The sequence below is a fragment of the Molothrus aeneus genome, unplaced genomic scaffold (genome assembly GCF_037042795.1).
Source record: "Molothrus aeneus isolate 106 unplaced genomic scaffold, BPBGC_Maene_1.0 scaffold_35, whole genome shotgun sequence".
Lineage (NCBI taxonomy): Eukaryota > Metazoa > Chordata > Aves > Passeriformes > Icteridae > Molothrus > Molothrus aeneus.
Genome location: NW_027099016.1, coordinates 2,154,502 through 2,682,982, shown reverse-complemented (window position 1 = coordinate 2,682,982; position 528,481 = coordinate 2,154,502). Strand labels below are relative to the sequence as shown.

General features: G+C 51.5%; 14 protein-coding genes and 7 pseudogenes across 19 annotated transcripts; 9 read left to right on the top strand and 12 right to left on the bottom strand.

The window, feature by feature from the left end:
* Positions 1 to 401: 401 nt before the first annotated feature.
* FLOT1 (flotillin 1) lies at positions 402 to 12,584 on the top strand. Its single transcript, XM_066571084.1, has 12 exons — positions 402 to 556; positions 1,200 to 1,275; positions 1,362 to 1,452; positions 2,986 to 3,129; positions 4,211 to 4,330; positions 4,861 to 4,956; positions 5,486 to 5,638; positions 6,741 to 6,922; positions 8,029 to 8,074; positions 10,048 to 10,185; positions 11,171 to 11,326; positions 11,880 to 12,584. The coding sequence occupies exons 1-12, from the start codon at positions 514 to 516 to the stop codon at positions 11,967 to 11,969; spliced, it is 1,335 nt and encodes a 444-aa protein (XP_066427181.1). The 5' UTR covers positions 402 to 513; the 3' UTR covers positions 11,970 to 12,584.
* Positions 12,585 to 13,518: 934 nt separating this feature from the next.
* LOC136570669 (tubulin beta chain) lies at positions 13,519 to 24,540 on the bottom strand. The gene is made up of 4 exons (XM_066571137.1): positions 24,344 to 24,540; positions 20,035 to 20,143; positions 17,948 to 18,058; positions 13,519 to 16,299 (listed from the first exon to the last, which is right to left on the bottom strand). Exons 1-4 carry the CDS (start codon positions 24,398 to 24,400, stop codon positions 15,242 to 15,244), a joined length of 1,335 nt encoding a protein of 444 aa, XP_066427234.1. The 5' UTR covers positions 24,401 to 24,540; the 3' UTR covers positions 13,519 to 15,241.
* Positions 24,541 to 24,846: 306 nt separating this feature from the next.
* Positions 24,847 to 36,117, top strand: LOC136570613 (mediator of DNA damage checkpoint protein 1-like). Of its 3 annotated transcripts, none has more exons than XM_066571066.1 (7): positions 24,847 to 24,863; positions 26,172 to 29,286; positions 29,492 to 29,785; positions 30,438 to 30,623; positions 31,447 to 31,572; positions 32,222 to 32,332; positions 34,912 to 36,117. In XM_066571066.1, the coding sequence occupies exons 1-7, from the start codon at positions 24,850 to 24,852 to the stop codon at positions 36,100 to 36,102; spliced, it is 5,037 nt and encodes a 1,678-aa protein (XP_066427163.1). In that variant the 5' UTR covers positions 24,847 to 24,849; the 3' UTR covers positions 36,103 to 36,117. The 3 variants fall into 3 exon arrangements, with proteins under 3 accessions (XP_066427163.1, XP_066427162.1, XP_066427164.1); XM_066571065.1 differs by having other exon boundaries at positions 34,882 to 36,117; XM_066571067.1 differs by lacking the exons at positions 32,222 to 32,332; positions 34,912 to 36,117 and having other exon boundaries at positions 31,447 to 32,171.
* A 660-nt stretch (positions 36,118 to 36,777) lies between these two features.
* LOC136570653 (coiled-coil alpha-helical rod protein 1-like) lies at positions 36,778 to 44,536 on the top strand. 4 transcript variants are annotated; one of them, XM_066571115.1, is made up of 10 exons: positions 36,778 to 36,829; positions 37,606 to 37,728; positions 37,871 to 38,240; positions 38,858 to 38,947; positions 39,267 to 39,356; positions 39,561 to 39,634; positions 39,754 to 39,857; positions 40,431 to 40,494; positions 40,999 to 41,147; positions 43,454 to 44,536. In XM_066571115.1, exons 2-10 carry the CDS (start codon positions 37,613 to 37,615, stop codon positions 43,471 to 43,473), a joined length of 1,077 nt encoding a protein of 358 aa, XP_066427212.1. In that variant the 5' UTR covers positions 36,778 to 36,829; positions 37,606 to 37,612; the 3' UTR covers positions 43,474 to 44,536. The 4 variants fall into 4 exon arrangements, with proteins under 4 accessions (XP_066427212.1, XP_066427208.1, XP_066427210.1 ...); XM_066571111.1 differs by having other exon boundaries at positions 41,606 to 44,536; XM_066571113.1 differs by lacking the exon at positions 36,778 to 36,829 and adding an exon at positions 37,389 to 37,424 and having other exon boundaries at positions 41,606 to 44,536.
* Positions 44,537 to 45,257: 721 nt separating this feature from the next.
* On the bottom strand, positions 45,258 to 46,745 carry LOC136570662 (uncharacterized). The gene is made up of 2 exons (XM_066571127.1): positions 46,629 to 46,745; positions 45,258 to 46,348 (listed from the first exon to the last, which is right to left on the bottom strand). Exons 1-2 carry the CDS (start codon positions 46,641 to 46,643, stop codon positions 45,410 to 45,412), a joined length of 954 nt encoding a protein of 317 aa, XP_066427224.1. The 5' UTR covers positions 46,644 to 46,745; the 3' UTR covers positions 45,258 to 45,409.
* A 343-nt stretch (positions 46,746 to 47,088) lies between these two features.
* Positions 47,089 to 51,453, bottom strand: LOC136570604 (uncharacterized). The gene is made up of 3 exons (XM_066571059.1): positions 51,388 to 51,453; positions 49,243 to 49,627; positions 47,089 to 47,561 (listed from the first exon to the last, which is right to left on the bottom strand). The coding sequence occupies exons 1-3, from the start codon at positions 51,451 to 51,453 to the stop codon at positions 47,089 to 47,091; spliced, it is 924 nt and encodes a 307-aa protein (XP_066427156.1).
* A 54,338-nt stretch (positions 51,454 to 105,791) lies between these two features.
* Positions 105,792 to 109,601, top strand: LOC136570603 (maestro heat-like repeat-containing protein family member 7). The gene is made up of 11 exons (XM_066571058.1): positions 105,792 to 105,926; positions 106,175 to 106,362; positions 106,461 to 106,598; positions 106,861 to 106,975; positions 107,160 to 107,288; positions 107,509 to 107,685; positions 107,793 to 107,948; positions 108,103 to 108,204; positions 108,608 to 108,710; positions 108,993 to 109,049; positions 109,334 to 109,601. Exons 1-11 carry the CDS (start codon positions 105,792 to 105,794, stop codon positions 109,501 to 109,503), a joined length of 1,470 nt encoding a protein of 489 aa, XP_066427155.1. The 3' UTR covers positions 109,504 to 109,601.
* A 2,976-nt stretch (positions 109,602 to 112,577) lies between these two features.
* On the bottom strand, positions 112,578 to 124,230 carry LOC136570602 (class II histocompatibility antigen, B-L beta chain-like). The gene is made up of 6 exons (XM_066571057.1): positions 124,146 to 124,230; positions 123,398 to 123,670; positions 123,038 to 123,086; positions 122,481 to 122,710; positions 112,842 to 112,948; positions 112,578 to 112,739 (listed from the first exon to the last, which is right to left on the bottom strand). The coding sequence occupies exons 1-6, from the start codon at positions 124,228 to 124,230 to the stop codon at positions 112,578 to 112,580; spliced, it is 906 nt and encodes a 301-aa protein (XP_066427154.1).
* A 692-nt stretch (positions 124,231 to 124,922) lies between these two features.
* Positions 124,923 to 137,032, top strand: LOC136570636 (serine/threonine-protein kinase PAK 3-like; annotated as a pseudogene).
* Positions 137,033 to 180,535: 43,503 nt separating this feature from the next.
* LOC136570656 (zinc finger protein 345-like) lies at positions 180,536 to 185,609 on the bottom strand. The gene is made up of 3 exons (XM_066571120.1): positions 184,820 to 185,609; positions 181,487 to 181,647; positions 180,536 to 180,827 (listed from the first exon to the last, which is right to left on the bottom strand). Exons 1-3 carry the CDS (start codon positions 185,599 to 185,601, stop codon positions 180,637 to 180,639), a joined length of 1,134 nt encoding a protein of 377 aa, XP_066427217.1. The 5' UTR covers positions 185,602 to 185,609; the 3' UTR covers positions 180,536 to 180,636.
* Positions 185,610 to 194,750: 9,141 nt separating this feature from the next.
* On the top strand, positions 194,751 to 207,115 carry LOC136570601 (serine/threonine-protein kinase PAK 3-like; annotated as a pseudogene).
* A 46,656-nt stretch (positions 207,116 to 253,771) lies between these two features.
* On the bottom strand, positions 253,772 to 256,116 carry LOC136570600 (zinc finger protein 892-like; annotated as a pseudogene).
* Positions 256,117 to 262,195: 6,079 nt separating this feature from the next.
* Positions 262,196 to 360,694, bottom strand: LOC136570628 (uncharacterized; annotated as a pseudogene).
* On the top strand, positions 263,186 to 275,662 carry LOC136570561 (serine/threonine-protein kinase PAK 3-like). Its single transcript, XM_066571034.1, is given in 12 exon segments — positions 263,186 to 263,230; positions 263,871 to 263,981; positions 266,318 to 267,005; positions 267,197 to 267,260; positions 268,092 to 268,140; positions 269,179 to 269,288; positions 270,046 to 270,163; positions 270,557 to 270,656; positions 271,082 to 271,278; positions 272,186 to 272,323; positions 275,247 to 275,424; positions 275,466 to 275,662. Coding segments are annotated over 12 exon segments (1,995 nt in total).
* On the top strand, positions 276,450 to 448,720 carry LOC136570616 (zinc finger protein 850-like; annotated as a pseudogene).
* On the bottom strand, positions 316,139 to 322,214 carry LOC136570560 (uncharacterized; annotated as a pseudogene).
* On the bottom strand, positions 338,843 to 340,573 carry LOC136570675 (zinc finger protein 3-like). Its single transcript, XM_066571142.1, has one exon. The coding sequence runs from the start codon at positions 340,386 to 340,388 to the stop codon at positions 339,648 to 339,650; it is 741 nt and encodes a 246-aa protein (XP_066427239.1). The 5' UTR covers positions 340,389 to 340,573; the 3' UTR covers positions 338,843 to 339,647.
* LOC136570559 (zinc finger protein 345-like) lies at positions 407,275 to 413,093 on the bottom strand. The gene is made up of 4 exons (XM_066571032.1): positions 413,089 to 413,093; positions 411,480 to 412,343; positions 408,152 to 408,315; positions 407,275 to 407,489 (listed from the first exon to the last, which is right to left on the bottom strand). Exons 1-4 carry the CDS (start codon positions 413,091 to 413,093, stop codon positions 407,299 to 407,301), a joined length of 1,224 nt encoding a protein of 407 aa, XP_066427129.1. The 3' UTR covers positions 407,275 to 407,298.
* Positions 420,162 to 429,836, top strand: LOC136570558 (serine/threonine-protein kinase PAK 3-like). The gene is made up of 11 exons (XM_066571031.1): positions 420,162 to 420,206; positions 422,850 to 422,887; positions 423,294 to 423,931; positions 424,173 to 424,236; positions 425,068 to 425,116; positions 426,156 to 426,265; positions 427,023 to 427,140; positions 427,534 to 427,633; positions 428,059 to 428,255; positions 429,163 to 429,300; positions 429,747 to 429,836. The coding sequence occupies exons 1-11, from the start codon at positions 420,162 to 420,164 to the stop codon at positions 429,834 to 429,836; spliced, it is 1,587 nt and encodes a 528-aa protein (XP_066427128.1).
* A 23,402-nt stretch (positions 448,721 to 472,122) lies between the features above and the next one.
* LOC136570599 (uncharacterized) lies at positions 472,123 to 493,486 on the bottom strand (annotated as a pseudogene).
* Positions 493,487 to 495,771: 2,285 nt separating this feature from the next.
* Positions 495,772 to 504,861, bottom strand: LOC136570680 (zinc finger protein 3-like). Its single transcript, XM_066571149.1, has 2 exons — positions 504,811 to 504,861; positions 495,772 to 497,494 (listed from the first exon to the last, which is right to left on the bottom strand). The coding sequence occupies exon 2, from the start codon at positions 497,221 to 497,223 to the stop codon at positions 496,654 to 496,656; it is 570 nt and encodes a 189-aa protein (XP_066427246.1). The 5' UTR covers positions 497,224 to 497,494; positions 504,811 to 504,861; the 3' UTR covers positions 495,772 to 496,653.
* Positions 504,862 to 528,481: the final 23,620 nt, after the last annotated feature.

Below are 528,481 nucleotides of genomic sequence, written 5' to 3'. Positions count from 1 at the left end.
TGAGCGTGAGATGATTGTGATCAAATGACCATCACCATGACCATGACCATGAGATGATTCTGACCATGACACAATCGTGGCCGTGAGATGACCATGATACAATTATGGCCATGACCTGACCATGAGATGACCGTGAGATGACCATGGTCGGGAACTCCCCAGACCCCGTCACTGCTCTCACCTCCAGGTTCATCCTTTACTGAAATTGTTCATTGCCCATGGAAAATACGGAAATCTGAGCAGGGCGCAGCCAATGGAGCACCGGGAAATCAGGGACGTCACAGGTTGCCAGGCAGAACAGATTTCCCCTGCCCGCCCTTGGCGCGGCAGCCAATGGGAAACCGCGTGTTTGGTGACGTCACCGAGCCAATGCGGAAGTGACGTGCGCGGGGGCTGCCGGGATCGGGGCGGCGGTCGCGGATCGCGATTGATCCCGATTGGTTCCGATCGATCCCGACTGATCCCCTTCGATCCCCATCGGCTCCCATCGATCCGCGGCCCTTCCCCGCCGCGATGTTCTTCACCTGCGGCCCCAACGAGGCCATGGTGGTGTCGGGTGAGTTCGGGGGGCCCAGGGGCTCCTGGTGACCCTCAGAACTCCTGGGGACCCCCAAATCCCCTCAGAATTTCCCGTGAACCCCCAGAATGCCCCAAAAACTCCCGGGAACCCCCAGAATTCCCCCCAAAAACCCTTCCAGGACCCCCGCCCGCGCCCTTCAATCTCCTGGGAACCCCCGGAATTCCCCAAAAACTCCCGGGAACCCCCAGAATCTCTGCCCTCAAAATCTCCTGGGAACCCCCAAAACCCTCCAATGAACCCCCAGAATTATCCCCAAAACTCCTGGGAACCCCCCCCGGACCCCCAAACTCACCCTGGGACTCATTGGACCGGACCCCTCCTAAGCCCCCAAACCCCTCCTGGGACCCCCCAGACCCCTCCCCGAGGGTCCCCCCCATCCATTCTGCCCCACCCCGGGACTCCTGGGGACTCCCCCCCACATTTTCCCCCAGATTTTCCCCCCAATTTCCCCCCTTCAAAACCCCTGAGGTCCCCCCTGACCAACCCAACGCCCTCCAAGCCTCTCCTGGGACCCCCCCGAAACCCGTTCCGGGGATTCCTGAGGGTGTCCCCGTGTCCCCCCGAGGTTTTGGGGTCCCCTCGGGGTTTAGGGTCCCCCCCAGCTCTCGGTGCCCCCCAGGTTTCTGCCGCAGCCCCCCGGTGATGGTGGCCGGGGGCCGGGTGTTGGTGATCCCGTGCCTGCAGCAGATCCAGCGGTGAGGAGGGGCCCGGGGGGGTTTTTGGGGGTTCGGGGTGGGGGGGGTTCCCCAGAGATTTGGGGTGATCTCCCCGGCCTCCCCAGGATCTCCCTGAACACGCTGACGCTGCCCGTGCGCAGTGAGAAGGTTTACACCCGCCACGGGGTGCCCATCTCCGTCACTGGCATCGCACAGGTACCCCTGGAACGACCCAAAACCACCCCGAAAATACCCCAAAAATACCCTCATGGACCCCAGAAAATCCCCCATCAGAACTGCCAAAAATCCCCCAAAATCCCCTCCTGGACTCCCAAAACAGCACAACCCCCCCCCCCAAAAATCCCACCCCCCCCCCCAGAAAACACCCCAGAAATCCCCCCAGAATTGCTTTCTGTGCTCCCAAAAATCCCCTCCTGGACTGCCAAAAATACCCTAAAAATCCCCCCAAAATCCCCTCCTTGGCTCCCGAAAATCCTACCTCAGAATCCCCCAAAAGTCCCTTCCTTGACCCCCAACAACCCCCTAAAAAATCTCCCATCAAAACCCCAGAAATCCCCTCCTGGACACCCCAAAATCCCCCCTCGGAATCCCCAAAAATACACTCATGATCCCCCAAAATCCTTCCCGGGATCCCCAAAATGCCCCTCGGTACCTGCAGCCCTCCCCAGACCCCAACACCCCACTGGGACCCCAACAACCCCATTCAGACCCCCCAAAAATCCACTCAGAACCCCCAAAATCTCTTTGGGAACCCTCAAAATCCCCCTCTGGGACCACCCAAATCCCCCCAGAACCCCCAAATATCCTACGCGGGTACCCCCAAAACCCCCTCGGGACCCCCAAACCGACACTCTGAAACCTCGAAATCTCCTTAGAACCTCCCAAAAATCCTCCGGGACCCCCAATTACCCCCCGGGACCCCCCAAAATCCCCCGGGGCTCCCCTGCCCGAACCAACCGGGGTGGCATGGCCCTTTTAAGTGAGGTTGTTGTGGGGCCCACCTAAGAGAATCTTAAAGCGGCGATGGTAGTGGGAAGCGCAAAACAAATCAGGGGGAGGAAGGACCCCTTAAAAGGGGGCTTGGAGTGGTGGGGCCCACCGGAAACACTTGCAGGGGTTAAAAACGCTCCCCGAAAGGGCATTTAGGGGTGAGGAATCCCTTGAATTTTTGGGGGAGTTTTGGGGAACCCCAAACCCCTGGGATTGGACCGGGAATTCTCCTTAAAAGAGACTTGGAGTGGTGGGGACCCAAAAATTCCTTAAGAGGAGGAAAAACCCTTTAAAAATCCTTTCAAAAAACCTTAAAAACATTTAAACTCCCTTTAAAGCCTTTATCAAAACCGTAAAAAATAGAAAAGGTTTGTGATGGGGCAGCCTTCCTAAACCCTTCTTAAAGGGGTCAAGGTCCAGTCCTTAAAGTGGTTCTGGGTGGTGGGGACACCAAAATCCCACTGGAGGGTCTTGACCTCCCTTAAAAGGAGTTTTTGGTGGTGGGGACCCCTTTAAGAGGGCTAAGACCTCCCCAGAAATGGGCTGGGATTGGTGTGGACCCCCAAAACCCCTCCAAGTGGATTATACTCTACAAAGGGCGCTACCCTGGTGATCCACACCCTATCAATCAAACTTCAAAAGGCAATGCCACACCTACCCCTGAAAGGGGCCGTGCCAATTTTGGGGGGTCCCAGGGGTGGCTGGGGGGGTCCCCAGGTGATCCCAGCTCCCCCACAGGTGAAGATCCAGGGGCAGAACAAGGAAATGCTGGCAGCTGCCTGCCAGATGTTCCTGGGCAAGTCGGAGAGCGAGATCGGTCAGATCGCCCTGGAGACGCTGGAGGGCCACCAGCGCGCCATCATGGCCCACATGACTGTGGAGGTGGGGCTGGGGGAAGCCACGCCCTCTTCGGGGAAGCCACGCCCCTCCCAGGACAGACACACCCATTTGGGATCCAACCAATGCCCCCCATTTGGGATGGGCCATGGCCCCTTTAAGAAATCCCAGGTCTCAGAAGCCACGCCCCCATTGTGCCAACCTGGATTGACTCACCCCCTCAGGGGGAAGTTGCCATCTCCCCTTGGGCTGGGATGTGGCTCTTTAAGAGACTTCCCCCCATTTGACCCATAAGCTCCACCCCCTGAAAGCCCCCACCCCTGGAGGAGGCCATACCCCCTGTAAAGCCACACCCACAATATGTCACCCTTTTGCTAAAGCCCTGCCCACCAGCACAAGATCCTCCTTCCCTCTAAAGCCATGCCCACTCCTGCCCCACCCCTACCCTAAGCCCCGCCTCCCTTCTTGACCCTGCCCAGTATAAGCCCCACCCTGTCTCAAAGCCACACCCACCAGACTCCACCCCATGACTCCAGCCATGCCCCTGCATCAAGTCATGTCCCTGCCTTAATCGTGACCCCACCCCTCAATTTAGATCACACCCACTTTGCTCAAGCCACATCCCACCTTAAACCTGATCTCTTTCTGCTTAAGCCACACCCGCAGAACCAAACCACGCCCCTGAGATCAAAGCCACACCCCCAGATAGCACTTCGCCTACCTGGCACCACTCATTGTCTCAAGCCACGCCCCCTGGGTAAACCATGCCCCGCCCACCATCCCTGTGCCTTTTCTCTGCTAAGCCCCACCCCAATAAGCCTGGCCCAATTTAAACTCCACCCCCTTGGGTCCCCCCCCTGCTAAGCCCAGGCCCACTAAGCTTCACCCCTGCCCTGCAATGTCCCACCCTACTTGAGCCCCACCCTGCTAAGCCCCACCTACTTAAGCCCCACCCCTTTGAGCCCTGCTCTGTTGAGCCCTGCCTAATTTGAGCCCCACCCTACAAAGCCTTGCCCCTTTTAGCACTGAGCCCTGCCCAACTTAACCCCACTCTTGGGCCCTGCCCAGCCAAGCCCCACCCCCATTTGAGCCCCGCCCTGCTAAGCCCCACCCCGGCCCCGCCCAGGAGATCTACAAGGACCGGCAGAAGTTCTCGGATCAGGTTTTCCGCGTGGCCTCCTCTGACCTGGTGAACATGGGCATCTCCGTGGTCAGCTACACCCTCAAGGACGTGCACGACGAGCAGGTGATGCACCTGGGCATGGCTGGGGACAGCTGGGGACACATCTGGGGACACCTGGCATACCTGGGGACAGCCAGGATACACCTTGGATACACCTGGGAGCAGCTGGGGAGAGCTGGGACACACCCGAGGGGGCAGCTGGAGATACCTGGGCACACCTGGGGCACACCTGGGACATAACTGAGACACTCAGGACACACCTGGGACGCACTTGGAGATGCCCAGGGACAAGATGGGGACACCTGGGATTTCACGTGGGCACAGCTGGGACAGCTGGGGGAGGCTAATACACACCTGGGATACATCTGGGGGGATGGGGTGACACAGGTGTGACACAGGTGTGACAGGGAGGTGGCACAGGTGTGACAGGTGTGTCTCTGTGCAGGGTTACCTGCACTCCCTTGAGAAGGGCGGCACAGCGCAGGTGCAGGGGTGACACAGATGGGGACTCAAGTGTGACAGGGAAGAGACACAGGTGTGACACAGGTGTGACAGGGAGGTGGCACAGGTGTGACAGGTGTGTCCCCGTGCAGGATTACCTGCGCTCCCTCGGGAAGGGCCGCACGGCGCAGGTGCAGCGCGACGCCCGCGTGGGAGAGGCCGAGGCCAAACGCGACGCCGGGATCCGCGTGAGTGACACCGGGGACATTGGGGACATTGGGGACACCCCTGGAGACACACCTGGGGGCAGCTGGGTCACCTTCCTGTCAGTCACCCCCCACTATTCCCAGTGCCCTTCAGTGCTCTCCCTGTGGGTCCCAGTTCATCCCAGTGCTCCCAGTACCCCGTTCCCCAGTGCCCTCCCAGTGCCGTTCATTTCCCATTCCAGTCTGTCCCAGTCCCTCCCAGTGCTCCCAGTACCCCATTCCCCAAACTGCCCCAGTACCCCCAGTACTCTCCCAATACCCCACTAATCCCACTCCAGCACCTCCCAGTTCTTGTCCAGCTCCTCCCAGTACCCTCAGTACCCCAGTCCCTCCCAAGTGCTCCCAGTGCCTTTCTAGTCCTGTTCCAGTTCCTCCCAGTCTCTCCCAGTCCCCCCAGTACCCCCATTCCCCAAGTGCCCCAACACCCCCCGTACACCCAGTGCTCCCAGTACCCCATTCCCCAGTCCCTCCCAGTCCTTCCCAGTCCGTCCCAGTGCCGCTGTCCCCACAGGAGGCGCGGGCGCGGCAGGAGCAGGTGTCGGCGCAGCTGCTGAGCGAGGAGGCCACGGCGCGAGCCCAGCGCGACTTCCAGGTGGCCCAGGCTGAGTGTGATGGAGCCGTCAGCGCCCGCAGAGCCACGGCTGAGCTGGCCTTCCAGCTGCAGGTGAGGCCACACCTGGACAGGGAACACAGCTGGGACAGGGAGCAAACACACCTGGGACAGGTAACACTTGGGAGTGTCACAGGGCCATGGCCTATCTGGTGTTTCAGTTACAGGTAACTCACACATCTGAGGATAGGTAGCAAACACACCTGGGGGGGCTGGAATGGGGCCTGGGAGCTCACCTGGAGCACCTGGAACCTTCCAGAACACCTGGAACCTCCAAATGCTGGGGTTTTCTCCCAAATTTGGGTCTCTCGGATCACCTGAAGACACCCCCAGGCTGCCTGAGATCCCCCTAGAGATACCTGGCCCCCCCGCCTAGTGTCACCTGTCCCCCTTGTCCCTCCCCTGATGTATTTGTGATCTGTCCCCAGTGTCCCCCATCCCTGTGTCCCTCCCTTGATGGGTTTGTGACCTGTCCCTGTGTTCCCTGTCCCCTGTCCCTGTGTTCCCTGTCCTCGTGTCCCTTCCCTAATGGATTTGTGTCCTGTCCTCGGTTCCTATGTCCCTGTGTCACCTGTTCCCATGTCCCTCCCTGGATGGGTTTGTGACCTGTCCCTGTGTCCCTTGTGTCACATGTCCCCCTGTCGCCATGTTTTACGTACATAAACAAAACTCCACAACTTTGTGAAAGTTGTAATCCTGGTATGTTTATTACAGTGTGGGACACATGTGGAGATTACTCTCCTTAAAAGACATGCGTACTTTTGGGGACTTCAGGTCCTTTTTTATCTCCTACTCAAATACATATGCATACAATTTCACAATAGGTTCATACATATTCATTTTTACGAATTTCACGTGACATTTGCCGCTAGTTCTTCTTTATCAGAAAGAATTCCTAGGTCAAGTTGACCTGCTCTCACAGCCTTCTCTGTCTCTCTTTATCACTCTGTCTCCCCCCCTTATATCTGTCCTTCACTGAATCAGTTTCTCAGAGCCCAGGCTTTTGTAGTCAGGCTAAACAGCTATGTTTTCAAACTACAGACCAACTCAAAGATGTACATTTCACCTAAATCAAAATGGATTTCTACTCTGGAGAATTTCTACTCTGTCTCACCCGTGTCCCTCCCCTGATGGATTTGTGTCCTGTCCCCCGCAGGCGGCGCGTTCCCAGCAGGCCATCGCGGCACAGCGCGGGGAGGTGGCGCTGGTGGAGCGGGCGCAGCGGGTGCAGCTGCAGGAGCAGGAGGTCGGGCGGCGCCGCCAGGAGCTCGAGGCCACCGTGCGCAAACCGGCCGAGGCCGAGCGCTACCGGCTGGAGCGGCTGGCCGAGGCACAGCGGTGAGACACTGCCCCTTTAAGGGTGGCCACACCTCTCTGGGGACGAGCCACGCCCTCCTCTGCTAGGGCGTGGTGGTGTTCTGGGGGTCACACCCATTGCCCTTCTAAGAGAAATGTTGCCCTTTTAAGAAGCAACACCCTCACTGTGGTGGGTCCCACCAGTTTGGGTGGAGTCATTGCCCCTTTAAGAGAAGCCCCACCCCTTAAAGAGAGTCACACTCCTGATGGGCCCCACTGGTAATGGTGAAGCCATTGCCCCTTTAAGAAGGAGCCACACCCTCACCCGGTTAGGCCCAGTGGGAGTTTAGGGTGTCGCACCCATTGCCCTTTGAAGAGAAGTACTGCCCCTTCAAGGAGAAGCCTCACCCTCACCTTGGTGGGTCTCCCTATTTTGGTAGGGCCATTGCCCTTTTAAGAGAGGTGTCGCCCCCTTTAGGAGAAGCCCTGTTGAGTCCCACTTGTAAAAGTGAAGCCGTTGCCCCTTTAAGAGAAGTGCTGCACTGTTAAGACAAAGCCATGCCCTCTCCCAGTCAGCTGTGATCCTGTTTTGAGGGATACCACCAGTTTGGGTAGAGCCATGGCTCCTTTAGAAGAAGCCCTACTTGTTACAGTGAGTCCTCTTCCTGGTAGGTCCCTTCCTCAAGGTGAAGCCATTGCCCCTTTAAGAAGGAGCCACACCCTTTCCCAGTCAGCTGTTGTGGAATTTTGTTGGGTTCCACCAGTCTGGGGAGAGCTGTTGCCCCTTTAAGGAGAAGCCCCACCCCTTGAGGTGAGCCACACTCTCACTGTGGTGTGTCCCACCACCTAGGGTAAAGCCACGCCCGTTGAGAGAGAAGCCACGCCTCCTCCCAGTCAGCCACCAGCACACCTTAGTGGGCCCCACCATTCTGTTTTGTAGTCATCGCCCCTTTGATAGACACATTGCCCAGCTGGCTGCTGTCATTGCCCCTTTAAGACCCATTGCCCTTTTTAAGAGAAGCCATGCCCTCTTCAAATAAACCACACCCCCACTCTGGTGAACTCACTCCTATTGCCCAATTGTCCCTTTAAGAACGGCACTGCCCCTTTAAGAGCAGCCCCACCCCCTGACTTGGCGCCCCCTACAGGACGCAGGTGCTGCTGCAGGCGGAGGCCGAGGCCGAGGCCCTCAAGGTGAGTCTGGGGCGCCTGGGGGGGTTTGGGGGGTCCCAGGTGGATTTGGGCGGCCCAAAGTAAGGTTTGGGGATCCTAGGTGAGATCTGGGGGGTCCTGAGAGGATTTGGGGGTGCCCAGTTGGATTTTGTGGCCCCAAATCTGGGAATTTTTGGGTTGCCTGGGGAATTTTTGGCTCTCACAGAATTTCAGGGGGTCCTGATCCTGTTTTGGGGTTCCCAATCCCACTTTCAGGGGTCCTGCCCTCCTTTCCAGGGCCCCTATCCTGTTTTGGGGTTCTCAATCCCATTTCCCATGTCCCCAGTGCTCTTTCAAGTCCCTGATCCCGATTTTGGGTTCCCAGTCCCATTTCTGATGTCCCCGATCCTGTTTTGGGTCCCCAATCCCATTTCATGTCCCTGATCCTGTTTTGGGTCCCCTATCCCATTTCCACTGTCCCCAGTCCTATTTTGGGTCCCCCCATCCCATTTTGTGTTCCCGATCACATTTTGGGTCCCTGATCCTATTTTGGGGTTCCCAATCCCATTCCTGGGGTTCTATCCCCGCTTTTGGGTTCCTGATCCTGTTTGTGGGGGTTCTGTCCCTATTTTCGGTCCCTGATCCCATGTCAATGTCCCCAATCCCGTTTCACATCCCCGATCCCATTTCCAAGGTTGCCAATCCTGTTTCATGACTCCAGTCCCATTTCCAATGTCCCCAATGCCATTTTAAGTCCCCAAACCCAATTTTGGGTTCCCAGTCCCATTTCTGATGTTCCCAACCCCATGTCCATGTCCCCAATCATATTTCCAGTGTCCCCAGTCCCATTTGGTGTCCCCGCACGTGACGGGCAATGTCCGTGCCATTGCCATGGCCTCCCATGCCCATGCCTGGGTTTCCAATCCTGTTTTGGGTTCCCAGTCCCATTTCCCATGTCCCCAATCCCATTTCCCTTGTGCCCAGTCCCATATCCAGTGTCCTCGACCCTGTTTCATGTCCCCAGTCCCATTTTGTGTCCCTGCAGGTGACGGGCACTGCCCACGCTGCGGCCATGGCCTCTCATGCCTGTGCCTGGGTTCCCAATCCTGTGTCATGTCCCTGATCCTGTTTTTGGGGGTTCTGTCCCCATTTTGTGTCCCCAGTCCCATGTCGGTGTCCTCAATCCCATTTCCAATGTCCCCAATCCCATCTTGGTGTCCCCAGTCCCATGTTGTGTCCCCGCAGGTGACGGGTGCTGCCCATGTCACAGCTGTGGCCTCTCATGCCCATGCCTGGGTTCCCAATCCCATTTTGGTGTCCCCAACCCCATTTCATGTCCCCACAGGTGACGGGTGCTGCCCGTGCCGTGGCCGTGGCCTCTCGTGCCCATGCCTGGGATCCCAATCCCGTTTCCCATGTCTCTAATCCCGTTTCCGGTGTCCCCAATCCCATTTTGGTGTCCCCAGTCCCATATTGTGTCCCCACAGGTGACGGGTGCTGCCCATGTCACAGCCGTGGCCTCTCATGCCCATGCCTGGGTTCCCAATCCCGTTTCCGATGTCCCCAATCCCATTTTGGTGTCCCCAACCCCGTTTCATGTCCCCACAGGTGACGGGTGCTGCCCGTGCCGTGGCCGTGGCCTCTCGTGCCCATGCCTGGGATCCCAATCCCGTTTCCCATGTCTCTAATCCCGTTTCCGGTGTCCCCAATCCCATGTTAGTGTCCCCAGTCCCATATTGTGTCCCCACAGGTGACGGGTGCTGCCCATGTCACAGCTGTGGCCTCTCATGCCCATGCGGGGGTTCCCAATCCCATTTCCCATGTCCCCAATCCCATTTTGGTGTCCCCAGTCCCATGTTAGTGTCCCCGCAGGTGACGGGTGCTGCCCGTGCCGTGGCCGTGGCCTCTCGTGCCCATGCCTGGGATCCCAATCCCGTTTCCCATGTCTCTAATCCCGTTTCCAGTGTCCCCAATCCCATTTTGGTGTCCCCAGTCCCATTTTGGTGTCCCCGCAGGTGACGGGTGCTGCCCGTGCCGCGGCCGTGGCCTCTCGTGCCCGCGCTGAGGCCGCGGCGGCTGCGGCCAAGGCCGAGGCCTTTGGGCAGTTCCAGGACGCGGCCGTGGTGGATCTGGTGCTGCAGAGGCTGCCCCAGGTGGGGACACTGGGGACACTTGGGGGGTGACACTCTGGGGATACCTGAGGACACTAGGGACACTTTAGGAATGTTTTGGGGACACCTGGGGGTGTCTTGGGGGCACTTGGGGACATTTTGGGGGGACTTGGAGACATTTTGGGGACATTTTGGGCACACCTGGGGACACTTTGGGGGATGTTCTGGGGACATTTGGCGACACTGGGGACACCTGGGAACACTTTGGGGATATTTAAGGACACTAGGGACACTTTAGAGATGTTTTGGCGACACCTGGGGACACTTTTGGAGATGTTTCAGGGACACCTGGGGACACTTGGGGACACTTACGGACATTAGGGACACTTTGGGGGTGTTTTGGGGTTGTTTTGGGGACATCTGGGAACACTTTCGGGGATGTTTTGAGTACACCCGGGGATGTTTGGGGGGCACTTGGGAACACTTTGGGGGATATTTTGGGGGCACTTTGAGGACTCTTGGGGACATTTTGTGAACACTTGGGGACATTTTGGGGGTGTTTTGGGGACACCCGGGGACACTTCAAGGACATTTTGGGAATGTTTTTGGGAACCCAGGAACACTTTGAGGACATTTTCAGGATGTTTTGGGGACACTTGGGGAATATTTTGGGGGCACTTGGGGATCCCTGATTTTGGGGTTGATTTTAGGGATACCTGAATTGGGGACAGGAATTTGGGGATCCCAGGATTGTTGCTGATTTTGAGATCCCTGATTTTGGGATCCTGGATTTGGGGCCGATTTTGGGGCTGATGTAGGAATCCCCAATTTGGGGCTGAGGATCCTGGATTTGGGGCTGATTTGGGATCCCTGATTTTGGAATCCTTGATTTGGGGCCAATTTCAGGGCTGATTTTGGGGCTGCTTTTGGGATCCCTGATTTGGGGGCTGATTTTGGGATCATTGATTTTGGGATCCCCGATTTGGGGCCAGTTTTGGGGTCGATTTTGGGATCCTGTTTGGGGCAGGTGGCCGAGGCGGTGGCGCAGCCGCTGCTGGGGACGCGCCGGGTGACGCTCGTGGGCGGCTCCGGGGCCGTCGGGGTGGCCAAAATCCCCTCGGAAATCCTGGATTTGGTCACGCGGCTGCCGGGGGCCGTGGGGGCGCTGGCCAGGGGCTCCCAGGTGAGATGGGGGAATTCGGGGTCCCAGGTGGATATTTGGGGGGTCCCAGGTGGATATTTGGGGGATTTTGGGGATCCCAGGTAGAGTTTGAAGCATCCCAGGTGTATGTTAGAATGAATTTTGGGGGATTTAGGGGGTCCCAGGGAGAAACTGGGGTCTCTGAGTGGATTTTGGGGGGTCCCAGATGGATATTGGGAAATTTTGGGGGTTCCTGGATGGGTTTGGAGAGTCCCAGATGGGGTCTGGGGGAGTCCCTGAGGTGATTTGGGCGGTCCCAGGTGAGATTTGGGGTGAATTTTGGGGTTCCCAGGTGGATTTTAGGGTGAATTTGGGGGATCTGGGGGAACCCAGGGGCATTTTGGGGGGTCCCCAATGGATTTTTGAGGTCTCAGGTGAGGTTTGGGGGTCCCATTTGGATTTTGGGGTGAATTTGGGGAGTCCTGGATGGGTTTGGGGGCCCCAGGTGAGATTTGGGCTGAATTTGGAGGAATTTTGGGGACCCCTGGGGGAAGGTGACACCCCCAGGTCCCCCGTCCCCCCCTTGTCCCCTCAGGTGACCCCGACGGAGCCTGAGGGTGGCACCAGAGCCACTGAAACGTCTCAAAATTCCCCCAAAGTGTCCCTGAGTGCCACCCCCCAGTGACACCAAAGTGTCCCCGAGTGCCACCACCCCCCCAGTGCCACTGGGACCCTGCTGTGTCCCCAAAGTGCCACCCAAGTGCCACCACCCCGATGCCACCGCATCCCCTAAGTGCCACTGGTGGCTCCTGAGGCCACCAAGGTGCCACCGGCCCCCAAGTCCCTTTGTCCCCAGAATGCCACCATGCCTTGCATGTGCCCAAAGTGCCAGTGCTGCAGTGTCATCATGTCCCCAAAGTGTCCCCTAAATGTCCCTGTGGTGCCACTGTCCCAAGGTGCCACCTTGTCTCTTAAGTGTCCCTGTAGTGCCACCACCCTCTGGTGTCACTTTGTCCCTGAAGTGCCGCACCCAAATGTCATCGTGTCTCTGAAATGTCCCCAAGGTGCCACCCCCAAATGTCAGTACATTCTCAAAGTGTCCCCAAGGTGCCACCACCGCCCCCATGTCCTGTGTCCCCAGACTGCCACCACTGCAGTGTCACCCTGTCCCAAATGTCCCCAAGGTGCCACCTTGTCCCCAAAGTGCCCCCACTGCAGTGCTGTGTCAATAAAGTGTCCCCAAAGTGCCACTACCCCCAGTGTCACCTTGTCAATAAAGTGTCCCCAAGGTGCCACCACAGCAGTGTCCCTGTGTCTTGTTAAGTGCCACCACCCCTGCAGTGTCCCCAAAGTGTCACTCAGGTACCACCATCCTCCCATTCATCATGTCCCAAATGTGTCCCCAAGGTGCCACCACCTCCCAATGTCACCTTGTCCCCAAAGTGTCCTTAAAGTGCCACCATCCCTTGCATATCCCCAAAGTGTCACCCTTGAATGTCCCCATGTCCCCATTCCCTCCAAGTGCCCACCTTGTCCCTTGTCCCCAAGGTGTTCCCTAAGTGCCACCACCCCCGTGCGACCCCAATGTCCCCAACCAGTGATGTTCCCATGCTGCCACCACCAGAGCCACTGACAAGGGGACACCCTGCAGACACTGTGGGGAGGGGACAGGTGACACAGGGACCTCTCAGAGTGACCCCAGGTGACTATGGGGACCCTGGAGAGGAACCCAGGTAACACTGGGGACCTTCAGGTGGGGACATGGGGATCTCCAAGGTGACAATAGGGACACTAAAGTGACCCCAGGAAATCCTAAAGTGACCCTGGACTCTCCAGGTGACCCCAAGGTGACATCGGGCTCCAGGTGACAGAGGTGACAATGGGGACCCTCAGCTGGGGACATGGGGACACCCCAGGTGACCCTGAAGTGATGCTGAGATGCCCCCAGGTGACTCTAAAGTGACCCCAGGACCTCCCAGGTGACCCTGAGGTGACACCAAGACCCCTCCCAGTGACCCCCAAGGTGACAATGAGACCTTCCAGGTGACACCAGGGTGACCCGAAGTGACACCAGAGACCCTCTAGGTGACATTGGAACCCCTGAAGTGACACCCAGGTGACAGTGGGGACCCTCAGGAGGGGACACTGGGACCCCCCAAGTGACCCCACACCCCCCAGGACCCTGCAGGTGACCCAGGAAGTGACACGGGAGGTGACACAGGTGACACCCGCGGTGGCTTTTCCATCCCGAGTTTATTCTGGACCCGGGGGCGACTTTTCAATATGAAAAACAAAAGAAACGGGAAAAAAACAAAAACATCCAAAAATGGGAGAGAGCGACCGGACACCGGGAACGGCGACGGAATCGGGGAGAAACTGAGGGGAAATGGGAAAAACGGACAAGAATGGGGAAAAACAAATAAAAATGGGGAGAAACTGACAAATAATGGGGAAAAATTAACAAAAATTGGGGAAAAAAAATGAACAAAAATTGAGGAATATGAACCCAAAGTAGAGAAAAATGGTTCAAAAAATGACTGAGCAAAAATCGGGAAAAATCAACAAAAAATTGGAAGAAAGGACCCCAGAGTTGGGAAAAAGGAATGGAATTGGGTTGAGAATGAGCAAAAACAGGGGAAAAAAGAGTAAAAATTGGAAAAGTGGAAAAAAAGACCAAAAATGGGGGAAACTGACCAAAAACGAGGAAAATTGGTTGAAAATAATCAAAAATGAGGAGAGACTTAAATGAGAGGGAAATGAACCAAAAAAGGGGAAAAATGAGAAAAAATATGGAAAATGACAAAAAATTGGGAAAAAACCATTCAAAACTTAGGAAAAATTACAAAAAATATTGGGAAAATGGAGCCAGAGTGGGGCGGGGGAGGGGACAGGAGGCCGTGGTGGCAGTGGGGGAGGGGCGGAGGTGATGATGATGATGATGAAGGTCAGCAACTCTTCCAAGATGAGGCTGAAGGTCAAGAGCTCTTGGAGGCTCTTCCATGATGAGGATGATGGTGGTCAAGGCCAAGTGACCAACCCTGATGAAGGTCAAGGAATCTTCCATGATGATGATGAAGGTCAGCAACTGTTCCATGATGAGAGTGAAGGTCAAAAACTCTTGGAGGCTCTTCCATGATGAAGGCGATTATGATGAAGGTCAAGGCCAACTGACCAGCCCCAATGGAGACCAAGGGCTGAGGATGATGATCGAAGACTCTGCAAGGACCACAATGAAGGCCAGGAACTCCTGGAGGCTCTGTGAGGAGGAGGATGATGAGCTCTGGGGACTCTTCAAGGATGATGAAGGTTGGGGAGCCATTGATGATTCTTTGATGAAGACCATGATGAAGGTTGGGGACTCCTTGACAATGATGAACCTTGGGGATCCTTTAACGATGAGGGAAATTGGAAGCTCTGACCATGATCAGGATTGGAGACTCTTCAATGATGATGATCAGGACTGGAGACTCTTCAAGAATGACCATGATGAAGGTTGGGGACTGTGAGGACAACACTGAAGGCTGGGGACTCTTCAAAGATGATGATGAAGGTTGGGAACTCTTCAGTGCTGATGAAAACCGGGAACTCTTCAAGGATGAAGACGACAGAAGTTGGGAGCTCTGACCATGATCAGGATTGGAGGCTCTTCAAGGATGACAAAGACCAAGAACTCATTGATGATGATGATGAAAGCTGGGGACTCTTCATGGATGGCAATGATGAAGATTAGGGGATTCTTCAAAGATGGTGAAACCTGGGGACCACGAGGACAACGCTGAAGGTTGGGTGGGGACTCCGCTGCTGCCGCCACCGATGGCCAAGGCCAACACTGACGATGATGAAGGACGATGACGATGACACCGAAGGCGCCGCCCGCCGGTTGACGCCTCTCTGGGACAACACACCAGGAAAGGGAGGAGCAACACTGCCAAGGACTGGGACCTCCGGAGAAACCCCTCAGGCCTCCTCTTCGGCCTCCTCGCCGAAATCCTCCTCCTCCTCGGCCGTGGCGTCCTGGTACTGCTGGTACTCGGACACGAGGTCGTTCATGTTGCTCTCGGCCTCGGTGAACTCCATCTCGTCCATGCCCTCGCCCGTGTACCAGTGCAGGAAGGCCTTGCGCCGGAACATGGCCGTGAACTGCTCCGAGATGCGCTTGAAGAGCTCCTGGATGGCCGTGCTGTTGCCGATGAAGGTGACGGCCATCTTGAGGCCGCGCGGCGGGATGTCGCACACGGCCGTCTTCACGTTGTTGGGGATCCACTCCACGAAGTAGGAGCTGTTCTTGTTCTGCACGTTCAGCATCTGCTCGTCCACCTCCTTCATGGACATGCGCCCGCGGAAGACGGCGGCCACGGTGAGGTAGCGGCCGTGCCGCGGGTCGCAGGCGGCCATCATGTTCTTGGCGTCGAAGACCTGCTGGGTGAGCTCGGGCACGGTGAGGGCGCGGTACTGCTGGCTGCCCCGCGAGGTCAGCGGCGCGAAGCCGGGCATGAAGAAGTGCAGCCGCGGGAAGGGCACCATGTTGACGGCCAGCTTGCGCAGGTCGGCGTTGAGCTGGCCGGGGAAGCGCAGGCAGGTGGTGACGCCGCTCATGGTGGCCGACACCAGGTGGTTGAGGTCGCCGTAGGTGGGCGTGGTCAGCTTGAGGGTGCGGAAGCAGATGTCGTAGAGCGCCTCGTTGTCGATGCAGTAGGTCTCGTCCGTGTTCTCCACCAGCTGGTGCACGGACAGCGTGGCGTTGTAGGGCTCCACCACCGTGTCCGACACCTTGGGCGACGGCACCACGCTGAAGGTGTTCATGATGCGGTCGGGGTACTCCTCGCGGATCTTGGAGATGAGCAGCGTGCCCATGCCCGAGCCGGTGCCGCCGCCCAGGGAATGGGTCAGCTGGAAGCCCTGCAGGCAGTCGCAGCTCTCGGCCTCCTTGCGCACCACGTCCAGCACAGAGTCCACCAGCTCGGCGCCCTCCGTGTAGTGACCCTTGGCCCAGTTGTTGCCGGCACCGCTTTGGCCTGGAAAAGGGGAGGAAGGCTTGGGTTGGGATCTTCAAACCACCTTTGAGGACCTTAAAACCACTTTTGAGAACCTTTACACCACCTCTGAAGACCTTTAAACAATCTTTAGGGACTTCAAGAACCTCAAAACCACCTTGGGGAGCTTTAAACTCTCCTCCTTTGAGGAACTTTGAACCATCCTTGAGAATCTTCAGGACCCACAAACCTGAAGATGCTCAGAGCATCTCTGGGGACCTTAGGAAGCTTCAAAACATCTTTAGGGACCCTTAACCCAACCTTGAAGACCCTTGAATCACTTTTGGGGATGATGAGCACCTCCATTTCCACCTTGAGAATGCTCAAGCCACTTTGGGGACCTTCAAATCATCTCTGAGGATCTTTGAGGACCCCTGACCCCCCCAGCTCAGCCCCTCCCTGTGGTGACCCTTGGCCAGGGGTAGACAAGGAGGAATTGGGTTGGGGTCTTCGAGGTGACTTTAGGCACCCTCAAAACACCTTTGGGAACATTGAAGAATCTTTTAATCACTTTTGGAGACCTTCAGATTAATGCTGAAGACTTTGGGGACCCTCAAACCATTTTTGGGGACCTTCAAAGCATTTCTGAGAACCTTGGGCAACTCTTTACCACCTATGGGACGTTCCCCCCACTTCTGGGGACCTCAAGCACTTCTGTCCCCAATTGGGGACCTTCACATTACTCTTTAAGGGACCTCGATCCCACCTGTGGGGACCTCAGGCACCTTTAACTCCACCTTGGGGATACTTGGAATCCTTAACCCCTTCTTTGGGACCTTCACTTCACCCTTGAGGACCTTCAAACCCACTTTGGGGGGACACTTGGGGACCTTCACCTCACTTTGGGGACCTTCACATCACCCCTGGGGACACCCGAGGACCTTCAAACCCTCCTTGCTGGGATGCTTGGGGACCTTCATGCCACCCTTGGGACCTCCAACCCCACCCTTGGGACACCTGGGAACCTTTATCTCCCCTTTGGGGCCCTGCCATCCCTTCAGGCCACCCCCTGCTGTCCCAGATACAGCCCAGGTGTGTCCCCAAGTGTGTCCTGAAGTGAACCTGCCGCCCCTCGAGAGCCCCCAAGTGTCCCCAGGTGTTCCCCAATACCCAGATATCCCTAATGTCCCTCAGCAACCCCCAGGTGTACCCAAGATACCCTCAAGTGTCTGCAGATGTCCCCAAGACTCCCAGGCATGTCCCCAAGTGTGTCCCAGGTGTCTGCAGCTGTCCTTGCCATGTGCCAAGAGTCCCCAGATGCCTTGAGCATCCCCAGGTGTCCCTGAGAAGCCCCCAGGTGTCCCAGATGTCCCCAAGATGTCCCTAGGTGCGCCCGCTGGTATCTCCAGATGTCCCACAGGTGTCCTCTATGTCCCCAGGAACCTCCAGGTGGTCCAGGTGTGTCCCCAGATGGCTCAGGTGTGTAGCAGATGTACCCAAGTATGCCACCAGGTGTACCCCAATGTCCCCAAGCATGTCACAAATGTCCCCAAGTGTTCCCCCAGATGTCCCAGGTGTGCCCCCAGGTGTCCCCAAGTGTGTCCCAATGTCCCCAGGAGTGCTCAAATGTCCGCAGTCGTGCCCAAGGTGTCCCAGATGTCCCCCGGTGTGTCCCAGGTGTGTCACTCACCAAACACAAAGTTGTCAGGCCGGAAGATCTGCCCGAAGGGGCCGGAGCGCACAGAGTCCATCGTGCCGGGCTCCAGATCCACCAGGATGGCCCTGGGCACGTATTTACCCCCTGGGGACAGCAAAAATGTCACCAAAACCCAGAGAATTCACCCCAAAACCACCAGCATGGCCCTAGGCAGGGATTAACCTCCTGGGGAGTGACCAAAACCCAGAGAATTCAACCCAGAACCAGAAGAGTTACGTCCAAACCAGCCAAAATTAACCCAAACCCATCCAGAATCGTCCTAAACACATCCATATCAACCTATAAACACCTGAAATCACCCCAAAATACTCAGAATTACCCTAAACCCACCAAGAAACACTACAAACCAACCCAGAAACAAAGCAAACCAACCCAGAATTACCCCAAACACACTCCAAAACACCCAGAATTACCCCAAAACAACCTAGAATCATCCCCCAAACCAAGAGAATTGCTCCCAAAATGCTCAGACTTAACCCAGAAATACCAGAAATAGCTCCAGCAAAAACCAAAATCACTCCTAAAATGCCCCAAACCACCCCATGTGACAGCAACACACCCAAAATCGCCCCAAAGTCTGAAATCACCCTAAAACACCTGAAATGACACCAAAAATCCACCCCCAAAAAAGCCCAAATCACCCCCAAACCACCCGGAATTACCCCATAAATAAGTGGAATCACCTCAAAACCACCACAAATCCACCTAAGTTCACCACCAAACACCCACCATCATGCCCATATCATCCCAAAAATACCCCAAATCTCCTGGAATCAACCCAAAACCACCCAAATGAACCCCAAAACCCCCCAAATTACTCCAAAAAATTTAAAATAATTCCCAAACCATCTAAAATCACCTCAAACCCACTTCGGGCCAGCCCTAAAATAGTCAAAATCACTCTGAATTACCCAGAATTGCCCCAGAACACCCCAAAATGACCTAAAAGCAATCCAGACCTCCCTAAAACTCAACCCTAAAGGACTTCTAAAACTCCCAAATTCACCCCAAAAACAGCCCTAATAACCTAAACCACCCAAAATCACCCCCAAAATCTCCCAAATTCAATCCCAAAACCCCCAAATTAATTCCAAAGCCTCTCAAAATTACCCCCATATCATCCCAAACCAATGCCAAAATAACCCCAGAAGTGTCAAATTCACCCCAACTTCCCCAAAGCCACCCCAAAAACTCCCCCACAGCAAGCCAGAATGGGACATGGGGACAGGGAGGAGACAAATGACAATGGACAGGTGACACTGAGGATGGGGCACAGGAGACAGGGTGGCACACAGGGTGACAAAGGACAGGTAACACCAGGGGAATATTAGGGACAAGGTGACGATGGACAGGTGACATGGCATGGGTGGGGACATGGGGGACAGGAAGGGGGTCAGAGAGGACAAGTGACACTGGAGATACGTTGGGGACAAGATGTGGGTGACAGGGAACATGGTGACACTGGGAAGGGACAGGATGCAGCGACACCAGGGGGGGTCACAGGGTGACACAGCAGGTGGCCATGGACACCAGGGGATCCCCAGGATTGAAGGTGACAGGGGACAAGGTAACACTGCGAGGTGACAATGGACAAGTGACACTGGTGGGTGACAGGACAAGGTGACCCCATAGGTGTGACAAAGGAGGGGGTGGCACTCAGGGATACAGGAGATGAGGTGACACAGGGCATGGACAAGGACAAAGTGACACTGGGACGTGACAGCAGGACAAAGGTGACGCTAAGGGGGAAGCACGGGGGACACAGTGACAAAGGGATGACAAAGTGGTAACATACAGGACAGTGACACTGGGGACAGGATGACAATAGGGGGGATGAGGTGACACAGGAGGTTGACAAAGCAAGAAGTGACAATGTGGGGGTGAGGAAGTGACACTGGAAGTGACAAAGTATCAGCAGAGGAAGGTGACAAAGGAAAGTGACATGGGGGGTGACAGTGGGACAAGTGACACCCACACTGAGTGACACCATGAGGGGGGGAAGGGCAGAGGAGCCCCAGGGGGTGTGGCAGCTGTCCCCAGGTGCCACCTGCTGTCCCCACCTGTGGCCTCGTTGTAGTAGACGCTGATGCGGTCCAGCTGCAGGTCGCTGTCCCCATGGTAGGTGCCCGTGGGGTCGATGCCGTGCTCGTCACTGATCACCTCCCAGAACTGTGGGGACAAGGGGACAGCTTGGGGATGGCTCAGGGACAGCCCAGGAGCGGGTTTGGGGCAAAAAACCAGGAATATGGGGAAAAAAACTGAAGGTTTTGAGAGGAAAAAGAGGGATTTTAGTGAGGAAAAGGGGGGGGGCGTGGTCAGGGGGTTAAAAGGGGTGGGGCTTGTGGAGGAGTGAGATAAGCTGGGCCACACCCACTTTGTGACAAATGGGACCCGAGTTGGGGGGAAAATGAGCATTTGGAGAAGAAAAAATTGTGATTTTAGGGGCAAATATGGGGATTTTGAGGTCAGAAATGGGGGCTTGGGGACATGGTGAGGGTTAAAAGGGGCAGGAGATAAAGAGGGGTGTGGTCAGGTAGGCCAGGCCCACCCCAGACTCAATTCTGGGGAAAAAATTAGAATTTTGATCAAAAAAAATTGGGGATTTTAAGGTGAGAAATGGGAGTTGGGGGCTAAAAGGGGTTGAGCTTAAGGTGGGGTGAAGGCAGCTGGGCCACACCCACTTTGCTACACCTGGGACCCCGTTTTGGGGGACAAAATGAGGATTTGCGGCTAAAAAGATTCAGGAATTTTAAAATAAGAATTTGGGATTTAAAAGTATGAAATAGCAGTTGAGGAGTATCAAAAAATCTAGATTTTAAGAAAAAAAAAAAAGGATTTAGAGGGGAATTGATAGCATAGTCTGGGACAGAGGGGCAGAGCTTGTGGAGGAGAGGAGCTATGCCCACTTTGCTACACCTGGGATTTATTTTGGGGACAAAAAAGGGGATGTTGGGATCTTATAGAAAGAACAAAATGTAAATTCAGCCCCACCCACCTCCCCTAGGCAATGTTTTTGGGGGTAAAATAAAGGATTTAGGGATTTAAAGGAATTTGGGGGGGTGGCCAAGTGACAGGCAGGATCCACAAGACCTCCCCCAGAGCCAGGACCTTTTTTTGGGTTGTAAAATGGGGATTTTGCAGGGCTTTTAAAATAAAATTAGGGTGTGCTCAGGTCCTAAAAGGGTGTGGCTACAACCCACAGCCACTCCACGACCCTTTTTTGGGGGAAAAAAGGCGATTTTTAGGATTTTTTCGTGGTTTGGAGGTGTGGGGAAGGGAAGCGGGCGGGGCTCTATGAGGGAGGGGGCGTGGCCAGTGCGGCGCAGTCCCGCTCCCCGAAAAGGGCGGGAACGCGGGAAAATGGCGGCAACTCGTTAAAATTCAAACCAATCCTTCCAAAATTGGCTCCTTGCACCCCAAATCGGCTTTTTCATCAACCCAAAATCAGGATTTTTCATCACCCAAATTCGGCTCGGAGAGCTTCAAGTTTTGTATGTGAAGTTTAGATTCCAAAAATGCGGGGGATTGGGTTCAAATGGGCCGGGGCAGGGGGGGTGGGGGGGGCAATCCAGCGTGAGGGGAAAATGAGGTGAAAAAAGGTGACTTTGGGGTTAAAGATGAGAAATGCGGCAAAAAATGTGGATTTTGGGACTGTGGAGAGAGGAATAGCATTAAAATATTGATTTGGGGTAAAAGCCATTAATTTTGAGATTGTTATTTCAAAAAAAAAAAAAAAAAAAGAGGTATAAAATGGTGATTTGAGATAAAAATGGTGGTTTGGAGATTATGAGCGAAAAATGTATTTAAAAACCAACAATTTTGGGTAATAGAAGAAAAAAGGGTTTAAAAATATTAATTTTTGGAGGTGAGAGAGAAAAGAGGATTAAAACCCAGCAATATGAGGTAAAAAAAAAGAAACATAGGCTTAAAAATGCTGATTTTGGAGATGAGGAAGGCAATTGGTTAAAACCCGGTATTTTAGGGGGTTGTGAGCAAAAATGGGTTAAAAATTTGGAATTTTGGGGTTGATGGGACAAATAGGTTAAAAAAAGGCATTTTCAGGGAATGTAGGAAAGAAATACCTCCAAAAAAGTTCATTTGGGTTAAAAATGGAGATTGTGGGCAAAGAAAATGAGTTTAGAAAGTTGAAATTCGAATAAACAGCATTTCAGAGTAAAAAAAAACAACTGCATTTTGGAGCCTTGGGAAACAGTGGGTTAAAAATTACGTTTTCTGAGAAAAAATGTGAGTTTGGTGCAGAATTGAGAGTTTAGTGACAGGAATATATGGATTATGGGGAGAAAACGATATCTAGAGGTAAATATTGCGAATTTTGGGGTAAAAAAAAACGGATTTGGGGCTAAACCACAATTTTTGAGGGTAAATTTAACCTGATAAATACCAGTATTTTCTGTACAGTAAAAACCCCTTTTTTGGGCCTCAAAATCGCAATTTGGGTTGAAAACCTCTTTCCCAAAGCTAAAAAAAAAAATCAACAACCGCTTTTTAGGGTTAGTAACTCTAATAAAGCGTTTTGGAGAACAAAGATTTTGGTGCGGGGCAGGAAATGGAAATGTTCATTTTGGGGGCAGGAAATGCGGTCTAGAGACACAAAGAGAGGGGGTTGGGGCTGAAAAGGGCGATTTTGCGACAAAAAGTAACATTTAAAAAAGAAAAAAAAAAGGAATATGGGTTTAAAGAAGGCCCTTTTGTGGGTGAAGTGGATATTCAGGGGAAAAACCGGGTTTTTGATGCAGCAAAAATGACATTCCAGTCTGAAGAATTGCAAATTCCGAGGCCTAAAATAACGCTTTTTTGGGCAAAACCCCACCAGTTTGTATTTAAAAAAAATAAATATAAAATGTTAGTTTTGGAGAAAAAACGGTGATTTTGAGGCAAGAAAAAAGCGGATTTGGAAGCACAAAGCTGCGATTCTTCCCCCGACCCTCCATTTTGGGGCTGGAAACCTCCATTTTGGGGCTGGGAGCTCCCTCCGTGCTGCAGAAAATCCCCATTTTAACCCTAAATTCTACTTCTGGAAAATAAATCCAGTCGTTTTTCTGCTCAAAACTCCACATTTTGGGGATATGAATCTTGATTTTGGACGGAAATGTTGTTTTGCAAAACAAAAGATGCTGAGCTGGAGCTCCGAAGCTCCATTTTGGGGCTGGGAAGGAAAAAGGTTTTTGGGCCAAAAAGCTGCATTTTAGCAGCAAAAAAAAACCTTTCATCAATGAAAAAAATCCCTTAAATCAGAAAAATTAACATTTTGAGAACTAAAATACACTTTTTTGAAAATCAAGTCATCCATACTTAGGCGTAAGAAGGGCATTTCAGTGAAAAAAGCTGATTCAAATTAAAAAACCCATCAGTTCTGCAGATTAATATTGCAATTTAAAGACCTTAAATCCACATTTAAGGAATAAAAAAAAAAAAAACAGACTGCTTCTGTCATAAAATCCTGCAGTCTAAAACCTTAAAAATCCTTGTTTTGCGGAAAAAAACCCTCCAATTTGGAACAAAATATAGGAACACAGCTCTTATTTAGGGAATAAAAACCTTTATTGTGGATATTAAGCCGCTTTTTTGGGGGGCTTAAATCCTCACATTTTCGGGTCTGACCCCTCCGGGCGTCACGCCCCGTTTGGGGGTCAAAAATCTTTATTTTGGGGCACAAAATCCGCTTTTTTTAATGTAAAATTGGACGGTTTTGCAGTGAAAATAGCCGATTTTAGGGGCGAAAATACCCAATTATGGGGTGAAAACAACCGATTGCAGACTGAAAAAGCAGCATTTAAAGTATGGTACTTTAAAAACGAAAAACATCAGGTTTTAAATTTAATTATGAATATATTGTTGTGAAAAACCTAATTTGGAAGTTAAATCCTTTAATTTCGGGGCTTCTCGCCGCCATTTTGGCGCCTTCCCCGCCCATCCTCAGCCAGACCCCCTCGATAACGGGCAAAAAGTGCCATTCGCGGCCAAATCTTTGAAACAGTCATTTAAATTAAGATAAAACAGTAATATTTTCTTTAAACACCCCCAAAAAAGGCGATTTTGGAGGCGAATTCGCCGCGGTTCAGGGCCGCCGCCCTCAGCCGCCATTTTGCGGCCGCGTGCGAGGGGGGCGCGTTCAGCCACCGAAAATCCTCATTTAGCGACAGAATCTCCTGATTTTAACCCAAAACCCGCCCCATTCAGCACGGCCCTCTTCCCTCACAGGCGCTTCTGCGGGGGGAAAACGCCGATTTTGGGCTAAAATCGCCCTGGTTTGGGTCACCCTTTGTCTTGGCGCGCGGGGGATGGGGGAGCTCTTAAAGGGGCAACGCCGCCGTGGCGGGGGATGGAGGCGGGGCCCGCTGCGCTCACCTTGGCGCCGATCTGGTTGCCGCATTGGCCCGCCTGGATGTGGACGATCTCCCTCATGGCGGCGGCGGAGTCTGGCGGGGGGGCTCGGGCCCACCCGGACGGCGCGGAGGCGCTCGGAAAACGGAATAAAAAAAACGTAAAGAGGCGGCACGGCCCCTTTAAGAGCAGAGTGAAGGCGCGAGCGCGACGGCGGTGAAAATGGCGGCAGCCACGGCCCCGCGCGCGCTCATATAGGACAAAGCCTGGGCTCCCATTGGTCGGCACCGCCCGCTTTCCATCCTTCTATTGGTTAATCGTGTTGTCAATCCAGCTTTCTGCGCTTCAATTGGTCTAAACCTCTCCTAAGCTCCTCCCACGGGCGCTCCGGTGCTCTCGGAGGACCATCCCGCCCAATCTTTGTGGTCTGGTGATGATCGACATTCATGACAGCCAATGGAAAGCGCGGATGGGCGTTGGCGCGCGGAGAGAGCTGCCAATGGGAGCCCGGGGGGCGGGGCCCGGCGGTGATGGCGCGGGAGGGGTGAGCGGGGGGGAGGGAAGCCGGGGCCGCTTTTGGGGTCCCTGAGGGAATTTTGGGGGAGTTTGGGGGGATTTGGGGTCCGGGTGGATTCTGGAATATCCTGGAGGGATTTGGAGGTGACAGCGGGGATTGGAGCGGTCCTTGGTGAGGACTGAGGGCCTCGGGTGCAGTTTTGGGGAGTCCCTGAGGGAGATTTGAGGGGGTCTCTGACGGGGGATGGAGGTTTCTGAGGAAAGTTTGGGATCTCTGAGGGAAGTTTGTGGGCTTGGCTTGGCAATTTGGGGTTCCGGAGAGAAATTTGGGGGTTTCTGAGGGCAGCTAGGACTTGATGAGGGAATTTGCGGGTCCCTGAGGGAGGTTGGATGTGTCTGAGGGAGGTTTGGGGTCCATGAGGGGAGTTGGGGCTTCCGTGAGGGAACTCGGGGTTCTTGAGGGAAGTTTGGATGCTCTGAGGGGGTCGAAGGGTCCTGAGGGGAGTTTGGGGCGCCCCTGATGTGAGTTGGGTTTCTGTGCGGGAATTTGGGGCTCCTGAGAGACGTTTGAGTTTCCTGAGGGGAAATTTGGGGTCCGTGACAGGGGTTGGTGGTTCTGTGAGAGAATTTGGGGTTCCTGAGGGGCGTTGGGGGTTCCATGAGGGGAGCTCGGCATTTGATGAGGGAATTTGGGCTCCCTGAGGTGTTTTGGGGGTTCTGTGAGGGAATCTGGGCTTCCTGAGGAAGGCTTGGAGGTCTCTGGGGGAGATTTTGGGTCTTTTGGGTGCAGTTTTGGGGGATCCTTGTGGGATTTTGGGCCATTTGGGTGCGGCTTGGGGAATTTTGGGAGGTCTCTGGGACATTTTGGGGGTACCTGGGACAGTTTTGAGTCTTTTTGGGGCAGTTTGGGAGGTCCCAGGCAGAGGGTTGGGGGCCTCTGGGGTGGTTTGGGTCCTTTGGGGACAGCTTGGGGGTCTCCAGGTGATTTTTGGGGGTTCCTTGGAGAAATGGGGGGTGTGTAGGATGGACGTGGGGCAGTTTAGGGGGATTTTCGGGGGAATGGGAGTTCTGGGGGGGTCCCTGGGGTTGTTTTGGGGCGTTCTGGGGGGGTCCCTGTGGTTGTTTTGGGGCATTTTGGCGGTTCCCGGGGGGGGGGGGGGATCCTTGGGGCAATTTGGGGGTATTTTTGGGGTCTTTGGGGAATTTTTGTAGGGTTTTGGGGCAGATTGTGGAATTTTGAAAGGGGTTTTGGGGCTCTTTGGGTTATTTTCGGGATCCTTGGGGGATTTTGGAGATCCCAAACTCCTCAGCTCCCCCCCCCCACCCTCTTTTGCAGTGCCCTGGAGGATGCAGCTGTGCCCCCAGATGTTGAGGGCCCCCAAAAACACCTTCCCTGCTCCCAAAATGCCCCAGATGTGATTGGGGAGGGGTCAGATCCAGATGTTGGGGACCTGAAAACTCCCAAAGTGGCCCGAAACACCTCAGAGGCTCCAGATGTGGCAGCAGAAACCCCAAGTCCAGATGTGCTATGGGCCAGAAATGGGCACCGGACACTTCAGGTGGACAGTGACACAGATGTGGAGGAGGAGGGGCCAAATCCAGATGTTGGGCCACAAAAATTGCTTAAAATGACCCAAAATGTGCCAGAAACTCCAGATGTGAGGCTACAAACCCCAAATCCAGATGTTCCATGGCTTAAAAGTGGGCATGGCACCCTGCTGGTGGAGAGCGACACAGATGTGGAGCAGGAGGGGGCTGATCCAGAAGTGGCGCCCCCAGAACGGCTGAAAATTACCCAAAACGTCCCAGAAACTCCAGATGTTGCAGGAAAGACCCCAAATCCAGATGTTTCAGGCCCAAAAATGCAACACAGGATGGAGCTTGTGGACAGTGACACAGATGTGGATGAGGATCCTGATGTGCAGCCCCAGAAAAGGCATAAAGTGACCCAAAACATGCCTGGAATTCCAGATGTGGAGGTAGAAACCCCAAGTCCAGCTGTGAGGGTGCCCAGAATTGGACACTGGAGAATCCTGATGGACAGCGACACAGATGTGGAGGGGGAGGAGGAGAATCCAGATGTGCAGCCCCAAAATGTGTCCGAAACTCCAGATGTGGCAGCAAAACTCCTGAATCCAGATGTTTCGGGCCCAAAACTCTGTTCTCAGATGCTGCTGGTGGACAGTGATACAGATGTGGAAGATGAAGTGAATCCAGATGTGCAGCCCCCCAAAAGCCTCAAAGTTACCCCAAACGTGCACAGAATTCCAGATGTGGAGGTGGCGACCCCAAATCCAGCTGTGGAAAGCCCCAAAATTGGCCATCAGACACTGGCGGAGAACAGCGACACAGATGTGGAGGATGATCCAGATGTGCAGCCCCCAAAAAGGCTCAGAAGGACTCAGCATTTGCCCAAAACTCCAGGTGGGCGATGGGGGACACCAAATCCAGATGTTTCAGGCCCCACAAGCAGGAGTCAGATGCTGCTGGTGGACAGCGACACAGATGTGGAGGAGGATCCAGATGTGCAGCCCCTGAAAATGCTCAGAGCGACCCAAAATGTCCCTGAAACTCCAGATGTGGCTGCGAAGCCCCGAAATCCAGATGTTTCAGGCCCTGAAATCAGGTGCCAGGCATTCCTGGTGGACAGTGACACAGATGTGGAGGAGGAGGAGGAGAATCCAGATGTTGAGACCCTAAAAAAGCTTGAAATGACACAAAATGTGCCTGAAAGTCCAGATGTGGTGGCACAGACCCCAAGTCCAGATGCTGGCGTGCCCAAAAATGGGTGTCAGGCACTGCTGGTGGACAGTGATACAGATGTGGAGGAGGATGAGGTGAATCCAGATGTTCATCCTTCAAAAGGGTCACAGAGGGGTCACGGGGCACTCCTGGATGACAGCGACACAGATGTGGAGGAGGAGGCAAATCCAGATGTTGGATCCTTAAAAAGACTGAAACCAGCCCCAAACGTGCCTGAAACTCCAGATGTGAGGCTGAAAATGCCAAATCCAGATGTTTCAGGCACAAAAAATGGGTGTGGGACGCTGCTGGTGGACAGCGAGACAGATGTGGAGGAGGATGAGACAAGTCCAGATGTTCGGCCCTTAAAAAGACAGAAAATGACCCAAAATGTGCCCGAAACTCCAGATGTGCCCACACCGACCCCAAATCCAGCTGTTGGAGGCTCTGAATGTGGAGCCTTGGTGGGGGAGAATGACCCAGATGTGGAGGAGGATGAGGCTGATCCAGATGTTCCGCCCTCAAAAAGACAGAAGATTACCCAAAATGTGCCCGGAACTCCAGATGTTGGGCTGAAACCCTCAAATCCAGATGTTGGGAGGCTCCAAAGGACCCAAAATGTAGCTGAAACACCAGATGTGGAGGGAGAGGAGGAAGGGTGGGATCCACATGTGGCCACCCAGCTGTTCCTGCCCCCAAATCCAGATGTGGGGGAGGCAGAGATGGATCCAGATGTTGTGAGCCCAGAAGGACTCAAAATGACCCAGAAGCCACTGGAAATTCCAGATGTGGAGGAGGAAGAGGAGTCAGATGCAAATGTGGCCACCCAGCTGTTCCTGCCCTCTCCAGTTATTGGGAGCCCAAAACAACCCAAAATGACCCAGAACCCTCATAAAATTCCAGATGAGGAAGAACAAGAGTCAGATCCAGATGTGGCCACCCAGCTGTTCCTGCCTTCTCCAGATGCTGGGAGCCCAGAAGGCCCCAAAACTACCCCAAAGGACCCCAAAATTCCAGATGTAGAGGGGCTGCCCTCCCTGGATCCAGATGTGGCCACGCAACTGTTCCTGCCCCCCCATCCAGGTGTGGAGGACAGCCTAAATCCAGATGTTCTGGATCCAAAACAACCCGAAATGGCCTCACACGGCCCCAGAATTCCCATTGTGAAGGTAGAGACCCCAGATCCAGATGTGGAGGGGGAGGAGGACTTGGATGTGGCCACCCAGCTGTTCCTGCCCCCTGATCCAGATGTGGAGGGTGAAGGCCCCTCAGAACCAGATGTTGGGTCCGCAAAACCACCCAAAATTCCAGATGTGGACATGGAGAGCCCAAATCCAGATGTGGGGGAGTCACTGAGGGGCCACAGGACGTTGCTGGGGGACGCTGATCCAGATGTGGATGAGGCGGGCCCAAATCCAGATGTGGCAGCCTCAAAAAGACCCCAAACAGCCCCAGAAGTCCCTGAAATTCCAGATGTGGAGGTGACCACCCCAAATCCAGATGTGGAGGGGCCAAGGAGCCCTGGCCTGAATCCAGATGTGGCCACTCAGCTGTTCCTGCCCCCTGCCCCAGATGTGGAACCCCCGGAAAGCCCCGAAAGGGCCCCGGATGAGCTCCAAGTTCCAGATGTGGAGGAGGCCCCAAATCCAGATGTTGAGGGTCCCCCAAGCCCCACCCAGGAGGAAGCAGAAGCTCCGCCCACCCCGCAGGTGAATTTTGGGGGCCCCGGGTGATTTTGGGAGCCGCCCAGGGATTCGGGGGGGGGGGGAGGGGGGGTCTCGGGTGAATTTTTGGGGGTCCTGGGTGATTTTTAGGGGGTCCCAGATGGAATTTAGGGGATTTTAGGGGTTCCTGGTGTGATTTGGGGGGTTCCCGTTGGACTTTGGGGTCCCCACCACAGCCCCTCCCCTCCAGGTGCGGCGCAGTCGGCGATTGGCCGTGAGTGGAGGGGGCGGAGCCTCACGTGGCCCTGCTCCTGCCCAGAATGGGCGTGATCCAGGCTCCAAGCCACGCCCCTCATACAAGCCACGCCCCCAGAGGGGGCAGGACCAATCAGCAGCAGTGCTTGAAGAGGCCACACCCTCCGTGCCCATAGAAGGAAATGGGCGGGGCTCAGTGGCAGCCCTGCCCCCAGAGGAGGAGGAGCCAACAGAGGGTGCCAAGCGCAGGCTCCGCCCCCGGGCAGCACCAGGCTCCACCCAGATCCGGGTAAGGACCAGTGTGGACCAGTACAAACCAGTACAGACCAGCACAGACCAGTAGGAACCAGTATAGACCAGTGCAGACCGGTATGGGCCAGTATGGGCCAATCTAGACCAGTACAAACCAATAGGAACCAGTACAGACCAGTAGGAACCAGTGCAGACTTGTACTGACCAGTACCCCTGGTGACTCCTAAGTGATCCCAGTACAGACCAGTGACCCCACCCAGTGCTCCCAGTATGGACCAGTACAGACCAGTGTGGAACTATAGTGACCAGTATAGAGCAGTGACTCCCCCAGGGGCATCCCAGTGACCTCCCAGTACAGACCAGTACCAATGGGAGGTTTAGGGACCGGTACAGACCGGTGCCCCCCCATGCCCCTCCCAGCTGCTGTTCTGGGGCTGGTGGCACCTGGGCATGTCACCAAAGTGTCCCCAATGGCCCCTGAGCCCCCTGGGGATGTCCCCAAAGTGTCCCCAGTGTGTCCCTGACTCTCTCAGGGATGTCCCCAGTGTGTCCTGAATGTGTCCCCAACCTGTCCCAGTGTCCCCTAGATGTCTCCACCCACCCAGGGCTGTCCACAACCTGTCCCCACTCCCCCAGTGCTGTCCACAGGGACTCAGGGATGTCCCCACTGATGTCCCCACTGTCCCCAGGTGCTGTTCACAGGCCTGGTGGCCTCCCCTGTGCTGCGGGTGGCCCTGGGGACGCTGGGTGGCACCGAGGCCGCATCTGTGCACGACTGCAGCCACCTGGTGACCGATGGCATCCGCCGCACACTGAAGTTCCTGTGTGCCCTGGGCAGGGGCGTTCCCATTGTCACCCCCCAGTGGCTGCTAGAGGTGACATCAGGGACAGCAGAGGGTTGGGGGACATTGGGGACAATCAGGGGGGCTGGGGGGATTGGGGACAATGGGGGGAAATTGGGGGATTGGGGACACTGGGGACATGGTGGGGACATTGGAGGATTGGGGACACTGGGGACAATCGGGGATTGGTGACACTGGGGACATTAGAGACATCAGGGGGACATTGGGGACACCAGGGACACTGAAGTTCCTCTGTGCCATTGCCAGGGGTGTCCCCATTGTCACCCCCAATGGGGTGACAATGCTGCAGGTGACATCAGGGACAGCGGGGGATAGGGGACAATTGGGGCACTTGGTGACAGTGAGGGGAGTTTGGGGACAAGGAGAAGGATTTGGGGACATCGGGGACAGGGGGTTGCACTGGGGTATTCAGGGGGATTTGGGGACGTTGGGTGGCCTTGGGGACAGTGTGGATTTTGGGAACATTGGGGACAGCTGGAGTGGCCTTGGGGACATGGGGACACTGGGGACATGGTGACAAGGGGGATTGGCCTTGGGGACTCTAGGGATGGGTGGGGTGACCTTGGGGACAGTGGGGTGACAGGGGGAACTCAGGGACAATGGGAGGGGATTTGGGGACAAGGGGAGGGCTCTTGGTGACAGTAGTGGTGGCCTTGGGGACCTTGGAGACCAGGGGTGACCTTGGGGACAGAGGGGCTTTGGGTGACAAGGGAGGGTGACCTTGGGGTCAAGGGGAAGGACTTGGGGACAATCGAAGGGGACAAGGGGGTGGCCTTGGGGACACTGGGGTGGCTCTGGTGGCCGTGTGTGACCCCTGTGTCCCCGTTGTCCCCAGAGCTCCCACAGTGGCCGCCCGCTGTCCCCAGGTCCCTTCCTGCCCCAGGACCCCCCCTGTGAGCGGCGCTTCGGCTTCCGCCTGCGCCCGGCGCTGGCCCGGGCCCGGGAGCGGCCCCTGCTGCAGGTGACACTGTCCCCAAATGTGCCCAGATGTCCCCAAATGTGACCTAAACCCATCCCTGACCCAACCCCAGGCATAGCAATGGCCCCTGCTGCAGGTGACACTGTCCCCAAATGTCCCCAAATGCCGCCTCATGTCACCTAAACCCATCCCTGAGCCAGGGCACAGGTCCTGCTGCAGGTGACACTGTCCCCAAATGTCCCCAAATGCCGCCTCATGTCACCTAAACCCATCTGTGACCCAGCCCCAGGCATAGCAATGGCCCCTGCTGCAGGTGACAGTGACAGCAGTGTCCTCAATGTCCCAAATGTCCCCGGGCCCAGGAATGGCCCCTGCTGCAGGTGACACTGTCCCCAAATGTCCCCATATGTCACCTAAACCTATCCCTGAGCCAGCCCTGGGCATGGTGGCCCCCCGTCCTGCAGGTGATGATCACATTAATGTTCCCAAATGTCCCCAACTTCTCCAATGTCCCCAATACCCCAATCTCCTGAACCCCTGAATGTCCCCAACCTGCTTAGTGTCCCCAATGTCCCACCAGTCATCCCCCATGTCCCCAGTACCCCAAACCCCCAATGTCCCCAACCCCTGATTGTCCCCAATGTCCCCCTGATTGTGCCCAATGTCCCCCTGATGTCCTCTCTGTCCCCAGGGCTACCAGGTGCACGTCACCCCCAGTGTCCAGCCGTGCCCCGAGGACATGCGGGACATTGTCACCTGCTGTGGTGGCACCTTCCTGCCACAGCTGCCCCGGGAATACGCGGTGAGGGGACAGTGGGGACAGGGGACAGTGGGGACATGGAGGGGGATTGGGGACATTGGGGACAGCGGGACATTGAGGGGATTGGGGGGATTGAGGACATTTGGGACACTCAGGGACATCAAGGGTGATGGGGACACTGGGGGATTTGGGACATTGGGGGTATTGGGGACATTGGGACATCGGGGACACTGGGGACATTTCAGGGATTGGGGGATTTTGGGGTTTCTCCTGGGGTATTTCAGGGTTTTTGGGGGGTACTTGGGGTTTCTCATTCAGTTTTTGGAGGTTCTGGGGTTTCTCACTGGGTTTTTGGGGTTTTTAGGAGCTTCTCACTGGATTTGGGGGATTTCTCACTGGGTTTTGGGGGGTTGGGGTTTTTTGGGGGGTCTTTGAGGTTTTTTGGGGGCTCCTCACTGGGTTTTGGGGTATTTGGGGGTTTTTGGGGATCCCAGATTGGGCTCTGTGGGGAGACCCCACTGGGGGTTTTAGGGGATCTCATTGGGGTTAGAGGGTTCCTATTTGGGTTTTTGGGGATTTCTCACTGGGGGTTTTGGGAGTCTTTTTGGGGTTCTTTTGGGGTATTTGGCATTTCTGACTGGAGTCTTGGGTTGTTTGGGGGATTTGGTGTTTTTAGCGGGGTTTGGGGGGTTTCTCACTGAGGTTTTGGGGGTATTTGGGGTTTCTGATGGGGGTTTTGGGGGTCCTGGCAGGGTATTTGGGGTTTCACTCTGGGTTATTTGGGTTCCTCACTGTGTTTCTGGGGTTTCCTCAGCCTGGAGTCCTGGTGATCTCGTGTCCCCAGGACCGGGCTGGGTGGGTTATTTGGGGTTCCTGACAGGGTTTTTGGGGTTTCCCCCTCAGCCCAGTGTCCTGGTGATCTCATGTCCCCAGGACCAGGCTGTGGGGGTTATTTGGGGTTTCTGATGGGGTTTTTTGGGTTTTTCCCCCAGCCCCCTGTCCTAGTGATCTTGTATCCCCAGGACCGGGCTGGGTGGCGTTTGGGGTTCCTCACTGGGTTATTTGGGGTTCTTTTGGGGTATTTGGGGTTTCTGATAGGGCTTTTGGGGTCCTGACCCTCTTTTCCCCCAGCCCTGGGTGCTGGTCATTTACTGTCTCCAGGACTGTTGGGATCCTGTTCGGGTTTGGGGTTTCTGATGGGGTTTTTGGGGTTCCTCTCGGGGTTTTGGGGGTTTCTCTCGGGGTTTTGGGGGTTTCTTACTGGGTTATTTAGGGTCCTGACCTGTTTCCCCCTAGCCTTGTGTCCTGGTGATCTCAAATCCCCAGGACCTTTCTGATCCCACTGGGGCTTGGAGTTCCTCTCTGGGTTTTTGTGGGTATTTGGGGTTTTTTTGGGATTCCTTGGGTTCCTGTTTGGGTTTTTGGGATTTGTCATGGGGTTTTTGGGGTTTCTCTCTGCGTTATTTGGGGTTCCTCACTGTGTTTTTGGGGTTTTTCCCCAGCCCTGTGTCCTGGTGATCTCATGTTCCCAGGACTGGGCTGGGTGGGTTGTTTGGGGTTTCTGACTGGGTTATTTGGGGTTCCTGACTGGGTTTTTGGGGTTTCTGATTCAGTTTTTGGGGTTCCTGAAAGGGTATTTGGGGTTTCTCTCTGAGTTGTTTGGGGCTTCTCATTGTGTTTTTGGGGTTCCCCTGCTCCTTGTGCTGGTCATTTCCTGTCCCCAGGACCAGGCTGATGGGTTATTTGGGGTTTCTCTGTGGGTTATTTGGGGCTTCTCATGGGGTTTTTGGGGTTCCTGGCAGGGTATTTGGGGTTCCACTCTGGGTTATTTGGGTTCCTCACTGTGTTTTTGGGGTCTTTCCCCCAGCCCATGTCCTGGTGATCTCATGTCCCCAGGACCAACTGGGTGGATTATTTGGGGTTCCTGTGGGTATTCCAGGTTTCTGACTGGGTTTTTGGGGTTTCTGATGGAGTTTTTGGGGTTTTTCCCCCAGCCCCCTGTCCTGCTGATCTCGTGTCCCCAGGACTGGGCTTGGGTGGGGTATTTGGGGCTTCTCTCTGGGTTTTTGGGGTTTCTGATGGAGTTTTTGGGGTTTCCCCCTCAGCCAGTTGTTCTGGTGATCTCGTGTCCCCAGGATAGGGCTGGGTGGGTTATTTGGGGTTTCACTCTGGGCCGTTTGGTGTTTCTGACTGGGTTATTTGGTGTTTCTCTCTGGGTTATTTGGGGTTTCTGATGGGGTTTTCCCCCAGCCCTGTGTCCTGGTGATCTCATGTTCCCAGGACCAGGCTGGGTGGGTTATTTGGTGTTTCTGACTGGGTTATTTGGGGCTCCTGATGGGATATTTGGGGTTTCCCTCTGTGTTATTTGGGGTTTCTCAGTGTGTTTTTGGGGTTTTTCCCCAGCCCCGTGTCCTACTGATCTTGTGCCCCCAGGACTGGGCCATGTGGGGTATTTGTGGTTTCTGACTGGGTTTTTGGGGTTTCTGATGGGTTATGTGGGGTTGCTGATGGTGTATTTGGGGTTCCTGACAGGTTTTTTCAGGTTTCTGATGGGTTATTTGGGGTTTCTCTCTGTGTTTTTGGGTCCCCAGCCCCGTGTCCTGGTCATTTCCTGTCCCCAGGACCGCTGGCTCTGGCCCCCGGCCGTGGCCGCGCGGCTCCCGCTGCTCTCGGCCGAGCTGCTGCTCTCGGGGGTCCTGCGGCAGCGCCTGGAGCTGGCCCCGTTCCTGCTGAGCCCCTGGCAGCCCCCCGAAAACACCCCCGAGCCCCCCCAAAACACCCCAAATCCCACCCAAAACACCCCAAATCCCACCCGAAACCAAAAAAATCCCACCCAAAGTACCCCAAATCCCCCCCAGAATAGCCCAGAGCCCACCCGAAACCAAACAAATCCCACCCAAAAAGCCCCAAATCCCACCCAGAAACGGAAAATTCCCCCCCGAAAAACCCCAACCCCCCCCCAAAAAACCCCAGATCCTACCCCAAAAACCCCAAATCGCCCCCAAAATCAAAAGAATCCCACCCAGACACACCCAAATCCCGCCCAAAGTGCTCCAAACCCACCCCAAAAAACTCCAAATCCCCACCAAAAACAAAAAAATTGCCCCCCAAAAACCCCAAATCCCCCCCAGAAACGCCCAAATCCCACCCAAAATCCCCCACCCCAAACCCAGTCCCGGCCCCATTTTGGGGGCTCCACTCCTCCCCCAAGCCCCCCCAGGACTCGTAGTGGGCGGAGACCCCCCCAAAATCCCCCCCCAAAAACCCCAAGTTCAGGGACCCCCCAAAAAACTCCAAATCCACCCAAAAAAACCCCAAATCCATCCCAAAAAACCCTCAAACGGCCCCGGGGTCACTCAGAAGGTCCCGACGCCGATTTTGGGGTCCCAGACCCCCCACAAGAGCTCCCCAGGACCCGGAGCCGCCAGGGACCCCCCCAAAATCCCCCTCGGGACCCCCCAAATTCAGGGACATCCAAAAAACCCTCAAATCCAACCCCAAAATCCCCCAACCCACCCCAAAAAAACCCAAAACAGCCCCAGGGTCCCCCTGGGGATCCCAACTCCAATTCTGGGGTCCCAGATCCAACCCTGGACCCCCCCATGGAGCCCCCCAGGACCCGGAGTGGGCGCAGACCCCCTCCAAATGCAGGGAACCCCCAAAACCCCCCAAACCGGCCCCAAAAAGCCCCAAATTCCACCCCAAAACGAACCCGGGGTCCCCCAGAGGGTTCCCCCTCCAATTCTGGGGTCCCCGAGCCCCCCCCGAGCCCCCCCCGGACCCGGAGCCGCCGGGGAGCCCCAATAAAGTGAATTTGGGCAGCAGAATTTGGGCTTTTTGGGGTCAAAAATCCCAAATTTGGGGGGGAGGAGCCGGGAGGGTTTGGGGACATCCTGGGGACAGCCCTGGGGTGGCCATGGGGGGGCTGGGGACATGTAGGACGTTGGGGAACATCAGAGAGCCCTTGGGGATACCGGGGACTGTCTCGGGGACACTTTGGGGACACCAAGGACCCTTTTGGGGACACCCCAGGATGGTCGTGGTGGCCTTGGGGACATCAGGGACTTCCGTGGGGACACACTGGGGGCATCAGAGTCCCCTTGGTGACATCAGGGACCCCCTTGGGAATATTTTGGGGACATCGGGGAATCCCTTGGGGACACCAAGGACCCTTTTGGGGACCCTCTGGGGGGTCGGTCATGCGGAGGTTCGGGGCATCAAAGGTCCCGTTGGGGACAATGGGGACCCTTTTGCATTTAGCCCCGCCCCCTCAATCCTCAGCCAATCAGCGCTCTCGTGCCATGGCACTGCAGCCAATGGCAGCGCAGGACGGGCGGGATTTTCGCCGCCATGGAAACGCCCGAGCCGGGTCACCATGGTAACGAGCGAGGACGCTTCCGGGTTCTTGCCCGGCCCTCTGCCGCTCTCAGCCAATCAGCGCTGGCGGAGTGAAACAGCCAATGGCGATGCAGTAGGGGCGGGAGCTGCGTTGCCATGGCAACGGGGCGGCCGGGTCTGGGGCGGGAAAAGCGAGAAAAGGTAAAAAAAGGGAAAACCCGGGATTGGTGCGGGGTGGGAGAGACTGGGGGGCCCTGGGGACAGCGGGACCCCTTGGGGACACTGGGACCCCTCGGGGATGGGCGTGGGGTCTTCGACAACCCTGACTGACCCTGTCAGTACCAAATGGCCCCCAGGACCCTCACTGACCCTGCCAGGACCCCATTGCCTCCTCAGGATCCTGATTTACCCTGCCAGGACTCCATTCCTTCCTCAGGACATTGATTTACTCTGCCAGGACCCCGTCCCTTCTCAGGACCCAAATTTACCCTTTCAGACCCTCACTTACCCTTCCATGAGACCCCCGGACCGCATTAACCCCGCCCTAAGGCTGCACTTAGCCTTTCAGGACCCCATTTACCCCTCCTAGGACCCCCATTTCCCCTTCCAGGACCCGATCCCCTAGCCCCGCCTACACCCCCAGACGCGCCCTCCTATTGGTCGGAGGGGGAGGCGGGATCCGGAAGCCGCCGCCTCTGATTGGCTGAGGGGGGAGCGCGGGAAAGCGGCGGCGGGGGCGCCTTCCCGGCGTGCACCGCGCGGGGGAACTGGGAGAGACTGGGAGGGGAACTGGAAGGTACTGGGGGGAACTGGGAGAGACTGGGAGGGGAACTGGAAGGTACTGGGGGGAACTGGGAGAGACTGGGAGGGGCTGGGAGGGACTGGGAGCGTGGGGAGGGGGAACTGGGAGGGACTGGGAGGTTACTGGGACTGGGGACAGGCTATACTGGTCCATACTGGGAACTGTCCCCCCACAGGTCGCCGATGGCCGAGACCCGCCCGGGCCCTCCTAGTGCGCCCAGTGGCTCCCAGTACTCCCAGTTCCCCCCTCCCAGTCTGGAGAGGCTCATCCCCCCCTCCCACTTTGTGCTGCGCCCCAGGTGAGGCTCCCAGTGCTCTCAGTAACCAACTCCCAGTAACCCCCCAGTGAACCTCCCAGTGCTCTGAGTAACCTCCCAGTAACCCCCAGTAATCCCAGTTCCCCCTCCCAGTGCTCCCAGTAATCCCAGTCCCCCCTCACAGGTCCCTGGGAGCGGAGCTTGAGGCAGAAAGGGGGCGTGTCCATGACTTGGAGGTGGAGCTGAAAGCACTGAAGGGGCAGAGCCAGCACCTGGGGGCGGAGCTTGAGGCAGAAAGGAGGCGGAGCCAGCAGCTGGAGGCAGAGCTTGAAGCAGAAAAGGGGCGGAGCCAATGCCTGGAGGCAGAACTTAAGTCAGAAAGGGGGCGGAGCCAAGCACTGGGGGTGGAACTCGATGCCCTAAAGGGGCGTGGCCAGCGATTGGAGGCGGAGCTGGATGCAGAAAAGGGGCGGAGCCAAATCCTGGAGATGGAGCTGGAGACCCTGAGGGGGCGGGGCCTTGGCCCAGAGGGGGCGGAGACAAGCCCAGAGCAGGTGAGGCCTCGGTGCTCCCAGTTACCCCCAGTAACTCCCAGTGCTTCCCAGTAACCCCCACTAACCCCCAGTAACTCCCAGTGCTGCCAGTCTCACCTGTCCCAGGTGTTCTGGGTTTGTCCCGGGGCCAGAGCCACCCTGGGAGGGATCAGGGACACCTGGGAGGACACTGGGGATACACCTGGTGACATTTGGGGGCACTTGGGGACACACCTGAACACACGTGAGGGGACTTGGGACACACCTGGAAGCACCTGGGGACATTGGGGGCACACCTGGGGACACTGGGGACACCTGGAGTCTCCTGGGTGCATCCGGCACATCTGAGCACACCTAGGGGATGTTGGGGACACACCTAGGGGACACTGGGGACATACTTGGGGATGTTGGGGGCACACCCTGAGGTGGCCCAGGTGTGTTTGGAGTGTCTCAAGTACATTTGGGATGTTTCAGGTGGGATTTTTGGGGTTCCCCAGGTGAGTTTGAGGTGTCTCAGGTGAGTTTTGGGGGGTCCCAGGTGAGTGTTTGGGATGTCTCAGGTTTATTTGGGATTCCTCAGGTGAGTTTTGGGGTTCCCCAGGTGTATTTGGGGTCTCAGGTGAGCTCTCTCTCCCCAGGTGCTGCTGGGCCGCTGGCGCCAGAAGGTTTTCCAGCTGCTGCTGCAGGTGAGGCTGCAACGGGGCCAGGAGCTGCAGCTGCAGGGACAGGTGAGGGGACAGGGGAGAGCACACCTGGGACAGGTAGGGGGACAGGGGACAGGTAAGGGGACATGGGGGACACAGGGACAGGTGGGAGCCTTGCATGCCTGTGACAGGTGAGAGGACACACCTGGGGCAGGTGAGACCCCACAGGTGGGGCCGACCCCACACCTGGGGGGACCCTCTGGGGTCAACTGTGTCCCTTTAGGGTCACATGGACACACCTGGACACACCTGTGTCCCTTGGGGAGGGTCTGGCGGTCACCTGGGCAGGTCACCTGTGTCCCTCAGGGATGTCACTTGTGTCCCCGTGTGTCCCCTGTCCCAGGTGCGCTCCCTGGGTGCTGCAGTGGCCGCCGGGTCCCGCCAGGTGTCGCTGTTGGAGCTGCAGCTGCGCCAGGGGCAGCAGGAGAGACAGGTGAGGGACACCTGGGGACACACCTGGAACAGGTGAGGGACACCTGGGGACACACCTGGGGACACACCTGGAACAGGTGAGGGACACCTGGGGACACACCTGGGGACACACCTGGGGCAGGTGAGGGGACACCTTGGGGACAGCCGGGGGGTTGGGGACACCTTGGGGCAATCTGGGGACAATCTGGGGCTGTTCTGTGTCCAGGCCCTGTCCCAGGAGCGGCTCCGGGCGGAGGCGGCTGAGGAGGAACTGGGGAAACTGGGCCAGGCCCTGAGCCGGTACTGGGGGAACTGGGAGGGACTGGGCTGTCGCAATCGCTGTCCCCAGGCTGTTGGGGACACTGGGGGTTACTGATTTGTACTGGTTTATACTGGGCTGTCCCCGTTGCTGTCCCCAGGCTGTTGGGGACACTGGGTGTGGCCCTGGCCGATGTCACCACAGCCATCGTGGCCCTGGGGACCCTCAGTGAGCGCCTGGGACGGGCCCAGCACCGACTGCAGGGTCAGTGACACTGGGGACATCTGGGGACACTGCAGGAACACCTGGGGACACTGCAGGGATATCTGGGGACACTGCAGGGAGGCTTTGTGGGAGGACTGGGGACACTTTGGGCACGGTTTGGGGACAGTCGTGGGGGTTGGGGACATCTTGGGGACACTTTGGAGGCATTGGGGGAGGACTGGGGACACTTTGGGGGATTTTGGGGATGGTGAGGACAATTTGGGGACAATTTGGAGGTGTTGGGGGATGACTGGGGACACCTGGGAATACCTGAGGGGGGGTTGAGACATTTTGGGGACATTGCGGGGACACTGGGGACACTTTGGGCCTGTTGGGGACACCTTGGGCCATTGGGAATGGTTTGAGGGATTGGGAACACTTTGGGGGGGTAGGGATGCTCCTGGAACACCTTGAGGACACTTTGGGGACATTTGGGACACCTTAGGAGGGATTGGTGACACCTTGGGGACACTTGGGACACTGTGGGGACATGGGGGACACTGTGGGGACATGGTGGGGACCCTGTGGTGGCTGTGCCCACTGTCCCTGTCCCAGTGTCCCCTCTGTCCCCAGTGCTGGTGGCCTCGGGGAGGCTCCGGTGGCAGCGGGAGCCAGAGGGGACAGCAGGGGACAGCAGGTGAGTGACACCGGGGACACTGGGGGTGGCACTAGGGACATTTGGGACATCAGGGTGACACTGGGGATGTTTGGGACATTGAGATGGCCCTGGGGACATTAGGGGTGGCCCTGGGGACAGCAGGGTGACACTGGGGACATTGAGAGGTTACCTTGGGGACAGTGGGGACATTGGGGACAGTGGGTGAGTGACACTGGGGACATTGTGGGTGGCCCTGGGGACAGTAGGCACAGCAGGTGAGGGACACCGGGGGGGCACCGGGGACAGTGGGGACATTGAGATGACCCTGGGAACATTGGGGGGTGACCCTGGGAACACTGAGGGGCTGGCACTGGGGACAGTGGTGACACCGGGGCCATCAGAGGTGGCCCTGGGGACAGTGGGGACAGTGGTGAGTGACACCGGGGTGGCACAGGTGACATCAGGGGGTGGCCATTGGGACAGCGCTGAGCCCAGTGGTGACACAGTGGCTTTGTCCCTTCTCTGTCCCCTCTGTGTCCCCAGCACAGTGGCCCCGGAGGTGACATCGGAGAAGGTGATTAGGTGGCACCAAGGGGACACCAGGGGTGGCTCTGTCCCCAGGGTGTCACCCCTGTGTCGCGCCCCCCAGACCACCAAGGGTGGGGACAGGACCCAGCCACGCCCGGGCACAGGTGGGTGTGTCCCAATGTGTCCCCAAATGTCCTCAAATGTGTCCCTGGTGTCCCCAGTGTCCCCTCAGTGTCACCAAACGTCCCCAAATGTGTCCCTGAGTGTCCCCAAATGTCCATCAGTGTGTCCCCAAGTGTGTCCCCAGTGTCCCTAAATGTCCCCTGATGTCCCTTCAATGTGTCCCCAATGTCCTCAGATGTCCCTAAAAAGTCCCTGAATGTCCCCAAATGTCCTTCCCAGTGTCTTCTCAATGCTCCCAAATGTGTCCCAAGTATCCCCTCACTGTCCCCAAGCTGTCCCCACTGTCCTGTCAGTGTTCTCAAATGTCCCTCAGTGTCCCCCAAGTGTCCCTGAGTGTCCCCAAATGTCCTTCAACATCCCCAATGTCTTCAGTGTTCCCTCAGTGTGTCCCCAGATGTGTCCCCAATGTCACTCCAGTGTCCCCAACGTGTCCCTGCAGTGTCCCTGGCCCCACTGGTGATGCAGCTCCAGGCCCTTGGTGCCGCCATCCTTGGGGACATCACAGACCCTGCAGTGCCAACGCCCCCATGGGGACACCGGTGACATCATCGGGGACACAGGTGACATCATCAGGGAGCGGTGGCACTGCAGGGACAGAGATGACATCGCTGTGGAGGTGGTGACGTCGCTATGGTGATGTTGATGATGTCACTATGATGGTGATGACATCATGGCTCTGCCCCAACCCTGGCTCGGTGTCACTTTGTCCCTGCCCACCCCCAATGTCCCCAAAGCCGCCACGACCATCCCAGAGGGTCCCCAAAGAGTCCCTGATGTCCCAAGGAGGTTCTTTGGTGTCCCCAACCCCCCCCCAATGCCCTCCAGGCATCCCCACATGTCCCAGGAATGTCCCCAACCCCTCCCAGTGTCCCCAAGAGCCCCCAAAGTGTCCCCAAAGGTGGACATGGTAACAGAAGTTCCCATGGTAACAGAAGTCCCGCCCATCCTGTGCTGCCATTGGCTGCTGTGCTCGGGACTGAGAGCGCTGATTGGCTGGGTTTGGAGGGGGCGGGGCTAAATGCAGAACTGGGCCCAAACCAGTAAAGACTGAACTGGGAACTGGGATCAACTGGGAACTGGGTCCGAACCAGTACAGACTGAACTGGGAGTGATCCCAAACCAGTACAGGGGCTAAACTGGGAACTGGGATGAGCTGGGACCAGTGCCTGAACTGAGACCAGAACCCCAGACTGATCTGGGAGCCACAGTGGTCACTCACAGACCCAGCACTGCTTCTGGTTTGTACTGGTTCATACTGGTCCCCATTCCTCCATAGTGATTTATACTGGTCTGTACTGGTTTGTACTGGTTCATACTGGTCCATCCCGGTCACTGGCCATACTCCAGCCCCCCTGTGTGTCTCCTGTACTCTCTCAGTGGTGTCTGAGCCACAGGGGAATGGCCCCAGCCCATGGCCAGCCAGAATGGCCACAGGGGAACGGCCGCAGACTGAGGGTCAGTGGGAATGGCCGCAGGGGAACGGCCGCAGACTGAGGGTCAGTGGGAATGGCCGCAGGGGAATGGCCGCAGCCTGGGCTCAGCTGGATGCGTCGCTCGCCCTTGGGCCGTTGCCACCGAGCGCCTCCCGTGGTCCCGGCAGTGCCCAGCCTCACCGGTGCCTGGGCTGTGTGGCCACTGTGGCACAGGAGCTCATGGCCGTGCGGGTCCACCAGTGGCCAACTGGGCAGCAGAGGGTTGGTCAGCAGTGGGATGTCCAGTGTGGTCACTCAGTGGTGGCTGGCACGGGTTTGATGTAGAAGATGGCGGGCAGGTCTAGTGGCATGGCCGGAGGAATATTGGTGTCATCTGGCACGATCCATGTGGGGCCTTTGTTGTTGTCATTGTCATAACTGTCATCGCTGTCATCATCATCGTTGTCATTGTCACTGTCCTCCATGTGGATCTTGAGGATCTCCTGGGATGGCAGAGATGGGGATGTCGTGGTGGCCATGCGGAGCTGGAGGAGCTCCTCGGTGGTGATGCGGGTGGCCCAGGAGGAGGAGGAGGAGGAGGAGAAGGAAGGGTCATTGTTACCATGGATTGTCACAATGTCGCTGTGGATTGTCACATTGTCACCATGGATTGTCCTATCCCCACCATGGATGGTCCTAATGTCACCATGGATGGTCCTGATGTCATCATGGATGGTGTTGATGTCACCACAGATGGTCCTAATGTCACTCTGGATGGTCCTGATGTCACCATGGATTGTCCCCTCACTGCCGTGGGAACCCCATGGTGACAATGACAATGAAAAGGGTCTTTCTCCACTGTGGTTGAGTCACAGGGCCTCTAGAGGGTCCATGAGGAGGAGGAGGAGGATGAAGATCTTTCTCCACCATGGTTGGCACGCGATGACCCACTGGGTGGTGTGTGACAATGACAGTGGAGACTCTTCGCTACCATGGACTGCCCTTGATGACAATGGAGATCCTTCATGACCGTGGTTGGCTCGTGATGATGATGACAATAAAGGCAAAGACCCATCAAGACCACAGATGGACTCATCTCCATCATGGATATTCCACAACGATAATGACCCTTCAGGAAGACAAATAGTCCTTAATGATGATGGTGAAGACCCTTCACGACCACAGACAGTCCATGACGATGACGATGACAAAGGCAAAGACCCATCATGACCATGGATGGCTCTTGAAGATCAGGGATGGACCCGTCATGGTCACGGATAGCCTTTGATGATGACAATGATAGTGAACACCCATCAAGGCCACGGGTGGACTCATGACTGTCACAGATGTTCCACAACGATGATGACCCTTCATGACCACGGACGTTCCTTGACAATGCCCATGACCCATCGTGACCATGAACGTTCTGTGATGATGATGATGATGATGATGATGACGATGCTGATGACCCATCATGACCATTCTGTGACAATGTTGATGACGATGCCCCACCATGAACCCGGCTGGCCCCATCCCCTCCAGCTCCTGCAGGATCTTTCAGCATGGCTCCACCAGGTGCCCCATCTGCAGCATGCTGGCCACCAGCAAACCCCAGCGAGAACCCTCCAGAACCCCCCAAATCGTCCCCGGGATTTTCCAAAACCCCTCCCAGAACCTTCCAGGACCCCTCGAGACCCCCCAAACCCCACCCAGGACCCCTCAAGGCCCTCCAGGACCCCCCAGATCCTCCCCAGGAATTGCCAGAACCCCCAAACCCTCTTGGGACCCCTCAAATCCTCCCCAGAACCCCTCAAATCCTCCTCAGGACTCCTAACGTGCCCTCTCTGAGGCCATTTCTGTAATGACTCAAATTGCAATTAAAAGTTGACTTTCCAGAAAGTTCCTGGGTTTTTGCTGGAAAACTGGGAACTTCCTGGAAAATCAATGTTTTATCCGAATCTGAAGCATTAAAATACAGGAATTTCCAGGAAAATAAGCTTTTAATGCCAATTTGGGGCATTAAAAACTGAGAATTCCTTGGAAAATCAACGTTTTATCCCAGTTTGGGGTATCTAGGGGGGTCTTGGGTCCCGTTTTGGGGGATTTCCATGGAATTCCCAGTATTTTAGGGGTTTCCAGGGAATTCCCAGGTTTTTGGGGTCCTGGTCCCATTTTTGGGGGTTCCCATGGAATTCCCAGGATTTTGGTGGGGGGTGTCCATCCGATTTTTGGAGTATACCTCCCCTCTTCCCCCCCCCCCCCCCCCCCACATCCATTTCAGTTTCGATTCTCAGACCTTGCCACCGGCTTGGCCACGCCCCTTTCTCCGATCGGACCAATCAGAGCTTGGGGTGGAGCCTAGGGGAAACAGCCCATGGGGGGGTGGTCGGGGGCGGGGGAATGAGGTCCCAGAAGGTGATTGGGGTCCTGGAAGGGGAAATGAGGGTTCTGAAGCGTTCATTGGGGGTCCTACAGACGGAATTCAGGACCCTCATTTAACCTGCCAGGACCCCCATTTACCCCCTCAGGACCCTCATTCCCCTGCCAGGACCCAATTCACCCCTCAAAACCCTGTTTCTCCTTCCAGGACCCCATTTGTCCCCATCACTATGGAAACAGCACCTGTGAGTGACCGGAACTTGCTGTCCCCAAATATCCCCAGTGACGTCATCCCAGGAATTCCCATCAGTATTTGGGACAATTTTAATGAAAATTCCCTGAAAATTCCCCAGATTTATCTCAAATCCTGTGCTGGGACGGTGAGAGGGGACAGGTGACACCAGCGATGTCCCCAATGGTGTCACCACCCCGATGACATCACAGCGGTGACATCACTCTCCCTGCAGCAGCCTCGGGATGTCCTCGATGGCTCTTTGGCACTGCTCAGCCACCGCACGGGCACCGGGGCCACCGGGGAGCCTGCGGATGTCCCCAAGTGTCCCCAGCAGGTGACGCGTGGCCAGGCGGGCACTGGCCTCCCACAGCCGCTCAGCCACGGCCACCTTGGCCACCAAGGCCTCGGGGACATCGGGGGATGCCTCATTTGTCCCCTTCAGGGCGGCCTCGATGTCCCCGAGCCAGCGCTGAAGCTCCCGGGGGAACGCGGTGGCTTCGTCACACGCGGCCACCAAGCGCTCCAGCAGCCCCAGGGCCGCCTCTGCCCGCTGTCCCCTCCTGGTGGCTGCCCCCCCCTTGCTGGTGGCCACCTCAGCCTCCATCCTGGCCTCGGTGGCCGCCACCAACTCATTTTTGGCTGTCTCCAACCGCGCCTCACGTGCAGCCTCCTCCGAGGCCATCTTCTCCTTGTTCGTGGCCAGTGTCAGGTGCCAGGCCTCGGCCACCAGCTTGTGCAGAGATGGCTCCCAGCGGGTGGCCTTGTCCTGCAGGTCCCTGGCCCGGGTGTTGGCGGTGGCCGCGGTGGTGGCCTCCCTGGTGGCCGTGTCCCTGCAGGCATCTTTGATCTCGGTGGCCTCCCGGGCCAGCCGGGCCCAGCTGTCCTCGAGCGTGGCCACTGAGTCCCTCCAGGCGCTGGCTGCAGCTGTCACATGGGCCCAGGTGGCCCCCAGGTTGGCCCTAAAGGCAGCCAGGGCCTGGCCCAGGGAGGTGACACCTTGGTGGCCCAAGGTGTCCCGGAGGTGACCGATGAAGGTCCCCAGGGCCGCCTGCAGGGACTCTGGGGACATGGCCAGCATCACGTCCCCATACGGCCCGGCCACAGTGGCCGCCACCTCGCCCAGGGTGGCCACCACGGCCACCAGCGCCTCCAGCAGCTGTGGAAGGGACAGGGGAGGTGGCAGGGACCTGGTGGCACTTGTGGCCTCCTGCGGTGGCCCCTGTGCCCTCCCAGGGTCCTGTCTGTCCCCTCCCTGGAGGGCTCTGCTGTCCCCTCTGTCCCTGTGTCACCCCCTCGTCCCCTCTGCCACCCTCGGTCCCCTCCAGCCCTCTGTCACCTCCCCCTTCCTGCCACGCCCCTGTCCCCTCCTGCCACTCCCTGTGTCCCCTCTGTTCCCCCACCGTCCCCTCCCCCGCCCCGCGCCGGGATTGTCGCACCTCGCGGGGCTCCATGACCGCTGGGGACACTCCGGGGACGCTTTGGGGACACTCCGGGGACACTTCAGGAGACGCTGGCGGGGAGGGGGGGACACTCGGAGCACACGCGGAACGGGGCACGGCCGGATGGGGGCAGGGCGAGGTGACGTCACCACCCCCTCCGCCCCCCCCCCCTCCCCCGCCCGCGGGGCCAGGGCGGGTCCCCAATGTCCCCCCCCATGTCCCCTCAGGGTCCCAATGTCCCCAACAGGAGCCCAATAGTCCCTTGATGTCCCATTGGGGACACTGGGGGACACACCGGGTCCTTTTGGGGACATCGTGGTGACCCCAAACGGGACAGGGGACGTCAGGGTAGCCCCGGTGTCCCCAAGGGAAGGACACGGGTGGCACCAAGGTCCCCAGCGTCCCTCGGGGTGTCCCCGTGCCCCGGTGGTGACAGTGCCACCCTCGTGTCCCCACCCTATCCCTGCCCCGCCAGCGCCCCCTGGGCCACCTCCAGCCTCCGCGTCAGCTCCTCGTGCCCCTCCCCCGATGTCCCCAAGGCCACCACGATGTCCCCGAGCGCCCGGGCAGCGCTGGGGAAGCCCTGTCCCCGTGTCCCCCACGGCGTCACCTCCCTGTCCCGGGTGACAGCGGCCACCAACGTCCCCAGCGCCTGCGTCACCTCCTCCAGCCGCCCCAGCACATCCGCGGTGGCCTCGTTGGTGGCCGCGGTGGCCTCGGCGTTGGCCCTGTTGGCTGCCACCCGCCGGGCGCGGTCCCGCAGGCGCAGGGCCATGTCCTGCTGGTGGCGCACAGCGGTGACCAGGTGACGCCGCGATGCCTCCAAGCTCCGCCAGGCCACCTCGCAGGACACGGCCACCACGGCCAGGGCCAGCAGCAGGTGACTGTCCTCAGCCACCCCCAGGGCGGCGCGGGCCGAGTCCAGGGACACTGCAGGGACACCACACAGGTGGCATCAGGGACACGGCAGTGCCACCAGCCCAATGTCACCAACACAGTTCCAGCCAAGCGTCCCCAGTCCTGTCCCAGTGCCACCAGCCCAGTGCTCCCAGTGCCAGCCCAGTGCCACTGCCCCATTGTCCTCAACCTATGTCACCGTGCCAGTGTCACCAGCTCAGTGTCACCAGTTCAATCCCAGTGTCCCCCACCCCGTCCCAGTGTCCCCAGTCCCTTCCTGATGTCCCCATCCCAGTGTCCCCTCCCAGTGCCCCCAGTCCTGCCCTACTATTTCCATCCCAGTGTCACCAGTCCCCTCCCATTGTCCCCAGCTCCAGCCCAGTGCCACCAGTTCTGTCCCAGTCACCACCTGAGTGCCACCGCCCTGGTGTCACCAACCCAGTTCCAGCCCAGGGTCCCCAGTCCTGTCCTAGTGCCACCAGCCCAGTGCTCCCAGTGTCACCACTCCATTGTCCCCATACCAGTGTCCCCACCCCATTGTCACTGTGCCAGTGTCACCACCCCAGTGAGTCACCCCAGTGTCACCAGTTCAAATCCCAGTCTCACATCCCGGGGCAGGGAAAGGTCTCTACTGGTTTGTAGGGCTCCATACTGGTCTGTACTGGTCTGAACTGGTCTGTACTGGTTCCCTGCTGCCCCGTGCTGTTCTATACTGGTCCATACTGGTTTATACTGGTCTGGACTGGTCTATACTGGTCAGGGCAGGGGAAAGTCTCTGTTGGTCTGTAGATATTCATACTGGTCTGAACTGGTCCCCTCTGCTTTGTACTGGTTCGTACTGGTCTGTACTGGTCTGTACTGGTTCATACTGGTCCATACTGGTCAGGGCAGGGGAAAGTCCCTCCTGGTCTGTAGAAGCTCATACTGGTCGAAACTGGTCTGAACTGGTCCCCATTGCTCTATACTGGTTCATACTGATCCTTACTGCTCCATAGTGCCTTATACTGGTCTATACTGGTCTGTACTGGTCTATACTGGTTTATACTGGTCTATGCTGGTTTATACTGATTATACTGGTTTATACTGGTCAGAGCAGGGGGAATTCTCTACTGGTCTGTAGATATTCATACTGGTCTGAACTGGTCTGTAGTGCCTCCCACTGAGGCAGCACAGACCCACAGCATACAGTCCTACCACAGTGTACTGTCAAGATGTATACTGCTCTGAACTGGTTTATACTGGTCTATACTGGTCTGAACTGATATACACTGGTCCAGGCAGCGGGAAGTTTCTACTGGTCTGTAGATATTCATACTGGTCTATACTGGCCTGAACTGGTCTGAACTGTCTCCCACTGAGGCAGCACAGACCCACAGCATACAGTCCTACCACAGTGTACTATCAAGATGTATACTGCTCTGAACTGGTTTATACTGCTCTGAACTGGTCTATACTGGTCTGTACTGGTCCATACTGCCCCATACTGGTCCATACCATTCCATACTGGTCCATACTACTCTATACTGGTCTGTACTGGTCCATGCTGGTTTTTACTCACACACAGCCCCACACAGCACCATCAGCCCCATGGTCAGCCTATGCCTGGCCTGCAGCCCAATTCATCCAAACTGGTCTGTACTGGTCCATACTGCTTTATACCGGTCTATACTGGTTTAATCTGGTCCATACTGGTCCATGCTGTTTTTTTACTCACGCACAGCCCCGCACAGCACCATCAGCCCCATGGTCAGCCCGTGCCCAGCCCGCAGCCAGTGCTGGCACCGCCGTGCCCGTCGCTCCTCGCCCTCCAGCGTCGCCGCCGCCGCCTCGGCCACGGCCCCAAGCTGCCGCAGCCGCTGCTCATCCTCGTCCCCCAGGGTCCCCAGGGCCACTGCCGGGGCCACCATGGCCTCCCGGGCCCCCTCCAGCCCCCTCAGGGCCACCTGGGCCTGGCTCAGCACGGCCTCGGCCTCAGCCAGTGCCGTGGGGACACTGTCCGGTGTCCCCAGGGCCTCGGCCAGGGCCACCAGGGCCTCCAGGGCCCGGTGCCGTGCAGCCACTGCTGGGGCCACCTCGGGAGGGAGGGCAGGGGGGGACACCTGGGGACAGGAAAGGGGGGTTAGGGGGGTAGGGGAGGGGTTTGGGGGATTCTGGGGGGGAGTTTGGGAGGTCGCCAGTGGGGTTTGGGGGCTCCCAGGTGAGGTTCCCCAGGGATTTGGGGCTTCCCAGTTGAGAATTCCCAAAGATTTGGGGTTTCCCAGCCGCCCAGGTGAGGATTTGGGGGGGTCCCAGGTGCCCAGGTGAGTTCCCAAGGGACTCCCAGATGATGTTTGGGGGGTCCCAGGTGAGAATTCCCAAGGATTTGGGGTTTCCCAGGTGTCCCAGGTAAGGCTTCAGAGAGGTTTTGGGGTTCACAGGTACCCAGCTGAGATTTTGGGGGGTTCCACTTGAATCCCCACAGAAATCTGGGGACTCCCACCCCCCTTTTCCCCGTCCCTGGCCCCTCTGAACTCCCCAGACTCCGGAACTTTCCACTTCCCTTTTCCCTCCCAGCCGCACCCATGGCCCTGGGGATCCCCAAACTTCACCAAATCCCCCCAAATCCCCCCAAATCTCCTCGGGTGCCCACTGGGGGTGACCCTGGGGTTTTGGGGTTCCCACCTTGGGCTCCATCCCCGTCCCCATCCGGAGGCTGCGGCCGAAGTTCTGAGGGCAGAGGGCATCGAGGCTCGGAGGAGGGAGGGCCCCACGCCTTGATCCTCCCCCGAGGGGCAGAACTGGTCCTGCCAGGACCTCAGGGAACCTTTTGGGGCTGGCTTTAACCCCTCGGGGCCTGGATCCATCCATCAGGGCTCCATTTCCCTGCCAGGACCCCATTGACCCCTCAGGGCCCTGATTTCCCTGGACAGGACCATATTTTACCCCCATTCACCCTTTCAGGACCCCACTTACCCCTCAGGGCCTTCATTTATCCCTTCAGGACCCATTTCTCCCTCAGGACCCCATTTATCCTTCCAGGACCCCATTGACCCCCTCAGGGCCCATTTACCCCACCCAGGGCTCTGATTTCCCCTGCCAGGACCCTGATTTGGAATTGGTTTTGGGGATTGTTTATGAAAATCCAGCAGGATTTGGGGTCTGGGAATTGGGATTGTTTTGGGGACCCAGCACTGGAGATCTTTTAGGATTGGATTTGGGGTATCTGGCATTTGGGATCTGGGATTTTTTGGGATACAGGATTTGGGATTTGAGAGCATTTAGAATTAGTTTTGAGTGTCCAGTAGGATTTGAGATCTTTGAGTGCTTTGGGGTTGTTTGGGATCCAGGATTGGAGATCTTTTAGGATTGGATTTGGGGTATCTGGCATTTGGGATCTGGGATTTTTTGGGATACAGGATTTGGGATTTGAGAACATTTAGAATTAGTCTTGAGTGTCCAGTAGGATTTGAGATCTGGGATTTGGGATTGTTTGGGATCAAGGATTTGAGATCATTTGGGACTATTCCTTGGGATCCAGCAGGATTTAGGACCTGGAATTTACCACTGCTTGGGATCCTGGATTTGGTGTAATTTTGGAATTGCTTGGGATCCAGAATTTGAGATAATTTGGGTTTACTCCTTGGGATCCAGCCGGATTCGGTATCTAGGGTTTGGGATTGTTTGGGATTGGTTTTGTGTATCCAGCAGCATTCAGGATCTGGGATTTTTTTGGATCCAGGATTTGGGATTTGAGATCATTTGGGATCATTTGGGATCATTCCTTGGGATCCAGCAGAATTTGGGATCATTTGAGAACCTAGGGAGCCCCAAACCCCCGCCTCCGATGTCCCCAAGGGGTCCCTTTTACTGCTCTTCGCACCCTCCCATTGATGGCCCCGCCCAGCTTCGTTTCCTTCCAGGCCCCGCCCCTCCACTCCCCATTCATCGCCCGCCCCTGCCGCCCCTTAGGCCACGCCCCCTCGCTCTCCATTGGCTGTTGCCCCGCCCCTTTTCCCATGCTCCCTTTCCTCACCCTCCCCAATCCCCGCCTCCCCCTGCTCTGCCGCTCCCCATTGGCCGAACCACACGCCCCCCGTGGGCGTGGCTACAAGACCGATCGGCGTTGATTGACAGGCTCCGCTCAACGGCGGCCCCGGGGGGTGGAGCCAACGCGGGCCGGGGGCTCGGGGGACCCGGGGAGGGGAGGGATTGCGGGCGTTTCGGGGGGGTTCAGTCAATGGGGCGGGCCCAGGGGTTGCCGGGGGGGGGGTCCTGGTGAGTGTGGGGGAACCCATGGATTGGGGAGTCGGGGGTAGGGGGGTCCCCTGGGTGGGGTAGGGGCGGTGAGTGAGGGGTCCTGGCGCACTGGGGGGGGGGGGGTCATGGACCGGGGGGGTCCCAGCGCTTTGGGGGGTCGGTAAAGGGGGGGGGAGGCAGTGAATGGGGGGATTCCAGTGCGGGGGGGTGCTCTGGTAAATTGGGGGTAGGGGCCCTGGTGATAACGGGGGGATCCTGGCTGATAATGGAGTGGGAGACAGGACCGAGCCCCAGGGGACCATCACACTGCCATTAAATTGGCTGCACAGATAAACGGATCGATTATATTGTACCAACGAGCAGCCACAATGGATTACCAATAATCAATAATCAAGTACCAGAGCAGAATACTTGTGAAAGGGTTTTTTTTGCAAAAGCCAATGCAGATTACAGCAGCCAATGCAGAATTTCAGCAGCCAGTTATTAAATTGTCATTTATGACCCAGCTGTGGTGGAGGCGCAGTGGAGAGCTGGAAGCAGCTGAGGGGACTCAGTCACCCCTGTCCCTGAGTGTCCCTGAGTGTCCTCCCTGAGTGTCCCTGAGTGTTTCTGGTGACATCAGCCCAGGAATTCCCATCAGGATTTGGGACAATTTCAATGAAAATTCCCAGAAAATTCCCCAGACTTGTCTCAAATACCGTGTGGGGAGGGGAGAGGGAAAAGGTGGCAGCAGCGATTTCCCCAATGATGCCACTGCCCCGGTGATGTCACAGCAGTGACCTTGTTGTCCCTGCAGCAGATTTGGGATCTCCTCAATGGCTTTTTGGCACTGCTTGGCCACCATGCAGCTGCCGGGGCCACCTGGGCCACCGTAGGAACTCAAGAGGAGGTCGTGAATGTCCCCAAGTGTCCCCAGCAGGTGATGCATGGCCAGGCGGGCACTGGCCTCTCACTGCCACTCAAACTTGGCTACTTGGCCACCAAGGCCTTGGGGACATCGGGGAATGAGTCATTTGTCTCCTCCAGGATTCACTTGATCTCCTTGAGCTGGGACTCCATGTAACTGATAAGCATGGAGGCCTCGTCACACGCGGCCACCAAGTGTTCCAGCGGCCACAGGGCCACCTCTGCCCAATGTCTCCTCCTGATGGCCGCCCTCGCCCGCCTGGTGGCCACCACAGCCTCTCCCACAGCCTCGTTGGTGGCCGCCGCCACCCGGGCACCGTGCGCAGCCCCCGCTGAGGCCTCCTCATCCCTGTCCAGGGCCACCATCAGCTGCTGGGCAGTGGCTTTGTCCTGCTGGTGCCTGGCCCAGGCAAGGGCCGCGTCCTCGCAGGCATCGTGGAGCTTGGTGGCCTCCTCGAGCAGCTGCTTCCATCTCTCCTCACACGCAGCCACCAGCTCCCGCCAGGCGCTGCCCGCGGCTCTCACATCGGCCCAGGTGGCCCCCGGGGTGGCCCTGAGGGTGGCCAAGGCCTGGCCCAGGGAGGGGACACCGGGGTCACCCAGGGAGGTGACACCAGGGTGGTCCAGGGCCTTACGGAGGCTCCAGGTGAAGATCCTCGGGGCCGCGTGCAGCAGCTTTGGGGGCACACAGCACCGCACGCCCCGGCGTGGCCCAGTCACAGTGGCTGTCACCTCAACCAGGGTGGCCACCATGGACACCAGAGCCTCCAGCAGCTGGGGAGGGGACAGGGGAAGTGTCAGGGACCTGGTGGCACTTGGGGCCTCCTGTGGTGGCCTCTGTGCTCTCCTGGGGTCTCCTTTGTCCCCTCCCTGGAGGGCTCTACTGTCCCCTCTGTTCCTTTGCCACCCCCTTGTCCCCTCTGCCACCACCTGCCACCCCCTGCTGTCCCCTCTGCCACCCTCGGTTCCCTCCTGCCACCCTCCATGTCCCCTCCACCCTGCCTGTACCGCCCATCCCCTCTGTCACCCCTGTCCCCTCCCACCCACAGCACCGGCACTGTCACACCTTGCGGGGCTCCATGGTTGCTGGGGACACTCTGGGGACACTGCGGGGACCTTCCCGGAGGTGAACACGCCCAGGTGACACTCAAGTGACACTCGGGTCACACTCAGGTGACACGCAGGAACATGGTGCAGCCGGATGGAGGAAGCAGGAGGAGGTGACAGCACCATCCCCCCCACTCATGGGCCCAGGGCAAGGTCCCCAATGTCCCCTCAATGTCCCCAGTGGAACCTCCATGTCCCCTCAGGGTCCCCACATGGCCCCGATGTCCCCAACAAGGCCCAAGTCCCCCCATGATGTCCTGTTTGGGACACTGTGGGGACATTGTGGTGACCCAAAATGGAACAGGGGACATCAGGGTGGCCCCGGTGTCCCCAAGGGAAGGACATGGGGATGTCCCCAAGGTCCCCAACAGGACCCCGGTGTGTCCCTGGTGTCCCTAGCTGGACATTGTGGGATACTTGGGCCTTGTGGGGGACATCGGGGCAACACCGGCACCATGTGAGGACACTCAGGGGACTTTGGGGTCCCATTGGGGACATTGGGGGGACATTGGGGACCCTGCCTTGGCCCCACAGGTGGGGGGAAGGCAGGGGGGACAGTGACGTCATTGTCACCTCTTCCTCCTTCCTCCATCCGGCCGTGCCACATTCCTGTGTGTCCCCAACTGTCACCCTGGTGTGTTCGCCCCCCGCAGTGTCCCCAGAGTGTCCCCGGAGTATCCCCAGCGGCCATGGAGACCCAAGAGGTGTGACAATCCCGGTGGGGGGGGGGAGGGGACAGGGGGCACACAGGGGTGACAGAGGGGACAGGAGGGTGTGGCAGGAAGGGGGGAGGTGACAGAGGGCTGGAGGGGACTGAGGGTGACAGAGGGCTGGCAGAGGCGACAGCGGGGGGTCGCAGGGGGTGGCAGAGGGGACAAGGGGGCAACAAAGAGACAGAGGGAACAGCAGAGTCTTCCAGGGAGGGGATAAAGGGGACCCCGGGAGGGCACAGGGGCCACCGCAGGAGGCCACAAGTGCCACCAGGTCCCTGACACCTCCCCTGTCCCCTGCCCAGCTGCTGAAGGCGCTGGTAGCCGTGGTGGCCACCCTGGGCAAGGTGGCGGCTGCAGTGACCGGGTCACACAGGGATGTGCGGCGGCGCGTGTCCCCAAAGTTCCTGCACGCCGCCCTGAGGAGATTCACCCAGAGCCTCCATGAGACCCTGGACCACGGCGATGTCACCTCCCTGGGCCACCGCGGTGTCCCCTCCCTGGGCCAGGCCCTGGGCGCCCTCGGGGCCACCCCTGGGACCACCCCTGGGACCACCTGGGCCGATGTGAGAGCCGCAGGCAGCGCTGGGGGGAATTGGTGGCCGCGCTCACGGAGAGCTGGGGCTGGCTGGCTGAGGAGACCACTGAGCTCCATGAGCTGCATGCACACGGTCTTCACCATGCCCATCGCCCAGGCCATGGACCCGCGGTACGAGGCCACCCGCCAGGACTGGGACACGGATTTGGAAGACCTGGAGGCCACAGTCCGGTTGCTGCCGGTGGCCCTGGGCATGGATGAGGGGCCCTTGGCAGGGGCTGTGCACGAGGCCCAGGGGGCTGCGGCCACCAACGAGGCCATGGGAGAGGCTGTGGTGCCCACCAGCTTGGTAAGGGCGGCCATCAGGAGGGGACATTGGGCAGAGGTGGCCCTGGGGCAGCTGGAGCTCTTGGTAGAAGCGTGTTGCAGCCTCAGTTCGTTCCTCCAGGAGCTGCAGCGGCAGCTCAGGGCCATCAAGCCTTATCCAGAGGGGACAGAGCAGGCGTCCCCCAATGTCCCCGTGGCCTTGGTGGCCAAAGTGGCCGAGTTTGAGCAGCTGTGGGATGCCAGTGCCTGCCTGGGTAAGGATCACCTGCTGGGCATACTTGAGGTCATTGACAACATCCTCTTGAATCCCTATGGTGGCCACGGTGGCCCCGGCAGCCCTGTGGTGGCCGAGCAGTGCCACAAAGTCATCAAGGACATCTCAAGGCTGCTGCAGAGACAGTGATGTCACTGCTGTGACCTCATCAGGGTGATGACATCATTGGGGTCATTGCTACTGTCACTTGTCTCTTCTCCACTCTCCACACGGGATTTGAGAAAAATTTGGGGAATTTTCTGGGAATTTTCATTGAAATTGTCCAAATCCTGATGGGAATTCCTGGGGTGATATCACTGGGGACACTCAGGGACACTCTGGGGACACTCAGGGTCACTTGGGGACACCCTGGGACACTGTGGGAACACTCAGGGATAGGGGACAGGGGTGAATGAGTCCCCTCAGCAGCTTCCAGCTTTCCACTGTGCCTTCAGCAGAGCCGGGTCATAAATGACAATTTAATAATTGGCTTCTGCAATTCTGCATTGTCTTCTGCACGATGTTATTGAACACAAGTATTTTGCTATGGTACTTGATATTGATACTGATTATTAATAATTCCTTGTAGCTGATATTTGGAGCAACATAATCTATCAGTTTATGTGTGCACCGTATAACCTATTTAATGCTATTCGATATTATAGCATAGGCCTTAAAATATTCAAAATAGACAAATATTAATAGATAAATAACAAGTGTTAAAATAGAGACTATGCAATGTTAAAATGCTTTTGCATAACTGACTCAGGAGTAAAACAATTCCATTGTTTCTCACACCTGTGGATCAGCCTCTCCAGGTGATAACAGTGACACAAACCTGAGAAGAATTTATGAATTTATCAGGGAGTGTGCAACAACAGGATGGAACCAGAAGAAGAAATAAATAATATTGACCTAATCTACAGAATGTCCTGCAGACAAGCCAGAGGTTAAAACCAAACAAGAGTTCCTGGAACATCCAAACCTCCCGGGAATGTTTGAATAACGTCTAAACTCAGGAATGTGTTTGCAGCCCTGCCTTGGAACCGGATCTGGAGAACAATGGGTTAAGTTAAGGGCAAGTTCTTTGACCGAGCACCAAAATCCTTTTATAGCCCTTATTAAACTTTTGCAATTTCCAAGGAGTGAACTTTGTTTCTCACACCCGGCTGTGGTTTGGGGGGGCCCCCCCCGCTGCTGCTGAGCACTGAACCTGCCCCGGGTGTCGCTGGAACCCCCAAAAACCGCAGCCACCACCGCCCTGTTGGGGATTGGGTTTTTTCTGTTCTTTCCTTGTTACTTGTGGATTGTTTTTCCCATTGCGTTGCTGAGAGGCTCTGATGGCTGAGTGCTCGAGAAGGCGGGGAGGGGGAACTCCTCTGGTTTTTGGGAGTTTCTCCGGGAGGGGGGAACAGAGACAGCGGGAGGATGGGGGGCAGGGGTTGGGGGCAGCGTCTCTCTGTGGCTCTTGGGCATGGGAGGAGGGCGGCCGGGCTGTCACTGCAGAGAGAATTCACTGGCACCGCTGGAGCTCAGCCCTGAGGGACCGATCACCGTCTGCTCCTGTGCCCCGGCAATCCTGAATTCCATGTGCCCCGGGAAACCTGAATTCCCTGTGCCCCGGGAATCCTGCATTTCGTGTTGTTAAAAACTCGAGCAGGCTCCCGGTGCTAAAGTGATTTCAGCATTTATTATAATAAAAGCAAGGCCCAAAGCAAGGGGGCCCCGGGCCGAGCAGGAGCGTTCCCGTCGAGGATGGAGCAGCGCCGGCGCTGGGGCTGCTCAGCAGCGATGTCCCGAATGTTCCAGACGGAGCAGCACAGATTCACTGGGATGGAAGACCCTTTCTATCCTGTTTTTTGTCCCTTTGGATTCTTTCGGGATCCTTCATTTGCATGAAGGTGTTTGATTGGCCCGTTGCGGTTCTGTCCAGGCTGGCTGGTTTCGCTCGGGGGGTGGTGAACTTTACTGAGGTGTGTTGTGGTACATTGAGCACCGTATTTCTTATAACTACTCTTTTAACCCCTTTTACAATATAATAACCAAACTAACAGTACATGCTTAATGATCTATCAACTCTTTTACAACACTTTCTAACCTATTTTTTTAACAATTCTCCCCTCTATTTGATCAGGCTTCCAGCCTGCATCAACCTTTTAAAGTACAACTTCTACTTTTCTCAGTTTCTCGTGCTGTTCAAGCACATCTCTGGCATTCTGATCACTCTGTTCTTTCATTAACATGACTTTTTCACCGTTTTTCCCTCCCACGTTCCCTTGCAGCATGATGCTGCTGTGGACAGTGCTGGTCACTGTCCGGACTAGACATGGAATTGCACATGGCAGTGATATTGCACTTGCTGGTGCACACACTGCAAAGGCCAATTCCTTCCACCATTTACCATTCCAGGTGAACAAGTTGTCTCACCAGTCAGAGTCTCCAAACAAGGGGGTCCATTTTTGTGCTCCAACAGAGGTTAGTTTTCTATATTTTGAGGAATGTTTTTAATTACATGACTATGGTCATTGATCTCTTGGAAGCATTCTGAAGTATTAAATTTCCCACAGATCCCTCCTTCCTCTGGGAGCAGGTAGCCCACTGCCAATGGGATCTGGTAAATGACTGATGGTGTTTGCTGTTGCTGCTGGTTTGAGAGATCGATGGTCAGAGTTGTTTGATTTGACATGATTTTGAAATAAACAGGGCAGGACACTTTTGCTCCTTTAATGCCTTTATTAAAGTGATCAGCTTAAGGCTGGGAGGCTCGACAGATCCACAGCCACTCCGTCATTGTTCTCAGGATGACTCAGAGGAGGAGGAAAGTGCAGCTTTGTCCACTAAAGAGCAGAGCTGGGGGTCCCATCCTTAGGAGAGCAGTGGGTTTGTACCTAGTGTTTCAATTATCCAGTTTTCCAGGCTTGGTGTCTTGGTTCCAGCTGAGGTCTTTGCTCAGGGCGAGGGGCAACAAAGGTTCTCAGCATCTCTGCAGGCTCGGTACTTTGTTCCTCACGTCCAGACATCACTCTGATCTCTTAATTCTGTGTTTGCCCATTGTTTTCGGGGTCCTTTCGGTAAGTTTGGTGGGGTTCCTTCCATTGCCATGCTGGTCCTGAGGTTATTTTTCATGCCCTCTGATGCCCCCCACCATGTCCCCTCCTCTCACTGTCTGGGGAGAAGGGGCATCAACTTAGCCCCAGGCAGGGCCTTAGGATACAAAAGGAGCAAATAGCGAAAACGACCAATGATTACAATAACAAACAGGTACAACTCCACCGGGGCAGCAACTGCTTTACCTGGTTCACTCTGCAACCTTTTTTTAAAAAAAATTTGGCAGATGTTTTACTTATAAGCTCACCACAAACAATCCTTTTTCCCAGGTAGTGTATCTTTTCTCAAGATCTTTGAAATCACGAGAATAGAAACCAGCAGGCCTTGTTGGACCCTCAGGACCCTGCTGCCGTAGCTGTACTGACAGCCCTGAGGAGGCAAATCCCCATTGCAGCTGAAAGGGATCTGTGGGATGGACAGGGTCCAGTGCTTGGTGAGCTGTTGCTTCAAAAATCAGCAATTGCAATGCTTCCTCCTGAGAAGGAGTCCAATCCCATTTCACCCCTTTCCTCAGCAAGTCATAAAGGGGAACAAATGGGTCATTCTGGTTACTAAGGAATCTATTAGGTGTTTCTACAGGAGATATACTGTCTCTGTCGAGGCGGTCACGACATAAAGCAGAGACCACAAGCAGTCTCAGTTGGCAACACTTTATTATTGAATATGGCTGATTTTTATACACTTTCCAATTGTTTATCCTTCTTCTATCTTTACTATTGGCCACAATAAATCAACATAATACTATTGGTGAGAAGTTATGGTGACTTAATTAACTTTCTAAAAATGTTTCATCCAGCTGCAAAGTTCTTCTATCTTTCTTCTCTCGGTCTCCTTGGTTACAGCCTTGGAGAGAGCTCCTTATCAGTTTCCTCTTACTTCTCAGCTTCTTCTCGCTCCTTTAGCTAACAGGCCTGCTGTTAGCCTCTTCCACAATATACCTACTATGGTTTTCTGAAGGAGAGTTGTTGTAGGTTTAAGTGTTTCTGAAAGCCCTTGAATTAAAGGGGTCATAGTTTCAGGCTTTACAGGTGATTGCATTGGTAACTCATAGCTTGTAGTTGATTTTCTTTCATGCATCATTTGCAAGCAAGCAGCTCTGTGAATGTTTTCCAGGGGCTGGCCGGGGGTACCAGCTCTGGTTAAAAGGTCTCCCCTTTCCAAGGGGTGAAGCCCCCCTGCCCAATGAGCTGCACACTGAGCCAGGGACCATGGGGTGCGTCTGTCTGCCCTTGTTAAGAACACCCCATGTCCCCAGCACCCACCGGCTTCTTATTCTGACAAAAGAATCTGATCTCCCTGGTGAGAGACACTTGGCAGATGTGTTCTGTTTCAGATTTGTGGGGGAGAAGCCCGTACTGCTTTGCAAGTTTTGTTAATTCAGTAGCAGTGTACGGGATTTCTTTGGTGGTTATGTGCAGGTCAAGATCCTCATTATTGAAATTGCTGCATTCTGTTTTAATTAGAGATTTCGTGCTATTGTAACAACAGTGTTTCCCACAATTTTTCATCAGAGCTGTTATAAATGATCAAATCGGTAGCCAAATTTAGGAAAAATTTAACAAATATTTATTAGATCAATAACAAAAATGGAAAATTCAAAAAAGGAAAAATTACCACAGCCAAGACAGTGTCAGTCCTGGGAACAGCGCTGGGTGACCTCAGGCTCCTGCTGACAGAGACACAGCGTTTCCCCCGAGGCACACACGGAGAGTTTCCAGTGACCAGCTTATATAAGGTTTATTCTGCCTGGGGCAGGGATGACCACATATTCCTTTGTGTTCCTTCTTATGTATAGTTGAATCCATACAGATGTAGAAACAGACAAAGGCAAACTCAGGGATGCAGGCAAATGTCTGAGTGTCCAGGCAGAAGATACATTCACATGTACTAGTTTCTGAATACTGCAATGAAGTAATGTCCAGGTGTATGTCTTGTGAGCACCTTCCAGACATTCCATTCCGGAAAATCCAGATGCTATCTCCCAAATGTGGAGCCAGAGGAAATTCCCCATAACAGCCAGGGACCATCCCATTCATATGGTAACAGACCTGATATTATCTTACTGCTGTCCAGGAACTGGTTAAATAAAAATAGAACTCTGTTCCCAGCCAGAGTGGTCAGAAACATGACTTTGGATCTTTTCAATATTTTATACACATATATATCTACTTCTATAGCATGAATTATCTCTATCATATACTACAGAGCTAATTCTCTTTGAGGGTAATTTTGATTAATGTGAGGAGTTTCCTTCTCCTCTGTCTCTTTTGAGGAATCAGTGTTCTGTGAATTTTTAACATGCTCCTCTCTCAAGACAGCCCGTAATAAATTATTTTCATTTCTTTCTTAATCTAATTGTTTTTGCAAAACTTCAACTGGGTTTTGAAGGGAGTCTATTATAGCATTTCCTCACTTCTTTGCTTAAAGTGAGTTTCTATGGCTGCTCTGAGGCAGGGTCCCAAAACTGAGCAGAGAAGGGTTTTATTTTTGCCCAGTTTGACTTTTGTTTGATGTTGCAAAGAAGATATTCTATAAATAACATTTTCTAAATTAAACCAATTGCAGTTTGCCCATTCTTCTCCTCCTAGAGAAGGTGTGACATTGTATTTAGCAAGCAGAGCATAAAATTCAGCGTCACCTTTTGCACTGAGGTTTTGAGTCATTTTGAGAAGGGACCAAAACCACAACAGGGAGATGCAAACTTAAGTTACACAATCTCACAGCCTTTGCTGTGTCCCCTTCACTTCCCTGGCTGGGTGAAGAGACTAAATCTGCCTGGAAGGTTCTATTTAGTTACCTCAAGTTGTCTCTTCCTTCCCAGACAGTCCCGATACACACACACACACACACACACACACGCACACACGCACAAAACAGTTTTTTTGTGAAGGGGCCAAAAACTACGACAGGGAAATGCTGATTTAATTTACACAACCACACAGCTCTTGCTGTGTTTCCCCTCACTTCCCTGGGTAGGTGAAGGGACAGATCTGCCTGGGAGGCCCTTGCTTAATTTCTTCAAGTTGCCCCTTCCTTCCCAGGCAGTGCAGATGCACACAAACACAACAGAAACAGTTCCCCCTTTTGCACTGAGGGATCTTTGGTGAAATTCTGGAGACAGAGCCCTCAACAGAGTACGGGGATTGCTTTTCACCTGGGAGACTGCACACAACCCTGCAAACCCCTTTGTCTGTCACAATCCTGTCCATGACACCAATTTAATGTCACGATCCGTCCTTATGAACGGAGTTTGGGATGGTTCGTGAATTGGTCCCAGAGTGCAAAAAAACCCGACATGGCACAGGGGATTTTGCAGTAATAATCAAAAACCAAATGCACCTTTATTGAATGACCACAGCAAAATGCATTGGGGAAAAGGGGAAGAATAAGAACAAAGAGGGAGGAAGAGAAAGGAAGGTATAGAGCTACCAAATGTAGAGAGATTAAATCCTTCAAAGTCTTCAGTCGATGGAGTTTGCCTGATCACATCAGGGGAGATCTCAGAGATTCTGGTCAATTCGAACTCCCATTATAGTCTTTTTTGATGGGGGAAGGTGATGAGTCTTGAAATCAAATCAAAAGTAGTAAAGAATAGTCCATTGTAATTTCTGGGGGGACAAAAAAAGGTATTGAAGAAGGGTACAAACAGTCCATGTTCCCAGCAGTGGGTGAGAGCCATTGTCTCCTTGGTCCAATGGCCACACCTGCAGGCAAACATCTGGCTTTGGTCAGCTCGCCTCCCCCACACACCTGCCCCGGGCTGGGGGTTTCAGTCCCAGCCCTTGGGAGGAGGGGGAGCTTCTCCACATGGGGGTCTCATGTCTCAGTCTTTGAGGGAGAGGCTTCTCCCATCTCAGTCCGTCCCTCACGGTGGTTGTAAAGCAGATGTGGGGTCTTCTGTGGGGACCACCAAAGAAACCCCAGAAAAGTCCAGCCAGGCCGAGAGGTGGGGAAATTCCAGGGCCATTGTTGTGAAGCGGGTGCAAGGGAAGAAAAGGGCAAGGTGTCCCCCTTCTCCTTTTCACTAGGTTCAGTCTTCCATGGAAACAAGCACACCTGCAAACAACAGCTTGGCAAGCCAAGGGCTTTGCTCAGGCCTCAGGATCCTGGTGAACAACTCTCCTGAGCAAGACCAGGATTCCAACCAGGGTCTTTTTTCGGTGGTCCCAGTTTCTGTCCTTTTCACGACGATGGTGAGGCAGATGAGAGAAGCTTTGAACAGAGACTGACACCATCCTCAGCCACCCCCAGGGCAGCGCAGGCCAAGTCCAGGGACACTGCAGGGTCATGGGGACACCGCACAGGTGGCACCAGGGACATGGCACTGCCACCTGTCCAGTGGCACCAGTTCAATGCCAGTGTCCCTGTGCCACTGCCACCAGCCCTGTCCAGGTGTCCCCAGTTCCATCCCAGCGCCACCAGCCCAGTGCCACCAGCCCAGTGTCCCCAGGGCTGCCCCACTGTCACCACCCCAGTGTCCCCAGTTCAATTCCAGTGCCACCGGTTCTGTCCCACTGTCACCACCCAAGTGCCACTGCTCGGTGTCACCAACCCAGTCCCAGCCCGGTGTCCCCAGTCCTGTCCCAGTGCCAGCAGCCCAGTGCTCCCAGTGCCACCACCCCATTGTCCCCATACCAATGTCACCAACCCAGTGCCACCAGTTTCAGCCCAGTGTCTCCAGTCTCATCCCAGTGCCCCCACCCTGTCCCAGTGTCCCTGTCCCTGTGCCACCAGTTCCCTCCCACTGCCCCAGTTCCAGCCCAGTGTTCCTGTCCCAGTGCCATCAGCCCAGTGCCATCGGGGATGGCCCAGTGTCACCACCCCAGTGTCACCAATTCCCCACCAGTGCCACCAGTTCTATCCCACTGTCACCACCCCAGTGTCCCCAGGGCTGTCCCAGTGCCACCACCCCTGTGTCATCATTCCAGTGCCACCAACCCGGTGTCCCCGGTTCCATTCCTGTGTCACCAACCCAGTGTCACCAGTTCTGTCCCACTGTCACCAGTGTTTTGGGGGTTTTGGGGGATCCCAGGTGGAGTTTGGGGGCTCATGGGGCGTTTGGGTGGATCCTGGAAGGGTTTTGGGGGGGGTCCCAGGTGGGGTTTGGAGGTCCCAGGTGAGGTTTTGGGGGTCCCAGGTGAGATTTCCAGGGAATTGGAATTCTCAATCCCAGTTGAGAATTCCCAAAGATTTGGGGTCTTCCAGGAAAGAACGTGGACCAGGGGCTTGGGGGCACTGAGGGGGGAGGGCCTGGCGGCATTCTGGGGGGCTTCAATCAATGGAGGGGGGGGGGCCTGAGGGGTGCTGAGGAGGAGGTGTGGTGAGTGTGGGAGGGTCCCATGGATTTGATGCCTCAGGTTTTGGCTTTTCTCTTTTTCAGATTCTGTGCTGCTTTACTCTGTGGGTCTGAGCTTCATATTAAGGGATGCTGAGCTCTGTTCACAGAGCAGGGAGACAAAACAATTCCTGCTCTGGCTGGGAACCCAAGGACAAATAATCCAAACCTCAGGCCCAAGAGCATAAACAACGTGGACTGAAGAGAGAAAAACAAGAAGGATGGGACTTCATCATCTAAAGGTATAATTGGACAATTAACCCCAATATGCAAATGGAGCAGAACTTATAAAAGTGCCAGACCTCGTGACCGGTCGTCCATTTAGGGGCCATTTTGGTTCATCTTGGGCGTAGCCCTGGCTGGGCTCTTGTTCTGCCCAAGGTGTATCCATGGAGGCCTTTTAACAAATGCCTGCTTTACTGTGTAACCGTGTCTGGCCTCTGTTCTAGGTCAGCCTTGTGCAGGCATCAGTTTGTGGCGAGCACGAAGGGAGCCGAGGCACCCGGGCAAGGCTGGAGCAGAGGCAGAGGAAGGTGCAGCTGCTGCCCCCAGCCCGCGGCACTGGCGGGGCCCAGGTGCGGTGCCGAGGGTGCGGGAGGCCGAGAAGCTCGGGAGGAGCGAGAGAGGCGTGAGCGGCTGCAGGGGCGCTGCGTTTATCGGGTGGGGGCGGTGGGAAGGGGCGTTTTGTGCTCGGGAGCGCAGCGGGTGCGGTGCTCGCTGCGCCCCGGGCTCAGGGAGGGCGGGCGCTGTGAGCAGCGGGGTTGGATTGCGGGGCTGGGCTTGGCCTGGGGCCGGCAGTGCTGGCGCAGGGGATCGTTCCCGCGGCGCCGCTCCGGAGCGCCGCGATTGGAATCTCGCTCTTTCTCTCGCTCGTTGGGTCTTTTAATTTCTACTCAGAACTGTTAAAATTCCGTGTGTATATTCTGCTGCGAGTGTTGTAGTGATAATATCCCGAGAAACAGTCCCCTGGGATTAGCACTGAGAAACTGGGGAGCCCTTACCGGGGGGAGCCTTGTTTTTCAAAGCCAAGCTTATTGGACTCTCAGAAAAGATCTGGCCGCGGTATGAACTAGAGGACAATCAGACGAGGCCCGAGTTTGGTAGTTGGGATAAGAGATTAATATCAAGTTTCATTTCCCGTAGACGCGAGGATAAATACTCGGGGTGCTCAGGTGAGCTGGAGTATGCGAGGCTCTTTCTGGTGTCAGCGTGTCAGCGGAGCCCCGCAGCAAAGCAAAAGGAAGAGCATCCCTTAGTCTGAAAGGGAAAAGGGGAGAAAAGGGGAAAAGAGCCAATAGTGGCAAACAAAAGTAAAACGAAGGAGGAAGAAGGCTTAGATCGAGTCGCTCCCGTCCCGAGGGTGGGGTCGGTCGGGTCCGGGCCAAGGCGCGCCCCTCCCGCCGCCACCGCCGGCACGATCGGGGGGCGGGGGAGGCGCAGCTCAGCCGGGGCCCCGGGCACGGAAGGAGGAGAAAGGCGAGCCTGGGCAGGCAGGGATGGCGCCGGCCCCGGCCAGGAGGAGGAGCCGGGGGCGGAGCCTCGCACCGGGAGAGGGGAGGGGATGGATGGCGGGCACAGCCCACGGCACCGCCCCGAGAGGAGGAGGAGGAGGAGCCGGGGGCGGAGCCTCGCACCGGGAGGGCGGAGAGGGCCCCGCCCATGGGGGAGGGGTCTCTCCGCTCCCAGCCCCGTCAGTTTCCATGGCAACCCTGAACGCCGGGGAGCGGCTTCGGGGGATGACGTCACCGGTGCCGGCGGACGCGCAGCCCGGGTTAAAAGACGCAGCAAATCCTGCGTGGGGCTTCCTGGGATCGGGGGTAGGCAAAATAGATTATATGGTACAACAGGGTCAGCCGAATCGGAGAGCTCCTGCTCAAGCAGCTCCGAGGAAGATGAAATTGATGAACTCATTGCAGCCTTGAGCAAGCGAAGGAGGGGAAAGATCCTGAGAAAAGCCATCAAAGAGTGTAGCCCCATAGTGAAATGTACTAGATAAAAAAAAAAAAAAAAAAGAAAATAATCCAGTTTTACAAGCCCCACTACGACCAGCAGTTGGCAACCAGGGGCCGATATATCTAAATGTTCCATATTCCCTTGTGAAAAACACGGTTCATTTCCTGTTTAAAAGTTTAATAAAGGACAATAGGAGACAGAGACAGTAAAGCAAAGATTATGGGCCAGGTGCATCTTGGCACTAATCCAAGATCACCCCTGCTAGTTTGGGAAACGCCCTTTTTATACCATTTCTACTGCATCAGCCTGTTGCATATTCATACACCCTTATGCATATCCATCATCCAGTTGACATATTCCAGGAACTGTTTAGCATGGCTCCTCCTCGGGTCTGCCTTTTTAGAGCATGTGTGTTTCTGGGCTGTGGTTTTGGTTCCCTCTCTTGATCACTTCCACTCTGGGCCTTGGTCCACACTTTCTTCAGACGGCAGATGCTGATAGTTGGCATATCAATAGCAGGGTGCCCATGACATGTTCACTGGATGTTATCCTGACCAAACAGACAGTTCACTCCTAACTAGATCAGCTACCACTACTGCTAGGTCTAAGTTTTTGTTAATAGCAGAAATAAAAGCAAAGTTCACACAGAATCACACAGAAATTCTCGGTTGGAAGAGACCTTTAAGATCATCGAGTCCAACCCATGTTCTAATACCTCAACTAGATCATGGCACCAAGTGCCACATCCAGTCTTTTTTTAAACTCTTCGAGGGATGGTGACTCCACGACCTCCCTGGGTAGATGATTCCAGTATTTGACTACTCTTTCTGTAAAATACTTCCTCCTTAATTCCAGCCTGTATCTCCCTTGGCGCAGCTTGAGACTGTGTCCTCTTGTTCTGTCAGTTGTTGCCCGGTGAAAGAGACTGACCCCCAGCTCACCACAGCTACCCTTCAGGAAGTTGAAGAGGGTGATAAGGTCACCCCTGAGTCTCCTTTTCTCCAGGCTGAACAACCCCAGCTCCCTCAGTCGCTCTTCATATGGCTTGTGTTCCAAGCCCCTCACCAGCCTCGTTGCTCTCCTTTGGACACGCTCAAGCATCTCAACGTCCCTCCTAAAGTGAGGGGCCCAGAATTGGACGCAATACTCAAGGTGTGGCCTCACCAGTGCTGAGTACAGGGGAAGAATGACCTCCCTGCTCCTGCTGGCCACACCGTTCATGATACTGGCCAGGATGCCATTGGCCTTCTTGGCCACCTGGGCACACTGCTGGCTCATGTTCAGCCGACTGTCAACCAGCACCCCCAGGTCCCTTTCCTCCTGAACACTGTCCAGCCACACCGTCCCCAGCTTATATCGTTGCAGGGGGTTATTGTGGCCAAAGTGCAGGACTCGGCACTTGGACTTATTGAACTTCATCCCATTGGATTCTGCCCATCCCTCCAACCGTTCCAAGTCCCTCTGCAAAGCCCTCCGTCCCTCTAACAGATCCACACACGCTCCCAGCTTAGTGTCATCTGCAAATTTGCTAATAAAGGACTCTAAACCCTCATCCATGTCATCAATAAAAACATTAAACAGAACTGGCCCCAGCACAGAACCCTGAGGAACACCACTGGTGACTGGCTGCCAGCTGGATGCAGCACCATTCACCATCACTCTCTGGGCCCGGCCATGCAGCCAGTTCCTGACCCAGCACAGAGCGCTCCTGTCCAAGCCACGGGCTGCCAGCTTGTCTAGGAGTATGCTGTGGGAGACAGTGTCAAAGGCCTTGCTGAAATCCAAGTAAACAACATCTACAGCCTTACCTGCATCGACTAGGCGGGTTACCAGGTCATAAAAGGTGACCAGGTTGGTTAAACATGACCTACCCCTCCTAAACCCATGCTGGCTGGGTCTGATACCCTGGCCATCCTGTAAATTTTGCGTGATGGCGCTTAATATAAACTGTTCCATTATTTTACCAGGTACTGAGGTCAGACTGACTGGTCTATAATTACCAGGATCTTCCTTTGCACCCTTTTTGTGAATGGGTATCACATTGGCCAGCTTCCAGTCATCCGGAACCTCGCCAGTGAGCCAGGACTGCTGGTAAATGATGGAGAGTGGCTTTGCAAGCTCATTTGCCAGCTCTCTCATCACCCTGGGGTGGATTCCGTCTGGTCCCATAGATTTATGAGTATCCAAGCATTTCAGTAGTTCTATGACTGCCCCCTCTTGGATAAAGGGGGGACCATTCTGCTCCCTGTCACCATCAACCAGCCCAGGTGGGCAGGTGTCTTGAGGGCAAGTCATCTTCCCACTAAAAACTGAAGCAAAATAGGCATTAAGCACTTCTGCCTTTTCCTCATCTTCAGATACTAAGTTCCCTCCTTTGTCCAATAAAGAACAAGGGCTGGTCATACCTTTCCTTCTACCGTTAATGTATTTGTAAAAACATTTTTTATTATCCTTTACAGAAGTTGCCATTCTAAGTTCAAACTGAGCTTTGGCCTTCCTAATTTTTTTTCTGCATGCTCTAGCAGCCTTCTTGAATACTTCCTTAGAGACCTGTCCCTTCTTCCAATGCTGATACATCCTCTTTTTATTCCTAAGTTCCTCCAAAACCTCCTTGCCCAACCAGGCTGGACGTTTACCCCGTTGGCTGATCTTTCGGCACACAGGGATGGTCTGTTCCTGTGCCCTCAAGATCTCTGTTTTGAGGTATGCCCACCCTTCCTGAACTCCTTTGTTTTTTAGGACTGCTTCCCAAGGGACGCTCTGAATAAGTCTCCTAAACAGGCCAAAGTCTGCCCTCCGGAAGTCCAATGCAAGAGTTTTACTGGTACTCTTCCTGATTTCACCAAATATTGAGAACTCTATCATTTCGTGATCACTTTGTCCCAAGCGACCTCCAACCACCACATCTCCCACCAGCCCATCTCTATTTGCAAATAGCAGATCTAACATAGTCCCTCCCCTGGTGGGTTCACCCACCAGCTGTGACAAAAAGTTGTCCTCCATACATTCTAAGAATTTCCTGGACTGCCTCTTTACTGCTGTATTAAGTTCCCAGCAGATGTCTGGCAGGTTGAAGTCACCCACAAGAACAAGGGCTGATGATCTTGAAACATTACCTAGCTGCTTATAGAATAAGTCATCTACCTCTTCTTCCTGGTCGGGTGGACGATAACAGACTCCCAGTATGGTGTCAGCCTTGTTGGCCTTCCCTTTTATTCTTACCCATAGACGTTCAACTCCATCTTCCTTAGTTTCAATTTCGGTGGCATCAAAAGTCTGCTTAATATAAAGGGCCACCCCTCCACCTCTTCTTCCTTTCCTGTCTCTCCTGAAGAGCTTGTATCCATCCAGTGCAGTACTCCAGTTATGTGAGTCATCCCACCATGTTTCTGTGATAGCAACTGCATCATAGCTCTGCAGTTGCACCACGGCCTCCAGCTCTTCTTGTTTGTTGCCCAAGCTGCGTGCATTGGTATACATGCACCTCATCTGGGCTACTGACTTCTCCCCTAACTTAGCCTTGTAATTCTTGGGCCTGTTTCCAGATAGCTCAGCTGGTTCCCCTTCCCCCTTCAAACCTAGTTTAAAGCTCTCTCAATGAGGTCTGCCAGTTCATATCCTAAAACCCTTTTGCCCTTAACAGAGAGGTATACCCCATCTGGTTCCAGCAGAGAAGATGCTGTAAAAGTTTCCCCATGATCAAAGAATCCAAAATTTTGCTGATGACACCAACCCTTGAGCCACTTGTTGATGATGCGTATTCTTCTGTTTCTTTCATCATTTTCCTCTGCCACCAAAGGGACTGAGCAGAACACTACCTGAGCTCCTGCCCTATCAACTACCTGACCCAGTACCCTGAAGTCCTTTCTAATTGCCTTGACACTCCTTTTCTCAATCTCATCACTGCCAGTCTGGAGTATCAGCAGTGGGTAATAATCAGAGGGCTGAATCAGCCCAGGAAGTCTCTCAGTGATATTTTGTACCCGGGCCCCAGGGAGGCAACAGACTTCCCTGTGGGATGGGTCTGGTCGACATATGGGACCCTCAGTTCCCTTCAGGAGGGAATCACCTACTACGATTACCCTTCTTTTCTTCTTGATGCTAGAGGTAGTGATCTGTCTTACAGATGAATCATAACTGGGGGGTTCACTGGTCAGACAATTGTCTCCTAAATCATCTGGTTGGGTCTCTCTATCCAGGGTCTCATACCTATTCTGAAGTGGCACTTGGCTGGATGATGGGGAGGGGGAGGACTTTTTGTTATTACCTCCCTGAATGGGGACCTGTTTCCACTCCTCTTCATCTACCAGGTGCTCTTCTGTTGCCCGAGGGTAGGAGGCATATAAGTCCTCAGTCTCTTGGTCAGAGGCCTCCCTTAAAGATGGAAGGGCTGAGCTCCACCAGTCTATTTCCCTTTCACTTTCCCTGATACTCCTTAACCTTTCAACTTCCTCCCTAAGCTCAGCCACCAGTGAAAGGAGGTCATTCACTTGTTCACACCGCAGGCAGGTCTCCTCCACAACACTCCCTGAAGCCACCGATAAGCTCAAACATTCTGGGCATGGATGGGTCTGTACAGACACATCCTTTTTGGAGGGCCCGACTTGGTCACTTGTACCAGCCACAGCTTTTGACCTTGTAGAGACCATCACTGACAAACACCTCAAACACAACCGGGCAGAAGAAAGACCTCAAACAATACAAAGGACTCCTTACTAGCGAGACAACTGGCAACCCTGCCTGCTTGCCCTGCCTGCGCGAACTGCCGCGCAAACTGCCTCGTATATTTCCCAGAGACTCACAACACCCCTGTTTGCCCGCTCCTGTTCGCTGCGCTCCCCAGACACCTCTTATAATCAGCCACTCAGCAGCAACTCAGGAAGCTCCACCCTCAGCTCCTCTCTGACTCACAATGCAATCGGCTCACCTGCTCAACGATCTATTATATACTTCAGCCACTCAGCAGCAACTCAGGAAGCTCCACCCTCAGCTCCTCTCTGACTCACAATGCTTTTTTATTTTAACATTGTACATACAACATTCATCTTAATATTTGTAAAAAACAAACAGTATAATATGCATTTATAACAATACCTCCTCTTCCCTTTTTACAAATCATTTGGATTCAGCAGTATTTCTTTTTTTCTATCCTCCATTATTTGCTTCCTTTTATTTCATAAATCATTTTTGCTTCTTCCAAGGGGTATTTCTTAATATTTTGTTTCTTTAATACCATAATCTTTTGTGCAGTCCCAAATGTAGTCAATTTTGGGTCTATAGGCATTGTTACTGAATCATTAAAACTGAAAATCAGGGACAAAGACTCTCTAACTAGTTAAAGTTAGAAAGTTGTATGTTTATTACGCCAGTGGGCAGCACAGGGGGAAGTTGTCCCCGAAATGTGTGACTGTACCATACAAGGATTTTTGCCTTCTATTTGTTTCCCAAAATAATACATATGCACAACCCCAGTACCTCCTATCCCCACTTTGTATTAAAATGAGGCTATTAGTCCTTCACGCGTGCACAATTCTTCTCTTGAATTGGGTGGGTGTAGTGGTTTTGGTTTGCCAATTTCAGGTTTCCCAATTTTGAGATTTTCCCGGCCAACACACCAAAGAATGTGGCAGGTTCAGTGCCGGCCAATCACCAGTACACTCACTTCCTGCTGTGAGATGGGATTAGGAGAAAGGCAAAGCAGGCTCAAAACTTTAAAAATGTATAAGGAAAATTATATTAAAAGTAACTAAAAAGAAAAAAAGGTAGTAAGAATCAAACCAAACCGTTTAGAGCACTTCTCCTCCCCCCACAACCTTTTCTTTTCCACTGACAGTGTAAAGAAACCAAGCCTAAAGTTTCCAGTCAGTTTACCACTTCCAAAATAGTCTTTCTTCAGTTCACTGAGGGAGAGAAGTCCCTCTTGTTAAGGTTATGGAGGCTTCTCCACAAGAGGAAAAGAACAGTTCTCTCGTGGTTCTCAATTTCATCACGAGTAGCAGCTGCCCGGGGAACCCTGCTATTGTGAAATCCTTCCCATTGCCACAAGCCTTCCCACTGCTCCTCGATGGGCCATGGCGACTTGTGGGGTATTGTTTTAATGATGACAAGTTCAAAGGCAAAAGTTCTCATTATCTCTAAAATCATCTTCGTCCCTGGGAACAGAGATCTTCTTCTTCTCCTGGAAGCACAGGACTGCTCTTCTCTCTTCCCCTGTTCAAACTTCTCATGGGATCGCGGCTATTTCAACATCTGCTTATCCTAGCATGGAGGCTTTTGCTTGATATCAGTTTGAACACTTTCATCTCCCCATAGTTTCATGTGTTATAAGGAAAAAGAGTCCTTTCTCCATAGCTTCCAAGAGGATTTCAGCTCCAAAAACAAGGCATCTCTTCCTCCCTCCCACCGTCTAGAAAGGAGAGAGTTCCTGGGTTTTTTGTCTTTAACATGTGTGTTTCCCAGAGGCGTCTCCAGCTTCTCAGTGGTTCAACAGACTGTCAGTTACACAAAAAGCTTTGCATCACTCCCCTGAATTTCCTCCCATTCGAAACCATGACAGTCGGTGTCTCGAATTGGGTCAGTGGTCCCAGGGATGAAGTCAGGAAGGTCTTCGTCAGGTCTCTGTGACCCTCTGGCACGATCCAAGGCTTTGGGATGGATTAACATGGAGTCCAGGTGCTGGGCATTGTTCTACTGGTTTCAATATGTTCCTATAATGGTTCACTTGCTCCACTTCTTTCTACAAATGAGCTCATAATATAACAATTAGCTTTAGCTTAAGCATCTAATAATGATTGACCAATTGTTGGTGTATCTGACTTCAATATGAATTGGTTCTAACCCTCTGCTAAAATCTTAAATTTTTAAAATCATGATTCAATCCCTACTCCTTCTTCAAGGTTGGTAAATTCTTTTACTAACACAGAGATTCTTCTTTATCTAGCCATCTCATGTAGTAGGTGTTTCTTAAAACCGTACCATATGTTCTCAATATTGAAGTTAAATCTGCTACTTGCTGCAACAGTCTCTAATTCTAAATAAGTACTATGATAGACAAAATCAAACTTATACTAAGAGAAGTAAAACAATAATTGGATGAACTAAGGTATTGAGCAAGTCGGTTGCCATTGGAGACTACTCAAAAAGCAAATCCCACTAATGATGGGATGGGCCTTTTTCCAATCCTTAAATACTTTCTGTAAAGTCTCTGTGGCATGGTGTATTGTAATCAAAATTCTTTTTCTTTTATCTTCAATATTATTATAAATGATCGGTAGCCAAATTTATAGAAAAATTTAACAAAGATTTATTAGATCGATAACAAAAATAGAATTGCGAAAAAAAAAAACCAAACACCACAGCCAAGACAGCGTCAGCCCCAGGTGCAGGTGCTGGGTGAACCAAGTTCCGACTGACAGAGTGACAGCGTTTCCCCAGTGGTTCACCCCGAGTGCTTCCAGCAGCCAGCTAATATACAGTTTATTCTGCCTGAGGCAGGGATGACCGCACGTTTCTTTGTGTCTCTTCACATGTAGAGCTGGCTCCATACATGTGCAGGAACAGACAAAGACGAATCTGGAGATCCAGACAAATGTCTGAGCATCCAGGCAGAAGCTGCATTTGTATGCAGTAGGATGATACCAGTTCCTGAACACAGCAGATGTAATCATTCCAGGCGCAGGTCTTGTGAGTATCTGAGACATTCCATTAATCATGGTGCAGGAAGGTCTAGATGCTATCTCCCAGGTGCAGATGCCAGGGAAATCATCGATGATGGCTCAGGACTGTCCCATTCATACGGTAACAGACCTGATATTAACGCTGTCCAGGAATTGGTTTAATGAAAATAGAACTCTGTTCCCAGCCAGAGTGGTCAAAGACATAACTTTGGACCTTCACAATATTTTATACACATATATACATATACAGCATGAATTATATCTACCATATATGTCGGGTTCGGCTGTCTGTCTCTGCCCCGACACGGGTAGGGTGGTTCTTGGGTGGCCCGCGTTTCAAAGGACGAGTCTGGACTCTTCAGCTTTTCCATCTTCAGATTGTTTATTGTTTCTTATCTACAAAATTTTCTGTCTGCCCAACAGAGGTCTGATCTGCAAGGCAGCCAAGGGCACTCGTGACCACCCACGGGGCGGTCATGTCTTTTTATACTAAAATCTACGTACATGATATTTACCTTTATTTTCCAATACTTTTCACCCATGTTGGCAAGTGCACTTTCACCATAAACCAATCCCCAAGTGCCAACATCACCACAGGAGATGGAAGACAAGAAGAAGAAAGAAGAAGGAGGAGACACACCCTGATCCCCCCATCTTGTCTCCATAACCCCCCTGTACCAAAAACCTTAAAGTTTATATTTCACTCTCTAAATGTGTCCCTTTTACATCCTTCACTCTAAAGTGATTCTCATGTCCTCAAACTGCTGTCACTTCTGTGGATGGATCAAAATCAAGCCACCAAGCACTCTTGGCAACATTCCAGTGCTGCGGTGCTGAGATGATGAGTTTGCCCGGCTCACGTTCAGCCCCGATCAGCGACGAAGGGGCGCTTGAGGAGCCCGGAGCTCCTATCGCGCCTATGGGTCCCGAAGAGATCCACGATACGAGAGCGAAGGAGGGCGGCAAACGCAGGGAGGCGCAGGCAAGGAAAGAGGGACTCAGCCTTCAGGAAGGGTTGGCAGGTTTATTGAAGGAAGGTCGAAGGGGGAGAAAAAGCAGGGTGGAGGGAGAAGGACTGAGCACCGAACTGAGGGCAAGTAACAGCTTATAAGGGAAGGGGGAGGGCCTGGGAGGGGCAACACGACAGCAAATGAGGGTATGAAAAAACTGATACATAGTTTGATGAACACATGAAGCTAACAAATCAGCAAAAAACTGGGGAGGGGTCCCTGCCCTTGCCCAATCACTTGACACCCTGGGGAGAAGGTTCTAGAAGGAAAGGCAGGGCTGCCGAGTGATGGACAAAGGCCAGGGGTGGGGACAACAAGACACATCTGATGGATAGGGGAGGGGAAACGTGATAGACAAATAACGATAAGAACTTGGGGATTTCCAGGGAGAAAGGGGGAGCTTTTCAGGACGAGCCAGACTGAATTAAAACAACATTACACCACGCACCACCACATCTCCCCCTTTCGCAAAAAAACAAAAAGGAAAGGGGGGATGGGGGGGACTAACTTATTATAATTATCTGAGTTCATGTTCTCAAGGTTCAAATTCGCTGTCCTCAGGGCCTTCTTCATAGGACAGTTCTTGGTCCAAGGGCCCCATACTGTCTTCTTCGTCAGGGTCCTCCCAAGAGTTTTCTTCCGGTGAGTTGGAGGGCGCTCAGAGTCGGAGGACTTCCGGAGAGGAGAGGGCTCGGTTAATAAAGTTTTTCAGTACTTTCCACAGTATTGAGGCAGCGAGTAACACAAGTATAAGTGAGAAACATAAATAAACGATCGGTTTCAGGATGGCTACTGCCCAGTTTGAAAACCCCCACCCGCGGAACATGTCCCCCAGCCAGTCGGTAGTTTGCGCTTTGATATTTTCAATATGATTTTGCATGCGCTCAATGGAGACTCTCGCGTCTTCAGCCCTGGATGAGAGGTTGAGGCAGCAGAGACCTTCAAACTCCTCGCACTTGTGCTGGTGTAACAGGAGGAGGAAATCGATGGCGGCTCTGTTTTGGAGTGTGGCTTGCCTCGTGACTTTCTCATCATAAAGGAGGTCCGTTAGGGCGGCTGACGTAAGATTGGCCTGTTTTACAACCCAACACTCTAGGCGGCCCAATTCGCCTAGTGACTTCGCGATCGCTACCCAAGGAAGTAAAACTGTGAGGGCAGTCGCTTTTGTACGGTCCCAATGTTCAATCACAGAGTCGCAGCCTTCATCTAAATTCTTTAGATCTCTTTTGGTACGTTCCGAATCGAAGGTCGAATTGAGGCTTGCGCTCTTATTCTGCCAATCGACAATATGGGTCAGGTTGGGTGTAAACAGGGACAGCCGGCCTAATGCACATGGTCCCCCGATAGGATTAGATGGGATTCCCGCCCAAGCTCGGTTTCCGCAAATTAAGAACAAACCATGGGGAAGGGTCACTGCTTTGTCATTCGGGGAGGTGGCTAGAGGGATTTTTTCAACACGTTTGCACCATTGGTTCGGGAGATAGGAGGCATTGGAGGGGTTCAACAGGGTCAGAGTGCGTGGATACCGGAGTGAGGCAGAGGGGGGGTGTTGGGAACCCGGGGCTTCTCTAAAATATAGAGGATTACCGGGGCTGGGGATATATCGAAAAATGAGGCAAACTGGGGCAAGTGCAGAGCCGAGCAAATGGAGCTCTGGAGGGTTCACCTCAAGAGTAGGTTGTAAGCGGAGGTGGTCTCTCCAGGCGTTCCAAAAAGCAGTGGGGGATTTCGGGGTAGTTCTGAAGGAGTAAATATAATTGAAAGGGGAGGGAAGCTGGGAAGGGGGGAGCGGGATCCCCACGAGGCAAGACGCCATCGGGTCTTCAGCTGCCGCCGTGTTCAGGCAAAGGTGATCTTGCCCCAGGGCTTCTGCGAGGGTCCGCCAAACATTAGGTTTCGGCTGGGGGAGAGTCCATGCAGAGCAGCTGGTGGTGAGCGTGGCCCAAAGGAGGTAGGTGGCAACTGGGTGTGTCTGGGGCCGTGCCATACCTGAAAAACTAAAAAGAGGCAGTATCAGGGAAGGAGAACTGGGTTTTAAGAAACGTGAACTAAATATTCGAATGGTTCTGGCTCATCACTGAATAAAAAACAGATAGGCGGAAGAAGGGGGTCAGGGGGCTTTCTTCGGCGCCTCCAACTGGCGACACGGACTTGTTGCTCTTTCGTCCGGTGTTTCGCTTCCCTGGGCACAAAAGGCCGAACCCATTTTGAGGGCACCCACTTGGGACCAGAAGGAGTGAGGACGCAAGCGTACCCTCTCCCCCAGGTCACCAAGTCAAAGGGTCCTTGGGTCTGCCAAGTCTCCGGGTCCTTGATGAGGACCGGAGGCTTGGCTGTAGGTTGCAGCGCGTTGTGGCTCCCGAAGTGTCTAACCATGGGCGGGTTCAGGCTCTCAAAGGAACAGTTCAAAAAATTCAAAGTGAACATCGCCTTTGAGAGTCTGATGTGAGGGGGCTCTACCTTTGTGGTGGATTTCTGTCGCTCTAAGATTTTCTTAAGGCTTTGGTGAGCCCTCTCTACCATGGCTTGGCCTGTCGGGGAATAGGGGATGCCTGTTCGATGTTCTATTCCCCATTGCTGCAGGAACTGGCGCAGTTCCCTGGACTTGTACGCAGGCCCATTATCAGTTTTGAGCAGCCTAGGGATGCCCAGAACAGCAAATGCCTGAAGTAGGTGTTTTTCGACATCTGCTGCCCTTTCTCCCGTGTGGGCGGAGGCGAATACCGCGCCGGAGAAAGTGTCTATCGAGACATGAACAAAGCTCAACCGGCCAAAGGAGGGAACATGAGTGACATCTGTTTGCCACACTTCGCAGCTTGAAAGTCCTCTAGGATTTGTCCCCAGGCCCAATGATGGAAGCTGGTGGGACTGGCACTGGGGACATGTCGCCACGATAGCTTTGGCTTGTTCACGCGTCAGATTGAACTGGCGAACAAGGCCAGGCGCATTTTGGTGGAACAGCTGGTGGCTTAGTTTGGCCTGACCGAAGCGATCAGGGAGCGGGGCTACCTGAACAGGAGCGGCAAGGGCATCAGCGCGCCTGTTGCCCTCTGCAATGAACCCCGGCAAATCGGTGTGTGACCTAACGTGCATTACGTAGAAGGGCTGCTCTCGGTGGGAGACTAAATTTACAATTTTGGAGAGTAGCTCGAAGAGACGAACGTTCGAGACGTCCTGGAGGATTGCTCCCTCTGCTCTGGACACTACACCGGCTACATATGCCGAATCAGTTACCAAATTGAAGGGCTCAGAGAACCTCTCAAAAGCTCGGACGACTGCATCTAACTCAGCCACTTGTGGCGATCCTTCTACCACAGAGATGTCTGCCTCCCACCGCTGAGTTTGAGGGTCCCGCCAAGTCATCACTGACTTGTGGGATGCTCCAGATGCGTCAGTAAAAACGGTCAGGGCATCGAGGGGTCTCTTGCTCTGTACTGACTTAATGGTGAAAATAAATTCTTGATTAAACAATTTGTGGGCCGGCCGATCTATCGTAATTTGGCCCGTGTAGCTGTCCAAAGCTAGTTGTAAAAGTTCGTTCGTCTGAAGGACGTTCTCAAACATTGCTAATTTGAGGTGGCCCGTGCCGAATTTAATGGGAAGATGAATGCACGTCAAGTCCTCACCTGCCAGCTCCCTGATCCGTGATCTCGCTTTCCGGATCAGGTCAGCCACCAGCTCCAGTGGCGATGTCATTCTTTTGGACCTATGGTGGCTCAGGAATACCCACTCTATGATCAAGAGAGGGTCCTTCGCCCCGCGGTCCTTGCTCTTCCCGATGACTCCGTCCCACTGGAAGAGCATGCCGTGAAGATGTGGCAGTTTCCCCAAAACAATGAAACGGAATGGCAGGCCCGGTTGGTACCGGTGGGCCTGCCTGGCCGAGATTAAACCCTGAATTTTCTCCAGAGCGGTTTTGGCCTCCGGGGTGAGGGTCCTGGGAGAACTCAGCTCCTCTCCCCCCTTCAACAAATTGAAGAGAGGGGTTAGGTCTTCCGTGGGAATACCTAGCCAAGGTCTCACCCAATTTAAAGAACCACACAGTTGGTGGGCATCTGCTAGGCTTCGGATATTGTTTTTTATCGCCAATTTTTGCGGAACAATGGTCCGCTTGGTAATTTCAAGGCCGAGGTACCGCCAGGGTGGCATCCTTTGAATCTTTTCTTGCGCCAGCTCAAACCCTGCAGCAACCAACGCTGTGGTTGTCAGGTCAAGCGCATGAGCCAACAGGTCGTCGTCTGGCGCACAAATCAAAATGTCATCCATATAATGATGGATGACGGCTGACTCCACAGCTGCACGAACAGGGGTCAGCAGGGAAGCGACGTACCATTGGCAGATCACCGGGCTGCACTTCATGCCTTGTGGCAATACTGTCCAATGGTAGCGCTTGCCTGGGGCTTCACGGTTGATGGATGGAACCGTGAAGGCGAAGCGCGGCGCGTCATCAGGGTGTAGGGGAATTTGGAAAAAACAGTCTTTTATATCAACAATTGCCAAATTCCAATCTTTAGGGAGCATCGCAGGGGACGGCATCCCTGGTTGGAGGGGTCCCATGTCTTTGATAACTGCATTGATTTGACGGAGGTCATGCAGGAGTCGCCATTTGTCTTTGTTGGGCTTTTTGATGACAAAGATGGGAGAGTTCCAAGGCGACATGGACTCTACTAAATGCCCTTTCTGTAGTTGTTCCTGCACGAGCTCGTTGAGCGCCGCTAATTTTTGTTTGTTTAGCGGCCACTGCGCCACCTGTACTGGTTCATCCGAAAGCCAATCCAGCTTCCAGGTGGGGCGCTCAGCAGTGGTCGCTGCCCGAAAAACCTGGGGAGCCACTGGTAGGTCAATTCGGGCTCCCCACTGGGCCAAGAGATCCCTCCCCCACAGGGGTTCCGTATAATCTAAAACAAACGGACGAACAGAAGCCAATTGTCCGTCGGGCCCCGTAATTTGTACGATGCTTTTCGATTGCCTTGCCAATTGAAGCCCTCCTACACCTCTGATGTGGCCAGGAACGCTTTGCAATTCCCAACGCGACGGCCAATCCCGAGAGGGAATAACCGTGACGTCTGCCCCTGTGTCCAGCAAGCCGCGTAGAGCGACTTGCTCTCCCCCCTTTTTTAATTTACAAATAAGTTTGGGCTTTTCATGCCCAAGAGTTTGAGCCCAGGCTACTGTGGGTATGTCTGGAGCCTGGGTTGCCGATTGAAATTCCGGAGGTGATAAATCGGAAACAGCATACGGTGGTGACACGACAAAGAATTGGGCCATTATTTGCCCCTTCGGTAGGAAGAGCGGGGGGTGGACACAATGCAGCATGAGTGAGATTTGTTCCGAGCCAGCGGGAAGCAGGCTCGGGACAATACTCACTTCTGGTGGGGTCGCCTTTGTGTCGCCTAGGACGAGGAGACTGTGGCTTTGACGTTCCCAGTTTGTTAGACCCTCCGGGAGGACAGCAACGTGGTGGAAACCGGCGGAACGGAGATGTAATGGTTCCGCAAGCTGCAACCTACGGGAGGAAACACAGGATGAAAGAGCATGAGTATCAATGGGTGGTGTTTGTGTCAGTCCGGCATGAAGGTCAAGTCCAGTTGGAGGCATTATCTCACTGTTCTCCCTCTTCTCCCGCCAGGACGGATGGTGTGAACAGGCCTCCGCATTTGTGTCCTGGCGCAGGGGGCCGCTGCGCTGTTTAATTAGTTTTTTTGAACAGTTTGCCCGTGGGTCCCCTGCACGGACTTTTTAAACTCATAAAACTGCTGTTTGAGGGGGCATGCGGGCATCCAGTGCCCCAGCTTCCCACACAGATGACACGGTGTGGCTGGAGGCTTGGGCACCGGGGTCGACGTTGGTGGCAGCGGTTGCGCGGTAGTGGGACAGACGTCGGTGGTGGATGGGGGCTCCTCGACGGCGGCGGCGGCAGGGCGGAAAGGTGTCCTCAGGCGGGCGACTGCGGCAGGTGGTGGTCCGGTACCTGATGGAACTAATACTTTTTTCCCACACACCAAAAGCATGTCCCGCAGGGTGGGAGCTGGCTCCAGAGGGAGGCTGTTGATTGCATCTTTGCAAGCCGAGTTGGCATTGAGGAATGCCATCTCTTTTAACAGCTCGGCTTGCAAGTGTTCTCCTTCAACCTGATAGTTAATGGACTTTCGGAGCCGCTCCACAAACTCGAGGAATGGTTCCTCGGCACCCTGCAGGACTTTGGCATATGGGACCTGGGGTGTGGCCGCTCGCAACCCCAAGAAAGCTTTCTCAGCCGCCCGGGCAGTTTGCTGCAGGACTTCTACGGGTATGGCTCTGGCTTGGGTTGCTCCGTCACTCCAGTTCCCCGTCCCAAGCATATGGTCAATGGAAATGATCTCCCCGTCTACACTCGTCCGGGAGTTCGGGGAATCCCATAGGGACGGGAGCACCTTCAAGGCTTCCTTTCTCCACGCTGCTTCCCAGAGCACTTGCTCGGTGGAATTGAGGAGGCAGCGGAAGACTCGGCGGAGGTCGGCAGGTGTAATGACCGACTCCGCCAGGACGGCCTGAAGGAGTCCCCGAAAATATTCGGAGTCCCTCCCGAACTCTTTCTGTGCTTTGCACAGCTCCTTCATGGACGAATGAGAGAAGGGGACCCATTGAGCCAGGGTTGTCCCATCTCCCGCGGGATGAAAAACGACCGGGGCTGCTGATGGGACTGCAGACAGCTCCGGTCCCCGGCTCGGGACCCCCCCCCCGCTAGCCCCCAGAGCGTGGGAACCGGAAGGGAGGGCGTGGGAACCGGGAGCGGGGGAGGGAGGGTCCCGGCGTGGGAACTGGAGGGAGGGTTCTGCAGCAAAGTGCCTCCCCTTATGGGAGGGGCCCCATGACGTCGTTGCGGAGGCGGGGGGTGGTGGGAGAGGAGGGGAAGGGGGAGGAGTTGCAGGGGGTGAAGGCGGGGGAGGAGGGGGAGGAGTTTCGGGGGCAAGGGGCGGAGGAGGAGGGGGAGGAAAAGGGGGCGGGGGAAGGGGAGGGGACGTGGGAGGAACCCGCGAGGGGGGAAGGGGAGGTATTTGGGGGGGGGCTCGGGAAGGAGTGGGGGAACTCTGGGAAGGAGAAGGGGGTTTTTTAGGATTGAACACGCGGTCCCCTCCATTTTGGGATGATTTGACGCCATCTTGGCGAGGGGACTGCGGAGAACTGAACCGAACTTTGGGTTTAACAACTGGGGTCGAGGGGGCGCGGGAAGAGGGAACAGGGACAGTCTCCTCCGGAGGTTGGCCAGACCTCCGGAGGCTCGGGGACCGGGTCGCCCGCGAGGAGCTCAGGGACGGATGACTCCCTGGCGCGGGGCTGTCGCGGGCTGCTCCCCGCAGGGACTCGGTTCGGGAGGGCGGGCGCGAGGAACGAAGGGCAGGTGCATGGGGACGGGGAGAACTGGGGTATAACTGGGGGTCCGCTGGCTGGGTCCGGGAAGAGGGTTTAGCAGCGAGGGCAGAAATCAAAAGGGATATTAAACAAAAATGGCTCTGAAAAGATTTGCTGCCAGCTTGAATCTCTCTCTGAAGGCGGGATTGGACCCGCTTCAGGAATCTGGGATCCAAGACTGACTCGGGATTTAAATCGGGGTAGGTATGGGTCAGCCAGCGGACTAAACTTTTAACTTCCCTTTTATTAAACTTATAATTCCCACCCCCCAGGGTACCCACAACTTGGTAAAAAACCCCTTTCTGAGTGGCCGACAGTTTAGCACCCATAATTGCTGATGGAACACGCAGGGGTCGGCCACTCGCTCTACCACTAGCAACAGGGAAAGCGAAAAGAATCTGAAATAAAACTGAACGGGGTCCCCACTGACCCTGACCTCCCCCTCCCGCTGGCCGAGGAGAGGACCGGGATGCCTACGCCAGGTTTTCCGTGGGGTCAGGTGGTGGGCTGCACAACACAGCCAAGAGACTCACCAGTCAGGGGGACGAAACAAGGCTGCTGCTAGCGGGAGCTGCCTGCGCCGAAGGCGGCCTCTTTAGGGTGCGCTGGGAGGGTGTCGCCTTCTTCTCTCCGGAGCACCGCGCCTCCGAAACGAGGGCGTGCTACACGGAGAGCGGTGAGTCGCCCAAAGGATTAGAACAATCCAACCCGCGCGTCGTGGGACTCCTGCTCCGAGATACAGTCCTCCGAACGATGTTCCAGGATCCACAGACTGCCTCAGATGCAAGGGTCTTCACGCCACGCGTTGGGCGCCAAACTGCTGCGGTGCTGAGATGATGAGTTTGCCCGGCTCACGTTCAGCCCCGATCAGCGACGAAGGGGCGCTTGAGGAGCCCGGAGCTCCTATCGCGCCTATGGGTCCCGAAGAGATCCACGATACGAGAGCGAAGGAGGGCGGCAAACGCAGGGAGGCGCAGGCAAGGAAAGAGGGACTCAGCCTTCAGGAAGGGTTGGCAGGTTTATTGAAGGAAGGTCGAAGGGGGAGAAAAAGCAGGGTGGAGGGAGAAGGACTGAGCACCGAACTGAGGGCAAGTAACAGCTTATAAGGGAAGGGGGAGGGCCTGGGAGGGGCAACACGACAGCAAATGAGGGTATGAAAAAACTGATACATAGTTTGATGAACACATGAAGCTAACAAATCAGCAAAAAACTGGGGAGGGGTCCCTGCCCTTGCCCAATCACTTGACACCCTGGGGAGAAGGTTCTAGAAGGAAAGGCAGGGCTGCCGAGTGATGGACAAAGGCCAGGGGTGGGGACAACAAGACACATCTGATGGATAGGGGAGGGGAAACGTGATAGACAAATAACGATAAGAACTTGGGGATTTCCAGGGAGAAAGGGGGAGCTTTTCAGGACGAGCCAGACTGAATTAAAACAACATTACACCACGCACCACCACATTCCAGGATTTCCGAGACCCCTGAGGGTTCTCCTGGCATCTCTGGACATCGGGAACGATGTGCTGAGTTCCCACATCTCCCCCTTCTGTTTGCACCAAGAATACTTCTTTGGCAACTTGACTCATGACACGTCGCACATATAAAAAGATGCATGGGACGATGAGCATGAGGACTAAGAGTATTATTAGAATATAAAATCCCATTTTTAAAAACCCTCTCCATAAGGGAGAAAGATCAAAAAATCCTGCCACATCATCAATCCATGACCCAGTGATTTCGCTGAGTTTCTTTATACTGTCTTTTATATTTTGAATACTTTCATGAATTGATCTTGAATGATCCGAGAGATTCATGCAGCACATTCCCTCAAACTCTTCACATCCATGTCCATAAGCAAGCAATAGATAATCGATTGCTGCTCTGTTTTGAAGAGTTGCCTCTCTCACACTATTTATGTCTTTTAACGTATCACTCAAAGCGAGAGAGACTGATTGAGCATGCTTGCTCAACCAACAACCCATGTGGTCCAGTTGAGTCAAGGCCACCCCCGACGCTGTCTGAGGTGAGAAAATTGCTGCCGCAATTCTCCTTGCCTTGTCCCAGGTGTATACTTCATCATCACAGTTTGCACTGTAATGTTTCAAGGACCTTTTCTCTTTATGTTTTTGCTCTCTCAATACTTTCAAATCTGGTGATAACACTGAAATCCTCCCAATGCTGCATGGACCTCCCATGGCATTTGCAGGAATGCCGTGCCAAATTCTGTCCCCACAAATTAAAAACAACCCACGTGGCAATTGCACTGGGACCTGGATTGATCCTTTGGCTGTCGTCTCGGTGTGATTGCACCAAGCTGACGCGTTTCTATAAAACTTGTGATTTGGAGTGACATCAACGCTTTTGTTAGTCCTTGACACATCCGAAATTTCTAATTTCATGCATAGTCTCATTGTTGTGGACCCAAAAATTTCCAATTCCTGCGGTTTGGTAGAAGCCACAGGTAAAAGATGTGTCCAAGCACACCATTCATTCACAGGATCTTTGATGACCTGCGAAATCTCCATTGGAGAATGCCCTGGAATTGGCCATTCGTCCACTGGCAACCCAACCATGCATGCTGTGAATGGTTTCCCTGGTTTCGAATGTGTCAGGCAGATACTTTCTAAGTTTGCTGCCTGGGCTAAAGTTTCCCAAACATTTTGTTTTGGTTGATTGATGGGTAGATTTGCTCCATTGCTTAAAGCAACAGATGAAAGCATGAGCATCATGAACATCATGACTTCATCCCTATGAAAAATCATTGTTATGCTCTCACTCAAAGCCACAAAGGAAAAACCCCCAAAGTCTTTATTCTTTTTGTCCCTCTTCTGAGTTGTTGCTCACAACTTGAGTTTCTTCTTCTGTCTGCGTGCTCGTTTCTCTGCTTCTGGGATCCATGCTCTCTTGCTCTCTTGTCCGAAATGGCTTCACGTGTCGCGCCGACACCCACTTCAGACCTCGCCCTGTGGAAACACAAGCGAAACCCTTGCCCCAAGTGATTAGTTTGAAAGGACCCTTTAAGAATCATTGACAAAAGACATCGAATGTCATATGGTGTAAAATCATACGTATTGAATGTCCCCTTCAGGAGCTGTTTGAAGAATTGTGAATTCAGACCGTTGTTCTGAATGGCCTTTGATAAGTCTTTGATCACTTCATGACCCAACCTTTCCCACCTTGGATTTTGACCTTGTGCATCATATGTCACTGGCATTATTATGTCTCCTGATCCTCTGATCAGACCCTTTTCTTTTGATAATTCATTTCTAATTTCCTTCCAGTCTATTGGTTCTATCGGTCGTTCTTCTTCCTCCTCTGGAAACTCCATTGGCCATTGCCTGCACAATGGAATCGTGGAGGCTCTTGGCGATCCTTCGCTCCATGTTCTTTGACTTGAGGTCTTCGGTCTTGCTCCTAAATCTGAAAAAGAAACTTGAGGTTCTCTTGAACGTGTTCTTTTTGCTGCATCAAAAGACTGCAGAAGATTTCTTGCTGCTTCCGCTGCTGAAAGCATCCATGCTGGAATTCCCTCTCTTGCTGTAATGTGTATCATTTCTTCTCCTTGAGGCTGTGCTTCATCTGAGCTGTCTTCAACTTCATATAATCCTGAAGTTGATGGAAAATTATCCTTTTGTTGTGTTGTTGTTGTTGTTTTTGTTTTCTTTAATGTGGTTTTCTTTTTATATATCGTTGGAAAAAATTGTTGCATTGTCGCAGTTTGGCCAGCAGGTGATGTGGTGGCGCTGTCGAGCAGGTCCGACATGTCCTGCAGTGTGGTCGTCCCTCCACGAGGTGGCGCTGTCGCCTGCCTGGACGACCGTGATGACGACACGAACTCGATCGGTTCCTGCTCGGCAGACTGCAACGCTTGCAATCGTGTTTGAGACCGAGTTTGCATGGCTGTTGACTGAGCTGGCATTGAGGGTTGAATACTTGAATGTTTCTTTTGAGTGGAAGAGGTTTGAACCATAGGGATTGAGGCTAAAGGCATTGGGACCGGAGAGGGGGTGGAGCCCCGGGATGTCGAACCCCGAGCGTGGCCCCTCCTCTTTGCCCGAGACGTCACAGGGGATCGGACCTGCCTCTGTCCTCGCTCCGCAGGCACTCCCTGCACATGCGTGCCTTTGGGAACGCCCCCTGCCTCCCCTGTACTGACGTCACTGTCTCCGTCCCGCTCCACCTCCGAAGTCTCCTCCCTATTGTCTGTTCCTGTCCCTCTCTCCTCCTCCTCTGACGCTGTATCCACACCCCCCGCCGAAGCGCGCAGCCCTCCCCCCGCGGGTGTCCCCTTTCGCGCCGCGATTCGAGCCGATCTCCGGGTCCAGATTTCTGGGTCTGACGTCGCCACCGCGCGTCCCCTGCGTCCCCCCACGGTAGCCGGCCGGAGCCCTGCAGCTGCTCCACCCTCACTGTCCGTGTCTGACGCTGCCGCGTCGGTTTGACAGCCCTCCCCGGCTCTCTCGGGAGCCTTGCCCCTCGCGTGCACTTTTGGCACCGCGCCAGCTGAGGCTGCCGCCACTCTCGACGCTGCGCTCGCAAAAGCCGCAGAAGAACCCGTGTCCCCCATTGCTTCCGTGCCCCTCCTGCCAGCCGCCGCCGCCGCCGCGCCGCCGCGAGAGAGCGCATCCCCCCTTCCCTCTTGTTCCCTTTCAAACCCCTTCCCTAACTCCGCCACTTTTGCCACCTCCTCTCCCTCTGACTCCTGCGAATCGGGGCGGTACGCTCCTAAAGAGCGACCTGTTGGAGCGGTGGCCGGTGGAAAGTAAAACGCCCAGGCTAGATAAGTGTCCAGCCAACCTCCAGCCAGTAAGGCACTTCCCCAACACGAAGTCAGGGCCCGGTGCCTAGCGATGACAGGCTTACGGACGAGTGGCCGCAGTAGTGAGCTCCGAAGTCGCAGGATGAAATGAAGAGGCGACTCTCAGTCTCTTCAGGGAGGGTGGTTTTATTGGTAGGGAAAAACGTGGAGAAGTAGCTGAGAGCCCCGAGGCAGGAAAGCCCCGGATTTTAAAGAGGGTGGGGGGGGGGTGAAAAATAGCAAATCAGAGAAGGATACATTAAGGATGGGCACAATCGGAGAACCAATCAAACACAGTTGTGGGAGGGACCCTGGCCCCTAACCCAATCACCCTACACCCTGGCCCGAACTTTCTAGAAAAAGAGGCAGAGGTGTCGAGTAACAGGCAGGCAGCCAGGGGTGGGGAACAAGAAAGATACATTTAGTAACCAAGACAACTGGGGAGGGGTTTGGGGATTGACACAAACTGGTAACAGGGCAGGACCTTCTGAGAGAACAATGGGGGGAAAACTGAAGAAACATAAAACACACCACAACAACCTGTCTCCTCGATATCGCTGGGAGAAAACCTCATTTCATCAGGGAGTGGAATGGTATCATCTGTGTCTGAGTCGGAGCCTGAAGCCCCTGCACTCTCTGGGGTCTCAGGACGCTTTGGGGTTCCCTTGGGTCTTCAGGATGGTGGGACTGAAGGCAATGACATTTTTCCTTGTCCCCTTTTCTCGGGCACTTTTTCCCCCGGGCCAATCGGGATCAGAGCCAATCTCCGTTTCGAACCTTGCTCTCCTCCCTCCGCCCCTGTGGGACTCGCAACAAGTTGTTTCCTGGCTGACCCCCTAAATTGAGTCAGGGTCACCTCTAACATAATTCTTGCTGAAGACAGCAATTTCAAGGCTGTCTTATCATCATTGGTGGCTAAAAAATATAGGTGTCTATTAACTTCTTGCCAAAAACCTACTTCAAATAACAAACGTGTCTCTGAGTATGGGTAATTACACCGCACCCACAACAATAACTCTCTAAGTTTTTTCTTTGGGATCCCCTTAGTGTGTGTGTCTGCCACGCCCTGTAGGTCAGACAGAATCTCTATTTGTTCCTGGGAAAGTGTACCCCCCATGTTCTTAATTCTTGACCTTCTCACCGAATTTGTCGTCAGAGCAGTCCGAAGGCTCCTGGTCACTGCCCGCAGATCACAGGAGATGGATTCGGAGGCGCCTTTCCGATTCCGATCCGGGCTGTCCTGCTACGAACTTTCTTCGGCCGAAGTGGAGTGCGATGTTCTCAGTGGCTGCTGCGTCTTCAGACTCTCCTGGCTGCTTTCTGGCTGCTTTCCCGAGGAGTTATCAGTGCTCTCCTGGGAATGAGTCCAGCTCGGGAGCTGCCCACTCGGCACTTCAAGGCTGCCCCTGTGCGAGAGGTGCACACCAGAGCTCACTGTGGCTCAGCGAGTGCCCGCCGGATGCTGCTGGGTCGCCGGTCGCCGCCGGGTAGCCCCCCGGATCACCCACCGGGTGCCCACGCAGGGACGCCAAATGTCGGGTTCGGCTGTCTGTCTCTGCCCCGACACGGGTAGGGTGGTTCTTGGGCGGCACGCGTTTCAAAGGACGAGTCTGGACTCTTCAGCTTTTCGATCTTCAGATTGTTTATTGTTTCTTATCTACAAAATTTTCTGTCTGCCCAACAGAGGTCTGATCTGCAAGGCAGCCAAAGGCACTCTGACCACCCACGAGGCGGTCATGTCTTTTTACACTAAAATCTACGTACATGATATTTACCTTTATTTTCCAATACTTTTCACCCATGTTGGCAAGTGCACTTTCACCATAAACCAATCCCCAAGTGCCAACATCACCACAGGAGATGGAAGACAAGAAGAAGAAAGAAGAAGGAGGAGACACGCCCTGATCCCCCCATCTTGTCTCCATAACCCCCCTGTACCAAAAACCTTAAAGTTTATATTTCACTCTCTAAATGTGTTCCTTTTACACCCTTCACTCTAAAGTGATTCTCATGTCCTCAAACTGCTGTCACTTCTGTGGATGGATCAAAATCAACATTCCAGGATTTCCAAGACCCCCAAGGGTTCTCCTGGCATCTCTGGACATCGGGAGCGATGTGCTGAGTTCCCACACATATACTACAATCCCTCCCCGTTTATTTCACCACTTTAATTCATGCTACCAAAATTTTAATTTCGTACTTCTACCCATCACCATTAAGGGACTCCCACAGAGTACTTTCTACACTATTCGGCACCCCGCTGGTGGAATGCCCTGATACATCACATTCTCGAATTTTGCCAATGCCTCAGCAGCACTGCTGGCATACTTTCTTTCTCCTAATTGCATGATTTTAGATGCGTTGACTCTGGAAGCTCCTTCCGAATTCACAGGGACTATACCAATTTGCATTCCCTGGACCATGGAATGGATCAGTCTGATAAAGTATGGGATCAGACAAGGGAGAAATAGGATTTCAGCTACTGAACAAGAGCACAAGAAACATTACTTTGTTCCACCATGCCCCATCAAATAATTTGTCCCACCATGACAATTGTAAAATTGAATTCCATTTTTGAACTGGGATATGGGCCACCTTTTTGATCTCGGCCGCCAAACCTCTTATGGTTTCCCCATAATCATCGATGTCGATACAACATTCTGACTCATTGAATTTTCCACACACCCCCCCTCCTCAGCCAGCAGATAATCTAGAGCTATTTGATTCTGGTGCACAAAGGCCCGTGCCTGGGTGTGCTGCTGACTTAGTAAATCCAGCGCTTCGGAGGAGTGATTTGAAACAATTTCCATCACTGCTTGCAGCCTAATCAATCTGTTCAGTAGGTAAATCGGAGTCCTATATCCGTAGCTTCCATCCTGAGCCCACGTGGCCAGCCCATAATAATCAATTATTCGTGCCGCTGGCCACTCTTCCTCCCCCCAGGTTTGTTTACCGCTTATCACTGGTATCATCTTTTTCAGACTCCTCCTCTCCCTCCTCAGGGTCTCGTATAATGGACCCCTCAGCAGATTACTTTTTGTCCTTGGGAGAGTAAAGAAAACTGGTCAGATCATACCTAAAGTGCATGATCCCTTCCACCTGGAGGCTAACTCACTGTATGCCTTTTTCCCACATATCCAGTAGATTCCATCAGGGGCTTTCCATTTGAGATTTATTCTCCCTGGGTCTCCCCAGTATTCCCTCATACCTTCCAAGGATTGGAAAGGGTTAGCTCCTGGATTCTTGACCCAGCGCAATCCTATTCTTTTGTCCCATTCACAGTTTATTTCGTTCTTCTGGCTCCAGTAGCCCAAGGGAGGGGCTGGGTGCCAGACTCTGCTCTTTGCGTCTGAATTCACCGTCAGGGTGGTTGCACACGGAGTGTACCCCACCATTTCAGTGTATTCTCTTCCCTCCCGACTGGCACAGATTGTGCCGATTACTCTTTGATCGAAAATCCATCCCTCAGGTCTCTGTGCCAGTTTTGAGACCCTCGGATTATCCCATTTTAGGAGCTGTTCTGGAGCCAAGCCTTCCCCTTTCCAAGGCCATTTTTCTGCAGATTTCAGCCATCCACAAATCTAACAATTCAACAAACCCAATTCCATTGCGATTTCTTGCATTAAATCAATGAACAAGTTCCTATCTGGGGAAGGTAATTCCCCGTCAGAGTATTGTCTCTCCAGTATTTCATACTGCTCACCCAATGTTTTCAATCGTTCACGTTCGACTCTCTGTTTCCTCAATTCTGACTCCCTCCGTTTCAGTTCCTGAGTTATTTCCTTCATTCTTCCCTCAGGATCCTCATTGTTTTTATTTTTTGCAAAGCAAACAACCCTATCATATTGGAGGCAGACCCTGTCATCATTAGCCGGTGCCAGGTCCAATATGAGTAGATCCTTATTGAGGGTTAGTTTGCTATCAAATTTCACATTCCTCACCATCCAGTACATTTTCCCATTCATCGTGCATATTCCCAGCCTTACTTTGTCATAGCACAATGGATTCACCTGGTGGTATGCAATAAAAATAGATTCTGTCTTTCCCCCGATCCACATGGTTCGATTTCACTTATTACAGATGGGGTTGACATTGGTTCCACATTTCACTTTCTTATTTGGTGCTTGAGATCACTTGACTGCCCGTGCCCCATTCCTGCCTTGGGATCGATATACCACATCCCGATTTCCAATTCACACAATTTAACCCGAGTGCCATTTCTCCAACAGTACCTGCCAGTTCTCTTGAGGCATTCATTTGGGGCCTGGTATGCTGACTGTCCCTTGTCCCTTGCAACCAGGACTACCTGAGTGCATTTTTCGCACTTGTCCATGGAGCCGTTGCTTCCGCCTCTCCTCGGGACCTCAATGTGCAGACTGTGCGTCCCACACACGACTAGGCTCAGGCCAATCAGGATTCCCACCAGGCGTACTCCTCTGCCTTTGCCTCTACCCTCTGGGGTGCCACTAGCGGCAAGGAAGACCATCTTCACGGCAGCAGGAGAATTCTTCGGGAAAGATGCCCTCGGACCTAGCCGCATACCTCCTCTTAAAGGCGCCCCGCCGTGACACTCTGATTGCATCAGAACTGCGCGGGACCCTGATGGATTTCCGGCACTCCACATCCAAGATTTCTGCCTGAGATCTAAGCTTCCCACGCACCCCATTTTGAAAAATCCAAAACCACTCCTCAGAGTCTAATTCAATGATTCCCAAATTGGTGGCTAATGTCAGGATATGGTCAGTCAATTCAAGCTCCTCCTCTAAACACTGAGTACACAGTCCTTTTGGCCTCTGTCCCCTTCTACAATGAATGACAAACACCCCTTGACAATATTCACACTTAAAGTGTACAAACAGATAGCATACACAATCTGACAGTATACAACTTAACCGCTTGCTGTTGGTCATTTATGAGGACTCTGGAGTTTGATCTTCAGGTCACCAGGGGAAGAAGTGATCTTCCACTCAGGTTCTTCCTCGTGCTGTTTGACTTTTTTCACTCTAGACGCATGCGTCCAGCCCTTCTCCGCCATCCGAATGGCCGTGTCTGTTGTCAGGAGCACAAGAAAAGGACCTTCCCAGTGAGGAGAGAGTGGCACCTCTCTCCACACTTTGACAAACACCTTGTCCCTTGGTTGGATTTTGTGAATAGTGAACCCCAGAGGAACGCTCTGTGTCACTATTCCCTGTTTTCAGAGTTCCTGTAAATTCCTGTTGATTGCAACCAAGTATGGTTGAATTTGACCATCCTCAAACCTGGGGTGTCCCACCGGCATTCCATGTTTATATGGCATTCCATATAACATTTTGAACGGTGAGAGCCCCATCTCCAAGTGAGGCATGGTTCGGATATTAAGCAGTGCCAAGGGCAGACACTTCAGCCAGGACATTTTTGTTTCTAAAATTAGTTTAGATAACTGCGCCTTTAAAGTTTGATTCATTCTTTCAACTTGTCCTGAACTCTGGGGGTGCCACGGGGTGTGGTACTCCCATCGGATGCCCAGTGCATCAGCCATCTGCTTAATAACCTTTGATGTGAAATGCGTTCCTTGATCTGAATCGATGCAATTCACTACCCCATATCGGGGTACAATTTCCTCTAACAATTTCCTGGCCACAGTCTGGGCCGTTGCCCATGAGCTGGGGAAGGCTTCTACCCAATGGGTCAATTTATCTACAATTACCAATACAAATTTGAATCTTCCCACTTTTGGCAACTCTGTGAAATCAACCTGAATTCTTTCACATGGTTGGTACGCAATGGGGCGACTCCCCAGAGCCGCCTTTCTGGCCCTCGATTTGTTTACCTTTTTACAAATCAAACACCCTTGTACCTCTTGTCTTACCAATTCATAAATTCCCTTGCACCCAAAAAGTTTCAAAAACTGTTCTGCCAGGGCTTGTGCCCCCTAGTGTGTTTTCTGGTGCAATTTCCGCAAAATCCTTCTGGTAAAACCTCTGAAAACCAATTCCTTCCCATCAGGTAATTTCCACTTACCTTCCTTCAAATTTGCTCCGATCTTTTCATAACATTCGATCTCCTTTTGGGAAAGCTGAGGGGGATCATCAGGGATCTCTAGCCCTTCAATTTCAGGGGTACTTACCACCATCAATGCCGTGGTTTTGGCCTCCTGATCTGCCAAGTTGTTTCCCCTGGTTTGGAACTGAATCCCATGTCCCTTTACATGAACCACTGCAATTCCCTCTGGCTCCCTTAGAGCTTCTAAGATTTGCCAGATTAATTCCCCATGTGTCAGTCCCTTTCCTCTTGTGTTAATCAGCCCCCTTTCTTCCCAAATTTTCCCAAACGTGTGAACCACTCCAAAGGCATACCTTGAATCTGTGAAAATCATTCCCTTTTTCCCTTTCAGTCCCTTCAATGCCCTCAAAACTGCGTAAAGTTTGCGTGCCTGTGCAGACCAGCTCGCATTCAGGGGACCTGCTTCTATCACCTTTCCCATTTTCCCATCCACGACTGTGTATCCTGATTTTCTTTTCCCTTCTATCACTCTGCTTGGACCATCCACAAACCACTTCTCCCCCTTGTCCAGTTCCTCTTCCTCCAAATCCTCCCTAATTTTGGTCTGTAATTCGACCACCTCCACGCAGTCATGAACCAGCCTTTCTGCAGCCTCCTCAAACAGGAACTGCGCAGGATTCTGCGCAGTTGTTGTCCGCAACTCCAAGTCCTGTGAGTGAATCAAAATGGCCTCATACTTCAGCAACCTTGCATCAGTGAGCCATTTGTCCACTTTCTGCAGTAGTATGCCCCGCACATTGTACGGTGCAAACACTACCAGAGGTGCCCCGAAGGTCACCTTTTCCGCTTCCTCCACCAGCAAAGCCACAGCCACAATTGCTTGCAAGCACGTGGGCCAACCCCTGCTGACCGGGTCCAAAAGCCAGGACAAGTAACCCACAGGTTTCCTGAGCCCCGCCCAATCCTGTGTTAACACCCTGTGTGCCGTGTGATTGCTAGCATCTACAAACAACTGAAAAGGTTTTCTCACATCAGGGAGGCTCAGCACGGGTGCTGCTGTGAGAGCTCCCTTAATTTCTCTGAATTCTTCATCATCCTTTAGTGTCCATTTGATCCGATCTGTGGTGAGTTTATCAGAGAGAAATTTCACCTTTTTGCTGTAACTTTCAATCCACTGTTGGCAGTATCCCAACAACCTCAACAGCTGCCAGACCTCTCTTTTTGTCTGTGGGGATGGTAAGGCAATAATCCCTGCTACCCTTTCTGGGTCCAGTTTCTTTTTGCCCTTGGTTAGCCAATGTCCCAAGTACCTGACTTCGGGCTCTGTGAACTGCAACTTTGATTTTGAAACCTGCAACCCCCTCGCCCCCAGAAAGTTCAAATGTCCGGTCGGCTGTCTGTCTGCCCAGACACACACAGGGTGGTTCTGGGGCAGCCCGCGCTTCAAAGGATGAGTCTGGACTCTTCAGGTTTTCGGTCTTCAGATTGTTTATTATTTCTTATCTACAAAATTTTCTTTCTGTCCAGCAGAGGTCTGACCTGCAAGGCAGCCAAGGGCACTCTGACCACCCACGGGGCGGTCGTGTCTTTTTATACTAAAATCTACGTACATCATATTTACCTTTATTCCCCAATACCTTTCACCCCTATTAGCAAGTACAACTTGACCATGAACCAATCCCCAAGTGCCAACATCACCACAGGAGATGGAAGACAAGAAGAAGAAAGAAGAAGGACGAGACATGCCCTGATGCCTCCATCTTGTCTCCATAACCCCCCGTACCAAGAACCCTAAAATCTATATTTCAACCGGTAAAGATATCTTTCTTGCACCATTCACTCCCAAGTGACTCTCATGTCCTCAATCAGATGGCACATCCCTAGAAGGATCAAAATCAAGCCACCAGACGCTCCTGGCAACATTCCAGGATTTCTGAGCCCCCCAAGGGTTCTCTCAGTAACTCTGGACATCCGGAGTGATGTGCTGAGTTCCCACACATGAACACCTCCACCAACTCTCATCAGGCACTGGCCACAGCTCTCGCATTGGCCCAGTTGGTCCCAGGCTGTTGTCATTAAATTGCTAAAGTTCTATTGTCATTACATTGCAAGGGTTCCATATTGCTGGAGTTTCATTCCTCCTTGATGTTTCTTGTAGGCAGCTCCTCTGGGCACTGAGTCTTCCTTGTCCTCACAGTAGCCAACTGACTCCAGTTCCCCTCAACCAACCAATCCACTCTTCTCTAACGCTCTTCTTATTGGCTACAGCTGTGGCCTGTTAACATCAGGCTTGCTCCTAATCCTTAATAATTAACCCAGCTGCAACACTTTAGGGGATAAGATTGCTTTCTATACTACCTTTATTTACATATATTCTATTCCCCTACAAACCCTCTGTGTTCTCAGAGGCGTATCCATGTCTTCAGTGGCCACACCAGGTGCCAATATTTAAATCTGACCACTGCTTGGTTTGACCACAAATTCCTGAAAAACTCACTTCCTTATCAACCCAGGGCACTCCACCCTTCACCTCTGAGAACACACATTTCCAAAATTATTATCAAAACACTCTTCTACTTAAAACAATAACTTACAGTAAACCTCTACCCCCGGATTTTTACCATCAATCTACCTTAACCCAATACATGCTTTGCTCTTATTCCTCTTTGATCTCATCTCACAGTTTTTATCTTATCATTTGCCCAAAATTCATTTGAACTGTTCCATAGCCTTACCTGCTACTGAGGTCAGGCAGACTGGCCTATAATTACCAGGATCCTCCATCCCACCCTTTTTATGATTGGGCATCACATTGGCCAGCTTCCAGTCATCTGGAACCTCACCAGTGAGCCAGGACTGCTGGTAAATGATGGAACGGCTTCACAAGCTCATCTGCCAACTCCCTCATCACCCCAGGATGGATCCCATCTGATCCCATGGATTTATGAATATCCAAGTGGCTCGGCAGTTCTCTGACTGCCTCCTCTTGGACAATGGGGGAAAGATTCTGCTCCCTGACACCACTGAGCAACCCAAGAGCAAAGTTATCCTGAAGGCAAGTCTTCCCACTAAAAACTGAGACAAAGAAGGCGTTAGGCACCTCTGACTTCTCCTCATCTGCAGTTACAAAGTTCCCTTCGGCATCCAATAAAGAACAAAGGTTAGTCTTACTCTTCCTTTTACCATTAATATATATATAAAGATGTTTCCTTTACAAAAGTCGCTATTTTAAGTTCAAACTGAGCTTTAGCCTCCCTAATTTATTTAGCAGCCCTCTTAAACACTTCCTGAGAGACCTGACCCTCCTTCCAAAGAGAATACATCCTTTTTTTTAACCTGAATTCCTCCAAAACCTCTTTGCCCATCCAGGCTGGACATTTGCCTATTGACTCATCTTTCGGCACACAGGGACAGTCTGTTCCTGTGCCCTCAAGACCTCCATTTTCAAGCATGCCCACCCTTCCTGAACGCCTTTGTTTTTAAGGACTACTTTTGAAGGAACCCTCTGAATAACTCTCCTGAATAGGCCAAAGTCTGCCCTCTGAATGTCCAGTGTAAAAGTCTTATTAATGTTCCACTTGACTTCACCAAATATTGAAAATTTCATAATTTCATGATCACTCTGCCCCAAGCAGCCTCCAACCACCACATCTCCCACCAGCCCATCTCTATTTGCAAATAACAGAGCTAACATAGTCCCTCCCCTGGTGGGATGAGACAAAAAGTTGTCCTCCAGAAACTAAAGATTTCCTGGACTGCCTTTTTTCAGGTGTATTGAGTTCCCAGAAAATGTCTGGCAGCTTGAAATCGCCAACAAGAACGGGGCTGATGATCCAGAAACATTCTCTAGCTGTTTATAGAATGAATTGTGTCGCTATTGAGTAAGAAATGGCACAGATTCACAGGAAGGCTGGTTTGCACAGTGCAGCTTTAATACACAAATTCTCACTTTTTATAGACTGTTCCAATACATTTCACCTAATTAACAAAAACAACTCTCTTATAAACAATCTTTGAGAAAAACAGGAAAACAGTAAGTAGGAAAACACCACCTGCAGTTTTTTTATAATAACAAGCTGTCATTGTTTCTCTACAACTCCCTAAAAGTCTCACTAGTCAGCCGTGAGAAAACTTATCTGGCTTTCTCACTCTCTGACCAGGCTGTCATATTCACAGGTCCCCCTTTTTGTTTAAAGGACAAGGTGGTGTTTGCAATCCTCTGTGGGGCTCCTTGCAGGAAGGAGAACAAACACAGCTCCACAGGTTCCTCTAGCAGTTGCTAGTTATCAGTCAGAACCTCAATCGGATGCCAATTTAAAATGGTCAGAGAGATCAGATCTTGTGATTCCCTCTTACAAGAAATGCACTATCAATCCTAAAATCATTTACTTATTCTAATACAATCTCAATACTAAGTCTAATATAATAACAACTTATCATTAATTTGTTCAAAGAACTGACAGTCTTAGCCTGTCAACAGTCCTTTTTCAGAAGCCAAGAAAGGATGGAATGTTCACTCCCCACTTGTGATTGATGGTTGTCATCTTGGTCATCATTTGGAGGTTGCCTATTGGCCACATGCTGGTTTTGGTGTCACAAATCAGGGTGGACACACCTCGCAGGTACCCATCATACTCCAGTGTCTGTGGAAACACATGCAGACCCTCTTGCTTCTTCTGGTGAGATCAGCGGTTGCAGGTTGAAACCCCATGGACAAAAGGAGACACAAAAAGCAAAGAGAAAAGGCTCTTCCCTAAAACCATGGTAGCCCCAAAATTGTTGTGCATAAAGACTCAAAGAAGAAAAAGAGGATTGTAAGTACTCTTTGGGGGGTGTGGGGTGGGCAGGTACGGGGGGATGAATGTGTGTATCAATGAGAGGTGGGCTGGTTATCCCAGACCTGCAAAGTGAGTGATGAGTCTCCCATGCTGCAATTCTGTTCTTTCATAAGAAAAACGGCCCTAAAGAGACAAAGCAAAAGATAAAAGGAGTGAGAGAATCCCCCGGGGGTAACTGGAACTGGGTCTCAGGGAAGGGGTGGGACCCCTTGGAGAGAGGAAGGTGAGGGTTTTCCTGGTGCAATCCACTGGGAAAGTGGGATAAAAAGTGGAGGGGTCCCCTAAAATTTTGCTGGATTGAGGGATAAAGATGCCCAAGAGCATCCAGGGTTGAACAACACTGCTGGATTGAGGGATACCCAAGAAAATCCGGGGTTGGCCAGGAACATTTTGAGATTTTATAAAACCCGTGGGTGGATATTAACAAGGGACTTGAGAACAAAGGTACCTTGTATTTTTGTGTTGTCCTGTTGTGAGTGGGAATGAGTGAGAAGTATTAAATAAATAAAAGTGAATGAGTATGGATGAATGAAAGTATATGTAATATAGATTGCTTAACTTTATTTTCTGCGGGAAGGTGGATTGTGTGGGACAGTATTGGAAGGGAAGGGTTTTTTCATGCTGTGAGGAATGTTCAAGCTGTCAGGGGAATGGATTGCAGCAGGGACGAGTGGGTGGGGTCCTGGGGAAATGAGATAAGGAACCAGAGAGGAGAGCAGGAACCCTCTGGAAATACTGTCTCTCCCTGTCTCCAGTTTCTCTGCTCATGCCAGAAGCTCCAGTCTCCCTACCCATACCAGCTTCTCTGTCTGAGCCAAGAGCTTCAGCCCTCCTCACCCACACCGGGCATGATCACTCCCGTCCCTGCTGTGGCTCCTCCCAGCTGACTGCTCCTGCACCTGCCCCTGTTTCTTCCTTGATTTCAGCCACACTGTTGAATTCTGCTCCTCCCTCTGTCCCCTTTTGGATCTGGCTCTACAGCCAACTTTCAGCCTGGTCTCTGTTCCCTCGGTGCTTTCAGCTCCCTCTGTATCCATGGGGGAGGTTCAGGAAGGAGACAGAGCCCGGCGTGGTCAGGGTCCCGGAGAGGACTGGGGGTGCTGTTTCTGCTGCAGGGGGGAGGTCACCCTCACTCAGGAGGAGGCCTGGGGATGGCTCAGGGGGTGTGCCCGGTGAGGGAGTGGGAGGAACATTGGGCTCTGTTTTATTGTATATGCGGGATGCCTGACAAAGGAAGGAAGGAATGATGAATTTGACCTTATGTTTTCCAAAGGTTAATTTATTATTTTAATGTATTATATTATATTAAAGAATACTGAACTATGTTATATTAAAGAATACAGAAAGGATACTTACAGAAGATTAACAAGATAATAATGAAAAACTTGTGACTCTTTTGCAGAGCCCCAACACAGCTTGACTCTGATTGACTAATAAGACAAAATAATTTATAGTAGAAACTAATGAAACAATCACCTCTTGAATAAACAATCTCTGAACACATTCCAAAGCAGCAAAACACAGGGGAAGCAAATGAGATAATATTGTTTTCTTTTTTTTTTTTTTTTTTCTCTGAGGCTTCTCAGCTTCTTAGGAGAAAAATCCTGGATAAAGGGATTTTTCAGAAAATATGAATGTGACCCTGTTTTCTGAGGGATGGGTGCTGTCAGGAGCCTTTGATAACTTTAAAAGTAGGCCCCCAAGAGGAACTATTAGAATTTATGGTTCATACTGATGCAGAGAGAACTTCTGTAGTAGATGTTCCAGGAGGATGTGATGTAGATGGTGTCACGGTGGAAATGGCTGGGGGAAGAGGAGAAGGGTTTAAAATCTCTGTCATTAAAAATGTAGTAATTAAAGGGGAAGCCAGAATGGGGGTAGGAGATGTCTTCTTAGTTCCTGAAGCAGGTTAACTTCTTTGGCAAAGACTTACAAATCCAGCTGGGAATAGAGGTAATACCAGAAGAAGAAAAGGCTGTGGACAAAGTCTTAGAAATAAAGTAGTGGTGTGTACACCTGATGCAGTCCAAAATGTGTTAAAATCAAAAAGGAAAAAAAAAAGGAAAATAAAAAGCTGGGGGAAAAATGGTTAGTAGACTCTAAGATGTAAAAATGTGAAATAATGATAATTTAACACTAGAAGTAAAAAAAAGTTTGAATCCAGCTCAATTTTTATGGAAAACAAAAAGGTACCTTAACACGTGATTGTTCAGAAATTGTGCAATACCAAACTGAAGTTCAGGAGGATGTAGCAGAACAAGCCCTCCTAGAGGGGGAAAAGATATATGTTGATGGTTCATCCAAATGCTTATTAGAGAAAAAGAATTCCTGGGCAGCCAGGGTGAGGGTTGTTGAGGCTGTGGGTGTTTGACCGCTCTTGTGCGGGCGGCAGAGTCTCGGGGCTGCGGCAGGGGCTGATCCATGGGGGCGGCCCCGCGTGACAACTTCCAGCGTTTGCCCCCCGGTGGAGGCGGCGCGGGGCGCGGGTTTGTGTGGGCGCCGCTGGGGCTCGGCAGCTGCTTGGTGGTGCCGGGCTCTCGGAGGGCGCGGGGTTGCTGCACACGCTCAGCAGCCCGGCAGCGGCGCTGGGCACGGTTTGCACAGTTTGCTGCTGAGGAGCGCGGCTGCCGCAGGGACGGAGCTGCCCGGGGGTGGCTCCCAGCCTGCTGGGGTCCCCGTGCAGGGCGGCAGCCTCAGCCCCAGTAGGTGCGTGAAGAGAGAGAGAGAAAAGGGGCGAAAGGGGGGTGAGGCACATCCCCAAGGTCCCCACAGGGGCCCTGCTGTGAGTGAAGAGAGAGAGAAGAGGGGGTGGCATGAGAATAAGCGATAAGACCAAAGCAGAGATGGCCTTGATCTCTCGCTAATTCTCAAAAGCTCACCAAGTTATTTTTGTTCTCTTAAAGCAAGATTCTTTTTCTCTTTCTTCTTTTTTTGCTGATAGGATGGGGCGGGGGGGTTTGTTCTGAGAAGGTATTAGAAGAATGGATCTGTGAAGGCTGAACAGCTAAATACTGCTCAGACGATAAAAGGCAATAGATGTTAAGACTGGCCTGGCTCTCTTTCTTTTTTTTTTTTTTTTTTTGTTTATGTTTTTGGTTGTTTGGTTTGGTTTGGTTTGGTTTTCTTTGGTTTTGGGTGTTTTTTTTGTTTTACTAATTGTGGCTCACAAGAAGAGGAATTTGCCTCTGAGTTTTCCCTTCAGTGCCGTTAAGGCTTCCTGCCTTAGGAAGAAAGGGAAGCATCCTAAGCATGGCAAGTCCCTTTTTCTCTAGGAGAACTGTCCTTAACGTGATCCCAAGAGCTGAACAACCTAGCGCAGCTCAAGACTCAGCTGGGTACAAGAAGAACAAGCAGCTGTGCCCAAAAAAACCCCAAAAAACCCAACTTGTTGCTAAACCCAGGAAGTTTTGAAGAATGCTAATGGCAAATCCTGATGTAGAGTTGCCTTTCCTCCAGTCACTGTTCTGTGCTATTGAGAAGTCCTTTTCAGGTACTACTGACAAATGAGGCAGCAATCCAAGCCAAGGGAAAAGAGAGTGGATCCAGGCCAGCAGAATCAAAGGAGCTGTGAAGGAACCTGAGGAGTGGACTAGCACATTTAAACCGGGTGATACCAAATTGGCTCCTAAGTTGGGACTGGGTGGTAACGAACTGCGATGACCCAAATGATCCAAGGAATGTACAAAGAATCACAGCTAACTGAGAAACAAGGCCAAGTTTATATCAGTGGTTTCAAGTGCCATCTGGACAAGTTCCGAGACACGTCAGATATCCAATTTGGGGAGGAATACTTCCACTCCAAACAGGAGCATCAGGACTATTTCGGTCAGAGAATTCTCATGTTCTGGCCTTAGCCTGTGACTTCTTCAAAGAGGAGGAGGAATTACAACTTCCATCAGGGCTATACCATATACCCTGTTTGCTTCATCCTAATATCAGATATGCTGGGTTATAATGCTGGGTTAAATGTAAATGTTTAAATTGTGGGGAAAATTGGTATTGCAGTTTCCACAATCGATGCTCATGTTGCAGGAAGTGTCGAGCACCAAATCTATCCCCTATCCAGATAGAACTCAGAACAACTGAAATAATAACTTTGTTTTGTGGATGGGAGTTATTAGTGCCTGTTGAGCAGGAGATACCTGAGGAACAGTGGGAAACCACAATTACAGAGTGTCAAAAATGATTTGCCTGGAAATTAGCAAAAAGGGAGTGACAAAGAGAAGAGGGCAAGACTGGATTGGCCGCTGTACTCGCCACCGAGAAGATCAAATACACCTGCTATGGGCAGCAACCCCATAGGCATGGCAGGTGGGGGTATAAGCCATACCAGACCTCTGTTATTCCTTTTTCTGTCACTCATCTTCTGTCTTTTCCCTTTAGGGATACCAGCAAAATTGTGTCACAAATGCTATCAAAAGCATTAGATGGAAAGAAATCAAAGTTCCTCTTTTATTACACACACCCATGTCAGCAGTCACTGCTATGACCCATCCAAATTAAGTACCTGTAGGCAAAACAGGAAAATATTGCATTGCGAGAAACTTAGGAAAAAGTGAGAAGATATTGGGAAGTGAATGTCCAAAAGGGGAGAGATGGATTTGTTTCACATTTGCCTTTAAGGGTAGAGTCCAAGATTTGGTAAAAGAAGAATCAGTAAACAAAAAGGTAAAACCAGCACAGCAATCTGACTCTGTATCAGCCCCAATTAATAAGCTGAATCATCTTATAAGACTCCAAAAAGTTGTAGAGATAATAACAAACATAACCAGATGGGGATTAGAATTAATATCAAGTCAACAAAGCCAAACAAAACCCATAATATATCAGAATAGATTGGCTTTAGACTATCTATTGGCCAAAGAAGGGAGTGTTTGTGAAAAATTTAATATATCAGGTGTAGATATATTAAAATAGATGACCACAATGAAAAAAAACCCACACACTGATCCAAAATTGGGAACCAATGTTAAAAAAACTAGCTGGTGAGATCATGTATAGAATGGTGGAAGAAATTAGGCTTCTTCCATTTATGTGTTACAGCTGTTTGAATATTTCTTCCTTGTTTGATTCCTTGTTTTATTCAGCTAATTATCAGCGAAGTCCAAAGCATAAGAAACATTGCTCAAGCTAAATGTTTTATAAAGAATGAGAGGGGAGTTTGTTATAGATGCTGTTCCAGATTGCAATGCAAGATATTTTCCATGACCATCTGTATGGCAGATTATCTTTGTCAAGCGGGCAGTTTGCCTTATCTCTCTCTTTGAGTGACCACATTCACACCTCTCTGGGGAGGGGACATCTGTTGATAACAGACTATTGAATGTCACTGCATGACTGATAAGAACTGTAACATCCCATTGTGAGATGCTCCGCCCAGAGGGAGGAGCCAAGCATTGCTACCCAGATATAATCCAGAGGTTTTTGAGACACCAGCGCGGGTTTCTCCACTGGATTCCCCAGAGGAACAGCAGCTGCCTCTTCTTCCACTGGATCTTTGGAGGAAGAACACATCCTTCTCTAGAGGACCCCCTCTGCTCCAACAGAACCACCCCTGACACTTCAGGAGGGCTGCAGCCACATTTCCAATTGCACTGCTACCACACCTTTACCCACAGGGTGTCAGGTTGGGTTCTGACTCTGTCAGTGTTGTTCTAGTGTACTGCATTCTTTATTTAATCCTTTTCTTTTTTTCCTTCCCTATTAAAGAACTGTTATTTCCTGCTCCCATATTTTTGCCTGAGAGCCCCTAAATTTAAAGTTTGTAGTAATCAGGAAGGGTGGGGAGGGTTTACATTCTCCATTTCAGGGGAGGCTCCTGCCTTCCTTAGCAGACTCCTGTCTTTCCAAACCAAGACAGCCACACGTCCCGTGTCTGTGTTACGCCCCTGCGATTGTGCCGGCCACCCAGCACCGGGACTGGTCCCAAAGAGGCCGTGGCAGGGCCTGTGGAAGGCCCCGGTGCCCTTCCTGCTCAGCTGCGGTGGCAGCCGTGGGGGCTCATTCTGCTGCCCTGAGCGAGCAGAGCAGAGGAGCAGCTGCTTCTTGTTTGGGCCGTTGCTAAAGTTCCTGCTGGGCTGTGTCTTCAACACTTGGGGCAAGGTCTTGCCTGCAAGCTGGGGCAGTTTGGGTGGCGTGGGGGTGTCCCCAGGGCACGTGGAGGTGTGTCCTGGGGCTCTCTGTGACACAGTGCACCGTGGTCACCGTGGGATGGAAAGGGACAGAGTGTGCAAGGGTGACCCTTTGTGACACGTCGTGACGTAGGTGCTGGTGGTGCCACGGCCACGCCACAGTGCTGGGTGCACGCGACGGGACAGGACGGGACAGAGCAGTGCTGTGAGGAGCCCCCACACAGCCAACTCGTTCCTTGCTGACCCGGAGCTTTTCCCAGGCGTTCCCTGTGCAGGTGACCTCGAGGCCAGGCTGCGGGACTCGGTGACGTGGAGCATTTCCCAAGCGTTTGCCATCCCTGCGGCCGGTGCCCTCGAGGACAGACTACAGGACTTGCAGTCCTATTTCCCTTTTGAGACTTCTCTCTTGCTGCTGCCCTCGAGGACAGACTGCAGGAGTTCCTGTCCTGTAGCCTTCCTGAGGCTCCTCTGTTGCAGGTGCCTTCAAGGCACAACTGCAGCACTTGCTCATCTTCAGCTCTTCCGAGGCCTCTCTGCTTCAGCAAGCACTCATAACTGCAAAGAGTGACATGGAGCAGAGACACCCCAGCGTGCCCAAGCTGGCCGGGGTGGAGGAGGAAGAGGCTGGAGCTACCTCAGCACAGCAGCCTGAAGAACTGGAGCAGTTCCAGCTGCTGCAGGAGCGTGAGTGTTAGAGCTGGGCCACAGGGCTGGTGCCTCCAGCATGCTTGGCCCCATCCCATCCCCATCCCATCCCATCCCATCCCATCCCATCCCATCCCATCCCATCCCATCCCATCCCATCCCATCCCTGTGGACATATCCATGGATAGGACAGAAACTGGGCTGGAGCACCTGGCATCCACGCTCCATCCCCTGGGGCATCCCGAGGCTCTCCCTGCCTGGGCAGCGCAGGGCTGGGCTGTGTTCTCCGGCCTCTCCCGCAGCCCCTCAGCTCTGGCTGCGCTCGCTCTTTGCCAGATGCAGCCAAGGACCGGACACAAGAACAGGAAGCTGCCCGTGGCCGCTTGGGCAGAACGGCGCAGGTACCTGCGGCCATCCCCACCTGGGCTGGGCCTGCTGGCACTGCTCAGCCAAGCACCAGGCTTGGAGCGCTCCATGGATTCTCCCTCTCTTGCTGCCCTTCTCCTGCCGACCCTCTGTGAATTCATCACGTGCCTTTGGCAGGAAGAGACCGCCGGTGCGGGCACGGGCGTCTTGGCCAACCTTCCGTTCCTTGATGCCGAGATCGATGCTGCCATGCTGGATTTGCTTGTGGAGAAGGGTGTCTCCAATCCAATGCAAGTAAGCAGCCTGGGGCAAGGGCTCAATGGCCCCAGCAGTGGTGCGGCGCCTCGAGCCGGCTCTGCCGGGCTCCCTCAGCCTTTGAGGCCCGGCCCAATGCGGTTGGAAGGGAAGCACTTCTCAGGGGGAGTTGCTGCTCTGGCAGCTCTCCAAGTCTCCCCGTGCCCTCTGCAGGTGCCCGCCATGGTGAGGTCCATCCACCAGTGGCTCACGGCCAATGAGGCTGCTGGGCACAGTCTGGACAAGGCCCTTCTGGAGCTGACCGAGGAATACCCCTCTGACGTGCTGATCACCCTCTTGCGCTGGGCCCCATCGTGTGACAGGTGGGGCAGCCCCACATGCCTTGAGGGCTTCGGGTTCACCGGCCCATCACCCTGTAGAGCCTGTCCCTGCTGACTGCCAGACAGGCGGGCAGTTCCAGGATCCTCTGGCTCCTCTGTTTTCCACGGCTGCCATGGCAGCTCCTGAGCCTGGTGCCACGCTCCCTCCCTGCCCCTCGGGGCCTGTACCCACGTGGGCTGGCTGGCCGCTGCCGGCCAGGGGCAGTGGGCAGAGGCAGGGCTGAGGGCCAGCGCGGGGCCCTGCAGCTGCCCAGGCCACGGTGCTGTGGCCGAGCCCGCCCTGACACAGAGCTCTGACCCCACAGAGCTGCCGCCACCATGTGGGGAACCATCATGTCCTCGAGCAGGACTGCGGAGCCGGCGCTGCAGCTACTCCTCGATGTGCTGAGCGCCTGGCCAGTGCACAGCGTGTACACCTCCGATGGGGACAACGCAGGAGTCTTTGCCCTGGCTGTGAGTTTCTGGTGCTGGCCTTTGCCAGCCCCCAGGCTGCCTCTCCAGCACCCAGCTCTCTGTCCTCCCCCCAGCTGCATCCCCCTGCCTCAGGCACTGGGCTGAATCCTGCCTTAGGGGAAGGGTTCAGGGGCACCAGGCCTGCTGGTCCCCCCGTGTCTCCCCCGGCCTCTCCCCCACATGCTCAGGCCCTGCCATGTGGATGTCTTGGCACTGAGCCTTGTCTCTGGCTATTTTATTTCTTGCAGGCAACTGTGGCCCTGTGGAGAGTCTTCAATCTGGCCTGGCGCTCGCCTGTGGTGCTGGAGTATTTCTCCAATCTCTTTCTGCATCTGCTCTTCCAAGCTTACATCAGCATGCAGGATATGCCAGAAGAGGTTGAGACCTTCTGGAAGGGATGCCAGGAGCAACACGGCCTCTCCGCCAACCCCAACAGGTGCTCCGTGCCCGTCCTCCCAGTCTCCCCATCCCTCCCACGCCCCCAGGGCAGGAGCCGGGGCTCCCAGCGTGACCTGGGCTTTGCTCTGCACACAGCTTTGCGCTGCAGACCCTGAAGGCCCTGCTCTGCCAAATGCGCTATGAGCACGTGGTGCTGTCCATGGAACGCAAGCGTGCCTGGGACACGCTGCTCTGTGCCGACACCCACTACTGTGCAGTGGGTCTGCTGGCCAGGTGAGACCTCGTTCTCCCCACCGCCCCTCTCCTTTGTGCCTGCAACGCCCCACACAGTCCCCGTGCTCATGGGCAGCCGGGCCTTGTCACCAAGGGAGGGATGAGCAGACTGGAAAAGGCCGGCACAGGAGGCTGCCCGGGAACAGCCGCCTCCCAAAGCGCCCTCGGGATGCTCGGGAGCAGACCAGAGCTCTGCGAGCCAGCCCTGGGAGAGGTTTGCCCGCCCGGCCCAGGAGCAATGGTGCCTTTTTCTCCCTGCCAGGGAGATGCGCCGTGTCTCCATCATCTGGTGTTGCGGCATGGCATCCTGCCTCTTTGACCTGCTCAGCCAAGGCATTTCAGACTGGGAGCTGCCCGCCCTGGCCTTCCTGGTGGAGGTGAGCCCCATGGCCAGCGCTGCCTGGCTGAGCTGCCTCCCAGCCCTCTGCCCTCTCGTAGCCGCAGCTGCCTGGGACGCTGCCCGTGCCCTGTGCTGCTGCCTTGGCTCGGCCCTGTGCACTCCTGAGCTCCTGCCAGCTGGGCACCTCTGTGCCTGCTCTGTGCCTGCTCTGTGCCTTTCAGGTCCTGGATTGCCTGGACTTGAGCGAATGCGGTAAAAAAGTCCTGGAGATCTTGACAAGGCACCTGCAGAGCGAGTCCAGGCAGATGCGTGGCGTGGCGCTGCGAGGCCTCGTGGTGCTCACCTCGATGGTGAGAAGGAGGAAGCAGCTGAATCTGTGCTGGCAGCGTGGGGCTGGGGCAAGCAGCCCCTTGGGCTTAGCTGGGCTTTGGCAGCTGTGGCAGCTGCTCCCAGCTCTCCAGGGTCGCTGTTCAGCTGCCTGAGTGCTTTGGGACAGGCCTTGGGCCTCTGAGCCCTGCAGCAGCAGCAGCAGCAGCAGCGTGGGGTTGCCCAGCCTTGTTTTGCACACAGGATCCAAGCATGTACAGCCTGACTGAAAGCCTTGGGAAGCTACTGTGGGATAGGGATGAAGACATCGTGGAGAAGACCCTCATTGTGCTCAGCCTCCTGCTGCTGCAGAAAGACCTGGCAATAGCCAGCCCCATCGCCCTGCAGCTGGCTGAAGCGCTCTGGCACCTCTTTGACAATGTGAGGCTCTGTGCCCCCAGCCACGGGCACTTGGGTGCTGTCTTGGGCCTGGGCACAGGGAGGCCTGGAGCAGCTGATGTGGAGGGCTTTGGCTTCCTTTTCAACAGGACAACAGCCTTGTGCAGCTGCTCTCCATTCGCCTCTTCCAAGACGTGATCACCTTGGTAGTGGCAAAGGGAGAAAAGGCCCTGAAGAAGCACGTGAGGCAGAGCCTGCTCCCACTCTTCTTCCACTGCCACGATGAGAACGGGCGTGTGGCACAGGTGAGGCCTCCTGGGTGTCCCCATGGAAGGAGCTCAGCTGTCTCCCCAGCCCCTGGCACCTGACGGGCTCCAGCCTCCTCCCGGCCCTGGCACAGAGATGCGGGTCCGGTGCCCTGGGCTGCGGTGCCATCTCTGGGTCTCTGCTGCTCTGCAGGCCTCTCGGGAAACGCTGCTTTCTGCAGTAAGCTTCCTGAAGAGGAAGGATCTCAAGCAGCTGCTGCAGACGGATCAGATGTGGAGATTTGCCGAGTGCTTGGTAAGGACAGCCTGGAATGCCCAGCCCAATCCCTGGAGAAGCCGCCTGCCCCCGGCGCCCGGTCTGTGGGGCTGGCAGCTGTGGCCCCTGCCCAGTGCCGCAGGCAGGGGCACCAGCCTGCGCCCCACACGCCGCTCCCTTGCCTGGGCCGTGCGGGCTCTTCTCCAGGCTCCTCTGGCCCCAAGGCCGGTGCCGATGGAGCCCCGAGCCAGCCGGGCTCTGCTGCGGGGCGGCACCGCGGCTCGCCGGGCCCTCCGCCCCGTGCCGAGCCCGGCGCCTGCGGCTGCTGGCCGGGCCTCAGGGCTCTGTGGGCAGGGGGAGCAGTGCCGGCCGTAGGCAGCGCCCGGCCCAGGGGCAGGGCCCGCATCAACCCTTTCCCTCCGTGCCCCGCCGCTCTCTGCAGCTGGCAGAGGACAGGAGCCGAGCGGCCGAGCAGCTGCGCCTGGCCCTGCCCTACGTGCGGAGCGCACAGGAGCCCCTGCGAGAGGCGGCCGTCAGGTTCATGGGTGAGCGTCAAGGCCGGCTCCCTCCCCGGCCCGGCCCGCCGCAGCTCGGCCCCAGCCCCGCCTGCTGCCCCGGCAGCAGGATCCGGGCGCGGGCATGTGCAGCCCCGGCGGGGCTCGGCATTGCTGCTGCCGCCCTCTGGCAGCCGTGGCCTGGGGCGGCAGCGTGCGCCAGGGGCCCGGGCTGAGCCCTGCCGGGCCAGCAGGGCGTGTGGCCTCGGGGCTGGCAGCGCCCGTGGGCGGCAGCTGTGGCTCTGAAGGCAGGACACGCTCTGTGTTCCCCAGGGATGGCCGGGCGCTTCCTGACAGGGCAGCAGCCGCACTTCCGCATCATCTGCAGGGGTGAGTGCGGCCCGCGGGCTCTCGCCGGGGGCTGCCGCTGGCACCTGCGTTCCCTGGCCCGCCCGCCCACGGCTCCGCTCCCTGCGCGCCCCAAGGTGCCCACGGCACAGACACCTTGCAGGCGCCTGGGGGACATTCCTGGCCAGCAGCTGCCAGCTCGTCCTTCTTGCCTCCTGCTTCCTCCAGGCCGTGCCAGGAGCTGCGTGCTATGCACGAGCCTGGAGGCTCTCCCCAGCTCCCCGCAGATCCAGCCTCTGACTGTGCCTCTGTTTCTCTCTCGGCAGCCCTTCAGGACATGACGGATGACACCAGCCCTGCCATCTCATGCCTGGCGCTTCAAGCTCTGTACATCCTTTTAGCTCTACAGAGCGTTCCCTGCTCCCGACTCCAGAAGATGCGAGACCAACTGCGCCGCCTCTGGCACTCGCGGCCTTTGCTGTGTGGCCGTGGCTGAGTGTCCTGCTGCGGCGCTGTGCAGAACTGCTCCGGGAGGCTGCGTCTGCTGGGGCCACCTGAGCCTGCGGGGAGCACCTCTCCTCTGCCAGCACTTCCTTTCCCTTCACCCCATAGAGGAACATTAAATTGCTGTTGTTGGATAGCCGCCTGTCCAGGAGCTTTCTCTTGGTGCAGAGTGTCTTCAGGCCAATGGGGAAGAGAGGAAAAGGCTGCTTGGTCAGTGCAATTTGCCCAAGCGTGCGGTGTGGAAGGGAAAGTGGCGAAACGCCCCTTGGCCTTTGGTTGTTCCTGCAGGAATGCTTTTGTTCCTGCATCAAGTCTTCTGGAGCTGGGGGAGCAAGTGTGTTCCGTGTCCATGGAAGAGCAGAAATCGGCAGGATGTGTCTGCTTCCAGCACTTGTCTTGGCTCTTCCTTCGCAGTGCTGGCAGCATCATCAGAGACACACCACAGGTTCTCTCATGCCAGGGTCATCCCAATCTTCTGCACTTGCCCAGGTTCCTCCCAGGTTCACCAGGGAAAATGGCTGATCGTGCCAGTCCATTCCCTGGCCCAGAAGGCACCTGCTTGTGTTTGGACACGAGCTGCTGGCCACAGCCAGACAGGCAGCACCCGGATGTCACGATCCGTCCTTACGAACGGGTGTCATGATGGTTCGTGGGTTTGATCTCAGGGTGCAAAAACCTGACACAGCACTGGGGATTTGCAGTAATAATCAAAACAAATATACCTTTATTGAATGACCACAGCAAAATGCAATAGAGGGATTAAGAGAGAGAAAAAGATGGAGAAAGAGAGAGAAAGAGGGGGATAGAGCTACCAAACGTAGAGACAAATTCCTTTGGTCCAGTCCAGTTGAGGATCCGCCTGTTACGTCGGGGAGATCTCAGAGGCACAGTTCATCTGGACCCCAATTATACTCTTTTTCGATGGGGGAAGGGGGATGGATTTTTGTCACGGTTTGATGCTGGCACAATCCCAGTGCCCCCATGAAAATACCTTCTCCCTGGTGTCTACTGTGAGATGTGACCAGGAATAGAGCAAAGCAGGCTCCAGCTTAGGAATAGAAGGAAAAAAAATTTTATAAACTTAGAATATATAAAAAGAAACACACAGAACTCAGGATGAAAACCTTCCAAACATTCCTCCTCCCCCCAACCAAGTTCCCAATACATCACAGTAAGGCAAAACCTTGGATTCTCAATTCAGTAACCACCCCTCAGATCACCAACTCTCAGTCCATCACCACCCCTCAGATAATCAATTCTCAGTTTATCAAGAGGAGAGGAGTCCGTCTTGTACCATAGGCTTCCCCAGGAAACACAGTTGAAACCTTTTGTGTTTCCATGTCACACATGGCACCGCCTGGAGAACATTTGCCATCGTGACATCTTCCTTCCATGTCCAGTGCTCTCACCACTGTACATGGACCAAAGCTGCTTCTGGGGTTCCCCTTTTAAGGATGCTTTGCCCAGTTCCAAAAAAGCACAGTCTCTCACTTTTGGGACACCTGTCCCCTCCAAATTCACCCCCTGGGGCCGAGGGGTCTCGAGAACAGAGATCTTCTTCTTCACTGAAGATCGAGGGCACCACCACACCCTCCTCACCTGCCTCTGTTCACGCTGCTCCTTCACATAACATCACTGCACTCTCTTGGCTCTGAGCCATTGCTCCCCCTAAATGCAGTCTCTGTGTCACAGGAAAAATGGTTCTGTCCATGGCAATACAAGAAAAGTCCAGCCAAAGGCCACTCCATCACCTCCGCCCACCCAATATTCTTCTCAACTTCTCTCGTGGCCCCTTTCCTCCCATTTCATCTGTATCTCTCCTCATTTAATTCCAGGAGGATCAGCATTTGCAAGGTTTCCATCATCCAAGAAAAGGGTTAAAAATCTCAGGCTCTGCCTGTCCAGAACTCCCACGCTGGCCCTGCCCGGCACCTTCTCGCCACACCCCCCCTTCTCCTTCTCGCCGGCCGTGCTATCCAATTTCAAGGTGGCACAAACACAGGCACAGGCACAGACACCGGCTCTCTCTCTCTCTCTCCCTCTCTCTCTGGGGCTGCTGCCCGATGCCCCTCCAATGCTCCTCCACCCTCCCATCCTGCAGGGGCCTTCACCTCCCTTCTCTGTCCAAGGCCCGGCTCACCTCACGCGGCCGCATGGCTTCCCCTCCCGCACCGAGTCCGCAGCCGGGCAGGGCAGCTCTGAACCTTTCACCAACGGGAACCAAGAGAGCTTCCCCTGGGCGTTCTCTGCTTTTAACCCCCGTGTTCTCAGAGGCGTATCCATGTCCTCAGTGGCCACACCAGGTGCCAATATTCAAATCTGAGCACCTATTGGTTTGACCACTGCATCCCAAAAAAACTCACTTCCTCTCAAACCACGACAGGGAGGAGGAATGTTTTGGAAGGTTTTCATTCTGCGTTCTATGTGTATCTTTTATATATTGTAGGTTAATAATTTTTTTTTTCTTTTATTCCTAAGCTGGAGCCTGCTTTGCTGTATTTCTGGTCACATCTCACAGCAGACTCCGGGGACAATGTATTTTCATGGGGGCACAGGCATTGTGCCAGCATCAAACCATGACACCCGCTCCCCTTCAGAAACACAACATTATTAACAAGGGGTCAAGACAATTATTAAATATTATTAAAATTTTAAAAAGACATAAATTTAAATTTAAAAAACATTGCATTATATTTTAATAAGTTGTATAAATTTTAAAATAATACTGAATTGTTTTTTAATATTATTTAGAGATTCTTAACAAGGGCTGAGCTCCCCCTTGACGCTCACTGCGGGATGTGGGGAGGGGGCGATGATGACGGAGCCGGGGGGGGCTGCAGCTCCAGGGGGCGGGGAAACCACGGGATTCTGGTGCTGCTGCTCTTCCTCCTCCTCCTCCTCCTCCTCCTCCTCCTCCTCCTCCTCCTCCTCCTCCTCCTCCTCCTCCCTCCGGGCCCAGCCCCCACCCTTTGTCCCCCTCCCTTTGCCCAAATCCGTCCCATCTCCGACCCCCAAACCCCTCCCCATCGCCCCCCAATAAACGGCCCCGGGGGCAACTGGGAAGCTTTATTGGGAGCACTGGGAGCAGGCACTGGGCGGGGGCAGAGCGCCAGCAGGGCTGGGGGGACACGGGACCCCCCCCAAAATCAGCGGAGCGGGGACGGAGCGGGGGGTCCCGGCCGGGCCCGAGCCCACGGGGAGGGGCTGCGGCCGCCGCCGGCTCAGGAGCTCTGTGGGCAGAGAAAAGGGGGTGACACCGGGCTGGGGGCCCCGGCGGGAGCGCACACGCTCCGCCACGGCGGGGACGCCACCCCCGGCACCCGCCCTGACCTTCTTGCGCACGTAGAAGCCGAGCCCCAGCGCCAGGAAGACGAAGCCCAAGACGAAGCCCCCGATGCCCGTCAGCATCTTGCTGCGGGCGGCGTCCGGCGGCATCTCTGGGGGGTCCGCAGGGCTCAGCGCCCCCAAAACCTCTCACGGACACCCCCAGCCCCTCCCAGCGCCCTCCCTGTGGCCCCCAGCCCAGCCAGGAGCCCCTGAAACCTCCCCCCGATCCCTTTTTGTCCTGGCCAGGAGCCACCAAAGCCCCTCCTGTTGTGGTTTGTTCGAGGTTTGTTCAGTTTTCCCCCCGTGGATGGATTAGTGGTTCTGCCCAAATTCCAGTTCTTGTCAATTACAGTGCTCCTCCCACGTTTCCATGGTTCCCCCAATGTATCCTGTTTGTCTCCCTCCCCTGGCCGCCTGCCCGTCACCCGGCACCCCTGCCCCTTTTTCCAGAAGCTTCTGGCCGGGGTGTTGGGTGATTGGTTCAGGGGCCAAGGCCCCACCCACAACCATCTCCCGTTGGCTGTTTATGGTTGTCAGTCTTCAATGTATCTTTTGTACCCCTCTTCTGATTTGTTGTTCCTGGCTCCACCCATTCCCTATAAAACCTGAGGCACTTCCCTGCCTCAGTGCTCAGACTTCAGCTCCCCGACCCATCAATACCCCTTCCAATAAAACCTACTTCCCCACTGAGCTCTGAGTCGCCCTTTCTTCCATGCCTGCAGCTTTGGAGTATTTTCGCCTGCGACCAACTGCCCTCAAGCCTAACATCGCTTGGGCACAGGGCCCGGATTTCGAGTCTGGGCAGTGCCCGATTGGCTGGAGGCCGGCTGGACTTCTCTCCTAGCCTGGGCATTTCTCTCATCTTCTGGCCGCTGCTCCAGTTTTGGCACCCAACGTGGGGCCCACCTCGTCAGACAGCTCCTGACCAGCATTCCGGGTCAGTAGAGCTCAGAAGACCATCGGCCCGCGGACCCCACGGGCAGGATTACAAAATCCCTTGGACGCAGAACTACCCCGAGGTTGAGCAGACCTCACTTTTGAGGCAGCGCTCCCCGGGGACCCCGGACGGCAGCTCCAGCACCCGGAGTCGTCCCTGCTGCAGGACCTTCTCCGTCCCGGTTTTCTGTTCGTCACCCCCCGGACTGGTGAGTGTTCCGTCTCTCTCCCTGTTGCCTCTTTCTTCCCCCGGTGTTCTGTCACCTTCCCTTTAGTGTTCCAGACAGGGGCCGGTGGGTGGCACCCTTTTTGTTTTTTCGTTTTCCTTAGCTGGTGCGGAGAAGGCTTGGCTGTGGCTGCTGATTTATAACCCCTTATAGAGCTATGGGTGCTAGGCTCTCAGCAGCCCAGAAAGGGCTCTTTTTCCAAGTTGCGGGTGTCCTTGTTGGGGGGGGTGTTTCGTTTAATAAAAAGGAAGTTAAGAAATTAGTTAAATGGATCTCCTCTGAGTTCCCCGAGGTCTCCCCTGCCTTGATCCAAGATCCTGCCTTTTGGCAGAGAGTCTCTAAGAGACTCTCGGAGTTGGTTAGGTCAGGGGATGCCTCGCTCTCCCAATTGGCATTTTTGGCAGCTCAAATTAAAAACATTTTGAGAGCAAAAGGGGACTCAGAGAGACCAAGAGTTACGTTTAGTTGTCTCCCCGGTTCAAGTTCGGCTCCCTCTACCCTTAACCCTCCTCCCCATCACCCTAAAAGCAAGTCCGGGATTCTGAAGGGTGCAGCTCGCCCTTCCAGCCAGGCGCAGGGGATTCAGTCGTCCCCCGGCCCCTTTCGGAATTCCCCGTCCCCCCGCCCTAGGAGTCCTGGCCAGACTCCTAGGGACTCCTCATCTTCTCCTGGTTCCCCAGTCCCCGTCCCGAAATCCCCAGTTTCTAGACCCCCGTGTTCACAGTCCCCGGTTGTTAGATCCCCAAGTTCATGCTCCCCAGTTGCTAAATCCCCAGTTTATCCCCGGTTGCCTCCAATGACTCAAAATGGCTCCCAGGGAGCCCAAGATGGAGGCGACCGCATGGCTGAGTTGGCGGGAAAACCCCCTCCTTCTTCCCAGAACCCCTTCCTACAGAGTCCCAGCCCTTTCCTGCCACTCAGCCACTCCCATAGTCCCACCCTTCTGTCCTGCCCCTTTTCCAGTCCCTCCTCCTTCCCAGACCCCTCCTCCGTACCTCCCACTCCTCCTCCCACCTACCCACCCATTTCTCCTCCCCCGTTTCCCACCATAGCTCCTCCCCTGGCACCTCCCAGACCATCTCCCATGACTCCACCCCCTGTTGCTCCGCCTCCTGTCGATCACCATGTCCTACCTCCTGACTCCGCCTCCTGGGAGGGTCCTTCAACATCGGACCTCCCTCCCCAGGTTCCCAGCCACGCCCCTGCCTCCCTCTCTTCCGGTTCCCACGCTCCCCCTTCCGGTTCCCACGGTCCGGGGTCCGGGGGGGGGGGGGTTGGGAACCAGGGAGCGGGGTCTGCTGCCATACCATCGGCAGCCCCGGTCGTTTACCACCCTGAGGGGGACGGTGGGGTGCGCAGGCAGTGGGTCCCCCTTAACCATATTCAGATCAAAGAGCTGGTCAAGGCCCAAAAAGACTATGGCCGGGACAACGAGTACTTCCGGGGAGTGTTGCAGGCGACACTCTCCGAGGCCGATGTCACCCCCTATGACATCCGGCGTCTCTTCACATGCCTGCTCAATCCCACCGAGCGGGCGATGTGGGAGGCCGCCTGGAAGAGGGGAGTGACAGAAGCTCTCCCGGGCCTGTGGGGTCAACCCCATACTGGGGTGGACCTCATGGGCAATGTCCTGGCTGTTGACCAGCTCTTGGGGACCGGGAACTGGGAGGATGGGTACTCGCAGGCGAGTACCCTACCCCAGGAGGCGCTCCGGGTGACGGCCCGTGCGGCCGAGAAGGCGTTCCTGGCGCTGCCGGGGGCGGCCCCCCCTCTCTCCTTTTCAAAGATCTTCCAGGGCGCAGAGGAGCCATTCCTCGACTTCGTTGAGAAGTTGAGGAGAGCTGTCGAGCAGCAGGTGGCCGACGAAGTTGCCCGGGAGCACATCATCAGGGAGGTGGCGTCCTCCAACTGCAACACCGCGTGTAGGGACGCCATCCTTAGCCTCCCGGTGCACCCGTCCCCCTCGCTGCATGACCCGCTCAAGGTCTGCGCCCGGAAGGTCCACATCATACCATCTAGAGAAGGAGAGAGGAGAAGACCACCACCGCCCCGAGTCGGCGCCGCGGAGGAGACGCCGGGAGACGCTTTCGCCGGAGCCGCTAGCCGTCAATCTACCCCTGGAGCTACCGCTGCCACCGCACCTTGCCATCTGTGCGGCCAGCTCGGGCACTGGATGCCAGACTGCCCGTTGCGGTGGGAATTTTATGAGTTTAAGAGGGCTAAGGGACAGAGGGGGACACTCCCGCCAAAAAACTAACAGTACAGCGCAGTTCCCCCCTGCGCAAGGACATAAATAAGGCGGGAAAGATAACATCTCGCAGGGAGGGGAGGAATCAGGGACCGCCGTCCGCCGATTTTGACATTCTAATACCAGATTTGACTTCTACCAGTACTCCCAGGCCGACACCGACTCTAACCACCTTTTCTGCCTTTGAACCCTTCAGGTTGCAGCTGACGGAGCCTCTCCACCTCAAGGACTCCAACTTTCGACTCGTGTCAGTTGACCCGGAGTGCCCAGGTAACTGGGGGCGGATAAGGTGTAAGTACGTCGTTGTCGGGGACACAAAACACACACCACACGAGGTGAACGTAGTCCCAGGTCTCCTATCATCGGACCCGGGACAGTTCGCCGTGGGGCTGCACTGTGTCCAACCCCCCATTTTCCTGCCCAAAGGACAGGTGATCGCACAAGCGATCCCTGTCCCTGAGATGACTTGGGCCATTGGGCGTCCGCCAGCAGAGAACGCCAACCTAACTGTTGCGTGGGCCCAAGTCCTGGGGCAGGAAAGACCACACCTAAATTGTTACATCTCCAAGGGGGGAGAGGGCAAGCCTCTTCAAGGCTTGTTGGACACCGGGGCAGATGTGACGATCATTCCCTCCCGGGAATGGCCGTCACATTGGGAATTGCAAAACGCGCCAGGGCATGTCCGTGGTGTAGGGGGCTTGCAATTGGCCAGACAATCAAAGAGCGTTGTACAAATTACGGGGCCGGATGGGCAATTGGCTTCTGTGCGCCCATTCGTTTTAGATTATGCGGAACCCCTGTGGGGGAGAGACCTCTTGGCCCAATGGGGAGCCCGAATTGACCTCCCAGTGACTCCCCAGGTTTTTTGGGCGGCGGTCACTGATGAGCGCCCTACCTGGAAGCCGAATTGGAGATCAGATAAACCAGTACAGGTAGTGCAGTGGCCGCTCAACAAACAAAAATTGGCGGCGCTCAACGAGCTCGTCAAGGAGCAGCTACTCAAGGGCAACCTGGTGGAGACCACGTCTCCGTGGAACTCCCCAGTGTTTGTCATCAAAAAGCCCAACAAAGATAAGTGGCGGCTCCTTCACGACCTCCGCCAAATTAATAATATCATCGAAGATATGGGGCCTCTCCAACCAGGGATGCCGTCCCCTACAATGCTCCCCCAAAATTGGAATTTGGCAGTCATTGATATAAAAGATTGTTTTTTCCAAATTCCTCTACACCCGGACGATGCTCCGCGTTTCGCCTTCACGGTTCCCTCCATCAACCGTGAAGCCCCAAGTAAGCGCTACCATTGGCGGGTCCTTCCACAGGGCATGAAGAACAGCCCAGTGATCTGTCAATGGTACGTTGCTTCCTTGCTGTCCCCGATACGTGCAGCCACCAAAGACACCATCATATATCATTATATGGATGACATCTTGGTGTGTGCTCCGACCAGCGACCTACTTACCCACGCGCTTGACTTGACAACCGATGCGTTGATTGGTGCAGGGTTCGAGCTTCAGCACGAAAAGATTCAACGGATGCCACCCTGGAAGTACCTGGGTCTTGATATAACAAAGCGGACCGTTGTTCCACAAAAATTGGCTATTAAAACCAACATAAGAAACTTGGCGGATGTCCACCAACTGTGTGGGTCCTTGAACTGGGTAAGGCCTTGGCTAGGCATTCCAACTGAAGACCTAGCCCCCCTTTTCAATTTATTGAAAGGGGGAGAGGAGCTTAGTTCTCCAAGGTCCCTTACCCCAGAGGCCCAGGCAGCGCTAGAGAAAATCCAAAATTCCATCTCGGCCAGGCAGGCCCACAGATGCCATCCGGGTCTGCCATTTAAATTCGTTATCTTGGGTAGACTGCCACATCTCCATGGGGTGATTTTTCAATGGGACGTGACCATCAAAGGCAAGGACCGGGGCTCGGGGGATCCCCTCTTAATTATAGAGTGGGTATTCCTCAGCCATCACAGGTCCAAGAGGATGACACAGACCGCCGAGCTGGTGGCAGAACTAATCCGAAAAGCCAGATCGCGGATCAGAGAGCTGGCAGGTGTGGACTTTGAGTGCATACACATTCCATTAAAATTAGATTCGGGCCACTTAAAAAGAAAAATGCTTGATCACCTCCTTGAGACCAATGAAATGCTCCAATTCGCTTTGGACAGCTACACCGGTCAAATCGCAGTTGATCGACCGGCCCACAAATTATTCAATCAGGAATTTACCTTATCTATCAAATCGGTTCAAAGTAGAACCCCTTTGAGGGCTTTGACAATTTTTACAGACGCATCTGGAGCATCCCACAAGTCAGTCATGACTTGGAAAGATCCTCGGACTCAGCGGTGGGAGGCCGATATCACTGAGGTAGAAGGATCGCCTCAGATTGCTGAGTTAGACGCAGTCGTCAGGGCCTTTGAGAGGTTCTCTGAGCCGTTCAATCTTGTTACGGATTCGGCTTATGTAGCAGGTGTTGTGTCCAGAGCTGAGAATGCCATATTGCAGGAGGTATCAAACATTGCTTTGTTTAATTTGCTCTCAAAGCTCGTGTATTTAGTCTCCCACCGAGAGCAACCATACTATGTGATGCACGTCAGGTCTCACACCGATTTGCCGGGGTTCATTGCGGAGGGCAACAGGCACGCGGACGCCCTTGCCGCTCCAGTTCAAGCTGCCCCTCTCCCTGATCTGTTCGGTCAGGCAAAGATCAGCCACCAGCGATTCCATCAAAACGCCCCTGGCCTTGTTCGGCAATTTCATCTAACCCGCGAACAGGCCAAGGTGATCGTGGCTACATGTCCCCATTGCCAGTCCCACCAGCTCCCGTCTATACCTTTGGGAGCTAACCCCCGCGGTCTATCAAGTTGTGAGGTGTGGCAGATGGATGTCACCCACATTCCATCTTTTGGGCGGCTTCAGTTTGTTCATGTTTCTGTGGACACTTTCTCTGGCGCCGTCTATGCCTCTGCCCACACAGGGGAAAAGGCGGCAGATTGTGAGAAGCATCTGCTTCAAGCGTTTGCTGTCCTGGGCATCCCCAAAGTTTTAAAAACAGACAACGGCCCAGCGTACAAGTCCAGGGAGCTGCGAAGCTTCCTGCAGCAATGGGGAATAGAACATAAAACCGGCATCCCCTATTCCCCGACAGGCCAAGCCGTGGTGGAAAGGACCCACCAGAGCCTTAAAAGAGTTTTGGATCAACAACGAGTGGCCGTGAAGGTGGAGTCTCCCCATATCCGTCTCGCGAGGGCGCTTTATACCATCAACTTTTTAAATTGTTCGTATGAAAACCTGAACCCGCCCATAGTGCGACACTTCGGGCGACACGAGCAGCTGCAGCTCAGGGCCAGGCCTCCTGTCCTCATTAAGGATCCGGAGACCTGGAAAACGGAAGGGCCTTTCGACCTCGTGACCTGGGGAAGGGGATACGCTTGTGTGTCCACCCCCTCAGGTCCGAGGTGGATCCCAGCAAAATGGGTCAAGCCCTTTCGCCCTGGCAAGACTCCAGGGGCAGAAAACGTGGGGCAGGTCACCGAGGCGTGTTGGCGGCGGCGGCGGAAACCCTAAGGGGATGGGGCCACCCTTAACCTGTATCCCCCCCTGCCTTGGGCAGAACCAAGTTTAAGTTTTTTCTTACGTCTCTCCCTCTTGTTCGTTTTAGTTACTTTCACATCAACATGGACCGGGCCCATCATTTCATCATCCTGACAGTCATCCTCATGTGGTCAACTATACCGTCGGCAGACCCTTGGATCGTTCCCCAGCCAAGGGCGAACGTATGGAGAACCCTCGCTCAAGCCATGGGCCAGGAGCACATCTGCCTGGACCTTGGCTCAGCAGAAGACCCGATGTCGTCATGCCTAGTGGGGATCCCTCTGCCTCTTTTTGAGTTCCCCTTTCCTTTTAACGTTACCTTAGGTTCCTTACTTCATCGCAACCCCCCTTTAATGGTAGACGCCCAGAACGCCTGGAGGGACGGGCTCAGGAAATTGACCCCCCTGCAGTCCGACCCTCCAGAGCTTCATTTAGTTGGCTCCGCAAAGTCTTCTGTTTGTATTTGGTTTCAGTATGCCCCCCTGTTCGGTTCCTCGAAATACTCGGACATCAGACCATCTAGTCCGGAGTACCAGGCAGCGCGATGGTGCAATTTTACCATCAGATTGCCGCTGGCTTCCACCCTTGGCGTAAAACCATTAGCGCTGCCCAGAGGAACCTTTTTTATTTGCGGAGACCGGGCGTGGGCTGGCATCCCCCCTCGTCTGGCCGGAGGCGTCTGCACTTTCGGCAAGCTGACGCTGCTTAACCCCAACGTTACCCAAATTAGAGATTGGAAAATTAAGAAGTCGCAGTCCGAATTGGCAATTTCCAAAAGAGATCTTAGAGACTTCGACCCGGACTGCGACTCAAAAATTGAACATTGGGCAAGACCAAAATCGATTGCGCTCACCATCTTTTTACCTTGGGTGTCAATCGCGAAGTCTCTGGGTGAATTGGGCCGCCTAGAGTGTTGGGTGGCAAAGCAGGCGAATTTTACCTCAGCTGCTTTGACTGACCTCTTCACAGACGAGGAGATAACTAGGAAGGCGACCCTGCAAAATCGGGCGGCCATCGATTTCCTCCTGCTGCTCCACCATCATAGCTGTGAGGAATTCGAGGGCCTGTGCTGCTTGAATTTGTCATCTAAAGCAGAAGATGCGAGGGTCTCCATACGCAAAATGAAAGAACTCGTCCATGAAATCAAAAACGAGACGTTGGACTGGCTGGGGAGCCTGTTTAAAGGCTGGGGACTGTCGGGATGGGCCGGCTCCATACTTCGATCTGTTTTGTATTTAGTTTCAGTTATAGTCATCATCGCTGCCGCCTGCTCCCTGCTGTGGGGACTAATCAAGAGACTTTTATTGAATGCCACCGCAGCCCAAGTGAACCACCTGGAACTCCCCGGAGTCGAGGAGGACCCTGCCTCGATTTCAGGCTCCGAGAGCGCAGACAGCAAAAGTATAGACTCTGAAACAGCTCGAGAGATGACGACCGTTTAGCTTAAAGACTTGGTTGATTCCCCTCCCGGTTTCTTTTTCTTTTTAAACAAAAAAGGGGGAGATGTTGTGGTTTGTTCGAGGTTTGTTCAGTTTTCCCCCCGTGGATGGATTAGTAGTTCTGCCCAAATTCCAGTTCTTGTCAATTACAGTGCTCCTCCCACGTTTCCATGGTTCCCCCAATGTATCCTGTTTGTCTCCCTCCCCTGGCCGCCTGCCCATCACCCGGCACCCCTGCCCCTTTTTCCAGAAGCTTCTGGCCGGGGTGTTGGGTGATTGGTTCAGGGGCCAAGGCCCCACCCACAACCATCTCCCGTTGGCTGTTTATGGTTGTCAGTCTTCAATGTATCTTTTGTACCCCTCTTCTGATTTGTTGTTCCTGGCTCCACCCATTCCCTATAAAACCTGAGGCATTTCCCTGCCTCAGTGCTCAGACTTCAGCTCCCTGACCCATCAATACCCCTTCCAATAAAACCTACTTCCCCACTGAGCTCTGAGTCGCCCTTTCTTCCATGCCTGCAGCTTTGGAGTATTTTCGCCTGCGACCAACTGCCCTCAAGCCTAACATCGCTTGGGCACAGGGCCCGGATTTCGAGTCTGGGCAGTGCCCGATTGGCTGGAGGCCGGCTGGACTTCTCTCCTAGCCTGGGCATTTCTCTCATCTTCTGGCCGCTGCTCCACCCTCCCGTCCCTCTGAGGATCCCACAGCCCCCTCCCAGTTGCCCCCAGCGCCCCAGGAGCCCCAAAGCCTCTCGCAGTCCCTTGGCAGCCCCAGCAGGACTCAGCCAGAGCCCTCCCAGTCTGTGCCCAGCACAACCGAGCTCGTGGCGAGCCCCGCTTTGCCATGGCCAATCTCCTTCCAGCGCCTCCGGGCTCACTGCGATCCCTCCCAGTCACACCCAGCACCCCCAAACTCCCTCCCAGTCACATCCAGCACCCCCAAACTCCCTCCCAGTCACACCCAGCACCCCCAAACTCCCTCCCAGTCACACCCAACGCCCCCAAACTCCCTCCCAGTGCCCACCAGGACCCCCCCCCAACCCCATCCCACCCTCCCCAGCATCCCCCAAACCCCTTCCCAGCCCTTGCCCAGCCCCCAGGGCCTCTCCCAGTTCTAGCCCGGCTCTCTCCAGCTCCCTCCCAGTGGCTCCCAGCACAGCCCAGTGGCTCTGCCAGCGCCCCCAGGGGCTCCCCCGTACCCCAGTGCCGGCTCAGGGTCTGCTCGAGGCTGACGTGCTCCACCTGGCAGCTGTAGGTGAGCCCGCGCCGGGGCGGGGTTTCCAGCAGCACCAGCAGCTGGTAGGTCCAGTCCCCGTTGGGGATCACGTCGGTGGCCACCACGTGCTCCGAGAGCGCCTGCTGGCCCTGGAACCACCTCACCTGGATGGCAGCAGGGTAGAAATCCATCACGGAGCAGAGAGAGAGAGAGAGAGAGAGAGAGAGAGGGGACACTGGGATCAGCTGGGGGGCACTGGGAGAGAGAGAGGGGAGGGCTGGGGTGGGTTGGAGAGGGACTGGGAGTGACTGGGAATCGGCTGGGAATGGATTGGGAGGGACTGGAAATGGACTGGGAGGGACTGGGAACGGCCTGAGAATGGACTGGGATGGACTGGGAGGGACAGGGGTGGCACTGAGATAGGTGGGAGGGGATGGACGGGCACTGGGAGAGAGAATGGAGATCTGGGAGTGAACTGGGACTGAGCTTGGAATGGACTGGCAGTTGACTTGGAGGGGCTGGATGGGACTGTGAAAGACCGGGAGAGGCTGAGAGGTAATGGGAGGGATTTTGGTGGCACTGGGAGGAACTGGTAATGAAGTGCGCGGCACTGGGAGGCCGAGTCAGCGCAGGGCACTCGGCGCTGCGGGTCTGCCTGGCAACCCATGAGTCACCAGAAAGACGCGACCTGATTGGCTGAAAAGCGTCACCGTTACGCGTCGCTGAAATGGACGCGCGTGGGGACACTGGAAGGGACTGGGATGGACTGGGAGGGACAGGAGGACCTGAGATGGGCCCAAGGAGGGCTGAGGGATCCAGGGGCGATTCCCAGGGAGGTTTCTGAGGCTCCAGGGTCATTGGCAGGGCAGGGCGCCAGGGGACGCGCTGCCCCGCGATCACCTCGCTGCTCCACGGTGGTGAACTTGGCATAAATATCGTAGTTGTGCCGACAGAGCCAGTCCACCGCAGTCCGTGTTTTCTGCATCCATTCCGGGTCGCTGTTTCTGTCCCTGGCCCACCTCTCCCCATAGTGGGTGAACCCCACGTACACCCCGACGTCGCTGTCGAATATCAGGAACTGATCCCGCTTGTAGATGTATCTCGCAACGAACCTCACCTTTTCGGTGCCGTTAATGAACTGACATTCGTACTTATGCATGTTCTGGAACACCCCTGTGAGTTCAGGACACAGCTAAGGGCTTGCCTCCCCAGTACCCCCCAGCAGCACCCCCAGAGCTCCGGGGGCCACCCCGGATCCCCACTCCGCACCCCCTGTGCCCCACGGCCGCCATGGGACTCTCCTGTCCGCGCTGCCGCTTCCTCTTTGCCGCCCTTCCTCCATTTCCCCTTTCACGTCCTCTCCCCTCCCACCTCCGGCCGCTCCCAAATCACTTTTGGGGTCCCATTTCCCCATTTTCCCACAAATCCCCCAATCCACAACCCCTCGGGCTCAGTTTTGGGGTTCCCCCTCCCCTTTTCCCCACTTCCCCACCTTCTCCCACCCGTCCCTCCCCTCCCCCCACCCCTCAGCCCCTCCCCCTCTCCCTTTGGGGGGTCCCCTCCTCCTCCCCCTCCATTCCGGGCTCCCCCCTTCGCCCCCTTTTCCCCCTTCCCCCCCCCGTCCCAGCGCCTCCCGCCCCCCGCTCACCCGAGAGCTCCGCGCCCGCAGCCGGGGGGGCTCCCAGCACCACCAGTGCCACCAGTAGGGCCCCAGCTGCCGCCCCTCGCCCCATGGCCGGGGCCGGGCAGGGAGCAGCAGCCCCAAAGCAGCCGCGCTGCGCTGGAAGCACTAGTCCGGAGCAGGGCGGGCTCGGCAGCGCCGCGCGCTCTCATTGGCTGCCGCCACTTTTGGGCAGCGATCGGCCGCAGGCTTTGCCCAGCAACCGATGACGCAATAAAACGTTCCGAGCTCTCATTGGCTGAGCCGCCTCCTGCCTGCGCTGCCATTGGCTGAGGCCTTTCCGGGCCGCTGCAGCCCCGGGCTGGGGGTTTTTTGGGGAGGGGGAACCTTGGGGCGCTGGGCCGGTGGGAGCTCAGGTGAGCCCAGCAATGCGTGCCCAGGGCCGCGGGATCTCAGCGGTGCCCGTGGCGAGCGGTGACGCTGGCCCGATGCCAGGCACCCCCAGAGCCGCTCTCTCCCTGCCCCTGCAGCCGCACAGGGACAGAAAATGGAACCGAGGGATCCTGGCTGGGGACAAGGACCGGGAGAGATCCCTCAGCAAATCCCGCACGGGCACAACAGACCTGGCCTGGGCACACGGAGGGAATTTATTACCAACCAAATCACAGCAGCACAAGGAGAAGGGAAAGAAATCTCTCCAACACCTTCCCCCCACCCAACACGGATCAGCCAGAACAGGGGTCACCAGGGCTCTGCCCAACGGGGATCACTGGGGATCATTCAGCACGGATCCTCCCATCGGGGATGGAGCTGGAGCAGCGCACGAAGCTCTTCCCACACTCGGGACACTCGCAGGGCTCTCCCTGGTGTGGAAGTGCTGGTGAGTGACGATCTCTGAATCCCATTTGAAGCTCTTCTGACATTCCAAGCACTCCTAGGGCCATTCCCCAGTGTGGATCTTGTGGTGCTTGCTCAGGTCAGAGGTCCCACTGAAGCTCTTCCCACATTCCCCACACTCCCAGGGCCTCTCCCCAGTGTGGATGTTCAGGTGTTCCATCAGGGTGGAGCTGTAGCTGAAACCCTTCCCACATTCCAAGCACTTGTGGGGCTTCTCCCTGCCATGAGGCTTCTCCACCAGCTCTGAGCTCTGCTGGATCTCCGGCCACCTTCCTGGCTCAGGGGGGCTCTTTCCTCCTCACACCTCCCTGGGCTGGGTTTGCAGCCCCTCCTCATGAGGGATCTCTGGGCCTTTTCCTCCTCCTCCATCTGGCCACAGCTTGGGAATGACAGACCCTGGTTTGGGGAAACCAAGGTGGGAGCGCCTTGGAGTAGAGGCTCCTCCTGGCCAGGTCCATCTCTAGAAGTCAGCAGGAGTCTTGTGTCCATGAAAATCCCTACAATGTCAAGATTCAGTCCCAAAAAACTCTCCCAGCAGTTCCCTATTGCTGATCTCTCCACTTTTGGGGTTCCAGAGGTTTCCTTTCCTTAGGATCATGGGGGTCCAATGGTTCCAGGGGTTCTCCATTCTCCGGCATCCTGCTCAGGGATGATCCAGGGCCTTTTGGGGGTCCATGGGGGCCCTTCTCCCCTGATGCTCTGCTCTGAGATCCCAGGGATCCCAGGGGTCCCTCCTCTCCAGGCTCCCCCACTTTCCATTCTGCCGGGGTCCCCCAGCTCTGGGATTGCCCCTCTCTGCTCTCCCCACTCTGGGGGTCCCAGGGGTTCCCCTCCTCTGCTCTCCCAGGGGCCCCCAGGACCAATGTCCTCCCCTGCCCATACTGGGCAATGGCCACGTGGGCCCCCAAAGATCCCCCCAAGGGGCTCAGCTTTGGGCTCCTGCAAGATCCAAACCTACACACACAGAGAAAACAAAACCTCCCAGAGACACCAGATGATATTTGGGGTCAATTCCACAATCTACAAGTTCCAAATACCCCCCCAATAAAAAACCCTCTCAGGGACTCCTGGATAGATTTGGGACGAGCTCCCCCTCCCCACTGAGCTGCAAGACGAGGTGGGGGCGATGGTCCCGTGGCTGCGGCCACAGGGGGCACTGGAACCTCCTGTTCCTGCTGTTCCTGCTCCTCCTCTTCCTGCTCCCCGTTTTCCTCTCTCCCTCCTCCTCCTCCTCCTTCCTAATCCCACCTCCTCCCCAGTTCCTGCCTTCTGTGTATTTAGAGTGGAGGACCTTGCTTGTTTTTAGAACTAGAACAAAGATCCCAGATGGAACAAGGCTTGCTGCTTTTAGTCAGGAGTATCAGTGACTAAAGGTCACATTTCCTTTGCTTTGGTGCCGTCCTTGTTCTCCTCAGTGTTCAGGCTGGGCTATGGGGTGTCCTTGTTTGCTGCATTTTCTGAGTTCCTCTTGCATCCTTTGGGCCATGGGCTGTGCCCTGGGAGGGTTCTTTGTGCTCCTTTGTGACACAGGAGAACCTTCCAGGCGGTTTCTGTGTGAGCTGCTGCTGGGATGTCACAGGAACAGCGCCACGTCGCCGTGGTGTTCCCGTTGCTGTGGGACACGGAGGCCTCAGTGCCCAGAGTGGCTCTGGGCTCGCTGCCGGAGGATCCTCCTGCCCGAGGCATTCTCAGCAGCCAGCCCAGCCCTGTCCTTCTGTGCTTGCAGGGCTACAGGCTGCAGGCGTGTGCAGCGCAGCCAAAATGATCCAGCACGTGGCTGCTGCAGTTTGCACTCTGTACTCTGTGGCTTATTCGGGGTATTTTTTAACCCACTTGGCACGTAAGTCGAGGTTTTCCCTCGGTGCAGCATCTGTGCCTTTGGGCTTGCTGTGTGCTTTCTGTTCTTCCTCTGGAGCTGAGTTGACTTTGGAACCAAATGGCCATGAAGACACCATTGCTTTGGGAGAGCTCCTGCCAGCAGCTGCAGCTGAAAAAGGGGGTGTCTGCAGCCAGTGGGGCGTGCACAGCATCTGCAATGAGCCCTGGGGGGTTCTGTTCCCTCAAGCAGGGAGTCTGTGCCAGCAGAGCCTGGAACTGCCTCCCTTTGCTGCTCCAGCCAAGAACTGACCCAGCCCAGTGTTTTGTGCTTGTTCTCTTGCTTGCTGTGGGAAGGGACTGTGGCTCCTGGAGGGATGCAGTGAAAGCAAAATGCTCTCTCGGGGTTGCCTTGCTCCGTGGCATTTCCCAGCACTGGCAGTTTTTCTCCTAACAGCATCTGGTTCATGTTCCCTCTCCCATTGCAGGGCACCTCATGTCTGGATTCCGAGCAGCTCCTCCTTCGGTGAGTGGGAAAGGAACCTTTGGTGTTTGGAATTGTGCAGCAAGTTGTGAGCTCGGCATGTGGCAGTCGAGTGCCAGCCTGGGAGGCTGAAGGAAAGTTCCTGTCAGTGTCTTTGCAGCAGCAGCAGCAGCAGCAAAGGAATTCCCATCAGTTTTCTCCTTTTCTGCTGAAGAGTTTTTGAAGAGCTGCAGGTCTGGTTTTGCAGGCAGAGGATTGCTTGCTGGCTTTAGCCATGGTGGAATATGGAATTTCCAACAATAAGTGGCAATGTCGACTTTAGCCCATTGTTAGTTGGAACAGCTCCAAACCCCATTTCTGCTTAGTGCAGCTGGATGTGCAGCTGAGGATAAATAAGGTGATAACTAAGATAGAACTTCCCGTCCCTCACGCTGCCGTCTGTCCACAGGGCACAGAAGCAGCACCAGCACCTCCTGGGGCTCCCTCTGCTTCCAATGAGGAGGTCAACAAGGAGGAAGACAGCAGTGAGCTTCCCGCTGCTCTGGGGGACGATGGTGAACTTCCCTCAGTGCCGGGAGATGACAGTGAACTTCCCGCTGCCCTGGGAGACGAGGGCGAACATCCCGCGGGGTGGGAATGCAATGGCGAGGCTCCCGCGGGGTGGGACAAGGACAGGGGACATCTCCCGGCCTGGGACGAGGACGGTGGATGTCCCCTGGTGTGGGACCAGAGTGGCCAAGCTCCCACGGAGTGGGATGAGGACAGTGGACATCTCCCAGTGTGGGATGGGGTTGGAGGACATCCTGTGGCTTGGGAAGAGAAGAGTGAACATCCCCCAGCATGGGAAGTGGACAGCAAACATCCCCTGGCTTGGAAAGAGGATGGCGAACCTCCAGCGTTTTGGGAAGAGGATGGAGAAGCTGCAGCATTTTGGGAAGAGGATGGAGAAGCTCCCTCTGCTTGGGAAGAGGACAATGAACCTCCCTCCGCTGTGGGATCCTGGGCTGAACATTCTGACAGCAGCACAGCCGGGCAGCCAGAGGGGAGAGGGGAGTGGTGCCTGATGCAGCTGAGTACGTCTGCTCTGTTCCTGGGTGCCTGAGCAGGTGCTGTGTGTGTGTCTGGGCATCAGCTGCACCCAGTGTTGCTCTGCAGCTGAATGTCACCGAGCCATTGATTGTCCTTCCCCAGCTGACACCAAGGGGCTCACGGCCCCAGGGAGTGGGGCTGGTTCTGGCTCTGCTGCAAGGCGGGGTCTCACTCTGGGAGGGAACGTCTTCCACGTGGTTTCTTTCAGGGAACACCGTGAGCGAGGAGGAGCCTGCCGAGAAATACCTGGAAGTGGAGCAGATTGGCCAAGGGTAAGTGCACGGCAGCTGCTGCTGCACAAGCAGGGCCGGGTGTTGTGCTGGTGCAGGATCAAGTGAGAAGTCAGGAGAGCTCCAAGCACCTTCAGACATTGGGCTACCATCCTGCTGTCTCTCAGTCCTGATCAGAATTGATAACTGTGGTCAGAAGGCGCCGTCAAAGGCCCCTGAGGCTGGCAGTGTCCTGCCTGCAGCAAGGAGCAGGACCTGGAAGATCTTCTGTCCCTGGAACTGGATTGCCTAAAAGAGCAACTCACCATGTGGTGACTGTCAGAAAACAGTTCTCAAGAAGATTTCTTTCAAATATTTTCCTTCAAAAAATATCCACTGGTCAGGATTATCAACCTAATGGTTTAGAAACAGAAACCAGAGATGAACTAATAAGTGCTCTATTCTAGCACAGGTAGCAGACCCCATCCATTCAGTAACAGACACAGAGCTGATGCACTCTGGGGGAAAAAGCATCATCTGCCTGATGGCAGGGCCCTTATGGAACCTGCAGATCTTAGGCAGGAAATGGAAAAGGATGAAATGGATTCTTTTCCAGTTCTTTAGACACCCATTTCTCACCTCAGGTTTTGAACTAAAGCAATTCAGGGTGGACATTTGGGATTTGCTCCAGCCCAATTCCTTCATGTTGGGTCTCAGTTTTCTCCTGCACACCTTGTATGGCAGAGGGCTGGTGGCTGCTGTGCTGTTGTTGGAAGGGTCGATGCACCCAGGTGTTTGTGAACGCTGCAGGCAGCAGAGATCTCCTGTCTGGGCTGGCTTTCCCTGCCAGGGCCTAAAGCGCTGCTTCTTTCTTCTCTGCTGTTTTGTCTCCAGGGCTTTCGGAGCCGTTTATAAAGGACTCGACAGGGCCACTGGAGGAGAGGTCAGTGCCAACACGCCCAGCACGTCTGGCAGCTCTCCAGGGCTTTCCCCTCTGCTGGGAGCTGTGGCTGCAGCTTTGGGGGCCAGCAGAGCTTTCCTGCCCAGGCTGCTCCTCTGAAGGCAGAGCAGTGTCAGCCTGCAGAGCACAGCTGGGACAGACTTGGTCCTTCTGAAGCGCCAAAGGAATGCAAGGAGGGCAGCAGTGTCTGTCAGAGCAGGACACGCTGGCTTGGCCTTCATATCTAAAAGTGTGAATGCATCAGCTGCTGGAGACTGAGGCCCAATTTATCTTCATGCCACCCTCAGACAGGAACATTATCTAGCTCTTATTAGCTAAACTATAACACTATTATGTCCATCCTGCCTTTCATTTTCAAAGGCTACCTCAAGGCCTAATTAGGGAGAGATCCTGCTTGGGCTCAATTTGGGGTTTTAGTCCTCCTTCAGCTGTTCACAGAGAGAGAGGGAGAGAAATGAGGAGATGGATATCCAGAGCAAAGCTCTCTCCTAAACCCTGAAATTGTGTTTGGTCTGGTGTCAGTGACAGCCTGTGACAGGGATCACCTGAGCAATGGGTGTGCATGTCTGCTTTGTTCTGCAATCCCAAACAGAGCAGCTGGATCTGAAATCATGACCAAATCCCATAGAATTGCTAAGGGGTTCCTGGCTGTTTTGCTCTGTTTTCAGAGAACCAGAATTACCTCCTGCTTGCAAAATGGGTTTGAATAATAATAGTAGGAGTGTTGAGGCCATTTGAGAAGACTGTAGGTGCAGAGAATGTTGTTAGAGCTTTGAGGCTGACAGCTGAGGGACCATTTCTGCAGAGCTTGCAAGGCCAAATGTCTCTGGCCATGTGTCCTGTAAGCAGCCCCCAGCTGGCAGAGCAATGGGCTGTGGGAATGGCCCTTGCTGAGCTCTGTGTCCCATCCCAAGGCAGTTTGGCACAGCCCGGCTCCGTCGCTCCACAAAGACTCACTCCGTGTTTGCTGTGGCCTCCTGCCACAGACTCCTCCAGTTAAAGGCTGCAATGTCCCTTCAGGTGGCCATCAAGAAAATGAGTCTCAGAGGGCAGAACAGGGAACGAGCTGTGAATGAGATCCTGCTCCTAAAGGACAAGAAGCACCCCAACATTGTCAACTCTTTGGACAGGTGAGTGCTTCAGCTCTGATCCCGTGCCCGGGCCCTGCGTTAACCTTTCCTGGCATCCGGAGTCTGTAGCCTGTTTTGAAAATGCCTGACCCAGCCACATCTTCCCAAACCAACAGCCTGGCAGTTCACTCCCTCCACGTGCTTTTGTTGCTTTGCTTTGGTTTTTCCTTCAAGTTGACCCCGTTTGCTGTGTCGCTCAGCAAGTGCTGATAAACCACAGCAGAAATTATTTCCCTTGGCTTCTTCTTCCCAGCCCTTTTCCATTGCTAAAGATGCCAGTAAGACCAAGTTCTTGTTTCCAGAAATGCCTCATTTGCCCATTTTTCACTGGCCTTGCCTGTTTCTGAAGGGACTTTCTGAAAGGTTTTCTGACTGCTTTTGTCCCAAGTGCTGCACGGCCTCCTCCCCTGGATAACCCTGGCAGTTGTGTTGCCTTGTTCTGGAGGGAATGGTGGAACTGATGAGTTCAGAAGCTGAACCAGCTGGGGCCAAGTGTTGTGATTCCACATTGATCTGGGCTGTTGCTAAACTGCATTTTTCACCTGCTTGCCATCCAAGGCCTCTCCTTTCTCACAGGTGTCTCCTTCTCCTTTAGACTGTGCAGATTCCAAGGGCTGTGCAGCCTGGCAGGAATGTCTCTCCATCTGATTCTGTCCTCACTGACAAGTGACCTGGAAACAAAACTCCACTCCAGGCTTTTCCATGGGGGAATTGAGCTCTGCACTTTCATCTCCATGCCATTGCTTTCCTCTTCCAGCTTCCTTGTGGATGGAGATCTCTGGCTGGTGATGGAATATATGGATGGAGGAACTTTGCGGGACGTTGTCAGACAGATACGCATGGCTGAAGGAGAGATGGCAGCTGTCAGTCGGGAGGTGAGGGATCCTGCTTGTCACTCCCATGGCTGGGACATGATGGTCCTTCCAAACAGGGCGTGAGAACAGGAGTGGCTCCATGCTCAGGGCTTTGTTTCTGTGTTGTTTTCATGAGCTGGAGAAGAAAGAGCCTCTGCAGTGAACGGCCTGCCAGCATCACTGCACTTCTACTCTGTTCTTGTTCTCTCTCCTGCTGTTGTGGTACTCTCTGTCTGCTTTGGATTTGATTTGCTGTTCTCAGCTTTGCCTTGAACCATTTGCCTGGAGCTTGTGTGCACTGCACTCCTGGCCTGTCACAGCAAAGCTGCTGCTGGCAGAATTCTGAGCTGTCCTTTCTGGTGTGATATATTCCAGCCATTGGTTTTTGCCCTCATGTTTCTTGTTCTCTCTCAGTGTCTGCAGGGCCTGGATTTCCTCCATTCCAACCGGGTGATCCACAGGGATCTGAAGAGCTCCAACATCCTCCTGGGCATGGACGGCTCTGTCAGGCTGGGTGGGTGTTCCTGGCCAGGCACGGCGCTCCCGGGCTGCGGGGCTGGGGCTGCTTCCCAGGGAGGGCCAGAGCCCCACAAGGGCTGCTGGGGGCACTGCCCGGCCCCTGCTGCCAGCTGAGAGCGGCTGCCCCTGCAGAGAGCTCAGGAGAGGAGCAGGGGGCCAGCAGTGCCTTTGCTCTGGCCATGGCCCTTCCAGAGGGGCAGCAGTGGGAATCTAAAGCTCCAAGGGAATCAGTAAAAGCCACTGCAGGAAAGCTGAGGGTTTCTTGAAGGACCCAGTTCCATCTTTCCTTGGCTACAGCCCTGAGGGCTTTTCCAGCTGACTTCACTACTGCACTCTCAGACTGAGCGTGGGGAATCTTTGTGCTTGGTTTCCTCATTCCAGCTGTCTTTGACAGGGTTTGTTTCTGTCCTCAGCTGATTTTGGCCTCTGCGCTCAGCTCAGCCCTGAGCAGGACCAGCGCAGCTCCATGGTGGGCACTGCTCACTGGATGGCCCCAGAAGTTGTGACCAGATCTCCTTATGGCCCCAAGGTGGACATCTGGTCCTTCGGCATTGTGACCATCGAGATGGTGGAAGGAGAACCTCCTTACTTCAGGGAAACGGCGGCCATGGTAAGAGGCAAATTCTCCAGGGGCTGCAGAGGCTGCGAGCACAGGGGGACCCTGCACTGGGAGCAGCAGCTGGAGGTTTCTGCACATGGGAAGGGAATTCCCAGAGGACTTGTGCCTCCACACAGACGAATTTTCTGCAGTCTCCAGCAACAATTTGCTTTGGGCTTTTCGTTGTTGCAGCTCTTCTAGCTGAGAGGATGACGTGGAAATATGAAGCAAGTGCATCAGCTCTAATGTTATCTTGCAAGAAAACCCCACACCATCCCCAAATCCCAGCCCCAAACCCAACAAGATTTCTGCAGGAGTTTCTAAAAGAGGTTTTGCAAGATGATCTCCCCTGATTCTTCTCACTGGGAAACTTGTTGAAAACATGAAGATGATGGTTTAACATCTCCATAGTCTAACATATTTCTTTCCTAGTCCAAGCTACTTTTTCTGTGTCACCAAGCCTGAGCTTTCAGCATCACAAACCTCCTGTTTCTTGCCTGGCAGTTTCTGGGATGGGGCATCAGGAATGCATTTACTTGAGTGTCAGTGGCACTGCAGAGATGCACTTGATGGAAGAATCCTCTGCAATAACACAGGCAGACCACACTGAATCTGGAAAATGGCCTGTAAAGCTGGTGTCCATATTTGGAGAAGCAAAATGGGCTATTTCTGATGGAGGTTCCTACTAACAAAGCCCGCCAATGAAACTGGCTCTCAAGGCGAGATCATTTGGATGTTGCAGTGGCTGTGGCAGCCGCAGGGTTTGGGTTTTTTGCTTGGCATAGCAAAATGAGCTCTGAGCAGCATCTCTGGCAGGGAGGAAAGTGCCCCTGGAGCTGGGGCTGAGGCCCCGGGGTGGATGTGAGCCCGTGTGGGTGTGAAGGAAGCTGGCAGAGCGCTGAGTTTGCTTTCCCTGCAGGCTCGCGCTCTGATCCGGCAGAACGGGACCCCGCAGCTGCAGGAGCCCCGGCGCCTGTCGGCTCTGCTGCGGGACTGCCTCGAGTGCAGCCTGGAGCCGGACGAGGAGCGGCGCTGGGCTGCCCAGGAGCTGCTGCAGGTGAGAGCCAAGGGCTGCAGGGGAAGCAGCAGCGCCAGGGAGGGGTTTTCTTGTGGGGCCCCCTCCGATAGTCTCCAGTCTCGCTGCGTTCCACGCGCAGAGCGAGCAGAATCCTCGCCTGCTGTGGCCTGGCAGGCTCCTTTCGAGCTCATCTGGACCTGGTGCCCCACAGCGAGCAGGGACATCTTCAAGCAGCTCAGGGGGCTCAGAGCCCTGCCTCACCTGAGCTTGGATGTTTCCAGGCAGGAGGCACCTCCCACATCTCTGGGCACCTCCTGTCAGTGTTTCCCCACTCTCCCGGTTAAAAAATTCTTCCTTAGATCTAATCTGAGCCTGCTTCCCTCTCCTGAGTTTCAAACCATTTCCCTTTGTCCTGTTGCAACAGAGCCTGTGAGGAACTTGACTCTGGAAAGTAACAGTTCATTTCTTTATTTTTTATGCTTTGGACAGCACCCATTTTTATCATCAGCCAAGCCTCTCTCCAGCCTGACCCCTCTGATCACTGCAGCAAAGCAACTGAGGGAGCAGCAGAGCAGATGAAGCACTTGAGGACAGCTTCTTCTTACAGTAGTTAGGACAATTAGTTAGTCATGGTAGTTAGCACTGGTAGTTAGTTAGGGTAGTTAGCATTGCTAGTTAGTTATGGTAGTTAGAGCAGCCTGTTTGTTATGAAAGTTTTATGAATAAAAACTCTCTTAAACCTCAACTCCCTTGACGTGTCCCTTCCCTCTCCCGCCGTGACTCAGCTGCCCGGAGCAATGTGAGGGGAGAGCGGGCCCAGCCTGGCCCAGAGCTGAGCCCCAGCAGAGCCCTGGCAGAGCCCAGAGCAGCCTCGGCACCTGCAGAGTCAGCCTGGAAGGAGGCGCTTGGAGCCTTCTCGGCTGCACCCGGCTCTTGGTTACAAACTGTGTGTGCTGGAAAATGCCACCGGCTCTGCAGGAGGGCAGAAGGGGCCTGGGGAAGGCCCAGGTGCTCCATGCAAGGGAAAAACCTGCCCTGGGTTTGTTATAAATAACTAGGTAGTGTTGGCTTTTGCTACTATGTATTGACTTCTGCAAAATATTCTTAATCACAACGAGTTTGATATAGTACAGTTTGTAATCACTTTTAACTGCTTTTGCTATAGTACAATTTGTCAACTTTTTGTGGCCAATGCCCTGGCCCCTGTGTAGCTCATATCCTCAGAACATCATTTATGGATGATATTTTAGTTTGTGGACAGTGTGAAAAATATACATTATAGTTTTGGCTTTTGCAAAATATTAAAGTGGATGCCATGTGTTGTGCATTAGAATGTTAACTTTTGTAGAAGTAGCTGTAGTTGTGAAATAATAACTAATGCTTTTATTTTTGTAACTAACTGACAATAACAACTCAGAGATATTTGTGAAAGAGCTAATGTTCATTTAAAGTACTTGTGGAAATAGCTAAAAGCCTCTGCATGGTCAGATAACATTTAAGGAAGGGATGTGATGAGGCCCCTGCCACTGACCCTTCCACTGTCAATAACTGTCACCTGCTGAAACCACAGACCAGGGGCCCTTGTGAGGCAGTGACACACAACCCTCAAAACAGCAATCCACGATTCCTGCACGTGCTCTAAAAAGGCGAGTTGGGGGTCAAACCAACCTAAAGAATTCCTGGAACATGTAAATGAGTTCAAGGAAATGTTTGAATATGTATAATCATTATGAATATGTATTTGAAGAATACAATGGAGAAACTAGACAAGAAGAGTTGCTGTGGTTAACCGGTGTGCCTCTGGCCATTGCCAAGCACCAGCGCTGTTACTGATTTGTCCCTTATTATTCCTTATTAAACTTTCAAAAATTCTAAAGAGTGAGGCTCATTTCTCACAAAACCCAAGGTACTCACCCCCTTGTTCTTCCCCCAAAGCCAGGATTTGTCAATCCTAAACTTTGTCTGGATGGAGGAGAAGGAGGCTGAGAGGAAAAGGAAGATACACGGGTGTGGAGGCCCATGGGAGTCTCAATCTCCCACCCGTGGAGGACTGGTCCCTAATAAGAATAGATTTCAAGGTTATGGTGAGAAGCTTGCTTCTCCTATAGATCTTTGCTGGTACATGCTGATTTTTGGAAAGTTATGTTACCCCATTGGCCTAATTACCCTAGTTCCCCCCTATTACCCATCTTTGCTTAGTCCCTAGAATGTTCTCCCTCTCTGTCCCTCCATTGGCCCCAGTTTACTGCATTCCTCTGCCCCCGTTTCCCTATTAGCTGTCCTGACCCTTAACCCCTCCTTTGGTCCATTTTCCCCTATATCCATTGGACCCTGACCCTCAGCTCCACCCTCACTACCCCATATAAAAACCCCCTGTGCCCTCAGCTGGCACCCTGTCTTTGTGCCTGGACCCTGTTCAGCTCTGTCCCCTGTTCCTGTACCAATAAACCCAGTTTGCTGAGATCATACCCAGACCCATCCTGCCGACTTTGTCAGCTTTATAAAGCAGCCGTGAGCTCCGGGCTCCTGAGTGCCGGACGCTCCAAGGGCCTCGGCAGCGCCAGGACGCTCCAGACTGGGACAGCCAGGCAGGGCAGGAGGAATCACTGCCCCTTTCCCCTCCCTGCTGCTCCATCTCCCAGCCCAGCATCGCTGCAGGACAGCCTCACTGCCAACGCCATCCTGCCAGGGATGGACTGGGGGGATCTCCTTCCCCTTCCCTCTGGCATGGAGGCAAATCCCATCTTCTCCTTCTCCGCCCTCCTTCTTCTCCTCATTCTGTCCTTCATCCATCCACGTTCCTTTCCCATCTCCTTCCTCCCTTGCTCCTTCTCGTTCCTTCCTCTCTTCCTGCCTTTTCCTTTTCCCTTCTCCCTGTCTCTTCCTCTCCTTGTCCTTCCTCCCTCACGCACTGAGCTGCAGACAGAGACCAGGGAGAACAAATCCCTGCCACAGAACCTCGTGGAAGAGGCCATTTGGAACAGCTCCACGGCGCAGGAATCCAATGGGGAGGAAAAGCCCCAGAGATCCCACACGAGGAGGGGCTGCAAACCCAGCCTGGGGAGCTGTGAGGAGGTAAAACCCTCCCTGTGCTGGGAAGGGTGTGGGGAATGTGAGAAGAGCTTCAGGCAGAGTTCAGCCTATTCCTGGTGCCTCCAAAAACGGCGGTGCCAGATGCAGAGATCCCCATGCGGATCCATGGGGATGCAGAGATCCCCTGCAGCCCCCGGAGCAGCCACGCTGGAGCACAGGGATGCCTGAGAGGAGGCTGTGACCCCGTGGCCAGAGGGGCCCCGCTGGAGCAGCCTGTCCTGGCAGGACTGACCCCGGGGCACAGTGACCCACGCTGCAGCACTTGGAGGGGGGCTGTGCCCCGTGGGATGGACTCAGCTTGGAGAAGTTCCTGGAGAAGTCTCCGGTGGGAGAGAGCCCAGGGTGCAGCCGGGGAACGACTCCTGTCCCTGAGCAGAGGGAGAAGCCCCGGGGCATGAAGTGAGCACGGCCCCATTCCCTGTCTCCGGCACTGCCGGGGTAGGAGGTGCAGCTGGAAGGAGGGAGGCGTGGGGGAAGGCTGGATTTAAGGCTCTTCACCTACATCTCATTTTCCTCCTCTGAGTTTTTAGTTTTCTGTCAGAAATCTCTCCCCTCCCCCACTCATCCACAGGGCTTTGGGGCGGTTTTCCCTTTTTGGGAGAAATCAAAGCGATGCACTGATGCTCCTAATTAGGGGTAGGAGAAGTGAGGCTCCAGGGCTTTCCGCGGAGCCGGAGCCACCGGAGCCGCAGTGCCGGGAAAGCCGTGGCGGGAGGTGCGGAGAAGTTTGTTTGTGTTTTCAGCTCAATCCCCCTCGGGCTCGGGCCCGGGCCCGTTCCAGGGCTGTTCCTCATGTCCGGCTCTGCCCTCACGCAGCCCGGGGGGCCCTGAGAGCGCGGGGCGAGGCTGTGCCGTGTGCAGAGCCCGCCCCCGGCTGCGATTGGGCGACGGTGCCGTCAGTCGTGGTTCTGGCGCGCTGATTGGTGGGAGCGGGGCGGAGCAGGGCCGCGGTGGCGGCCTGAGGGCGGCCGTGGCTCGGCAGCGGTGCCATTGGCGGAGCGTCTGTGCGGGCCCGGGAGCGGCGGCAGCGGCCGGAGCGCGGTAAGTCGGCGGCGGCGGCGGAGCTGGGAGGCGGCCGCAGCGCAGGTGGGAGCCGCGCTGGGTTGTGTGGGGGCTCGGGGCTCGCTGCGGGCCTCGGGGGCGGCAGGGGGCTCAGGCGGGTTCGTTGTGCCGTGTCCGGCCCGTGTTGCCGCTGGCGTGAGGGCGCTGCGGGAGCGGCTGCCCGCGGTCTCCTTGCGGCCGCTGCCTCGGCAGGAGCCGCTGCCGGAGCAGCGCTGGCTCGGCCCGGTTGCTGTGGCTGGGACAGAGGCGGCTGCCCCGTGCCCGGGGCTGTGCGGGGAAATTGACGTGGCCGGAGGTTTCTGTGCCCCGAGGAGACAGAGGAGTCCTGTACAAGTGACTTTATTGCTGAGCAGAGGGAGAGGCCGTGGCGCATTTGCCCTGCGCTCTCTGCCATTGTTGTAGTTCGCAGCCTCCTTTTTATCCTCATTTTCCCGGCGTCATCTCCCTTTCCCTTTGCCCACTGGCTGAGGTACTTGGAAGGTTCAGACCTCCCGATCCGCCAACTGCATGTCCTCGTTAATGTGCATTCCCACTTTTGTAGAACAGCAGATATTCATGGCTGTGTTAAGTCTTTGTTCTTCTGGAAGTTCAGGAATTTAGCGTGACTTTCTGTGAGCAGCAGTCCATGTTAATTAGTATCATTTTTTGATACAGATGGTTTCTCCCTTCCTTGTCTACGAGTCCCTGACCCAATCTCCAGGCCGATTCACTCAGTGAATTACTTTTACTTTTCTTTTTCTTTTTCTTTTTTCCTTACTGAATCTCTTGTGGTTTTGGGATTGTTCTCAGTGCCCTCATTCCCTGTCCTTCTGTAGCCGTTTCTGGATCAGGAGGCCTGGCTGCCACCTGCATCCCCTCGCTCAGCTGCTGAATGAGCTGCACTCTCAAGGTGTGGAGATGGTAAAAAGATGAGAGTTGCTGTAGCGCATAAGAGGAGAAACAGCATTCGTTTAACCCATGGTCTGCCAGGGAGCCACAAAACCGTGTCCCATTCCCATCCTTTCCACGTTTGGACTGGTACATGAGCTGCTTTCTTGTTTCCGTTGGTTTTTTTTCCCACCACTTTTCCTTTGTCATCTATTTGCCAACAACAGATTGGCAAATAGAGTTTGAGTTATTTCATTTTACACAAACTCCTCTTTTTTCGGCTAAAAGGTAATCTGATCCCATCCAATGGTGAGGTGTTGTGTTCCTCATTTCAGTGGATTGCTCAGCAGGAAGGTCAGGAGCTGGAGCTGTCTGGTTGGTTATTCCCAGGGCAGCTTGTAATCTAATGATGCCATTGAAATGAGAAATGGGTTCTGTGGCTCCTGACATGAATTGGTTTGGGTTCCCAGGGGCTGGTGCATGGTGTTGTAGGATTTGTTCTGCTGGCCGTTCATCTTTTCTCCATTTTGGCCGCGCTCTCCAGCCAGGGCTGCATCAATTGATGCTTTTCTCTACTTAAATCATCAAATACTTGGATTCCCAACTGATTTCCCTGAACTTGTGGTAGCAAGAACATTTCAGTGCTCTAATACACCCTATATAACATAGACAGTGACAGCACATGTTGGAGTGGGCAGAGGGATGATTCCCCCCCATTTATTTATAGTGAAGTTTTCCCAACATTCTTCATTTGCTGTTTCCCTTTGCAGCTTCGTCCGTTTCTGTTGCAGGGTCAGATATCCTCACCCTGGGCTCTGCCTTGAGCTGTGCAAATTCCATCAGGGCAAGCAGGCAGAGCTTGGGGTGAGGGGCAGAGGGAATCAGCCCAACTCCTGCCCCAGGCAAGAGACCCAGGTACATTGTCCAGGCTTTGCCCAGCAGTGTTCATTTGCATTTCTAAAGCTCCTCTCCAGGCTGCCTGGAATGAAGCTTCTCTTCCAGAGCATGACTCATATGTGCCCCACCCCAAAAGCCAGGGTTTAGGTTATTTTTAATTTTTGGGGTTTTTTTTTAAGAGTGTTCTATTAACAGTTTGTGAGTTAAAGGGTCACCTTTAAAGCTCTTCTAAACGCAGCCTGGAGGTAAACACCAGAAAACGCGGACCAAAATTTTGCCATCTCCACCAGCCAGGCAAACACACACTGAAAAAAATCCAAAGCAATAAAGATATTTTCTACTTCTTCTGCCAAGAATAAAAACTGATTCTCACCCCCAAACCTAACTGACAATATGAAAGTAGGATTATTTAGAAAAAACATTCTCATGATGTAATCTTATTCCAGGCAGCCCAGAGTGTGGGTGTGAGTGAGCCCCAGAGTGGAATTGTGCCGTGGTGCTCCCCAGCAGCTGTGGCAGTGCAGGCCCAGCCAGCGCTGAAGCTGCAGCAGTGGCAGCAAGGCTTGGCCGCAGTGGCTGGAGGTGCCAGAGGAGGGTGGCCAGGATTCCCGAGGGTTTGAGCAGAGGATCTGTGGGCAGGCCCAGGGGCTTGGCCCGCTGTGGAGCCCTGGCTGCTGCCTCGTTGCCTTCAGGGCAGGCTCGGGGGCGGCTCCCATGGTCCTGCTGCAGGCGGGAAGTGCAAATCTCCGGGGCTTCAGAGCCCCTGAGGCCAGGCTGAGGGGTCCCCCCGTGTTCAGCTGTGCTGGCGGCTGTTTCTGGCCTCAGGGACACTTGGCGTGGGCCCCTTGGCCACCAGTGGTGCTGCTTTGCACTCCTTAGGCAGGAGCCGATGTCCTGGCTGGGTGTTGGCAACAGCAAAGTCCCAGGGCAGGCTCTGTGCCAGCCCAGCTTCCTGTGGGAGAATATACCTTGATCTCTGATCCAGTGCTTGCTGAAGCAGTCAGAATTGCTTTTGCCCCCCTGTTAGGTGCCATGGTGTCAGCAGAAGATATTGAAGCCTTCCTGCTCAGGGCATTTCAGTGCCAGGCTCTTACAAGCACCCAGAGCTCCTTGGGTTGAGCTGAGCATGGGGCGGTGACCTGCGCTTTGTCTGATTCCCCTTCCTTCCCTCCCCTGGAACAGGCTGTTGCTTTTAGACACCACTTGTCCTGGTTGCTTCAGAGTACTTTGGAGAGGCTCCATATCTGATCTTCCCTATTTCCCTGGGGCTGCCCACACTTCTGGGTTCACTTCAGCATAGGCCTGGCCAGACATTTGACACAGAGGTACAACAGAACTGGCCTCTGTATCACCTTTTATAATATTAATTTGCATTCCAAATTTAGGGATCAAATCCCTTCCCAGTAAATCATGATAGCAATTAGGAGCAAATAAAACTTCATGCATTTCAAGTCCATCTCCCAGATCAACTAATATTGGTTGAATAAAACCATACATCTTTCCCACTTATGCCATGAATAATCAAAGACATTTTTGGCATTTTTCCCTCCCTTAGGTCTAAGATTCAGAGTGGACAGCCCTTCCAATCCATGTCCATCAAGGGGTGGACTTGCTGGTCCTGCGGGTGCTGCTGTCTGTGCTTGCAGTGTCCTTGTGCCCTGCAGCTGGAGCCCTGATTCCTTGCCAGGGGCTGTTTGGGTGGGCTGTCCCCTGCCGAGGAGGGCAATGCCTCTGCCGGGTGCTTGTGGCCGAGCCCGTGCCCTGGGTGCTGGGGCCCCCTTGGGCCCTGGGGTTGATCCCTCAGGGGCTGTAGGAACTCTGCCCTGGCCTTTGCCTTCAGCTTGGCCTTTTGCTGCTCCCTTCTTGCATTCACCTGCTGGGCCTTTGTGCCCAAGTGCTGCAGGACCTTCTTCTGCCCCTCCTGCAGCCCCCCTCAGTGCCTGTGGGTGTTTGTCTTGCTTTACAAGACAGGTGTCTGCTTGGGAAGGCAGAAAAAGCCTCTCTAGGAATGGAGAATGCCAACCCTCTCCCTCTTAATTTTTAGGCTAGTGAAATAGAGTCTCTCAGGCAAAGCTATGGAAATAGGAATACCAGTTCTTTACTAGTGTGTAAATAAAGCAAACAAACGACACCAGCTCCGGCAGTGACAACAAACAGAGCCCGGAGCCAGTCCCGGCCTTTCGGCTGCGGCGCTTTCCCCTTGGGTGCAGTTCCGGGCACGGCCGGCAGGGGCGCTGGTGGCTCCCGCGGGGCAGGGCAGCGCATCCCTGCCATGGGAACCTCTCTTAACGGAAGTAGAGCAATCCCTTCATCTAACTCTGTCACTTTTTTACCTTCTATAGCCTTTCTCCCGTGTTTTGAGAAAGAATTTGGGGAGGGCTGCCTTTTAACTGAGCTCCTAGTGTTTAGATAAGGTGCTTCCTGTAGAGAGAGAGTTTCCCTGAACAGCTGGAGCTGTGGTTACCAAGGGGATGTAACTCGGAGCAGGACGGGGTCAGGGGAGGATATCCCACCGAGGCTCGGTGGGAGTGTGGGCAGGGTCTGCTGCCGGAATCGGCAGAGGGGGATCTTCCCGTGGAGACCGAGCCGGAGCGTGGGCAGCCCCCACATGGCTTATGGCGGCTGATCCGGCAGCTCCCGGCAGAGAAAAGGCAGGTGGGAGACCCCGGCAGCAGCAGCGGCGGTGCCCAGCGCAGCTGGCACGGGCAGGGCAGCCGGGGATGGGATGGCTGGGACCCGCCCTCGGTGCGGTCGGCGCGGTGACCTCGGCCCACGCGGCAGGACAGAGGAACCCCCATCTTCCCCAGCATGGCCGGCAGAGCGGCCGCGGGCCGGGCAGTGGGAGCAGGGCACACAAATTCACCGCCAGCGCCGGGGCAGGTGGAGCTGCCCTGGGCAGTGAGCCCGCACCTGGGATGGAAACCGGGGCAGGCGGAGCTGAGGCGGGCAGCGAGCCGGGACCCGGGACAGGCGCCTCGGCCGCGAACGGAGGGGGCAAGAGCTGCAGAGGATCCCACTCTCTTTCTGACTTTTCCTCTTGTTCCCCTCCCTCTCATTTCCCCTTTTTCTTTTCCTGTTTTGTCTCGGGTGTTTCTCATACTTTAAAGATTTTTATTCTCCTAAAATCTCCTGTCTAACCTATGGCATATTCTCTTTCTTCTAGAATAAATGGGTTTTTTTACAAATAAATCCAGAGCCTAACAAATCTAAACTTCTGCTTAGATACTTTGAAATGGTCGACAAGCTAACTCACGACCTCCTAATGTTGTTTTTCTCATCACCTTTTTATTTATCCTTTGGCAAATTAAGCATCTTTCAGTTTCTTGCTTTGCTACTCCAAAAATCCCAGTGCACCCATAGTTCCTTAAAAAATGATCACACAAAGCTTGAGTACCCCAGTGGGTTTTCTGATGCATGTCTTCTAATATTTTCCTAGTAAGCACATTTTATTAAGTAATTGTCTTCCACCAAGAAGTTTCCATTTCCCTGATTTATCTTGTTCACTTCCTGTCTTGTTTAATTCTTTTTTCTCGGCTTCCCTAAACTTTGGAATTTCCAGTTTTTCTTCGTTTGGAGTTAATATTAACATAACTCTTTCAGCTCCATTTTCTCCTGCATCCTTGGCTTCGTCATCTGCCAAATTATTTCCTCTTATTTCTGGGGTCTTTCCCTTTTGGGATTCCTTAATATGTACTATAGCTATCTTTTTTAGGTAATTTTAATGCTTCTAAAACCTCTGAAATAAGTTCCTCATGTACTAAACCTTTTCCTCTTGAATTAAGTAATCTTTTTCCTTTCCAAATTTTTAAAGGTATGTACTATGCTAAAGGCATACCTTCAATGAGTATATATGGTTCCTTTATTTTGTGTTAAATATTCTAGTGCTCTTTTTAAAGTATATAGTTCACAAGTTTGAGCTTACTAGTTTAAGGTTAATTTCCCTTTTTCCATAGTTTGCATGTTTTTCCCATCAACTACTACATACCCTCTATTTTCTCCTTTTGCAAGGAGTTGTATCTCTGTTAGCTAACATAACTCCCAAAGCGCCATTTTTTTTCTTTTTTTTTTTCCCCTGTATCCAACTTACTGGTTTTCTGTCTCATTTTTCAAGATTTTATCTATTCATCTTCTGCCTCTGTTTTTCACTTTCACTAACAACCTAAATACCACTTTTCTTTCAACTACACACTTAAAAATAAAAAACCTTTTTCTCACACTACTTTCAGTGCAATACACCTCCCTCCACGGAGATATAGTGAAGCTTAAAATACACAATCGACATTTCATATACTTTTATTCATCTACCTTGACTCGCTTTTATTTCTCATTCACTTCCACACATTCTTTCACACGCTCAGGACACAAAGTGGATCCCTGTTGACAGAGAATCGCGGGTCCCTGTGGCCCCCTCCCCTTGGCGTTGGCCTCTGGGTCTCAGTATCTCCCGGCCTCCTGGGAGGGCCCTGACTCTGCTGCCTCCGGTGCCCGTTCACCGGTGAGGCTGATTTGTGTCACTCACACCCTTCAGCTACGGCCCCCTCACAGGCCCGGGGGGACAATGGCCCGTTTGCAGTCACACACATGCTCTGTCACAGCCCCCACCCACCCAAGGGACAATGGCTTATTTGTGGGTCACACACACCTCTTTCCACAGCCCCCCCTTCCCACCTGCCCGGGAAGCTGAGGCTGATTTTGTGTGTGACTCTCTCTCACACACAAACAAGACAACAATAAGGTACCTTTTACATTCAAATCACCTATTACAAGTTTAGGTGTTTCTGGCCAGTCCCGGTGCTCTTGGATATCCCTCAACCCAGCTGTGTTGGCCAACCCCAGATGCTCTTGGGTGCTCTTGAGTGTCACGGGGTAGGACGGTCGGGACGGACGGAGACGAGAGATCTCTGCAGCCAGGCCCTGGAACTTGCGGTTTATTGCAAAGGGCCTGGGTGCAGGGCCCTGCTTGGAGCTGCCAGGCACAGCTTGGAGCAGGCCCGAGAGAAGAGAGGGGTAGAGAGGATGAGAGGGTAAGAGAGTAAGAGGGTAAAAGTGTAAGAGAGTGAGGTTCCCATTACAATACAATAAATCTTCTGTGTTGAATATTCTGATTCTCACTAGCCAATCTAGTACAAGATACAAATCCTATAGCATTTACATACAGCCTATAAGAATCATTACATTACCACACTGTGTTACATTTTAAACCGTAAAAACTCCTCTTTGGACCCCTTCTGCCAAGCTGGCAGGATCTGCTCTGACCCTTGGATCTGTCTGCAAGCAGTGGGAATTGTTCCATCAAAAGGGGATTACTTTCAGTTGGGCCACACTATTGTTCAATAACTGAGTAACTCAAAGCTTGCTTTCATTTCAATCTTGCTTATACTTTCTATATTGTCAAAATCTTTTGCCAGACAATCATATTTATAAGGCTTTCCTGTTTCATCTTCCCCAACACTTGGGCATTTTTTTATTTCTCAATCCACCTGTGTTGTCCAATCCCAGATGCTCTTGAGCATATCCTCAATCTGGCAGAATTTTGCTTTACCCTGAATGCTCTTGGAATATTAATCCCTCAGCCCAGCAGGTTTCAATTCTGGATGCTCTTGGGCACTCTTATCCCTCAACCCAGCAGGTTTTTAGGAGCCCCTTTTGTCCCGTTTCCTAGTGTATTGGGCTAGGAAACTCCTCTGCTCCCTTCCTCTGAGGGGTCCAGCCCCTCTCTGAGACCCAGTCCCAGTTACCCCGGGGGATTCTCTCACTCCTTTTAACATTCACTTTGTCTCTTTACTGGCCACTTACCGCGGAAAGTCAGAAACTCAGCGTGGGAGAGTCCAGCACTCACTTGGCAGGTCTGGCACAACCAGCCCGCCTCTCATTCACTCACATTCATCCCCCCCGAGAAATACTTACCAATCCCTTTTCCTTCCCGAGTTCTTTGTGTACATTACTACTCTTAGGGGGCCAATTGCCGCGGTTGTAGGGAGCCTTTTTCCCTTGTCTTTGTTTTATTGTCTCCTTTTGTCCACCATAACCTGTGTCTGTCGGTCACCCCAGGGCAAACAGAGCGAGGCTGCTGAAGAGGGCAGGGGGCACCTTCCCCACTCTGACTCTCCTAAAGCACCGGCAGCGAGGTGTTGGTAACCATCCTCTGCTACCATAATTGTGAAAAACGCCAATCACTTGTTTTTAAAATTTTAAAGTTTAATAGTAATAAAATAATTATCATAATAGTAATACAATTAGAGTAATAAAAATTTGGACGATTTGAATTAGGACAATATGAGACAACAAATACAAGGATTACAGACATCCAGGTACGTTTTTCTGGGCAGCATGAGCCCTGAAAAGGACACCCGTTAACAAAGGATTAACCCTTAAAAACAATAGCCTGTTGCATATTCATACACTTCATACATGATGCATAAATTCCATTCAAACATGGGATTCTGGTCAGTTCCACCTTCTTCCTCTGAATCCTAACAGTGCCTTCGAGGCGGGAAGAAGTTTATTTCTTCTGATAAGAGAGCAATAAATTCTTTTTCTCTGAATGATTTAGGTGTCCTGGGGCTGCTATCTCGCTGCAAGTCCTTTCTTTAAAGAAAGTCTCTTACCAAGCATAGTTTCTATTTTAATATTTTGTAATAACCTAAAACTGTATTTAACCCACTTCTTAAGAGAATTAATACAGCATTAGTTTCTAACACAAGATGTATAATATTCATTTTCATATTTGCGAAAACCCAATCACAAAATATGCACTTTTCACAAGTATAATCCCACTTACTTCCAGTCTCTCCCAGTATGGTCCCAGCTGCCGCCAGCATGGTTCCAGTTGCTTCCTCAATCAACTCAGTGAGTCCCAGTACGATGCCATTTGCTCCCAGTTGCTCCCAGTCAGGCCCAGTATGGGGGATGCTGTGCAGGGTGTGCTCACTGTGACACTCAGTCACTCCCAGTATTAGTCCAGTCACTCCCAGTATGATCCAAAGATGAGCCCAGTGTGCTCCCAGTCTCTGCCAGAATAAACCAGTTTTGCTCTACATGGTTCCAGTTGCTCTCTTTCACCCTCACTTTCCTTCCAGTCACTCCCAGTATATCCCAGTGTACCCCAGTTATCTCCAGCATCTTTCCAGTTCCTTCCAGTATGATCCCATTTGCTCACAAGCACTCGCAGTCAGCCTCAGTGTAGTGGCACTCACTGCCAGTATGATCCCAGTCACCTCCAGCCATGATCCCAGTTCATCCCCGTGTAAGCCCAGCAGTTTCCAATCACCCCCAGTATGCACCCAGTTCCTTTCAGTTGGTCCTAGTATGTTCCCAGTTGCTCACAGTGACTCCCAGTCACTCCCAGTATATCCCATTTGCCCCTAACATGGTCTCAGTTGTCCCCTGCAGGCTCCTACTCACTCCCAGTACAATCCCAGTATGATCCCACTCTCCATTAGTGCAATCACAGTGTACCCTGGCATGGCAGTATGATCCCAGTATGATGCCCATACAAAGCCAGTAGCGTCCCAGTCACTCCCAGTATGATCCCAGTTTGATGTCAGTACAAAGCCAGTACAGCCCCAGTCAGTCCCAGTACGATCCCAGTGCAGCCCAGTCCCTGGCAGTGCTGCCACTGCTGGGATCCCCCAGCCCTGTGTGCGTTCCCCCCTGGCGGATGTGCCGAGAGGAGCCCCAAGGGCTGGCAGTGCCCAGGCAGGGTCCCCAGCAAGGCCCAGTTTGGATGTGCAGCCCCCAGTTTGCCCAGTTTGCCTCTCCTTTGGCCCGGGCCGGGTTCCCCCCGCCCGCAGCGGCTGAGAGCAGCCGAGAGCCCCGCGCTGCCCATCCCGACCTGTCCCGGCTCCATCCCCGCTCCTGCCGCGGGCTGCGAGGGCTGCGGGAACGGGGCACCGAGGGTGTGGCTGCTGCTGGGGGAGGAGGAGGAGGCAGGGAAGGGCAGGGATGAAGGGGGAAAAGGAGGTGGGGCTAGGGGGGAGGAGCAGGGGGAGGAGGGATGGAAGAGGAGGGACAAAAGCGGATCAAGGCTGAACTGAGGGAACCACGCCTTCGATCCCTGCCTGAATTCGCAGCCCCCACCTGTGGGATCATCGCCCCCCCCCATGGCTCTGGTGAGCGGGGAGGGGGAGCTCGGCCCAGATATCCAGAGTGTCTCTGGGTTGGGTTTTTTGGGGGAATGTTTGGAGAATGAAGAAGTCCAAGGCTGAGCAGAAAAGGCCCCTTGCAGCCTGGGCAGGGTGGGCACTGAGGAGAAGGGGGACCCCCAATCCAAGCGTGACCCCCAGCAGCTGGGACAGGGGGGAACCCCCGAACACCAGAGGGGAGGGACCAGGGACAGGGAACTCCTGGGTGGCTTTTTCAGGGCTGAATCTTGGTGTTTGGGAGGTTTTTCTGGAGCCCAGATGGCTGCTGACTTGTAGAGATGGAGTCGGGCAGAGGGACCTTCAAACTCAACGTGTGTTGGGGAAGATGAAACAGGAAAGCCTTATAAATATGATTGTCTGGCGAAAGATTTTGACAATATAGAAACTATAAGGAAGATTGAAATGAAAGCAAGCTTTGAGATACCTCAGTTACTGAACAACTGGAAAACAATGGTGTGGCCCAATTGAAGGTAATCCCCTTTTAATGAAACAATTCCCTCTGCTTGCAGACAGATCCAAGGGTCAGAGCAGACCCTACTAGCTCAGCAGAAGGGATCCAAAGAGGAGTTTTTAGCATTTAAAATGTAACACAGTATGGTGATGTAGTGATTCTTACAGGCTGTATGTAAATGCTCTAGGATTTGTATCTTGTACTAGATTGGTTAGTGAGAAATAGAATATTCAACACAGAAGATTTATTGTATTGTAACGGGAACCTTACTCTCTTATGCTCTTCCCCTCTTACTCTCTTACCCTCTCATCCTCTCTACCCCTCTCTTCTCTCGGGCCTGCTCCGAGCTGTGCCTGGCAGCTCCAAGCAGGGCCCTGCACCCAGGCCCTTTGCAATAAACCGCAAGTTCCAGGGCCTGGCTGCAGAGATCTCTCGTCTGCATCCGTCCCGACCGTCCTACCCCCTGACGCTCCTACAAACGCACTCATCCCTTGTTTTCCCCAAACCAGGATTTCCCATTGCCAACCCCAGGGAGGCTGCGAGGAAGAGGAAGATGCCCTGGGACAGTGAGGCAGGTGAGGAGGAAGTCAGTGCCCCTTTCCCCTCTGTGCTGCTCCATCTCCCAGCCCAGCAGGGCCCCCGGCTGCAGCTCAGCCCCGGGGGGGATCTCCTTGCCCTTGCCTGTGGCACGGAGGCAAATCCCATCCTGTCCTTGTCCTTCCTCCCCCAGAGCAGGAGCCGAGCATGGAGAGCAGGGAGGACAAATCCCCGCGGCAGAACCTGGTGGCAGAGGCCGTTTTGAGCGGCTCCACGGCGCAGGAAGCCAACGGGGAGGAAAAGCCCCGGAGCTGCCGCACGAGGAGGGGCTGCAAACACAGATGGCAGGGATGTGAGGGGGAAAGAACCAGCCTGGGCCAGGAAGGCGGCCAGAGATGGAGCCAGAGCTCGGAGCTGGTGCTCCATGAGCAGCTCCATGATGGGGAGAAGCCCCACACATGCGTGGATTGTGGGAAGAGCTTCAGGTGGAACTGCGACCTGATTGTGCACCAGAGGACCCACACTGGGGAACGGCCCTACGAGTGTGGGGAGTGTGGGAAGAGATTCAGACCAGCTCCCATCTCCTCCTGCACTATCGGATTCACACAGAGGAGAGGCCCTTCCAGTGCCCCAACTGCGGGAAGGGATTCAAGCACAACTCCACCCTCATCACCCACCGGCGCATCCACACCAGGGAGAGGCCCTACGAGTGTCCCCAGTGTGGGAAGAGCTTCTCCAGCTCTAACTTGACCCAACACCAACGGAGGCACCGGTAAGGGAATCCCTGTGAGTGCCCCGAGTGCGGGCAGAGCTTCGTGCGCTGCTCCAGCTCCATCCCCCACTGGAGGAGGCACTTTGGGCACAGCCCTGGTCACGCACATTCCCTGTGATCCATGTTGGGAACACACCTGGCTGCTTCTCCTTTTGGTTTGGCCTTAATTTTCCTCTGCTTCACCTTCATCCTTTAAAAACACCCCAAACTGGGTTAAATGAAGGAAATTGATCGAATATATCTGCAGTTCCATAATTTCTCCGTTGTTTTAGAGGAAATTTAGGATTTGGGGACATGTTCTTTGTGGAGTGCTGCTGTTGCTAAGAGGCAGGAATTTGATTTCATCCTTCTTGTGTTGCTAAGTACTCCTCCCCTGACCCAAACCCCAACTCCACCCTTGGGATACCCTATAAAAACCCCACCACCCTGCCTTTGCCCTGTCTTTGGGGGGTAAGAAATGGATTCCCAGAGGATCAGCCTTTTTCCCACTGGATTCCCAAAATTTCAGCTTTTCTTCTCCTTCTCCTTCTCCTTCTTCTCCTTCTTCTTCTTCTTTTCTACTTCTTCTTCTTCGTCTTCTAAGGGAGGAGGTTTACATTTTCCATTTCAGTGGAGGCTCCTGAAATGGGGAGACAGTCCCAAAGACGGGACATGTAAAATAGTTCCTGAAATATGTAAATGAGTTTGTCGATATGCATGAGGGTCTATGAATATGGAACAGACTGATGGAATTAAAACCAGATTAATTAAGGGGTGTCCCCGGAAATAACTCGGAGGTCTCAGTGGCCATAACAACCTTTGCTGGATGGTCCTTGTCTCCCATGACATCAGCCTGTTGCATATTCATAGACTTTTTGCATATCCATAAACTACTTTACATATTCCAGGAAGAAAATTGGCTTCATCCTGTTTGGGGGTCCCACCCCCCTTCCAGCTCAATTTGGGGTGTCCCATCCCCCTCTCAGCTCACTTTGGGGGTCCCACCCCCCTCTTTTCCCCTCTCTCCTTCCCCTTTCCGATCGTTCCCCCAATACCCTCCCCTGTGTTTGGTTTTGGGGGCTCCAGGGCCCTCCTGCTCCGTTTTGGGGTCCCGACCCCGTTTTGGATTAATTTGGGTCCCCCAGCCCATCCCCAGGGTCACCTTCCCTCCCTCCCCAAATTCCGCTCCTCGCAACTGATGAGTCATCAGCGAGACACGCTCTGATTGGCTGGAAATTACCCCGCGCAGTCTCTGATTAGTGAACGCAGTGAGAGGCCTTGGTCTGTGCCTGGCAACTGATGAGTCAGAGTCGGGCCGGGCGCTGATTGGCTGAAAATCGCTGAGCGGGGCCAGTGCTCTGAGTTTCTGCCCAGCAACTGGATTGTCATCAGTGCTGCGCGTTCTGATTGGTCGGGATCTGTTATGGCGTGGGGACGGGAGGAACTGGGCTTACTTGGAGTTTCTTTGGGTTTATTTAGGGTTTGTTTGTGGTTTATTTATGGTTATTTATGGACTATTTGGGGTTTATCTTGGGTTTTACTTGGTTTATTTCTATTTATTTGGGGTTCTTTGGAATTATTTGGGCTTATTTGGGTTAATTTGGGTTTATTTGGAATTATTTGGGGTTCTTGGGGTTTATGTTGGTGTATATGTTTTTTTTCTTAGGTGTACTTGAAATCATTTGGGGGTTTTTATGTTTAATTTGAGGGGTGTTTTTGTTTTTTGGGGTTATTTGGCGGACTTTTAGGTATTGTTTGGGATTTTTTTAGGGTTATTTGGGGTTTATTTCGAGTGTTTCGGGGTTATTTGGGTTATTGGGGGTCATGTGGCGACAAAAAATCAGGGAATGTTTCTCCTTCAAAAAACGGGAATTTTTCCTTAATAATCTGAGAGGTTTTCCCCAGAAAACCGGGAATGTTCTCTAAAAAATCCCGGACTTTTCCCAGCCAATAGAGGACGCCCCGCCCCAAACCAACCAATCACCTCCCCTCAGGAACACCGGCCTCCCCGTGCGCCAATCCAACCAATCACCTCACACCTCCCGTCAGATACGCCCGCCTCTGATGTGCCGAACCAACCAATCACCGCAGGTCTCCCCTCAGCAATGCCCGCCTGTCTCGAGCTGAACTAACCAATCACCGCGCACCTCCCCTCAGCAAAGCCCGCCTCTCCCGCCCCTCCTGTCAATCACCGCGCCCTCGACGAAAACAACCAATCACCGGGCGTCTTTCCATTGCAACCCCTGCCCTCCCCGCGCCGCTCCAGCCAATCTGAGCCGAGCCTGAAGCGGCGCCCCCTGACCCCAGGGCCGGGCATGGAGCGGGCGCCCCCTTTTCCCCCCACCGCCCCCCGGGACCCCCTCGGGGACCCCCGGGAGCCGCCCCGGGCTCGGGCGGGTCCTGCGGGAGGCGCTGGAGAGAGTGGGGGAGGTGCTGGGAGAGGACGGGGGGCTCCAGGAGCTGCTGAGGAGGCGCAGGAACAGGTGAGGGGTCCTGGAGGAGTCGTAAGGGGAATTTGGGGAGGGGTCTTGAGGACGTTTGGGGGGCATTTGGGGAGGGTCTGGGTGGAACTTGAGGGGGATTTAGCGGGGTCTGGGGGTGCTGGGGGGGCTTTGGGGGGGAATTTGGGGAGGGGTCCTCGGGGGGTGTCACGATCCGTCCTCACGGACGGGTTTCGTGATGGTTCGTGGATTTGATCTCAGGGTGCAAAAAGAACCGACACGGTACAAGGGGGTTTGCAATGATAATTGAAACAAATGCACCTTTATTGAATGACCACAGCAAAATGCGATAGAGGGATTAAGGGAGAGAGGAAGATAGAGGAAGAGAGAGACAAAAGAGAGAGAGAGAGAAAGAGGGGGATAGAGCTACCAAATGTAGAGACGAAGTCCTTTGGTCCAGTCCAGTCAAGGATCCGCCTGTTATGTCTGGGAGATCTTGAAGTCTCTGGCTAACTCAGAGGTTTTTATTATGATAACTCTATTGGAAATTGCCGGGGAGGGGGGAAACAGATACGATAAGGAATAGATGTAACAGGTAGTCCATGTTCTCAGCAGTAAACGAGAGCCATTGTGTTCTTGGTCCAGCGGTCACAACCTGCAGGCAAACATCTCGCTTTGGTCAGCTTGCCTCCCCCACACACCTGCCCCGGGCTGGGGGTTTCAGTCCCAGTCCTTGGAAGGAGCAGAGGGGCCTTTTCACATGGGGGTTTCGTGTCTCAGTCCTTGATGGAGAGGCTCCTTATATCTCAGTCTGTCTGTCACGGTGGTTGTAAAACAGGTGAGGGTCTTCTGTGGGGGGACCACCCAGAACTCAGGAGAATCGAGCCAGGCCGAGAGGTGGGACAGCTCCCAAGGCTGTTGTTGCAAAAAGGGCATGGTGCTTCCTTCTTCTTCTCATTGGGCTCAGTGTAGCATACAGCAAACAACACCTGTGAAAACAATAACCTAACATTGTGCTCTCAGGTCTCGGGGCCTTTGGCTTGTGTAACTTTCTCCTACAAAGCCCGAGATTTTCAGTGGTCCCCAGTGACGATTGTGAGGCAGATGAGGGATATTTCAGACAGACTCTCACAGGACCCCCTGACTCACAATTGTCTTGAAGGGATCGTCATCAGCAGGGCTCTGGAGTGTCGCTGATAGGTCTTCATGACTCGCTGTACATTGGTAGTATAACCCGGAAAAATAGGGACAGCATGACAGAGAGAGAGAGAAAGGAGGAAAAGAAAGGATAGGAAGAAGAGGGAAAAAAAAAGAGAGACAATAAACAAACATAATTAATATTGATCACAACAGTATCAATTTTATAACTATTTTCAAAAGGTTAATTAATTAAAATAGTATTATTTTTATAACCATTCTCAAATGGTCAAAACAAATCACAAATATCAAAAGCAAAAGCAATAAACAAATCATAATATAAGCACTAACTTTAAAATGATTTTCTAAACCAATTCACTAAAAATCCAAAGTAATTCCCACAAAATCATAAATGGAAATTAGGATTATTCCAAAACACATATGCTTCATTCATAATTGCCTTGTGTCAAAGGCTTGGGGATGTCCACAGTGCATAGGACATCAGCCAAGTTGTGTGCATTAACTATAGACGTCAATCTTGTCAGCTGTTTCATGCTCCAATTCATAACGAATGGGACTGCTGATAAAATAAAACCAAGCAGAATTGGTATCAAAAGGATAACAATGGGATGACACAGACTGCTCAGGACACCCGTGGCAGTAGGAGACCACCTAAAAGAGTATCCCAGCCCCTGTGCTGGGCATCTTTCTACGCTCTTTCCATGACACGGGGTATCTGTCTCACATTGTGATGAACAGTCACCAGGGCTTTCTGTGCGTTTTTCTCAATCTTCTCAAGGATTTCAACTAAGTCTCGATGGAGCAGCAGTTGTCTTACCAAAGTGAGATCCATCCCAATAGGAGTAGGCATCAGTTTGTGAATCAGTGTGTAGCTGGATTGCAATGGGTAGTGAGAGGTAACTGGAGCTTCATAAGAGAAATCCCATCCTGTAATCTTGGTAAAGTTACAAGCACAGAAATTTGAAAGATTTTTAGTATCTACTACAACATTGTCTACTAATACAAAATCACAAGCAGTTCTAAGCATGCACATCTATTGCCTATGTATGTAAGGACTGTTTCAGAAGTCTCATTAGGATGAATTTCAAAATGACAGATATTTTGCTCTGTGTCTGAAAAAATGTCTTGAGCTATGATTGCATTGCTTTCACAGATGAACCCTTGTTGTTCTCAGACAATACAAGATTCTAAATTAACAGTTTGCCATTTCTCACCTATTTGACGGGCCCATTCCCGATGCTCATAAGGATAGAGAACAGCTCCATCATCATCCAGCCCTAATGCAAGCATAGGAAATATCAAATGCACTGAGGCATTACGTATGGTTAACACAAAAGCCATGGCTGTGTTTGTAATGGGATTGTAAGTTAAATTCACTAAGTTCCACCAGGATTGGAATTCTCTTTCAAAATCAGTGGCACTGTCCCAAATTATTTTCCCAATTTCAGTAGGAAAAGTGCCTTCTTCACCTTCTCTTATCATTGAGGCAGCAACTGACTGCATCCACAATTGTGCCTGGATACAGCTGAGAGCCAAAGAAATGTTGTTTTGTGTAGCACCGAGTGTATCAATTACCAATTTGTGGTCATTTACATTTACCTTTTCCCAATTTGGCAAAATGTTTGATAGCAGCCACTGGTGTGTTCCTAAAGCCAATGACTGCAGTGGTTGTTGTAATTTGGTCAAATCTCTAGTTGTAGCAGCCAATTTTATTCATTAATACTTCTGAATCAATACTCTTTAGAATTCCCAATCCTGTTCCCACAACACCGGTTATGTCTCTTAGCGTCCGTCTTTTAAAAGAGTTCCGCTTTTGCAACCAGGTCATCCAACCCTCAAAGGAAGTTTGCAAAAAAGGCGAACAGGCCGGCTGAATTTCTGAGACATTACTTTGCATCAGCAATTTGACTTGTTTAAGAGACCATGCCGGATTGAACAGTATTTGTTGTTGTCCTGTTTTCCTAATTATATCTGGTCCATTTTCAAAAATTCTTGGGCTAAGCATAAGCGGTGGTTGGGCTGGAGTGGTGGTGGTGTAAATTGTAACAAGTTGGGCTATAGCATTTACTATAAACTTAAAATGTAGGCCCTACAGGCCTACATTTTTTGGACCAAAGACAAACCACTTCTATGGTTTGTGCCAATGTAAAATTGTGCCAACAATCCTGTAAGCTTGGGTGCGCACAAACCTTTTCATGCTTATTTGTTTGATCTGTCAAAACACTGATTGAGGTTGTGTTACTATGGGTAGTTCCGTTAATCATTCAGCATCCCATACTAATTTTTTTCCCCACTATCCCTTGAAGCTGCCAGGTTTTTGGTTTTCCCATTCCTGCCCAGTGTATATCTGATTTTCATGCATAATGACAGTTGATAGTTTTAAATCCTTCACATTTCCTGTGGATCTGGAAAAATGAACAAAAGCCTGGGACCAAGGCCATTCAGTATCAAGTTGACTAAGGGTGCTCTCAGTCCTTTCTACCCACTGGGGTGTGACTACTGTACTCAGTGTGGACTTTGTTATAGTGTTTATCTTAAATTTGTAAACCAGGCCTTTTAAACATAACCGATTTGTCAAGTAATTTTGCCAACGGCATGTCACATAAGTTGATTTGGCTAAAGTAAAATTATGCCAGCAAGCAGTAGATTCATTTCTACAATCCTTTGTAATTGCATTGTTGGTTCTGGGGCCTAAAGTGTAGTTACCAACGTACTCCTGCCGGCAGCACAGAGTGAGGGGAATTTGTTTGGTACACTCCCACTTTGTCGTAGGACACAGTTCTGTTGTAGGGATGTGCAAATAGTTTTTTCTATCTGGTTCTAAAAAATTTCCAGCACCTGCAATGGAGGTGGCTTTCTCATAGAGAGATCCTTCCACTTTTCTGCACGCTACCACAATCGACTCACCAATTGTTCCAGTTAGGGTTCTAGTCCAGTCCTTCTGATCCCATCCCCACTCACTTGGGCGATATATCTCAGAGTCATGCAGCACTATAGGCTCTAGGTTCAGGTGGCGACCCTTGGGATATGATCCTAGAACATTAGTGTGATGGATGGTAGCTTCAGACCACGACCACTCAGCAGGATTCTGTCCACGGAATTGTGGTAGGATGCAGAAAAGTATCACCAGTGTTATCATGGTTCAGATGATCCTCATGTCCCTCAGGGTTCTTCTGTAAAATAAACACAACAGAATCCTGCCACTAAGGGACAGAAAAAGTTAGAATGATGGAATTATCCAGTGTGTATTTATCCGATGCTCTCTCCCTTGAGCATCAGAGGCTACCCATGCATGTTTATTCAGAGGGGTTTTTAGCACTAGTGGTACTTCCCCTACAGTAGGGAGGCCCACCAGAACAGGTTGTCCAGGGTAATGTGCTGGAATCTTGAAATCATCTGGTCTCCCTAGAGAGGCAATTATGCTTGGAGCTATGGGGCAAAAGGCAGTGATTTTGGGACACCCATTTACCCCCCCATCTGTCATTCACACTTTTCACAGCTTCCCATAACCGAACATCCCAATTTCCCTCCTCTGGTTTCAAAAGTCATTCCAAAAGACCATTGGTCCTTTCCACGATCCCGTTAGCTTGAGGCTAGTAAGGGGTATGAAAAGTCCATTTAATTCCTTCATTTTTTGCCAAATCCTGTACAATTCTAGCAGTGAAGTGGGACCCATTATCAGATTGAATTTCCTGTGGTTTTGGGAAAATTCCAAACCATCCCTGCAATGCTTTAACAGTATTATCTCCTGTAGCTCTTTTAAAAGCATTGGCCTGGACCATCCCAGATACAATTTCTACTCCTACCAGCACAAAGTGTTTAACTCCTGACTTCTTAAAGGGTCCAATATAGTCTACCTGCCACGCGTCCCATAAGCCTTTACCCTTTCTGAAATGCAGAGGGTCATCTTCCAAAGGATGTCTCTCCAGTCTCCAGTCTGCGATTGCTCACAGGCTGATACGCATGTTTTACACCTTTCCTTGGTGACAGGCCAACGCTGGGCCAGAGCTTCCTTGTACAAATCTTTTGCACCTGTGTGCTGTCTTTTTACATGCAGCCATTCTAATAGTTGATCCCAGTCCTCTGTAATTTGTTCCTTTTCAGGGGACTTAGTCTTGCTAAATCATCAGCTTTATTGTTCCACTCTCCTGCTGGATTTCCATCTGTCTGATGAAAGGCTGCCCACCCCAACAAAGTTCCCTTGGCTTGTGATGTTGAAAATTTCTTGCCACTTTTCCTTTTGCCATACTGGAATTCTGTTAACTTCCCAATCATTTTGCTGCAAAAAGGAAGCCTCTCAGTACATCCTTTATACACAGCATAGGAGTCCGTGTAGATGCAGACAGGAGAGGTATTCTGTACCTCATGTTGGAAAGCACTCCAAACAGCTCTCAGCTCCCCAACCTGAGCACTGCCTTCTCCCTCGGTAATGATTCGTTCACCAGAGGAAATGTGGAGGGCTGCTGCCCTGTATCTCCACACCTTCCCCTCCCGTTTAGCAGGGGCATCAGGGAACCAAGAATTTGCTGATCGTTTGGTGGAGAAAGGAGGGGATGTTTTAATTACAGAGGCAGGTTTGTCATGGCTGCTGCCCAAATCCTTAGTTTCTTGTAGTGCTAAATTTTTTACAGCTCCTTCTGTTATTGAGAAAATGTTACAGTAATGTTCAATCTGAGCATACCAGTTTGCAACTGAGGCCCTTTGGGCCACCCTGTCGGCGGGGGTGGGGGGGGGAGGTCCCAGTAGTGACTGTCTTAATAACTTTGAAAGGGCCTCTCAAGGCAACTGGTTGTTGTCATGCAATTTTTTCCACTTCTATGAAAGCTAAGCTAACCACAAACAATCCTTTTTCCCAGGTAGTGTATCTTTTCTCAGTATCTTTGAAACCACAGGAATGGAAACCAACAGGCCTCCTCAGTGTTGCCACTGCTTGAGGCGTGGCGTCCCGGGTCGAGGACGGCTCGGTGGCAGCACCTTTGCCACACAGACCAAGTACACGCACTCACCAATGTGGTGGATGGTGAAATGGTAACTATTTCTAACTGGTTTTTAATAAACAACACTAACTTCTTTGAAATATAAGGTCCACGATCAATAATAGGGCCTAATAAGGTGGAACCAAGGGCAATCATTCATGGGGGCTGACTGAACCATGACTTAGGATATCTTTGCAGGACTTCCTCAGTTTTTTGGCTGATTGTCGAGGTTTAGGGCAAATTTGGAGGAGAATTTCCAAATTAGGGCTCCTCCAGTAAGCAAACCCACACAGCCCCTCCCCCCAACCGGTTCGGGAAGGATTTCTTGGAGAGAAGTGGAAAGAACCTGTTTATTTAACAAGCACAGCACCCCCCAGCACACAAAATGAACAATACCGGATGACACCACTCTGAAAAAAGATGACAAATTCAGAAAGTCTCTCTGGGGGTGGTCCCTCTGTTCTCAGTCCCTCCAGCGCTGGGGCTGCTGCTGCAGGCCAGAAGGTGCAGGATCTTGGTGTTTCCCAGGTCCCAGTCCGGAGCAGGTTCGAAATGATCAGAAAAAGGAAAGGAGAAACCGTCCAGGAAGAAATTGGACAGTTTAGCTGAACTAGCTAAAGAGCAAAAGCAAGCAGAAGCGAAGCAAGCAAGAGCGAGAGAGCAAAAGCAAAAAGCAAAAGCAGCAAAAGCAAAAGCTGCAGTCTCTGTGTCCCGCCAGGCTGATAAGAAAACCAAAACAAAACTTTCCCTCTTCAGAGCCGGTCTTAAAGGTACAGAACATAATATCCAACATTAACAGAACACATGAATGGGGATACAAGCATCATAACGTCACCCTAGGACACTGATAATTGTTAACACAGTTGACGATTTGAAATCATACATTTACCACAGCACCAAACTATCCTCCCAGAGTCTGCGACAGCTGACCTTAAAACAAGAGTGATGTTGAGAACTCATGTCTGGATTCATGTTTCTCCAAAACTCCCTTTGAACCTTTTGACGCAGAAAAACTCTGGGCTGTTTGGCGATCATTCCATTCAAGTAGAGCCAGAACCTGGCCAGAGTTCGAACTCTACTTGATGGATACCACTTAAAACAAGACTTTCAAAAACATTTATGTGAACCATGACTGATAACATTTTTGTTGAGCTTTTTCCCCCAGTCCTTCTCTGCGCCGGCCTCTCCTTTAGTTTGGTCACTGAGTTTTTCACAACCCCGGTATGGTCTGCCATCGGGCTGCTTGATGATTCGTCACAGCCTTTAGGAAGCAGGGTATACGGGCCATGGGGGCGTCTGAGGATTCAGTCCTGCAAAACAAGCTTTACAAATTTCATTAGTTTTTGCCCTGAAGGTCCAGTTTTATTGACTTAAGCAGGCACCATTTAATTTTACTATTTTTCTTGACGGCTGTGTACCCTCGCCCTGTGAGTACCAGCCTCCAACCCATTTCCCATTCTCCTAACTAATTTTTAATCATGACTTGTGGGCCTTCCTCTAGTGCCCGGGTGGCCCAGTGCCTCTGGGCAGGACTTTTTGTTTTGTCTCCCCTGGGGAACTGATTTAAAGCCAGCAGGGCGGTTGCTAGGATGCGCGCTTGATCTTTTGGCGGGATGGAATTGGTAAAACCCTCTGTCAGGCTTCGACCTCGCCCCTTTGTCTTAGCATTGGGCCGCTCCCTCCCTCTAGGCTTGCCCCGCCTCCTGCTGGGGGAGGCCAGTGCCTTGTAATGAGATTTCCAACCCATGCTTCAAGCGGCGTCAGCTCCCCCTCCGTGTCTTTTCCTTCCTTTTTGCCTGTGCGTGTCTGCGCTGTCCTGCAGACCTTCTCCGTCTCTGCCGATCACGCCCGTGTCCGCATCCCCCCCTTCTGGCGCCCACCACCCCGTGGCACGTAAGGCGGAGGCCCCGCCCAGGCTCCCTCGGACTCTGAGTCAATGGCAGCGCCTCACGCCTCCGAGTTAATGGCGGTGCCCCACGCGTCCGAGTCAATGGCAGCGCCCCGCGCCTCCAAGTCAATGGCAGCGCCTCACGCCTCCGAGTTAATGGCGGTGCCCCGCGCCTCTGAGTCAATGGCAGCGCCCCGTGCCTCCGAGTTAATGGCAGTGCCCCGCGCGTCCGAGTCAATGGCAGCGCCCCGCGCCTCTGAGTCAATGGCAGCGCCCCGTGCCTCCGAGTTAATGGCAGTGCCCCGCGCCTCCAAGTCAATGGCAGCGCCCCGTGCCTCTGAGTCAATGGCAGCGCCCCGTGCCTCTAAGTTAACGGCTGCACCTCGCGCTTCCTCTAGCAGCCCGTCCCAAATGACCGCTTTTCCCTGCAGCCGGCGTGCCTGAGCTTGGGAGCTGCGAAGAGCGTCCCCGCGGCTGTAAATCCCCACACTCAGCAGACTCACGATCACCCGCAGTCTGCGCGGCCGCCCCCACACCCAGCCAGGGCCCCGCCTGCACACAGTCCTGTGTGGTTTTCCACATTTCCTGCTCCTATTGAACTTTTCGCAGAGCCTGCGTGACTCTGCCCCATAATTTAAGATTTCGCCCCGAGCCTGAGGACAAAGCCTCCTCTGCTAGGGCCCTGGTACAACTATCCCACACTTCGAGGTGGAAAATATCCACCAGCTGCCCAATAACCCCAATCCACAGGAGCGTCGACACTACGAGGATAAAATCTCCTGGCTCGCAGTCTACGCCCCACTGCCTATGAATTTTAAAAATGACCTTTGGGAGGTACTCCATTTTCTCCTTCGCCGGTCCTCGGCGCCAGACTTCCTCCTTTGCTGGCCCTTGGTGCGAGACTTCCTCCTTCACCGGTCCTAAGCGTGAGACTTTCCCCTCTCGCCGGTCCTCTGGGAGCGTCCTCCCTGCCGGGGACAGTCCTGCTGCTCCGGCTGCCGTTCAGTCGCCCAGGCGGTTCCCGCTTCCCGGATTGTCCCGGGTTTTGGCACCACTTGTTGCCGACGCTCAGGGCGTGGGGTCCTGGGTCGAGAACGGCTCGGTGGCAGCACCTTTGCCACACGGACCAAGTACACACACACACCAATGTGGTGGACGGTAAAATGGCCTTGATTAACAGTTGAACCAGGTCATTTATAACAGGGGTTAACGGTAAAAGGTAACAGTAAAAGGGGAGGGGTTCTGCCTGACCGTAACATCGCGATATCTTAACCTCCCACACATCGGACCCTCAGGACCCTGCTGCCGTAGCTGTACTGACAGCCCTGAGGAGCCAAATCCCCATTCCAGCTGAAAGGGATCTGTGGGATGGACAGGGTCCAGTGCTTGGTGAGCTGTTGCTTCAAAAAACAGCAATTGCAATGCTTCCTCCTGAGAAGGAGTCCAATCCCATTTCACCCCGTTTGCTCAGCAAGTCATAAAGGGGCCTGGCAATTATTGAAAGATCTGGAATGTGTTTTCTCCAGAGCACTAATAATCCTAGAGCTTGCTGGAGATCTTTCCTGGATTCAGGCATTTTGATCTGATCTAAAGAGGTTAGGATATCAGGTGGAATACATGTCATACCTCCTTTCCAGCAAATTCCCAAAAACTTCACTTCCTGAGAAGACTTCTGAATTTTCTCTGGGGGCATCTGCAAATCAAGACTTTCTAAGTGAGGGATTATTTTCTGCTGATGTTTCCCTACTACCTCTATTTCACACACACCCCCCCCCCCCACCCCAGAATGTCATCAATGTATTGATAAACAGCTACAGGATCAGGTTTGGGTATTTTTTCTAATTCCTGGGCTAAAGTAGGGTGGGCCAAAGTGGGGGAGTGTTTGTAGCCTTGGGGAAGCCTAGTGAAAGTGTATTGCTGTCCTTCCCATGTGAAGGCAAATCGGTCCATATCTTCTGGCTGTATCATAAAAAACATGTCTTTGACATCTATAGTTGCCATGATTGAGTGAGCTTTTTCTTGAATTGGTGTCATTAATTCAGCCAAATTTGGGACCGCTGCTGTAAGAGGGTCTGTGTTGGCATGAAGCCTGCAGAAGTCTACTGTCAGCCTCCACTTCTCATTGGGTTTCCAAACTGGCCACACTGGCAAGTTGAAAAGAGAATGGGTATTGACTATTACTCCTTGGTCTCACAAGTCCTGTATAACTGGTTTGATGCCCTCTTTGGCACCAGAATGTAGAGGGTATTGTTTTACATGAGTAATTTTGCTAGACAGTGAGGAGGATGCAGCTTGGAGCAGTCTAATGTTAAGACATGGCACACCAAATGACCACAGGAATCCCTCAGAATCTTCCCACTGCCTCCCAGCAAGAATATCCATCTCTAATAAATTGTTTGGAATATCCCCAATTTTGTCAACTAATTGATTCTCCTCTCCATGGAGCGTGAGTTTTACTAAGGCCACATTCATAGATTCTGTAGTTCCTAGGGCATTTAAAGCACATCATTGTTTCTTTGTTGGAACAATTCTACACTTCTGGGCATCCTTTTTGTTAGTGCAGAGATTTGTGCCCCAGTGTCAATCAGAAAGGTTACAAGTGCCTGTTTGAGGCCTGTGATAGCTGTGATCAGTATATCTCCTGATTTATGTTTAGTGAGCATTCTCAGATACATCCATGCTCCAGCCCTTTGCTCACCTATAAGGGATGGAGAGCCTAGTTTCTCTGGTTCTGTGTTTGCTTTGGCTCACATCCTAAATTCTGAGGGAGAGGCTGGGAGAGGGTTTCTTTTGGCTCACTGGCTGGATTCTGAGAAGGGAGGGGTGCACTGGGTTGAACTGATAAATTCGGTTTCTGATAGTGCCAATTAGTTATTATTTTCTGTAATTTATCAAGGGGCAAACCATCCATCACCTCTCTGGGGACCCCCCTTTTAACTTCCAACAACCACCAACGTTGGCAGTTAGAGATCTGGTTTCCCTTCCCTAAATTTTCACCGTGAGGAGCCCTGATAAACCAAACACCGTTTGTTTTTTCTGATTTCTCCTCCAGGGTTTTTACAGGTCCATATCATCTACTGTAATTAATCAAATCTACTGCAACCTCGCTCCATGTCCAAACTTTACGGCTACTGGCAGGTGAATCAGATTGAGAAGCTGGGGGCTGTGAGGGGATGGAGTATGGAGTGAAACCAGGATCAGTAGATCCAGTTTGGTCAGTGGGGTTACCAAGGAATCTATCTAGTCTCTCTACGGGACCCAAGGCCATTATGGTTTTCTGTAAAGTAATTGCTGTAGGTTTAGGAAGCCCTCAAATTAAAGGAGTCATAATTTCAGGCTTTACAGGTAATTGCACTGGTGACTGAAAACCAGGAATCAACCTTTTTCATGAATCATTTGCAGGCAGGTGGCTTTGTGGGCGCCTTCCAAAAGCTGGTCGGGGGCACTGACTATAGCTAAAGGGTCTCCCCTTTCCAAAGGATTAATTCCCCCGGCCCAGAAAGGCACACATTGTGTCAGGGACCACGTGTCACGCTTATCTCCTGTTGTTAGGAAAACTCCATGTCCCCAGTACCCACGGGCCTCCTGTTCAGTTAATTTAATTTGATCTCCACCAGTGAGGGACACTTGGAAGACATATTCTGCCTCCGATTCTTGTGGGAGGCACCCAAATTCTTTCTTCAGCTTAGTCAATTTGGTAGTGCTGAATGGTATTTGTTTAGTTGTGATATGTGGTTCAAAATCTTCATCATTAATATAATGATATTCTGTTTTAACCAAGGGTCTCAATTGAGGGCAGCAGTTTTCTCCACAGTTTTTTTACTGCCTCTAGTTCCTTATGGGGATAAATCTGTTTAATGTGAGGAGTTTCTTTTCCTCTGCCTGTGTTGAGGAATCAGCATTCAGTGAATTCTTAACATGTTCCTCTCTAAGGGCAGCTCATAACAGATGGATCTCATTTCTTTCTTCATTTAATTGTTTTTCCAAATTTCAACTAGGCTTTGAAGGGAGTCCATTATAGCTTAAATGGACAGTTATTTCATGTTGTAAGGAACATACTCCATCAATAACATTTTCCAAATTAAATAAATTACTTTGTGCCCGTTCTTCTCCTCCGGGAGAAGGTTTGGCATTGTGTTTGGCTGGGAGAGAATAAAATTCAGCTTTAACTTTTGCGCTGAGGTTTTCAGTCATTTTGTGAAGGGACCAAACCCATGACGGGGAGGTGTAGACTTAAGGTACACAACCACACAGCCTCTGCTGTGTTTCCCTTGCTTCCCTGGGTGGGTGAAGAGACTTAAAGTGCCTGGGAGGTTCTACTCAGTTACTTCAAGGAGTCCCTTCACTTCCCAGACAGTCCAGATTCACACATACACAAAAACAGTTTCCCTTTTTGCACTAAGAGATCTTTTGTGAAATTCTGAAGGCAGAGCCCTCAATTGAGTATGGGGGTGCTTTTCACCTAGGCATGTGCAATTTGTGGGAAATTCAAGTCACCCTCCCTTGCTTTCTAGACAACCGCTCACCCCTTTCAGGGTATCGGGCTCGGTGCAGCTGGAGTGAAACATCCTTCCCCTGTTACAGACTACACACAACCCTGCAAACCCCTCTGTCTGTCAGAATCCTGTTCATGATGGCAATTTAATGTCACGATCCACTCGTACAAGTGGGGTTGTGATGGTTCATTAACTGATCTCAGAGTGCCCACAGCAAATACGATAGAAAGATTAGAAAGGAGATAAAGGATAGAGGGAGAGAGAAAAAGACCGGGGTGAGAATAGCTACCAATGGAGAGACAAAATCCTCGTGGTCCAGCCAATAGATCCATCTTGTCACGTTGGGGAGAATCTCAAATTCTTTGGTTAACTCAGGGGTCTTTTATAGTCATCCACCAAGGGGAGAACAGATAAAAGACAATGGAGAATTAGTCTATTGAAAATGAGTAAGACAGTCCATGTTCCAAAACAGGACAAATCAATCTCAGCAGTGAGCGAGACCCATTGTTTTCAGGATTGGTGTCTATGAGAAACCAGTCTTGGCCCCGCAAACACACCTGCAGGCAACACTTGGCAAACATCCCACTTCAGTCAGGCCAGTGCCCCTGTGTTAGAATTTTAAGGGTCTCAGTCTCAGTCCTTGGGAGGAGGCTTCCCTTACAGCACTTGTGAGGCAGATGAGGGATCTTCTATGGGGGGATCACCAGAGTTACCCCAGAAAGTTCATCTGGCCAAGAGGTGGGGAAATTCATGGGCCATTGTGATGAGCGGGGATCATGAAGCAGGTGTAAGTGTACAGAGCAAGCCGCTCCCTGTCAGCCCCTGCTCGAAGCAGTTGTAACATGGGGGCACAGCAAGCACAGCTGCAAACAATCACTTGGCGAGCATCCACCCCAACCAGGCCAGAACTTCAGCCAGGGTCTTCAGGGTCTTCCTCTCTGTCCTTGTGACGGTTGTGAGGCAAATGAGGGAAACTTTGGACCATCTCTTACAACAGTTTACTTTATCTCTTCCTCAACAATCCCCCCCTCTGGGAGATATCTTCTGTTATTGGGCCCTTGAGTGTCACTGCATGACTGATGAAAAATTCATCATCCCATTGTGAGATGCTCCGGCCAGAGGGAGGAGCCAAGCATTCCTACCTGGACATAATTTGACATTTGGAAGAAGAGAGACAGCCTTTTCCCACTGGATTCCCAGAGGAGCAGCTTTCTTTTCCACTGCATTCCCAGAGGATGTCCAGGCCCATCTACGCCACCACTGGACCTTCAGAGGAAAACTCCACCCTTCTACAGGATCACTGCTTCAACAAAACCCCACCTGTCACTGCAGGAGCACTGCAGCCTCCATTTAATTGGACTGCTACCACCATCCTGACCTTTGGGAAAGACATTCTGTGCTGTCCTTGTGAGCTAGCAAGGCCTCCTGAAGATAAGGAGAAGCCCCATATCTCTCCTGAAGGAAAACCAAGGTCATTACCATGGAGACCAGAGGAAGGAGAGAAAGTTGGGAGATGTGGACTCTGGCTGGCTCGCAGAGTGACGTGGCTCCCTGGTCGCCTAATAGGCACTTTGTTTCTCTTTTATGGCCAATGGGCATTGTATATGTGTTAGATGGGTGTAAATATCTGGAAGAACTATAAAAGCTATGTTGGTTTAATAAATTTCGCTCTTGCACCCATTTGATGGAGTCGTGTACTTTTATACTGTGTCATACCCTGTAACGACACTGACCCACAGGGTGTCAGGTCATATTCTGACTCTGCCAGTGGGGTTTTTTGTTTGTACTATTGCATTTGTATTTTTAGTTTTCCTAGCAAAGAACTGTTATTCTTATTCCCATATCTTTGCTTGAGAGCTTTTTAATTTCAAAATTATAATAATTCAGAGGGAGGGAGATTACATTTTCCATTTCACAGGAAGCTCCTGCCTTCCTTAGCAGACACCTGTCTTTTCAAACCATGATGGAATGTCATCCATATAATGTAGTATGATGGCATCTGGGAGAGTCCTTTGGATAGGAGATAGGACATTGGCCATGTACCACTGGCACAGAGGGTGAGTTTTTCTCACTTTGTGGGGGGACTCGCCAGTGGTACCGCTTCAGATGTGCCTGTTCAGGGAGGGGATGGAAAAGAGAATCTGGGAGCATCTCGAGGATAGAGAGGGGTGTTTAAAAAGTGGCCTTTGATATCTATGACCACCAGTCTCCAATCATGGGGAAGCATGAAGGGAGAGAGGCCAGACTGCAATGACCTCGTTAATTTTACAAAGATCATGGAGGAGCGTCCACCTGTCCTTGCCAGGTGTTTTAAGAACAAAGACAGGGCAGTTCCAAGGGCTGTTGGAAGGTACGATGTGGCCCTTGGAGAGCTGCTCCTCCACAAGAAGCTCAAGGATATGTAATTTCTCTGTTGAGAGTGGCCACTGATCCACCCACGGTGGGGCGTCAGTCTTCCAGGTGATTGTGGGGTGGTGCACTCTGCAGTGGCCCCAAATAGAAATCCCGGGACAGAGGTGGAATGTCAAGTCAAGCTCCCCACTGGGACAACAGGTCCCTGGCCCACAGGGTGGTGGGTGCCCCGACTACAAATGGCCTGATGGTGGCAGTTTGGCCCTCCAGTCCCTCTGTTGTGATAATACGCTCGCTCCTCATGGAGATGGCGGCTCCTCCAATCACTGAGATGACTCCAGTGACAGGAGTCAGCTCCTGGTTCAGGGGCCATTGAGGTTGTGTAATGATAGTAACGTTGGCCCCTGTGTCCACCATCCCTTGTAGGTGGATGTCATTACCTTTATTCAACTGACTGCACTTTATAAGGGGCTTGTCTTGGCCCATGATTTCAACCCAGAATGCCATTGGGTGCTCTGGGATATTGTCTATGCTTAATGGCAATAAAAAGGCTTGGGCGATCACAGTCTCTCTGTGCAGGAAGTGTGGTGGTTTTGTGCAGCAGAAAGTGACTGTGATTTCGTCAGCTGGCCCAACAGTTTGTACTTCCACTATAATATGTATTTCATTTGGTCCATGAATACATTACCTATTACCAGCACATCCCTCAGGCCCTCTAGGGGTCCATATTTTCTGGTGGGAATACGATAGAAAGCAGAGTCATCAAATTGTATAGACAAAGCACTCACCAGTTGGTGTCAGGTCCTGACCTGAACTTGCTGGAAAGCCTTGGTGACTCTGCTCTGTTGTTCGGAGTATGAAGAGCTCCGCGGGAATTCCCCACGTATTGGACCTCCAGAATAGTGGAGAGGGTACAGTGAAACAGCTTTCCATTTGCTGTCTTCACACGGGGCCACCCTGCAGTCTGTTGGAAGTTTTTTGGCTGATAATGGTGCTGGTGGTGGTGAGGTTACTGGTGATAACAAAACTGAGAACAGTTGTTAGAATGTCTGTTGCAATCCATACAGTGTGATGAATGGCACCCCTTTGGTGGCTGCTGGTCTTTAGGCATTTTGTATTCTGCACAGTCCTTCAAAAAAAAGGCCCAGTTCCCCACAATTAAAACATTTTGCAGCGTCTTGGGATGTTAAAAAGGCCCTCTCCCTTAGAGATTGCCCTTGCCACGGTGTGTTCAGTGGAAGATAATTTGTCGCAGGCCTCATCCATCTGGTTGATTGTAGGTTCTGGGTCTTAATATTGTTTTGCACTCATTGTTCACCTTTGCCAAGGCCATTTTATTTAGCACTTCCTTCTTGGCCTCTGGGCTTTCTATTTGTCACTCAAGTGCAACTTTAAGTCTGTCTACAAATTTCATGAAAATTTCACTTGCCCTTGTTTAATGTTAGTGAAGCTCTGTGTATGTAGGGTGTTGTCGAGAGTGAGGAGCAGGGATGTCTTTGCAGCAGTGGTGATGTCACCAAGTGCAGCTTCTTGTAAATCCTTTGCTTGGTCTTGTGGCTTCTGGAAGTCACCTTCTCCTGCCATTTGTTCAAGGGTTAAATTTGGTTTGTTGGCATCTTTTGAATATGTGTCCGCCAGTGATTTGAGATGCCTTTTTTACTGCCTCTCTCACAGCATGTACTCGACCGGGGTGTGAGTCTCTGTCCAAAGTTTCTCTCATCTGCCTCACGATCGTCATTGGGGACCACTGAAGAAAAGACCCTTGTCTGAAGTTTCTGGCCCTGTTGGAGAAAGTTACGTGCCAACGGCTCCGAGACCTGAGCACAGTGCTAAGCTATTGTTCACAGGTGTTGTTTCCTGTATGCTACACTGAGCCCAATGAGAAGAAGAAGGAAGCACCGTGCCCTTTTTGCAACAATAGCCTTGGAAGCTGTCCCACCTCTCAGCCTGGCTTGACTTCTCCTGAGTTCTGGGTGGTCCCCCCACAGAAGACCCTCACCTGTTTTACAACCACCGTGACAGACAGACTGAGATATAAGGAGCCTCTCCATCAAGGACTGAGACACGAAACCCCCATGTGAAAAGGCCCCTCTGCTCCTTCCAAGGACTGGGACTGAAACCCCCAGCCCGGGGCAGGTGTGTGGGGGAGGCAAGCTGACCAAAGCGAGATGTTTGCCTGCAGGTTGTGACCGCTGGACCAAGAAGACAATGGCTCTCGTTTACTGCTGAGAACATGGACTACCTGTTACATCTATTCTTTATTGTATCTGTTTCCCCCCTCCTTCACAATTTTCAATAGAGTTATCATAATAAAAACCTCTGAGTTAGTGAGAGATTTCGAGAACTCCCCAGACGTGACCTGGTGAACTCCATCGGCTGGACATCAAAGGACTTGGCTGTTCTATGTTTGGTAGCTATATACCTTCCTTTCTCTTCCTCCCTCTTTTCCTTATTTTTCCCTTTTTTCCCCAATTCCTCCTCAATGCATTTGGTTATTCAATAAAGGTGCATTTGTTTTGATTATCACTGCAAACCCCCCTGTGCCGTGTCGGTTTTTTGCACCCTGAGATCAAATCCACGAACAATCACGAAACCCGTTCATAAGGATGGATTGTGACACGGGGAGAGTAGGCAATTCATGATATTTTTATTTTCATGCACGACCAAGACACGGTCAGAGAAGGTGGCTTCCAGAAAGTTTTTTAAGAAATGCAACCCCCAACCATATTCCTTAGCCACTTTGCAGAGCTCCTTCAATTCCCCATATGGGATCGGCTCCCAGGAATTGATTGCAGTCACCCTTCTGCTGTGTTTACATATAATTGGCAAGCCCACAATCTTTTTGGTGAGCTCTGAGCCCTCCCAGTGGCTTCCCTCTGCAGCTTGGCCCAGTGATCCTCAGACTCAGGACTGGAATCCAGGTCTGCAGAATCCCTATTTTCATCCTCCGAGGAGGATGGAGGGCACTTGATGACTGCATGGGGCCTCTTGGGGCAGCCAGAATCTGCCTGTTTGTGGGCGGCTGTGGAAGCCAATATGGGCTCCTTCTGGTCGCTGTCATCACCACTTCTGGCTCCAGTGTTGTGGGAATGGGAATGGGAGGGACCATCAGGAGAGGAGTCAAGAGAAGAGGGTGTAGGGATGGGGTGTGCACAATGGGGAGGGATTCCCAATAGAGAGGGGAAGTCCCAACATGGACACACTTCCTGACACAGAAGGGAGGGGCAGGGTGTGATTACAGGAATAGAGAAAGTGGGAGGAGGGTCAGAGGCGTCATTTTTGGCAGAACAGGGAGGTGACAAAATGGCCATTGCCTTTGTGGGGTCAGCACCATTTTGTGGAGAAAGGGCAGAAAAACTTGGAGAGGGAGAAGACAAGATGGCGGGGCTGGCCACATTCTTGGCACCATCTGGGAGAACAACTAGGGGTGCTAGAACTGGATATGTGGGCATTGGTAAGAGGGTTAGGAGAGAGCCCAAGGCAGCATGGCCAGTGCTGCCCTGGAGAGGGGACAGAGGACACTGGGAGATGTCAGGGTGATGGTAGCAACCCTGCGCCTGCTGGCAGGATCCATCTCCCGATCCTGCCTGAGGCAGGGAAGAGGGTTTAGGGATGCGAGGGGAGGAACGGGGAGAAGGGGTGTTAAACTGGGGTCCCGAATGTTTCCCATCGTTTTCTACAGACGTAACAATAAGAGCAAAGGATAAAATTTCCCCACTGAAAGATCCCCTTTAATTCAAAGAATGTAGAACCTTTTCCCTATATGGTCCCAGAACTCATTAAAATGAATTCCCTCATAACATCAGGAAAATACTTGAACAATCAATGAATAAAACATTTTAAATCTCCCTTTGAAAAATGAAAATTTTCTCCAACAAGGATTCCTTTAACTTGGGTATAAACTTCCCTGTGTGGGTGGATCAGTTTGGCTCCCATCCCCACACTTCCTCCCAACATCCAAGAGGAAAAGAAGGCAAAGGAAAGACAAAAAAGGGTGACCCCCAAATATAGTACTCACATGACAGTGGGTCAACAAAACCTCTCCAGGTTGTCTGTCAGCTTCAACCAATCTTCTCGCCTCAAGAAGGTTGCTGGTCGCCTGTGCGATTCCCCCAATAAAACTTTGGAGTCTCCTCTGGGAATTGGCTGCTCTGAACAAGGCTTAACTTCAGTAGCAAAAAAGCTACTGAAGACACCTCCAGGAATGCTCCGAACAGGTCCCTGTTCAGGCTGCCAGCTGTCACAAACCACAAGCCCGTTGGTGGTGGAGCGAGAGGCAGCGGAGCCGTGACCTTCCAGAAGTGTCTCCAGTAATGAAGCCGCTCGGTGGCACAGGCACACACACACACAATCACTGCAGCACACACTTCTCTCGTAGAATCACCACTGACAAAGAAATGGGAAGGGTCTTTGTACGGACGCCAGAGAAGGAGGTTTATTCCAGCCACGCACAAAGGGGTCCAGAGACAAAGACAGAAAGAACAGTGCAAGGTCTGGGTTTAAATACAGGGGAAAAGAGGGGGGCGGATCAGAGCTCAGGGCCAATGGGCTGAGGGCTCAGGGCAGTACAGAGGGGAGACAAGGGGTGGCAACCAATAGGGTAAAGAGGGTGGGACACTGAGGCAATATGGGGCCAATGGATAAGCAGGGAAGGGAGAACATTCAAGGACATAAATATAAGGAAAAAGGGAGGGAGAGGCCAACAGTCCAACCAGGGAGGTAGAACTGGGTACATTTGCATATACAACAAAGCATCCTGGAAGAGGGTCTGCTCAATTGCCCTGAACAGGGGAGATTTCTCCAACTTGGGGTCTGTCTGTCTGTCCAAAGGCCTAAAATGGCCTTTGTTCTGTAGGCCCACCGGCCTCCACAGACGCTCAGTAGAAAAAGGGGTTAGAAGCTTTGCTTGTGAAATTTGTGGGACATGCAAACCAGAATATTGCAGCCCTCATGACTGACCACCTGGCCGGAGAAGGAAGCCACTCAGACCCTGTTGGGCAAACCCACATTCCTAGTGAGGCCCTTGAGGGTATTACTGAAGCTGTGCATAGCACATTTTTAAAGGTTCCTGATGCTGTGACCCCCCAAAAAGTATTTACTTATGTAAAGCAAGGACTGGCGGAGCCTTATATGCAATTCAATGGCTGCTTGAAACAAGCTCTTAAAAGACAAATTGAGAATGACATTGCCAGAGAGGTGTTGCTTTCAAAATTAGCGGCTGAAAATGCTAATGAGAATTGTAAAAAACTTCTGAGGTCCTTGTCTAAGGAGGAACCCACCCTGCTGTAAATGATAGAGGCATGTAACCACCTGTGTGCCTTCAGCATAGGGCAACCGTTACTAATGAAGCTTACTGTGGGGGCTGGTATAGCAAATGCCTTTGTGTGGAAGGGGCCAACAGCGGGCCTGTTAGCTAAAGGAGTGAGAAGAAAGGAAACAAGCAAGAAGTTGATAAGGATTCTCTCCAAGGCTGTAACTAAGGACACCAAGAGAAGTGAGGAATTGAAGAAAGATAAGAAGAGAACTTTGCAGCTGGATGAAGTATTTTTAGAAAGTTAGTTGAAGTCACTGTAACTTATCCCTAATGATGTTATGTTGATTTATTGTGGCCAATAGTTAGGGAAGAAGAAATACAAACAATTAGAAAGGGTATAAAAGGTCAGCCATGTTCGATAATAAAGAGTTGCCATCTGAGACTGCTTGTGGTCTCTGCCTTGTGTCATGACTGCCTTGAAAGCGACATCTGGTAACCCCAACGTGATTCAACACCCTTAAGAACATACTTGGTCTGGACCCAAACGGGCTCCTTGCGACTGGCAAATGTGACTCACTGGGACGTAGTGGGGGAGGCGGCGTTGGTGCAGCTGAGAATGGCGGGTGGAAGCCACAGGGAAGTCCAGACCTGATTTTCTCCTATCAAGACACCTGGAAGTAGGTGAGCCACCAACTAGTAATAATGGGAAATAATTTATTTAATGAAGTAGAGACTGTTTTGGCTACATGAAAAGTTTTGTTAAGAAATAAGGGAATTAATACTTCAGACTATGCCCTTCGTAGTATATTGCTGTGGGCTAAATCACAGGATTTTGGCACTGATCCTGACACAGCATTTAGTGTTAAAGCATGGGAAAAAGTCGGGGACAGACTGTAGGAAGTCATCTGAGTGGGTGATAAAACTGTTGTTGATCTAGCTGTTACCTGGGGATTGCTTTTTGAGGCATTAAAGGAATGGAAAACCGAGCGAGAACAAACAGAGCAGGACATGGATGAAGAATCGGGGTTGATAACAGAAACCGATGAAGGGGATGAGGCAGAGGGGGCCTCTGATGGGGAACTTGGTGAATCTATCCTTGAAGAAGGTGCAGGTGCCATGCAAGTTACCAGGCAGGCTACCAAAGCTTCCAGGAAAGCTGCCAGAGCTTCTGGGCTGGATGCCAAAGCTTCTGGGACAGCTGCCAAAGCTTCTGGGCAAACTGCCATAGTATCTCCTTCTCAGACTCCTAAACCTCTTTATGTCACAGCTGCGCAGCAGCTCGCAATGGTGCCTGTATACACCACACCACTGCACCAGGTAGCTGAAATGTCTTTACAGAGAGAGAAACCCAGTCTTCTGCCCCCCTGCTTCCCTCTGCTCTAGCCCAGCCATCTGCCCCTTCGCTCCCCTCTGAGCTGCCTGAACAATCTGCAAGGTCGTATCCTCCGTTACCTGACAGTGACAGCAACAGCGAATCAAGTGATGAGTCTCCCGCAGTAACATCAGAGTTGGGGCAGGGAACTATTGACAGTTCACCTTCTAATAGCTGTAGCCTTACTGCCCCATGGACTTTGCCCCCACGTCAAGTAACTGGGCTTCCTTGACAGCCTCAGTGTCCTGGGTTGACTATATGATGCTTTTATCCCCAATTATGTTATGTTGAATAATAAGTTTTGCACCTTATATGATGTTGAATAATAAGTTTTGCACCTTTAAGAGTGTTCCAGAGAGTGAAGCAGCGGGAGAGAAGAAGCAGCAGTTTTTTTTCAGACACCATACTCACTCCTCCACATTTCTGCTCCTGGACTGTTGTTGTCTGCAGATGGACAGACAGTGGGACAGAGCTCTCTTTTGCTTTTAGTTAGTTTTAGCTAGCTGAGGCAAAGAAGTTCCCTACTGTGGGGACTTTTGTTTTTTTCCCTTTTCCTTGGAGCTCTTGAAACCTGCTCTGGACTGAACACCCAGGGGAGCACGGGCAGCTGCATCTGTGGCCCACCAGGCCGGGCCTGGCCTGCAACATTTCCAGCACCGGAGGGACTGATCAGAGACAGAGTGAGCTGAGCCGCAACCCGGGGAGGGACTTTCTCAGTTTGTCCTTTCTTTTGGAGTGGCAAGAGATTTTATTGTTTAATAGACAGGTTTTTTCCACCTTTCTCCAAGGAGGTATTTTCTCCCAGACCAGTTGGGGGGAGAAGAGCAGATTGGATCTGCTTTCCTACTGGAGCTCCTTTGGGGGATTCTCTCCCAAATTTGCTCTAAACCTGGACACTCAGGAGTTTTGGGAATTTGTTAGGAAGAAAGCAGCTGAAGAAAAGAATTGGGACATGATAGAAAGATTGGGTGCTCCAAGAGTACCTCAGGAGAACAGTGCTAATGCAAATGTTGCCTGTGATAACCCTATCTATGGCTTTTCCAGGTTTTAAAGCAGCTCCTGGAAGAGGGCAGGATGACAGTCATCACATCTTTGCCTGGAAGGTTGTGCAAGATCTCCAATCCAAAGTGGCTCAGTATGGCATTAATTCCTCAGAGGTAATGCAATTAATATGTGTAATTAATGCAGATATGCTTGCACCTTATGACATCATGCATATTGCTACTATTTCATTCCAGCCAATACAATATGGTGTATTTCGAGAAACTTGGAGGCGAGTGGCTGAGCAGACAGCTGTAACAAATATGCAGTTGCCTCAACACGACCCTCATCATGCTGTGGGTGTTGATGCCCTACTGGGCACTGGGCCTTTTGCTAACCCAGATTCACAGGCAAGGTGGGATCCTTCAATTTTGGCACAAGCTCAGCAAATTGGCACGAGTGCTTTAATTAAATCAATGGAAATGGCAGCTCCAAAACAGAGATATGGTACTATACAACAAGGGATGAGAGAAGCATTTTTGCAATTTGTGGAAGAGCTTGCTGCAGCTATTGAAAAACAGGTAGATGATGAATCTTTGCGACACAAATTCTGTATACATTTGGCTAAAGAAAATGCAAACTCAGGCTGCAGAAAGATTATTGACACTTTACCTGGGGAACCCACATTGCCTCAAATGATTACTGCTTGCTTGAAAGTTGGTTCAGTAGAGCATAAAATAGCAGCTCTTGCTGCAGTTCTAAGACCTTGATCGAAATGCTATAATTGTGGACAGCAAGGGCACGTAAGGGCACAGTGTAATACCCAGAAAATAACATCTAAGCCAAGCGCAAACAGCAATGTTGTGTGCAATTGTTGTGCTAAATTTGGGCACTATGCTCAACAATGCAGGAGTAAATATCATGCAAATGGTCAGCTATTGCAGGGAAACAAGAAGAGGAGCACAAAGGGGCATGTGGGAAAACAAATACCCCAACAACTACAGCAGCAAATATGGGCCTCCCCAGCACTGCAAAGCTAAACAGTTGTGAACAATACTCAGGGGCAACACGTGGGTCTGCAGGGATTGATATACCCACCGCTGACACAGTAACCATTCTGACAAAAGAAATGTGCAAAGTGCCCCTCGATGCCTATGGTTGAATAGGACAGGGATTGAGTGCATTTTTGATAGGAAGATCAAGTACTACAATTAAAAGGTATTCATGTGCATCTAGGACTTATTGATGCTGATTATTTAGGACAGATTCATGCTATGGTATCCATTGATGACCCTCCTGTCACTATTCAGAAAGGAACTTGCATTGCTCAAATTGTACCTTTTGTGAGTTCTGTTCTGAATACAGTGGACTGAAGTCGCGGCACAGGAAGTTTTGGATCAACAGGGGTACCTCAAGTGTTCTGGGCTGAGAAAGTTACGGAGAACCATCCAGAAAAGACATGCATCCTCACTGCCAGTGGATGTGATCCAGGAACCATATCATTAACAGCCTTGATTGACACTGGAGCAGATGTCACAATTCTCTTGTGACTTTGCTGGCCTCAATCATGGCCTCTCACTCATGCAAGTTTTGGACTTCTGGGGTTGGGTGCTGCTACAACAGGTGGCCTGTCAGCCATTGTAATTAATGTGAAGCATCCTGATGGCCAACAAGCTAACATCAGACCCTATGTTGCCGATGCTCCTCAAAGTTTGTGGGGATGACATTGTTTATCTCAATGGGGTGTCAAAATACATATTTTTAATAGGGGCCACTGTGATGCAGGGCAATGAATGTCCAGTTGTAGCCTTGATATGGTTGACAGATGAACCTGTCTGGGTTGGCAACCTCCATCACATTAACGTTACTTAAGTCATCAGTTCATTTGCTTCCCACAGGAGTTTTAGGACCATCCAGGCAGCGTATGCATGCATTGTTTTTAGGTTGGTCATCCATCTCTTTGATGGGACTTTTTGTTCTCCTTGGGGTTATAGACTGTGATAATGAGATTATGATCATGGCCTGGACACTCCAACTGCCTTTCACTGTTCCCCAAGGAACTTGAATAGCTCAACTGATTTTATTGCCCCAAACCATGAGCATACCTTTTACAGACATAATATGAAAAAGGGGATTTGGGTCTACTGGAACACCCCAAATATGTTGGGTACAACCTATACTAGAACAATACCCCACATGCTGGTGTACTCTGACATTAAAAGGGCAAAAGATAACACTTGACAGCCTCATAGACACAGGGGTTGAAGTTAGTTATCTCTCAAGCCAAATGGCCCTCACAGTGGTCCCTTGCTAAAGTTCTCCAGGCACTTTCAGGCATTGGAGGAAGCAGCCACAGCTGTCAAACCCACCACTGGATACAGATCAAAGGGCCCGAGGGACACCGTGCTCAATCATACTGTTTGTATTACCAGTACCAATGGTACCGTGGTGGGGGATGTTCTCTCCCAGTGGGGCTTTAGGATTCAATCAGCTTTTTAAAGGGGGCCGTTGGAGAGCGACACTTTAAAACTAACCTGGAAAACAGGGAAAATGGTTTGGGTGGATCAATGGCCCCTACCATTGCAAAAACTTTGTGTATTAACAGAGTTGCTCCAACAACAAATCCAGAAAGAGCATTTTGTCCTTTCTAACCGTCCTTGGAATTCTCACATGTTTGTTATCAAAAAACAAACTGGCAAATGGCGCTTACTCCATGATCTTTGAAAAATAATGCAGCTATGGAGGACACAGAGGCCTTACAGCCAGGTCTCCCATCTCCTACCATGATTCCCAAAAATTGGCACTTGACTGTTACTGATTTAAAAGATTGGTTTTTTGATATTTCTTTACATCCTGATGATGGTCCTAAATTTTCCTTTTCAGTTCCAAGCACAAACATGCAGGCACCCTTAGAGCGATATCACTGGATAGTTTTACCTAAGGGCATGAAAAACAGCTGTACTATTTGCCAGTGGTATATTGCTAGGTCCTCAATTCTGTTCATCAACAAATGCCTAATGTTCTTTTGCACCATTCTATGGATGATATTTTTGTAACAGCTGAACAACAGGAAGTCATGGAGAAAGCCTTAGTTAGCCCTTGTCACCAAAGCTGTAAATCAGGCAGGGCTTTGCATAGCTCCCAAAAGGTACAAAAACATCCTTCGTGGAGGTATTTGGGGTGGTGCATTGGAGTCTCTTCAATTTCTCCCCAAGCTCTTCAAATTCAGACAAATATTTGCACCTTACATGATGCACAGAAATGTTTGGGAACAATCAACTGGGTGCACTCCTTGTTAGGGAATTCAAATACAAAGCTAAAAGTCCTTTGTTTGAATGATTAAAAGGAGATTCAGACCTTTTATCACCTAGACAACTTACATTTCAAGTTCAGCAGGCGCTGCAATGCCCAGCTGATGTCATAATAAACCAACAAGCTGCACACTGGGCACCTGAGCTGCTTTTCTTTTTAATAATCTTGCATCCAGCAAAACAGCCCCATGCCTTGATGTTTCAATGGGACCCCAATGCACCAGACTCTTTGTTTATCACTGAATGGATTTACTTACCACCCCAAATTAATAAAACCATCAGTACCCAACATGAAATGATGGCCCAACTGGTTGTTAGGGCCTGACAGAGACTCGTTTCTCTTGCAGGAGGGGAATTTTCCACTCTTTTCCTACCTTTAACCACCTTTTGTTTGAATTGGATAGTTCAGGGATCAAGGCTCTTCAGATGGCCTTTCCTGAATTCAGTGGACAAATCTCAATACATCCTCCAAAACATGAGTTGTTTTAACAGCTTTTAAAAGCTTTTTTAAAGCTTTTTTTTTTCAATTGACAGAGAAACCCAAGAGGAGTGAGGTTCCAATTCAAGCCTTAACAGTATTCACAGATGGTTCTGGTCACTCTCAGAAATCTGTGGTAGTATGGAGAGACCCCTCTTCTAGTGGGTCTAATGGAGAGCAGATTTATCCATATCTGAGTGGTCCCCCCCAATTGTTGAACTTGCTGCTGTTGTCAGAGCTTTTCAAAAATTTTCTGTTCCTTTTAATCTGCTTACAGATTCAGCTTATGTTGCAGGAATGTGATGAGAGCCAAAGCATCAGTTTAGAAAGAGTTGAAAATTCACAACAATTTTATTGGTTGCAGCTCCTTGTTTTTTCCTTAGAAAATTGAACATTTCCTTACTTTGTTATGCATATTTGTTCACATACAGACCGTCCCAGATTTTTAGCTGAAGGGAACAGGCAAGCTGGCCTTTTAACAATGCCTGTACAACAATCTGTTCTGCCTAATAAGATAGAACAGCCTAAATTGATCCATTTGTTTTTTCACCAAAATGGTGTCACTTTGATTTGGCACTTTGGCATTAGTAAAGCCCAAGCTTCAAGAATTATTGCTGTTTGTCCTGGCTGCCAATGGTGCTGTTTTCTCTCTATTGCAGGAAGTATTAATCCCAGAGGGCTTCAGAGCCTTCAAGTCTGGCATCAGACGTTACCCATTTTTACTGAATTTGGTCATTTAAAATACATTCATTCCTCTATTGATACCTTTTCTGGTGCTCTTTTTGCATCTGCCCATTCAGGGAAAACAGCTTACGATGTCTCTAGACACTTCACTGCTGCTTTTGCCACTCTTGGTATACATCTGAAGTGAAGACAGACAATGGCCCAGTTTATATTTCCCGTCGAGTTGCTAACTCTTTTGACTTATGGGGAATTATGCACAAAACAGGTATTGCTCATTCCCCAACAGGCCAATCTGTCACAGGCTCATGGCTCCCTCAAACATCTCTTGGTACAACAGAAAGGGGGGTCAGAGATGGCACCCTGCCACGAGACTGCAGAAAGCCCTTTATGTGATCATCTTTTTGAATTGTTCTTTGATGGACCCTAACCCACCGATTGTTTGACATTTTAATCATGATTCACAATTGCAACAAAAGGAAAGAAACCCCTGCATAAGTGAAGGATCCAGAATCTGGTAAGATATTGGGGCCTTATCCTTAGGCCACCTGGGGTAGAGGTTTTGCTTGTGTCTCCACAGAGAAAGGTCCCGAGTGGATTCCAGCAAAGAATGTGAAGCCGTTTTTAAGAATCTTTGAGTGCATCACCTGAAGATTCACCTTGAACACCAACATTGGCGGAGAACCCTTGTGAACAGGACCTCACCACCACACCAGCGCCTGTTTAACCTCTAACAGACTTATGCCCTTGGGAAAATGGTTAAGATTACCCAGTGGTATCAGGGTTTACAGGGCTAGGAAAACTTCTGGGGGATTGGAGACTTGGTGGATGGATAAAAAATTTAGTTAAAATAGGCTTCTATGTATTAGGCATTGTATTATGTATTGTTATGGTTATTCCTTGTATTTTACAGTGTGTGAAAAAATTAATAGACAAGTCACTTAAGAGTGTATTTTTGTTTGAATGGATAGGGGGAGGTATGGGGAATAAAACAAAAAGTACAGTGGAACTGATGAAGGGGCCTGATATCTTAGGCCTGATTGAGCAGAAACTGTGGGAGGGACAGACACAGATTAAGGCTCCCTGGGCAAGAGGGGACCAAGAAACAAGATGTGAAACTTAGTGATAAGATAATGTTACCAGGTGACCTGATGTCCTGAAGAATGTGTAACCAATGGGAAATTGTTACAAATAATGGAGCCCTATATAACTACCATACAAGTAAAACCCCATATAAATCCCTGGCATGCTCAATAAAATTGGCTTCTGATCTAAACTCAGATGTCCCCATCTCTCCATCATCATTAACCCCCCTAGGTGGGGGGAAGATGTTGGAGAGATTCCTTTCCCTTCTCTTTGTCCTGATGTGATTTGGTCGGTAATAAATTCACTCCCTGTGCCCAGGCTGGGTCTGTTCTCCCTGTGGCAGTGCTCGGGGTGGGATCTGTCCCATTCCTTCTCTCAACTCCCAGGCCTCTCCACAGGCAACAAGAGAATGCAATGAACAAGAATCAGCCAATCAGAGAGAGCAGTTCTGATGACTCACCAGTTGCTGGGCAGACCCACAGCACCCAGTGTTCCCTGGCCCCCACCCTCCCTGCTCAGTCACAGCCCCAATCCTCCCTGCGCAATCACAGGAGGTCCCAGTCAGGTGCAAGGCCACGGGAAGGGGCTGCAGCTGCCACTGGCTCAGGAGCTCTGAGGGCAGAAAAAAGGGGGTGACACCGGGATGGGGGACACTGGCAGGGCTTCCCTTAATGGTGCCTCCATTTGTGTTGGCCCAAGTGAGAGCTTCTGGAGAATCTCTTCCCACACACAGGACACTCATTGGGCCTCTCCCCAGTGTGGATGTGCCTGTGGGTGACGAGGGTGGAGTTGTGCCTGAAGCCCTTCCCGCAGTCGGGGCAGTGGAAGGGCCTCTCCTCAGTGTGAATCTGCTGATGTACTGAAGCCCGGACAGACAACTCTTCAACTAATTAAAGTTGAAAAGAAGGGTATTTTATCGCAGTGCTGGACATATAAGGAATCATTTCCAAATGGATGTGCAAGGAGTTGCGGACTCCTGCTCTCTATACAGAAAAGGTTTTACATATCCAAGCAGTTTCTAAGGATGCATAATACAGAATCATTATCTGCCCACTTTGTATTATAATCAGCTGAATACCTAATATGTCTGCACAATTGCACTGCCTTAATTGGGTCTGTGGGATTTTGAAATAAGGGAGTGGGCGTATGTGAAGAAGAAAGCTCTCTTCCTCATGGTAAACTCTTCACCCATGGCGAGTTTGCAGGACTTTTTGATCTGCTGGTCATGGTCCAAGCCTCTCCAAACTGATTATTCTTAAGGCAAGATATTTCTATGGTCTCTGCTCCTCCACAATTGCTACATCTATCCCTGTCACTCCGAGCTTTACTTTCTAATATATTTGTTACTCTTTCACTAACCTATGTGATTTTTGCTTAGCTAACATAGCTTCTTAACTAATTTTAAAATCTTAACTAAAATATGTAATCTTCTACTATCTCAGTTATACTCCCAGCTGGCCCCTTGACTCATCCACAGTTTTCAATTATCGTAAATACATTTCCAGCTGATCCCTTGACTCATTATGATGAGATTGGAGCTGCTCAGAAACCACTTCCTACACTCGGGACACTCATAGGTTCTCTCCCCAGTGTGGATCTTGCAGTGATTGATGAGGTTGGAGCTCCACCCAAAGCCCTTCCCACACTCCCCACACTTGTAGGGCCGTTTCCCCATGTGGATCACCTGGAGCCAGATCACATCTGAGCTCCAGAGCTCCGGCTGAAGCCCTTCCCACATTCCAAGCACTTGTGGGGTTTCTGCCAGCCACGAGTTGTCTCTACCACCTCTGAGTTCTGAATCAATCTCTGGCGGCTTTCTGGACACAGGGGGCATCTTTCCTCCTCACAGCTCCCAGGGCTGGGTTTGCAACCCCTCCTTGTGTGGGATCTCCAGGGCTTTTCCTCCCCATTGGATTCCCATGCCATGGAGCTGCTTAAAACGGCCTTTTCCATGAGGTTCTGCAGCAGGGATTTGCTCTCCCTGGTCTCTGTCTGCAGCTCAGTGCCTGGGGAAGGAAAGGAAAGAAAAGAAGAGGAAGGAATGAGGAAGGAAGAAGGACAGAATGAGAAGGGGAAGGAGCTGTGGACAAGGACAGGATGGGATTTGCCTCTGTGCCAGAGGGAAGGGGAAGGAGATCCCCCCAGTTCATCCCTGGCAGGACGGCATTGGTAGCGGGGTTGTCCTGCAGCCAGAGGAAATGTTGGGCTGAGACATGAAACAGAGGAGAGGGGGAAAGGGGCAGTGACTTCCTCCTTGCCTGCCTCAGTGTCCCAGGCCATCTTCCTTTTCCTCGCAGCCTCCTCCAGCTCCATCCAGACAAAGACTGGGATTGACAAATCCTGGCTTGGGGGAAAAACAACAGGTGAGGCCCTTGGTCCTGCTTCCCAAGTCCAGCTCAAAAAGCAACTGCCCTGTTCACAGTTGGATGGGCCCAGACCCTGCTCATCTCCAGCCTCCCCCACCCCTCCAGGCTGACAGGATCCCCCAGCTCCAGGATTGGCCTTCGTTGCTCTCCCCACTCTGATGCCAATCAGAGTCCCAACACCAATGTCCCCCCCAGCTGGTACCACTGCCCCAGCCAGTACAGACAGTTTGCCACAGGAACCTTCCACAGTTCTCCAAAGGGGCATCTGTGTCTCACCCTTGGGGCCCTGCAAGATCCAAACATCCCCTTCCCTGAAACAAACCCTCCCAGAGATCCTCCAATGGATTTGGGGTGAGTTCCCCCTCCCCACTCACCTGTGAGATCTGGGGGGATAGATGCTGCCAGGGCCAGGGGAGCTGCAGACTCAGCGGGCGAGTGGGAAAACAGCGTGGTTCTGCTGCGGCTCCTCCTCTTTCTATTCTTCTTCCTGCTCTTCCTTTGCCCATCCTCCGCTTCTTCTCTCCCTCCTCTTCCTATTGCTCCTCCTCTGTGCCCAATCCAGATCCTCCTTTCACACCCTTCTCTCTCCCATGGCTGCAGCATTTGGGTGGAGGGAACCAGGGAAACCCCCATGAGCCCCCCAGGGATGGGCAGGGGGCTTGGGAATCCACCCAGTGCAGATCCATTCCCCTCCAGAGCCCCAGGGAATCACTCCAGGGATCAAGCGATGGGGACACAGTGGGATCCCCACGGAACCACCCTTTTTCTATCCTATCCCCAACTTTCCCTCCCCTCTCCTATCGTTCCCCCAACCCAAGGACCCCTCCCAACTCAATCTGGGGATCCCATCCCTCTCCCACTCTGAATCCTCTTTTTCCCTGCACTCCCACCCCTTTCCCATCGTGCCTTCAGCTCCACCTCTCGTCCCTATTTGGTTTTGGGGGATGCAGGTCCCTCCTGCTCAGCCTGGGGGGTCACATCCCCCCTTTCCCTCAATTCATGCATCTCCTGGCTGCTTTTTCCTGGGAGCAATCCCTCAGTTTTGGGACTTCTGGGGTGTAGTTTAAGAGTGTGACAGCTCTGTCTGGCTTTCCCCTCCTGTTGTGGCCTCTCAGCTGCCCCTGACACCCTGGGGGTGCTGGGATTTTCTTCCTGGGGACAAAGATGTTCATCCCCTTCCAGGAGCCCAATGCCCGGCTGGGGCTCCAGTTCAGGGGGTCCTTGAGCAGCTGCCCCAGAACCTCCCCCAGGGTCTCCCAGCACAGCCAGAGCCAGTTGGCCTGGGGTCCCCAAAGGCCTCAGCAAGCCCCAAATCCCTCCCAGGAACCCTCAACTCCCTCAAACCCAGCATCCCCCACATCCCCTGCAAGTTCCCCCCATGGCACCAGCCATGGCCATGTCCCCACATGTCACTGGCCATGTCCCACCATGTCCTCACCCACGGCTGTCTCCCCACCATGTTTCCATCCCTGTCATTGTTCCCCACATCTCCATCCATGCCTGTGTCCACCCACATCCCCATGAATGGCTATGTCCCCCTCCATGTCCATGTGTCCCCCAGCTGGTTCAGGAAAAATAAAATACCTCTTTGAAGAAAAGTGGAAAAAACTGTTTATTACACAATAAAACCTAAACAATATTAAACAATAAAACCTCTTGCTGCTCTAAAAGAGAGACAAACTCACCAAGTCCCTCTGTGGGCTGTAGCTCAGCTCACTCAGTCCCTTATCAGCCCCTCTGGTGCTGGAAATGCCGCGGCCCAGGCCCGGCCTGGTGGGGCACAGGTGTGAGCTGCCCGTGCTCTTCTGGTGTTCAGGCACAGCAGGTTTAAACAGGTCCAAAGAAAAGGGAAAAACAATCCACAGTAGGGAACTACTTTACCTCAGCTAGCTAAAACTAACTAAAAGCAAAGGAGAGCTCTGTCCCGCTGTCTGTCCATCCGCAGACAACACAGTGCAGGAGCAGGAATGTGGAGGAGTGAGTGCAGTTTCTGAAAACAAATACCGCACTTCTTCTCTCCCTCTTCACTCTCAGGACAAGTCTTAAAGGTACAAAACTTATTATTCAGCATAAACAGAACAGACTGGGGATACAAACATCATATAGTCCACCCTGAACATACCTTCAACACCATTCAGTACTCCCTGATGTCACCAGAAGATAGGATTGAATGCAAAAGATTTTATGGGGTTGAAAGTCAACAAATCTGCCCTCCCCAAGGAATTCCCATTGTAGGTCTGTGTCCCAATGGATGCTCCTGCTGCTGGGTTTATCTAGCTGCCCACAGGGAACCAGGAAGATGCGGAGCCTCCAAGCCAGGTGTCTTCCCAACACGGATCACCAGGACCATGGATCACCAGGGCTCTGCCCAACAACGCTCACTGAGGATCATCCAATGTAGATCGTCTCATGGGGGACAGAGCTGGAGCAGCACACAAAGCTCTTCCCTCACGTGGGACACTCACAGGACTTCCCTTAGTGGCGCCTCCGTTGGTGTTCTGTCAAGTGAGAGCTCTGTGAGAAGCTCTTCCCACACTCAGGACACTCGTAGGGCCTCTCTCCAGTGTGGATGCGCCAGTGGATGGTGAGTTTGGCGTTTTCCTTGAAGCCCTTCCCACAGTCGGGGCAGCGGAAGGGCCTCTCCTCTGTGTGACTCCGCTCATGTCTGAGGAGATCGGAGCTCCTGTGAAACCTCTTCCCACACTCAGGACACTCGTAGGGCCTCTCCCCAGAGTGGGTGCGCTGGTGTTTTCTCAGGTCAGAGTTCCACCCATAGCTCTTCCCACATTCCAAGCAGGTGTAGGGCCGTTCCCCCGTGTGGATGACCTGGTGCCGAATCAGGGCCGAGCTTCCTCTGAAGCTTATCCCACACTCCCCACACTCAAAGGGCTTTTCCCCAGTGTGGATCTTCTGGTGTTCCGTCAGGTGGCCCTTCTGGCTGAAGCTCCTCCCACATTCCCCACACTCAAAGGGCTTTTCCCCAGTGTGGATCCTCTGGTGTTGGATCAGGATGGAGTTGTGGCTGAAACTCCTCCCACATTCCCCACACTCAAAGGGCCTCTCCCCAGTGTGGATCACCTGGTGCTGCCTCAGGCTGGAGCTCCAGCTGAAACATTTCCCACATTCCAAGCACCTGTGTGGCTTCTCCCTGCCATGAGGCTTCTCCACCAGCTCCAAGCTCTGGCTGGATCCCAGGATGCATTCCTGGCTCATGGGGGCTCTTTCCTCCCCAGAACTCCCTGGGCAGGGTTTGCAGCCCCTCTTCATGAGGTACATTCGGGGCTTTTCACCCTCCTCCATCAGGCCACACCCTGAGAATTAAAAATCCTGGTTTGCAGAAACAATCAAGAGGAGAGCAGCTTGGACTGGGAAAACCTCCATGCCCAAGTTCATCTGGGAAAGTCATTGGGCATCTTGTGTCTGAAAGAACCTCCAAAATACCATGATTCAGCACAAAAATCCTCTAAACATCAAGATGCAGATCAAAAACTTCCCAAACGTCAATATTCAGCAAAAACCTCCTTCAAAATACAGACATTCAACCCTCACAAAAAACAAAAGCACCAACATTTGCCCAGTAAAGCTCAGAAACCCCAAGTTTCGGCCTCTGTGAAAATCATGGATTCCCCCTCCCCTGGTCACCTGCTGCATACGGACAAAGCTCCTGGGGCTGGGGGGGAGGCTGCAGATACAGGGAGGAGTAGAACCGTGTGGTGCCGCCTCTTTCTGCTCCTCCTCCTCCTCCTCTGTTCCTGCTCTTCCTCACACTCTTCTTCCTCCTGCTATTCCTCCTTCTCCTGCACAATCCCACCTTTTCCTCCCACGTCCAGGGTTTCACCATTTTGTTCCTCAACCCTGCTTCTCCTTCCCTTCTCCTCCTGCCCCAGGCCCAGCACCCGCTGCCGGCTCCCTCTTGCCCCCAAACCCACAGCATCCCACGGAAGGGGCAGGGATGGAGCTGGGGCAGGTCGGGCTGGGGCAGCGCTGGGCTCTCGGCCGCTCCCGCCCGCACTCGGTCCCCACTGCAGCCGCTCCCGCCAGGACAGCGCGGGGGGGCCCGGCCTTGGCGCTGCCCCACTCCCACCTCCCCAAATTCCGCTCGAGGGGGGCGCTGGGGCCGACGGGGGCGCTGAGCGCAGGTGGGGAACGCTGAGAGCTGCGGGTCTGCCTGGCAACTGCTGAGTCATCAGAGCCGCGTGCTCTGATTGGCTGAGCGCTGCCTGAGGGCTGGGGCTGCAGCAAGGCGGGGACACCCTGCTCCAGGGGGGATGTCCCACAAACGCGGGATCCCCATGAAAGGAAGAAGAGGAAAGTGTCTTTACAATCAGATGCTGTGAATCTGCTGAGAGATAGAGCCAGGAACTTGTACGTAAGGAAGCGACAGGAGAAGCCATCAGTTTAAGAAAATGTTGTTAACTGATGACACAGACTGCTGCTCAGCCAAGGTCCTGCCACATTCATGAACTTCGAGAAGAAAAACAACAAAGACTTCACAGAGCCATGAATATCGGTTGCTACACAAAAGTAGGGAGCATGTCAAGGGGATATGTAAGTGGATTGGGAAGTCTCTTCCTCTCAAGTACACCACCCAATGAGGAAAGGAAGAGGGAGATGCAGCTGGGAAAATTAGGATGAACAGGAGGCTGTGTCCTCCACCAACCGGAAAGACCCTGTAGGAAATGTCCCATGGCCTCTCCCTTTCTTTAGGAATGAAATTACTTTTACAGGACTCCTCTGTCTGCTTTGTGGACAGAATCCTCTGGTGATGTCAATTTTTCCACACACCTTGGGACTCGTCTGGAATTCCTTCCACCGTCTGGGGCAGCGGGCAGTGAGTGCAGCTGAAGGTGCCTCACCCAGTTTGGGTGATCGGCCCCCTTGGGGGCGGCAGCACCGGGGACTGATTGGGTACCTGAGAGTGACCAGGAGACAGACGAGTGACACATCGGGGGGGCTGTGAAGAGTCAGCAGGGAGAGAGCACTGAAAATCTCATCAGTGAGTGCACTGGGATCTTTGGGGAGTGAGCATGGCAGGGCACCCATGGAGACAGAAAAGGGAAAGCCAGGAAGGGGTCCTGTGCCAAAGGGATGATGATCCCAAAATATCTCTGAAGGGTCCCTTGGGAGAAGGTTGAGGTAGATTGCACACTCCCTCAGAGGCAATTAAGGACTTGGACACCCAGGGGGGCAATAAGAGAAGTGGAGAAGGGATTTGGACAACAGGGGATGGATGGTGTTGGTGTGCTGGGAAGAGACTGGGTGAAGGGGAGTGTGCAGGAATATGGTTAAGGCAGGAAGCAGCAGGAGGAATCTATGTGGTGAGAAAAAGAAAAGGGGAGGAAGAGAAAAATACTCAGAATTTGGATGTTTTTCAGCAGAGTCTTATCCTCAACATTTGCCAGCTGATCATTTGTATCCCCGGTTTCCAGGAGAGGAAAACAAGGAGGTCAGGGTTTCAGGGGGTTTCTCTGTGGGGGGCAGCGGCAGCACCGGGCGCAGAGGTGCGGGACCGGGAGCACGGGCTGGGGGCCTGGGGGAAGCTGCGGGGCCGGGCCGGGGCTGTGGGGCAGCCGGGGCTCAGCGCCGGGCGCTGCCTGACCCCACCAGCCCCGGGCAGGGCCGGCAGTGGCCCCCGGCCCCCAGGAGGCTGCGGGACGCCCCGGCCGCTGCCCGGCCCCGTGGAGCTGCCGGCCCTGCCCGCCGGGGGGGCGCCTTTGGACACTGCGGCAGGACAGGGAGCGGCTCTGGGATACGGGCTGGGGAGGGCACCCTGAACACAGGGACGAGGAGCAAGGAACACCTGGGAAATGTGGATTAACATGGAAGGATCGAGATTTTCTTTTCTTTTCTTTTGTTGGGATCACCACAGAAACGAATGATTTTGCAGAAAGCTCAGCAGCTCTCAGAGGATGAGCACCCACAGGCACTGAGGGGGGCTGCAGGAGGGACAGAAGAAGGCCCTGCAGCACCTGGGCACAAAGGCCCAGCAGGTGAATGCAAGAAGGGAGGAGAAAAAAGCCAGGCTGAAGGCAAAGGCCAGGGCAGAGTTCCTACAGCCCCTGAGGGATCAGCCCCAGGGCCCAAGGGGGCCCCAGCACCCAGGGCACGGGCTCGGCCACAAGCACCCGGCAGAGGCATTGCCCTCCTCGGCAGGGGACAGCCCACCCAAACAGCCCCTGGCAAGGAATCAGGGCTCCAGCTGCAGGGCACAAGGACACTGCAAGCACAGACAGCAGCACCCTCAGGACCAGCAAGTCCACCCCTTGATGGACATGGATTGGCAGGGCTGTCACAGCTCCCATCACACCAGGGACCCTCCACACTGGAGCCCTTGAGAACATTCAGGGTGGGTTGGCATTGAGAGGAGGCCTCTCCTGATGGACACAGGGGCCTCTCAATCCACTCTGAATCTTAGACCTAATGGGCAAAATAGGAAAGGCATGGTTTAATTATTAAGGGAATAAGTGGGAAAGATGAGCAGGTATGATTTCATCAACCACTACGAGGAGATGTAGGGGATAGGCTTGAAATAAATTAATTTCTTTTTCTTCCTACTGTGATTGCAATTTACTGGGAAGGAATTTGGTGGCTGGATTTTTATATTGTAAAAGGTGATACAGAGGTTTATGATGTTGTACTTATGTGTCAAATGTCTGGCAAGGCCTATGCTGAAGTGAACCCACAAATGTGGACAGTCCAGGGAAAGAGGGAAAATTAGATATGGAGCCTCACCAAATTACTTTGAAGCAACAAGAGGTTGCTTGTATTGATTTAAAATCAATACCCTCTTCCAAGAGAGGGAAGGAAGGGCTTACAGCTTATTACTGACTCTCTCTTAAAGGCAGGGCTTTGGAGCCAGGGATCTCTCCCTACAACACTCCAGTCAAGAAACTGGATGGATGGACACAAGGAGGAATCACAGAATTTTCAAGTGTTAAAAAGCAGATTAACTGAGGCTCCTGCCCTGGCCTTCCTAGACAGGGAGAAAGAATTTTAATTATAGGTGGATGTTAAACAGGGCCATGCCGAAGAATTCTTGTGTTAAAATGTTTAACCCAGTGGCCAGAGTGGCCTCAATGTCTGCAGAATTGTGCAGACACAGCTCACATGGGAACTGAGGCCTGAAAACTGATGACAACAGGAGGATCTCCTAGAGTTCAAGTCTGGCATCAAGTTAAAGCTCTGACAACCAAAAGAGCCTCTAAATGGATGAGCAGGGCTCGGTTATTACAGTATGAAACTTGTTCAGTGGCACAGGAGGATTCAGAACTGAGGACAGGGCAAGGGTTTAACCCAGCTCCTGTTTGAACAGCCTGGAGAGGGGCTGGCAAGAAACCCAGGACTGCACTCAAGGGACAGAGCTCCAGACCCAGGCTGGGAGAGATTGATGAGACAATCCCTGGACGAAGAGAGAAAATGTGTTTGTGGATGGCTCTGCAAGGGCAGCAGAAGGGAAAAGAGCTACAAGACAGGCTGTTATTAAGGAAGGGGAATCAGACAAAGCGCAGGTCACCGCCCCATGCTCAGCTCAACCCGCGGAGCTCTGGGTGCTTGTAAGAGCCTGGCACTGAAATGCCCTGGGCAGGAAGGCTTCAATATCTTCTGATGACACCATGGCACCTAACAGGGGGCAAAAGCAATTCTGACTGCTTCAATCTGACTGATGCAATCACTGCATCACTTATTAGGGTATTTCTGAAATAATTAATTCATAGAGAAGGGATTGTGGAAGCAATAGACCCAGAAAGAACTAATTTTACTCGAAAGATCCTTCAGGGGGTTATGGCAGCTTTAGGAATACAATGGGACCTCCATAACCCCTGGCACCCCCTGAGCTCAGGTCAGGAGAAATAAAGAAACACCTATGGAAGCTGGTGATAAAAACCAAGATGCCGTGGGTACAGCTTTTGCCATTGGCTATGGCAAGAAGAAGAACCAGACCCAGGGCAGATATTCAATTATCTCCCTTGGAATTGATGTCTGGAATTCCTTACCCTGGTAACTCTCCACCTAGTGCAGGGTGGAGATAAGGGATGTATGTTTCAAGCAGTCTGTGGCCAGAATCCTGTCTCTTGTGAAATCTCTCCCACAGGAAGCTGGGCTGGCACAGAGCCTGCCCTGGGACTTTGCTGTTGCCAACACCCAGCCAGGACATCGGCTCCTGCCTAAGGAGTGCAAAGCAGCACCACTGGTGGCCAAGGGGCCCATGCCAAGTGTCCCTGAGGCCAGAAACAGCCGCCAGCACAGCTGAACACGGGGGGACCCCTCAGCCTGGCCTCAGGGGCTCTGAAGCCCCGGAGATTTGCACTTCCCGCCTGCAGCAGGACCATGGGAGCCGCCCCTGAGCCTGCCCTGAAGGCAACGCAGCAGCAGCCAGGGCTCCACAGCGGGCCAAGCCCCTGGGCCTGCCCACAGATCCTCTGCTCAAACCCTCGGAAATCCTGGCCACCCTCCTCTGGCACCTCCAGCCACTGCGGCCAAGCCTTGCTGCCACTGCTGCAGCTTCAGCGCTGGCTGGGCCTGCACTGCCACAGCTGCTGGGGAGCACCACGGCACAATTCCACTCTGGGGCTCACTCACACCCACACTCTGGGCTGCCTGCGACTGCATTGCTGCAAAATGTACCCATTTTGGTTCTTTTAAATCTTCTTTCTCTCAGGCTCGTTTGTCTCTGCCTTGGGGAAAGGAATTTTAAAGGTTTTATTTAAAGGATGTTACACCACTCAACAGAGATGAGTTCAACATCTCCACAGACTGGGAATAGCCCAAAAGACACCCACAGAGATAACGACCAGCAACAAAACATCAACGCCCAGCAGCAAACAGCAACCAACAGCTACCCCAGACACTGCCCCCGGCACAGCTGGCGACACCTGGTCTGGAAAAGGCTGAGAAGGAAATCCAGGAGTGTGGACCGAATTCACATCAGAGGGGAAGAAATCCGGGTCCAACAGGAAACCAAATACTAAAAACTTACACAACTGGGAAGCAATGAACATTAAATCAGTGGATTTAGATTGGTTCAGACTACATAAAGTTTAGGAAAAAACTAATAAATCTCACGTGTCATGGAATGATCTTCTCTGCACACTCGGGCTATGTGTGGATGGAATGATGTGTGCTGCATATCTTTGCCAAAACCAAGTAATGCCTTGACTCTCTAACACTAAAGATATTGTTGGAGGGTTTTTGTTTTCCCCGCAGTTTCAGTGACAAGAATACAACATGAGAATCGTTTTTCAAAATAATCCTACTTTATATGGTTAGGTAGGTTTGGGACAGAAGTGTGAGAATCAAGTTTTGCTATGGGTTTTTCAACATTCACCTAGAACTGCTTTAAAGGTGACCATTTAACTCAGAAACAGTTAATAGTTTGTTTAAATATTGTTTAAAAACAAACAAAAAACCCTCCCCCCACCTAAAACCATAACAAAACAAAAAACCAACCAACCAAACAAATAAATAAAAAACAAAAAAAAACCCACCAAAAACAACAACAACTAAAAAGCAGATTCTGGGGGGGTGGGGTGGGCTGCATGGCTGCTCTGGAAGAGAAGCTTCATTCCAGGTAGCCCGGAGAGGAGCTTTAGAAATGCAAATTAACCCTGCTGGGGCAAAGCCTGGACAATGTACCTCGGTCTTCCTACCCGGGGCAGGAATTGGGCTGATTCCCTCTGCCGGCTTGCACAGATGGAATTTGCACAGCTAAAGGCAGAGCCCATGGTGAGCATATCTGACTCTGCAACAGAAATTGGTACAGCTGCAAAAGGAAACAGCAAATGGAGAATGTTGTGGATGCAGCACATTCAGCAGGTGAGCGAGGGGATGCAGGTGGCAGCCAGGCCACCTGATCCAGGAATGCCTAGAGAAGGACAGGGAATGAGGGCACTCAGAATAATTCCAAAACCAAACAAGACTCAGTAAGAAAAAACCAGAGTCAATGAGTCAATCTGCGTGGAGATAGGGCCAGGGACTTGTAGAGAAGGAAGTAACGGGAAAAACCATCAGTTTCAGACAATAGAACAAACTGACACGGACTGCTGCTCAAAATTCCTCTAAATTCATGAACTTTGAGAAAAAGAACAAAGACTTAACAGAGCCAGGAATATCGGCTGTTCTACAAAAGTGGGGGTGCACATTAACGAGGACATGCAGTTGGCGGATCGGGAGGTCTGAACCGTCCAAATACCTCAGCCAGTGGGCAAAGGGAGAGAGAGAATCGGCCAGGAAAATGAAGATAAAAAGGAGGCTGCGAACTACAACAATGGCAGAGAGCGCAAGGCAAATGCCCCACGGCCTCTCCCTCTGCTCAGCAATAAAGTCACTTGTACAGGACTCCTCTGTCTCCTCGGGGCACAGAAACCTCCGGCCACGTCAATTTCCCCGCACAGCCCCGGGCACGGGGCAGCCGCCTCTGTCCCAGCCACAGGAACCGGGCCGAGCCAGCGCTGCTCCGGCAGCGGCTCCTGCCGAGGCAGCGGCCGCAAGGAGACCGCGGGCAGCCGCTCCCGCAGCGCCCTCACGCCAGCGGCAACACGCGCCGGACACGGCACAACGAACCCGCCTGAGCCCCCTGCCGCCCCCGAGACCCGCAGCGAGCCCCGAGCCCCCGCACAACCCAGCGCGCCTCCCACCTGCGCTGCGACCGCCTCCCAGCTCCGCCGCCGCCTCACCGCGCTCCGGCCGCTGCCGCCGCTCCCGGGCCCGCACAGACGCTCCGCCAGTGGCGCCGCTGCCGAGCCACGGCCGCCCTCAGGCCGCCACCGCGGCCCTGCCCCGCCCCGCTCCCACCAATCAGCGCGCCAGAACCACGACTGACGGCACCGTCGCCCAATCGCAGCCGGGGGCGGGCTCTGCACACGGCACAGCCTCGCCCCGCGCTCTCAGGGTCCCCCGGGCTGCGTGAGGGCAGAGCCGGAGGTGAGGAACAGCCCTGGAACGGGCCCGGGCCCGAGGGGATTGAGCTGAAAACACAAACAAACTTCTCCGCACCTCCCGCCATGGCTTTCCCGAAGCACTGCGGCTTCGGTGGCTCCGGTCAGCGAGAAGTCCCGGAGCCTTACTACTGCTACCCCTAATTAGGAGCATCAAGGAATCGCTTTGATTTCCCCCAAAAAGGGAAAACTGCCCCAACCCTGTGGATGAGTGGGCGAGGGGAGAGATTTCTGACAGAGAACTCCAAAAACTCAGAGCAGGATAATGAGAAGTAAGTGAAGAGCCTTAAATCCAGCCTTCCCCCACGCCTCCCTCCTTCCAGCTGCACCTCCTACCCCGGCAGTGCCGGAGACAGGGAATGGGGCCGTGCTCACTTCATGCCCCGGGGCTTCTCCCTCTGCTCAGGGACAGGAGTCGTTCCCCTGCTGCACCCTGGGCTCTCTCCCACCGGAGACTTCTCCAGGAACTTCTCCAAGCTGAGTCCATCCCACGGGGCACAGCCCCCCTCCAAGTGCTGCAGCGTGGGTCACTGTGCCCCGGGGTCAGTCCTGCCAGGACAGGCTGCTCCAGCGGGGCCCCTCTGGCCACGGGGTCACAGCCTCCTCTCAGGCATCCCCGTGCTCCAGCGTGGCTGCTCTGGGGGCTGCAGGGGGATCTCTGCTACCCCATGGATCTGCAGGGGGATCTCTTCATCCCCATGGATCTCTGCATCTGGCACCGCCGTTTTTGGAGGCACCAGGAATAGGCTGAGCTCTGCCTGAAGCTCTTCTCACATTCCCCAAACCCTTCCCGGCACAGGGAGGCTTTTACCACCTCACAGCTCCCCAGGCTGGGTTTGCAGCCCCTCCTCATGTGGGATCTCTGGGGCTTTTCCTCCCCATTGGATTCCTGCGCCGTGGAGCTGTTCCAAATGGCCTCTTCCACGAGGTTCTGTGGCAGGGATTTGTTCTCCCTGGTCTCTGTCCGCAGCTCAGTGCGTGAGGGAGGAAGGACAAGGAGAGGAAGAGACAGGGAGAAGGGAAAAGGAAAAGGCAGGAGGAGAGGAAGGAGATGGGAAAGGAACATAGATGGATGTAGGACAGAATGAGGAGAAGAAGGAGGGTGGACAAGGAGAAGATGGGATTTGCCTCCATGCCAGAGGGAAGGGGAAGGAGATCCCCCCAGTCCATCCCTGGCAGGATGGCGTTGGCAGTGAGGCTGTCCTGCAGCGATGCTGGGCTGGGAGATGGAGCAGCAGGGAGGGGAAAGGGGCAGTGATTCCTCCTGCCCTGCCTGGCTGTCCCAGTCTGGAGCATCCTGGCGCTGCCGAGGCCCTTGGAGCGTCCGGCACTCAGGAGCCCGGAGCTCACGGCTGCTTTATAAAGCTGACAAAGTCGGCAGGATGGGTCTGGGTATGATCTCAGCAAACTGGGTTTATTGGTACAGGAACAGGGGACAGGTAATGTTCATCTACAACCGGCGACTGTTCATGCACTTTGACAATGACGTGGGTGAGTACAAGGACCGGGAGAGATCCCTCAGCAAATCCAGCACGGGCACAACTGACCTGCCCTGGACACAGGGAGGGAATTTATTACCAACCAAATCACAGCAGCACAAGGAGAAGGGAAAGAAATCTCTCCAGCACCTTCCCCCTATCCAACGGGGATCACCCAGAACAGGGGTCACCAGGGCTCTGCCCAACGGGGATCACTGGGGATCATCCAGCACGGATCCTCCCATCGGGGATGGAGCTGCAGCAGCGCACAAAGCCCTTCCAACACTCGGGACACTCGCAGGGCCTCTCCCTGGTGTGGAAGTGCTGCTGAGTGACGATCTCTGAATCCCATTTGAAGCTCTTCTGACATTCCAAGCACTCCTAGGGCCATTCTCCAGTGTGGATCTTGTGGTGCTTGCTCAGGTCAGAGGTCCCACTGAATTTCTTCCCACATTCCCCACACTCCCAGGGCCTCTCCCCAGTGTGGATGTTCAGGTGTTCCATCAGGGTGGAGCTGTAGCTGAAACCCTTCCCACATTCCAAGCACTTGTGGGGCTTCTCCCTGCCATGAGGCTTCTCCACCAGCTCTGAGCTCTGGCTGGATCTCCGGCCGCCTTCCTGGCTCAGGGGGGCTCTTTCCTCCTCACACCTCCCTGGGCTGGGTTTGCAGCCCCTCCTCATGAGGGATCTCTGGGGCTTTTCCTCCTCCTCCATCCGGCCACAGCTTGGGAATGACAGATCCTGGTTTGGGGAAACTAAGGTGGGAACACCTTGGAGTAGAGGCTCCTCCTGCCCAATTCCATCTGTAGAAGTCAGCAGGAGTCTTGTGTCCATGAAAACCTCCACAATGTCAAGGTTCAGCCGAAAAAAACTCTCCCAGCAGTTCCCTATTGCTGATCTCTCCACTTTTGGGGTTCCAGAGGTTTCCTTTCCTTAGGATCATGGGGGTCCAATGGTTCCAGGGATTCTCCATTCTCCGGCATCCTGCTCAGGGATGATCCAGAGCCTTTTGGGGGTCCATGGGGGCTCTTCTCCCCGATGCTCTACTTTGAGATCCCAGGGATCCCAGGGGTCCCTCCTCTCCAGGCTCCCCCCTTTCCAGTCTGCCGGGGTCCCCCAGCTCTGGGATTGCCCCTCTCTGCTCTCCCCACTCTGGGGGTCCCAGGGGTTCCCCTCCTCTGCTCTCCCAGGGGTCCCCAGGACCAATGTCCTCCCCTGCCCATACTGGGCAATGGCCAAGTGGGCCCCCAAAGATCCCCCCAAGGGGCTCAGCTTTGGGCTCCTGCAAGATCCAAACCTACACACACAGAGAAAACAAAACCTCCCAGAGACACCAGATGATATTTGGGGTCAATTCCACAATCTACAAGTTCCAAATACCCCCCCAATAAAAAACCCTCTCAGGGACTCCTGGATAGATTTGGGACGAGCTCCCCCTCCCCACTGAGCTGCAAGACGAGGTGGGGGCGATGGTCCCGTGGCTGCGGCCACAGGGGGCACTGGAACCTCCTGTTCCTGCTGTTCCTGCTCCTGCTCCTCCTCTTCCTGCTCCTCCTTTTCCTCTCTCCCTCCTCCTCCTCCTCCTCCTTCCTAATCCCACCTCGTCCCCAGTTCCTGCCTTCTGTGTATTTAGAGTGGAGGACCTTGCTTGTTTTTAGAACTAGAACAAAGATCCCAGATGGAACAAGGCTTGCTGCTTTTAGTCAGGAGTATCAGTGACTAAAGGTCACGTTTCCTTTGCTTTGGTGCCGTCCTTGTTCTCCTCAGTGTTCAGGCTGGGCTATGGGGTGTCCTTGTTTGCTGCATTTTCCGAGTTCCTCTTGCATCCTTTGGGCCATGGGCTGTGCCCTGGGAGGGTTCTTTGTGCTCCTTTGTGACACAGGAGAACCTTCCAGGCGGTTTCTGCGTGAGCTGCTGCTGGGATGTCACAGGAACAGCGCCACGTCGCCGTGGTGTTCCCGTTGCTGTGGGACACGGAGGCCTCAGTGCCCAGAGTGGCTCTGGGCTCGCTGCCGGAGGATCCTCCTGCCCGAGGCATTCTCAGCAGCCAGCCCAGCCCTGTCCTTCTGTGCTTGCAGGGCTACAGGCTGCAGGCGTGTGCAGCGCAGCCAAAATGATCCAGCACGTGGCTGCTGCAGTTTGCACTCTGTACTCTGTGGCTTATTCGGGGTATTTTTTAACCCACTTGGCACGTAAGTCGAGGTTTTCCCTCGGTGCAGCATCTGTGCCTTTGGGCTTGCTGTGTGCTTTCTGTTCTTCCTCTGGAGCTGAGTTGACTTTGGAACCAAATGGCCATGAAGACACCATTGCTTTGGGAGAGCTCCTGCCAGCAGCTGCAGCTGAAAAAGGGGGTGTCTGCAGCCAGCGGGGCATGCACAGCATCTGCAATGAGCCCTGGGGGGTTCTGTTCCCTCAAGCAGGGAGTCTGTGCCAGCAGAGCCTGGAACTCCCTCCCTTTGCTGCTCCAGCCAAGAACTGACCCAGCCCAGTGTTTTGTGCTTGTTCTCTTGCTTGCTGTGGGAAGGGACTGTGGCTCCTGGAGGGATGCAGTGAAAGCAAAATGCTCTCTTGGGGTTGCCTTGCTCCGTGGCATTTCCCAGCACTGGCAGTTTTTCTCCTAACAGCATCTGGTTCATGTTCCCTCTCCCATTGCAGGGCACCTCCTGTCTGGATTCCGAGCAGCTCCTCCTTCGGTGAGTGGGAAAGGAACCTTTGGTGTTTGGAATTGTGCAGCGAGTTGTGAGCTCGGCATGTGGCAGTCGAGTGCCAGCCTGGGAGGCTGAAGGAAAGTTCCTGTCAGTGTCTTTGCAGCAGCAGCAGCAGCAAAGGAATTCCCATCAGTTTTCTTCTTTTCTGCTGAAGAGTTTTTGAAGAGCTGCAGGTCTGGTTTTGCAGGCAGAGGATTGCTTGCTGGCTTTAGCCATGGTGGAATATGGAATTTCCAACAATAAGTGGCAATGTCGACTTTAGCCCATTGTTAGTTGGAACAGCTCCAAACACCATTTCTGCTTAGTGCAGCTGGATGTGCAGCTGAGGATAAATAAGGTGATAACTGAGATAGAACTTCCCGTCCCTCACGCTGCCGTCTGTCCACAGGGCACAGAAGCAGCACCAGCACCTCCTGGGGCTCCCTCTGCTTCCAAAGAGGAGGTCAACAAGGAGGAAGACAGCAGTGAGCTTCCCGCTGCTCTGGGGGACGATGGTGAACTTCCCTCAGTGCCGGGAGATGACAGTGAACTTCCCGCTGCTCTGGGAGACGAGGGCGAACATCCCGCGGGGTGGGAATGCAACGGCGAGGCTCCCGCGGGGTGGGACAAGGACAGGGGACATCTCCCGGCCTGGGACGAGGACGGTGGATGTCCCCTGGTGTGGGACCAGAGTGGCCAAGCTCCCACGGAGTGGGATGAGGACAATGGACGTCTCCCAGTGTGGGATGGGGTTGGAGGACATCCTGTGGCTTGGGAAGAGAAGAGTGAACATCCCCCAGCATGGGAAGTGGACAGCAAACATCCCCTGGCTTGGAAAGAGGATGGCGAACCTGCAGCGTTTTGGGAAGAGGATGGAGAAGCTGCAGCATTTTGGGAAGAGGATGGAGAAGCTCCCTCTGCTTGGGAAGAGGACAATGAACCTCCCTCCGCTGTGGGATCCTGGGCTGAACATTCTGACAGCAGCACAGCCGGGCAGCCAGAGGGGAGAGGGGAGTGGTGCCTGATGCAGCTGAGTACGTCTGCTCTGTTCCTGGGTGCCTGAGCAGGTGCTGTGTGTGTGTCTGGGCATCAGCTGCATCCAGTGTTGCTCTGCAGCTGAATGTCACCGAGCCATTGATTGTCCTTCCCCAGCTGACACCAAGGGGCTCACGGCCCCAGGGAGTGGGGCTGGTTCTGGCTCTGCTGCAAGGCGGGGTCTCACTCTGGGAGGGAGCGTCTTCCACGTGGTTTCTTTCAGGGAACACCGTGAGCGAGGAGGAGCCTGCCGAGAAATACCTGGAAGTGGAGCAGATTGGCCAAGGGTAAGTGCACGGCAGCTGCTGCTGCACAAGCAGGGCCGGGTGTTGTGCTGGTGCAGGATCAAGTGAGAAGTCAGGAGAGCTCCAAACACCTTCAGACACTGGGCTACCATCCTGCTGTCTCTCAGTCCTGATCAGAATTGATAATTGTGGTCAGAAGGCGCCGTCAAAGGCCCCTGAGGCTGGCAGTGTCCTGCCTGCAGCAAGGAGCAGGACCTGGAAGATCTTCTGTCCCTGGAACTGGATTGCCTAAAAGAGCAACTCACCATGTGGTGACTGTCAGAAAACAGTTCTCAAGAAGATTTCTTTCAAATATTTTCCTTCAAAAAATATCCACTGGTCAGGATTATCAACCTAATGGTTTAGAAACAGAAACCAGAGATGAACTAATAAGTGCTCTATTCTAGCACAGGTAGCAGACCCCATCCATTCAGTAACAGACACAGAGCTGATGCACTCTGGGGGAAAAAGCATCACCTGCCTGATGGCAGGGCCCTTGTGGAACCTGCAGATCTTAGGCAGGAAATGGAAAAGGATGAAATGGATTCTTTTCCAGTTCTTTAGACACCCATTTCTCACCTCAGGTTTTGAACTAAAGCAATTCAGGGTGGACATTTGGGATTTGCTCCAGCCCAATTCCTTCATGTTGGGTCTCAGTTTTCTCCTGCACACCTTGTATGGCAGAGGGCTGGTGGCTGCTGTGCTGTTGTTGGAAGGGTCGATGCACCCAGGTGTTTGTGAACGCTGCAGGCAGCAGAGATCTCCTGTCTGGGCTGGCTTTCCCTGCCAGGGCCTAAAGCGCTGCTTCTTTCTTCTCTGCTGTTTTGTCTCCAGGGCTTTCGGAACCGTTTATAAAGGACTCGACAGGGCCACTGGAGGAGAGGTCAGTGCCAACATGCCCAGCACGTCTGGCAGCTCTCCAGGGCTTTCCCCTCTGCTGGGAGCCGTGGCTGCAGCTTTGGGGGCCAGCAGAGCTTTCCTGCCCAGGCTGCTCCTCTGAAGGCAGAGCAGTGTCAGCCTGCAGAGCACAGCTGGGACAGACTTGGTCCTTCTGAAGCGCCAAAGGAATGCAAGGAGGGCAGCGGTGTCTGTCAGAGCAGGACACGCTGGCTTGGCCTTCATATCTAAAAGTGTGAATGCATTAGCTGCTGGAGACTGAGGCCCAATTTATCTTCATGCCACCCTCAGACAGGAACATTATCTAGCTCTTATTAGCTAAACTATAACACTATTATGTCCATCCTGCCTTTCATTTTCAAAGGCTACCTCAAGGCCTAATTAGGGAGAGATCCTGCTTGGGCTCAATTTGGGGTTTTAGTCCTCCTTCAGCTGTTCACAGAGAGAGAGGGAGAGAAATGAGGAGATGGATATCCAGAGCAAAGCTCTCTCCTAAACCCTGAAATTGTGTTTGGTCTGGTGTCAGTGACAGCCTGTGACAGGGATCACCTGAGCAATGGGTGTGCGTGTCTGCTTTGTTCTGCAATCCCAAACAGAGCAGCTGGATCTGAAATCATGACCAAATCCCATAGAATTGCTAAGGGGTTCCTGGCTGTTTTGCTCTGTTTTCACAGAACCAGAATTACCTCCTGCTTGCAAAATGGGTTTGAATAATAATAATAATAAGAGTGTTGAGGCCATTTGAGAAGACTGTAGGTGCAGAGAATGTTGTTAGAGCTTTGAGGCTGACAGCTGAGGGACCATTTCTGCAGAGCTTGCAAGGCCAAATGTCTCTGGCCATGTGTCCTGTAAGCAGCCCCCAGCTGGCAGAGCAATGGGCTGTGGGAATGGCCCTTGCTGAGCTCTGTGTCCCATCCCAAGGCAGTTTGGCACAGCCCGGCTCCGTCGCTCCAAAAAGACTCTCTCCGTGTTTGCTGTGGCCTCCTGCCACAGACTCCTCCAGTTAAAGGCTGCAATGTCCCTTCAGGTGGCCATCAAGAAAATGAGTCTCAGAGGGCAGAACAGGGAACGAGCTGTGAATGAGATCCTGCTCCTAAAGGACAAGAAGCACCCCAACATTGTCAACTCTTTGGACAGGTGAGTGCTTCAGCTCTGATCCCGTGCCCGGGCCCTGCGTTAACCTTTCCTGGCATCTGGAGTCTGTAGCCTGTTTTGAAAATGCCTGACCCAGCCACATCTTCCCAAACCAACAGCCTGGCAGTTCACTCCCTCCACGTGCTTTTGTTGCTTTGCTTTGGTTTTTCCTTCAAGTTGACCCCGTTTGCTGTGTCGCTCAGCAAGTGCTGATAAACCACAGCAGAAATTATTTCCCTTGGCTTCTTCTTCCCAGCCCTTTTCCATTGCTAAAGATGCCAGTAAGACCAAGTTCTTGTTTCCAGAAATGCCTCATTTGCCCATTTTTCACTGGCCTTGCCTGTTTCTGAAGGGACTTTCTGAAAGGTTTTCTGACTGCTTTTGTCCCAAGTGCTGCACAGCCTCCTCCCCTGGATAACCCTGGCAGTTGTGTTGCCTTGTTCTGGAGGGAATGGTGGAACTGATGAGTTCAGAAGCTGAACCAGCTGGGGCCAAGTGTTGTGATTCCACATTGATCTGGGCTGTTGCTAAACTGCATTTTTCACCTGCTTGCCATCCAAGGCCTCTCCTTTCTCACAGGTGTCTCCTTCTCCTTTAGACTGTGCAGATTCCAAGGGCTGTGCAGCCTGGCAGGAATGTCTCTCCATCTGATTCTGTCCTCACTGACAAGTGACCTGGAAACAAAACTCCACTCCAGGCTTTTCCATGGGGGAATTGAGCTCTGCACTTTCATCTCCATGCCATTGCTTTCCTCTTCCAGCTTCCTTGTGGATGGAGATCTCTGGCTGGTGATGGAATATATGGATGGAGGAACTTTGCGGGACGTTGTCAGACAGATACGCATGGCTGAAGGAGAGATGGCAGCTGTCAGTCGGGAGGTGAGGGATCCTGCTTGTCACTCCCATGGCTGGGACATGATGGTCCTTCCAAACAGGGCGTGAGAACAGGAGTGGCTCCATGCTCAGGGCTTTGTTTCTGTGTTGTTTTCATGAGCTGGAGAAGAAAGAGCCTCTGCAGTGAACGGCCTGCCAGCATCACTGCACTTCTACTCTGTTCTTGTTCTCTCTCCTGCTGTTGTGGTACTCTCTGTGTGCTTTGGATTTGATTTGCTGTTCTCAGCTTTGCCTTGAACCATTTGCCTGGAGCTTGTGTGCACTGCACTCCTGGCCTGTCACAGCAAAGCTGCTGCTGGCAGAATTCTGAGCTGTCCTTTCTGGTGTGATATATTCCAGCCATTGGTTTTTGCCCTCATGTTTCTTGTTCTCTCTCAGTGTCTGCAGGGCCTGGATTTCCTCCATTCCAACCGGGTGATCCACAGGGATCTGAAGAGCTCCAACATCCTCCTGGGCATGGACGGCTCTGTCAGGCTGGGTGGGTGTTCCTGGCCAGGCACGGCGCTCCCGGGCTGCGGGGCTGGGGCTGCTTCCCAGGGAGGGCCAGAGCCCCACAAGGGCTGCTGGGGGCACTGCCCGGCCCCTGCTGCCAGCTGAGAGCGGCTGCCCCTGCAGAGAGCTCAGGAGAGGAGCAGGGGGCCAGCAGTGCCTTTGCTCTGGCCATGGCCCTTCCAGAGGGGCAGCAGTGGGAATCTAAAGCTCCAAGGGAATCAGTAAAAGCCACTGCAGGAAAGCTGAGGGTTTCTTGAAGGACCCAGTTCCATCTTTCCTTGGCTACAGCCCTGAGGGCTTTTCCAGCTGACTTCACTACTGCACTCTCAGACTGAGCGTGGGGAATCTTTGTGCTTGGTTTCCTCATTCCAGCTGTCTTTGACAGGGTTTGTTTCTGTCCTCAGCTGATTTTGGCCTCTGCGCTCAGCTCAGCCCTGAGCAGGACCAGCGCAGCTCCATGGTGGGCACTGCTCACTGGATGGCCCCAGAAGTTGTGACCAGATCTCCTTATGGCCCCAAGGTGGACATCTGGTCCTTCGGCATTGTGACCATCGAGATGGTGGAAGGAGAACCTCCTTACTTCAGGGAAACGGCGGCCATGGTAAGAGGCAAATTCTCCAGGGGCTGCAGAGGCTGCGAGCACAGGGGGACCCTGCACTGGGAGCAGCAGCTGGAGGTTTCTGCACATGGGAAGGGAATTCCCAGAGGACTTGTGCCTCCACACAGACAAATGTTCTGCAGTCTCCAGCAACAATTTGCTTTGGGCTTTTCGTTGTTGCAGCTCTTCTAGCTGAGAGGATGACGTGGAAATATGAAGCAAGTGCATCAGCTCTAATGTTATCTTGCAAGAAAACCCCACACCATCCCCAAATCCCAGCCCCAAACCCAACAAGATTTCTGCAGGAGTTTCTAAAAGAGGTTTTGCAAGATGATCTCCCCTGATTCTTCTCACTGGGAAACTTGTTGAAAACATGAAGATGATGGTTTAACATCTCCATAGTCTAACATATTTCTTTCCTAGTCCAAGCTACTTTTTCTGTGTCACCAAGCCTGAGCTTTCAGCATCACAAACCTCCTGTTTCTTGCCTGGCAGTTTCTGGGATGGGGCATCAGGAATGCATTTACTTGAGTGTCAGTGGCACTGCAGAGATGCACTTGATGGAAGAATCCTCTGCAATAACACAGGCAGACCACACTGAATCTGGAAAATGGCCTGTAAAGCTGGTGTCCATATTTGGAGAAGCAAAATGGGCTATTTCTGATGGAGGTTCCTACTAACAAAGCCCGCCAATGAAACTGGCTCTCAAGGCGAGATCATTTGGATGTTGCAGTGGCTGTGGCAGCCGCAGGGTTTGGGTTTTTTGCTTGGCATAGCAAAATGAGCTCTGAGCAGCATCTCTGGCAGGGAGGAAAGTGCCCCTGGAGCTGGGGCTGAGGCCCCGGGGTGGATGTGAGCCCGTGTGGGTGTGAAGGAAGCTGGCAGAGCGCTGAGTTTGCTTTCCCTGCAGGCTCGCGCTCTGATCCGGCAGAACGGGACCCCGCAGCTGCAGGAGCCCCGGCGCCTGTCGGCTCTGCTGCGGGACTTCCTCGAGTGCAGCCTGGAGCCGGACGAGGAGCGGCGCTGGGCTGCCCAGGAGCTGCTGCAGGTGAGAGCCAAGGGCTGCAGGGGAAGCAGCAGCGCCAGGGAGGGGTTTTCTTGTGGGGCCCCCTCCGATAGTCTCCAGTCTCGCTGCGTTCCACGCGCAGAGCGAGCAGAATCCTCGCCTGCTGTGGCCTGGCAGGCTCCTTTCGAGCTCATCTGGACCTGGTGCCCCACAGCGAGCAGGGACATCTTCAAGCAGCTCAGGGGGCTCAGAGCCCTGCCTGACCTGAGCTTGGATGTTTCCAGGCAGGAGGCACCTCCCACATCTCTGGGCACCTCCTGTCAGTGTTTCCCCACTCTCCCGGTTAAAAAATTCTTCCTTAGATCTAATCTGAGCCTGCTTCCCTCTCCTGAGTTTCAAACCATTTCCCTTTGTCCTGTTGCAACAGAGCCTGTGAGGAACTTGACTCTGGAAAGTAACAGTTCATTTCTTTATTTTTTATGCTTTGGACAGCACCCATTTTTATCATCAGCCAAGCCTCTCTCCAGCCTGACCCCTCTGATCACTGCAGCAAAGCAACTGAGGGAGCAGCAGAGCAGATGAAGCACTTGAGGACAGCTTCTTCTTACAGTAGTTAGGACAATTAGTTAGTCATGGTAGTTAGCACTGGTAGTTAGTTAGGGTAGTTAGCATTGCTAGTTAGTTATGGTAGTTAGAGCAGCCTGTTTGTTATGGCAGTTTTATGAATAAAAACTCTCTTAAACCTCAACTCCCTTGACGTGTCCCTTCCCTCTCCCGCCGTGACTCAGCTGCCCGGAGCAATGTGAGGGGAGAGCGGGCCCAGCCTGGCCCAGAGCTGAGCCCCAGCAGAGCCCTGGCAGAGCCCAGAGCAGCCTCGGCACCTGCAGAGTCAGCCTGGAAGGAGGCGCTTGGAGCCTTCTCGGCTGCACCCGGCTCTTGGTTACAAACTGTGTGTGCTGGAAAATGCCACCGGCTCTGCAGGAGGGCAGAAGGGGCCTGGGGAAGGCCCAGGTGCTCCATGCAAGGGAAAAACCTGCCCTGGGTTTGTTATAAATAACTAGGTAGTGTTGGCTTTTGCTACTATGTATTGACTTCTGCAAAATATTCTTAATCACAACGAGTTTGATATAGTACAGTTTGTAATCACTTTTAACTGCTTTTGCTATAGTACAATTTGTCAACTTTTTGTGGCCAATGCCCTGGCCCCTGTGTAGCTCATATCCTCAGAACATCATTTATGGATGACATTTCAGTTTGAGGACAGTGTGAAAAACATACATTATAGTTTTGGCTTTTGCAAAATATTAAAGTGGATGCCATGTGTTGTGCATTAGAATGTTAACTTTTGTAGAAGTAGCTGTAGTTGTGAAATAATAACTAATGCTTTTATTTTTGTAACTAACTGACAATAACAACTCAGAGATATTTGTGAAAGAGCTAATGTTCATTTAAAGTACTTGTGGAAATAGCTAAAAGCCTCTGCATGGTCAGATAACATCTAAGGAAGGGATGTGATGAGGCCCCTGCCATTGACCCTTCCACTGTCAATAACTGTCACCTGCTGAAACCACAGACCAGGGGCCCTTGTGAGGCAGTGACACACATCCCTCAAAACAGCAATCCACGATTCCTGCACGTGCTCTACAAAGGTGAGTTGGGGGTCAAACCAACCTAAAGAATTCCTGGAACATGTAAATGAGTTCAAGGAAATGTTTGAATATGTATAATCATTATGAATATGTATTTGAAGAATACAATGGAGAAACTAGACAAGAAGAGTTGCTGTGGTTAACCAGTGTGCCTCTGGCCATTGCCAAGCACCAGCGCTGTTACTGATTTGTCCCTTATTATTCCTTATTAAACTTTCAAAAATTCTAAAGAGTGAGGCTCATTTCTCACAAAACCCAAGGTACTCACCCCCTTGTTCTTCCCCCAAAGCCAGGATTTGTCAATCCTAAACTTTGTCTGGATGGAGGAGAAGGAGGCTGAGAGGAAAAGGAAGATACACGGGTGTGGAGGCCCATGGGAGTCTCAATCTCCCACCCGTGTAGGACTGGTCCCTAATAAGAATAGATTTCAAGGTTATGGTGAGAAGCTTGCTTCTCCTATAGATCTTTGCTGGTACATGCTGATTTTTGGAAAGTTATGTTACCCCATTGGCCTAATTACCCTAGTTCACCCCTATTACCCATCTTTGCTTAGTCCCTAGAATGTTCTCCCTCTCTGTCCCTCCATTGGCCCCAGTTTACTGCATTCCTCTGCCCCCGTTTCCCTATTAGCGGTCCTGACCCTTAACCCCTCCTTTGGTCCATTTTCCCCTATATCCATTGGACCCTGACCCTCAGCTCCACCCTCACTACCCCATATAAAAACCCCCTGTGCCCTCAGCTGGCACCCTGTCTTTGTGCCTGGACCCTGTTCAGCTCTGTCCCCTGTTCCTGTACCAATAAACCCAGTTTGCTGAGATCATACCCAGACCCATCCTGCCGACTTTGTCAGCTTTATAAAGCAGCCGTGAGCTCCGGGCTCCTGAGTGCCGGACGCTCCAAGGGCCTCGGCAGCGCCAGGACGCTCCAGAGTGGGACAGCCAGGCAGGGCAGGAGGAATCACTGCCCCTTTCCCCTCCCTGCTGCTCCATCTCCCAGCCCAGCATCGCTGCAGGACAGCCTCACTGCCAACGCCATCCTGCCAGGGATGGACTGGGGGGACCTCCTTCCCCTTCCCTCTGGCATGGAGGCAAATCCCATCTTCTCCTTCTCCGCCCTCCTTCTTCTCCTCATTCTGTCCTTCATCCATCCACGTTCCTTTCCCATCTCCTTCCTCCCTTGCTCCTTCTCGTTCCTTCCTCTCTTCCTGCCTTTTCCTTTTCCCTTCTCCCTGTCTCTTCCTCTCCTTGTCCTTCCTCCCTCACGCACTGAGCTGCAGACAGAGACCAGGGAGAACAAATCCCTGCCACAGAACCTCGTGGAAGAGGCCATTTGGAACAGCTCCACGGCGCAGGAATCCAATGGGGAGGAAAAGCCCCAGAGATCCCACACGAGGAGGGGCTGCAAACCCAGCCTGGGGAGCTGTGAGGAGGTAAAACCCTCCCTGTGCTGGGAAGGGTGTGGGGAATGTGAGAAGAGCTTCAGGCAGAGTTCAGCCTATTCCTGGTGCCTCCAAAAACGGCGGTGCCAGATGCAGAGATCCCCATGCGGATCCATGGGGATGCAGAGATCCCCTGCAGCCCCCGGAGCAGCCACGCTGGAGCACAGGGATGCCTGAGAGGAGGCTGTGACCCCGTGGCCAGAGGGGCCCCGCTGGAGCAGCCTGTCCTGGCAGGACTGACCCCGGGGCACAGTGACCCACGCTGCAGCACTTGGAGGGGGGCTGTGCCCCGTGGGATGGACTCAGCTTGGAGAAGTTCCTGGAGAAGTCTCCGGTGGGAGAGAGCCCAGGGTGCAGCCGGGGAACGACTCCTGTCCCTGAGCAGAGGGAGAAGCCCCGGGGCATGAAGTGAGCACGGCCCCATTCCCTGTCTCCGGCACTGCCGGGGTAGGAGGTGCAGCTGGAAGGAGGGAGGCGTGGGGGAAGGCTGGATTTAAGGCTCTTCACTTACTTCTCATTATCCTGCTCTGAGTTTTTGGAGTTCTCTGTCAGAAATCTCTCCCCTCGCCCACTCATCCACAGGGTTGGGGCAGTTTTCCCTTTTTGGGGGAAATCAAAGCGATTCCTTGATGCTCCTAATTAGGGGTAGCAGTAGTAAGGCTCCGGGACTTCTCGCTGACCGGAGCCACCGAAGCCGCAGTGCTTCGGGAAAGCCATGGCGGGAGGTGCGGAGAAGTTTGTTTGTGTTTTCAGCTCAATCCCCTCGGGCCCGGGCCCGTTCCAGGGCTGTTCCTCACCTCCGGCTCTGCCCTCACGCAGCCCGGGGGACCCTGAGAGCGCGGGGCGAGGCTGTGCCGTGTGCAGAGCCCGCCCCCGGCTGCGATTGGGCGACGGTGCCGTCAGTCGTGGTTCTGGCGCGCTGATTGGTGGGAGCGGGGCGGGGCAGGGCCGCGGTGGCGGCCTGAGGGCGGCCGTGGCTCGGCAGCGGCGCCACTGGCGGAGCGTCTGTGCGGGCCCGGGAGCGGCGGCAGCGGCCGGAGCGCGGTAAGTCGGCGGCGGCGGCGGAGCTGGGAGGCGGTCGCAGCGCAGGTGGGAGGCGCGCTGGGTTGTGCGGGGGCTCGGGGCTCGCTGCGGGTCTCGGGGGCGGCAGGGGGCTCAGGCGGGTTCGTTGTGCCGTGTCCGGCGCGTGTTGCCGCTGGCGTGAGGGCGCTGCGGGAGCGGCTGCCCGCGGTCTCCTTGCGGCCGCTGCCTCGGCAGGAGCCGCTGCCGGAGCAGCGCTGGCTCGGCCCGGTTCCTGTGGCTGGGACAGAGGCGGCTGCCCCGTGCCCGGGGCTGTGCGGGGAAATTGACGTGGCCGGAGGTTTCTGTGCCCCGAGGAGACAGAGGAGTCCTGTACAAGTGACTTTATTGCTGAGCAGAGGGAGAGGCCGTGGCGCATTTGCCCTGCGCTCTCTGCCATTGTTGTAGTTCGCAGCCTCCTTTTTATCCTCATTTTCCCGGCCTCATCTCCCTTTCCCTTTGCCCACTGGCTGAGGTACTTGGAAGGTTCAGACCTCCCGATCCGCCAACTGCATGTCCTCGTTAATGTGCATTCCCACTTTTGTAGAACAGCCGATATTCATGGCTGTGTTAAATCTTTGTTCTTCTGGAAGTTCAGGAATTTAGCGTGACTTTCTGTGAGCAGCAGTGCATGTTAATTAGTATCATTTTTTGATACAGATGGTTTCTCCCTTCCTTGTCTACGAGTCCCTGACCCAATCTCCAGGCCGATTCACTCAGTGAATTACTTTTTCTTTTCTTTTTCTTTTTCTTTTTCTTTTTTCCTTACTGAATCTCTTGTGGTTTTGGGATTGTTCTCAGTGCCCTCATTCCCTGTCCTTCTGTAGCCGTTTCTGGATCAGGAGGCCTGGCTGCCACCTGCATCCCCTCGCTCAGCTGCTGAATGAGCTGCACTCTCAAGGTGTGGAGATGGTGAAAAGATGAGAGTTGCTGTAGCGCATAAGAGGAGAAACAGCATTCGTTTAACCCATGGTCTGCCAGGGAGCCACAAAACCGTGTCCCATTCCCATCCTTTCCACGTTTGGACTGGTACATGAGCTGCTTTCTTGTTTCCGTTGGTTTTTTTTCCCACCACTTTTCCTTTGTCATCTATTTGCCAACAACAGATTGGCAAATAGAGTTTGAGTTATTTCATTTTTCACAAACTCCTCTTTTTTCGGCTAAAAGGTAATCTGATCCCATCCAATGGTGAGGTGTTGTGTTCCTCATTTCAGTGGATTGCTCAGCAGGAAGGTCAGGAGCTGGAGCTGTCTGGTTGGTTATTCCCAGGGCAGCTTGTAATCTAATGATGCCATTGAAATGAGAAATGGGTTCTGTGGCTCCTGACATGAATTGGTTTGGGTTCCCAGGGGCTGGTGCATGGTGTTGTAGGATTTGTTCTGCTGGCCGTTCATCTTTTCTCCATTTTTGGCCGCGCTCTCCAGCCAGGGCTGCATCAATTGATGCTTTTCTCTACTTAAATCATCAAATACTTGGATTCCCAACTGATTTCCCTGAACTTGTGGTAGCAAGAACATTTCAGTGCTCTAATACACCCTATATAACATAGACAGTGACAGCACATGTTGGAGTGGGCAGAGGGATGATTCCCCCCCATTTATTTATAGTGAAGTTTTCCCAACATTCTTCATTTGCTGTTTCCCTTTTCAGCTTCGTCCGTTTCTGTTGCAGGGTCAGATATCCTCACCCTGGGCTCTGCCTTGAGCTGTGCAAATTCCATCAGTGCAAGCAGGCAGAGCTTGGGGTGAGGGGCAGAGGGAATCAGCCCAACTCCTGCCCCAGGCAAGAGACCCAGGTACATTGTCCAGGCTTTGCCCAGCAGTGTTCATTTGCATTTCTAAAGCTCCTCTGCAGGCTGCCTGGAATGAAGCTTCTCTTCCAGAGCATGACTCATATGTGCCCCACCCCAAAAGCCAGGGTTTAGGTTATTTTTAATTTTTGGGGTTTTTTTTTAAGAGTGTTCTATTAACAGTTTGTGAGTTAAAGGGTCACCTTTAAAGCTCTTCTAAACGCAGCCTGGAGGTAAACACCAGAAAACGCGGACCAAAATTTTGCCATCTCCACCAGCCAGGCAAACACACACTGAAAAAAATCCAAAGCAATAAAGATATTTTCTACTTCTTCTGCCAAGAATAAAAACTGATTCTCACCCCCAAACCTAACTGACAATATGAAAGTAGGATTATTTAGAAAAAACATTCTCATGATGTAATCTTATTCCAGGCAGCCCAGAGTGTGGGTGTGAGTGAGCCCCAGAGTGGAATTGTGCCGTGGTGCTCCCCAGCAGCTGTGGCAGTGCAGGCCCAGCCAGCGCTGAAGCTGCAGCAGTGGCAGCAAGGCTTGGCCGCAGTGGCTGGAGGTGCCAGAGGAGGGTGGCCAGGATTTCCGAGAGTTTGAGCAGAGGATCTGTGGGCAGGCCCAGGGGCTTGGCCCGCTGTGGAGCCCTGGCTGCTGCTGCGTTGCCTTCAGGGCAGGCTCAGGGGCGGCTCCCATGGTCCTGCTGCAGGCGGGAAGTGCAAATCTCCGGGGCTTCAGAGCCCCTGAGGCCAGGCTGAGGGGTCCCCCCGTGTTCAGCTGTGCTGGCGGCTGTTTCTGGCCTCAGGGACACTTGGCATGGGCCCCTTGGCCACCAGTGGTGCTGCTTTGCACTCCTTAGGCAGGAGCCGATGTCCTGGCTGGGTGTTGGCAACAGCAAAGTGCCAGGGCAGGCTCTGTGCCAGCCCAGCTTCCTGTGGGAGAATCTACCTTGATCTCTGATCCAGTGCTTGCTGAAGCAGTCAGAATTGCTTTTGCCCCCTGTTAGGTGCCATGGTGTCAGCAGAAGATACTGAAGCCTTCCTGCTCAGGGCATTTCAGTGCCAGGCTCTTACAAGCACCCAGAGCTCCTTGGGTTGAGCTGAGCATGGGGCGGTGACCTGCGCTTTGTCTGATTCCCCTTCCTTCCCTCCCCTGGAACAGGCTGTTGCTTTTAGACACCACTTGTCCTGGTTGCTTCAGAGTACTTTGGAGAGGCTCCATATCTAATTTTCCCTATTTCCCTGGGGCTGCCCACACTTCTGGGTTCACTTCAGCATAGGCCTGGCCAGACATTTGACACAGAGGTACAACAGAACTGGCCTCTGTATCACCTTTTATAATATTAATTTGCATTCCAAATTTAGGGATCAAATCCCTTCCCAGTAAATCATGATAGCAATTAGGAGCAAATAAAACTTCATGCATTTCAAGTCCATCTCCCAGATCAACTAATATTGGTTGAATAAAACCATACATCTTTCCCACTTATGCCATGAATAATCAAAGACATTTTTGGCATTTTTCCCTCCCTTAGGTCTAAGATTCAGAGTGGACAGCCCTTCCAATCCATGTCCATCAAGGGGTGGACTTGCTGGTCCTGCGGGTGCTGCTGTCTGTGCTTGCAGTGTCCTTGTGCCCTGCAGCTGGAGCCCTGATTCCTTGCCAGGGGCTGTTTGGGTGGGCTGTCCCCTGCCGAGGAGGGCAATGCCTCTGCCGGGTGCTTGTGGCCGAGCCCGTGCCCTGGGTGCTGGGGCCCCCTTGGGCCCTGGGGTTGATCCCTCAGGGGCTGTAGGAACTCTGCCCTGGCCTTTGCCTTCAGCTTGGCCTTTTGCTGCTCCCTTCTTGCATTCACCTGCTGGGCCTTTGTGCCCAAGTGCTGCAGGACCTTCTTCTGCCCCTCCTGCAGCCCCCCTCAGTGCCTGTGGGTGTTTGTCTTGCTTTACAAGACAGGTGTCTGCTTGGGAAGGCAGAAAAAGCCTCTCTAGGAATGGAGAATGCCAACCCTCTCCCTCTTAATTTTTAGGCTAGTGAAATAGAGTCTCTCAGGCAAAGCTATGGAAATAGGAATACCAGTTCTTTACTAGTGTGTAAATAAAGCAAACAAACAACCACAGCTCCGGCAGTGACAACAAACAGAGCCCGGAGCCAGTCCCGCCCTTTCGGCTGCGGCGCTTTCCCCTTGGGTGCAGTTCCGGGCACGGCCGGCAGGGGCGCTGGTGGCTCCCGCGGGGCAGGGCAGCGCATCCCTGCCATGGGAACCTCTCTTAACGGAAATAGAGCAATCCCTTCATCTAACTCTGTCACTTTTTTACCTTCTATAGCCTTTCTCCCGTGTTTTGAGAAAGAATTTGGGGAGGGCTGCCTTTTAACTGAGCTCCTAGTGTTTAGATAAGGTGCTTCCTGTAGAGAGAGAGTTTCCCTGAACAGCTGGAGCTGTGGTTACCAAGGGGATGTAACTCGGAGCAGGACGGGGTCAGGGGAGGATATCCCGCCGAGGCTCGGTGGGAGTGTGGGCAGGGTCTGCTGCCGGAATCGGCAGAGGGGGATCTTCCCGTGGAGACCGAGCCGGAGCGTGGGCAGCCCCCACATGGCTTATGGCGGCTGATCCGGCAGCTCCCGGCAGAGAAAAGGCAGGTGGGAGACCCCGGCAGCAGCAGCGGCGGTGCCCAGCGCAGCTGGCACGGGCAGGGCAGCCGGGGATGGGATGGCTGGGACCCGCCCTCGGTGCGGTCGGCGCGGTGACCTCGGCCCACGCGGCAGGACAGAGGAACCCCCATCTTCCCCAGCATGGCCGGCAGAGCGGCCGCGGGCCGGGCAGTGGGAGCAGGGCACACAAATTCACCGCCAGCGCCGGGGCAGGTGGAGCTGCCCTGGGCAGTGAGCCCGCACCTGGGATGGAAACCGGGGCAGGCGGAGCTGAGGCGGGCAGCGAGCCGGGACCCGGGACAGGCGCCTCGGCCGCGAACGGAGGGGGCAAGAGCTGCAGAGGATCCCACTCTCTTTCTGACTTTTCCTCTTGTTCCCCTCCCTCTCATTTCCCCTTTTTCTTTTCCTGTTTTGTCTCGGGTGTTTCTCATACTTTAAAGATTTTTATTCTCCTAAAATCTCCTGTCTAACCTATGGCATATTCTCTTTCTTCTAGAATAAATGGGTTTTTTTACAAATAAATCCAGAGCCTAACAAATCTAAACTTCTGCTTAGATACTTTGAAATGGTCGACAAGCTAACTCACGACCTCCTAATGTTGTTTTTCTCATCACCTTTTTATTTATCCTTTGGCAAATTAAGCATCTTTCAGTTTCTTGCTTTGCTACTCCAAAAATCCCAGTGCACCCATAGTTCCTTAAAAAATGATCACACAAAGCTTGAGTACCCCAGTGGGTTTTCTGATGCATGTCTTCTAATATTTTCCTAGTAAGCACATTTTATTAAGTAATTGTCTTCCACCAAGAAGTTTCCATTTCCCTGATTTATCTTGTTCACTTCCTGTCTTGTTTAATTCTTTTTTCTCGGCTTCCCTAAACTTTGGAATTTCCAGTTTTTCTTCGTTTGGAGTTAATATTAACATAACTCTTTCAGCTCCATTTTCTCCTGCATCCTTGGCTTCGTCATCTGCCAAATTATTTCCTCTTATTTCTGGGGTCTTTCCCTTTTGGGATTCCTTAATATGTACTATAGCTATCTTTTTTAGGTAATTTTAATGCTTCTAAAACCTCTGAAATAAGTTCCTCATGTACTAAACCTTTTCCTCTTGAATTAAGTAATCTTTTTCCTTTCCAAATTTTTAAAGGTATGTACTATGCTAAAGGCATACCTTCAATGAGTATATATGGTTCCTTTATTTTGTGTTAAATATTCTAGTGCTCTTTTTAAAGTATATAGTTCACAAGTTTGAGCTTACTAGTTTAAGGTTAATTTCCCTTTTTCCATAGTTTGCATGTTTTTCCCATCAACTACTACATACCCTCTATTTTCTCCTTTTGCAAGGAGTTGTATCTCTGTTAGCTAACATAACTCCCAAAGCGCCATTTTTTTTCTTTTTTTTTTTCCCCTGTATCCAACTTACTGGTTTTCTGTCTCATTTTTCAAGATTTTATCTATTCATCTTCTGCCTCTGTTTTTCACTTTCACTAACAACCTAAATACCACTTTTCTTTCAACTACACACTTAAAAATAAAAAACCTTTTTCTCACACTACTTTCAGTGCAATACACCTCCCTCCACGGAGATATAGTGAAGCTTAAAATACACAATCGACATTTCATATACTTTTATTCATCTACCTTGACTCGCTTTTATTTCTCATTCACTTCCACACATTCTTTCACACGCTCAGGACACAAAGTGGATCCCTGTTGACAGAGAATCGCGGGTCCCTGTGGCCCCCTCCCCTTGGCGTTGGCCTCTGGGTCTCAGTATCTCCCGGCCTCCTGGGAGGGCCCTGACTCTGCTGCCTCCGGTGCCCGTTCACCGGTGAGGCTGATTTGTGTCACTCACACCCTTCAGCTACGGCCCCCTCACAGGCCCGGGGGGACAATGGCCCGTTTGCAGTCACACACATGCTCTGTCACAGCCCCCACCCACCCAAGGGACAATGGCTTATTTGTGGGTCACACACACCTCTTTCCACAGCCCCCCCTTCCCACCTGCCCGGGAAGCTGAGGCTGATTTTGTGTGTGACTCTCTCTCACACACAAACAAGACAACAATAAGGTACCTTTTACATTCACATCACCTATTACCAGTTTAGGTGTTTCTGGCCAGTCCCGGTGCTCTTGGATATCCCTCAACCCAGCTGTGTTGGCCAACCCCAGATGCTCTTGGGTGCTCTTGAGTGTCACGGGGTAGGACGGTCGGGACGGACGGAGACGAGAGATCTCTGCAGCCAGGCCCTGGAACTTGCGGTTTATTGCAAAGGGCCTGGGTGCAGGGCCCTGCTTGGAGCTGCCAGGCACAGCTCGGAGCAGGCCCGAGAGAAGAGAGGGGTAGAGAGGATGAGAGGGTAAGAGAGTAAGAGGGTAAAAGTGTAAGAGAGTGAGGTTCCCATTACAATACAATAAATCTTCTGTGTTGAATATTCTGATTCTCACTAGCCAATCTAGTACAAGATACAAATCCTATAGCATTTACATACAGCCTATAAGAATCATTACATTACCACACTGTGTTACATTTTAAACCGTAAAAACTCCTCTTTGGACCCCTTCTGCCAAGCTGGCAGGATCTGCTCTGACCCTTGGATCTGTCTGCAAGCAGTGAGAATTGTTCCATCAAAAGGGGATTACTTTCAGTTGGGCCACACTATTGTTCAAAAACTGAGTAACTCAAAGCTTGCTTTCATTTCAATCTTGCTTATACTTTCTATATTGTCAAAATCTTTTGCCAGACAATCATATTTATAAGGCTTTCCTGTTTCATCTTCCCCAACACTTGGGCATTTTTTTATTTCTCAATCCACCTGTGTTGTCCAATCCCAGATGCTCTTGAGCATATCCTCAATCCAGCAGAATTTTGCTTTACCCTGAATGCTCTTGGAATATTAATCCCTCAGCCCAGCAGGTTTCAATTCTGGATGCTCTTGGGCACTCTTATCCCTCAACCCAGCAGGTTTTTAGGAGCCCCTTTTGTCCCGTTTCCTAGTGTATTGGGCTAGGAAACTCCTCTGCTCCCTTCCTCTGAGGGGTCCAGCCCCTCTCTGAGACCCAGTCCCAGTTACCCCGGGGGATTCTCTCACTCCTTTTAACATTCACTTTGTCTCTTTACTGGCCACTTACCGCGGAAAGTCAGAAACGCAGCATGGGAGAGTCCAGCACTCACTTGGCAGGTCTGGCACAACCAGCCCGCCTCTCATTCACTCACATTCATCCCCCCCGAGAAATACTTACCAATCCCTTTTCCTTCCCGAGTTCTTTGTGTACATTACTACTCTTAGGGGGCCAATTGCCGTGGTTGTAGGGAGCCTTTTTCCCTTCTCTTTGTTTTATTGTCTCCTTTTGTCCACCATAACCTGCGTCTGTCGGTCACCCCAGGGCAAACAGAGCGAGGCTGCTGAAGAGGGCAGGGGGCACCTTCCCCACTCTGACTCTCCTAAAGCACCGGCAGCGAGGTGTTGGTAACCATCCTCTGCCACCATAATTGTGAAAAACGCCAATCACTTGTTTTTAAAATTTTAAAGTTTAATAGTAATAAAATAATTATCATAATAGTAATACAATTAGAGTAATAAAAATTTGGACGATTTGAATTAGGACAATATGAGACAACAAATACAAGGATTACAGACATCCAGGTACGTTTTTCTGGGCAGCATGAGCCCTGAAAAGGACACCCGTTAACAAAGGATTAACCCTTAAAAACAATAGCCTGTTGCATATTCATACACTTCATACATGATGCATAAATTCCATTCAAACATGGGATTCTGGTCAGTTCCACCTTCTTCCTCTGAATCCTAACAGTGCCTTCGAGGCGGGAAGAAGTTAATTTCTTCTGATAAGAGAGCAATAAATTCTTTTTCTCTGAATGATTTAGGTGTCCTGGGGCTGCTATCTCGCTGCAAGTCCTTTCTTTAAAGAAAGTCTCTTACCAAGCATAGTTTCTATTTTAATATTTTGTAATAACCTAAAACTGTATTTAACCCACTTCTTAAGAGAATTAATACAGCATTAGTTTCTAACACAAGATGTATAATATTCATTTTCATATTTGCGAAAACCCAATCACAAAATATGCACTTTTCACAAGTATAATCCCACTTACTTCCAGTCTCTCCCAGTATGGTCCCAGCTGCCGCCAGCATGGTTCCAGTTGCTTCCTCAATCAACTCAGTGAGTCCCAGTACGATGCCATTTGCTCCCAGTTGCTCCCAGTCAGGCCCAGTATGGGGGATGCTGTGCAGGGTGTGCTCACTGTGACACTCAGTCACTCCCAGTATTAGTCCAGTCACTCCCAGTATGATCCAAAGATGAGCCCAGTGTGCTCCCAGTCTCTGCCAGAATAAACCAGTTTTGCTCTACATGGTTCCAGTTGCTCTCTTTCACCCTCACTTTCCTTCCAGTCACTCCCAGTATATCCCAGTGTACCCCAGTTATCTCCAGCATCTTTCCAGTTCCTTCCAGTATGATCCCATTTGCTCACAAGCACTCGCAGTCAGCCTCAGTGTAGTGGCACTCACTGCCAGTATGATCCCAGTCACCTCCAGCCATGATCCCAGTTCATCCCCGTGTAAGCCCAGCAGTTTCCAATCACCCCCAGTATGCACCCAGTTCCTTTCAGTTGGTCCTAGTATGTTCCCAGTTGCTCACAGTGACTCCCAGTCACTCCCAGTATATCCCATTTGCCCCTAACATGGTCTCAGTTGTCCCCTGCAGGCTCCTACTCACTCCCAGTACAATCCCAGTATGATCCCACTCTCCATTAGTGCAATCACAGTGTACCCTGGCATGGCAGTATGATCCCAGTATGATGCCCATACAAAGCCAGTAGAGTCCCAGTCACTCCCAGTATGATCCCAGTTTGATGTCAGTACAAAGCCAGTACAGCCCCAGTCAGTCCCAGTACGATCCCAGTGCAGCCCAGTCCCTGGCAGTGCTGCCACTGCTGGGATCCCCCAGCCCTGTGTGCGTTCCCCCCTGGCGGATGTGCCGAGAGGAGCCCCAAGGGCTGGCAGTGCCCAGGCAGGGTCCCCAGCAAGGCCCAGTTTGGATGTGCAGCCCCCAGTTTGCCCAGTTTGCCTCTCCTTTGGCCCGGGCCGGGTTCCCCCCGCCCGCAGCGGCTGAGAGCAGCCGAGAGCCCCGCGCTGCCCATCCCGACCTGTCCCGGCTCCATCCCCGCTCCTGCCGCGGGCTGCGAGGGCTGCGGGAACGGGGCACCGAGGGTGTGGCTGCTGCTGGGGGAGGAGGAGGAGGCAGGGAAGGGCAGGGATGAAGGGGGAAAAGGAGGTGGGGCTAGGGGGGAGGAGCAGGGGGAGGAGGGATGGAAGAGGAGGGACAAAAGCGGATCAAGGCTGAACTGAGGGAACCACGCCTTCGATCCCTGCCTGAATTCGCAGCCCCCACCTGTGGGATCATCGCCCCCCCCCATGGCTCTGGTGAGCGGGGAGGGGGAGCTCGGCCCAGATATCCAGAGTGTCTCTGGGTTGGGTTTTTTGGGGGAATGTTTGGAGAATGAAGAAGTCCAAGGCTGAGCAGAAAAGGCCCCTTGCAGCCTGGGCAGGGTGGGCACTGAGGAGAAGGGGGACCCCCAATCCAAGCGTGACCCCCAGCAGCTGGGACAGGGGGGAACCCCCGAACACCAGAGGGGAGGGACCAGGGACAGGGAACTCCTGGGTGGCTTTTTCAGGGCTGAATCTTGGTGTTTGGGAGGTTTTTCTGGAGCCCAGATGGCTGCTGACTTGTAGAGATGGAGTCGGGCAGAGGGACCTTCAAACTCAACGTGTGTTGGGGAAGATGAAACAGGAAAGCCTTATAAATATGATTGTCTGGCGAAAGATTTTGACAATATAGAAACTATAAGGAAGATTGAAATGAAAGCAAGCTTTGAGATACCTCAGTTACTGAACAACTGGAAAACAATGGTGTGGCCCAATTGAAGGTAATCCCCTTTTAATGAAACAATTCCCTCTGCTTGCAGACAGATCCAAGGGTCAGAGCAGACCCTACTAGCTCAGCAGAAGGGATCCAAAGAGGAGTTTTTAGCATTTAAAATGTAACACAGTATGGTGATGTAGTGATTCTTACAGGCTGTATGTAAATGCTCTAGGATTTGTATCTTGTACTAGATTGGTTAGTGAGAAATAGAATATTCAACACAGAAGATTTATTGTATTGTAACGGGAACCTTACTCTCTTATGCTCTTCCCCTCTTACTCTCTTACCCTCTCATCCTCTCTACCCCTCTCTTCTCTCGGGCCTGCTCCGAGCTGTGCCTGGCAGCTCCAAGCAGGGCCCTGCACCCAGGCCCTTTGCAATAAACCGCAAGTTCCAGGGCCTGGCTGCAGAGATCTCTCGTCTCTGTCCGTCCCGACCGTCCTACCCCCTGACGCTCCTACAAACGCACTCATCCCTTGTTTTCCCCAAACCAGGATTTCCCATTGCCAACCCCAGGGAGGCTGCGAGGAAGAGGAAGATGCCCTGGGACAGTGAGGCAGGTGAGGAGGAAGTCAGTGCCCCTTTCCCCTCTGTGCTGCTCCATCTCCCAGCCCAGCAGGGCCCCCGGCTGCAGCTCAGCCCCGGGGGGGATCTCCTTGCCCTTGCCTGTGGCACGGAGGCAAATCCCATCCTGTCCTTGTCCTTCCTCCCCCAGAGCAGGAGCCGAGCATGGAGAGCAGGGAGGACAAATCCCCGCGGCAGAACCTGGTGGCAGAGGCCGTTTTGAGCGGCTCCACGGCGCAGGAAGCCAACGGGGAGGAAAAGCCCCGGAGCTGCCGCACGAGGAGGGGCTGCAAACACAGATGGCAGGGATGTGAGGGGGAAAGAACCAGCCTGGGCCAGGAAGGCGGCCAGAGATGGAGCCAGAGCTCGGAGCTGGTGCTCCATGAGCAGCTCCATGATGGGGAGAAGCCCCACACATGCGTGGATTGTGGGAAGAGCTTCAGGTGGAACTGCGACCTGATTGTGCACCAGAGGACCCACACTGGGGAACGGCCCTACGAGTGTGGGAAGAGATTCAGACCAGCTCCCATCTCCTCCTGCACTATCGGATTCACACAGAGGAGAGGCCCTTCCAGTGCCCCAACTGCGGGAAGGGATTCAAGCACAACTCCACCCTCATCACCCACCGGCGCATCCACACCAGGGAGAGGCCCTACGAGTGTCCCCAGTGTGGGAAGAGCTTCTCCAGCTCTAACTTGACCCAACACCAACGGAGGCACCGGTAAGGGAATCCCTGTGAGTGCCCCGAGTGCGGGCAGAGCTTCGTGCGCTGCTCCAGCTCCATCCCCCACTGGAGGAGGCACTTTGGGCACAGCCCTGGTCACGCACATTCCCTGTGATCCATGTTGGGAACACACCTGGCTGCTTCTCCTTTTGGTTTGGCCTTAATTTTCCTCTGCTTCACCTTCATCCTTTAAAAACACCCCAAACTGGGTTAAATGAAGGAAATTGATCGAATATATCTGCAGTTCCATAATTTCTCCGTTGTTTTAGAGGAAATTTAGGATTTGGGGACATGTTCTTTGTGGAGTGCTGCTGTTGCTAAGAGGCAGGAATTTGATTTCATCCTTCTTGTGTTGCTAAGTACTCCTCCCCTGACCCAAACCCCAACTCCACCCTTGGGATACCCTATAAAAACCCCACCACCCTGCCTTTGCCCTGTCTTTGGGGGGTAAGAAATGGATTCCCAGAGGATCAGCCTTTTTCCCACTGGATTCCCAAAATTTCAGCTTTTCTTCTCCTTCTCCTTCTCCTTCTTCTCCTTCTTCTTCTTCTTTTCTACTTCTTCTTCTTCGTCTTCTAAGGGAGGAGGTTTACATTTTCCATTTCAGTGGAGGCTCCTGAAATGGGGAGACAGTCCCAAAGACGGGACATGTAAAATAGTTCCTGAAATATGTAAATGAGTTTGTCGATATGCATGAGGGTCTATGAATATGGAACAGACTGATGGAATTAAAACCAGATTAATTAAGGGGTGTCCCCGGAAATAACTCGGAGGTCTCAGTGGCCATAACAACCTTTGCTGGATGGTCCTTGTCTCCCATGACATCAGCCTGTTGCATATTCATAGACTTTTTGCATATCCATAAACTACTTTACATATTCCAGGAAGAAAATTGGCTTCATCCTGTTTGGGGGTCCCACCCCCCTTCCAGCTCAATTTGGGGTGTCCCATCCCCCTCTCAGCTCACTTTGGGGGTCCCACCCCCCTCTTTTCCCCTCTCTCCTTCCCCTTTCCGATCGTTCCCCCAATACCCTCCCCTGTGTTTGGTTTTGGGGGCTCCAGGGCCCTCCTGCTCCGTTTTGGGGTCCCGACCCCGTTTTGGATTAATTTGGGTCCCCCAGCCCATCCCCAGGGTCACCTTCCCTCCCTCCCCAAATTCCGCTCCTCGCAACTGATGAGTCATCAGCGAGACACGCTCTGATTGGCTGGAAATTACCCCGCGCAGTCTCTGATTAGTGAACGCAGTGAGAGGCCTTGGTCTGTGCCTGGCAACTGATGAGTCAGAGTCGGGCCGGGCGCTGATTGGCTGAAAATCGCTGAGCGGGGCCAGTGCTCTGAGTTTCTGCCCAGCAACTGGATTGTCATCAGTGCTGCGCGTTCTGATTGGTCGGGATCTGTTATGGCGTGGGGACGGGAGGAACTGGGCTTACTTGGAGTTTCTTTGGGTTTATTTAGGGTTTGTTTGTGGTTTATTTATGGTTATTTATGGACTATTTGGGGTTTATCTTGGGTTTTACTTGGTTTATTTCTATTTATTTGGGGTTCTTTGGAATTATTTGGGCTTATTTGGGTTAATTTGGGCTTATTTGGAATTATTTGGGGTTCTTGGGGTTTATGTTGGTGTATATGTTTTTTTTTTAGGTGTACTTGAAATCATTTGGGGATTTTTATGTTTAATTTGAGGGGTGTTTTTATTTTTTGGGGTTATTTGGTGGACTTTTAGGTATTGTTTGGGATTTTTTTAGGGTTATTTGGGGTTTATTTCGAGTGTTTCGGGGTTATTTGGGTTATTGGGGGTCATGTGGCGACAAAAAATCAGGGAATGTTTCTCCTTCAAAAAACGGGAATTTTTCCTTAATAATCTGAGAGGTTTTCCCCAGAAAACCGGGAATGTTCTCTAAAAAATCCCGGACTTTTCCCAGCCAATAGAGGACGCCCCGCCCCAAACCAACCAATCACCTCCCCTCAGGAACACCGGCCTCCCCGTGCGCCAATCCAACCAATCACCGCACACCTCCCGTCAGATACGCCCGCCTCTGATGTGCCGAACCAACCAATCACCGCAGGTCTCCCCTCAGCAATGCCCGCCTGTCTCGAGCTGAACTAACCAATCACCGCGCACCTCCCCTCAGCAAAGCCCGCCTCTCCCGCCCCTCCTGTCAATCACCGCGCCCTCGACGAAAACAACCAATCACCGGGCGTCTTTCCATTGCAACTCCTGCCTTCCCCGCGCCGCTCCAGCCAATCTGAGCCGAGCCTGAAGCGGCGCCCCCTGACCCCGGGGCCGGGCATGGAGCGGGCGCCCCCTTTTCCCCCCACCGCCCCCCGGGACCCCCTCGGGGACCCCCGGGAGCCGCCCCGGGCTCGGGCGGGTCCTGCGGGAGGCGCTGGAGAGAGTGGGGGAGGCACTGGGAGAGGACGGGGGGCTCCAGGAGCTGCTGAGGAGGCGCAGGAACAGGTGAGGGCTCCTGGAGGGGTCGTAAGGGGAATTTGGGGAGGGGTCTTGAGGACGTTTGGGGGGCATTTGGGGAGGGTCTGGGTGGAACTTGAGGGGGATTTAGCGGGGTCTGGGGGTGCTGGGGGGGCTTTGGGGGGGAATTTGGGGAGGGGTCCTCGGGGGGTGTCACGATCCGTCCTCACGGACGGGTTTCGTGATGGTTCGTGGATTTGATCTCAGGGTGCAAAAAGAACCGACACGGTACAAGGGGGTTTGCAATGATAATTGAAACAAATGCACCTTTATTGAATGACCACAGCAAAATGCGATAGAGGGATTAAGGGAGAGAGGAAGATAGAGGAAGAGAGAGACAAAAGAGAGAGAGAGAGAGAGAGAGAGAGGGGGATAGAGCTACCAAATGTAGAGACGAAGTCCTTTGGTCCAGTCCAGTCGAGGATCCGCCTGTTATGTTGGGGAGATCTCGAAGTCTCTGGCTAACTCAGAGGTTTTTATTATGATAACTCTATTGGAAATTGCCGGGGAGGGGGAAACAGATACAATAAGGAATAGATGTAACAGGTAGTCCATGTTCTCAGCAGTAAACGAGAGCCATTGTCTTCTTGGTCCAGCGGTCACAACCTGCAGGCAAACATCTCGCTTTGGTCAGCTTGCCTCCCCCACACACCTGCCCCGGGCTGGGGGTTTCAGTCCCAGTCCTTGGAAGGAGCAGAGGGGCCTTTTCACATGGGGGTTTCGTGTCTCAGTCCTTGATGGAGAGGCTCCTTATATCTCAGTCTGTCTGTCACGGTGGTTGTAAAACAGGTGAGGGTCTTCTGTGGGGGGACCACCCAGAACTCAGGAGAATCGAGCCAGGCCGAGAGGTGGGACAGCTCCCAAGGCTGTTGTTGCAAAAAGGGCATGGTGCTTCCTTCTTCTTCTCATTGGGCTCAGTGTAGCATACAGCAAACAACACCTGTGAAAACAATAACCTAACATTGTGCTCTCAGGTCTCGGGGCCTTTGGCTTGTGTAACTTTCTCCTACAAAGCCCGAGATTTTCAGTGGTCCCCAGTGACGATTGTGAGGCAGATGAGGGATATTTCAGACAGACTCTCACAGGACCCCGTGACTCACAATTGTCTTGAAGGGATCGTCATCAGCAGGGCTCTGGAGTGTCGCTGATAGGTCTTCATGACTCGCTGTACATTGGTAGTATAACCCGGAAAAATAGGGACAGCATGACAGAGAGAGAGAGAAAGGAGGAAAAGAAAGGATAGGAAGAAGAGGGAAAAAAAAAGAGAGACAATAAACAAACATAATTAATATTGATCACAACAGTATCAATTTTATAACTATTTTCAAAAGGTTAATTAATTAAAATAGTATTATTTTTATAACCATTCTCAAATGGTCAAAACAAATCACAAATATCAAAAGCAAAAGCAATAAACAAATCATAATATAAGCACTAACTTTAAAATGATTTTCTAAACCAATTCACTAAAAATCCAAAGTAATTCCCACAAAATCATAAATGGAAATTAGGATTATTCCAAAACACATATGCTTCATTCATAATTGCCTTGTGTCAAAGGCTTGGGGATGTCCACAGTGCATGGGACATCAGCCAAGTTGTGTGCATTAACTATAGACGTCAATCTTGTCAGCTGTTTCATGCTCCAATTCATAACGAATGGGACTGCTGATAAAATAAAACCAAGCAGAATTGGTATCAAAAGGATAACAATGGGATGACACAGACTGCTCAGGACACCCGTGGCAGTAGGAGACCACCTAAAAGAGTATCCCACCCCCTGTGCTGGGCATCTTTCTACGCTCTTTCCATGACACGGGGTATCTGTCTCACATTGTGATGAACAGTCACCAGGGCTTTCTGTGCGTTTTTCTCAATCTTCTCAAGGATTTCCACTAAGTCTCGATGGAGCAGCAGTTGTCTTACCAAAGTGAGATCCATCCCAATAGGAGTAGGCATCAGTTTGTGAATCAGTGTGTAGCTGGATTGCAATGGGTAGTGAGAGGTAACTGGAGCTTCATAAGAGAAATCCCATCCTGTAATCTTGGTAAAGTTACAAGCACAGAAATTTGAAAGATTTTTAGTATCTACTACAACATTGTCTACTAATACAAAATCACAAGCAGTTCTAAGCATGCACATCTATTGCCTATGTATGTAAGGACTGTTTCAGAAGTCTCATTAGGATGAATTTCAAAATGACAGATATTTTGCTCTGTGTCTGAAAAAATGTCTTGAGCTATGATTGCATTGCTTTCACAGATGAACCCTTGTTGTTCTCAGACAATACAAGATTCTAAATTAACAGTTTGCCATTTCTCACCTATTTGACGGGCCCATTCCCGATGCTCATAAGGATAGAGAACAGCTCCATCATCATCCAGCCCTAATGCAAGCATAGGAAATATCAAATGCACTGAGGCATTACGTATGGTTAACACAAAAGCCATGGCTGTGTTTGTAATGGGATTGTAAGTTAAATTCACTAAGTTCCACCAGGATTGGAATTCTCTTTCAAAATCAGTGGCACTGTCCCAAATTATTTTCCCAATTTCAGTAGGAAAAGTGCCTTCTTCACCTTCTCTTATCATTGAGGCAGCAACTGACTGCATCCACAATTGTGCCTGGATACAGCTGAGAGCCAAAGAAATGTTGTTTTGTGTAGCACCGAGTGTATCAATTACCAATTTGTGGTCATTTACATTTACCTTTTCCCAATTTGGCAAAATGTTTGATAGCAGCCACTGGTGTGTTCCTAAAGCCAATGACTGCAGTGGTTGTTGTAATTTGGTCAAATCTCTAGTTGTAGCAGCCAATTTTATTCATTAATACTTCTGAATCAATACTCTTTAGAATTCCCAATCCTGTTCCCACAACACCGGTTATGTCTCTTAGCGTCCGTCTTTTAAAAGAGTTCCGCTTTTGCAACCAGGTCATCCAACCCTCAAAGGAAGTTTGCAAAAAAGGCGAACAGGCCGGCTGAATTTCTGAGACATTACTTTGCATCAGCAATTTGACTTGTTTAAGAGACCATGCCGGATTGAACAGTATTTGTTGTTGTCCTGTTTTCCTAATTATATCTGGTCCATTTTCAAAAATTCTTGGGCTAAGCATAAGCGGTGGTTGGGCTGGAGTGGTGGTGGTGTAAATTGTAACAAGTTGGGCTATAGCATTTACTATAAACTTAAAATGTAGGCCCTACAGGCCTACATTTTTTGGACCAAAGACAAACCACTTCTATGGTTTGTGCCAATGTAAAATTGTGCCAACAATCCTGTAAGCTTGGGTGCGTACAAACCTTTTCATGCTTATTTGTTTGATCTGTCAAAACACTGATTGAGGTTGTGTTACTATGGGTAGTTCCGTTAATCATTCAGCATCCCATACTAATTTTTTTCCCCACTATCCCTTGAAGCTGCCAGGTTTTTGGTTTTCCCATTCCTGCCCAGTGTATATCTGATTTTCATGCATAATGACAGTTGATAGTTTTAAATCCTTCACATTTCCTGTGGATCTGGAAAAATGAACAAAAGCCTGGGACCAAGGCCATTCAGTATCAAGTTGACTAAGGGTGCTCTCAGTCCTTTCTACCCACTGGGGTGTGACTACTGTACTCAGTGTGGACTTTGTTATAGTGTTTATCTTAAATTTGTAAACCAGGCCTTTTAAACATAACCGATTTGTCAAGTAATTTTGCCAGCGGCATGTCACATAAGTTGATTTGGCTAAAGTAAAATTATGCCAGCAAGCAGTAGATTCATTTCTACAATCCTTTGTAATTGCATTGTTGGTTCTGGGGCCTAAAGTGTAGTTACCAACGTACTCCTGCCGGCAGCACAGAGTGAGGGGAATTTGTTTGGTACACTCCCACTTTGTCGTAGGACACAGTTCTGTTGTAGGGATGTGCAAATAGTTTTTTCTATCTGGTTCTAAAAAATTTCCAGCACCTGCAATGGAGGTGGCTTTCTCATAGAGAGATCCTTCCACTTTTCTGCACGCTACCACAATCGACTCACCAATTGTTCCAGTTAGGGTTCTAGTCCAGTCCTTCTGATCCCATCCCCACTCACTTGGGCGATATATCTCAGAGTCATGCAGCACTATAGGCTCTAGGTTCAGGTGGCGACCCTTGGGATATGATCCTAGAACATTAGTGTGATGGATGGTAGCTTCAGACCACGACCACTCAGCAGGATTCTGTCCACGGAATTGTGGTAGGATGCAGAAAAGTATCACCAGTGTTATCATGGTTCAGATGATCCTCATGTCCCTCAGGGTTCTTCTGTAAAATAAACACAACAGAATCCTGCCACTAAGGGACAGAAAAAGTTAGAATGATGGAATTATCCAGTGTGTATTTATCCGATGCTCTCTCCCTAGAGCATCAGAGGCTACCCATGCATGTTTATTCAGAGGGGTTTTTAGCACTAGTGGTACTTCCCCTACAGTAGGGAGGCCCACCAGAACAGGTTGTCCAGGGTAATGTGCTGGAATCTTGAAATCATCTGGTCTCCCTAGAGAGGCAATTATGCTTGGAGCTATGGGGCAAAAGGCAGTGATTTTGGGACACCCATTTACCCCCCCATCTGTCATTCACACTTTTCACAGCTTCCCATAACCGAACATCCCAATTTCCCTCCTCTGGTTTCAAAAGTCATTCCAAAAGACCATTGGTCCTTTCCACGATCCCGTTAGCTTGAGGCTAGTAAGGGGTATGAAAAGTCCATTTAATTCCTTCATTTTTTGCCAAATCCTGTACAATTCTAGCAGTGAAGTGGGACCCATTATCAGATTGAATTTCCTGTGGTTTTGGGAAAATTCCAAACCATCCCTGCAATGCTTTAACAGTATTATCTCCTGTAGCTCTTTTAAAAGCATTGGCCTGGACCATCCCAGATACAATTTCTACTCCTACCAGCACAAAGTGTTTAACTCCTGACTTCTTAAAGGGTCCAATATAGTCTACCTGCCACGCGTCCCATAAGCCTTTACCCTTTCTGAAATGCAGAGGGTCATCTTCCAAAGGATGTCTCTCCAGTCTCCAGTCTGCGATTGCTCACAGGCTGATACGCATGTTTTACACCTTTCCTTGGTGACAGGCCAACGCTGGGCCAGAGCTTCCTTGTACAAATCTTTTGCACCTGTGTGCTGTCTTTTTACATGCAGCCATTCTAATAGTTGATCCCAGTCCTCTGTAATTTGTTCCTTTTCAGGGGACTTAGTCTTGCTAAATCATCAGCTTTATTGTTCCACTCTCCTGCTGGATTTCCATCTGTCTGATGAAAGGCTGCCCACCCCAACAAAGTTCCCTTGGCTTGTGATGTTGAAAATTTCTTGCCACTTTTCCTTTTGCCATACTGGAATTCTGTTAACTTCCCAATCATTTTGCTGCAAAAAGGAAGCCTCTCAGTACATCCTTTATACACAGCATAGGAGTCCGTGTAGATGCAGACAGGAGAGGTATTCTGTACCTCATGTTGGAAAGCACTCCAAACAGCTCTCAGCTCCCCAACCTGAGCACTGCCTTCTCCCTCGGTAATGATTCGTTCACCAGAGGAAATGTGGAGGGCTGCTGCCCTGTATCTCCACACCTTCCCCTCCCGTTTAGCAGAGGCATCAGGGAACCAAGAATTTGCTGATCGTTTGGGGGAGAAAGGAGGGGATGTTTTAATTACAGAGGCAGGTTTGTCATGGCTGCTGCCCAAATCCTTAGTTTCTTGTAGTGCTAAATTTTTTACAGCTCCTTCTGTTATTGAGAAAATGTTACAGTAATGTTCAATCTGAGCATACCAGTTTGCAACTGAGGCCCTTTGGGCCACCCTGTCGGCGGGGGTGGGGGGGGGAGGTCCCAGTAGTGACTGTCTTAATAACTTTGAAAGGGCCTCTCAAGGCAACTGGTTGTTGTCATGCAATTTTTTCCACTTCTATGAAAGCTAAGCTAACCACAAACAATCCTTTTTCCCAGGTAGTGTATCTTTTCTCAGTATCTTTGAAACCACAGGAATGGAAACCAACAGGCCTCCTCAGTGTTGCCACTGCTTGAGGCGTAGCGTCCCGGGTCGAGGACGGCTCGGTGGCAGCACCTTTGCCACACAGACCAAGTACACGCACTCACCAATGTGGTGGATGGTGAAATGGTAACTATTTCTAACTGGTTTTTAATAAACAACACTAACTTCTTTGAAATATAAGGTCCACGATCAATAATAGGGCCTAATAAGGTGGAACCAAGGGCAATCATTCATGGGGGCTGACTGAACCATGACTTAGGATATCTTTGCAGGACTTCCTCAGTTTTTTGGCTGATTGTCGAGGTTTAGGGCAAATTTGGAGGAGAATTTCCAAATTAGGGCTCCTCCAGTAAGCAAACCCACACAGCCCCTCCCCCCAACCGGTTCGGGAAGGATTTCTTGGAGAGAAGTGGAAAGAACCTGTTTATTTAACAAGCACAGCACCCCCCAGCACACAAAATGAACAATACCGGATGACACCACTCTGAAAAAAGATGACAAATTCAGAAAGTCTCTCTGGGGGTGGTCCCTCTGTTCTCAGTCCCTCCAGCGCTGGGGCTGCTGCTGCAGACCAGAAGGTGCAGGATCTTGGTGTTTCCCAGGTCCCAGTCCGGAGCAGGTTCGAAATGATCAGAAAAAGGAAAGGAGAAACCGTCCAGGAAGAAATTGGACAGTTTAGCTGAACTAGCTAAAGAGCAAAAGCAAGCAGAAGCGAAGCAAGCAAGAGCGAGAGAGCAAAAGCAAAAAGCAAAAGCAGCAAAAGCAAAAGCTGCAGTCTCTGTGTCCCGCCAGGCTGATAAGAAAACCAAAACAAAACTTTCCCTCTTCAGAGCCGGTCTTAAAGGTACAGAACATAATATCCAACATTAACAGAACACATGAATGGGGATACAAGCATCATAACGTCACCCTAGGACACTGATAATTGTTAACACAGTTGACGATTTGAAATCATACATTTACCACAGCACCAAACTATCCTCCCAGAGTCTGCGACAGCTGACCTTAAAACAAGAGTGATGTTGAGAACTCATGTCTGGATTCATGTTTCTCCAAAACTCCCTTTGAACCTTTTGACGCAGAAAAACTCTGGGCTGTTTGGCGATCATTCCATTCAAGTAGAGCCAGAACCTGGCCAGAGTTCGAACTCTACTTGATGGATACCACTTAAAACAAGACTTTCAAAAACATTTATGTGAACCATGACTGATAACATTTTTGTTGAGCTTTTTCCCCCAGTCCTTCTCTGCGCCGGCCTCTCCTTTAGTTTGGTCACTGAGTTTTTCACGACCCCGGTATGGTCTGCCATCGGGCTGCTTGATGATTCATCACAGCCTTTAGGAAGCAGGGTATACGGGCCATGGGGGCGTCTGAGGATTCAGTCCTGCAAAACAAGCTTTACAAATTTCATTAGTTTTTGCCCTGAAGGTCCAGTTTTATTGACTTAAGCAGGCACCATTTAATTTTACTATTTTTCTTGACGGCTGTGTACCCTCGCCCTGTGAGTACCAGCCTCCAACCCATTTCCCATTCTCCTAACTAATTTTTAATCATGACTTGTGGGCCTTCCTCTAGTGCCCGGGTGGCCCAGTGCCTCTGGGCAGGACTTTTTGTTTTGTCTCCCCTGGGGAACTGATTTAAAGCCAGCAGGGCGGTTGCTAGGATGCGCGCTTGATCTTTTGGCGGGATGGAATTGGTAAAACCCTCTGTCAGGCTTCAACCTCGCCCCTTTGTCTTAGCATTGGGCCGCTCCCTCCCTCTAGGCTTGCCCCGCCTCCTGCTGGGGGAGGCCAGTGCCTTGTAATGAGATTTCCAACCCATGCTTCAAGCGGCGTCAGCTCCCCCTCCGTGTCTTTTCCTTCCTTTTTGCCTGTGCGTGTCTGCGCTGTCCTGCAGACCTTCTCCGTCTCTGCCGATCACGCCCGTGTCTGCATCCCCCCCTTCTGGCGCCCACCACCCCGTGGCACGTAAGGCGGAGGCCCCGCCCAGGCTCCCTCGGACTCTGAGTCAATGGCAGCGCCTCACGCCTCCGAGTTAATGGCGGTGCCCCACGCGTCCGAGTCAATGGCAGCGCCTCACACCTCCGAGTTAATGGCGGTGCCCCGCGCCTCCGAGTCAATGGCAGCGCCTCACGCCTCCGAGTTAATGGCGGTGCCCCGCGCCTCTGAGTCAATGGCAGCGCCCCGTGCCTCCGAGTTAATGGCAGTGCCCCGCGCGTCCGAGTCAATGGCAGCGCCCCGTGCCTCTGAGTCAATGGCAGCGCCCCGCGCCTCCGAGTTAATGGTGGTGCCCCGCGCGTCCGAGTTAATGGCGGTGCCCCGCGCCTCCAAGTCAATGGCAGCGCCCCGTGCCTCTGAGTCAATGGCAGCGCCCCGTGCCTCTGAGTCAATGGCAGCGCCCCGTGCCTCTAAGTTAACGGCTGCACCTCGCGCTTCCTCTAGCAGCCCGTCCCAAATGACCGCTTTTCCCTGCAGCCGGCGTGCCTGAGCTTGGGAGCTGCGAAGAGCGTCCCCGCGGCTGTAAATCCCCACACTCAGCAGACTCACGATCACCCGCAGTCTGCGCGGCCGCCCCCACACCCAGCCAGGGCCCCGCCTGCACACAGTCCTGTGTGGTTTTCCACATTTCCTGCTCCTATTGAACTTTTCGCAGAGCCTGCGTGACTCTGCCCCATAATTTAAGATTTCGCCCCGAGCCTGAGGACAAAGCCTCCTCTGCTAGGGCCCTGGTACAACTATCCCACACTTCGAGGTGGAAAATATCCACCAGCTGCCCAATAACCCCAATCCACAGGAGCGTCGACACTACGAGGATAAAATCTCCTGGCTCGCAGTCTACGCCCCACTGCCTATGAATTTTAAAAATGACCTTTGGGAGGTACTCCATTTTCTCCTTCGCCGGTCCTCGGCGCCAGACTTCCTCCTTTGCTGGCCCTTGGTGCGAGACTTCCTCCTTCACCGGTCCTAAGCGTGAGACTTTCCCCTCTCGCCGGTCCTCTGGGAGCGTCCTCCCTGCCGGGGACAGTCCTGCTGCTCCGGCTGCCGTTCACTCGCCCAGGCGGTTCCCACTTCCCAGATTGTCCCGGGTTTTGGCACCACTTGTTGCCGACGCTCAGAGCGTGGGGTCCTGGGTCGAGAACGGCTCGGTGGCAGCACCTTTGCCACACGGACCAAGTACACGCACACACCAATGTGGTGGACGGTAAAATGGCCTTGATTAACAGTTGAACCAGGTCATTTATAACAGGGGTTAACGGTAAAAGGTAACAGTAAAAGGGGAGGGGTTCTGCCTGACCGTAACATCGCGATATCTTAACCTCCCACACATCGGACCCTCAGGACCCTGCTGCCGTAGCTGTACTGACAGCCCTGAGGAGCCAAATCCCCATTCCAGCTGAAAGGGATCTGTGGGATGGACAGGGTCCAGTGCTTGGTGAGCTGTTGCTTCAAAAAACAGCAATTGCAATGCTTCCTCCTGAGAAGGAGTCCAATCCCATTTCACCCCGTTTGCTCAGCAAGTCATAAAGGGGCCTGGCAATTATTGAAAGATCTGGAATGTGTTTTCTCCAGAGCACTAATAATCCTAGAGCTTGCTGGAGATCTTTCCTGGATTCAGGCATTTTGATCTGATCTAAAGAGGTTAGGATATCAGGTGGAATACATGTCATACCTCCTTTCCAGCAAATTCCCAAAAACTTCACTTCCTGAGAAGACTTCTGAATTTTCTCTGGGGGCATCTGCAAATCAAGACTTTCTAAGTGAGGGATTATTTTCTGCTGATGTTTCCCTACTACCTCTATTTCACACACACCCCCCCCCCCCCCCACCCCAGAATGTCATCAATGTATTGATAAACAGCTACAGGATCAGGTTTGGGTATTTTTTCTAATTCCTGGGCTAAAGTAGGGTGGGCCAAAGTGGGGGAGTGTTTGTAGCCTTGGGGAAGCCTAGTGAAAGTGTATTGCTGTCCTTCCCATGTGAAGGCAAATCGGTCCATATCTTCTGGCTGTATCATAAAAAACATGTCTTTGACATCTATAGTTGCCATGATTGAGTGAGCTTTTTCTTGAATTGGTGTCATTAATTCAGCCAAATTTGGGACCGCTGCTGTAAGAGGGTCTGTGTTGGCATGAAGCCTGCAGAAGTCTACTGTCAGCCTCCACTTCTCATTGGGTTTCCAAACTGGCCACACTGGCAAGTTGAAAAGAGAATGGGTATTGACTATCACTCCTTGGTCTCACAAGTCCTGTATAACTGGTTTGATGCCCTCTTTGGCACCAGAATGTAGAGGGTATTGTTTTACATGAGTAATTTTGCTAGACAGTGAGGAGGATGCAGCTTGGAGCAGTCTAATGTTAAGACATGGCACACCAAATGACCACAGGAATCCCTCAGAATCTTCCCACTGCCTCCCAGCAAGAATATCCATCTCTAATAAATTGTTTGGAATATCCCCAATTTTGACAACTAATTGATTCTCCTCTCCATGGAGCGTGAGTTTTACTAAGGCCACATTCATAGATTCTGTAGTTCCTAGGGCATTTAAAGCACATCATTGTTTCTTTGTTGGAACAATTCTACACTTCTGGGCATCCTTTTTGTTAGTGCAGAGATTTGTGCCCCAGTGTCAATCAGAAAGGTTACAAGTGCCTGTTTGAGGCCTGTGATAGCTGTGATCAGTATATCTCCTGATTTATGTTTAGTGAGCATTCTCAGATACATCCATGCTCCAGCCCTTTGCTCACCTATAAGGGATGGAGAGCCTAGTTTCTCTGGTTCTGTGTTTGCTTTGGCTCACATCCTAAATTCTGAGGGAGAGGCTGGGAGAGGGTTTCTTTTGGCTCACTGGCTGGATTCTGAGAAGGGAGGGGTGCACTGGGTTGAACTGATAAATTCGGTTTCTGATAGTGCCAATTAGTTATTATTTTCTGTAATTTATCAAGGGGCAAACCATCCATCACCTCTCTGGGGACCCCCCTTTTAACTTCCAACAACCACCAACGTTGGCAGTTAGAGATCTGGTTTCCCTTCCCTAAATTTTCACCGTGAGGAGCCCTGATAAACCAAACACCGTTTGTTTTTTCTGATTTCTCCTCCAGGGTTTTTACAGGTCCATATCATCTACTGTAATTAATCAAATCTACTGCAACCTCGCTCCATGTCCAAACTTTACGGCTACTGGCAGGTGAATCAGATTGAGAAGCTGGGGGCTGTGAGGGGATGGAGTATGGAGTGAAACCAGGATCAGTAGATCCAGTTTGGTCAGTGGGGTTACCAAGGAATCTATCTAGTCTCTCTACGGGACCCAAGGCCATTATGGTTTTCTGTAAAGTAATCGCTGTAGGTTTAGGAAACCCTCAAATTAAAGGAGTCATAATTTCAGGCTTTACAGGTAATTGCACTGGTGACTGAAAACCAGGAATCAACCTTTTTCATGAATCATTTGCAGGCAGGTGGCTTTGTGGGCGCCTTCCAAAAGCTGGTCGGGGGCACTGACTATAGCTAAAGGGTCTCCCCTTTCCAAAGGATTAATTCCCCCGGCCCAGAAAGGCACACATTGTGTCAGGGACCACGTGTCACGCTCATCTCCTGTTGTTAGGAAAACTCCATGTCCCCAGTACCCACGGGCCTCCTGTTCAGTTAATTTAATTTGATCTCCACCAGTGAGGGACACTTGGAAGACATATTCTGCCTCCGATTCTTGTGGGAGGCACCCAAATTCTTTCTTCAGCTTAGTCAATTTGGTAGTGCTGAATGGTATTTGTTTAGTTGTGATATGTGGTTCAAAATCTTCATCATTAATATAATTATATTCTGTTTTAACCAAGGGTCTCAAATGAGGGCAGCAGTTTTCTCCACAGTTTTTTTACTGCCTCTAGTTCCTTATGGGGATAAATCTGTTTAATGTGAGGAGTTTCTTTTCCTCTGCCTGTGTTGAGGAATCAGCATTCAGTGAATTCTTAAAATGTTCCTCTCTAAGGGCAGCTCATAACAGATGGATCTCATTCCTTTCTTCATTTAATTGTTTTTCCAAATTTCAACTAGGCTTTGAAGGGAGTCCATTATAGCTTTTTCCTCACTTCTTCACTTTAAGAGAGTTTTTATAGCTGCTGTGAGACAAGCTCCCAAAACTGAGCAGAGAATAGTTTTATTTTTGCCCAGTTTAAATTTTATTTCATGTTGTAAAGAACATACTCTATCAATAACATTTTCCAAATTAAATCAGTTACTTTGTGCCCGTTCTTCTCCTCCGGGAGAAGGTTTGGCATTGTGTTTGGCTAGGAGAGAATAAAATTCAGCTTTAACTTTTGCGCTGAGGTTTTCCGTCATTTTGTGAAGGGACCAAACCCATGCCAGGGAGGTGTAGACTTAAGGTACACAACCACACAGCCTCTGCTGTGTTTCCCTTGCTTCCCTGGGTGGGTGAAGAGACTAAAAGTGCCTGGGAGGTTCTACTCAGTTACTTCAAGTAGTCCCTTCACTTCCCAGACAGTCCAGATTCACACATACACAAAAACAGTTTCCCTTTTTGCACTAAGAGATCTTTTGTGAAATTCTGAAGGCAGAGCCCTCAATTGAGTATGGGGGTGCTTTTCACCTAGGCATGTGCAATTTGTGGGAAATTTGAGTCACTCCCTTTCCTTTTTAGACAACCGCTCACCCCTTTCAGGGTATCGGGCTCGGTGCGGCTGGAGTGAAACATCCTTCCCCTGTTACAGACTACACACAACCCTGCAAACCCCTCTGTCTGTCAGAATCCTGTCCATGATGGCAATTTAATGTCACGATCCACTCGTACAAGTGGGGTTGTGATGGTTCATTAACTGATCTCAGAGTGAAAAAACAACATGGAGGGGATTTCAGTCTTAATCAAAACAAATGCACCTTTTATTGAGTGCCCACAGCAGAAGCAATAGAAGGATTAGAAAGGAGATAAAGGATAGAGGGAGAGAGAAGAAGACCGGGGTGGGAATAGCTACCAATGGAGAGACAAAATCCTCGTGGTCCAGCCAATAGATCCATCTTGTCACGTTGGGGAGAATCTCAAAATCTTTGGTTAACTCGGGGGTCTTTTATAGTCATCCACCAAGGGGAGAACAGATAAAAGACAATGGAGAATTAGTCTATTGAAAATGAGTAAGACAGTCCATATTCCAAAACAGGACAAATCAATCTCAGCGTTGAGCGAGACCCATTGTTTCAGGATTGGTGTCTATGAGAAACCAGTCTTGGCCCCGCAAACACACCTGCAGGCAACACTTGGCAAACATCCCACTTCAGTCAGGCCAGTGCCCCTGTGTTAGAATTTTAAGGGTCTCAGTCTCAGTCCTTGGGAGGAGGCTTCCCTTACAGCGCTTGTGAGGCAGATGAGGGATCTTCTATGGGGGGATCACCAGAGTTACCCCAGAAAGTTCATCTGGCCAAGAGGTGGGGAAATTCATGGGCCATTGTGATGAGCGGGGATCGTGAAGCAGGTGTAAGTGTACAGAGCAAGCCGCTCCCTGTCAGCCCCTGCTCGAAGCAGTTGTAACGTGGGGGCACAGCAAGCACAGCTGCAAACAATCACTTGGCCAGCATCCACCCCAACCAGGCCAGAACTCCAGCCAGGGTCTTCAGGGTCTTCCTCTCTGTCCTTGTGACGGTCGTGAGGCAAATAAGGGAAACTTTGGACCGTCTCTTACAACAGTTTACTTTATCTCTTCCTCAACAATCCCCCCTCTGGGAGATATCTTCTGTTATTGGGCCCTTGAGTGTCACTGCATGACTGATGAAAAATTCATCATCCCATTGTGAGATGCTCCGGCCAGAGGGAGGAGCCAAGCATTCCTACCTGGACATAATTTGACATTTGGAAGAAGAGAGACAGCCTTTTCCCACTGGATTCCCAGAGGAGCAGCTTTCTTTTCCACTGCATTCCCAGAGGAAGTCCAGGCCCATCTACGCCACCACTGGACCTTCAGAGGAAAACTCCACCCTTCTACAGGATCACTGCTTCAACAAAACCCCACCTGTCACTCCAGGAGCACTGCAGCCTCCATTTAATTGGACTGCTACCACCATCCTGACCTTTGGGAAAGACATTCTGTGCTGTCCTTGTGAGCTAGCAAGGCCTCCTGAAGATAAGGAGAAGCCCCATATCTCTCCTGAAGGAAAACCAAGGTCATTACCATGGAGACCAGAGGAAGGAGAGAAAGTTGGGAGATATGGACTCTGGCTGGCTCGCAGAGTGACGTGGATCCCTGGTTGCCTAATAGGCACTTTGTTTCTCTTTTATGGCCAATGGGCATTGTATATGTGTTAGATGGGTGTAAATATCTGGAAGAACTATAAAAGCTATGTTGGTTTAATAAATTTCTCTCTTGCACCCATTTGATGGAGTCGTGTACTTTTATACTGTGTCATACCCTGTAACGACACTGACCCACAGGGTGTCAGGTCATATTCTGACTCTGCCAGTGGGGTTTTTTGTTTGTACTATTGCATTTGTATTTTTAGTTTTCCTAGCAAAGAACTGTTATTCTTATTCCCATATCTTTGCTTGAGAGCTTTTTAATTTCAAAATTATAATAATTCAGAGGGAGGGAGATTACATTTTCCATTTCACAGGAAGCTCCTGCCTTCCTTAGCAGACACCTGTCTTTTCAAACCATGATGGAATGTCATCCATATAATGTAGTATGATGGCATCTGGGAGAGTCCTTTGGATAGGAGATAGGACATTGGCCATGTACCACTGGCATAGAGGGTGAGTTTTTCTCACTTTGTGGGGGGACTTGCCAGTGGTACCGCTTCAGATGTGCCTGTTCAGGGAGGGGATGGAAAAAGAGAATCTGGGAGCATCTCGAGGATAGAGAGGGGTGTTTAAAAAGTGGCCTTTGATATCTATGACCACCAGTCTCCAATCATGGGGAAGCATGAAGGGAGAGAGGCCAGACTGCAATGACCTCGTTAATTTTACAAAGATCATGGAGGAGTGTCCACCTGTCCTTGCCAGGTGTTTTAAGAACAAAGACAGGGCAGTTCCAAGGGCTGTTGGTAGGTACGATGTGGCCCTTGGAGAGCTGTTCCTCCAAGAGAAGCTCAAGGATATGTAATTTCTCTGTTGAGAGGGGCCACTGATCCACCCACGGTGGGGCGTCAGTCTTCCAGGTGATTGTGGAGTGGTGCACTCTGCAGTGGCCCCAAATAGAAATCCCGGGACAGAGGTGGAATATCAAGTCAAGCTCCCCACTGGGACAACAGGTCCCTGGCCCACAGGGTGGTGGGTGCCCTGACTACAAATGGCCTGATGGTGGCAGTTTGGCCCTCCAGTCCCTCTGTTGTGATAATACGCTCGCTCCTCATGGAGATGGCGGCTCCTCCAATCACTGAGATGACTCCAGTGACAGGAGTCAGCTCCTGGTTCAGGGGCCATTGAGGTTGTGTAATGATAGTAACGTTGGCCCCTGTGTCCACCATCCCTTGTAGGTGGATGTCATTACCTTTATTCAACTGACTGCACTTTATAAGGGGCTTGTCTTGGCCCATGATTTCAACCCAGAATGCCATTGGGTGCTCTGGGATATTGTCTATGCTTAATGGCAATAAAAAGGCTTGGGCGATCACAGTCTCTCTGTGCAGGAAGTGTGGTGGTTTTGTGCAGCAGAAAGTGACTGTGATTTCGTCAGCTGGCCCAACAGTTTGCACTTCCACTATAATATGTATTTCATTTGGTCCATGAATACATTACCTATTACCAGCACATCCCTCAGGCCCTCTAGGGGTCCATATTTTCTGGTGGGAATACGATAGAAAGCAGAGTCATCAAATTGTATAGACAAAGCACTCACCAGTTGGTGTCAGGTCCTGACCTGAACTTGCTGGAAAGCCTTGGTGACTCTGGTCTGTTGTTCGGAGTATGAAGAGCTCCGCGGGAATTCCCCACGTATTGGACCTCCAGAATAGTGGGGAGGGTACAGTGAAACAGCTTTCCATTTGCTGTCTTCACACGGGGCCACCCTGCAGTCTGTTGGAAGTTTTTTGGCTGATAATGGTGCTGGTGGTGGTGAGGTTACTGGTGATACCAAAACTGAGAACAGTTGTTAGAATGTCTGTTGCAATCCATACAGTGTGATGAATGGCACCCCTTTGGTGGCTGCTGGTCTTTAGGCATTTTGTATTCTGCACAGTCCTTCAAAAAAAAGGCCCAGTTCCCCACAATTAAAACATTTTGCAGCGTCTTGGGATGTTAAAAAGGCCCTCTCCCTTAGAGATTGCCCTTGCCACGGTGTGTTCAGTGGAAGATAATTTGTCACAGGCCTCATCCATCTGGTTGATTGTAGGTTCTGGGTCCAAGGGGAGAGCTCTTAATATTGTTTTGCAGTCATTGTTTGCCTTTGCCAAGGCCATTTTATTTAGCACTTCCTTCTTGGCCTCTGGGCCTTCTATTTGTCACTCAAGTGCAACTTTAAGTCTGTCTACAAATTTCATGAAAATTTCACTTGCCCTTGTTTAATGTTAGTGAAGCTCTGTGTATGTAGGGTGTTGTCGAGAGTGAGGAGCAGGGATGTCTTTGCAGCAGTGGTGATGTCACCAAGTGCAGCTTCTTGTAAATCCTTTGCTTGGTCTTGTGGCTTCTGGAAGTCACCTTCTCCTGCCATTTGTTCAAGGGTTAAATTTGGTTTGTTGGCATCTTTTGAATATGTGTCCGCCAGTGATTTGAGATGCCTTTTTTACTGCCTCTCTCACAGCATGTACTCGACCGGGGTGTGAGACTCTGTCCAAAGTTTCTCTCATCTGCCTCACGATCATCATTGGGGACCACTGAAGAAAAGACCCTTGTCTGAAGTTTCTGGCCCTGTTGGAGAAAGTTACGTGCCAATGGCTCCGAGACCTGAGCACAGTGCTAAGCTATTGTTCACAGGTGTTGTTTGCTGTATGCTACACTGAGCCCAATGAAAGAAGAAGGGGGCATCTTGCCTTTTTGCAGCAATAGCCTTGGAAGCTGTCCCACCTCTCAGCCTGGCTGGACTTCTCCTGAGTCTTGGGTGGTCCCCCACAGAAGACCCTGACCTGTTTTACAACCACCGTGACAGACAGACTGAGATGTAAGGAGCCTCTCCATCAAGGAGTGAGACACGAAACCCCCATGTGAAAAGGCCCCTCTGCTCCTTCCAAGGACTGGGACTGAAACCCCCAGCCCGGGGCAGGTGTGTGGGGGAGGCAAGCTGACCAAAGCGAGATGTTTGCCTGCAGGTTGTGACTGCTGGACCAAGAACACAATGGCTCTCGTTTACTGCTGAGAACATGGACTACCTGTTACATCTATTCCTTATTGTATCTGAACAATCACGAAACCCGTTCGTAAGGATGGATTGTGACACAGGGAGAGTAGGCAATTCATGATATTTTTATTTTCATGCACGACCAAGACACGGGAAGAGAAGGTGGCTTCCAGAATTTTTTTTAAGAAATGCAACCCCCAACCATATTCCTTAGCCACTTTGCAGAGCTCCTTCAATTCCCCATAGGGGATTGGCTCCCAGGAATTGATTGCAGTCACTCTTCTGCTGAGTTTACATATAATTGGCAAGCCCACAATCTTTTTGGTGAGCTCTGAGCCCTCCCAGTGGCTTCCCTCTGCAGTTTGGCCCAGTGATACTCAAACTCAGGACCGGAATCCAAGTCTGGGAATCCCTACTCTCATCCTCCGAGGAGGATGGAGGGCACTTGATGACTGCATGGAGCCTCTTGGGGCAGCCAGAATCTGCCTGTTTGTGGGCGGCTGTGGAAGCCAATATGGGCTCCTTCTGGTCGCTGTCATCACCACTTCTGACTCCAGTGTTGTGGGAATGGGAATGGGCGGGACCATCAGGAGAGGAGTCAAGAGAAGAGGGTGTAGGGATTTTGTGGAGAAAGGGCAGAAAAACTTGGAGAGGGAGAAGACAAGATGGAGGGGCTGGCCACATTCTTGGCACCATCTGGGGGAACAACCGGGGGTGGTAGAACTGGGTACATGGGCATTGGTAAGAGGGTTAGGAGAGAGCCCAAGGCAGCATGGCCAGTGCTGCCCTGGAGAGGGGACAGAGGACACTGGGAGATGTCAGGGTGACGGTAGCAACCCTGTGCCTGCTGGCAGGATCCATCTCCCAATCCTGCCTGAGGCAGGGAAGAGGGTTTAGGGATGTGAGGGGAGGAACAGGGAGAAGGGGTGTTAAACTGGGGTCCCGAATGTTTCCCAACGTTTTCTACAGACTTAACAATAAGGCCAAAGGATAAAATTTCCCCACTCTAAGATCCCCTTTAATTCAAAGAATGTAGAACCTTTTTCCTATATGGTCCCAGAACTCGTTAGAACGGATTCCCTCATAACATCAGGAAAATACTTGAACAACCAATGAAGAAAACATTTTAAATCTCCCTTTGAAAAATGAAAATTTCCCCCAACAAGGATTCCTTTAACTTGGGTATAAACTTCCCTGTGTGGGTGGATCAGTTTGGCTCCCATCCCCACACTTCCTCCCAACATCCAAGAGGAAAAGAAGGCAAAGGAAAGACAAAAAAGGGTGACCCCCAAATATAGTACTCACATGACAGTGGGTCAACAAAACCTCTCCAGGTTGTCTGTCAGCTTCAACCAATCTTCTCGCCTCAAGAAGGTTGCTGGTCGCCTGTGCGATTCCCCCAATAAAACTTAGGAGTCTCCTCTGGGAATTGGCTGCTCTGAACATGGCTTAACTTCAGTAGCAAAAAAGCTACTGAAGACGCCTCCAGGAATGCTCCGAACAGGTCCCTGTTCAGGCTGCCAGCTTCACAAGCCGCAAGCCCGTTGGTGGTGGAGCGAGAGGCAGCGGAGCCGTGACCTTCCAGAAGTGTCTCCAGTAATGAAGCCGCTCGGTGGCACAGGCACACACACACACACACACACACACAATCACTGCAGCACACACTTCTCTCGTAGAATCACCAACGACAAAGAAATGGGAAGGGTCTTTGTACGGACGCCAGAGAAGGAGGTTTATTCCAGCCACGCACAAAAGGGTCCAGGGACAAAGACAAAAAGAACAGTGGAAGGTCTGGGTTTAAATATAGGGGAAAAGAGGGGCAGAGCAGAGCATCAGGGCCAATGGGCTGAGGGCTCAGGGCAGTACAGAGGGGAGACAAGGGGTGGCAGCCAATAGGGTAAAGAGGGTGGGACACTGAGGCAATATGGGGCCAATGGATAAGCAGGGAAGGGAAAACATTCAAGGACATATAAATATAAAGAAAAAGGGAGGGAGAGGCCAACAGTCCAACCAGGGAAGTAGAACTGGGTACATTTGCATATACAACAAAGCATCCTGGAAGAGGGTCTGCTCAATTGCCCTGAACAGGGGAGATTTCTCCAACGTGGGGTCTGTCTGTCTGTCCAAAGGCCTATAATGGCCTTTGTTCTGTAGGCCCACCGGCCTCCACAGACGCTCAGTGGAAAAAGGGGTTCGAAGCTTTGCTTGTGAAATTTGTGGGACATGCAAACCAGAATATTGCAGCCCTCATGATTGACCACCTGGCCGGAGAAGGAAGCCACTCAGACCCTGTTGGGCAAACCCACATTCCTAGTGAGGCCCTTGAGGGTATTACTGATGCTGTGCATAGCACATTTTTAAAGGTTCCTGATGCTGTGACCCCCCAAAAAGTATTTACTTATGTAAAGCAAGGACTGGTGGAGCCTTATATGCAATTCAATGGCTGCTTGAAACAAGCTCTTAAAATACAAATTGAGAATGACATTGCCAGAGAGGTGTTGCTTTCAAAATTAGCTGTTGAAAATGCTAATGAGAATTGTAAAAAACTTCTGAAGGCCTTGTCTAAGGAGGAACCCACCCTGCTGTAAATGATAGAGGCATGTAACCACCTGTGTGCCTTCAGCATAGGGCAACCGTTACTAATGAAGCTTACTGTGGGGGCTGGTATAGCAAATGCCTTTGTGTGGAAGGGGCCAACAGCGCGCCTGTTAGCTAAAGGAGTGAGAAGAAAGGTAAGAAGCAAGAAGTTGATAAGGATTCTCTCCAAGGCTGTAACTAAGGACACCAAGAGAAGTGAGGAATTGAAGAAAGATAAGAAGAGAACTTTGCAGCTGGATGAAGTATTTTTAGAAAGTTAGTTGAAGTCACTGTAACTTATCCCCAATGATATTATGTTGATTTATTGTGGCCAATAGTTAGGGTAGAAGAAATACAAACAATTAGAAAGGGTATAAAAGGTCAGCCATGTTCGATAATAAAGAGTTGCCATCTGAGACTGCTTGTGGTCTCTGCCTTGTGTCATGACTGCCTTGAAAGCGACATCTGGTAACCCCAACGTGATTCAACACCCTTAAGAACATACTTGGTCTGGACCCATACGGGGTCCTTGCGACTGGCAAATGTGACTCACTGGGACGTAGTGGGGGAGGCGGCGTTGGTGCAGCTGAGAATGGCGGGTGGAAGCCACAGGGAAGTCCAGACCTGATTTTCTCCTATCAAGACACCTGGAAGTAGGTGAGCCACCAACTAGTAATAATGGGAAATAATTTATCTAATGAAGTAGAGACTGTTTTGGCTACATGAAAAGTTTTGTTAAGAAATAAGGGAATTAATACTTCAGACTATGCCCTTCGTAGTATATTGCTGTGGGCTAAATCACAGGATTTTGGCACTGATCCTGACACAGCATTTAGTGTTAAAGCATGGGAAAAAGTCGGGGACAGACTGTGGGAAGTCATCTGAGTGGGAGATAAAACTGTTGTTGATCTAGCTGTTACCTGGGGATTGCTTTTTGAGGCATTAAAGGAATGGAAAACCGAGCGAGAACAAACAGAGCAGGACGTGGATGAAGAATCGGGGTTGATAACAGAAACTGATGAAGGGGATGAGGCAGAGGGGGCCTCTGATGGGGAACTTGGTGAATCTATCCTTGAAGAAGCTGCAGGTGCCATGCAAGTTACCAGGCAGGCTACCAAAGCTTCCAGGAAAGCTGCCAGAGCTTCTGGGCTGGATGCCAAAGCTTCTGGGAAAGCTGCCAAAGCTTCTGGGCAAACTGCCATAGTATCTCCTTCTCAGACTCCTAAACCTCTTTATGTCACAGCTGTGCAGCAGCTCGCAATGGTGCCTGTATACACCACACCACTGCACCAGGTAGCTGAAATGTCTTTACAGAGAGACAAACCCAGTCTTCTGCCCCCCTGCTTCCCTCTGCTCTAGCCCAGCCATCTGCCCCCTCGCTCCCCTCTGAGCTGCCTGAACAATCTGCAAGGTCGTATCCTCCGTTACCTGACAGTGACAGCGACAGCGAATCAAGTGATGAGTCTCCCGCAGTAACACCTGAGTTGGGGCCGGGAACTATTGACAGTTCACCTTCTAATAGCTGTAGCCCTACTGCCCCATGGACTTTGCCCCCACGTCAAGTAACTGGGCTTCCTTGACAGCCTCAGTGTCCTGGGTTGACTATATGATGCTTTTATCCCCAATTATGTTATGTTGAATAATAAGTTTTGCACCTTATACGATGTTGAATAATAAGTTTTGCACCTTTAAGAGTGTTCCAGAGAGTGAAGCAGCGGGAGAGAAGAAGCAGCAGGTTTTTTTCAGACACCGTACTCACTCCTCCACATTTCTGCTCCTGGACTGTTGTTGTCTGCGGATGGACAGACAGTGGGACAGAGCTCTCTTTTGCTTTTAGTTAGTTTTAGCTAGCTGAGGCAAAGAAGTTCCCTACTGTGGGGACTTTTGTTTTTTTCCCTTTTCCTTGGAGCTCTTGAAACCTGCTCTGGACTGAACACCCAGGGGAGCACGGGCAGCTGCATCTGTGGCCCACCAGGCCGGGCCTGGCCTGCAACATTTCCAGCACCGGAGGGACTGATCAGAGACAGAGTGAGCTGAGCCGCAACCCGGGGAGGGACGTTCTCAGTTTGTCATTTCTTTTGGAGTGGCAAGAGATTTTATTGTTTGATATTGTTAAGGTTTTATTGTTTAATAGACAGGTTTTTTCCACCTTTCTCCAAGGAGGTATTTTCTCCCAGACCAGTTGGGGGGAGAAGAGCAGATTGGATCTGCTTTCCTACTGGAGCTCCTTTGGGGGATTCTCTCCCAAATTTGCTCTAAACATGGACACTCAGGAGTTTTGGGAATTTGTTAGGAAGAAAGCAGCTGAAGAAAAGAATTGGGACATGATAGAAAGATTAGGTGCTCCAAGAGTACCTCAGGAGAACAGTGCTAATGCAAATGTTGCCTGTGATAACCCTATCTATGGCTTTTCCAGGTTTTAAAGCAGCTCCTGGAAGAGGGCAGGATGACAGTCATCACATCTTTGCCTGGAAGGTTGTGCAAGATCTCCAATCGAAAGTGGCTCAGTATGGCATTAATTCCTCAGAGGTAATGCAATTAATATGTGTAATTAATGCAGATATGCTTGCACCTTATGACATCATGCATATTGCTACAATTCGATTCCAGCCAGTACAATAGGTGTATTTCGAGAAACTTGGAGGCGAGTGGCTGAGCGCACAGCTGTAACAAATATGCAGTTGCCTCAACACGACCCTCATCATGCTGTGGGTGTTGATGCCCTACTGGGCACTGGGCCTTTTGCTAACCCAGATTCACAGGCAAGGTGGGATCCTTCAATTTTGGCACAAGCTCAGCAAATTGGCACGAGTGCTTTAATTAAATCAATGGAAATGGCAGCTCCAAAACAGAGATATGGTACTATACAACAAGGGATGAGAGAAGCATTTTTGCAATTTGTGGAAGAGCTTGCTGCAGCCATTGAAAAACAGGTAGATGATGAATCTTTGCGACACAAATTCTGTATACGTTTGGCTAAAGAAAATGCAAACTCAGGCTGCAGAAAGATTATTGACACTTTACCTGGGGAACCCACATTGCCTCAAATGATTACTGCTTGCTTGAAAGTTGGTTCAGTAGAGCATAAAATAGCAGCTCTTGCTGCAGTTCTAAGACCTTGATCGAAATGCTATAATTGTGGACAGCAAGGGCAAGTAATGGCACAGTGTAATACCCAGAAAATAACATCTAAGCCAAGCACAAACAGCAATGTTGTGTGCAATTGCTGTGCTAAATTTGGGCACTATGCTCAACAATGCAGGAGTAAATATCATGCAAATGGTCAGCTATTGCAGGGAAACAAGAAGAGGAGCGCGAATGGGCATGTGGGAAAACAAATACCCCAAGAACCACAGCAGCAAATATGGGCCTCCCCAGCCCTGCAAAGCTAAACATTTGTGAACAATACTCAGGGGCAACACGTGGGTCTGCAGGGATTGATATACCCACCGCTGACACAGTAACCATTCTGACAAAAGAAATGTGCAAAGTGCCCCTCGATGCCTATGGTTGAATAGGACAGGGATTGAGTGCATTTTTGATAGGAAGATCAAGTACTACAATTAAAAGGTATTCATGTGCATTTAGGACTTATTGATGCTGATTATTTAGGACAGATTCATGCTATGGTATCCATTGATGACCCTCCTGTCACTATTCAGAAAGGAACTTGCATTGCTCAAATTGTACCTTTTGTGAGTTCTGTTCTGAATACAGTGGACCGAAGTCACGGCACAGGAAGTTTTGGATCAACAGGGGTACCTCAAGTGTTCTGGGCTGAGAAAGTATCAGAGAACCATCCAGAAAAGACACGCATCCTCACTGCCAGTGGATGTCATCCAGGAACCATATCATTAACAGCCTTGATTGACACTGGAGCAGATATCACAATACTCTCATGACTTTGCTGGCCTCAATCATGGCCTCTCACTCATGCAAGTTTTGGACTTCTGGGGTTGGGTGCTGCTACAACAGGTGGTTTGTCAGCCATTGTAATTAATGTGAAGCATCCTGATGGCCAACAAGCTAACATCAGGCCCTATGTTGCCGATGCTCCTCAAAGTTTGTGGGGATGACATTGTTTATCTCAATGGGGTGTCAAAATACGGATTTTTAATAGGGGCCACTGTGATGCAGGGCAATGAATGTCCAGTTGTAGCCTTGATATGGTTGACAGATGAACCTGTCTGGGTTGGCAACCTCCATCACATTAACGTTACTTAAGTCATCAGTTCATTTGCTTCCCACAGGAGTTTTAGGACCATCCAGGCAGCGTATGCATGCATTGTTTTTAGGTTGGTCATCCATTTCTTTGATGGGACTTTTTGTTCTCCTTGGGGTTTTAGACTCTGATAATGAGATTATGATCATGGCCTGGACACTCCAACTGCCTTTCACTGTTCCCCAAGGAACTTGAATAGCTCAACTGATTTTATTGCCCCAAACCATGAGCATAGCTTTTACAGACGTAATATGAAAAAGGGGATTTGGGTCTACTGGAACACCCCAAATATGTTGGGTACAACCTATACTAGAACAATACCCCACATGCTGGTGTACCCTGACATTAAAAGGGCAAAAGATAACACTTGACAGCCTCATAGACACAGGGGTTGAAGTTAATTATCTCTCAAGACAAATGGCCCTCACAGTGGTCCCTTGCTAAAGTGCTCCAGGCACTTTCAGGCATTGAAGGAAGCAGCCGCAGCTGTCAAACCCACCACTGGATACAGATCAAAGGGCCCGAGGGACACCGTGCTCAATCATACTGTTTGTATTACCAGTACCAATGGTACCGTGGTGGGGGATGTTCTCTCCCAATGGGGCTTTAGGATTCAATCAGCTTTTTAAAGGGGGCCGTTGGAGAGCGACACTTTAAAACTAACCTGGAAAACAGGGAAAATGGTTTGGGTGGATCAATGGCCCCTACCATTGCAAAAACTTTGTGTATTAACAGAGTTGCTCCAACAACAACTCCAGAAAGAGCATTTTGTCCTTTCTAACCGTCCTTGGAATTCTCACATGTTTGTTATCAAAAAACAAACTGGCAAATGGCGCTTACTCCATGATCTTTGAAAAATAATGCAGCTATGGAGGACACAGAGGCCTTACAGCCAGGTCTCCCATCTCCTACCATGATTCCCAAAAATTGGCACTTGACTGTTACTGATTTAAAAGATTGGTTTTTTGATATTCCTTTACATCCTGATGATGGTCCTAAATTTTCCTTTTCAGTTCAAAGCACAAAAATGCAGGCACCCTTAGAGCGATATCACTGGATAGTTTTACCTAAGGGCATGAAAAACAGCTGTACTATTTGCCAGTGGTATATTGCTAGGTCCTCAATTCTGTTCATCAACAAATGCCTAATGTTCTTTTGCACCATTCTATGGATGATATTTTTGTAACAGCTGAACAACAGGAAGTCATGGAGAAAGCCTTAGTTAGCCCTTGTCACCAAAGCTGTAAATCAGGCAGGGCTTTGCATAGCTCCCAAAAGGTACAAAAACATCCTTCGTGGAGGTATTTGGGGTGGTGCATTGGAGTCTCTTCAATTTCTCCCCAAGCTCTTCAAATTCAGACAAATATTTGCACCTTACATGATGCACAAAAATGTTTGGGAACAATCAACTGGGTGCACTCCTTGTTAGGGAATTCAAATACAAAGCTAAAAGTCCTTTGTTTGAATGATTAAAAGGAGATTCAGACCTTTTATCACCTAGACAACTTACATTTCAAGTTCAGCAGGCGCTGCAATGCCCAGCTGATGTCATAATAAACCAACAAGCTGCACACTGGGCACCTGAGCTGCTTTTCTTTTTAATAATCTTGCATCCAGCAAAACAGCCCCATGCCTTGATGTTTCAATGGGACCCCAATGCACCAGACTCTTTGTTTATCACTGAATGGATTTACTTACACCCCAAATTACTAAAACCATCAGTACCCAACAGGAAATGATGGCCCAACTGGTTGTTAAGGCCTGACAGAGACTCGTTTCTCTTGCAGGAGGGGAATTTTCCACTGTTTTCCTACCTTTAACCACCTTTTATTTGAATTGGATAGTTCAGGGATCAAGGCTCTTCAGATGGCCTTTCCTGAATTCAGTGGACAAATCTCAATACATCCTCCAAAACATGAGTTGTTTTAACAGCTTTTAAAAGCTTTTTTAAAGCTTTTTTTTTTCAATTGACAGAGAAACCCAGGAGGAGTGAGGTTCCACTTCAAGCCTTAACAGTATTCACAGATGGTTCTGGTCACTCTCAGAAATCTGTGGTAGTATGGAGAGACCCCTCTTCTAGTGGGTCTAATGGAGAGCAGATTTATCCATATCTGAGTGGACCCCCCCAGTTGTTGAACTTGCTGCTGTTGTCAGAGCTTTTCAAAAATTTTCTGTTCCTTTTAATCTGCTTACAGATTCAGCTTATGTTGCAGGAATAGTGATGAGAGCCAAAGCATCAGTTTAGAAAGAGTTGAAAATTCACAACAATTTTATTGGTTGCAGCTCCTTGTTTTTTCCTTAGAAAATTGAACATTTCCTTACTTTGTTATGCATATTTGTTCACATACAGACCGTCCCAGATTTTTAGCTGAAGGGAACAGGCAAGCTGGCCTTTTAACAATGCCTGTACAACAATCTGTTCTGCCTAATAAGATAGAACAGCCTAAATTGATCCATTTGTTTTTTCACCAAAATGGTGTCACTTTGATTTGGCACTTTGGCATTAGTAAAGCCCAAGCTTCAAGAATTATTGCTGTTTGTCCTGGCTGCCAATGGTGCTGTTTTCTCTCTATTGCAGGAAGTATTAATCCCAGAGGGCTTCAGAGCCTTCAAGTCTGGCATCAGACGTTACCCATTTTTCTGAATTTGGTCATTTAAAATACATTCATTCCTCTATTGATACCTTTTCTGGTGCTCTTTTTGCATCTGCCCATTCAGGGAAAACAGCTTACGATGTCTCTAGACACTTCACTGCTGCTTTTGCCACTCTTGGTATACATCTGAAGTAAAGACAATGGCCCAGTTTATATTTCCCGTTGAGTTGCTAACTCTTTTGACTTATGGGGAATTATGCACAAAACAGGTATTGCTCATTCCCCAACAGGCCAATCTGTCACAGGCTCATGGCTCCCTCAAACATCTCTTGGTACAACAGAAAGGAGGGCCAGAGATGGCAACCCTGCCAAGAGACTGCAGAAAGCCCTTTATGTGATCAACTTTTTGAATTGTTCTTTGATGGACCCCAACCCACCGATTGTTTGACATTTTAATCATGATTCACAATTGCAACAAAAGGAAAAAAAACCTGCATAAGTGAAGGATCCAGAATCTGGTAAGATATTGGGGCCTTATCCTTAGGCCACCTAGGGTAGAGGTTTTGCTTGTGTCTCCACAGAGAATGGTCCCGAGTGGATTCCAGCAAAGAATGTGAAGCCGTTTTTAAGAATCTTTGAGTGCATCACCTGAAGATTCACCTTGAACACCAACATTGGCGGAGAACCCTTGTGAACAGGACCTCACCACCACACCAGCGCCCGTTTAACCTCTAACAGACTTATGCCCTTGGGAAAATGGTTAAGATTACCCAGTGGTATCAGGGTTTACAGGGCTAGGAAAACTTCTGGGGGATTGGAGACTTGGTGGATGGATAAAAAATTTAGTTAAAATAGGCTTCTATGTATTAGGCATTGTATTATGTATTGTTATGGTTATTCCTTGTATTTTACAGTGTGTGAAAAAATTAATAGACAAGTCACTTAAGAGTGTATTTTTGTTTGAATGGATAGGGGGAGGTATGGGGAATAAAACAAAAAGTACAGTGGAACTGATGAAGGGGCCTGATATCTTAGGCCTGATTGAGCAGAAACTGTGGGAGGGACAGACACAGATTAAGGCTCCCTGGGCAAGAGGGGACCAAGAAACAAGATGTGAAACTTAGTGATAAGATAATGTTACCAGGTGACCTGATGTCCTGAAGAATGTGTAACCAAGGGGAAATTGTTACAAATAATGGAGCCCTATATAACTACCATACAAGTAAAACCCCATATAAATCCCTGGCATACTCAATAAAATTGGCTTCTGATCTAAACTCAGATGTCCCCATCTCTCCATCATCATTAACCTCCCTAGGTGGGGGGAAGATGTTGGAGAGATTCCTTTCCCTTCTCTTTGTCCTGATGTGATTTGGTTGGTAATAAATTCACTCCCTGTGCCCAGGCTGGGTCTGTTCTCCCTGTGCCAGTGCTCGGGGTGGGATCTGTCCCATTCCTTCTCTCAACTCCCAGGCCTCTCCACAGGCAACAAGAGAATGCAATGAACAAGAATCAGCCAATCAGAGAGAGCAGTTCTGATGACTCACCAGTTGCTGGGCAGACCCACAGCACCCAGTGTTCCCTGGCCCCCACCCTCCCTGCTCAGTCACAGCCCCAATCCTCCCTGCGCAATCACAGGAGGTCCCAGTCAGGTGCAAGGCCACGGGAAGGGGCTGCGGCTGCCACTGGCTCAGGAGCTCTGAGGGCAGAAAAAAGGGGGTGACACCGGGATGGGGGACACTGGCAGGGCTTCCCTTAATGGTGCCTCCATTTGTGTTGGCCCAAGTGAGAGCTTCTGGAGAATCTCTTCCCACACACAGGACACTCATTGGGCCTCTCCCCAGTGTGGATGTGCCTGTGGGTGACGAGGGTGGAGTTGTGCCTGAAGCCCTTCCCGCAGTCGGGGCAGTGGAAGGGCCTCTCCTCAGTGTGAATCTGCTGATGTACTGAAGCACAGACAGACAACTCTTCAACTAATTAAAGTTGAAAAGAAGGGTATTTTATCGCAGTGCTGGACATATAAGGAATCATTTCCAAATGGATGTGCAAGGAGTTGCAGACTCCAGCTCTCTATTTATACAGAAAAGGTTTTACATATCCAAGCAGTTTCTAAGGATGCATAATACAGAATCATTATCTGCCCACTTTGTATTATAATCAGCTGAATACCTAATATGTCTGCGCAATTGCGCTGCCTTAATTGGGTCTGTGGGATTTTGAAATAAGGGAGTGGGCGTATGTGAAGAAGAAAGCTCTCTTCCTCATGGTAAACTCTTCACCCATGGCGAGTTTGCAGGACTTTTTGATCTGCTGGTCATGGTCCAAGCCTCTCCAAACTGATTATTCTTAAGGCAAGATATTTCTATGGTCTCTGCTCCTCCACAATTGCTACATCTATCCCTGTCACTCCGAGCTTTACTTTCTAATAGATTTGTTACTCTTTCACTAACCTATGTGATTTTTGCTAGCTAACATACCTTCTTAACTAATTTTAAAATCTTAACTAAAATATGTAATCTTCTACTATCTCAGTTATACTCCCAGCTGGCCCCTTGACTCATCCACAGTTTTCAATTATCGTAAATACATTTCCAGCTGATCCTTTGACTCATTATGATGAGATTGGAGCTGCTCAGAAACCACTTCCTACACTCGGGACACTCATAGGTTCTCTCCCCAGTGTGGATCTTGCAGTGATTGATGAGGTTGGAGCTCCACCCAAAGCCCTTCCCACACTCCCCACACGTGTAGGGCCATTTCCCCATGTGGATCACCTGGAGCCAGATCACATCTGAGCTCCAGAGCTCCGACTGAAGCCCTTCCCACATTCCAAGCACTTGTGGGGTTTCTGCCAGCCACGAGTTGTCTCCACCACCTCTGAGTTCTGAATGAATCTCTGGCTGCCTTCTGGACACAGGGGGCATCTTTCCTCCTCACAGCTGCCGGGGCTGGGTTTGCAACCCCTCCTTGTGTGGGATCTCCAGGGCTTTTCCTCCCCATTGGATTCCAATGCCATGGAGCTGCTCAAAACGGCCTTTTCCATGAGGTTCTGCAGCAGGGATTTGCTCTCCCTGGTCTCCGTCTGCAGCTCAGTGCCTGGGGAAGGAAAGGAAAGAAAAGGAGAGGAAGGAATGAGGAAGGAAGAAGGACAGAATGAGAAGGGGAAGGAGCTGTGGACAAGGACAGGATGGGATTTGCCTCTGTGCCAGAGGGAAGGGGAAGGAGATCCCCCCAGTTCATCCTTGGCAGGATGGCATTGGTAGCGGGGTTGTCCTGCAGCCAGAGGAAATGTTGGGCTGAGACATGAAACAGAGGAGAGGGGGAAAGGGGCAGTGACTTCCTCCTTGCCTGCCTCAGTGTCCCAGGCCATCTTCCTTTTCCTCGCAGCCTCCTCCAGCTCCATCCAGACAAAGATTGGGATTGACAAATCCTGGCTTGGGGGAAAAACAACAGGTGAGGCCCTTGGTCCTGCTTCCCAAGTCCAGCTCAAAAAGCAACTGCCCTGTTCACAGTTGGATGGGCCCAGACCCTGCTCATCTCCAGCCTCCCCCACCCCTCCAGGCTGACAGGATCCCCCAGCTCCAGGATTGGCCTTCGTTGCTCTCCCCACTCTGATGCCAATCAGAGCCCCAATACCAATGTCCCCCCCAATTGGTACCACTGCCCCAGCCAGTACAGACAGTTTGCCACAGGAACCTTCCACAGTTCTCCAAAGGGGCATCTGTGTCTCACCCTTGGGGCCCTGCAAGATCCAAACATCCCCTCCCCTGAAACAAACCCTCCCAGAGATCCTCCAATGGATTTGGGGTGAGTTCCCCCTCCCCGCTCACCTGTGAGATCTGGGGGGATAGATGCTGCCTGGGCCAGGGGAGCTGCAGACTCAGCGGGCGAGTGGGAAAACAGCGTGGTTCTGCTGCGGCTCCTCCTCTTTCTATTCTTCTTCCTGCTCTTCCTTTGCCCATCCTCCGCTTCTTCTCTCCCTCCTCTTCCTATTGCTCCTCCTCCATGCCCAATCCAGATCCTCCTTTCACACCCTTCTCTCTCCCATGGCTGCAGCATTTGGGTGGAGGGAAAGCCCCATGAGCCCCCCAGGGATGGGCAGGGGGCTTGGGAATCCACCCAGTGCAGATCCATTCCCCTCCAGAGCCCCAGGGAATCACTCCAGGGATCAAGCGATGGGGACACAGTGGGATCCCCACGGAACCACCCTTTTTCTATCCCATCCCCAACTTTCCCTCCCCTCTCCTATCGTTCCCCCAACCCAAGGACCCCTCCCAACTCAATCTGGGGATCCCATCCCTCTCCTACTCTGAATCCTCTTTTTCCCTGCACTCCCACCCCTTTCCCATCGTGCCTTCAGCTCCACCTCTCGTCCCTATTTGGTTTTGCGGGATGCAGGTCCCTCCTGCTCAGTCTGGGGGGTCACATCCCCCCTTTCCCTCAATTCATGCATCTCCTGGCTGCTTTTTCCTGGGAGCAATCCCTCAGTTTTGGGACTTTTGGGGTGTAGTTTAAGAGTGTGACAGCTCTGTCTGGCTTTCCCCTCCTGTTGTGGCTTCTCAGCTGCCCCTGACACCCTGGGGGTGCTGGGATTTTCTTCCTGGGGACAAAGATGTTCATCCCCTTCCAGGAGCCCAATGCCCGGCTGGGGCTCCAGTTCAGGGGGTCCTTGAGCAGCTGCCCCAGAACCTCCCCCAGGGTCTCCCAGCACAGCCAGAGCCAGTTGGCCTGGGGTCCCCAAAGGCCTCAGCAAGCCCCAAATCCCTCCCAGGAACCCTCAACTCCCTCAAACCCAGCATCCCCCACATCCCCTGCAAGTTCCCCCCATGGCACCAGCCATGGCCATGTCCCCACATGTCACTGGCCATGTCCCACCATGTCCTCACCCACGGCTGTCTCCCCACCATGTTTCCATCCCTGTCATTGTTCCCCACATCTCCATCCATGCCTGTGTCCACCCACATCCCCATGAATGGCTATGTCCCCCTCCATGTCCATGTGTCCCCCAACTGGTTCAGGAAAAATAAAATACCTCTTTGAAGAAAAGTGGAAAAAACTGTTTATTACACAATAAAACCTAAACAATATTAAACAATAAAACCTCTTGCTGCTCTAAAAGAGAGACAAACTCACCAAGTCCCTCTGTGGGCTGTAGCTCAGCTCACTCAGTCCCTTATCAGTCCCTCTGGTGCTGGAAATGCCGCGGCCCAGGCCCGGCCTGGTGGGGCACAGGTGTGAGCTGCCCGTGCTCTTCTGGTGTTCAGGACACAGCAGGTTTAAACAGGTCCAAAGAAAAGGGAAAAACAATCCACGGTAGGGAACTACTTTACCTCAGTTAGCTAAAACTAACTAAAAGCAAAGGAGAGCTCTGTCCCGCTGTCTGTCCATGGCAGACAACACAGTGCAGGAGCAGGAATGTGGAGGAGTGAGTGCAGTTTCTGAAAACAAATACCGCATTTCTTCTCTCCCTCTTCACTCTCAGGACAAGTCTTAAAGGTACAAAACTTATTATTCAGCATAAACAGAACAGACTGGGGATACAAACATCATATAGTCCACCCTGAACATACCTTCAACACCATTCAGTACTCCCTGATGTCACCAGAAGATAGGATTGAATGCAAAAGATTTTATGGGGTTGAAAGTCAACAAATCTGCCCTCCCCAAGGAATTCCCATTGTAGGTCTGTGTCCCAATGGATGTTCCTGCTGCTGGGTTTATCTAGCTGCCCACAGGGAACCAGGAAGATGTGGAGCCTCCAAGCCAGGTGTCTTCCCAACACGGATCACCAGGACCATGGATCACCAGGGCTCTGCCCAACAACGCTCACTGAGGATCATCCAATGTAGATCGTCTCATGGGGGACAGAGCTGGAGCAGCGCACAAAGCTCTTCCCTCACGTGGGGCACTCACAGGGCTTCCCTTAGTGGCGCCTCCGTTGGTGTTCTGTCAAGTGAGAGTTCTGTGAGAATCTCATCCCACACTCAGGACACTCGCAGGGCCTCTCTCCAGTGTGGATGCGCCAGTGGATGGTGAGTTTGGCGTTTTCCTTAAAGCCCTTCCCACAGTCGGGGCAGCGGAAGGGCCTCTCCTCTGTGTGAATCCGCTCATGTTTGAGGAGATCGGAGCTCCTGTGAAACCTCTTCCCACACTCAGGACACTCGTAGGGCCTCTCCCCAGAGTGGGTGCGCTGGTGTTTTCTCAGGTCAGAGTTCCACCCATAGCTCTTCCCACATTCCAAGCAGGTGTAGGGCCGTTCCCCCGTGTGGATGACCTGGTGCCGAATCAGGGCTGAGCTTCCTCTGAAGCTCCTCCCACATTCCCCACACTCAAAGGGCTTTTCCCCAGTGTGGATCTTCTGGTGTTCCATCAGGTGGCCCTTCTGGCTGAAGCTCTTCCCACACTCCCCACACTCAAAGGGCTTTTCTTTTCCCCAGTGTGGATCCTCTGGTGTTGGATCAGGATGGAGTTGTGGCTGAAACTCCTCCCACATTCCCCACACTCAAAGGGCCTCTCCCCAGTGTGGATCACCTGGTGCTGCCTCAGGCTGGAGCTCCAGCTGAAACATTTCCCACATTCCAAGCACCTGTGTGGCTTCTCCCTGCCATGAGGTTTCTCCACCAGCTCCAAGCTCTGGCTGGATCACAGGATGCATTCCTGGCTCATGGGGGCTCTTTCCTCCCCAGAACTCCCTGGGCAGGGTTTGCAGCCCCTCTTCATGACATACATTCAGGGCTTTTCCTCCTCCTCCATCAGGCCACACCCTGAGAATTAAAAATCCTGGTTTGCAGAAAAAATCAAGAGGAGAGCAGCTTGGACTGGGAAAACCTCCATGCCCAAGTTCATCTGGTAAAGTCATTGGGCATCTTGTGTCTGAAAGAACCTCCAAAATACCATGATTCAGCACAAAAATCCTCTAAACATCAAGATGCAGATCAAAAACTTCCCAAACATCAATATTCAGCAAAAACCTCCTTCAAAATACAGAGATTCAGCCCTCACAAAAAACAAAAGCACCAACATTTGCCCAGTAAAGCTCAGAAACCCCAAGATTCGGCCTCTGTGAAAATCATGGATTCCCCCTCCCCTGGTCACCTGCTGCATACGGACAAAGCTCCTGGGGCTGGGGGGGAGGCTGCAGATACAGGGAGGAGTAGAACCGTGTGGTGCCGCCTCTTTCTGCTCCTCCTCCTCCTCCTCTGTTCCTGCTCTTCCTCACATTCTTCTTCCTCCTGCTATTCCTCCTTCTCCTGCACAATCCCACCTTTTCCTCCCACGTCCAGGGTTTCACCATTTTGTTCCTCAACCCTGCTTCTCCTTCCCTTCTCCTCCTGCCCCAGGCCCAGCACCCGCTGCCGGCTCCCTCTTGCCCCCAAACCCACAGCATCCCACGGCAGGAGCAGGGATGGAGCTGGGGCAGGTCGGGCTGGGGCAGCGCTGGGCTCTCGGCCGCTCCCGCCCGCACTCGGTCCCCACTGCAGCCGCTCCCGCCAGGACAGCGCGGGGGGGCCCGGCCTTGGCGCTGCCCCACTCCCACCTCCCCAAATTCCGCTCGAGGGGGGCGCTGGGGCCGAGGGGGGCGCTGGGCGCAGGTGGGGAACGCTGAGAGCTGCGGGTCTGCCTGGCAACTGCTGAGTCATCAGAGCCGCGTGCTCTGATTGGCTGAGCGCTGCCTGAGGGCTGGGGCTGCAGCAAGGCGGGGACACCCTGCTCCAGGGGGGATGTCCCACAAACGCGGGATCCCCATGAAAGGAAGAAGAGGAAAGTGTCTTTACAATCAGATGCTGTGAATCTGCTGAGAGATACACCCAGGAACTTGTACGTAAGGAAGCGACAGGAGAAGCCATCAGTTTAAGAAAATGTTGTTGACTGATGACACAGACTGCTGCTCAGCCAAGGTCCTGCCACATTCATGAACTTCGAGAAGAAGAACAACAAAGACTTCACAGAGCCATGAATATCGGTTGCTACACAAAAGTAGGGAGCATGTCAAGGGGATATGTAGTAAGTGGATTGGGAAGTCTCTTCCTCTCAAGTACACCACCCAATGAGGAAAGGAAGAGGGAGATGCAGCTGGGAAAATTAGGATGAACAGGAGGCTGTGTCCTCCACCAACTGGAGAGACCCTGTAGGAAATGTCCCATGGCCTCTCCCTTTCTTTAGGAATGAAATTACTTTTACAGGACTCCTCTGTCTGCTTTGTGGACAGAATCCTCTGGTGATGTCAATTTTTCCACACACCTTGGGACTCGTCTGGAATTCCTTCCACCGTCTGGGGCAGCGGGCAGTGAGTGCAGCTGAAGGTGCCTCACCCAGTTTGGGTGATCAGCCCCCTTGGGGGCGGCAGCACCGAGGACTGATTGGGTACCTGAGAGTGACCAGGAGACAGACGAGTGACACATCGGGGGGGGGCTGTGAAGAGTCAGCAGGGAGAGAGCACTGAAAATCTCATCAGTGAGTGCACTGGGATCTTTGGGGAGTGAGCACGGCAGGGCACCCATGGAGACAGAAAAGGGAAAGCCAAGAAGGGGTCCTGTGCCAAAGGGATGATGATCCCAAAATATCTCTGAAGGGTCCCTTGGGAGAAGGTTGAGGTAGATTGCACACTCCCTCAGAGGCAATTAAGGACTTGGACACCCAGGGGGGCAATAAGAGAAGTGGAGAAGGGATTTGGACAACAGGGGATGGATGGTGTTGGTGTGCTGGGAAGAGACTGGGTGAAGGGGAGTGTGCAGGAATATGGTTAAGGCAGGAAGCAGCAGGAGGAATCTATGTGGTGAGAAAAAGAAAAGGGGAGGAAGAGAAAAATACTCAGAATTTGGATGTTTTTCAGCAGAGTCTTATCCTCAACATTTGCCGGCTGATCATTTGTATCCCCGGTTTCCCGGAGAGGAAAACAAGGAGGTCAGGGTTTCAGGGGGTTTCTCTGTGGGGGGCAGCGGCAGCACCGGGCGCAGAGGTGCGGGACCGGGAGCACGGGCTGGGGGCCTGGGGGGAGCTGCGGGGCCGGGCCGGGGCTGTGGGGCAGCCGGGGCTCAGCGCCGGGCGCTGCCTGACCCCACCAGCCCCGGGCAGGGCCGGCAGTGGCCCCCGGCCCCCAGGAGGCTGCGGGACGCCCCGGCCGCTGCCCGGCCCCGTGGAGCTGCCGGCCCTGCCCGCCGGGGGGCGCCTTTGGACACTGCGGCAGGACAGGGACCGGCTCTGGGATACGGGCTGGGGAGGGCACCCTGAGCACAGGGACGACGAGCAAGGAACACCTGGGAAATGTGGATTATACATGGAAGGACTGAGATTTTCTTTTCTTTTCTTTTGTTGGGATCACCACAGAAACGAATGATTTTGCAGAAAGCTCAGCAGCTCTCAGAGGATGAGCACCCACAGGCACTGAGGGGGGCTGCAGGAGGGGCACAAGAAGGCCCTGCAGCACTTGGGCACAAAGGCCCAGCAGGTGAATGCAAGAAGGGAGCAGCAAAAGGCCAGGCTGAAGGCAAAGGCCAGGGCAGAGCTCCTACAGCCCCTGAGGGATCAACCCCAGGGCCCAAGGGGGCCCCAGCACCCAGGGCACGGGCTCGGCCACAAGCACCCGGCAGAGGCATTGCCCTCCTCGGCAGGGGACAGCCCACCCAAACAGCCCCTGGCAAGGAATCAGGGCTCCAGCTGCAGGGCACAAGGACACTGCAAGCACAGACAGCAGCACCCTCAGGACCAGCAAGTCCACCCCTTGATGGACATGGATTGGCAGGGCTGTCACAGCTCCCATCACACCAGGGACCCTCCACACTGGAGCCCTTGAGAACATTCAGGTGGGTCTGCATTGAGAGGAGGCCTCTCCTGATGGACACAGGGGCCTCTCAATCCACTCTGAATCTTAGACCTAATGGGCAAAATAGGAAAGGCATGGTTTAATTATTAAGGGAATAAGTGGGAAAGATGAGCAGGTATGATTTCATCAACCACTACTAGGAGATGTAGGGGATAGGCTTGAAATAAATTAATTTCTTTTTCTTCCTACTGTGATTGCAATTTACTGGGAAGGAATTTGGTGGCTGGATTTTTATATTGTAAAAGGTGATACAGAGGCTTATTATGTTGTACTTATGTGTCAAATGTCTGGCAAGGCCTATGCTGAAGTGAACCCACAAATGTGGACAGTCCAGGGAAAGAGGGAAAATTAGATATGGAGCCTCACCAAATTACTTTGAAGCAACAAGGACAAGAGGTTGCTTGTATTGATTTAAAATCAATACCCTATTCCAAGAGAGGGAAGGAAGGGCTTACAGCTTATTACTGACTCTCTCTTAAAGGCAGGGCTTTGGAGCCAGGGATCTCTCCCTACAACACTCCAGTCAAGAAACTGGATGGATGGACACAAGGAGGAATCACAGAATTTTCAAGTGTTAAAAAGCAGATTAACTGAGGCTCCTGCCCTGGCCTTCCTAGACAGGGAGAAAGAATTTTAATTATAGGTGGATGTTAAACAGGGCCATGCCGAAGAATTCTTGTGTTAAAATGTTTAACCCAGTGGCCAGAGTGGGTTAAACACTCAATGTCTGCAGAATTGTGCAGACACAGCTCACATGGGAACTGAGGCCTGAAAACTGATGACAACAGGAGGATCTCCTAGAGTTCAAGTCTGGCATCAAGTTAAAGCTCTGACAACCAAAAGAGCCTCTAAATGGATGAGCAGGGCTCGGTTATTACAGTATGAAACTTGTTCAGTGGCACAGGAGGATTCAGAACTGAGGACAGGGCAAGGGTTTAACCCAGCTCCTGTTTGAACAGCCTGGAGAGGGGCTGGCAAGAAACCCAGGACTGCACTCAAGGGACAGAGCTCCAGACCCAGGCTGGGAGAGATTGATGGGACAATCCCTGGACTGAGGGAGAAAATGTGTTCGTGGATGGCTCTGCAAGGGCAGCAGAAGGGAAAAGAGCTACAAGATAGGCTGTTATTAAGGAAGGGGAATCAGACAAAGCGCAGGTCACCGCCCCATGCTCAGCTCAACCCGCCGAGCTCTGGGTGCTTGTAAGAGCCTGGCACTGAAATGCCCTGGGCAGGAAGGCTTCAATATCTTCTGATGACACCATGGCACCTAACAGGGGGGCAAAAGCAATTCTGACTGCTTCAGCAAGCACTGGATCAGAGATCAAGGTATATTCTCCCACAGGAAGCTGGGCTGGCACAGAGCTTGCCCTGGGACTTTGCTGTTGCCAACACCCAGCCAGGACATCGGCTCCTGCCTAAGGAGTGCAAAGCAGCACCACTGGTGGCCAAGGGGCCCATGCCAAGTGTCCCTGAGGCCAGAAACAGCCGCCAGCACAGCTGAACACCGGGGGACCCCTCAGCCTGGCCTCAGGGGCTCTGAAGCCCCGGAGATTTGCACTTCCCGCCTGCAGCAGGACCATGGGAGCCCCCACTGAGCCTGCCCTGAAGGCAACGCAGCAGCAGCCAGGGCTCCACAGCGGGCCAAGCCCCTGGGCCTGCCCACAGATCCTCTGCTCAAACCCTCGGAAATCCTGGCCACCCTCCTCTGGCACCTCCAGCCACTGGGCCAAGCCTTGCTGCCACTGCTGCAGCTTCAGCGCTGGCTGGGCCTGCACTGCCACAGCTGCTGGGGAGCACCACGGCACAATTCCACTCTGGGGCTCACTCACACCCACACTCTGGGCTGACTGCGACTGCATTGCTGCAAAATGTACCCATTTTGGTTCTTTTAAATCTTATTTCTCTCAGGCTCGTTTGTCTCTGCCTTGGGGAAAGGAATTTTAAAGGTTTTATTTAAAGGATGTTACACCACTCAACAGAGATGAGTTCAACATCTCTACAGACTGGGAATAGCCCAAAAGACACCCACAGAGATAACGACCAGCAACAAAACATCAACGCCCAGCAGCAAACAGCAACCAACAGCTACCCCAGACACTGCCCCCGGCACAGCTGGAGACACCTGGTCTGGAAAAGGCTGAGAAGGAAATCCAGGAGTGTGGAGCTAATTAACTCCAAAGGGGAAGGAATCTGGATCTAATAGGAAACTGACACGGACTGCTGCTCAAAATTCCTCTAAATTAATGAACTTTGAGAAAAAGAACAAAGACTTAACAGAGCCAGGAATATCGGCTGTTCTACAAAAGTGGGGGTGCACATTAACGAGGACATGCAGTTGGCGGATCGGGAGGTCTGAACCGTCCAAGTACCGCAGCCAGTGGGCAAAGGGAGAGGGCGATGAGGCCGGGAAAATGAGGATAAAAAGGAGGCTGCGAACTACAACAATGGCAGAGAGCGCACGGCAAATGCCCCACGGCCTCTCCCTCTGCTCAGCAATAAAGTCACTTGTACAGGACTCCTCTGTCTCCTCTAGGCACAGAAACCTCCGGCCACGTGAATGTCCCGCACAGCCCCGGGCACGGGGCAGCCGCCTCTGTCCCAGCCACAGGAACCGGGCCGAGCCAGCGCTGCTCCGGCAGCGGCTCCTGCCGAGGCAGCGGCCGCAAGGAGACCGCGGGCAGCCGCTCCCGCAGCGCCCTCACGCCAGCGGCAACACGCGCCGGACACGGCACAACGAACCCGCCTGAGCCCCCTGCCGCCACCGAGACCCGCAGCGAGCCCCGAGACCCCGCACAACCCAGCGCGGCTCCCACCTGCGCTGCGGCCGCCTCCCAGCTCCGCCGCCGCCGCCTCACCGCGCTCCGGCCGCTGCCGCCGCTCCCGGGCCCGCACAGACGCTCCGCCAGTGGCGCCGCTGCCGAGCCACGGCCACCCTCAGGCCGCCACCGGGGCCCTGCCCCGCCCCGATCCCACCAATCAGCGCGCCAGAACCACGACTGACGGCACCGGCGGCCAATCGCAGCCAGGGGCGGGCTCTGCACACGGCACAGCCTCGCCCCGCGCTCTCAGGGCCCCCCGGGCTGCGTGAGGGCAGAGCCGGAGATGAGGAACAGCCCTGGAACGGGCCCGGGCCCGAGGGGATTGAGCTGAAAACACAAACAAACTTCTCCGCACCTCCCGCCATGGCTTTGCCGAAGCACTGCGGCTTCGGTGGCTCCGGTCAGCGGGAAGCCCTGGAGCCTCACTACTGCTACCTTTAATTAGGAGCATCAAGGAATCGCTTTGATTTCCCCCAAAAAGGGAAAACTGCCCCAGCCCTGTGGATGAGTGGGCGAGGGGAGAGATTTCTGACAGAAAACTCCAAAAACTCAGAGCAGGATAATGAGAAGTAAGTGAAGAGCCTTAAATCCAGCCTTCCCCCACGCCTCCCTCCTTCCAGCTGCACCTCCTACCCCGGCAGTGCCGGAGACAGGGAATGGGGCCGTGCTCACTTCATGCCCCGGGGCTTCTCCCTCTGCTCAGGGACAGGAGTCGTTCCCCTGCTGCACCCTGGGCTCTCTCCCACCGGAGACTTCTCCAGGAACTTCTCCAAGCTGAGTCCATCCCACGGGGCACAGCCCCCCTCCAAGTGCTGCAGCGTGGGTCACTGTGCCCCGGGGTCAGTCCTGCCAGGACAGGCTGCTCCAGCGGGGCCCCTCTGGCCACGGGGTCACAGCCTCCTCTCAGGCATCCCCGTGCTCCAGCGTGGCTGCTCCGGGGGCTGCAGGGGGATCTCTGCATTCCCATGGATCTGCAGGGGGATCTCTGCATCCCCATGGATCTGCAGGGGGATCTCTGCATCCCCATGGATCTGCAGGGGGATCTCTGCATCCCCATGGATCTGCAGGGGGATCTCTGCATCTGGCACCGCCGTTTTTGGAGGCACCAGGAATAGGCTGAGCTCTGCCCGAAGCTCTTCTCACATTCCCCACACCCTTCCCAGCACAGGGAGGCTTTTACCTCCTCACAGCTCCCCAGGCTGGGTTGGTAGCCCCTCCTCATGTGGGATCTCTGGGGCTTTTCCTCCCCATTGGATTCCTGTGCGGTGGAGCCGTTCCAAATGGCCTCTTCCACGAGGTTCTGTGGCAGGGATTTGTTCTCCCTGGTCTCTGTCCGCAGCTCAGTGTGTGAGGGAGGAAGGACAAGGAGAGGAAGAGACAGGGAGAAGGGAAAAGGAAAAGGCAGGAACAAGGGAGGAAGGAGATGGGAAAGGAACATCGATGGATGTAGGACAGAATGAGGAGAAGAAGGAGGGTGGACAAGGAGAAGATGGGATTTGCCTCCATGCCAGAGAGAAGGGGAAGGAGATCCCCCCAGTCCATCCCTGGCAGGATGTCGTTGGCAGTGAGGCTGTCCTGCAGCGATGCTGGGCTGGGAGATGGAGCAGCAGGGAGGGGAAAGGGTCAGTGATTCCTCCTGCCCTGCCTGGCTGTCCCACTCTGGAGCATCCTGGCGCTGCCGAGGCCCTTGGAGCGTCCGGCACTCAGGAGCCCGGAGCTCACGGCTGCTTTATAAAGCTGACAAAGTCGGCAGGATGGGTCTGGGTATGATCTCAGCAAACTGGGTTTATTGGTACAGGAACAGGGGACAGGTAATGTTCATCTACAACCGGCAACTGTTCATGCACTTTGACAATGACGTGGGTCAGTACAAGGACCGGGAGAGATCCCTCAGCAAATCCGGCACGGGCACAACAGACCTGGCCAGGACACAGGGAGGGAATTTATTACCAACCAAATCACAGCAGCACAAGGAGAAGGGAAAGAAATCTCTCCAGCACCTTCCCCCTATCCAACACGGATCACCCAGAACAGGGGTCACCAGGGCTCTGCCCAACGGGGGTCACTGGGGATCATCCAGCACGGATCCTCCCATGGGGGATGGAGCTGCAGCAGTGCACGAAGCCCTTCCCACACTCGGGACACTCGCAGGGCCTCTCCCTGGTGTGGAAGTGCTGCTGAGTGACGATCTCTGAATCCCACTTGAAGCTCTTCTGACATTCCAAGCACTCCTAGGGCCATTCCCCAGTGTGGGTCTTGTGGTGCTTGCTGAGGTCGGAGGTCCCACTGAAGCTCTTCCCACATTCCCCACACTCCCAGGGCCTCTCCCCAGTGTGGATGTTCAGGTGTTCCATCAGGGTGGAGCTGTAGCTGAAACCCTTCCCACATTCCAAGCACTTGTGGGGCTTCTCCCTGCCATGAGGCTTCTCCACCAGCTCTGAGCTCTGGCTGGATCTCCGGCCGCCTTCCTGGCTCAGGGGGGCTCTTTCCTCCCTGCAGCTCCCTGGGCTGGGTTTGCAGCCCCTCCTCGTGCGGAATCTCTGGGGCTTTTCCTCCTCCTCCGTCCAGCCACAGCTTGGGAATGACAGACCCTGGTTTGGGGAAACCAAGGTGGGAGCGCCTTGGAGTAGAGGCTCCTCCTGGCCAGGTCCATCTCTAGAAGTCAGCAGGAGTCTTCTGTCCATGAAAATCCCCACAATGTCAAGATTCAGCCCCAAAAAACTCTCCCAGCAGTTCCCTATTGCTGATCTCTCCACTTTTGGGGTTCCAGAGGTTTCCTTTCCTTAGGATCATGGGGGTCCAATGGTTCCAGGGGTTTTCCATTCTCCAGCGTCCTGCTCAGGGATGATTCAGGGGCTTTTAGGGGTCCATGGGGGCTCTTCTCCCCTGATGCTCTACTTTGAGATCCCAGGGATCCCAGGGGTCCCTCCTCTCCAGGCTCCCCCCCTTTCCAGTCTGCCGGGGTCCCCCAGCTCTGGGATTGCCCCTCTCTGCTCTCCCCACTCTGGGGGTCCCAGGGGTTCCCCTCCTCTGCTCTCCCAGGGGTCCCCAGGACCAATGTCCTCCCCTGCCCATACTGGGCAATGGCCACGTGGGCCCCCAAATATCCCACAAGGGGCTCAGCTTTGGGCTCCTGCAAGATCCAAACCTACACACACAGAGAAAACAAAACCTCCCAGAGACACCAGATGATATTTGGGGTCAATTCCACAATCTGCGAGCTCCAAACACACCCCAATAAAAAACCCTCTCGGGGACCCCCCGATAGATTTGGGACGAGCTCCCCCTCCCCACTGAGCTGCAAGACGAGGTGGGGGCGATGGTCCCGTGGCTGCGGCCACAGGGGGCACTGGAACCTCCTGTTCCTGCTGTTCCTGCTCCTGCTCCTCCTCTTCCTGCTCCTCCTTTTCCTCTCTCCCTCCTCCTCCTCCTCCTTCCTAATCCCACCTCGTCCCCAGTTCCTGCCTTCTGTGTATTTAGAGTGGAGGACCTTGCTTGTTTTTAGAACTAGAACAAAGATCCCAGATGGAACAAGGCTTGCTGCTTTTAGTCAGGAGTATCAGTGACTAAAGGTCACGTTTCCTTTGCTTTGGTGCCGTCCTTGTTCTCCTCAGTGTTCAGGCTGGGCTATGGGGTGTCCTTGTTTGCTGCATTTTCCGAGTTCGTCTTGCATCCTTTGGGCCATGGGCTGTGCCCTGGGAGGGTTCTTTGTGCTCCTTTGTGACACAGGAGAACCTTCCAGGCGGTTTCTGCGTGAGCTGCTGCTGGGATGTCACAGGAACAGCGCCACGTCGCCGTGGTGTTCCCGTTGCTGTGGGACACGGAGGCCTCAGTGCCCAGAGTGGCTCTGGGCTCGCTGCCGGAGGATCCTCCTGCCCGAGGCATTCTCAGCAGCCAGCCCAGCCCTGTCCTTCTGTGCTTGCAGGGCTACAGGCTGCAGGCGTGTGCAGCGCAGCCAAAATGATCCAGCACGTGGCTGCTGCAGTTTGCACTCTGTACTCTGTGGCTTATTCGGGGTATTTTTTAACCCACTTGGCACGTAAGTTGAGGTTTTCCCTCGGTGCAGCATCTGTGGCTTTGGGCTTGCTGTGTGCTTTCTGTTCTTCCTCTGGAGCTGAGTTGACTTTGGAACCAAATTGCCATGAAGACACCATTGCTTTGGGAGAGCTCCTGCCAGCAGCTGCAGCTGAAAAAGGGGGTGTCTGCAGCCAGTGGGGCGTGCACAGCATCTGCAATGAGCCCTGGGGGGTTCTGTTCCCTCAAGCAGGGAGTCTGTGCCAGCAGAGCCTGGAACTCCCTCCCTTTGCTGCTCCAGCCAAGAACTGACCCAGCCCAGTGTTTTGTGCTTGTTCTCTTGCTTGCTGTGGGAAGGGACTGTGGCTCCTGGAGGGATGCAGTGAAAGCAAAATGCTCTCTTGGGGTTGCCTTGCTCCGTGGCATTCCCCAGCACTGGCAGTTTTTCTCCTAACAGCATCGGGTTCATGTTCCCTCTCCCATTGCAGGGCACCTCCTGTCTGGATTCCGAGCAGCTCCTCCTTCGGTGAGTGGGAAAGGAACCTTTGGTGTTTGGAATTGTGCAGCAAGTTGTGAGCTCGGCATGTGGCAGTCAAGGGCCAGCCTGGGAGGCTGAAGGAAAGTTCCTGTCAGTGTCTTTGCGGCAGCAGCAGCAGCAGCAAAGGAATTCCCATCAGTTTTCTCATTTTCTGCTGAAGAGCTTTTGAAGAGCTGCAGGTCTGGTTTTGCAGGCAGAGGATTGCTTGCTGGCTTTAGCTATGGTGGAAAATCGAATTCCCAACAATAAGTGGCAATGTCGACTTTAGCCCATTTTTAGTTGGAACAGCTCCAAACCCCATTTCTGCTTAGTGCAGCTGGATGTGCAGCTGAGGATAAATAAGGTGATAACTGAGATAGAACTTCCCGTCCCTCACGCTGCCGTCTGTCCACAGGGCACAGAAGCAGCACCAGCACCTCCTGGGGCTCCCTCTGCTTCCGAAGAGGAGGCCCAAGAGGAGGAAGACAGCAGTGAGCTTCCCGCTGCTCTGGGGGACGATGGTGAACTTCCCTCAGTGCCGGGAGATGACAGTGAACTTCCCGCTGCTCTGGGAGACAAGGGCGAACATCCCGCGGGGTGGGAATGCAACGGCGAGGCTCCCGCGGGGTGGGACAAGGACAGGGGACATCTCCCGGCCTGGGACGAGGACGGTGGATGTCCCCTGGTGTGGGACCAGAGTGGCCAAGCTCCCACGGAGTGGGATGAGGACAATGGATGTCTCCCAGTGTGGGATGAGGATGGAGGACATCCTGTGGCTTGGGAAGAGGAGAGTGAACATCTCCCAGCATGGGAAGTGGACAGCAAACATCCCCTGGCTTGGAAAGAGGATGGCGAACCTCCAGCGTGTTGGGAAGAGGATGGAGAAGCTGCAGCGTTTTGGGAAGAGGATGGAGAAGCTGCAGCATTTTGGGAAGAGGATGGAGAAGCTCCCTCTGCTTGGGAAGAGGACAATGAACCTCCCTCCGCTGTGGGATCCTGGGCTGAACATTCTGACAGCAGCACAGCCGGGCAGCCAGAGGGGAGAGGGGAGTGGTGCCTGATGCAGCTGAGTACGTCTGCTCTGTTCCTGGGTGCCCGAGCAGGTGCTGTGTGTGTGTCTGGGCATCAGCTGCACCCAGTGTTGCTCTGCAGCTGAATGTCACCGAGCCATTGATTGTCCTTCCCCAGCTGACACCAAGGGGCTCACGGCCCCAGGGAGTGGGGCTGGTTGTGGCTCTGCTGCAAGGCGGGGTCTCACTCTGGGAGGGAGCGTCTTCCACGTGGTTTCTTTCAGGGAACACCGTGAGCGAGGCGGAGCCTGCCGAGAAATACCTGGAAGTGGAGCAGATTGGCCAAGGGTAAGTGCACGGCAACTACTGCTGCACAAGCAGGGCCGGGTGTTGTGCTGGTGCAGGATCAGGTGAGAAGTCAGGAGAGCTCCAAGCACCTTCAGACACTGGGCTACCATCCTGCTGTCTCTCAGTCCTGATCAGAATTGATAACTGTGGTCAGAAGGCGCCGTCAAAGGCCCCTGAGGCTGGCAGTGTCCTGCCTGCAGCAAGGAGCAGGACCTGGAAGATCTTCTGTCCCTGGAACTGGATTGCCTAAAAGAGCAACTCACCATCTGGTGACTGTCAGAAAACAGTTCTCAAGAAGATTTCTTTCAAATATTTTCCTTCAAAAACTATCCACTGGTCAGGATTATCAACCTAATGGTTTAGAAACAGAAACCAGAGATGAACTAATAAGTGCTCTATTCTAGCACAGGTAGCAGACCCCATCCATTCAGTAACAGACACAGAGCTGATGCACTTGGGGGGAAAAAGCATCACCTGCCTGATGGCAGGGCCCTTGTGGAACCTGCAGGTCTTAGGCAGGAAATGGAAAAGGATGAAATGCATTCTTTTCCAGGTCTTTAGACACCCATTTCTCACCTCAGGTTTTGAACTAAAGCAATTCAGGGTGGACATTTGGGATTTTCTCCAGCCCAATTCCTTTGTGTTGGGTCTCAGTTTTCTCCTGCACACCTTGCATGGCAGAGGGCTGGTGGCTGCTGTGCTGTTGTTGGAAGGGTCGATGCACCCAGGTGTTTGTGAACGCTGCAGGCAGCAGAGATCTCCTGTCTGGGCTGGCTTTCCCTGCCAGGGCCTAAAGCGCTGCTTCTTTCTTCTCTGCTGTTTTGTCTCCAGGGCTTTCGGAACCGTTTATAAAGGACTCGACAGGGCCACTGGAGGAGAGGTCAGTGCCAACACGCCCAGCACGCCTGGCAGCTCTCCAGGGCTTTCCCCTCTGCTGGGAGCTGTGGCTGCAGCTTTGGGGGCCAGCAGAGCTTTCCTGCCCAGGCTGCTCCTCTGAAGGCAGAGCAGTGTCAGCCTGCAGAGCACAGCTGGGACAGACTTGGTCCTTCTGAAGCGCCAAAGGAATGCAAGGAGGGCAGCGGTGTCTGTCAGAGCAGGACACGCTGGCTTGGCCTTCATATCTAAAAGTGTGAATGCATCAGCTTCTGGAGACTGAGGCTCAATTTATCTTCATCCCAGCCTCAGATAGGAACATTATCTAGCTATTCTTAGCTAAACTATAACACTATTATGTCCATCCTGCCTTTCATTTTCAAAGGCTACCTCAAGGCCTAATTAGGCAGAGATCCTGCTTGAGCTCAATTTGGGGTTTTAGTCCTCCTTCAGCTGTTCACAGAGAGAGAGGGAGAGAAATGAGGAGATGGATGTCCAGAGCAAAGCTCTCTCCTAAACCCTGAAGTTGTGTTTGGTCTGGTGTCAGTGACAGCCTGTGACAGGGATCACCTGAGCAATGGGTGTGCGTGTCTGCTTTCTTGTGCAATCCCAAACAGAGCAGCTGGATCTGAAATCATGACCAAATCCCATAGAATTGCTAAGGGGTTCCTGGCTGTTTTGCTCTGTTTTCACAGAACCAGAATTACCTCCTGCTTGCAAAATGGGTTTGAATAATAATAGTAGGAGTGTTGAGGCCATTTGAGAAGACTGTAGGTGCAGAGAATGTTGTTAGAGCTTTGAGGCTGACAGCTGAGGGACCATTTCTGCAGAGCTTGCAAGGCCAAATGTCTCTGGCCATGTGTCCTGTAAGCAGCCCCCAGCTGGCAGAGCAATGGGCTGTGGGAATGGCCCTTGCTGAGCTCTGTGTCCCATCCCAAGGCAGTTTGGCACAGCCCGGCTCCGTCGCTCCACAAAGACTCACTCCGTGTTTGCTGTGGCCTCCTGCCACAGACTCCTCCAGTTAAAGGCTGCAATGTCCCTTCAGGTGGCCATCAAGAAAATGAGTCTCAGAGGGCAGAACAGGGAACGAGCTGTGAATGAGATCCTGCTCCTGAAGGACAAGAAGAACCCCAACATTGTCAACTCTTTGGACAGGTGAGTGATTCAGCTCTGATCCCGAGCCCGGGCCCTGCGTTAACCTTTCCTGGCATCCGGAGTCTGTAGCCTGTTTTGAAAATGCCTGACCCAGCCACATCTTCCCAAACCAACAGCCTGGCAGTTCACTCCCTCCATGTGCTTTTGTTGCTTTGCTTTGGTTTTTCCTTCAAGTTGACCCCATTTGCTGTGTCTCTCAGCAAGTGCTGATAAACCACAGCAGAAATTATTTCCCTTGGCTTCTTCTTCCCAGCCCTTTTCCATTGCTACAGATGCCAGGAAGACCAAGTTCTTGTTTCCAGAAATGCCTCATTTGCCCATTTTTCACTGGCCTTGCCTGTTTATGAAGGGACTTTCTGAAAGGTTTTCTGACTGCTTTTGTCCCAAGTGCTGCATGACCTCCTGCCCTGGATAACCCTGGCAGTTGTGTTGCCTTGTTCTGGAGGGAATGGTGGAACTGATGAGTTCAGAAGCTGAACCAGCTGGGGCCAAGTGTTGTGATTCCATATTGATCTGGGCTGTTGCTAAACTGCATTTTTCACCTGCTTGCCATCTAAGGCCTCTCCTTTCTCACAGGTGTCTCCTTCCCCTTTAGACTGTGCAGATTCCAAGGGCTGGGCAGCCTGGCAGGAATGTCTCTCCATCTGATTCTGTCCTCACTGACAAGTGACCTGGAAACAAAACTCCCCTCCAGGCTTTTCCATGGGAGAATTGTGCTCTGCACTTTCATCTCCATGCCATTGTTTTCCTCTTCCAGCTTCCTTGTGGATGGAGATCTCTGGCTGGTGATGGAATACATGGATGGAGGAACTTTGCGGGACGTTGTCAGACAGACGCGCATGGATGAAGGAGAGATGGCAGCTGTCAGTCGGGAGGTGAGGGATCCTGCTTGTCACTCCCATGGCTGGGACACGATGGTCCTTCCAAACAGGGCGTGAGAACAGGAGTGGCTCCATGCTCAGGGCTTTGTTTCTGTGTTGTTTTCATGAGCTGGAGAAGAAAGAGCCTCTGCAGTGAATGGCCTTCCAGCATCACTGCACTTCTACTCTGTTCTTGTTCTCTCTCCTGCTGTTGTGGTACTCTCTGTGTGCTTTGGATTTGATTTGCTGTTCTCAGCTTTGCCTTGAACCGTTTGCCTGGAGCTTGTGTGCACTGCACTCCTGGCCTGTCACAGCAAAGCTGCTGCTGGCAGAATTCTGAGCTGTCCTTTCTGGTGTGATATATTCCAGCCATTGGTTTTTGCCCTCGTGTTTCTTGTTCTCTCTCAGTGTCTGCAGGGCCTGGATTTCCTCCATTCCAACCGGGTGATCCACAGGGATCTGAAGAGCTCCAACATCCTCCTGGGCATGGACGGCTCTGTCAGGCTGGGTGGGTGTTCCTGGCCAGGCACGGCGCTCCCGGGCTGCGGGGCTGGGGCTGCTTCCCAGGGAGGGCCAGAGCCCCACAAGGGCTGCTGGGGGCACTGCCTGGCCCCTGCTGCCAGCTGAGAGCGGCTGCCCCTGCAGAGAGCTCAGGAGAGGAGCAGGGGGCCAGCAGTGCCTTTGTTCTGGCCATGGCCCTTCCAGAGGGGCAGCAGTGGGAATCTAAAGCTCCAAGGGAATCAGTAAAAGCCACTGCAGGAAAGCTGAGGGTTTCTTGAAGGACCCAGTTCCATCTTTCCTTGGCTACAGCCCTAAGGACTTTTCCAGCTGACTTCACTACTGCAGTCTCAGATTGAGCGTGCAGTAGATTGAATCTTTGTGCTTGGTTTCCTCATTGCAGCTGCCTTTGACAGGGTTTGTTTCTGTCCTCAGCTGATTTTGGCCTCTGCGCTCAGCTCAGCCCTGAGCAGGACCAGCGCAGCTCCATGGTGGGCACTGCTCACTGGATGGCCCCAGAAGTTGTGACCAGATCTCCTTATGGCCCCAAGGTGGACATCTGGTCCTTTGGCATTGTGACCATCGAGATGGTGGAAGGAGAACCTCCTTACTTCAGGGAAACGGCGGCCATGGTAAGAGGCAAATTCTCCAGGGGCTGCAGAGGCTGCGAGCACAGGGGGACCCTGCACTGGGAGCAGCAGCTGGAGGTTTCTGCACATGGGAAGGGAATTCCCAGAGGACTTGTGCCTCCACACAGACGAATTTTCTGCAGTCTCCAGCAACAATTTGCTTTGGGCTTTTCATTGTTGCAGCTCTTCTAGCTGAGAGGATGACCTGGAAATATGAAGCAAGTGCATCAGCTCTAATGTTATCTTGCAAGAAAACCCCACACCATCCCCAAATCCCAGCCCCAAACCCAACAAGATTTCTGCAGGAGTTTCTAAAAGAGGTTTTGCAAGATGATCTCCCCTGATTCTTCTCACTGGGAAACTTGTTGAAAACATGAAGATGATGGTTGAACATCCCCATAGTCTAACATATTTCTTTCCTAGTCCAAGCTACTTTTTCTGTGTCACCAAGCCTGAGCTTTCAGCATCACAAACCTCCTGTTTCTTGCCTGGCAGTTTCTGGGATGGGGCATCAGGAATGCATTTACTTGAGTGTCAGTGGCACTGCAGAAATGCACTTGATGGAAGAATCCTCTGAAATAACACAGGCAAACCACAGTGAATCTGGAAAATGGCCTGTAAAGCTGGTGTCCATATTTGGAGAAGCAAAATGGGCTATTTCTGATGGAGGTTCCTACTAACAAAGCCAGCCAATGAAACTGGCTCTCAAGGCGAGATCATTTGGATGTTGCAGTGGCTGTGGCAGCCCCAGGGTTTGGGTTTTTTGCTTGGCATAGCAAAATGAGCTCTGAGCAGCATCTCTGGCAGGGAGGAAAGTGCCCCTGGAGCTGGGGCTGAGGCCCCGGGGTGGATGTGAGCCCGTGTGGGTGTGAAGGAAGCTGGCAGAGCACTGAGTTTGCTTTCCCTGCAGGCTCGCGCTCTGATCCGGCAGAACGGGACCCCGCAGCTGCAGGAGCCCCGGCGCCTGTCGGCTCTGCTGCGGGACTTCCTCGAGTGCAGCCTGGAGCCGGACGAGGAGCGGCGCTGGGCTGCCCAGGAGCTGCTGCAGGTGAGAGCCAAGGGCTGCAGGGGAAGCAGCAGCGCCAGGGAGGGGTTTTCTTGTGGGGCCCCCTCCGATAGTCTCCAGTCTCGCTGCGTTCCACGCGCAGAGCGAGCAGAATCCTCGCCTGCTGTGGCCTGGCAGGCTCCTTTCGAGCTCATCTGGACCTGGTGCCCCACAGCGAGCAGGGACATCTTCAAGCAGCTCAGGGGGCTCAGAGCCCTGCCTCACCTGAGCTTGGATGTTTCCAGGCAGGAGGCACCTCCCACATCTCTGGGCACCTTCTGTCAGTGTTTCCCCACTCTCCCGGTTAAAAAATTCTTCCTTAGATCTAATCTGAGCCTGCTTCCCTCGATGTTCAAACCATTTCCCTTTGTCCTGTTGCAACAGAGCCTGTGAGGAACTTGACTCTGGAAAGTAACAGTTCATTTCTTTCCTTTTTATGCTTTGGACAGCACCTGTTTTTTTCATCAGCCAAGCCTCTCTCCAGCCTGACCCCTCTGATCACTGCAGCAAAGCAACTGAGGGAGCAGCAGAGCAGATGAAGCACTTGAGGACAGCTTCTTCTTACAGTAGTTAGGACAATTAGTTAGTCATGGTAGTTAGCACTGGCAGTTAGTTAGGGTAGTTAGCATTGCTAGTTAGTTATGGTAGTTAGAACAGCCTGTTTGTTATGAAAGTTTTATGAATAAAAACTCTCTTAAACCTCAACTCCCCTGACGTGTCCCTTCCTTCTCCCGCCGTGACTCAGCTGCCCGGAGCAATGTGAGGGGAGAGCGGGCCCAGCCTGGCCCAGAGCTGAGCCCCAGCAGAGCCCTGGCAGAGCCCAGAGCAGCCTCGGCACCTGCAGAGTCAGCCTGGAAGGAGGCGCTTGGAGCCTTCTCGGCTGCACCCGGCTCTTGGTTACAAACTGTGTGTGCTGGAAAATGCCACCGGCTCTGCAGGAGGGCAGAAGGGGCCTGGGGAAGGCCCAGGTGCTCCATGCAAGGGAAAAACCTGCCCTGGGTTTGTTATAAATAACTAGGTAGTGTTGGCTTTTGCTATTATGTATTGACTTCTGCAAAATATTCTTAATCACAACGAGTTTGATATAGTACAGTTTGTAATCACTTTTAACTGCTTTTGCTATAGTACAATTTGTCAGCTTTTTGTGGCCAATGCCCTGGCCCCTGTGTAGCTCATATCCTCAGAACATCATTTATGGATGACATTTCAGTTTGAGGACAGTGTGAAAAACATACATTATAGTTTTGGCTTTTGCAAAATATTAAAGTGGATGCCATGTGTTGTGCATTAGAATGTTAACTTTTGTAGAAGTAGCTGTAATTGTGAAATAAGAACTAATGCTTTTATTTTTGTAACTAACTGACAATAACAACTCAGAGATATTTGTGAAAGAGCTAATGTTCATTTAAAGTTCTTGTGGAAATAGCTAAAAGCCTCTGCATGGTCAGATAACATCTAAGGAAGGGATGTGATGAGGCCCCTGCCACTGACCCTTCCACTGTCAATAACTGTCACCTGCTGAAACCACAGAACAGGGGCCCTTGTGAGGCAGTGACACACAACCCTCAAAACAGCAATCCAGGATTCCTTCACGTGCTCTAAAAAGGCGAGTTGGGGGTCAAACCAACCTAAAGAATTCCTAGAACATGTAAATGAGTTCCAGGAAAAGTTTGAATATGTATAATCATTATGAATATGTATTTGAACAATACAATGGAGAAGCTAGACAAGAAGAGTTGCTGTGGTTAACCAGTGTGCCTCTGGCCATTGCCAACACCCAGCGCTGTTACTGATTTGTCCCTTATTATTCCTTATTAAACTTTCAAAAATTCTAAAGAGTGAGGCTCATTTCTCACAAAACCCAAGGTACTCACCCCCTTGTTCTTCCCCCAAAGCCAGGATTTGTCAATCCTAAACTTTGTCTGGATGGAGGAGAAGGAGGCCGCGAGGAAAAGGAAGATGCACTGGTGTGGAGGCCCATGGGAGTCTCAATCTCCCACCCGTGGAGGACTGGTCCCTAATAAGAAGAATAGATTTAAAGGTTATGGGGAGAAGCTTGCTTCTCCTATAGATCTTTGCTGGTACATGCTGACTTTTGGAAAGTTATGTTACCCCATTGGCCCGTTGGCCTAATTACCCTAGTTCAACCCCTGTTACCCATCTTTGCTTAGTCCCTAGAATGTTCTCCCTCTCTGTCCCTTCATTCGCCCAGTTTACTGCATTCCTCTGCCCCTGTTTCCCTATTAGCTGTCCTGACCCTTAAACCCTCCTTTGCCCCATTTTCCCCTATATCCATTGGACCCTGACCCTCAGCTCCACCCTCACTACCCCATATAAAAACCCCCTGTGCCCTCAGCTTGCACCCTGTCTTTGTGCCTGGACCCTGTTCAGCTCTGTCCCCTGTTCCTGTACCAATAAACCCAGTTTGCTGAGATCATACCCAGACCCATCCTGCCGACTTTGTCAGCTTTATAAAGCAGCCGTGAGCTCCGGGCTCCTGAGTGCCGGACGCTCCAAGGGCCTTGGCAGCGCCAGGACGCTCCAGACTGGGACAGCCAGGCAGGGCAGGAGGAATCACTGCCCCTTTCCCCTCCCTGCTGCTCCATCTCCCAGCCCAGCATCGCTGCAGGACAGCCTCACTGCCAACGCCATCCTGCCAGGGATGGACTGGGGGGACCTCCTTCCCCTTCCCTCTGGCATGGAGGCAAATCCCATCTTCTCCTTGTCCACCCTCCTTCCTCTCCTCATTCTGTCCTTCATCCATCCATGTTCCTTTCCCATCTCCTTCCTCCCTTGTTCCTTCTCGTTCCTTCCTCTCTTCCTGCCTTTTCCTTTTCCCTTCTCCCTGTCTCTTCCTCTCCTTGTCCTTCCTCCCCCAGGCACTGAGCTGCGGACAGAGACCAGGGAGAACAAATCCCTGCCACAGAACCTCGTGGAAGAGGCCATTTGGAACAGCTCCACGGCGCAGGAATCCAATGGGGAGGAAAAGCCCCAGAGATCCCACACGAGGAGGGGCTGCCAACCCAGCCTGGGGAGCTGTGAGGAGGTAAAACCCTCCCTGTGCTGGGAAGGGTGTGGGGAATGTGAGAAGAGCTTCAGGCAGAGTTCAGCCTATTCCTGGTGCCTCCAAAAATGGCGGTGCCAGATGCAGAGATCTCCCCGCAGATCCATGGGGATGCAGAGATCCCCCTGCAGATCCATGGGGATGCAGAGATCCCCCTGCAGCCCCCGGAGCAGCCACGCTGGAGCACGGGGATGCCTGAGAGGAGGCTGTGACCCCGTGGCCAGAGGGGCCCCGCTGGAGCAGCCTGTCCTGGCAGGACTGACCCCGGGGCACAGTGACCCACGCTGCAGCACTTGGAGGGGGGCTGTGCCCCGTGGGATGGACTCAGCTTGGAGAAGTTCCTGGAGAAGTCTCCGGTGGGAGAGAGCCCAGGGTGCAGCAGGGGAACGACTCCTGTCCCTGAGCAGAGGGAGAAGCCCCGGGGCATGAAGTGAGCACGGCCCCATTCCCTGTCTCCGGCACTGCCGGGGTAGGAGGTGCAGCTGGAAGGAGGGAGGCGTGGGGGAAGGCGGGATTTAAGGCTCTTCACTTACATCTCATTTTCCTCCTCTGAGTTTTTAGTTTTCTGTCAGAAATCTCTCCCCTCGCCCACTCATCCACAGGGCTTTGGGGCGGTTTTCCCTTTTTGGGAGAAATCAAAGCGATGCACTGATGCTCCTAATTAGGGGTAGCAGTAGTGAGGCTCCGGGGCTTTCCGCGGAGCCGGAGCCACAGAAGCCGCAGTGCCGGGAAAGCCGTGGCGGGAGGCGCGGAGAAGTTTGTTTGTGTTTTCAGCTCAATCCCGCTCGGGCCCGGGCCCGTTCCAGGGTTGTTCCTCATCTCCGGCTCTGCCCTCACGCAGCCCGGGGGGCCCTGAGAGCGCGGGGCGAGGCTGTGCCGTGTGCAGAGCCCGCCCCCGGCTGCGATTGGGCGACGGTGCCGTCAGTCGTGGTTCTGGCGCGCTGATTGGTGGGATCGGGGCGGGGCAGGGCCCCGGTGGCGGCCTGAGGGCGGCCGTGGCTCGGCAGCGGCGCCACTGGCGGAGCGTCTGTGCGGGCCCGGGAGCGGCGGCAGCGGCCGGAGCGCGGTGAGGCGGCGGCGGAGCTGGGAGGCGGCCGCAGCGCAGGTGGGAGGCGCGCTGGGTTGTGCGGGAGCTCGGGGCTCGCTGCGGGCCTCGGGGGCGGCAGGGGGCTCAGGCGGGTTCGTTGTGCCGTGTCCGGCGCGTGTTGCCGCTGGCGTGAGGGCGCCGCGGTAGCGGCTGCCCGCGGTCTCCTTGCGGCCGCTGCCTCGGCAGGAGCCGCTGCCGGAGCAGCGCTGGCTCGGCCCGGTTCCTGTGGCTGGGACAGAGGCGGCTGCCCCGTGCCCGGGGCTGTGCGGGGAAATTCACGTGGCCGGAGGTTTCTGTGCCCCGAGGAGACAGAGGAGTCCTGTACAAGTGACTTTATTGCTGAGCAGAGGGAGAGGCCGTGGGGCATTTGCCGTGCGCTCTCTGCCATTGTTGTAGTTCGCAGCCTCCTTTTTATCCTCATTTTCCCGGCCTCATCTCCCTCTCCCTTTGCCCACTGGCTGAGGTACTTGGAAGGTTCAGACTTCCCCATCCGCCAACTGCATGTCCTCGTTAATGTGCAACCCCACTTTTGTGGAACAGCCGATATTCACGGCTCTGTTAAGTCTTTGTTCTTCTGGAAGTTCAGGAATTTAGTGGGACTTTGAGGAGCTTTCCGTGTCAATTTCTAACATTTTCTGAAACTGATGGTTTCTCCTGTTACTTCCTTATCTACAAGTCCCTGGCCCTATCTCCGGCAGACTCACTCATTGACTCGGTTTTTTCTTACTGAGTCTTCTTTGGTTTTGGGATTATTCTCAGTGCCCTCATTCCCTGTCCTTCTGTAGCCGTTTCTGGATCAGGAGGCCTGGCTGCCACCTGCATCCCCTCGCTCAGCTGCTGAATGAGCTGCACTCTCAAGGTGTGGAGCATGGTAAAAAGGTGAGAGTTGCTGTAGCACATCAGAGGATCCTGCACATCACATCACCATCGTTAACCCATGGTCTGCCAGGGAGCCACAAAAATGTCCCATTCCCATTCTTTGCACATTTGGGCCAGAACATGAGCTGCTTTCTTGTTTCTTTTGTTATATTTTTCAGCACTTTTCCTTTGTCATCTATTTGCCAAGACCAGTTTGAGTCATTTTATTTTCTACAAACTCCTCCTTTTTCTGCTAACAGATGATCTGATCCCATCCCATGGTGAAATGTTGTGTTCCTCATTTCAGTGGATTGGTCAGCAGGAAGGTCAGGAGCTGGAGCTGTCTGGTTGGTTATTCCCAGGGCAGCTTGTAATCTAATGATGCCATTGAAATGAGAAATGGGTTCTGTGGCTCCTGACATGAATTGGTTTGGGTTCCCAGGGGCTGGTGCATGGTGTTGTAGGATTTGTTCTGCTGGCCGTTCATCTTTTCTCCATTTTTAGCTGCTCTCTCCAGCCAGGACTGCATCAATTGATGCTTTTCTCTAATTTAATCATCAAATACTTGGATTCCCAACTGATTTCCCTGAACTTGTGGTAGCAAGAACATTTCAGTGCTCTAATACGCCCTATATAACACAGACAGTGACTGCACATGTTGGAGTGGGCAGAGAGATGATTCCCCCCCATTTATTTATAGTGAAGTTTTCCCAACATTCTCCATTTGCTGTTTCCCTTTGCAGCTTCACCCGTTTCTGTTGCAGGGTCAGATATCCTCACCCTGGACTCTGCCTTGAGCTGTGCAAATTCCATCAGGGCAAGCAGGCAGAGCTTGGGGTGAGGGCAGAGGGAATCAGCCCAATTCCTGCCCCAGGCAAGAGACCCAGGTACATTGTCCAGGCTTTGCCCAGCAGTGTTCATTTGCATTTCTAAAGCTCCTCTCCAGGCTGCCTGGAATGAAGCTTCTCTTCCAGGGCAGCCGTCTGGTGAGTCACATGTGGCCCCCCCAGAATCTGCTTTTTTTAAAAAAAGTATCAACTATTTACGAGTTAAAAGTGTTACAGTTAAAGCTGTTCAATTTTGCAAAATTCAACATAAAGGCGGACATGGAAAAACCCAGAGCAAAAATTGATTCTCACACTTCTGTCCCAAACCTACCTGACAATATAAAAAATTACGAAAAAATTTTCCCATGTTGTAATTTTGTCACTGAAACTGCAGGAAAACAAAAACTCTCCAAGAATCCTTTAGTGTTAGAGAGTCAAGGCATTACTTGTTTCTGGCCAGGATGTGCAACAGAAATAATTTCTTTCACAAATAGCCCGGCTGTGCAGAGAAATCATTCCATGACACGTGAGTTTTACTAGATTTTTCCTAAACTTTATGTAGTCTGAACCAATCTAAATCCAGTGCTTTAATGTTCATTGCTTCCAAGTTGTGTAAGTTTTTAGTATTTGGTTTCCTATTGTGAAGCCATTTATTATATTGAACAATAGTTTTTGAGAAATAAAAGAATTAAAAGACACTTAAAAGTATATCAAGGGGATCGCAGAAGTTAATAAATAACCTAAAATACACTATTAGGAAGAAGTTAATAAATAACCTAAAATACACTGTTAGGGAGCCCTAACTTTGATCAGATATCTAGATAAGTTAACCAAAAACACTCACAGAAGAGACTTTGGAATTAGAATATTTGAAGAGGAAACATTGGAATTAGAATATTTGAAGAGAAAAGCAGAAATGGAAGCCAATAAGTTAAAGTGACCTGCCAAGCCGTTAGAATCAAGCCAACTACAACAGTAACTTCTGCCAAGCCATGGAAAGACATGCCAAGAATAACAGGAAACTGCCCGAATTAGGAAAAGCTTGAAATTTAACTAAGGAAGACCAAGAATTCCTGGAAGACTCCACCTGTACTCCTGCCTACCTATGAATATGCATGTAATAATGATGTAATCCTTCTTCAAAAATTGTATAAAAACCTGCTTTTGCTGTACATAATTCGGAAATCCATTTAGCGATTTCTCCAACGCGTTGCCAATAAATACCTCCTGCCTATAGACCTCAAATCCAGTCTCTGGGCAGCTTATTCTCGCCTTTTGGGGCAAAATTCGGCATCAATTGGACCCGGATTCTTCCCCTCTGCTGTGAATTCGTTCCACACTCCTGGATTTCCTTCTCAGCCTTTTCCAGACCAGGTGTCTCCAGCTGTGCCGGGGGCAGTGTCTGGGGTAGCTGTTGGTTGCTGTTTGCTGCTGGGCGTTGATGTTTTGTTGCTGGTCGTTATCTCTGTGGGTGTCTTTTGGGCTATTCCCAGTCTGTGGAGATGTTGAACTCATCTCCATTGAGTGGTGTAACATCCATTAAATAAAACCTTTAAAATTTCTTTCCCAAAGGCAAACCCTTGAGTAGAGAAACCATTCTGAGCAGAGAAACAAGATTTAAAAGAAACAAAATCGGTACATTTTGCAGCAATGCAATCCCAAGCAGCCCAGAGTGGAATTGTGCCGTGGTGCTCCCCAGCAGCTGTGGCAGTGCAGGCCCAGCCAGCGCTGAAGCTGCAGCAGTGGCAGCAAGGCTTGGCCGCAGTGGCTGGAGGTGCCAGAGGAGGGTGGCCAGGATTTCCGAGGGTTTGAGCAGAGGATCTGTGGGCAGGCCCAGGGGCTTGGCCCGCTGTGGAGCCCTGGCTGCTGCTGCGTTGCCTTCAGGGCAGGCTCAGTGGGGGCTCCCATGGTCCTGCTGCAGGCGGGAAGTGCAAATCTCCGGGGCTTCAGAGCCCCTGAGGCCAGGCTGAGGGGTCCCCCCGTGTTCAGCTGTGCTGGCGGCTGTTTCTGGCCTCAGGGACACTTGGCATGGGCCCCTTGGCCACCAGTGGTGCTGCTTTGCACTCCTTAGGCAGGAGCCGATGTCCTGGCTGGGTGTTGGCAACAGCAAAGTCCCAGGGCAGGCTCTGTGCCAGCCCAGCTTCCTGTGGGAGAATATACCTTGATCTCTGATCCAGTGCTTGCTGAAGCAGTCAGAATTGCTTTTGCCCCCCTGTTAGGTGCCATGGTGTCAGCAGAAGATATTGAAGCCTTCCTGCTCAGGGCATTTCAGTGCCAGGCTCTTACAAGCACCCACAGCTCCTTGGGTTGAGCTGAGCATGGGGCGGTGACCTGCGCTTTGTCTGATTCCCCTTCCTTCCCTCCCCTGGAACAGGCTGTTGCTTTTAGACACCACTTGTCCTGGTTGCTTCAGAGTACTTTGGAGAGGCTCCATATCTAATTTTCCCTATTTCCCTGGGGCTGCCCACACTTCTGGGTTCACTTCAGCATAGGCCTGGCCAGACATTTGACACAGAGGTACAACAGAACTGGCCTCTGTATCACCTTTTATAATATTAATTTGCGTTCCAAATTTAGGGATCAAATCCCTTCCCAGTAAATCATGATAGCAATTAGGAGCAAATAAAACTTCATGCATTTCAAATCCATCTCCCAGATCTACTAATAGTGGTTGAATAAAACCATACATCTTTCCCACTTATGCCATGAATCATCAAAGACATTTTTGGCATTTCTCCCTCCCTTAGGTCTAAGATTCAGAGTGGATTGAGAGGCCCCTGTGTCCATCAGGAGAGGCCTCCTCTCAATGCAGACCCACCCTGAATGTTCTCAAGGGCTCCAGTGTGGAGGGTCCCTGATGTGATGGGAGCTGTGACAGCCCTGCCAATCCATGTCCATCAAGGGGTGGACTTGTTGGTCCTGAGGGTGCTGCTGTCTGTGCTTGCAGTGTCCTTGTGCCCTGCAGCTGGAGCCCTGATTCCTTGCCAGGGGCTGTTTGGGTGGGCTGTCCCCTGCCGAGGAGGGCAATGCCTCTGCCGGGTGCTTGTGGCCGAGCCCGTGCCCTGGGTGCTGGGGCCCCCTTGGGCCCTGGGGTTGATCCCTCAGGGGCTGTAGGAACTCTGCCCTGGCCTTTGCCTTCAGCTTGGCCTTTTGCTGCTCCCTTCTTGCATTCACCTGCTGGGCCTTTGTGCCCAGGTGCTGCAGGGCCTTCTTCTGCCCCTCCTGCAGCCCCCCTCAGTGCCTGTGGGTGTTTGTCTTGCTTTACAAGACAGGTGTCTGCTTGGGAAGGCAGAAAAAGCCTCTCTTGGAATGGAGAATGCAAACCCCCTCCCTCTTAATTTTTAGGCTAGTGAAATAGAGTCTCTCAGGCAAAGCTATGGGAATAGGAATACCAGTTCTTTACTAGCGTGTAAATAAAGCAAACAAACAACCACAGCTCCGGCAGTGACAACAAACAGAGCCCGGAGCCAGTCCCGGCCTTTCGGCTGCGGCGCTTTCCCCTTGGGTGCAGTTCCGGGCACGGCCGGCAGGGGCGCTGGTGGCTCCCGCGGGGCAGGGCAGCGCATCCCTGCCATGGGAACCTCTCTTAACGGGAATAGAGCAATCCCTTCATCTAACTCTTTCACTTTTTTACCTTCCATAGCCTTTCTCCTGTGTTTTGAGAAGGAATTTGGAGAGGGCTGCCTTTTAACTGAGCTCCTAGTGTTCAGATAAGGTGCTTCCTGTAGAGAGAGAGTTTCCCTGAACAGCCGGAGCTGTGGTTACCAAGGGGATGTAACTCAGAGCAGGACGGGGTCAGGGGAGGATATCCCGCCGAGGCTCGGTGGGAGTGTGGGCAGGGTCTGCTGCCGGAATCGGCAGAGGGGGATCTTCCCGTGGAGACCGAGCCGGAGCGTGGGCAGCCCCCACATGGCTTATGGCGGCTGATCCGGCAGCTCCCGGCAGAGAAAAGGCAGGTGGGAGACCCCGGCAGCAGCGGCAGTGCCCAGCGCAGCTGGCACGGGCAGGGCAGCCGGGGATGGGATGGCTGGGACCCGCCCTCGGTGCGGTCGGCGCGGTGACCTCGGCCCACGCGGCAGGACAGAGCAACCCCCATCTTCCCCAGCATGGCCGGCAGAGCGGCCGCGGGCCGGGCAGTGGGAGCAGGGCACACAAATTCACCGCCAGCGCCGGGGCAGGTGGAGCTGCCCTGGGCAGTGAGCCCGCACCTGGGATGGAAACCGGGGCAGGCGGAGCTGAGGCGGGCAGCGAGCCGGGACCCGGGACAGGCGCCTCGGCCGCGAACGGAGGGGGCAAGAGCTGCAGAGGATCCCACTCTCTTTCTGATTTTTCCTCTTGTTCCCCTCCCTTTCATTTCCCCTTGTTCTCTTCCTGTTTTGTCTAGGGGGTTTCTCATACTTTAAAGATTTTTATTCTCCTAAAATCTCCTGTCTAACCTATGGCATATTCTCTTTCTTCTAGATTATATGGGTTTTTTTACAAATAAATCCAGAGCCTAACAAATCTAAACTTCTGCTTGGATACTTTGAAATGGTCGACAAGCTAACTCACGACCTCCTAATGTTGTTTTTCTCATCACCTTTTTATTTATCCTTTGGCAAATTAAGCATCTTTCAGTTTCTTGCTTTGCTACTCTAAAAATCTGAGTGCACACATAGTTCCTTAAAAAATGATCACACAAAGCTTGAGTACCCCAGTGGGTTTTCTGATGCATGTCTTCTAATATTTTCCTAGTAAGTACATTTTATTAAGTAATTGTCTTCCATCAAGAAGTTTCTATTTCCCTGATTTATCTTGTTCACTTCCTGTCTTGTTTCATTCTTTTTTCTCGGCTTCCCTAAACTTTGGAATTTCCAGTTTTTCTTCGTTTGGAGTTAATATTAACATAACTCACTCAGCTCCACTTTCTGCTGCATCCTTAGCTTTGTGATCTGCCAAATTATTTCCTCTTATTTCTGGGGTCTTTCCCTTTTGGGATTCCTTAATATGTACTATAGCTATCTCTTTTAGGTAATTTTAATGCCTCTAAAACCTCTGAAATAAGTTCCTCATGTACTAAACCTTTTCCTCTTGAATTAAGTAATCTTTTTCCTTTCCAAATTTTTAAAGGTATGTACTACGCTAAAGGCATACCTTCAATCAGTATATATGGTTCCTTTATTTTGTGTTAAATATTCTAGTGCTCTTTTTAAAGTATATAGTTCACAAGTTTGAGCTTACTAGTTTAAGGTTAATTTCCCTTTTTCCATAGTTTGCATGTTTTTCCCATCAACTACTACATACCCTCTATTTTCTCCTTTTGCAAGGAGTTGTATCTCTGTTAGCTAACATAACTCCCAAAGCGCCATTTTTTTTTCTTTTTTTTTCCCTGTAATCCAACTTACTGGTTTTCTGTCTCATTTTTCAAGATCTTATCTATTCATCATCTGCCACTGTTTTTCACTTTCACTAACAACCTAAATACCACTTTTCTTTCAACTACACACTTAAAAATAAAAAACCTTTTTCTCACACTACTTTCAGTGCATTACAGCCCCCTTCAAGGAGATATAGTGAAGCTTAAAATACACAATCCACATTACATATACTTTTATTCATCTACCTTGACTCGCTTTTATTTCTCATTCACTTCCACACATTCTTTCACACGCTCAGGACACAAAGTGGATCCCTGTTGACAGAGAATCGCGGGTCCCTGTGGCCCCCTCCCCTTGGCGTTGGCCTCTGGGTCTCAGTATCTCCCGGCCTCCTGGGAGGGCCCTGACTCTGCTGCCTCCGGTGCCCGTTCACCGGTGAGGCTGATTTGTGTCACTCACACCCTTCAGCTACGGCCCCCTCACATGTCCAGGGGGGACAAAGGCCCGTTTGCAGGTCACCTATACCTTATGCCACAGCCCCCACACGCCCAGGAGAACAATGCCTTATTTGCAGGTCCCACACACCTCTTTCCACAGCCCCCCCTTCCCACTTGCCCGGGAAGCTGAGGCTGATTTTGTGTGTGACTCTCTCTCACACACACAACAACAATAAGGTACCTTTTACACTCACATCACCTATTACAATTTTAGGTGTTTCTGGCCAGTCCTGGTGCTCTTGGATATCCCTCAACCCAGCTGTGTTGTCCAACCCCAGATGCTCTTGGGTGCTCTTGAGTGTCAGGGGGTAGGACGGTCGGGACGGATGGAGACGCGAGATCTCTGCAGCCAGGCCCTGGAACTTGCGGTTTATTGCAAAGGGCCTGGGTGCAGGGCCCTGCTTGGAGCTGCCAGGCACGGCTTGGAGCAGGCCCGAGAGAAGAGAGGGGTAGAGAGGATGAGAGGGTAAGAGAGTAAGAGGGTAAAAGTGTAAGAGAGTGAGGTTCCCGTTACAATACAATAAATCTTCTGTGTTGAATATTCTGATTCTCACTAGCCAATCTAGTACAATATACAAATCCTATAGCATTTACATACAGCCTATAAGAATCATTACATTACCACACTGTGTTATATTTTAAACCGTAAAAACTCCTCTTTGGACCCCTTCTGCTGAGCTAGTAGGATCTGCTCTGACCCTTGGATCTGTCTGCAAGCAGTGGGAATTGTTCCATCAAAAGGGGATTACTTTCAGTTGGGCCACACCATTGTTTTCCTGTTGTTCAGTAACTGAGGTATCTCAAAGCTTGCTTTCATTTCAATCTTGCTTATAGTTTCTATATTGTCAAAATCTTTTGCCAGACAATCATATTTATAAGGCTTTCCTGTTTCATCTTCCCCAACACTTGGGCATTTTTTTATTTCTCAATCCACCTGTGTTGTCCAATCCCAGATGCTCTTGAGCATATCCTCAATCCGGCAGAATTTTGCTTTACCCTGAATGCTCTTGGAATATTAATCCCTCAGCCCAGCAGGTTTCAATTCTGGATGCTCTTGGGCACTCTTATCCCTCAACCCAGCAGGTTTTAGGAGCCCCTTTTGTCCCATTTCCTAGTGGATTGGGCTAGGAAACTCCTCTGCTTCCTTCCTCCGAGGGGTCCAGCCCCTCTCTGAGACCAGTCCCAGTTACCCCGGGGGATTCTCTCACTCCTTTTAACATTCACTTTGTCTCTTTACTGGCCACTTACCGCGGAAAGTCAGAAATGCAGCATGGGAGAGTCCAGCACTCACTTGGCAGGTCTGGCACAACCAGCCCGCCTCTCATTCACTCACATTCATCCCCCCTGAGAAATACTTACCAATCCCTTTTCCTTCCCGAGTTCTTCGTGCACATTACTACTCTTAGGGGGCCAATTGCCGCGGTTGTAGGGAGCCTTTTTCCCTTGTCTTTGTTTTATTGTCTCCTTTTGTCCACCATAACCTGCGTCTGTCGGTCACCCCAGGGCAAACAGAGCGAGGCTGCTGAAGAGGGCAGGGGGCACCTTCCCCACTCTGACTCTCCTAAAGCACCAACAGCGAGGTGTTGGTAACCATCCTCTGCTACCATAATTGTGAAAAACGCCAATCACTTGTTTTTAAAATTTTAAAGTTTAATAGTAAAAAAATAATTATCATAATAGTAATACAATTAGAGTAATAAAAATTTGGACAATTTGAATTAGGACAATATGAGACAACAAATACAAAGTGTTATGGAGTCCGGGTACCTTTTCCTGGGCAAAGTAAGCCCAAAAAAGGACACCCCTTAACAAAGGATTAACCCTTAAAAACAATAGCCTGTTGCATATTCATACACTTCATACATGATGCATAAATTCCATTCAAACATGGGATTCTGGTCAGTTCCACCTTCTTCCTCTGAATCCTAACAGTGCCTTCGAGGTGGGAAGAAGTTAATTTCTTCTGATAAGAGAGCAATAAATTCTTTTTCTCTGAATGATTTAGGTGTCCTGGGGCTGCTATCTCGCTGCAAGTCCTTTCTTTAAAGAAAGTCTCTTACCAAGCATAGTTTCTATTTTAATATTTTGTAATAACCTAAAACTGTATTTAACCCACTTCTTAAGAGAATTAATACAGCATTAGTTTCTAACACAAGATGTATAATATTCATTTTCATATTTGCGAAAATCCAGTCACAAAATATGCACTTTTCACAAGTATAATCCCACTTACTCCAGTCTCTCCCAGTATGGTCCCAGCTGCCGCCAGCATGGTTCCAGTTGCTTCCTCAATCAACTCAGTGAGTCCCAGTATGATGCCATTTGCTCCCAGTTGCTCCCAGTCAGGCCCAGTATGGGGGATGATGTGCAGGGTGTGCTCACTGTGACACTCAGTCACTCCCAGTATTAGTCCAGTCACTCCCAGTATGATCCAAAGATGAGCCCAGTGTGCTCCCAGTCTCTGCCAGAATAAACCAGTTTTGCTCTACATGGTTCCAGTTGCTCTCTTTCACCCTCACTTTCCTTCCAGTCACTCCCAGTATATCCCAGTGTACCCCAGTTATCTCCAGCATCTTTCCAGTTCCTTCCAGTATGATCCCATTTGCTCACAAGCACTCCCAGTGAGCCTCAGTGTAGTGGCACTCACTGCCAGTATGATCCCAGTCACCTCCAGCCATGATCCCAGTTCATCCCCGTGTAAGCCCAGCAGTTTCCAGTCACCCCCAGTATGCACCCAGTTCCTTTCAGTTGGTCCTAGTATGTTCCCAGTTGCTCACAGTGACTCCCAGTCACTCCCAGTATATCCCATTTGCCCCTAACATGGTCTCAGTTGTCCCCTGCAGGCTCCTACTCACTCCCAGTACAATCCCAGTATGATCCCACTCTCCATTAGTGCAATCACAGTGTACCCTGGCATGGCAGTATGATCCCAGTATGATGCCCATACAGAGCCAGTACAGCCCCAGTCACTCCCAGTATGATCCCAGTATGATGTCAGTACAAGCCCAGTACAGCCCCGGTCACTCCCAGTACGATCCCAGTGCAGCCTAGTCCCTGGCAGTGCTGCCACTGCTGGGATCCCCCAGCCCTGTGTGCGTTCCCCCCTGGCGGATGTGCCGAGAGGAGCCCCAAGGGCTGGCAGTGCCCAGGCAGGGTCCCCAGCAAGGCCCAGTTTGGATGTGCAGCCCCCAGTTTGCCCAGTTTGCCTCTCCTTTGGCCCGGGCCGGGTTCCCCCCGCCCGCAGCGGCTGGGAGCAGCCGAGAGCCCCGCGCTGCCCATCCCGACCTGTCCCGGCTCCATCCCCGCTCCTGCCGCGGGCTGCGAGGGCTGCGGGAACGGGCACCGAGGGTGTGGCTGCTGCTGGGGGAGGAGGAGGAGGCAGGGAAGGGCAGGGATGAAGGGGGAAAAGGAGGTGGGGTTAGGGGGGAGGAGCAGGGGGAGGAGGGATGGAAGAGGAGGGACAAAAGCGGATCAAGGCTGAACTGAGGGAACCACGCCTTTGATCCCTGCCTGAATTCGCAGCTCCCACCTGTGGGATCATCGCCCCCCCCATGGCTCTGGTGAGCGGGGAGGGGGAGCTCGGCCCAGATATCCAGAGGGTCCCTGGGTTGGGGTTTTGGGGGGATGTTTGGAGAATGAAGAAGTCCAAGGCTGAGCAGAAAAGGCCCCTTGGGGGGACATCGGGGGGTGGCGGTGGCGGCTGCCGGCAGAGGCAGCCTGGAGGAGCAGAGCCCTGTGTGCCCCAGGAGCCCAAAGTGGGGAGCCCAGAGAGGGGGGAGCGCCGCCATTGGCGGGAGCCTTGAGAGCCTGGAGAGGGGCAGGGGGGACTCCTTGGAGCTGCTGCAGCCCAGAGCAGAGAATGAGGGGAGAAGGGAGCCCGGGAGCCCAAACAGCCCCGGCATCCCGAAATGGGGAGAGCGAAGCGGGGGGAGCTTTTGGCATTGCTGGGACTGCCAGCAGCCTGGGCAGGGCGGGCACCGAGGAGAAGGGGGACCCCCAATCCAAGCATGACCCCCAGCAGCTGGGACAGGGGGGAACCCCCGAACAGCAGAGGGGAGGGACCAGGGACAGGGAACTCCTGGGTGGCTTTTTCAGGGCTGAATCTTGGTGTTTGGGAGGTTTTTCTGGAGCCCAGATGGCCGGTGACTTGTAGAGATGGAGTCGGGCCGAGGGACCTTCAAACTCAACGTGCTCATCCCTTGTTTTCCCCAAACCAGGATTTCCCATTGCCAACACTTGGGAGGCTGTGAGGAAGAGGAAGATGCCTTGGGACACTGAGGGAGGTGAGGAGGAAGTCAGTGTCTCTGGAATGCTTAAAATCAGAGGGTTTTGGGAAAGCTTCAAAAGACAAGCCTCAGAGACAGTAGAACTGATTAGAGCTTTGCAGTAACCATAAGATTGGTCAGCAGAAAAGTTATATAAGAAGTAGAAAGTAGGGAGAAATAGAACAATGGTCTGTGCATTAACACTTATCTAGAATAACTCCCTAACCTGCGGAAAAGTGTATCTAGAAAGATATTAGGAAGTTCCAAGCTTAATAGTGGAGCTCTGTGCATTGTGTTTTAAGGCTTACAAGCAGGTATTGTATTTGAAATAAGGGAGCATTGTTTTAACCGTCAATGTGCTTATAGGGCTTGGATAGAACTACTGTCAGTATGCCTTTGCTTTGCGTGATTGGTCAAAAACCTTTTAAAGTAAGTTTTGACATTAAGTTCTTTGTCTGCTACCTGTGATGTGAGCTACTGGCATCTTCCCATTGTCATAACCAAGTAATGAGACAGATGCTGGGAAATAAAACAGCTCAAGACACATTCCTAGCAGTCCAGTCCTGTTTGTGATTTGTGCACAGCCCTGAGCTGGCGATGAGCGCCCCTTTCCCCTCTGTGCTGCTCCATCTCCTAGCCCAGCACAGCCCCCGGCTGCAGCTCAGCCCTGGGGGGATCTCCTTGCCCTTGCCTGTGGCACGGAGGCAAATCCCATCCTGTCCTTGTCCTTCCTCCCCCAGAGCAGGAGCTGAGCGTGGAGAGCAGGGAGGACAAATGCCCGCAGCAGAACCTGGTGGCAGAGGCTGTTTTGAGCGGCTCCACGGCGCAGGAAGCCAACAGGGAGGAAAAGCCCCGGAGATGCCGCACGAGGAGGGGCTGCAAACGCAGATGGCAGGGATGTGAGGGGGAAAGAGCCAGCCTGGGCCGGGAAGGCGGCCGGAGATGGAGCCAGAGCTCGGAGCTGGTGCTCCATGAGCAGCTCCATGATGGGGAGAAGCCCCACACGTGTGTGGAGATTGGGAAGAGCTTCAGGTGGAACTGCGACCTGATTGTGCACCAGAGGATCCACACTGGGGAGAGGCCCTACAAGTGTGGGGAGTGTGGGAAGACCTTCAGCCGTAGCTCCCACCTGATCAGGCACCAGAGGACCCACACTGGAGAGAAGCCCTATGAGTGTTCCGAGTGTGGGAAGTGCTTCAGCCGGAGCTCTCACCTGATCCAGCACCAGAGGACCCACACTGGAGAGAAGCCCTACGAATGTGGGGAGTGTGGGAAGAGCTTCAGCCAGAGCTCCAGCCTGATCAAGCACCAGAGGACCCACACTGGAGAAAGGCCATACAAGTGTTCTGAGTGTGGGATGCACTTCAGCCAGAGCTCCAGCCTGATCACGCACCAGAGGACCCACACTGGGGAGAGGCCCTATGAGTGTTCCAAGTGTGGGAAGGGGTTTAGGATCAGCTCCCATCTCCTCCTGCACTATCGGATTCACATGGAGGAGAGGCCCTTCCAATGCCCTGAGTGCGGGAAGGGATTCAGGCAGAACTCCACCCTCATCACCCACCGGCGCATCCACACTGGGGAGAGGCCCTACGAGTGTGATAAATGCAGGAAGAGGTTTCTGACCAGCTCCTACCTCCTCCAGCACTATCGGATTCACACAGAGGAGAGGCCCTTCTGCTGCCCTGACTGCGGGAAGGGATTCAAGCACAACTCCAACCTCGTCACCCACCGGCGCATCCACACAGGGGAGAGGCCCTACGAGTGTCCCCAGTGTGGGAAGAGCTTCTCCAGCAGCTCTAACTTGACCCAACACCAACGGAGGCACCGGTAAGGGAAGCCCTGTGAGTGCCCCGAGTGCGGGCAGAGCTTCGTGCGCTGCTCCAGCTCCATCCCCCACTGGAGGAGGCACTTTGGGCACAGCCCAGGTGAACCACATTCCCTGTGATCCATGTTGGGAACACACCTGGCTGCTTCTACTTTTAATTTCACCTTAATTTTTTTCTATTCTCCATCTCTTTGCACTCCAAAAGCCAAGGGGGATGGATCTGTCACCTCAAAACCACTCAAATCCCAGTGAAAACAGCTCAATCTTACCCCAAAAGGGCTCAAACCCACCTCAAAAAACTCAACCCCACACCAAACTCACTCGATTCCACAGCCACCAGGCTGAGATGGGGTTGGGAGGTGATTAGAGTTGTGGGAGCTCAGTTAGAGTGGTGGGATGGGGATTGTGTGGGGCTGGGTGTGTGGGATGTATTTGATAGCAAATAAAACTCTCAGACTTACTGATTTCTTTCCCATTCATGTTCAGTCCATTGCAGTTCTGTTTGCAGAGTGCCACCTTCTCAGCTCATTGTCTTTGTGTCCCCTTTTCTCTCCTGCCTCTCTTTGCCTGCTCTGTTTCTCTCTCAGTGTCTCCTTGACCCACGGACCACCAGAAACCCTCCCCTGATTGAATTGACCCAGGCACCACCAGAGACCCTCCCTATATTTAATTGCCTCAGGGACCACCAAATACCCTCCCCTGATTTTTTACCCCAGTGACCACCAAAGACCCTCCCCTGATTTAATTGACCCCATCCCTGATTTAATTGACCTCTGCCCTCTTTTAATTGACCTCTCTGCCACCAAAGATCCTCCCCTGATTTAATTGACCCCTGCCCTGATTTAACTGCCCCCTTCCCTGATTTACTTGACCCTGCATTGATTTAATTGACCCCTCTGTCCCCACAGACCCTCCCCTGATTATTTATTATTTTATTTCCCAATTATTATTTTAATTCGCAGTCCCAGGAGCTGAAGTCCTGAAGGCTGGCAGGGAAATGTCTCTGTAGGATTTTGCTCCATTTGCCTTCACGGGTGGGAACATCTTTTCCTGGCTGGGAGCTGGAATTCCAGACTTTTGGAATGTGTGCAGGGCAATACGGACTGGGATCAAATATGGACTGAGATCAGATAGGGATGGGGATCAAATAGGGGTTGGGATCAAATATGGAGTAGGATCAAACAGGGGCTGGGAGCAAATATGGACTGGGAATAAACAGGGACTGGGATCCTACAGAGTGGGATGAAATAGGGGCTGGGATGAAATAGGGACTGGGATCAAATATGGACTGGGATCAAATATGGACTGGGATCGGATATGGACTGGGATCAAATGGACTGGGATCAAATATGGATTGGGTTCAAATGGACTGGGTTCCTACAGAGTGGGATAAAATAGACTGAGATTATATAGACTGGGATCTGTGGGAAGTGAGGGACAGGCGATCGGAAGATATCGCGTTGTACGGGCAGACAGAACCCCTCCCCTCAGCTGTTAAAGTTACCTAAGCCCCATTTATGACACAAGCAGAACCGAGGTTATATAACCCCATGTAACCAGTTAATAAACGCCATTTTGCCATCCACCATATTGGTGTTTGTGAGCACATGGCCCGAGCAGCTGGAGGTTTGCTGCCGTGCTGTTCCTGAACCAGGTCATCACACCTCAGCAGAGGCAATAAAGTGGTGCCGAAACCCAGGAAATTACCTGGGAAACGGGAATCGCCTGGACAGGTGAACGGCGGCTGAAGCGGCTGTGCCAGCTCAGCGGGAAGGACACTCCCGGACCAGCAAGGAGGATGGAAACTCTTGCAAAGGTCGTATTTCAGATTCATAGGCAATGGGGTATTGATTGGAAACCGAAAGTCTTAACCCTCGCTGTGTCGAGGCTGTTGCAAATTGGGGTCATTGACTAGCCGGTGGACATATCCACCCAGAAATATGGGACAAGTGTACTAAGGCTCTGGCTGAGGAAACAATATCCTCAGGTTCGGGGAAGAATCTTAAATCATGGGGAAGAGTCGTACAGGCTCTCCAAAAGGCTCGGCAAGAGCAGGAAACTTGGAAAGCCGCACGGGACTGTTTGCTGGCCGTGCCCTGGCTGGGGATGGAGGCAGCTACGCAGACTATGGGCGATTGCGGTCCTGCTGAGCGCAGGGATTTGCAGCTACGGGGACGCTCTTCACGGCTCTTGAGCCCAAGCCCACTGGCTGAGGGAAAAGAGCAGGCACGGTCTTTTTGGGACGGGCTGGCAAAGGAGGCGAGGAGCGCCGCCATTGGAGTCTGAGGGGGCCTGGGAGGGACCTCCGCCCTACGCGCCACAGGGTGGTGCCGAACCCCAGAGAGATGGCAGGGATGCGGACGCGGTTGGCAGGGACAGAGAAGGTCTGCCAAATAACGCAGACACGCGCGAGCAGGAAAGAGGGGAGACGCGGAGGGGGAATTAGGCCCACTCAGAGTGTTTGTCTGAAAACATATTCATATAAGACACGAGCCTCACCCAGCAGGAGGCGGGGCAAGCCTAGAGGGAAGGAGCGGCCCAATGCTAGTTAAAAGGGGCAGGGTCGAAGCCTGACAAAAAGGTCCCGGAGTCTGGAAGTATCCAGTCAGTCGACTTCCGGACCCGAGTCAGACTCGAGCTGGGACGAATGGTTTGACAAGTGGTCCGTAGCCAACTCCCAACTCTGATAAAGAGGGAGTGAGAGTATACAAGATTAGTAATCACAATGCTCCTGCTTTGGTCAAGGGGAAGTTAGGAAAGAAACGAACCCCGCTTACAGACTGGAGGAAAATAAAAATAGCATGCGCCGATTAAGCCCCATCAGTCACGCTAGCGTTCCCGGTCCAAGTGGGGGGGCAAGGCAGAAACCAGAGGACCTACTCACCGGTAAACCCCAAGGATGTGCAAGCCATTGTTAAAGCAATTGCAGACAGAGGGATTAATTCAGCTATGGTTTCCACTCTTATCGATAGTGTTTTTGGAGGAGATAACATGCTCCCATTTGACATTAAACAAACCTGCAGATTAATTTTTGACGGGGTGGGGATGATCGTCTTCAAACAGGAATGGGAGGACAACTGCACAAAGCAGCTGGCCTTAGTGACTGGGGCAGACCACCCGCTGCACGGTTCCAGTATACAGCGACTAATGGGCACAGACCCAACCATGATCACCCCCCAGGCACAGGCCGAGGGCCTTCAGGCCCATGAGGTTATGACAACTACCCGCGCCTCTAGAGAGCTATCCACTCTGCTTCTAAGGTCATTGCTAGACCATTGCCATGGTCTCCTATAAAGCAAAGCGATAGTGAAAGTTTTACACAATTTGTGGACCACCTCCAGGCAGCACTCGATTCCTCGGCTTTACCCTCAGAAGAGAAGGGCCCTGTGTTAGCGGAGTGTTTGTGCCAACAATGCAATTCAGCTACTAAGGACGTTTTACGGTCATTACGGCCCCGGTCTAACATAGCGGACATGATTAGGCATGTCACAAAAGAAGAACATCTAGCTCCAATCCAGGCAGCCGTCCGCACTGCAATAACCAGTGTGATAGCATGCTTTAAGTGTGGCCAGGCAGGTCACGTTGCAATGAATTGCCCCCAGTCAGGGCATCCACTAACAGCTGTTCCCCCATGCCAGACGAGACCTAGGGGGCCATGCTGGGCATGTGGGAAAAAGGGGCATTTTGCCAAAGAGTGCAGATCTAAACATCAGGGAAGCGGGAGGGGGAGGGGGCACCCGGGCCGCACACAGCTCCCTCCCACCTGGGACATGAAGCGGCCCAGTTACACCAATTTTCAATGGGGCACGGAGCTCCCGCACCCACTGCCCCCTCCAATGACCAATTTCGCAATTCAACCAACGGCTCAGCCAAACCCATCAACACCCCAGGAATGCCAAGAACGGCTCCCTGGGGGCGAGGCCCCTGGGTGGCCCTGGCCATGAAAGCATGGGAGCGGGACCCCTGGGTGGCCTTTGCCGTGAAGGTGGGCAGGCACCCGCTGATAGTGAGGGCAGTTTGCCGTCTCTATAACAACCCTGATAATTCTGCTATCTGCCTCCCCTTTTGGGTTGATACGGGATCAGACGTTACCATCATCCTGAACATACACTGGCCTTCACAGTGGAAACTGGAAGAAGCCCCCATGGTGGGCAGGGCTGGAGGGCTGTCCCGGGCCTGAAAAAGCACCCAACCGGTAGCGATAATGCTCTGCACCGAAAGAGGACTGGGGAGAACTATCACCCTTTCCCCATATGTCATGTCAGAATGCCCACCCTTGCTGGGGAGGGATGCCCTAGCCCTGTTGGATGTCAGGATGATAAATTTAGTCTAAGGACCACTGCTGCATACCCGCTGCTACCTATCAAACTAACATGGAAATCAGTGGACCCAGTGTGGGTCAAGCAGTGACCCTTGTCAAAGCCTCGAATGATTGCCCTTCTTGAGCTAATTAGCCGTGAGCTACAGCGGAACCACATAGAACCCTCCGCAAGCCCATGGAACATCCCAATCTTTGTAATACCCAAATGATCTGGTGAGGGCTTCCGCCTCCTGCATGACCTGCGAAAGGTGAACAAAAGAATTCAACCAATGGGTCCTGTACAAACTTTGTTGCCGATGAATTTGATGATACCAAGAGGACAGCCCTGTGCGGTGCTTGACATTAAAGACTGTTTCTTTTCCATTCCCCTGCACGATGAAGACAAAGAGTGGTTTGCCTTTTCTGTCATCTTCCTGAACAGCCAGCGGCCCAACCTGCGATTCCAGTGGAGAGTATTGCCCCAAGGAACGGTCAACTCCCCAACCATTTGTCAAATCACGGTAGACTGAGCACTAGCGCCAGTCTGGCAGAGCGATCCGACTGCGACCATCGTTCGACAACATTCTGATCGCTGTGCCATCAGCGAGCCAAGTAGACCAGCTAGTGTCGACCTAGCTTGGAGAGAGACCTTCTCCAAGTCTTGGAGACCTTGAAAATAAATGGGTTCAAAATCGTGAGTGCAAAAATAAAAAAGGGATCATGCATAACCTTTTTAGGGGTGGGAATTTCGAACTCCTATATAACCCCTCCCCAAATAAAAATTCAACGAGACATCAAGGCACTCCATGGCATGCAGCAGCTGGTAGGATCCCTACAATGGCTCCGCAATATCATCCTGATCCCTCCCGAGGTCATGGACCCCCTAAACGACCTCCTGAGAGGGAAAAACCCATGGGAGCAGAAAACTCTGACACTAGAAGCGATGAGCTCGCTCAATTTTATTGAACATCAAATGTCGGTAAGCACGCTCTCCAGATGGGACCCAGGCGCACCAATTGACTTGTATGTCCACTTTACAAAGAAAGGGGGAGTAGGAGCGCTAGCCCAAGGGCTCCTGACAAAGCCCAACCAATACAATGGGTAATCTTAGGAAAACCATCACGCACTTTTTCCCCAGGAGTTGAGTGCTTTAGCAGCCTTATCATGAAAGGCAGGAAACTCGCCCTAAGGCATTTGGGCATCAAACCCGCCAAGATATATCTGCCCATCCGCAAATAGCTTTCCACGCAGTCAGCGTCAATATCAGAGCATCTAGCCATAGCCCTTGCTGGATTTGGAGGAGAGATTCGCTACGCAGCAAAACCCGCTTGGACTCAGCTGCTTGCGATCGTCGACATTGATCTCCCATCAAAAATAATGGATCGGCCACGAGCAGGACCCAGGGTCTTCACGGACGCATCTTCGCTAACCTCCACCGCAGCAGGGGGATGGCAGTCAGGAGTACAGTGGCAATGCATCAAAACCACTGACCCTACGCTTTCAGTCCAGCAACTCAAAGCAGCCACAGTAGTACTAGCATGTGGACTGTTCCCAGAAGAGCACCTCAATGTTGTAACGGACTCTATATTTGTGGGTAAACTCTGCCTAGCCATGTCTGGACCCGGCATATCAGTGTCCACAGTGGTGATTATGCTTGAAGAGGCACTTTTTTCGCAAAAAGGCACCATATCTATCATCCACGTTAACAGCCATAATCCGGTTAAGGGATTCTTTCAAATCGGCAATGACAAGGCAGACGCTGCCGCAAGAGGACTGTGAACGCTGAGAGATGCCGGTCAACTACATGAGTCCCTTCATATCGGAGCTAAAGCACTTGCGAAAAAATGCGGGATTTCGGCTGCTGATTCGAAGCACGTTGTCGCCACATGTCCCCACTGCCAAAAATCACCACTGTGGTCTAGCGGCATCAACCCCAGAGGCCTCAAAGCAGCAGAAATATGGCAGACAGACTTTACATAATGTCAGCTGCTAAGACCCCAGGCGTGGCTTGTGGTGACTGTGGATACATATAGCAGGGTGATCATGGCCACATGGACACACAACATCAAAAAACTGACTCCAAAGCAACCATCCAACATTGGTTAATGGCCATGGCGTGGCTTGGTGTTCCAAAACAGATCAAGACAGACAATGGCCCAAATTTTGTTTCAAAATTGATCCAAGCATTCGTTTCAAAATGGGGTATCACTTCAGTACATGGCATCTCATACAATAGCACTGGGCAGGCCATTGTTGAGCGAGCAAATCAAACTCTGAAAGCCAAATTGAGGTATTGGCTAAAACCTCTGAGCCAAGGAGGTATTGGCTAAAACAGAGGGTTTTACTAACTCCATTCCCCCGAGAGACCAAGCGCGCATACTGGCAACCTCTCTGTTAGCATTAAATCAATTCCCTAGGGGGGATGAAACAAGCAGCCCCACCCAGAGACAATGGGCCACCTGAGCGCTAGAGGAAGGCCCACAGGTTATAATTAGAAATGAACTAGGGGAATGGGAGCGAGGTTGGAGACCAGTGCTCACGGGGCGAGGGTACGCAGCTGTTAAAAAAGCCGGTATAGTCAAATGGTGCCCACTTAAGTCTATCAAACCAGACCTTCAGAGTTGAACTAATGAGAATTGTGAAGTTTTATTTGCAGGACTGGATCCTTGGACATCCCCACAACCCATATACCCCAGTACCTGAAGAAAGTGACAAATCACCAAGCAGCCTGACAGCTCCCAAGAATCCCACACCAGTGAGATCCAAGCGGCAATGGTATCTCTGTGTGATCTTGCTTTTAGGGTTAATTGGCAGAGGGCAGGCCGATGCAGGGCATTACCCTCACCAGCCATTCAGGTGGGTTTTACGCCATCTCTCAAGCGATAATGCTATCAAAGAAACCATCACACCTGACAGCCCATCTTTTGAGTTTCAGCTAAGGGACATTTTTCCCCCACGGCTAGGATTCCCTGATTTTAGAGATTTATCACTATACCAGACCTATTGGTGCCCTGCTTCCAACCCAGGCAAAAGTTTCTGTAACTATCCAGGGTATGGATATTGCAGATATTGGGGGTGTGAAACTATCATGACAAGCGATAGGTAGCAACCACAGCAACCTGATAAGTTCCTGCAAGTCAGGTATGCTCCCCATGGTTGTCTGGAACCAAAATTTAGAAGACACAATCAAATATACACGCCCCAAGACGGGAGAAAACACAATTGTACGAGCTACACAATGACACAATGACAATTTTGCAGCCGACCCATGAGAGTTGGACCACTGGTAAGGTGTGGTCAGTGTTTGTCCGCACCTTTCACGACACTTGTGTGAACATAAAAATTATCAGGCTTCTACCATCAGTATCCCAATCAATCGGACCCAATCTAATTCTTACGGCTCCAAGAGGCGGATCACAACTAGCGCCAATTTTACCCTTAATGTACAAGCTCCTTACAATTAGTTTCTTGATGTATTAAATGCCACCTTTTTATCACTGAACCAATCTAACCCAAACCTTACAAAATCATGCTGGTTATGCTATGATGCAAAGCCCCCTTTTTATGAGGGTGTTGCCCTTAATGTCCCCTTTAACTATTTGATAGCAGAGAATCCACATCAGTGCAGGTGGGACACCGCGAGTCAGGTCACAGGCCAAGGCAAGTGCTTCGGCAATGCAATTTTAGCAAGGCAGATGGGCAACATCTGCACTGAATTTATCGAACCTAATGGAAGGATCTATAAGTGGGCGATTCCGACTACTTTAGGAATGTGGGTCTGTCAGCAATCTGGAGTAAGCCCCTGTGTGCTCCTTGATAAATTCAATAACTCTGTTGATTTTTGTGTCCAAGTTCTAATTGTTCCTAGAGTCCTGTACCACCGAGAAGAAGAAGTATATCAACTTTTAGAGGAATCCAACCGGCTCCACAGAAGGGAAGTAATAAAGGGCATAACCATTGCAATGCTCTTTGGTCTAGGAGCTACTGGCACAGCCACAGGTGTCTCGGCCATGTACCTCCACACCAAGAACTTTCTCAACTGCAGATGACCATCGATGAGGACTTACAGAGAATTGAAAAATCCATCTCCTTTCTAGAGAAATCCCTCTCCTCGCTTTCAGAGGTTGTCCTGCAGAACAAACGAGGATTAGACCTCTTGTTCGTGCAACAAGGAGGCCTGTGTGTCGCCTAGAAGGAACAATGTTGTTTTTATGCAGACCATACCAGGGTCATACAAGACTCGATGGCTGAACTAAGGGAAAGGCTAGCCCAGAGAAAGAGCAAAAGAGAAGCTCAACAAGGATGGTTCGAGTCATGGTTCAATCAGTTCCCATGGCTGACTACCCTTGTTTCCACTTTAATAGGCCCTCTTACTATGATACTCCTGACATTGATTTTTGGGCCTTGCATATTGAACAAATTAGTGTTGTTTGTTAAAAACCGTTTAGAAAAACTTAACATTTTATTTGTTGACCACCAACAATTGCTTTGAGGCACGCTTGTTGCGGATATGTTGCATTGCCTTTTACCATTTGTCGGTTTTACCATAAATCAGTTTAACAGCCTTTGCATTTTTATAACCTTTACACTTCGTGTGTTTTTAATTAATCATGAGGGAAGGGGGAAATGTGGGAAGTTAGGGACAGGCGATCGGAAGATATCACGTTGTACGGGCAGACAGAACCCCTCCCCTCAGCTGTTAAAGTTACCTAAGCCCCATTTATGACACAAGCAGAACCGAGGTTATATAACCCCATGTAACCAGTTAATAAACGCCATTTTGCCATCCACCATATTGGTGTTTGTGAGCACATGGCCCGAGCAGCTGGAGGTTTGCTACTGTGCCGTTCCTGAACCAGGTCATCACACCTCAGCAGAGGTAACAGGGATCAAATGTGGGCTGGGATTAAATATGGATTGGGATAAAATATAGATTGGGATAAAATATGAACTGGGACCAAATATGGACTGGGATCAAATAGGGGTTGGGATCAAATATGGACTAGGATCAAATATGGACTGGGATCAAATAGGGTCTGGGATCCTACAGAGTGGGATAAAATAGGGACAGATCAAATACGGACTGGGATCAAATACGGACTGGGATCAAATACGGACTGGGATCAAATATGGACTGGGGTCAAATAGGGACTAGGACCAAATATGGACTGGAATCAAATATGGACTGGGATCAAATATGGAATGGGATCAAATATGGACTAGGATAAACTATGGACTGGGATCAAATATGGATTGGGTTCCTACAGACTGGGATAAAATAGACTGAGATTATATAGACTGGGTTCAAACATGGGCTGGGATCAAATATGGATTGGGATAAAATATGAACTGGGACCAAATATGGACTGGGATCAAATAGGGGTTGGGATCAAATATGGACTAGGATCAAACATCGACTGGGATCAAATAGGGTCTGGGATCCTACAGAGTGGGATAAAATAGGGACAGATCAAATATGGACTGGGATCAAATATGGACTGGGATCATACTGACTGGAATCCAATATGGACTGGGATCAAATACAGACCGGGGTCAACTATTGACTGGGATCAAATAGGGACTTGATCAAATATGGACTGGGATCAGATAGGAACACAGATCAAACATGGACTGGGATCAAATATTGACTGGGATTGTACAGACTGGGATAAACTGGACTGAGATTATTTAGACTGGGATCAAATATGGACTGGGATCCTATGGATTGGGATCCTATGGATTGGGACCATACAGACTGAGATAAACTGGACTGGGATCATATATGGACTGGGATAAATATGGACTGGTATAATTTGGACTGGGATCAAATATGGAAGTAGGATCAAATATGGACTTGGATTAAATTTGGAATGGGATGAAATATGAATTGAGATCAAATATAGACAGGGATTAAATATGGATTGGGATCGAATATGGACTTTGATCAAATGGACTGGGATCAAATATGGACTGGCATCAAATATGGACTGGGATCCCACAGACTGAGATAAACTGGACAGAGATTATATAGACTGAGATGAAATATGGACTTGGATTAAATATGGACTGGGATCAAATAGGGAGTCACTCCCACTTGCCCCCAGCGTGTTCCCAGTTCCCCCAGCACATTTCCAGTCGCTCCCAGTCTGGTCCCAGTCCCACAGCCTTGTGGTCTCAGACCCTCCCAGTATATCCCAGTTGCGCTGAACATTCTGGCAGTTGTTGCCAGGCACTCCCAGTCACCTCAGTGTTGTTCATGTGCCGCCAGTTGTCTCTCAGTTGCTCCCAGTTCCTCTAATTAAGTCCCCAGTTGGCTCCCAGCATGGGCCTGGTAGCTCCCAGTAACCCCCAGTCAGGGTCCAATCACACCCACTCTAATCCCAGTATGATTGTAGCCACTCCCAGTATGATCCCAGTCACTTGCAGTCTAATCCCAGTTGCTCCCAGACACTCCCAGTACAATTCCAGTGCCTCCAGTGTGATCCCAGTTGCTCCCTGTCAATGCCAGCATGACCCCAGTAGCCTCCAGTATGATCCCAGTGATTCCCTGTCTCTCCCAGTTTATCCCAGTTGCTTCCAGTTTGTTCCCAGTCACTCCCACCTCTTCTCAGTTTATTTCAGCACCATCCCAGTTACTCCCAGTCAATGCCAGCATGATTCCAGTCACCCTCAGAGTGATCCCAGTTGCTCCCAGCATGGGCCCAGCTGTTCCCAGTGTGCTTCCATCACTCCACTGTGGTTACAGACACTCCCAGTATGGTCCCAGTTGAACCCTGTTGCCCCTGCTCTAGTCACAGTCCCTCCCCATATGATCCCAGTCCCTCCCAGTATGATCCCACTCACTCCCGGTTGCTCCCAGCATGGTCCCAGTTCTCCCCAGCATGGTCCCGGTTGTTCCCAGTGTGATTCCAGTCCCCCCAGTGTGGTTCCAGACACTCCCAGTATATCCCAGTTGCCCCCAGAATGTCTGTAGTCATTTCTGGCAGTGTCATGTAGACACTGCCAGTAGCCCCAGTAAGGTGTTAGTTATGCCCAGTATATCCCAGTTGCCTCCAGCATGCATCCAGTCCTTCCCAGTTCCTCCAATTTGCTTTGCAGCATGATTCCAGTTTCCCTCAGTTACTCCCAGTAGCCCAAAGTGTGATCCCAGTCACTTCCTTTTGACTCCAAATATGATCCCAGTAAGCTCCAGTTTGATCCCAGTCACATGCCAGCCCGCCCAGCGTGGTCCCAGTATAATCCCAGTTGCTCCCAATCTCTCCCAGTATGGTCCCAGCTGCCTCCAGCGTGGCCCCAGTTGCTTCCTAGATCAGCCCAGTCAGTCCCAGTATGAGCCCATTTTCTCGCAGCGTGCTCCCAGTTGCTCCCAGTCGCTCCCAGTCTTGCCCAGTATGGGGGATGATGTGCAGGGTATGTTCCCAGTCACTCTCAGTTAGTCCCAGTATTAGTCCAGTCACTCCCAGTATGATCCAAAGATGGCCCCAGTGTGCTCCCAGTCACTGACAGAATAAACCAGTTTTGCTCCACATGATTCCAGTTGGTCTCTTTCACCCTCACTTTCCTTCCAGTCACTTCCAAAATCTCCCAGGGTACCCCAGTTCCCTCCAGCATCTTTCCAGTTCCTTCCAGTATGATCCCATTTGCTCACAAGCACTCGCAGTCAGCCTCAGTGTAGTGGCACTCACTGCCAGTATGATCCTAACCATCCTCAGCAAAATCCCAGTTCATCCCAGTATATCCCATTTACCCCTGACATGGTCTCAATTGCCCCCCCCAGGCTCCTACTCATTCCCAGTGTGATCTCAGCATGATCCCAGTATGATCGCAGTATGGAGTCAGTACAAACTCAGTACAATCCCAGTATGATGCCAATAGGATGTCAATACAAAGCCAGTAAAGTCCAAATCACTCCCAGTATGATCCCAGGGTCCATCAGTACGATCACAGTCTGCCCTGGCATGGCAATATGATCCCAGAATAATGTCAATACAAACCCAGTACAGACCCATCATGATCCCAGTATGATCCCAGTATGATGTCAGTACAAACCCAGTACAGCCCCAGTCACTCCCAGTATGATCCCAGTATGATGTCAGTACAAGCCCAGTACAGCCCCAGTCACTCCCAGTACGATCCCAGTGCAGCCCAGTCCCTGGCAGTGCTGCCACTGCTGGGATCCCCCAGCCCTGTGTGCGTTCCCCCCTGGCGGATGTGCCGAGAGGAGCCCCAAGGGCTGGCAGTGGCCAGGCAGGGTCCCCAGCAAGGCCCAGTTTGGATGTGCAGCCCCCAGTTTGCCCAGTTTGCCTCTCCTTTGGCCCGGGCCGGGTTCCCCCCGCCCGCAGCGGCTGGGAGCAGCCGAGAGCCCCGCGCTGCCCATCCCGACCTGTCCCGGCTCCATCCCCGCTCCTGCCGCGGGCTGCGAGGGCTGCGGGAACGGGGCACCGAGGGTGTGGCTGCTGCTGGGGGAGGAGGAGGAGGCAGGGAAGGGCAGGGATGAAGGGGGAAAAGGAGGTGGGGCTAGGGGGGAGGAGCAGGGGGAGGAGGGATGGAAGAGGAGGGATGAAGGTGGACAGAGAGCAGCGATGGAAGGAGGAAAAGGAGGTGGGGTTAGGGAGGAGGAGGAGGAGGAGGAGGAGGAGGAGGAGGAGGAGGAGGGACAAAGGCGGATCAAGGCTGAGCTGAGGGAGCCAGGCCGTTGATCCCTGCCTGGCGCCCTCAGCTCAGCCTTGATCCGCCTTTGTCCCTCCTCCTCCTCCTCCTCCTGTGGGATCATCGCCGCCCCCATCACGCTGGTGAACGGGGAGGGGGAGCTCGGCCCAGATATCCAGAGGGTCCCTGGGTTGGGTTTTTGGGGGGATGTTTGGAGAATGAAGAAGTCCAAGGCTGAGCGGAAAAGGCCCCTTGGGGGGACATCAGGGGGTGGCGGTGGCGGCTGCCGGCAGAGGCAGCCTGGAGGAGCAGAGCCCTGTGTGCCCCAGGAGCCCAAAGTGGGGAGCCCAGAGAGGGGGGAGCGCCGCCATTGGCGGGAGCCTCAAGAGCCTGGAGAGGGGCAGGGGGGACTCCTTGGAGCCGCTGCAGCCCAGAGCAGAGAATGAGGGGAGAAGGGAGCCCGGGAGCCCAAACAGCCCCGGCATCCTGAAATGGGGAGAGCAAAGCGGGGGGAGCTTTTGGCATTGCTGGGACTGCCAGCAGCCTGGGCAGGGCGGGCACCGAGGAGAAGGGGGACCCCCAATCCAAGCGTGACCCCCAGCAGCTGGGACAGGGGGGAACCCCCGAACAGCAGAGGGGAGGGACCAGGGACAGGGAACTCCTGGGTGGCTTTTTCAGGGCTGAATCTTGGTGTTTGGGAGGTTTTTCTGGAGCCCAGATGGCCGCTGACTTGTAGAGATGGAGTCGGGCAGAGGGACCTTCAAACTCAGTGTGTGTTGGGGACGGTGAAACAGGAAAGCCTTATAAATATGATTGTCTGGCAAAAGATTTTGACAATATAGAAACTATAAGCAAGATTGAAATCAAAGCAAGCTTTGAGATACCTCAGTTAGTGAACAACTGGAAAACAATGGTGTGGCCCAACTGAAGGTAATCCCCTTTTAATGAAACAATTCCCTCTGCTTGCAGACTGATCCAAGGGTCAGAGCAGACCCTACTAGCTCAGCAGAAGGGGTCCAAAGAGGAGTTTTTAGCATTTAAAATGTAACACAGTATGGTGATGTAGTGATTCTTACAGGCTGTATGTAAATGCTCTAGGATTTGTATCTTGTACTAGATTGGTTAGTGAGAAATAGAATATTCAACACAGAAGAAGATTTATTGTGTTGTAACAGGAACCTTACTCTCTTACGCTCTTCCCCTTTTACTGTCTTACCCTGTCACCCTCTCTACCCCTCTCTTCTCTCAGGCCTGCTCCGAGCTGTGCCTGGCAGCTCCAAGCAGGGCCCTGCACCCAGGCCCTTTGCAATAAACCACAAGTTCCACGGCCTGGCTGCAGAGATCTCTCGTCTCCGTCCATCCCGACCGTCCTACCCCCTGACGCTCCTACAAACGCGCTCATCCCTTGTTTTCCTCAAACCAGGATTTCCCATTGCCAACCCCAGGGAAGCTGCGAGGAAGAGGAAGATGCCCCAGGACACTGGGGCAGGTGAGGAGGAAGTCAGTGCCCCTTTCCCCTCTGTGCTGCTCCATCTCCCAGCCCAGCACAGCCCCTGGCTGCAGCTCAGCCCTGGGGGGATCCCCTTGCCCTTGCCTGTGGCATGGAGGCAAATCCCATCCTGTCCTTGTCCTTCCTCCCCCAGAGCAGGAGCCGAGCATGGAGAGCAGGGAGGACAAATCCCCGCGGCAGAACCTGGTGGCAGAGGCCGTTTTGAGCGGCTCCACGGCGCAGGAAGCCAACGGGGAGGAAAAGCCCCGGAGATGCCGCACGAGGAGGGGCTGCAAACACAGATGGCGGGGATGTGAGGGGGAAAGAGCCCGCCTGGGCCGGGAAGGCGGCCGGAGATGGAGCCAGAGCTCGGAGCTGGTGCTCCATGAGCAGCTCCATGATGGGGAGAAGCCCCACATGTGTGTGGAGATTGGGAAGAGCTTGGTGGAACTGCGACCTGATTGTGCACCAGAGGATCCACACTGGGGAGAGGCCCTACGAGTGTGGGGAGTGTGGGAAGAGATTCAGACCAGCTCCCATCTCCTCCTGCACTATCGGATTCACACAGAGGAGAGGCCCTTCCAGTGCCCCAACTGCGGGAAGGGATTCAAGCACAACTCCACCCTCATCACTCACCGGCGCATCCACACAGGGGAGAGGCCCTACGAGTGTCCCCAGTGTGGGAAGAGCTTCTCCAGCAGCTCTAACTTGACCCGACACCAACGGAGGCACCGGTAAGGGAAGCCCTGTGAGTGCCCCGAGTGTGGGCAGAGCTTCGTGTGCTGCTCCAGCTCCATCCCCCACTGGAGGAGGCACTTTGGGCACAGCCCTGGTCACTCACATTCCCTCTGATCCATGTTGGGAACACACCTGGCTGCTTCTCCTTTTGGTTTGGCCTTAATTTTCCTCTGCTTCACCTTCATCCTTTAAAAACACCCCAAACTGGGTTAAATGAAGGAAATTGATCGAATATATCTGCAGTTCCATAATTTCTCAGTTGTTTTAGAGGAAATTTAGGATTTGGGGACACGTTCTTTGTGGAATGCTGCTGTTGCTAAGAGGCAGGAATTTGATCTCATCCTTCTTGTGTTGCTAAGAACTCCTCCCCTGACCCAAACCCCAACTCCACCCTTGGGATACCCTATAAAAACCCCACTGCCCTGCCTTTGCCCTGTCTTTGGGGGGTAAGAAATGGATTCCCAGAGGATCAGCCGTTTTCCCACTGGATTCCCAAAATTTCAGCTTTTCTTCTCCTTCTCCTTCTCCTTCTCCTTCTCCTTCTCCTTCTCCTTCTTCTCCTTCTTCTTCTTCTTCTTTTCTACTTCTTCTTCTTCGTCTTCTAAGGGAGGAGGTTTACATTTTCCATTTCAGTGGAGGCTCCTGAAATGTGGAGACACTCCCAAAGACAGGACATGTAAAATAGTTCCTGAAATATGTAAATGAGTTTGTCGATATGCATGAGGGTCTATGAATATGCAACAGACTGATGGAATTAAAACCAGATTAATTAAGGGGTGTCCCTGGAAATAACTCGGAGGTCTCAGTGGCCATAACAACCTTTGCTGGATGGTCCTTGTCTCCCATGACATCAGCCTGTTGCATATTCATAGACTTTTTGCATATCCATAAACTACTTTATATATTCCAGGAGCAAAATTGGCTTCATCCTGTTTGGGGGTCCCACCCCCCTTCCAGCTCAATTTGGGGTGTCCCATCCCCCTCTCAGCTCAATTTGGGGGTCCCACCCCCCTCTTTTCCCCTCTCTCCTTCCCCTTTCCGATCGTTCCCCCAATACCGTCCTCTGTGTTTGGTTTTGGGGGCTCCAGGCCCCTCCTGCTCCGTTTTGGGGTCCCGACCCCGTTTTGGATTAATTTGGGTCCCCCAGCCCATCCTCAGGGTCACCTTCCCCCGCTCCCCAAATTCCCCTCCTCGCAACTGATGAGTCATCAGAGAGACACGCTCTGATTGGCTGGAAATTACCCCGCGCCGTCTCTGATTATTGAACGCAGTGAGAGGCCTTGGTCTGTGCCTGGCAACTGATGAGTCAGAGTCGAGCCTGGCGCTGATTGGCTGAAAATCGCTGAGCGGGGCCAGTGCTCTGAGTTTCTGCCCAGCAACTGGATTGTCATCAGTGCTGCACGTTCTGATTGGTCGGGATCTGTTATGGCGTGGGGACGGGAGGAACTGGGCTTACTTGGGGTTTCTTTGGGTTTATTTAGGGTTTGTTTGGGGTTTATTTATGGTTATTTATGGACTATTTGGGGTTTATCTTGGGTTTTACTTGGTTCATTTCTATTTATTTGGGGTTCTTTGGAATTATTTGGGGTTATTTGGGTTAATTTGGGCTTATTTGGAATTATTTGGGGTTCTTGGGGTTTATGTTGGTGTATATGTTTTTTTTTTAGGTGTACTTGAAATCATTTGGGGATTTTTATGTTTAATTTGAGGGGTGTTTTTATTTTTTGGGGTTATTTGGCAGACTTTTAGGTATTATTTGGGATTTTTTTAGGGTTATTTGGGGTTTATTTCGAGTGTTTCGGGGTTATTTGGGTTATTGGGGGTCATGTGGAGACAAAAAAATCAGGGAATGTTTCTCCTTCAAAAAACGGGAATTTTTCCTTAATAATCTGAGAGGTTTTCCCCAGAAAACCGGGAATGTTCTCTTAAAAATCCCGGACTTTTCCCAGCCAATAGCGGACGCCCCGCCCCAAACCAACCAATCACCTCCCCTCAGGAACACCGGCCTCCCCGTGCGCCAATCCAACCAATCACCGCACACCTCCCGTCAGATACGCCCGCCTCTGATGTGCCGAACCAACCAATCACCGCAGGTATCCCCTCAGCAATGCCCGCCTGTCTCGAGCTGAACTAACCAATCACCGCGCACCTCCCCTCAGCAAAGCCCGCCTCTCCCGCCTCTCCTGTCAATCACCGTGCCCTCGACGAAAACAACCAATCACCGGGCGTCTTTCCATTGCAACTCCTGCCCTCCCCGCGCCGCTCCAGCCAATCTGAGCCGAGCCTGAAGCGGCGCCCCCTGACCCCAGGGCCGGGCATGGAGCGGGCGCCCCCTTTTCCCCCCGCCGCCCCCCGGGACCCCCTCGGGGACCCCCGGGAGCCGCCCCGGGCTCGGGCGGGTCCCGCGGGAGGCGCTGGAGAGAGCGGGGGAGGCGCTGGGAGAGGACGGGGGGCTCCGGGCGCTGCTGAGGAGGCGCAGGAACAGGTGAGGGGTCCTGGAGGGGTCGTGAGGGGAATTTGGGGAGGGGTCTTGAGGACGTTTGGGGGGCATTTGGGGAGGGCCTGGGGGGAACTTGAGGGGGTTTTAGCGGGGTCTGGGGGTGCTGGGGGGGCTTTGGGGGGGAATTTGGGGAGGGGTCCTCGGGGGCTGTCACGATCCGTCCTCACAGACGGGTTTCGTGATGGTTCGTGGATTTGATCTCAGGGTGCAAAAAGAAGCGACACGGTACAAGGGGGTTTGCAATGATAATCAAAACAAATGCACCTTTATTGAATGACCACAGCAAAATGCGATAGAGGGATTAAGGGAGAGAGGAAGATAGAGGAAGAGAGAGACAAAAGAGAGAGAGAGAGAAAGAGGGGGATAGAGCTACCAAATGTAGAGACGAAGTCCTTTGGTCCAGTCCAGTCGAGGATCCGCCTGTTACGTCGGGGAGATCTTGAAATCTCTGGCTAACTCAGAGGTTTTTATTATGATAACTCTATTGGAAATTGCGAAGGGGGGAAACAGATACAATAAGGAATAGATGTAGCAGGTAGTCCATGTTCTCAGCAGTAAACGAGAGCCATTGTGTTCTTGGTCCAGCGGTCACACCCTGCAGGCAAACATCTCGCTTTGGTCAGCTTGCCTCCCCCACACACCTGCCCCGGGCTGGGGGTTTCAGTCCCAGTCCTTGGAAGGAGCAGAGGGGCCTTTTCACATGGGGGTTTCGTGTCTCACTCCTTGATGGAGAGGCTCCTTACATCTCAGTCTGTCTGTCACGGTGGTTGTAAAACAGGTGAGGGTCTTGTGTGGGGGACCACCCAGAACTCAGGAGAATCCAGCCAGGCCGAGAGGTGGGACAGCTCCCAAGGCTGTTGTTGCAAAAAGGGCACGGTGCTTCCTTCTTCTTCTCATTGGGCTCAGTGTAGCATACAGCAAACAACACCTGTGAAAACAATAACCTAACATTGTGCTCTCAGGTCTCGAAGCCTTTGGCTTGTGTAACTTTCTCCTACAAAGCCCGAGATTTTCAGTGGTCCCCAGTGACGATTGTGAGGCAGATGAGGGATATTTCAGACAGACTCTCACACGACCCCGTGACTCACAATTGTCTTGAAGGGATCGTCATCAGCAGGGCTCTGGAGCGTCGCTGATAGGTCTTCATGACTCGCTGTACATTGGTAGTATAACCCGGAAAAATAGGGACAGCATGACAGAGAGAGAGAGACAGAGAAAGGAGGAAAAGAAAGGATAGGAAGAAGAAAAAAAAAGAGAGACAATAAACAAACATAATTAATATTGATCACAACAGTATCAATTTTATAACTATTTTCAAATGGTTAATTAATTAAAATAGTATTATTTTTATAACAATTCTCAAATGGTCAAAACAAATCACAAATATCAAAAGCAAAAGCAATAAACAAATCATAATATAAGCACTAACTTTAAAATTATTTTCTAAACCAATTCACTAAAAATCAAAAGTAATTCCCACAAAATCATAAATGGAAATTAGGATTATTCCAAAACACATATGCTTATTCATAATTGCCTTGTGTCAAAGTCTTGGGGATGTCCACAGTGCATGGGACATCAGCCAAGTTGTGTGCATTAACTATAGACGTCAATCTTGTCAGCTGTTTCATGCTCCAATTCATAACGAATGGGACTGCTGATAAAATAAAACCAAGCAGAATTGGTATCAAAAGGATAACAATGGGATGACACAGACTGCTCAGGACACCCGTGGCAGTAGGAGACCACCTAAAAGAGTATCCCACCCCCTGTGCTCGGCATCTTTCTCCACCCTTTCCATGACACGGGGTATCTGTCTCACATTGTGATGAACAGTCATCAGGGCTTTCTGTGCGTTTTTCTCAATCTTCTCAAGGATTTCAACTAAGTCTCGATGGAGCAGCAGTTGTCTTACCAAAGTGAGATCCATCCCAATAGGAGTAGGCATCAGTTTATGAATCAGTGTGTAGTTGGATTGCAATAGGTAGTGAGAGGTAACTGGAGCTTCATAAGAGAAATCCCATCCTGCAATCTTGGTAAAGTTACAAGCACAGAAATTTGAAAGATTTTTAGTATCTACTACAACATTGTCTACTAATACAAAATCACAAGCAGTTCTGAAGCATGCACATCTATTGCCTATATATACAAGGACTGTTTCAGAAGTCTCATTAGGATGAATTTCAAAATGACAGATATTTTGCTCTGTGTCTGAAAAAATGTCTTGACCTATGATTGCATTGCTTTCACAGATGAACCCTTGTTGTTCTCGGACAATACAAGATTCTAAATTAACAGTTTGCCATTTCTCACCCATTTGACGGGCCCATTCCCGATGCTCATAAGGATAGAGAACAGCTCCATCATCATTCAGCCCTAATGCAATCATAGGAAATATCAAATGCACTGAGGCATTACGTATGGTTAACACAAAAGCCATGGCTGTGTTTGTAATGGGATTGTAAGTTAAATTCACTAAGTTCCACCAGGATTGGAATTCTCTTGCAAAATCAGTGGCACTGTCCCAAATTATTTTCCCAATTTCAGTAGGAAAAGTGCCTTCTTCACCTTCTCTTATAATCGAGGCAGCAACTGACTGCATCCACAATTGTGCCTGGATACAGCTGAGAGCCAAAGAAATGTTGTTTTGTGTAGCACCGAGTGCATCATTTACCAATTTGTGGTCATTTACATTTACCTTTTCCCAATTTGGCAAAATGTTTGATAGCAGCCACTGGTGTGTTCCTAAAGCCAATGACTGCAGTGGTTGTTGTAATTTGGTCAAATCTCTAGTTGTAGCAGCCAATTTTATTCATTAATACTTCTGAATCAATACTCTTTAGAATTCCCAATCCTGTTCCCACAACACCGGTTATGTCTCTTAGCGTCCGTCTTTTAAAAGAGTTCCGCTTTTGCAATCAGGTCATCCAACCCTCAAAGGAAGTTTGCAAAAAAGGTGAACAGGCCGGCTGAATTTCTGAGACATTACTTTGCATCAGCAATTTGACTTGTTTAAGAGACCATGCCGGATTGAACAGTATTTGTTGTTGTCCTGTTTTCCTAATTATATCTGGTCCATTTTCAAAAATTCTTGGGCTAAGCATAAGCGGTGGTTGGGCTGGAGTGGTGGTGGTGTAAATTGTAACAAGTTGGGCTATAGCATTTACTATAAACTTAAAATGTAGGCCCTACAGGCCTACATTTTTTGGACCAAAGACAAACCACTTCTATGGTTTGTGCCAATGTAAAATTGTGCCAACAATCCTGTAAGCTTGGGTGTGTACAAACCTTTTCATGCTTATTTGTTTGATCTGTCAAAACACCGATTGAGGTTGCGTTACTCTGGGTAGTTCCGTTAATCATTGGGATCCTGTACTAATTTTTTTCCCCACTATCCCTTGAAGCTGCCAGGTTTTTTGGTTTTCCCATTCCTGCCTAGTGTATATCTGATTTTCATGCGTAACAACAGTTGATAGTTTTAAATCCTTCACATTTCCTGTGGATCCGGAAAAATGAACAAAAGCCTGGGACCAAGGCCATTCAGTATCAAGTTGACTAAGGGTGCTCTCAGTCCTTTCTACCCACTGGGGTGTGACTACTGTACTCAGTGTGGACTTTGTTATAGTGTTTATCTTAAATTTGTAAACCAGGCCTTTTAAACTTTATGGATTTGTCAAGTTATTTTGCCAACGGCATGTCACATAAGTTGGTTTGGCTAAAGTAAAATTATGCCAGCAAGCAGTTGATTAATTTCTACAATCCTTTGTAATTACATTGTTGGTTCTGGGGCCTGAAGTGTAGTTACCAACGTACTCCTGCCGGCAGCACAGAGTGAGGGGAATTTGTTTGGTACACTCCCACTTTGTCGTAGGACACAGTTCTGTTGTAGGGATGTGCAAATAGTTTTTTCCATCTGGTTCTAAAAAATTTCCGGGAACTGTAATGGAGGTGGCTTTCTCATAGAGAGATCCTTCCACTTTTCTGCACGCTACCACAATCGACTCACCAATTGTTCCAGTTAGGGTTCTAGTCCAGTCCTTCTGATCCCATCCCCACTCACTTGGGCGATATATCTCAGAGTCATGCAGCACTATAGGCTCTAGGTTCAGGTGGCGACCCTTGGGATATGATCCTAGAACATTAGTGTGATGGATGGTAGCTTCAGACCACGACCACTCAGCAGGATTCTGTCCACGGAATTGTGGTAGGATGCAGAAAAGTATCACCAGTGTTATCATGGTTCAGATGATCCTCATGTCCCTCAGGGTTCTTCTGTAAAAGTAAACACAACAGAATCCTGCCACTAAGGGACAGAAAAAGTTAGAATGATGGAATTATCCAGTGTGTATTTATCCAATGCTCTCTCCCTAGAGCATCAGAGGCTACCCATGCATGTTTATTCAGAGGAGTTTTTAGCACTAGTGGTACTTCTCCTACAGTAGGGAGGTCCACCAGAACAGGTTGTCCAGGGTAATATGCTGGAATCTTGAAATCATCTGGTCTCCCTAGAGAGGCAATTATGCTTGGAGCTATGGGGCAAAAGGCAGTGATTTTGGGACACCCATTTACCCCCCCATCTGTCATTCACACTTTTCACAGCTTCCCATAACCGAACATCCCAATTTCCCTCCTCTGGTTTCAAAAGTCATTCCAAAAGACCATTGGTCCTTTCTATGATCCCGTTAGCTTGAGGGTAGTAAGGGGTGTGAAAAGTCCATTTAATTCCTTCATTTTTTGCCAAATCCTGTACAATTCTAGCAGTGAAGTGGGACCCATTATCAGATTGAATTTCCTGTGGTTTTGGGAAAATTCCAAACCATCGCTGCAATGCTTTAACAGTATTATCTCCTGTAGCTCTTTTAAAAGCATTGGCCTGGACCATCCCAGATACAATTTCTACTCCTACCAGCACAAAGTGTTTAACTCCTGACTTCTTAAAGGGTCCAATATAGTCTACCTGCCACGCGTCCCATAAGCCTTTACCCTTTCTGAAATGCAGAGGGTCATCTTCCAAAGGATGTCTCTCCAGTCTCCAGTCTGCGATTGCTCACATGCTGATACACATGTTTTACACCTTTCCTTGGTGACAGGCCAACGCTGGGCCAGAGCTTCCTTGTACAAATCTTTTGCACCTGTGTGCTGTCTTTTTACATGCAGCCATTCTAATAGTTGATCCCAGTCCTCTGTAATTTGTTCCTTTTCAGGGGACTTAGTCTTGCTAAACCATCAGCTTTATTGTTCCACTCTCCTGCTGGATTTCCATCTGTCTGATGAAAGGCTGCCCACCCCAACAAAGTTCCCTTGGCTTGTGTTGTTCAAAATTTCTTGCCACTTTTCCTTTTGCCATACTGGAATTCTGTTAACTTCCCAATAATTTTTCTGCAAAAAGGAAGCCACTCAGTACATCCTTTATACACAGCATAGGAGTCCGTGTAGATGCAGACAGGAGAGGTATTCTGTACCTCCTGTTGGAAAGCACTCCAAACAGCTCTCAGCTCCCCAACCTGAGCACTGCCTTCTCCCTCGGTAATGATTCGTTCACCAGAGGAAATGTGGAGGGCTGCTGCCCTGTATCTCCACTCCTTCCCCTCCCGTTTAGCAGAGGCATCAGGGAACCAAGAATTTGCTGATTGTTTGGTGGAGAAAGGAGGGGATACTTTAATTACAGAGGCAGGTTTGTCATGGCTGCTGCCCAAATCCTTAGTTTCTTGTAGTGCTAAATTTTTTACAGCATCTTCTGTTATTGAGAAAATGTTACAGTAATGTTCAATCTGAGCATACCAGTTTGCAACTGAGGCCCTTTGGGCCACCGTGTTGGGGGTGGGGGGGGAGGTCCCAGTAGTGACTGTCTTAATAACTTTGAAAGGGCCTCTCAAGACAACTGGTTGTTGTCGTGCAATTTTTTCCACTTCTATGAGAGCTAAGCTAACCACAAACAATCCTTTTTCCCAGGTAGTGTATCTTTTCTCAGCATCTTTGAAACCACAGGAATAGAAACCAACAGGCCTCCTCGGTGTTGCCACCGCTTGGGGCGTGGCGTCCCGGGTTGAGGACGGCTCGGTGGCAGCACCTTTGCCACACAGACCAAGTACATGCACTCACCAATGTGGTGGATGGTGAAATGGTAACTATTTCTAACTGGTTTTTAATAAACAACGCTAACTTCTTTGAAATATAAGGTCCAAGATCAATAATAGGGCCTAATAAGGTGGAACCAAGGGCAATCAGTCATGGGGGCTGACTGAACCATGACTTAGGATATCTTTGCAGGACTTCCTCAGTTTTTTGGCTGATAATTGTTAACACAGTTGACGATTTGAAATCATACATTTACCACAGCACCGAACTATCCTCCCAGAGTCTGCGACAGCTGACCTTAAAAGAAGAGTGATGTTGAGAACTCATGTCCGGGTTCACGTTTCTCCAAAACTCCCTTTGAACCTTTTGACGCAGAAAAACTCTGGGCTGATTGGTGATCATTCCATTCAAGTAGAGCCAGAACCTGGCCAGAGTTCGAACTCTACTTGATGGATACCACTTAAAACAAGACTTTCAAAAACATTTATGTGAACTATGACTGATAACATTTTTGTTGAGCTTTTTCCCCCAGTCCTTCTCTGCGCCGGCCTCTCCTTTAGTTTGGTCACTGAGTTTTTCACGACCCCGGTATGGTCTGCCATCAGGCTGCTTGATGATTCGTCACAGCCTTTAGGAAGCAGGGTATACGGGCCATGGGGGCATCTGAGGATTCAGTCCTGCAAAACAAGCTTTACAAATTTCATTAGTTTTTGCCCTGAAGGTCCAGTTTTATTGACTTAAGTGGGCACCATTTAATTTTACTATTTTTCTTGACGGCTGTGTACCCTCACCCTATGAGTACCAGCCTCCAACCCGTTTCCCATTCTCCTAACTAATTTTTAATCATGACTTGTGGGCCTTCCTCTAGTGCCCGGGTGGCCCAGTGCCTCTGGGCAGGACTTTTTGTTTTGTCTCCCCTGGGGAACTGATTTAAAGCCAGCAGGGCGGTTGCTAGGATGCGCGCTTGATCTTTTGGCGGGATGGAATTGGTAAAACCCTCTGTCAGGCTTCGACCTCGCCCCTTTGTCTTAGCATTGGGCCGCTCCCTCCCTCTAGGCTTGCCCCGCCTCCTGCTGGGGGAGGCCAGTGCCTTGTAATGAGATTTCCAACCCATGCTTCAAGCGGCGTCAGCTCCCCCTCTGTGTCTTTTCCTTCCTTTTTGCCTGCGCGTGTCTGCGTTGTCCTGCAGACCTTCTCCGTCTCTGCCGATCACGCCCGTGTCCGCATCCCGCCCTTCTGGCGCCCACCACCCCGTGGCGCGTAAGGCGGAGGCCCCGCCCAGGCTCCCTCGGACTCTGAGTCAATGGCAGCGCCCCGCGCCTCCGAGTTAATGGCGGTGCCCCGCGCCTCTGAGTCAATGGCAGCGCCTCACGCCTCCGAGTCAATGGCAGCGCCCCGTGCCTCCGAGTCAATGGCAGCGCCCCACGCCTCCGAGTTAATGGCAGTGCCCCGCGCCTCCAAGTCAATGGCAGCGCCCCACGCCTCCGAGTTAATGGCAGTGCCCCGCGCCTCCAAGTCAATGGCAGCGCCTCACACCTCCGAGTTAATGGCGGTGCCCCGCGCCTCCGAGTCAATGGCAGCGCCCCGCGCCTCCGAGTTAATGGCGGTGCCCCACGCCTCCGAGTCAATGGCAGCGCCCCGTGCCTCTAAGTTAACGGCTGCACCTCGCGCTTCCTCTAGCAGCCCGTCCCAAATGACCGCTTTTCCCTGCAGCCGGTGTGCCTGAGCTTGGGAGCTGCGAAGAGCGTCCCCGCGGCTGTAAATCCCCACACTCGGCAGACTCACAATCACCCGCAGTCTGCGCGGCCGCCCCCACACCCTGCCGGGGCCCCGCCTGCACACAGTCCTGTGTGGTTTTCCACATTTCCTGCTCCTGTTGAACTTTTCGCAGAGCCTGCGTGACTCTGCCCCATAATTTAAGATTTCGCCCCGAGCCTGAGGACAAAGCCTCCTCTGCTAGGGCCCTGGTACAACTATCCCACACTTCGAGGTGGAAAATATCCACCAGCTGCCCAATAACCCCAATCCACAGGAGCGTCAACACTACGAGGATAAAATCTCCTGGCTCGCAGTCTACGCCCCACTGCCTATGAATTTTAAAAATGACCTTTGGGAGGTACTCCATTTTCTCCTTCGCCGGTCCTCGGCGCCAGACTTCCTCCTTTGCTGGCCCTTGGTGCGAGACTTCCTCCTTTGCCGGTCCTAAGCGCGAGACTTTCCCCTCTCGCCGGTCCTCTGGGAGCGTCCTCCCCGCCGGGGACAGTCCTGCTGCTCTGGCTGCCGTTCACTCGCCCAGGCGGTTCCTGCTTCCCAGATTGTCCCGGGTTTTGGCACCACTTGTTGCCGCCGCTTGGGGCATGGAGTCCTGGGTCGAGAACGGCTCGGTGGCAGCACCTTTGCCACACAGACCAAGTACACGCACACACCAATGTGGTGGACGGTAAAATGGCCTTGATTAACAGTTGAACCAGGTCATTTATAACAGGGGTTAACGGTAAAAGGTAACAGTAAAAGGGGAGGGGTTCTGCCTGACCATAACATCGAGATATCTTAACCTCCCACACATCGGACCCTCAGGACCCTGCTGCCGTAGCTGTACTGACAGCCCTGAGGAGCCAAATCCCCATTCCACCTGAAAGGGATCTGTGGGATGGACAGGGTCCAGTGCTTGGTGAGCTGTTGCTTCAAAAAACAGCAATTGCAATGCTTCCTCCTGAGAAGGAGTCCAATCCCATTTCACCCCGTTTGCTCAGCAAGTCATAAAGGGGCCTGGCAATTATTGAAAGATCTGGAATGTGTTTTCTCCAGAGCACTAATAATCCTAGAGCTTGCTGGAGATCTTTCCTGGATTCAGGCATTTTGATCTGATCTAAAGAGGTTAGGATATCAGGTGGAATACATGTCATACCTCCTTTCCAGCAAATTCCCAAAAACTTCTCTTCCTGAGAAGACTTCTGAATTTTCTCTGGGGGCATCTGCAAATCAAGACTTTCTAAGTGAGAGATTATTTTCTGCTGATGTTTCCCTACTACCTCTATTTCACACACCGCCCCCCCACCCCACCCCAGAATGTCATCAATGTATTGATAAACAGCTACGTTGTCAGGTTTGGGTATTTTTTTCTAATTCCTGGGCTAAAGTAGGGTGGGCCAAAGTGGGGGAGTGTTTGTAGCCTTGGGGAAGCCTAGTGAAAGTGTATTGCTGTCCTTCCCATGTGAAGGCAAATCGGTCCATATCTTCTGGCTGTATCATAAAAAACATGTCTTTGACATCTATAGTTGCCATGATTGAGTGAGCTTTTTCTTGAATTGATGTCATTAATTCAGCCAAATTTGGGACCGCTGCTGTAAGAGGGTCTGTGTTGGCATTAAGCCTGCAGAAGTCTACTGCCATCCTCCACTTCTCATTGGGTTTCCAAACTGGCCACACTGGCAAGTTGAAAAGAGAATGGGTATTGACTATCACTCCTTGGTCTCACAAGTCCTGTATAACTGGTTTGATGCCCTCTTTGGCACCAGAATGCAGAGGGTATTGTTTTACATGAGTAATTTTGCTAGACAGTGAGGAGGATGCAGCTTGGAGCAGTCTAATGTTAAGACGTGACACACCAAATGACCACAGGAATCGCTCAGAATCTTCCCACTGCCTCCCAGCAAGAATATCCATCTCTAATAAATTGTTTGGAATATCCCCAATTTTGACAACTAATTGATTCTCCTCTCCATGGAGCGTGAGTTTTACTAAGGCCACATTCATAGATTCTGAGTTCCTAGGGCATTTAAAGCACATCATTGTTTCTTTGTTGGAACAATTCTACACTTCTGGGCATCCTTTTTGTTAGTGCAGAGATTGTGCCCAGTGTCAATCAGAAAGGTTACAAGTGCCTGTTTGAGGCCTGTGATAGCTGTGATCAGTATATCTCCTGATTTATGTTTAGTGAGCATTCTCAGATACATCCATGCTCCAGCCCTTCGCTCACCTATAGGGGATGGAGAGCCTAGTTTCTCTGGTTCTGTGTTTGCTTTGGCTCACATCCTAAATTCTGAGGGAGAGGCTGGGAGAGGGTTTCTTTTGGCTCACTGGCTGGATTCTGAGAAGGGAGGGGTGCACTGGGTTGAACTGATAAATTCGGTTTCTGATAGTGCCAATTAGTTATTATTTTCTGTAATTTATCAAGGGGCAAACCATCCATCACCTCTCTGGGGACCCCCCTTTTAACTTCCAACAACCACCAACGTTGGCAGTTAGAGATCTGGTTTCCCTTCCCTAAATTTTCACCGTGAGGAGCCCTGATAAACCAAACACCGTTTGTTTTTTCTGATTTCTCCTCCAGGGTTTTTACAGGTCCATATCATCTACTGTAATTAATCAAATCTACTGCAACCTCGCTCCATGTCCAAACTTTACGGCTACTGGCAGGTGAATCAGATTGAGAAGCTGGGGGCTGTGAGGGGATGGAGTATGGAGTGAAACCAGGATCAGTAGATCCAGTTTGGTCAGTGGGGTTACCAAGGAATCTATCTAGTCTCTCTACGGGACCCAAGGCCATTATGGTTTTCTGTAAAATAATTGCTGTAGGTTTAGGAAGCCCTCAAATTAAAGGAGTCATAATTTCAGGCTTTACAGGTAACTGCACTGGTGACTGAAAACCAGGAATCAACCTTTTTCATGAATCATTTGCAGGCAGGTGGCTTTGTGGGCACCTTCCAAAAGCTGGTCGGGGGCACTGACTATAGCTAAAGGGTCTCCCCTTTCCAAAGGATTAATTCCCCCGGCCCAGAAAGGCACACATTGTGTCAGGGGCCACATGTCATGCTTATCTCCTGTTGTTAAGAAAACTCCATGTCCCCAGTACCCACTGGCCTCCTGCTCAGTTAATTTAATTTGATCTCCACCAGTGAGGGACACTTGGAAGACATATTCTGTCCCTGATTCTTGTGGGAGGCACCCAAATTCTTTCTTCAGCTTAGCCAATTTGGTAGTGCTGAATGGTATTTGTTTAGTTGTGATATGTGGTTCAAAATCTTCATCATTAATATAATTATATTCTGTTTTAACCAGGGGTCTCAAATGAGGGCAGCAGTTTTCTCCACAGTTTTTTTACTGCCTCTAGTTCCTTATGGGGATAAATCTGTTTAATGTGAGGAGTTTCTTTTCCTCTGCCTGTGTTGAGGAATCAGCATTCAGTGAATTCTTAACATGTTCCTCTCTAAGGGCAGCTCGTAACAGATGGATCTCATTCCTTTCTTCATTTAATTGTTTTTCCAAATTTCAACTAGGCTTTGAAGGGAGTCCATTATAGCTTTTTCCTCACTTCTTCACTTTAAGAGAGTTTTTATAGCTGCTGTGAGACAAGCTCCCAAAACTGAGCAGAGAATAGTTTTATTTTTGCCCAGTTTAAATTTTATTTCATGTTGTAAAGAACATACTCTATCAATAACATTTTCCAAATTAAATCAGTTACTTTGTGCCCGTTCTTCTCCTCCGGGAGAAGGTTTGGCATTGTGTTTGGCTGGGAGAGAATAAAATTCAGCTTTAACTTTTGCGCTGAGGTTTTCCGTCATTTTGTGAAGGGACCAAACCCATGACGGGGAGGTGTAGACTTAAGGTACACAACCACACAGCCTCTGCTGTGTTTCCCTTGCTTCCCTGGGTGGGTGAAGAGACTAAGTGTGCCTGGGAGGTTCTACTCAGTTACTTCAAGTAGTCCCTTCACTTCCCAGACAGTCCAGATTCACACATACACAAAAACAGTTTCCCTTTTTGCACTAAGAGATCTTTTGTGAAATTCTGAAGGCAGAGCCCTCAATTGAGTATGGGGGTGCTTTTCACCTAGGCATGTGCAATTTGTGGGAAATTCAAGTCACCCTCCCTTGCTTTCTAGACAACCGCTCACCCCTTTCAGGGTATCGGGCTCGGTGCGGCTGGAGTGAAACATCCTTTCCCTGTTACAGACTACACACAACCCTGCAAACCCCTCTGTCTGTCAGAATCCTGTCCATGATGGCAATTTAATGTCACGATCCACTCGCACAAGTGGGGTTGTGATGGTTCATTAACTGATCTCAGAGTGCAAAAACAACACAGAGGGGATTTCAGTCTTAATCAAAACAAATGCACCTTTTATTGAGTGCCCACAGCAGAAGCAATAGAAGGATTAGAAAGGAGATAAAGGATAGAGGGAGAGAGAAGAAGACCGGGGTGGGAATAGCTACCAACGGAGAGACAAAATCCTCATGGTCCAGCCAATAGATCCATCTTGTCACGTTGGGGAGAATCTCAAAATCTTTGGTTAACTCAGGGGTCTTTTATAGTCATCCACCAAGGGGAGAACAGATAAAAGACAATGGAGAATTAGTCTATTGAAAATGAGTAAGACAGTCCATGTTCCAAAACAGGACAAATCAATCTCAGCAGTGAGCGAGACCCATTGTTTTCAGGATTGGTGTCTATGAGAAACCAGTCTTGGCCCCGCAAACACACCTGCAGGCAACACTTGGCAAACATCCCACTTCAGTCAGGCCAGTGCCCCTGTGTTAGAATTTTAAGGGTCTCAGTCTCAGTCCTTGGGAGGAGGCTTCCCTTACAGTGCTTGTGAGGCAGATGAGGGATCTTCTATGGGGGGATCACCAGAGTTACCCCAGAAAGTTCATCTGGCCAAGAGGTGGGGAAATTCATGGGCCATTGTGATGAGCGGGGATCGTGAAGCAGGTGTAAGTGTACAGAGCAAGCCGCTCCCTGTCAGCCCCTGCTCGAAGCAGTTGTAACGTGGGGGCACAGCAAGCACAGCTGCAAACAATCACTTGGCCAGCATCCACCCCAACCAGGCCAGAACTCCAGCCAGGGTCTTCAGGGTCTTCCTCTCTGTCCTTGTGACGGTCGTGAGGCAAATAAGGGAAACTTTGGACCGTCTCTTACAACAGTTTACTTTATCTCTTCCTCAACAATCCCCCCTCTGGGAGATATCTTCTGTTATTGGGCCCTTGAGTGTCACTGCATGACTGATGAAAAATTCATCATCCCATTGTGAGATGCTCCGGCCAGAGGGAGGAGCCAAGCATTCCTACCTGGATATAATTTGACATTTGGAAGAAGCGAGACAGCCTTTTCCCACTGGATTCCCAGAGGAACAGCTTTCTTTTCCACTGCATTCCCAGGGGAAGTCCAGGCCCATCTACGCCACCACTGGACCTTCAGAGGAAAACTCCACCCTTCTACAGGATCACTGCTTCAACAAAACCCCACCTGTCACTGCAGGAGCACTGCAGCCTCCATTTAATAGGACTGCTACCACCACTGTGACCCACAGGGTGTCAGGTCATATTCTGACTCTGCCAGTGGGGTTTTTTTGTTTGTACTATTGCGTTTGTATTTTTAGTTTTCCTAGTAAATAACTGTTATTCTTATTCTCATATCTTTGCTCGAGAGCTTTTTAATTTCAAAATTATAATAATTCAGAGGGAGGGGGTTTACATTTTCCATTTCACAGGAAGCTCCTGCCTGCCTTAGCAGACACCTGTCTTCAAACCAAGACAGAATGTCATCCATATAATGTAGGATAATGGCATCTGGGAGAGTCCTTTGGATGGGAGATAGGACAAGGGCCATGTACCACTGGCATATATAGGGGAGTTTTTCTCAGTTTGGGGGAGGACTCACCGGTGGTACCGCTTCAGGGGTACCTATCTGTTGAGGGAGGGGATGGAAAAGGTGAATCTGGGAGCATCTTGAGGATGGAGGGGGATGTTGAAAAAGCAGTCTTTGATATCAACGACCACCAGTCTCGAGTCACAAGGAAGCAAGGACGGAGAAGGAAGGCTGCAAGGGACCCATGTCCTCCATGACCTCATTAATTTTACAAAGGTCATGGAGGAGTGTCCACCTGTCCTTGCCAGGTTTTTTGAGAACAAAGACAGAGGAGTTCCAAAGGGCTGTTGGAAGGTACGATGTGGCCCTTGGAGAGCTGCTCCTCCACAAGAAGCTCAAGGATATGTAATTTCTCTGTTGAGAGGGGCCACTGATCCACCCACGGTGGGGCGTCAGTCTTCCAGGTGATTGTGGGGTGGTGCACTCTGCAGTGGCCCCAAATAGAAATCCCGGGACAGAGGTGGAATATCAAGTCAAGCTCCCCACTGGGACAACAGGTCCCTGGCCCACAGGGTGGTGGGTGCCCTGACTACAAATGGCCTGATGGTGGCAGTTTGGCCCTCCAGTCCCTCTGTTGTGATAATACGCTCGCTCCTCATGGAGATGGCAGCTCCTCCGATCACTGAGGTGACTCCAGTGACAGGAGTCAGCTCCTGGTTCAGGGGCCATTGAGGTTGTGTAATGATAGTAACGTTGGCCCCTGTGTCCACCATCCCTTGTAGGTGGATGTCATTACCTTTATTCAACGACTGCACTTTATAAGGGGCTTGTCTTGGCCCATGATTTCAACCCAGAATGCCATTGGGTGCTCTGGGATATTGTCTATGCTTAATGGCAATAAAAAGGCTTGGGCAATCACAGTGTCTCTGTGCAGGAAGTGTGGTGGTTTTGTGCAGCAGAAAGTGACTGTGATTTCGTCAGCTGGCCCAACAGTTTGCACTTCCACTATAATATGTATTTCATTTGGTCCATGAATACATTACCTATTACCAGCACATCCCTCAGGCCCTCTAGGGGTCCATATTTTCTGGTGGGAATACGATAGAAAGCAGAGTCATCAAATTGTATAGACAAAGCACTCACCAGTTGGTGTCAGGTCCTGACCTGAACTTGCTGGAAAGCCTTGGTGACTCTGGTCTGTTGTTCGGAGTATGAAGAGCTCCGCGGGAATTTCCCACGTATTGGACCTCCAGAATAGTGGGGAGGGTACAGTGAAACAGCTTTCCATTTGCTGTCTTCACACGGGGCCACCCTGCAGTCTGTTGGAAGTTTTTTGTCTGATAATGGTGCTGGTGGTGGTGAGGTTACTGGTGATAACAAAACTGAGAACAGTTGTTAGAATGTCTGTTGCAATCCATACAGTGTGATGAATGGCACCTCTTTGGTGGCTGCTGGTCTTTAGGCATTTTGTATTCTGGACAGTCCTTCAAAAAAAAGGCCCAGTTCCCCACAATTAAAACATTTTGCAGCGTCTTGGGATGTTAAAAAGGCCCTCTCCCTTAGAGATTGCCCTTGCAACAGTGTGTTCAGTGGAAGATAATTTGTCACAGGCCTCATCCATCTGGTTGATTGTAGGTTCTGGGTCCAAGGGGAGAGCTCTTAATATTGTTTTGCACTCATTGTTTGCCTTTGCCAAGGCCATTTTATTTAGCACTTCCTTCTTGGCCTCTGGGCTTTCTATTTGTCACTCAAGTGCAACTTTAAGTCTTTCTACAAATTTTATGAAAATTTCACTTGCCCTTGTTTAATGTTAGTGAAGCTCTGTGTATGTAGGGTGTCATCGAGAGTGAGGAGCAGGGATGTCTTTGCAGCAGTGGTGATGTCACCAAGTGCAGCTTCTTGTAAATCCTTTGCTTGGTCTTGTGGCTTCTGGAAGTCACCTTCTCCTGCCATTTGTTCAAGGGTTAAATTTGGTTTGTTGGCATCTTTTGAATATGTGTCCGCCAGTGATTTGAGATGCCTTTTTTACTGCCTCTCCCACAGCATGTACTCGACCGGGGTGTGAGACTCTGTCCAAAGTTTCTCTCATCTGCCTCACAATCGCCATTGGGGACCACTGAAGAAAAGACCCTTGTCTGAAGTTTCTGGCCCTGTTGGAGAATGTTACGTGCCAACGGCTCCGAGACCTGAGCACAGTGCTAAGCTATTGTTCACAGGTGTTGTTTGCTGTATGCTGCACTGAGCCCAATGAAAGAAGAAGGGGGCATCTTGCCTTTTTGCAGCAATAGCCTTGGAAGCTGTCCCACCTCTCGGCCTGGCTGGACTTCTCCTGAGTTCTGGGTGGTCCCCCCACAGAAGACCCTGACCTGTTTTACAACCACCGTGACAGACAGACTGAGATGTAAGGAGCCTCTCCATCAAGGACTGAGACACGAAACCCTCATGTGAAAAGGCCCCTCTGCTCCTTCCAAGGACTGGGACTGAAACCCCCAGCCCGGGGCAGGTGTGTGGGGGAGGCAAGCTGACCAAAGCGAGATGTTTGCCTGCAGGTTGTGACCGCTGGACCAAGAACACAATGGCTCTCGTTTACTGCTGAGAACATGGACTACCTGTTACATCTATTCCTTATTGTATCTGTTTCCCCCCTGCCTTGCAATTTCCAATAGAGTTATCATAATAAAAACCTCTGAGTTAGCGAGAGACTTCGAGATCTCCCCAGACGTGACCTGGTGAACTCCATTGGCTGGACATCAAAGGACTTGGCCGTTCTATGTTTGGTAGCTATATACCTTCCTTTCTCTTCCTCCCTCTTTTCCTTATTTTTCCCTTTTTTCCCCAATTCCTCCCCAACACATTTGGCTGTGGTTATTCAATAAAGGTGCATTTGTTTTGATTATCACCGCAAACTCCCCTGTGCCGTGTCGGTTTTTTGCACCCTGAGATCAAATCCACGAACAATCACGAAACCCGTTCGTAAGGATGGATTGTGACACGGGGAGAGTAGGCAATTCATGATATTTTTATTTGCATGCACGACCAAGACACGGTCAGAGAAGGTGGCTTCCAGAAAGTTTTTTAAGAAATGCAACCCCCAACCATATTCCTTAGCCACTTTGCAGAGCTCCTTCAATTCCCCATAGGGGATCGGCTCCCAGGAATTGATTGCAGTCACCCTTCTGCTGTGTTTACATATAATTGGCAAGCCCACAATCTTTTTGGTGAGCTCTGAGCCCTCCCAGTGGCTTCCCTCTGCAGCTTGGCCCAGTGATCCTCAGACTCAGGACTGGAATCCAAGTCTGGGAATCCCTACTCTCATCCTCCGAGGAGGATGGAGGGCACTTGATGACTGCATGGGGCCTCTTGGGGCAGCCAGAATCTGCCTGTTTGTGGGCGGCTGTGGAAGCCAATATGGGCTCCTTCTGGTCGCTGTCATCACCACTTCTGGCTCCAGTGTTGTGGGAATGGGAATGGGAGGGACCATCAGGAGAGGAGTCAAGAGAAGAGGGTGTAGGGATTTTGTGGAGAAAGGGCAGAAAAACTTGGAGAGGGAGAAGACAAGATGGTGGGGCTGGCCACATTCTTGGCACCATCTGGGAGAACAACTGGGGGTGGTAGAACTGGGTACATGGGCATTGGTAAGAGGGTTAGGAGAGAGCCCAAGGCAGCATGGCCAGTGCTGCCCTGGAGAGGGGACAGAGGACACTGGGAGATGTCAGGGTGATGGTAGCAACCCTGCGCCTGCTGGCAGGATCCATCTCCCGATCCTCCCTGAGGCAGGGAAGAGGGTTTAGGGATGTGAGGGGAGGAACGGGGAGAAGGGGTGTTAAACTGGGGTCCCGAATGTTTCCCAACATTTTCTACAGACTTAACAATAAGGCCAAAGGATAAAATTTCCCCACTCAAAGATCCCCTTTAATTCAAAGAATGTAGAACCTTTTTCCTATATGGTCCCAGAACTCGTTAGAACGGATTCCCTCATAACATCAGGAAAATACTTGAACAACCAATGAAGAAAACATTTTAAATCTCCCTTTGAAAAATGAAAATTTTCCCCAACAAGGATTCCTTTAACTTGGGTATAAACTTCCCTGTGTGGGTGGATCAGTTTGGCTCCCATCCCCACACTTCCTCCCAACATCCAAGAGGAAAAGAAGGCAAAGGAAAGACAAAAAAGGGTGACCCCCAAATATAGTACTCACATGACAGTGGGTCAACAAAACCTCTCCAGGTTGTCCGTCAGCTTCAACCGATCTTCTCGCCTCAAGAAGATTGCCGGTCGCCTGTGCGATTCCCCCAATAAAACTTAGGAGTCTCCTCTGGGAATTGGCTGCTCCAAACATGGCTTAACTTCAGTAGCAAAAAAGCTACTGAAGACACCTCCAGGAATGCTCCGAACAGGTCCCTGTTCAGGCTGCCAGCTTCACAAGCCACAAGCCCGTTGGTGGTGGAGCGAGAGGCAGCGGAGCCGTGACCTTCCAGAAGTGTCTCCAGTAATGGAGCCGCTCGGTGGCACAGGCACACACACACACAATCACTGCAGCACACACTTCTCTCGTAGAATCACCAACGACAAAGAAATGGGAAGGGTCTTTGTACGGACGCCAGAGAAGGAGGTTTATTCCAGCCACGCACAAAGGGGTCCAGAGACAAAGACAAAAAGAACAGTGGAAGGTCTGGGTTTAAATACAGAGGAAAAGAGGGGGGCGGAGCAGAGCATCAGGGCCAATGGGCTGAGGGCTCAGGGCAGTACAGAGGGGAGACAAGGGGTGGCAGCCAATAGGGTAAAGAGGGTGGGACACTGAGGCAATATGGGGCCAATGGATAAGCAGGGAAGGGAGAACATTCAAGGACATATAAATATAAGGAAAAAGGGAGGGAGAGGCCAACAGTCCAACCAGGGAGGTAGAACTGGGTACATTTGCATATACAACAAAGCATCCTGGAAGAGGGTCTGCTCAATTGCCCTGAACAGGGGAGATTTCTCCAACGTGGGGTCTGTCTGTCTGTCCAAAGGCCTATAATGGCCTTTGTTCTGTAGGCCCACCGGCCTCCACAGACGCTCAGTAGAAAAAGGGGTTCGAAGCTTTGCTTGTGAAATTTGTGGGACATGCAAACCAGAATATTGCAGCCCTCATGACTGACCACCTGGCCGGAGAAGGAAGCCACTCAGACCCTGTTGGGCACACCCACATTCCTAGTGAGGCCCTTGAGGGTATTACTGAAGCTGTGCATAGCACATTTTTAAAGGTTCCTGATGCTGTGACCCCCCAAAAAGTATTTACTTATGTAAAGCAAGGACTGGTGGAGCCTTATATGCAATTCAATGGCTGCTTGAAACAAGCTCTTAAAAGACAAATTGAGAATGACATTGCCAGAGAGGTGTTGCTTTCAAAATTAGCTGTTGAAAATGCTAATGAGAATTGTAAAAAACTTCTGAAGTCCTTGTCTAAGGAGGAACTCACCCTGCTGTAAATGATAGAGGCATGTAACCACCTGTGTGCCTTCAGCATAGGGCAACCGTTACTAATGAAGCTTACTGTGGGGGCTGGTATAGCAAATGCCTTTGTGTGGAAGGGGCCAACAGCGGGCCTGTTAGCTAAAGGAGTGAGAAGACAGGTAAGAAGCAAGAAGTTGATAAGGAGCTCTCTCCAAGGCTGTAACTGAGGAGACCAAGAGAAGTGAGGAATTGAAGAAAGATAAGAAGAGAACTTTGCAGCTGGATGAAGTATTTTTAGAAAGTTAGTTGAAGTCACTGTAACTTATCCCCAATGATATTATGTTGATTTATTGTGGCCAATAGTTAGGGTAGAAGAAATACAAACAATTAGAAAGGGTATAAAAGGTCAGCCATGTTCGATAATAAAGAGTTGCCATCTGAGACTGCTTGTGGTCTCTGCCTTGTGTCATGACTGCCTTGAAAGCGACATCTGGTAATCCCAACGTGATTCAACACCCTTAAGAACATACTTGATCTGGACCCAAACGGGGTCCTTGCGACTGGCAAATGTGACTCACTGGGACGTAGTGGGGGAGGCGGCGTTGGTGCAGCTGAGAATGGCGGGTGGAAGCCACAGGGAAGTCCAGACCTGATTTTCTCCTATCAAGACACCTGGAAGTAGGTGAGCCACCAACTAGTAATGATGGGAAATAATTTATCTAATGAAGAAGAGACTGTTTTGGCTACATGAAAAGTTTTGTTAAGAAATAAGGGAATTAATACTTCAGACTATGCCCTTCATAGTATATTGCTGTGGGCTAAATCACAGGATTTTGGCACTGATCCTGACACAGCATTTAGTGTTAAAGCATGGGAAAAAGTCGGGGACAGACTGTGGGAAGTCATCTGAGTGGGAGATAAAACTGTTGTTGATCTAGCTGTTACCTGGGGATTGCTTTTTGAGGCATTAAAGGAATGGAAAACCGAGCAAGAACAAACAGAGCAGGACGTGGATGAAGAATCGGGGTTGATAACAGAAACTGATGAAGGGGATGAGGCAGAGGGGGCCTCTGATGGGGAACTTGGTGAATCTATCCTTGAAGAAGGTGCAGGTGCCATGCAAGTTACCAAGCAGGCTACCAAAGCTTCCAGGAAAGCTGCCAGAGCTTCTGGGCTGGATGCCAAAGCTTCTGGGAAAGCTGCCAAAGCTTCTGGGCAAACTGCCATAGTATCTCCTTCTCAGACTCCTAAACCTCTTTATGTCACAGCTGCGCAGCAGCTCGCAATGGTGCCTGTATACACCACACCACTGCACCAGGTAGCTGAAATGTCTTTACAGAGAGACAAACCCAGTCTTCTGCCCCCCTGCTTCCCTCTGCTCTAGCCCAGCCATCTGCCCCTTCGCTCCCCTCTGAGCTGCCTGAACAATCTGCAAGGTCGTATCCTCCGTTACCTGACAGTGACAGCGACAGCGAATCAAGTGATGAGTCTCCCGCAGTAACATCAGAGTTGGGGCAGGGAACTATTGACAGGTCACCTTCTAATAGCTGTAGCCCTACTGCCCCATGGACTTTGCCCCCACGTCAAGTAACTGGGCTTCCTTGACAGCCTCAGTGTCCTGGGTTGACTATATGATGCTTTTATCCCCAATTATGTTATGCTGAATAATAAGTTTTGCACCTTATACGATGTTGAATAATAAGTTTTGCACCTTTAAGAGTGTTCCAGAGAGTGAAGCAGCGGGAGAGAAGAAGCAGCAGTTTTTTTTCAGACACCGTACTCACTCCTCCACATTTCTGCTCCTGGACTGTTGTTGTCTGCGGATGGACAGACAGTGGGACAGAGCTCTCTTTTGCTTTTAGTTAGTTTTAGCTAGCTGAGGCAAAGAAGTTCCCTACTGTGGGGACTTTTGTTTTTTTCCCTTTTCCTTGGAGCTCTTGAAACCTGCTCTGGACTGAACACCCAGGGGAGCACGGGCAGCTGCATCTGTGGCCCACCAGGCCGGGCCTGGCCTGCAACATTTCCAGCACCGGAGGGACTGATCAGAGACAGAGTGAGCTGAGCCGCAACCCGGGGAGGGACTTTCTCAGTTTGTCATTTCATTTGGAGTGGCAAGAGATTTTATTGTTTGATATTGTTAAGGTTTTATTGTTTAATAGACAGGTTTTTTCCACCTTTCTCCAAGGAGGTATTTTCTCCCAGACCAGTTGGGGGGAGAAGAGCAGATTGGATCTGCTTTCCTACTGGAGCTCCTTTGGGGGATTCTCTCCCAAATTTGCTCTAAACCTGGACACTCAGGAGTTTTGGGAATTTGTTAGGAAGAAAGCAGCTGAAGAAAAGAATTGGGACATGATAGAAAGATTAGGTGCTCCAAGAGTACCTCAGGAGAACAGTGCTAATGCAAATGTTGCCTGTGATAACCCTATGGCTTTTCCAGGTTTTAAAGCAGCTCCTGGAAGAGGGCAGGATGACAGTCATCACATCTTTGCCTGGAAGGTTGTGCAAGATCTCCAATCGAAAGTGGCTCAGTATGGCATTAATTCCTCAGAGGTAATGCAATTAATATGTGTAATTAATGCAGATATGCTTGCACCTTATGACATCATGCATATTGCTACTATTTCGTTCCAGCCAATACAATACGGTGTATTTCGAGAAACTTGGAGGCGAGTGGCTGAGCAGACAGCTGTAACAAATATGCAGTTGCCTCAACACGACCCTCATCATGCTGTGGGTGTTGATGCCCTACTGGGCACTGGACCTTTTGCTAACCCAGATTCACAGGCAAGGTGGGATCCTTCAATTTTGGCACAAGCTCAGCAAATTGGCACGAGTGCTTTAATTAAATCAATGGAAATGGCAGCTCCAAAACAGAGATATGATACTATACAACAAGGGATGAGAGAACCATTTTTGCAATTTGTGGAAGAGCTTGCTGCAGCTATTGAAAAACAGGTAGATGATGAATCTTTGCAACACAAATTCTGTATACATTTGGCTAAAGAAAATGCAAACTCAGGCTGCAGAAAGATTATTGACACTTTACCTGGGGAACCCACATTGCCTCAAATGATTACTGCTTGCTTGAAAGTTGGTTCAGTAGAGCATAAAATAGCAGCTCTTGCTGCAGTTCTAAGACCTTCATCGAAATGCTATAATTGTGGACAGCAAGGGCAAGTAATGGCACAGTGTAATACCCAGAAAATAACATCTAAGCCAAGCGCAAACAGCAATGTTGTGTGCAATTGCTGTGCTAAATTTGGGCACTATGCTCAACAATGCAGGAGTAAATATCATGCAAATGGTCAGCTATTGCAGGGAAACAAGAAGAGGAGCGCGAATGGGCATGTGGGAAAACAAATACCCCAAGAACCACAGCAGCAAATATGGGCCTCCCCAGCACTGCAAAGCTAAACATTTGTGAACAATACTCAGGGGCAACAAGTGGGTCTGCAGGGATTGATATACCCACCGCTGACACAGTAACCATTCTGACAAAAGAAATGTGCAAAGTGCCCCTCGATGCCTATGGTTGAATAGGACAGGGATTGAGTGCGTTTTTGATAGGAAGATCAAGTACTACAATTAAAAGGTATTCATGTGCATCTAGGACTTATTGATGCTGATTATTTAGGACAGATTCATGCTATGGTATCCATTGATGACCCTCCTGTCACTATTCAGAAAGGAACTTGCATTGCTCAAATTGTACCTTTTGTGAGTTCTGTTCTGAATACAGTGGACTGAAGTCACGGCACAGGAAGTTTTGGATCAACAGGGGTACCTCAAGTGTTCTGGGCTGAGAAAGTTACGGAGAACCATCCAGAAAAGACATGCATCCTCACCGCCAGTGGATGTCATCCAGGAACCATATAATTAACAGCCTTGATTGACACTGGAGCAGATGTCACAATACTCTCGTGACTTTGCTGGCCTCAATCATGGCCTCTCACTCATGCAAGTTTTGGACTTCTGGGGTTGGGTGGTGCTACAACAGGTGGTTTGTCAGCCATTGTAATTAATGTGAAGCATCCTGATGGCCAACAAGCTAACATCAGACCCTATGTTGCCGATGCTCCTCAAAGTTTGTGGGGATGACATTGTTTATCTCAATGGGGTGTCAAAATACATATTTTTAATAGGGGCCACTGTGATGCAGGGCAATGAATGTCCAGTTGTAGCCTTGATATGGTTGACAGATGAACCTGTCTGGGTTGGCAACCTCCATCACATTAACGTTACTTAAGTCATCAGTTCATTTGCTTCCCACAGGAGTTTTAGGACCATCCAGGCAGCGTATGCATGCATTGTTTTTAGGTTGGTCATCCATCTCTTTGATGGGACTTTTTGTTCTCCTTGGGGTTATAGACTGTGATAATGAGATTATGATCATGGCCTGGACACTCCAACTGCCTTTCACTGTTCCCCAAGGAACTTGAATAGCTCAACTGATTTTATTGCCCCAAACCATGAGCATACCTTTTACAGACGTAATATGAAAAAGGGGATTTGGGTCTACTGGAACACCCCAAATATGTTGGGTACAACCTATACTAGAACAATACCCCACATGCTGGTGTACCCTGACATTAAAAGGGCAAAAGATAACACTTGACAGCCTCATAGACACAGGGGTTGAAGTTAGTTATCTCTCAAGACAAATGGCCCTCACAGTGGTCCCTTGCTAAAGTGCTCCAGGCACTTTCAGGCATTGAAGGAAGCAGCCACAGCTGTCAAACCCACCACTGGATACAGATCAAAGGGCCCGAGGGACACCGTGCTCAATCATACTGTTTGTATTACCAGTACCAATGGTACCGTGGTGGGGGATGTTCTCTCCCAATGGGGCTTTAGGATTCAATCAGCTTTTTAAAGGGGGCCGTTGGAGAGCGACACTTTAAAACTAACCTGGAAAACAGGGAAAATGGTTTGGGTGGATCAATGGCCCCTACCATTGCAAAAACTTTGTGTATTAACAGAGTTGCTCCAACAACAACTCCAGAAAGAGCATTTTGTCCTTTCTAACCATCCTTGGAATTCTCACATGTTTGTTATCAAAAAACAAACTGGCAAATGGCGCTTACTCCATGATCTTTGAAAAATAATGCAGCTATGGAGGACACAGAGGCCTTACAGCCAGGTCTCCCATCTCCTACCATGATTCCCAAAAATTGGCACTTGACTGTTACTGATTTAAAAGATTGGTTTTTTGATATTCCTTTACATCCTGATGATGGTCCTAAATTTTCCTTTTCAGTTCCAAGCACAAACATGCAGGCACCCTTAGAGCGATATCACTGGATAGTTTTACCTAAGGGCATGAAAAACAGCTGTACTAGTTGCCAGTGGTATATTGCTAGGTCCTCAATTCTGTTCATCAACAAATGCCTAATGTTCTTTTGCACCATTCTATGGATGATATTTTTGTAACAGCTGAACAACAGGAAGTCATGGAGAAAGCCTTAGTTAGCCCTTGTCACCAAAGCTGTAAATCAGGCAGGGCTTTGCATAGCTCCCAAAAGGTACAAAAACATCCTTCGTGGAGGTATTTGGGGTGGTGCATTGGAGTCTCTTCAATTCTCCCCAAGCTCTTCAAATTCAGACAAATATTTGCACCTGACATGATGCACAAAAATGTTTGGGAACAATCAACTGGGTGCACTCCTTGTTAGGGAATTCAAATACAAAGCTAAAAGTCCTTTGTTTGAATGATTAAAAGGAGATTCAGACCTTTTATCACCTAGACAACTTACATTTCAAGTTCAGCAGGCGCTGCAATGCCCAGCTGATGTCATAATAAACCAACAAGCTGCACACTGGGCACCTGAGCTGCTTTTCTTTTTAATAATCTTGCATCCAGCAAAACAGCCCCATGCCTTGATGTTTCAATGGGACCCCAATGCACCAGACTCTTTGTTTATCACGGAATGGATTTACTTACACCCCAAATTACTAAAACCATCAGTACCCAACATGAAATGACGGCCCAACTGGTTGTTAAGGCCTGACAGAGACTTGTTTCTCTTGCAGGAGGGGAATTTTCCACTGTTTTCCTACCTTTAACCACCTTTTATTTGAATTGGATAGTTCAGGGATCAAGGCTCTTCAGATGGCCTTTCCTGAATTCAGTGGACAAATCTCAATACGTCCTCCAAAACATGAGTTGTTTTAACAGCTTTTAAAAGCTTTTTTTAAGCTTTTTTTTTTTTTTTCAATTGACAGAGAAACCCAAGAGGAGTGAGGTTCCACTTCAAGCCTTAACAGTATTCACAGATGGTTCTGGTCACTCTCAGAAATCTGTGGTAGTATGGAGAGACCCCTCTTCTAGTGGGTCTAATGGAGAGCAGATTTATCCATATCTGAGTGGTCCCCCCCAATTGTTGAACTTGCTGCTGTTGTCAGAGCTTTTCAAAAATTTTCTGTTCCTTTTAATCTGCTTACAGATTCAGCTTATGTTGCAGGAATAGTGATGAGAGCCAAAGCATCAGTTTAGAAAGAGTTGAAAATTCACAACAATTTTATTGGTTGCAGCTCCTTGTTTTTTCCTTAGAAAATTGAACATTTCCTTACTTTGTTATGCATATTTGTTCACATACAGACCGTCCCAGATTTTTAGCTGAAGGGAACAGGCAAGCTGGCCTTTTAACTGTCTGTACAACAATCTGTTCTGCCTAATAAGATAGAACAGCCTAAATTGATCCATTTGTTTTTTCACCAAAATGGTGTCACTTTGATTTGGCACTTTGGCATTAGTAAAGCCCAAGCTTCAAGAATTATTGCTGTTTGTCCTGGCTGCCAATGGTGCTGTTTTCTCTCTATTGCAGGAAGTATTAATCCCAGAGGGCTTCAGAGCCTTCAAGTCTGGCATCAGACGTTACCCATTTTTACTGAATTTGGTCATTTAAAATACATTCATTCCTCTATTGATACCTTTTCTGGTGCTCTTTTTGCATCTGCCCATTCAGGGAAAACAGCTTACGATGTCTCTAGACACTTCACTGCTGCTTTTGCCACTCTTGGTATACATCTGAAGTAAAGACAATGGCCCAGTTTATATTTCCCGTCGAGTTGCTAACTCTTTTGACTTATGGGGAATTATGCACAAAACAGGTATTCCTCATTCCCCAACAGGCCAATCTGTCACAGGCTCATGGCTCCCTCAAACATCTCTTGGTACAACAGAAAGGGGGGTCAGAGATGGAACCCTGCCAAGAGACTGCAGAAAGCCCTTTATGTGATCAACTTTTTGAATTGTTCTTTGATGGACTCCAACCCACCGATTGTTTGACATTTTAATCATGATTCACAATTGCAACAAAAGGAAAAAAACCCTGCATAAGTGAAGGATCCAGAATCTGGTAAGATATTGGGGCCTTATCCTTAGGCCACCTGGGGTAGAGGTTTGCTTGTGTCTCCACAGAGAATGGTCCCGAGTGGATTCCAGCAATGAATGTGAAGCCGTTTTTAAGAATCTTTGAGTGCATCACCTGAAGATTCACCTTGAACACCAACATTGGCGGAGAACCCTTGTGAACAGGACCTCACCACCACACCAGCGCCTGTTTAACCTCTAACAGACTTATGTACTTGGGAAAATGGTTAAGATTACCCAGTGGTATCAGGGTTTACAGGGCTAGGAAAACTTCTGGGGGATTGGAGACTTGGTGGATGGATAAAAAATTTAGTTAAAATAGGCTTCTATGTATTAGGCATTGTATTATGTATTGTTATGGTTATTCCTTGTATTTTACAGTGTGTGAAAAAATTAATAGACAAGTCACTTAAGAGTGTATTTTTGTTTGAATGGATAGGGGGAGGTATGGGGAATAAAACAAAAAGTACAGTGGAACTGATGAAGGGCCTGACATCTTAGGCCTGATTGAGCAGAAACTGTGGGAGGGACAGACACAGATTAAGGCTCCCTGGGCAAGAGGGGACCAAGAAACAAGATGTGAAACTTAGTGATAAGATAATGTTACCAGGTGACCTGATGTCCTGAAGAATGTGTAACCAAGGGGAAATTGTTACAAAAAATGGAGCCCTATATAACTACCATACAAGTAAAACCCCATATAAATCCCTGGCATACTCAATAAAATTGGCTTCTGATCTAAACTCAGATGTCCCCGTCTCTCCATCATCATTAACCCCCCTAGGTGGGGGGAAGATGTTGGAGAGATTCCTTTCCCTTCTCTTTGTCCTGATGTGATTTGGTCGGTAATAAATTCACTCCCTGTGCCCAGGCTGGGTCTGTTCTCCCTGTGGCAGTGCTCGGGGTGGGATCTGTCCCATTCCTTCTCTCAACTCCCAGGCCTCTCCACAGGCAACAAGAGAATGCAATGAACAAGAATCAGCCAATCAGAGAGAGCAGTTCTGATGACTCACCAGTTGCTGGGCAGACCCACAGCACCCAGTGTTCCCTGGCCCCCACCCTCCCTGCTCAGTCACAGCCCCAATCCTCCCTGCGCAATCACAGGAGGTCCCAGTCAGGTGCAAGGCCACGGGAAGGGGCTGCAGCTGCCACTGGCTCAGGAGCTCTGAGGGCAGAAAAAAGGGGGTGACACCGGGATGGGGGACACTGGCAGGGCTTCCCTTAATGGTGCCTCCATTTGTGTTGGCCCAAGTGAGAGCTTCTGGAGAATCTCTTCCCACACACAGGACACTCATTGGGCCTCTCCCCAGTGTGGATGTGCCTGTGGGTGACGAGGGTGGAGTTGCGCCTGAAGCCCTTCCCGCAGTCGGGGCAGTGGAAGGGCCTCTCCTCAGTGTGAATCTGCTGATGTACTGAAGCTGGGACAGACAACTCTTCAACTAATTAAAGTTGAAAAGAAGGGTATTTTATCGCAGTGCTGGACATATAAGGAATCATTTCCAAATGGATGTGCAAGGAGTTGCAGACTCCTGCTCTCTATTTATACAGAAAAGGTTTTACATATCCAAGCAGTTTCTAAGGATGAATAATACAGAATCATTATCTGCCCACTTTGTATTATAATCAGCTGAATACCTAATATGTCTGCGCAATTGCACTGCCTTAATTGGGTCTGTGGGATTTTGAAATAAGGGAGTGGGCGTATGTGAAGAAGAAAGCTCTCTTCCTCATGGTAAACTCTTCACCCATGGCGAGTTTGCAGGACTTTTTGATCTGCTGGTCATGGTCCAAGCCTCTCCAAACTGATTATTCTTAAGGCAAGATATTTCTATGGTCTCTGCTCCTCCGCAATTGCTACATCTATCCCTGTCACTCTGAGCATTACTTTCTAATATATTTGTTACTCTTTCACTAACCTATGTGATTTTTGCTTAGCTAACATACCTTCTTAACTAATTTTAAAATCTTAACTAAAATATGTAATCTTCTACTATCTCAGTTATACTCCCAGCTGGCCCCTTGACTCATCCACAGTTTTCAATTATCGTAAATACATTTCCAGCTGATCCCTTGACTCATTACGATGAGATTGGAGCTGCTCAGAAACCACTTCCTACACTCGGGACACTCATAGGTTCTCTCCCCAGTGTGGATCTTGCAGTGATTGATGAGGTTGGAGCTCCACCCAAAGCCCTTCCCACACTCCCACACTTGTAGGGCCGTTTCCCCATGTGGATCACCTGGAGCCAGATCACATCTGAGCTCCAGAGCTCCGGCTGAAGCCCTTCCCACATTCCAAGCACTTGTGGGGTTTCTGCCAGCCACGAGTTGTCTCTACCACCTCTGAGTTCTGAATGAATCTCTGGCTGCCTTCTGGACACAGGGGGCATCTTTCCTCCTCACAGCTGCCAGGGCTGGGTTTGCAACCCCTCCTTGTGTGGGATCTCCAGGGCTTTTCCTCCCCATTGGATTCCCATGCCATGGAGCTGCTCAAAACGGCCTTTTCCATGAGGTTCTGCAGCAGGGATTTGCTCTCCCTGGTCTCTGTCTGCAGCTCAGTGCCTGGGGAAGGAAAGGAAAGAAAAGAAGAGGAAGGAATGAGGAAGGAAGAAGGACAGAATGAGAAGGGGAAGGAGCTGTGGACAAGGACAGGATGGGATTTACCTCTGTGCCAGAGGGAAGGGGAAGGAGATTCCCCCAGTTCATCCCTGGCAGGACGGCATTGGTAGCGGGGTTGTCCTGCAGCCAGAGGAAATGTTGGGCTGAGACATGAAACAGAGGAGAGGGGGAAAGGGGCAGTGACTTCCTCCTTGCCTGCCTCAGTGTCCCAGGCCATCTTCCTTTTCCTCGCAGCCTCCTCCAGCTCCATCCAGACAAAGATTGGGATTGACAAATCCTGGCTTGGGGGAAAAACAACAGGTGAGGCCCTTGGTCCTGCTTCCCAAGTCCAGTTCAAAAAGTAACTGCCCTGTTCACAGTTGGATGGGCCCAGACCCTGCTCATCTCCAGCCTCCCCCACCCCTCCAGGCTGACAGGATCCCCCAGCTCCAGGATTGGCCTTCGTTGCTCTCCCCACTCTGATGCCAATCAGAGTCCCAACACCAATGTCCCCCCCAGCTGGTACCACTGCCCCAGCCAGTACAGACAGTTTGCCACAGGAACCTTCCACAGTTCTCCAAAGGGGCATCTGTGTCTCACCCTTGGGGCCCTGCAAGATCCAAACATCCCCTCCCCTGAAACAAACCCTCCCAGAGATCCTCCAATGGATTTGGGGTGAGTTCCCCCTCCCCACTCACCTGTGAGATCTGGGGGGATAGGTGCTGCCAGGGCCAGGGGAGCTGCAGACTCAGCGGGCGAGTGGGAAAATGGCGTGGTTCTGCTGCGGCTCCTCCTCTTTCTATTCTTCTTCCTGCTCTTCCTTTGCCCATCCTCCGCTTCTTCTCTCCCTCCTCTTCCTATTGCTCCTCCTCCATGCCCAATCCAGATCCTCCTTTCACACCCTTCTCTCTCCCATGGCTGCAGCATTTGGGTGGAGGGAACCAGGGAAACCCCCATGAGCCCCCCAGGGATGGGCAGGGGGCTTGGGAATCCACCCAGTGCAGATCCATTCCCCTCCAGAGCCCCAGGGAATCACTCCAGGGATCAAGCGATGGGGACACAGTGGGATCCCCATGGAACCACCCTTTTTCTATCCCATCCCCAACTTTCCCTCCCCTCTCCTATCGTTCCCCCAACCCAAGGACCCCTCCCAACTCAATCTGGGGATCCCATCCCTCTCCCACTCTGAATCCTCTTTTTCCCTGCACTCCCACCCCTTTCCCATCGTGCCTTCAGCTCCACCTCTCGTCCCTATTTGGTTTTGGGGGATGCAGGTCCCTCCTGCTCAGTTTGGGGGGTCACATCCCCCCTTTCCCTCAATTCATGCATCTCCTGGCTGCTTTTTCCTGGGAGCAATCCCTCAGTTTTGGGACTTTTGGGGTGTAGTTTAAGAGTGTGACAGCTCTGTCTGGCTTTCCCCTCCTGTTGTGGCCTCTCAGCTGCCCCTGTCACCCTGGGGGTGCTGGGATTTCCCTCCTGGGGACAAAGATGTTCATCCCCTTCCAGGAGCCCAATGCCTGGCTGGGGCTCCAGTTCAGGGGGTCCTTGAGCAGCTGCCCCAGAACCTCCCCCAGGGTCTCCCAGCACAGCCAGAGCCACTCGGCCTGGGGTCCCCAAAGGCCTCAGCAAGCCCCAAATCCCTCCCAGGAACCCTCAACTCCCTCAAACCCAGCATCCCCCACATCCCCTGCAAGTTCCCCCCATGGCACCAGCCATGGCCATGTCCCCACATGTCACTGGCCATGTCCCACCATGTCCTCACCCATGGCTGTCTCCCCACCATGTTTCCATCCCTGTCATGGTTCCCCACATCTCCATCCATGCCTGTGTCCACCCACATCCCCATGAATGGCTATGTCCCCCTCCATGTCCATGTGTCCCCCAACTGGTTCAGGAAAAATAAAATACCTCTTTGAAGAAAAGTGGAAAAACTGTTTATTACACAATAAAACCTAAACAATATTAAACAATAAAACCTCTTGCTGCTCTAAAAGAGAGACAAACTCACCAAGTCCCTCTGTGGGCTGTAGCTCAGCTCACTCAGTCCCTTATCAGTCCCTCTGGTGCTGGAAATGCCACGGCCCAGGCCCGGCCTGGTGGGGCACAGGTGTGAGCTGCCCGTGCTCTTCTGGTGTTCAGGCCACAGCAGGTTTAAACAGGTCCAAAGAAAAGGGAAAAACAACCCACAGTAGGGAACTACTTTACCTCAGCTAGCTAAAACTAACTAAAAGCAAAGGAGAGCTCTGTCCCGCTGTCTGTCCATCCGCAGACAACACAGTGCAGGAGCAGGAATGTGGAGGAGTGAGTGCAGTTTCTGAAAACAAATTCCGCATTTCTTCTCTCCCTCTTCACTCTCAGGACAAGTCTTAAAGGTACAAAACTTATTATTCAGCATAAACAGAACAGACTGGGGATACAAACATCATATAGTCCACCCTGAACATACCTTCAACACCATTCAGTACTCCCTGATGTCACCAGAAGATAGGATTGAATGCAAAAGATTTTATGGGGTTGAAAGTCAACAAATCTGCCCTCCCCAAGGAATTCCCATTGTAGGTCTGTGTCCCAATGGATGCTCCTGCTGCTGGGTTTATCTAGCTGCCCACAGGGAACCAGGAAGATGCGGAGCCTCCAAGCCAGGTGTCTTCCCAACACGGATCACCAGGACCATGGATCACCAGGGCTCTGCCCAACAACGCTCACTGAGGATCATCCAATGTAGATCGTCTCATGGGGGACAGAGCTGGAGCAGCGCACAAAGCTCTTCCCTCACGTGGGGCACTCACAGGACTTCCCTTAGTGGCGCCTCCGTTGGTGTTCTGTCAAGTGAGAGCTCTGTGAGAAGCTCTTCCCACACTCAGGACACTCGTAGGGCCTCTCTCCAGTGTGGATGCGCCAGTGGATGGTGAGTTTGGCGTTTTCCTTAAAGCCCTTCCCACAGTCGGGGCAGCAGAAGGGCCTCTCCTCTGTGTGAATCCGCTCATGTTTGAGGAGATCGGAGCTCCTGTGAAACCTCTTCCCACACTCAGGACACTCGTAGGGCCTCTCCCCAGAGTGGGTGCGCTGGTGTTTTCTCAGGTCAGAGTTCCACCCATAGCTCTTCCCACATTCCAAGCAGGTGTAGGGCCGTTCCCCCGTGTGGATGACCTGGTGCCGAATCAGGGCTGAGCTTCCTCTGAAACTCCTCCCACATTCCCCACACTCAAAGGGCTTTTCCTCAGTGTGGATCACCTGGTGTTGGATCAGGATGGAGTTGTGGCTGAAACTCCTCCCACACTCCTCACACTCAAAGGGCCTCTCCCCAGTGTGGATCACCTGGTGCTGCCTCAGGCTGGAGCTCCAGCTGAAACATTTCCCACATTCCAAGCACCTGTGTGGCTTCTCCCTGCCATGAGGCTTCTCCACCAGCTCCAAGCTCTGGCTGGATCCCAGGATGCATTCCTGGCTCATGGGGGCTCTTTCCTCCCCAGAACTCCCTGGGCAGGGTTTGCAGCCCCTCTTCATGAGGTACATTCGGGGCTTTTCCTCCTCCTCCATCAGGCCACACCCTGAGAATTAAAAATCCTGGTTTGCAGAAAAAAATCAAGAGGAGAGCAGCTTGGACTGGGAAAACCTCCATGCCCAAGTTCATCTGGGAAAGTCATTGGGCATCTTGTGTCTGAAAGAACCTCCAAAATACCATGATTCAGCACAAAAATCCTCTAAACATCAAGATGCAGATCAAAAACTTCCCCAACGTCAATATTCAGCAAAAACCTCCTTCAAAATAGAGATTCAGCCCTCACAAAAAACAAAAGCACCAACATTTGCCCAGTAAAGCTCAGAAACCCCAAGATTCAGCCTCTGTGAAAATCATGGATTCCCCCTCCCCTGGTCACCTGCTGCATATGGACAAAGCTCCTGGGGCTGGGGGGCAGGCTGCAGATACAGGGAAGAGTAGAACCGTGTGGTGCCGCCTCTTTCTGCTCCTCCTCCTCCTCCTCTGTTCCTGCTCTTCCTCACACTCTTCTTCCTCCTGCTATTCCTCCTTCTCCTGCACAATCCCACCTTTTCCTCCCACGTCCAGGGTTTCACCATTTTGTTCCTCAACCCCGCTTCTCCTTCCCTTCTCCTCCTGCCCCAGGCCCAGCACCCGCTGCCGGCTCCCTCTTGCCCCCAAACCCACAGAATCCCACGGCAGGGGCAGGGATGGAGCTGGGGCAGGTCGGGCTGGGGCAGCGCTGGGCTCTCGGCCGCTCCCGCCCGCACTCGGTCCCCACTGCAGCCGCTCCCGCCAGGACAGCGCGGGGGGGCCCGGCCTTGGCGCTGCCCCACTCCCACCTCCCCAAATTCCGCTCGAGGGGGGCGCTGGGGCCGAGGGGAGCGCTGGGCGCAGGTGGGGAACGCTGAGAGCTGCGGGTCTGCCTGGCAACTGCTGAGTCATCAGAGCCGCGTGCTCTGATTGGCTGAGCGCTGCCTGAGGGCTGGGGCTGCAGCAAGGGGGGACACCCTGCTCCAGGGGGGATGTCCCACAAACGCGGGATCCCCATGAAAGGAAGAAGAGGAAAGTGTCTTTACAATCAGATGCTGTGAATCTGCTGAGAGATAGAGCCAGGAACTTGTACATAAGGAAGCGACAGGAGAAGCCATCAGTTTAAGAAAATGTTGTTAACTGATGACACAGACTGCTGCTCAGCCAAGGTCCTGCCACATTCATGAACTTCGAGAAGAAGAACAACAAAGACTTCACAGAGCCATGAATATCGGTTGCTACACAAAAGTAGGGAGCATATCAAGGGGATATGTAAGTGGATTGGGAAGTCTCTTCCTCTCAAGTACACCACCCAATGAGGAAAGGAAGAGGGAGATGCAGCTGGGAAAATTAGGATGAACAGGAGGCTGTGTCCTCCACCAACTGGAGAGACCCTGTAGGAAATGTCCCATGGCCTCTCCCTTTCTTTAGGAATGAAATTACTTTTACAGGACTCCTCTGTCTGCTTTGTGGACAGAATCCTCTGGTGATGTCAATTTTTCCACACACCTTGGGACTCGTCCGGAATTCTATCCACCGTCTGGGGCAGCGGGCAGTGAGTGCAGCTGAAGGTGCCTCACCCAGTTTGGGTGATCGGCCCCCTTGGGGGCGGCAGCACCGGGGACTGATTGGGTACCTGAGAGTGACCAGGAGACAGACGAGTGACACATCGGGGGGGCTGTGAAGAGTCAGCAGGGAGAGAGCACTGAAAATCTCATCAGTGAGTGCACTGGGATCTTTGGGGAGCGAGCACAGCAGGGCACCCATGGAGACAGAAAAGGGAAAGCCAAGAAGGGATCCTGTGCCAAAGAGATGATGATCCCAAAATATCTCTGAAGGGTCCCTTGGGAGAAGGTTGAGGTAGATTGCACACTCCCTCAGAGGCAATTAAGGACTTGGACACCCAGGGGGGCAATAAGAGAAGTGGAGAAGGGATTTGGACAACAGGGGATGGATGGCATTGGTGTGCTGGGAAGAGACTGGGTGAAGGGGAGTGTGCAGGAATATGGTTAAGGCAGGAAGCAGCAGGAGGAATCTATGTGGTGAGAAAAAGAAAAGGGGAGGAAGAGAAAAATACTCAGAATTTGGATGTTTTTCAGCAGAGTCTTATCCTCAACATTTGCCAGCTGATCATTTGTATCCCCGGTTTCCCGGAGAGGAAAACAAGGAGGTCAGGGTTTCAGGGGGTTTCTCTGTGGGGGGCAGCGGCAGCACCGGGCGCAGAGGTGCGGGACCGGGAGCACGGGCTGGGGGCCTGGGGGGAGCTGCGGGGCCGGGCCGGGGCTGTGGGGCAGCCGGGGCTCAGCGCCGGGCGCTGCCTGACCCCACCAGCCCCGGGCAGGGCCGGCAGTGGCCCCCGGCCCCCAGGAGGCTGCGGGACGCCCCGGCCGCTGCCCGGCCCCGTGGAGCTGCCGGCCCTGCCCGCCGGGGGGCGCCTTTGGACACTGTGGCAGGACAGGGAGCGGCTCTGGGATACGGGCTGGGGAGGGCACCCTGAGCACAGGGACGAGGAGCAAGGAACACCTGGGAAATGTGGATTATAAGGGAAGGATCGAGATTTTCTTTTCTTTTCTTTTGTTGGGATCACCACAGAAACGAATGATTTTGCAGAAAGCTCAGCAGCTCTCAGAGGATGAGCACCCACAGACACTGAGGGGGGCTGCAGGAGGGGCAGAAGAAGGCCCTGCAGCACCTGGGCACAAAGGCCCAGCAGGTGAATGCAAGAAGGGAGCAGCAAAAGGCCAAGCTGAAGGCAAAGGCCAGGGCAGAGTTCCTACAGCCCCTGAGGGATCAACCCCAGGGCCCAAGGGGGCCCCAGCACCCAGGGCACGGGCTCGGCCACAAGCACCCGGCAGAGGCATTGCCCTCCTCGGCAGGGGACAGCCCACCCAAACAGCCCCTGGCAAGGAATCAGGGCTCCAGCTGCAGGGCACAAGGACACTGCAAGCACAGACAGCAGCACCCTCAGGACCAGCAAGTCCACCCCTTGATGGACATGGATTGGCAGGGCTGTCACAGCTCCCATCACACCAGGGACCCTCCACACTGGAGCCCTTGAGAACATTCAGGGTGGGTCTGCATTGAGAGGAGGCCTCTCCTGATGGACACAGGGGCCTCTCAATTCACTCTGAATCTTAGACCTAATGGGCAAAATAGGAAAGGCATGGTTTAATTATTAAGGGAATAAGTGGGAAAGATGAGCAGGTATGATTTCATCAACCACTACGAGGAGATGTAGGGGATAGGCTTGAAATAAATTAATTTCTTTTTCTTCCTCCTGTGATTGCAATTTACTGGGAAGGAATTTGGTGGCTGGATTTTTATATTGTAAAAGGTGATACAGAGGCTTATGATGTTGTACTTATGTGTCAAATGTCTGGCAAGGCCTATGCTGAAGTGAACCCACAAATGTGGACAGTCCAGGGAAAGAGGGAAAATTAGATATGGAGCCTCACCAAATTACTTTGAAGCAACAAGAGGTTGCTTGTATTGATTTAAAATCAATACCCTCTTCCAAGAGAGGGAAGGAAGGGCTTACAGCTTATTACTGACTCTCTCTTAAAGGCAGGGCTTTGGAGCCAGGGATCTCTCCCTACAACACTCCAGTCAAGAAACTGGATGGATGGACACAAGGAGGAATCACAGAATTTTCAAGTGTTAAAAAGCAGATTAACTGAGGCTCCTGCCCTGGCCTTCCTAGACAGGGAGAAAGAATTTTAATTATAGGTGGATGTTAAACAGGGCCATGCCGAAGAATTCTTGTGTTAAAATGTTTAACCCAGTGGCCAGAGTGGCCTCAATGTCTGCAGAATTGTGCAGACACAGCTCACATGGGAACTGAGGCCTGAAAACTGATGACAACAGGAGGATCTCCTAGAGTTCAAGTCTGGCATCAAGTTAAAGCTCTGACAACCAAAAGAGCCTCTAAATGGATGAGCAGGGCTCGGTTATTACAGTATGAAACTTGTTCAGTGGCACAGGAGGATTCAGAACTGAGGACAGGGCAAGGGTTTAACCCAGCTCCTGTTTGAACAGCCTGGAGAGGGGCTGGCAAGAAACCCAGGACTGCACTCAAGGGACAGAGCTCCAGACCCAGGCTGGGAGAGATTGATGAGACAATCCCTGGACGGAGGGAGAAAATGTGTTTGTGGATGGCTCTGAGAGGGCAGCAGAAGGGAAAAGAGCTACAAGACAGGCTGTTATTAAGGAAGGGGAATCAGACAAAGCGCAGGTCACCACCCCATGCTCAGCTCAACCCGCCGAGCTCTGGGTGCTTGTAAGAGCCTGGCACTGAAATGCCCTGGGCAGGAAGGCTTCAATATCTTCTGATGACACCATGGCACCTAACAGGGGGCAAAAGCAATTCTGACTGCTTCAATCTGACTGATGCAATCACTGCATCACTTATTAGCGTATTTCTGAAATAATTAATTCATAGAGAAGGGATTGTGGAAGCAATAGACTCAGAAAGAACTAATTTTACTCGAAAGATCCTTCAGGGGGTTATGGCAGCTTTAGGAATACAATGGGACCTCCATAACCCCTGGCACCCCCAGAGCTCAGGTCAGGAGAAATAAAGAAACACCTATGGAAGCTGGTGATAAAAACCAAGATGCCGTGGGTACAGCTTTTGCCATTGGCTATGGCAAGAAGAAGAACCAAACCCAGGGCAGATATTCAATTATCTCCCTTGGAATTGATGTCTGGAATTCCTTACCCTGGTAACTCTCCACCTAGTGCAGGGTGGAGATAAGGGACGTATGTTTCAAGCAGTCCGTGGCCAGAATCCTGTCTCTTGTGAAATCTCTCCCACAGGAAGCTGGGCTGGCACAGAGCCTGCCCTGGGACTTTGCTGTTGCCAACACCCAGCCAGGACATCGGCTCCTGCCTAAGGAGTGCAAAGCAGCACCACTGGTGGCCAAGGGGCCCATGCCAAGTGTCCCTGAGGCCAGAAACAGCCGCCAGCACAGCTGAACACGGGGGGACCCCTCAGCCTGGCCTCAGGGGCTCTGAAGCCCCGGAGATTTGCACTTCCCGCCTGCAGCAGGACCATGGGAGCCGCCCCTGAGCCTGCCCTGAAGGCAACGCAGCAGCAGCCAGGGCTCCACAGCGGGCCAAGCCCCTGGGCCTGCCCACAGATCCTCTGCTCAAACCCTCGGAAATCCTGGCCACCCTCCTCTGGCACCTCCAGCCACTGCGGCCAAGCCTTGCTGCCACTGCTGCAGCTTCAGCGCTGGCTGGGCCTGCACTGCCACAGCTGCTGGGGAGCACCACGGCACAATTCCACTCTGGGGCTCACTCACACCCACACTCTGGGCTGACTGCGACTGCATTGCTGCAAAATGTACCCATTTTGGTTCTTTTAAATCTTCTTTCTCTCAGGCTCGTTTGTCTCTGCCTTGGGGAAAGGAATTTTAAAGGTTTTATTTAAAGGATGTTACACCACTCAACAGAGATGAGTTCAACATCTCCACAGACTGGGAATAGCCCAAAAGACACCCACAGAGATAACGACCAGCAACAAAACATCAACGCCCAGCAGCAAACAGCAACCAACAGCTACCCCAGACACTGCCCCCGCACAGCTGGAGACACCTGGTCTGGAAAAGGCTGAGAAGGAAATCCAGGAGTGTGGAGCTAATTAACTCCAGAGGGGAAGGAATCCGGATCTAATAGGAAACCAAATACTAAAAACTACACCACTTGGAAGCAATGAACATTAAACCAATGGATTTAGATTGGTTCAGACTACATAAAGTTTAGGAAAAAACTAATAAATCTCACGTGTCATGGAATGATCTTCTCTGCACACTCGGGCTATGTGTGGATGGAATGATGTGTGCTGCATATCTTTGCCAAAACCAAGTAATGCCTTGACTCTCTAACACTAAAGATATTGTTGGAGGGTTTTTGTTTCCCCCGCAGTTTCAGTGACAAGAATACAACATGAGAATCGTTTTTCAAAATAATCCTACTTTATATGGTTAGGTAGGTTTGGGACAGAAGTGTGAGAATCAAGTTTTGCTATGGGTTTTTCAACGTTCACCTAGAACTGCTTTAAAGGTGACCGTTTAACTCAGAAACAGTTAATAGTTTGTTTAAATATTGTTTAAAAAACAAACAAAAAACCCTCCCCCCACCTAAAACCATAACAAAACAAAAAAACAACCAAACAAATAAATAAAAAACAAACAAAACCCACCAAAAACAACAACAACTAAAAAGCAGATTCTGGGGGGTCTGGGGGGGGCTGCATGGCTGCTCTGGAAGAGAAGCTTCATTCCAGGTAGCCACGAGAGGAGCTTTAGAAATGCAAATTAACCCTCCTGGGGCAAAGCCTGGACAATGTACCTGGGTCTTCCTACCCGGGGCAGGAATTGGGCTGATTCCCTCTGCCCGCTTGCACAGATGGAATTTGCACAGCTAAAGGCAGAGCCCATGGTGAGCATATCTGACTCTGCAACAGAAATTGGTACAGCTGCAAAAGGAAACAGCAAATGGAGAATGTTGTGGATGCAGCTCATTCAGCAGGTGAGCGAGGGGATGCAGGTGGCAGCCAGGCCTCCTGATCCAGGAATGCCTAGAGAAGGACAGGGAATGAGGGCACTCAGAATAATTCCAAAACCAAACAAGACTCAGTAAGAAAAAACCAGAGTCAATGAGTCAATCTGCGTGGAGATAGGGCCAGGGACTTGTAGAGAAGGAAGTAACGGGAAAAACCATCAGTTTCAGAAAATAGAACAAACTGACACGGACTGCTGCTCAAAATTCCTCTAAATTCATGAACTTTGAGAAAAAGAACAAAGACTTAACAGAGCCGTGAATATCGGCTGTTCTACAAAAGTGGGAATGCACATTAACGAGGACATGCAGTTGGCGGATCGGGAGGTCTGAACCGTCCAAATACCTCAGCCAGTGGGCAAAGGGAGAGAGAGAATCGGCCAGGAAAATGAAGATAAAAAGGAGGCTGCGAACTACAACAATGGCAGAGAGCGCACGGCAAATGCCCCACGGCCTCTCCCTCTGCTCAGCAATAAAGTCACTTGTACAGGACTCCTCTGTCTCCTCTGGGCACAGAAACCTCCGGCCACGTGAATGTCCCCGCACAGCCCCGGGCACGGGGCAGCCGCCTCTGTCCCGGCCACAGGAACCGGGCCGAGCCAGCGCTGCTCCGGCAGCGGCTCCTGCCGAGGCAGCGGCCGCAAGGAGACCGCGGGCAGCCGCTCCCGCAGCGCCCTCACGCCAGCGGCAACACGCGCCGGACACGGCACAACGAACCCGCCTGAGCCCCCTGCCGCCCCCGAGGCCCGCAGCGAGCCCCGAGCCCCCGCACAACCCAGCGCGGCTCCCACCTGCGCTGCGGCCGCCTCCCAGCTCCGCCGCCACCGGGGCCCTGCCCCGCCCCGCTCCCACCAATCAGCGCGCCAGAACTACGACTGACGGCACCGTCGCCCAATCGCAGCCGGGGGCGGGCTCTGCACACGGCACAGCCTCGCCCCGCGCTCTCAGGGTCCCCCGGGCTGCGTGAGGGCAGAGCCGGAGATGAGGAACAGCCCTGGAACGGGCCCGGGCCCGAGCCCGAGGGGGATTGAGCTGAAAACACAAACAAACTTCTCCGCACCTCCCGCCACGGCTTTCCCGGCACTGCGGCTCCGGTGGCTCCGGCTCAGCGGGAAGCCAGGAGCCTCACTTCTCATACCCCTGATTAGGAGCATCAGTGCATCGCTTTGATTTCCCTCAAATAGGGAAAACCGCCCCAAAGCCCTGTGGATGAGTGGGGGAGGGGAGAGATTTCTGACAGAGAACTCCAAAAACTCAGAGCAGGATAATGAGGAGTAAGTGAAGAGCCTTTAATCCAGCCTTCCCCCACGGCTCCCTCCTTCCAGCTGCACCTCCTACCCCGGCAGTGCCGGAGACAGGGAATGGGGCCGTGCTCACTTCATGCCCCGGGGCTTCTCCCTCTGCTCAGGGACAGGAGTCGTTCCCCTGCTGCACCCTGGGCTCTCTCCCACCGGAGACTTCTCCAGGAACTTCTCCAAGCTGAGTCCATCCCACGGGGCACAGCCCCCCTCCAAGTGCTGCAGCGTGGGTCACTGTGCCCCGGGGTCAGTCCTGCCAGGACAGGCTGCTCCAGCGGGGCCCCTCTGGCCACGGGGGCACAGCCTCCTCTCAGGCATCCCCGTGCTCCAGCGTGGCTGCTCCGGGGGCTGCAGGGGGATCTCTGCATCCCCATGGATCTGCAGGGGGATCTCTGCATCCCCATGGATCTGCAGGGGGATCTCTGCAGCCCCATGGATCTGCAGGGGGATCTCTGCATCTGGCACCGCCGTTTTTGGAGGCGCCAGGAATAGGCTGAGCTCTGCCTGAAGCTCTTCTCACATTCCCCAAACCCTTCCCGGCACAGGGAGGCTTTTACCTCCTCACAGCTCCCCAGGCTGGGTTTGCAGCCCCTCCTCGTGTGGGATCTCTGGGGCTTTTCCTCCCCATTGGATTCCTGCGCCGTGGAGCTGTTCCAAATGGCCTCTTCCACGAGGTTCTGTGGCAGGGATTTGTTCTCCCTGGTCTCTGTCCACAGCTCAGTGCCTGGGGGAGGAAGACAAGGAGAGGAAGAGACAGGGAGAAGGGAAAAGGCAGGAGGAGAGGAAGGAAGAAGGAACAAGGGAGGAAGGAGATGGAAAAGGAACGTGAATGGATGTAGGACAGAATGAGGAGAGGAAGGAGGGCAGAGAAGGAGAAGATGGGATTTGCCTCCATGCCAGAGGGAAGGGGAAGGAGATCCCCCCAGTCCATCCCTGGCAGGATGGCGTTGGCAGTGAGGCTGTCCTGCAGCGATGCTGGGCTGGGAGATGGAGCAGCAGGGAGGGGAAAGGGGCAGTGATTCCTCCTGCCCTGCCTGGCTGTCCCAGTCTGGAGCGTCCTGGCGCTGCCGAGGCCCTTGGAGCGTCCGGCACTCAGGAGCCCGGAGCTCACGGCTGCTTTGTAAAGCTGACAAAGTCGGCAGGATGGGTCTGGGTATGATCTCAGCAAACTGGGTTTATTGGTACAGGAACAGGGGACAGAGCTGAACAGGGTCCAGGCACAAAGACAGGGTGCAAGCTGAGGGCACAGGGGGTTTTTATATGGGGTAGTGAGGGTGGAGCTGAGGGTCAGGGTCCAATGGATATGGGGGAAATTGGGGCAAAGGAGGGGTCAAGGGTCGGGTCAGCTAATAGGGAAACAGGGGCAGAGGAATGCAGTAAACTGGGGCCAATGGAGGGACAGAGAGGGAGAACATTCTAGGGGCTAACCAGAGATGGGTAATAGGGGGTGAACTTGGGTAATTAGGCCAACGGGCCAATGGGGTAACATAACTTTCCATAAATCAGCATGTGCCTGCAAAGATCTATGGGAGAAGCAAGCTTCTCACCATAACCTTGAAATCTATTCTTCTCTTTGGGGACCAGTCCTCCATAGCTGTGGAATTGAGACTCTGATGGTAGAGTCCTGGGCCTCCACACCAGTGCATCTTTCTTTTCCTTGCAGCCTCCTCCTCCACCGCCCAGACAAAATTTAGGATTGACAAATCTGGCTTAGGAGAGCAACAAGGGGTGAGCACCTTGGGTTTTGTGATAAAGGAACCTCACTCTTTAGAATTTTTAAAAGTTTAATAAGGAATAATAAGGGACAAATCAGTAACAGCGCTGGGTGTTGGCAATGGCCAGAGGCACACCGGTTAACCACAGCAACTCTTCTTGTCTACTTTTTCCATTGTATTGTTCAAATACATATTCATAATGATTATACATATTCAAACATTTCTTTGAACACATTTACATGTTCCAGGAATTCTTTAGGTTGGTTTGACCCCCAACTTGCCTTTTTAGAGCACGTGCAGGAATCCTGGATTGCTGTTTTGAGGGTTGTGTGTCACTGCCTCACAAGGGCCCCTGTTCTGTGGTTTCAGCAGGTGACAGTTATTGACAGTGGAAGGGTCAGTGGCAGGGGCCTCATCACATCCCTTCCTTAGATGTTATCTGACCATGCAGACGGTTTTAGCTACTTCCACAAGTACTTTAAACCAACATTAGCTATTTCACAAATATCTCTGACTCATTCTCAGTATTGTCAGTTAGTTACAAAAATAAAAGCATTAGTTCTTATTTCACAATTACGGCTACTTCTGCAAAAGTTAACATTATAATGCACAACATCTGGCATCCACTTCAATATTTTGCAAAAGCCAAAACTATAATGTATGTTTTTCACACTGTCCACAAACTAAAATATCATCCATAAATGATGTTCTGAGGATATGAGCTACACAGGGGCCAGGGCATTGGCCACAAAAAGCTGACAAATTATACTATAGCAAAAGCAGTGAAAAGTGATTACAAACTGTACTATATCAAATTTGTTGTGATTAAGAATATTTTGCAGAAGTCAATACATAATAGCAAAAACCAGCACTACCTAGTTATTTATAACAAACCCAGGGCAGGTTTTTCCCTTGCATGGAGCACCAGGGCCTTCCCCGGGCCCCTTCTGCCCTCCTGCAGAGCCGGTGGCATTTTCCAGCACACACAGTTTGTAACCAAGAGCCGGGTGCAGCCGAGAAGGCTCCAAGCGCCTCCTTCCAGGCTGACTCTGCAGGTGCCGAGGCTGCTCTGGGCTCTGCCAGGGCTCTGCTGGGGCTCAGCTCTGGGCCAGGCTGGGCCCGCTCTCCCCTCACATTGCTCCGGGCAGCTGAGTCACGGCGGGAGAGGGAAGGGACACGTCAAGGGAGTTGAGGTTTAAGAGCGTTTTTATTCATAAAACTGCCATAACAAACAGGCTGCTCTAACTACCATAACTAACTAGCAAAGCTAACTACCCTAACTAACTACCAGTGCTAACTACCATGACTAACTAGCAATGCTAACTACCATAACTAACTAATTGTCCTAACTACTGTAACAAGAAGCTGTCCTCAAGTGCTTCATCTGCTCTGCTGCTCCCTCAGTTGCTTTGCTGCAGTGATCAGAGGGGTCAGGCTGGAGAGAGGCTTGGCTGATGATAAAAATGGGTGCTGTCCAAAGGATAAAAAATAAAGAAATGAACTGTTACTTTCCAGAGCCAAGTTCCTGTTGCAACAGGACAAAGGGAAATGGTTTGAAACTCAGGAGAGGGAAGCAGGCTCAGATTAGATCTAAGGAAGAATTTTTTAACCAGGAGAGTGGGGAAACACTGACAGGAGGTGCCCAGAGATGTGGGAGGTGCCTCCTGCCTGGAAACATCCAAGCTCAGGTCAGGCAGGGCTCTGAGGCCCCTGAGCTGCTTGAAGATGTCCCTGCTCGCTGTGGGGCACCAGGTCCAGATGAGCTCGAAAGGAGCCTGCCAGGCCACAGCAGGCGAGGATTCTGCTCGCTCTGCGCGTGGAACGCAGCGAGACTGGAGACTATCGGAGGGGGCCCCACAAGAAAACCCCTCCCTGGCGCTGCTGCTTCCCCTGCAGCCCTTGGCTCTCACCTGCAGCAGCTCCTGGGCAGCCCAGCGCCGCTCCTCGTCCGGCTCCAGGCTGCACTCGAGGAAGTCCCGCAGCAGAGCCGACAGGCGCCGGGGCTCCTGCAGCTGCGGGGTCCCGTTCTGCCGGATCAGAGCGCGAGCCTGCAGGGAAAGCAAACTCAGTGCTCTGCCAGCTTCCTTCACACCCACACGGGCTCACATCCACCCCGGGGCCTCAGCCCCAGCTCCAGGGGCACTTTCCTCCCTGCCAGAGATGCTGCTCAGAGCTCATTTTGCTATGCCAAGCAAAAAACCCAAATCCTGCGGCTGCCACAGCCACTGCAACATCCAAATGATCTCGCCTTGAGAGCCAGTTTCATTGGCTGGCTTTGTTAGTAGGAACCTCCATCAGAAATAGCCCATTTTGCTTCTCCAAATATGGACACCAGCTTTAAAAGCCATTTTCCAGATTCAGTGTGGTCTGCCTGTGTTATTTCAGAGGATTCTTCCATCAAGTGCATCTCTGCAGTGCCACTGACACTCAAGTAAATGCATTCCTGATGCCCCATCCCAGAAACTGCCAGGCAGGAAACAGGAGGTTTGTGATGCTGAAAGCTCAGGCTTGGTGACATGGAAAAAGTAGCTTGGACTAGGAAAGAAATACATTAGACTATGAGGATGTTAAACCATCATCTTCAGGTTTTAGACAAGTTTCCCAGTGAGAAGAATCAGGGGAGAAATCATCTTGCAAAACCTCTTTTAGAAACTCCTGCAGAAATCTTGTTGGGTTTGGGGCTGGGATTTGGGGATGGTGTGGGGTTTTCTTGCAAGATAACATTAGAGCTGATGCACTTGCTTCATATTTCCAGGTCATCCTCTCAGCTAGAAGAGCTGCAACAATGAAAAGCCCAAAGCAAATTGTTGCTGGAGACTGCAGAAAATTCATCTGTGTGGAGGCACAAGTCCTCTGGGAATTCCCTTCCCATGTGCAGAAACCTCCAGCTGCTGCTCCCAGTGCAGGGTCCCCCTGTGCTCGCAGCCTCTGCAGCCCCTGGAGAATTTGCCTCTTACCATGGCCGCCGTTTCCCTGAAGTAAGGAGGTTCTCCTTCCACCATCTCGATGGTCACAATGCCAAAGGACCAGATGTCCACCTTGGGGCCATAAGGAGATCTGGTCACAACTTCTGGGGCCATCCAGTGAGCAGTGCCCACCATGGAGCTGCGCTGGTCCTGCTCAGGGCTGAGCTGAGCGCAGAGGCCAAAATCAGCTGAGGACAGAAACAAACCCTGTCAAAGGCAGCTGCAATGAGGAAACCAAGCACAAAGATTCCCCACGCTCAATCTGAGAGTGCAGTAGTGAAGTCAGCTGGAAAAGTCCTCAGGGCTGTAGCCAAGGAAGGATGGAACTGGGCCCTTCAAGAAACCCTCAGCTTTCCTGCAGTGGCTTTTACTGATTCCCTTGGAGCTTTAGATTCCCACTGCTGCCCCTCTGGAAGGGCCATGGCCAGAGCAAAGGCACTGCTGGCCCCCTGCTCCTCTCCTGAGCTCTCTGCAGGGGCAGCCGCTCTCAGCTGGCAGCAGGGGCCGGGCAGTGCCCCCAGCAGCCCTTGTGGGGCTCTGGCCCTCCCTGGGAAGCAGCCCCAGCCCCGCAGCCCGGGAGCGCCGTGCCTGGCCAGGAACACCCACCCAGCCTGACAGAGCCGTCCATGCCCAGGAGGATGTTGGAGCTCTTCAGATCCCTGTGGATCACCCGGTTGGAATGGAGGAAATCCAGGCCCTGCAGACACTGAGAGAGAACAAGAAACACGAGGGCAAAAACCAATGGCTGGAATATATCACACCAGAAAGGACAGCTCAGAATTCTGCCAGCAGCAGCTTTGCTGTGACAGGCCAGGAGTGCAGTGCACACAAGCTCCAGGCAAACAGCTCAAGGCAAAGCTGAGAACAGCAAATCAAATCCAAAGCAGACAGAGAGTACCACAACAGCAGGAGAGAGAACAAGAACAGAGTAGAAGTGCAGTGATGCTGGCAGGCTGTTCACTGCAGAGGCTCTTCTCCAGCTCATGAAAACAACTCAGAAACAAAGCCCTGAGCATGGAGCCACTCCTGTTCTCACGCCCTGTTTGGAAGGACCATCATGTCCCAGCCATGGGAGTGACAAGCAGGATCCCTCACCTCCCGACTGACAGCTGCCATCTCTCCTTCAGCCATGCGTGTCTGTCTGACAACGTCCCGCAAAGTTCCTCCATCCATGTATTCCATCACCAGCCAGAGATCTCCATCAACAAGGAAGCTGGAAGAGGAAAACAATGGCATGGAGATGAAAGTGCAGAGCTCAATTTCCCCATGGAAAAGCCTGGAGTGGAGTTTTGTTTCCAGGCCACTTGTCAGTGAGGACAGAATCAGATGGAGAGACATTCCTGCCAGGCTGCCCAGCCCTTGGAATCTGCACAGTCTAAAGGGGAAGGAGACACCTGTGAGAAAGGAGAGGCCTTAGATGGCAAGCAGGTGAAAAATGCAGTTTAGCAACAGCCCAGATCAATGTGGAACCACAACACTTGGCCCCAGCTGGTTCAGCTTCTGAACTCATCAGTTCCACCATTCCCTCCAGAACAAGGCAACACAACTGCCAGGGTTATCCAGGGCAGGAGGCCATGCAGCACTTGGGACAAAAGCAGTCAGAAAACCTTTCAGAAAGTCCCTTCAGAAACAGGCAAGGCCAGTGAAAAATGGGCAAATGAGGCATTTCTGGAAACAAGAACTTGGTCTTACTGGCATCTGTAGCAATGGAAAAGGGCTGGGAAGAAGAAGCCAAGGGAAATAATTTCTGCTGTGGTTTATCAGCACTTGCTGGGAGACACAGCAAACGGGGTCAACTTGAAGGAAAAACCAAAGCAAAGCAACAAAAGCCCGTGGAGGGAGTGAACTGCCAGGCTGTTGGTTTGGGAAGATGTGGCTGGGTCAGGCATTTTCAAAACAGGCTACAGACTCCGGATGCCAGGAAAGGTTAACGCAGGGCCCGGGCTCGGGATCAGAGCTGAAGCACTCACCTGTCCAAAGAGTTGACAATGTTGGGGTGCTTCTTGTCCTTCAGGAGCAGGATCTCATTCACAGCTCGTTCCCTGTTCTGCCCTCTGAGACTCATTTTCTTGATGGCCACCTGAAGGGACATTGCAGCCTTTAACTGGAGGAGTCTGTGGCAGGAGGCCACAGCAAACACGGAGAGAGTCTTTGTGGAGCGACGGAGCCAGGCTGTGCCAAACTGCCTTGGGATGGGACACAGAGCTCAGCAAGGGCCATTCCCACAGCCCATTGCTCTGCCAGCTGGGGGCTGCTTACAGGACACATGGCCAGGGACATTTGGCCTTGCAAGCTCTGCAGAAATGGTCCCTCAGCTGTCAGCCTCAAAGCTCTAACAACATTCTCTGCACCTACAGTCTTCTTAAATGGCCTCAACACTCCTACTATTATTATTCAAACCCATTTTGCAAGCAGGAGGTAATTCTGGTTCTCTGAAAACAGAGCAAAATAGCCAGGAACTCCTTAGCAATTCTATGGGATTTGGTCATGATTTCAGATCCAGCTGCTCTGTTTGGGATTGCACAACAAAGCAGACACGCACACCCATTGCTCAGGTGATCCCTGTCACAGGCTGTCACTGACACCAGACCAAACACAATTTCAGGGTTTAGGAGAGAGCTTTGCTCTGGACATCCATCTCCTCATTTCTCTCCCTCTCTCTCTGTGAACAGCTGAAGTAGGACTAAAACCCCAAATTGAGCCCAAGCAGGATCTCTGCCTGATTAGGCCTTGAGGTATCCTTTGAAGATAAAAGGCAGGATGGAAATAATATTGTTATAGTTTAGCTAAGAATAGCTAAATAATGTTCCTGTCTAAGGTTGGGATGAAGATAAATTGGGCCTCAGTCTCCAGCAGCTGATGCATTCACACTTTTAGATATGAAGGCCAAGCCAGCGTGTCCTGCTCTGACAGACACCGCTGCCCTCCTTGCATTCCTTTGGCGCTTCAGAAGGACCAAGTCTGTCCCAGCTGTGCTCTGCAGGCTGACACTGCTCTGCCTTCAGAGGAGCAGCCTGGGCAGGAAAGCTCTGCTGGCCCCCAAAGCTGCAGCCACAGCTCCCAGCAGAGGGGAAAGCCCTGGAGAGCTGCCAGACGTGCTGGGCGTGTTGGCACTGACCTCTCCTCCAGTGGCCCTGTCGAGTCCTTTATAAACGGCTCCGAAAGCCCTGGAGACAAAACAGCAGAGAAGAAAGAAGCAGCGCTTTAGGCCCTGGCAGGGAAAGCCAGCCCAGACAGGAGATCTCTGCTGCCTGCAGCGTTCACAAACACCTGGGTGCATCGACCCTTCCAACAACAGCACAGCAGCCACCAGCCCTCTGCCATGCAAGGTGTGCAGGAGAAAACTGAGACCCAACATGAAGGAATTGGGCTGGAGAAAATCCCAATGTCCACCCTGAATTGCTTTAGTTCAGAACCTGAGGTGAGAAATGGGTGTCTAAAGAATTGGAAAAGAATCCATTTCATCCTTTTCCATTTCCTGCCTAATATCTGCAGGTTCCACAAGGGCCCTGCCATCAGGCAGGTGATGCTTTTTCCCCCAGAGTGCATCAGCTCTGTGTCTGTTACTGAATGGATGGGGTCAGCTACCTGTGCTAGAATAGAGCACTTATTAGTTCATCTCTGGTTTCTGTTTCTAAACCATTAGGTTGATAATCCTGACCAGTGGATATTTTTTGAAGGAAAATATTTGAAAGAAACCTTCTTGAGAACTGTTTTCTGACAGTCACCACATGGTGAGTTGCTCTTTTAGGCAATCCAGTTCCAGGGACAGAAGATCTTCCAGGTCCTGCTCCTTGCTGCAGGCAGGACACTGCCAGCCTCAGGGGCCTTTGACGGCGCCTTCTGACCACAGTTATCAATTCTGATTAGGACTGAGAGACAGCAGGATGGTAGCCCAGTGTCTGAAGGTGTTTGGAGCTCTCCTGACTTCTCACTTGATCCTGCACCAGCACAACACCCGGCCCTGCTTGTGCAGCAGCAGCTGCCGTGCACTTACCCTTGGCCAATCTGCTCCACTTCCAGGTATTTCTCGGCAGGCTCCTCCTCGCTCACGGTGTTCCCTGAAAGAAACCACGTGGAAGACGCTCCCTCCCAGAGTGAGACCCCGCCTTGCAGCAGAGCCACAACCAGCCCCACTCCCTGGGGCTGTGAGCCCCTTGGTGTCAGCTGGGGAAGGACAATCAATGGCTCGGTGACATTCAGCTGCAGAGCAACACTGGGTGCAGCTGATGCCCAGACACACACACAGCACCTGCTCAGGCACCCAGGAAGAGAGCAGACGTACTCAGCTGCATCAGGCACCACTCCCCTCTCCCCTCTGGCTGCCCGGCTGTGCTGCTGTCAGAATGTTCAGCCCAGGATCCCACAGCGGAGGGAGGTTCATTGTCCTCTTCCCAAGCAGAGAAAGGTTCTCCATCCTCTTCCCAAAATTCTGCAGCTTCTCCATCCTCATCCCAAAATGCTGCAGCTTCTCCATCCTCTTCCCAAAACGCTGCAGGTTCGCCATCCTCTTTCCAAGCCAGGGGATGTTTGCTGTCCACTTCCCATGCTGGGGTCTGTTCACTCTCCTCTTCCCAAGCCACAGGATATCCTCCATCCTCATCCCACACTGGGAGACGTCCATTGTCCTCATCCCACTCCGTGGGAGCTTGGCCACTCTGGTCCCACACCAGGGGACATCCACCGTCCTCGTCCCAGGCCGGGAGATGTCCCCTGTCCTTGTCCCACCCCGCGGGAGCCTCGCCGTTGCATTCCCACCCCGCGGGATGTTCGCCCTCGTCTCCCAGAGCAGCGGGAAGTTCACTGTCATCTCCCGGCACTGAGGGAAGTTCACCATCGTCCCCCAGAGCAGCGGGAAGCTCACTGCTGTCTTCCTCCTCTTTGGCCTCCTCTTCGAGAGCAGAGGGAGCCCCAGGAGGTGCTGGTGCTGCTTCTGTGCCCTGTGGACAGACGGCAGCGTGAGGGACGGGAAGTTCTATCTCAGTTATCACCTTATTTATCCTCAGCTGCACATCCAGCTGCACTAAGCAGAAATGGGGTTTGGAGCTGTTCCAACTAACAATGGGCTAAAGTCGACATTGCCACTTATTGTTGGGAATTCCATATTCCACCATGGCTAAAGCCAGCAAGCAATCCTCTGCCTGCAAAACCAGACCTGCAGCTCTTCAAAAACTCTTCAGCAGAAAAGGAGAAAACTGATGGGAATTCCTTTGCTGCTGCTGCTGCTGCAAAGACACTGACAGGAACCTTCCTTCAGCCTCCCAGGCTGGCCCTCGACTGCCACATGTTGAGCTCACAACTTGCTGCACAATTCCAAACACCAAAGGTTCCTTTCCCACTCACCGAAGGAGGAGCTGCTCGGAATCCAGACAGGAGGTGCCCTGCAGTGGGAGAGGGAACATGAACCAGATGCTGTTAGGAGAAAAACTGCCAGTGCTGGGAAATGCCACGGAGCAAGGCAACCCCAAGAGAGCATTTTGCTTTCACTGCATCCCTCCAGGAGCCACAGTCCCTTCCCACAGCAAGCAAGAGAACAAGCACAAAATACTGGGCTGGGTCAGTTCTTGGCTGGAGCAGCAAAGGGAGGGAGTTCCAGGCTCTGCTGGCACAGACTCCCTGCTTGAGGGAACAGAACCCCCCAGGGCTCATTGCAGATGCTGTGCACGCCCCACTGGCTGCAGACACCCCCTTTTTCAGCTGCAGCTGCTGGCAGGAGCTCTCCCAAAGCAATGGTGTCTTCATGGCCATTTGGTTCCAAAGTCAACTCAGCTCCAGAGGAAGAACAGAAAGCACACAGCAAGCCCAAAGCCACAGATGCTGTACCGAGGGAAAACCTCAACTTACGTGCCAAGTGGGTTAAAAAATACCCCGAATAAGCCACAGAGTACAGAGTGCAAACTGCAGCAGCCACGTGCTGGATCATTTTGGCTGTGCTGCACACGCCTGCAGCCTGTAGCCCTGCAAGCACAGAAGGACAGGGCTGGGCTGGCTGCTGAGAATGCCTCGGGCAGGAGGATCCTCCGGCAGCGAGCCCAGAGCCACTCTGGGCACTGAGGCCTCCGTGTCCCACAGCAACGGGAACACCACGGCGACGTGGCGCTGTTCCTGTGACATCCCAGCAGCAGCTCACGCAGAAACCGCCTGGAAGGTTCTCCTGTGTCACAAAGGAGCACAAAGAACCCTCCCAGGGCACAGCCCATGGCCCAAAGGATGCAAGAGGAACTCAGAAAATGCAGCAAACAAGGACACCCCATAGCCCAGCCTGAACACTGAGGAGAACAAGGACAGGACTAAAGCAAAGGAAACGTGACCTTTAGTCACTGATAGTTCTGACTAAAAGCAGCAAGCCTTGTTCCATCTGGGATCTTTGTTCTAGTTCTAAAAACAAGCAAGGTCCTCCACTCTAAATACACAGAAGGCAGGAACTGGGGACGAGGTGGGATTAGGAAGGAGGAGGAGGAGGAGGGAGAGAGGAAAAGGAGGAGCAGGAAGAGGAGGAGCAGGAGCAGGAAGAGGAGGAACAGGAGGTTCCAGTGCCCCCTGTGGCCGCAGCCACGGGACCATCGCCCCCACCTCGTCTTGCATGTGAGTGGGGAGGGGGAGCTCGTCCCAAATCTATCCAGGAGTCCCTGAGAGGGTTTTTTATTGGGGGGGTATTTGGAGCTCGCAGATTGTGGAATTGACCCCAAATATCATCTGGTGTCTCTGGGAGGTTTTGTTTTCTCTGTGTGTGTAGGTTTGGATCTTGCAGGAGCCCAAAGCTGAGCCCCTTGGGGGATCTTTGGGGGCCCACTTGGCCATTGCCCAGTATGGGCAGGGGAGGACATTGGTCCTGGGGACCGCTGGGAGAGCAGAGGAGGGGAACCCCTGGGACCCCCAGAGTGGGGAGAGCAGAGAGGGGAGATCTCAGAGCTGGGGGACCCCGGCAGACTGGAAAGTGGGGGAGCCTGGAGAGGAGGGACCCCTGGGATCCCTGGGATCTCAAAGTAGAGCATCAGGGGAGAAGAGCCCCCATGGACCCCCAAAAGCCCCTGAATCATCCCTGAGCAGGACGCCGGAGAATGGAGAACCCCTGGAACCATTGGACCCCCATGATCCCAAGGAAAGGAAATCAGGAAACCTCTGGAACACCAGAAGTGGAGAGATGAGTGATAGGGAAATCCTGCGAGAGCTTTTTGGGCTGAACCTTGACATTGTGGAGATTTTCATGGACACAAGACTCCTGCTGACTTCTACAGATGGAATTGGGCAGGAGGAGTCTCTACTCCAAGGTGTTCCCACCTTGGTTTCCCCCAAACCAGGATCTGTCATTCCCAAGCTGTGGCCAGATGGAGGAGGAGGAAAAGCCCCAGAGATCCCTCACGAGGAGGGGCTGCAAACCCAGCCCAGGGAGCTGCAGGGAGGAAAGAGCCCCCCTGAGCCAGGAAGGCGGCCGGAGATCCAGCCAGAGCTCAGCGCTGGTGGAGAAGCCTCATGGCAGGGAGAAGCCCCACAAGTGCTTGGAATGTGGGAAGGGTTTCAGCTACAGCTCCACCCTGATGGAACACCTGAACATCCACACTGGGGAGAGGCCCTGGGAGTGTGGGGAATGTGGGAAGAGCTTCAGTGGGACCTCCGGCCTCAGCAAGCACCACAAGATCCACACTGGGGAATGGCCCTAGGAGTGCTTGGAATGTCAGAGGAGCTTCAGGTGGGATTCAGAGATGATCACTCACCAGCACTTCCACACCAGGGAGAGGCCCTGCGAGTGTCCCGAGTGTGGGAAGGGCTTCGTGCGCTGCTCCAGCTCCATCGCCCATGGGAGGATCCGTGCTGGATGATCCCCAGTGACCCCCGTTGGGCAGAGCCCTGGTGACCCCTGTTCTGGGTGATCCCCGTTGGGTGGGGGGAAGGTGTTGGAGAGATTTCTTTCCCTTCTCCTTGTGCTGCTGTGATTTGGTTGGTAATAAATTCCCTCCGTGTGCCCAGGCCGGGTCTGTTGTGCCCGTGCCGGATTTGCTGAGGGATCTCTCCCGGTCCTTGTCCCCAGCCAGGAACTCTCGGTTCCATTTTCTGTCCCTGTGCTGCTGCGGGGGCAGGGACAGAGCGGCTCTGGGGGTGCCTGGCATCGGGCCAGCGTCACCGCTCGCCACGGGCACCGCTGAGATCCCGCGCCCCTTGGCACGCACTGCTGGGCTCACCTGAGCTCCCACCTGCCCAGCGCCCCAAGGTTCCCCCTCCCCAAAAAACCCCCAGCCCGGGGCTGCAGCGGCCCGCAAAGGCCTCAGCCAATCAAAACACAGCCAAAACGCGCCGCAGCCAATGAGAACGCGGGGCGTTGAAGAGTCATCAGTTGTGTGGCGGAGCCTCTGCGATCGGGTCCCCAAAAGTGGCGGCAGCCAATGAGAGCGCGCGGCGCTGCCGAGCCCGCCCTGCTCCGGACTGGTGCTGCCAGCGCAGCGCGGCTGCTTTGGGGCTGCTGCTCCCTGCCCGGCCCCGGCCATGGGGCGAGGGGCGGCAGCTGGGGCCCTACTGGTGGCACTGGTGGTGCTGGGAGCCCCCCCGGCTGCGGGCGCAGAGCTCTCGGGAGGCGCTGGGACAGGGGGGGAGAAGGGGGAAAAGGGGGCGAAGGGGGGAGCCCGGAATGGAGGGGGAGGAGGAGGGGATCCCCCAAAGGCCGAGCGGGAGGGGCCGAGGATTGGGGGGAGGTGAGGAAGGGGTGGGAGACGGTGGGAAAGTGGGGAAAAGGGGAGAGTGGGACCCCAAAACAGGAACCCAGCGCCCCCCGCCCGGACCCCACCTGCGTCCCCCGCCGGGGCTGTTCGGGGAAGGGGCGCGTGGGGGGCGCCCAGGTCGGGCCCAGAGCCCAGCGCTGCCCCAGCCCGACCTGCCTCGCCTCTATCCCCGAGCTCCCCCCTCTTCAGTCATCGCCAGATCCCCACTGGGGAAAAGCCCTGCGAGGGTGGGGAGTGTGAGAAGAGCTTCAGCAACAGCTCCGACCTAAGGGCACGCTGCCACATCCATTCCGGGAGAGACCCTGCGAGTGCCCTGATTGCAGGAAGAGCTTTATACGCTGTTCCAGCTCCATCTTTAGTGCAATACAACAATCCTCCATGGGAGGATCCCCATTGGATGATCCCCAGTGACCCCCGTTGGGCAGAGCCCTGGTTATGCCCATTCTGGGTGACCCTTGTTGGGTGAGGGGAAGGTGTTGGAGAAATTTATTTCCCCTCTCCTTGTGCTGCTGTGATTTGGTTGGTAATAAATTCCCTCCCTGTGCCCAGGCTGGGCCTGTGATGCCCATTTTGGTGTTTGATGAGGGATCTCTCCCTGTCTTATCCCAACCCAGGAACTCTTGGTTAAATTTTCTCTGCCCTGTGCAGCTGTGGGAGGCAGGGACAGAGTGGCTTTGGTGGGTGGCTGACATCAGGCAGCATCACCCAGGCCATGGGCACCCCTGAGATCCCAGTGTGGTGGTGCATTGCCCCCTCCTCCTTTCCAGGCTGCAGTGTGATCTGAGAAATGCTTGTTAGGTCTTGTCCTTGGAAACGGCACCTGGGTTTTGCTCTTTCCAAACTTATCAGAAACACTGTCTGCTCCCAGGAACTGCTAAAAGGTTCCTGTTTTCCTTATGACCAGCCTTGGAAAATATTCCTGTCTTGGTTTGGAAAGACAGGTATCTGCTTAAGGAAGGCAGGAGCCTCCCCTGAAATGGAAAATGTAAACCTCCTCCCTCTGAATTGTTATGAATTTGAAATTAAGGGGGCTCGCAGGCAAATATATGGAAGCAGGGATAAGAGTTCTTTATTAGGGAAAAAAAATACAAGGACAAAATAAACAATGCAGTAAATCCAACCAACACTGCAGAGTCAGAACACAACCTGACATCCTGTTGTTCAGGGTGTTGGTAGCAGTCCAAGTGGAAATGTGCCTGCAGTCCTCCTGGAGTAGCAGATACGGTTTTGTTGGAGCAGTGGTCCTGTAGAAAGGGTGAAGTCTTCCTCTGAATATCCAGTGGAAGAGGCAGCTGTTTCCTCTGGGAAATCCAGTGGAGAAAGCCATGCTGGTGTTCCAGAATCTCAAGATTATATCCAGTAGCAATGCTTGGCTCTCCCCTCTGGGTGGAGCATCTCACACTGGGATGCTGTAGTTCTTATCAGCTGTGCAGTGACATTCAACAGCCTATTAACAACAGATGTCTCCCCTGAGGGAGGATTGGTTGTGGAAAAGATAAGGAAAACAGAAGACAACTGCCATTCAGATGGCAAATAGAAAACATCTTGCTTGGCAGTCAGGACATTACCCACCCCTTATTCTATTTCCATCTGCATCACAATGAAACCTTACACAGAGTTCTCACTTAAGACTAGGTTTCCCTGTGGTCCACAATGGCTTTCTCCATCTTTCTGCATTACCCATCAAGTGTAACCAGGTCCTTGAGCAAAAACAATTCCACGGATGGGTTTGTCTTTGCCTGAGGTGGGATTAATCCAAACAGTCTTCCCTAAAATGCCTTTCATATGTACCACAGGAACTTTATCTCCCTCCACTGTGTGCAGGGGTTCAGACTGGGCAGGACCAGCTCAATTTATGGACCCTCTGGTGTTGACCTTCCAGGTGGCTTTTGCTAAGTTCATTTCCCAATTTCTAAAAGTCCCCCCACTGAGTGCCTTAAGGGTAGTTTTAAGTAGTCCATTGCACCCATCAACTTTCCCAGCAGTTGGTGCATGATAGAGGATATGGTATATCCATTCAATACTATGTTCCCTGGCCCAGCTGTTAAAGCCATTCTTGAAATGGGTCCCATTGTCTGACTCAATCCTCTCAGGGGTACCATGCCTCCAAAGGACCTGGTTTTCAAGGCCCAGGATGGTGTTCCAGGCATTAGCATGAGACACATGGTGAGTTTCCAACCATCCAGTGGTGGCTTCCACCATGGTCAGCAGGTAGCGCTTGCCCTGGCGTGTCTGGGGCAGTGGGATGGAGTCAATCTGCCAGGCCTCCCCATACTTGTACTTGGACCCCTGCCCACCATACCATAGGGGCTTCACTCGCTTGGCCTGCTTGAGGGCAGCACACGTCTCACAGTCATGGATAACCTGTGAAATACTGTCCATGGTTAAATCCACCCCTCGGTCTCGTGCCCACTTATAGGTGGCATCTCTGCCCTGATGGCCTGAGGCATCATGGGCCCATCGAGCTAGGAACAACTCCCCCTTATGTTGCCAATCTAAGTCTATCTTCAACACCTCTATTTTTGCAGCCTGGTCTACCTGCTCATTGTTTCAGTGTTCCTCATTAGCTCTACTCTTGGGAACATGAGCATCTACATGGTGGACTTTCACAGGTAGCCTCCCTACCCTGGTAGCGATGTCTTTCCACTCATCAGCAGCCCAAATTGCTTTTCCTCTACGCTGCCAGTTGGACTCTTTCCACCTCTCCAGCCATCCCCACAGAGCATTGGCTACCATCCATGAATCAGTATAAAGGTAGAGTTTTGGCCACTTCTCTCTTTCAGCAATGTCCAGGGCCAGCTGAACAGCTTTGAGTTCAGCAAGTTGACTTGATCCACCTTCTCCTTCAGTGGCCTCTGCAACCTGTCGTGTGGGGCTCCATACGGCTGCTTTCCACTTCCAGTTCATCCCTACGATGCGACAGGAACCGTCAGTGAAAAGAGCGTAGCGCATTTCCTCTGGGGGCAGTTGGTCATAGGGAGGAGCTTCCTCAGCACGTCACTGGTTCTTGTTCCTCTTCATCAGTGAGACCAAAGTTCTCACCTTCTGGCCAGTTTGTAATTATTGCCAAAATCCCAGGGTGATTCAGTTTCCAATATGGGCGCACTGTGTGATGAGAGCAATCCATTTACTCCACGTGGTGTCAGTGGCGTGGTGGGAGGTGGGAACCTTTCCTTTAAACATCCACCCCAGTACTGGTAGTTGGGGTGCCAGGAGGAGTTGCGCTTTTGTGCCAATCACCTCTGAGGCAGCCTGGACTCCTTCATAGGCAGCCAAGATTTTCCTCTCTGTGGAAGTGTAGTTGGCTTTGGATCTTCTGTAACTTCTGCTCTAGAAGTTGGTTGGCCTCGAGTCTCCCCAGGCATCTTCTGCCAAAGGCTCCAGGACACACCATTGTTCCCGGCTACAGAGCAGAGCATGTTCTGCACCTCTGGTCCTGTCCTGACTGGGCCAAGGGCTACAGCATGAGTGATCTTCTGCTTGATCTGTGCAAAGGCTTGTTGCTGCTCAGGGCCCCAGGGGAAATCGTTCTTCTTGCGGGTGACCAGGTAGAGAGGGCTCACAGTCTGACTGTACTCAGGAATGTGCATTCTCCAAAAACCTATCGTGTCTAGGAGAGCTTGTGTTTCCTTCTTGCTGGTTGGTGGAGACATTGCTGTGATCTTGTTGATGACCTCAGTGGGAATCTGACACCATCCATCTTGCCACTTTACTCCAGGAACTGGATCTTTTGGGTGGGTCCCTTGATTTTGCTCTTCTTGATAGCGAAACCGGCTTCCCGCAGAATCTGGATGATCCTCTCTCCTTTCTCAAACACTTCCATCGCTGTGTTCCCCCACACAATGATGCCATTGATGTACTGCAAGTTCTCTGGAGCCTCACCCTTTTCCAGTGCACTCTGGATCAGTCCATGGCAGATGGTGGGGCTGTGCTTCCACCCCTGGGGCAGTCGGTTCCAGGTGTACTGCACGCCCCTCCAGGTGAAAGCAAACTGAGGCCTGCATTCTGCTGCCAGAGGAATGGAGAAGAGCACCTTAGCATTGTCAATGGTGGCGTACCCCTTTGCTGCCTTGGACTCCAGCTCGTACTGGAGTTCCAGCATGTCCAGCACAGCAGCACTCAGTGGTGGAGTCACTTCATTCAAGCCACGATAGTCCACAGTCAATCTCTCAAGCCACGATAGTCCACAGTCAATCTCCATTCTCCGTCAGACTTGCACACAGGCCAGATGGGACTGTTGAAGGGTGAGTGGGTTTTGCTGACCACCCCTTGGCTCTCCAGCTCACGGATCATTTTGTGCATGGGGATCACAGCATCCCAATTTGTCCGATACTGCCGGTGGTGCACTGTCGAGGTGGCAATTGCACTCGTTGCTCTTCCACCTTCAGAAGTCCTGTTGCAGATGGGTTTTCTGATAGTCCAGGCAAGGTGTTCAACTGCTTCATGTTCTCTGCCTCTACAGCAGCTATTCCAAAAGCTCACTTGAGTCTTTCTGGGTCTTTGTAAAGCCATTCCAGAGGAAGTCTATGCCCAGAACACACAGGGCCTCTGGGCCAGTCACAATAGGATGTTTCTGCCCCTCTTTCCCAGTCAGGCTCACCTCGGCTTCCAACACAGTCAATCCCCGTCACCCTGGCAATGGAAACAGGTTCTGCCCCAATGTGTCCCGATGGTATTAGAGTACACTGCACACCAGTATCAACTAAGGCATCATATTTTTGTGGCTTTGATGTGCCAGGCCATCAGATCCACACCGTCTAAAAGATCCAGTTTTCCCATGCCTCTTCCTGGCTACAGGCAGGGCCCTCCTAATCCTGTTTATTATTTCTTTCCTGGGCACGCATGCTAGAGGTTCTCTCCTTCAAGGAGATCTGATAGATCATACCCAGCAGCTCGGTCATGGGAGGTTGAGGCTACCTTCACTTTACTGGAGTTCCCTTGATTAGTGTTTCCCTCGGTGAGTTGATGCACCCGTGCTGCCAGGACAGAAGTGGGTTTTCCATCCCACCTTCCCATGTCTTCCCCATGGTCATGCAGGGAGAACCACACGTCAGCCCCTGGGGTGTACCCTCTCTGTCTAGCTGGGGAATATTGGGCTCTGACTTTGGGGCTGTGACTTGCACTGGTGCCATATGGGAACTGTTGCTCCTCGCTGTGGTGGTGTTCGCAGGGGTCCCAGGATGAGGGAAGAGACGAGAATGTTGACTCCACAGAAGTCAGGCGGCTTGATTTATTATTTTATGATATATATTATATTAAAACTATACTAAAAGAATAGAAGAAAGGATTTCATCAGAAGGCTAGCTACGAATAGAAAAAGAATGAGTAACAAAGGCTTGTGACTGACCAAGACAGTCCAGACAGCTGGACTGTGATTGGCCAGTAATTAGAAATAACCACATGAGACCAATCACAGATCCACCTGTTAATTCCACAGCAGCAGATAATTATTTGTGGAGAGCTTTGTGGATAATTGGCTAGCTGAGAAAGGCCACTTCTATGTGATACCGTTGGATAAGGATAGGGGAAACAAGCTGGGGATTAAGTAACCAGTGTCCAATCACTGACAGAGGTCATGGTGACCTTCGCTGAAACAGGAAGATGGGGGAGAAAATCGCTTGCCAGAAAATGAAGATAGCCTAGGTAGAGTAGTTATAAGAATGTAAACATAGAAACAAAATAATCATTAGAGCATAGAAGTAGGTGTGGTTGATCTAAGTGTGCTTTAACCAATAATGAGCTCAGCTTTTGCAATATGTATAAGCTTCATTAACACCAATATAAATATGTGTGAGCTATCAATAAACTTTGGGATTTGCTGTTCACGCATATTGTGTGAGGCAATTCTTCCACCGTTCACGACAATTATTGTTTACATTTTGTTCCTGAGGCCTCCTGGCTTCTCAGGAGGAAAAAATCCTAAGGAAAGGATTTTTCATAAAATATGTCTGTGACACCTCACCCCTCCCTCATCTCCTTCATCTCCTCTTTGAGATTTTTAATCACAGCAGAGACATGAGCCAGCATTGGGCCATTGATCATACTCTCATCTTTCTAAGCTTGTTGGCGACAGAGCCCACTGTCTCTTGGTTGGTATCTGCATTAATCGTTGCAATGAAGGTGGTGTATTGAGATGGCCCCAGATTTGCCAGGCTCCACAACATTTACCCTGTGCACCCGACCTTGTCGGGGTCATTTTCATGCTGTCCATCCCTCCCAAAGAGTACCTCCAATGCTGCCACTTCTCTCAGCTGTTGGATGCCTTCCTCAAGGGTCTTCCAGCACATTCTATGGTGGTGCTCCTGCATGCTCTCCCTGTGGACAAACCTCTCTCTGACACTCATTAAAAGCCGCTCCTAGAGGGAAGGGGACCCTGGCTCCCTTACAAAAATCTGATTGATACCTGAGTCCTGGGTCGAGGGTCCCAAATTTCTTGCCTCACCACCATCCAGTTGCACACCTGTACTTATAAGGTCCCAGACCCAAAGTAGCCAGGTTGTATAAGTCTCATATCCCCATCATACAATGTCTTTGTGCAGATTTTGGAGATTTTTGTACATCAGGGACTCGGTGACGATCTCAACCTCTGGGTCTCCTGAGGGTTGTGAGGGCCCTCCCTTATCTGGGTGCCCTGCTTTCATCTTAGATCTCCTTGTTTCCACAGGAGTAACTGCTGCTGGCTGTGTCTGCCTTTGCAGTTCAGCTGGAACCTGGACAGTTGTAACATCTGTGGGTTCCACTGCTGCACTATTAGACTCTCCCTCTTCGAGGCACTGGGAGGGCTTCTCACGAGCTTGGGAAATGTGCTCCTTCAGCATTTGGCTCACCTCGTTTATCTCCTTCACCAGAACCCCCATCCAATCTGGGTAGTTTATAGCTGAGGTGGGCTGTGGGGCAGGGCCAGGCTCTGGGGCAGCATCCCTTGTCTTTGGGGTAGGTGTCAGGGTGGTTATCCAAGTTAATCTTCTCTTATCTCTAAATGCTAAACAGAACAAGCCTTCCAGCAACACCAGCCACTGTATGATATCGTTAGTATTTAGAGTGGATCTGAACCCTTCAAAAACTGGTAGAGCAGACCCAAAGAGATGGCTAAAGGGTTGGGAGAAGATTTCCCCTGGTGTCATTTCCTCACAGCAGGTGCTAATATTAAAGTAACCCCAAAAACATACAGTTAGTGTGTGATAGCTGTGAATCCATGTGCCTGCTTTCCAGAGGAAGTTAAAAATCCATGAATTCCTCCCCTTATTCACCCATAAAACAAACTGGATAACAGCCACAGTAGTCTTGGTTATAGGACCCATGTTTAGATAAGGGCCTGCAAATGGGAGAAATGTAGCCACAACCACATGCCACCCAAACCAAGGTAAGCTGGACCACATGATGACAGCTTAACAAGGTTTCTGTAGCAGCGTACAAAAATTAGATTACTCAAGAACTGTTATTTCCTTTTTATTTCTGTGCCCTCGAGCCTCACGTTAAGCACCAAAATCTGTCTTGGTTTGGAAAGACAGGAGTCTCCTAAGGAAGGCAGGAGCCTCCCCTGAAATGGAGAATGTAAACCCCCTCCTTCCAAATTGCTATAAATTTTAAATTAAGGGGCCCTCAGGCAAAAAATATGGGAGCAGGGATAACAGTTCTTTAGTAGGGAAGAAAATAAAAGGATAAAATAAACAATGCAATAAACTAAAACAACACTGACAGAGTCAGAACACAACCTGACACCCTGTGGGTCAGGGTATTGGTAGCAGTCCAATTGGAATCGTGGCTGCAGCCCTCCGAGAGTGTCAGGTGGGTTCTGTTGGAGCAGGGATCCTGTAGAAGAGTGTAGTCTTCCTCTGAAGATCTAGGGGAAGAGAGCAGCTGTTTCCTCTGGGAAATCCAGTGGAGAAAGCCATGCTGGTGTTCCAGAAACTCAAGATTATATCCAGGTAGGAATGCTTGGCTCTCCCCTCTGGCTGGAGCATCTCACACTGGGATGCTGTAGTTCTTATCAGTTGTGCAGTGACATTCAATAGCCTGTTATCAACGGATGTCTCCCCAGTTGTGGAAGAGATAAGGAAAACTGCCTACTTAACAGAAGACAACTGCCATACAGGTGGCAAATAGAATACAATTTGCTTGACAATCCAGGACATTGCCCCAGGCAGAATTTATTGCCCCAAGCAGGATAATTTCACACCAGAACTGAAGCATTGTGAATATTTGTGGTTATTGGCTTTAAAACACTGGGACATGGAAAAGGGGAAATGGATCTGTTACCAAGAGCTGTGGGGTGGGTGGGAGCAGTGGGATGAGCTCTGCTGGCAGCTCTCAGCTTTCCCAGGAAGAGGGAAGGAGCCGGATCCAGTCCCATGGATCCCTCAGGTAGTGATTACTACCAGATGAGAGAGGGTCACAGTGTCACCCTGTCCCTGTCCCCATTCCACAGGATGGACCTGCCTGGATCCCCTTGGGAGAGGGAGCTGCTCCAGAATCCTACCTGACCCCACCCCAATCCTGCTCCATCCATCTATCCCACTCGATCCTGCCCCAGTCCTGTCCCAGTCCTGCTCCATCGATCCCACCTGATCCTGCTCCATCCATTCTACCCAATCCTGCACTGGAATCCCTCCCTGATCCCACTCCATCACTCCTGCCCCAATCCTGCTCCATCCACCCCTTCTGATACTGCTCCAGAATCCAGCTCCAATCCCACTTTACAATTCCACCTGATCCCACTCTAGACCCCTGCCCTGATCCAAAATCCCTCCCCAATCCCAGTCTGTCCATCCTGCCCCAATCTCCCTCTGGAATCTCACCCTGATCCCATGCTGTATCTGCAGTGGAGCCATTCATTCCCATGTCTTTTCCTGCAGAGAGAGAAGATCCATGAGATTCCAGCATGGATCACACATTGGGATTAACCCCAGGATCCATCCTGGGATCTGCACAGAGGGGATCCAGAGCTGGATCTGCCATTGGAACTCACCGGCTGCCGGGTTGTATCCATTCCTGTCCCTCCTCCCTGTGGAAACAAAGTGGGATCAGCATTGGTGGCACAGGATTCCCAGAACGGTGCTGGGTGGATCCGTGTCCCTTCCCGACTGCCATCCCGTGTGTTACCAGATTGGAGCTTCCAGACACCGAATCTGATGAGGACAACGATGAGGATGAGGATGGCAGCGATGACGGACACAGCGACCACCACGGAGAGATGGGATAGTGAGGAGGGGGAGGGGAATCCCCATTTAGGAATTCCAAATTCCCAATCCCCACATTCCCAGCCTCACCCCAAGCGAAGATCCCGGGCTCTGGCATTCCGGGATGCTCCACCCTGCACCGGTACTGCTCCCGCTCCTCCGGCAGCGCCTCGATCCTGGCCCAGGTGTGGAAGGTGCCATCGCTGTTGGGAACGATCCCGCCCCACTCCGTCTCCTGATCCAAGGTTTCACCCCCCTTCATCCAGCTGACTGCGATTGTGTTGGGGTAGAATCCGTACACGTGGCAGGACAGGATCAGCGTCCCGTGTTCCTCTCTTCTGGACACGTGGACATCAGGGGGCTCTGGAATGGGATAATGGTGAGGGACATCCATGGAATGGTGAGGGACATCCCATTGGAACGGGACTGGGGTGAGTTCTACCTATGGAATTCCCACTGGAATAGGATGAGAGTGACATCTGCCCATGGAATTCCCAGTGGAATGGGATTGGGGTGAGATCTGGTAACACAGGGAGTGGAGAACTGGGGGGACATGGAGATTTGGGGGGATTGAGGAGATCGTGGATCAATGAAAGGGGAACTGGGAGAGCTGGGAAGGGGTTTGGGGATCCTGGGGACAAGGAAAGGGTGTGCAGGGTGGGAGAGGTGGGATGGACAGGAAAGGGCCTGCAGGGGGTCCTGGTGTCCAGGAATGGGGGCTCAGGGGGTTCCAGGGTTATGGAAAGGGGGAGAGGAGGTACAGGGACTGGGAAAGTGGCATGTGGGTTCCAGGGGATGCCTGTGCCCAGGAAAGGGGATCCAGGGGTCCCCAGTGCCAAGGAATGAGGGGTCACAGGGTGGGGAGACCTGGGAATAGGAATCTGGGGGTCCTTGATGCAGAGAAATGGGGGGGGCGGGGGACTGAGAAAAGAAGGAATGGAAGTCCAGGGGTCTCAGGATCAAGGAAAAGAGGGGTCTGGGGACTGGGGAAGGCAGGATGGATGGGAAAGGGGTTGCAGGGGGGAATTGGTACTGGATAAGGGGGTGCAGGGGGGTCCCAGTGGCCGGAACTGAAAATTCAGGGGGGTCCTGGGGCCCAGAATCCCCCCAGGGACCCTCCTGGACATCCTGAGACACCTCCCCCCGCAGGACGAGCAGGTCCCGGTGCCGGGGAAGAGGGTACAGGGGGGTCTCGGTGCCCGGACATGGGCGCCCAGGAATGGGGGCTCAGTGGATTCTGATGCCTGGGAATGGCGGTTCGGGAGGGTTTTCCTGTCCAGGAATGGGGTTCAGGGGCTGGCGAAGGGGGTTGAGAGGGGTCAGTAGACTCAAAATTGGGGTACAGGGGGGTTCCCCTGCCCAGGAATAGAAGTCTAGGGCGTTCCCGGTGGCCGGAAATGGAACTTCAGGAGTTTCCCCGTTTCGGGGTTCCCACTCACCTTTGGTCGCGCCCCCCGGGTCCCCCAGGAGCCCCAGGAGCAGCCCCAGAGCCAGCGCTGGAGCCATGGCGCTGCTCCGCTGCGGCCCCGCCCACAGCCCTGGCCCCGCCCCAAGGAAAAGCGGGGGCTGGGGTGTCTGAGATGGGGGAGGGCCAGGAAAGGGGGTGCAGGGGGGCTTTGGTGCCGGATAAGGGGGTGCAGGGGGGTGCCTGTGCCTGAGAATGGAGGGTTTGGGAGGGTTCCAGTCCTGGATATGGGGGTGCACGGGGGTCCTGGTGCAGCAGAATGGGGGGGTCAAGGACTCCCAGTGCTGTATAAGGGGATGCAGTGGGGTCCCGGTGCCCAGAAATGGGGGTTCAGGGGGGTTTCCATGCCCGGGATTTGGGGTTCAGGGGGTTCCAGGCTCCAGATAAGGGGGTGCAGGGGTTATCGGGGCTGGGGAAGGGGGTACAGGGAGGCTCCCAGTGCCCCGAAATGAGCGTTCAAGGCGGTCTCTGTGCCCAGGAAGGGGGGTTCGCCTGGAAATGGAAGTTCGGGGGTCCCGGTGCCCAGGAATTGCGGTTCAGGGGGGTCCCGGTGCCGGGGCAGTCCCCGGTCCCCGGGCGGGTCCCGGTGCCGCAGCTTGGGAGACGCGAAAGTGACCGGGGCAGCGCGGGGAGGGAGAGGGGACAGAGCAAACCCTGGGAATTCCCCTGAACCCCCCCGGGACCTGCCAGGACATCCCCGCAGGACGCACAGGGGGTGGAGAACTGGGGGCACGCAGAGATTGGGCGGTCTGGGGGCGTCCGAGAGCCGGGAAGCAGAACCGGGAGAGCCGGGAAGGGTCCAAGGTTCCAGGAAGGGACTGTGAGAGGCGGGATGGGGGATCCAGGGGGTCCCTGAACCCAGAAAAGGGGTCCAGGAGTCTCCACTGTTCAGGGAAGTGGGGTCTGGGAGCTGGGAAAGGCAGAAAAGGGGGTTCAGGGGGTCCCTGGGTCACGGAAAGGGGGCTCTGGGGCTGGGAGAGGCGGGCGGATGCCGGGGACGCAGCTTGGGTGTGTCACGATCCGTCCTTATGAATGGGTTTCGTGATGGTTCGTGGATTGATCTCAGGGTGCAAAAGAACTGACACGGTACAAGGGGGTTTGCAGTGACAATCAAAACAAATGCACCTTTATTGAAATAACCACAGCAAAAATGCCTTGGGAAGGAATCAGGGAAAAAAGGAAAAAATAAGGGAAAAGAGGGAGGAAAAAGAATGGGTATATAGCTACCAAACGTCAAACTGCCAAGTCCCTCCATGTCCAGCCCATGGAGTTCACCAGGCCGCGTCCAGGGAGATCTCAGAGGCGCAGTTCATCTGGACCCCAATTACACTCTTTTTTGATGGGGGAAGGGGGGATGGATTTTGCAACCAAATCAAAGGTAGTTTACTGTATCTTCAGGGGGAAAGAATGGTGTTTGGAAAGGGGTACACACAGTCCATGTTTGGCAGTAGGTGAGAGCCATTGTTTTCGTGGTTGACTGCCTGCACCTGCAACATCCATCTTGCTTTGGGCAGCTTTCCTTCCCCCGCCACTGCACACCTCTCCCGGGTTGGGGGTTTCAGTCCCAGTCTCTGGAAGAAGGTGAGAGGGGGCCTTCTCACATGGGGATTTCATGTCTCGGTCTCTTGATGAAGAGGCTTCTTACATCTCGGTTTGTCTGTCATGGTGGTTATGAACGAGCGAGAGGCATCTTCTTTGGGGGGAACCACCCTAAAGCCTAGGAGAAGTTGAGCCAGGCCGAGAGGTGGGGAGAATTCCAGAGTTATTGTGCAAAAGGGCAAAATGCCCTTTGAGCTCAGGGTAGCATATAGCAAATGCACCTGTGAAAACAATAATTGAGCAACACTCTCAGGTCTCAGGCATAGGACTTTCCCCTACAGGATCAGAAACTTCAGACAGGAGGGGTCTGTTTTTCAGTGCCCCCCGCAATGACGATCGTGAGGCAGATGAGGGATATTTCAGACAGACTCTCACACGACCCCGTGACTCACAATTGTCTTGAGGGATCTTTATCAGCAGCGCTCTGGAGTATCATTGATGAGTCTTCAGGACTGGCTGTACGTTGGTAGTATAACCCAGAAAAATAGGGACAGTATGACAGAGAGAAGAAAGAGAGAGAGAGAGAGAAAAAGGAGGAAAAGAAAGGATAGGAAAAAGAGGGGGAAAAGGGAGACAATAAACAAACATAATTAATATCGATTATAACAGTATTATTTTCATAACAATTTTCAAAATGCTTAATTGTTGCAGTGTGATGTAATACTCTGTTTCAGCTATCCCAGTTCCTCCCTCAGGTGTGCCAACAACCTCTCCCTTCCCCTCCCCCTTGCCCCCTTGCTAAGTGCTGTCCGTCAAGCTTAACATTCCAGCAAGGGCATCATCTGATTGGCAAAGTTCAAAAGATGCTTCTCAGCCCTGGCAACATTGGGCTATCCAGGTGTCACTTGTCCCCTGAGACTTCCCCCCTCCCACCTGGTTGGTGCCATACCTACCCCTTCCCTCCCCCTCTCCCCGGGCTTAAAATACACAGCGACCACGTGGTTCTGAGTTCTGTTGGAGCTGTTGCAACAGTCAGAGGTCTGTGACTTAGGAATAAAGCTCTGGATCAAAACCTCCAGCAGGACCCGTCTCCTTTTACCTTCACCATCGCCTAAAGTCTTTCCACCAGAGGTAAACCTGAGTTCCTGCTTGCCTGGACTTGTCCCAAGCGCCAGCTTCAATACCCAGCTAGCCAGGGGTGTCTCTGGGGTGAGACCACCAGAGCTGCCACCTTTGGTCCAGCAGCAAGGCCAGACGACCCCAGGCACATTCCATCCGGCAATATTGGGAATTAACTCTAATAGTTAATTAATTAAAATAGTATTATTTTTGTAACAATTTTCAAATGGTTGAAACAAATAACAAATAATCAAAAGCAAAACAATAAACAAATCATAATATAAGCATTAACTTTAAAATTATTTTCTAAAACAATTCACTAAAAATTGAAAGTAATTCTCACAAAATCATAAACGGGAATCAAGGATTGCTCTAAAACACAAATGCTTAATTTGTAATTGCCTTGTGTCAATTGACTTGGGGATGTCCACAGTGTAGAGGACATCAGCCCAGTTGTGTGCATTGACTATAGACATCAATCTTGTCAGCCGTTTCATCATCCTCCAATTCATAACGAATGGGACTGATGACAAGATAAAACCAAGCACAATTAGAATCAAAACGGTAACGATGGGTTGACACACAGTGTTCAGGACACTCGTGGCAGTAGGTGACCACCCAAAGAGGGTATCCCACCACCTGTGCTCGGCATCTTTCTTTACCCTCTCCATAACACGGTGTATCTGTCTCACATTATGATGAACAGTCACCAGGTCTTCTGTCCGTTTTTCTCAATCTTTTTGAGGATTTCTACCAAGGCTTGATGGAGCAGCAGTTGTCTTACCAAAGTGAGGTTCATCCTGATAGGAGTAGGCATCAGTTTGTGAATCAGTGTGTAGTTGGATTGCAATAGGTAGTGAGAGGTAACTGGAGCTTCATAAAAGAAATCACATCCTGTAATCTTGGTAAAGTTACAAGCACAAACATCTGAATAATTTTTAGTATCTACTACAACATTCTCTACTAATACCAAATCACAAGCAGTTCTGAAGCATGCACACCTGTTGCCTATATATACAAGGACTGTTTCAGAAGCCTCATTAGGATGAATTTCAAAATGACAGATATTTTGCTCTGTGTCTGAAAAAAATGCCTTGAGCTATGATTGCATTGCTTTCACAGATGAGCCCTTGTTGTTCTTGGACAAGACAAGATTCTAAATTAACAGTTTGCCATTTCTCACCCATTTGACGGGCCCATTCCCAATGCTCATAAGGATAGAGAACAGCTCCATCATCATTCAGCCCTAATGCAATCATAGGAAATATCAAATGCATTGAGGCATTACGTATGGTTAACACAAAAGCCATGGCTGTGTTTGTAATGGGATTGTAAGTTAAATTCACTAAGTTCCACCAGGATTGAAATTCTCTTTCAAAATCAGCGGCACTGTCTCAAATTATTTTCCCAATTTCAGTAGGAAAAGTGCCTTCTTCACCTTCTCTTATCATTGAGGCAGCAACTGACTGCATCCACAATTGTGCCTGGATACAGCTGAGAGCCAAAGAAATGTTGTTCTGTGTAGCACCGAGTGTATCAATTACCAATTTGTGGTCATTTACATTTACCTTTTCCCAATTTGGCAAAATGTTTGATAGCAGCCACTGGTGTGTTCCTAAAGCCAATGACTGCAGTGGTGGTTGTAATTTGGTCAAATCTCTAGTTGTAGCAGCCAATTTTATTCATTAATACTTCTGAATCAATACTCTTTAGAATTCCCAATCCTGTTCCCACAACACTGGTTATGTCTCTTAGCGTCCGTCTTTTAAAAGAGTTCCGCTTTTGCAACCAGGTCATCCAGCCCTCAAAGGAAGTTTGTAAAAAAGGCGAACAGGCCGGCTGAATTTCTGAGACATTACTTTGCATCAGCAATTTGACTTGTTTAAGAGACCATGCTGGATTGAACAGTATTTGTTGTTGTCCTGTTTTCCTAATTATATCTGGTCCATTTTCAAAAATTCTTGGGCTAAGCATAAGCAGTGGTTGGGCTGGAGTGGTGGTGGTGCAAATTGTAACAAGTTGGGCTATAGCATTTACTATAAACTTAAAATGTAGGCCCTACAGGCCTACATTTTTTGGACCAAAGTCAAACCACTTCTATGGTTTGTGCCAATGTAAAATTGTGCCAACAATCCTGTAAGCTTGGGTGTGTACAAACCTTTTCATGCTTATTTGTTTGATCTGTCAAAACACCGATTGAGGTTGTGTTACTCTGGGTAGTTCCGTTAATCATTGGGATCCTGTACTAATTTTTTTCCCCACTATCCCTTGAAGCTGCCAGGTTTTTTGGTTTTCCCATTCCTGCCCAGTGTATATCTGATTTTCATGCATAATGACAGTTGATAGGTTTAAATCCTTCACATTTCCTGTGGATCCGGAAAAATGAACAAAAGCCTGGGACCAAGGCCATTCAGTATCAAGTTGACTAAGGGTGCTCAGTCCTTTCTACCCACTGGGGTGTGACTACTGTACTCAGTGTGGGCTTTGTTATAGCATTTATCTTAAATTTGTAAACCAGGCCTTTTAAACTTTATGGATTTGTCAAGTTATTTTGCCAACGGCGTGTCACATAAGTTGGTTTGGCTAAAGTAAAATTATGCCACCAAGGAGTAGATTCATTTCTACAATCCTTTGTAATTGCATTGTTGGTTCTGGGGCCTAAAGTGTAGTTACCAACGTACTCCTGCCGGCAGCACAGAGTGAGGGGTATTTGTTTGGTACACTCCCACTTTGTCGTAGGACACAGTTCTGTTGTAGGGATGTGCAAATAGTTTTTTCCATCTGGTTCTAAAAAATTTCCAGCACCTGCAATGGAGGTGGCTTTCTCATAGAGAGATCCTTCCACTTTTCTGCACGCTACCACAATCGACTCACCAATTGTTCCAGTTAGGGTTCTAGTCCAGTCCTTCTGATCCCATCCCCATTCACTTGGGCGATATATCTCAGAGTCATGCAGCACTATAGGCTCTAGGTTCAGGTGGCGACCCTTGGGATATGATCCTAGAACATTAGTGTGATGGATGGTAGCTTCAGACCACGACCACTCAGCAGGATTCTGTCCACAGAATTGTGGTAGGATGCAGAAAAGTATCACCAGTGTTATCATGGTTCAGATGATCCTCATGACCCTCAGGGTTCTTCTGTAAAATAAACACAACAGAATCCTGCCACTAAGGGACAGAAAAAGTTAGAATGATGGAATTATCCAGTGTGTATTTATCCGATGCTCTCTCCCTAGAGCATCAGAGGCTACCCATGCATGTTTATTCAGAGGGGTTTTTAGCACTAGTGGTACTTCTCCTACAGTAGGGAGGTCCACCAGAACAGGTTGTCCAGGGTAATGTGCTGGAATCTTGAAATCATCTGGTCTCCCTAGAGAGGCAATTATGCTTGGAGCTATTGGGCAAAAGGCAGTGATTTTGGGACACCCATTTACCCCCCATCTGTCATTCACACTTTTCACAGCTTCCCATAACCGAACATCCCAATTTCCCTCCTCTGGTTTCAAAAGTCATTCCAAAAGACCATTGGTCTTTTCCACGATCCCGTTAGCTTGAGGCAGTAAAGGGTGTGAAAAGTCCATTTAATTCCTTCATTTTTTTCCAAATCCTGTACAATTCTAGCAGTGAAGTGGGACCCATTATCAGATTGAATTTCCTGTGGTTTTGGGAAAATTCCAAACCATCCCTGCAATGCTTTAACAGTATTATCTCCTGTAGCTCTTTTAAAAGCATTGGCCTGGACCATCCCAGATACAATTTCTACTCCTACCAGCACAAAGTGTTTAACTCCTGACTTCTTAAAGGGTCCAATATAGTCTACCTGCCACGCGTCCCATAAGCCTTCACCCTTTCTGAAATGCAGAGGGTCATCTTCCAAAGGATGTCTCTCCAGTCTCCAGTCTGCGATTGCTCACAGGCTGATACGCATGTTTTACACCTTTCCTTGGTGACAGGCCAACGCTGGGCCAGAGCTTCCTTGTACAAATCTTTCGCACCTGTGTGCTGTCTTTTTACATGCAGCCATTCTAATAGTTGATCCCAGTCCTCTGTAATTTGTTCCTTTTCAGGGGACTTAGTCTTGCTAAACCATCAGCTTTATTGTTCCACTCTCCTGCTGGATTTCCATCTGTCTGATGAAAGGCTGCCCACCCCAACAAAGTTCCCTTGGATTGCGATGTTCAAAATTTCTTGCCACTTTTCCTTTTGCCATACTGGAATTCTGTTAACTTCCCAATTATTTTGCTGCCAAAAAGGAAGCCACTCAGTACATCCTTTATACACAGCATAGGAGTCCGTGTAGATGCAGACAGGAGAGGTATTCTGTACCTCCTGTTGGAAAGCACTCCAAACAGCTCTCAGCTCCCCAACCTGAGCACTGCCTTCTCCCTCGGTAATGATTCGTTCACCAGAGGAAATGTGGAGGGCTGCTGCCCTGTATCTCCACACCTTCCCCTCCCGTTTAGCAGAGGCATCAGGGAACCAAGAATTTGCTGATTGTTTGGTGGAGAAAGGAGGGGATACTTTAATTACAGAGGCAGGTTTGTCATGGCTGCTGCCCAAATTCTCAGTTTCTTGGATCGCTAAATTTTTTACAGCATCTTCTGTTATTGAGAAAATGTTACAGTAATGTTCAATCTGAGCATACCAGTTTGCAACTGAGGCCCTTTGGGCCACCGTGTTGGGGGTGGGGGGGGAGGTCCCAGTAGTGACTGTCTTAATAACTTTGAAAGGGCCTCTCAAGGCAACTGGTTGTTGTCGTGCAATTTTTTCCACTTCTATGAGAGCTAAGCTAACCACAAACAATCCTTTTTCCCAGGTAGTGTATCTTTTCTCAGCATCTTTGAAACCATGGGAATGGAAACCAGGAGGCCGCATCAGACCCTCAGGACCCTGCTGCCAAATGTGTACTGACAGCCCTGAGGAGCCAAATCCCCATTCCAGCTGAAAGGGATCTGTGGGATGGACAGAGTCCAGTGCTTGGTGAGCTGTTGCTTCAAAAACAGCAATTGCAATGCTTCCTCCTGAGAAGGAGTCCAATCCCATTTCACCCCTTTCCTCAGCAAGTCATAAAGGGGCCTGGCAATTATTGAAAGATCTGGAATGTGTTTTCTCCAGAGCACTAATAATCCTAGAGCTTGCAGGAGATCTTTCCTGGATTCAGGCATTTTGATCTGATCTAAAGAGGTTAGGATATCAGGTGGAATACATGTCATACCTCCTTTCCAGCAAATTCCCAAAAACTTCTCTTCCTGAGAAGGCTTTTGAATTTCCTCTGGGGGAATTTGCAAACCAAGACTTTCTAAATGGGAGATTATTTTTTGTTGGGTATCTCCCACTGCTTCTATTTAATCTCCTCCCACAAGGATATCATCATGTATTGATAAACAGCTACAGGATCAGGTTTGGGTATTTTTTCTAATTCCTGGGCTAAAGTAGGGTGGGCCAAAGTGGGGGAGTGTTTGTAGCCTTGGGGAAGCCTAGTGAAAGTGTATTGCTGTCCTTCCCATGTGAAGGCAAATCGGTCCATATCTTCTGGCTGTATCATAAAAAACATGTCTTTGACATCTATAGTTGCCATGACTGAGTGAACTTTTTCTTGAATTGATGTCACTAATTCAGCCAAATTTGGGACCGCTGCTGTAAGAGGGTCTGTGTTGGCATTAAGCCTGCAGAAGTCTACTGTCAGCCTCCACTTCTCATTGGGTTTCCAAACTGGCCACACTGGCAAGTTGAAAAGAGAATGGGTATTGACTATCACCCCTTGGTCTCACAAGTCCTGTATAACTGGTTTGATGCCCTCTTTGGCACCAGAATGTAGAGGGTATTGTTTTACATGAGTAATTTTGCTAGACAGTGAGGAGGATGCAGCTTGGAGCAGTCTAATGTTAAGACGTGGCACACCAAATGACCACAGGAATCCCTCAGAATCTTCCCACTGCCTCCCAGCAAGAATATCCATCTCTAATAAATTGTTTGGAATATCCCCAATTACCATTTTGAGAACTAATTCATTCTCTTCTGTCGTTATAGAGCACGACACAGTACAATAATACACGACTCCATCAAAAGGGTGCAAGAGAGAAATTTATTAAACCAACATAGCTTTTATAGTTCTTCCAGATATTTACACCCATCTAACACATATACAATGCCCATTGGCAATAAAAGAGAAACAAAGTTCCCAGCAGGCGACCAGGGAGCCGCGACACTCTGGGAGCCAGCCAGAGTCCATATCTCCCAACTTTCTCTCCTTCCTCTGGTCTCCATGGTAACGACCATGGTGTTCCTTCAGGAGAGATATGGGGCTTCTCCTTATCTTCAGGAGGCCCTGACAGCTCACAAGGACAGCACAGAATGTCTTTCCCACACTCCTCTCCATGGAGCGTGAGTTTTATTAAGGCCACATTCATAGATTCTGTAGTTCCTAGGATGTTTAAAACACAACATTGTTTCTTTGTTGGAACAATTCTACACTTCTGGGCATCCTTTTTGTTAGTGCAGAGATTTGTGCCCCAGTGTCAATCAGAAAGGTTACAAGTGCCTGTTTGAGGCGTGTGATAGCTGTGATCAATATATCTCCTGATTTATGTTTAGTGAGCATTCTCAGATCCATCCATGCTCCAGCCCTTTGCTCACCTATAAGGGATGGAGAGCCTAGTTTCTCTGGTTCTGTGTTTGCTTTGGCTCACATCCTAAATTCTGAGGGAGAGGCTGGGAGAGGGTTTCTTTTGGCTCACTGGCTGGATTCTGAGAAGGGAGGGGTGCACTGGGTTGAACTGATAAATTCGGTTTCTGATAGTGCCAATTAGTTATTATTTTCTGTAATTTATCAAGGGGCAAACCATCCATCACCTCTCTGGGGACCCCCCTTTTAACTTCCAACAACCACCAATGTTGGCAGTTAGAGATCTGTTTTCCCTTCCCTAAATTTTCACCGTGAGGAGCCCTGATAAACCAAACACCGTTTGTTTTTTCTGATTTCTCCTCCAGGGTTTTTACAGGTCCATCTCATCTACTGTAATTAATCAAATCTACTGCAACCTCGCTCCATGTCCAAACTTTACGGCTACTGGCAGGTGAATCAGATTGAGAAGCTGGGGGCTGTGAGGGGATGGAGTATGGAGTGAAACCAGGATCAGTAGATCCAGTTTGGTCAGTGGGGTTACCAAGGAATCTATCTAGTCTCTCTATGGGACCCAAGGCCATTATGGTTTTCTGTAAAATAATTGCTGTAGGTTTAGGAAGCCCTCAAATTAAAGGAGTCATAATTTCAGGCTTTACACGTAACTGCACTGGTGACTGAAAACCAGGAATCAACCTTTTTCATGAATCATTTGCAGGCAGGTGGCTTTGTGGGCACCTTCCAAAAGCTGGTCGGGGGCACTGACTATAGCTAAAGGGTCTCCCCTTTCCAAAGGATTAATTCCCCTGGCCCAGAAAGGCACACATTGTGTCAGGGACCACGTGTCACGCTTATCTCCTGTTGTTAGGAAAACTCCATGTCCCCAGTACCCACTGGCCACCTGTTCAGTTAATTTGATTTGATCTCCACCAGTGAGGGACACTTGGAAGACATATTCTGTCTCCGATTCTTGTAGAAGGCACCCAAATTCTTTCTTCAGCTTAGTCAATTTGGTAGTGCTGAATGGTATTTGTTTAGTTGTGATATGTGGTTCAAAATCTTCATCATTAATATAATTATATTCTGTTTTAACCAGGGGTCTCAAATGAGGGCAGAAGTTTTCTCCACAGTTTTTTTACTGCTTCTAGTTCCTTATGGGGATAAATCTGTTTAATGTGAGGAGTTTCTTTTCCTCTGCCTGTGTTGAGGAATCAGCATTCAGTGAATTCTTAACATGTTCCTCTCTAAGGGCAGCTCATAACAGATGGATCTCATTTCTTTCTTCATTTAATTGTTTTTGCCAAATTTCAACTAGGTTTTGAAGGGAGTCCATTATAGCTTTTTCCTCACTTCTTCACTTTAAGAGAGTTTTTATAGCTGCTGTGAGACAAGCTCCCAAAACTGAGCAGAGAATAGTTTTATTTTTGCCCAGTTTAAATTTTATTTCATGTTGTAAAGAACATATTCTATCAATAACATTTTCCAAATTAAATCAGTTACTTTGTGCCCTATCTTCTCTGAGTCTGAGGATCCTTCCAAGTCATCACTGACTTATGGGATGCTCCAGACGCGTCCGTGAAAACTGTCAAAGCTTTCAAAGGGGTTCTGCTCTGAACTGGTTTAGTAGCTAGAGTAAATTCCTGATTAAATAATTTGTGGGCCGGCCGATCTACTGCAATTTGACCGGTGTAGCTGTCCAGAGCAAACTGAAGCATTTCATTTGTTTCAAGGAGGTGATCAAGCATTTTTCTTTTTAGATGGCCCGAATTGAATTTTAAAGGAATGTGGATGCAGTCAAAGTCACAACCTGCCAACTCTCTGATCCGTGATCTAGCCTTTCTGATCAATTCTGCCACCAGCTCGGCTGGCTGCGTCATCCTTTTGGACCTGTGATGGCTGAGGAACACCCACTCTATGATTAAGAGAGGATCCCCCGAGCCCCGGTCCTTGCCCTTGATGGAATCGTCCCACTGGAAAATCACCCCATGGAGGTGTGGCAGCTTACCTAGAACAACGAATTTAAATGGCAGGCCCGGGTGATATCTGTGGGCCTGCCTGGCCGAGATGGACTTTTGGATCTTCTCCATCGCTGTCTGGGCCTCTGGGGTAAGGGACTTTGGAGAACTAAGCTCTTCTCCCCCTTTCAATAAATTGAAAAGGGGGGCTAGGTCTTCTGTTGGAATGCCTAGCCAAGGCCTTACCCAATTCAAGGACCCACACAGCTGGTGAACATCCGCCAGGTTTTTGATGTTAGTTTTAATAGCCAATTTTTGTGGAACAATGGTCCGCTTCGTTATTTCCAGGCCCAGGTACTTCCAGGGTGGCATCTGTTGAATCTTATCTTGCTGGAGCTCGAACCCTGCAACAACCAATGCATCGATTGTCAGGTCAAGCGCGTGGGTAAGTAGGTCGTTGGTCGGAGCGCACACTAGGATGTCATCCATATAGTGGTAAATAATGGTGTCTTTGGTGACTGCACGTACTGGGGACAGCAAGGAAGCGACGTACCATTGGCAGATCACTGGGCTGGCCTTTAGGCCTTGTGGAAGGACCCGCCAATGATAGCGCTTGCTTGGGGCTTCACTGTTGATGGCAGGAACCGTGAAGGCGAAACGCGGAGCATCGTCCAGGTGTAAGGGAATTTGGAAAAAGCAATCTTTTATGTCAATAACGGCCAAATTCCAATTTTGGGGGAGCATCGTTGGGGACGGCATCCCTGGTTGGAGAGGCCCCATATCTTCAATGATGTTGTTAATTTGGCGGAGGTCGTGAAGGAGCCGCCACTTATCTTTGTTGGGCTTTTTGATAACGAACACTGGGGAGTTCCATTCGGACATGGTCTCCACCAGGTTGCCTTTAAGTAGCTGTTCCTTAACGAGCTCGTTGAGCGCCGCTAATTTTTGCTTGTTGAGCGGCCACTGCACTACCTGTACTGGTTTGTCTGATTTCCAATTCAGTTTCCAGGTAGGGCGCTCATCAGTGACCGCTGCCCGAAAAACCTGGGGAGCAGGTGTAAGTGTACAGAGCAAGCCGCTCCCTGTCAGCCCCTGCTCGAAGCAGTTGTAACGTGGGGGCACAGCAAGCACAGCTGCAAACAATCACTTGGCGAGCATCCACCCCAACCAGGCCAGAACTCCAGCCAGGGTCTTCAGGGTCTTCCTCTCTGTCCTTGTGACGGTCGTGAGGCAAATAAGGGAAACTTTGGACCGTCTCTTAGAGCAGCTTACTTTATCTCTTCCTCAACAATCCCCCCTCTGGGAGATATCTTCTGTTATTGGGCCCTTGAGTGTCACTGCATGACTGATAACAATTTCATCATCTCATTGTGAGATGCTCTGGCCAGAGGGAGGAGCCAAGCATTCCTACCTGGATATAATTTGACATTTGGAAGAAGAGAGACAGCCTTTTCCCACTGGATTCCCAGAGGAGCAGCTTTCTTTTCCACTGCATTCCCAGAGGAAGTCCAGGCCCATCTACGCCACCACTGGACCTTCAGAGGAAAACTCCACCCTTCTACAGGATCACTGCTTCAACAAAACCCCACCTGTCACTGCAGGAGCACTGCAGCCTCCATTTAATTGGACTGCTACCACCACTGTGACCCACAGGGTGTCAGGTCATATTCTGACTCTGCCAGTGGGGTTTTTTTGTTTGTACTATTGCGTTCATATTTTTAGTTTTCCTAGTAAATAACTGTTATTCTTATTCCCATATCTTTGCTCGAGAGCTTTTTAATTTCAAAATTATAATAATTCAGAGGGAGGGGGTTTACATTTTCCATTTCACAGGAAGCTCCTGCCTTCCTTAGCAGACACCTGTCTTCAAACCAAAACAGAATGTCATCCATATAATGTAGGATAATGGCATCTGGGAGAGTCCTTTGGATGGGAGATAGGACAAGGGCCATGTACCACTGGCATATATAGGGGAGTTTTTCTCAGTTTGGGGGAGGACTCACCGGTGGTACCGCTTCAGAGCTGCCTATCTGTTCAGGGAGGGGATGGAAAAGGTGAATCTGGGAGCATCTCGAGGATGGAGGGGGATGTTGAAAAAGCAGTCTTTGATATCAATGACCACCAGTCTCGAGTCACAAGGAAGCAAGGACGGAGAAGGAAGGCTGCAAGGGACCCATGTCCTCAATGACCTCATTAATTTTACAAAGGTCATGGAGGAGCGTCCACCTGTCCTTGCCAGGTGTTTTAAGAACAAAGACAGGGCAGTTCCAAGGGCTGTTGTAGGTACAATGTGGCCCTTGGAGAGCTGCTCCTCCACAAGAAGCTCAAGGATATGTAATTTCTCTGTTGAGAGGGGCCACTGATCCACCCACGGTGGGGCGTCAGTCTTCCAGGTGATTGTGGGGTGGTGCACTCTGCAGTGGCCCCAAATAGAAATCCCGGGACAGAGGTGGAATATCAAGTCAAGCTCCCCACTGGGACAACAGGTCCCTGGCCCACAGGGTGGTGGGTGCCCTGACTACAAATGGCCTGATGGTGGCAGTTTGGCCCTCCAGTCCCTCTGTTGTGATAATACGCTCGCTCCTCATGGAGATGGCAGCTCCTCCAATCACTGAGATGACTCCAGTGACAGGAGTCAGCTCCTGGTTCAGGGGCCATTGAGGTTGTGTAATGATAGTAACGTTGGCCCCTGTGTCCACCATCCCTTGTAGGTGGATGTCATTACCTTTATTCAACTGACTGCGCTTTATAAGGGGCTTGTCTTGGCCCATGATTTCAACCCAGAATGCCATTGGGTGCTCTGGGATATTGTCTATGCTTAATGGCAATAAAAAGGCTTGGGCAATCACAGTGTCTCTGTGCAGGAAGTGTGGTGGTTTTGTGCAGCAGAAAGTGACTGTGATTTCGTCAGTTGGCCCAACACTTTGCACTTCCACTATAATATGTATTTCATTTGGTCCATGAATACAATTACCTATTACCAGCACATCCCTCAGGCCCTCTAGGGGTCCATATTTTCTGGTGGGAATACGATAGAAAGCAGAGTCATCAAATTGTATAGACAAAGCACTCACCAGTTGGTGTCAGGTCCTGACCTGAACTTGCTGGAAAGCCTTGGTGACTCTGGTCTGTTGTTCGGAGTATGAAGAGCTCCGCGGGAATTTCCCACGTATTGGACCTCCAGAATAGTGGGGAGGGTACAGTGAAACAGCTTTCCATTTGCTGTCTTCACACGGGGCCACTCTGCAGTCTGTTGGAAGTTTTTTGGCTGATAATGGTGCTGGTTGAGGTGAGGTTACTGGTGATAACAAAACTGAGAACAGTTGTTAGAATGTCTGTTGCAATCCATACAGTGTGATGAATGGCACCCCTTTGGTGGCTGCTGGTCTTTAGGCATTTTGTATTCTGGACAGTCCTTCAAAAAAAGGCCCAGTTCCCCACAATTAAAACATTTTGCAGCGTCTTGGGATGTTAAAAAGGCCCTCTCCCTTAGAGATTGCCCTTGCCACGGTGTGTTCAGTGGAAGATAATTTGTCACAGGCCTCGTCCATCTGGTTGATTGTAGGTTCTGGGTCTTAATATTGTTTTGCACTCATTGTTCACCTTTGCCAAGGCCATTTTATTTAGCACTTCCTTCTTGGCCTCTGGGCTTTCTATTTGTCACTCAAGTGCAACTTTAAGTCTTTCTACAAATTTCATGAAAATTTCACTTGCCCTTGTTTAATGTTAGTGAAGCTCTGTGTATGTAGGGTGTTGTCGAGAGTGAGGAGCAGGGATGTCTTTGCAGCAGTGGTGATGTCACCAAGTGCAGCTTCTTGTAAGTCCTTTGCTTGGTCTTGTGGCTTCTGGAAGTCACCTTCTCCTGCCATTTATTCAAGGGTTAAATTTGGTTTGTTGGCATCTTTTGAATATGTGTCCGCCAGTGATGTGAGATGCCTTTTTTACTGCCTCTCCCACAGCATGTACTCGACCGGGGTGTGAGTTTCTGTCCAAAGTTTCTCTCATCTGCCTCACAATCGCCATTGGGGACCACTGAAGAAAAGACCCTTGTCTGAAGTTTCTGGCCCTGTTGGAGAAAGTTACGTGCCAACGGCTCTGAGACCTGAGCACAGTGCTAAGCTATTGTTCACAGGTGTTGTTTGCTGTATGCTACACTGAGCCCAATGAAAGAAGAAGGGGGCATCTTGCCTTTTTGCAGCAATAGCCTTGGAAGCTGTCCCACCTCTCAGCCTGGCTGGACTTCTCCTGAGTCTTGGGTGGTCCCCCCACAGAAGACCCTCACCTGTTTTACAACCACCGTGACAGACAGACTGAGATGTAAGGAGCCTCTCCATCAAGGAGTGAGACATGAAACCCCCATGTGAAAAGGCCCCTCTGCTCCTTCCAAGGACTGGGACTGAAACCCCCAGCCCGGGGCAGGTGTGTGGGGGAGGCAAGCTGACCAAAGCGAGATGTTTGCCTGCAGGTTGTGACTGCTGGACCAAGAACACAATGGCTCTCGTTTACTGCTGAGAACATGGACTACCTGTTACATCTATTCCTTATTGTATCTGTCCCCCCCTGCCTCACAATTTCCAATAGAGTTATCATAATAAAAACCTCTGAGTTAGCGAGAGATTTCAAGATCTCCCCAGATGTGACCTGGTGAACTCCATCGGCTGGACATCAAAGGACTCGGCTGTTCTATGTTTGGTAGCTATATACCTTCCTTTCTCTTCCTCCCTCTTTTCCTTATTTTTCCCTTTTTTCCCCAATTCCTCCGCAATGCATTTGGTTATTCAATAAAGGTGCATTTGTTTTGATTATCACTGCAAACCCCCCTGTGCCGTGTCGGTTTTTTGCACCCTGAGATCAAATCCACGAACAATCACAAAACCCGTTCGTAAGGATGGATTGTGACACAGGGAGAGTAGGCAATTCATGATATTTTTATTTTCATGCACGACCAAGACACGGTCAGAGAAGGTGGCTTCCAGAAAGTTTTTTAAGAAATGCAACCCCCAACCATATTCCTTAGCCACTTTGCAGAGCTCCTTCAATTCCCCATAGGGGATCGGCTCCCAGGAATTGATTGCAGTCACCCTTCTGCTGTGTTTACATATAATTGGCAAGCCCACAATCTTTTTGGTGAGCTCTGAGCCCTCCCAGTGGCTTCCCTCTGCAGCTTGGCCCAGTGATCCTCAGACTCAGGACCGGAATCCAAGTCTGCAGAATCCCTATTTTCATCCTCCGAGGAGGATGGAGGGCACTTGATGACTGCATGGGGCCTCTTGGGGCAGCCAGAATCTGCCTGTTTGTGGGCGGCTGTGGAAGCCAATATGGGCTCCTTCTGGTCACTGTCATCACCACTTCTGACTCCAGTGTTGTGGGAATGGGAATGGGAGGGACCATCAGGAGAGGAGTCAAGAGAAGAGGGTGTAGGGATGGGGTGTGCACAATGGGGAGGGATTCCCAATAGAGAGGGGAAGTCCCAGCATGGACACACTTCCTGACACAGAAGGGAGGGGCAGGGTGCGATTACAGGAATAGAGAAAGTGGGAGGAGGGTCAGAGGCGTCATTTTTGGCAGGACAGGGAGGTGACAAAATGGCCATCGCCTTTGTGGGGTCAGCACCATTTTGTGGAGAAAGGGCAGGAAAACTTGGAGAGGGAGAAGACAAATGGCGGGGCTGGCCACATTCCTGGTACCATCTGGGAGAACAGCTGGGGTAGTAGAACTGGATATGTGGGCATTGGTAAGAGGGTTAGGAGAGAGCCCAAGGCAGCATGGCCAGTGCTGCCCTGGAGAGGGGACAGAGGATGTCGGGTTCGGCTGTCTGTCTCTGCCCCGACACGGGTAGTGTGGTTCTTGGGTGGCACGCGTTTTAAAGGACGAGTCTGGACTCTTCAGCTTTTCGGTCTTCAGGTTGTTTATTATTACTTATCTACAAAATTTTCTGTCTGCCCAACAGAGGTCTGATCTGCAAGCAGTCACAGGCACTCTCTGACCACCCACGGGGCGGTCATGTCTTTTATACTAATATCTACGTACATAATATTTACCTTTATTTCCCAATGCTTTTCATCCATGTTGGCAAGTGCACTTTCACCATAAACCAATCCCCAAATGCCAACATCACCACAGGAGATGGAGGACAAGAAGAAGGAAGAAGAAGGACAAGACACGCCCTGATCCCTCCATCTTGTCTCCATAACCCCCCTGTACCCAAAAACCTTAAAGTCTATATTTCACCCTCTAAATGTGTCTCTTTTACACCTTTTACTCTAAAGTGATTCTCTTGTCCTCAAACTCTTGTTATTTCTGTGGATGGATCAAAATCAAGCCACCAGACACTCTTGGCAACATTCCAGGATTTTCGAGACCCCCAAGGGTTCTCCTGGCATCTCTGGACATCGGGAGCGATGTGCTGAGTTCCCACATCTCCCCCTTCTGTTTGCATCAAGAATACTTCTTTGGCAACTTGACTCATGACACGTCTCACACACAAAAAGATGCATGGGATGATGAGCATGAGGACTAAGAGTATTATTAGAATATAAAATCCCATTTTTAAAAACCCTCTCCATAAGGGAGAAAGATCAAAAAATCCCGCCACATCATCAATCCATGACCCAGTGATTTCGCCTAATTTCTTTATACTGTCTTTTATATTTTGAATACTTTCATGAATTGATCTTGAATGATCTGAGAGATTCATGCAGCACATTCCCTCAAACTCTTCACATCCATGTCCATGAGCAAGCAATAGATAATCGATTGCTGCCCTATTTTGCAGAGTTGCCTCTCTCACACTGCTTATGTCTTTTAACATATCACTCAAAGCGAGAGAGATTGATTGAGCATGCTTGCTCAACCAACAACCCATGTGGTCCAGTTGAGTCAAGGCCACCCCCGACGCTGTCTGAGGTGAGAAAATTGCTGCCGCAATTCTCCTTGCCTTGTCCCAAGTGTACACTTCATCATCACAGTCTGCACTGTAATGTTGCAAGGACCTTTTTTCTTTGTGTTTTTGCTCTCTTAATACTTTCAAATCTGGTGACAACACTGAAATCCTCCCAATGCTGCATGGACCTCCCTTGGCATTTGCAGGAATGCCGTGCCAAATTCTGTCCCCACAAATTAAAAACAACCCACGTGGCAATTGCACTGGGACCTGGATTGATCCTTTGGCTGGCGTCTCGGTGTGATTGCACCAAGATGACGCGTTTCTATAAAACTTGTGATTTGGAGTGACATCAACACTTTTGTTTGTCCTTGACACATCCGAAATTTCGAATTTCATGCATAGCTCCATTGTTGTGGACCCAAAAATTTCCAGTTCCTGCGGTTCGGTAGAAGCCACAGGTAGAAGATGTGTCCAAGCACACCATTCATTCACAGGATCTTTGATGACCTGCGAAATCTCCATTGGAGAATGTCCTGGAATTGGCCATTCGCCCACTGGCAACCCAACCATGCATGCTGTGAATGGTTTCCCTGGTTTCGAATGTGTCAGGCAGATACTTTCTAAATTTGCTGCCTGGGCTAACGCTTCCCAAACATTTTGTTTTGGCTGACTGACAGGTAGATTTGCTCCATTGCTTAAAGCAACAGATGAAAGCATGAGCATCATGAAGCTCACGACTTCACCCTTATAAAATTTCATTGTCATGCTCCCACTCAAAGCCACAAAGGAAAAAAACCCCCAAAGTTTTTATTCTTTTCGTCCCTCTTCCGAGTCGCTGCTCACAACTTGAGTTTCTTCCTCCGTCTGCGTGCTCGTTTTTCTGCCTCTGGGATCTGTGCTCTCCTGCTCTCTTGTCCGAAATGGCTTCACGTGTCGCGCTGACACCCACTTCAGCCCTCGCCCTGTGGAAACACAAGCGAAACCCTTGCCCCAAGTGATTAGTTTGAAAGGACCCTCTATTTGTCCTGTCTCTGGGTTTCTGATCAAAACCAAAGGATTGTCCCTTAGTTTTGCCTGAGAGCTGTTTGAAAAATGCCTCACGATTGGTGGATTGGGTTCAGAAGATGAACTGTTAAGAAAATTCAACACATACAATGCTTTGTTTAACTTCATGTGTGGTGTCGCCTCTGGCTCCCCCCTTTTCTGCCTGTCTAAAAGGGATTTCAGGGTGTGATGTGTTCTTTCAATGATTGCCTGACCTGTGGGTGAATGTGGAATGCCAAATGTGTGTCTGACACCCCATCTTTTCAGGAATCTGTCAAGCACCCTGCCTGTATATGTTGGACCATTATCTGTTTTTATTTCTTGAGGCACACCTAATGATGCAAATGCTTGTAAAAAATGTCGACAAGCATGTTCTGCTGTTTCCCCTGCATGTGCTGAAGCAAAGACTGCCCCTGAGAATGTATCTACTGACACATGAACATTTTTGAGTCTCCCAAATGATGGATATTTTGTGACATCTGTTTGCCACAGCTGAAGACTTTGCAGTCCTCGTGGGTTGACTGCTCCTGTTGAAGCAGGTGGCTGCACAAGCTGACAGTCTGGACAAGCACTAATGATTTCCCTCGCCTGAGTTTTTGTGAGACGAAAGGATTCCATCAGCGCCTGCGCATTCTGATGAAAAAATGCATGACTCAGTTGTGCTTGCTCAAAAATGTCCGGAAGTGTTTGTGAAATGGGCATTGTCAATCTGTCTGCCTGAGCATTCCCTTCCGCTAGAAATCCTGGAAGTGTTGTGTGCGCTCTGATGTGAGTGATGAAATATTCTTCTTTCCTGCTTTCTAGTACTATTTTCATGCTCACTAGATAGGAATATAAAACTTCATTGCTGACTTCTTTCAAGAGCGAACCTTCCAATCGCTTGACCACACCTGCAACATATGCAGAGTCCGTGACCAAATTGAGAGGTTGTTGGAACAACTGAAATGCTCGGACAACAGCTGCCAATTCCACAATTTGTGGAGAGCCTTGAACCGTCTTCACGTTTGATTCCCATTCCCCTGTCGTTGAGTTCATCCACGTGATCACTGACTTGTGTGTCTTCCCTGAGCCATCAGTGAATACTGTGATCCCGTCCAGAGGTTCTTCACTTATTTTTGGCTTTGCTCTGTAGCATATTTGCAATTGCAACATTCTATGTTGTGGAAAATTGATTGTGCAAGCTCCTGGAAAAGCTAACAATGCAATTAACAAATCTTTTGATTTCTGCATCGCCCAATCAAAATAATCTTTTTTCAAAGGCAGATAAATCTTTGAAAATTCTCGTCCCGCCATTGTCAGCAATCTTGTTCTCCCCTTTATGATGATCTGTGCTGCCATCTCCCGTTTCCCGGGAGTGGTAGAGGATTCCCTTCCACGTCTGTCTGGGAAAAACATTCTTTCACAGAGTGTCTTCCTCTTCCACACTGCGCACAAAGTGGCTTTGCAGGCTTTTGTGTCTGCACTTGTGTGTGTGCATGTGGACAATTCTTTTTCAAGTGTCCAAACGCCCCACATTTGTAGCATTGTCCTCTTGATGGATTGCTCTTCTTCTGGATGGTTGCAAGAACTTTATTTATGTTTTCATTCTGTTGTTGGAGTACCTTTTCCAGCATCTTTTCAACTACCTTGTCCTTATCTTCTGACTGCCTCTCCGGGTTTCTTATCTGTTCTCCCCATTCTCCTCTCAGCTCATCCCTCACGATCGACGCGACGTGCTGAGGTGTTCCCACTCTGCTGCATGCCTCCACCATCTCTGCCAAGGATGGCCGTCCTGGCATTGCGCTGATGACCCGTTGACAATCCGGGTTGGCATTGCCGAAAGCTAGACTTTCCATGAGAGGTTCCTTCGCCTCGTCAATCGTCACCTGTCGATCCACAGCTTGCGAGAGTCTATCTATGAAAGATGAGAATGGTTCTGTGGGACCTTGCCTGACGCATGAGAATGGGATGTCCGGAACTCCCGCCAGAGCAATCTGCAAGATCGCTTTGCGTGCTGCTTCTTTGATGTCATTCAACACCCGTCGTGGAAGCCGTGCTGCTTGCTCCACTGGATTGTCATCTGGAGGATCTCCTGCTAGCTGTCCTTCTGTGAGGTTTGCGTTTGGCCCACCTTGATAGCTGGCTCTCAACTCTGTGAGATATCTTCACCATCTTCTGTCCCAGATAAGACTTTGTGTGTCAGTGAGAATCATCGACACAAGACATCGAATGTCGAATGGCGTGAAATCATACGTATTGAATGTCCCCTTCAGGAGCTGTTTGAAGTACTGCGAATTCAGACCATTGTTCTGAATGGCCTTTGATAAGTCTTTGATCACTTCGTGACCCAACCTTTCCCACCTTGGATTTTGGCCTTGTGCATCATACGTCACTGGCATTATTATGTCTCCTGATCCTCTGATCAAACCCTTTTCTTTTGATAATTCATTTCTAATTTCCCTCCAGTCTATTGGTTCTATTGGCTGTTCTTCTTCCTCCTCTGGAAACTCCATTGGCCATTGCCTGCACAATGGAATCGTGGAGGCTCTTGGTGATCCTTCGCTCCATGTTCTTCGACTTGAGGTCTTCTGTCTTGCTCCTAAATCTGGAAATGAAACTTGAGGCTCTCTTGAACGTGTTCTTTTTGCTGCATCAAAAGACTGCAGAAGATTTCTTGCTGCTTCCGCTGCTGAAAGCATCCATGCTGGAATTCCCTCTCTTGCTGTAATGTGTATCATTTCTTCTTCTTGAGGCTGTGCTTCATCTGAGCTGTCTTCAACTTCATATGATCCTGAAGTTGATGGAATATTATCCTTTTGCTGTGTTGTTGTTGTTGTTTTTGTTTTCTTTAATGTAGCTTTCCTTTTATAAATTGTTGGAAAAAATTGCTGCATTGTCGCAGTTTGGCCAGCAGGTGATGTGGTGGCGCTGTCGAGCAGTTCCGAAATGTCCTGCAATGTGGTCGTCCCTCCACGAGGTGGCGCTGTCGCCTGCCTGGACAACCTTGATGACGACACGAACTCCGTCGCTTCCTGCTCGGCAGACTGCAGCGCTTGCAGCCGTGTTTGAGACCGAGTTTGCATGGCTGTTAACTGAGCTGGCATTGAGGGCTGAATACTTGAGTGTTTCTTTTGAGTGGAAGGGGTTTGAACCATAGGGTTTGAGACTAAAGGCATCGGGCTCGGAGAGGGGGTGGAGCCCCGGGATGTCGAACCCCGAGCGTGGCCCCTCCTCTTCGCCCCAGACGTCACAGAGGGTCGGACCCGCCCCCGACCTCGCTCCGCCGGCACTTCCCGCGCATGCGTGCCTTCGGGGACGCCCCCTGCCTCCCCTGTACTGACGTCACTGTCTCCGTCCCGCTCCACCTCCGAAGTCTCCTCCCTATTGTCTGTTCCTGTCCCTCTCTCCTCCTCCTCTGACGTTGTATCCACACCCCCCGCCGAAGCGCGCAGCCCCCCCCCCGCGGGTGCCCCCCTTCGCGCTGCAATTCGAGCCGATCTCCGGGTCCAGATTTCCGGGTCTGACGTCACCACCGCGCGTCTCCTGCGTCCCTCCGTGGCAGCTCGCTGGAGCTCTGCAGCTGCTCCGCCCTTGCTGCCCGTGTCTGACGCTGCCGCATGGGTTTGAGAGCTCTCCCCGGCTGTTCCCCGAACCTTGCTCGACCCGCGCGCTCTTGGCACCGCGCTAAACGGGGCCGCCGCTGCTTTCGGCGTCGCGCTCGCAAAAGCCGCACCAAAACCCGTGTCTCCCATCGCCTCCACGCCCCCCCCGCCGGCCGCCGCTGCTTCCGCGCCGCCGCGCATGCCGCGAGAGAGCGCATCCCCCCTCCCCGCTTGTTCCCTTTGAACCCCCCTCCCCGACTCTGCCACTTTTTCCACCTCCTCTCCCTCTGATTCCTCAATATCTCTAGGAGAAAACTTTATTTCATCAGGGAGCAGAATGGCATCATCTGTGTCTGAGTCAGAGTCTGAAGCCCCTGCACTCTCTGGAGTTTCAGGGCGCTTTAGGGTTCCCTTGGGTTTTCGGGATGGTGGGACTGAAGGCAATGACATTTCTCCCGGTCCCCTTTTCTCGGGCACCTTTCCCCCCGGGCTAATTGAGATCAGAGCCAATCTCTGCTTGGAGCCTTGCTCTGGTCCCTCCGCCCTTTTGGGACCCGCAACAACTTGTTGCCTGGCTGACCCTCTCAACTGAGTCGAGGTCGCCTCTAACATAATTCTTGCTGAAGACAGCAATTTCAAGGCTGTCTTATCATCATTGGTGGCTAGAAAATATAGGTGTCTGTTAACTTCTTGCCAAAAGCCTACTTCAAATAACAGCCGTGTTTCTGAGTACGGGTAATTACACCGCACCCACAGCAATAATTCTCTAAGCTTTTTCTTTGGGATCCCCCTAGTGTGTGTGTCTGCCACGCCCTGTAGGTCGGACAGAATCTCTATTTGTTCCTGGGAAAGTGTACCCCCCATGTTCTTAATTCTTGACCTTCTCACCGAATTCCTGTTGTCAGAGCAGTCCGAAGGCTCCTGGTCACTGGCCTGCAGGTCACAGGAGATGGATTCAGAGGCGCCTTTCCAATTCCGATCCGGGCTGTCCTGCTACGAACTTTCTTCGTTGGAGGTGGAGTGCGGTGTTCTCTGCGGCCGCTGCGTCTGCAGATTCTGCTGGCTGCTTTCTGGCTGTTTTCCCAAGGAGTTATCAGTGCTCTCCTGGGAAGAGAGAGCTCGGGAGCTGCCCACTCGGTGTTTCAAGGCTGTGCTGTGCAAGAGGTGCACAACAGAGCTCACCGTGGCTCAGCGAGTGCTGCCGGATGCTGCTGGATCGCCGGTTGCTGCCGAGTAGCTCACTGGGTCGTCCGCCGGGTGCCCACCGGGTGCCCACCGGGTGCCCACTGGGTGCCCACCCAGGGACGCCAAATGTCGGGTTCGGCTGTCTGTCTCTGCCCCGACACGGGTAGTGTGGTTCTTGGGTGGCACGCGTTTTAAAGGACGAGTCTGGACTCTTCAGCTTTTCGGTCTTCAGGTTGTTTATTATTACTTATCTACAAAATTTTCTGTCTGCCCAACAGAGGTCTGATCTGCAAGCAGTCACAGGCACTCTCTGACCACCCACGGGGCGGTCATGTCTTTTATACTAATATCTACGTACATAATATTTACCTTTATTTCCCAATGCTTTTCATCCATGTTGGCAAGTGCACTTTCACCATAAACCAATCCCCAAATGCCAACATCACCACAGGAGATGGAGGACAAGAAGAAGGAAGAAGAAGGACAAGACACGCCCTGATCCCTCCATCTTGTCTCCATAACCCCCCTGTACCCAAAAACCTTAAAGTCTATATTTCACCCTCTAAATGTGTCTCTTTTACACCTTTTACTCTAAAGTGATTCTCTTGTCCTCAAACTCTTGTTATTTCTGTGGATGGATCAAAATCAAGCCACCAGACACTTCTGGCAACATTCCAGGATTTTCGAGACCCCCAAGGGTTCTCCTGGCATCTCTGGACATCAGGAATGATGTGCTGAGATCCCACAGAGGACACTGGGAGATGTCAGGGTGATGGTAGCAACCCTGTGCCTGCTGGCAGGATCCATCTCCCAATCTTGCCTGAGGCAGGGAAGAGGGTTTAGGGGTGCGAGGGGAGGAACGGGGAGAAGCGGTGTTAAACTGGGGTCCCGAATGTTTCCCAACATTTTCTACAGACTTAACAATAAGGCCAAAGGATAAAATTTCCCCACTGAAAGATCCCCTTTAATTCAAAGAATGTAGAACCTTTTCCCTATATGGTCCCAGAACTCATTAAAATGAATTCCCTCATAACATCAGGAAAATACTTGAACAATCAATGAAGAAAACATTTTAAATCTCCCTTTGAAAAATGAAAATTTTCCCCAACAAGGATTCCTTTAACTTGGGTATAAACTTCCCTGTGTGGGTGGATCAGTTTGGCTCCCATCCCCACACTTCCTCCCAACATCCAAGAGGAAAAGAAGGCAAAGGAAAGACAAAAAAGGGTGACCCCCAAATATAGTACTCACATGACAGTGGGTCAACAAAACCTCTCCAGGTTGTCCGTCAGCTTCAACCAATCTTCTCGCCTCATGAAGGTTGCCGGTCGCCTGTGCGATTCCCCCAATAAAACTTAGGAGTCTCCTCTGGGAATTGGCTGCTCTGAACATGGCTTAACTTCAGTAGCAAAAAAGCTACTGAAGACGCCTCCAGGAATGCTCTGAACAGGTCCCTGTTCAGGCTGCCAGCTTCACAAGCCACAAGCCCATTGGTGGTGGAGCGAGAGGCAGCGGAGCCGTGACCTTCCAGAAGTGTCTCCAATAATGAAGCCGCTCGGTGGCACAGGCACACACACACACACACACACAATCACTGCAACACACACTTCTCTTGTAGAATCACCAACGACAAAGAAATGGGAAGGGTCTTTGTACGGACGCCAGAGAAGGAGATTTATTCCAGCCACGCACAAAGGGGTCCAGAGACAAAGACAAAAAGAACAGTGGAAGGTCTGGGTTTAAATACAGAGGAAAAGAGGGGGGCGGAGCAGAGCATCAGGGCCAATGGGCTGAGGGCTCAGGGCAGTACAGAGGGGAGACAAGGGGTGGCAGCCAATAGGGTAAAGAGGGTGGGACACTGAGGCAATATGGGGCCAATGGATAAGCAGGGAAGGGAGAACATTCAAGGACATATAAATATAAGGAAAAAGGGAGGGAGAGGCCAACAGTCCAACCAGGGAGGTAGAACTGGGTACATTTGCATATACAACAAAGCATCCTGGAAGAGGGTCTGCTCAATTGCCCTGAACAGGGGAGATTTCTCCAACGTGGGGTCTGTCTGTCTGTCCAAAGGCCTATAATGGCCTTTGTTCTGTAGGCCCACCAGCCTCCACAGATGCTCAGTGGAAAAAGGGGTTAGAAGCTTTGCTTGTGAAATTTGTGGGACATGCAAACTAGAATATTGCAGCCCTCATGACTGACCACCTGGCCGGAGAAGGAAGCCACTCAGACCCTGTTGGGCAAACCCACATTCCTAGTGAGGCCCTTGAGGGTATTACTGATGCTGTGCATAGCACATTTTTAAAGGTTCCTGATGCTGTGACCCCCCAAAAAGTATTTACTTATGTAAAGCAAGGACTGGTGGAGCCTTATATGCAATTCAATGGCTGCTTGAAACAAGCTCTTAAAAGACAAATTGAGAATGACATTGCCAGACAGGTGTTGCTTTCAAAATTAGCTGTTGAAAATGCTAATGAGAATTGTAAAAAACTTCTGAAGTCCTTGTCTAAGGAGGAACCCACCCTGCTGTAAATGATAGAGGCATGTAACCACCTGTGTGCCTTCAGCATAGGGCAACCGTTAGTAATGAAGCTTACTGTGGGGGCTGGTATAGCAAATGCCTTTGTGTGGAAGGGGCCAACAGCGGGCCTGTTAGCTAAAGGAGTGAGAAGAAAGGAAACAAGCAAGAAGTTGATAAGGAGCTCTCTCCAAGGCTGTAACTAAGGACACCAAGAGAAGTGAGGAATTGAAGAAAGATAAGAAGAGAACTTTGCAGCTGAATGAAGTATTTTTAGAAAGTTAGTTGAAGTCACTGTAACTTATCCCTAATGATATTATGTTGATTTATTGTGGCCAATAGTTAGGGTAGAAGAAATACAAACAATTAGAAAGGGTATAAAATGTCAGCCATGTTCGATAATAAAGAGTTGCCATCTGAGACTGCTTGTGGTCTCTGCCTTGTGTCATGACTGCCTTGAAAGCGACATCTGGTAATCCCAACGTGATTCAACACCCTCAAGAACATACTTGGTCTGGACCCAAACGGGGTCCTTGCGACTGGCAAATGTGACTCACTGGGACGTAGTGGGGGAGGCGGCGTTGGTGCAGCTGAGAATGGCGGGTGGAAGCCACAGGGAAGTCCAGACCTGATTTTCTCCTATCAAGACACCTGGAAGTAGGTGAGCCACCAACTAGTAATAATGGGAAATAATTTATGTAATGAAGTAGAGACTGTTTTGGCTACATGAAAAGTTTTGTTAAGAAATAAGGGAATTAATACTTCAGACTATGCCCTTCATAGTATATTGCTGTGGGCTAAATCACAGGATTTTGGCACTGATCCTGACACAGCATTTAGTGTTAAAGCATGGGAAAAAGTCGGGGACAGACTGTAGGAAGTCATCTGAGTGGGAGATAAAACTGTTGTTGATCTAGCTGTTACCTGGGGATTGCTTTTTGAGGCATTAAAGGAATGGAAAACCGAGCGAGAACAAACAGAGCAGGACGTGGATGAAGAATCGGGGTTGATAACAGAAACTGATGAAGGGGATGAGGCAGAGGGGGCCTCTGATGGGGAACTTGGTGAATCTATCCTTGAAGAAGGTGCAGGTGCCATGCAAGTTACCAAGCAGGCTACCAAAGCTTCCAGGAAAGCTGCCAGAGCTTCTGGGCTGGATGCCAAAGCTTCTGGGACAGCTGCCAAAGCTTCTGGGCAAACTGCCATAGTATCTCCTTCTCAGACTCCTAAACCTCTTTATGTCACAGCTGCGCAGCAGCTCGCAATGGTGCCTGTATACACCACACCACTGCACCAGGTAGCTGAAATGTCTTTAGCAGAGAGAGAAACCCAGTCTTCTGCCCCCCTGCTTCCCTCTGCTCTAGCCCAGCCATCTGCCCCTTCGCTCCCCTCTGAGCTGCCTGAACAATCTGCAAGGTCGTATCCTCCGTTACCTGACAGTGACAGCGACAGCGAATCAAGTGATGAGTCTCCCGCAGTAACATCAGAGTTGGGGCAGGGAACTATTGACAGGTCACCTTCTAATAGCTGTAGCCCTACTGCCCCATGGACTTTGCCCCCACATCAAGTAACTGGGCTTCCTTGACAGCCTCAGTGTCCTGGGTTGACTATATGATGCTTTTATCCCCAATTATGTTATGTTGAATAATAAGTTTTGCACCTTATATGATGTTGAATAATAAGTTTTGCACCTTTAAGAGTGTTCCAGAGAGTGAAGCAGCGGGAGAGAAGAAGCAGCAGTTTTTTTTCAGACACCGTACTCACTCCTCCACATTTCTGCTCCTGGACTGTTGTTGTCTGCGGATGGACAGACAGTGGGACAGAGCTCTCTTTTGCTTTTAGTTAGTTTTAGCTAGCTGAGGCAAAGAAGTTCCCTACTGTGGGGACTTTTGTTTTTTTCCCTTTTCCTTGGAGCTCTTGAAACCTGCTCTGGACTGAACACCCAGGGGAGCACGGGCAGCTGCATCTGTGGCCCACCAGGCCGGGCCTGGCCTGCAACATTTCCAGCACCGGAGGGACTGATCAGAGACAGAGTGAGCTGAGCCGCAACCCGGGGAGGGACTTTCTCAGTTTGTCATTTCATTTGGAGTGGCAAGAGATTTTATTGTTTGATATTGTTAAGGTTTTATTGTTTAATAGACAGGTTTTTTCCACCTTTCTCCAAGGAGGTATTTTCTCCCAGACCAGTTGGGGGGAGAAGAGCAGATTGGATCTGCTTTCCTACTGGAGCTCCTTTGGGGGATTCTCTCCCAAATTTGCTCTAAACCTGGACACTCAGGAGTTTTGGGAATTTGTTAGGAAGAAAGCAGCTGAAGAAAAGAATTGGGACATGATAGAAAGATTAGGTGCTCCAAGAGTACCTCAGGAGAACAGTGCTAATGCAAATGTTACCTGTGATAACCCTATCTATGGCTTTTCCAGGTTTTAAAGCAGCTCCTGGAAGAGGGCAGGATGACAGTCATCACGTCTTTGCCTGGAAGGTTGTGCAAGATCTCCAATCGAAAGTGGCTCAGTATGGCATTAATTCCTCAGAGGTAATGCAATTAATATGTGTAATTAATGCAGATATGCTTGCACCTTATGACATCATGCATATTGCTACTATTTCATTCCAGCCAATACAATACGGTGTATTTCAAGAAACTTGGAGGCGAGTGGCTGAGCAGACAGCTGTAACAAATATGCAGTTGCCTCAACACGACCCTCATCATGCTGTGGATGTTGATGCCCTACTGGGCACTGGACCTTTTGCTAACCCAGATTCACAGGCAAGGTGGGATCCTTCAATTTTGGCACAAGCTCAGCAAATTGGCACAAGTGCTTTAATTAAATCAATGGAAATGGCAGCTCCAAAACAGAGATATGATACTATACAACAAGGGATGAGAGAACCATTTTTGCAATTTGTGGAAGAGCTTGCTGCAGCCATTGAAAAACAGGTAGATGATGAATCTTTGCAACACAAATTCTGTATACATTTGGCTAAAGAAAATGCAAACTCAGGCTGCAGAAAGATTATTGACACTTTACCTGGGGAACCCACATTGCCTCAAATGATTACTGCTTGCTTGAAAGTTGGTTCAGTAGAGCATAAAATAGCAGCTCTTGCTGCAGTTCTAAGACCTTCATCGAAATGCTATAATTGTGGACAGCAAGGGCACGTAAGGGCACAGTGTAATACCCAGAAAATAACATCTAAGCCAAGCGCAAACAGCAATGTTGTGTGCAATTGTTGTGCTAAATTTGGGCACTATGCTAAACAATGCAGGAGTAAATATCATGCAAATGGTCAGCTGTTGCAGGGAAACAAGAAGAGGAGCGCAAATGGGCATGTGGGAAAACAAATACCCCAAGAACCACAGCAGCAAATATGGGCCTCCCCAGCACTGCAAAGCCAAACATTTGTGAACAATACTCAGGGGCAACAAGTGGGTCTGCAGGGATTGATATACCCACCGCTGACACAGTAACCATTCTGACAAAAGAAATGTGCAAAGTGCCCCTCGATTCCTATGGTTGAATAGGACAGGGATTGAGTGCATTTTTGATAGGAAGATCAAGTACTACAATTAAAAGGTATTCATGTGCATTTAGGACTTATTGATGCTGATTATTTAGGACAGATTCATGCTATGGTATCCATTGATGACCCTCCTGTCACTATTCAGAAAGGAACTTGCATTGCTCAAATTGTACCTTTTGTGAGTTCTGTTCTGAATACAGTGGACTGAAGTCACGGCACAGGAAGTTTTGGATCAACAGGGGTACCTCAAGTGTTCTGGGCTGAGAAAGTATCAGAGAACCATCCAGAAAAGACATGCATCCTCACTGCCAGTGAATGTCATCCAGGAACCATATCATTAACAGCCTTGATTGACACTGGAGCAGATGTCACAATACTCTCGTGACTTTGCTGGCCTCAATCGTGGCCTCTCACTCATGCAAGTTTTGGACTTCTGGGGTTGGGTGGTGCTACAACAGGTGGTTTGTCAGCCATTGTAATTAATGTGAAACATCCTGATGGCCAACAAGCTAACATCAGACCCTATGTTGCCGATGCTCCTCAAAGTTTGTGGGGATGACATTGTTTATCTCAATGGGGTGTCAAAATACGTATTTTTAATAGGGGCCACTGTGATGCAGGGCAATGAATGTCCAGTTGTAGCCTTGATATGGTTGACAGATGAACCTGTCTGGGTTGGCAACCTCCATCACATTAACGTTACTTAAGTCATCAGTTCATTTGCTTCCCACAGGAGTTTTAGGACCATCCAGGCAGCGTATGCATGCATTGTTTTTAGGTTGGTCATCCATCTCTTTGATGGGACTTTTTGTTCTCCTTGGGGTTTTAGACTCTGATAATGAGATTATGATCATGGCCTGGACACTCCAACTGCCTTTCACTGTTCCCCAAGGAACTTGAATAGCTCAACTGATTTTATTGCCCCAAACCATGAGCATACCTTTTACAGACGTAATATGAAAAAGGGGATTTGGGTCTACTGGAACACCCCAAATATGTTGGGTACAACCTATACTAGAACAATACCCCACATGCTGGTGTACCCTGACATTAAAAGGGCAAAAGATAACACTTGACAGCCTCATAGACACAGGGGTTGAAGTTAGTTATCTCTCAAGACAAATGGCCCTCACAGTGGTCCCTTGCTAAAGTTCTCCAGGCACTTTCAGGCATTGAAGGAAGCAGCCACAGCTGTCAAACCCACCACTGGATACAGATCAAAGGGCCCGAGGGACACCGTGCTCAATCATACTGTTTGTATTACCAGTACCAATGGTACTGTGGTGGGGGATGTTCTCTCCCAATGGGGCTTTAGGATTCAATCAGCTTTTTAAAGGGGGCCGTTGGAGAGCAACACTTTAAAACTAACCTGGAAAACAGGGAAAATAGTTTGGGTGGATCAATGGCCCCTACCATTGCAAAAACTTTGTGTATTAACAGAGTTGCTCCAACAACAACTCCAGAAAGAGCAATTTGTCCTTTCTAACCGTCCTTGGAATTCTCACATGTTTGTTATCAAAAAACAAACTGGCAAATGGCACTTACTCCATGATCTTTGAAAAATAATGCAGCTATGGAGGACACAGAGGCCTTACAGCCAGGTCTCCCATCTCCTACCATGATTCCCAAAAATTGGCACTTGACTGTTACTGATTTAAAAGATTGGTTTTTTGATATTCCTTTACATCCTGATGATGGTCCTAAATTTTCCTTTTCAGTTCAAAGCACAAAAATGCAGGCACCCTTAGAGCAATATCACTGGATAGTTTTACCTAAGGGCATGAAAAACAGCTGTACTATTTGCCAGAGGTATATTGCTAGGTCCTCAATTCTGTTCATCAACAAATGCCTAATGTTCTTTTGCACCATTCTATGGATGATATTTTTGTAACAGCTGAACAACAGGAAGTCATGGAGAAAGCCTTAGTTAGCCCTTGTCACCAAAGCTGTAAATCAGGCAGGGCTTTGCATAGCTCCCAAAAGGTACAAAAACATCCTTCGTGGAGGTATTTGGGGTGGTGCATTGGAGTCTCTTCAATTTCTCCCCAAGCTCTTCAAATTCAGACAAATATTTGCACCTTACATGATGCACAGAAATGTTTGGGAACAATCAACTGGGTGCACTCCTTGTTAGGGAATTCAAATACAAAGCTAAAAGTCCTTTGTTTGAATGATTAAAAGGAGATTCAGACCTTTTATCACCTAGACAACTTACATTTCAAGTTCAGCAGGCGCTGCAATGCCCAGCTGATGTCATAATAAACCAACAAGCTGCACACTGGGCACCTGAGCTGCTTTTCTTTTTAATAATCTTGCATCCAGCAAAACAGCCCCATGCCTTGATGTTTCAATGGGACCCCAATGCACCAGACTCTTTGTTTATCACTGAATGGATTTACTTACACCCCAAATTACTAAAACCATCAGTACCCAACATGAAATGATGGCCCAACTGGTTGTTAAGGCCTGACAGAGACTCGTTTCTCTTGCAGGAGGGGAATTTTCCACTCTTTTCCTACCTTTAACCACCTTTTATTTGAATTGGATAGTTCAGGGATCAAGGCTCTTCAGATGGCCTTTCCTGAATTCAGTGGACAAATCTCAATACATCCTCCAAAACATGAGTTGTTTTAACAGCTTTTAAAAGCTTTTTTAAAGCTTTTTTTTTTTTTTCAATTGACAGAGAAACCCAAGAGGAGTGAGGTTCCACTTCAAGCCTTAACAGTATTCACAGATGGTTCTGGTCACTCTCAGAAATCTGTGGTAGTATGGAGAGACCCCTCTTCTAGTGGGTCTAATGGAGAGCAGATTTATCCATATCTGAGTGGTCCCCCCCAATTGTTGAACTTGCTGCTGTTGTCAGAGCTTTTCAAAAATTTTCTGTTCCTTTTAATCTGCTTACAGATTCAGCTTATGTTGCAGGAATAGTGATGAGAGCCAAAGCATCAGTTTAGAAAGAGTTGAAAATTCACAACAATTTTATTGGTTGCAGCTCCTTGTTTTTTCCTTAGAAAATTGAACATTTCCTTACTTTGTTATGCATATTTGTTCACATACAGACCATCCCAGATTTTTAGCTGAAGGGAACAGGCAAGCTGGCCTTTTAACCATGCCTGTACAACAATCTGTTCTGCCTAATGAGATAGAACAGCCTAAATTGATCCATTTGTTTTTTCACCAAAATGGTGTCACTTTGATTTGGCACTTTGGCATTAGTAAAGCCCAAGCTTCAAGAATTATTGCTGTTTGTCCTGGCTGCCAATGGTGCTGTTTTCTCTCTATTGCAGGAAGTATTAATCCCAGAGGGCTTCAGAGCCTTCAAGTCTGGCATCAGACGTTACCCATTTTTACTGAATTTGGTCATTTAAAATACATTCATTCCTCTATTGATACCTTTTCTGGTGCTCTTTTTGCATCTGCCCATTCAGGGAAAACAGCTTACGATGTCTCTAGACACTTCACTGCTGCTTTTGCCATTCTTGGTATACATCTGAAGTGAAGACAGGCAATGGCCCAGTTTATATTTCCCGTCGAGTTGCTAACTCTTTTGCCTTCTGGGGAATTATGCACAAAACAGGTATTGCTCATTCCCCAACAGGCCAATCTGTCACAGGCTCATGGCTCCCTCAAACATCTCTTGGTACAACAGAAAGGGGGGTCAGAGATGGAACCCTGCCAAGAGACTGCAGAAAGCCCTTTATGTGATCAACTTTTGGAATTGTTCTTTGATGGACCCCAACCCACCGATTGTTTGGCATTTTAATCATGATTCACAATTGCAACAAAAGGAAAAAAAACCCTGCATAAGTGAAGGATCCAGAATCTGGTAAGATATTGGGGCCTTATCCTTAGGCCACCTGGGGTAGAGGTTTTGCTTGTGTCTCCACAGAGAATGGTCCCGAGTGGATTCCAGCAAAGAATGTGAAGCCGTTTTTAAGAATCTTTGAGTGCATCACCTGAAGATTCACCTTGAACACCAACATTGGCGGAGAACCCTTGTGAACAGGACCTCACCACCACACCAGCGCCTGTTTAACCTCTAACAGACTTATGTACTTGGGAAAATGGTTAAGATTACCCAGTGGTATCAGGGTTTACAGGGCTAGGAAAACTTCTGGGGGATTGGAGACTTGGTGGATGGATAAAAAATTTAGTTAAAATAGGCTTCTATGTATTAGGCATTGTATTATGTATTGTTATGGTTATTCCTTGTATTTTACAGTGTGTGAAAAAATTAATAGACAAGACACTTAAGAGTGTATTTTTGTTTGAATGGATAGGGGGAGGTATGGGGAATAAAACAAAAAGTACAGTGGAACTGATTAAGGGGCCTGATATCTTAGGCCTGATTGAGCAGAAACTGTGGGAGGGACAGACACAGATTAAGGCTCCCTGGGCAAGAGGGGACCAAGAAACAAGATGTGAAACTTAGTGATAAGATAATGTTACCAGGTGACCTGATGTCCTGAAGAATGTGTAACCAATGGGAAATTGTTACAAAAAATGGAGCCCTATATAACTACCATACAAGTAAAACCCCATATAAATCCCTGGCATACTCAATAAAATTGGCTTCTGATCTAAACTCAGATGTCCCCGTCTCTCCATCATCATTAACCCCCCTAGGTGGGGGGAAGATGTTGGAGAGATTCCTTTCCCTTCTCTTTGTCCTGATGTGATTTGGTTTGTAAATAAATTCACTCCCTGTGCCCAGGCTGGGTCTGTTCTCCCTGTGGCAGTGCTCAGGGTGGGATCTGTCCCATTCCTTCTCTCAACTCCCAGGCCTCTCCACAGGCAACAAGAGAATGCAATGAACAAGGATCAGCCAATCAGAGAGAGCAGTTCTGATGACTCACCAGTTGCTGGGCAGACCCACAGCACCCAGTGTTCCCTGGCCCCCACCCTCCCTGCTCAGTCACAGCCCCAATCCTCCCTGCGCAATCACAGGAGGTCCCAGTCAGGTGCAAGGCCACGGGAAGGGGCTGCGGCTGCCACTGGCTCAGGAGCTCTGAGGGCAGAAAAAAGGGGGTGACACCGGGATGGGGGACACTGGCAGGGCTTCCCTTAATGGTGCCTCCATTTGTGTTGGCCCAAGTGAGAGCTTCTGGAGAATCTCTTCCCACACACAGGACACTCATTGGGCCTCTCCCCAGTGTGGATGTGCCTGTGGGTGACGAGGGTGGAGTTGTGCCTGAAGCCCTTCCCGCAGTCGGGGCAGTGGAAGGGCCTCTCCTCAGTGTGAATCTGCTGATGTACTGAAGCCCGGACAGACAACTCTTCAACTAATTAAAGTTGAAAAGAAGGGTATTTTATCGCAGTTCTGGACATATAAGGAATCATTTCCAAATGGATGTGCAAGGAGTTGCAGACTCCTGCTCTCTATTTATACAGAAAAGGTTTTACATATCCAAGCAGTTTCTAAGGATGCATAATACATAATCATTATCTGCCCACTTTGTATTATAATCAGCTGAATACCTAATATGTCTGCGCAATTGCGCTGCCTTAATTGGGTCTGTGGGATTTTGAAATAAGGGAGTGGGCGTATGTGAAGAAGAAAGCTCTCTTCCTCATGGTAAACTCTTCACCCATGGCGAGTTTGCAGGACTTTTTGATCTGCTGGTCATGGTCCAAGCCTCTCCAAACTGATTATTCTTAAGGCAAGATATTTCTATGGTCTCTGCTCCTCCACAATTGCTACATCTATCCCTGTCACTCCGAGCTTTACTTTCTAATAGATTTGTTACTCTTTCACTAACCTATGTGATTTTTGCTAGCTAACATACCTTCTTAACTAATTTTAAAATCTTAACTAAAATATGTAATCTTCTACTATCTCAGTTATACTCCCAGCTGGCCCCTTGACTCATCCACAGTTTTCAATTATCGTAAATACATTTCCAGCTGATCCTTTGACTCATTATGATGAGATTGGAGCTGCTCAGAAACCACTTCCTACACTCGGGACACTCATAGGTTCTCTCCCCAGTGTGGATCTTGCAGTGATTGATGAGGTTGGAGCTCCACCCAAAGCCCTTCCCACACTCCCCACACGTGTAGGGCCATTTCCCCATGTGGATCACCTGGAGCCAGATCACATCTGAGCTCCAGAGCTCCGGCTGAAGCCCTTCCCACATTCCAAGCACTTGTGGGGTTTCTGCCAGCCACGAGTTGTCTCCACCACCTCTGAGTTCTGAATGAATCTCTGGCTGCCTTCTGGACACAGGGGGCATCTTTCCTCCTCACAGCTGCCGGGGCTGGGTTTGCAACCCCTCCTTGTGTGGGATCTCCAGGGCTTTTCCTCCCCATTGGATTCCAATGCCATGGAGCTGCTCAAAACGGCCTTTTCCATGAGGTTCTGCAGCAGGGATTTGCTCTCCCTGGTCTCCGTCTGCAGCTCAGTGCCTGGGGAAGGAAAGGAAAGAAAAGGAGAGGAAGGAATGAGGAAGGAAGAAGGACAGAATGAGAAGGGGAAGGAGCTGTGGACAAGGACAGGATGGGATTTGCCTCTGTGCCAGAGGGAAGGGGAAGGAGATCCCCCCAGTTCATCCTTGGCAGGATGGCATTGGTAGCGGGGTTGTCCTGCAGCCAGAGGAAATGTTGGGCTGAGACATGAAACAGAGGAGAGGGGGAAAGGGGCAGTGACTTCCTCCTTGCCTGCCTCAGTGTCCCAGGCCATCTTCCTTTTCCTCGCAGCCTCCTCCAGCTCCATCCAGACAAAGATTGGGATTGACAAATCCTGGCTTGGGGGAAAAACAACAGGTGAGGCCCTTGGTCCTGCTTCCCAAGTCCAGCTCAAAAAGCAACTGCCCTGTTCACAGTTGGATGGGCCCAGACCCTGCTCATCTCCAGCCTCCCCCACCCCTCCAGGCTGACAGGATCCCCCAGCTCCAGGATTGGCCTTCGTTGCTCTCCCCACTCTGATGCCAATCAGAGCCCCAATACCAATGTCCCCCCCAATTGGTACCACTGCCCCAGCCAGTACAGACAGTTTGCCACAGGAACCTTCCACAGTTCTCCAAAGGGGCATCTGTGTCTCACCCTTGGGGCCCTGCAAGATCCAAACATCCCCTCCCCTGAAACAAACCCTCCCAGAGATCCTCCAATGGATTTGGGGTGAGTTCCCCCTCCCCGCTCACCTGTGAGATCTGGGGGGATAGATGCTGCCAGGGCCAGGGGAGCTGCAGACTCAGCGGGCGAGTGGGAAAACAGCGTGGTTCTGCTGCGGCTCCTCCTCTTTCTATTCTTCTTCCTGCTCTTCCTTTGCCCATCCTCCGCTTCTTCTCTCCCTCCTCTTCCTATTGCTCCTCCTCCATGCCCAATCCAGATCCTCCTTTCACACCCTTCTCTCTCCCATGGCTGCAGCATTTGGGTGGAGGGAAAGCCCCATGAGCCCCCCAGGGATGGGCAGGGGGCTTGGGAATCCACCCAGTGCAGATCCATTCCCCTCCAGAGCCCCAGGGAATCACTCCAGGGATCAAGCGATGGGGACACAGTGGGATCCCCACGGAACCACCCTTTTTCTATCCCATCCCCAACTTTCCCTCCCCTCTCCTATCGTTCCCCCAACCCAAGGACCCCTCCCAACTCAATCTGGGGATCCCATCCCTCTCCTACTCTGAATCCTCTTTTTCCCTGCACTCCCACCCCTTTCCCATCGTGCCTTCAGCTCCACCTCTCGTCCCTATTTGGTTTTGCGGGATGCAGGTCCCTCCTGCTCAGTCTGGGGGGTCACATCCCCCCTTTCCCTCAATTCATGCATCTCCTGGCTGCTTTTTCCTGGGAGCAATCCCTCAGTTTTGGGACTTTTGGGGTGTAGTTTAAGAGTGTGACAGCTCTGTCTGGCTTTCCCCTCCTGTTGTGGCTTCTCAGCTGCCCCTGACACCCTGGGGGTGCTGGGATTTTCTTCCTGGGGACAAAGATGTTCATCCCCTTCCAGGAGCCCAATGCCCGGCTGGGGCTCCAGTTCAGGGGGTCCTTGAGCAGCTGCCCCAGAACCTCCCCCAGGGTCTCCCAGCACAGCCAGAGCCAGTTGGCCTGGGGTCCCCAAAGGCCTCAGCAAGCCCCAAATCCCTCCCAGGAACCCTCAACTCCCTCAAACCCAGCATCCCCCACATCCCCTGCAAGTTCCCCCCATGGCACCAGCCATGGCCATGTCCCCACATGTCACTGGCCATGTCCCACCATGTCCTCACCCACGGCTGTCTCCCCACCATGTTTCCATCCCTGTCATTGTTCCCCACATCTCCATCCATGCCTGTGTCCACCCACATCCCCATGAATGGCTATGTCCCCCTCCATGTCCATGTGTCCCCCAACTGGTTCAGGAAAAATAAAATACCTCTTTGAAGAAAAGTGGAAAAAACTGTTTATTACACAATAAAACCTAAACAATATTAAACAATAAAACCTCTTGCTGCTCTAAAAGAGAGACAAACTCACCAAGTCCCTCTGTGGGCTGTAGCTCAGCTCACTCAGTCCCTTATCAGTCCCTCTGGTGCTGGAAATGCCGCGGCCCAGGCCCGGCCTGGTGGGGCACAGGTGTGAGCTGCCCGTGCTCTTCTGGTGTTCAGGACACAGCAGGTTTAAACAGGTCCAAAGAAAAGGGAAAAACAATCCACGGTAGGGAACTACTTTACCTCAGTTAGCTAAAACTAACTAAAAGCAAAGGAGAGCTCTGTCCCGCTGTCTGTCCATGGCAGACAACACAGTGCAGGAGCAGGAATGTGGAGGAGTGAGTGCAGTTTCTGAAAACAAATACCGCATTTCTTCTCTCCCTCTTCACTCTCAGGACAAGTCTTAAAGGTACAAAACTTATTATTCAGCATAAACAGAACAGACTGGGGATACAAACATCATATAGTCCACCCTGAACATACCTTCAACACCATTCAGTACTCCCTGATGTCACCAGAAGATAGGATTGAATGCAAAAGATTTTATGGGGTTGAAAGTCAACAAATCTGCCCTCCCCAAGGAATTCCCATTGTAGGTCTGTGTCCCAATGGATGTTCCTGCTGCTGGGTTTATCTAGCTGCCCACAGGGAACCAGGAAGATGTGGAGCCTCCAAGCCAGGTGTCTTCCCAACACGGATCACCAGGACCATGGATCACCAGGGCTCTGCCCAACAACGCTCACTGAGGATCATCCAATGTAGATCGTCTCATGGGGGACAGAGCTGGAGCAGCGCACAAAGCTCTTCCCTCACGTGGGGCACTCACAGGGCTTCCCTTAGTGGCGCCTCCGTTGGTGTTCTGTCAAGTGAGAGTTCTGTGAGAAGCTCTTCCCACACTCAGGACACTCGTAGGGCCTCTCCCCAGTGTGGATGTGCCAGTGGATGGTGAGTTTGGCGTTTTCCTTAAAGCCCTTCCCACAGTCGGGGCAGCGGAAGGGCCTCTCCTCTGTGTGAATCCGCTCATGTTTGAGGAGATCGGAGCTCCTGTGAAACCTCTTCCCACACTCAGGACACTCGTAGGGCCTCTCCCCAGAGTGGGTGCGCTGGTGTTTTCTCAGGTCAGAGTTCCACCCATAGCTCTTCCCACATTCCAAGCAGGTGTAGGGCCGTTCCCCCGTGTGGATGACCTGGTGCCGAATCAGGGCTGAGCTTCCTCTGAAGCTCCTCCCACATTCCCCACACTCAAAGGGCTTTTCCCCAGTGTGGATCTTCTGGTGTTCCGTCAGGTGGCCCTTCTGGCTGAAGCTCTTCCCACATTCCCCACACTCAAAGGGCTTTTCCCCAGTGTGGATCTTCTGGTGTTCCGTCAGCTGGCACTTGATGCTGAAGCTCTTCCCACATTCCCCACACTCATAGGGCTTTTCCCCAGTGTGGATCACCTGGTGTCGTATCAGTTGGCCCCTCTGCCTGAAGCTCTTCCCACACTCCCCACACTCAAAGGGCTTTTCCCCAGTGTGGATCCTCTGGTGTTGGATCAGGATGGAGTTGTGGCTGAAACTCCTCCCACATTCCCCACACTCAAAGGGCCTCTCCCCAGTGTGGATCACCTGGTGCTGCCTCAGGCTGGAGCTCCAGCTGAAACATTTCCCACATTCCAAGCACCTGTGTGGCTTCTCCCTGCCATGAGGTTTCTCCACCAGCTCCAAGCTCTGGCTGGATCACAGGATGCATTCCTGGCTCATGGGGGCTCTTTCCTCCCCAGAACTCCCTGGGCAGGGTTTGCAGCCCCTCTTCATGACATACATTCAGGGCTTTTCCTCCTCCTCCATCAGGCCACACCCTGAGAATTAAAAATCCTGGTTTGCAGAAAAAATCAAGAGGAGAGCAGCTTGGACTGGGAAAACCTCCATGCCCAAGTTCATCTGGTAAAGTCATTGGGCATCTTGTGTCTGAAAGAACCTCCAAAATACCATGATTCAGCACAAAAATCCTCTAAACATCAAGATGCAGATCAAAAACTTCCCAAACATCAATATTCAGCAAAAACCTCCTTCAAAATACAGAGATTCAGCCCTCACAAAAAACAAAAGCACCAACATTTGCCCAGTAAAGCTCAGAAACCCCAAGATTCGGCCTCTGTGAAAATCATGGATTCCCCCTCCCCTGGTCACCTGCTGCATACGGACAAAGCTCCTGGGGCTGGGGGGGAGGCTGCAGATACAGGGAGGAGTAGAACCGTGTGGTGCCGCCTCTTTCTGCTCCTCCTCCTCCTCCTCTGTTCCTGCTCTTCCTCACACTCTTCTTCCTCCTGCTATTCCTCCTTCTCCTGCACAATCCCACCTTTTCCTCCCACGTCCAGGGTTTCACCATTTTGTTCCTCAACCCTGCTTCTCCTTCCCTTCTCCTCCTGCCCCAGGCCCAGCACCCGCTGCCGGCTCCCTCTTGCCCCCAAACCCACAGCATCCCACGGCAGGGGCAGGGATGGAGCTGGGGCAGGTCGGGCTGGGGCAGCGCTGGGCTCTCGGCCGCTCCCGCCCGCACTCGGTCCCCACTGCAGCCGCTCCCGCCAGGACAGCGCGGGGGGGCCCGGCCTTGGCGCTGCCCCACTCCCACCTCCCCAAATTCCGCTCGAGGGGGGCGCTGGGGCCGAGGGGGGCGCTGGGCGCAGGTGGGGAACGCTGAGAGCTGCGGGTCTGCCTGGCAACTGCTGAGTCATCAGAGCCGCGTGCTCTGATTGGCTGAGCGCTGCCTGAGGGCTGGGGCTGCAGCAAGGCGGGGACACCCTGCTCCAGGGGGGATGTCCCACAAACGCGGGATCCCCATGAAAGGAAGAAGAGGAAAGTGTCTTTACAATCAGATGCTGTGAATCTGCTGAGAGATACACCCAGGAACTTGTACGTAAGGAAGCGACAGGAGAAGCCATCAGTTTAAGAAAATGTTGTTGACTGATGACACAGACTGCTGCTCAGCCAAGGTCCTGCCACATTCATGAACTTCGAGAAGAAGAACAACAAAGACTTCACAGAGCCATGAATATCGGTTGCTACACAAAAGTAGGGAGCATGTCAAGGGGATATGTAGTAAGTGGATTGGGAAGTCTCTTCCTCTCAAGTACACCACCCAATGAGGAAAGGAAGAGGGAGATACAGCTGGGAAAATTAGGATGAACAGGAGGCTGTGTCCTCCACCAACTGGAGAGACCCTGTAGGAAATGTCCCATGGCCTCTCCCTTTCTTTAGGAATGAAATTACTTTTACAGGACTCCTCTGTCTGCTTTGTGGACAGAATCCTCTGGTGATGTCAATTTTTCCACACACCTTGGGACTCGTCTGGAATTCCTTCCACCGTCTGGGGCAGCGGGCAGTGAGTGCAGCTGAAGGTGCCTCACCCAGTTTGGGTGATCAGCCCCCTTGGGGGCGGCAGCACCGAGGACTGATTGGGTACCTGAGAGTGACCAGGAGACAGACGAGTGACACATCGGGGGGGGCTGTGAAGAGTCAGCAGGGAGAGAGCACTGAAAATCTCATCAGTGAGTGCACTGGGATCTTTGGGGAGTGAGCACGGCAGGGCACCCATGGAGACAGAAAAGGGAAAGCCAAGAAGGGGTCCTGTGCCAAAGGGATGATGATCCCAAAATATCTCTGAAGGGTCCCTTGGGAGAAGGTTGAGGTAGATTGCACACTCCCTCAGAGGCAATTAAGGACTTGGACACCCAGGGGGGCAATAAGAGAAGTGGAGAAGGGATTTGGACAACAGGGGATGGATGGTGTTGGTGTGCTGGGAAGAGACTGGGTGAAGGGGAGTGTGCAGGAATATGGTTAAGGCAGGAAGCAGCAGGAGGAATCTATGTGGTGAGAAAAAGAAAAGGGGAGGAAGAGAAAAATACTCAGAATTTGGATGTTTTTCAGCAGAGTCTTATCCTCAACATTTGCCGGCTGATCATTTGTATCCCCGGTTTCCAGGAGAGGAAAACAAGGAGGTCAGGGTTTCAGGGGGTTTCTCTGTGGGGGGCAGCGGCAGCACCGGGCGCAGAGGTGCGGGACCGGGAGCACGGGCTGGGGGCCTGGGGGGAGCTGCGGGGCCGGGCCGGGGCTGTGGGGCAGCCGGGGCTCAGCGCCGGGCGCTGCCTGACCCCACCAGCCCCGGGCAGGGCCGGCAGTGGCCCCCGGCCCCCAGGAGGCTGCGGGACGCCCCGGCCGCTGCCCGGCCCCGTGGAGCTGCCGGCCCTGCCCGCCGGGGGGCGCCTTTGGACACTGCGGCAGGACAGGGACCGGCTCTGGGATACGGGCTGGGGAGGGCACCCTGAGCACAGGGACGAGGAGCAAGGAACACCTGGGAAATGTGGATTATACATGGAAGGACTGAGATTTTCTTTTCTTTTCTTTTGTTGGGATCACCACAGAAACGAATGATTTTGCAGAAAGCTCAGCAGCTGTCAGAGGATGAGCACCCACAGGCACTGAGGGGGGCTGCAGGAGGGGCACAAGAAGGCCCTGCAGCACTTGGGCACAAAGGCCCAGCAGGTGAATGCAAGAAGGGAGCAGCAAAAGGCCAGGCTGAAGGCAAAGGCCAGGGCAGAGCTCCTACAGCCCCTGAGGGATCAACCCCAGGGCCCAAGGGGGCCCCAGCACCCAGGGCACGGGCTCGGCCACAAGCACCCGGCAGAGGCATTGCCCTCCTCGGCAGGGGACAGCCCACCCAAACAGCCCCTGGCAAGGAATCAGGGCTCCAGCTGCAGGGCACAAGGACACTGCAAGCACAGACAGCAGCACCCTCAGGACCAGCAAGTCCACCCCTTGATGGACATGGATTGGCAGGGCTGTCACAGCTCCCATCACACCAGGGACCCTCCACACTGGAGCCCTTGAGAACATTCAGGTGGGTCTGCATTGAGAGGAGGCCTCTCCTGATGGACACAGGGGCCTCTCAATCCACTCTGAATCTTAGACCTAATGGGCAAAATAGGAAAGGCATGGTTTAATTATTAAGGGAATAAGTGGGAAAGATGAGCAGGTATGATTTCATCAACCACTACTAGGAGATGTAGGGGATAGGCTTGAAATAAATTAATTTCTTTTTCTTCCTACTGTGATTGCAATTTACTGGGAAGGAATTTGGTGGCTGGATTTTTATATTGTAAAAGGTGATACAGAGGCTTATGATGTTGTACTTATGTGTCAAATGTCTGGCAAGGCCTATGCTGAAGTGAACCCACAAATGTGGACAGTCCAGGGAAAGAGGGAAAATTAGATATGGAGCCTCACCAAATTACTTTGAAGCAACAAGGACAAGAGGTTGCTTGTATTGATTTAAAATCAATACCCTATTCCAAGAGAGGGAAGGAAGGGCTTACAGCTTATTACTGACTCTCTCTTAAAGGCAGGGCTTTGGAGCCAGGGATCTCTCCCTACAACACTCCAGTCAAGAAACTGGATGGATGGACACAAGGAGGAATCACAGAATTTTCAAGTGTTAAAAAGCAGATTAACTGAGGCTCCTGCCCTGGCCCTCCTAGACAGGGAGAAAGAATTTTAATTATAGGTGGATGTTAAACAGGGCCATGCCGAAGAATTCTTGTGTTAAAATGTTTAACCCAGTGGCCAGAGTGGGTTAAACACTCAATGTCTGCAGAATTGTGCAGACACAGCTCACATGGGAACTGAGGCCTGAAAACTGATGACAACAGGAGGATCTCCTAGAGTTCAAGTCTGGCATCAAGTTAAAGCTCTGACAACCAAAAGAGCCTCTAAATGGATGAGCAGGGCTCGGTTATTACAGTATGAAACTTGTTCAGTGGCACAGGAGGATTCAGAACTGAGGACAGGGCAAGGGTTTAACCCAGCTCCTGTTTGAACAGCCTGGAGAGGGGCTGGCAAGAAACCCAGGACTGCATTCAAGGGACAGAGCTCCAGACCCAGGCTGGGAGAGATTGATGGGACAATCCCTGGACTGAGGGAGAAAATGTGTTCGTGGATGGCTCTGCAAGGGCAGCAGAAGGGAAAAGAGCTACAAGATAGGCTGTTATTAAGGAAGGGGAATCAGACAAAGCGCAGGTCACCGCCCCATGCTCAGCTCAACCCGCCGAGCTCTGGGTGCTTGTAAGAGCCTGGCACTGAAATGCCCTGAGCAGGAAGGCTTCAATATCTTCTGCTGACACCATGGCACCTAACAGGGGGGCAAAAGCAATTCTGACTGCTTCAGCAAGCACTGGATCAGAGATCAAGGTATATTCTCCCACAGGAAGCTGGGCTGGCACAGAGCTTGCCCTGGGACTTTGCTGTTGCCAACACCCAGCCAGGACATCGGCTCCTGCCTAAGGAGTGCAAAGCAGCACCACTGGTGGCCAAGGGGCCCATGCCAAGTGTCCCTGAGGCCAGAAACAGCCGCCAGCACAGCTGAACACGGGGGGACCCCTCAGCCTGGCCTCAGGGGCTCTGAAGCCCCGGAGATTTGCACTTCCCGCCTGCAGCAGGACCATGGGAGCCGCCCCCGAGCCTGCCCTGAAGGCAACGCAGCAGCAGCCAGGGCTCCACAGCGGGCCAAGCCCCTGGGCCTGCCCACAGATCCTCTGCTCAAACCCTGGGAAATCCTGGCCACCCTCCTCTGGCACCTCCAGCCACTGGGCCAAGCCTTGCTGCCACTGCTGCAGCTTCAGCGCTGGCTGGGCCTGCACTGCCACAGCTGCTGGGGAGCACCACGGCACAATTCCACTCTGGGGCTCACTCACACCCACACTCTGGGCTGACTGCGACTGCATTGCTGCAAAATGTACCCATTTTGGTTCTTTTAAATCTTATTTCTCTCAGGCTCGTTTGTCTCTGCCTTGGGGAAAGGAATTTTAAAGGTTTTATTTAAAGGATGTTACACCACTCAACAGAGATGAGTTCAACATCTCTACAGACTGGGAATAGCCCAAAAGACACCCACAGAGATAACGACCAGCAACAAAACATCAACGCCCAGCAGCAAACAGCAACCAACAGCTACCCCAGACACTGCCCCCGGCACAGCTGGAGACACCTGGTCTGGAAAAGGCTGAGAAGGAAATCCAGGAGTGTGGAGCTAATTAACTCCAAAGGGGAAGGAATCTGGATCTAATAGGAAACTGACACGGACTGCTGCTCAAAATTCCTCTAAATTAATGAACTTTGAGAAAAAGAACAAAGATTTAACAGAGCCAGGAATATCGGCTGTTCTACAAAAGTGGGGGTGCACATTAACGAGGACATGCAGTTGGCGGATCGGGAGGTCTGAACCGTCCAAGTACCGCAGCCAGTGGGCAAAGGGAGAGGGCGATGAGGCCGGGAAAATGAGGATAAAAAGGAGGCTGCGAACTACAACAATGGCAGAGAGCGCACGGCAAATGCGCCACGGCCTCTCCCTCTGCTCAGCAATAAAGTCACTTGTACAGGACTCCTCTGTCTCCTCTAGGCACAGAAACCTCCGGCCACGTGAATGTCCCGCACAGCCCCGGGCACGGGGCAGCCGCCTCTGTCCCAGCCACAGGAACCGGGCCGAGCCAGCGCTGCTCCGGCAGCGGCTCCTGCCGAGGCAGCGGCCGCAAGGAGACCGCGGGCAGCCGCTCCCGCAGCGCCCTCACGCCAGCGGCAACACGCGCCGGACACGGCACAACGAACCCGCCTGAGCCCCCTGCCGCCCCCGAGACCCGCAGCGAGCCCCGAGACCCCGCACAACCCAGCGCGCCTCCCACCTGCGCTGCGGCCGCCTCCCAGCTCCCCCGCCGCCGCCTCACCGCGCTCCGGCCGCTGCCGCCGCTCCCGGGCCCGCACAGACGCTCCGCCAGTGGCGCCGCTGCCGAGCCACGGCCGCCCTCAGGCCGCCACCGGGGCCCTGCCCCGCCCCGATCCCACCAATCAGCGCGCCAGAACCACGACTGACGGCACCGTCGCCCAATCGCAGCCAGGGGCGGGCTCTGCACACGGCACAGCCTCGCCCCGCGCTCTCAGGGCCCCCCGGGCTGCGTGAGGGCAGAGCCGGAGATGAGGAACAGCCTTGGAACGGGCCCGGGCCCGAGGGGATTGAGCTGAAAACACAAACAAACTTCTCCGCACCTCCCGCCATGGCTTTGCCGAAGCACTGCGGCTTCGGTGGCTCCGGTCAGCGGGAAGCCCCGGAGCCTCACTACTGCTACCTTTAATTAGGAGCATCAAGGAATCGCTTTGATTTCCCCCAAAAAGGGAAAACTGCCCCAGCCCTGTGGATGAGTGGGCGAGGGGAGAGATTTCTGACAGAAAACTCCAAAAACTCAGAGCAGGATAATGAGAAGTAAGTGAAGAGCCTTAAATCCAGCCTTCCCCCACGCCTCCCTCCTTCCAGCTGCACCTCCTACCCCGGCAGTGCCGGAGACAGGGAATGGGGCCGTGCTCACTTCATGCCCCGGGGCTTCTCCCTCTGCTCAGGGACAGGAGTCGTTCCCCTGCTGCACCCTGGGCTCTCTCCCACCGGAGACTTCTCCAGGAACTTCTCCAAGCTGAGTCCATCCCACGGGGCACAGCCCCCCTCCAAGTGCTGCAGCGTGGGTCACTGTGCCCCGGGGTCAGTCCTGCCAGGACAGGCTGCTCCAGCGGGGCCCCTCTGGCCACGGGGTCACAGCCTCCTCTCAGGCATCCCCGTGCTCCAGCGTGGCTGCTCCGGGGGCTGCAGGGGGATCTCTGCATTCCCATGGATCTGCAGGGGGATCTCTGCATCCCCATGGATCTGCAGGGGGATCTCTGCATCCCCATGGATCTGCAGGGGGATCTCTGCATCCCCATGGATCTGCAGGGGGATCTCTGCATCTGGCACCGCCGTTTTTGGAGGCACCAGGAATAGGCTGAGCTCTGCCCGAAGCTCTTCTCACATTCCCCAAACCCTTCCCGGCACAGGGAGGCTTTTACCTCCTCACAGCTCCCCAGGCTGGGTTGGTAGCCCCTCCTCATGTGGGATCTCTGGGGCTTTTCCTCCCCATTGGATTCCTGTGCGGTGGAGCCGTTCCAAATGGCCTCTTCCACGAGGTTCTGTGGCAGGGATTTGTTCTCCCTGGTCTCTGTCCACAGCTCAGTGTGTGAGGGAGGAAGGACAAGGAGAGGAAGAGACAGGGAGAAGGGAAAAGGAAAAGGCAGGAACAAGGGAGGAAGGAGATGGGAAAGGAACATCGATGGATGTAGGACAGAATGAGGAGAAGAAGGAGGGTGGACAAGGAGAAGATGGGATTTGCCTCCATGCCAGAGGGAAGGGGAAGGAGATCCCCCCAGTCCATCCCTGGCAGGATGGCGTTGGCAGTGAGGCTGTCCTGCAGCGATGCTGGGCTGGGACATGGAGCAGCAGGGAGGGGAAAGGGGCAGTGATTCCTCCTGCCCTGCCTGGCTGTCCCAGTCTGGAGCGTCCTGGCGCTGCCGAGGCCCTTGGAGCGTCCGGCACTCAGGAGCCCGGAGCTCACGGCTGCTTTATAAAGCTGACAAAGTCGGCAGGATGGGTCTGGGTATGATCTCAGCAAACTGGGTTTATTGGTACAGGAACAGGGGACAGGTAATGTTCATCTACAACCGGCAACTGTTCATGCACTTTGACAATGACGTGGGTCAGTACAAGGACCGGGAGAGATCCCTCAGCAAATCCGGCACGGGCACAACAGACCTGGCCAGGACACAGGGAGGGAATTTATTACCAACCAAATCACAGCAGCACAAGGAGAAGGGAAAGAAATCTCTCCAGCACCTTCCCCCTATCCAACACGGATCACCCAGAACAGGGGTCACCAGGGCTCTGCCCAATGGGGGTCACTGGGGATCATCCAGCACGGATCCTCCCATGGGAGATGGAGCTGCAGCAGTGCACGAAGCCCTTCCCACACTCGGGACACTCGCAGGGCCTCTCCCTGGTGTGGAAGTGCTGGTGAGTGACGATCTCTGAATCCCACTTGAAGCTCTTCTGACATTCCAAGCACTCCTAGGGCCATTCCCCAGTGTGGGTCTTGTGGTGCTTGCTGAGGTCGGAGGTCCCACTGAAGCTCTTCCCACATTCCCCACACTCCCAGGGCCTCTCCCCAGTGTGGATGTTCAGGTGTTCCATCAGGGTGGAGCTGTAGCTGAAACCCTTCCCACATTCCAAGCACTTGTGGGGCTTCTCCCTGCCATGAGGCTTCTCCACCAGCTCTGAGCTCTGGCTGGATCTCCGGCCGCCTTCCTGGCTCAGGGGGGCTCTTTCCTCCCTGCAGCTCCCTGGGCTGGGTTTGCAGCCCCTCCTCGTGCGGAATCTCTGGGGCTTTTCCTCCTCCTCCGTCCAGCCACAGCTTGGGAATGACAGACCCTGGTTTGGGGAAACCAAGGTGGGAGCGCCTTGGAGTAGAGGCTCCTCCTGGCCAGGTCCATCTCTAGAAGTCAGCAGGAGTCTTCTGTCCATGAAAATCCCCACAATGTCAAGATTCAGCCCCAAAAAACTCTCCCAGCAGTTCCCTATTGCTGATCTCTCCACTTTTGGGGTTCCAGAGGTTTCCTTTCCTTAGGATCATGGGGGTCCAATGGTTCCAGGGGTTTTCCATTCTCCAGCGTCCTGCTCAGGGATGATTCAGGGGCTTTTAGGGGTCCATGGGGGCTCTTCTCCCCTGATGCTCTACTTTGAGATCCCAGGGATCCCAGGGGTCCCTCCTCTCCAGGCTCCCCCCCTTTCCAGTCTGCCGGGGTCCCCCAGCTCTGGGATTGCCCCTCTCTGCTCTCCCCACTCTGGGGGTCCCATGGGTTCCCCTCCTCTGCTCTCCCAGGGGTCCCCAGGACCAATGTCCTCCCCTGCCCATACTGGGCAATGGCCACGTGGGCCCCCAAATATCCCACAAGGGGCTCAGCTTTGGGCTCCTGCAAGATCCAAACCTACACACACAGAGAAAACAAAACCTCCCAGAGACACCAGATGATATTTGGGGTCAATTCCACAATCTGCGAGCTCCAAACACACCCCAATAAAAAACCCTCTCGGGGACCCCCCGATAGATTTGGGACGAGCTCCCCCTCCCCACTGAGCTGCAAGACGAGGTGGGGGCGATGGTCCCGTGGCTGCGGCCACAGGGGGCACTGGAACCTCCTGTTCCTGCTGTTCCTGCTCCTGCTCCTCCTCTTCCTGCTCCCCCTTTTCCCCTCTCCCTCCTCCTCCTCCTCCTTCCTAATCCCACCTCGTCCCCAGTTCCTGCCTTCTGTGTATTTAGAGTGGAGGACCTTGCTTGTTTTTAGAACTAGAACAAAGATCCCAGATGGAACAAGGCTTGCTGCTTTTAGTCAGAACTATCAGTGACTAAAGGTCACGTTTCCTTTGCTTTGGTCCTGTCCTTGTTCTCCTCAGTGTTCAGGCTGGGCTATGGGGTGTCCTTGTTTGCTGCATTTTCCGAGTTCGTCTTGCATCCTTTGGGCCATGGGCTGTGCCCTGGGAGGGTTCTTTGTGCTCCTTTGTGACACAGGAGAACCTTCCAGGCGGTTTCTGCGTGAGCTGCTGCTGGGATGTCACAGGAACAGCGCCACGTCGCCGTGGTGTTCCCGTTGCTGTGGGACACGGAGGCCTCAGTGCCCAGAGTGGCTCTGGGCTCGCTGCCGGAGGATCCTCCTGCCCGAGGCATTCTCAGCAGCCAGCCCAGCCCTGTCCTTCTGTGCTTGCAGGGCTACAGGCTGCAGGCGTGTGCAGCGCAGCCAAAATGATCCAGCACGTGGCTGCTGCAGTTTGCACTCTGTACTCTGTGGCTTATTCGGGGTATTTTTTAACCCACTTGGCACGTAAGTTGAGGTTTTCCCTCGGTGCAGCATCTGTGGCTTTGGGCTTGCTGTGTGCTTTCTGTTCTTCCTCTGGAGCTGAGTTGACTTTGGAACCAAATTGCCATGAAGACACCATTGCTTTGGGAGAGCTCCTGCCAGCAGCTGCAGCTGAAAAAGGGGGTGTCTACAGCCAGTGGGGCGTGCACAGCATCTGCAATGAGCCCTGGGGGGTTCTGTTCCCTCAAGCAGGGAGTCTGTGCCAGCAGAGCCTGGAACTCCCTCCCTTTGCTGCTCCAGCCAAGAACTGACCCAGCCCAGTGTTTTGTGCTTGTTCTCTTGCTTGCTGTGGGAAGGGACTGTGGCTCCTGGAGGGATGCAGTGAAAGCAAAATGCTCTCTTGGGGTTGCCTTGCTCCGTGGCATTCCCCAGCACTGGCAGTTTTTCTCCTAACAGCATCGGGTTCATGTTCCCTCTCCCATTGCAGGGCACCTCCTGTCTGGATTCCGAGCAGCTCCTCCTTCGGTGAGTGGGAAAGGAACCTTTGGTGTTTGGAATTGTGCAGCAAGTTGTGAGCTCGGCATGTGGCAGTCAAGGGCCAGCCTGGGAGGCTGAAGGAAAGTTCCTGTCAGTGTCTTTGCGGCAGCAGCAGCAGCAGCAAAGGAATTCCCATCAGTTTTCTCATTTTCTGCTGAAGAGCTTTTGAAGAGCTGCAGGTCTGGTTTTGCAGGCAGAGGATTGCTTGCTGGCTTTAGCTATGGTGGAAAATCGAATTCCCAACAATAAGTGGCAATGTCGACTTTAGCCCATTTTTAGTTGGAACAGCTCCAAACCCCATTTCTGCTTAGTGCAGCTGGATGTGCAGCTGAGGATAAATAAGGTGATAACTGAGATAGAACTTCCCGTCCCTCACGCTGCCGTCTGTCCACAGGGCACAGAAGCAGCACCAGCACCTCCTGGGGCTCCCTCTGCTTCCGAAGAGGAGGCCCAAGAGGAGGAAGACAGCAGTGAGCTTCCCGCTGCTCTGGGGGACGATGGTGAACTTCCCTCAGTGCCGGGAGATGACAGTGAACTTCCCGCTGCTCTGGGAGACAAGGGCGAACATCCCGCGGGGTGGGAATGCAACGGCGAGGCTCCCGCGGGGTGGGACAAGGACAGGGGACATCTCCCGGCCTGGGACGAGGACGGTGGATGTCCCCTGGTGTGGGACCAGAGTGGCCAAGCTCCCACGGAGTGGGATGAGGACAATGGATGTCTCCCAGTGTGGGATGAGGATGGAGGACATCCTGTGGCTTGGGAAGAGGAGAGTGAACATCTCCCAGCATGGGAAGTGGACAGCAAACATCCCCTGGCTTGGAAAGAGGATGGCGAACCTCCAGCGTGTTGGGAAGAGGATGGAGAAGCTGCAGCGTTTTGGGAAGAGGATGGAGAAGCTGCAGCATTTTGGGAAGAGGATGGAGAAGCTCCCTCTGCTTGGGAAGAGGACAATGAACCTCCCTCCGCTGTGGGATCCTGGGCTGAACATTCTGACAGCAGCACAGCCGGGCAGCCAGAGGGGAGAGGGGAGTGGTGCCTGATGCAGCTGAGTACGTCTGCTCTGTTCCTGGGTGCCCGAGCAGGTGCTGTGTGTGTGTCTGGGCATCAGCTGCACCCAGTGTTGCTCTGCAGCTGAATGTCACCGAGCCATTGATTGTCCTTCCCCAGCTGACACCAAGGGGCTCACGGCCCCAGGGAGTGGGGCTGGTTGTGGCTCTGCTGCAAGGCGGGGTCTCACTCTGGGAGGGAGCGTCTTCCACGTGGTTTCTTTCAGGGAACACCGTGAGCGAGGCGGAGCCTGCCGAGAAATACCTGGAAGTGGAGCAGATTGGCCAAGGGTAAGTGCACGGCAACTACTGCTGCACAAGCAGGGCCGGGTGTTGTGCTGGTGCAGGATCAGGTGAGAAGTCAGGAGAGCTCCAAGCACCTTCAGACACTGGGCTACCATCCTGCTGTCTCTCAGTCCTGATCAGAATTGATAACTGTGGTCAGAAGGCGCCGTCAAAGGCCCCTGAGGCTGGCAGTGTCCTGCCTGCAGCAAGGAGCAGGACCTGGAAGATCTTCTGTCCCTGGAACTGGATTGCCTAAAAGAGCAACTCACCATCTGGTGACTGTCAGAAAACAGTTCTCAAGAAGATTTCTTTCAAATATTTTCCTTCAAAAACTATCCACTGGTCAGGATTATCAACCTAATGGTTTAGAAACAGAAACCAGAGATGAACTAATAAGTGCTCTATTCTAGCACAGGTAGCAGACCCCATCCATTCAGTAACAGACACAGAGCTGATGCACTTGGGGGGAAAAAGCATCACCTGCCTGATGGCAGGGCCCTTGTGGAACCTGCAGGTCTTAGGCAGGAAATGGAAAAGGATGAAATGCATTCTTTTCCAGGTCTTTAGACACCCATTTCTCACCTCAGGTTTTGAACTAAAGCAATTCAGGGTGGACATTTGGGATTTTCTCCAGCCCAATTCCTTTGTGTTGGGTCTCAGTTTTCTCCTGCACACCTTGCATGGCAGAGGGCTGGTGGCTGCTGTGCTGTTGTTGGAAGGGTCGATGCACCCAGGTGTTTGTGAACGCTGCAGGCAGCAGAGATCTCCTGTCTGGGCTGGCTTTCCCTGCCAGGGCCTAAAGCGCTGCTTCTTTCTTCTCTGCTGTTTTGTCTCCAGGGCTTTCGGAACCGTTTATAAAGGACTCGACAGGGCCACTGGAGGAGAGGTCAGTGCCAACACGCCCAGCACGCCTGGCAGCTCTCCAGGGCTTTCCCCTCTGCTGGGAGCTGTGGCTGCAGCTTTGGGGGCCAGCAGAGCTTTCCTGCCCAGGCTGCTCCTCTGAAGGCAGAGCAGTGTCAGCCTGCAGAGCACAGCTGGGACAGACTTGGTCCTTCTGAAGCGCCAAAGGAATGCAAGGAGGGCAGCGGTGTCTGTCAGAGCAGGACACGCTGGCTTGGCCTTCATATCTAAAAGTGTGAATGCATCAGCTTCTGGAGACTGAGGCTCAATTTATCTTCATCCCAGCCTCAGATAGGAACATTATCTAGCTATTCTTAGCTAAACTATAACACTATTATGTCCATCCTGCCTTTCATTTTCAAAGGCTACCTCAAGGCCTAATTAGGCAGAGATCCTGCTTGAGCTCAATTTGGGGTTTTAGTCCTCCTTCAGCTGTTCACAGAGAGAGAGGGAGAGAAATGAGGAGATGGATGTCCAGAGCAAAGCTCTCTCCTAAACCCTGAAGTTGTGTTTGGGTCTGGTGTCAGTGACAGCCTGTGACAGGGATCACCTGAGCAATGGGTGTGCGTGTCTGCTTTGTTGTGCAATCCCAAACAGAGCAGCTGGATCTGAAATCATGACCAAATCCCATAGAATTGCTAAGGGGTTCCTGGCTGTTTTGCTCTGTTTTCACAGAACCAGAATTACCTCCTGCTTGCAAAATGGGTTTGAATAATAATAGTAGGAGTGTTGAGGCCATTTGAGAAGACTGTAGGTGCAGAGAATGTTGTTAGAGCTTTGAGGCTGACAGCTGAGGGACCATTTCTGCAGAGCTTGCAAGGCCAAATGTCTCTGGCCATGTGTCCTGTAAGCAGCCCCCAGCTGGCAGAGCAATGGGCTGTGGGAATGGCCCTTGCTGAGCTCTGTGTCCCATCCCAAGGCAGTTTGGCACAGCCCGGCTCCGTCACTCCACAAAGACTCACTCCGTGTTTGCTGTGGCCTCCTGCCACAGACTCCTCCAGTTAAAGGCTGCAATGTCCCTTCAGGTGGCCATCAAGAAAATGAGTCTCAGAGGGCAGAACAGGGAACGAGCTGTGAATGAGATCCTGCTCCTGAAGGACAAGAAGAACCCCAACATTGTCAACTCTTTGGACAGGTGAGTGATTCAGCTCTGATCCCGAGCCCGGGCCCTGCGTTAACCTTTCCTGGCATCCGGAGTCTGTAGCCTGTTTTGAAAATGCCTGACCCAGCCACATCTTCCCAAAGCAACAGCCTGGCAGTTCACTCCCTCCATGTGCTTTTGTTGCTTTGCTTTGGTTTTTCCTTCAAGTTGACCCCATTTGCTGTGTCTCTCAGCAAGTGCTGATAAACCACAGCAGAAATTATTTCCCTTGGCTTCTTCTTCCCAGCCCTTTTCCATTGCTACAGATGCCAGGAAGACCAAGTTCTTGTTTCCAGAAATGCCTCATTTGCCCATTTTTCACTGGCCTTGCCTGTTTATGAAGGGACTTTCTGAAAGGTTTTCTGACTGCTTTTGTCCCAAGTGCTGCATGACCTCCTGCCCTGGATAACCCTGGCAGTTGTGTTGCCTTGTTCTGGAGGGAATGGTGGAACTGATGAGTTCAGAAGCTGAACCAGCTGGGGCCAAGTGTTGTGATTCCATATTGATCTGGGCTGTTGCTAAACTGCATTTTTCACCTGCTTGCCATCTAAGGCCTCTCCTTTCTCACAGGTGTCTCCTTCCCCTTTAGACTGTGCAGATTCCAAGGGCTGGGCAGCCTGGCAGGAATGTCTCTCCATCTGATTCTGTCCTCACTGACAAGTGACCTGGAAACAAAACTCCCCTCCAGGCTTTTCCATGGGAGAATTGTGCTCTGCACTTTCATCTCCATGCCATTGTTTTCCTCTTCCAGCTTCCTTGTGGATGGAGATCTCTGGCTGGTGATGGAATACATGGATGGAGGAACTTTGCGGGACGTTGTCAGACAGACGCGCATGGATGAAGGAGAGATGGCAGCTGTCAGTCGGGAGGTGAGGGATCCTGCTTGTCACTCCCATGGCTGGGACACGATGGTCCTTCCAAACAGGGCGTGAGAACAGGAGTGGCTCCATGCTCAGGGCTTTGTTTCTGTGTTGTTTTCATGAGCTGGAGAAGAAAGAGCCTCTGCAGTGAATGGCCTTCCAGCATCACTGCACTTCTACTCTGTTCTTGTTCTCTCTCCTGCTGTTGTGGTACTCTCTGTGTGCTTTGGATTTGATTTGCTGTTCTCAGCTTTGCCTTGAACTGTTTGCCTGGAGCTTGTGTGCACTGCACTCCTGGCCTGTCACAGCAAAGCTGCTGCTGGCAGAATTCTGAGCTGTCCTTTCTGGTGTGATATATTCCAGCCATTGGTTTTTGCCCTCGTGTTTCTTGTTCTCTCTCAGTGTCTGCAGGGCCTGGATTTCCTCCATTCCAACCGGGTGATCCACAGGGATCTGAAGAGCTCCAACATCCTCCTGGGCATGGACGGCTCTGTCAGGCTGGGTGGGTGTTCCTGGCCAGGCACGGCGCTCCCGGGCTGCGGGGCTGGGGCTGCTTCCCAGGGAGGGCCAGAGCCCCACAAGGGCTGCTGGGGGCACTGCCTGGCCCCTGCTGCCAGCTGAGAGCGGCTGCCCCTGCAGAGAGCTCAGGAGAGGAGCAGGGGGCCAGCAGTGCCTTTGTTCTGGCCATGGCCCTTCCAGAGGGGCAGCAGTGGGAATCTAAAGCTCCAAGGGAATCAGTAAAAGCCACTGCAGGAAAGCTGAGGGTTTCTTGAAGGACCCAGTTCCATCTTTCCTTGGCTACAGCCCTAAGGACTTTTCCAGCTGACTTCACTACTGCAGTCTCAGATTGAGCGTGCAGTAGATTGAATCTTTGTGCTTGGTTTCCTCATTGCAGCTGCCTTTGACAGGGTTTGTTTCTGTCCTCAGCTGATTTTGGCCTCTGCGCTCAGCTCAGCCCTGAGCAGGACCAGCGCAGCTCCATGGTGGGCACTGCTCACTGGATGGCCCCAGAAGTTGTGACCAGATCTCCTTATGGCCCCAAGGTGGACATCTGGTCCTTTGGCATTGTGACCATCGAGATGGTGGAAGGAGAACCTCCTTACTTCAGGGAAACGGCGGCCATGGTAAGAGGCAAATTCTCCAGGGGCTGCAGAGGCTGCGAGCACAGGGGGACCCTGCACTGGGAGCAGCAGCTGGAGGTTTCTGCACATGGGAAGGGAATTCCCAGAGGACTTGTGCCTCCACACAGACGAATTTTCTGCAGTCTCCAGCAACAATTTGCTTTGGGCTTTTCATTGTTGCAGCTCTTCTAGCTGAGAGGATGACCTGGAAATATGAAGCAAGTGCATCAGCTCTAATGTTATCTTGCAAGAAAACCCCACACCATCCCCAAATCCCAGCCCCAAACCCAACAAGTTTTCTGCAGGAGTTTCTAAAAGAGGTTTTGCAAGATGATCTCCCCTGATTCTTCTCACTGGGAAACTTGTTGAAAACATGAAGATGATGGTTGAACATCCCCATAGTCTAACATATTTCTTTCCTAGTCCAAGCTACTTTTTCTGTGTCACCAAGCCTGAGCTTTCAGCATCACAAACCTCCTGTTTCTTGCCTGGCAGTTTCTGGGATGGGGCATCAGGAATGCATTTACTTGAGTGTCAGTGGCACTGCAGAAATGCACTTGATGGAAGAATCCTCTGAAATAACACAGGCAAACCACAGTGAATCTGGAAAATGGCCTGTAAAGCTGGTGTCCATATTTGGAGAAGCAAAATGGGCTATTTCTGATGGAGGTTCCTACTAACAAAGCCAGCCAATGAAACTGGCTCTCAAGGCGAGATCATTTGGATGTTGCAGTGGCTGTGGCAGCCCCAGGGTTTGGGTTTTTTGCTTGGCATAGCAAAATGAGCTCTGAGCAGCATCTCTGGCAGGGAGGAAAGTGCCCCTGGAGCTGGGGCTGAGGCCCCGGGGTGGATGTGAGCCCGTGTGGGTGTGAAGGAAGCTGGCAGAGCACTGAGTTTGCTTTCCCTGCAGGCTCGCGCTCTGATCCGGCAGAACGGGACCCCGCAGCTGCAGGAGCCCCGGCGCCTGTCGGCTCTGCTGCGGGACTTCCTCGAGTGCAGCCTGGAGCCGGACGAGGAGCGGCGCTGGGCTGCCCAGGAGCTGCTGCAGGTGAGAGCCAAGGGCTGCAGGGGAAGCAGCAGCGCCAGGGAGGGGTTTTCTTGTGGGGCCCCCTCCGATAGTCTCCAGTCTCGCTGCGTTCCACGCGCAGAGCGAGCAGAATCCTCGCCTGCTGTGGCCTGGCAGGCTCCTTTCGAGCTCATCTGGACCTGGTGCCCCACAGCGAGCAGGGACATCTTCAAGCAGCTCAGGGGGCTCAGAGCCCTGCCTCACCTGAGCTTGGATGTTTCCAGGCAGGAGGCACCTCCCACATCTCTGGGCACCTTCTGTCAGTGTTTCCCCACTCTCCCGGTTAAAAAATTCTTCCTTAGATCTAATCTGAGCCTGCTTCCCTCGATGTTCAAACCATTTCCCTTTGTCCTGTTGCAACAGAGCCTGTGAGGAACTTGACTCTGGAAAGTAACAGTTCATTTCTTTCCTTTTTATGCTTTGGACAGCACCCGTTTTTATCATCAGCCAAGCCTCTCTCCAGCCTGACCCCTCTGATCACTGCAGCAAAGCAACTGAGGGAGCAGCAGAGCAGATGAAGCACTTGAGGACAGCTTCTTCTTACAGTAGTTAGGACAATTAGTTAGTCATGGTAGTTAGCACTGGCAGTTAGTTAGGGTAGTTAGCATTGCTAGTTAGTTATGGTAGTTAGAACAGCCTGTTTGTTATGAAAGTTTTATGAATAAAAACTCTCTTAAACCTCAACTCCCCTGACGTGTCCCTTCCTTCTCCCGCCGTGACTCAGCTGCCCGGAGCAATGTGAGGGGAGAGCGGGCCCAGCCTGGCCCAGAGCTGAGCCCCAGCAGAGCCCTGGCAGAGCCCAGAGCAGCCTCGGCACCTGCAGAGTCAGCCTGGAAGGAGGCGCTTGGAGCCTTCTCGGCTGCACCCGGCTCTTGGTTACAAACTGTGTGTGCTGGAAAATGCCACCGGCTCTGCAGGAGGGCAGAAGGGGCCTGGGGAAGGCCCAGGTGCTCCATGCAAGGGAAAAACCTGCCCTGGGTTTGTTATAAATAACTAGGTAGTGTTGGCTTTTGCTATTATGTATTGACTTCTGCAAAATATTCTTAATCACAACGAGTTTGATATAGTACAGTTTGTAATCACTTTTAACTGCTTTTGCTATAGTACAATTTGTCAGCTTTTTGTGGCCAATGCCCTGGCCCCTGTGTAGCTCATATCCTCAGAACATCATTTATGGATGACATTTCAGTTTGAGGACAGTGTGAAAAACATACATTATAGTTTTGGCTTTTGCAAAATATTAAAGTGGATGCCATGTGTTGTGCATTAGAATGTTAACTTTTGTAGAAGTAGCTGTAATTGTGAAATAAGAACTAATGCTTTTATTTTTGTAACTAACTGACAATAACAACTCAGAGATATTTGTGAAAGAGCTAATGTTCATTTAAAGTTCTTGTGGAAATAGCTAAAAGCCTCTGCATGGTCAGATAACATCTAAGGAAGGGATGTGATGAGGCCCCTGCCACTGACCCTTCCACTGTCAATAACTGTCACCTGCTGAAACCACAGACCAGGGGCCCTTGTGAGGCAGTGACACACAACCCTCAAAACAGCAATCCAGGATTCCTTCACGTGCTCTAAAAAGGCGAGTTGGGGGTCAAACCAACCTAAAGAATTCCTAGAACATGTAAATGAGTTCCAGGAAAAGTTTGAATATGTATAATCATTATGAATATGTATTTGAACAATACAATGGAGAAGCTAGACAAGAAGAGTTGCTGTGGTTAACCAGTGTGCCTCTGGCCATTGCCAACACCCAGCGCTGTTACTGATTTGTCCCTTATTATTCCTTATTAAACTTTCAAAAATTCTAAAGAGTGAGGCTCATTTCTCACAAAACCCAAGGTACTCACCCCCTTGTTCTTCCCCCAAAGCCAGGATTTGTCAATCCTAAACTTTGTCTGGATGGAGGAGAAGGAGGCCGCGAGGAAAAGGAAGATGCACTGGTGTGGAGGCCCATGGGAGTCTCAATCTCCCACCCGTGGAGGACTGGTCCCTAATAAGAAGAATAGATTTAAAGGTTATGGGGAGAAGCTTGCTTCTCCTATAGATCTTTGCTGGTACATGCTGACTTTTGGAAAGTTATGTTACCCCATTGGCCCGTTGGCCTAATTACCCTAGTTCAACCCCTGTTACCCATCTTTGCTTAGTCCCTAGAATGTTCTCCCTCTCTGTCCCTTCATTCGCCCAGTTTACTGCATTCCTCTGCCCCTGTTTCCCTATTAGCTGTCCTGACCCTTAAACCCTCCTTTGCCCCATTTTCCCCTATATCCATTGGACCCTGACCCTCAGCTCCACCCTCACTACCCCATATAAAAACCCCCTGTGCCCTCAGCTTGCACCCTGTCTTTGTGCCTGGACCCTGTTCAGCTCTGTCCCCTGTTCCTGTACCAATAAACCCAGTTTGCTGAGATCATACCCAGACCCATCCTGCCGACTTTGTCAGCTTTATAAAGCAGCCGTGAGCTCCGGGCTCCTGAGTGCCGGACGCTCCAAGGGCCTTGGCAGCGCCAGGACGCTCCAGACTGGGACAGCCAGGCAGGGCAGGAGGAATCACTGCCCCTTTCCCCTCCCTGCTGCTCCATCTCCCAGCCCAGCATCGCTGCAGGACAGCCTCACTGCCAACGCCATCCTGCCAGGGATGGACTGGGGGGACCTCCTTCCCCTTCCCTCTGGCATGGAGGCAAATCCCATCTTCTCCTTGTCCACCCTCCTTCCTCTCCTCATTCTGTCCTTCATCCATCCATGTTCCTTTCCCATCTCCTTCCTCCCTTGTTCCTTCTCGTTCCTTCCTCTCTTCCTGCCTTTTCCTTTTCCCTTCTCCCTGTCTCTTCCTCTCCTTGTCCTTCCTCCCCCAGGCACTGAGCTGCGGACAGAGACCAGGGAGAACAAATCCCTGCCACAGAACCTCGTGGAAGAGGCCATTTGGAACAGCTCCACGGCGCAGGAATCCAATGGGGAGGAAAAGCCCCAGAGATCCCACACGAGGAGGGGCTGCCAACCCAGCCTGGGGAGCTGTGAGGAGGTAAAACCCTCCCTGTGCTGGGAAGGGTGTGGGGAATGTGAGAAGAGCTTCAGGCAGAGTTCAGCCTATTCCTGGTGCCTCCAAAAATGGCGGTGCCAGATGCAGAGATCTCCCCGCAGATCCATGGGGATGCAGAGATCCCCCTGCAGCCCCCGGAGCAGCCACGCTGGAGCACGGGGATGCCTGAGAGGAGGCTGTGACCCCGTGGCCAGAGGGGCCCCGCTGGAGCAGCCTGTCCTGGCAGGACTGACCCCGGGGCACAGTGACCCACGCTGCAGCACTTGGAGGGGGGCTGTGCCCCGTGGGATGGACTCAGCTTGGAGAAGTTCCTGGAGAAGTCTCCGGTGGGAGAGAGCCCAGGGTGCAGCAGGGGAACGACTCCTGTCCCTGAGCAGAGGGAGAAGCCCCGGGGCATGAAGTGAGCACGGCCCCATTCCCTGTCTCCGGCACTGCCGGGGTAGGAGGTGCAGCTGGAAGGAGGGAGGCGTGGGGGAAGGCGGGATTTAAGGCTCTTCACTTACATCTCATTTTCCTCCTCTGAGTTTTTAGTTTTCTGTCAGAAATCTCTCCCCTCCCCCACTCATCCACAGGGCTTTGGGGCGGTTTTCCCTTTTTGGGAGAAATCAAAGCGATGCACTGATGCTCCTAATTAGGGGTAGCAGTAGTGAGGCTCCGGGGCTTTCCGCGGAGCCGGAGCCACAGAAGCCGCAGTGCCGGGAAAGCCGTGGCGGGAGGCGCGGAGAAGTTTGTTTGTGTTTTCAGCTCAATCCCGCTCGGGCCCGGGCCCGTTCCAGGGTTGTTCCTCATCTCCGGCTCTGCCCTCACGCAGCCCGGGGGGCCCTGAGAGCGCGGGGCGAGGCTGTGCCGTGTGCAGAGCCCGCCCCCGGCTGCGATTGGGCGACGGTGCCGTCAGTCGTGGTTCTGGCGCGCTGATTGGTGGGATCGGGGCGGGGCAGGGCCCCGGTGGCGGCCTGAGGGCGGCCGTGGCTCGGCAGCGGCGCCACTGGCGGAGCGTCTGTGCGGGCCCGGGAGCGGCGGCAGCGGCCGGAGCGCGGTGAGGCGGCGGCGGAGCTGGGAGGCGGCCGCAGCGCAGGTGGGAGGCGCGCTGGGTTGTGCGGGAGCTCGGGGCTCGCTGCGGGCCTCGGGGGCGGCAGGGGGCTCAGGCGGGTTCGTTGTGCCGTGTCCGGCGCGTGTTGCCGCTGGCGTGAGGGCGCCGCGGTAGCGGCTGCCCGCGGTCTCCTTGCGGCCGCTGCCTCGGCAGGAGCCGCTGCCGGAGCAGCGCTGGCTCGGCCCGGTTCCTGTGGCTGGGACAGAGGCGGCTGCCCCGTGCCCGGGGCTGTGCGGGGAAATTCACGTGGCCGGAGGTTTCTGTGCCCCGAGGAGACAGAGGAGTCCTGTACAAGTGACTTTATTGCTGAGCAGAGGGAGAGGCCGTGGGGCATTTGCCGTGCGCTCTCTGCCATTGTTGTAGTTCGCAGCCTCCTTTTTATCCTCATTTTCCCGGCCTCATCTCCCTCTCCCTTTGCCCACTGGCTGAGGTACTTGGAAGGTTCAGACCTCCCCATCCGCCAACTGCATGTCCTCGTTAATGTGCAACCCCACTTTTGTGGAACAGCCGATATTCACGGCTCTGTTAAGTCTTTGTTCTTCTGGAAGTTCAGGAATTTAGTGGGACTTTGAGGAGCTTTCCGTGTCAATTTCTAACATTTTCTGAAACTGATGGTTTCTCCTGTTACTTCCTTATCTACAAGTCCCTGGCCCTATCTCCGGCAGACTCACTCATTGACTCGGTTTTTTCTTACTGAGTCTTCTTTGGTTTTGGGATTATTCTCAGTGCCCTCATTCCCTGTCCTTCTGTAGCCGTTTCTGGATCAGGAGGCCTGGCTGCCACCTGCATCCCCTCGCTCAGCTGCTGAATGAGCTGCACTCTCAAGGTGTGGAGCATGGTAAAAAGGTGAGAGTTGCTGTAGCACATCAGAGGATCCTGCACATCACATCACCATCGTTAACCCATGGTCTGCCAGGGAGCCACAAAAATGTCCCATTCCCATTCTTTGCACATTTGGGCCAGAACATGAGCTGCTTTCTTGTTTCTTTTGTTATATTTTTCAGCACTTTTCCTTTGTCATCTATTTGCCAAGACCAGTTTGAGTCATTTTATTTTCTACAAACTCCTCCTTTTTCTGCTAACAGATGATCTGATCCCATCCCATGGTGAAATGTTGTGTTCCTCATTTCAGTGGATTGGTCAGCAGGAAGGTCAGGAGCTGGAGCTGTCTGGTTGGTTATTCCCAGGGCAGCTTGTAATCTAATGATGCCATTGAAATGAGAAATGGGTTCTGTGGCTCCTGACATGAATTGGTTTGGGTTCCCAGGGGCTGGTGCATGGTGTTGTAGGATTTGTTCTGCTGGCCGTTCATCTTTTCTCCATTTTTGGCTGCTCTCTCCAGCCAGGACTGCATCAATTGATGCTTTTCTCTAATTTAATCATCAAATACTTGGATTCCCAACTGATTTCCCTGAACTTGTGGTAGCAAGAACATTTCAGTGCTCTAATACACCCTATATAACACAGACAGTGACTGCACATGTTGGAGTGGGCAGAGAGATGATTCCCCCCCATTTATTTATAGTGAAGTTTTCCCAACATTCTCCATTTGCTGTTTCCCTTTGCAGCTTCACCCGTTTCTGTTGCAGGGTCAGATATCCTCACCCTGGACTCTGCCTTGAGCTGTGCAAATTCCATCAGGGCAAGCAGGCAGAGCTTGGGGTGAGGGCAGAGGGAATCAGCCCAACTCCTGCCCCAGGCAAGAGACCCAGGTACATTGTCCAGGCTTTGCCCAGCAGTGTTCATTTGCATTTCTAAAGCTCCTCTCCAGGCTGCCTGGAATGAAGCTTCTCTTCCAGGGCAGCCGTCTGGTGAGTCACATGTGGCCCCCCCAGAATCTGCTTTTTTTAAAAAAAGTATCAACTATTTACGAGTTAAAAGTGTTACAGTTAAAGCTGTTCAATTTTGCAAAATTCAACATAAAGGCGGACATGGAAAAACCCAGAGCAAAAATTGATTCTCACACTTCTGTCCCAAACCTACCTGACAATATAAAAAATTACGAAAAAATTTTCCCATGTTGTAATTTTGTCACTGAAACTGCAGGAAAACAAAAACTCTCCAAGAATCCTTTAGTGTTAGAGAGTCAAGGCATTACTTGTTTCTGGCCAGGATGTGCAACAGAAATAATTTCTTTCACAAATAGCCCGGCTGTGCAGAGAAATCATTCCATGACACGTGAGTTTTACTAGATTTTTCCTAAACTTTATGTAGTCTGAACCAATCTAAATCCAGTGCTTTAATGTTCATTGCTTCCAAGTTGTGTAAGTTTTTAGTATTTGGTTTCCTATTGTGAAGCCATTTATTATATTGAACAATAGTTTTTGAGAAATAAAAGAATTAAAAGACACTTAAAAGTATATCAAGGGGATCGCAGAAGTTAATAAATAACCTAAAATACACTATTAGGAAGAAGTTAATAAATAACCTAAAATACACTGTTAGGGAGCCCTAACTTTGATCAGATATCTAGATAAGTTAACCAAAAACACTCACAGAAGAGACTTTGGAATTAGAATATTTGAAGAGGAAACATTGGAATTAGAATATTTGAAGAGAAAAGCAGAAATGGAAGCCAATAAGTTAAAGTGACCTGCCAAGCCGTTAGAATCAAGCCAACTACAACAGTAACTTCTGCCAAGCCATGGAAAGACATGCCAAGAATAACAGGAAACTGCCCAAATTAGGAAAAGCTTGAAATTTAACTAAGGAAGACCAAGAATTCCTGGAAGACTCCACCTGTACTCCTGCCTACCTATGAATATGCATGTAATAATGATGTAATCCTTCTTCAAAAATTGTATAAAAACCTGCTTTTGCTGTACATAATTCGGAAATCCATTTAGCGATTTCTCCAACGCGTTGCCAATAAATACCTCCTGCCTATAGACCTCAAATCCAGTCTCTGGGCAGCTTATTCTCGCCTTTTGGGGCAAAATTCGGCATCAATTGGACCCGGATTCTTCCCCTCTGCTGTGAATTCGTTCCACACTCCTGGATTTCCTTCTCAGCCTTTTCCAGACCAGGTGTCTCCAGCTGTGCCGGGGGCAGTGTCTGGGGTAGCTGTTGGTTGCTGTTTGCTGCTGGGCGTTGATGTTTCGTTGCTGGTCGTTATCTCTGTGGGTGTCTTTTGGGCTATTCCCAGTCTGTGGAGATGTTGAACTCATCTCCATTGAGTGGTGTAACATCCATTAAATAAAACCTTTAAAATTTCTTTCCCAAAGGCAAACCCTTGAGTAGAGAAACCATTCTGAGCAGAGAAACAAGATTTAAAAGAAACAAAATCGGTACATTTTGCAGCAATGCAATCCCAAGCAGCCCAGAGTGGAATTGTGCCGTGGTGCTCCCCAGCAGCTGTGGCAGTGCAGGCCCAGCCAGCGCTGAAGCTGCAGCAGTGGCAGCAAGGCTTGGCCGCAGTGGCTGGAGGTGCCAGAGGAGGGTGGCCAGGATTTCCGAGGGTTTGAGCAGAGGATCTGTGGGCAGGCCCAGGGGCTTGGCCCGCTGTGGAGCCCTGGCTGCTGCTGCGTTGCCTTCAGGGCAGGCTCGGGGGCGGCTCCCATGGTCCTGCTGCAGGCGGGAAGTGCAAATCTCCGGGGCTTCAGAGCCCCTGAGGCCAGGCTGAGGGGTCCCCCCGTGTTCAGCTGTGCTGGCGGCTGTTTCTGGCCTCAGGGACACTTGGCACGGGCCCCTTGGCCACCAGTGGTGCTGCTTTGCACTCCTTAGGCAGGAGCCGATGTCCTGGCTGGGTGTTGGCAACAGCAAAGTCCCAGGGCAGGCTCTGTGCCAGCCCAGCTTCCTGTGGGAGAATATACCTTGATCTCTGATCCAGTGCTTGCTGAAGCAGTCAGAATTGCTTTTGCCCCCCTGTTAGGTGCCATGGTGTCAGCAGAAGATATTGAAGCCTTCCTGCTCAGGGCATTTCAGTGCCAGGCTCTTACAAGCACCCACAGCTCCTTGGGTTGAGCTGAGCATGGGGCGGTGACCTGCGCTTTGTCTGATTCCCCTTCCTTCCCTCCCCTGGAACAGGCTGTTGCTTTTAGACACCACTTGTCCTGGTTGCTTCAGAGTACTTTGGAGAGGCTCCATATCTAATTTTCCCTATTTCCCTGGGGCTGCCCACACTTCTGGGTTCACTTCAGCATAGGCCTGGCCAGACATTTGACACAGAGGTACAACAGAACTGGCCTCTGTATCACCTTTTATAATATTAATTTGCGTTCCAAATTTAGGGATCAAATCCCTTCCCAGTAAATCATGATAGCAATTAGGAGCAAATAAAACTTCATGCATTTCAAATCCATCTCCCAGATCTACTAATAGTGGTTGAATAAAACCATACATCTTTCCCACTTATGCCATGAATCATCAAAGACATTTTTGGCATTTCTCCCTCCCTTAGGTCTAAGATTCAGAGTGGATTGAGAGGCCCCTGTGTCCATCAGGAGAGGCCTCCTCTCAATGCAGACCCACCCTGAATGTTCTCAAGGGCTCCAGTGTGGAGGGTCCCTGATGTGATGGGAGCTGTGACAGCCCTGCCAATCCATGTCCATCAAGGGGTGGACTTGCTGGTCCTGAGGGTGCTGCTGTCTGTGCTTGCAGTGTCCTTGTGCCCTGCAGCTGGAGCCCTGATTCCTTGCCAGGGGCTGTTTGGGTGGGCTGTCCCCTGCCGAGGAGGGCAATGCCTCTGCCGGGTGCTTGTGGCCGAGCCCGTGCCCTGGGTGCTGGGGCCCCCTTGGGCCCTGGGGTTGATCCCTCAGGGGCTGTAGGAACTCTGCCCTGGCCTTTGCCTTCAGCTTGGCCTTTTGCTGCTCCCTTCTTGCATTCACCTGCTGGGCCTTTGTGCCCAGGTGCTGCAGGGCCTTCTTCTGCCCCTCCTGCAGCCCCCCTCAGTGCCTGTGGGTGTTTGTCTTGCTTTACAAGACAGGTGTCTGCTTGGGAAGGCAGAAAAAGCCTCTCTTGGAATGGAGAATGCAAACCCCCTCCCTCTTAATTTTTAGGCTAGTGAAATAGAGTCTCTCAGGCAAAGCTATGGGAATAGGAATACCAGTTCTTTACTAGCGTGTAAATAAAGCAAACAAACAACCACAGCTCCGGCAGTGACAACAAACAGAGCCCGGAGCCAGTCCCGGCCTTTCGGCTGCGGCGCTTTCCCCTTGGGTGCAGTTCCGGGCACGGCCGGCAGGGGCGCTGGTGGCTCCCGCGGGGCAGGGCAGCGCATCCCTGCCATGGGAACCTCTCTTAACGGGAATAGAGCAATCCCTTCATCTAACTCTTTCACTTTTTTACCTTCCATAGCCTTTCTCCTGTGTTTTGAGAAGGAATTTGGAGAGGGCTGCCTTTTAACTGAGCTCCTAGTGTTCAGATAAGGTGCTTCCTGTAGAGAGAGAGTTTCCCTGAACAGCCGGAGCTGTGGTTACCAAGGGGATGTAACTCAGAGCAGGACGGGGTCAGGGGAGGATATCCCGCCGAGGCTCGGTGGGAGTGTGGGCAGGGTCTGCTGCCGGAATCGGCAGAGGGGGATCTTCCCGTGGAGACCGAGCCGGAGCGTGGGCAGCCCCCACATGGCTTATGGCGGCTGATCCGGCAGCTCCCGGCAGAGAAAAGGCAGGTGGGAGACCCCGGCAGCAGCGGCAGTGCCCAGCGCAGCTGGCACGGGCAGGGCAGCCGGGGATGGGATGGCTGGGACCCGCCCTCGGTGCGGTCGGCGCGGTGACCTCGGCCCACGCGGCAGGACAGAGCAACCCCCATCTTCCCCAGCATGGCCGGCAGAGCGGCCGCGGGCCGGGCAGTGGGAGCAGGGCACACAAATTCACCGCCAGCGCCGGGGCAGGTGGAGCTGCCCTGGGCAGTGAGCCCGCACCTGGGATGGAAACCGGGGCAGGCGGAGCTGAGGCGGGCAGCGAGCCGGGACCCGGGACAGGCGCCTCGGCCGCGAACGGAGGGGGCAAGAGCTGCAGAGGATCCCACTCTCTTTCTGATTTTTCCTCTTGTTCCCCTCCCTTTCATTTCCCCTTGTTCTCTTCCTGTTTTGTCTAGGGGGTTTCTCATACTTTAAAGATTTTTATTCTCCTAAAATCTCCTGTCTAACCTATGGCATATTCTCTTTCTTCTAGATTATATGGGTTTTTTTACAAATAAATCCAGAGCCTAACAAATCTAAACTTCTGCTTGGATACTTTGAAATGGTCGACAAGCTAACTCACGACCTCCTAATGTTGTTTTTCTCATCACCTTTTTATTTATCCTTTGGCAAATTAAGCATCTTTCAGTTTCTTGCTTTGCTACTCTAAAAATCTGAGTGCACACATAGTTCCTTAAAAAATGATCACACAAAGCTTGAGTACCCCAGTGGGTTTTCTGATGCATGTCTTCTAATATTTTCCTAGTAAGTACATTTTATTAAGTAATTGTCTTCCATCAAGAAGTTTCTATTTCCCTGATTTATCTTGTTCACTTCCTGTCTTGTTTCATTCTTTTTTCTCGGCTTCCCTAAACTTTGGAATTTCCAGTTTTTCTTCGTTTGGAGTTAATATTAACATAACTCACTCAGCTCCACTTTCTGCTGCATCCTTAGCTTTGTGATCTGCCAAATTATTTCCTCTTATTTCTGGGGTCTTTCCCTTTTGGGATTCCTTAATATGTACTATAGCTATCTCTTTTAGGTAATTTTAATGCCTCTAAAACCTCTGAAATAAGTTCCTCATGTACTAAACCTTTTCCTCTTGAATTAAGTAATCTTTTTCCTTTCCAAATTTTTAAAGGTATGTACTACGCTAAAGGCATACCTTCAATCAGTATATATGGTTCCTTTATTTTGTGTTAAATATTCTAGTGCTCTTTTTAAAGTATATAGTTCACAAGTTTGAGCTTACTAGTTTAAGGTTAATTTCCCTTTTTCCATAGTTTGCATGTTTTTCCCATCAACTACTACATACCCTCTATTTTCTCCTTTTGCAAGGAGTTGTATCTCTGTTAGCTAACATAACTCCCAAAGCGCCATTTTTTTTTCTTTTTTTTTCCCTGTAATCCAACTTACTGGTTTTCTGTCTCATTTTTCAAGATCTTATCTATTCATCATCTGCCACTGTTTTTCACTTTCACTAACAACCTAAATACCACTTTTCTTTCAACTACACACTTAAAAATAAAAAACCTTTTTCTCACACTACTTTCAGTGCATTACAGCCCCCTTCAAGGAGATATAGTGAAGCTTAAAATACACAATCCACATTACATATACTTTTATTCATCTACCTTGACTCGCTTTTATTTCTCATTCACTTCCACACATTCTTTCACACGCTCAGGACACAAAGTGGATCCCTGTTGACAGAGAATCGCGGGTCCCTGTGGCCCCCTCCCCTTGGCGTTGGCCTCTGGGTCTCAGTATCTCCCGGCCTCCTGGGAGGGCCCTGACTCTGCTGCCTCCGGTGCCCGTTCACCGGTGAGGCTGATTTGTGTCACTCACACCCTTCAGCTACGGCCCCCTCACATGTCCAGGGGGGACAAAGGCCCGTTTGCAGGTCACCTATACCTTATGCCACAGCCCCCACACGCCCAGGAGAACAATGCCTTATTTGCAGGTCCCACACACCTCTTTCCACAGCCCCCCCTTCCCACTTGCCCGGGAAGCTGAGGCTGATTTTGTGTGTGACTCTCTCTCACACACACAACAACAATAAGGTACCTTTTACACTCACATCACCTATTACAATTTTAGGTGTTTCTGGCCAGTCCTGGTGCTCTTGGATATCCCTCAACCCAGCTGTGTTGTCCAACCCCAGATGCTCTTGGGTGCTCTTGAGTGTCAGGGGGTAGGACGGTCGGGACGGACGGAGACGAGAGATCTCTGCAGCCAGGCCCTGGAACTTGCGGTTTATTGCAAAGGGCCTGGGTGCAGGGCCCTGCTTGGAGCTGCCAGGCACGGCTTGGAGCAGGCCCGAGAGAAGAGAGGGGTAGAGAGGATGAGAGGGTAAGAGAGTAAGAGGGTAAAAGTGTAAGAGAGTGAGGTTCCCGTTACAATACAATAAATCTTCTGTGTTGAATATTCTGATTCTCACTAGCCAATCTAGTACAATATACAAATCCTATAGCATTTACATACAGCCTATAAGAATCATTACATTACCACACTGTGTTATATTTTAAACCGTAAAAACTCCTCTTTGGACCCCTTCTGCTGAGCTAGTAGGATCTGCTCTGACCCTTGGATCTGTCTGCAAGCAGTGGGAATTGTTCCATCAAAAGGGGATTACTTTCAGTTGGGCCACACCATTGTTTTCCTGTTGTTCAGTAACTGAGGTATCTCAAAGCTTGCTTTCATTTCAATCTTGCTTATAGTTTCTATATTGTCAAAATCTTTTGCCAGACAATCATATTTATAAGGCTTTCCTGTTTCATCTTCCCCAACACTTGGGCATTTTTTTATTTCTCAATCCACCTGTGTTGTCCAATCCCAGATGCTCTTGAGCATATCCTCAATCCGGCAGAATTTTGCTTTACCCTGAATGCTCTTGGAATATTAATCCCTCAGCCCAGCAGGTTTCAATTCTGGATGCTCTTGGGCACTCTTATCCCTCAACCCAGCAGGTTTTAGGAGCCCCTTTTGTCCCATTTCCTAGTGGATTGGGCTAGGAAACTCCTCTGCTTCCTTCCTCCGAGGGGTCCAGCCCCTCTCTGAGACCAGTCCCAGTTACCCCGGGGGATTCTCTCACTCCTTTTAACATTCACTTTGTCTCTTTACTGGCCACTTACCGCGGAAAGTCAGAAACGCAGCATGGGAGAGTCCAGCACTCACTTGGCAGGTCTGGCACAACCAGCCCGCCTCTCATTCACTCACATTCATCCCCCCTGAGAAATACTTACCAATCCCTTTTCCTTCCCGAGTTCTTCGTGCACATTACTACTCTTAGGGGGTCAATTGCCGCGGTTGTAGGGAGCCTTTTTCCCTTGTCTTTGTTTTATTGTCTCCTTTTGTCCACCATAACCTGCGTCTGTCGGTCACCCCAGGGCAAACAGAGCGAGGCTGCTGAAGAGGGCAGGGGGCACCTTCCCCACTCTGACTCTCCTAAAGCACCAACAGCGAGGTGTTGGTAACCATCCTCTGCTACCATAATTGTGAAAAACGCCAATCACTTGTTTTTAAAATTTTAAAGTTTAATAGTAAAAAAATAATTATCATAATAGTAATACAATTAGAGTAATAAAAATTTGGACAATTTGAATTAGGACAATATGAGACAACAAATACAAAGTGTTATGGAGTCCGGGTACCTTTTCCTGGGCAAAGTAAGCCCAAAAAAGGACACCCCTTAACAAAGGATTAACCCTTAAAAACAATAGCCTGTTGCATATTCATACACTTCATACATGATGCATAAATTCCATTCAAACATGGGATTCTGGTCAGTTCCACCTTCTTCCTCTGAATCCTAACAGCGCCTTCGAGGTGGGAAGAAGTTAATTTCTTCTGATAAGAGAGCAATAAATTCTTTTTCTCTGAATGATTTAGGTGTCCTGGGGCTGCTATCTCGCTGCAAGTCCTTTCTTTAAAGAAAGTCTCTTACCAAGCATAGTTTCTATTTTAATATTTTGTAATAACCTAAAACTGTATTTAACCCACTTCTTAAGAGAATTAATACAGCATTAGTTTCTAACACAAGATGTATAATATTCATTTTCATATTTGCGAAAATCCAGTCACAAAATATGCACTTTTCACAAGTATAATCCCACTTACTCCAGTCTCTCCCAGTATGGTCCCAGCTGCCGCCAGCATGGTTCCAGTTGCTTCCTCAATCAACTCAGTGAGTCCCAGTATGATGCCATTTGCTCCCAGTTGCTCCCAGTCAGGCCCAGTATGGGGGATGATGTGCAGGGTGTGCTCACTGTGACACTCAGTCACTCCCAGTATTAGTCCAGTCACTCCCAGTATGATCCAAAGATGAGCCCAGTGTGCTCCCAGTCTCTGCCAGAATAAACCAGTTTTGCTCTACATGGTTCCAGTTGCTCTCTTTCACCCTCACTTTCCTTCCAGTCACTCCCAGTATATCCCAGTGTACCCCAGTTATCTCCAGCATCTTTCCAGTTCCTTCCAGTATGATCCCATTTGCTCACAAGCACTCCCAGTGAGCCTCAGTGTAGTGGCACTCACTGCCAGTATGATCCCAGTCACCTCCAGCCATGATCCCAGTTCATCCCCGTGTAAGCCCAGCAGTTTCCAATCACCCCCAGTATGCACCCAGTTCCTTTCAGTTGGTCCTAGTATGTTCCCAGTTGCTCACAGTGACTCCCAGTCACTCCCAGTATATCCCATTTGCCCCTAACATGGTCTCAGTTGTCCCCTGCAGGCTCCTACTCACTCCCAGTACAATCCCAGTATGATCCCACTCTCCATTAGTGCAATCACAGTGTACCCTGGCATGGCAGTATGATCCCAGTATGATGCCCATACAGAGCCAGTACAGCCCCAGTCACTCCCAGTATGATCCCAGTATGATGTCAGTACAAGCCCAGTACAGCCCCAGTCACTCCCAGTACGATCCCAGTGCAGCCCAGTCCCTGGCAGTGCTGCCACTGCTGGGATCCCCCAGCCCTGTGTGCGTTCCCCCCTGGCGGATGTGCCGAGAGGAGCCCCAAGGGCTGGCAGTGCCCAGGCAGGGTCCCCAGCAAGGCCCAGTTTGGATGTGCAGCCCCCAGTTTGCCCAGTTTGCCTCTCCTTTGGCCCGGGCCGGGTTCCCCCCGCCCGCAGCGGCTGAGAGCAGCCGAGAGCCCCGCGCTGCCCATCCCGACCTGTCCCGGCTCCATCCCCGCTCCTGCCGCGGGCTGCGAGGGCTGCGGGAACGGGGCACCGAGGGTGTGGCTGCTGCTGGGGGAGGAGGAGGAGGCAGGGAAGGGCAGGGATGAAGGGGGAAAAGGAGGTGGGGCTAGGGGGGAGGAGCAGGGAGAGGAGGGATGGAAGAGGAGGGACAAAAGCGGATCAAGGCTGAACTGAGGGAACCACGCCTTTGATCCCTGCCTGAATTCGCAGCTCCCACCTGTGGGATCATCGCCCCCCCCATGGCTCTGGTGAGCGGGGAGGGGGAGCTCGGCCCAGATATCCAGAGGGTCCCTGGGTTGGGGTTTTGGGGGGATGTTTGGAGAATGAAGAAGTCCAAGGCTGAGCAGAAAAGGCCCCTTGGGGGGACATCGGGGGGTGGCGGTGGCGGCTGCCGGCAGAGGCAGCCTGGAGGAGCAGAGCCCTGTGTGCCCCAGGAGCCCAAAGTGGGGAGCCCAGAGAGGGGGGAGCGCCGCCATTGGCGGGAGCCTTGAGAGCCTGGAGAGGGGCAGGGGGGACTCCTTGGAGCTGCTGCAGCCCAGAGCAGAGAATGAGGGGAGAAGGGAGCCCGGGAGCCCAAACAGCCCCGGCATCCCGAAATGGGGAGAGCGAAGCGGGGGGAGCTTTTGGCATTGCTGGGACTGCCAGCAGCCTGGGCAGGGCGGGCACCGAGGAGAAGGGGGACCCCCAATCCAAGCGTGACCCCCAGCAGCTGGGACAGGGGGGAACCCCCGAACAGCAGAGGGGAGGGACCAGGGACAGGGAACTCCTGGGTGGCTTTTTCAGGGCTGAATCTTGGTGTTTGGGAGGTTTTTCTGGAGCCCAGATGGCCGGTGACTTGTAGAGATGGAGTCGGGCCGAGGGACCTTCAAACTCAACGTGCTCATCCCTTGTTTTCCCCAAACCAGGATTTCCCATTGCCAACACTTGGGAGGCTGTGAGGAAGAGGAAGATGCCCTGGGACACTGAGGGAGGTGAGGAGGAAGTCAGTGTCTCTGGAATGCTTAAAATCAGAGGGTTTTGGGAAAGCTTCAAAAGACAAGCCTCAGAGACAGTAGAACTGATTAGAGCTTTGCAGTAACCATAAGATTGGTCAGCAGAAAAGTTATATAAGAAGTAGAAAGTAGGGAGAAATAGAACAATGGTCTGTGCATTAACACTTATCTAGAATAACTCCCTAACCTGCGGAAAAGTGTATCTAGAAAGATATTAGGAAGTTCCAAGCTTAATAGTGGAGCTCTGTGCATTGTGTTTTAAGGCTTACAAGCAGGTATTGTATTTGAAATAAGGGAGCATTGTTTTAACCGTCAATGTGCTTATAGGGCTTGGATAGAACTACTGTCAGTATGCCTTTGCTTTGCGTGATTGGTCAAAAACCTTTTAAAGTAAGTTTTGACATTAAGTTCTTTGTCTGCTACCTGTGATGTGAGCTACTGGCATCTTCCCATTGTCATAACCAAGTAATGAGACAGATGCTGGGAAATAAAACAGCTCAAGACACATTCCTAGCAGTCCAGTCCTGTTTGTGATTTGTGCACAGCCCTGAGCTGGCGATGAGCGCCCCTTTCCCCTCTGTGCTGCTCCATCTCCTAGCCCAGCACAGCCCCCGGCTGCAGCTCAGCCCTGGGGGGATCTCCTTGCCCTTGCCTGTGGCACGGAGGCAAATCCCATCCTGTCCTTGTCCTTCCTCCCCCAGAGCAGGAGCTGAGCGTGGAGAGCAGGGAGGACAAATGCCCGCAGCAGAACCTGGTGGCAGAGGCTGTTTTGAGCGGCTCCACGGCGCAGGAAGCCAACAGGGAGGAAAAGCCCCGGAGATGCCGCACGAGGAGGGGCTGCAAACGCAGATGGCAGGGATGTGAGGGGGAAAGAGCCAGCCTGGGCCGGGAAGGCGGCCGGAGATGGAGCCAGAGCTCGGAGCTGGTGCTCCATGAGCAGCTCCATGATGGGGAGAAGCCCCACACGTGTGTGGAGATTGGGAAGAGCTTCAGGTGGAACTGCGACCTGATTGTGCACCAGAGGATCCACACTGGGGAGAGGCCCTACGAGTGTGGGGAGTGTGGGAAGACCTTCAGCCGTAGCTCCCACCTGATCAGGCACCAGAGGACCCACACTGGAGAGAAGCCCTATGAGTGTTCCGAGTGTGGGAAGTGCTTCAGCCGGAGCTCTCACCTGATCCAGCACCAGAGGACCCACACTGGAGAGAAGCCCTATGAGTGTTCCGAGTGTGGGAAGTGCTTCAGCCGGAGCTCTCACCTGATCCAGCACCAGAGGACCCACACTGGAGAGAAGCCCTACGAATGTGGGGAGTGTGGGAAGAGCTTCAGCCAGAGCTCCAGCCTGATCAAGCACCAGAGGACCCACACTGGAGAAAGGCCATACAAGTGTTCTGAGTGTGGGATGCACTTCAGCCAGAGCTCCAGCCTGATCACGCACCAGAGGACCCACACTGGGGAGAGGCCCTATGAGTGTTCCAAGTGTGGGAAGGGGTTTAGGATCAGCTCCCATCTCCTCCTGCACTATCGGATTCACATGGAGGAGAGGCCCTTCCAATGCCCTGAGTGCGGGAAGGGATTCAGGCAGAACTCCACCCTCATCACCCACCGGCGCATCCACACTGGGGAGAGGCCCTACGAGTGTGATAAATGCAGGAAGAGGTTTCTGACCAGCTCCTACCTCCTCCAGCACTATCGGATTCACACAGAGGAGAGGCCCTTCTGCTGCCCTGACTGCGGGAAGGGATTCAAGCACAACTCCAACCTCGTCACCCACCGGCGCATCCACACAGGGGAGAGGCCCTACGAGTGTCCCCAGTGTGGGAAGAGCTTCTCCAGCAGCTCTAACTTGACCCAACACCAACGGAGGCACCGGTAAGGGAAGCCCTGTGAGTGCCCCGAGTGCGGGCAGAGCTTCGTGCGCTGCTCCAGCTCCATCCCCCACTGGAGGAGGCACTTTGGGCACAGCCCAGGTGAACCACATTCCCTGTGATCCATGTTGGGAACACACCTGGCTGCTTCTACTTTTAATTTCACCTTAATTTTTTTCTATTCTCCATCTCTTTGCACTCCAAAAGCCAAGGGGGATGGATCTGTCACCTCAAAACCACTCAAATCCCAGTGAAAACAGCTCAATCTTACCCCAAAAGGGCTCAAACCCACCTCAAAAAACTCAACCCCACACCAAACTCACTCGATTCCACAGCCACCAGGCTGAGATGGGGTTGGGAGGTGATTAGAGTTGTGGGAGCTCAGTTAGAGTGGTGGGATGGGGATTGTGTGGGGCTGGGTGTGTGGGATGTATTTGATAGCAAATAAAACTCTCAGACTTACTGATTTCTTTCCCATTCATGTTCAGTCCATTGCAGTTCTGTTTGCAGAGTGCCACCTTCTCAGCTCATTGTCTTTGTGTCCCCTTTTCTCTCCTGCCTCTCTTTGCCTGCTCTGTTTCTCTCTCAGTGTCTCCTTGACCCACGGACCACCAGAAACCCTCCCCTGATTGAATTGACCCAGGCACCACCAGAGACCCTCCCTATATTTAATTGCCTCAGGGACCACCAAATACCCTCCCCTGATTTTTTACCCCAGTGACCACCAAAGACCCTCCCCTGATTTAATTGACCCCATCCCTGATTTAATTGACCTCTGCCCTCTTTTAATTGACCTCTCTGCCACCAAAGATCCTCCCCTGATTTAATTGACCCCTGCCCTGATTTAACTGCCCCCTTCCCTGATTTACTTGACCCTGCATTGATTTAATTGACCCCTCTGTCCCCACAGACCCTCCCCTGATTATTTATTATTTTATTTCCCAATTATTATTTTAATTCGCAGTCCCAGGAGCTGAAGTCCTGAAGGCTGGCAGGGAAATGTCTCTGTAGGATTTTGCTCCATTTGCCTTCACGGGTGGGAACATCTTTTCCTGGCTGGGAGCTGGAATTCCAGACTTTTGGAATGTGTGCAGGGCAATACGGACTGGGATCAAATATGGACTGAGATCAGATAGGGATGGGGATCAAATAGGGGTTGGGATCAAATATGGAGTAGGATCAAACAGGGGCTGGGAGCAAATATGGACTGGGAATAAACAGGGACTGGGATCCTACAGAGTGGGATGAAATAGGGGCTGGGATGAAATAGGGACTGGGATCAAATATGGACTGGGATCAAATATGGACTGGGATCGGATATGGACTGGGATCAAATGGACTGGGATCAAATATGGATTGGGTTCAAATGGACTGGGTTCCTACAGAGTGGGATAAAATAGACTGAGATTATATAGACTGGGATCTGTGGGAAGTGAGGGACAGGCGATCGGAAGATATCGCGTTGTACGGGCAGACAGAACCCCTCCCCTCAGCTGTTAAAGTTACCTAAGCCCCATTTATGACACAAGCAGAACCGAGGTTATATAACCCCATGTAACCAGTTAATAAACGCCATTTTGCCATCCACCATATTGGTGTTTGTGAGCACATGGCCCGAGCAGCTGGAGGTTTGCTGCCGTGCTGTTCCTGAACCAGGTCATCACACCTCAGCAGAGGCAATAAAGTGGTGCCGAAACCCAGGAAATTACCTGGGAAACGGGAATCGCCTGGACAGGTGAACGGCGGCTGAAGCGGCTGTGCCAGCTCAGCGGGAAGGACACTCCCGGACCAGCAAGGAGGATGGAAACTCTTGCAAAGGTCGTATTTCAGATTCATAGGCAATGGGGTATTGATTGGAAACCGAAAGTCTTAACCCTCGCTGTGTCGAGGCTGTTGCAAATTGGGGTCATTGACTAGCCGGTGGACATATCCACCCAGAAATATGGGACAAGTGTACTAAGGCTCTGGCTGAGGAAACAATATCCTCAGGTTCGGGGAAGAATCTTAAATCATGGGGAAGAGTCGTACAGGCTCTCCAAAAGGCTCGGCAAGAGCAGGAAACTTGGAAAGCCGCACGGGACTGTTTGCTGGCCGTGCCCTGGCTGGGGATGGAGGCAGCTACGCAGACTATGGGCGATTGCGGTCCTGCTGAGCGCAGGGATTTGCAGCTACGGGGACGCTCTTCACGGCTCTTGAGCCCAAGCCCACTGGCTGAGGGAAAAGAGCAGGCACGGTCTTTTTGGGACGGGCTGGCAAAGGAGGCGAGGAGCGCTGCCATTGGAGTCTGAGGGGGCCTGGGAGGGACCTCCGCCCTACGCGCCACAGGGTGGTGCCGAACCCCAGAGAGATGGCAGGGATGCGGACGCGGTTGGCAGGGACAGAGAAGGTCTGCCAAATAACGCAGACACGCGCGAGCAGGAAAGAGGGGAGACGCGGAGGGGGAATTAGGCCCACTCAGAGTGTTTGTCTGAAAACATATTCATATAAGACACGAGCCTCACCCAGCAGGAGGCGGGGCAAGCCTAGAGGGAAGGAGCGGCCCAATGCTAGTTAAAAGGGGCAGGGTCGAAGCCTGACAAAAAGGTCCCGGAGTCTGGAAGTATCCAGTCAGTCGACTTCCGGACCCGAGTCAGACTCGAGCTGGGACGAATGGTTTGACAAGTGGTCCGTAGCCAACTCCCAACTCTGATAAAGAGGGAGTGAGAGTATACAAGATTAGTAATCACAATGCTCCTGCTTTGGTCAAGGGGAAGTTAGGAAAGAAACGAACCCCGCTTACAGACTGGAGGAAAATAAAAATAGCATGCGCCGATTAAGCCCCATCAGTCACGCTAGCGTTCCCGGTCCAAGTGGGGGGGCAAGGCAGAAACCAGAGGACCTACTCACCGGTAAACCCCAAGGATGTGCAAGCCATTGTTAAAGCAATTGCAGACAGAGGGATTAATTCAGCTATGGTTTCCACTCTTATCGATAGTGTTTTTGGAGGAGATAACATGCTCCCATTTGACATTAAACAAACCTGCAGATTAATTTTTGACGGGGTGGGGATGATCGTCTTCAAACAGGAATGGGAGGACAACTGCACAAAGCAGCTGGCCTTAGTGACTGGGGCAGACCACCCGCTGCACGGTTCCAGTATACAGCGACTAATGGGCACAGACCCAACCATGATCACCCCCCAGGCACAGGCCGAGGGCCTTCAGGCCCATGAGGTTATGACAACTACCCGCGCCTCTAGAGAGCTATCCACTCTGCTTCTAAGGTCATTGCTAGACCATTGCCATGGTCTCCTATAAAGCAAAGCGATAGTGAAAGTTTTACACAATTTGTGGACCACCTCCAGGCAGCACTCGATTCCTCGGCTTTACCCTCAGAAGAGAAGGGCCCTGTGTTAGCGGAGTGTTTGTGCCAACAATGCAATTCAGCTACTAAGGACGTTTTACGGTCATTACGGCCCCGGTCTAACATAGCGGACATGATTAGGCATGTCACAAAAGAAGAACATCTAGCTCCAATCCAGGCAGCCGTCCGCACTGCAATAACCAGTGTGATAGCATGCTTTAAGTGTGGCCAGGCAGGTCACGTTGCAATGAATTGCCCCCAGTCAGGGCATCCACTAACAGCTGTTCCCCCATGCCAGACGAGACCTAGGGGGCCATGCTGGGCATGTGGGAAAAAGGGGCATTTTGCCAAAGAGTGCAGATCTAAACATCAGGGAAGCGGGAGGGGGAGGGGGCACCCGGGCCGCACACAGCTCCCTCCCACCTGGGACATGAAGCGGCCCAGTTACACCAATTTTCAATGGGGCACGGAGCTCCCGCACCCACTGCCCCCTCCAATGACCAATTTCGCAATTCAACCAACGGCTCAGCCAAACCCATCAACACCCCAGGAATGCCAAGAACGGCTCCCTGGGGGCGAGGCCCCTGGGTGGCCCTGGCCATGAAAGCATGGGAGCGGGACCCCTGGGTGGCCTTTGCCGTGAAGGTGGGCAGGCACCCGCTGATAGTGAGGGCAGTTTGCCGTCTCTATAACAACCCTGATAATTCTGCTATCTGCCTCCCCTTTTGGGTTGATACGGGATCAGACGTTACCATCATCCTGAACATACACTGGCCTTCACAGTGGAAACTGGAAGAAGCCCCCATGGTGGGCAGGGCTGGAGGGCTGTCCCGGGCCTGAAAAAGCACCCAACCGGTAGCGATAATGCTCTGCACCGAAAGAGGACTGGGGAGAACTATCACCCTTTCCCCATATGTCATGTCAGAATGCCCACCCTTGCTGGGGAGGGATGCCCTAGCCCTGTTGGATGTCAGGATGATAAATTTAGTCTAAGGACCACTGCTGCATACCCGCTGCTACCTATCAAACTAACATGGAAATCAGTGGACCCAGTGTGGGTCAAGCAGTGACCCTTGTCAAAGCCTCGAATGATTGCCCTTCTTGAGCTAATTAGCCGTGAGCTACAGCGGAACCACATAGAACCCTCCGCAAGCCCATGGAACATCCCAATCTTTGTAATACCCAAATGATCTGGTGAGGGCTTCCGCCTCCTGCATGACCTGCGAAAGGTGAACAAAAGAATTCAACCAATGGGTCCTGTACAAACTTTGTTGCCGATGAATTTGATGATACCAAGAGGACAGCCCTGTGCGGTGCTTGACATTAAAGACTGTTTCTTTTCCATTCCCCTGCACGATGAAGACAAAGAGTGGTTTGCCTTTTCTGTCATCTTCCTGAACAGCCAGCGGCCCAACCTGCGATTCCAGTGGAGAGTATTGCCCCAAGGAACGGTCAACTCCCCAACCATTTGTCAAATCACGGTAGACTGAGCACTAGCGCCAGTCTGGCAGAGCGATCCGACTGCGACCATCGTTCGACAACATTCTGATCGCTGTGCCATCAGCGAGCCAAGTAGACCAGCTAGTGTCGACCTAGCTTGGAGAGAGACCTTCTCCAAGTCTTGGAGACCTTGAAAATAAATGGGTTCAAAATCGTGAGTGCAAAAATAAAAAAGGGATCATGCATAACCTTTTTAGGGGTGGGAATTTCGAACTCCTATATAACCCCTCCCCAAATAAAAATTCAACGAGACATCAAGGCACTCCATGGCATGCAGCAGCTGGTAGGATCCCTACAATGGCTCCGCAATATCATCCTGATCCCTCCCGAGGTCATGGACCCCCTAAACGACCTCCTGAGAGGGAAAAACCCATGGGAGCAGAAAACTGACACTAGAAGCGATGAGCTCGCTCAATTTTATTGAACATCAAATGTCGGTAAGCACGCTCTCCAGATGGGACCCAGGCGCACCAATTGACTTGTATGTCCACTTTACAAAGAAAGGGGGAGTAGGAGCGCTAGCCCAAGGGCTCCTGACAAAGCCCAACCAATACAATGGGTAATCTTAGGAAAACCATCACGCACTTTTTCCCCAGGAGTTGAGTGCTTTAGCAGCCTTATCATGAAAGGCAGGAAACTCGCCCTAAGGCATTTGGGCATCAAACCCGCCAAGATATATCTGCCCATCCGCAAATAGCTTTCCACGCAGTCAGCGTCAATATCAGAGCATCTAGCCATAGCCCTTGCTGGATTTGGAGGAGAGATTCGCTACGCAGCAAAACCCGCTTGGACTCAGCTGCTTGCGATCGTCGACATTGATCTCCCATCAAAAATAATGGATCGGCCACGAGCAGGACCCAGGGTCTTCACGGACGCATCTTCGCTAACCTCCACCGCAGCAGGGGGATGGCAGTCAGGAGTACAGTGGCAATGCATCAAAACCACTGACCCTACGCTTTCAGTCCAGCAACTCAAAGCAGCCACAGTAGTACTAGCATGTGGACTGTTCCCAGAAGAGCACCTCAATGTTGTAACGGACTCTATATTTGTGGGTAAACTCTGCCTAGCCATGTCTGGACCCGGCATATCAGTGTCCACAGTGGTGATTATGCTTGAAGAGGCACTTTTTTCGCAAAAAGGCACCATATCTATCATCCACGTTAACAGCCATAATCCGGTTAAGGGATTCTTTCAAATCGGCAATGACAAGGCAGACGCTGCCGCAAGAGGACTGTGAACGCTGAGAGATGCCGGTCAACTACATGAGTCCCTTCATATCGGAGCTAAAGCACTTGCGAAAAAATGCGGGATTTCGGCTGCTGATTCGAAGCACGTTGTCGCCACATGTCCCCACTGCCAAAAATCACCACTGTGGTCTAGCGGCATCAACCCCAGAGGCCTCAAAGCAGCAGAAATATGGCAGACAGACTTTACATAATGTCAGCTGCTAAGACCCCAGGCGTGGCTTGTGGTGACTGTGGATACATATAGCAGGGTGATCGTGGCCACATGGACACACAACATCAAAAAACTGACTCCAAAGCAACCATCCAACATTGGTTAATGGCCATGGCGTGGCTTGGTGTTCCAAAACAGATCAAGACAGACAATGGCCCAAATTTTGTTTCAAAATTGATCCAAGCATTCGTTTCAAAATGGGGTATCACTTCAGTACATGGCATCTCATACAATAGCACTGGGCAGGCCATTGTTGAGCGAGCAAATCAAACTCTGAAAGCCAAATTGAGGTATTGGCTAAAACCTCTGAGCCAAGGAGGTATTGGCTAAAACAGAGGGTTTTACTAACTCCATTCCCCCGAGAGACCAAGCGCGCATACTGGCAACCTCTCTGTTAGCATTAAATCAATTCCCTAGGGGGGATGAAACAAGCAGCCCCACCCAGAGACAATGGGCCACCTGAGCGCTAGAGGAAGGCCCACAGGTTATAATTAGAAATGAACTAGGGGAATGGGAGCGAGGTTGGAGACCAGTGCTCACGGGGCGAGGGTACGCAGCTGTTAAAAAAGCCGGTATAGTCAAATGGTGCCCACTTAAGTCTATCAAACCAGACCTTCAGAGTTGAACTAATGAGAATTGTGAAGTTTTATTTGCAGGACTGGATCCTTGGACATCCCCACAACCCATATACCCCAGTACCTGAAGAAAGCAACAAATCACCAAGCAGCCTGACAGCTCCCAAGAATCCCACACCAGTGAGATCCAAGCGGCAATGGTATCTCTGTGTGATCTTGCTTTTAGGGTTAATTGGCAGAGGGCAGGCCGATGCAGGGCATTACCCTCACCAGCCATTCAGGTGGGTTTTACGCCATCTCTCAAGCGATAATGCTATCAAAGAAACCATCACACCTGACAGCCCATCTTTTGAGTTTCAGCTAAGGGACATTTTTCCCCCACGGCTAGGATTCCCTGATTTTAGAGATTTATCACTATACCAGACCTATTGGTGCCCTGCTTCCAACCCAGGCAAAAGTTTCTGTAACTATCCAGGGTATGGATATTGCAGATATTGGGGGTGTGAAACTATCATGACAAGCGATAGGTAGCAACCACAGCAACCTGATAAGTTCCTGCAAGTCAGGTATGCTCCCCATGGTTGTCTGGAACCAAAATTTAGAAGACACAATCAAATATACACGCCCCAAGATGGGAGAAAACACAGTTGTACGAGCTACACAATGACACAATGACAATTTTGCAGCCGACCCATGAGAGTTGGACCACTGGTAAGGTGTGGTCAGTGTTTATCCGCACCTTTCACGACATTTGGGTGAACATAAAAATTATCAGGCTTCTACTGTCAGTATCCCAATCAATCGGACCCAATCTAATTCTTACGGGCCCAAGAGGGGGATCACAACTAGCACCAATTTTACCCTTAATGTACAAGCATTAAATCCTACCTCGTCCCCATACAGCCTTTTAGATAAACCAGCTCCTTACAATTAGTTTCTTGATGTATTAAATGCCACCTTTTTATCACTGAACCAATCTAACCCAAACCTTACAAAATCATGCTGGTTATGCTATGATGCAAAGTCCCCTTTTTACGAGGGTGTTGCCCTTAATGTCCCCTTTAACTATTTGATAGCAGAGAATCCACATCAGTGCAGGTGGGACACCGCGAGTCAGGTCACAGGCCAAGGCAAGTGCTTCGGCAATGCAATTTTAGCAAGGCAGATGGGCAACATCTGCACTGAATTTATCGAACCTAATGGAAGGATCTATAAGTGGGCGATTCTGACTACTTTAGGAATATGGGTCTGTCAGCAATCTGGAGTAAGCCCCTGTGTGCTCCTTGATAAATTCAATAACTCTGTTGATTTTTGTGTCCAAGTTCTAATTGTTCCTAGAGTCCTGTACCACCGAGAAGAAGAAGTATATCAACTTTTAGAGGAATCCAACCGGCTCCACAGAAGGGAAGTAATAAAGGGCATAACCATTGCAATGCTCTTTGGTCTAGGAGCTACTGGCACAGCCACAGGTGTCTCGGCCATGTACCTCCACACCAAGAACTTTCTCAACTGCAGATGACCATCGATGAGGACTTACAGAGAATTGAAAAATCCATCTCCTTTCTAGAGAAATCCCTCTCCTCGCTTTCAGAGGTTGTCCTGCAGAACAAACGAGGATTAGGCCTCTTGTTCATGCAACAAGGAGGCCTGTGTGTCGCCTAGAAGGAACAATGTTTTTATGCAGACCATACCAGGGTCATACGAGACTCGATGGCTGAACTAAGGGAAAGGCTAGCCCAGAGAAAGAGCAAAAGAGAAGCTCAACAAGGATGGTTCGAGTCATGGTTCAATCAGTTCCCATGGCTGACTACCCTTGTTTCCACTTTAATAGGCCCTCTTACTATGATACTCCTGACATTGATTTTTGGGCCTTGCATATTGAACAAATTAGTGTTGTTTGTTAAAAACCGTTTAGAAAAACTTAACATTTTATTTGTTGACCACCAACAATTGCTTTGAGGCACGCTTGTTGCGGATATGTTGCATTGCCTTTTACCATTTGTCGGTTTTACCATAAATCAGTTTAACAGCCTTTGCATTTTTATAACCTTTACACTTCGTGTGTTTTTAATTAATCATGAGGGAAGGGGGAAATGTGGGAAGTTAGGGACAGGCGATCGGAAGATATCACGTTGTACGGGCAGACAGAACCCCTCCCCTCAGCTGTTAAAGTTACCTAAGCCCCATTTATGACACAAGCAGAACCGAGGTTATATAACCCCATGTAACCAGTTAATAAACGCCATTTTGCCATCCACCATATTGGTGTCTGTGAGCACATGGCCCAAGCAGCTGGAGGTTTGCTACCGTGCCGTTCCTGAACCAGGTCATCACACCTCAGCAGAGGTAACAGGGATCAAATGTGGGCTGGGATTAAATATGGATTGGGATAAAATATAGATTGGGATAAAATATGAACTGGGACCAAATATGGACTGGGATCAAATAGGGGTTGGGATCAAATATGGACTAGGATCAAATATGGACTGGGATCAAATAGGGTCTGGGATCCTACAGAGTGGGATAAAATAGGGACAGATCAAATACGGACTGGGATCAAATACGGACTGGGATCAAATACGGACTGGGATCAAATATGGACTGGGGTCAAATAGGGACTAGGACCAAATATGGACTGGAATCAAATATGGACTGGGATCAAATATGGAATGGGATCAAATATGGACTAGGATAAACTATGGACTGGGATCAAATATGGATTGGGTTCCTACAGACTGGGATAAAATAGACTGAGATTATATAGACTGGGTTCAAACATGGGCTGGGATCAAATATGGATTGGGATAAAATATGAACTGGGACCAAATATGGACTGGGATCAAATAGGGGTTGGGATCAAATATGGACTAGGATCAAACATCGACTGGGATCAAATAGGGTCTGGGATCCTACAGAGTGGGATAAAATAGGGACAGATCAAATATGGACTGGGATCAAATATGGACTGGGATCATACTGACTGGAATCCAATATGGACTGGGATCAAATACAGACCGGGGTCAACTATTGACTGGGATCAAATAGGGACTTGATCAAATATGGACTGGGATCAGATAGGAACACAGATCAAACATGGACTGGGATCAAATATTGACTGGGATTGTACAGACTGGGATAAACTGGACTGAGATTATTTAGACTGGGATCAAATATGGACTGGGATCCTATGGATTGGGATCCTATGGATTGGGACCATACAGACTGAGATAAACTGGACTGGGATCATATATGGACTGGGATAAATATGGACTGGTATAATTTGGACTGGGATCAAATATGGAAGTAGGATCAAATATGGACTTGGATTAAATTTGGAATGGGATGAAATATGAATTGAGATCAAATATAGACAGGGATTAAATATGGATTGGGATCGAATATGGACTTTGATCAAATGGACTGGGATCAAATATGGACTGGCATCAAATATGGACTGGGATCCCACAGACTGAGATAAACTGGACAGAGATTATATAGACTGAGATGAAATATGGACTTGGATTAAATATGGACTGGGATCAAATAGGGAGTCACTCCCACTTGCCCCCAGCGTGTTCCCAGTTCCCCCAGCACATTTCCAGTCGCTCCCAGTCTGGTCCCAGTCCCACAGCCTTGTGGTCTCAGACCCTCCCAGTATATCCCAGTTGCGCTGAACATTCTGGCAGTTGTTGCCAGGCACTCCCAGTCACCTCAGTGTTGTTCATGTGCCGCCAGTTGTCTCTCAGTTGCTCCCAGTTCCTCTAATTAAGTCCCCAGTTGGCTCCCAGCATGGGCCTGGTAGCTCCCAGTAACCCCCAGTCAGGGTCCAATCACACCCACTCTAATCCCAGTATGATTGTAGCCACTCCCAGTATGATCCCAGTCACTTGCAGTCTAATCCCAGTTGCTCTCAGACACTCCCAGTACAATTCCAGTGCCTCCAGTGTGATCCCAGTTGCTCCCTGTCAATGCCAGCATGACCCCAGTAGCCTCCAGTATGATCCCAGTGATTCCCTGTCTCTCCCAGTTTATCCCAGTTGCTTCCAGTTTGTTCCCAGTCACTCCCACCTCTTCTCAGTTTATTTCAGCACCATCCCAGTTACTCCCAGTCAATGCCAGCATGATTCCAGTCACCCTCAGAGTGATCCCAGTTGCTCCCAGCATGGGCCCAGCTGTTCCCAGTGTGCTTCCATCACTCCACTGTGGTTACAGACACTCCCAGTATGGTCCCAGTTGAACCCTGTTGCCCCTGCTCTAGTCCCAGTCCCTCCCCATATGATCCCAGTCCCTCCCAGTATGATCCCACTCACTCCCGGTTGCTCCCAGCATGGTCCCAGTTCTCCCCAGCATGGTCCCGGTTGTTCCCAGTGTGATTCCAGTCCCCCCAGTGTGGTTCCAGACACTCCCAGTATATCCCAGTTGCCCCCAGAATGTCTGTAGTCATTTCTGGCAGTGTCATGTAGACACTGCCAGTAGCCCCAGTAAGGTGTTAGTTATGCCCAGTATATCCCAGTTGCCTTCAGCATGCATCCAGTCCTTCCCAGTTCCTCCAATTTGCTTTGCAGCATGATTCCAGTTTCCCTCAGTTGCTCCCAGTAGCCCAAAGTGTGATCCCAGTCACTTCCTTTTGACTCCAAATATGATCCCAGTAAGCTCCAGTTTGATCCCAGTCACATGCCAGCCCGCCCAGCGTGGTCCCAGTATAATCCCAGTTGCTCCCAATCTCTCCCAGTATGGTCCCAGCTGCCTCCAGCGTGGCCCCAGTTGCTTCCTAGATCAGCCCAGTCAGTCCCAGTATGAGCCCATTTTCTCGCAGCGTGCTCCCAGTTGCTCCCAGTCGCTCCCAGTCTTGCCCAGTATGGGGGATGATGTGCAGGGTATGTTCCCAGTCACTCTCAGTTAGTCCCAGTATTAGTCCAGTCACTCCCAGTATGATCCAAAGATGGCCCCAGTGTGCTCCCAGTCACTGACAGAATAAACCAGTTTTGCTCCACATGATTCCAGTTGGTCTCTTTCACCCTCACTTTCCTTCCAGTCACTTCCAAAATCTCCCAGGGTACCCCAGTTCCCTCCAGCATCTTTCCAGTTCCTTCCAGTATGATCCCATTTGCTCACAAGCACTCGCAGTCAGCCTCAGTGTAGTGGCACTCACTGCCAGTATGATCCTAACCATCCTCAGCAAAATCCCAGTTCATCCCAGTATATCCCATTTACCCCTGACATGGTCTCAATTGCCCCCCCCAGGCTCCTACTCATTCCCAGTGTGATCTCAGCATGATCCCAGTATGATCGCAGTATGGAGTCAGTACAAACTCAGTACAATCCCAGTATGATGCCAATAGGATGTCAATACAAAGCCAGTAAAGTCCAAATCACTCCCAGTATGATCCCAGGGTCCATCAGTACGATCACAGTCTGCCCTGGCATGGCAATATGATCCCAGAATAATGTCAATACAAACCCAGTACAGACCCATCATGATCCCAGTATGATCCCAGTATGATGTCAGTACAAACCCAGTACAGCCCCAGTCACTCCCAGTATGATCCCAGTATGATGTCAGTACAAGCCCAGTACAGCCCCAGTCACTCCCAGTACGATCCCAGTGCAGCCCAGTCCCTGGCAGTGCTGCCACTGCTGGGATCCCCCAGCCCTGTGTGCGTTCCCCCCTGGCGGATGTGCCGAGAGGAGCCCCAAGGGCTGGCAGTGGCCAGGCAGGGTCCCCAGCAAGGCCCAGTTTGGATGTGCAGCCCCCAGTTTGCCCAGTTTGCCTCTCCTTTGGCCCGGGCCGGGTTCCCCCCGCCCGCAGCGGCTGGGAGCAGCCGAGAGCCCCGCGCTGCCCATCCCGACCTGTCCCGGCTCCATCCCCGCTCCTGCCGCGGGCTGCGAGGGCTGCGGAACGGGGCACCGAGGGTGTGGCTGCTGCTGGGGGAGGAGGAGGAGGCAGGGAAGGGCAGGGATGAAGGGGGAAAAGGAGGTGGGGCTAGGGGGGAGGAGCAGGGGGAGGAGGGATGGAAGAGGAGGGATGAAGGTGGACAGAGAGCAGCGATGGAAGGAGGAAAAGGAGGTGGGGTTAGGGAGGAGGAGGAGGAGGAGGAGGAGGAGGAGGAGGAGGAGGAGGGACAAAGGCGGATCAAGGCTGAGCTGAGGGAGCCAGGCCGTTGATCCCTGCCTGGCGCCCTCAGCTCAGCCTTGATCCGCCTTTGTCCCTCCTCCTCCTCCTCCTCCTGTGGGATCATCGCCGCCCCCATCACGCTGGTGAACGGGGAGGGGGAGCTCGGCCCAGATATCCAGAGGGTCCCTGGGTTGGGTTTTTGGGGGGATGTTTGGAGAATGAAGAAGTCCAAGGCTGAGCGGAAAAGGCCCCTTGGGGGGACATCAGGGGGTGGCGGTGGCGGCTGCCGGCAGAGGCAGCCTGGAGGAGCAGAGCCCTGTGTGCCCCAGGAGCCCAAAGTGGGGAGCCCAGAGAGGGGGGAGCGCCGCCATTGGCGGGAGCCTCAAGAGCCTGGAGAGGGGCAGGGGGGACTCCTTGGAGCCGCTGCAGCCCAGAGCAGAGAATGAGGGGAGAAGGGAGCCCGGGAGCCCAAACAGCCCCGGCATCCCGAAATGGGGAGAGCGAAGCGGGGGGAGCTTTTGGCATTGCTGGGACTGCCAGCAGCCTGGGCAGGGCGGGCACCGAGGAGAAGGGGGACCCCCAATCCAAGCGTGACCCCCAGCAGCTGGGACAGGGGGGAACCCCCGAACAGCAGAGGGGAGGGACCAGGGACAGGGAACTCCTGGGTGGCTTTTTCAGGGCTGAATCTTGGTGTTTGGGAGGTTTTTCTGGAGCCCAGATGGCCGCTGACTTGTAGAGATGGAGTCGGGCAGAGGGACCTTCAAACTCAGTGTGTGTTGGGGACGGTGAAACAGGAAAGCCTTATAAATATGATTGTCTGGCAAAAGATTTTGACAATATAGAAACTATAAGCAAGATTGAAATCAAAGCAAGCTTTGAGATACCTCAGTTAGTGAACAACTGGAAAACAATGGTGTGGCCCAACTGAAGGTAATCCCCTTTTAATGAAACAATTCCCTCTGCTTGCAGACTGATCCAAGGGTCAGAGCAGACCCTACTAGCTCAGCAGAAGGGGTCCAAAGAGGAGTTTTTAGCATTTAAAATGTAACACAGTATGGTGATGTAGTGATTCTTACAGGCTGTATGTAAATGCTATAGGATTTGTATCTTGTACTAGATTGGTTAGTGAGAAATAGAATATTCAACACAGAAGAAGATTTATTGTGTTGTAACAGGAACCTTACTCTCTTACGCTCTTCCCCTCTTACTCTCTTACCCTCTCACCCTCTCTACCCCTCTCTTCTCTCAGGCCTGCTCCGAGCTGTGCCTGGCAGCTCCAAGCAGGGCCCTGCACCCAGGCCCTTTGCAATAAACCGCAAGTTCCACGGCCTGGCTGCAGAGATCTCTCGTCTCCGTCCATCCCGACCGTCCTACCCCCTGACGCTCCTACAAACGCGCTCATCCCTTGTTTTCCTCAAACCAGGATTTCCCATTGCCAACCCCAGGGAAGCTGCGAGGAAGAGGAAGATGCCCCAGGACACTGGGGCAGGTGAGGAGGAAGTCAGTGCCCCTTTCCCCTCTGTGCTGCTCCATCTCCCAGCCCAGCACAGCCCCTGGCTGCAGCTCAGCCCTGGGGGGATCCCCTTGCCCTTGCCTGTGGCATGGAGGCAAATCCCATCCTGTCCTTGTCCTTCCTCCCCCAGAGCAGGAGCCGAGCATGGAGAGCAGGGAGGACAAATCCCCGCGGCAGAACCTGGTGGCAGAGGCCGTTTTGAGCGGCTCCACGGCGCAGGAAGCCAACGGGGAGGAAAAGCCCCGGAGATGCCGCACGAGGAGGGGCTGCAAACACAGATGGCGGGGATGTGAGGGGGAAAGAGCCCGCCTGGGCCGGGAAGGCGGCCGGAGATGGAGCCAGAGCTCGGAGCTGGTGCTCCATGAGCAGCTCCATGATGGGGAGAAGCCCCACATGTGTGTGGAGATTGGGAAGAGCTTGGTGGAACTGCGACCTGATTGTGCACCAGAGGATCCACACTGGGGAGAGGCCCTACGAGTGTGGGGAGTGTGGGAAGAGATTCAGACCAGCTCCCATCTCCTCCTGCACTATCGGATTCACACAGAGGAGAGGCCCTTCCAGTGCCCCAACTGCGGGAAGGGATTCAAGCACAACTCCACCCTCATCACTCACCGGCGCATCCACACAGGGGAGAGGCCCTACGAGTGTCCCCAGTGTGGGAAGAGCTTCTCCAGCAGCTCTAACTTGACCCGACACCAACGGAGGCACCGGTAAGGGAAGCCCTGTGAGTGCCCCGAGTGCCGGCAGAGCTTCGTGTGCTGCTCCAGCTCCATCCCCCACTGGAGGCACAGCCCTGGTCACTCACATTCCCTCTGATCCATGTTGGGAACACACCTGGCTGCTTCTCCTTTTGGTTTGGCCTTAATTTTCCTCTGCTTCACCTTCATCCTTTAAAAACACCCCAAACTGGGTTAAATGAAGGAAATTGATCGAATATATCTGCAGTTCCATAATTTCTCAGTTGTTTTAGAGGAAATTTAGGATTTGGGGACACGTTCTTTGTGGAATGCTGCTGTTGCTAAGAGGCAGGAATTTGATCTCATCCTTCTTGTGTTGCTAAGAACTCCTCCCCTGACCCAAACCCCAACTCCACCCTTGGGATACCCTATAAAAACCCCACTGCCCTGCCTTTGCCCTGTCTTTGGGGGGTAAGAAATGGATTCCCAGAGGATCAGCCGTTTTCCCACTGGATTCCCAAAATTTCAGCTTTTCTTCTCCTTCTCCTTCTCCTTCTCCTTCTCCTTCTCCTTCTCCTTCTTCTCCTTCTTCTTCTTCTTCTTTTCTACTTCTTCTTCTTCGTCTTCTAAGGGAGGAGGTTTACATTTTCCATTTCAGTGGAGGCTCCTGAAATGTGGAGACACTCCCAAAGACAGGACATGTAAAATAGTTCCTGAAATATGTAAATGAGTTTGTCGATATGCATGAGGGTCTATGAATATGCAACAGACTGATGGAATTAAAACCAGATTAATTAAGGGGTGTCCCTGGAAATAACTCGGAGGTCTCAGTGGCCATAACAACCTTTGCTGGATGGTCCTTGTCTCCCATGACATCAGCCTGTTGCATATTCATAGACTTTTTGCATATCCATAAACTACTTTACATATTCCAGGAGCAAAATTGGCTTCATCCTGTTTGGGGGTCCCACCCCCCTTCCAGCTCAATTTGGGGTGTCCCATCCCCCTCTCAGCTCAATTTGGGGGTCCCACCCCCCTCTTTTCCCCTCTCTCCTTCCCCTTTCCGATCGTTCCCCCAATACCGTCCTCTGTGTTTGGTTTTGGGGGCTCCAGGCCCCTCCTGCTCCGTTTTGGGGTCCCGACCCCGTTTTGGATTAATTTGGGTCCCCCAGCCCATCCTCAGGGTCACCTTCCCCCGCTCCCCAAATTCCCCTCCTCGCAACTGATGAGTCATCAGAGAGACACGCTCTGATTGGCTGGAAATTACCCCGCGCCGTCTCTGATTATTGAACGCAGTGAGAGGCCTTGGTCTGTGCCTGGCAACTGATGAGTCAGAGTCGAGCCTGGCGCTGATTGGCTGAAAATCGCTGAGCGGGGCCAGTGCTCTGAGTTTCTGCCCAGCAACTGGATTGTCATCAGTGCTGCACGTTCTGATTGGTCGGGATCTGTTATGGCGTGGGGACGGGAGGAACTGGGCTTACTTGGGGTTTCTTTGGGTTTATTTAGGGTTTGTTTGGGGTTTATTTATGGTTATTTATGGACTATTTGGGGTTTATCTTGGGTTTTACTTGGTTCATTTCTATTTATTTGGGGTTCTTTGGAATTATTTGGGGTTATTTGGGTTAATTTGGGCTTATTTGGAATTATTTGGGGTTCTTGGGGTTTATGTTGGTGTATATGTTTTTTTTTTAGGTGTACTTGAAATCATTTGGGGATTTTTATGTTTAATTTGAGGGGTGTTTTTATTTTTTGGGGTTATTTGGCAGACTTTTAGGTATTGTTTGGGATTTTTTTAGGGTTATTTGGGGTTTATTTCGAGTGTTTCGGGGTTATTTGGGTTATTGGGGGTCATGTGGCGACAAAAAAATCAGGGAATGTTTCTCCTTCAAAAAACGGGAATTTTTCCTTAATAATCTGAGAGGTTTTCCCCAGAAAACCGGGAATGTTCTCTTAAAAATCCCGGACTTTTCCCAGCCAATAGCGGACGCCCCGCCCCAAACCAACCAATCACCTCCCCTCAGGAACACCGGCCTCCCCGTGCGCCAATCCAACCAATCACCGCACACCTCCCGTCAGATACGCCCGCCTCTGATGTGCCGAACCAACCAATCACCGCAGGTATCCCCTCAGCAATGCCCGCCTGTCTCGAGCTGAACTAACCAATCACCGCGCACCTCCCCTCAGCAAAGCCCGCCTCTCCCGCCTCTCCTGTCAATCACCGTGCCCTCGACGAAAACAACCAATCACCGGGCGTCTTTCCATTGCAACTCCTGCCTTCCCCGCGCCGCTCCAGCCAATCTGAGCCGAGCCTGAAGCGGCGCCCCCTGACCCCAGGGCCGGGCATGGAGCGGGCGCCCCCTTTTCCCCCCGCCGCCCCCCGGGACCCCCTCGGGGACCCCCGGGAGCCGCCCCGGGCTCGGGCGGGTCCCGCGGGAGGCGCTGGAGAGAGCGGGGGAGGCGCTGGGAGAGGACGGGGGGCTCCGGGCGCTGCTGAGGAGGCGCAGGAACAGGTGAGGGGTCCTGGAGGGGTCGTGAGGGGAATTTGGGGAGGGGTCTTGAGGACGTTTGGGGGGCATTTGGGGAGGGCCTGGGGGGAACTTGAGGGGGTTTTAGCGGGGTCTGGGGGTGCTGGGGGGGCTTTGGGGGGGAATTTGGGGAGGGGTCCTCGGGGGCTGTCACGATCCGTCCTCACAGACGGGTTTCGTGATGGTTCGTGGATTTGATCTCAGGGTGCAAAAAGAAGCGACACGGTACAAGGGGGTTTGCAATGATAATCAAAACAAATGCACCTTTATTGAATGACCACAGCAAAATGCGATAGAGGGATTAAGGGAGAGAGGAAGATAGAGGAAGAGAGAGACAAAAGAGAGAGAGAGAGAAAGAGGGGGATAGAGCTACCAAACGTAGAGACGAAGTCCTTTGGTCCAGTCCAGTCGAGGATCCGCCTGTTACGTCGGGGAGATCTTGAAATCTCTGGCTAACTCAGAGGTTTTTATTATGATAACTCTATTGGAAATTGCGAAGGGGGGAAACAGATACAATAAGGAATAGATGTAGCAGGTAGTCCATGTTCTCAGCAGTAAACGAGAGCCATTGTGTTCTTGGTCCAGCGGTCACACCCTGCAGGCAAACATCTCGCTTTGGTCAGCTTGCCTCCCCCACACACCTGCCCCGGGCTGGGGGTTTCAGTCCCAGTCCTTGGAAGGAGCAGAGGGGCCTTTTCACATGGGGGTTTCGTGTCTCACTCCTTGATGGAGAGGCTCCTTACATCTCAGTCTGTCTGTCACGGTGGTTGTAAAACAGGTGAGGGTCTTGTGTGGGGGACCACCCAGAACTCAGGAGAATCCAGCCAGGCCGAGAGGTGGGACAGCTCCCAAGGCTGTTGTTGCAAAAAGGGCACGGTGCTTCCTTCTTCTTCTCATTGGGCTCAGTGTAGCATACAGCAAACAACACCTGTGAAAACAATAACCTAACATTGTGCTCTCAGGTCTCGAAGCCTTTGGCTTGTGTAACTTTCTCCTACAAAGCCCGAGATTTTCAGTGGTCCCCAGTGACGATTGTGAGGCAGATGAGGGATATTTCAGACAGACTCTCACACGACCCCGTGACTCACAATTGTCTTGAAGGGATTGTCATCAGCAGGGCTCTGGAGCGTCGCTGATAGGTCTTCATGACTCGCTGTACATTGGTAGTATAACCCGGAAAAATAGGGACAGCATGACAGAGAGAGAGAGACAGAGAAAGGAGGAAAAGAAAGGATAGGAAGAAGAAAAAAAAAGAGAGACAATAAACAAACATAATTAATATTGATCACAACAGTATCAATTTTATAACTATTTTCAAATGGTTAATTAATTAAAATAGTATTATTTTTATAACAATTCTCAAATGGTCAAAACAAATCACAAATATCAAAAGCAAAAGCAATAAACAAATCATAATATAAGCACTAACTTTAAAATTATTTTCTAAACCAATTCACTAAAAATCAAAAGTAATTCCCACAAAATCATAAATGGAAATTAGGATTATTCCAAAACACATATGCTTATTCATAATTGCCTTGTGTCAAAGTCTTGGGGATGTCCACAGTGCATGGGACATCAGCCAAGTTGTGTGCATTAACTATCGACGTCAATCTTGTCAGCTGTTTCATGCTCCAATTCATAACGAATGGGACTGCTGATAAAATAAAACCAAGCAGAATTGGTATCAAAAGGATAACAATGGGATGACACAGACTGCTCAGGACACCCGTGGCAGTAGGAGACCACCTAAAAGAGTATCCCACCCCCTGTGCTCGGCATCTTTCTCCACCCTTTCCATGACACGGGGTATCTGTCTCACATTGTGATGAACAGTCATCAGGGCTTTCTGTGCGTTTTTCTCAATCTTCTCAAGGATTTCAACTAAGTCTCGATGGAGCAGCAGTTGTCTTACCAAAGTGAGATCCATCCCAATAGGAGTAGGCATCAGTTTATGAATCAGTGTGTAGTTGGATTGCAATAGGTAGTGAGAGGTAACTGGAGCTTCATAAGAGAAATCCCATCCTGCAATCTTGGTAAAGTTACAAGCACAGAAATTTGAAAGATTTTTAGTATCTACTACAACATTGTCTACTAATACAAAATCACAAGCAGGTCTGAAGCATGCACATCTATTGCCTATGTATGTAAGGACTGTTTCAGAAGTCTCATTAGGATGAATTTCAAAATGACAGATATTTTGCTCTGTGTCTGAAAAAATGTCTTGACCTATGATTGCATTGCTTTCACAGATGAACCCTTGTTGTTCTCGGACAATACAAGATTCTAAATTAACAGTTTGCCATTTCTCACCCATTTGACGGGCCCATTCCCGATGCTCATAAGGATAGAGAACAGCTCCATCATCATTCAGCCCTAATGCAATCATAGGAAATATCAAATGCACTGAGGCATTACGTATGGTTAACACAAAAGCCATGGCTGTGTTTGTAATGGGATTGTAAGTTAAATTCACTAAGTTCCACCAGGATTGGAATTCTCTTGCAAAATCAGTGGCACTGTCCCAAATTATTTTCCCAATTTCAGTAGGAAAAGTGCCTTCTTCACCTTCTCTTATAATCGAGGCAGCAACTGACTGCATCCACAATTGTGCCTGGATACAGCTGAGAGCCAAAGAAATGTTGTTTTGTGTAGCACCGAGTGTATCAATTACCAATTTGTGGTCATTTACATTTACCTTTTCCCAATTTGGCAAAATGTTTGATAGCAGCCACTGGTGTGTTCCTAAAGCCAATGACTGCAGTGGTGGTTGTAATTTGGTCAAATCTCTAGTTGTAGCAGCCAATTTTATTCATTAATACTTCTGAATCAATACTCTTTAGAATTCCCAATCCTGTTCCCACAACACCGGTTATGTCTCTTAGCGTCCGTCTTTTAAAAGAGTTCCGCTTTTGCAATCAGGTCATCCAACCCTCAAAGGAAGTTTGCAAAAAAGGTGAACAGGCCGGCTGAATTTCTGAGACATTACTTTGCATCAGCAATTTGACTTGTTTAAGAGACCATGCCGGATTGAACAGTATTTGTTGTTGTCCTGTTTTCCTAATTATATCTGGTCCATTTTCAAAAATTCTTGGGCTAAGCATAAGCGGTGGTTGGGCTGGAGTGGTGGTGGTGTAAATTGTAACAAGTTGGGCTATAGCATTTACTATAAACTTAAAATGTAGGCCCTACAGGCCTACATTTTTTGGACCAAAGACAAACCACTTCTATGGTTTGTGCCAATGTAAAATTGTGCCAACAATCCTGTAAGCTTGGGTGTGTACAAACCTTTTCATGCTTATTTGTTTGATCTGTCAAAACACCGATTGAGGTTGCGTTACTCTGGGTAGTTCCGTTAATCATTGGGATCCTGTACTAATTTTTTTCCCCACTATCCCTTGAAGCTGCCAGGTTTTTTAGTTTTCCCATTCCTGCCTAGTGTATATCTGATTTTCATGCGTAACAACAGTTGATAGTTTTAAATCCTTCACATTTCCTGTGGATCCGGAAAAATGAACAAAAGCCTGGGACCAAGGCCATTCAGTATCAAGTTGACTAAGGGTGCTCTCAGTCCTTTCTACCCACTGGGGTGTGACTACTGTACTCAGTGTGGACTTTGTTATAGTGTTTATCTTAAATTTGTAAACCAGGCCTTTTAAACTTTATGGATTTGTCAAGTTATTTTGCCAACGGCATGTCACATAAGTTGGTTTGGCTAAAGTAAAATTATGCCAGCAGTCAGTTGATTAATTTCTACAATCCTTTGTAATTACATTGTTGGTTCTGGGGCCTAAAGTGTAGTTACCAACGTACTCCTGCCGGCAGCACAGAGTGAGGGGAATTTGTTTGGTACACTCCCACTTTGTCGTAGGACACAGTTCTGTTGTAGGGATGTGCAAATAGTTTTTTCCATCTGGTTCTAAAAAATTTCCGGGAACTGCAATGGAGGTGGCTTTCTCATAGAGAGATCCTTCCACTTTTCTGCACGCTACCACAATCGACTCACCAATTGTTCCAGTTAGGGTTCTAGTCCAGTCCTTCTGATCCCATCCCCACTCACTTGGGCGATATATCTCAGAGTCATGCAGCACTATAGGCTCTAGGTTCAGGTGGCGACCCTTGGGATATGATCCTAGAACATTAGTGTGATGGATGGTAGCTTCAGACCACGACCACTCAGCAGGATTCTGTCCACGGAATTGTGGTAGGATGCAGAAAAGTATCACCAGTGTTATCATGGTTCAGATGATCCTCATGTCCCTCAGGGTTCTTCTGTAAAAGTAAACACGACAGAATCCTGCCACTAAGGGACAGAAAAAGTTAGAATGATGGAATTATCCAGTGTGTATTTATCCAATGCTCTCTCCCTAGAGCATCAGAGGCTACCCATGCATGTTTATTCAGAGGAGTTTTTAGCACTAGTGGTACTTCTCCTACAGTAGGGAGGTCCACCAGAACAGGTTGTCCAGGGTAATATGCTGGAATCTTGAAATCATCTGGTCTCCCTAGAGAGGCAATTATGCTTGGAGCTATGGGGCAAAAGGCAGTGATTTTGGGACACCCATTTACCCCCCCATCTGTCATTCACACTTTTCACAGCTTCCCATAACCGAACATCCCAATTTCCCTCCTCTGGTTTCAAAAGTCATTCCAAAAGACCATTGGTCCTTTCTATGATCCCGTTAGCTTGAGGGTAGTAAGGGGTGTGAAAAGTCCATTTAATTCCTTCATTTTTTGCCTAATCCTGTACAATTCTAGCAGTGAAGTGGGACCCATTATCAGATTGAATTTCCTGTGGTTTTGGGAAAATTCCAAACCATCGCTGCAATGCTTTAACAGTATTATCTCCTGTAGCTCTTTTAAAAGCATTGGCCTGGACCATCCCAGATACAATTTCTACTCCTACCAGCACAAAGTGTTTAACTCCTGACTTCTTAAAGGGTCCAATATAGTCTACCTGCCACGCGTCCCATAAGCCTTCACCCTTTCTGAAATGCAGAGGGTCATCTTCCAAAGGATGTCTCTCCAGTCTCCAGTCTGCGATTGCTCACAGGCTGATACACATGTTTTACACCTTTCCTTGGTGACAGGCCAACGCTGGGCCAGAGCTTCCTTGTACAAATCTTTCGCACCTGTGTGCTGTCTTTTTACATGCAGCCATTCTAATAGTTGATCCCAGTCCTCTGTAATTTGTTCCTTTTCAGGGGACTTAGTCTTGCTAAACCATCAGCTTTATTGTTCCACTCTCCTGCTGGATTTCCATCTGTCTGATGAAAGGCTGCCCACCCCAACAAAGTTCCCTTGGCTTGTGTTGTTCAAAATTTCTTGCCACTTTTCCTTTTGCCATACTGGAATTCTGTTAACTTCCCAATAATTTTTCTGCAAAAAGGAAGCCACTCAGTACATCCTTTATACACAGCATAGGAGTCCGTGTAGATGCAGACAGGAGAGGTATTCTGTACCTCCTGTTGGAAAGCACTCCAAACAGCTCTCAGCTCCCCAACCTGAGCACTGCCTTCTCCCTCGGTAATGATTCGTTCACCAGAGGAAATGTGGAGGGCTGCTGCCCTGTATCTCCACACCTTCCCCTCCCGTTTAGCAGAGGCATCAGGGAACCAAGAATTTGCTGATTGTTTGGTGGAGAAAGGAGGGGATACTTTAATTACAGAGGCAGGTTTGTCATGGCTGCTGCCCAAATTCTCAGTTTCTTGGATCGCTAAATTTTTTACAGCATCTTCTGTTATTGAGAAAATGTTACAGTAATGTTCAATCTGAGCATACCAGTTTGCAACTGAGGCCCTTTGGGCCACCGTGTTGGGGGTGGGGGGGGAGGTCCCAGTAGTGACTGTCTTAATAACTTTGAAAGGGCCTCTCAAGACAACTGGTTGTTGTCGTGCAATTTTTTCCACTTCTATGAGAGCTAAGCTAACCACAAACAATCCTTTTTCCCAGGTAGTGTATCTTTTCTCAGCATCTTTGAAACCACAGGAATAGAAACCAACAGGCCTCCTCGGTGTTGCCACCGCTTGGGGCGTGGCGTCCCGGGTTGAGGACGGCTCGGTGGCAGCACCTTTGCCACACAGACCAAGTACATGCACTCACCAATGTGGTGGATGGTGAAATGGTAACTATTTCTAACTGGTTTTTAATAAACAACGCTAACTTCTTTGAAATATAAGGTCCAAGATCAATAATAGGGCCTAATAAGGTGGAACCAAGGGCAATCAGTCATGGGGGCTGACTGAACCATGACTTAGGATATCTTTGCAGGACTTCCTCAGTTTTTTGGCTGATAATTGTTAACACAGTTGACGATTTGAAATCATACATTTACCACAGCACCGAACTATCCTCCCAGAGTCTGCGACAGCTGACCTTAAAAGAAGAGTGATGTTGAGAACTCATGTCCGGATTCACGTTTCTCCAAAACTCCCTTTGAACCTTTTGACGCAGAAAAACTCTGGGCTGATTGGTGATCATTCCATTCAAGTAGAGCCAGAACCTGGCCAGAGTTCGAACTCTACTTGATGGATACCACTTAAAACAAGACTTTCAAAAACATTTATGTGAACTATGACTGATAACATTTTTGTTGAGCTTTTTCCCCCAGTCCTTCTCTGCGCCGGCCTCTCCTTTAGTTTGGTCACTGAGTTTTTCACGACCCCGGTATGGTCTGCCATCAGGCTGCTTGATGATTCGTCACAGCCTTTAGGAAGCAGGGTATACGGGCCATGGGGGCATCTGAGGATTCAGTCCTGCAAAACAAGCTTTACAAATTTCATTAGTTTTTGCCCTGAAGGTCCAGTTTTATTGACTTAAGTGGGCACCATTTAATTTTACTATTTTTCTTGACGGCTGTGTACCCTCACCCTATGAGTACCAGCCTCCAACCCGTTTCCCATTCTCCTAACTAATTTTTAATCATGACTTGTGGGCCTTCCTCTAGTGCCCGGGTGGCCCAGTGCCTCTGGGCAGGACTTTTTGTTTTGTCTCCCCTGGGGAACTGATTTAAAGCCAGCAGGGCGGTTGCTAGGATGCGCGCTTGATCTTTTGGCGGGATGGAATTGGTAAAACCCTCTGTCAGGCTTCGACCTCGCCCCTTTGTCTTAGCATTGGGCCGCTCCCTCCCTCTAGGCTTGCCCCGCCTCCTGCTGGGGGAGGCCAGTGCCTTGTAATGAGATTTCCAACCCATGCTTCAAGCGGCGTCAGCTCCCCCTCTGTGTCTTTTCCTTCCTTTTTGCCTGCGCGTGTCTGCGCTGTCCTGCAGACCTTCTCCGTCTCTGCCGATCACGCCCGTGTCCGCATCCCGCCCTTCTGGCGCCCACCACCCCGTGGCGCGTAAGGCGGAGGCCCCGCCCAGGCTCCCTCGGACTCTGAGTCAATGGCAGCGCCCCGCGCCTCCGAGTTAATGGCGGTGCCCCGCGCCTCTGAGTCAATGGCAGCGCCCCACGCCTCCGAGTTAATGGCAGTGCCCCGCGCCTCCAAGTCAATGGCAGCGCCCCACGCCTCCGAGTTAATGGCAGTGCCCCGCGCCTCCAAGTCAATGGCAGCGCCTCACACCTCCGAGTTAATGGCGGTGCCCCGCGCCTCCGAGTCAATGGCAGCGCCCCGCGCCTCCGAGTTAATGGCGGTGCCCCACGCCTCCGAGTCAATGGCAGCGCCCCGTGCCTCTAAGTTAACGGCTGCACCTCGCGCTTCCTCTAGCAGCCCGTCCCAAATGACCGCTTTTCCCTGCAGCCGGTGTGCCTGAGCTTGGGAGCTGCGAAGAGCATCCCCGCGGCTGTAAATCCCCACACTCGACAGACTCACAATCACCCGCAGTCTGCGCGGCCGCCCCCACACCCTGCCGGGGCCCCGCCTGCACACAGTCCTGTGTGGTTTTCCACATTTCCTGCTCCTGTTGAACTTTTCGCAGAGCCTGCGTGACTCTGCCCCATAATTTAAGATTTCGCCCCGAGCCTGAGGACAAAGCCTCCTCTGCTAGGGCCCTGGTACAACTATCCCACACTTCGAGGTGGAAAATATCCACCAGCTGCCCAATAACCCCAATCCACAGGAGCGTCAACACTACGAGGATAAAATCTCCTGGCTCGCAGTCTACGCCCCACTGCCTATGAATTTTAAAAATGACCTTTGGGAGGTACTCCATTTTCTCCTTCGCCGGTCCTTGGCGCCAGACTTCCTCCTTTGCTGGCCCTTGGTGCGAGACTTCCTCCTTTGCCGGTCCTAAGCGCAAGACTTTCCCCTCTCGCCGGTCCTCTGGGAGCGTCCTCCCCGCCGGGGACAGTCCTGCTGCTCTGGCTGCCGTTCACTCGCCCAGGCGGTTCCTGCTTCCCAGATTGTCCCGGGTTTTGGCACCACTTGTTGCCGCCGCTTGGGGCATGGAGTCCTGGGTCGAGAACGGCTCGGTGGCAGCACCTTTGCCACACAGACCAAGTACACGCACACACCAATGTGGTGGACGGTAAAATGGCCTTGATTAACAGTTGAACCAGGTCATTTATAACAGGGGTTAACGGTAAAAGGTAACAGTAAAAGGGGAGGGGTTCTGCCTGACCATAACATCGAGATATCTTAACCTCCCACACATCGGACCCTCAGGACCCTGCTGCCGTAGCTGTACTGACAGCCCTGAGGAGCCAAATCCCCATTCCACCTGAAAGGGATCTGTGGGATGGACAGGGTCCAGTGCTTGGTGAGCTGTTGCTTCAAAAAACAGCAATTGCAATGCTTCCTCCTGAGAAGGAGTCCAATCCCATTTCACCCCGTTTGCTCAGCAAGTCATAAAGGGGCCTGGCAATTATTGAAAGATCTGGAATGTGTTTTCTCCAGAGCACTAATAATCCTAGAGCTTGCTGGAGATCTTTCCTGGATTCAGGCATTTTGATCTGATCTAAAGAGGTTAGGATATCAGGTGGAATACATGTCATACCTCCTTTCCAGCAAATTCCCAAAAACTTCTCTTCCTGAGAAGACTTCTGAATTTTCTCTGGGGGCATCTGCAAATCAAGACTTTCTAAGTGAGAGATTATTTTCTGCTGATGTTTCCCTACTACCTCTATTTCACACACCGCCCCCCCACCCCACCCCAGAATGTCATCAATGTATTGATAAACAGCTACGTTGTCAGGTTTGGGTATTTTTTTCTAATTCCTGGGCTAAAGTAGGGTGGGCCAAAGTGGGGGAGTGTTTGTAGCCTTGGGGAAGCCTAGTGAAAGTGTATTGCTGTCCTTCCCATGTGAAGGCAAATCGGTCCATATCTTCTGGCTGTATCATAAAAAACATGTCTTTGACATCTATAGTTGCCATGATTGAGTGAGCTTTTTCTTGAATTGATGTCATTAATTCAGCCAAATTTGGGACCGCTGCTGTAAGAGGGTCTGTGTTGGCATTAAGCCTGCAGAAGTCTACTGCCATCCTCCACTTCTCATTGGGTTTCCAAACTGGCCACACTGGCAAGTTGAAAAGAGAATGGGTATTGACTATCACTCCTTGGTCTCACAAGTCCTGTATAACTGGTTTGATGCCCTCTTTGGCACCAGAATGCAGAGGGTATTGTTTTACATGAGTAATTTTGCTAGACAGTGAGGAGGATGCAACTTGGAGCAGTCTAATGTTAAGACGTGGCACACCAAATGACCACAGGAATCGCTCAGAATCTTCCCACTGCCTCCCAGCAAGAATATCCATCTCTAATAAATTGTTTGGAATATCCCCAATTTTGACAACTAATTGATTCTCCTCTCCATGGAGCGTGAGTTTTACTAAGGCCACATTCATAGATTCTGAGTTCCTAGGGCATTTAAAGCACATCATTGTTTCTTTGTTGGAACAATTCTACACTTCTGGGCATCCTTTTTGTTAGTGCAGAGATTGTGCCCCAGTGTCAATCAGAAAGGTTACAAGTGCCTGTTTGAGGCCTGTGATAGCTGTGATCAGTATATCTCCTGATTTATGTTTAGTGAGCATTCTCAGATACATCCATGCTCCAGCCCTTCGCTCACCTATAGGGATGGAGAGCCTAGTTTCTCTGGTTCTGTGTTTGCTTTGGCTCACATCCTAAATTCTGAGGGAGAGGCTGGGAGAGGGTTTCTTTTGGCTCACTGGCTGGATTCTGAGAAGGGAGGGGTGCACTGGGTTGAACTGATAAATTCGGTTTCTGATAGTGCCAATTAGTTATTATTTTCTGTAATTTATCAAGGGGCAAACCATCCATCACCTCTCTGGGGACCCCCCTTTTAACTTCCAACAACCACCAACGTTGGCAGTTAGAGATCTGGTTTCCCTTCCCTAAATTTTCACCGTGAGGAGCCCTGATAAACCAAACACCGTTTGTTTTTTCTGATTTCTCCTCCAGGGTTTTTACAGGTCCATATCATCTACTGTAATTAATCAAATCTACTGCAACCTCGCTCCATGTCCAAACTTTACGGCTACTGGCAGGTGAATCAGATTGAGAAGCTGGGGGCTGTGAGGGGATGGAGTATGGAGTGAAACCAGGATCAGTAGATCCAGTTTGGTCAGTGGGGTTACCAAGGAATCTATCTAGTCTCTCTACGGGACCCAAGGCCATTATGGTTTTCTGTAAAATAATTGCTGTAGGTTTAGGAAGCCCTCAAATTAAAGGAGTCATAATTTCAGGCTTTACAGGTAACTGCACTGGTGACTGAAAACCAGGAATCAACCTTTTTCATGAATCATTTGCAGGCAGGTGGCTTTGTGGGCACCTTCCAAAAGCTGGTCGGGGGCACTGACTATAGCTAAAGGGTCTCCCCTTTCCAAAGGATTAATTCCCCCGGCCCAGAAAGGCACACATTGTGTCAGGGGCCACGTGTCACGCTTATCTCCTGTTGTTAGGAAAACTCCATGTCCCCAGTACCCACTGGCCTCCTGCTCAGTTAATTTAATTTGATCTCCACCAGTGAGGGACACTTGGAAGACATATTCTGTCCCTGATTCTTGTGGGAGGCACCCAAATTCTTTCTTCAGCTTAGCCAATTTGGTAGTGCTGAATGGTATTTGTTTAGTTGTGATATGTGGTTCAAAATCTTCATCATTAATATAATTATATTCTGTTTTAACCAGGGGTCTCAAATGAGGGCAGCAGTTTTCTCCACAGTTTTTTTACTGCCTCTAGTTCCTTATGGGGATAAATCTGTTTAATGTGAGGAGTTTCTTTTCCTCTGCCTGTGTTGAGGAATCAGCATTCAGTGAATTCTTAACATGTTCCTCTCTAAGGGCAGCTCGTAACAGATGGATCTCATTCCTTTCTTCATTTAATTGTTTTTCCAAATTTCAACTAGGCTTTGAAGGGAGTCCATTATAGCTTTTTCCTCACTTCTTCACTTTAAGAGAGTTTTTATAGCTGCTGTGAGACAAGCTCCCAAAACTGAGCAGAGAATAGTTTTATTTTTGCCCAGTTTAAATTTTATTTCATGTTGTAAAGAACATACTCTATCAATAACATTTTCCAAATTAAATCAGTTACTTTGTGCCCGTTCTTCTCCTCCGGGAGAAGGTTTGGCATTGTGTTTGGCTGGGAGAGAATAAAATTCAGCTTTAACTTTTGCGCTGAGGTTTTCCGTCATTTTGTGAAGGGACCAAACCCATGACGGGGAGGTGTAGACTTAAGGTACACAACCACACAGCCTCTGCTGTGTTTCCCTTGCTTCCCTTGGTGGGTGAAGAGACTAAGTGTGCCTGGGAGGTTCTACTCAGTTACTTCAAGTAGTCCCTTCACTTCCCAGACAGTCCAGATTCACACATACACAAAAACAGTTTCCCTTTTTGCACTAAGAGATCTTTTGTGAAATTCTGAAGGCAGAGCCCTCAATTGAGTATGGGGCTGCTTTTCACCTAGGCATGTGCAATTTGTGGGAAATTCAAGTCACCCTCCCTTGCTTTCTAGACAACCGCTCACCCCTTTCAGGGTATCGGGCTCGGTGCGGCTGGAGTGAAACATCCTTTCCCTGTTACAGACTACACACAACCCTGCAAACCCCTCTGTCTGTCAGAATCCTGTCCATGATGGCAATTTAATGTCACGATCCACTCGCGCAAGTGGGGTTGTGATGGTTCATTAACTGATCTCAGAGTGCAAAAACAACACAGAGGGGATTTCAGTCTTAATCAAAACAAATGCACCTTTTATTGAGTGCCCACAGCAGAAGCAATAGAAGGATTAGAAAGGAGATAAAGGATAGAGGGAGAGAGAAGAAGACCGGGGTGGGAATAGCTACCAACGGAGAGACAAAATCCTCATGGTCCAGCCAATAGATCCATCTTGTCACGTTGGGGAGAATCTCAAAATCTTTGGTTAACTCAGGGGTCTTTTATAGTCATCCACCAAGGGGAGAACAGATAAAAGACAATGGAGAATTAGTCTATTGAAAATGAGTAAGACAGTCCATGTTCCAAAACTAGACAAATCAATCTCAGCAGTGAGCGAGACCCATTGTTTTCAGGATTGGTGTCTATGAGAAACCAGTCTTGGCCCCGCAAACACACCTGCAGGCAACACTTGGCAAACATCCCACTTCAGTCAGGCCAGTGCCCCTGTGTTAGAATTTTAAGGGTCTCAGTCTCAGTCCTTGGGAGGAGGCTTCCCTTACAGTGCTTGTGAGGCAGATGAGGGATCTTCTATGGGGGGATCACCAGAGTTACCCCAGAAAGTTCATCTGGCCAAGAGGTGGGGAAATTCATGGGCCATTGTGATGAGCGGGGATCGTGAAGCAGGTGTAAGTGTACAGAGCAAGCCGCTCCCTGTCAGCCCCTGCTCGAAGCAGTTGTAACGTGGGGGCACAGCAAGCACAGCTGCAAACAATCACTTGGCGAGCATCCACCCCAACCAGGCCAGAACTCCAGCCAGGGTCTTCAGGGTCTTCCTCTCTGTCCTTGTGACGGTCGTGAGGCAAATAAGGGAAACTTTGGACCGTCTCTTACAACAGTTTACTTTATCTCTTCCTCAACAATCCCCCCTCTGGGAGATATCTTCTGTTATTGGGCCCTTGAGTGTCACTGCATGACTGATGAAAAATTCATCATCCCATTGTGAGATGCTCCGGCCAGAGGGAGGAGCCAAGCATTCCTACCTGGGCATAATTTGACATTTGGAAGAAGCGAGACAGCCTTTTCCCACTGGATTCCCAGAGGAACAGCTTTCTTTTCCACTGCATTCCCAGGGGAAGTCCAGGCCCATCTACGCCACCACTGGACCTTCAGAGGAAAACTCCACCCTTCTACAGGATCACTGCTTCAACAAAACCCCACCTGTCACTGCAGGAGCACTGCAGCCTCCATTTAATTGGACTGCTACCACCACTGTGACCCACAGGGTGTCAGGTCATATTCTGACTCTGCCAGTGGGGTTTTTTTGTTTGTACTATTGCGTTTGTATTTTTAGTTTTCCTAGTAAATAACTGTTATTCTTATTCCCATATCTTTGCTCGAGAGCTTTTTAATTTCAAAATTATAATAATTCAGAGGGAGGGGGTTTACATTTTCCATTTCACAGGAAGCTCCTGCCTGCCTTAGCAGACACCTGTCTTCAAACCAAGACAGAATGTCATCCATATAATGTAGGATAATGGCATCTGGGAGAGTCCTTTGGATGGGAGATAGGACAAGGGCCATGTACCACTGGCATATATAGGGGAGTTTTTCTCAGTTTGGGGGAGGACTCACCGGTGGTACCGCTTCAGGGGTACCTATCTGTTGAGGGAGGGGATGGAAAAGGTGAATCTGGGAGCATCTTGAGGATGGAGGGGGATGTTGAAAAAGCAGTCTTTGATATCAACGACCACCAGTCTCGAGTCACAAGGAAGCAAGGACGGAGAAGGAAGGCTGCAAGGGACCCATGTCCTCCATGACCTCATTAATTTTACAAAGGTCATGGAGGAGTGTCCACCTGTCCTTGCCAGGTTTTTTGAGAACAAAGACAGAGGAGTTCCAAAGGGCTGTTGGAAGGTACGATGTGGCCCTTGGAGAGCTGCTCCTCCACAAGAAGCTCAAGGATATGTAATTTCTCTGTTGAGAGGGGCCACTGATCCACCCACGGTGGGGCGTCAGTCTTCCAGGTGATTGTGGGGTGGTGCACTCTGCAGTGGCCCCAAATAGAAATCCCGGGACAGAGGTGGAATATCAAGTCAAGCTCCCCACTGGGACAACAGGTCCCTGGCCCACAGGGTGGTGGGTGCCCTGACTACAAATGGCCTGATGGTGGCAGTTTGGCCCTCCAGTCCCTCTGTTGTGATAATACGCTCGCTCCTCATGGAGATGGCAGCTCCTCCGATCACTGAGGTGACTCCAGTGACAGGAGTCAGCTCCTGGTTCAGGGGCCATTGAGGTTGTGTAATGATAGTAACGTTGGCCCCTGTGTCCACCATCCCTTGTAGGTGGATGTCATTACCTTTATTCAACGACTGCACTTTATAAGGGGCTTGTCTTGGCCCATGATTTCAACCCAGAATGCCATTGGGTGCTCTGGGATATTGTCTATGCTTAATGGCAATAAAAAGGCTTGGGCAATCACAGTCTCTCTGTGCAGGAAGTGTGGTGGTTTTGTGCAGCAGAAAGTGACTGTGATTTCGTCAGCTGGCCCAACAGTTTGCACTTCCACTATAATATGCATTTCATTTGGTCCATGAATACATTACCTATTACCAGCACATCCCTCAGGCCCTCTAGGGGTCCATATTTTCTGGTGGGAATACGATAGAAAGCAGAGTCATCAAATTGTATAGACAAAGCACTCACCAGTTGGTGTCAGGTCCTGACCTGAACTTGCTGGAAAGCCTTGGTGACTCTGGTCTGTTGTTCGGAGTATGAAGAGCTCCGCGGGAATTTCCCCACGTATTGGACCTCCAGAATAGTGGAGAGGGTACAGTGAAACAGCTTTCCATTTGCTGTCTTCACACAGGGCCACCCTGCAGTCTGTTGGAAGTTTTTTGTCTGATAATGGTGCTGGTGGTGGTGAGGTTACTGGTGATAACAAAACTGAGAACAGTTGTTAGAATGTCTGTTGCAATCCATACAGTGTGATGAATGGCACCCCTTTGGTGGCTGCTGGTCTTTAGGCATTTTGTATTCTGGACAGTCCTTCAAAAAAAAAGGCCCAGTTCCCCACAATTAAAACATTTTGCAGCGTCTTGGGATGTTAAAAAGGCCCTCTCCCTTAGAGATTGCCCTTGCAACAGTGTGTTCAGTGGAAGATAATTTGTCACAGGCCTCATCCATCTGGTTGATTGTAGGTTCTGGGTCCAAGGGGAGAGCTCTTAATATTGTTTTGCACTCATTGTTTGCCTTTGCCAAGGCCATTTTATTTAGCACTTCCTTCTTGGCCTCTGGGCTTTCTATTTGTCACTCAAGTGCAACTTTAAGTCTTTCTACAAATTTTATGAAAATTTCACTTGCCCTTGTTTAATGTTAGTGAAGCTCTGTGTATGTAGGGTGTCATTGAGAGTGAGGAGCAGGGATGTCTTTGCAGCAGTGGTGATGTCACCAAGTGCAGCTTCTTGTAAATCCTTTGCTTGGTCTTGTGGCTTCTGGAAGTCACCTTCTCCTGCCATTTGTTCAAGGGTTAAATTTGGTTTGTTGGCATCTTTTGAATATGTGTCCGCCAGTGATTTGAGATGCCTTTTTTACTGCCTCTCCCACAGCATGTACTCGACCGGGGTGTGAGACTCTGTCCAAAGTTTCTCTCATCTGCCTCACAATCGCCATTGGGGACCACTGAAGAAAAGACCCTTGTCTGAAGTTTCTGGCCCTGTTGGAGAATGTTACGTGCCAACGGCTCCGAGACCTGAGCACAGTGCTAAGCTATTGTTCACAGGTGTTGTTTGCTGTATGCTGCACTGAGCCCAATGAAAGAAGAAGGGGGCATCTTGCCTTTTTGCAGCAATAGCCTTGGAAGCTGTCCCACCTCTCGGCCTGGCTGGACTTCTCCTGAGTTCTGGGTGGTCCCCCCACAGAAGACCCTGACCTGTTTTACAACCACCGTGACAGACAGACTGAGATGTAAGGAGCCTCTCCATCAAGGACTGAGACACGAAACCCCCATGTGAAAAGGCCCCTCTGCTCCTTCCAAGGACTGGGACTGAAACCCCCAGCCCGGGGCAGGTGTGTGGGGGAGGCAAGCTGACCAAAGCGAGATGTTTGCCTGCAGGTTGTGACCGCTGGACCAAGAACACAATGGCTCTCGTTTACTGCTGAGAACATGGACTACCTGTTACATCTATTCCTTATTGTATCTGTTTCCCCCCTGCCTTGCAATTTCCAATAGAGTTATCATAATAAAAACCTCTGAGTTAGCGAGAGACTTCGAGATCTCCCCAGACGTGACCTGGTGAACTCCATTGGCTGGACATCAAAGGACTTGGCCGTTCTATGTTTGGTAGCTATATACCTTCCTTTCTCTTCCTCCCTCTTTTCCTTATTTTTCCCTTTTTTCCCCAATTCCTCCCCAACACATTTGGCTGTGGTTATTCAATAAAGGTGCATTTGTTTTGATTATCACCGCAAACCCCCCTGTGCCGTGTCGGTTTTTTGCACCCTGAGATCAAATCCACGAACAATCACGAAACCCGTTCGTAAGGATGGATTGTGACACGGGGAGAGTAGGCAATTCATGATATTTTTATTTGCATGCACGACCAAGACACGGTCAGAGAAGGTGGCTTCCAGAAAGTTTTTTAAGAAATGCAACCCCCAACCATATTCCTTAGCCACTTTGCAGAGCTCCTTCAATTCCCCATATGGGATCGGCTCCCAGGAATTGATTGCAGTCACCCTTCTGCTGTGTTTACATATAATTGGCAAGCCCACAATCTTTTTGGTGAGCTCTGAGCCCTCCCAGTGGCTTCCCTCTGCAGCTTGGCCCAGTGATCCTCAGACTCAGGACTGGAATCCAAGTCTGGGAATCCCTACTCTCATCCTCCGAGGAGGATGGAGGGCACTTGATGACTGCATGGGGCCTCTTGGGGCAGCCAGAATCTGCCTGTTTGTGGGCGGCTGTGGAAGCCAATATGGGCTCCTTCTGGTCGCTGTCATCACCACTTCTGGCTCCAGTGTTGTGGGAATGGGAATGGGAGGGACCATCAGGAGAGGAGTCAAGAGAAGAGGGTGTAGGGATTTTGTGGAGAAAGGGCAGAAAAACTTGGAGAGGGAGAAGACAAGATGGTGGGGCTGGCCACATTCTTGGCACCATCTGGGAGAACAACTGGGGGTGGTAGAACTGGGTACATGGGCATTGGTAAGAGGGTTAGGAGAGAGCCCAAGGCAGCATGGCCAGTGCTGCCCTGGAGAGGGGACAGAGGACACTGGGAGATGTCAGGGTGACGGTAGCAACCCTGTGCCTGCTGGCAGGATCCATCTCCCGATCCTCCCTGAGGCAGGGAAGAGGGTTTAGGGATGTGAGGGGAGGAACGGGGAGAAGGGGTGTTAAACTGGGGTCCCGAATGTTTCCCAACATTTTCTACAGACTTAACAATAAGGCCAAAGGATAAAATTTCCCCACTGAAAGATCCCCTTTAATTCAAAGAATGTAGAACCTTTTTCCTATATGGTCCCAGAACTCGTTAGAACGGATTCCCTCATAACATCAGGAAAATACTTGAACAACCAATGAAGAAAACATTTTAAATCTCCCTTTGAAAAATGAAAATTTTCCCCAACAAGGATTCCTTTAACTTGGGTATAAACTTCCCTCTGTGGGTGGATCAGTTTGGCTCCCATCCCCACACTTCCTCCCAACATCCAAGAGGAAAAGAAGGCAAAGGAAAGACAAAAAAGGGTGACCCCCAAATATAGTACTCACATGACAGTGGGTCAACAAAACCTCTCCAGGTTGTCTGTCAGCTTCAACCAATCTTCTCGCCTCAAGAAGATTGCCGGTCGCCTGTGCGATTCCCCCAATAAAACTTAGGAATCTCCTCTGGGAATTGGCTGCTCCAAACATGGCTTAACTTCAGTAGCAAAAAAGCTACTGAAGACACCTCCAGGAATGCTCCGAACAGGTCCCTGTTCAGGCTGCCAGCTTCACAAGCCACAAGCCCGTTGGTGGTGGAGCGAGAGGCAGCGGAGCCGCGACCTTCCAGAAGTGTCTCCAGTAATGGAGCCGCTCGGTGGCACAGGCACACACACACACAATCACTGCAGCACACACTTCTCTCGTAGAATCACCAACGACAAAGAAATGGGAAGGGTCTTTGTACGGACGCCAGAGAAGGAGGTTTATTCCAGCCACGCACAAAGGGGTCCAGAGACAAAGACAAAAAGAACAGTGGAAGGTCTGGGTTTAAATACAGAGGAAAAGAGGGGGGCGGAGCAGAGCATCAGGGCCAATGGGCTGAGGGCTCAGGGCAGTACAGAGGGGAGACAAGGGGTGGCAGCCAATAGGGTAAAGAGGGTGGGACACTGAGGCAATATGGGGCCAATGGATAAGCAGGGAAGGGAGAACATTCAAGGACATATAAATATAAGGAAAAAGGGAGGGAGAGGCCAACAGTCCAACCAGGGAGGTAGAACTGGGTACATTTGCATATACAACAAAGCATCCTGGAAGAGGGTCTGCTCAATTGCCCTGAACAGGGGAGATTTCTCCAACGTGGGGTCTGTCTGTCTGTCCAAAGGCCTATAATGGCCTTTGTTCTGTAGGCCCACCGGCCTCCACAGACGCTCAGTAGAAAAAGGGGTTAGAAGCTTTGTTTGTGAAATTTGTGGGACATGCAAACCAGAATATTGCAGCCCTCATGATTGACCACCTGGCCGGAGAAGGAAGCCACTCAGACCCTGTTGGGCAAACCCACATTCCTAGTGAGGCCCTTGAGGGTATTACTGAAGCTGTGCATAGCACATTTTTAAAGGTTCCTGATGCTGTGACCCCCCAAAAAGTATTTACTTATGTAAAGCAAGGACTGGTGGAGCCTTATATGCAATTCAATGGCTGCTTGAAACAAGCTCTTAAAAGACAAATTGAGAATGACATTGCCAGAGAGGTGTTGCTTTCAAAATTAGCTGTTGAAAATGCTAATGAGAATTGTAAAAAACTTCTGAAGTCCTTGTCTAAGGAGGAACCCACCCTGCTATAAATGATAGAGGCATGTAACCACCTGTGTGCCTTCAGCATAGGGCAACCGTTACTAATGAAGCTTACTGTGGGGGCTGGTATAGCAAATGCCTTTGTGTGGAAGGGGCCAACAGCGGGCCTGTTAGCTAAAGGAGTGAGAAGAAAGGAAACAAGCAAGAAGTTGATAAGGAGCTCTCTCCAAGGCTGTAACTGAGGAGACCAAGAGAAGTGAGGAATTGAAGAAAGATAAGAAGAGAACTTTGCAGCTGGATGAAGTATTTTTAGAAAGTTAGTTGAAGTCACTGTAACTTATCCCCAATGATATTATGTTGATTTATTGTGGCCAATAGTTAGGGTAGAAGAAATACAAACAATTAGAAAGGGTATAAAAGGTCAGCCATGTTCGATAATAAAGAGTTGCCATCTGAGACTGCTTGTGGTCTCTGCCTTGTGTCATGACTGCCTTGAAAGCGACATCTGGTAATCCCAACGTGATTCAACACCCTTAAGAACATACTTGATCTGGACCCAAACGGGGTCCTTGCGACTGGCAAATGTGACTCACTGGGACGTAGTGGGGGAGGCGGCGTTGGTGCAGCTGAGAATGGCGGGTGGAAGCCACAGGGAAGTCCAGACCTGATTTTCTCCTATCAAGACACCTGGAAGTAGGTGAGCCACCAACTAGTAATGATGGGAAATAATTTATCTAATGAAGAAGAGACTGTTTTGGCTACATGAAAAGTTTTGTTAAGAAATAAGGGAATTAATACTTCAGACTATGCCCTTCATAGTATATTGCTGTGGGCTAAATCACAGGATTTTGGCACTGATCCTGACACAGCATTTAGTGTTAAAGCATGGGAAAAAGTCGGGGACAGACTGTGGGAAGTCATCTGAGTGGGAGATAAAACTGTTGTTGATCTAGCTGTTACCTGGGGATTGCTTTTTGAGGCATTAAAGGAATGGAAAACCGAGCGAGAACAAACAGAGCAGGACGTGGATGAAGAATCGGGGTTGATAACAGAAACTGATGAAGGGGATGAGGCAGAGGGGGCCTCTGATGGGGAACTTGGTGAATCTATCCTTGAAGAAGGTGCAGGTGCCATGCAAGTTACCAAGCAGGCTACCAAAGCTTCCAGGAAAGCTGCCAGAGCTTCTGGGCTGGATGCCAAAGCTTCTGGGAAAGCTGCCAAAGCTTCTGGGCAAACTGCCATAGTATCTCCTTCTCAGACTCCTAAACCTCTTTATGTCACAGCTGCGCAGCAGCTCGCAATGGTGCCTGTATACACCACACCACTGCACCAGGTAGCTGAAATGTCTTTACAGAGAGACAAACCCAGTCTTCTGCCCCCCTGCTTCCCTCTGCTCTAGCCCAGCCATCTGCCCCTTCGCTCCCCTCTGAGCTGCCTGAACAATCTGCAAGGTCGTATCCTCCGTTACCTGACAGTGACAGCGACAGCGAATCAAGTGATGAGTCTCCCGCAGTAACATCAGAGTTGGGGCAGAGAACTATTGACAGGTCACCTTCTAATAGCTGTAGCCCTACTGCCCCATGGACTTTGCCCCCACGTCAAGTAACTGGGTTTCCTTGACAGCCTCAGTGTCCTGGGTTGACTATATGATGCTTTTATCCCCAATTATGTTATGCTGAATAATAAGTTTTGCACCTTATATGATGTTGAATAATAAGTTTTGCACCTTTAAGAGTGTTCCAGAGAGTGAAGCAGCGGGAGAGAAGAAGCAGCAGTTTTTTTTCAGACACCGTACTCACTCCTCCACATTTCTGCTCCTGGACTGTTGTTGTCTGCGGATGGACAGACAGTGGGACAGAGCTCTCTTTTGCTTTTAGTTAGTTTTAGCTAGCTGAGGCAAAGAAGTTCCCTACTGTGGGGACTTTTGTTTTTTTCCCTTTTCCTTGGAGCTCTTGAAACCTGCTCTGGACTGAACACCCAGGGGAGCACGGGCAGCTGCATCTGTGGCCCACCAGGCCGGGCCTGGCCTGCAACATTTCCAGCACCGGAGGGACTGATCAGAGACAGAGTGAGCTGAGCCGCAACCCGGGGAGGGACTTTCTCAGTTTGTCATTTCTTTTGGAGTGGCAAGAGATTTTATTGTTTGATATTGTTAAGGTTTTATTGTTTAATAGACAGGTTTTTTCCACCTTTCTCCAAGGAGGTATTTTCTCCCAGACCAGTTGGGGGGAGAAGAGCAGATTGGATCTGCTTTCCTACTGGAGCTCCTTTGGGGGATTCTCTCCCAAATTTGCTCTAAACCTGGACACTCAGGAGTTTTGGGAATTTGTTAGGAAGAAAGCAGCTGAAGAAAAGAATTGGGACATGATAGAAAGATTAGGTGCTCCAAGAGTACCTCAGGAGAACAGTGCTAATGCAAATGTTGCCTGTGATAACCCTATCTATGGCTTTTCCAGGTTTTAAAGCAGCTCCTGGAAGAGGGCAGGATGACAGTCATCACGTCTTTGCCTGGAAGGTTGTGCAAGATCTCCAATCCAAAGTGGCTCAGTATGGCATTAATTCCTCAGAGGTAATGCAATTAATATGTGTAATTAATGCAGATATGCTTGCACCTTATGACATCATGCATATTGCTACTATTTCATTCCAGCCAGTACAATACGGTGTATTTCGAGAAACTTGGAGGCGAGTGGCTGAGCAGACAGCTGTAACAAATATGCAGTTGCCTCAACACGACCCTCATCATGCTGTGGGTGTTGATGCCCTACTGGGCACTGGGCCTTTTGCTAACCCAGATTCACAGGCAAGGTGGGATCCTTCAATTTTGGCACAAGCTCAGCAAATTGGCACGAGTGCTTTAATTAAATCAATGGAAATGGCAGCTCCAAAACAGAGATATGGTACTATACAACAAGGGATGAGAGAACCATTTTTGCAATTTGTGGAAGAGCTTGCTGCAGCTATTGAAAAACAGGGAGATGATGAATCTTTGCGACACAAATTCTGTATACGTTTGGCTAAAGAAAATGCAAACTCAGGCTGCAGAAAGATTATTGACACTTTACCTGGGGAACCCACATTGCCTCAAATGATTACTGCTTGCTCAAAAGTTGGTTCAGTAGAGCATAAAATAGCAGCTCTTGCTGCAGTTCTAAGACCTTCATCGAAATGCTATAATTGTGGACAGCAAGGGCACGTAAGGGCACAGTGTAATACCCAGAAAATAACATCTAAGCCAAGCGCAAACAGCAATGTTGTGTGCAATTCCTGTGCTAAATTTGGGCACTATGCTCAACAATGCAGGAGTAAATATCATGCAAATGGTCAGCTATTGCAGGGAAACAAGAAGAGGAGCACAAAGGGGCATGTGGGAAAACAAATACCCCAACAACTACAGCAGCAAATATGGGCCTCCCCAGCACTGCAAAGCCAAACATTTGTGAACAATACTCAGGGGCAACAAGTGGGTCTGCAGGGATTGATATACCCACCGCTGACACAGTAACCATTCTGACAAAAGAAATGTGCAAAGTGCCCCTCGATTCCTATGGTTGAATAGGACAGGGATTGAGTGCGTTTTTGATAGGGAGATCAAGTACCACACTTACAGGTATTCATGTGCATCTAGGGCTTATTGATGCTGATTATTTAGGACAGATTCATGCTATGGTACCCATTGATGACCCTCCTGTCACTATTCAGAAAGGAACTTGCATTGCTCAAATTGTACCTATTGTGAGTTCTGTTCTGAATACAGTGGACCGAAGTCATGGCACAGGAAGTTTTGGATCAACAGGGGTACCTCAAGTGTTCTGGGCTGAGAAAGCTATGGAGAACCATCCAGAAAAGACATGCATCCTCACTGCCAGTGGATGTCATCCAGGAACCATATCATTAACAGCCTTGATTGACACTGGAGCAGATGTCACAATACTCTCGTGACTTTGCTGGCCTCAATCGTGGCCTCTCACTCATGCAAGTTTTGGACTTCTGGGGTTGGGTGGTGCTACAACAGGTGGTTTGTCAGCCATTGTAATTAATGTGAAGCATCCTGATGGCCAACAAGCTAACATCAGACTCTATGTTGCCGATGCTCCTCAAAGTTTGTGGGGATGACATTGTTTATCTCAATGGGGTGTCAAAATACGTATTTTTAATAGGGGCCACTGTGATGCAGGGCAATGAATGTCCAGTTGTAGCCTTGATATGGTTGACAGATGAACCTGTCTGGGTTGGCAACCTCCATCACAGTAACGTTACTTAAGTCATCAGTTCATTTGCTTCCCACAGGAGTTTTAGGACCATCCAGGCAGCGTATGCATGCATTGTTTTTAGGTTGGTCATCCATCTCTTTGATGGGACTTTTTGTTCTCCTTGGAGTTTTAGACTCTGATAATGAGATTATGATCATGGCCTGGACACTCCAACTGCCTTTCACTGTTCCCCAAGGAACTTGAATAGCTCAACTGATTTTATTGCCCCAAACCATGAGCATACCTTTTACAGACGTAATATGAAAAAGGGGATTTGGGTCTACTGGAACACCCCAAATATGTTGGGTACAACCTATACTAGAACAATACCCCACATGCTGGTGTACTCTGACATTAAAAGGGCAAAAGATAACACTTGACAGCCTCATAGACACAGGGGTTGAAGTTACTTATCTCTCAAGCCAAATGGCCCTCACAGTGGTCCCTTGCTAAAGTTCTCCAGGCACTTTCAGGCATTGGAGGAAGCAGCCACAGCTGTCAAACCCACCACTGGATACAGATCAAAGGGCCCGAGGGACACCGTGCTCAATCATACTGTTTGTATTACCAGTACCAATGGTACCGTGGTGGGGGATGTTCTCTCCCAATGGGGCTTTAGGATTCAATCAGCTTTTTAAAGGGGGCCGTTGGAGAGCAACACTTTAAAACTAACCTGGAAAACAGGGAAAATGGTTTGGGTGGATCAATGGCCCCTACCATTGCAAAAACTTTGTGTATTAACAGAGTTGCTCCAAAAACAACTCCAGAAAGAGCATTTTGTCCTTTCTAACCGTCCTTGGAATTCTCACATGTTTGTTATCAAAAAACAAACTGGCAAATGGCGCTTACTCCATGATCTTTGAAAAATAATGCAGCTATGGAGGACACAGAGGCCTTACAGCCAGGTCTCCCATCTCCTACCATGATTCCCAAAAATTGGCACTTGACTGTTACTGATTTAAAAGATTGGTTTTTTGATATTCCTTTACATCCTGATGATGGTCCTAAATTTTCCTTTTCAGTTCCAAGCACAAACATGCAGGCACCCTTAGAGCGATATCACTGGATAGTTTTACCTAAGGGCATGAAAAGCAGCTGTACTATTTGCCAGTGGTATATTGCTAGGTCCTCAATTCTGTTCATCAACAAATGCCTAATGTTCTTTTGCACCATTCTATGGATGATATTTTTGTAACAGCTGAACAACAGGAAGTCATGGAGAAAGCCTTAGTTAGCCCTTGTCACCAAAGCTGTAAATCAGGCAGGGCTTAGCATAGCTCCCAAAAGGTACAAAAACATCCTTCGTGGAGGTATTTGGGGTGGTGCATTGGAGTCTCTTCAATTTCTCCCCAAGCTCTTCAAATTCAGACAAATATTTACACCTTACATGATGCACAGAAATGTTTAGGAACAGTCAACTGGGTGCACTCCTTGTTAGGGAATTCAAATACAAAGCTAAAAGTCCTTTGTTTGAATGATTAAAAGGAGATTCAGACCTTTTATCACCTAGACAACTTACATTTCAAGTTCAGCAGGCGCTGCAATGCCCAGCTGATGTCATAATAAACCAACAAGCTGCACACTGGGCACCTGAGCTGCTTTTCTTTTTAATAATCTTGCATCCAGCAAAACAGCCCCATGCCTTGATGTTTCAATGGGACCCCAATGCACCAGACTCTTTGCTTATCACTGAATGGATTTACTTACACCCCAAATTACTAAAACCATCAGTACCCAACATGAAATGATGGCCCAACTGGTTGTTAGGGCCTGACAGAGACTCGTTTCTCTTGCAGGAGGGGAATTTTCCACTGTTTTCCTACCTTTAACCACCTTTTATTTGAATTGGATAGTTCAGGGATCAAGGCTCTTCAGATGGCCTTTCCTGAATTCAGTGGACAAATCTCAATACATCCTCCAAAACATGAGTTGTTTTAACAGCTTTTAAAAGCTTTTTTAAAGCTTTTTTTTTTCCAATTGACAGAGAAACCCAAGAGGAGTGAGTTCCACTTCAAGCCTTAACAGTATTCACAGATGGTTCTGGTCACTCTCAGAAATCTGTGGTAGTATGGAGAGACCCCTCTTCTAGTGGGTCTAATGGAGAGCAGATTTATCCATATCTGAGTGGTCCCCCCCAATTGTTGAACTTGCTGCTGTTGTCAGAGCTTTTCAAAAATTTTCTGTTCCTTTTAATCTGCTTACAGATTCAGCTTATGTTGCAGGAATAGTGATGAGAGCCAAAGCATCAGTTTAGAAAGAGTTGAAAATTCACAACAATTTTATTGGTTGCAGCTCCTTGTTTTTTCCTTAGAAAATTGAACATTTCCTTACTTTGTTATGCATATTTGTTCACATACAGACCGTCCCAGATTTTTAGCTGAAGGGAACAGGCAAGCTGGCCTTTTAACAATGCCTGTACAACAATCTGTTCTGCCTAATGAGATAGAACAGCCTAAATTGATCCATTTGTTTTTTCACCAAAATGGTGTCACTTTGATTTGGCACTTTGGCATTAGTAAAGCCCAAGCTTCAAGAATTATTGCTGTTTGTCCTGGCTGCCAATGGTGCTGTTTTCTCTCTATTGCAGGAAGTATTAATCCCAGAGGGCTTCAGAGCCTTCAAGTCTGGCATCAGACGTTACCCATTTTTACTGAATTTGGTCATTTAAAATACATTCATTCCTCTATTGATACCTTTTCTGGTGCTCTTTTTGCATCTGCCCATTCAGGGAAAACAGCTTACGATGTCTCTAGACACTTCACTGCTGCTTTTGCCACTCTTGGTATACATCTGAAGTAAAGACAATGGCCCAGTTTATATTTCCCGTCGAGTTGCTAACTCTTTTGACTTATGGGGAATTATGCACAAAACAGGTATTCCTCATTCCCCAACAGGCCAATCTGTCACAGGCTCATGGCTCCCTCAAACATCTCTTGGTACAACAGAAAGGGGGGTCAGAGATGGAACCCTGCCAAGAGACTGCAGAAAGCCCTTTATGTGATCAACTTTTTGAATTGTTCTTTGATGGACTCCAACCCACCGATTGTTTGACATTTTAATCATGATTCACAATTGCAACAAAAGGAAAAAAACCCTGCATAAGTGAAGGATCCAGAATCTGGTAAGATATTGGGGCCTTATCCTTAGGCCACCTGGGGTAGAGGTTTGCTTGTGTCTCCACAGAGAATGGTCCCGAGTGGATTCCAGCAATGAATGTGAAGCCGTTTTTAAGAATCTTTGAGTGCATCACCTGAAGATTCACCTTGAACACCAACATTGGCGGAGAACCCTTGTGAACAGGACCTCACCACCACACCAGCGCCTGTTTAACCTCTAACAGACTTATGCCCTTGGGAAAATGGTTAAGATTACCCAGTGGTATCAGGGTTTACAGGGCTAGGAAAACTTCTGGGGGATTGGAGACTTGGTGGATGGATAAAAAATTTAGTTAAAATAGGCTTCTATGTATTAGGCATTGTATTATGTATTGTTATGGTTATTCCTTGTATTTTACAGTGTGTGAAAAAATTAATAGACAAGTCACTTAAGAGTGTATTTTTGTTTGAATGGATAGGGGGAGGTATGGGGAATAAAACAAAAAGTACAGTGGAACTGATGAAGGGCCTGACATCTTAGGCCTGATTGAGCAGAAACTGTGGGAGGGACAGACACAGATTAAGGCTCTCTGGGCAAGAGGGGACCAAGAAACAAGATGTGAAACTTAGTGATAAGATAATGTTACCAGGTGACCTGATGTCCTGAAGAATGTGTAACCAAGGGGAAATTGTTACAAAAAATGGAGCCCTATATAACTACCATACAAGTAAAACCCCATATAAATCCCTGGCATACTCAATAAAATTGGCTTCTGATCTAAACTCAGATGTCCCCGTCTCTCCATCATCATTAACCTCCCTAGGTGGGGGGAAGATGTTGGAGAGATTCCTTTCCCTTCTCTTTGTCCTGATGTGATTTGGTCGGTAATAAATTCACTCCCTGTGCCCAGGCTGGGTCTGTTCTCCCTGTGGCAGTGCTCGGGGTGGGATCTGTCCCATTCCTTCTCTCAACTCCCAGGCCTCTCCACAGGCAACAAGAGAATGCAATGAACAAGGATCAGCCAATCAGAGAGAGCAGTTCTGATGACTCACCAGTTGCTGGGCAGACCCACAGCACCCAGTGTTCCCTGGCCCCCACCCTCCCTGCTCAGTCACAGCCCCAATCCTCCCTGCGCAATCACAGGAGGTCCCAGTCAGGTGCAAGGCCACGGGAAGGGGCTGCAGCTGCCACTGGCTCAGGAGCTCTGAGGGCAGAAAAAAGGGGGTGACACCCGGATGGGGGACACTGGCAGGGCTTCCCTTAATGGTGCCTCCATTTGTGTTGGCCCAAGTGAGAGCTTCTGGAGAATCTCTTCCCACACACAGGACACTCATTGGGCCTCTCCCCAGTGTGGATGTGCCTGTGGGTGACGAGGGTGGAGTTGCGCCTGAAGCCCTTCCCGCAGTCGGGGCAGAGGAAGGGCCTCTCCTCAGTGTGAATCTGCTGATGTACTGAAGCACAGACAGACAACTCTTCAACTAATTAAAGTTGAAAAGAAGGGTATTTTATCGCAGTGCTGGACATATAAGGAATCATTTCCAAATGGATGTGCAAGGAGTTGCAGACTCCTGCTCTCTATACAGAAAAGGTTTTACATATCCAAGCAGTTTCTAAGGATGCATAATACATAATCATTATCTGCCCACTTTGTATTATAATCAGCTGAATACCTAATATGTCTGCGCAATTGCACTGCCTTAATTGGGTCTGTGGGATTTTGAAATAAGGGAGTGGGCGTATGTGAAGAAGAAAGCTCTCTTCCTCATGGTAAACTCTTCACCCATGGCGAGTTTGCAGGACTTTTTGATCTGCTGGTCATGGTCCAAGCCTCTCCAAACTGATTATTCTTAAGGCAAGATATTTCTATGGTCTCTGCTCCTCCACAATTGCTACATCTGTCCCTGTCACTCCGAGCTTTACTTTCTAATATATTTGTTACTCTTTCACTAACCTATGTGATTTTTGCTTAGCTAACATACCTTCTTAACTAATTTTAAAATCTTAACTAAAATATGTAATCTTCTACTATCTCAGTTATACTCCCAGCTGGCCCCTTGACTCATCCACAGTTTTCAATTATCGTAAATACATTTCCAGCTGATCCCTTGACTCATTATGATGAGATTGGAGCTGCTCAGAAACCACTTCCTACACTCGGGACACTCATAGGTTCTCTCCCCAGTGTGGATCTTGCAGTGATTGATGAGGTTGGAGCTCCACCCAAAGCCCTTCCCACACTCCCCACACGTGTAGGGCCATTTCCCCATGTGGATCACCAGGAGCCAGATCACATCTGAGCTCCAGAGCTCCAGCTGAAGCCCTTCCCACATTCCAAGCACTTGTGGGGTTTCTGCCAGCCACGAGTTGTCTCCACCACCTCTGAGTTCTGAATGAATCTCTGGCTGCCTTCTGGACACAGGGGGCATCTTTCCTCCTCACAGCTCCCAGGGCTGGGTTTGCAACCCCTCCTTGTGTGGGATCTCCAGGGCTTATCCTCCCCATTGGATTCCCATGCCATGGAGCTGCTTAAAACGGCCTTTTCCATGAGGTTCTGCAGCAGGGATTTGCTCTCCCTGGTCTCTGTCTGCAGCTCAGTGCCTGAGGAAGGAAAGGAAAGAAAAGAAGAGGAAGGAATGAGGAAGGAAGAAGGACAGAATGAGAAGGGGAAGGAGCTGTGGACAAGGACAGGATGGGATTTGCCTCTGTGCCAGAGGGAAGGGGAAGGAGATCCCCCCAGTTCATCCTTGGCAGGACGGCATTGGTAGCGGGGTTGTCCTGCAGCCAGAGGAAATGTTGGGCTGAGACATGAAACAGAGGAGAGGGGGAAAGGGGCAGTGACTTCCTCCTTGCCTGCCTCAGTGTCCCAGGCCATCTTCCTTTTCCTCGCAGCCTCCTCCAGCTCCATCCAGACAAAGATTGGGATTGACAAATCCTGGCTTGGGGGAAAAACAACAGGTGAGGCCCTTGGTCCTGCTTCCCAAGTCCAGCTCAAAAAGCAACTGCCCTGTTCACAGTTGGATGGGCCCAGACCCTGCTCATCTCCAGCCTCCCCCACCCCTCCAGGCTGACAGGATCCCCCAGCTCCAGGATTGGCCTTCGTTGCTCTCCCCACTCTGATGCCAATCAGAGCCCCAACACCAATGTCCCCCCCAACTGGTACCACTGCCCCAGCCAGTACAGACAGTTTGCCACAGGAACCTTCCACAGTTCTCCAAAGGGGCATCTGTGTCTCACCCTTGGGGCCCTGCAAGATCCAAACATCCCCTCCCCTGAAACAAACCCTCCCAGAGATCCTCCAATGGATTTGGGGTGAGTTCCCCCTCCCCACTCACCTGTGAGATCTGGGGGGATAGATGCTGCCAGGGCCAGGGGAGCTGCAGACTCAGCGGGCGAGTGGGAAAACAGCGTGGTTCTGCTGCGGCTCCTCCTCTTTCTATTCTTCTTCCTGCTCTTCCTTTGCCCATCCTCCGCTTCTTCTCTCCCTCCTCTTCCTATTGCTCCTCCTCTGTGCCCAATCCAGATCCTCCTTTCACACCCTTCTCTCTCCCATGGCTGCAGCATTTGGGTGGAGGGAACCAGGGAAACCCCCATGAGCCCCCCAGGGATGGGCAGGGGGCTTGGGAATCCACCCAGTGCAGATCCATTCCCCTCCAGAGCCCCAGGGAATCACTCCAGGGATCAAGCGATGGGGACACAGTGGGATCCCCACGGAACCACCCTTTTTCTATCCCATCCCCAACTTTCCCTCCCCTCTCCTATCGTTCCCCCAACCCAAGGACCCCTCCCAACTCAATCTGGGGATCCCATCCCTCTCCCACTCTGAATCCTCTTTTTCCCTGCACTCCCACCCCTTTCCCATCGTGCCTTCAGCTCCACCTCTCGTCCCTATTTGGTTTTGCGGGATGCAGGTCCCTCCTGCTCAGTCTGGGGGGTCACATCCCCCCTTTCCCTCAATTCATGCATCTCCTGGCTGCTTTTTCCTGGGAGCAATCCCTCAGTTTTGGGACTTCTGGGGTGTAGTTTAAGAGTGTGACAGCTCTGTCTGGCTTTCCCCTCCTGTTGTGGCCTCTCAGCTGCCCCTGACACCCTGGGGGTGCTGGGATTTTCTTCCTGGGGACAAAGATGTTCATCCCCTTCCAGGAGCCCAATGCCTGGCTGGGGCTCCAGTTCAGGGGGTCCTTGAGCAGCTGCCCCAGAACCTCCCCCAGGGTCTCCCAGCACAGCCAGAGCCACTTGGCCTGGGGTCCCCAAAGGCCTCGGCAAGCCCCAAATCCCTCCCAGGAACCCTCAACTCCCTCAAACCCAGCATCCCCCACATCCCCTGCAAGTTCCCCCCATGGCACCAGCCATGGCCATGTCCCCACATGTCACTGGCCATGTCCCACCATGTCCTCACCCACGGCTGTCTCCCCACCATGTTTCCATCCCTGTCATTGTTCCCCACATCTCCATCCATGCCTGTGTCCACCCACATCCCCATGAATGGCTATGTCCCCCTCCATGTCCATGTGTCCCCCAACTGGTTCAGGAAAAATAAAATACCTCTTTGAAGAAAAGTGGAAAAAACTGTTTATTACACAATAAAACCTAAACAATATTAAACAATAAAACCTCTTGCTGCTCTAAAAGAGAGACAAACTCACCAAGTCCCTCTGTGGGCTGTAGCTCAGCTCACTCAGTCCCTTATCAGTCCCTCTGGTGCTGGAAATGCCGCGGCCCAGGCCCGGCCTGGTGGGGCACAGGTGTGAGCTGCCCATGCTCTTCTGGTGTTCAGGCCACAGCAGGTTTAAACAGGTCCAAAGAAAAGGGAAAAACAACCCACAGTAGGGAACTACTTTACATCAGCTAGCTAAAACTAACTAAAAGCAAAGGAGAGCTCTGTCCCGCTGTCTGTCCATCCGCAGACAACACAGTGCAGGAGCAGGAATGTGGAGGAGTGAGTGCAGTTTCTGAAAACAAATTCCGCATTTCTTCTCTCCCTCTTCACTCTCAGGACAAGTCTTAAAGGTACAAAACTTATTATTCAGCATAAACAGAACAGACTGGGGATACAAACATCATATAGTCCACCCTGAACATACCTTCAACACCATTCAGTACTCCCTGATGTCACCAGAAGATAGGATTGAATGCAAAAGATTTTATGGGGTTGAAAGTCAACAAATCTGCCCTCCCCAAGGAATTCCCATTGTAGGCCTGTGTCCCAATGGATGCTCCTGCTGCTGGGTTTATCTGGCTGCCCACAGGGAACCAGGAAGATGCGGAGCCTCCAAGCCAGGTGTCTTCCCAACACGGATCACCAGGACCATGGATCACCAGGGCTTTGCCCAACAACACTCACTGAGGATCATCCAATGTAGATCGTCTCATGGGGGACAGAGCTGGAGCAGCGCACAAAGCTCTTCCCTCACGTGGGGCACTCACAGGACTTCCCTTAGTGGCGCCTCCGTTGGTGTTCTGTCAAGTGAGAGCTCTGTGAGAAGCTCTTCCCACACTCAGGACACTCGTAGGGCCTCTCCCCAGTGTGGATGTGCCAGTGGATGGTGAGTTTGGCGTTTTTCTTGAAGCCCTTCCCACAGTCGGGGCAGCGGAAGGGCCTCTCCTCTGTGTGAATCCGCTCATGTTTGAGGAGATCGGAGCTCCTGTGAAACCTCTTCCCACACTCAGGACACTCGTAGGGCCTCTCTCCAGAGTGGGTGCGCTGGTGTTTTCTCAGGTCAGAGTTCCACCCATAGCTCTTCCCACATTCCAAGCAGGTGTAGGGCCGTTCCCCCGTGTGGATGACCTGGTGCCGAATCAGGGCTGAGCTTCCTCTGAAGCTCCTCCCACACTCCCCACACTCAAAGGGCTTTTCCCCAGTGTGGATCTTCTGGTGTTCCGTCAGGTGGCACTTGATGCTGAAGCTCTTCCCACACTCCCCACACTCATAGGGCTTTTCTTTTCCCCAGTGTGGATCCTCTGGTGTTGGATCATGATGGAGTTGTGGCTGAAACTCCTCCCACATTCCCCACACTCAAAGGGCCTCTCCCCAGTGTGGATCACCTGGTGCTGCCTCAGGCTGGAGCTCCAGCTGAAACATTTCCCACATTCCAAGCACCTGTGTGGCTTCTCCCTGCCATGAGGCTTCTCCACCAGCTCCAAGCTCTGGCTGGATCACAGGATGCATTCCTGGCTCACGGGGGCTCTTTCCTCCCCAGAACTCCCTGGGCACGGTTTGCAGCCCCTCTTCATGAGGTACATTCGGGGCTTTTCCTCCTCCTCCATCAGGCCACACCCTGAGAATTAAAAATCCTGGTTTGCAGAAAAAATCAAGAGGAGAGCAGCTTGGACTGGGAAAACCTCCATGCCCAAGTTCATCTGGGAAAGTCATTGGGCATCTTGTGTCTGAAAGAACCTCCAAAGTACCATGATTCAGCACAAAAATCCTCTAAACATCAAGATGCAGATCAAAAACTTCCCAAACGTCAATATTCAGCAAAAACCTCCTTCAAAATACAGAGATTCAGCCCTCACAAAAAACAAAAGCACCAACATTTGCCCAGTAAAGCTCAGAAACCCCAAGTTTCGGCCTCTGTGAAAATCATGGATTCCCCCTCCCCTGGTCACCTGCTGCATACGGACAAAGCTCCTGGGGCTGGGGGGGAGGCTGCAGATACAGGGAGGAGTAGAACCGTGTGGTGCCGCCTCTTTCTGCTCCTCCTCCTCCTCCTCTGTTCCTGCTCTTCCTCACACTCTTCTTCCTCCTGCTATTCCTCCTTCTCCTGCACAATCCCACCTTTTCCTCCCACGTCCAGGGTTTCACCATTTTGTTCCTCAACCCTGCTTCTCCTTCCCTTCTCCTCCTGCCCCAGGCCCAGCACCCGCTGCCGGCTCCCTCTTGCCCCCAAACCCACAGCATCCCACGGCAGGGGCAGGGATGGAGCTGGGGCAGGTCGGGCTGGGGCAGCGCTGGGCTCTCGGCCGCTCCCGCCCGCACTCGGTCCCCACTGCAGCCGCTCCCGCCAGGACAGCGCGGGGGGGCCCGGCCTTGGCGCTGCCCCACTCCCACCTCCCCAAATTCCGCTCGAGGGGGGCGCTGGGGCCGAGGGGGGCGCTGGGCGCAGGTGGGGAACGCTGAGAGCTGCGGGTCTGCCTGGCAACTGCTGAGTCATCAGAGCCGCGTGCTCTGATTGGCTGAGCGCTGCCTGAGGGCTGGGGCTGCAGCAAGGCGGGGACACCCTGCTCCAGGGGGGATGTCCCACAAACGCGGGATCCCCATGAAAGGAAGAAGAGGAAAGTGTCTTTACAATCAGATGCTGTGAATCTGCTGAGAGATACACCCAGGAACTTGTACGTAAGGAAGCGACAGGAGAAGCCATCAGTTTAAGAAAATGTTGTTAACTGATGACACAGACTGCTGCTCAGCCAAGGTCCTGCCACATTCATGAACTTCGAGAAGAACAACAAAGACTTCACAGAGCCATGAATATCGGTTGCTACACAAAAGTAGGGAGCATGTCAAGGGGATATGTAGTAAGTGGATTGGGAAGTCTCTTCCTCTCAAGTACACCACCCAATGCGGAAAGGAAGAGGGAGATGCAGCTGGGAAAATTAGGATGAACAGGAGGCTGTGTCCTCCACCAACCGGAAAGACCCTGTAGGAAATGTCCCATGGCCTCTCCCTTTCTTTAGGAATGAAATTACTTTTACAGGACTCCTCTGTCTGCTTTGTGGACAGAATCCTCTGGTGATGTCAATTTTTCCACACACCTTGGGACTCGTCTGGAATTCCTTCCACCGTCTGGGGCAGCGGGCAGTGAGTGCAGCTGAAGGTGCCTCACCCAGTTTGGGTGATCGGCCCCCTTGGGGGCGGCAGCACCGGGGACTGATTGGGTACCTGAGAGTGACCAGGAGACAGACGAGTGACACATCGGGGGGGCTGTGAAGAGTCAGCAGGGAGAGAGCACTGAAAATCTCATCAGTGAGTGCACTGGGATCTTTGGGGAGCGAGCACAGCAGGGCACCCATGGAAACAGAAAAGGGAAAGCCAAGAAGGGGTTCTGTGCCAAAGGGATGATGATCCCAAAATATCTCTGAAGGGTCCCTTGGGAGAAGGTTGAGGTAGATTGCACACTCCCTCAGAGGCAATTAAGGACTTGGACACCCAGGGGGGCAATAAGAGAAGTGGAGAAGGGATTTGGACAACAGGGGATGGATGGCATTGGTGTGCTGGGAAGAGACTGGGTGAAGGGGAGTGTGCAGGAATATGGTTAAGGCAGGAAGCAGCAGGAGGAATCTATGTGGTGAGAAAAAGAAAAGGGGAGGAAGAGAAAAATACTCAGAATTTGGATGTTTTTCAGCAGGGTCTTATCCTCAACATTTGCCAGCTGATCATTTGTATCCCCGGTTTCCCGGAGAGGAAAACAAGGAGGTCAGGGTTTCAGGGGGTTTCTCTGTGGGGGGCAGCGGCAGCACCGGGCGCAGAGGTGCGGGACCGGGAGCACGGGCTGGGGGCCTGGGGGGAGCTGCGGGGCCGGGCCGGGGCTGTGGGGCAGCCGGGGCTCAGCACCGGGCACTGCCTGACCCCACCAGCCCCGGGCAGGGCCGGCAGTGGCCCCCGGCCCCCAGGAGGCTGCGGGACGCCCCGGCCGCTGCCCGGCCCCGTGGAGCTGCCGGCCCTGCCCGCCGGGGGGCGCCTTTGGACACTGCGGCAGGACAGGGAGCGGCTCTGGGATACGGGCTGGGGAGGGCACCCTGAGCACAGGGACGAGGAGCAAGGAACACCTGGGAAATGTGGATTATAAGGGAAGGATCGAGATTTTCTTTTCTTTTCTTTTGTTGGGATCACCACAGAAACGAATGATTTTGCAGAAAGCTCAGCAGCTCTCAGAGGATGAGCACCCACAGGCACTGAGGGGGGCTGCAGGAGGGGCACAAGAAGGCCCTGCAGCACTTGGGCACAAAGGCCCAGCAGGTGAATGCAAGAAGGGAGCAGAAAAAGGCCAAGCTGAAGGCAAAGGCCAGGGCAGAGCTCCTACAGCCCCTGAGGGATCAACCCCAGGGCCCAAGGGGGCCCCAGCACCCAGGGCACGGGCTCGGCCACAAGCACCCGGCAGAGGCATTGCCCTCCTCGGCAGGGGACAGCCCACCCAAACAGCCCCTGGCAAGGAATCAGGGCTCCAGCTGCAGGGCACAAGGACACTGCAAGCACAGACAGCAGCACCCGCAGGACCAGCAAGTCCACCCCTTGATGGACATGGATTGGCAGGGCTGTCACAGCTCCCATCACACCAGGGACCCTCCACACTGGAGCCCTTGAGAACATTCAGGTGGGTCTGCATTGAGAGGAGGCCTTTCCTGATGGACACAGGGGCCTCTCAATCCACTCTGAATCTTAGACCTAATGGGCAAAATAGCAAAGGCATGGTTTAATTATTAAGGGAATTAGTGGGAAAGATGAGCAGGTATGATTTCATCAACCACTACTAGGAGATGTAGGGGATACGTTTGAAATAAATTAATTTCTTTTTCTTCCTCCTGTGATTGCAATTTACTGGGAAGGAATTTGGTGGCTGGATTTTTATATTGTAAAAGGTGATACAGAGGCTTATGATGTTGTACTTATGTGTCAAATGTCTGGCAAGGCCTATGCTGAAGTGAACCCACAAATGTGGACAGTCCAGGGAAAGAGGGAAAATTAGATATGGAGCCTCACCAAATTACTTTGAAGCAACAAGGACAAGAGGTTGCTTGTATTGATTTAAAATCAACACCCTATTCCAAGAGAGGGAAGGAAGGGCTTACAGCTTATTACTGACTCTCTCTTAAAGGCAGGGTTTTGGAGCCAGGGATCTCTCCCTACAACACTCCAGTCAAGAAACTGGATGGATGGACACAAGGAGGAATCACAGAATTTTCAAGTGTTAAAAAGCAGATTAACTGAGGCTCCTGCCCTGGCCCTCCTAGACAGGGAGAAAGAATTTTAATTATAGGTGGATGTTAAACAGGGCCATGCCGAAGAATTCTTGTGTTAAAATGTTTAACCCAGTGGCCAGAGTGGCCTCAATGTCTGCAGAATTGTGCAGACACAGCTCACATGGGAACTGAGGCCTGAAAACTGATGACAACAGGAGGATCTCCTAGAGTTCAAGTCTGGCATCAAGTTAAAGCTCTGACAACCAAAAGAGCCTCTAAATGGATGAGCAGGGCTCGGTTATTACAGTATGAAACTTGTTCAGTGGCACAGGAGGATTCAGAACTGAGGACAGGGCAAGGGTTTAACCCAGCTCCTGTTTGAACAGCCTGGAGAGGGGCTGGCAAGAAACCCAGGACTGCATTCAAGGGACAGAGCTCCAGACCCAGGCTGGGAGAGATTGATGGGACAATCCCTGGACGGAGGGAGAAAATGTGTTTGTGGATGGCTCTGAGAGGGCAGCAGAAGGGAAAAGAGCTACAAGACAGGCTGTTATTAAGGAAGGGGAATCAGTCAAAGCGCAGGTCACCGCCCCATGCTCAGCTCAACCCGCCGAGCTCTGGGTGCTTGTAAGAGCCTGGCACTGAAATGCCCTGGGCAGGAAGGCTTCAATATCTTCTGATGACACCATGGCACCTAACAGGGGGCAAAAGCAATTCTGACTGCTTCAATCTGACTGATGCAATCACTGCATCACTTATTAGGGTATTTCTGAAATAATTAATTCATAGAGAAGGGATTGTGGAAGCAATAGAGTCAGAAAGAAGAACTAATTTTACTCGAAAGATCCTTCAGGGGGTTATGGCAGCTTTAGGAATACAATGGGACCTCCATGACCCCTGGCACCCCCAGAGCTCAGGTCAGGAGAAATAAAGAAACACCTATGGAAGCTGGTGATAGAAACCAAGATGCCGTGGGTACAGCTTTTGCCATTGGCTAGGGCAAGAAGAAGAACCAGACCCAGGGCAGATATTCAATTATCTCCCTTGGAATTGATGTCTGGAATTCCTTACCCTGGTAATCTCCACCTAGTGCAGGGTGGAGATAAGGGATGTATGTTTCAAGCAGTCCGTGGCCAGAATCCTGTCTCTTGTGAAATCTCTCCCACAGGAAGCTGGGCTGGCACAGAGCCTGCCCTGGGACTTTGCTGTTGCCAACACCCAGCCAGGACATCGGCTCCTGCCTAAGGAGTGCAAAGCAGCACCACTGGTGGCCAAGGGGCCCATGCCAAGTGTCCCTGAGGCCAGAAACAGCCGCCAGCACAGCTGAGCACGGGGGGACCCCTCAGCCTGGCCTCAGGGGCTCTGAAGCCCCGGAGATTTGCACTTCCCGCCTGCAGCAGGACCATGGGAGCCGCCCCTGAGCCTGCCCTGAAGGCAACGCAGCAGCAGCCAGGGCTCCACAGCGGGCCAAGCCCCTGGGCCTGCCCACAGATCCTCTGCTCAAACCCTCGGAAATCCTGGCCACCCTCCTCTGGCACCTCCAGCCACTGCGGCCAAGCCTTGCTGCCACTGCTGCAGCTTCAGCGCTGGCTGGGCCTGCACTGCCACAGCTGCTGGGGAGCACCACGGCACAATTCCACTCTGGGGCTCACTCACACCCACACTCTGGGCTGACTGCGACTGCATTGCTGCAAAATGTACCCATTTTGGTTCTTTTAAATCTTCTTTCTCTCAGGCTCGTTTGTCTCTGCCTTGGGGAAAGGAATTTTAAAGGTTTTATTTAAAGGATGTTACACCACTCAACAGAGATGAGTTCAACATCTCCACAGACTGGGAATAGCCCAAAAGACACCCACAGAGATAACGACCAGCAACAAAACATCAACGCCCAGCAGCAAACAGCAACCAACAGCTACCCCAGACACTGCCCCCGGCACAGCTGGAGACACCTGGTCTGGAAAAGGCTGAGAAGGAAATCCAGGAGTGTGGAGCTAATTAACTCCAGAGGGGAAGGAATCCGGATCTAATAGGAAACCAAATACTAAAAACTACACCACTTGGAAGCAATGAACATTAAATCAGTGGATTTAGATTGGTTCAGACTACATAAAGTTTAGGAAAAAACTAATAAATCTCACGTGTCATGGAATGATCTTCTCTGCACACTCGGGCTATGTGTGGATGGAATGATGTGTGCTGCATATCTTTGCCAAAACCAAGTAATGCCTTGACTCTCTAACACTAAAGATATTGTTGGAGGGTTTTTGTTTCCCCCGCAGTTTCAGTGACAAGAATACAACATGAGAATCGTTTTTCAAAATAATCCTACTTTATATGGTTAGGTAGGTTTGGGACAGAAGTGTGAGAATCAAGTTTTGCTATGGGTTTTTCAACGTTCACCTAGAACTGCTTTAAAGGTGACCATTTAACTCAGAAACAGTTAATAGTTTGTTTAAATATTGTTTAAAAAACAAACAAAAAACCCTCCCCCCACCTAAAACGATAACAAAAAAACAACCAAACAAATAAATAAAAAACAAACAAAACCCACCAAAAACAACAACAACTAAAAAGCAGATTCTGGGGGGGTGGGGTGGGCTGCATGGCTGCTCTGGAAGAGAAGCTTCATTCCAGGTAGCCCGGAGAGGAGCTTTAGAAATGCAAATTAACCCTGCTGGGGCAAAGCCTGGACAATGTACCTGGGTCTTCCTACCCGGGGCAGGAATTGGGCTGATTCCCTCTGCCCGCTTGCACAGATGGAATTTGCACAGCTAAAGGCAGAGCCCATGGTGAGCATATCTGACTCTGCAACAGAAATTGGTACAGCTGCAAAAGGAAACAGCAAATGGAGAATGTTGTGGATGCAGCACATTCAGCAGGTGAGCGAGGGGATGCAGGTGGCAGCCAGGCCTCCTGATCCAGGAATGCCTAGAGAAGGACAGGGAATGAGGGCACTGAGAATAATTCCAAAACCAAACAAGACTCAGTAAGAAAAAAACAGAGTCAATGAGTCAATCTGCGTGGAGATAGGGCCAGGGACTTGTAGAGAAGGAAGTAACAGGAAAAACCATCAGTTTCAGAAAATAGAACAAACTGACACGGACTGCTGCTCAAAATTCCTCTAAATTCATGAACTTTGAGAAAAAGAACAAAGACTTAACAGAGCCGTGAATATCGGCTGTTCTACAAAAGTGGGGGTGCACATTAACGAGGACATGCAGTTGGCGGATGGGGAAGTCTGACCCTTCCAAGTACCTCAGCCAGTGGGCAAAGGGAGAGAGAGAATCGGCCAGGAAAATGAAGATAAAAAGGAGGCTGCGAACTACAATGGCAGAGAGCGCACGGCAAATGCGCCACGGCCTCTCCCTCTGCTCAGCAATAAAGTCACTTGTACAGGACTCCTCTGTCTCCTCGGGGCACAGAAACCTCCGGCCACGTCAATTTCCCCGCACAGCCCCGGGCACGGGGCAGCCGCCTCTGTCCCAGCCACAGGAACCGGGCCGAGCCAGCGCTGCTCCGGCAGCGGCTCCTGCCGAGGCAGCGGCCGCAAGGAGACCGCGGGCAGCCGCTCCCGCAGCGCCCTCACGCCAGCGGCAACACGCGCCGGACACGGCACAACGAACCCGCCTGAGCCCCCTGCCGCCCCCGAGGCCCGCAGCGAGCCCCGAGCCCCCGCACAACCCAGCGCGCCTCCCACCTGCGCTGCGGCCGCCTCCCAGCTCCGCCGCCACCGGGGCCCTGCCCCGCCCCGATCCCACCAATCAGCGCGCCAGAACCACGACTGACGGCACCGTCGCCCAATCGCAGCCGGGGGCGGGCTCTGCACACGGCACAGCCTCGCCCCGCGCTCTCAGGGGCCCCCGGGCTGCGTGAGGGCAGAGCCGGAGATGAGGAACAGCCCTGGAACGGGCCCGGGCCCGAGGGGGATTGAGCTGAAAACACAAACAAACTTCTCCGCACCTCCCGCCACGGCTTTCCCGGCACTGCGGCTCCGGTGGCTCCGGCTCAGCGGGAAGCCAGGAGCCTCACTTCTCATACCCCTGATTAGGAGCATCAGTGCATCGCTTTGATTTCCCTCAAATAGGGAAAACCGCCCCAAACCCCTGTGGATGAGTGGGGGAGGGGAGAGATTTCTGACAGAGAACTCCAAAAATTCAGAGCAGGATAATGAGGAGTAAGTGAAGAGCCTTAAATCCAGCCTTCCCCCACGGCTCCCTCCTTCCAGCTGCACCTCCTACCCCGGCAGTGCCGGAGACAGGGAATGGGGCCGTGCTCACTTCATGCCCTGGGGCTTCTCCCTCTGCTCAGGGACAGGAGTCGTTCCCCTGCTGCACCCTGGGCTCTCTCCCACCGGAGACTTCTCCAGGAACTTCTCCAAGCTGAGTCCATCCCACGGGGCACAGCCCCCCTCCAAGTGCTGCAGCGTGGGTCACTGTGCCCCGGGGTCAGTCCTGCCAGGACAGGCTGCTCCAGCGGGGCCCCTCTGGCCACGGGGGCACAGCCTCCTCTCAGGCATCCCTGTGCTCCAGCGTGGCTGCTCCGGGGGCTGCAGGGGGATCTCTGCATCCCCATGGATCTGCAGGGGGATCTCTGCATCTGGCACCGCCGTTTTTGGAGGCGCCAGGAATAGGCTGAACTCTGCCTGAAGCTCTTCTCACATTCCCCACACCCTTCCCGGCACAGGGAGGCTTTTACCTCCTCACAGCTCCCCAGGCTGGGTTGGTAGCCCCTCCTCATGTGCGGTCTCTGGGGCTTTTCCCCTCCGTTGGATTCCTGCCCTGTGGAGCCGTTCCAAATGGCCTCTTCCACGAGGTTCTGTGGCAGGGATTTGTTCTCCCTGGTCTCTGTCCGCAGCTCAGTGCCTGGGGGAGGAAGGACAAGGAGAGGAAGAGACAGGGAGAAGGGAAAAGACAGGAGGAGAGGAAGGAAGAAGGAACAAGGGAGGAAGGAGATGGGAAAGGAACATGGATGGATGAAGGACAGAATGAGGAGAGGAAGGAGGGCAGAGAAGGAGAAGATGGGATTTGCCTCCATGCCAGAGGGAAGGGGAAGGAGATCCCCCCAGTCCATCCCTGGCAGGATGGCGTTGGCAGTGAGGCTGTCCTGCAGCGATGCTGGGCTGGGAGATGGAGCAGCAGGGAGGGGAAAGGGGCAGTGATTCCTCCTGCCCTGCCTGGCTGTCCCAGTCTGGAGCGTCCTGGCGCTGCCGAGGCCCTTGGAGCGTCCGGCACTCAGGAGCCCGGAGCTCACGGCTGCTTTATAAAGCTGACAAAGTCGGCAGGATGGGTCTGGGTATGATCTGCAGCAAACCTGGGTATGATCTGCAGCAAACTGGGTTTATTGGTACAGGAACAGGGGACAGAGCTGAACAGGGTCCAGGCACAAAGACAGGGTGCCAGCTGAGGGCACAGGGGGTTTTTATGTGGGGTAGTGAGGGTGGAGCTGAGGGTCAGGGTCCAATGGATATGGGGGAAAATGGGGCAAAGGAGGGGTTAAGGGTCGGGTCAGCTAATAGGGAAACAGGGGCAGAGGAATGCAGTAAACTGGGGCCAATGGAGGGACAGAGAGGGAGAACATTCTAGGGACTAACCAGAGATGGGTAATAGGGGGTGAATTTGGGTAATTAGGCCAACGGGGTAACATAACTTCCATAAATCAGCATGTGCCTGCAAAGATCTATAGGAGAAGCAAGCTTCTCACCATAACCTTGAAATCTATTCTTCTCTTTGGGGACCAGTCCTCCATAGCTGTGGAATTGAGACTCTGATGGTAGAGTCCTGGGCCTCCACACCAGTACATCTTTCTTTTCCTTGCAGCCTCCTCCTCCACCGCCCAGACAAAATTTAGGATTGACAAATCTAGCTTAGGAGAGCAACAAGGGGTGAGCACCTTGGGTTTTGTGAGAAATGAGCCTCACTCTTTAGAATTTTTAAAAGTTTAATAAGGAATAATAAGGGACAAATCAGTAACAGCGCTGGGTGTTGGCAATGGCCAGAGGCACACCGGTTAACCACAGCAACTCTTCTTGTCTACTTTTTCCATTGTATTGTTCAAATACATATTCATAATGATTATACATATTCAAACATTTCTTTGAACACATTTACATGTTCCAGGAATTCTTTAGGTTGGTTTGACCCCCAACTCGCCTTTGTAGAGCACGTGCAGGAATCGTGGATTGCTGTTTTGAGGGTTGTGTGTCACTGCCTCACAAGGGCCCCTGTTCTGTGGTTTCAGCAGGTGACAGTTATTGACAGTGGAAGGGTCAGTGGCAGGGGTCCTCATCACATCCCTTCCTTAGATGTTATCTGACCCTGCAGACAGTTTTAGCTACTTCCACAAGTACTTTAAACCAACATTAGCTATTTCACAAATATCTCTGAGTCATTCTCAGTATTGTCAGTTAGTAACAAAAATAAAAGCATTAGTTCTTATTTCACAATTACGGCTACTTCTGCAAAAGTTAACATTATAATGCACAACATCTGGCATCCACTTCAATATTTTGCAAAAGCCAAAACTATAATGTATGTTTTTCACACTGTCCACTAACTAAAATATCATCCATAAATGATGTTCTGAGGATATGAGCTACACAGGGGCCAGGGCATTGGCCACAAAAAGTTGACAAATTGTACTATAGGAAAAGCAGTTAAAAGTGATTACAAACTGTACTATATCAAACTCGTTGTGATTAAGAATATTTTGCAGGAGTCAATACATAATAGCTAAAGCCAGCACTACCTAGTTATTTATAACAAACCCAGGGCAGGTTTTTCCCTTGCATGGAGCACCTGGGCCTTCCCCAGGCCCCTTCTGCCCTCCTGCAGAGCCGGTGGCATTTTCCAGCACACACAGTTTGTAACCAAGAGCCGGGTGCAGCCGAGAAGGCTCCAAGCGCCTCCTTCCAGGCTGACTCTGCAGGTGCCGAGGCTGCTCTGGGCTCTGCCAGGGCTCTGCTGGGGCTCAGCTCTGGGCCAGGCTGGGCCCGCTCTCCCCTCACATTGCTCCGGGCAGCTGAGTCACAGCGGGAGAGGGAAGGGACACGTCAGGGGAGTTGAGGTTTAAGAGAGTTTTTATTCATAAAACTGCCATAACAAACAGGCTGCTCTAACTACCATAACTAACTAGCAATGCTAACTACCCTAACTAACTGCCAGTGCTAACTACCATAATTAACTACCAGTGCTTACTACCATGACTAACTAGTTGTCCTAACTACTGTAAGAAGAAGCTGTCCTCAAGTACTTCATCTGCTCTGCTGCTCCCTCAGTTGCTTTGCTGCAGTGATCAGAGGGGTCAGGCTGGAGAGAGGCTTGGCTGATGATAAAAATGGATGCTGTCCAAAGGATAAAAAGGAAAGAAATGAACTGTTACTTTCCAGAGTCAAGTTCCTGTTGCAACAGGACAAAGGGAAATGGTTTGAAACTCAGGAGAGGGAAGCAGGCTCAGATTAGATCTAAGGAAGAATTTTTTAACCAGGAGAGTGGGGAAACACTGACAGAAGGTGCCCAGAGATGTGGGAGGTGCCTCCTGCCTGGAAACATCCAAGCTCAGGTCAGGCAGGGCTCTGAGCCCCCTGAGCTGCTTGAAGATGTCCCTGCTCGCTGTGGGGCACCAGGTCCAGATGAGCTCGAAAGGAGCCTGCCAGGCCACAGCAGGCGAGGATTCTGCTCGCTCTGCGCGTGGAACGCAGCGAGACTGGAGACTATCGGAGGGGGCCCCACAAGAAAACCCCTCCCTGGCGCTGCTGCTTCCCCTGCAGCCCTTGGCTCTCACCTGCAGCAGCTCCTGGGCAGCCCAGCGCCGCTCCTCGTCCGGCTCCAGGCTGCACTCGAGGAAGTCCCGCAGCAGAGCCGACAGGCGCCGGGGCTCCTGCAGCTGCGGGGTCCCGTTCTGCCGGATCAGAGCGCGAGCCTGCAGGGAAAGCAAACTCAGCGCTCTGCCAGCTTCCTTCACACCCACACGGGCTCACATCCACCCCGGGGCCTCAGCCCCAGCGCCAGGGGCACTTTCCTCCCTGCCAGAGATGCTGCTCAGAGCTCATTTTGCTATGCCAAGCAAAAAACCCAAACCCTGCGGCTGCCACAGCCACTGCAACATCCAAATGATCTCGCCTTCAGAGCCAGTTTCATTGGCTGGCTTTGTTAGTAGGAACCTCCATCAGAAATAGCCCATTTTGCTTCTCCAAATATGGACACCAGCTTTACAGGCCATTTTCCAGATTCACTGTGGTCTGCCTGTGTTATTTCAGAGGATTCTTCCATCAAGCGCATCTCTGCAGTGCCACTGACACTCAAGTAAATGCATTCCTGATGCCCCATCCCAGAAACTGCCAGGCAAGAAACAGGAGGTTTGTGATGCTGAAAGCTCAGGCTTGGTGACACAGAAAAAGTAGCTTGGGCTAGGAAAGAAATATGTTAGACTATGGGGATGTTAAACCATCATCTTCATGTTTTCAACAAGTTTCCCAGTGAGAAGAATCAGGGGAGATCATCTTGCAAAACCTCTTTTAGAAACTCCTGCAGAAATCTTGTTGGGTTTGGGGCTGGGATTTGGGGATGGTGTGGGGTTTTCTTGCAAGATAACATTAGAGCTGATGCACTTGCTTCATATTTCCACGTCATCCTCTCAGCTAGAAGAGCTGCAACAACGAAAAGCCCAAACCAAATTGTTGCTGGAGACTGCAGAAAATTCGTCTGTGTGGAGGCACAAGTCCTCTGGGAATTCCCTTCCCATGTGCAGAAACCTCCAGCTGCTGCTCCCAGTGCAGGGTCCCCCTGTGCTCGCAGCCTCTGCAGCCCCTGGAGAATTTGCCTCTTACCATGGCCGCCGTTTCCCTGAAGTAAGGAGGTTCTCCTTCCGCCATCTCGATGGTCACAATGCCGAAGGACCAGATGTCCACCTTGGGGCCATAAGGAGATCTGGTCACAACTTCTGGGGCCATCCAGTGAGCAGTGCCCACCATGGAGCTGCGCTGGTCCTGCTCAGGGCTGAGCTGAGCGCAGAGGCCAAAATCAGCTGAGGACAGAAACAAACCCTGTCAAAGGCAGCTGCAATGAGGAAACCAAGCACAAAGATTCCCCACGCTCAGTCTGAGAGTGCAGTAGTGAAGTCAGCTGGAAAAGCCCTCAGGGCTGTAGCCAAGGAAAGATGGAACTGGACCCTTCAAGAAACCCTCAGCTTTCCTGCAGTGGCTTTTACTGATTCCCTTGGAGCTTTAGATTCCCACTGCTGCCCCTCTGGAAGGGCCATGGCCAGAGCAAAGGCACTGCTGGCCCCCTGCTCCTCTCCTGAGCTCTCTGCTGGGGCAGCCGCTCTCAGCTGGCAGCAGGGGCCGGGCAGTGCCCCCAGCAGCCCTTGTGGGGCTCTGGCCCTCCCTGGGAAGCAGCCCCAGCCCCGCAGCCCGGGAGTGCCGTGTCTGGCCAGGAACACCCACCCAGCCTGACAGAGCCGTCCATGCCCAGGAGGATGTTGGAGCTCTTCAGATCCCTGTGGATCACCCGGTTGGAATGGAGGAAATCCAGGCCCTGCAGACACTGAGAGAGAACAAGAAACATGAGGGCAAAAACCAATGGCTGGAATATATCACACCAGAAAGGACAGCTCAGAATTCTGCCAGCAGCAGCTTTGCTGTGACAGGCCAGGAGTGCAGTGCACACAAGCTCCAGGCAAACGGTTCAAGGCAAAGCTGAGAACAGCAAATCAAATCCAAAGCAGACAGAGAGTACCACAACAGCAGGAGAGAGAACAAGAACAGAGTAGAAGTGCAGTGATGCTGGCAGGCCGTTCACTGCAGAGGCTCTTTCTTCTCCAGCTCATGAAAACAACACAGAAACAAAGCCCTGAGCATGGAGCCACTCCTGTTCTCACGCCCTGTTTGGAAGGACCATCATGTCCCAGCCATGGGAGTGACAAGCAGGATCCCTCACCTCCCGACTGACAGCTGCCATCTCTCCTTCAGCCATGCGTATCTGTCTGACAACGTCCCGCAAAGTTCCTCCATCCATATATTCCATCACCAGCCAGAGATCTCCATCCACAAGGAAGCTGGAAGAGGAAAGCAATGGCATGGAGATGAAAGTGCAGAGCTCAATTCCCCCATGGAAAAGCCTGGAGTGGAGTTTTGTTTCCAGGTCACTTGTCAGTGAGGACAGAATCAGATGGAGAGACATTCCTGCCAGGCTGCACAGCCCTTGGAATCTTCACAGTCTAAAGGGGAAGGAGACACCTGTGAGAAAGGAGAGGCCTTGGATGGCAAGCAGGTGAAAAATGCAGTTTAGCAACAGCCCAGATCAATATGGAATCACAACACTTGGCCCCAGCTGGTTCAGCTTCTGAACTCATCAGTTCCACCATTCCCTCCAGAACAAGGCAACACAACTGCCAGGGTTATCCAGGGCAGGAGGCCGTGCAGCACTTGGGACAAAAGCAGTCAGAAAACCTTTCAGAAAGTCCCTTCAGAAACAGGCAAGGCCAGTGAAAAATGGGCAAATGAGGCATTTCTGGAAACAAGAACTTGGTCTTACTGGCATCTTTAGCAATGGAAAAGGGCTGGGAAGAAGAAGCCAAGGGAAATAATTTCTGCTGTGGTTTATCAGCACTTGCTGGGAGACACAGCAAACGGGGTCAACTTGAAGGAAAAACCAAAGCAAAGCAACAAAAGCACGTGGAGGGAGTGAACTGCCAGGCTGTTGGTTTGGGAAGATGTGGCTGGGTCAGGCATTTTCAAAACAGGCTACAGACTCCAGATGCCAGGCAAGGTTAATGCAGGGCCCGGGCACGGGATCAGAGCTGAAGCACTCACCTGTCCAAAGAGTTGACAATGTTGGGGTGCTTCTTGTCCTTTAGGAGCAGGATCTCATTCACAGCTCGTTCCCTGTTCTGCCCTCTAAGACTCATTTTCTTGATGGCCACCTGAAGGGACATTGCAGCCTTTAACTGGAGGAGTCTGTGGCAGGAGGCCACAGCAAACACGGAGCGAGTCTTTGTGGAGCGACGGAGCCAGGCTGTGCCAAACTGCCTTGGGATGGGACACAGAGCTCAGCAAGGGCCATTCCCACAGCCCATTGCTCTGCCAGCTGGGGGCTGCTTACAGGACACATGGCCAGAGACATTTGGCCTTGCAAGCTCTGCAGAAATGGTCCCTCAGCTGTCAGCCTCAAAGCTCTAACAACATTCTCTGCACCTACAGTCTTCTTAAATGGCCTCAACACTCCTACTATTATTATTCAAACCCATTTTGCAAGCAGGAGGTAATTCTGGTTCTCTGAAAACAGAGCAAAACAGCCAGGAACCCCTTAGCAATTCTATGGGATTTGGTCATGATTTCAGATCCAGCTGCTCTGTTTGGGATTGCAGAACAAAGCAGACACGCACACCCATTGCTCAGGTGATCCCTGTCACAGGCTGTCACTGACACCAGACCAAACACAATTTCAGGGTTTAGGAGAGAGCTTTGCTCTGGACATCCATCTCCTCATTTCTCTCCCTCTCTCTCTGTGAACAGCTGAAGTAGGACTAAAACCCCAAATTGAGCCCAAGCAGGATCTCTCCTTAATCAGGCCTTGAGGTAGCCTTTGAAGATAAAAGGCAGGATGGAAATAATATTGTTATAGTTTAGCTAAGAATAGCTAAATAATGTTCCTGTCTAAGGTTGGGATGAAGATAAATTGGGCCTCAGTCTCCAGCAGCTGATGCATTCACACTTTTAGATATGAAGGCCAAGCCAGCGTGTCCTGCTCTGACAGACACCGCTGCCCTCCTTGCATTCCTTTGGCGCTTCAGAAGGACCAAGTCTGTCCCAGCTGTGCTCTGCAGGCTGACACTGCTCTGCCTTCAGAGGAGCAGCCTGGGCAGGAAAGCTCTGCTGGCCCCCAAAGCTGCAGCCACAGCTCCCAGCAGAGGGGAAAGCCCTGGAGAGCTGCCAGGCGTGCTGGGTGTGTTGGCACTGACCTCTCCTCCAGTGGCCCTGTCGAGTCCTTTATAAACGGTTCCGAAAGCCCTGGAGACAAAACAGCAGAGAAGAAAGAAGCAGCGCTTCAGGCCCTGGCAGGGAAAGCCAGCCCAGACAGGAGATCTCTGCTGCCTGCAGCGTTCACAAACACCTGGGTGCATCGACCCTTCCAACAACAGCACAGCAGCCACCAGCCCTCTGCCATGCAAGGTGTGCAGGAGAAAACTGAGACCCAACATGAAGGAATTGGGCTGGAGCAAATCCCAATGTCCACGCTGAATTGCTTTAGTTCAGAACCTGAGGTGAGAAATGGGTGTCTAAAGAACTGGAAAAGAATCCATTTCATCCTTTTCCATTTCCTGCCTAATATCTGCAGGTTCCACGAGGGCCCTGCCATCAGGCAGGTGATGCTTTTTCCCCCCAAGTGCATCAGCTCTGTGTCTGTTACTGAATGGATGGGGTCTGCTACCTGTGCTAGAATAGAGCACTTATTAGTTCATCTCTGGTTTCTGTTTCTAAACCATTAGGTTGATAATCCTGACCAGTGGATATTTTTTGAAGGAAAATATTTGAAAGAAACCTTCTTGAGAACTGTTTTCTGACAGTCACCACATGGTGAGTTGCTCTTTTAGGCAATCCAGTTCCAGGGACAGAAGATCTTCCAGGTCCTGCTCCTTGCTGCAGGCAGGACACTGCCAGCCTCAGGGGCCTTTGACGGCGCCTTCTGACCACAGTTATCAATTCTGATCAGGACTGAGAGACAGCAGGATGGTAGCCCAGTGTCTGAAGGTGTTTGGAGCTCTCCTGACTTCTCACTTGATCCTGCACCAGCACAACACCCGGCCCTGCTTGTGCAGCAGCAGCTGCCGTGCACTTACCCTTGGCCAATCTGCTCCACTTCCAGGTATTTCTCGGCAGGCTCCTCCTCGCTCACGGTGTTCCCTGAAAGAAACCACGTGGAAGACGCTCCCTCCCAGAGTGAGACCCCGCCTTGCAGCAGAGCCACAACCAGCCCCACTCCCTGGGGCTGTGAGCCCCTTGGTGTCAGCTGGGGAAGGACAATCAATGGCTCGGTGACATTCAGCTGCAGAGCAACACTGGGTGCAGGTGATGCCCAGACACACACACAGCACCTGCTCAGGCACCCAGGAACAGAGCAGACGTACTCAGCTGCATCAGGCACCACTCCCCTCTCCCCTCTGGCTGCCCGGCTGTGCTGCTGTCAGAATGTTCAGCCCAGGATCCCACAGCGGAGGGAGGTTCATTGTCCTCTTCCCAAGCAGAGAAAGGTTCTCCATCCTCTTCCCAAAATTCTGCAGCTTCTCCATCCTCATCCCAAAATGCTGCAGCTTCTCCATCCTCTTCCCAACACGCTGGAGGTTCGCCATCCTCTTTCCAAGCCAGGGGATGTTTGCTGTCCACTTCCCATGCTGGGGGATGTTCACTCTCCTCTTCCCAAGCCACAGGATATCCTCCATCCTCATCCCACACTGGGAGACATCCATTGTCCTCATCCCACTCCGTGGGAGCTTGGCCACTCTGGTCCCACACCAGGGGACATCCACCGTCCTCGTCCCAGGCCGGGAGATGTCCCCTGTCCTTGTCCCACCCCGCGGGAGCCTCGCCGTTGCATTCCCACCCCACGGGATGTTCGCCCTCGTCTCCCAGGGCAGCGGGAAGTTCACTGTCATCTCCCGGCACTGAGGGAAGTTCACCATCGTCCCCCAGAGCAGCGGGAAGCTCACTGCTGTCTTCCTCCTTGTTGACCTCCTCTTTGGAAGCAGAGGGAGCCCCAGGAGGTGCTGGTGCTGCTTCTGTGCCCTGTGGACAGACGGCAGCGTGAGGGACGGGAAGTTCTATCTCAGTTATCACCTTATTTATCCTCAGCTGCACATCCAGCTGCACTAAGCAGAAATGGGGTTTGGAGCTGTTCCAACTAACAATGGGCTAAAGTCGACATTGCCACTTATTGTTGGAAATTCCATATTCCACCATGGCTAAAGCCAGCAAGCAATCCTCTGCCTGCAAAACCAGACCTGCAGCTCTTCAAAAACTCTTCAGCAGAAAAGGAGAAAACTGATGGGAATTCCTTTGCTGCTGCTCCTGCTGCAAAGACACTGACAGGAACTTTCCTTCAGCCTCCCAGGCTGGCCCTCGACTGCCACATGCCGAGCTCACAACTCGCTGCACAATTCCAAACACCAAAGGTTCCTTTCCCACTCACCGAAGGAGGAGCTGCTCGGAATCCAGACAGGAGGTGCCCTGCAATGGGAGAGGGAACATGAACCAGATGCTGTTAGGAGAAAAACTGCCAGTGCTGGGAAATGCCACGGAGCAAGGCAACCCCAAGAGAGCATTTTGCTTTCACTGCATCCCTCCAGGAGCCACAGTCCCTTCCCACAGCAAGCAAGAGAACAAGCACAAAACACTGGGCTGGGTCAGTTCTTGGCTGGAGCAGCAAAGGGAGGGAGTTCCAGGCTCTGCTGGCACAGACTCCCTGCTTGAGGGAACAGAACCCCCCAGGGCTCATTGCAGATGCTGTGCACGCCCCACTGGCTGCAGACACCCCCTTTTTCAGCTGCAGCTGCTGGCATGAGCTCTCCCAAAGCAATGGTGTCTTCATGGCCATTTGGTTCCAAAGTCAACTCAGCTCCAGAGGAAGAACAGAAAGCACACAGCAAGCCCAAAGCCACAGATGCTGCACCGAGGGAAAACCTCGACTTACGTGCCAAGTGGGTTAAAAAATACCCCGAATAAGCCACAGAGTACAGAGTGCAAACTGCAGCAGCCACGTGCTGGATCATTTTGGCTGCGCTGCACACGCCTGCAGCCTGTAGCCCTGCAAGCACAGAAGGACAGGGCTGGGCTGGCTGCTGAGAATGCCTCGGGCAGGAGGATCCTCCGGCAGCGAGCCCAGAGCCACTCTGGGCACTGAGGCCTCCGTGTCCCACAGCAACGGGAACACCACGGCGACGTGGCGCTGTTCCTGTGACATCCCAGCAGCAGCTCACGCAGAAACCGCCTGGAAGGTTCTCCTGTGTCACAAAGGAGCACAAAGAACCCTCCCAGGGCACAGCCCATGGCCCAAAGGATGCAAGAGGAACTCGGAAAATGCAGCAAACAAGGACACCCCATAGCCCAGCCTGAACACTGAGGAGAACAAGGACAGCACCAAAGCAAAGGAAACGTGACCTTTAGTCACTGATACTCCTGACTAAAAGCAGCAAGCCTTGTTCCATCTGGGATCTTTGTTCTAGTTCTAAAAACAAGCAAGGTCCTCCACTCTAAATACACAGAAGGCAGGAACTGGGGACGAGGTGGGATTAGGAAGGAGGAGGAGGAGGAGGGAGAGGGGAAAAGGAGGAGCAGGAAGAGGAGGAGCAGGAGCAGGAACAGCAGGAACAGGAGGTTCCAGTGCCCCCTGTGGCCGCAGCCACGGGACCATCGCCCCCACCTCGTCCTGCAGCTCAGTGGGGAGGGGGAGCTCGTCCCAAATCTATCCAGGAGTCCCTGAGAGGGTTTTTTATTGGGGTGTGTTTGGAGCTCGCAGATTGTGGAATTGACCCCAAATATCATCTGGTGTCTCTGGGAGGTTTTGTTTTCTCTGTGTGTGTAGGTTTGGATCTTGCAGGAGCCCAAAGCTGAGCCCCTTGGGGGGATCTTTGGGGGCCCACGTGGCCATTGCCCAGTATGGGCAGGGGAGGACATTGGTCCTGGGGACCGCTGGGAGAGCAGAGGAGGGGAACCCCTGGGACCCCCAGAGTGGGGAGAGCAGAGAGGGGCAATCCCAGAGCTGGGGGACCCCGGCAGACTGGAAAGGGGGGGAGCCTGGAGAGGAGGGACCCCTGGGATCCCTGGGATCTCAAAGTAGAGCATCAGGGGAGAAGGGCCCCCATGGACCCCCAAAAGGCCCTGGATCATCCCTGAGCAGGATGCCAGAGAATGGAGAACCCCTGGAACCATTGGACCCCCATGATCCTAAGGAAAAGAAATCAGGAAACCTCTGGAACACCAGAAGTGGAGAGATGAGTGATAGGGAAATCCTGGGAGAGCTTTTTGGGCTGAACCTTGACATTGTGGAGGTTTTCATGGACACAAGACTCCTGCTGACTTCTACAGATGGAATTGGGCAGGAGGAGCCTCTACTCCAAGGTGTTCCCACCTTGGTTTCCCCCAAACCAGGATCTGTCATTCCCAAGCTGTGGCCAGATGGCAGAGGAGGAAAAGCCCCAGAGATCCCTCATGAGGAGGGGCTGCAAACCCAGCCCAGGGAGCTGCAGGGAGGAAAGAGCCCCCCTGAGCCAGGAAGGCGGCCGGAGATCCAGCCAGAGCTCAGAGCTGGTGGAGAAGCCTCATGGCAGGGAGAAGCCCCACAAGTGCTTGGAATGTGGGAAGGGTTTCAGCTACAGCTCCACCCTGATGGAACACCTGAACATCCACCCTGGGGAGAGGCCCTGGGAGTGTGGGGAATGTGGGAAGAAATTCAGTGGGACCTCTGACCTCAGCAAGCACCACAAGATCCACACTGGGGAATGGCCCTAGGAGTGCTTGGAATGTCAGAAGAGCTTCAAATGGGATTCAGAGATCGTCACTCAGCAGCACTTCCACACCAGGGAGAGGCCCTGCGAGTGTCCCGAGTGTGGGAAGGGTTTCGTGTGCTGCTCCAGCTCCATCCCCCATGGGAGGATCCGTGCTGGATGATCCCCAGTGACCCCCGTTGGGCAGAGCCCTGTTGACCCCTGTTCTGGGTGATCCCCGTTGGATAGGGGGAAGGTGCTGGAGAGATTTCTTTCCCTTCTCCTTGTGGTGCTGTGATTTGGTTGGTAATAAATTCCCTCCCTGTGTCCAGGCCAGGTCTGTTGTGCCCGTGCCGGATTTGCTGAGGGATCTCTCCCGGTCCTTGTACTCACCCACGTCATTGTCAAAGTGCATGAACAGTTGCCGGTTGTAGATGAACATTACCTGTCCCCTGTTCCTGTACCAATAAACCCAGTTTGCTGAGGTCATACCCAGACCCATCCTGCCGACTTTGTCAGCTTTATAAAGCAGCCGTGAGCTCCGGGCTCCTGAGTGCCGGACGCTCCAAGGGCCTCGGCAGCACCAGGACGCTCCAGAGTGGGACAGCCAGGCAGGGCAGGAGGAATCGCTGCCCCTTTCCCCTCCCTGCTGCTCCATCTCCCAGCCCAGCATCGCTGCAGGACAGCCTCACTGCCAACGCCATCCTGCCAGGGATGGACTGGGGGGATCTCCTTCCCCTTCCCTCTGCCATGGAGGCAAATCCCATCTTCTCCTTGTCCACCCTCCTTCTTCTCCTCATTCTGTCCTACATCCATCTATGTTCCTTTCCCATCTCCTTCCTCTCCTCCTGCCTTTTCCTTTTCCCTTCTCCCTGTCTCTTCCTCTCCTTGTCCTTCCTCCCTCACACACTGAGCTGCGGACAGAGACCAGGGAGAACAAATCCCTGCCACAGAACCTCGTGGAAGAGGCCATTTGGAACGGCTCCACAGGGCAGGAATCCAATGGGGAGGAAAAGCCCCAGAGATCCCACATGAGGAGGGGCTGCCAACCCAGCCTGGGGAGCTGTGAGGAGGTAAAAGCTTCCCTGTGCCGGGAAGGGTTTGGGGAATGTGAGAAGAGCTTCAGGCAGAGCTCAGCCTATTCCTGGTGCCACCAAAAACGGCGGTGCCCGATGCAGAGATCCATGGGGTAGCAGAGATCCCCCTGCAGATCCATGGGGATGCAGAGATCCCCCTGCAGATCCATGGGGATGCAGAGATCCCCCTGCAGCCCCCAGAGCAGCCACGCTGGAGCACGGGGATGCCTGAGAGGAGGCTGTGACCCCGTGGCCAGAGGGGCCCCGCTGGAGCAGCCTGTCCTGGCAGGACTGACCCCGGGGCACAGTGACCCACGCTGCAGCACTTGGAGGGGGGCTGTGCCCCGTGGGATGGACTCAGCTTGGAGAAGTTCCTGGAGAAGTCTCCGGTGGGAGAGAGCCCAGGGTGCAGCAGGGGAACGACTCCTGTCCCTGAGCAGAGGGAGAAGCCCCGGGGCATGAAGTGAGCACGGCCCCATTCCCTGTCTCCGGCACTGCCGGGGTAGGAGGTGCAGCTGGAAGGAGGGAGCCGTGGGGGAAGGCTGGATTTAAGGCTCTTCACTTACTCCTCATTATCCTGCTCTGAATTTTTGGAGTTCTCTGTCAGAAATCTCTCCCCTCGCCCACTCATCCACAGGGTTGGGGCAGTTTTCCCTTTTTGGGGGAAATCAAAGCGATGCACTGATGCTCCTAATTAGAGGTAGCAGTAGTGAGGCTCCGGGACTTCTCGCTGACCGGAGCCACAGAAGCCGCAGTGCTTCGAGAAAGCCGTGGCTGGAGGTGCGGAGAAGTTTGTTTGTGTTTTCAGCTCAATCCCCCTCGGGCCCGGGCCCGTTCCAGGGCTGTTCCTCATCTCCGGCTCTGCCCTCACGCAGCCCGGGGGCCCCTGAGAGCGCGGGGCGAGGCTGTGCCGTGTGCAGAGCCCGCCCCCGGCTGCGATTGGGCGACGGTGCCGTCAGTCGTGGTTCTGGCGCGCTGATTGGTGGGATCGGGGCGGGGCAGGGCCCCGGTGGCGGCCTGAGGGCGGCCGTGGCTCGGCAGCGGCGCCACTGGCGGAGCGTCTGTGCGGGCCCGGGAGCGGCGGCAGCGGCCGGAGCGCGGTGAGGCGGCGGCGGAGCTGGGAGGCGGCCGCAGCGCAGGTGGGAGCCGCGCTGGGTTGTGCGGGGGCTCGCTGCGGGCCTCGGGGGCGGCAAGGGGCTCAGGCGGGTTCGTTGTGCCGTGTCCGGCCCGTGTTGCCGCTGGCGTGAGGGCGCTGCGGGAGCGGCTGCCCGCGGTCTCCTTGCGGCCGCTGCCTCGGCAGGAGCCGCTGCCGGAGCAGCGCTGGCTCGGCCCGGTTCCTGTGGCTGGGACAGAGGCGGCTGCCCCGTGCCCGGGGCTGTGCGGGGAAATTCACGTGGCCGGAGGTTTCTGTGCCTAGAGGAGACAGAGGAGTCCTGTACAAGTGACTTTATTGCTGAGCAGAAGGAGAGGCCGTGGCGCATTTGCCGTGCGCTCTCTGCCATTGTTGTAGTTCGCAGCCTCCTTTTTATCCTCATTTTCCCGGCCTCATCTCCCTTTCCCGTTGCCCACTGGCTGAGGTACTTGGAAGGTTCAGACCTCCCGATCCGCCAACTGCATGTCCTCGTTAATGTGCATTCCCACTTTTGTTGAACAGCCGATATTCATGGCTGTGTTAAGTCTTTGTTCTTTTGGAAGTTCAGGAATTTAGCGTGACTTTCTGTGAGCAGCAGTGCATGTTAATTAGTAACATTTTTTGATACAGATGGTTTCTCCCTTCCTTGTCTACGAGTCCCTGACCCAATCTCCAGACCGATTCACTCAGTGAATTACTTCCTTTCCTTTCCTTTCCTTTCCTTTCCTTTCCTTTCCTTTCCTTTCCTTTCCTTTCCTTTCCTTTCCTTTCCTTTCCTTTTCTCCTTACTGAATCTCTTGTGGTTTTGGGATTGTTCTCAGTGCCCTCATTCCCTGTCCTTCTGTAGCCGTTTCTGGATCAGGAGGCCTGGCTGCCACCTGCATCCCCTCGCTCAGCTGCTGAATGAGCTGCACTCTCAAGGTGTGGAGCATGGTAAAAAGATGAGAGTTGCTGTAGCACATCAGAGAAGAAACAGCATTCGTTTAACCCATGGTCTGCCAGGGAGCCACAAAACCGTGTCCCATTCCCATCCTTTCCACGTTTGGACTGGTACATGAGCTGCTTTCTTGTTTCCGTTGGTTTTTTTTCCCACCACTTTTCCTTTGTCATCTATTTGCCAACAAGAGATTGGCAAATAGAGTTTGAGTTATTTCATTTTTCACAAACTCCTCTTTTTTCGACTAAAAGGTAATCTGATCCCATCCAATGGTGAGGTGTTGTGTTCCTCATTTCAGTGGATTGGTCAGCAGGAAGGTCAGGAGCTGGAGCTGTCTGGTTGGTTATTCCCAGGGCAGCTTGTAATCTAATGATGCCATTGAAATGAGAAATGGGTTCTGTGGCTCCTGACATGAATTGGTTTGGGTTCCCAGGGGCTGGTACATGGTGTTGTAGGATTTGTTCTGGTGGCCGTTCATCTTTTCTCCATTCTTGGCCGCGCTCTCCAGCAAGGACTGCATCAATTGACTGCTTTTCTCTACTTAAATCATCAAATACTTGGATTCCCAACTGATTTCCCTGAACTTGTGGTAGCAAGAACATTTCAGTGCTCTAATACACCCTATATAACACAGACAGTGACAGCACATGTTGGGGTGGGCAGAGGGATGATTCCCCCCCATTTATTTATAGTGAAGTTTTCCCAACATTCTTCATTTGCTGTTTCCCTTTGCAGCTTCGCCCGTTTCTGTTGCAGGGTCAGATATCCTCACCCTGGGCTCTGCCTTGAGCTGTGCAAATTCCATCAGTGCAAGCAGGCAGAGCTTGGGGTGAGGGCAGAGGGAATCAGCCCAACTCCTGCCCCAGGCAAGAGACCCAGGTACATTGTCCAGGCTTTGCCCAGCAGTGTTCATTTGCATTTCTAAAGCTCCTCTGCAGGCTGCCTGGAATGAAGCTTCTCTTCCAGAGCATGACTCATATGCGCCCCACCCCAAAAGCCAGGGTTTGGGGTATTTTTAATTTTTGGGGTTTTTTTTGAAGAGTGTTCTATTAACAGTTTGTGAGTTAAAGGGTCACCTTTAAAGCTCTTCTAAACGCAGCCTGGAGGTAAACACCAGAAAACGCGGGCCAAAATTTTGCCATCTCCACCAGCCAGGCAAACACACACTGAAAAAGAATCCAAAGCAATAAAGATATTTTCTACATCTTCTGCCGAGAATAAAAACTGATTCTCACCCCCAAACCTAACTGACAATATGAAAGTAGGATTATTTAGAAAAAACATTCTCATGGTGTAATCTTATTCCAGGCAGCCCAGAGTGTGGGTGTGAGTGAGCCCCAGAGTGGAATTGTGCCGTGGTGCTCCCCAGCAGCTGTGGCAGTGCAGGCCCAGCCAGCGCTGAAGCTGCAGCAGTGGCAGCAAGGCTTGGCCGCAGTGGCTGGAGGTGCCAGAGGAGGGTGGCCAGGATTTCCGAGGGTTTGAGCAGAGGATCTGTGGGCAGGCCCAGGGGCTTGGCCCGCTGTGGAGCCCTGGCTGCTGCTGCGTTGCCTTCAGGGCAGGCTCAGTGGCGGCTCCCATGGTCCTGCTGCAGGCGGGAAGTGCAAATCTCCGGGGCTTCAGAGCCCCTGAGGCCAGGCTGAGGGGTCCCCCCGTGTTCAGCTGTGCTGGCGGCTGTTTCTGGCCTCAGGGACACTTGGCATGGGCCCCTTGGCCACCAGTGGTGCTGCTTTGCACTCCTTAGGCAGGAGCCGATGTCCTGGCTGGGTGTTGGCAACAGCAAAGTCCCAGGGCAGGCTCTGTGCCAGCCCAGCTTCCTGTGGGAGAATATACCTTGATCTCTGATCCAGTGCTTGCTGAAGCAGTCAGAATTGCTTTTGCCCCCCTGTTAGGTGCCATGGTGTCAGCAGAAGATATTGAAGCCTTCCTGCTCAGGGCATTTCAGTGCCAGGCTCTTACAAGCACCCAGAGCTCCTTGGGTTGAGCTGAGCATGGGGCGGTGACCTGCGCTTTGTCTGATTCCCCTTCCTTCCCTCCCCTGGAACAGGCTGTTGCTTTTAGACACCACTTGTCCTGGTTGCTTCAGAGTACTTTGGAGAGGCTCCATATCTAATTTTCCCTATTTCCCTGGGGCTGCCCACACTTCTGGGTTCACTTCAGCATAGGCCTGGCCAGACATTTGACACAGAGGTACAACAGAACTGGCCTCTGTATCACCTTTTATAATATTAATTTGCGTTCCAAATTTAGGGATCAAATCCCTTCCCAGTAAATCATGATAGCAATTAGGAGCAAATAAAACTTCATGCATTTCAAATCCATCCCCCAGATCTACTAATATTGGTTGAATAAAACCATACATCTTTCCCACTTATGCCATGAATAATCAAAGACATTTTTGGCATTTTTCCATCCCTTAGGTCTAAGATTCAGAGTGGACAGCCCTGCCAATCCATGTCCATCAAGGGGTGGACTTGCTGGTCCTGAGGGTGCTGCTGTCTGTGCTTGCAGTGTCCTTGTGCCCTGCAGCTGGAGCCCTGATTCCTTGCCAGGGGCTGTTTGGGTGGGCTGTCCCCTGCCGAGGAGGGCAATGCCTCTGCCGGGTGCTTGTGGCCGAGCCCGTGCCCTGGGTGCTGGGGCCCCCTTGGGCCCTGGGGTTGATCCCTCAGGGGCTGTAGGAGCTCTGCCCTGGCCTTTGCCTTCAGCCTGGCCTTTTGCTGCTCCCTTCTTGCATTCACCTGCTGGGCCTTTGTGTCCAAGTGCTGCAGGGCCTTCTTGTGCCCCTCCTGCAGCCCCCCTCAGTGCCTGTGGGTGTTTGTCTTGCTTTACAAGACAGGTGTCTGCTTGGGAATGCAGAAAAAGCCTCTCTTGGAATGGAGAATGCAAACCCCCTCCCTCTTAAGTTTTACAATAGTGAAATCAAGGGTCTCTCAGGCAAAGCTATGGGAATAGGAATACCAGTTTTTTACTAGTGTGTATAATAAAGCAAACAAACAACACCAGCTCCGGCAGTGACAACAAACAGAGCCCGGAGCCAGTCCCGGCCTTTCGGCTGCGGCGCTTTCCCCTTGGGTGCAGTTCCGGGCACGGCCGGCAGGGGCGCTGGTGGCTCCCGCGGGGCAGGGCAGCGCATCCCTGCCATGGGAACCTCTCTTAACGGAAATAGAGCAATCCCTTCATCTAACTCTTTCACTTTTTTACCTTCCATAGCCTTTCTCCCGTGTTTTGAGAAAGAATTTGGAGAGGGCTGCCTTTTAACTGAGCTCCTAGTGTTTAGATAAGGTGCTTCCTGTAGAGAGAGAGTTTCCCTGAACAGCCGGAGCTGTGGTTACCAAGGGGATGTAACTCGGAGCAGGACGGGGTCAGGGGAGGATATCCCGCCGAGGCTCGGTGGGAGTGTGGGCAGGGTCTGCTGCCGGAATCGGCAGAGGGGGATGTTCCCGTGGAGACTGAGCCGGAGCGCGGGCAGCCCCCACATGGCTTATGGCGGCTGATCCGGCAGCTCCCGGCAGAGAAAAGGCAGGTGGGAGACCCCGGCAGCAGCAGCGGCGGTGCCCAGCGCAGCTGGCACGGGCAGGGCAGCCGGGGATGGGATGGCTGGGACCCGCCCTCGGTGCGGTCGGCGCGGTGACCTCGGCCCACGCGGCAGGACAGAGCAACCCCCATCTTCCCCAGCATGGCCGGCAGAGCGGCCGCGGGCCGGGCAGTGGGAGCAGGGCACACAAATTCACCGCCAGCGCCGGGGCAGGTGGAGCTGAGGCGGGCAGCGAGCCGGGACCCGGGACAGGCGCCTCGGCCGCGAACGGAGGGGGCAAGAGCTGCAGAGGATCCCACTGTCTTTCTGACTTTTCCTCTTGTTCCCCTCCCTCTCATTTCCCCTTTTTCTTTTCCTGTTTTGTCTCGGGTGTTTCTCATACTTTAAAGATTTTTATTCTCCTAAAATCTCCTGTCTAACCTATGGCATATTCTCTTTCTTCTAGATGAAATGGGTTTTTTTACAAATAAATCCAGAGCCTAACAAATCTAAACTTCTGCTTAGATACTTTGAAATGGTCGACAAGCTATCTCATGACCTCCTAATGTTGTTTTTCTCATCACCTTTTTATTTATCCTTTGGCAAATTAAGCATCTTTCAGTTTCTTGCTTTGCTACTCTAAAAATCCGAGTGCACCCATAGTTCCTTAAAAAATGATCACACAAAGCTTGATTACCCCAGTGGGTTTTCTGATGCATGTCTTCTAATATTTTCCTAGTAAGCACATTTTATTAAGTAATTGTCTTCCATCAAGAAGTTTCTATTTCCCTGATTTATCTTGTTCACTTCCTGTCTTGTTTCATTCTTTTTTCTCGGCTTCCCTAAACTTTGGAATTTCCAGTTTTTCTTCGTTTGGAGTTAATATTAACATAACTCTTTCAGCTCCATTTTCTCCTGCATCCTTAGCTTTGTGATCTGCCAAAATATTTCCTCTTATTTCTGGGGTCTTTCCCTTTTGGGGTTCCTTAATATGTACTATAGCTATCTCTTTTAGGTAATTTTAATGCCTCTAAAACCTCTGAAATAAGTTCCTCATGTACTAAACCTTTTCCTCTTGAATTCAGTAATCTTTTTCCTTTCCAAATTTTTAAAGGTATATACTACGCTAAAGGCATACCTTCAATCAGTATATATGGTTCCTTTATTTTGTGTTAAATATTCTAGTGCTCTTTTTAAAGTATATAATTCACAAGTTTGAGCTTACTAGTTTAAGGTTAATTTCCCTTTTTCCATAGTTTGCATGTTTTTCCCATCAACTACTACATACCCTCTATTTTCTCCTTTTGCAAGGAGTTGTATCTCTGTTAGCTAACATAACTGCCAAAGCGCCATTTTTTTTTTCTTTTTTTTTCCCCTGTATCCATCTTACTGGTTTTCTGTCTCATTTTTCAAGATCTTATCTATTCATCATCTGCCTCTGTTTTTCACTTTCACTAACAACCTAAATACCACTTTTCTTTCAACTACACACTTAAAAATAAAAAACCTTTTTCTCACACTACTTTCAGTGCAATACAGCCCCCTCCAAGGAGATATAGTGAAGCTTAAAATACACAATCCACATTACATATACTTTCATTCGTCTACCTTGACTCGCTTTTATTTCTCATTCACTTCCACACATTCTTTCACACGCTCAGGACACAAAGTGGATCCCTGTTGACAGAGAATCGCGGGTCCCTGTGGCCCCCTCCCCTTGGCGTTGGCCTCTGGGTCTCAGTATCTCCCGGCCTCCTGGGAGGGCCCTGACTCTGCTGCCTCCGGTGCCCGTTCACCGGTGAGGCTGATTTGTGTCACTCACACCCTTCAGCTACGGCCCCCTCACAGGCCCGGGGGGACAAAGGCCCGTTTGCAGTCACACACATGCTCTGTCACAGCCCCCACCCACCCAAGGGACAATGGCTTATTTGTGGGTCACACACACCTCTTTCCACAGCCCCCCCTTCCCACCTGCCCGGGAAGCTGAGGCTGATTTTGTGTGTGACTCACTCTGACACACAAACAAGACAACAATAAGGTACCTTTTACATTCAAATCACCTATTACAATTTTAGGTATTTCTGGCCAGTCCTGGTGCTCTTGGATATCCCTCAACCCAGCTGTGTTGGCCAACCCCAGATGCTCTTGAGCATATCTTCAATCTGGCAGAATTTTGCTTTATCCTGAATGCTCTTGGAATATTAATCCCTCAACCCAGCAGGTTTCTAGGAGCCCCTTTTGTCCCATGTCCTAGTGGATTGGGCTAGGAAACTCCTCTGCTCCCTTCCTCCGAGGGGTCCAGCCCCTCTCTGAGACCCAGTCCCAGTTACCCCGGGGGATTCTCTCACTCCTTTTAACATTCACTTTGTCTCTTTACTGGCCACTTACCGCGGAAAGTCAGAAACGCAGCGTGGGAGACTCCAGCACTCACTTGGCAGGTCTGGCACAACCAGCCCGCCTCTCATTCACTCACATTCATCCTCCCTGAGAAATACTTACCAATCCCTTTAGGGGGCCAATTGCCGCGGTTGTAGGGAGCCTTTTTCCCTTCTCTTTGTTTTATTGTCTCCTTTTGTCCACCATAACCTGCGTCTGTCGGTCACCCCAGGGCAAACAGAGCGAGGCTGCTGAAGAGGGCAGGGGGCACCTTCCCCACTCTGACTCTCCTAAAGCACCGGCAGCGAGGTGTTGGTAACCATCCTCTGCTACCATAATTGTGAAAAACGCCAATCACTTGTTTTTAAAATTTTTAAGGTTTAATAGTAATAAAATGGTTATAAAAATAGTAATACAATTAGAGTAATAAAAATTTGGACGATTTGAATTAGGACAATATGAGACAACAAATACAAGGATTACAGACATCCGGGTACCTTTTTCTGGGCAGCATGAGCCCTGAAAAGGACACCCATTAACAAAGGATTAACCCTTAAAAACAATAGCCTGTTGCATATTCATACACTTCATACATGATGCATAAATTCCATTCAAACATGGGATTCTGGTCAGTGCCACCTTCTTCCTCTGAATCCTAACAGTGCCTTCGAGGCGGGAAGAAGTTTGTTTTTTCTGGTAAGAGATAAATTAATAATAATAATAATAATAATAATAATAATAATAATAATAATAATAATAATAATAATAATAATAATAATAATAATAAAAAAAAATTTATTTTTATTAAATAAAATAATAATAAAATAATAAAATAATAAATTATTTTTCTCTGAATGATTTAGGTGTCCTGTGGCTGCTATCTCGCTGCAAGACCTCTCTTTAAAAACGTCTCTTACCAAGCATAGTTTCTATTTTAATATTTTGTAATAACCTAAAACTATATTTAACCCACTACTTAAGAGAATTAATACAGCATTAGTTTCTAACACAAGACATATAATATTCATTTTCATATTTGCAAAAACCCAATCACAAAATATGCACTTTTCACAAGTATAATCCCACTTACTTCCAATCTCTCCCAGTATGGTCCCAGCTGCCGCCAGCATGGTTCCAGTTGCTTCCTCAATCAACTCAGTGAGTCCCAGTACGATGCCATTTGCTCCCAGTTGCTCCCAGTCAGGCCCAGTATGGGGGATGCTGTGCAGGGTGTGCTCACTGTGACACTCAGTCACTCCCAGTATTAGTCCAGTCACTCCCAGTATGATCCAGATATGAGCCCAATGTGCTCCCAGTCTCTGCCAGAATAAACCAGTTTTCTCTGCATTAATGAAGCCTCTGATCTGGCCTTATCATAAGGCAGAGCAATAGGGCTCAGGAGCTCCGTCCCCGAGTGGGAACTGGGTGCCAGAAGCTAGCTCGCTCATGCCAACGCCGCGGGTCAAACCCCTAGCAAGCTCAGTGGTTCTCAGCTCTTATAGTGAAGGCAAGCTCTTAGGATTTCAGCCCTGCTTGCTAGGTAAGTTTGCCCTTGGCTTGAGGCTGCAGCAGACAGGGAGAGAGGAGAAAGAGAGGCGCAGGCTGTTCCACGGAGATGGCTTTATTCGGGGAGGTCCATGAAGGGTCCCAGCGACAGCTCTTCTTCTGACTAATGGGGTACAGCATGCTTCTTTTATAGGGTTGGATAGGGTCCAAACTTGACCAATAGTAAAGGTTTAGGGGTATCCATAAATGACCAATAGTTTAGGGTTAAAATGACATTGCTTTATAGGGTAACAGAGATAGGCTATGGGGGGAATGTCCATGGAGACAGGAACTTCTTTGCTGCCTCAGCACTCCTAT

Coding starts and splice junctions, on each gene's coding strand:
- LOC136570604 (XM_066571059.1), bottom strand. CDS start 51,453: ATGAATGGGGAGTGGAGGGGCGGGGCCTGGAAGGAAACGAAGCTGGGC. Junction 49,628..51,387: donor GCGGGGCCATCAATGGGAGG/GTGCGAAGAGCA, acceptor TCCTGTCCCCAG/GTGTCCCCCCCTGCCCTCCC. Junction 47,562..49,242: donor GGTGCTGTGCGGGGCTGTGC/GTGAGTAAAAAA, acceptor GTGTCCCTGCAG/TGTCCCTGGACTCGGCCCGC.
- LOC136570559 (XM_066571032.1), bottom strand. Junction 408,316..411,479: donor CACTTGACAGAACACCAACG/GAGGCGCCACTA, acceptor CTGGCTCCAGGT/GATCCACATGGGGAAATGGC. Junction 407,490..408,151: donor CTCCAATCTCATCATAATGA/GTCAAAGGATCA, acceptor TCCGGGCTTCAG/TACATCAGCAGATTCACACT.
- LOC136570680 (XM_066571149.1), bottom strand. CDS start 497,223: ATGTGGGAGGAGTTTCAGCCACAACTCCATCATGATCCAACACCAGAG.
- LOC136570669 (XM_066571137.1), bottom strand. CDS start 24,400: ATGAGGGAGATCGTCCACATCCAGGCGGGCCAATGCGGCAACCAGATC. Junction 18,059..20,034: donor CTACTACAACGAGGCCACAG/GTGGGGACAGCA, acceptor TGCTGTCCCCAG/GGGGTAAATACGTGCCCAGG. Junction 16,300..17,947: donor GCCTGACAACTTTGTGTTTG/GTGAGTGACACA, acceptor CCCCTTTTCCAG/GCCAAAGCGGTGCCGGCAAC.
- LOC136570675 (XM_066571142.1), bottom strand. CDS start 340,388: ATGGAGGAGGAGGAAAAGCCCCGAATGTACCTCATGAAGAGGGGCTGC.
- LOC136570656 (XM_066571120.1), bottom strand. CDS start 185,601: ATGAAGAGGGGCTGCAAACCCTGCCCAGGGAGTTCTGGGGAGGAAAGA. Junction 181,648..184,819: donor TTGACAGAACACCAACGGAG/GCGCCACTAAGG, acceptor GCTCCAGGTGAT/CCACATGGGGAAACGGCCCT. Junction 180,828..181,486: donor CTCCAATCTCATCATAATGA/GTCAAGGGATCA, acceptor TCCGGGCTTCAG/TACATCAGCAGATTCACACT.
- LOC136570602 (XM_066571057.1), bottom strand. CDS start 124,230: ATGGGGCGAGGGGCGGCAGCTGGGGCCCTACTGGTGGCACTGGTGGTG. Junction 123,087..123,397: donor CACCACCGTGGAGCAGCGAG/GTGATCGCGGGG, acceptor CTTCATTACCAG/TTCCTCCCAGTGCCACCAAA. Junction 122,711..123,037: donor ATTACCTCTCAGCCTCTCCC/GGTCTTTCACAG, acceptor CTCTCTCTCTCT/CTCTCTCTCTCTCTGCTCCG.
- LOC136570603 (XM_066571058.1), top strand. CDS start 105,792: ATGTGGGGAACCATCATGTCCTCGAGCAGGACTGCGGAGCCGGCGCTG. Junction 106,363..106,460: donor CTCTCCGCCAACCCCAACAG/GTGCTCCGTGCC, acceptor CTCTGCACACAG/CTTTGCGCTGCAGACCCTGA. Junction 107,289..107,508: donor TCGTGGTGCTCACCTCGATG/GTGAGAAGGAGG, acceptor TTTTGCACACAG/GATCCAAGCATGTACAGCCT.
- LOC136570613 (XM_066571065.1), top strand. Junction 29,786..30,437: donor CAGGCTCCACCCAGATCCGG/GTAAGGACCAGT, acceptor CACTGTCCCCAG/GTGCTGTTCACAGGCCTGGT. Junction 30,624..31,446: donor CCCCCCAGTGGCTGCTAGAG/GTGACATCAGGG, acceptor CGTTGTCCCCAG/AGCTCCCACAGTGGCCGCCC.
- LOC136570653 (XM_066571111.1), top strand. CDS start 37,613: ATGGCCGAGACCCGCCCGGGCCCTCCTAGTGCGCCCAGTGGCTCCCAG. Junction 39,357..39,560: donor AGGGGCAGCAGGAGAGACAG/GTGAGGGACACC, acceptor TTCTGTGTCCAG/GCCCTGTCCCAGGAGCGGCT. Junction 40,495..40,998: donor GGGACAGCAGGGGACAGCAG/GTGAGTGACACC, acceptor CTGTGTCCCCAG/CACAGTGGCCCCGGAGGTGA.
- FLOT1 (XM_066571084.1), top strand. CDS start 514: ATGTTCTTCACCTGCGGCCCCAACGAGGCCATGGTGGTGTCGG. Junction 1,453..2,985: donor CCGTCACTGGCATCGCACAG/GTACCCCTGGAA, acceptor GCTCCCCCACAG/GTGAAGATCCAGGGGCAGAA. Junction 6,923..8,028: donor CGGCTGGCCGAGGCACAGCG/GTGAGACACTGC, acceptor CGCCCCCTACAG/GACGCAGGTGCTGCTGCAGG.
- LOC136570558 (XM_066571031.1), top strand. CDS start 420,162: ATGTTCATCTACAACCGGCAACTGTTCATGCACTTTGACAATGAC. Junction 425,117..426,155: donor ACAGGGCCACTGGAGGAGAG/GTCAGTGCCAAC, acceptor ATGTCCCTTCAG/GTGGCCATCAAGAAAATGAG. Junction 429,301..429,746: donor CTGCCCAGGAGCTGCTGCAG/GTGAGAGCCAAG, acceptor TGCTTTGGACAG/CACCCGTTTTTATCATCAGC.